The sequence below is a fragment of the Heterocephalus glaber genome, unplaced genomic scaffold (genome assembly GCF_053883595.1).
Source record: "Heterocephalus glaber isolate CG9 unplaced genomic scaffold, H.glaber_assembly_v1.0 deba00000594, whole genome shotgun sequence".
Taxonomy (NCBI): domain Eukaryota; kingdom Metazoa; phylum Chordata; class Mammalia; order Rodentia; family Bathyergidae; genus Heterocephalus; species Heterocephalus glaber.
The window spans coordinates 21,548,082-22,004,210 of record NW_028258151.1 but is presented as its reverse complement, the minus strand read 5'-3'; the positions used below and the strand labels follow the sequence as shown (position 1 = coordinate 22,004,210).

Sequence of the window (456,129 nt, the reverse complement as noted above, 5' to 3'; positions counted from 1 at the left end):
CGCTAAATTGCCCAGTCTATGTCCAAACCTCCAATCCTCTTGCCTCAGCCTCCCAGAATGCTGGAATTGCAGGTGTGCACCACCATGACTGACTTCTGTACAGATTTTAAGGGAAATCAGGCTCATGGGGATAGACTGGTTTCTCACAAAGGATGTGTTTCTGGCAATGCCACATCCAGCTGGATTGAAGATTGGTCCCAGTACTGTTCCCTCAGTATGCAAACAGTCTTTATAGTAATTTTCAGTGACAGAAAGGGAGAGGAAAACTAAGAAAACTGGGTGAGACCAGAGCCTAGCCCTTGGGTGGGATGAAGTGAGGGAGGAACCCCAGGAAACAGCAGGTGGTGACAGCTGTGAGGAGTAGGAAAATGAGAGTTTGATCCCTCAGGAGCCACCTCAAGCAAGAAAGTGACTCTAAGGGTGGAGGCCCAGAGTGAGAACAGAGCTGGGGCTCCTTAGTCTTGCCCGTGGGCTTTTAGGATGATGCCCACAACATTTTTAAAGCAACCAAACTGGAGAAATGATGAGGAAATTCAGCCTGACTGAAAAAAAAATTCAATAAAAATCAGTCATGGAGTTGGTATAAATGTTTACCATTTGGTTTAATTTGTCCAAAGTAGCTCTCCAAAGACTCCTGCCACTTAATATAAAATCATATTCTACTTTTCTTTCAGAGTGTATTTGTAGCCAAGTAAAAAACTGCACTAGAATAGCTCAGCCATTATTTTCTCTATTTAAGGAGCCATTATCCTAAATTTATTTTCTTCCTCTGTCTACATATCTAAAATTTTTGCCTTCATCTTAATGGTGCCTAAAATAAGCTTCTAAAAATAAAGTAATGAAAAGTCTTAGGGAGGAAAAGAAAGATGATAAATTTTGTTAGCTTCACAAAAAAGAGATCTTGCGATTTTGTTTGTTTGTTTTTGAGACAGTGTCTCACTATGCAGTTCAGGCTGGCCTCGAACTCATGGAATCCTCCTGCCTCAGACTGCCAAGCACTGGAATTACAGGCGTGTGCCAGCATGCCCAGTGAGATCTTGTGATTTGTAAAAGAAAAAGCTTAACTTTTCATATTTCAATGCTTGAAATCTATTTCATAGAGTCTTGTTTGGTTGCTTCACAAAATCTATATGTAAATTCTAGGAAAATAATATATAGCTATCATAGTTACTTTACTTCATATCTCACAATTTAGGAAAAAATAAATTTTATTCTTTTTAGAGGCAGCCAAGAAAGAACTTAAGACAGTGAACAATGTCAGAAACATAGTCCTGTATTCTGCAAAAATATTAATCTACTATGTCTCTAACAAAGTCAAAGAAACAATAGACATAGTATCAGACTAAAATTTTGTAGTAAGAAAGCAGCTACTGTATTTGCAATTTTCAACTGTGGAAAAAAAACACCGGTCCTTTAGGTAATGGTTAATCACATATAAGTAGATTTACCTAATAAATCCTCTGGTTCGGAGTTATCTAAAATCTATTATCCATATCCTTTATTAGGTCACTTCAAGGCATAGTAAAGTTTATTAAGTAATTCTAGTAATTTTCTAAGAAGTTAAACATATTGTCATGTGCTACCAAATTACTTAATATATATGGAGCTGCCTTTAACATTTAAATGTTTCTGTTTTAAAAAATATTCATATATTGTTATGAAAAGCTCCTCTAACTCTAATCAAAAGTAAAAATTTAAAAGATGGCTGTGGAAATGAGTAAGTCATTTCCTTTTGAAATACATTTAAACAGTGCATTGTAAAAGTTTACCAAATTATGATTTACTACAGATATATTATGCTCAAAATAACTATATTGTATTGAAAAATAGATATTTCATGAAGACCTTTTCCCCTTGGATAAATTTAAAAGATTCCAGAATGTGGCAGGTGGGTGGTACATGTAGTCTTACAGTCTAAGCAAAGCAAACTTAGGAACAGATTTTAAAAAATAGATTAAGTGTTTTCTAAGCTACTCCTTGCCTACACTAGCCAGCTGAAGGCTTTAAATAATTTAATCCCTACAACAACTGCCGGCTCCAACTGGAAGCCTTAAACAAGGACTGGATTCACCCAGGACACCAACAGGTGCAGTCTAATAGAGATTCCCTAAATCTGCCACTGATCTATGTTTGTATGTGCGTAGGACACCATATTCTTGAATTCAACAGGGCACTAATTAAGTTCATCCAAGTACCTTTTGTTTTGCTCTATCTATCACCATCATATGACTTAAGACAGTCTTCTATGTGCTCCGGAGGAATACTTAGCAAATGAGAAATACTTAGCATATGAGGCTGTGCTCCATGTTTTTTGTTTTTGCTTTTTACCACGACCCCTCTTATTATCATTTTAGTTTTGGAAAGCAAATTAACTAATAAAATGACTTTCTTCCTCCTTTCTCTTTTTATCCAAATGATTTAGTATATTAGCTCTTACTGAGAACCATTGGCATGGCTCAGGGAAAAAAATTTTTTTTGCTTTTTACACGTTTATAAATGTATGAGAATGTACTTGTCACTGATTTATTCAAATATATTTACAGAGAAAATTCACACATACTTAACTTTTATATAACCAAACCAAGATAACTTTTGCTACCAAGTAAAATTGGAAATATGAGAAAAGACTGCTGGCCAGGCACCTGTAATCTTAGGTACTTGGGAAGCTGCGGCAAAAGGATCAGGTGTTCAAGGCCAGCCTGAGCAACATAGGAGGCCCCCTGTCTCAAAAAAAAAAAAAAATCTCAAGAAGACTGCTATCATGCCCTCAGTAATAAATATATTATGATATTATATTGACTGCTATACAGTAAAAAGAAATTTAAAAGCCAACAGCTGCCTGGATGTCTACATGCAAAAGAATGAAGTTGGTCCCTTATCTTATAATATATACAAAAATTAACTCAGGGCCAGGGATTTAGCTCAGTGGGGCTCCACCTGCCTCGCAAGCATAAGGTCCCAAGTTCTACCCTCAGTACCAAAAAAAAAATTAACTCAAATTGAATTAAAGATCTAATCATAGACCAAGTACAGTGGTACACACCTGGAATCCCAGCACTCTGGGATCTTGGAGCAACTTAGGGAGACTCTGTCTTAAATAAATAAACAAACAAATAAATATATTAGTACTCACTTTGGCAGCACATATACGAAAATTGGAATGGTACAGAGAAGATTAATATGGCCCCTGTGCAAGGATGACATGCAAATTTGTGAAGTGTTCCTTTTTTTTTTTTTTTTTTTGGTGCTGGAGATCGAACTCAGGTCCTTGCGCTTGCGCAGCAGGTGGCGAAACCATTGAGCTAAATCCCCAGCCCCTAGTGTTCCATATTTTAAGGGAAAAAAAAGAGAGCAAATAGAAGGAATAAATGGAAACAAAGCTTTTGTATATAACAAGGGAAAGAGGGCCCAGGAGGGGTGGATGGGAAAAAAAGCAAGATATATCATGTAGAGGTACAAAGTCCGTATGATGAATGTTAACAGTATGTACATCTAAAATGTACCAATAAATGTTTTGCTTCAAAAAAAATAAAAGTAAAACGGTCAAAGGACTTCAATAGATGTTTCTCCAACAAAGGCCTGGGAAGCATACAAAAAGATGCATAAGATCTGGGGCAATAGCTCAATGGTAGAATGCTTGCTTAGCATTTGCAAGACCCTGAGTTCAGCCCCCAGTAAAACCCATACACACACACACACATACACACACACACACACACACACACACACTTAGTATCTCTAATTATCAGAAAAATACAAATCAAAACCACAAAGTAAGGTATCAGCATCTCATACCCATTAGGATGATCATTGTCAAAAACAACAAACAATTAGGAAATAAATGTTTTCAAGGATGTGGAGAAGTTTGGACCTCTTCTGTATTGTTTTGGGGAATTGGAGTTTCCTCACAACATTAAAAATAGAATCATCGCATGATCCAGCACTTCTGAGTATATATATTTTCTCTGAGTATATATTTAAAATAACTGAAAGCAGTGTTTAGAAGAGATATATTTGCACATCTATGTTCATCCCGGTGTCATTCATAATAGCCAGGAGATGGAAACAAGTCAAATGTTAATCTTGACTGATGAATGGAAAACCAAAATGAGGCGTAGACATAAAATAGATTATTATAGATCGGCATGGTGGTGCATGCCTATAATCCCAGCACTTGGGAGGCTGAGGCAAGAGGATTTCTGATTTTTTTTTTAAAGCGCCTTATGTAATTTTGCTCCTTTTTTTTTTTTTGTACCGGGGATCAAACTCGGGGGACCTTGTGCTTGCGAAGCAGGTGCCGGAACCACTGAGCTAAATCCCCAGGCCAGATTTCTGATTATATAGTGAGGCCCTGTCTCAAAAAAACCAAAAGAAAAAAAAGATTATTATGCAGAATCCTATGAAGGATCACACCTATGAAAGTTTAAAGAGATGAAGAACTGTTTTAAATTAAAGAAGACTAAAAATCTCGTCATATTCTAAATATGAATGAAGCTCAAGAACCTTTTGCTAAGTGAAATAAACCACTCACCAAGGACAAATACTTTCTGATTACACTCATACATAGTGTCTAAAGTAGTCAAAATCATAGAACAGAAAGAAGAAAGATGGTTCATCTCTAATTTAGAACCATTCACCTTTTTTTTTGGTACCGGGGATCAAACTCAGGACAGGCGGTGGCACCACTGAGCTAAATCCCCAACCCCCCGTTCACCTTTTATATTCATAGCACTGACATTTTTTAAAAGACAGAACTATTGTTTTGCCTCTTGGCAATCCATCTGGCCATCTCTGCTGGTTTCTTCATGATTAGATGTAGAATAAATATTTGAGCAGCATGCTACGTTGTTGATTTGAGCCCTTTTTCAGTGAGAAGTTATACAGTAAAGGATTAGTTCAACCAGATTTGGGTTGTTCAGACTCTACAAGGTCCAAAGAAAGGCTGAGACATTGACCTGCTCCTGGAGGACAGCCCTCAGAGTGTCCTGCCTGATAAGTCCCTTTGTGAGTCTTACTTAGACCTTGCCCATTGTCTTAATTTCTTTTCTCTCATTGCTGAGACAAAATACCTGACACCCAAAGTTAAAGGAGGACAAGTTTATTTAGCTCACAGTTTATAGAAGTTTCAGTCCATAATCAGCTGGCTCGAAGGCAGGGTGGCATGGTAGACAAGAGGAGAAACAGTTCATGGCAGGCAGAAGGTAGCAAAGCAACAATGGACAAGACAAGCTTCTTTCTGCCCCTTATACTGTATCCAGGCTACTGGGATTAGGGCAGTGCCAAACCAATCAGTGAACTGATTTAGTAATCACCCACCCTTAATCCTAGCACCCTTAACCCTAGCATTTCACTATGAATCAGTCTCACACTCTAGATTCAACCACCTCTGAAAAAGTCCCACGTGTGACTGCATGAGGCTTTGGGGGGCATCTAGACCTGAGCCATCACACCCATACTCTGTCAGTCTGACCATTTACACTCACAATTCCACTTACGGTGAACATCTAGGGTAGGGGAGTTAGGAATGGAATTCAGGGTCTTGCACTCTTCATGATCAGAGAAACTATAGAAATGAACCCTGAAAGTATAGCCTTAGAATCCAGTGTTTTCCACATGCTAGGCAAGCACTGTATCACTGAGCTACATCTGCAGCCCAACATCTGTTTTTATATGCCCGAGGTCCTGGGCCATGTTGTGTAAGTTGACTGCTGGTGGCCTGGAGATTGGGCATGTGATGGACCCCTTCAATAAAACCCTGGACACCAAGGTGTGGGTGAACTTCTTTGGCTGGCAGCACTGTACACGTGTTGTCCCATGTAGTTGCTGGAAGAAGCAAGCACCATTCACAAGACTCCACTGGGAGAGGACACTGGAAGCTTACACTTGGTTTCTCTGTAGTATCTAACCCCATGTGTCTTTTGTTATTTTTTTTTTTTTTGGTACTAGAGATTGAACCCAGTGCCTTTGCATTGAACTACATCCCCAGCCCTTTTTGTTATTTTTTTTTATAGTGAGGTAGGTTCTATGCTACTAAATTGCCCAGGCTGGGCTCAAACTTTCGATTCTCCTGCCTCAGCCTTCCAGAATGTTGGGATTATATAGGCGTGCCCCACCACTCCCAGATGTTCATTCTATTTATTTTTTCTCATTAAACTTTGTTTTAATGGGTCTCAAAATTCTGTGATAGATTTCTGGTCAAGTTGTTTCTGTTAAAAAAGTGTTGATTTAAAAAACTAATAACTTAAGCACAAAGACCCAAGTTTGAGCCCCAGTACCAAACAAACAAACAAAAACTAATAACTTAAAACTGCCACACACACAAAAAAACCCAAATGGTCCACAAAACATTCTCTTTTCCTTCTGAATGTTATCATTGTTACTATTAAACTTAAATTGCCAATTTGGAGAAACAGCTCTGAGACTGGTCTTCCACCATGGATTAAGACTGGGGCAGCAGGTATTAGTGACAATATTCATTTAGCCTTCTGAGCTTTCTGGGCAGACCTGGCGACCTTGCCAGCTCCAGCAGCCTTCTTGTCTGTTGCTGTGATGACACCCACAGCAACTGTCTGTCTCATATCGCAAGCAGCAAAATGACCTAGAGGTGCATAGTCAGAGAAGCTGTCGACACACATGGCTTCCCTGGAACCATGTCAATGATGGCAGCATCACCAGATTTCAAGAATCTGGGGCCATCTTCCAGCTTCTTACCAGACTAGCGATCAATCTTTTCTTTCAGCTCAGCAAACTTGCAAGCTATGTGAGCTGTGTGGCAATCCAATACAGGGGCACAGCCAGCACTCATCTGGCCTGGATGGTTCAAAATAATCCCCTGAGTGGTGAAACCAGCTGGTTCCATTGGTGGGTCATTTTTGCTGTCACCAGTAAAGCTGACACGATAAGCATCTTTGACAGACATGTTCTTGGCATTAAAGTCCACATCATCCCCAGGAAGAGCTTCACTCAAAGCTTTATGGTGCATTTCAACAGACTTTACATCAGTTGTGACATTGACTGGTGTGAAGGTGACCACCATGCCAGGTTTGAAAATACCAGTCTCCACTCAGCCCACAGGGATGGTACCAATACCACCAATTTTATAAATATCCTGGAGGGGCAGTTGCAAAGGCTTATCAGTTAGGCGAATAGGTGACAGGATGCAATCCAAAGCTTCAAGCAGTGTGGTTCCACTTGCATTGCCATCTTTACGAGTGACCTTCCATTCCTTGAACCAAGGCATGTTAGCACTTGGCTCCAGCCTGTTGTCACCATTCCAACCAGAAATTAGCACAAAAGCTACTGTGTCAGGGTTGTGGCCAATTTTTTTAATGTAGGTGCTGACTTCTTTAACAATTTCCTTGTATCTCTTCTGGCCGTAGGGTGGCTCAGTGGAATCCATTTTTGTCAACACCAACAATGAGTTGTTTCACACCCAGTGTGTAAGCCAGAAGGACATGCTCACAGGTCCGCCCATTCTTGGAGATACCAGGTTCGAATTCATCAACACCAGTAGCGACAATCAAGATGGCACAGTTGGCCTGAGATGAGCCTATAGTCGTGTTTTTGATAAAGTCTCTGTGTTCTGGAGCATCAGTGATGGTCACATAATATTTGCTGGTCTCAAATTTCCACAGAGATATGTCAATGGTGATACTACACTCACACTCAGCTTTCAGTTTATCCAAGACCCTGGCATCTCAGCATCTCCTCAGCAGTCTCCTCAAATTTTTCAGTGGTTCTTCTGTCAATGCCACCACATTAGCAGATCAGATGGCCAGTAGTGGTGAACTAGCCCAAATCCACATGTCCGATGACAATATTGGTAGGAGTCTTTTTTTTTCCCATGTTGACTTTGATTTAGTGGTGGTTTTCACTACACCTGTGCTCTTGTGGCAAACCCATTAGGAAAAAAGCCCAGATGCTCATTTTAATCTGTATCTTTGCTCTGTAATATTCTGGAGCTCTGAGTGTAACAGCACTTTTGAGTTTTGTAGGCCCTTCAAGTGAATCATCAAACCCAACATCAGCTTTGGGGATCCCTGGCACAGACAGCGAGTCCTGTCAGCTTGCTTCATTCATTTAGCTTAGGCTCTCCTGGCTTTCTCTAACATAAATATATCTTTTTCCTTTGTCATTAAAAAGTATTGCACTGGGCATGATGGTGCACACCTGTAATCTCAGCATTCAGGGAAGCTGAGGTGGGAGGATTTCAAATTCTAGCCCAGCGTGGGCAATTTAGATCTAGGGAGAACCTGTCTTAAAATAAAAAATGAAAAAGAACTGGGGATGTAGTTCAGTCGAAGTAGCTATTTTCAATTCCCAGTACAATAAATAAAAACATGTATTCTTATTCTGTGAAGTGCTACTTTGACACTGTATGTCTTATTTCCCAACATTCTTCCACATAATTGTTTTAGTATTTAGTGCCCCACTAATTTTTCAGTGCTTCCTTACTTTCTGATACTGTAAGAGGATCCTTCAAACACACCCTGTCTTTCTCTGCCTCAGCTCATAATGAACCATTTCTTCATACAGCCCTTGTTCCTTTACTTTCTTTGATCACTAATCCCAGACAGAATCAACTACTGCCTTTAGGAGCAGTGACTAGGAGACTAGGAGAAAAATTCCACACTACCTTCAGCTTTAAGAGTCCCTGGTTGAACAGGGTATGGTGATGGATACCTGTAATCCCAGCACTGGGGAAGCTGAAGCAGGAGAATCTTGAGTTTGAGCCCAGCCCAGACAATTTAGCAAGACACTGTCTCAAAATAAAAATAATCATATTTTAAAGGGTCTGGAGGTATAGCTCAATGTTAAAGCACCCCTATGTTCCATTCTCAGTACTGAAAAAAAAAAAGGTTCTTGATTCTAGCTGGGTAGGATGACATTCCCCTTAATCTTAGCTACTCAGGAGCCTGAGGCCGGAGAATTACGAGGTCAGCCTGGGCAACTTAATAAGTCCCTGCCCCAAAATAAACTTTGAAAAGGGTTGGGGTATAGCTCTGTCATAGAGAACTTGCTCAGCATGCATAAGCCCTGGATTCAATCACCAGTACTGGAGGAAAAAAGTCCTGGAATGTAGTGAATCTTTGTGTATTTCCCTGAAGAAAACTTCAAACATGCATGCTTCCCTCATTCTTTCCTTGGTAAGGTAAATGTGCTATGTGTTGACACATTCTTCTTTGCATTCTGTGGCCTTTGGTTCAAATCCAAAGACATCAAGTTGTATATCTAAGAAGTCAACATCTTTTCACCTTCCAGCTACTCCTCACAGAGTCAGAGGCGACTATCCCACGTGTGCCGCAAGTGCTTAAGTTCAGGAGCTGAAGGTCTGTTGAGCTTGCCTCTTTCAAATGGTGGCGAACCCACAAATGAGATTTACTTTGATTCCAAATTGAATGAGAAGTATCTGGAGAGTTTGAGCAGCAGAGTGACAGGATCTGACCACATTTATGCATGGTGGCTCCTACTACTACAGGAGAATAGAGAAGGATGGAGATGGTAGTCGCTGACAAGTGCTCTGGATGGCTGAGTGCAGGAGGCTGAACTCAAATGGAGGGCTTTGAGGCCAATTTCCACGGGCTATTCTCGAGTCAGTAACAGGATCAGTCAGTAAGGATCGAGTCAGTAATGAGGATACCAAGACAGACCCATTCCCAGGAATCACAGAACTCCTCTGACAGGAGGTTTTGGCTCAGGACCCCTAGCAGCCTTGCTCAACTTTTCCTAACTACACAGAGGCCTACTATGGTTGCACCCAACCTACCTTCTTTCATTTCAGATCAGACTAGCATCATAGTCCAGCAGCTCCACAAGTCTCTTCTGATTCCCTTCCTGTTTTGTCTCACAGGGTTTTCCCATAATAAATTATGTGTACATTTGATCCTGTTCTGGCATCAGCTTCTAGGAGAATCTGGGCAGGCACAGAGATCACAGACAGAAGGAGGAATATCAGCAATAGGTGGCAAACACAATAACCCAGTTGAGAAATGACAACAGCTTGGAGCAGGATGGGGACATTAGGGGTGGAGAGAAGTGATCAAATTCTGGCTTTCTTTCAAAGATAGAAATTAATGACCAAGAAAAAAAAGCAAAAAAGAAGTCAGGCATTGTGGTGCACATCTATAATTCCAGTAACCCACAGTCTGAGGTAGGAGGATCACAAGTTGTGGGCTACATAGTGAGTCCAAAGCTAGCTTGAATTACATAGTAAGACTCTGTCATGAAAAGAAAGCAGAAAGAAAGAAAGAAAGAAAAAAAAAGAAAGAAAGAAAAGAAGAAAAAGAAAGAGAATAAAGACTAAAATAGGCCAGATATGGCACACACCTGCAATTCCAGCACTCTGGGAGGCTGAAATAGGAGCATTGCAACTTTAAGTCCAGCCTATGCAAATTAACAACTTAATGAGGTCCTGTCTCAAAATAAAAATTTAAAAGAGGTTGGGAATGTCAGTGCAAAGGCCAGTCAGTTAAATCCCCAATATCACAAAAGAAAAAGAAGGAAGGAAGAAAGGGAAGGAAGGAAGGAGGAAAAAGAAAGAAAGAAGAAAGAAAGAAAGAAAGAAAGAAAGAAAGAAAGAAAGAAAGAAAGAAAGAAAGAAAGAAAGAAAAAGTTTATTAGATGTGCTGCTAGGATATGAGATATGAAAGGAAGTGATAGATCAAGATGACTCCATTATTTTTGGCCTAAGCAAAAAATGGAGTTGCCTTTGAGATGGTAAAGGCTGGGAGAAGAAAATTTTGAGGAATAAGACTTTAGACCTAGTAGGTTTGAGATACTATTAGATACCCAAAAGAGATACTATTAGATACAAAATGTCACATAGACTATTGATTTCATGAGCCTAGAGTTCATGACAGAGGTTTTGACTGAAGATGCAGAGGTATTGGCTGAAGAAGTATTGACTGAAAAGTTAGTGTATAGCTGGAATTTGATGCCATAGAACTGAATGTGATCAAGAAAAAGATGTCATGGAAAAGTTCTAGGAACTTAGTCCTAGGACATTCTAAATTTGGGAGGTAAGGAGTATTCATCAAGAGACAAGGAAGGTCATGCAAATTTAGAATTGTCATAACTGCCTGGTAAAATTAACGATTTAACATAGAGTGACCTCCTTTAAGAGTAATACTATTTTTGCCTCAAAGTCTGTTCTGTGTGACATTAAAGTAGCTATCTCAGTGTCCTTTCTTTGTTATCAGTATATCTTTTCTTGTGGTTTTACTCTCAATCTTATTTTTGTCTTTTTGTTTCAGGTGAATTCACTTTTTTAAAATATATTTTTTTTTACATAGAGTTGAATAACTCACATTTACAGTGATTACTGATTTGGCTTTGGTTCTGTCAATTTATTTGTTCTGCCAATTTTTTTTGTTTTGTTTTCTTCCTTTGGACTGAGACTTTTGGGTTTGTTTTTTCATTCCATTTTGTTACCTCTACTTAATTCTCATTCCATATTGTTCTTCTATGTTTTATTTCTTTTTTTAGTGATTGCCCTATTTTAACATATCTTGTCAACAAAGTCTAGAATTAATTAACATATTTATTCTCCTAAGCAGTAGAAGAACTGTAGAATACTTTAACTTTGATCACCATAATGTCAATTAGCACACTACTATGCCCAACATTTTAGTTCTGGACTTTCCTCTCAAAGTCCAATATTATTTTACACAATGTTTCTTTTGATTTGGCCACATATTCTTCAACATCATTGTTCACTAGTCCTGTTTATAGATATGACTATCTAGAATTGTTGCTGGGGGATGCAGTATCCAGTGATTCCAAGGTCTTTCTGTCCTGTCCAAAGAATTGGACGGACAACTTCAGAACAGTTAAACACAAATTTTTATTTAAAGTAAAAGAAGAAAAGGAAAGAGTGAAGAAGAGAGAAGAAAGGAAGTGAAGAAAAGAGTAAAAAGAGAGAGAGAGGAGCAAAAAGAATACATCTCGCAAGCAGGACAGGTCACTGCAGAAACAGGAGGACAGCAGATGAGCAAGATCATAGTCTACAGTGGTGAGGTCAATGGCCACCATCTTTTATATCTTCTTAGAATCTAGTCCATTGGAAGTTGCTCTGCCCACACATCCTGGCTGTGATTGACAGGTCACATCCATTCTGGATCAGGTTACATGGTGATATCTTGTTTTCAGCCTCCAGTCTGAATTCCTGTGATTGACAGGTTATATTCTTTCTCCCAGCCAGCCTTCCCTGCCCTAATCTCCTACCTCAGAATCATTTCCCTCCTCTTAAGAAACTCTTTAGAATTTCCATTAATGAATAACTTTTATTGATAAACTATACTCTTTTTGTTTCACTGAAAATGTGTCTGTGTGTGTGTGTGTGTGTGTGTGTGTGTGTGGTACATAAATCCTTAGGTTCAAGAAGCCCAATGTACCTTTAGATATATTAATGTAAAACTGTAGGAAAAGAAAAGAACACAAAATCAACTGGAGGAATATGACAAACCATTTACAAAGCAATGGCAATGGGGCTAACATTGATATCTCATCAACAACAATGGAAACCAGAAGACTTTGGAATAAAATTTTCCATGACCTGAGAAAAATCACCTACTAATTTAACATTTTATAAATGGTAAAGGTGTTTTTCAAGAATGAATTCAAGTTGGGTGAGGAGATGGGGTCAGGAGAATTGAAAATTCAAGCCGAGCCTGGGGAATTTAGCAACTTAGGAAGAATTTGTCCCAAAATAAACAAAGGGCTGAGGACATAGCTCAGGGTAAAAGCCAAGGGTTCAATCCCTAGTACAAAAAAAAAAAAAAGAAGAAGGCTGACAAACATGTAAAATGTATTGGGTATTCTTTTTTTTTGAACCTAAGGATTTATGTCTATTATTAAAACTGGGAAATTCTCAGCCATTGTTATCTAGATTTGTCTTTTCAAATTCATTATTGCCTTCTAAGACTTCAGTCTTATATTTTAGACTTTCTTGTAACAGTTTATATCTAGATATATATATATATAAACTTTTAAAAGGTGACTGGGCTGAGTGTGGTGGTGCAGGCCCGTAATCCCAGCAGTTGGGAGGCTAAGGCAGAAGTTTGAGGCCAGCCTAAGGTACCTAGTTCAAGTTCAGCCTGAACTGCATACCAAGACAGTGTCTCAAAAAAAAAGGTGATTGGATTATTGAGGTATTTAGGTCACTTGCTATAGGAGGTGAGATATGGTCGGAAAAAGTGAGTCACTGTGGGCATGGCCTGAAAGTGTTTACATCCCACCCCAGCTCCTCCCTTGATCTCTTCTCCACTTCTATGTTGCCCTAACATGAGCCCTGTGTCCCTCTGCCTTGATATTCTACTTTAGAGCCAGCCAAATGTAGACTGAAACCTTTACAAAGTGTGAGCCAAAATAAATCTCTCGTCCTTTCAATTGTGGGTGTCTGATATTTTTTCCCAACAACTAAAAAAGGAACCAAATTTTTTTGGGGGGTGGGCCTCCCAAATTCTGGGATTATAGGTGTGTGTTCAACCACTCCTGGCTCAAGACAGATTTTGGTATTGAGAGTGGTATTATTGCTGTTACTGTACTTGAACATGTGGTTTAAAAGCCTTTGGAACTGGTTTTTGGGAGGAGTTTTTAAAGGCTCAGTGATGCTAGCTGGAGAAGCAGCCCTGGAATGCCATAAATCAGAGCTCAGAAGACCAAAACACTGATAAAAAGGCAAAGGGTAAAGACCAGGCTGAGGCGTCTCAGTTGATAACATGAGCTCTATTGGCAGTTGGACTCCAGGCCATGTATGTTACGTTCTGGCAAAAAACTGGTCTACATTGTGCTCATGTCTTGAGACTGTGGGAGACTAAGGTTAAGGACAGTGGACTAATCTGACAGAAAATTTCAAGGCAGACCTTTTTTATTTTTTATTTTGACATAAGGCCTCCCTCAATGACTAAATTACCCTGCTAGGTTCAAACTTGTCATCCTCCTACTTCAGCTTCCACAGAATTGGGATTACAGACGTGTGACACCACCCATGGCTAAATGACTCCATTTTGATTCTGATAACTTTCACTTTTCCTTCCTTTTTTCTTCCTTCCTTCCTTGCTTTTTTGGTTTTGTCTTGTGGTGCTAAGGATCAAACCTGAGGTGCTCTATTACTGAGCTATACTCGCAGCTCTGCTTATTATTTTAAATTTTCACACAGGCTCCCAGGCTAGCCTCAAACTTGTGATCCTCTCTTCTCAGCCTCCTGAGTACCTGGGATTAAAAGCATGTGCCACCATGCCCTGCACATTTCCCCCTCTTGATCAGTACCTTTCTGTGAAACCAACATTTTGATCAATCATCCTGTCGTTAGGGTACTTGTTTATTTGTTGTAGTTAGGTTCAGATTGTCCCTCAGTGTCCCAGTTTGTTGGCCTGGACACATAGAGAGATCTTGTTTCAAAAAAAAAAAACACCTCAAAATAAATAAATAAATGGAGATGGTATAAAAGAAAACCAGCAAAAGCATAACAAACCCAATTTGTATTAAGGCCTAATGGCAACCAACTGAATAAAGCAAATGACCATGGGAAGCTACCAGAGACCTGTGGCCATTGAACCTGTTCTTTTTGCAGCTGGCTCTCAATTTCCTCAGAGGGATTTGTCCAGGTATAACACGTAGTATTAGCAATGGCACAGATATTTTTCTTTTCTTTTTTTTGGTACCAGGAATCAAACTCAGGTCCTTGAGCTTGCACAGCACGCGGTGAAACCACTGAGCTACATCCCTGGCCCAAGATATTTTTCTTATTTAACTAATAGATAATCTAGAGCAATTCCTTCCCACCACCCCCATACTGAGGATTATACTCAAGGCCTTCACACAGCCCTCTTTTGAGACAGGGTCTTACTAAGTTGCCCAGGATGCACTTGAACTTGTGGTCCTCCTGCCTGACCCTCCTAGAGTGCTAGAGTTACAGACATGTACCACTATGCCTAGCCATCTAGAAGACCAATCAGTGGACTTGGAAGATTGAGGCCAGGTCCACATCCCCTCTGTTGAGCTCATTTAGCACCTAGATCTTAACCCACCTCTTGCAGGCAGGCAGCAGAGTGCACACAGCGTTGGAAGAAATTTAGCAGAGACTGTGGGGATTGTGTTGATGTGGCCCCATCCCTTTTCTCCTCCCTTCTCCTAGATTTCCAAGGAAACTCGAAGGCAGTTATTGGCTACGAGAGGGGCCTGGGGACTCACACCTATAATCCCCAGGAGACTACTACAAGAGAATTCGTGTTCATTTCAGGGCTACAAAGTGATTTCAAGGCCTGCCTGGACTATATATTGAGTTCAAGGCCACCCTGGACTACATAGAGAGACCCTGTCTCGAAAAACAAAACAAAAGAAACAAATAAAAAAATTGAATTTTGGCTGCGGCAAGAAAAAGGTAAACCACACAGGGTCGCTGCTCCTGGACCCAGAGCGAGCCCCCTGACGGCCATACCATGGCCAGAGTCTGTGTCACCCCTGAGGTGCACGGGAAGAGATCTTCAGCACACCAGTGCCCCCATCAAAGTCTTCTGAGCCCCACAGCACCTCCTCAGCCCAGGCCCCACCTTCTTCAGCCCAAATGACTCTGGTGGGTGATTGCTGAGGCTTTCCAGTCACAGCTGGCCCCTTCACCCCAAACTGGACCTCTCTGAGGCCCCATATCCAAGGACTTGAGTCCCTTCCCTTGTTGGAATGGAGAGGAGAGCAGAGACACAGATTCTAGGGACAAGGAGGGAGTATAGCACCCTGGACACTCTCACTACTGCCCCTAATATGGCTTTTGATCTTCCCAACAGGTCCCCTAAAGTGTCTCTACCCCTGTGAGGAACAAGCCCCCCTCACCTTTGACATGGACCAATTAGATAGAGGACTAGGAGCGGCAAATGCGAGTTTTTAATTTTCTTGATCTTTCAAGAACGGGGTGCCAGCCCAACAAACAGACTGATACACTCAGAGTGGTTACAAAGAGCAGTTTCAACCCTGGCACTCAGTTCCCTTCCACCTTTCCTCATTGTATGAGTTGGGAGAAGGGGCATATCCACAATCTGCTCCTTTTAGCACCAAGCTAGCCTCTTAGCCCACTCTCTCTGTAAACATTTGGTGGATAATAATAATTAAACTGCAGGAAGTAATTTCTTAACTGTCAGTGCTTCTCCAGTCAGCATAGTGGATTCCATGCTTCCTCTTTACCCGCCCCTCTTTGTTTAGAGACCCTCTTAGAGGCAAGACCTCAGTCACATCCTCAGGCTAAAAGACCTTATCCTGAAGATAGACCACTAAGTTTTTGTTTCTTACAATTCCCCCTTTCCAGTTTCCCTGGTCAGGGTACAAATTTCTCCCCGGAAGGGGATTGGGACCATGGGAAGGAGTGCAGAGGGGTTTTAGGTTTCCTTACTCCTTAACTCAGACAATGACACTGAAAACTTCACCAGTGAGCTCCAAATGTTGACAGTATCCCTGGATGACCACAGGAGAACTGGCTGGTGTTGCTTTTCTCTCAGGAGTCTACTCTCCAGGGAGACTTCAACATTTTTTTTCTAAGTTCTCCACTTCACATTCGAATTTCCATTGATTCTGGGGCCAGAATGCTCTTTAGTCAAGCTGCTTGGAGCGAGTCTGCTTGTCTCATGTAGAACAGGTCCCAGAAAACTCAACTTTACATCTTAAATCTTTCTCAGATCAATTCAAATGCCACAGGATTAATGTGAGGCCTTTAAAAAAAAATAAAGTTTATTTTTCCAGACAGGGTCTTGCTCTGTAGCCCAGGTGAGCCTTGATCTCGCAATCCTGCTTCGACCTGCCAATTACTGGACATACAGCCATGCACCACTATGTCCAAGTTTCTGAAACATCAGTTCTGCTTGATTCTCTTGAGAGAAATGAGACATTTGCATAGATTTGAAAAACTAGTACAGATAGCAAAATTGAGGTTAGGAGACCAGTCTACCACCACCCACTGGAATTTGGGCAACACCCCAGGGCTAAATCTCCTTCCATTATTCTAAGAGAAGCAGAAATCTATAATAACAATGGCACTGGAAATCCCTATAGCTCCAGGACAAAGCACATGTATGTTAAATGTGTTAGATCTGGAGGCCTGACCTTTTCCCCCCTCGCATCTCATTCAAGGTTCATATGGACAGCACATCAAATATACAATTTAATCAGAGTGGATTCTGGGACAGACATGCGTGTTATGGTGCCCCTGTGGTGACTCAACACCCTGTCAATGATTCCTGTCAATCTTATCCAGAAAAGCGATGAGAGGCACCATTGGTGTGGGCTGGGACACATTCTTAAAATCCATCCAGGCATGGTAGCCTGTAATCCAGCTGGGGAGGCTGAGGCAGGAGGATCTCCATGAGTTCGAGGCCTGTCTGGACTACATAGTGAGTTTAAGGCCAACCTGAATTACATGGAGGGACTTTGTCTCAAAAAAAAAAAAAAAAAAAAAAAAAAAAAATCAGAACTCCAGGTTTGTCTGTGTGCTTCTTTCCCGGCTGCCCCAACACCGCTTTTTGTGTTCATGCCACATACTTCTTTCTGTTGGCAGTGACCTGCCTTGAGCATATCTTCTCATATCTTCAATAAAGGTTGCTGCTTTTTCTTTTGTTATTGGATATATGCTTGCACTTCTTTCCTTATTGTACACAAGAGCCTGGAATCTATCATTCAGATCCACCGTCCCATAGCAAGATGAGAGTAGGTTTCTTTCTGAAATGGGGGACGCTTGGGTCGGGCTCTGTTTCTTTCTAGGTTCTTTGGGGCCGTGCCTTCACTGCTTTTGCCATTAGGGTACTTGATGTAAGTTTGGGAAGTACTGGTGTACAGCACTAACAGATGGGGAAGAACATACCTGATGCATAAGAAATAAAAAGAAGAGAGACAGGCGCGGGAGGCCTTTGGGATTTTCTCCCTGTAACAGTGGCCCGAAAGGGCTGCGGGCCAGTGCTGAGGCTGCGACCCTGGAGTGACCCACAGCCTCAGAACAGGGAGCGTGAGGAAATGGTCAAGCGCAGGAGGAAGAAGCACGGAGAGGAGTGTCTGGAGCCGCCCCGGACCCCCAGCCCCAGGGCTAGGGAGCGGGAGGGGGAGGATCCGCGCTTCACCGAGGCCCCAGGGAGCCCGGCCAGCCTCACGGGGCTCCTGCCCTGCAGCTGCTCGGGGGGCCCCCCCGAGGCGGCGCGCTGGGCCTCGCTGCCTTTGTGGGAGTTCTGCGTTGGATACATTTAACAACACTTTTTGAGAATGACTGTCGTTTTTCTCACCTCTTAACTTTGGAACGCGAGATGTCTTTTCCCAATGAAATGGCACTCTATTATTCTTATTTCAAGACTATTACTGAAGCACCTTGGTTTTTGGAAGGCCTGCAGATGATTATGAATGACAGGCTTACTGAGTATCCCCTTGTAATTAATACAGCAAAATGATTCCATCTTTATCCAGAGGTAGTCCTAGCTTACTGGTATCGCACATTCACAGGAATAACGAATTTATTTGGAGTAGAAACTAAGGCCTGCTGGAATGTCACCAGACTGGGATGTCCCAGTGAAATTGAAAACTGTGAAGGATGTGGAGGCCCTGCTTACTTTTAAGTGGATGCAATTTTTATCTTAAATGGACTCATGATGGGATTCCTCATCATCTATGCTGCATACCTGAGTGACTCTCAATTAGGTCTAATTACAGTACTGTGCTACTTTTTCAACCATGAAGAGGCCACCCATGTGATGTGGATGCCACCTCTCTGTGAGAGCTTTGCGTATCTGTTCCTGGTGGTTCAGATGTATTTTTTTAAAGCTCATATGACTTTATTTAATTAAAACATATACAAAGGAGTTCAACACTAAAACTGCATAAAAAACCAACACTTGAAAACAGGTTTCCTCCCGCAGCACAGCAGAGAGCCCAGGATGCAGAGTCCACACCATCAAATACTAGAACACGTCCCGGTCACCCACGTAAGGTCCTTTGCCACAGCCAGGATGGACCAGAGCACGGTGCTGTGACTGTTCCCAAGTCATGCACCACACAGCCTTCCACCTCACAAAGTCCAGGTCAGTGTGACGCTCTGAACTATATGACAGGCTCCTGGTGTGAACACAGATTAATCCCCCACCCCCAGTCCCAGCAAGTTCCATTCTTAGTCCCAGGCTGCTCCACACTCCTCCAGCTGAAGCTCGCCAGCCCCTGCCGCCTGCTCACCTGGCTACTGAGGAGCGACAATGGCCGGTCCGTCCTAGTCCCTGGTGTCCTGGAGCAGCCAGGGCAGTGGTGGCTGCCTGGGCCTCAGCCCCTCAGTTCTCCAGCTCAGGGCCGAAAGGCTGGAAGCAGGACAGCTCCCCCAGAGCCAGGACTCCCATGACAGCCAGGCTCTCTCCAGTCCCCCTGGAAACACTGCTCCCAGTCTCCAGGGGTCCGGGGTCCTACCTCAGGTGGGGAACTATGAGGCAGAGGCTGAGTGCCTCTCACTCACACTCCAGGGTGAGTAGGACATGATGGTGAATCCCTTCTGCAGGATCGCGTATGCAGGGAACAGCTGCTCACTGTGTTGTTTTCTCCAGGATGCTCAGCTGGCACCAGAGCAGGCCGTGCAGCTCAGCTGCTTCCTGGAGCTTTAGCACCCACACCTCGGCGGGCTCCAGCAGCACTCTCCCGCGCTGTCCCAGGCTCCTCAGGGCTTGAGTTGGAGTCATTTTCCGCAGGTAGATGGTGGCGTCTTGGTAGCCCACAACACAGAAGACCTGCAGGTCCAGTGACCAAGCCTCAGCCTCCGCAGGCTCCACTGGCCACATGGTGCCCAGCTCCAGCACCATGGGCTCCACTGGGGACAGAGTCACTCTAGGGAACACCGGCTTCGGAAAAGGGGGGCTCAGCCAGTGGTTGGGGGCAGGAAGCCTGTCAAACTTCCAGGGAGGGGCCTGGGTCCAGTCAGCATGCTCAGGGACCAGGCCTAGGGGCACTGCACTTTGAGGCTTCACCTCAGTGGGCACCATGGGGTCATCCAGGTATTCTTCCTCTATCCCTGCGGAAGCTAGCATCAGGGCCCAGGACCTCCAGCCTGGCCCCAGCTCCAGGGTTGCTGCCTGCTCATGCTCTGCCTCATCCAGCTCCTCATGAAGGTTCCACTCTTCATCTTCCTAGTCCTCCAACTCCAGCATGTCTTTGAGGTCCACGAAGGCAACCTTGAAGCAGGTGAAGCAGACCTCCAGCTGGCTTCCATGCCTCAGCTCATACAGCCAGGAAGCGTAGAGGTAGGACATGCCCTCTCTGCTCTTGCGCATGACCACTGGAAGGCACATGGCCATGCTGCTGCCTCTGGGGGTGACGGGCAAGGGGGTGCTTGCTGTGGATGTCAGAGGACAGACCCACAGATGCTAGGACCAGTGAGGTGCTGGGTGGGGGCGGGGAAGAAGAGGGCAGGAGCAGGAAGGTGTTTCTTGTTCAGGGACCTGGAGGTACAACCTGCCAAGGTTGGGAAGCTTGAGCTTCCGGAAACTTCTCCAGCTGAGCACTGTTCCAGTCTCTTTCAAGCCTCGAGCATCGAGCCTCAGTGCCCAGGAGCCCTCAGATGTGTACTTTAACCATGATTCTCAGGTCCTCTGACAATTATAGAAGACATTACATTGGCCTCTGTTTTGCCACTGTTGCTTTTATGCTTCCCTGGCAGTTTGCTCAGTTTATACTTTTTACGCAGACAGCCTCATTATTTCCCATGTATGTTATGGGGTACATTGAGCCAGGGAAGTTTCAGAAAATCATTTATATGAACATGGTTTCAGTTATTCTCTGTTGCATTTTGATGTTTGGGAATCCAATGTACTTATCTTCTTATTATTCTTCATCTTTGTTAATGACATGGGGGATAATTCCAAAGGGAAATAAAATTCATAGATTCGGAGTATCTGAACTCAACTTTTGGCTAATTCAAGGTTTTGCTTGGTGGCTTGGAACAATCTGAAACGTCTAACATCTAAAATCTGAGGCGTTTCAGACCATATTCACCTGAGTGGACATTATAGCAGCCAGAATTTTACATTATGCAGATTTTGATACTTTAATGTACATCTGTGCTCCTAAATCTTACTTCATGGAACAAGTGACTCCACTGAGATACACAGAAACATTATTGCTTCCAGTTGTTACTGGGATTACTTGGTTTTTATCTTTAAAAAGACTGTTCGTGATGTTTTATGTGCCTTATCTACAAACACCTAAGAAAAAAGCTCCTTGAACATGGTGAGTTGGTTTTTCACACATTGCAGCTGTTAGCATTTGCTGCCCTTGCCATTTTGATTTTGAAACTGAAGCTGTTTTTGACACTGCACATGTGTGTTATGGCTTCCTTGATCTGCTCTCAATGGCTCTTTGGCTGGCTTGTTAACAGAGTTCATTTTGAGAATCTTATCTTTGGAATTGTAATAGTGATGTCAATGCAAGACTGTGAAAACCTCCAAAATCAATGGAGAATAAGAGGAAAATGTATTAATTTCCCTCAGGAAGAACTTCTATATTGGATCAAATACAATACCAGACCAGTTGCAGGCACCATGCAGACAATAACAAGCAACAAGCTGTCCACACTGCACCCCACTGTGAACCAACCACACTATGAGGATACAGACTTGAGGGCCCGAACAAAAATAGTTTATTCTGTGTATAGTCAAAAATCTGCAAAAGAAGTGAGAGATAAATTGCTGGAATTACATGTGAATTATTATGTTTTAGAAGAATCATAGTGTTTTGTGAGAACCAAGTTGCAGTATGCTGGAAATCTGGGACATGGAAGACCCTTCCAACTCAGCCACCCCCCCCCCCCCTTCTGCACCACCCTGCTCCAGGACGAAAGGCCTTACTTCACCACTGTGTATCAGAATGCCATGTACAGGGCTGGGGATTTAGCTCAGTGGAGCTGCTGCCTACCTCACAAGCCTAAGGTCCTGAGTTCGATCCCCGGTACCAAAGAAAAAAAAAAAGATATACAGAATGCCATGTACAGGGTGTTGAAAGTTAACTGAGAAGCAGACTACATCAGATTCTTCTGATTGAAGGAGGTAGTACAAAGAGAGCATCAAGGACACACACTTAACATTCATTAAAATCACAAGCTTTAATGAAAGATGCTTAAGATAATAACACACAATGACTTAAAGATTTTCTGATTACAAAAGACAAATTCATTGTTCTCCATTGAATGTCAGCCTTATTAAGCTGGTCACATGGATTATTTTACTAATGCTCAGGAAAAGATCTTTTATAATTTCTAATAAGTTTTTGAAAATCATTTTGAATTAAAGTATTTTTTAAAACAGCTTGTTTTATAATGTTTTGGGTCTCTAGAAATTTGCTTACCCAATCAGTTTTTTCCCCAATTAGTTCTCAATCTAAATTCAACAGGTATTAATTTGTCTTTTGAATCCAGTGGTTTTTTTCTCTTAATATCCAGGTACAATGACAATTGTTATGGTATACAATCATATTTGTGGTTAAACATAATCAGAGAGGAACTTCCAGGTAGGTTTATCAAATGAGATTATCAAATGCTAAATCTTGAATGAAGCAAAGCCTCTTAATGGCCTGTTGGCCTTAGTGACCTTTTGGACACAGCCTTTGTTTCCAGCCACCATCTTTTGTAATACTGATTTGTAAATCTTCATTTATGTTTGGTTTTGGATGAGGTCGTGATTTGTAAACCCTTTACCCCAACAAAACCTACCTAATGCTTTGAAAAATGGTAAGTAGTTGTCATGAAGATATACAAAGAGTAGCATGCTTACTCTTTTTCTCTTCCTGGTAACTACTTAATATGCTGAATCCATAATATTTTAATATGCATCTACTCTGAGTTAATCATTTTCAAGTTTTTATACTTCCCTTACATTCTTGACCCTCTATACTTGGGATAACAAAATGCTTTAATTCCATACATTAGTTCTCTTATGACAAGCAATCATATACAAAAAAGTAAAAAAAAAATTTCAACCTTTAGAGTTGTAATATACTGTAATATAGGATGTAAAAAAGTTAAGAAAATGCACATTTTATTTATTTTAGCATTTTCAAATAATTTGTTTTGCTGTAAGTGTGGATGGAGCAAGAAAAAGAAACACCTAACATTCATAAAATTAGAGAAACATTTTGGATGATGTGTTCATACAGAATATTTTAATAAGTTGGCAGAATTCAACAAAAAAGAGTATGAGCTGTATGACTAATAAACTGTTCCATACACATTAAAGAAAGAGAGAGAGAGAGAGAGAGAGAGTCCTGCAGCAAGGACAGGCTTTACTAAGACAAAGACATGAGAGGGGCAGCTGGCTCCTAAGTGCCAGAAAAGCAGCTCTCTTACAGAGTAAGGGGTTTATAAGGGGCAGCAGAGAATGAGGAAGCTGGAAACTAACTTCTGGGATCAGGTTTTCACAGTGAAATAGAAGGTGGGCGTGGCAAAGCTGCCTGGGGAAATAAGTGGGACCTGTTAATTACAAGATCCTAGGACTGTGCCAAATAATTCCCAGGACCCCAAATGTAAAACTTCTCATGGGTTCCCTAGAGAGGTGGACTGCATATAACAACGCAGACTCCGTGAGAAGCCCACTATCGTGACCTTTTGTGGAACCCCACTCTGTGTCTTCTAGACCAGGGTGTACTTTTATTTTTTCTCTTTTTCTCTTTTCCTCTTTTGTTCAGCCCAGGTTCTCTCTGTAGAGCCAGTTTTTAACCTTATGCCTTCACCCCTCACTTTTCAAATAAACTTTTGGCACCATTTTTGGCTTGTCTTGTTCAGTTCTTTGTTTGAGGCAAGAAGGACCTGAGATAAGTTAAACTGGTAAGTCATTTCTAAAGAAATGACCTAAGAACAACAGCTGGGCTGGCTTTGAGGGTCCCCAAGGCTGAAATCAGGATTTTAACCCACCCTTTAAATAAGTTTGTAGGTTTTCTGACTCCCATCACAGAAAAACAATTTTTAGGACACATCCATAACAAAAGCATGGGAAGAATTTATTAGAGGTAGATATAGGATGCACTCAAGCACTGAGTATGGGTGCGCAGAAAAATGAGGCACAGTACAGTTGAGAACTAGGAATCTTTTACATATTTGGGGTTGTGGGAGTCTGTGGAATATAACAATCTGTGGTCTTAGTCTCCTGGTCTGGAAAGGTCTGTTCTATAAACAGGAACCAAGCCAGTGAGACAGGAGATTAGAGTGTAGCAAAGCTGGCTGGGGAAGTGGGTATGACCTGTTCATTACAAAATCCCAGGACATGTGCACAAAACAATTCCCAAAGCCCTGCACATGGACTTCTCACAAGAACTCAGATTTTTGTAGGATGACCTAGACCTGACATCAGCCTGAGGACTCAGTGATTCAAAAAAGACAGATCACAATGAATTTTTGCCACTATGGTCACTCTTGCATGGTGGCCCACCCTCATGCTATAGGCAGTGGTGCTGAACCTATGGCACACATGTTATAGCATTTTCCTTTTAAGACAAAAGATGGTAGTGTATGAGTTGTATTTTCTAAGCTAAAGCCTCAGTATTCAGGTTTAATTGCAGTGCTGGCATTTTGTGATAAATAAATGCGGGTTTTGGGTTGCAGTTTGGCACTCAGTCTCTAAAAGATTTCGGCATCACTGCTGTAGGGTATACGTCTTCTTTTTGGGGGGGAGGGTGCCAGGGATTGAACTCAGGACCTTGAGCTTGTGAGGCAGGCGCCGGAACCACTGAGCTAAATCCCCAGCCCTATACTCCTTTAATTTTATTGACCCAAACTTGCTCCAGGGAACCTATTTCTTTTTCTATCTTTAATAAAATTTTGCTACTGTTTGTGCTTGTCTTGACCAATTCTTTGCTCAGGACAGAAAGAATTTAGAAACCCACCTCCAGGAGGAGACTCCACACCCCCAAATCCAGTAACATATTTGGCTTAGCCAGCCAGGAGAGCAGGTATGGCTCTTTGGACACATTTGGGGGGTGAGAGGTCTTTCTCTCTCCTAAGCTGGGGAACTCGGGACATTTCTCATGACATTGGGAACTTTTTCCTCACTTCCGCATGGCCTCTGTGTTTTTCTTCCAGGCTTAAGAGATCTACAGGCTCCCTTAAAGTTTATCTCCCTTTTTCTTCTCTTTCTCATTTTTGTTCATTCATTGTAGTAAAGAGCCTGAAATCCTATTATTATGCCCTTTTGTTCTCATTTTTCAGTTCTCCGTGATACTTTGCTGAGCTTTCTCACCTGCTGGGGAAAAATAGCTGTTGGTAACTTGGTAACCTGCCTGAGTAGCCAGCCACTCCAGTTTACTCCTTTTTTTGCTCAAAGTCTTGTCTGCACTTTCCCCCTAGAGGGCCATTTCTTTCTCCAGAGTGCTATTTTAATCAAGGTCGCCATCTTGTCCTGTCACATAACTGGCCTCCCATTTAGGTCAGTCACATGACTTCTGCCATCTTTGATTTCAAGTGACGTCTTGGTCACCAGAAAAATCTCACTCTTGTAGGTAGGAGCTAAGCCTCTGCATTTATAGAACACCTTCCTCTTTGAATTAGGATAGATCCCTTCTTTGTTTCTTCCAACAAAATGCAGGTAATTTAGAAATATATGCCTGACAACCTGAGCAGAACAAAAAGAACAGCTAGTAAAATTTAACTCGAGTGACTATGAGTCATTCTAGGATTTTAAAGGTAGTTTTATTTTTTTCTTAAAAAAAAAAGTTTCTCTACTGCCTTAAACAAAATACCAAAGCTTTTATTATCGGGATAAATGCAAAAGATATTTTTTCTCAAGTGGCTCCACTCTGCTTAAAGAGAGGCATCAAGTGGCTCAAAATGCCTGAAGGAGCCCTGGGATTCTATTTCTCAAATGGTTCCAGTCTGCTTAAACTGAGCCATCAAGTGGCTCAACAGTGGCTAAGGGAATCCTGGGGGCTGGGAGACTCCTTGATCTCATGGGAGTTTCAGAGGACTAGGCAGAGCCATCAAGTGGCTCAACCTACTCTCCCTACGGAGTTAATGGTTCCTTGGTAGGGCTTTCTTCTATGCTTCTATGAAAGTTGTCAACATTATCCTAGCTTCAGACAGAGATGTCTCGCTAGTGAATACTTTTTTTTTTTAAACTTTTTTTTTTTTTTGGTTTTGGTTTGTGAGACAGGATCTTATTATATAGTTCGAGCTGGCCTTGAACACACTATGTAGCCCAGGCTGGCCTCAAACTCACAGTGATCTGCCTGCCTCAGCAGCCTAAGTGCTGGAATTACAAGCATGTCCCACCATGCCCAGCCTGTCTAGTGAATACCCGAGTCTCACAAGGGACCCTTTGTGGGCTTCTCCTTTTGCATGGGATGCCATTTTAAGGAACTGAGCCCTAGTTGCCTTTCTCTACAGGCCCCAAGAAGAGCCATGGGAAACCGCACGAACCATATCCCACAGATTCCACTGACTTCACCACTAAGCCATAAAGATTTGACACTGGCTATTTAAAAAAAAGTATAGCCTATCTACTATTGCAATATGGTTTGGGATATGAACTAGGAAATGAGAGATGGATATGGATGGCAGTTTAAATTATGAGACTATTTTTCAGTTAAAACTGTTTCTGCTTAAAACATAAAAGGTAGAATGAAATCCCTTATGTTCAGGCTTTTGTGACCCTTTATCTCAGGAAAAGTCCAGAAACTATGGTATTTGGAGTGGTTCCCAAGGAAGGAAGAGATATCTTTGATAATCCTGTCTCAATCCCCACCTGTCTCTCAGGGGGATGTGGGTCTCTCCCATCTGTTTAATGAAGAAACTTCAGATAGGACCCTAGACACCCATGACCCAATGGCTGGACATGATCTTTTCTGTGTTCAACAGTTGGGATCTGGAGGAGGGTCTTAAGACAAAAAGCTAGAATTATTGCTGTTGCAATTGGCACTGTTCTGACTTCTCTGGGAACCCCTCCTCTAGATCCATAGCCATAGTTAGGGTCAAGGGGACCCCTTATCAGAGATTCTTTACTCCTGCTATGATCTGTCACTTTGAAGGCCAAATGTTTAACGGTGAGTTTCTAATTGCCCCACAGTGTCCTACTCCCTTGTTAGGAAGAGGTTTACTAGCAAAATTGGGGGCAATTCTCAAATTAAGGCAAAGGCCAAAACAGACTTTATCTGTTGGGACTATACCAGGTCTTCTTGACCTAATTAGCCAACAGGTGGATCCTGCCGCATGGTATAATGGAATACCAGACTTAAGAAAACCCTTCTTCCTCTATGTATCAGAAAAAATAGGAATTGCTTTGGGTGTTGTGGCCCAAAGGCTAAGACATGGACCCCACCCAATGGCATACTTTTCAAAAAGTTAGATGGAGTGGCTACTGGGTGGCCACCCTACCTGAAAGCAGTAGCAGCTACTCCCTCAGCACCCCATAAAGAATTATGGGAATATGTATCTCTCGGGGGGAAATGAGACAAGATTAGGGCATGGCAAAGCTGGCTAGGGAATTAGGTGTGACCTGTTAATTATAAAATCCCATGTCTCACTGCAGAACAGTTCCCAAAGTCCTGCACATGGACTTCTCGTGAGAACTCAAGCAGGTTTTCCATAAGATGGCCTAGACCTGATGTTAGCTTGAGGACTGGGTGACACAAAAAGGACAGACAAATTAAGTTTTTGCCACTGTTCACTCGTGTGGTGGCCCACCCTCACGGGGTAGGGTGTGCTTCTTTTCCTACTTTTACTTGGCCCAGACTCACTCTGCAGGGCTTCTTTTCCTACCTTTAGCAAAACATTGTTACTGTTGGCACTTGTCTAGACCAATTTTTTGCTTAGGATAGAAAGAACTTAGGAACCACTTCCAGAAGGAAACTCCAGCACCCCAAAATCCAGTAACACCAAGGCAGCTAATTGGGGTACTGGAATTTTTTACAAACCTAAGACAATGTAGGGAAGGGTCAGAACCTATGGGAAGATAGCCTTTGGACTTTTCTGTACACAATGTCTCGTTTCTAAACCACTCAATCTACAGTTCCTGCCTATTTGTTTAATTCTCCACCTCTACCTCTGGTTTTGCCACCTCAGCTGCTGGTTCATGGCAAACCCCAGAGCTGGGAGTTAAAAGTTTGACTTTAATTTCAATTGTTGCTTCTCTTGTGTATCTTTGTGTAAGTGTGTGTGTGTGTGTGTGTGTGTGTGTGTATGTGTGTGTGTGTGTGTTACTGGGGATTGAGCCCAAGACCAGGGCAAGTGTTCTATCATTGAGCTACATCCCACCACAGTTATTGCCTTTTTTGTTTTTTTGTAGTACTAAGGACTGAGGTCAGGAAGTACTGCACCATATTCCTTGGACCCTGCTCCTTTTCTTAAAAAATTTGGAGATAGTTTTTAATTGATTTTTATTTTTTCCAGGCTGGCCCCAAACTTATGGTCCTCCTGCCACAATCTCCCCAGATATTGGCTAGATTACCTGTTTTCTTTCTCCTTGTTAGTCACATTAACAGCTCCTCAGTCATTAACTGATGATTACAATACTTTGTAAGATTTTTGGTGACATTACAGCAAATGGAGTGCAAGGGAGTATTTTATAAACACTACACAGAAGGATGTGAATACAGACACATCATTTTCGTATCATTGTTTTTCCTTTCCACACAAGTCAAATTTCAACAAAAAAGAACCTTGATGACCTTGGAGTAGTGAAGAAGATTACAAATAACCACAACCTTGGGACAACCACTACTGGTGATTGTCACTCCTCTGAAAATGTGAGCCTTGGCTGGCCAGGCTGCTGAGGATGGGGGATCAAATGGCAGAAGAGGGTAAAAGTTAAGGTGAGAAAAATGTCAAGTACTGATTAAGAATTCTGTGGAAACAAAAGAGAAGACTAAACTGGAGCCACAAGCCATGGGACCCCTCAAGACATCAGAAACTAGAAAAGGCCAGAAAGGATTCTCCAGAAGCCTTCCAGAGGGAATCTAAGCCTGCCAACACCTGAATTCCAGGGCCTAAGCATCAATTCCCAGTGGAAGCAGCACACCCTGCACCCAGGTTGGCTTCCAGACATCATCCCCAGCCCAGAGCAGTCATGGTTCTTTGCAGAAGTGGCACTAGGTCTGGTGCATGGGAAAATCTAGGAGAAAGTCTCTAAAATTACCTGAGTGTCTGTCCTCCGGAGAGAGATCTTTCACTATATGAAGTACACTGAAGATCTTCATTTGGACACTGTTGCCACAGAAAGCCAGCCGTGAGTGACGCAGGTGACATGGAGACTGCTTTTATTGGTCACAGAACCCTTTGCATTCTTACTTCCTGAAAACAAAACAAAAAAGGGGCTGGAGATTTAGCTCAGTGGCACTGCACCTGCCTGGAAAGTGCAAGGTCCTGAGTTCGATTCCACATTCCAGGGAAAAAACAAAAACAAAAAAAAAACAAACAAACAAAAAACAGGCATGGTGGCAAACACCTGTAATCCCAGCACTCAGGAGGCTGAGGCAGGAGAATTGCTACAAGTTCAAGGCCAGGCAGGACTACATAGTAAGTTCAAGACCAGCCTGGACTACACAGTGAGACCCTGACTTACAAAACAAAACAAACAGACAAAACATCTTAAAACAACAACACCAAAAAGCAAATTAAAAAAAAAATCTCTTCATTCTAATGAATTAAAGTTTTTGTCTTGTATCAGCTTTCACTCTATAATTTTGACCTAATATTTATGCTTAACATGCATGCTGGGCTCCTAAGAATCTAGATCTACCTATAGTTTCTGAGACAAGATGACAACCCTTCAGCAGAATGAAATGCAAAACCCAATGCTTAAAGAACAAGAAACCCAAATGCCTCTGTTTTCCAGATGATATATAACTGTGTGCATTGAAAACATATATTATTTTCTCCTCTGGATATATTTCCTATTAGTTTCTTTTCTAATGGAAAACTATTAGTTTCTTTGCCTTCCAAATATCTGTCAAGAAAAGCATTTCAATACTTAACTTAAACTTGACCATAAATCATTTTATATGAGAATTTCACTTAAGGACAGACTTTAAAAAGTTTTGTAACTGTATTAGCCATTTTGTTATGTCTGATGGATGCCTGATAACAATGCAGTCCCTAAAGATAAATAAATGCAATCATTTTTCTAAATTAAAAAAAAAAAAAAAGAATTCTGTGTTTGAGGGCTAGGGCCATTATAGCTCAGTGGTAGGGTGCTAGACAAGCTTGTGTGAAGTCCTGGGTTTGCTTCCCAGAACCACATATAGATAGAATTTCAGCTACACTCGTGAGGTTTAAATGAAATGTTTTTATGTCAGTTCCATAGGGCCTGATGCAGAGTAAACCTTCAGTAAATGGTAGTTGCTATTTGATTTTCTTCAGCATCAAGGAAAGCCAGGCAAGGGAGCACAGCCATTTTCCCTCAGGCTCTCCGAAAGACCCCCAGTATGTGGTGAGGAGAGCCCCAGGCAGCAGAATTAGGAGAAGATCTGACTTTTGCATCCTCTTTGCCATTACCTTTCTGGGCAACATCAGAAAAATAATTTTCTCCCCTGGGCCTCAGCCTCTTTCAAACTTCATTTTTAGTTGCACCCCATGTGTTCCAGTGATCCCTTACTGAGGAGTCTGGTTTTCAAAATGGAGGTGCAGATCAGGGTCATTGCAGCACAGAGTGGCTCTCTGGAAGAACAGTGCCTCCCTGAACTGGACACAGCTTCCTTCTGCTTGCTGTGGCTGCCCTAGGTCAGAGCCTGAATGGTTTTTTGCTGAACTTAGGGAGAGCAAGGTTGTCAGGGATTGAGGAAGTAGGCCATCAGCCTCTGCTTTGAGCTTTGTATATCCAAAGCCTGGGCAACATGGCAGCCTTATTCACATCCCCAGTGGCTCCTAGCAGGTATCTCTTTCACTTTTACTACACCAACACGTCCACCCTGCTCCACCTCTTTATGTCCTTAGCTTTCAGATATCTTCTCTTTCATGGCCTACTCTGTTCTGTGAAAGGCCTACAAAGTCCGTGGTGCTTTGTGCACCAACTTCTGATTACAGAATGTCAGCTGGGAGTGTTTCTTCCCCAGGCACCCCTCTCACTAGTGTGGCATCACTTCAGGTTTGTGCCTTTTCCCCTTTGTCTTCTGTCTTTTTGTATGCTTGCCCCATCCCCCTTCCCTAGAGAGGGGTCCCTAGAGAGTCTCTTCTCCTCTCTTCAGGCAACTTGGCCCCCAAAGGCATATGCTTTCCCTGGGGACTGGGATAGAGAGGCCATGATGAGGCCTTTCCTTGAGGTCTGGGAACATAGAAAGTTCTAGGAGTGAGCTGGGCTCACCCCGAACCTGGGTGATTCTTATAAGAAGGAGAATTACCAGCTCATAGGCTTCTTTCTAAACAACCATGATGCTGCCAGTGGCCCCAATTTCATGGATGAAACCAAGTGAGAGTCTCCTACTGGGGCAGCAGTCTCTAGGCTGAGGGTCAGGGAAGGCCACTGCCCATATGGCTTTTCCCCATCCAGCCACCTGCACCCCAACACCCTGTGTCTCATTCTCTAGACTTTTTCCTTGACCCAGGGCCTAAAACAGGACCAGGAACAGATAAATGGTCTTGTGTCTGAGGTACCCCAGGTTGGGCCCCAGAAGAGCAAGAGGGAAAAGAAAGTATGATAGATGTGCCTGTCCCCTGTCCCCGGTGCCTTGAGCAGGTTCGCACCTTGAAGAAGGAGTAGAAGGAGAACCGCAAGGCAGGTGCAGGAGCTGGAGGGCAACTGGCCAAAATGAGGACCCCGGTGGCTGAACAGGGACAAAGACCACTTGGGAGTAGAACCATGTTCTCAGCCTCTGGGGGTGGCTTACACTGGCCCAAGGAGAGAGGTGGAGTCAAGGGCATTGTGCAAAGGAAAAGAGGCCTGTGGCTGGAGATGGCAAGTCTTGTCATCTCTGAGCCTCGGTGTCCCCATCTGCAGAGAGGGGTAGTGTGGCCACTGCCAAGCCCCACACAAGAATCACATTGGGAAGTAGCTTTAAGATTGGCCATCATCTTGGTCTGAGAAGTCAGCCAAGAAGCCAAGGTGCCTGAACTGAAGGGCTAGAACTGAGCAGAGTGATCTGAGAGGCCAGAGGCCCTGGAGCCTGCTTCCTTACTGCCTGCTTGCTTGCTTTCTCAATGGTGCCCCTGGCCCTGGAGCCCCAGGCCGGGCCCTCTGAGGAGGAACAGTGGCTGCAAGCAGAGGTCCAGTGGCTGGAGAAGGAGCTGGACCACCTGGCGGAATAGCTTCAAGCCCAGATCCAGGACAACCAGAGCCTAAGTCACCAGATTCAGGAGTGGCTGCTTCAGCTGGAGTGCCTGGCCCAGCTGTACGCCATGCAGGCAGAGGAGAGCAAACAGATCTTGGAGCTCACACAGAGCAGCCGCACCATCCTCAGCCTCGAGCTCTTGTAGATCCGGGGCTCTAGGAGCAGCTGGCCGAGCTGCAGGATAGCTTCCTCAGACTGGTGCATGGATCCCCCTCTTGGCCTTCTCACTTGCCAGGTTTTGGGGGCAGAGCAACACTCTTACCCCTCTGGGCCTTTGTCCCACCCAGGCTGGGCTTGAACTTGTACTCTCCCTGCCTCAGCCACTCTGAGTGCTGGCATTACAGATGTGTGCCATATTGCCCTGCTTAAATACCATATTTCCCCCCACTCATCTGTGAATTTTAGTCTTTTGTTTTTGTTTTTGTTTTTTGGTACCGGGGATCAAACTTGGCTCCTTGCGTTTATGAAGCAGGTGGCGGAACCACTGAGCTAAATCCCCGGCCCTTTAGTCTTTTGTTCAGTCTTTTTTTTTTTAGTCTTTTTCTTTTTAGTATTCTTAAAAACTCTCCTTCCACCCTTACCCATTAATCTTGTCTCCATCTCTACAGATTTTCTTTTTCCACAAGATGTTATATAAATGAAATCTTCAAATGTGTCATCTTTTGAGTCTGGCTTCTTTCACTGAGAATAATGCATTTACAATTAATCCATATATTATTCCACATATACCCAGGGCCAGGGCCTTCACTCAGTGAACTACATCCCAGCCTCTTTTAGGGGGGCAGCAGTTTTGCTATATTTCCCAGGCTGGGCTCAAACTTGGAATCCTCCTACCTCAGCCTCCCAGAAAGCTAGGAAGTTTCTGGAAAGCAGAGACTGTATTCTTTTCTTTTTCTTTTTTTTTTTTTCAGCATTAGGAATTGAACCCAAGGCCTTTGCACTGAGCTACATTACTTGCCTTTTTAAATTTTTTGAGACACGGTCTCACTAAGTCACTAAATTGCCCAGCCTGTGCTTCATCTTGTGATCCTTCTGCCTCAACCTCCCAGAGAGCTGAGATCACAGTTTCAAGACACCATACCCAGTGCTGCTTTTGTACATTGAAGATTCAAAGTGCAGAGTAAAATCTCAATACAGGTGTCTGGGTTAAATAGAGATGAGGCTTATCTTAGTTACTTTCTCATTGTTGGGACAAAATACCTGACACCCACAAGTTAAAAGAGGAAAGGTTTATTTTGGCTCACAGTTTTCAGAAATCTTAGATCAAAGTCAGCTGACTCCAAGGCAGAGCAGCACGGCAGAGGGGCATAGCAAGATGAAACAGTCCATGGCAGGGCAGGCAGAAAGCAGTAACCCTGCTTTCCTTCATTCCCTTTATTTTCCATCCAGGCTACAAGCTTATTCATTGATGGCACTCACACCCAGGGTGGAGCTTTCTGTCTTCAGTAAATCCATTCAGCCAACCCCAGAACCATGCTAATCCAATCAGTGGCCTGACCCAATGCCATACACCCATCCAGGCACCTCCCAAAAGCCCCACCTGAGAGCACATGAAGCTTTGGGCAACATTTTAGATATAAGCCATAACAAGACTTTTCAAGAATTCTGCTTATATCTTCAGACATAATGGGAGATTGGGCAGATGGAATTCCCATGGTGAGAGAAGAAACAATTACTTCTCTTAGCTAAAAAGAACCATAGGTATGGTCCCTGGTTCAACTAGGGATAAGAGGACCAAGACTATCCAAAAAATCTTGACTTACTGCAAGTGTTAGGTTCTCAAAGTATGAAGAAGGCAAGGTAAATTATTTTATATGGGAAATGAATATTGTGACACTTTGTACCTAACTTCTTATATGTCAGTATATACCTACCCCAAAATTTTATCCAAAACTGAAAACTCCTAATAGAACAGGTTGTGTTTGTCATTTATATAGATTGTATGTTCTTTTACTTTACTCTTTCAGTGAATTTCTTTTTAGGATTCACTTGATGAAAAATTTATTGTACAAAGTGGGCCTTGTGGCTTATACCTATAATCCCATCACTTGGGAGGCTGAGGCAGAATGACCACAAGTTTGAGTCTCACCAGGGCAATTTAGCAAGACCCTTTCTCAAAATAAAAGACATCAAGCATGTAGCTCAATGTGAAAGCTCTAGGTTTAATTCCTACTATCATAAAAAGGAAAAAAAAGAAAACTCAATGCCTAATTTTTACTAAAAATCCCATTTTTTGGTTTAACATTGAAAAATACAAAAACAATCCTCATCAACCAATACCCACATAGATGTAGTTCTAAGTTAGCTGCTAAAGAATAAATAATATCTACCTGATACACAGATGCCACCAAATTACTAGGCACTAAATTTACTAGGAACTATGTGATCAAGGTGGCCAAAGAAATAAAATTTGGTGCTTGATCTGGAACAGTAAATACTGCTCTGAGTCTTTTAATTGCTGCTGAATTAAGTCAACCTCCATAATTTTTTCTCCATTGCTGTTTTAGGTGCTTCAAACAAATTATTTTGGTGTGAAACTAGAGTTCACAGATCTTTAATCTCAAAATCTTGTGGAACCTTCATTTTGATAAAGTTCTATGTGTACATTGAGTGATATGCCAGGAAATAATACATTTTAGAAATTCTACCACCATTATGATGGATCAATTAATGGTTCATCTACAATCATTTAAGCCAGATGTAGTAGCATATACCTATATCCCCAGAACTCAGGAGGCTGAGGCAGGAGAATCGTCACAAGTTTGAGGTCAGCCTGGGCTACATAATGAGTTCAGGGCCAGTCTGGACTACATGGTGAGACCCTCTCTCTCTCTCTCTCTCAAAAAAAGAATCATTTAAGAATTGTTTTTTTTATATATATATAGACACTGCATCTGTATATACTACTAACTAGTGTCTAGATGAAAATGGTAACTCTACTAATTCATTGTCAATTGGACATGTGTTTTAATTTTTTTCCAATTATAGTGATGGATTTGCACTTTTTTTTTCAGTACTGAGGGTTGAATCCAGGGCCTCCCCACTGAGCTCTGGCTTTAATTTTTAAATTTTGAAACAGGACCTCACTAAATCACTAAGTTGCCCAGGATGGACTCAAACTTGCAATCCTCCTGCCTCAGCCTCCCAAGGTACTCAAATTACAGGTTTGCACCATCACTCTCACCTTGCACAGATTTTTTAAATTCTCTTTTTAGGCCCTCTTTGGCCCAGGAAAAGGCATTTGTCAAGCAGTTGGCTTGGATAAGGGTACATGCTATGATTAAGGAAGCTAGCAGAGATAAATGAGCTGCCCTGGCACAAAAAGCATGATCTCATTGACAAAGACTCCCAACACAGCAGCACAGAGATAATAAATACATACTTCTTGGAACTTGCTTTCTCTCTTTCCCTCAAGTGTTTTGTCTTTAGTCACTGAAGTATGAAGACATTTTCTTCTCTCTAGACTTCCAACAGAACTCTGTGTGCCAGGGATAGCACATTCCATCCTCTGCATCCTAGGACTAGTAAACAATGAAAGGATCCTCAGAGGGGCTAAGTATTTCTTGCCTTGTAAAAGGGAATTGAGAAGGGACTTTGGATAAAAGTCACCCCAAGTATAGTAGTCGTATTGTCCTCCTGTACAGAGTATCACCACCCCAAAATTAGGAGGCACACATGCTTTATTGAGAGCCTTTTGTGGGTCCGATTCATATGCTGAATATGTCCATGGCATTTTAAATAATGTAAATTTATGGAGACTGTAGATTTTTTTTCTCCCAGAAAATGAATCCATCCTTTAATTCCCATGACAAAGGATAATACTGAAACTTGTGGAGGCCAAATTTGAAAATATTCATTATTTTTATTTTTTTAATTTTTTTTCATTTTTTTAAAATAACCAAATTGTTCTCAGAGTTGGTAAAATCTGGTTTTAAAAATTCTGTTTCAAAGGAATCATTAGGTGAACAGGCTCACCTGAAAGGGGAGAGAACACAGAAAAAGAAGACCCAAGTTGCTCATGTATCAAAGTATGATTGAGTCACATAGTTGGTTTCTGTCAGGTAAAAGGGCCGAAGACCAAGACCAGACCAGGCCACAGCAAGCCTTTATTAGGGAACAGATCTGCCGGGCTATCTCTGAACAAAGGAGAGACAAAAGCAATATGGCTGGGGCAGGGAGAGTCTTTTATAGAGACTGGGGTGAGGTTTGTAGGGGCTGAGGTGGGGTTGAGTGAGGTAGTGACCAGGGAATGGAGGAGCTGGTGATGTCACTAGGTGGTAGGAGGTGAGCGAATATTAGGTTACTTTCTAGGCGGGAACAGGGGCATACTGGGAAGAAGGGTTTATTATTTGGTGAGAGCAACCATCTTGGCATGATGTCACACAGGGGAGGGGGCAAGGCCTGATAGGAAGAGGGCAGCTACTATCCATAATAGCTGCTGAGGTGGTGGGAGACCTATCATTTTCAAAGAACAAAAGTGCATTCAGTCTTAAGGAAAAAGGAAGTCTGCAAGGAGGGACATGGTTTGGAATTGTTGAGTCATTTTATAATCAAGACAACTCTAAGACTGATTACAACAATGTCCACATTGTCTTTCTCTCCCTCTTCCTAACATTTCAAGTAGGGAACATGGGATTAGATTAATTCAGCAGTGTAAAGTATATCTACTGAGTAGATTGTGACGAAGGTAGCCATCCTTCACAAAGCATCTCACTTCTTCCCTTAGAAGGCAGTAGGAGAAAGTCTCAAGTCTGTCACACTGGTCAGTATTGGCCAGGTGTGGTGACGCACACCTGCAATCTCAGCGCTCAGGAGGCTGAGACAGGAGGATCACTATGAGTTCGAGGCCAGCCCGAACTACATAGCATGACCCGTCAAAAACAAAAAGCACATATTAGTGTATATTGGCCCCACATCTTTAAAACCAAAAACAGCCCCCCATTTACATCAAAATTGTATTTGCTCAAGGTTTACTATAATAAGAGAAAAAACAAAAACAGTGTGTATGACTGAATCCAAAAAGGGATTATGGGAAATAAAAACCTCGAAGTGATGAGATTATGATTATTTTTGTTTTCCATCTCTTAGTTTTCTCCGATATTGTTGTTTAATTGCTTTGGCTACTTTATTTGCTTTTTGAGGTACTGGGTATTGAACCTAGGGTCTTAGACATACAGCACTAGGCAAGTGCTCTACCACTGAGCTATACTCCCAGCCCAATTTTAAGATTTGTGTGTGTGTGCTTTGACTAATTTTAAAAAGTTTTTTAAATATTTAGAACAATGAATATAATTTAACAATGCCCAGATGATTTTAAATTGATTACTACTACTGATTTTAATTTCAAATCATTTTAAAGTCAAGCAAGAAAGTCATTAAATTTAGGAAGTGTATAAAAGATGTGTTTAATCAACATCCTAATTCAAGAGGAGTCGATAGTCATTCCAGTTTCATCACGTACATAGAGAATTTATTACTTGGAAGTGCTGCACATACGTTAAAAATAAAATCCCAAATATATCTGTGTCCCTCTCATACAAGCTTTTAAAATATTTGCCCATCCCTCTACATAGCTGAAGTCATGTTCCTGTTAACCTTTTATGCAAAATACATCAAAATATAACCCACCCTGGGAAAGTTAGAAAGACACTGTCTCAGAATAATAATTTTGTAAGAAGTGCTGGAGATGTAGCTCAGTGTGAAGGTCCTGGATTCAGGGTCACAACTTAGCAAAACCTTGTCTAAAAATAAAAAATAAAGGGCAAAGAATGTAGCTCAGTGTGAAGGCCTTAGGTTCAGTCCTCAATCCTTAGTATCACACACACACAAACACACATACATACAGGTATGCTTGATGTATAGTAAGCACATATATTACCTCAAATATAACATATGCCCAATCTTTTAAATTTTTTTTTTTTTGGTACTGGGGATTGAACTCAGGACCTTGCACTTGCGTGGCAGGCGCCAGAACCACTGAGCTAAATCCCCAGTCCATACCTTTTAAATTTTAAAATAAATGTTATTTTATCCCTTCCCCCCAACAAGCCCCCTCCCTTCCCTATGTACAAAGCTTTGTTTCCATTTTTCCTTCTATTTTCACTTTTTCCTTGTCCCTTCCTTCCTTTCTCCCTCCCCCCTCCCTTATTCCCCTTCCCATTTGAACACTTTCTTCCTATTTCCCAACATCCATTATACATCTCAGTCCTTATTTCCACATTCAGTTTCTCACACCAGAGAAACAATTCAGTATTTAAACACATGTGTCTGATTTATTTCACTTAAGAGTATAGTCTCAAGGTGCATCCATTTAGCTAGAAATATCTGAAGCTCATCCTTCTTTATGGCAGAGTAGTACTCCATTGTACAAAAAAACCCACATCTTCTTTTTTCACTCGTCAGTTGATGAGCATTTGGGCTACTTCCAAGATTTAGCTATTACAAACTGTGCTGCTATAAACATTCTCCAATATTTTAAGAACAATTTTAACTATGACATGAGTTTTGTTTTTGTAGTATTTGGGATTGAACTCAGGGCCTTTCAACTGAATTACAAGCCCCCCCCCCTTTTTTTTGGTACTGGGGATGGAACTCAGGACCTTGCACTTGTGAGACAGGCATGGTGCCACTGAGCTAAATCCCCAGCCTCCTCCCTTTTTTCTTAAGACAGAGTCTCACTAAGTTGCTCAATTTCCTAGGCTGGGGTTGAATTTCCAATTCTCCTGTCTCAGCCTCCCAAAGTGCTGGGATTACAGAAGTGTACCACCTCTCCTGGCTGACATGAGTTTTAACCTAGAAATAACAATAGAAATCTCCAAAGAATTTAAAAAACCCAATTGATTGGTTAGAGATTTTGTTTTATCAGTAATTCTTTATTGATTTTATCAGATTCCAAACAAAGGACCAAAACTAGTTCTCATAGCAGGTGTATTTCTACGTGTCAGGATGGTGGGTGACACAGAATATATGTTTTACTGAGTGCCTGATTACAGTGGCTATTCAGCAGTTTAAGAACTGCCATTTATGTTTCTGATAAAAGTCTCATATAATTTATAAAAAGTTCTCTAACCTTATAGTAAATATACTTAACTATATTTAGAATTCTGATTAGTGTTTTTTATTAATTTTCTATAAGGAAGCAATGGCCTTACCAAGTTTGTTTAATTGCTAGGTGAAAATTGTATTTGTCTGCCACCTGGAGGATTCACAGAAGCATTGCAAGTGACAGATTTAATAATAAAAATACTGCAATGTATGTGTTACTAGTGATATGTTGTCTTAGTGACCAGTGTTGGCTGATACATGCACAGACACAACATTTACATACATGTGGCCAATGAGAGTAGAAAAGCTGGGCTGGGGATTTAGCTCAGTGATTCCGGCGCCTGCCTCGCAAGTGCAAGGTCCTGAGTTCGATCCCCGGTACAAAACAAAAAACAAAAAAACAGAAAGTGGAAAAGCTGTGGATTAAAGATGGATTTAAATACTATATAGACATTCACACACGCGCTGCAACACAAGCTATGCTCTGCTGAAGTAACTTTATCTTCAGCAAAATGGCAACTTAAACCGGGCATGGCGCTGCACTCCTGTGATTCCAGCTGAGGCAGGAGGATCACTGCAAGTTCAACCTCAGGCTGGCCTGCATATTGAGTTCAAGGTCAGCCTGGGGAACATGGCGAGACCCCGTCTCAAAAAAATAAATAAATATAGGGCCTGGGGTTTAGCTCAGTGGTGCCACCGCCTGCCTCGCAAGCGCAAGGTCCCAAGTTCGATCCTCAGTACCAAAAAAATAAATTAAATAAATAAATAGATATAAAAGAAAGAGATTTTTGCCTTGCCTTGGCCATTCACAATAAGCTTGCCCATCCCACAGGGACCCTTAAAAATAAAGGTTCTTATAGCTTCAGCAATCACCTGAGGTTCTGAGGTCAGGGCTGCCTTGGCAGCCATCTGTCCCCGCTTGCCATAGGATGATCGCTGTGGGCCTTGTTTTGTTACCTTGCTCCTCGGCCCACTAGTCCTCTGTTTTCTGTGTCTGGGCCACTCAGCAAGTCCACAGTCCCCCATGCCAAAGAAGCCCCTCCATTTTCATAACCAGTACAGGCCTCAATCATTTACAGAAGTGTGTGAAAAAGTCTAAGAAACTTGAGGAGGGCCAGAGATTTAGCTCAGGGGCACACCACCTGCCTCAAAAGTGCAAGGTCCTGAATTCAAACCCCAGTACCAAAAAAACAATCCCAGAAATGTGAGGGTTTCTTCATTAGTGTGATTGATGGCAAGTAATATTGTTATTGAAATTTGAAAATATTTTCTTTCTATTTTTTGAAGTTTTTAGCTCCTCATTTTACTGACACTGTTTGTTTTGCAGTAGGAGGAGTCAAACCCAGGGCTTTGTTCATGCTAGACAAGTCTTCTACCACTTGGCTACACACCCTGCTTTTCTTTCTTTCTTTTTTGGTACCAGGGATCGAACTCAGGTCCTTCTGCTTGTGAGGCAGGTGGCGGAACCACTGAGCTAAATCCCCGGCCCCTCTTTCTTTCTTTTTTAATTTTCAGAAAGACTCTAAATTACTCAGCTAGCCCTTAACTGGTAATCCTCCTGCCTTAGCCTCCCAAGTAGCTTCGATTACAGGAATGTGCCAACATCCACTATTCTCTTTGCTATACCAAACCCAGGGAATTTTCACTGAGTCAATCATCTGTGGGAGAAATGACCACAAAATTGTATACCTGTAGGAACGACACAGCAGTGTGTGAACATGAGCCATAGAGATGGGCAGAGGGAGGAATTTAAGATGTGGCCCAAAGGATACAAAGGGGAATGAAGGAGTCTAGGGACCCAGTGTACATGAGGAATACAGTTAGCAACACTGCATCGTATTCAGGATTTTGCTAGTAGCTGAGCACAGTGATGTACATTTGTAATCCCAGCCCTCTAGGAGGCTGAGGCAGGAGGGTGGCAGGTTTGAGCCCAGCCTGGGCAATTTAGCAACTTAGCAAGATCCTGCCTCAAAATAAAAAATAAGAAAGAAAGGCTGGGGATGAAGTTCAGTGGGAAGGCTCTGAGTTCAATCCCCAGGAGAGAGAGACAGAGAGAGAGAGAGAGAGAGAGAGAGAGAGAGAGAGAGAGAGAGGATTTTCCTTAAAAAGTAAATTTGAGGCGCTCTAATCTCCAAAAGGGAAGGGATGTGTAACTGAGCTAAAGAATATATTAATTTGCTTGACTACAGAAACCATTTCACTATCTATACTACCTACATGTGTCTCAAAATATGTTTTACACCTTAAATATATACAATAAATTTATTTTAAAACCAAGAAACAAACATTTCTTTTGACTCTGTACCCTAAAAGGTAGTGCCCTCCCCTTCCTTCATTTTGCAGGAAATCTCTTCAAAGACATGCTTTCTAATTCATCTCCTCCCATTCTTTATTTTTCTTTCTCTCATTCTTTCTTCCTTTTTCTTTTTGTTTTGGTTTTTTTTAGACAGGGTCTCACTATGTAGCCCAAGGTAGCCTCACAGGAATGGCAATCCTCCTGCCTCAGCCTCTAGAGTTCAGAGATTACAGGCAGGCATGGCCTCCCATTCTTCATTAAAGTAGTCTATGAGGTATTTGCCCCAATGACTCCTCAGGAGCTGCTGGGGTCAAGGTCACCAACAATTTCAATCTGGCTAAATCTAAAGGTCAATTCTCCATCTTCATCTTCTTTAATTTAGCACCAGTATTTGACACAGTCGATCACTTCCTTCTCCTTGGTCAGTGTTCTTCACACAGCTTCCAAGACAACACACACGCTTGGTGTTTATTGAGAAACACTGAATTCCCAAGTCTGTGAATCAAAAATGCTACCCAAAAAAGAAAGAAAAAAATGCAGCAAAAATTCATTTGTCACCATTTAAAGCCTATGTTATTAATTTAGTTCTTTACTTGAAAATGGCAATTAAGGGCCAGGGATTTAGTTCAGTGGCACCATGCCTGCCTGTCAAGTGCAAGGTCCTGAGTTTGATTCCTGATACCAGAAAAAAATTTAAAAATACAAAATAAATAAAATTGCTATTAAGAGCTGCTGCCCAGTACAAAATAAAAATATAAATAAACAGAAAGGGCCGGGGATGCAGCTCAGTAAGAAGGCTGCATTTTAAATCTTACTTTCACACACATACACACACACACACAAATGAAACAAAAAGAAAGAAAAATAAAAAGGAAAAAAAAAGAGGAAAAGATATTAAAGAGTTAAGCCTCAAACCTGCCTTTCTAATGAATTAAATAGCCCCAGAACATGTGGGGAAATTCTTCCAAAGAATACTAGTAAATAAATGTGAGATTTATGATGGAATTAGAAAATGATAGATTGCTGAGCGTGGTGGTCCACGCCTGTAATCCCAGCACCGTGGCAGAAGGATTGCTGTGTGTTCAAAGCCACCCTGGGGTCCATAGTGGGTTCAAGGCCAGACTGGACTGCACAGCGAGACTTTATTCCAAAAAAGGAGAAGAAAAGAAAATTATATGATTTAATTTTAATTGGACTAGTAAATCAAAGATTATCAATTGGTATGAGAACCAAGATTGATGAAGAACTTGATTTTCTTCTTCCAAAAGCTATCACATAGATTAATTTCTGTTTCCAAGGAGAAAAAAAAAAATATGAAAGGCTGGGCTTTGTGACATATGCCTGTAATCATAGCACCCTGGAAGGCTGAGGCAGGAGGACTGCAAGTTCGAGTCATCCTGGGCAGTCAGTGACTTAGGGAGACCCTATCTCCCAACAGAAGGGCTGAGCCATGCGTGGTGGTGCACTCCTGTGATCCTAGCACTGTGGGTACCTGTCTAAGGCAGAAGGATCACAAGTTAGAGCCCAGCCCTGGCAATAATGACTTACTGAGACCCTATCTCAAAATAAAAAGAAATTTTTAAAAGGGCCGAGGATGTAGTTCAGTACAAGCCCTGGCTTCAGTCCTCAGTACCAACAAAATAAGACAAAAGAAAATATGACATTTTGGAATCAGACTGTCTCCACCTTACTCCAGTCATAAACCTTATTTTTTCAATGGAATCTATCTACACCTTTACAGGAAACTCGTGGGATGGCATTACAAGGAAGCAACAAGACAAATCCCTAATGCTGAACATTCTAGAAGACAACTGATTTTGGTCTCTTCAACAAATAGATGTTGTGAAAAAAGGAACTTAGATTAAAAGAGACATAAAGTGCACAAAAGCCAAACATAGGTACAGTTCTGAATTGACTTTTACTTGATTTATTTACCATGGTACTGGGTATTGAACCTGAGGCTTTGGCACTGAGCTACATCCCCAACTCCCTTTCACTTTTTATTTAGAGACAGGGTATCACCAAGTTGCTAAACTGCCCAGACTGACTTGAATTTGAGATCCTCTGCCTCAGCCTCCCAGAGAGCTGGGATTACAGGCATGAGCCACCTTGCTCACCTAGCTCTTAATTTAAAGCAGTTGTGAAGGAAATTTTGGGGACAGTTGGAAAAATTTAAATATGTACTGGATGTTATGTTGGCTAGGTAGGAAAACGTTCTTTTTTTTTTTGAAAATGCAAAGCATAGCAGTCTGAGGCAAAATGTCACATTGCTATTACTTTATTTTTATTTAGTGCTAGGGATTCAACCCAGGGCCTTGTGTATGCCAGACATGTGCTTTATTATTTATTTATTTATTTATTTATTTGAGCCAGGGTCTTGCTATGTAGCCCAGGCTGGCCTTCAACTCTTGGCAGTCCTCCTGCTTCCGCCTCCTAAGGGCTGGGATTATAGGCATTTGCCACCACGCCCTGCTGACCGGCACATGGTTATCCTCTAATTTATTTCATTAAAAATAACTTTTTGAGGTTGGAATTTATTAAGGTAGAATTTTAAAATGGCAAAAACTGAATGTATCAGGCAAAGGAATATTCCCCTCAGTGCTGGAGATGAAACCCAGGGCCATGTGCTACCTCTAAACTACATCCCTAGTCCATATTTTTTTATTTTGAGACAGGATCAAGCTAAGTTGCCCAGGCTAGGCTCTAACTTGGGATCCTTCTTGTTTTTTGGTTTGTTTGTTCTGTTTTTTCTTTCTTTTTTTTTTTTGGTACCAGGGATTGAACTCAGGACCTTGCATTTTCGAGGCAGGTGTGGTGCCACTGAGCTAAATCCCTGGCCCGTTTTTTCTTTTTTATGTTTTTTCTGAGACAGGGTCTCACTATGCAGTTTAGGCTTGCTGTGAACTCACTGTGTATTCCAGGGTGCCTCAGCTTCTCAAGTGCTTTGATTACAGACGTGTGCCACCAGGCCTGTTGGGCCTCCTGTTTCAGCCTCCTGAGTAGCTGGGCTCACAGGTGTTTGCCCACCACGCCCCACTCAAAGAAGGATATTTCATCGTTTGTCATGATGAGAATCTTTACATTAAAACTTTTTCACTTTAAAAAAAAATGAAGTTGAAATTTGTATTTGGAAAAAGATAAAATTGCACTCATAACTCCTACTATATAGCAAAATGAAATCTATATGTATCCTAGATCCAAATGTAGGGTTGCCTATTAGGATGTATTTATGCCAAAAGAAGGTCTTTGACTTTTAGCTAGAATTCAAATTTAGTTGGATATCCTATATTTTTATTTGTTAATCCTGATGATGAAGCTTATCTAAATTTTAAAAAATGAAACCATAAGGGTACAAAAATCATGAGCGAGCTGGGCATGGTGACACATGCCTGTGATCCCAGCATTCAGGAGGTTAAGGGAGGAGGATCATCATGATTTGAGGCCAGCCTGGGCTACACAGCCAGACCTTGTCTAAAAAAAAAACTATCATGGATGAGTCTTTTATAACCTAATAGTGGAGAAATTAATATTATCTTGGACTTAAACTTCGTAAGCAATGAAAGATTAAAACATCCTATTACTTTTATTTTGGTACTTGAATCCAGGACCTTGCACTACATAAAATTTCTTAAAAATTCATCTTACATGACAAAAAATTAATTCTGCCCACCTCTCCAAAACCATAGGCATAAAAATGAACGAGAAATAAGGATGAAATATTTGCAAGCTACATAAAACTCAAGAGTTAATCTTTCTGCTATAGAGAGATCAAAATACATTAAAAAATGACCAAAAAGTGGTCAGTAAAATAAAGAAAACAATTCTTTTTTGTGGTTGTTTTTTTCTCTTACGTATTTTGTTTTGTTTTGTTGAGACAGGCTCTTGCTATGTAAGCCCAGACTGGCCTCAAACTTAGGGCGCTCCTCCTGCGTCAGCCTCCAAAGTGCTGGGATAACATCCATGCACCACCACACCAAGCTAAGAAAGGACACGATTATTTAAAATATGAGAAGATACAGAGGAATGTGAATAAAATTCTGAGATTCTGCTTCTTACCTATCAGATCCAATCTGATATTCTGTGAAGAGCTTATCAGAAAAATAAGTGCAGTGATTTGGGTGTGAAAAATGGCACAGTTGGAGAGTCCATGGCAGGGAATTTCACAAGATGTAATAAAATTACATGTGTTAGTCAGTGTGGTGCTACTCAGGAGACTGAGGCCTCGAGGCCTGGGCTATGGGTGTACACCACCAGCCTGGCCTGTATACTGTATCTACCTCTTGACTCTGCAATCCCATTTCTAGGAATGTACCCTCAATAGATGTCCACAAATGTGCCACAACATATGCACAAGATTAATTGTGAAATATGTGATAGTTAACTGTTGTATCAATTTGAGTAAGAAATGCCCAACCACTTGGATTAACGTAGTTCTGGATGTGGCTGAACGGATCTACTGAAGGCGGAAGTGGGTATGAGTGGCACCAATACACTTGTAGCCTGAATGGAATAAACGGGGACAGAAGGAAGGATCACTGCTGTTTATTTCTTTTCTTTTCTTTTTTTTTGATACAAGGTCTTGTTATGTAGTTCAGTCTGGCCTTGAACTCACTATGTACCCCACGCTGGCCTTGAACTCATAGCAAACCTTCTGCCTCAGCCTCCCAAGTGCTGGGATTACAAGTGTGCACCACCACACCCAGTTCACTGCTGTTTCTTGAGAGGAGCTCCAGTCTTCTGCATGGCCTTTGAACTTCTGTCCCAGGCTTCCAGTGCAGACTCTCCAGCTTCCCATACGGACTCCAATGGGACTGCAGTGAGCTCCAGGTCTTCCAGCTTTGACTGGATTGTTCAGCTCTCCAAAGGGCAGACAGCCCTTTTGCACTCTTCCATTCCTGACTGCAGGCCACTGTTGTAAGCCCGCCTTGTAAATCATATTATATCTTTTTCTAGGGAGCACTGACTGATGCATATTATTTGTATAGCAATCAAGGAAAAAAGTCAAAATGGAGTAGCATTGCTTCTGGGCCCTTTAATTAAGTCTGAGCCAAACATAGTGGCACATGCTTGTAATCCCAGGACTCTGAGAGGCTGAGGCAAGAGGATTGATTATAGGTTGGAGCCCATCCTGGGCAATTTAGACGCTTAGGGAGACCATGTCTCAGAAGAAAAAAAATAAAAAGGCTTAGGACATACTAAGTGGGAAGGCCCTGGATTCAATCCCCAGTACCCAAAAAAAAAAAAACACCCCCAAAAAGCATTCTAAATGAGATTGAGGTTGGGTGGAGAGGATAGAGATGAAGTGAGACTTATTCAAGGATTAATATAGATATGATTCGTGAACAATATAATTTTGTTTTTGAGACAGAATCTAAGTCGCCAGGGCTGGCTGGCCTGAACTCTAGATCTCCTGCCTTGGTCCCTGCACTGCTATGACTATAGCGTGTGCCACCATGCCTGGCTGTCAATTGGACATATTCTAAGGGGGAAAAAAACAAACTTCAAATAAATCTTAACCTTACTCAGTAAATGTAGTTATTAATGTTTTAATTCTAGCATTGTATTTTATTTTGGGGGGCAAGAGACTGAGCTGGTAACTGGGATCCTACAGACAACAGAACATATGGTGACAGTAAAAATTAATATGGGCTTGATTTTTTGGGTGGTAGTGGTGTTGGTACTGGGTATTGAACCCAAGGCCTTCACCCTGAGCTACACCCCTAACTCATTTTAAATTTTTATTATTAGACAGGTGTTCACAAAGTAGCTAAGATGCCCAGGATGGGCTGAATTTGCAATCCTCTTGATTTGGCCTCCCAGAGGGATGGGATTACAAGTGTGTGTGCCACCACGTCCGATTATTACAGGCTTTATTTGCTCCTCCCACCCCCAAGTAAAGTAAAAAGGGACAGCTGAGGCCATACAAAACTTTGACTCTTTTATCTCTCAAATTTGGGAAGTATATAGCATTGGTACCCAGCATGGACAGTTTGCCTGAGCCAAAATGATCGGCAGTCAGCTTCAAAGGTAAAGAACTCGGGTCTACAACGTCGTAAGAAATAATTCCAAGAAAGCGCGGGAGCCTCCTAGCCAATAGTTTCCCGCTTCCTAGTCAGTCGCGACCAGCAGGGCCACAGACGCTCCAGTCCAGGGCTGTGACATTAGCGCGTGCATCGGACCCCCCCCCCCCCCGGGATTTCTGAGTCTGCGCACCAGGACGAACGCCATGTTGCGCTCTTAGTCCCGCCCCCTGCCCCGGAAGTTAATTCATAAGCCACACCTCTCTTCAGGCCACAGGGGCGCAGCCATTTTAATTCATATCTGAGTGGGCGGTGGCGGTTGGTGTTAGCAGTCGGGCTCCGCTGGGCAAGGGATAGCTTGACTGATTTAGGGGTTGTTTTTAGTTTAATTTTTCTTTTCTAGCTTCCTATTGCCGGCTAGTGTGCACGTTGTAATTCTCTGAGGCCATGTCAGGCGACGGAGCCACGGAACAGGTGAGGAAGGAGAGCGGTAGGGCCTCGTGGCGACCTCTTCTCTCCAGGTCTGTGTTTGTCCGAGTTCTCCAGCCATGTTCACAGGAAGAAGGAGTCGGACTCCAGTGAACACGAGGGTCGAGGTGCAGGAGAATGGTGGGAACGGGGTGGGGGGGAGGCATAATCTGCCTGAGGTTTATAATTCTGTGTAGGACTTCCCTCTTAGGTGTTAATACGAATAAATTTTTCATTTAGACAATAGACGGGAGATTGCTTCGTGCTGTTTAGATTCATGGTAATACTCGGGCTGGGGGTGTCTTTTATATCATTTTGGTGTTCAGATGATTAGGAAGGGCTTATTTTGACGTACAGTGTATCTTCAGTTTTTAAAAATTTGACCATGTTTCCTCCCTGTCTTCCTGACCCCTTACAGTAAGGAAATAGAGAGGTTGCTAGTTCGAGAAATAATAGATGAAACTCATCTGGAGAGACAGACTCTTAAGAGAGCAAATGCAGAGAGAGGCAGTCTAGAAGTAGAGCGCGGTGGTCCTGAGGTTTTGAGGGATTTTGTGGCTTTCTTTAGCTTTCTTCCGTTTTTCTTTTCTAGCCACACTTCATTTTCGTTTCTGCGGCTACACAAACATTCGATTTAATAAATCGAAAAGGAAAAGTGTGTTTTGGTTAAACAGAAGCATTTGAGTAGTAGATATGAGTGACGTTTAGGTATTTTAAAATTCAGATTTTTAGATACGCGTGGTTTGTCTTGCTCTTCGTATACAGGAATTTGTAGGGTGATATTTGTCTTTTACTGTGAAGGAGGGAACTGATTTTATTAAATGTGTTTTTCGAGCTTAGTCCTGGTGTGTTTAAATGAATACATTTTTTTGTTTGGGTTTTTCTTTCCCCTTGGTGAATACAATTTTTAAAATGGAGGCAGGCTAGCCTACAAAGTCTCAGTTTCTTGGGATTTCCCATTGCCATAGCAACGAAATACACTTAGCTTTTAATTTTTCAAGTTCCCAGTTTATACTGTGGAAGCTGTGATTGGAAGCTGATAGAGATGAGGTAAAATAGAACTATTCCTTATTGGATAGTCTGGGAAACTAAATTTCATTATATCGGCAAAGTTGGGTTAAAGCAGTGTTTAAATTTTATGTAATGTTAGGATGCCCAGGAATGCAAAGTGTTCATTATGTCACAACTTTTATTTTACCCACACTTTTTTAGGTGATCTTTGCCATTTGAAAATGGAGTAGTATATTGAGGTTTCATTGAATACTTTGAAAATTCGTTGCTAATTTTTAATTCTAAAATTGAGAAGACATAGAAATGTCATGATTTTGAATATTGTGTAAGATGTTATAATGTAAGGGATAACTGGTCAGCCAGGTGTGGTTGCATACCTGTAGTCTTAGCAGTTGGGAGGCTGAGGCAGGAGGGTTGCCACAAATTCAAGACCAGTCTGAATTACAGAGTGAAACCCTGTCTCCAAAAAATGGGGGGGGATAAATGGTGATGAAAATTTACAGGAAAAAAAAATCCCCCCTCTCACATTTTATTGTGTGAAGAAAAGTTGAAAGAAAAGTGTAGTAAAAACCTAGTGTATAATTTGTGTGCATGTATGCACGCTGCTGAAGCTTGGAGAAATTTTTCACCCAGAGGCAACAATTGTTGAAGGTTTCACCAGTCTTCCCCTAATCCCTCAGAGATCCAACTCAGGACCTCCAGCATGGTAGACAAGTGCATTTTTAACGTAATCCATATTCAGATTTCCTCAGTTGTCCCAGGACTGGTTTATGGTTTTGTTATTTTTTAAAACCTAAATATGATTGTGCTCGCTTTGCCAGCACATATACTAAACCTAAATATGATCTAGGCTCATATTGAATCATTTATTTGGTTATGTCTATTAAGTAGTCTCTCCCCGTTGCTTCCTTCCTTCAATGATATTGTCTCTTTGAAAGATCTGATCTTATATAGAACATCACTTCTCTGGGTTTGTTTTGGTTTGGGGGGAGTTTTTTGGTGGTATCATTTAATTTATGCCTTCATCTTTTGTATTACTTGAGGACTGTAGTTAAATTTATCCTCAGCCTTGATAATATTCAGGTTAAATATTTTTGGATAGAATATTTTATAGCTTCAAAAGGCATTTCTTGCTGGGTTATTTCACTTTAGTGATGGTTAAATTTGTTCACTTGGTTAGCAGTACTTTTTTGTGACAGTCTGACTGTAGTCTTGAACTTGGGATCCTTCTGCCATTCTTGGTTTCACCTCAACTTTTTTTTTTTTTTTCCTGGTTCTGGAGATTGAACCCAGGATATATGAACATATCCCCAACATTTTATTATTTTTTCTTTTGAGATAATGTCTTGCTAAGTTGCCCGAGCTGGGCTTGAACTTGTGATCCTCCTGCCTTATCCTCCCAGAGTGCCGGGATTACAGTTGTGTGCTGTCATGCCTAGCTCACTTTAACTTTATAACAATACATTTAAAATACGCAAAAGAGTAGTATAATGTATTATATAAGAGGTTCGACTTATAACTAATCTTTTCTCTATATCTTCACTTATTTCCACCATCCTCATTACTGTACATTGAAATAAGTCGCAGGTGTTGTGTTATTTGACTTTAACTGAAGTAGTGATTTAGTTTTTTGAGAGAGGGTCTCGCTGGCCTTGAACTCACTTATGTATTCCAGGCTGGCCTCGAATTTGTGGTGATCCCCTTGCCTCAGCCTCCCAAGTGCTGGGATTAGACCGGCTTGCCACCACGCCCCTCAGTAGTGATTAAATAATACCTCAAAGAGTGACATGATTTAAACAGGGCACAGTGGCAGATGCCTGTCATTCCCCATTTCAGGAGTCTGAGGGAGGAGGATCCCAAGTTCAGTCCCTGGTAGGAAACTTAGTGAGACCCTGTCTTGAAATTTTAAAAAAGGGTAGGAATATACTGGTAAAGTGTTTCTGAGTTCAATCGCCATTATTCTCAAAAAAAATTTTTTTATATAATTCAAAATATGAATCACTTGTACTTTGCTTGGAGTGTCAGTGAAAATCTGGAGGAAAAGGGTGCCTAAAATAACCTGAAATCATAGATCAGAGAGAGACTAAAGAAAACTAATAAGAAAAAAAATCAAAGTCTGGATCATGGATTCTCTTAGGAAATTGACAAAGGATGGATGAGGTGAACAGAGACTCCTGCAGATATTTGTGGTGTAGAATTCTTTTAGTCTTTTACTAGAATACAACTTCTAATTTTGTAGAATCGACCTGATAATATCTTAAATTTGTTAGTAAAAATACAGATAGTTTAACTTTTAGTACTAAAATTTGTGCCCTCTGAAAGAGAGAAATGATTGTGGACAAGCAAAATCATTACTAAGGCCTTTTATTCTTGCAAGGAAGTTCAAGTTTTATATTAATCTTTCTGAAGCTCCTTGTTACGGTTTTTGCCTGCTTAATGGTAGTAAAACTCCATATAGGTGTGTACCACCCCTCTCCCCCACAAGGCCCATCTGGTTTTTGTGTTTTAATTACAGCTATACTTATATATATATGTATATATTTTACTGCTTGGTTCTGAGCTATCCCACCCCTGTTTTAAGTGATAAAGTTTTAACGGTTTTGAGCAGGCTTTGTTTTTTTTTTTTTAATGAGGGTCTGGCTGTGTAGTTCAGGCTAGCCATGAACTCAGCAATGATCCCCTTGCCTCAGCCTCCTGTGTGCTGACACACCTGGCCTGAGCAGACATATTGATCTTAATTGTTAATATTAATTAGGAAAACAGGACTTTAGAGAAGAGGATGTGGCAATAATTGTTCCTAGGAGCAGTTGATCTGTGCTTAGAATTGGTTTTCTTGGAGGTACAGCAGAAAGGAACTGTTAGGAAAGGTTGCATTCTTTAAGTTGTTAGGTTGTTTCATGGGATACGGGAACTTATATCCCAGGTACACCTTTGAAAGGGCAAACTCAGTATTCGGATGTTTGTACCTATTAATTGGACAATTGCCAGAACCAGTTCATAGGTTTAAGCTTTTCTACTGTGTCTCAATCTATTTCTCTTTTGACAGGACCTAGTATGAACAGTTGATAATGGTGTAAGAATTGTTCTCAAAAGGGATTTGAGTCAACAGTTGTTTAAACTTTTTAGATTTGTGGATGATTTAGGATATACAGTAAATATTGAATGAAATTGGAACAGGAGAACTGTGCCTTAATTGATTTTCTAATGTTTGACTTAGTGAATGAGTATCTTTGCTCCTTTGGCTGGAAGAACTTTATCCTTCAAATTTCAGAAAGTTAAGATTTTTATTTTTACCATGCTGGGGAATCATGACTACTGTATGCTAAGCACTGCTCTGTCATAGAATTACTTATGTTCTTACCCCTTTGTATTTTGTAGCCATTTGTTTATTAGGGGATGAATGAGCAAATTAAATGAGCAAATTTGTTAGGTATAATTTATTTGAATTAACACCTTACACTTAGATTTTTAGTTTTTTAATCATTTCATTGCTTAGAATTTCAGTCTTTGTAAAGGTCAAAAAGTGATTGTTGCTTTATAATCCAGAGTACATGTTCAGTTTTGTTAAAAAAAACAAAACAAAACAACCATATAGTTCCTTTAGTAAAGGAGCACAAAACCGTAACTTGGCATCAGTCCCAGTGTGACACATGTCATGTAAAATATTCTTTGGATATATAAATTGGCTCTGTTAAGTCACAGTAACAAAGTTTTACAGAGTACTATTCTGATCTACTTTTAGGAATTTAGGGGGAAAAGCTAATTTCAGAGAGAGACTTAAAACTGCAAATATATAGTAATTACAGTTGTCTTAATATTTTTAGCAGAAACTCAGAATGATTTGGGTCTGATGCCACCTTTGACAGTTTATGACTTTGGGAATGTTGGTTAATGATGGTTGTTAGGTGATTTTGATGTGTGAACATTATAGAGTGTACATACACAAACCTATAGCCTTTTAGCCTAGGACCATGATGAGCAAAGCAGTGCAAGAATAAATGAAGTACAAGAGAATGATGTAATGAAGAGACTTGGGAGGAGTTGTAAGGGGTAGCTTAGTGCTAGAGTGCCTAGTGTGTGGAGAGGTGATGATGTATGAGGCTGCTAGTGGTCTAACCGCGTACTGTATTACAGTGAACTTTTTTTTTTTTTGAGACAGTCTCACTATGCAATTCAGGCTGACCTCGAGCTCAGGGCAGTCCTTCTGCCTCAGCCTCCCAAATGTTGGGAGTATAGGCATGTCACCACTCCTGGTGAACTGTAAACTTTTTAAAAATAAGTAGTGTCCTCTAAAATGATAGTATTGTTACATTTGTTACAGTACATGTAGTAAAATACATAAAACTGGTAACATGGTTGTTTATCAAGTATTATACATAGTAGGTAATTGTATGTGCTCCAGCTATACTTTTATATGACTGGCAACCACTTGAGTTTGTTTATACTGGTATCACCTCAAACACGTGAGTAATATGTTTATTACCATAGCCAAGATGTCACTAAGCTATAGTGAATGGAATTTTTCAGTTCTGATACAGTATTAAATTGGAATCATCGTAGTGTAAGATGTTGACTGAATTGTCCTTACACAGTGCGTGACTGTGTCTCAAAATGAAGTCTATGGCTCATTGCATCATAATCAGTTGTTTCATAAAAGTATAGATGGAGCTGAGTGAGGTGGCTTGTAAACCCAGCACTCTGGGAGGCTAAGGCAGGAGAATTCCAAGTTGGAATCCAGCCTGGGCAATTTAGGGAGACCCCGTCTCAAAAATTTTTAAAAATTTAAAAGGGTAGGGGGTGTAGCTTAGTGCAAAGGCTCTAGGCTCAATCCTCAGTACTATAAAAGTGGGTAAAGACTAAAAGTATGGATGTCCAGTTACCAAACTATTGTGATTAGACTCTAAGTAAGATTGAGAATCTTTATTTGAAACAGGTACCATAGTTGATTTTTATGTAAATGAAAGCTTGTAAACCAAGTTGGGGAGGAGAACTGGACTTCCCAAAAGTTGTTTTTAAACACATCCTTGATAAAATAAATGGGAAAAATTACACATTATTTGAGGAGAGTACTTTACTGATTATCCTCTTTCCCCAGCAATGTGTATGTGTGTGTGTGCACGTGTACACATACAGATGCATTTTATAACTATTACAACTGTTAATTGGGTTAAGACTATTGTCAATTATTTTGTATCAGATATAATGATATAGTTTTCAAATGAGAAATAGAATAAGGTAGAAGAAGTACACCCAAATGGAAATTAGAGGCAAAGTTTTCATGTTAATTCTCCCACTATTTAACTTTTCTTTCTCTTTCTCTTTTTTCTTTTGGATCTGGAGATTGAACCCAAATCCTTCACACTGATCCTAACCCTCTTTTTAAAAATGTATTTATTTAATTGTATGTTGAAAATAAAGTTTTCACTAAGTTGCCCAGACTGTTCTGCTAGACATACCAAGATCACAGAAGTGTAAAGCAGTGGGCTAGCCTGTTGCACAGTGATAGAACACTTGCCTAGGGTTCGATCCATAGCTCTGGGCCGGGGCGGGTGGGGAGTAAAAGAATGCCATTCTTTCACTAAATGCTATTGCATTGGAAGGTATATTTTCATAAAATATATCAACATTTAAGGTGTTTATTATTTTTTAATAAGTGCTTCTTTTTTTTGTTTTAACTCCTAGTCTAAATATTGATACATAAAATCCACATACAAAAAAATCCTTTGTATTTTGCAATTTTTGAGAGTATAAATTTTTTCTTAGAAAAAAATTTGAAGCCAGCATGGTGGTGCATGCCTGTTAATACCAGCATTCAAGAGGTAGTCAGGAGGATCCTTGGTTAAAACCCTGCCTGGGCTACATACAGAGTTCAAGGACAGCTACATAGCGTGACCTTGTCTCAATAAAATCAAAACAGAAAACCAAGAAGTTTAGGAATTGTTGGAATGATGCCTAGGGTCTGTGAATCCAAGGTCATTTGTTCTATTTGTCTTGTGAAGTTAGCTAGCTTCATATAACAAATAATAGCTTAAAAATGGAAAGTGACAGGTAAGCCCACAGGTTGGGAAAAAATTTTGCAAATATGTCTGTTAGAGACTTGTATTTCTAAGATAGATATAGATATATATATATATATATGTATATGTGTGTGTGTGTGTGTGTATAAAGGATCCATGGAATTCAGTAATAAAAAGAGCCCAATTTAAAAATGACCAATGGGCCTGAATAGAAACTTGCCCCAAAATGTAGAAATGGCCATTAAGACCATGAAAGAGATATTGAATGTAAATGTAAACCCAAACTACAATGAGATAGCTACTGTTTTACACCCACGAGGATGGCTGTAATCAGAGTGGATAATGTCCAGTGTTGGTGAGGGTGTGGAGAAATTGGAATCCTCTTCACTGCTAGTGGAAACATAAACTAGTCCAGTCACTTTGGGAAAACAGTTCTTTGACATTAAACAGTTACCACATGATTTAGCAGTTATGTTTCTACGTAAATATATAGTAAAAAAGAATATACAAATGAACTCCTAAAAAACTTTATACTATGTTAAAGTAGTATTATTCATTAATAATGAAAACCATGAAACAATTCCACATCCATCTGCTGATAAATACACAAAAGGTAGAATATCAGCCAGGTGTGGTGGCGCATCCTGTGATCCAGCACTCTGGGAGGCCAAGGCAGGAGGATTGCAGATTTAAACCCAGTTTGGGCAGTTTGGCAACTTGGCGAGCCCATCTCAAAATAAGTAAAAAGAGCTCAGGTTGTAGCTAGTCCAAATGTCCTGGGTTCTATCCCCAGTACCATTTTTTTTAAAAAGACATAGTGGTGTATGCCTTTAATCCAGCACTCCGGAGGCTAAGGCAGGAAGATTGCTGCAAGTTCAAGGCCAGCCTGGACTACATAACAAGACCCCTGTCTCAGAAAAAAACAAAACCTAAAAACAAATACAAAGGGTAAAAATAAAAGTACTTGATTGATACTACAACATGAATTTTTAAGACATTGTGCTAATTGAAAGCCAGAAGCAAACAATCTCGTAGACAGCATTGAATTGTATATTTTAAATGGGTTCTTTTTCTTACAGAAAAAGAACTTTAAAGGGCTCACACATAATACACTTCCTGCAAACATGTAGCCAGTTGTATATGTATTATTCACAGAGAAAATAAAATAATTGGTAATGTGCCTGCCTGAGAACTAGTTTAGCTATTGTTCTACTCCATCCTGCTCCTCATTAACACCTCCTGAAGTTATATTGGAATCTTGAAGTCTTGGAGGTTAAGCAAAGGTAAAACTGGATTTTAATAGTTGCTTCCTCCTTTTCCTTTTCTTTTCTTTTTTTTTTGGAGTAGAGTTTGAAGCCAGGACCTTGTGTATGCTGGGTGAGCACAGTCTACCATTGAACTATATCCACAATCTTTTCATTTTGAGATAGAGTCTCTCTAAGTTGCCCATCCTGGCATCAAAGTTGAGATTCTCCAGCTTTAGCCTTCTCAGAAGCTGAAATTGCAGGTCTGTACCACCTCACCCCTGGCTTGATAAGTTTCTTATGGTAATAAGTTGTTGGCGTGGAAGCATGGGACACCTAATGTTTAACAGCTGAGCCCTGGACACTTGCCCTGAGTTTTGTTACAGTGCTCTGTTCCTCTGCTTTAGCAGAGGGTCAGGAAATAGTAATAAAATTCATTCCTTGGGGAGATTGAGTCTTTGTTCTTAAATAGATACAGGGAAACTGATTTTTCTTTTGTCCTATAGCAGCAATAAGGTAAACAGTCTAGGAGACAAACATGCTATACTCTCAACCTTGGTCACTGTTTCATAACTGATGAAAGGCTTTTTATTGTGGGAATTAAATGTGGCCATACCTTGCAGGTTGTACTCTTGGCTGTTTTAGTTAGCTTCCATTCTTAATGCAGTTGATGGAGAACTATTTATATAGATTTTTTTAAAGAACATTTAATATATCCTTGGTCAGAGGAAATTATTATATATTATATATAAATATACAAATAACTGTTGGTCCTAATGGTCTTCCAGGTGTCCGTGGTAGAATTTTAGGGACTCCATGAAATTGGAAAACTTTTTACCAATCTATGGTCAAAATCAAAAATTTTATTAATGTAGCCCAGAAACTGGTAGTAATGTTAGGAGCAGCTGTGGCTTTGACAATAAATAAACAAAATAATGCTTCCACTCATCACTGATCTGGCCACTAGCGCTTATTGCTTAATGTGGTAAGTATATATTACTATATGTAAAACTTTTCTACAAAATATAATTTCAGTAAAGCTGATTTATTTGATACTCTTAGAATTTTGTGTAAGATTATTCTGATAAAGAGCCCATAAACTTCACTAGATTGCAGAAAGGTTCTATGACACCGAAAAGGATTATAAATACCTATAGAGTTATGGTTTTCAACCAGGGCTTAACTAGAACCATCTGGAGACTGATGGTATATACATTCCTACAGTGGCTGGCTTAATTGTTCTAGGGGGACCCTGAATATCATTTTAAAGCCTCCTCAGGTCATTCTAATGTATTGCCAGGGCTAAGAATTTTAAAGGGATTAGTTTATTTAATGAGATTTACATGTTTTTGCTGTGTCTGTACTTAGTCAAATATTAGAGTCTTTTCTTTTGAATTTCTCTCTTTGGTAGATTGTGCAGTAATACATTATTTATTTGGTAGGCTGATTTTTGGCCAGGGAAGTTTTATGCTCCAGAAGAATACCCATGAACACTGGAAGATAGTTACTTCAGTTGTCTTAAGTTTCTTGGTTTTGTCCTGTAGTGGTTGTCACTGAACTCAGGGTCTTGGTTGTGCTAGGCAAGCACACTACCATTACACTATATCTCCTGCCTCTGAATCTCTAAATGCAAAATTGAACATCCTTGTTTTGTTTGTTTTTGGTACCAGGGATCGAACTCAGGACCTTTAGCTTGTGAGGCAGGTGGCAGCACCACTGAGCTAAATCCCCGGCCCCAAACATCCTTGTAAGAGTATGTGTGGGTGAGGGAATACAACGGTAAACCTCGGCAGTGATTTTTTTTCATCGATCTCCACTTCCTTCAGAGAGAACAAGTGATAAATCTTAGAACCAAGAGAAAAATGACCATCCTTATAATTTAGTAATCTGTGTAAGATATTATCAGGTTTATTCTAGAAACTTGAACTTCCGTGCTGCTAAAAGAAATCCAGAGCTATATCTGGTAGGATTCTTTGTCTACACTTTGCCCCTTTGTCCATCTGTTGTCGTGTTTCACAGTGATTTTGGTTTTGTCCGTACTTGTTTTCTGCACTTTGTTTAGTCTCTTTGTCTATGGTTTCAGGTCATTTTAAGTACTCTTTTCCTCCAAATTTTCCCTGATTAACAAGATACCATTATTGTCTCTCCCCTTTTTTGGTACTGAGAATTGAACCCACATCTCCACTACTAAGCACTTGCCCTGCCACTGAACTACACTCCCAGGGTCCCCATGCCTTCCACCCCCGTTTTTGATTTACAGTACGGGGAATTGAACCACAAGGGCTTTTGCACTGGGCAAGGCTCCCACCCCCACTGCTACCTCTTTTTAAATTTTTTATTTCAAGACAAGGGCTCCCACAGTTGCCTGGACTAGATTCCAATTTGAATCCTCTTGGCCTCAGCCTCCCAGAGTGCTGGTAGGTTTGCACTACTATGCCCAGCTTACCTGTAGCCTGTTTTATTTCTGAGGAGAGGTTTTGTTTTGTTTTTTTCAGACAGTGTCTCAGACTGGTCTTGAACTTTATGTAGCCTAGGCTCACCTTGAACTCGCAGCAATCCTCCTGCATCAGCCTCCTGAGTGCTGGGATTACACTCCTGTGCCACCATGCCCGGCCCAGAGAGGTTTATTTTAACTAACACTTTTTATTTTGAGACATCCCACTAAGTTGTGAAGCTGACCTTGAATTTGTGATTCTTTTGCCCACAGGTTCCTGAATAGCTGGGATTTACAGGCTTCTGCCACCACGCCTGTCTCTGATTTCATAATTTTAAAAATTATTAGCACCAATTAACTCAAGCAGTCGTATTATGTTTTAGTTCCTGTATCAGTTTTACTTCTTAATTTACTAATATCATTTTATAGTTGGTATCTCACAAATTCTAGTTTACTTTTTTAAAATGTTTTTTGTATGTCCAAGATATAAACCCTTTGAAAATAGTCTTATTTTGTTGTATCCCAAGAACCCTTGGGAACATGTCTGGCACATAGTAGATAGTGAGCAGATACTTCTCAGGTGATTAGTTAAAATCAGAGCAGAGGGCTGTACAGTATGAAGAAGTGTGTGTGTGTGTGTGTGTGTGTGTGTGTGTGTGTTCTGATTGCCCATACTTTAAGCCTAATACCACAGAATTGTAGCATATTACTAGCTGCCCTGCCTTGTTATTTTTAGTGACTACAAATCCCATAATTGATTTAACACAGGTCCTTTTCTACATGGGGATTTAAAGTTTTTATTTTTCTTTTTTCTGGTACCGGAGATCGAACTCAGGACCTTGTGCTTGCAAGGCAGGCAAGGTGCCACTGAGCTAAATCCCCGGGCCCAGATTTAAATTATTTCTATTCCCATGCAGTTACAGTCTGCTAGCTGATTCTCTTAGCATATACATCTTTGTGCACATGTGCAGTAAAGATGTTACAAGTAGAATTCACTGTCAAACATATCAAATTTTGATCAATATTAGTGCTGCCCCTCCCCATTAATGTGTGTTTCTGCATGATCTGTATCTTAGGGGTTATATTAGCATTTCTTTTGAGTGAAAAATTAACTCTTCTTTTTCTGTGAACTGTTTTTATACTTTGTTCATTTTCATCCTTTCTTTCCTTTGCAGTATTGGGGGTTGAACCCAGGACTTTGTGCCTGTTATGCAAATGCTCTACCTTCAAGTTCTACCTTCAGCCCCCTTTGTCCATTTTATTCTTGAATCACTGGTCTTTTTTACATTACTGGCTGGATTTATACTAATAAATTTAATACTTTGTTGTATGTGTTAGACTTTTTTTAAGTTTGTCCTTTGGCTTTCATTTTGATACTTTTCTCATGGAGGAATTTAAACCTTTAAATAATTTGCTCTGTTTTTTTGAGACAGGGTCTCACTGAGTTACTCAGGCTAGGCTCAAACATGGGATCCCTCACCTCAGCACCCCAGAGTGGTGGGATTACAGGGTTGTTCCACTGTGCCCAGCCAGTAACTTTTCTCCGAAAAGGTTTATAAAAAGTCTTTCCTATGCAAAGATACATTTTAATGTTTTCCTCTAGTTCTTTCTTATGTGAATGTGTTTTTTATTTTTTGTGTGGGTGTTAGAACTGAGAGCCTTATGCATGCTCAGCACTCACTCTTAACATTGAGCAATATCTCCAACCCATTGTTTGTTTGTTTATTTTGGAACTGGGTATCAAACTCAGGACCTTGCCAGGCAGGTGTGGCGACACTGAGCTACATCCCTGGCTCATTTTGTTTATGCTTAAATATTTGATTTATCTTGAATTTATTTTTGTAGAATGGGTAAAATAGAAATTTGACTTTATTTTGATAAAAGTTTGACTTACACCTATTCTAACAGATGATTATAGTATTTAATCCACTGTTGTCACACAACGTGTGATTTTCATTATTTGCTGATTTCCTGTGTATTTTTCTTTCTGAACCATCTTGGTCCAGTGGTTAGTTTGTTACTTTTACCAAATTGTAGTTTTATATGCTTTACTATATAAAGAAATTTGCCAGGCCTAGTGGCATACACTTGTAATCTCAGCATTTGAGAGGCTGAGACAGGAGGATCACTGTGAGTTTGAGGCCAGCCTTGGCTAGTATACTACATACTGTGTAGTCCAAGTCTGCCTTGGACTACACTGTGCTACTCTGTCTCAAACAAAAGAAAAAAATCCCAATTATAAAGAAATATATATATATGATATAATGTGGGTGGAGCCAGTAGTCCTCCTTTATAAATTATTTCTAGTTGTTATTTATTATTTCACTTACAAAAGCTCATATATTAGTAAAACAACATAATTGTCATTCACATTACAATAGAATTTTAGGACATTTTTCTTTTTAAATGAATTTGTAGTTTTTAGGGATACAAGCTACTTTATTCCAAAGAGTATCTCCCAGGTAATTTTTCTCTAGAACGATAAGTTTTGAAACTTTTTGTTTTTGTTTTTGTTTTTTTTGGTACTGAGGATTGAACTCAAGACCTTGTGATTTCAAGGTAGGCACAGTGCCCCTGAGCTAAATCTCCAGCCCTGAGTTTTGAAACTTTTCTAAACTGATAATTCCACTTAAAAGAAGAAAAAAAAGGGAAGATGGTAGGGGCAGTGCTTTCTTCCTTATCCATGAATATTGTCAGTGTTTATTGCCGTGCTATAGATTTCACGATGTCCTGAGGAAAAGGCAAAACAAAACTTAAGAGTAAAGTTTATTGACTTACCTGATTTGAGAGTCAATTTCTGTAGTACATAAAGATTTCTGAACAATAATTTGAGAAGTTATGTTTTGGTGCTAACTACCTTTTTAGGTTTTGGGATTTGGTTTTGTTGTGTTTTAAGGGGTTGGTTGGTGGGTGGGTTGGTTTTTACACGATGCTGGGAATTGAATCCAGGAGGCTGCAGGCACTAACCCCTGCGCAATCCCCAAAACCCCAAGATTAAATTTCTGTAATAAAAATAAAACTGTCTTAATAAAGAGGTTGGAGAATTGAGGGGGAGGGGGTCACCTGTACTTCCATTGCCTGAACATGATATAAGCATTTTAAATGTTTCTTTTTTATTTATAATTTTTATTGTGCTTTATATAGTTTACAAATCTTGTCTTAAAATTTTTTACATCAAGATAAAATTTCTGTATCATTTCATGCTTTTTCTTTTCTGTGGCTCACAGTGAATATCTTTAACAGCAGTGTTCCTCAAACATGGTCTAGATTTTTGTTTTTCTTCAAAGAATTCATGAGTTCACACTGTTCCTAAAAAATCCAAGGCAAACTCTTGTAGTCTCTGCCGGATTGCTTGAGCCTTGGTGTTCAAGCCCAGCCTGGTCAAGGTAGAGAGACCCTGACTCAAAAAGGAAATCTGAGATTTTTTTGTTTTCTCTCTTAATCTGTAAAAAGTGTGTGGTGGAATTTTTCAGGGTTTTTTTGTTTTGTTTTGTTTTTTGAAACAGGGTCTCACTATATATATATATATAGTTCAGGCTGACATCGAACTCAAAGGCAATCCTCCTGCCCCAGCCTTCAAAGTGCTGGGGCTACAGGCGTGTACTACCATGTCCAGCTCTCACTGAATTTTTTGAGAGGGGTCCTGTGAGAACTGCAGCTATATATTTAATATTAAATTGGTACTCAATATAAAAGCTTCTAATTGAATAAAATAATCACTTGATTTCATTCTTATTCATGTAGCTTCTGATAAAGTATTCAGTGCATAGATTCTAGAAAATAGTTTTCTAAGAGGATAATTTAATGTTTTATATTCTGATTGCATGTAAGAACTTACATATTCTTGAATTAAATTAGGCATGATATTTTTTAAGCAGTAATTTCAGTTTGTTATTTTTTTTTTTTTTCCTTCAGGCAGCTGAGTATGTCCCAGAGAAGGTGAAGAAAGCCGAAAAGAAATTAGAAGAGAATCCATATGACCTTGATGCTTGGAGCATTCTCATTCGAGAGGCACAGGTTTAGTGATAATAGGATTACATTTCCTTCTCTATGGGTCCAATCACACTACTTGGTTCTGCAGTAAATGATATTTTCATAATCCTAACATTGTAAATGCTGTTTATTGGTTTTCAATTTTAGAATCAACCTATAGACAAAGCACGGAAGACTTATGAGCGCCTTGTTGCCCAGTTCCCCAGTTCTGGCAGATTCTGGAAACTGTACATTGAAGCAGAGGTTAATATTTTATTTTACTTTTTCTTATATAGCATCTGATGGGAATTGAAGCATACACATTATAGTGATAGAAAACAAATTAGGAGCATAGCACAACTAGGACAAGGAGGATTTAAAATGTCTCTTGCCCTTATTTTGTAAAATAGGTATGAAGGAGTAATTAAAATGAATTTTTGAAATTTGGGTCTTTGACAAGTTGATGATTGTTGCATTTTGGAGTTGCAACAACATTAAAACAGTTTCAATGGTATTGGAGTGCTTTAGCCTTTTATTTACTTGTCATGTGTCAATTTATTGCCTCCTGTGTCATTTATTTAGAACTCATTTTTCTTTTTCCTACTTGCAAACTAATATGAATGGGATTATATGAAAATACAGAAATGTTAACTTAGTTTCATAAAGTATTTTGAGTGTCCGGTGAAATGAAACATTTAAGAGAAGAGTTATTTTGTAAAATGCATGGTTTGTCAGTTTAAGCACTTCAATAATTTAAAGAAGTCCCCCCCCCCCGTAAGATAAAGTTTACATTATTTAAGAATAAGTTGACGTGACTCAAACTTTCAGTCATAATTTACCCGATGAGATACTTTCATTTCTTTTTTTCTTTTATCTATCTAGAAATTTGAAATCAGTCATTTATTTTAAAGAGTAAAGACCCCATTCTTGATTTTGATTAGAAGGAAAATGTTAATTTTAAAGACTGAAATTAGCAGTCAAAAGAATAACAATTGACACCAAGTAATCATTTTCAGGTTATAAATTAATGGGAAGAAAGGGGTGAAATAGAAATAACTGATATCTACATTAAGGTGAAAATGATAACCATTTATTTTTATAACTTTAAAAACTTAAGCAGCATTTTTATTTTTAATAGTAACTTTGTAATATAAATAAACATAATTAGTACATTGCAGCCTCAACAAAATGTTTTTCACTATAACTGAAATTTGATAATATGTGGGTCTGTTTTAGACCCTTTCAAAGGACTTTAGGTATCAGAGTATGGAATAGACTTCCCCACAACACAGTGTTACCTGTGACTTGTCCTCAGAATGGACCCAACAACAGCAGATTTAAATAGAGGCTACAGTGTACTCATTGAATTTGCGTTAAAGTTTAGATTGTATTACTTTCTGGGGAGGAAAATTACTGGACAACAGCAGGAACATTGTGTATGTTTTTGTGTGTGTGGTTGTGTATGTGATCTGTATGTGCATTTGTATGTGTGAGTGCGATTGTACCTTATGTGGAGTCTGGTAGTTTTGGCCCATGACCGTATCCTTAAGGTTTCACCACCTACTCTCTGGAACCATTTCTTTCCTTCATATATTTAAATCACCAAAGTAGACAGGCATGAAACTGAACAGGTGAGTCCTGTGTGAAGTATGCTGAAGCCAGTGCTGTTTCTAATGAACAGTAATTCATTAAAGCAAGGAACCTGGATCACCTGCACCTGGTCTATGTCCTAGTCTGACATTGCAAACATACAGTACTGTACTAGCTTATATATAAATTCATCAGAAACAAACAATTGATGCACAATTGTTTTTGTATAATGAAGTCATAACTTTGAGTATTTGAAATTTTTTCTTAACAATGTATAGACATTATTAAGAATGCATTTTATTATAGCATAAGGGAAACTGAAACTGGCAGTTACATTCTGTGATTATGAACACAATGAACTTGCTTCTTCCATTTCCTAAATACAACATACAAACTGCCTTCTGTAAAAGAATTCCAAGAAAAAGCAGATCTTACTCCAAGTGGCTTAAAATTGTCCATAACAAGCTTGTTTAATAGAATATCTCAGACCTGCTAGCAGTTGCCTAATTTATTTAGTTGGTATTATATGCAGTTATTTTACACATCACACATACACAAATATGTATGTATAAAACATACAAAATATATGTATAAATTACCTCTTGAAAAATGATAACAAGTATATATGTATGTATACATTTAAAATTTCATATTTCTGGTTTAGGAGTTAAGATGTTAAATTGCTGATTTTCAGGAGTACATACCTGAGCTGTATTTTTCTCTCTTCTGATTTGCTCTTTTTCTTTTTTAATCTTCATGTTTTACCTTTTTGTTTGGCCTGTGAAAGGCTAAAATTTTCTTTGGTCATGTCACTCAGTGTGGCTTTTATTTTTGGAGAAAACACTTAACCTATTTTTAAGACTTTTAAGGCATCTGGACTGATAATGTCTTTACATTCAAAATAATACTGTTTATATAACATCTTGTATACATTCTCAAGAAAATAAAGTTTGCTAATACATTGTTGTAACTCAGTAAGTACTTCATGGTGGGAAAATTGGATGTTTATATTAGCTAAATTAATATGTCTGGTTGTATGTTAGTTTGTTTTTCCCTATAGAAAATACATAACATCTTAAATAAGAAAACATAATTTGCTTCCCCAGGGAAATTTGCACATCCTACTTAAGTACAAAGAAGCAAAGGAAAAAGGTCATTTTTTAAAATCTTTTTTTTAAAATTTGAGGCATCAGTTGAAAATGCGAGCATATCCTAAGTATTTAGAAAAGAAGGGAATGATACTTGAATATCAGCATTTCTCTTATCAGTAAGAATTTAGCAGTACCTAACTACTTGTGTAAAATTTGGATTTAAAAATGTTAGATCTAATTCCTTCTCCACTTAGATTTTCTGTCTACAGTATTGAAATTGTTGAAGGTAAAATCCTTGTCCTAGTGAGTGGCCATTTAGTATCAAACTATTTATTTATAATATAATTTTAAAAATTAGGCCTAGTTACTTTAGTGTTGTGTATAATATTTAGATCTAATTACAAATCCTTAAAACATTGCTTTATTTTTGCATTCCAGAACTATTTCATATGATTTAATAAGAGAACAAGCTATTGTATTTTTCTTTAGCACTAACACTCATGAAGTATATATACTGTCAAAATATGACCTCCATGATATGAACCACTACTGTTTGTTATTGCTTTGATGTTTTTCATAAAGGAAGCATTTTTCTATATCTCCAGCTCTACTTAATTGTGTTTAAATTCTTAAATGCACTTTATATTCTTGAGTTTAGAAATGCAAGTTTTTTAACACTTGGGGTGTTCCAAGTCAACCTTAGTACTCTTTACAGAACACTGTTTACAGTGAGCAAAATGTCATTTGAGAAGAGCTATCCAGTTTTGCCATACTCCCCCCATATTAGGCTTCTGTAGCTTTTCTCATAATTAGGTAATCAATACGACAACGTGTAAGCTACAGTATTTCTATGGTTAGAAGTAATTGGTTTTTCTTGGAGTCACATGTGTAAGAAATTTTCCATCTGAAGGATGTTTTTTATTGGTAGCTGAAGGAGAAATGAAGAAGGTAACACTGCTGATTAATAGCAACAATGTATCTTACTGTCTGTGAAAGCTGTAATTCTTTAATAAAACTATATAGAGAATTGATTGCTTTTTATTTAAAATTTAAAACTATAAATTCTTTTCTCTATACCTGGCTTTTCTTTATAATTAGTAGGTCGTGAACTATAAATACCATTTTTTTTCAAAATAACCTTTCTTCCTGGAAAAGACTTAAAAGTTACCTTGGAAAATGGAAGTGAATTCAGGATGGAACATGAGTGCTTAAATTGAAATAAATTTCTCTACTGTTGATTCTGTTTTAATGCCTTTACATAGCAATTTAAATTACTGTATTAAAATGTTTTGTATATATTGAGCAATGTAATTTAAAATGAAGATAAAATTATCATAGGTTATGACAATTCCTATACTTCGGCTTGTAGCCTTTTAAAAAATCTGTACTCTTATAGATCTATATGCTTCCTGTTTGTAATAAATGTTGGTCCATGTCTGTGTGGTTATTCAGATTTCACTCTAGAATAATACGGTTTTTTTAACCTATGATTTCTTAAATGTGTATATAAAGGTAGAATAGATATAAAAAAACAGGAAGTACTTGTAAACACAACGGAGTGATCAAACATCTGAATGTGCTTTGAATAATTATACTATTTGATAGGCCAAAAAAGTATTTGCATGTTCACTATTATAAAAAATTATTTTAGGTTTCATTGAAATGTTTTATTTCATCCTACCCTATCCATGACTGTAGCAATAGTGTTTAGATGTTGTCACTTCTGTTAACACAGTCTACATTTTACCCCCTTTGGGCCTTTCCATCCAAGGCATTTTGTACTAAAAACTGTTTGCAAAAGAACATAGCCCACTTCAGTTAACATTTCCTTAAACAAAACCTTTTTTTCTCTTTTTACCTTATGATTTTTTTCTTTTATTTAAAATGTATCCATTTATTTTCACATAAAATACTGTGCCAGTCAACTTAATTTGTCTTTATATCACTCAACTTTCTCAAGCAAAATTATAATCTATAGTCCTTGATAAACATTGGGGGGGAGTGTTCATTTTCTTCTGTAAAGACTCCTAAGTTGTAACCTATTGTCTTTTATTTAATGAGTTATATATCTGAAAGTGTGGGAAAGGACATATAAAATGAATGTACATTTTAAAATTAGTTGTGAAACAAAGTATTGGGTCCTGCAGTTTGATATTTTCTTAACTGTCTCTGGCCATACCACCCTGAACGTGCCCAATCTCTGATATTTTCCTAACAGTAGGAATATCTGAGCCTAAGTTGCTCAATCATTTGCAGAATAACCTAATACTTAACATGTAACACCTAATACTTTTTTTTTTAATTATTTTTGGTACTGGGGATTGAACTTGGGTCCTTCCGCTTGCGAGGCAGGTGGCGGAACCACTGAGCTAAATCCCCGGCCCAACACCTAATACTTTTTAAAAAATACAATCATGAAGATCATAGTGGATTATTTTGATGTGTGACACCCCAACCCATCCCTGTCCCAAGATGTATGACAATCCACTCAAGCTGGGCATGGTGGCAGATGCCTGTAATCCCAGCACTTGGGAGGCTGAGGCAGGAAGATTGCCTGCCATGAGTTTGAGGCCAGCCTAAGCTACATGGTGAGTTCAAGGCCAACCTGAACTACATGAGACCCGGTCTCAAAAAACCAAAAACAAAAGGGAAAAAGCTCTAACATGGCATCCATGAATAAACATAAGCACACTTAGGCCAATCCTATATTGCAGAACTAGAACTGTATTTGGAAATAGAACTAGTTTCATCCCACAAAAGCCTTTCTAAGGGAGCTCACCATTTGCGCCTAGAACCAAACGTAGCAACAGACAAAACACAGACCACTCAAAGTCAGAGGCTCATATTTTCTAGGAAGCTTATTTTTATTTTGTTTAATGGTTCAACTCTGAAACAGCTTTTTGAATGAATTTGTTTAAGGCATTGTCAGGAAATGTCTGAAATCTTGCCTGTGATACCTACTAAAGGTGCACTATTATAAATGTGGACAAGAATGCCTTTGTTAGCTTATAAACTTAAAAAATTTTTAAATTACTAATCTTTTGCTGTTAGTGAATTCCTAACAGAAAACAAATAGTTGGTTAATATAATGATGTAATAGTTTGAAATGTATAGTTTTTTTTTTCCTCCCCTCATGGAATCCACAGCAGTTTGAACAAAAATGGTGCGTATTTGCTTGGATACAACTTGTTGAGAAACTCCTCTCCTTTTCTAAGGCTCAGGGAAGCATAATATGGGTAAGTTATGAGTCCTTCAAACAATTTTCTATTTGGAGATGATAACTAATACTTCTAAAGAAATCCACATCAAAGGCAGGATTAAAAGTCTTGAACTAACACACAGAAGTATAATAAGGTTCAAATATAATAGGGTTCCAGAGCTTGTTTTGATATTTCTAAAAGCAATTCCATTTATGTGATAAGACATGTTTAATTGGAGTACAAAATTTTAGTGCTCTCAAATGCAGTTGACATAATCTTCCTTTACCCAAAAATTTATATATGGCCTTTTTTATGGTAATGAAATTTCAGCACCTTTTCATAATGTATTTGAAGGGTATCTAATGATGATTTCCTTGAAAAATCTTCACTCCCCAAACTGAATACAAGTATTCTGTATATAAAGTCAAGATGTATATTGTTTCAAAGGTTAATCATCATTCTCCCCTCCCCCACTGTCCTTTTCAAGACGGAGTCTTGCTATGTAGTTCAGGCTGGCCTCAAACTCTCGGTCATCTTCCTGCCACAGCATCCTCAGTGCTGGGATTACAGATGTGTGGCACTATGCCCAACTAGCCTCTTCACTGTACATGAAGAAGAAACTATGTTTTGGAGCTAAAGCTTACACACTTCACTGCTTTAGGACCACTCCAAAGGCTTTAACGTATATTGGCCTTTAAATTAGCAGACTGGTATTGCTGGTTCAATTTCCAAAGGATGAATGTATGGTGTCTGTTTTGGTGGGTGTTTCTGGCAGCCAGTTTGGGAAATTGAGGCTTTAGATGAGGACAGAAATTGAGTCTTACTGTCAGTGTATCATGTCTGGCAAAACATTCACTGTGCTTGGCAGAACACTAGTTAACTAGAAGTCTTAGGCATCTAACCTGCTTGGGAATATTGTGACTTTTAAAGATGTACAGTCAGGGATAGGATTGTGTCATTTTTAGCTTTGACCTTTTAAAGAATCATAACATCTAAGGAAGTTCAACTGTAACTAGAAGTCACTTAAGCTGCAGAATGTGGCTTAAAAGAATTACCTGCAATTTTGTTTTTTATATAGTACCTGTACCCTTTGTACAGTTGAAAGAATACCACATACTGATATTTTCAGTTAGCTAACATCCATTCACTGGTAATTAGGTTTTACAAATATGTCCATACTTACTGGAGTGTCCTTAAAGACTCAACCATTTTTAATGAATGTGGTATTATTTAAAAGTATTAAAATATTTATTGGCTTTTTCTGCTTGTATTTTGGAGGGGTTTTTTGTTGTCATCCCCTCCACCCAACCCTACCCAGGATCTCAGGTTGACCTTGAACTATGTAGCCCAGGCTGGTCTCAGACTCCTAGTAATTGATCCTCCTGGCTCAGCTTCCCAAGGGCTGGGATATTTATTGACTTGACAATTTTGAAATCAAATATGACTGAAAGCAAACCAGTGGTAATTTTAACATGGTTTTTCCAGGTATAATTAAGAATCACGAGTAAAAATTTGAATATGGAAAATGACAAAACAGGCTAGGGATGTGGCTCAGTGGTAGAGTGCTTGCCTAGCATGTTTCAAGGACCTGGTTTGATTCCCAGCACTGCCACCTCCAAAAAACCAGTACTGTGCTATACAACATACTCTGATAAAAGTGAAGTGCCACCTGAGGGAATTTAAGATACATTGGGTAGATGTCAACAGTACCTTTATGATATTTGTACATTTCTTTTTAATTCCCTCATCTGCCATTTCCTTCGACCACGGCTTTTGGCTGTTGTATAGCAATTAAAATTCTAGGGCTGAGGATGTAGCTCAGTGGCACTGCACCTGCCTGGCAAGCATAAGGTCCTGAGTTCAATCCCTAGTACTGGAAAAAAAATTCTGAAGGTTTTGTGGTTCTTGCAGTTGGGGTATAACAGATGAGGAAATCTTTAAAGCATCATTATTTCAGTGATTAGTATACAATTTGGATCTTGAGCCATAAATACTGATCAGAGGGAATGACATCATTTAATCTTTATTATGGGTTGAATAATGAGCATTGCTCTTTAAAATGATGCCTCTTTTGATTACACATATGCACCATTACACCTGGCTAAACAAAATATTTTTGCAGACTGTTTTCATTCTTGTGAGGCTGAATGACTCTGAGCAGTCAATTTTAGTTTGTACATGGAAACCACAAAGAAATCCCAAAGTCTCAGAAGGAATTGATGTTGATGGCAAAAGAAAATTTGCAGCTTACACATTAGAGTTCCCTCTGAAACATTATTTTGGGAACTTAAAGTATTGCCTGTCTTTTTTTATGATTTTATAGCTATACTTTGTTTATGTTATGGTTCCCTTTCTATAAAATGTTATTTTTAGTGATTAAAAAAGATCTCTGGTTTGGAAAAATAAAACGATGCCCCTTTTTTTGGACCCTGAGTATTGAACACGGGTTCTTAGCAGTGATCTGCATTCTCAACCCTTGTTTGTTGAGACAACATCTCTAAATTGCTCAGACTGGGCTTGAACTTGGAATCCTCCTGCCTTAGTATCCTAGAATACTAGAATTGCAAGCATGTACCACCACTCTAGCTCTTAAAAGCAAAGTTATAAGTACAATGCAAAATTCTTCCATATGTGCTTCATGCTGGTTGACCAGTTTAATATTTTGATAGGTAGTCATTCTTTGGTATGCCTAGGGAATTAGTTCCAAGACCCAAAATCCATGGATGCTCCTGTCCTTTGTATAAAATGTAACATACATTCTGTAGTTTTAAATCATCAGAGGATTATTTAAACATGAATACCATGGTGGCTATACTGTATTGTTTAGGGAGTAGTGACAAGGAAATCCTAAGTGTTTAATACATATACAGTTCCTTTTTTTCTCAGTATTTTCAGTCCAGAGTTGATCAGATCTGTGGATCAAGAACACATTTGTAGGGCCAGCTGTATATACTTTATTGTCTATATTTTTTCTTGAACTGTAAGTGATTTTAGTTGTTAACATTCAGACTTAAAAACTTTGGTATATATCTTTATGATAGATAACAATTGTTATTCGGAAAATTCAGTAATTTGCAGTATTTTTTCAGTGATGACTATAACAGTTTTCTTCTGAATCAGTAATCCAAGATCATTATTCAGGGAAGAATTATCAATAGGTCATAAAGCATTCCTCTGTCATCTTTGATGTGTAACATCCTCAGCCTTAAATTTGTTTGATGCTTCCTCATTAGATTTAGTTCGCATGTTTACAAAAACGTGTACTTGTCCCTTATTGGTAGTTTTAATGATCTAGTTGAGACATTCATCAGTTTCTCAACTATTTTTCTTTTGTAATTAGTAGAAAAAAATTATATAAGGAGCAGAACTTACAGATCCATGGTACAGTGTGTGCTTAGCATGTGCAAGGACATGGGTTGAATTCCAGCACAGATACGTAAAAGATACTGCAGAAACTAAACAATCTATTTCTCATCCAACAATTGCCTACCATATTTAGGACCTATTCTGTTCTTCCCTGAAACAGTGATATTTTTCCATTAAATTATCTAGTGCTTTTCAGTATGTTTATTCTTGATTATAAACAGGTAGTCCATTAATATCTAACACTCTTAAGCTCATTGTTTATGATTGAAAACTACTTCCCTCTGTATCATGGGTTTTTTTTTTTTTAAAGAAGCTTACTAATGAGTGTTGACTTTAGGATTTTAGTGGTTTTTGATTGTTGCAAGTTTTTAAAAATACAAGTTTTAAAAAATAGACGTCAGTAATGCTCATTAGTTCTATCATAAAGCAATTGGGAAAGATTTAAAAATTGCTCCCCTATTTATTAGGGGGTAGAGAAATTTTAAATTTTATTAATTTATTTTTGAGATTGGTACTGCTATGTTGTCCAGGACAGTGTTAAAGTTGATGATGTAGCACAGGCTGGCCTCAACCTCCCAAGTGATGAGATTACAGACATGTACCACTATGCTTGCCTGAAATTTAAATTTTAATAACTACCGTAGCCTACATGAAATAATGTATTTTGTTTTATTTAATGTATCAAATGGAAAAATCACATGAATTTATGTAAGTTGTTTAAAAGTGATATTTTTCACCTCAAAAGTTTACAAAATCAAGATCATCTACATATTGATGTTGACAAATGCTGTGTTTTTGAACTGCTAGTTTAATTTCTCAGACATTTGAAGCGTAACTTCAAAAATTGGTAACGCTGGGCCGGGGATTTAGCTCAGTGGTTTTGCCGCCTGCTGCGCAAGCACAAGGACCCAAGTTTGATCCCCGGTACCAAAAAAAAAAAAAAAATTGGTAACACTTTACAGGAAATAAATTTTTTCTTAGCAATTAAAGATGTTCGAGCTGGGCATGGTGGCACATGCCTGTAATTCCACCACTCTCAGGGATTGAGGCAGGAGGATTGTTTTGAGTTCAAGCCCAGTCTGGGCTTCATAGTGAGTTTAAGGCCACCCTAAACTACAGTGAGACCTTATCTCAAAAAACCACACACACAAAAGTTTTAGAATGCTTACCTATGGAAGTGGAATTTACCAAAAAGTGAGCTGTTATATGAATTTGGATTTTCTGAGTTCACAGAATAGTTTAAAAGATTTAAAGAACCAATATTCTCAGTGAAAACTATTAAATTTAATCATATTTAGGGTGCTAGGGTCTTATTCTTGGCTATGTGTCTCAATTACAAAGTCAGAACTTTACTCTCTATATGTTACTGTAACAATGACCTAATCATTTTTGATAGCATAGAGAAGATAAGTTTTAAAAGTTACTGACTTAAAGAAATGCAAGAAACTTACAGATTGTAAAGGGTACTGCATAAAAATGAGAACGATAGAATTTAGAATATGGAAACCTAGGATTTTTTTTTGATACTGGAGATCGAACTTGGGATCTTGCACTTGCGGGGCAGGCCTGAGCTAAATCGTGGCCCAAGATTTTGTTGTTGTTACCAGGGATTGAATTTATGACCTCATGCTTGTGAGGCAGGCGCGGTGCCACTGAGCTAAATCCCTGGCCCCCTCCTAGGATTTTCTACTATAGCTCTTCCACAGAATTGTGATGTTCAGGCAAATGATTCAGTCTTTTTTTAGACAAATGATTTAATCTTTTTTTATTTTTTTATTATGAAAAATTTTTAAACATTTGAAAGCACCTTATGCCTAGCCTCAGTGGTATTTATGTTTTGCTTTGAATGTTTTCTGTTTATATAAAGAATATTGTCCTATAAAACCAGTCTCTACCACAATTAAAAGGAACAGTGGTGTTCTAATGTAATTTAATAACCTGCTTACTTAACTATTCTAGGTTCATTGATTGATAAAATTATTTGGCTATTATACCCAGTAGTTTTTTTCCTGTAGTACCTTGTGTTTAGAAATCTGCTTACCACATAGGTTTCATGTTATTTCCAATTTGCTGCTTTATCAAAATGCAAAAATAAATATGTATTCAGGTGTTTCTAATAACCTGTAAGCTATGATATAAATGGAAAGTTCAATGAACTATTCTAGACCAGAGTTACCTATTGAACTGTCACTGGAGGAATAGGAAAAAGTATTCTTTACTACAAAGAGGCAACTTTAACCTGTTTTACTCTGAATTTTAATATATTTGTACTAAGCTACAGTTTTTGCCACTCTTACCCAAAATATGGAATTGTATTGGAATTTCTAAAAGTAAGAAAGTGTTTTTCAGGTGCATTTTTATAAGTGTAGATCTGTAGTATTCCTTAATTCAATGAAAAAGTATATAAGGGAACTAGTAGTGCATGCCTATAATCCCAGCTACTCAGGAGGCTGAGGCAGGAAGATGGCAAGTTCTAGGCCAACCTGCCCCTCTTGATACCAGCTCAAAAAAAAAACACAAAAAACTCTGGGGATATAATTTAGTGGTAGAGCACCTCTGGGTTTGACCTCCAGTACTGCAAAAATAAAAACATGAGACCACATGAATTGCAAACATACTAATAAAAAATTATTAAAAACCAAATATTGGAAGTGAGGTAGTTTATAAAACTAGATTTTTGAAGTAAAATGTGTGGACTTAAATTTTTTTTCAAACTTCATTGTTGAGTTATTTATGATTTTCATTTTTTAAAAATTTGTCTCAATAGTAACAGCTAATATATGTTGGGGTTGTAATATATTCTTCTATACCCAGCTCCTTCATACTTTTCCATAAAGTTAAGGAATATTGCAGGTCTACACTTAAAATATAACTGAGAAGCACTCGCTTTTTTAGAAATTCTGAAACCCCAACAGTTCAGGCATACAATCCCAGCACTCTTATCAGGCTGAAGCAGAAGGATTGCAAGCTACACCTCAGCCTGGGCAAGTTTGGAGATCCTGTCACAAAAAGGTCTTGGGGATGTTACTTAATGCAAAGGCTCTAGGTTCAATCCCTGAAACATCAAAATAAATACAAATTCTACTAGGATTCTGTGCATATTTTGGGTAAGTAAGATTGACAAAAGTTTTAGTTTACCACAAACGTGGTTAGTACTTTATATGGGTTATTGCAGTAGATGATTAGGCACAATTTGATGTGTGCATTTAATCTATTTGAAGCTCAGTTTTTCTGAGATTAAGCTACTGGTAAATAAATGGAAAAGCTGGGGGTTTAAGCTCAGGCACTCTAATGACCTTATCTGCATTCCTGATCACTAGCCACTATACTAATATAAGAAACCTAAAGCATGATATAGTTGTAGAAATAGGTATAGTTTCATAACTGACTACTCTTGTTTTTGTTTTTTTGCCCAAGAGTTGTATTTTCACCTCTCTTTCTATTAAGTCTCTTGGCCTTTTAGCATGCATTTGAAAAAAGTTTTGTGTGGGTGGGTCAGTATTCAGCCACATAATGTTACTATAAAGGAATTTTCAAATTTTAGAAGATGGCATGGTATAATAACTTCCTTGTAAATTCTGATTAGGCTTTATGTAAAATCTTTTTAGATTTATGTACTTACATGTACATTTCAAATAGGAAGGAAATTTGCACATAATGGACAACTCCTTGTAATTTTGGATTTTTAGGAAATTAGGGCATACATTTTACCACTCTGAGCATTCTTTCTGTATCAATGTGAGTAATTTTTACCAAGTTTCTGGTTTAGCAATTAGGAGTATTATTAAAAGAGCATTTTCACCAGGGATTTAGCTCAGTGGTTCCACCACCTGCCTCACAAGCACAAGGTCCTGAGTTCAATCCCCAGTATCAAAAAAAGAAAAAGATAAAATGGCATTTTCTTAGTGCTAAAATCAAAAATTCAGGCCAAGTATGTTAGCTTTTTTGTATCTGCTTACTAAGCAGTTGTCATAATCTTTCCACAAAGCCTAGAAGTATTGCAGAATAAATAATTTTCTCATAGGCTAGACTGTATTTCAGTCATTATGAAGGGGAAGGTATTTAAACTATTTGAAATTACCAAAATTTCTTGAAAATACAAGATTTAAGTCAGGGTTAAAATATGTTTGTCTTAAAGACATGAAAACCTGTAGGTAATGGGAAAACCATATTGAATCTAGATCAGCATTTCCAACTATTTGTAATTTATGGTTTTCCATATCTAGAAATTAAAAATAAACTTGGCTACACCTCTAACCTTATATCACTGAAAACTGGTATAATTTCCAAACCTGATACTAGTATATAAAAATTTGAATCATAGCCATGATCATGGTATGCACATCTGTAATCCTAGCACTCAGGCCTGGGCTTTGTAGTTAAAGGCCAACCTGAACTATATAGAAAGACCTTGTCTTGAAAACCAAAAAAGAAAATTGAATTATATACTTGAAAATAAATTTGAAATTTCCCACTTTTCTGCAGTTGAACTATGTTTTACTTTCATATATTCAATGATATTTATTTTAAGAAAATGGGTAAAGAAATGTATAAGCTTTTAGTTTATCAACTTTCAGGAGACTGCAGAGTAAAACATGCATAATTGTGTTAGCAGACTTCTTGCAAGTAATTTTATACATGGAGGCCTAGTTCATAAGCATATGCTAATTATGGTGCCCTTTTAGTAGAATGAAACTTGAGTTGTCTGTTGATGTGTTTGCCTGGGTTATATTCAAATAACATTGCCCAGAATGTTAAACTAGTGTCTACTGAGTAAGTTCAATGCCACTGTTCAATGCTATAGACACCTCAGTGAAAAAATTTTTATATTGGTGTAGGAGATAATTATATAGAGAAAACATGGAGAGGGTAGGTGAAAGAAATTCTGTGAACAAGACTTCTAAACTTAAAATATGTGCAAGTGTTAGCAGAGAATCCCTGACAAGGGAACCACAAATACAGGGGCTTCAATGAGGAAGAGAGAAAACATGCTTTTTTTTTTTTTTTTTTTATAGCAAAACACTTATTGGTACATTTTCATCATACATAATGAGAGCATTCATCGTCAGGAATTTGCACCTGTACAAAAACATGGTTTGAGTTGGAACAATTTAGCTTGATGGTTTTAAGCTGGATTTTGCTTCTAGTCTTTCCGTTATTTAAACAGATGACGTGTGGCATACAAGCTTAATAGAACAATACTAGAATTGTAGCAAAATTTAGAGAATTGGGTGGGAGAAAAAGCTGAAATTTTGTAATGACTGAAGCAAGTGAATATAATTTTGTTCTATAAAAACCTTAGGTTGCTATATTGTAATTCTGGACCATATTTTACTCCCTAGGCACATTTGGAAGTACTGTTCAGTTCTCAAAAAAAAAAAAAAAAAATTTGCACATTGGTTAGATATTCCCATAGACTCAGGTGTTGCAGTGGTACACTCCTGCAATCCTAGCTGTCTGGGAGGCTGGTTCAGGAGGATCTCAAGGTTAAGCCAGTATGGGCAACTTCAAAAGGCCTTGTTTTAAATCAAACAAAATAATTTTAAAATGGCTGGAATGTACCCCAATGTGATTTTTCTTTATGTATTTAAGAGTTTTCATTTTTAGAGGAAAAAATAATCCCTTTTCTAAGAAGGAAGAAAATTTGTTTTCCATAGTAGGTAAAACTTGAGCAGGTGCATGAAACAACTTCATTCCTAGAAATATTTTCACTAAGTCCAAAATACCACAGTGCCAATGTCTATAAGTTCATCCAATGACATGCTTTCCATGCTAACTTATTCTACACAGAAGAGAATGATTGCTCATTTTATCAGTGAAGAAAACTTAGAAATGTTTCCTGTTTGGGTTATCCACATAGGTTGCTATGCAAGTGTGTACTAAAGGGGACAGATACATCAAGAAGACAGAAGTCATAACCAAGATTGAAAGATGCCATTTAATAATTTTTGGTCCTAATATCAAAAATTGAAACATACATGTTCAGGTACAAATTCACTATGATGAATGTTACCATTATGTGTATCTTAAATGTACCAATAAAATAAAAAATTTTTAAAAGCTGAAAAATAAATTGAGGGCCAGGGATTTAGCTGAGTGGTTTCTCTGCCTGCTGCGCAAGCGCAAGGACCCAAGTTCAATCCCCGGGAACAAAAATTGAAACATACTTTTAAGTAGAACCCTGAAGCTGTCTTAATGTCTTCTGAAAACCTCTGAAATATTTAAATGCCTTTGAAATGCTTGAATGCTTAAATATGGTTAAAATTAAGAAAAATGAAGCATCAGAATAGTAATATCCAAATCTGTGATAAAGTTGGTAAATGTCAGTTTCTAAATAAACCTTTTTAATATTGATATGTAAAATTTAAAAAGCATTACAGAGAATTGCCTACTTCGACTATGTAATGAGGAAGAAGGTGTTAATAAGAATTATATTGATTTAGTAATAAGTGTATTGTTTTAGAAAGTATTACGTGAGATAGTAAGAGTAGATGATCATTAGAGTAAGAGTAGATGATCATTAGAGTAAGAGTAGATGATCATTATAATGGAACTTTGATCACTAAATTGGTCTTCATCAGATGTGACTACTTTCTATAATCTACAAAAACAGAATAACCAGGGTTCTGTTCCAAGTAAAACTTGGATATTCTCTAAAAATCAGTGTTTTTTAATGAGTTGTATCTGTAATCTTAATTATATAAGCCTAACATGTTAGAGATTTGTTATTTAAGTAGGCTGATTAATAGGTAAGTAATAGGAAATTAGTGTAATGAGTGAATACTAGGCTATCAGCTTAAATTTAATATTTTCCTCATAATATCTGTACTATAGATAATCCATGCAGTAAAGTTGCTTCTCTAGTCACACTGGCCTTTTTGATGATCTTTAATCTTAATCCAGACACATTCCTACCTAAGAGCTAACATTAGCTATTTGATCTGCTTTAACTGTATTTGTCCAGATAGCTGCTTTAACTAGCACTTTTGCTTTCTTCAAATACTGTATTTACAAAAGTGTCTTCTCAGTGGGACCTACTGTGACCAGCATATTTGAAATTGCTGCCTCTATTCCCAACATCCCAGAGCTGGTCATCTTTTATTGTGCTCTTTTCATGTCTTACACATCTTCTCATATACTGAACAGTTGAATGATTATCATTGTAGTTTGTCTCATTTGTAGGTTTTTGTGTTGCAGGAACCTAGAACAGTGTGTGGCATAATAGCGCTATAAATATTTATTGAATAAAAACTGGGAAATAATTCTATTTTAAAACTTGTGATTTCTAAAAATTACAATAATAGTTTATAATAAAATATTGTTGTCATAAATATAAACTAATAATTGGCATTACCATTATGGTTAAAAATAGAGTTTTAAAAATCTGTGATTATGTTTAGAACGATGAAATGTTCACCAGGCACAGAGTGGCCTGTGCTTTTGATCCCAGCCACTTGGAGGCTAGGACTACAAGATCATGAGTTTGAGCCACACCTGGGTAACATAGTGAGAACGCTACATCAAAAAAATAATAATCTTTTGAATTGTCTGTAACCTCCAACATTGAAAGTATTTTAGAATACATTTTCTTTCTTTTTTTTTTGGTACCGGGGATCGAACTCGGGACCTTGCATTTGTGAGTAAGAATACATTTTGACATACAGACTTATCTTTATGTATATTGTAAGAGATTTCTTTAAAAGATTACCCACTTAAAAGATACTAATAATTTACAGTTTGAAATTCCTTTTTAAAAAATTGACTGTGATTCTGAAATACATTCCAAAAAACTTAAATTTTAAACCTGATGTATTGGAATAAAATTTCTGACCTTTTTGTGTACATATATGATAAAAACTTGAGTTTTCATGAATTGGTTTGTGAAGTTTCACAGGTTGATTTTGTCAAATTAGGAAAGCATACAAATTTTAAGCTTCCCCATCCCTTTGACAGCTTTGACTAGTACTGCTTACAAGTGCCAACATCTAAGGAGTGAAAAATCATTGATAATTTATATATTCAAAATTACATAAATTCTTGTCTTCACTTAATCCATAGACATTTAGAATTTTTTTAAAAAAATAATTAGCTTTTAATTTTTTTAAAAAGTAGAACTCTGCTTAATATTGTTTGCCACTTTTTAAAATCCTGTGCTTTTTCTTCCACTGAAACTTTTCGTATAGATAAAGCAAACATTAAAGGTAAGCTCAAGTTGCAGGGTTTATAAGGAGTCAGTGAACTTAGTTACATTTACTTGGGAAATCTGTAATAAAGGAAATTTATTTGGTTAATTGGATTTTCTTACAACTTTATTTTTGTCTTTGGAATTTAGTGTTTTTGTAAACTTTGAATTTTAGAGTATTGCTTTTCAAGTTTGCATACAAAATATATTTCTAAATTCTTACAAGTTTGATATTAAAATATATTGAAGGAGAGTACTGGTTAATATGAATTATTCAGATTAGCTCTTTCTAAAAACAAGGCTGCTGGATAGAATTTTAAGAACATCTTAGAAGCATTGAACAATTGACAGCACAGTAAGAAATTACCAGGACAAAACCTAATTGAATGTGTGGCAGGGATATAAGGAGATAAGCAAAATGCTTTTAAACTGTGTTTGCCCTGAGAGCATTTGCCAAACTGGGAGAGACTGAGCTGCAGTTTTGAAAGCTTCTAGGTCAGGCAAGAAACAAAACTCAAGGCCAGTTCAAGGACAGGACATCTCCCCTGAAATTTGAATTCCCAGAAGGCTACACTCAGGGTAACAGTAAACTAGAAATAATTCTGTACCATTTTATAACCCTTAAGGAACTGAGGAATGTTACTTTGATGTGAGAAGCGTGGAATGGGGGAATCCTGAGATGATGTAACAGTGCTCTTTGCATGGATTTGTGCAAATAAACATCATGGGTGTTCAGAAAAACAAGCCATAAATTTAAGGTATACTCAGCTACAATCATGCTAGTAGATGCTTAGTAGTAACTTCAGCTTTCCTGAGTTGGGTGTAGTGGCACATGCCTGTAATCCCAGCACTCAGGAAGCAGAGGCAGAAGGATCGCCACAAGTTCGAGGCCAGCCTGAGCAACATAGCAAGACCCAGTCTCTGCTTTCCCAGAGTAGTGCACCATTATCATATGCCTCAAAGAATCTCCACAAATAATCTGAGGGAAAAGAACTGGTCACTTGTTAAAAATCAAGCTTATAAGGAAGCCACTTACAGCAGAAACCTCCAAAGACTTGAGGAACTACAATTAAGATTGAATTAGACTAATAACATTAGACATGGGTGAAGAGAAAATTATAGAGAGCTGAAGGAATCCAGGTTGGAGCTTAAAGACACAGAAAATATGAAAGCTAGTAAGAGATTCCAAAGACAGTAAAGATGTGTAATTGAAGTTCTAGAAGTAGAAGAGAGACATTGGGCAGAAGTAGAATTTGAAGTGACAAATACTAAGAATTTTCCAATATTATTGAAGACCAGTCAACAAATTCAGGATGTTCATTGATTATCGTCAAGGACTTGAGGAAGAAAAAATCCACACCCAGACACATGGGAATGAAACTGTAGAAAACTAAAAATTAAAAAAATTCATGGAAGTGGGTTAATAACAAAAAACAATGAATTTTAAAGGAATGGCAGATTGACAGCAGCAGCAAGGAAAGGAAGGCAAAATGGTGGAATTGCCTCTTCAATTTGCTAAAAGAACATGGCTGTCAACTTGAAGATCTGTACTGAGGAACAAAATGTTTAAATGATGAAATAAAGGCATTTCTTGACAAGATTAACATTGTCAAAGTTAAACATGTATTTTTGGACATTTCCAATTGTATATAACAAAATTATGTATGTATAATATGTATGTATATGTATTTAAATTTAAGAATGAGGAACTCTAGTAGGAAGTGTCCATTGGGTTACTCATGTTTTTTTTTAAATTTTTGTTTTGGTGGGGTTTGTTTGTTTGGTACTGGGGTCAATCCCATAGCCTTGAGTGTGCTGGCACATGTTCTATCTACTACCAAGCTATATCTCCAGCACCTATATATATTTTATTTTTTGAGATAGGGTCTTACTTTGTTAGTGCAGGTTGGCCTTGAACTTTCAGTGAACCTCCTGCCTGAGCCTCCCAAGTGCTGAGATTACAGGTGCACACCACTACACCCGGCTCCAGCACCTATATTTTCTAAATTAGCTTTCTTTCCCAAAAATTGATCGGTCCCAGTGTTCTCATAAGTAAAAGGACTTTTACTGCAATTGTAATTAATGATATATTTTAACCTTTTTTTCCACATAAAAGTAGTTTTATTTTGGTGTTTATTTAGACATGTAAATCTTACTTGGTTGGTTTAGTCACACAAGTTTATAATTTATGGCATCACATAAATAGTTTTTTGCCCAACTATTAATTTGGTAGCTTTATTATATGTTTAATACTTTATAGAACACTGTAACTTGGTTGGAAATTAATGTCTTTAATAATTTTGATGGGCTGGGGATGTAGCTCATTGGTAAACAGCATATGCTGGACATGTACAAAGCCTTGGTTCAATCCCAAGCACCACACATGTAATACTGATAATCTTACATTGTAACAGTGTCATTCCATTAACCAGTATCTATTTTTAGGTTTGAAATGTATGTGACTAAACCGGGTGTGGTGGCGCATGGCTCTAATCCTAACACTTTGGAGGCTAAGATGGGAGGATCCTATTGAGTTTGAGGCCAGCCTGAGTTACATAGTTCAAGGCCAGCTGAACTACATAGTGAGACCCTGTCTCAAAAAAGCAAAAAAATAAAATAAAACATATATATATATATATATATATGTTTAACTTTTTTATGGTAGTTCTCCTGAACTTTGTTTTTATGTGTTAGTGTTGTTTGATGGCGTTTTTAATTTTTGTTTTTTTGAAACAGGGTTTCAAACTCCTAGGCTCACCTTCCTGAATAGCTGGGACTACAAACAGGTTCACTATGTCTGTGTTGATAAGTTTTTGTTTTGCTTTTTTTTTTTTTTTTTTTAATACTTAGGACCCAGCACTCAGGAAGCTGAGGCAGAAGGATCACCACAAGTTTGAGACCAGCCTGGACTACATAGTGAGACTGTCTCAAAAAAAAATTCCACTATGCATTCAGAGGATGTGGAAGTAATATAAATGCATTATAAACATAATTTCTGTATACATAATGCATACCTTATTCTGTAAATTTTTGGAGCCTTTTATAATACTTGTTTTGAGAATGGATGAGGAAAATTCAGCGATATGTTTAAGTGTAAAATAAGCTAGAACTATGTCACCTGTAGATGAGTTTCAAAATATATTTTAATAAGGTTCCAATATTAGAAGATATGAAAGGAACCTATAGTGAGAAGCCACCTATTCTTGCCCTTGAGGCACCAGGTCTCTTCCCCAGTGGCAGTATTCGTTTTCCTGTGAGCCTAGAGATGTTGAATATACATATATGGATTTTTTTCTCTCTGTTTACATTAATGGATGTTACTAGGTTTTGTTTTGCACTTTAGCATTTTTTTTACAAGCACATGATATCCCGTATTTAATCTCTCCCTTACTGAAGAATATGTACATTCTTCCCAGCTCATTTTATTATAGACATTGCAGTGACTAATAGTATACATGCCATCTCCATTTGTGTGAATATTTCTACATAGATTAAACACCTAGAAATGGAATTCCTGGATCTAGGAGTTTGTGGGATTTTACATTTTTTCATTTATTAATTTTTTTTTGTTATATTTGGGATTGAACCCAGGACAAAAGGGCTCTACCATTTAGCTACATCCCTTGCTCTTTTTATATTTTATTTGAGGTAGGGTCTCACTGAGCTGCCCAAGCTGTCCTTGAACTTGTTCCTCTTGCTTCAGTATCCTTAGTACCTGGGATTACAGGAATGTGGCATCACACATGTCAATTTTGAATTTTGCATGTCCAAATGACCTTCCACAGAGATTGTCACAATTTTAAATACCTTTGATAATCCTTGAGTCTTCACGTATTATTACACATTTTAATTTTTGTATTCATGAGTAAAAAATGTGTGGTTTGCATTTATATTTCTGTTGTGAGTGAAATTGAGTGTTTTCATTGTTATTGTTGTTTGTTTTGTTTTCTGAGATTTCACTGTGTAGTTCAGGCTGGCCTCAAACTCAGTGATGATCCTCCTGCCTCAGTCTCCTGAGTGCTGGAATTACAGGCATGCACCACCATGCGGGGCCCAGAGCATATTTTTGTGTTTAAAGAACCTCTTTGGGTTTCTTTTTTCTGAAATCAGATCAGTCCATTTTTCTTTTATATTTTTATATGTTTAAGAACACTTTGAATGTCTGAGTTTTAATCTTAATCCATTTTTATTTGTAGGAACACATTAGAAAAGTTAAGGGAAAATTGTAACTTAAGCAGGATTTGCTATTTAGAAGTTCAAGTAATTTTGATGCATCATTTAAATAGTGTGTGATCTTGTGTTTGTGGATGTGTGTGTCTTTATGACTTATGCTTGTTTTGCTCAATGTCAGAGGAAGGGAATGAAAAATATTTTCTGAGAGGGAAGACCAATATTTTCCTTTGTTGTTTTGGTGTTTTTATTGCCGTGCTTTAGTTTTCTTTCAATTACATGTTTTGTGCTTCAGGTTTCGGTTGGTCAAACCTCTAATTTCTCATTTAAATTAAATCTTCTGTTTTCAGATTATTTTTCTTATATATATTCCAAATTTTTTTTATCCTTGCAAGTCAGCATTAGGATATGAGAAGAAAGCCAAGCTCTAGCCAAGTGGTAGAAAAGCCAAGCCAGTGGTAGACCTCTTACCTGTCACAAACAAGACTGAACAAAGTTCAATCCCCAGCACCAAATGCAAAGGAAAAGGGCGGGGGGGCGGGGGGGGAGAACATGAGATTTGAATAACCTTATGAAGTGAAAATAGTTTAACATAGATTTTTTTAAAGTCATATTTCTGTTGTATTACTTCCATAAAATTAATTTGCCTTTAAAATACTTGTGAAGAAAAAACATGACTTACATTAATTTCTTGACCTATTCAGAAATATCATTAGAACCATAATAAACATCAAAATAATGAAGATGTCTTTCAAAGATTATAGAGAGCCATTTGAAGTGGATTTTATGTGTAAGGATTATATTGTTTACTTAACATTAAACATGTCAAAACTGGCTTTTCCATTGGTAAGGTAATGAAATACTTTATAGAATCTGGTTTTCCAAAGTGCAAACTCTCTAACCCAATGGTGTATTTTCACTATTGAAAGCTCATCTTTAGGTTATTTTATGGCTCATTTGTGTGCATATTGTGAAATGGGATGGATGTGAGGAGGGTAGAAAAACAAATGGTCTATGCATGCTACTGACCTCTCTCACACTTCAGTAGTGACTGAGAGAGAACTCCCAGGAGCTCCACTATGAATAGCAAAGCAACAGGAAACTTATTCTATTTTTTTTAATGTGTCACAGCTTTTGACAGTCCACTGTAAGTCTCCTGTTACATTAGAACTGTACCAAATTAGACCTGCATGTTGGAAGCAGCTAAAGAGAGTGGCCATTATGTTTATTATACTACAGGAGACTTACCTCCAGACTTCATTCACTGGCAAAAGTATCCCCAGCTTTCTGTTCAGGGGATCCTCCTGCACCCTGTGTTCAACTCTATTTTAGTAACAGAATAACAAGATCTTCCTTACAGAAGAAATTCTAATCTTTCATTTTTATATATTAAGACTTAATGGCAGCATTCTATATATAATTTGAACTTAGTTCTTTATTTTTTGTGGCATCACTTTGGAAATGTCACCACATATTTAGAGAATTTAAAATGTGAAATACAAACCAAACATTTCAAACCATATAAATAAAATTCCAGGGGAAATAGGACATGGTTTGTTAAGCCTTTAAGTGTAGCCCTATTTGGAGAAATGCACTCAGGAATTCATAAGACAGATTTAAGTACCTAGGAGAATTTTTTTTAAAAGAAACTCATTTCAAATTAGGAATTAATGGAGCTGGGGATTTAGCTCAGTGGTTCGGCTGCCTGCCTCGAAAGCAGAAGGACCTGAGTTCGATCCCTGGTACCAAAAAAAAAAATTAGGATTTAATAAATTTAAATAGAAACAAAATTTCAAAATTTTTGGTTTACATCTAAATCTTGATTCTTTTGGAATTAAATATTTTTAAAATTTTGTTTTCATAAAGATGATTTGTTAGCTATGTCTACCTCTTTACACCTCCACTTTGAATTCAAAGTCCCTAATTTCTCATCTTTTACATGGCTATTTGAAGCAGTATTACTTAGAAAATAGAAACTATGTTTCCATTTAAGAAAATTAATAGGAAATGGAGTTGATTTGGGTATACTTACAAAAAAATCTAAGTCACGAAAATTATGAATTTTCAAAATCTACATTACTTTTAACTCATATTTTGTTAAATTATTTTAGTCTGAATTGACTGACAGTATAATAGCACTCTAAGTCATTTTTTTGTTTTTTGTGTAAATCATTGAAGTGAGGTTTTTTAATGTAATACTAAAGATCACAGAACTTACAATGAGCTTTCTGAAAAGGCTATACATTTACATATCCCTGGTTATTTAAGACATAATATTAAATAAGTTATTTTGAATTTTATAGTATATATGAAATTCATATTTACAGATACACAGACAGCTGGTAGTTTTTTAAAAAAATCTTTTTCAGTACTACCCAGAGCATTCTGAGCTATATCCCTGTTCCTTTTTTATTTTAATTTTTGAGACAGGTTCTCATTAAATTGCCTAGGCTCCCCACTAACTTAGAATCCTGCCTCAGTTTCCCTAGGCAGGATTATAGGCATATGCCACCATGGCTGGCTAGTTGGTAGATTATTATCCACATTCATTTAGCAACCACTTAAGTGTCTACTACATGTTATTTGTTGTTCAGAGTTCTGTGAAATAGAAGTCAGTGCCTTTATCAAATTTTTTTAATAATGTAGGCTGACATGTTTTCTAATGAAAAAACATAATATCTAGATGTACTACTGTAAGAATACAGTTATTACAGTAGGCTTTCTTTAACAGTTATCAGTAAATAGATAAATAATTTTGGAATTAAATGATTTTAATAGGCAAGCATGAAAAAGTAGAAATGAATGGAACTTAAAACAGATGGAAGAAAAGCAGAACTTGGGCCGGGGATGGGGATTTAACTCAGTGGTTTCACCGCCTGCTGTGCAATCGCAAGGACCTGAGTTCAATCCCCGGTTCCAAAAAAAAAAAAAAAGAAAAGCAGAACTTGTCCTGATTGTTTAAAAAAATGCATTTTTCTTATTTAAAAGGAATGTATATGTGTTTATTGTAAAAAGAATTACAATTTAAAGGGAGAAAAAGTTTATATTCCTTTTATCTTTCAACTATAACTTAGCTAACTTTTCTTGGCATGTCTATAAAATCTTAAAGGCTTTTTAGTAACTTGTATTTTTCACATGAGAGTGTATTTTTACGCTTGATCTTAGCCAAAAGGCTGAGAAGCGATAAAAGTGTGTTTTTCTTATTCTACAAATTTGCTTTTTTTTTTTGGTACCGGGGATCAAACTCGGGGCCTTGTGCTTGCGCAGCACGCGGCAAAACCACTGAGCTAAATCCCCGGCCCATACAAATTTGCTTTTAATGGCAAATTTTCTTATTCTACAAATTTGCTTTTAATGTTTTATTCTAGTAATATGTTATTTAAACAGTCTTTCTGGTATTTCATAGTTTAAAGTGTTTTGCTTTATAAGAAATTAATATAATTTTACTGAAGCATTTTTACACATTCATAATGTATTTCATTTGGTTTACCTTTTAAATTTTGTATTCACTATGAAAGCTTGCTGGCATGATCTTTCAAATTGAGCTAGATAATGTGTTTGTTTTTTGTTTTGTACTGGGGATCGAACTCAGGACCTTGCATTTGCAAGGCAGGCACAGTGCCACTGAGCTAAATCCCTGGCCCTTAGATAATGATTTTTACAAGCTGCTGCAGAATTTTAGAAAAAATAGCCAAACTGTAGTTTATCCAAGAGTACAAAGAACAGGATTGAATAAATTATAATTTTGGTGCAAATGATGATTAGATTACTTGATAAGCATGTCTTAAAAGTTACTTGGAATTAGGTTATTCAATAATAGAAATAAACTGCATACAGGATTGAGAAAACTAGAATTAGGTCATAATAAGAGAATTAGTTAATATTTTCTTGAGAAAAATAAAAAGGTTGCAGAATACCTTGTTTTAAAATGAGTAGCAGTATTGACTTAATATTTTAAAATGAGTAAAAGGGTTGCAGAATAACTTGTTTTAAAATGAGTAGCAGTATTGACTTAAAGCAATATTTTAGTTTAATGTACTGTACGTTTTGTGGAACAAGGAAATGATTTCTTTTTGTAATCATGAATCTGTTGATAGATAAATACTGGAGGAGTGGGCAAGATGCTTAAAAAATAGACAAATGCAATCCATTGAATTTGTATCCACTTTGTTGTAGGAACTTAATCCTGTTTTTTTTTTTGAAAAGTGATTTTTAAGAAAGGCTAATTGAAATATCAGGGCGCTGGGGACGTAGTTCAGTGGTAGCGTGCTTACCTTACCATGCACAAGTCCCTTGGTTCAAATCCCCAGTATTATCTTAAGTACTCTCTGGGTTTGCTTCCTTTTTTCTGCCTGAGAATGGATAATTTTGAAAAATGAGTCTTTGCTTCTCTGTATATTCTTAATACCTCATATATTATATGCCCTAGGTAGATGTAAAACTTTATCAGTTGACTCATATACATATCATTAATCATGCTGTCTTATTTGAAACCAATTACTTATTTTGTGGCTTTAATCAGTATCTACCTAAGTTATTTATGTAACTAACGGAAAGTGAACTTTACTGTACAGCAATTCTTATAAGATTTTTCACTTTCATTTCTGTAGGAAAGAAATCTCTGTTGTTTTTCCCTTATACTACTGTTTTTTCTGCCTCCCTCAAATCCACACCAGTATCCCCTACTTACAGATAACATCAACATCATCTTTGCTATTCTTGTAGCTAGTACCTGTTTGCCTCATCCCATGTTATCAAAAGACACCACCTATGTTCTCTCCAACTCACAGCATCCCCCCCTACTGATAGCCATTTTTTTTTCCCTACTTTCATTGTGGCTGTTACTTACCAGACATATCTCAGTGATGTCCAGTTTTTTGTGTGTATCAGATTTAATTCTGCCTGGCATTTTATGCGTTCTATAACAAACATTCACCACAGCCAACCTGTTTATCCAATGTGTTCTTTCTCACTATTTCACAGAAAACTTCAGAAGTTCAAGTTACTTTGTTGACTTTCCAACATCTTCCCACATAGTAGTCTTTATTCCTTCTGTTCAGTGAAACTTACTTCCTTAAGTCTAGTTTGCATAGCACTCCTTTTCTTTCTATCTACAAAGTAATTTTAATTTAGCCAGGCATGGTGGTACATTCCTGTAATCCCAGCAATTTGAGTGGCTGAGGCAGAAGGATTCCAAGTTTGAGCCCAGCCTGGGCAATTTAGCAAGACCCAGTCCACAAATAAAAAAAGATCTGGAGTAAAGCTTAGTGCAGAGACCCTGAGTTCAATCCCCACTGTCTGGTCCACATCCCTATATCCACTTGATAAATTATAAAAACAAAAAAAGTATCCTTTTTTTGTAGTGCTGAAAATCCAAATTAGAGCCTTGTGCATCCAAAGTATATAGTCTACCACTGAACTATACCCTCAGCCCACAAAATACTTTTAATTAGCTTAGGAAAGTGGAAGTTTAATCATTATATTATGATTAATACAGAATTAAAAAAGGTAGTCTAGATCTGAAGATAGTGTTTTCGTCTTGTCTTTTTTTTTTTTTTTTTTTTTTTTTTTTGTGCTGGGTATTGAACCCAGGGCCTTCACACTGAACTACCTCCCCAGCTGTTTTTTCACTTTGTGACAGGGTCTTGCTAAGTCATCAGTTTCCCTAGGCTGGACTGGAACTGGCTTCAGCCTACCAGAGTGCTGAGATTCCAGACATGTGCTACCATGCCTGGAAGGAATCATGTCTTTGTTTAGCACTTGTTAAATTTAGTCATAACGAGACTATAATTAACAGTGGTCTCATAATTCATACTCATTTCACAAATAGTTAATTCTAAAAAAAACAACAACAGTTAATTCTGTGACATACTTAAGTTCCTGGAGGACTTAAAAATTATGTGACATCAATGGGTTTTAGTCAACTTGTTAAGCCTAAATTGGTATGTATCTAGATATACATTTACATGTATTTCTTATATAGAGATAAATATTTGTAATTGAGTAAAAATGAATTTATTTGAAGTTGCTTCTCTCCTGATAACTTTACCTTAAAATTGGGAGTGGTAGAATCAGACAGCGTCTATACGTCAAACTCAATCTAAATTGTCTTAAGTCTCATGAAAGATTATGTGTTATACTTTCGAGTCAAAAAGATGTGGGGAATGATTAAAAAGTAGGTCTGCAGTTCATTTGTTCATTCATTGCATTTATTGTAAACAACTGCCATATGACCTCAGATGTATCCTAGCCCCACCTCTGCTATGTGTTCAGTATTGTCTACAGACACAAGCTCTAATTTGTCCCACATGGTTATTGTGTGAAAACTTAAAGCATAATGAGACTTATTTTTCCTTTAGATTGTTTTACTTCTTTATTTTCCTCAATAGAATTATGTCATTTGGGTTCATTTGTCAAATGTGATTTTTAAACGATTTCAAGTTATAGTTACTTTATTCTTGATTTTTTTTTTTTTTTTTTGGTACCGGGGATTGCACTCAGGTCCTTGCCCTTGCGCAACAGGCGGCGAAACCACTGAGCTAAATCCCCGGCCCTCCTCTTGATTCTTATAATTGATAATTTATAAAACATACTATTAAAAAATTCTAATATGGGATTTTTTTTTCCTCAAAGAATAAGTAAAGAAATTGAATTTTAGAAAATCAGTCTAAATGCTATTAACAATGAATTTTATTTTTCTAGTATTAATTTTTGAGGCATTTACATCAGTATTACATCAAATGTTCAATGAAACATGAAAAATATAACAACTGTTAGAACAGCTAAATACTGTAGGTATGTTTAGATCTCCATATGAAAGTATTTCAAGTGAGGGCATGACTGAATTGTTAAAAATGGATGTTACCACACTTAGTCAAAGGTTAATAAAGGTCTGTGAAGACCTTTTTTCTTCTGACAAAGTTTTACATGTTTTAAAATTAAGTAATTATTGTAAGTGAAAATTAGTTACAAAAATTCCTCAGATTTAGTTCCAAAAGACAAAAATGACCAGTTAATTCTTGGGAAAAAATTGTGTAAGTTTACAGAGGTTTGCATGAAATATTCCAAAGTATCAGAAGAGACCTTGTTTTAATCTCCCTAGATAAGCACTTACTTGAATCTAGCTAAAGCTTAATTGATCTTGTTATTATTACAGTTTTCTTATTCTTCTATGAAAGTAATTATTAGGAAGTTGGCAGTGTAAGCTTTTTGTTTTTCCTCCATAGCAACTTTTCATATCTTGGTAAAATTCAGACAATTCATTTTAAGAGGTAATGGCAGGGCCGAAGCACATGCTGTGCTATTTATACATGGGTTAGTCCCCAGTATTACCCCTTCCAAAATGGGAATGGCAAAATTTTATGATAATAGATATATGAGAAGAATAGGCATTTTAAAAATCCTTAATTTTTTCTTATAATGGATTTTTAAATTATGAAAATGTCATATCCATATCATAGAAGTATTTTTACTTTGCCACAAGATTTTTTTTTTTTTTTTGTATGGGGGATTGAACTCAGGACCTTGTGCCTGCGAGGAAGGCACAGCACCACCGAGCTGAATCCCCAGCCAATTACAAGTATTTTTTAAACCAATCATTTCATCACCCTAACATATCAAGTAGTAGTTGTCTTGGGGTATATTTCCCAATTACTTTTAAAATAACAATTCTATTTATAACATGTTAAATGAATATCTGACAATTTTCTAGATTAGTGCTTCTGCTGGGCTCCTTGATCTCTTTGTATTTGAATAATTTGGGATTCCGATAAATGAAAATCCACATTTAAAAATAATCATCCTAGGTGATTGTTTTTACCCATTATAGTTTGACAACTACTATTCAAAAGACTTAAAGATTCTTTTTTTTTTCCTTTTTGGACTGATGGAATCAAACCCATAACCGTGTAAGCACATGCTCTACCACTGAGCTACACTTTCAGTCCCCAGTAAAGATTTTGTGTGTGTGTGTGTGTGTGTGTGTGTGTGTGTGTGTGTTGCTGGTGATTGGGCCAGGGCCTTGTACATGTTAGGCAGGCACTCTACCAATGAGTTACATCCTCAGCCCAAGGTGACTTTTTAAGAGCATCTGTCATTAAACATTATATTGCATAAATTACTTTTATATGTATATGTACTGGGGAGAGGGCATGTTAGGGATCAAACCCAGGACTTCACTTGCTAAACGTGTTCAATCACTAATCTATACTCCTAACCCCATAACATTATTTAATAAATAAGATATAAGTAATATAAGTTTTACAAAATTGTTCCTATACTGTTAATAGGCTTATTATTTTCTTGGTACAGGGGATGGAACTCAGGGAATTTGCACTCAGTTTGTCCCCAGCCCTTATATTTTCATTCTGAGGCATGGTCTTGCTTAGTTACTAATTTAGCTAGGCTGGGCTCAAACTTGCAATCCTGTCTCAGCCTTCGGGTGTGCTAGGATTATAGGTATGGGTTACCATGCCCAGCATATAATGGACTTTATTTACATGGATACATTTTAAAATTGGATAATGACAGGAAAATCTGAGAGTCTCAGCTATCAAAACAAAATAGTTAAACATATCAAGATTTTTTCTTCATTTTAAAAATGTAAACCAAACCAATTATCCAGTAGTATAGTATGGATTCTTATAAAATGACGTGGCTGTATATATTCATGTGCACATTCCTATTTTTTAAAAAAATTTTTTAAACAGGGTCTTAATATGTCATTCAGACTGGCCTTAAACTATGTGGCCTAGGCTGGCGATCCTGCCTCAGCCTCCGAAGTGCTGGGATTACAGGTGTGTGCCACCATGCCTAGCAATGCCTAAATATATTTTTAAAATATTTAACTTATAGCTAAGATTTTTATATAAATATTACATATTTGGGATAATAATCTTTTAAATAAGAAAAATAGGCTAGTGGTAAGCTGGTTGAAGGCAGGATGTTGTACTAGTCTCACCAATAATGGACTAAACATGTGACCTGGATCAAACTTGCTCTTCTGACCGTAAATGGGGCCAATTATAGTAACAACATTCCTCTTTCTGGCTGCTTGGTTTACACTGCTCTGTTTAAAGAAGATACAATAAAACATTTGTGATTTTTTTGATTCGAGTTTTGTTAATTAGTGGTATTTTTCAGCACCTGGAATATTTAGGTTCTTTATATTTTCAGTCCTTGGAACAGCTCTTTGAAGTAGATTTTACTATCATTTCTATCATGTAAGTTGCAAAGCTGATGCTGGGAGAAATAAAGGAATGATACATTTTGATCAAATTGTTCTCATTTTTTCACACTGCAGATTTTATGGCCAAAGCAGGTTGATAATAATTTTCTAAAACTGTTTTCCTCTTGAGGCAGAATCTCATTTTGTGTGTAGCTGACCTTGAACTTGCAATCCTCCTGCCTCAGCCTCCCAAATGCTGGGATTATGGACACTCACCACCATACTCAGATTTTAATAATTTTTGAATTTCATTAATTTTTGAATGAGTGATATGTTCAAGATAATGAAATTATAGACTCTGATAATGCCACCAAATGTGGCCCTATGGGTGGACTTTCAATATTTATTGGTTGAATTAATGAATATTCATCAGTGGCCATGTACTAAATGCCAGTCTTCCTTTATTAGTCAAAATTGTCTCTTTATACTTGTATCTGTTGTGTTAATACCAGTTGAGGAAGTAAGTGACAAGTCTAGGACACTGGGCCAATTTCTGTATAGGAAAAATGTAAAATTATATATAGACATAATTTTTTCTGTGTGGTACCAGGGATCACACTCAGAACCCTGTGCAAGGTAGGCAAATGTTGTACCACTGTGTTACATCTCCAGCCCCCACCCATAATTTTTAATGAAATACATAGATGAGATTATATGGCAGTTTCTTTTTTTCTTGTCTCTATTTTTTCTCTACCCGTATCATCTTGTCTCTATTCTTCCTCCACCCATATCACTCTGCCAACCATAGCTATGTTTAGCAGCCTTGCATGTATTCCATGTTTTTCTCCATATAATTATACATAAATGGGTTTATTTTGGTCATTGTTTTATAAAGATGCATTAGATTATGCACATTTTTATTATTTTCACTTGTTAAGATTATGTGGAAAGTCTTCCCAATTACCTGAAATAGCTGTGATTCATTTTATATGGGTATATAATATTCCATGATGAGTATGCATCATAATTTATTATTAAATAATTTGCTATTTGTGGGATTTAACTTGGTTGTTTTTGCTACTACAAAGTTTGCAGTAAATAACTTTGTACAAATCCCTTTACATCCTGGTGCTTTTATTTCTGTGGGATCAATTGCAAGAGTGAAATTCCAGGTTAAGAGATGCATATTTGTTATTTGAATCATTGTTCCCAGTGGCAACAATTTATATTTCACCCACCCATGTAGGAAATATCTTTTCCTTACATAGCTTTGGTAATGTTAATACCCTGTTAGGTTTTTACTATTCTGATTAATACAAAGTGATATGTATTATTTTAACTTGTCTTTCTCACTTTGAAAGTTTGTGCTTGTTGTCATGTTCTTTTTAACCATTTCCATTTTCTCTCATATGCTTTGCCAGTTTTCCCAGTGGGTAGTTTTGTTTTTCCTGACCAGTTGCAAGAACTGTATATAATCCCACCTGCCTCTGAGAAGCTGATGACTTAACTGATCCTGTTACCCTCCCATTCTCTATGCAGCCAAAATGCTAGATGCAAGGAGGCCTCAAGTTCTGTGTGATGGTGGCAGAGAGCCTTGAGCAGTGGTAGCAAACGTATGGCACACATGCCAGAGTGGCTGTTTGTATCATTGAAAGCTCTAAAATGTTCGCCATCACTAGCCTAAGGCACAGACTAAGAAGATGACCCATATTGAAACCCATCAACAGCTTTTTTTGCCCAAAGTAATGTTGATGTCTGCCTGGTGTCTAGGAAACCAAAATAGGACAGAAAAGGGAGGCTGAATACTTCTTACTCTCAGGGAGAGGTTTTTTGGGTTCTTGCAAGAGCACTAGCAGTGACCTCTTTGCTGCCTACACCTGTTCCTCTGCTGTTGTAGTAGAAAAGGAGTCAACTTCCAATACTTTAGGACGGCCAACACAGCTTCAGTGAGTGGAAAAATAACCGTACATGTAAGGATTCAGCAACGAGGAAGGGATATAAACTACAACTGTCAGGACAGGCCTCCAAGTAAATAGATCTGCTGGAAGAGACACATTAGGAAGAAAATAGTATGAGTACAAGATTTAAAGTGCAATATTAAGAAAAACCTGTGGAGCCAAAACCATTATTTGTAAACCAAATATAGCAATAGATTAAATGAAGGAAAATAGTCACATGAAGACTTAAAACTAATAGCCTGGAGAATCTGGTGGATAAACTATTTTAAAACCTTGAGAAAAAACTTCAAAGAAAAGATAAAAATAGGAAATTCTGAGGACAGAATCAGGAGACCTAAATTGTATAATAGTTCTAAACTGGCATGGTGGTGCACACCTATAATCCTGGCACTCCTGGTCAGAGACAGGAAGACAAAGTTCACACCCAGCCTGAGCAAGATAGAGACTTAAGCAAGACCTTGTCTCAAAATTACTAAAAGAAAAAAAAAAATCTGAGGTTGTATAAGTAGCTCAGTGCAAAAACCCTGGTTCAATCCCTGTACCAAAAATAAACCTAGGAGGAGAAAAAGGAACAGATGGAAGTAGACAATTATTTTTAAAAGAAAATTCCTGAGCTAAAACGTCTAGGTTAAAAGTCTATAGGGCCGGGGATTTAGCTCAGTGGTTCCACTGCCTGCCTGGCAAGCACAAGGACCCAAGTTCAATCCCTGGTACCAAAAAAAAAAAAAAAAAAAAAAAAAAAATACAGGTTTTTCCTAAACTCATAGGTTGAAAGGGCATGCTGAGTTCCAAAGAGAATTCATGGCAATAATAGTAAGTGGTAATTACCAAGTGCTTATTCTGCCAGGCAACGTTTTAAAGGCCTCACATTTATTAACTCACTGAGCCCTCAGAACAGCCCTGTGAAATAGGTATATTATCTCCCTTACTCAGATGAAGACAAAGGTTATATGGATAATTAAGACTGTGAATCTAAGAAGTCTGACTTGAGAACCTTACTGAAACTAGCCCAAAAAAGCAAAGATTTGTGTTTGGGCATGCCATGAAATTTATAAGCACTGAAGATGAAAATAAAAATTTGCAAGTTCCAAAGAGAAACAGTAGCTATCAACACAAGAAAAAAATTCTCTGTTCCCATTTACAGCAGCTTAAGACAGAAAACCAGAAAAATATCTCTACTATTTCAGAGAAAAGGACAAATCAAAATTTCTCTAACCAGGTTGGGGATTTAGCTCAGTGATTCTGCTGCCTGCGTCCCAAGCACAAGGTCCCAAGTTTGATCCCTGGTACCAAAAAACATAAAATAAAATCTTTTCACCTAAGAAAAAGACTGGGAAGGATTCTGGTAATTGGAGTACTTCTGGCAGTAAAATGAGTGAAGGGGAATTAGAAAAGCGGAGAAGAACCCTTTTGGAACAACTGGATAATGATCAATAAATTATACCAAAATTTAAAAAAAAAATGTCTCTAACCAACCAAAATACTTTGTCACCTATCAAGAGTGAAAGCAAAAATTAGCTGATGTGACCCAAGTGGGCAACTAGCCCCATCCACCATCTGATGAAAATACCCAAGGAAAACCTCATAATATTTAACCTTGGTCTTTGTACCTGCTTATTCTTCCTGCCTAGAATAACCCCATTTCTTTACCTACTGCCTCATCCTTCAGATCTTAACATTTTCTAGGAAATCTTTTGGCACTTCTAACTCGAGTTTTTGTTCCTCCTAGATTCCCCCATGGCACCCTCTTGGATTTTAGCACTTACCATTATCTCATAATGACCCATTTCTATGATTTCCGTTTTGGTTTTTGAGACCAGATCTTGCTGTGTAGTTCAGTCTGGTTTTGAACCCACTATATAGCCCAGGTTGGTCTCAAATTCAGGGTAATCCTCCTGCCTTAGCCTCCTGAATGCTGGATTACAGGTATGCACCACCATGCCGGGCCCATTTCTATTTTATTTTCTCTGTAAAATTGTAGTTTGAGGAGGGCAGGAGCAAACCATACCTGTCTTATTTACCATGGTAGCTCCAGTGCCCAGCATAGTGCCTACAATGGTGACTGAATATTTTTGTGAGTTATCAAAATTTCCAACTCTTTCTTGTTGCTGTACTCAATTTGTTCCAATAGTTGCTGTTCAGGGAAAGCAAAACTTTAAAAGTAAGGTTTGTCAGGGCTGGGGATTTAGCTCAGTGGTTTCACTGTCTGCTGCACAAGTGCAAGGACCCGAGTTCGATTCCCGGTACCGGAAAATAAATAAATAAATAAATAAATAAAACTAAGGTTTGTCTTCAGTAGATACATGAAGTACTGTTTGGATAGACCTTGATTATGTTTCTGTATTTGTCTTGCCTGCACATAAAAATTTATATTCACATGTCAGTATAAATGAGTGTGTGAACCCATAGAATCAATTTCCACAAGACATAGTTAGAATGAATATCATCTATGATGGGTTCTAACTTTTATTGTTATTCCTGAAGAACTAAGTTAGGAATTAAGTATAGAGGTAAATTTGTAAGATTGATTAAAAATTGGTCCAGGGCTGGGGATGTAGCTCAGTGGAGGCAAGCACGAGGCCCTGAGTTTGATTCCTGGTACCAAATATATATATAATATATATATATATATATATATATATATATATATATATATATATATTAGACAAAAATTCAGAAGTAGTGTTTTGATACTCTAAGAAAATGATGTTAATCCTATGTTTTTCTTTGTTTCTCTTCAGATTAAAGCTAAAAATTATGACAAGGTTGAAAAGGTGAGTTCTCTTGAACATACTTTGAATTTTATGGTAAAGTTTAAGACAATACATATAAGCCAAATATATAAAATATTAACAGTGAATTGAGGAAATAATTAGAAGTTGTACTTATTTAGCTTTTTTATATCCTTAAAATATTCTCCATAAAAATTTTGGAAAAGGAGAAGAGAATTGTTTTTATTCATTTAGTATTATTTTTGCAGTGCTGGAGAATAAGTATATGCTACTAACCAAAATCATTAGAATGATTTTAATTAGCTAAACTGAAAGAGAATTATTGTTTTTCTTTCATTTATAAGAAAATAAATTCCTAAAAGAGCTGATTTTTTGAAGAAGTACTGGGAACTGAATTAGGCCTACTAAGCAAGCGCTCTACCAATGCACATCCTCAGCTCTCTATTAGTTTTTATTTTGAGTCAGGATTTTGCTAAATTGCCCAGGCTGCCCTTGAATTTAGGATTATCCTGTCTCAGCTTTTCAAGAATTGAGATTACATGCATATGCCACTATGCCCACTTTGAATTTTTTTTTAATACTGCATTTTGGCCAAGCATGGTGGTGCATGCCTCTAACCCCAGCACTTGAGAGGTTGAGGCAGGAGGATAGCCATGAGTTCAAAACCACCCTGGGCTACATAGTGAGTTCAAGTCCAGCCTGAATTACATAGCGAGACCCTGTCTTTTAAAAAAAAAAATTGCATTACATCAGTGTACATGTGAAATTTACTTAACTGGACTCTGATATTTTCTTGTATTTGAAGCTATTTCAGAGATGCCTTATGAAGGTTTTGCACATTGATTTATGGAAGTGTTATCTTTCATATGTCCGAGAAACCAAGGGTAAACTACCAAGTTACAAGTAAGTGATATCAGAATCTGAAGATTGCAAGTCATCTCTAGGCACCAAATCAATTCCACATGTACTCACACTGTCTCTAAGCTCCCACTGGGAAGAGATTAAAGGATTTGAAAAATGAGGATTCTCCATCAAATCAGGAAAAATTATCCAAAGAAAGCCACTGGCATTATTAGTCTTACTCTGGAGAATTGAATCACCCAAGGTTTTCTATATTGAAGTTCTATGTATTTGCAGTGCTGAGCCACTATGTTGGCAGGCTTGTCAAATGTTTTCAAAATGTGTTATCCTACTTGTCCTGGCCACTCTTTGCAAGTTACAATGCAATGTGGCATTTAAGTGATCCAGGGTAATTTTTGGGTAGTCAGTGTCCTCACTGTGACTTATACTATCTACACATCTCTCTCATTGTAAATAGCTAACCTGCTCAAATGGTATTTTTGTATATAACAGTCAAATTATTAGTATGACTAGAATTCTGTCTTTATTATCTTTTCCTGATTTTACTTCATTATCTTATATTGAAGAGGAAGTTCTTTCTCCCTAAATTTTACTTCCAAGCTAGCAGATCTTTAGATATAACTTACATCCTTAATGAAAGAACCACCTATTTCCACACTTAAATCTGCTACATATAAAATTAGGAAACTTGGGCCAGGGATTTAGCTCAGTGGTTCTGGCACCTGCCTCGTAAGCACAAGGTCCCGAGTTCAATCATGGTACCAAAATAAATAAATAAATAAAAATAAAATAAAATTAGGAAACTTAAAGGATATAAACATGAATAAGACACTACCCTTATCTCTGATAAGCTTACAAACAGGAAACAAAATACATAAATTAATCACACTGACAAGCTCAACATAGAAGAACTACTTTATATACTTACAAACATGTCTTCAATTTTTCTTTATAGAGAATGTTCAAATGCTGTTCTGATCTTATGTTCAGAAGTTATGTTTTAGTTGTAGATACATTTTGATAACATATCTTTCACATTCATTTCAGAGAGAAAATGGCTCAAGCATATGACTTTGCACTGGATAAAATTGGAATGGAAATTATGTCCTATCAGGTAGATTTTTAAATTTTAACTATATACACTTAAATATGAAAATATCAAGAAAGATTCTAACATTTTATTTTTATTTCTTAGATTTGGGTGGATTATATCAATTTCCTAAAAGGCGTGTAAGTGTTTTTATAGATTTTATTTCCATATGAACATTTGATTTAGTTACAATATAATTGATAGCATTTTTTATCCAATCCCAGGGAAGCTGTTGGATCTTATGCAGAAAACCAGAGAATAACAGCTGTCCGAAGAGTTTATCAACGAGGTTGTGTTAATCCAATGATTAACATTGAACAGCTCTGGAGAGACTATAACAAATATGAAGAGGTAATTTAGGCCAGAGTAGTTTATTATTTTTATTTATTTATTTATTTTGGTGCTGGGGATCGAACTTGGGTCCTTGCACTTGCGCAGCAGGCGGCGAAACCACTGAGCTAAATCCCCGGCCCTTATAATTTAATTTTTATCAAATGGGGATTTGTGAATTCTAGCTGTTTTCTATCCTGTACCTGAATATCAATGTTGCACATTTTCTATTCTCTGCTCCCTCTCCACCCCCTATTCAGGGGATCACGTTTTGGGTATGGCACATGCTAGGCAAGTATTATAGCACTGAGCTACAAATCCAGAAAACACAGGTTTTTATATTGAATATAATGAAAGGGCAACTTCTAATGTTTTTGCAAGGTTTTGTTTTGTTTTGTTTTGTTGAGACAGGGTCTTGCAATGCAGTTCAGACTGGACTTGAACTCACTATGTAGCCCAGGTTGGCCTCGTACTCTTAGCGATCCTTCTGCCTTGGCCTCCCAAGTGCTGGGATTACAGGCATGTGCCACCACACCCAGATTTGCAAAGTTTTAAGAATCTTCCAGAGCAAATACTCTGGGAGAACTATGATTCTTGTAAAACTATTTTTGTTAGATGCTAAGCCATGTATACAGATTTATACACACACATTGCCCTTGATCTCCTATGAAATGATACCTTTTTGGAAATTACTTTTCCAGTAGCAGTGATCACTTACCATGCTCTTCTTTCACCTAATTTCAGTGATGTGGTTACTGGTTTATAAGATGTGGAGCTGCAATCTTAAAATCTTTGTATCATTGGTGTATGCTTTAGCCAGCTAAACTAAGCAACATTTATATATGTAAACACACTTGCCAAATAAGCTGTATCATAGTTCCTCATAGGTACATTGTGATTTGTAAGCATTAGAGAGGATTGTGAACCTGTCCCTTCAAAGAAATGAGCCGTGGTTCTCAAATGTTTTGCCTTTGGTATTTCAATAATTGTTGAAGACCAATGTGGGCTTTGAAGACTGAAGTAGGAACATTGTAAGTTTGAGCCAGCCTGGACAATTTAGGGACTCAACAAGACCTTGTCTCAAGTTAAAAATATACAAAAGGGCTGGAAATGTAGCTCAGCACAAAGATATTCTGGGTTTAATCCTCAGGACAACAAATAAAGTTTTCTTGTGGCCTTCACAAAATTTTTTAAAATCATTTTTGGTTTCTTGGTGCTGGAGATTGAACCCAGGACCTTCATAATGAGCTATATCCCCAGCCCTTTCTCTTTTTCTTTTTTGAATTTACCTTTTAATTTCTTTTTCCTTCCTTTTTTCTTTTTATAATATATGTTTGCAGTACATAATGCTTAAATTCCCAGGGAGCTGGTACATGTACATAACACATATTAATTCTTTTTCCACCCCCTTCACCTCCTCGCCCTCCATCTCTTGACCTCCTTCCCATTTGCAAAAGAAACATACCCCTATTTCCTATTCATGTATCTATCTTTTATTTTGCTCTTAATTTATATTTTAGGTGTCTCATATAAGAGAAATCATCCAGTATTTAAGCCTGTATGTCTGATTTATTTCACTTAACATTATGGTCTCAAAGTGCACCCATTTTCCTACAAATGACTCAAGTGTATCCTTCTATATGGCAGAGTAGTATTCCATTATGTGTAAATACCACATTTTCTTTATCCATTCATGTGTTGATGGACATGAAGGCTGCTTCCAAGATTTAGCTATCATGAATTGTGCTACATATCCAAACATTGGTTTGGATATCTCATTGTAATATGATGTCTTTAACACTTTGGGGGGAGATACCTAGAAGAGAAATAGCTGGGTCAAATGGAATTTCTAGTCTTAGTGCTTGTATTAGTTTACGTTACCACCAATAATGGAGAAGGGTTCCTTTTTCCCTCCGGCCTTGCCAACATTTGTTATTATTTGATTTCTTGATGACAGCATTTCTTTCACGGGTAAGATGGGATCTCAGTGTTGTTTTAATTTGTATTTCTCTAATGACCAGAGAAGCTGAACATTTCTTCATGTATTTATTGGCCATTTGTACTTCTGGAAAGTGTCTATTCATTTCACTTGGTCATTTTTTGATTGTGTCTTTTATTTGAGGGGGCTTTAATTTTTTTTAGTTCTTTATATATTCTAGGCATTGGTCTTCTGTCTGAGGAGTAGCTGGCAAAAATTTTTCCCATTCTTGGTTGTCTTTTCACTCTGTTGGTAGTTTCTCTTGCTGAGCAGAACTTTTTAATTTGATACGATCCCATTTGATTCTTGGTAGAGTTTCCAAGATCTATTATGAATTGTGCTCCCAAGCCCTTTTTTTATTTTTTGTTTTGAGACAGGCTCTAGCTAAGTCACTAAGTTGCCCAGGCTGGATTCAAACTTGCAGTGTTTGTGCTTCAGCCACCTGGACTATTGGATTACAGGTGTGCACCACAACACTGGGCTAGAACATTTATTTTTAGTGTAGCTTTTCTCTATCAATATTTGACGTATTAGAAGTTAAAAGTGAGTGCTTGCTTCGGCAACACATATACTAACATAGAAGTTTAAAGTGAGAAAATTTACAATATTGTAAATTCACTTAAAAGTAACAGTAATAAAGCCAAGCATGATGGCATATGCCTGTAATCCCAGCACTCAGGAGGCTGAGACAGGAGGATTGCTATGAATTTGAGGCCAGCCTGGGCTATGTAGTAAGTTCAAGGCCAATCTGAACTAATGCACAGTGAGACCCTGTCTCAAAAAAAGCAAACCAAATAAACAAACAAACAAAAAAAACAACTATTTTTCAAACAAGAAAAAAGTTAGTGAGAAGAATGGATGGCATTGGTTTATATTTTTGCAAATCTCTAATGTATGGCTTAACAGGAAACAGCTTGAGGGAGGGGAAGGAGATAAAAAAATAAAAGAATTAAGATATGTTGTATACATGTACCAACTCCACAATGAATGTAATCACTGTACTACAAACATGTACTAATAAAATAATTTTTTAAAAAAACAGCCTGATCTTCCTATCTGCTTCTAAAAGCAATCATGTGTTACTGAATGTCATGTAGCCTCTGGAAAACTCTACCATATACATATTTGTGGGAGGCAAACAATGTCTTAGTATTATATGAAAATTATTTTTATCACATAGGCCTAGGATTAATAATAGTTCAGGAATCCTTAGATTAATCATTAAAAACTGGTACTCATGAGTGGTAATGTGCCTTGCCTAGCTACCTGTGCCTTTTTTGTTTTTTAAGATACACAGACCCAGTTAGCAAAGGGCTACTGGCTATTCACCCAGATGAATTGTAAATCCTTATTAGTAGAATTTTACTTGAAATAATTGATTCCTTCTAGGTGATTTCCTATTTTAAAAATTCATGATTCATGAAATCCTTCTGGTACGTCACAATATACATAAGCAGGTCCTCTTTGATTTTTGAAGCATATAAAATGATCAAATATTTATTAAACAAAAAATATTTTAAAATAAAGAGTTTAAAGTTAATTTAGGCTAAGCATACCTGATGGTGCACAGCTATATCCTAGATACTAAGGAGGCTGAAGCAGAAGGATTGTAAACTTGAGCCCAAAGTGAACAATTTAGTAAAAGCCTGTGTTAAAAATAAATAAATAAAAAGGATTGGGGATATAGCTCAGCACTCCCTGGGTTCAATCCCCAATACTAGAGCAAAAAGTTATTTAGGAAACAATTAACTGTATTGTGCTAAGCAGGGTATAGTGACACAAGCCTGTCATAGCATTTGGGAGGCTGAGGTAGGAAGATCACAAGTTCAAGCCCAGCCTGGATAACTTAGCAACTTAGCCAGATTCTGTCTCAAAATTTAAAAAATTTTTAAAGGATGTTGGGTTGTAACTAAGTATGAGGGCCTTGGGTTCAATCCCTAGTACTTCAAATGAATAAATGAACGAATGAATGTATGTATATATGTCTGCTTATTTTAAAAACAATGTCTCTTTGGAGGGCTGAGTCTCTATCTAGCTCAGTGGTCAGGCGCTTGTCTGTCAGGCATAACAAGGCTATGGGTTCAATCTTCAGCAATACAATCAATCAATAAGATCAATAAAATTAACAATAGTAATATATGTTTTTGTTTTTTCTTAGGGTATCAATATTCATTTAGCTAAGAAAATGATTGAAGATCGGAGTAGAGACTACATGAATGCTAGGCGGGTAGCAAAGGTATGGAAGTTCATCAACCATTTATTTTAAAGTTTATTACATCTGTTGTTAATAGCAAAGCTTCCCCTCTCTAGTATTACTCTTGATATTTTTAGTCATTACCAATCTTAACTAATAATGGTTTATTGCACTTAATTGATATCTGTTTAAACAGATTATATTTTTGAAATGGATACTTCTTTGTAGGTGTGTTAAAAGACAGAATAAATTAGATTCAGAAGAAATAACTTTAAAAAATGTAGAAAGGATGTAGAAACAAGATTCTACTTGGGTGAAACTGAAGAAGTTCATATTTTCCCCTCATATTAACTCATTTGAATACCATACCACTCTGTGGTCAGAGTATGGGTATAAAATAAAGTAGCTCTCAGGGACATATATTGTGCATGCCTTTTGCATTCATTGACACTCTTAGAAGTTAAGAAAAATAGCCTACTAGTACAAACTATTGAAATATAAAAGGAGTTTCTCCAAAGATAGCAATAATAATGCCACGAGATCTTCCATCCTGCTGATCTATCAAGTTGTACATCTTGGTGACCCTCCTAGATCACATCCATGAAAGCCCTATGGATGTTCTGTTCATCCACTCTTGAGAACCTGTTCTTGGGTGGGTAATGCTATGTTTGGGGGGTTTCTTTACCTATGCTTACTTTTTAGATAATGTTAACAAAGTGGTATTTGGAAAAAAATAGGCATTTTGAACAGATTTCCAACTAATCAACTCTATTTCATATATCTAAGTTGCTCCAGGCTCACCAAAGAATTCTAAATGCTTTTTATTTAGGAATATGAGACAGTAATGAAAGGTTTGGACCGAAATGCCCCTTCAGTGCCTCCTCAGAATACTCCTCAAGAAGCTCAGCAAGTAGATATGTGGAAGAAATACATACAGTGGGAAAAGAGTAACCCTCTTCGTACAGAGGATCAGACTCTTATAACAAAAAGAGGTAATAAGCTTAACCCTCCTAGGATTCTAATCACACATATGTTAGGCCACTAGATAGCCCATACATGGCAGAATCTCTTTTTTTATCCCTGATCTCTTTTCTCTCATGTTCTTCAGACTAAATAATGTCTATAGTTTTATTTCCATGTCAACCTTTATTATGTCCAATTTGCTATAAAGCCCATCCATTAAATTTATTTGATCTATTATATTTTTCAGTCATATGAATTTCCATTTTAGAAATTTTCCTATTTTTATAGTTCCTTCTTCTTTAGTTTTTCCACTTCTCTGTTGAGATTCCATGTGTTATCCTGTTTTTCTTTAGATGCTTGGACATGTTTACAACAGGATTTATAAACTCCTCATCTGCTAACCCAGCATCTAGGCCATTGGCCATCATGGAATTTATTTCCTTTCACTGCTTTTTCACTTGACTACAGGTCACATTTTCCTGTTTGGTCACTTGTTTAGTTTAAGTTTTTTCTTTTGGACATTATATAAATGATCCATTATAAAGATTTTAGAGACTGTTATCTTCCTCTGGAGAATACTGAGTTATATTCAGGAGGAAGTTAGATTACTGACAGACCACTTGGACTTTGTAGAGGCATGGTTTTATACTATGAAATTAGGTCTGTTTTATCCTTACTCTCAAGGTAAATCCCTTAGTCCTGGGACACAGTCTACTTCTAAAACATAATGCAGCCAAGGATTTAGCTCAGTGGTTCTGTCGCCTGCCTCACAAGCGCAAGGTCCCAAGTTCGATCCCTGGTACCAAAACACACACACACACACAAAATAAAACATAATGCAAAGTTCACTAAAGTGTTTATCCAGACCATCCGAATAGGATTTAGATTCCAGACTTGGTATCCCCTATGATAGGTGGCTGCTGAGATAGCTATTCAACTCTCAGCCCTTTGGCTTTGCTTTCTGCTGGGCTCTTGGTATTCTTTCCTGTGTATATACATTTCAGGGATCAGCTAAGGATTTAAGGACATTTATGCCCAGATTTTCAGGCTCTGGCTCTTTCCATGTAGGCCTTTGTCCCCTAAGTTTTCAGCTGCTCTTCATAGGCCAAAACTCCTTGTTACTTTAAGCCGGTATCATAGCAGAATTTGACCTGAGTTCTAGCTGTCCCAGAGCTTCAGACCTGGGTATTCCCTTCAAGGAAAAAGTCATATGAAATACAGATCTCACCCAGCATAGTTCCCTTTTTCCAAGGGACCAGCTCTGATTTCGGATTCCCTCTGGTCATACTCTAATAATTGTTGGTTTTTGTATTTTTTTTCAGTTTTCATATGCATGTGTGTGCATGTTTGTGTGTGTGTGTGTGTGAGGGTTGAACCCAGGATCTTGTGCATGCTAAGCACACACACTACTGCAAAGCTATACCCTCAGCCCTCAGTTTATAATTTTTATTTTCAGGAGAGTGAGTCTGAAATAAATCATTCTGCTGCTGCTTGATTGGAATTTGGAACTTCATTATTTCTTCAGTCTTGCCTTGCTCAATCCCCTGTAGGCCTTTGCAAATAATATTTCCTTTGCCTACACTGTTTTTATTCCTGCCTCTCTCCTTCCTCTCTTCCATTTGTTTCTCATTTGACCAGCTCCTATCCCTTCTTCAGTTTTTGCTTTAGATGTCAGTTCTAATGAAGCCTTTCTTCCATAACCTATGTTAATTCACATTCCTGTAAGTTTCAGTATACCATACTTTCCTCATCATAGCACTTCTTACATTTGCTTTCTTAATGTCTGTCCTTTACATACACTGCAGACTTCTTGAATATGGAAAATCTTATTCACTTGTACACTCTTAGTACCTTTCACATTCTCCACACTTTGTTTTTGTTTTTTTTTGTTTTGGTACCAGGGACTGAACTCAGGACCTTGCGCTTGTGAGGCAGGCTACGGAACCACTGAGCTAAATCCCTGGCCCACACACTCTCTAGCATATAGTTGGTGCTTAATAAATATTAACTTTTAATTAATGATGGACAGATGTGGCTTGTGTAGATAGATGATGGTACCACTAAAGCTTTTTATTTCTAATTAGCATTCATTACTGAGGGCCCTATTTGAGCCTAATAATTTAGTTGTGATACTTATATTGATAGTTTTACTAATGTTTATTATAATTGAGTGTTGTTTCTGTATGTCTTTCTTTAGTTATGTTCGCTTATGAACAGTGCCTGCTTGTGCTGGGTCATCACCCTGATATTTGGTATGAAGCTGCCCAGTATCTTGAGCAGTCAAGTAAACTGCTTGCAGAGAAGGGAGTGAGTATTTCTTCCTCCGTCCTCTTTGGTCTTTATGTGATTTTTTTATAGCAATGATTTTGCTAGAAAATGTAAAACTAAATTTTGGTAATAAAGGGTGAAGTGTTGAAAACTTTTAAAATATGTCAATATGAATTTTACTGACACTCATGATTAAACTTTCCTACTCAGAATTTAAATATATTAGCTGTTTTTTAAAGCATTAAAATGATGAATCATATAAAATACTTGCATGGTGAAAGGAAAGAAGGGAAAGGAAAAAATACGAGAAAAGGAAAAAATGGAAACAAAGTCTTTGTAAATAGGGAAGGGAGGGCAAGGGAAGGGGAAAAAAATGAGAACCAACATTCTCATGTAATGGTACAAGATCCCAATGATGAATGTAGCTGTATTTTATACCGAAAATGTACCAATAAACTTAATGGGAAAAAAATACTTGCATGGTTCTTAAATAAGTTAGAATAATGTAGGTTATGGGTGTATCTCAGTGGTAGAGGCCCGGGTTAAAACCCTAGTTACTCTCCCACCCAAAGCATGGAAGAAATCTTTGGAATGTTTTTAGAATCCAGAAACAAGTGTGTGTGTGTGTGTGTGTGTGTGTGTGTGTGTGTTTCTTAGATACATATAAATAATATAGATGTAGTGTTATTAATTTTATCCTTTTTCAACTGTATTAAGATTATTGAGGATAAGGTTTCTTTTTTTCTCCTAGGATATGAATAATGCCAAATTATTTAGTGATGAAGCTGCTAATATATATGAAAGAGCCATAAGCACTTTATTGAAGAAGAATATGCTTCTTTATTTTGCATATGCAGATTATGAAGAGGTAAAGATATTCAGAACTTTCTTTTTCACCTTTTATTTCTTTTTCTTTTCTTTTCTGTACTGCATATTGAACCCAAGGCCTTCACACTGAGTTATATCTATATCCCATCCCTTACTATTTTTTATTTTTTTTTATTTTTTGGTACCGGGGATCGAACTCAGGTCCTTGCACTTGTGCAGCAGGCGGCGAAACCACTGAGCTGAATTCCTGGCAATAAATTTGTTAATTTTCTAATTGGTTTTGATTTGGTTTGTTTGTTGTTTTGTTTTTTGTGTTTTTTTTGATACCGGAGATCGAACTCGGGACCTTGCGCTTGCAAGGCAGGCGCTGGAACCACTGAGCTAAATCCCTGGCCCACTATTTTTTATTTTGAAACAGGGTCTCACTAAGTTTCCCAAGCTGGGCTTGAATTTGTGATCCTCCTCCTCTCACAGTGCTGGAATTACAGATGTACACCATCATGCCTTACTAGAACTTTCTTACAGTTTGAGTTTTTCCAACAGGACGTTTTTTTTTCCTGATTGCTTTTTTGCCAGACATACTATTATTTTTGGTAGCAGAGATGATGCAAAGTGAACAGTTCTTGGTCCTCAGCTCATATTTATGTTCAGTCTAGGCTTCATTGTGTATGTGTATGTGTTTTGAGTAGGATCCCTTAAAGCTCATATTGCGCTTTTTTTTGAGTATGTATTTATATTCGTCTCTTCTCTACTACCTTTAGAGTCGCATGAAGTATGAGAAGGTTCACAGTATATATAACAGACTTCTGGCAATTGAGGACATTGACCCCACCTTGGTGAGCCACTTACAAATCTCTTTCTCGCCTTTGCAGTCTGATTTAACAATTAATTTATGTATTGTGAAATTCATTATTTTTTTGTTGTCTTGACAAATAACCTTGAGCCATGGGACTACCATCACAATCAAAACAGAAAATCTGTCACCCCTGCAAAATTCTCCTATATAACCCTTGGTAGGCAACCTTCTGCCCTAATCCATGACAGTAACTGATCTAAATTCTGTTGAGCTCTTTTTTGGGGGGAAGAGAGTATTGGGAACTGAACCAGGGCCTTTGCACTGAGCTATGTCCCCAACTTTGTTTTTATTTTTATTTTTTGACACAGGGACTTGCAAAGTTGCTGAATTGCCCAGGCTGGGGTTGAACTTGGGATCCTCCTGCCTCAGCCTCCCAGAGTCCTGGGATTATAAACATGTACTACCACACCTGGCTAAAAAGTTCTTTCCTTGATGAACATGTAGTTCATTCATCCATCACATTTGGGCAGCATGGCTTGATGTTGTTAAAATTGGGCAAACCAGGACCTTGCTAACAATGTTGTTCTTTTTTTTTTTTTTTTTGGTACTGGGGATCGAACTCTGGACCTTGTGCTTGCGAGGCAGGTGCCGGAACCACTGAGCTAAATCCCCAGCCCAACAATGTTGTTTTTAAACATTGTGTACTCATCAGGTGTTGGACACTTTGCAGGTGCTGGGTATAAAATGACTCAGAATTTATCAGTGAAGTTCCATTTATGGTCTTTGAAAAATAGAATAATGGACCTTTTAAATTAAGAAAATGTGAAATTAAACATAAATTGCAAAGCATGCTTACATTAGGTCAAACATTAAGTTTTCTAGGTAATTGGAATTCATTAAGGGGGTATTTTCTACTACTTTTACATTTTTTCCCCTTAAAAATTTCTGTTTTTGGGCTGGGGATTTAGTTCAGTGGTTCCACCACTTGCCTCAAAAGCACAAGGACACGAGTTCGATCCCCGGGACCAAAAAAAACAAAACAAAACAAATTTATGGTTTTTTGGTGCTGGAGATGGAAGCAAGGCACTTGAGCATGCTAGGCAATTGCTCTACCCCCAGCCCCTATTTTTATTTGTTTGTTTATCTTTTAGTGGTGTTGAGGATCAAATTTCCCCTTAAAATTTAACTTGTACAGCATAGAATTAGTGGTGATGATTGTACAACCTTGTGATTATATTAAATACTGCTGAATTGTACCCTTTAAAAGGTGAATTTTGTGACATATGAATTGTATCTTAAAAATAAAAACAAGTGCAAATGTGGTGGTGCTTGCATGTGATCCCAGCTACTCATGCAAATGAGGCAGGCAGATCTCGACTTTGAGGCCAGTCTGAACCACTTAAGCAAGACCCTATCTCAAAATAAAAATAAAAAATAAAAAAGAGCTAGGGATATAGCTCCATGGGAGAGCATTTGCCTAGCATATGCGAGAGCCCTGGTTTTCCCCAGTACCACAAAAATACATTATTCAGCATGCATCCCTAGTACATACCAGAAAAAATTAACTATGATTTAAATTATCAATAATCCTCCTTTCTATTCTTGGATAGTCAGGATTGTGCTCTTCTTCAGAAAACACATTAGTATAGAAATTAGGTGAGCTGGTATTGGGTGCTATAAGTCTCACATTCTGTCTAATTTGTAAAATACAACTTTTGTAATTTTTATCTTTTGCATAGGTATATATCCAATATATGAAATTTGCAAGGAGAGCAGAAGGTATCAAATCAGGAAGAATGATATTTAAAAAAGCAAGGGAAGATACCAGGACCCGCCACCATGTCTACGTTACTGCAGCACTCATGGAGTATTACTGTAGTAAGGTAAATATTGAAATATATATGTAAAGATGAAGGAATTTTCTTCTTTGAGAACATTAATCAATAGGAAAAACACCAGTCCTAGGTTCTGTCACTAAGTTTTTCGGGTTTTGTTTTTGTTTTGTTTGCTCATTTTTTGGTACCGGGGATCGAACTCGGGTCCTTGCCGCTTGCACAGCAGGCGGCAAAACCACTGAGCTAAATCCCCAGCCCTTGTTTTTGTTTTTGAGACATGGTCTCACTATGTAGCCCAGGCTGGCCTCGAACTTGCAGTGATCTTCCTGCCTCAGGCTCCCAAGTGCTTGGGTTACTGGCCTATCCACCTCTGTCATTAAGTTTTAACTGCTCCATTTTTAAAGGAAGTCTAAGTGTATCTGTGTAAAATTATGTGGTGTATTATCCAAATACCCAGTTATCTTCTAATTTGTAATCCCATATTTTCTTTCTTTTTTTTTCCTTCAGTACTGGAGATTGAACCCAGGGCCCTGACACTGAGCTACATCTCCAACTCTTCTTTATTTTTATTTTGAGACAGAGTCTCACTAAGTTGCCTAGGCTAGGCTTGAACTGGTAGGCTCAGGTGATCCTCAGTTTCCCAGAGTGCTGGGATTACAGGCATGTGCCACCCAGTCCTCTCTTTTTTTTTTAAGACAAAGTCTTGCTTTATTGCCCAGGCTGGCCTCCAGCTCCTTAGCTCAGGTGATCCTCCTGCATCAGTCTTCCAAGTCTTTGGGGGCTCTAGATTCATCTTGCTGAACCTAAACACTCTTGACTGCTTTTTAGCTCAACAATTTTTACTTAGCATAATTTTAGTTCTTTTGTTCCTTGTCATATTTAGGTATTATAGGTTTAATACTTTGGGAGGTATCTTGTCTAAAATTTCATGGAAATCATTCCTTTGTCCTCTTTACTTTTAGGACAAATCTGTTGCCTTTAAGATTTTTGAGCTGGGACTAAAGAAATACGGAGACATTCCAGAATATGTCCTGGCCTATATTGACTATCTCTCTCACCTCAATGGTAGGTTGATTCTGGGATCTCTAATGGTTACTTAATATTAAATGATCTAAAATTATGTTGCTATTTTTTCCCTTCCTGTAACGTGTTATAAATCACACATCACACAAGGCATTTGATAGGCACCCAAGAAATATTTATGGCTTTCTAACCATCAATTTATACTTATTGAATAATTATAGATGCCTTTTAACTCTGCAGAATGGTCAGTAAAGTACTATCAGTAGTAGTACAAAGCTGTAAAGTCAGTGTTAGTAGACACAGAGTCTTGTTTATATTCATCAGTGATGAAACTGGGTAACTCATCTCCTGACTCCCGGAGAGGAAACAGATCAGAAAACTTCCTAAAGCTGGGGGTACAACTATAGATATGCTTGCCTAGCAGGTGTGAGACCCTGAGTTTAATCCTCAGCACCATCAAAACAAAGTAAAAAACTTTCTAGCCACTAAAACTCAAAGAAACCCATGTAATAAAGTAAAAAACTCTTTGCGGCTACTGAGGAAATTTTGCAAAGAACATTAAGTTCATTAGCATCTTTATTTCCCTATTCTGTTGTAATAATAGTAATATATAACCATCCTTTATTGAGTTTCTACCTGGTACCGGGCACTGTAATATGTAATTTATTCATACACACAGAGATATCTATCTATCTATATTAGATAGAGGTGAATAGAACTCCATCCTTGTCATCACATTGTACTCTTTGATGTATAAATATAATTGCAGCATTGGTCATCATTATATCAGAGTTCTGAGCTTAGGTGGTGTCAGCTTACACTGCAGTTTTCTCATCTGCAGATTGGCCATAATAAGAATACCTTTTCTAGGATTATAGAGAAGATTCAATAAATTTTTGCATATGGAATGTACTATGCAATCCATAAATGTTAATCAGTGCAATAATAGTGAAGATGAAACATGGGTAAATACTGTAATAGAGCCTAAAGGAAGTATTTGGAATCTCAGAAGAAAGTATTGTTCAAGTTTTATAGCTGTGCTGTGCTATTATGGTAGCTACTAGATAGATTATTAGGTATTGAGTGTTGAAATGTGACTAGGCCAGAATGAGGTATGGTGTAAGTGTAACATACACACTAGGTTTCAGGGACTTACCATAGGGCTGGGGTGTAAAGTATGTTAAATTGAAAGTGATGAATGTGTTGTTCTTGTATGGCTCAATACATTTAATCTTTCTTGGGTTTATCTTGCATATGGATACAGAGTAAACTGAGTACGCCGAAGCAATAACAATCAACCACTCTGCTGGATTGTTTTAAACAACTTTATTGAGCTATAATTTATATAACATAAATGTACCCATATTAAGCATGCAGTTCAAAGGTTGTTAGTAGATTCACTCCTCAACTCTGAAATTTTAAAGGGTCCCTTAAAGTTTAGCAAGAAGTATCATTTTTCCACTTTCAGCCATAGGAGACCTCCTAAGACTTAAAATGTAATCCACTTCTGGCAGCCATTCTTTAATTCATTTACTGTTTGGATGTTGAACTCCCAAACTAGATAGTATTGTACCTCTACACGAAGATTAAAAAGGCTAAATAGAGTAGTCCTTGTGCCTTAAAATAACTCAGTTATATCTAAGTTTGGACTTCCCATCCTTTACATTCAATGCATTTAAAAAATATCTAGTCAAATTAGCAGCTATGTAATTTTCATTATTTTAAAAAGGCAATGAGCTGGGGATCTAGCTCAGGGGTTCCGCCGCCTGCCTTGCGAGCTCAAGAACCCGAGTTCAATCCCTGGTACCAAAAAAAGCGTTTCTGTAAGGATTGAGTTGAGGTTATATTTGTGAAAGTACATTATTGAATTGTAAAACTGATTTATTTTCTTTTAATACAATCTTTTAAATATTCTAGAGGACAATAATACCCGAGTTTTATTTGAACGAGTTTTAACATCTGGAAGCCTTCCTCCCGAGAAGTCTGGGTAAGCCACTGTGAAAATGTGCTAGTCAGGTTCTAAGGGCAACTTTAATACCTGAATTGTGTCTGTGGGGTGAAATGTTTGCTGGAGTATGAGATTCAGGAGAAGCTTCTCTCTTGAGGCTCAATTTACCTACCTGCAATATTTTTACACTTGTTTAATATTTTATTTTCTGTATAATGATTAGAACTGTTTTGAAAGATGCCTTTATTATTTATTTATTTTTGCAGTACTGTGGATTGAACCCAGAGCCTTCACACCGAGCTACATCCTCAGCCCATTTTTCATTTTTTGAGACAGGGTCTCACTAAGTCACCCAGGCTGGGGTTGATCTTGTGTGCCAACACCCCTAGCTTATTATTAAATATGTTAATGTCTTTCTGGTTTAATATATATCCAGAAATGCATATAAACATGTTAAAGAGGAGTTTTGAAATTTTTAACTCCCTTATTCGATAGCAAACTATTCTTAAATATTGAAAGTTTGTTTTATTGTGGCCCTGATTTATAGTTTTAACTATCAGTTTCACAAAACAGAACAACATAGTTAGTGGCAGACCAGAACTAGTAAGGCTTTGGAGCCTTGGGTTCGATTTTCAGCTCCAGGGTGCAGTCCTAGCTATTCAAGAGGCTAAGGCAGGAAGATCAAAAGTTTGAAGCCTACCAGGGCAACTTAACAAGTCCCAATCTCAAAATAAAAAGGGCTGGGAATGTAGTTCAGTATGTAGAGCACTTTTGGATTTCATCCCTGGTACAAAATTTTTTTTTTTGGTTCAGCACACTAGACAATGGGCATATTTCATAACCTTACCAATCCTCACTTTCTTACTGAGTCACAATAATGTCACCTGTGTATAATTGTCCTGTATCTTATCTTATATATAATAGGCACTCAATATATTGCTTTATCATAGAGGTTCTTAGTGACATTTAACTAATATGAGAGTATTAATTTTGGCTGCTAGAGCAGGGCTAAGACACCAATGAGCCACATTAGTGGGAAAAAATAAAAAGCAATCATACTAGTAAATTTTGGAATATATTTTTATTCATACATTAGATGAAGAATGCATTCAACATTATAACTCATGCCACTATACATAGAGAGTTTAAGGCCAGTCTAGGCTACATAGCAAGACCCGGTTTCAAAAAAAAGGTGGGGAGAAATTCATGCTACTAAACAAAATGATGAAGCCACTTTATTCAGGAACAATTAGATATCTGTCTAGGTTCCTTCTTCAACTCTTCCACTTAGAATTTACCCTAAGGTAAGTGTCTCTCATTTTGACCCAAAGAATAGAAAAGTATCTTAAAAAACTCAATAAAAGTGTTAAATGTTCAAGTATTTAGGGTGAAGTGTTCAGTCTATAATTTCCTTTCGAAGACTTATGAAAATAAGATTAAATAAATAGAGTAACATATTAAAAGCTATTAAACCTGGATAATGGCATACAGCTATGAATTATACTATTCTATTTTTCTATAGTTTATAAATCTTTATACTAAAAAGACTTTGAATAATTTAGAGAGAAAATGGGAGAGATTCAGTCTTGCTTTAAATGAACATCCTGCCTCAAACCCAGAATAAATATTAATTATAGTATATTTTCTTACAGAGAAATCTGGGCCCGATTTTTAGCTTTTGAAAGTAATATTGGTGATCTAGCTAGTATACTCAAAGTGGAAAAAAGACGGTTTACAGCATTCAAAGAAGAGTACGAAGGCAAAGAAACAGCTTTACTGGTAGACAGATACAAGTTCATGGATTTATATCCTTGCTCTGCAAGTGAACTAAAAGCACTGGGTTATAAGGTATGTACTTTGGGTCAAGATGCCTGTAGCATTTTGTCCTTGTTTTAGAAGGGTTCATGGATAACCTTCATTCTAAAGGAAATTTTGAAATATAATCTAGTTTTAGAAGAGATTTGCAAAAGAACAAGAAAAATATGATTTTCCTTGGTTTATGAAGCACTGAGTATAAAAAGTATCTGACCAAAATGAAAATTAAAATAAGATCTAGCACTTTCCTTCTGTCTCTGAAACTTAATGTCTTATGTCCACTTGGCATATGGAAAGGGTATAGTAAGAAGAAAATTTTTTTTAAAAAGTGTATATCATCTTATTTTTTTCCAATAATTTTTATCAAGTTGATAAACATATATGGACAGATCTTAAGCCATATGTAGTTCACTTTTGTAGGAATGAGACTCTTCTACTGAGACTATTGAGTCATAAGAAGATAAATCTGGTCAGGCCAGGGGGAAAGATTAATGTTTTCCAAACTCCACAGAAATAGCTCTTGCTGAGAAAACCACTGTTCTATTATTTCTTGGTATTTCTGTCTCATGTAAACAAAGGCCATAATGGAAATCCAAAGGAAAATATATGTGCCAGCTAGCATTAGTATGTCCTTGACCATCATTCTTGTTTTCCTCACTGCTCTCTATTGGCCTGTGTCTGTGTCTAAAGTATATTAAAAACTTAGAAGCTGGGTGTGGTGGCACACACCTATATGCCAGCACTCAGGAGGCTGAGGCAGGAAGATTGCGCTGGGAGTTCAAGGGCAGCCTGGGTTACATAGTGAGTTCAAGTCCAGCTGAACTACACAGTTGAGACCCTGTCTCAAAAAGCCAAAAACAAACAAACATAAATAAATAAATACAAAGCAAAAAACCCTTAGAGAATCTACTCATAATTTAACTTCAGACATTTTTTCCTTAATAAAAACTCCAGTTCTATTTCAGTCCTAGATTCCTATTCTGAACCAAGGAATTTCTAGTATTCAGGGAGTTACTGCTTAAAAATGAGCAGTGTCTACTTCTCAGTGAAAAGCCAGACATCTTAAGACTGTTTTGTGGAATAATTAGAAAAGGCTAAAGATTTCCAAGATAAAAGTAGAAATTAAGGTTAATGAAAATAGGGCCAGGGATTTAGCTCAGTGGTGCCACCCCCTGCCTCACAAGTGCAAGGACCCAAGTTCGATTCCCGGTACCAAAAAAAAAAAAAGGTTAATGAAAATAAAGGTTTGTTATTTCCAAGTACAACTATGTCTTGAATAGGTATTTTTCACCTTGTATTTATATTTCTACCTTGTGCTTATTCAGGAAGAATTAGGCTGCCTCCCTTTGTGGGTTGGGTGGTGTGGTGTGTATGTGTGAGACAGATAAAAGCAATTCCCAATGTGCCTGCTCACTCAGATTTACCCCACAATACCAGATATGGCTAACTATATTTGAGAAAATAAAATAAGGGCTCTGTTAGCAGTGACTGTAGTGTTCCTCTGATAAACCTTGGAGATTTGTCAGCCATGGCAGATACTGCTAATATATTGAAAAGTAGATTCTGGACTGGTTTGAGGTTGGGCTCCCAATCCTTTCTCCTTCTTATGAGCTATGTGACCCTCTTCAGTCCCATGTATAAAATGGAGATGTTACTGTCTGCCTCAACAAAGAAGGAATACAGTAAATGACTAAAATTGCCCAACCAATAGTGGCTACTCAATATATGTTCCTTTTCTCCCATAACAGTATTTTGGGAATCCTTTTTCACTTCATTAGTAAACTCTTATTAACTAGTGTAGGACCTGTGAACCTTAGTTAGCCCTCACGAAGCAGGACCTCACTTAGTCCAGCTTCTTCACATAAAGAAACTGACACATGCCATTCAATGCCAGTGGAAGGGAAGCATCAAAAGAGCACCTAGGGGCCGGGGATTTAGCTCAGAGGTCCCGGCTCCTGCCTTGAAAGTGCAAGGCCCCAAGTTCGATCCCTGGTACCAAAAACAAAAGACAACAAAACAAAAGCACACCTAGAAATCTTAAGTTTTTCTCTAAATCACCCTACCTAGAGGGTAGGGCCCAGTGTTGATTTTTTCCCCCCAAAGTTTGTATCTGTCCTACAAAGGTCCCACCTGCTAACAGTCCAGTGATTCTTAGCTGGGGCTGGGATGAGATTATAAAACACCAAGTCTTTATCTTGAGCAAGACCATCACAGGTGTTGCTCATCCTTCTTCATTCTCTTTCTGAGGGTTTAACCTAGTTATTCTCACTGTATCTTCAAGATTGTACAACTGCACAATTATACTCTGTAAGACCCTTTTTCAGGTTTAGGATTCTTCTGTTCTGCATTTTCAGGATGTCTCCCGTGCTAAGCTAGCAGCTATAATTCCAGACCCAGTTGTAGCTCCTTCCATAGTGCCTGTTCTGAAAGATGAAGTGGATAGAAAACCAGAGTACCCTAAACCAGACACCCAGCAGATGATTCCATTTCAGCCACGACATTTAGCACGTAAGCCACAACTTCAGATCAGTACCGAGGTTTCGGTTTGTTGATTTAATTCCAAGGTGGGGGCGGGGGAGTAATATGGCCTTTCCATTGTAGGTTATTAGACTTAGGGTCACTGTGACAAGTGACTTGGCAGTAATCTTTGAACCAGATGTGCTGAGAATGTCCTAAAACACAAAACTCTCATTGGTCCATATTCTAGTCACCATTTTGGAGGTGATACTTGGACTGTTTTCAGAATTGCTGCTATGTGTAGTTACTATACTTGAACAGTTAGAAATTTACTTCAGTGATATTATTTGGTATTAAGTTTATAAATACTAATGGTTAGTAGCCCATTGAGATCCTTTTTGAACTGAGGTCTTCTGATTAAATGTGCTGTTAAATAACTGAGTTTAAGCAGGATTTTTAAACCAAGCAGTTTGAGCCCAGCTTGGGCACCTTTTGACTTAATGAGACCTGTCTCAAAAAATAAAAAAGGAGCCAGGCATGGTGCCACTACCAGCACTCAGGAGGCTGAGACAGGAGGATCCCCATGAGTTTGAGGCCAGCCTGGGCTACGTAGTAAGTTCAATGTCAGCCTAAACTAAATAGTGAGACCTTGTCTCAAAAGAAACCAAAAATTAAATTAAAATTTAAAAGGGGGGAAGCTGGGGATGTAGCTCAGTGTGAAGGCCCTGGGTTCAATCCCCAGTACTCAAACAACGAAACAAGATTCCTAAACAAATGGCATGTGCAGCTGAGAAACAGTCCTCACCAAAAACTTGCTCTAGTGCAGCCACTGCTTTGCCTCACACAAAGTCTCATCTACTTTTCTGCTTCTTAGTGGCCATCGGCTTGAGAGTTTTCAGTCTCACCCATGTGAGCTGGTTAAGCACATAAAGCATGGAAGCATTAAAAATGTCCTGAATAAAGCAACAGAAACAAAACTATTATATACAAGTTACTTAACTTTAGCTTTTTCCTGTACAGAAACTCCTCCATTCATTGAGTCACGCTTCCGTTTTCTCTCACAGCGCCAGGTTTACACCCTGTCCCTGGTGGAGTGTTTCCCGTGCCTCCTGCAGCTGTTGTTTTGATGAAACTTCTCCCCCCTCCTATCTGTTTCCAGGTTTGTTACTATTTTCATGATAGGTCCTGGCTCTAGGTGAGGGTTATAGTAATTGTGTGTTTTTTCTCTTGTGTAATAAGAAACATAAAAGTACTGCCATTAGCCAGGTGTGGTGGCCCATGCCTGTAATCCCAGCACCTGGGAGACTGAGGCAGGAGGACCACCACATGAGTTTGAGGCCAGCCTGGACTACATAGTGAATTCAAGGCCAGCCTGAGCTATCAAGACCCTGTCTCAAAAATTTCTGTTATTTTATTAGATAAACAAGGACTAAATTTTGTTTCAAATTAGGGTCCTTTTGTACAAGTGGATGAGCTGATGGAAATTTTCCGAAGATGCAAGATACCAAATAGTGAGTAATGAAAGTGCCACTTTCAGTGTATAATTTACATCATTGTATCCTAGGCAGAAAAAATTGTTATTCTTTGCCACTAAAGTCTCCCAAACCAGCTAGCGACTTGCAGAAGCACAGTGAAACCCAGCAGTGAGCCAAACTCTTTTCATCAGAGAAAGGCTGGCTCATACTGTAATTCCACAAAGTGAACTGATTATAGAAGCTTATCTTTAGTCAGGTGTAGTGGCACATGCCTATAAATCCCAGCACTCTGGAAAGCTGAGGCAGGGCATCAAAAGTTCAAGCCCAACCTAGGGAGTTTAGTGATTTAGTGAGATTGTCTCAAAATAAAAATAAAAGGGGTGGGGATGTAGCTCAGTGAAGGCCTTAGGTTAAATCCCCAGTACCACCATTTAAAAAAACATTTTTAAAAGGCTTTTCTATTTATGTGAACAAGCACTATCCTATCCAGCTTCTGAAAATAATTGTATTAGTTTTAACAGCAGGTATTATCTTTTAATTTAGTATCCCATGCTTTGCTAATGGTAGGCTATGAGATGAGCTATAAAGTCTCCAAAGTAGAACACACACATTCTTTCACAGTAGCGTAATTTTAAGCATCTTCCCATGTCCTTTTTGTTCTTTTCCCCAGCTGTAGAGGAAGCTGTGAGGATCATCACTGGGGGTGCCCCAGAGCTGGCTGTGGAAGGCAATGGCCCCATAGAGAGTAACACAGTGCTCACCAAGGCTGTCAAAAGGCCCAACGAGGATTCGGATGAAGATGAAGAAAAGGGAGCCGTGGTGCCCCCCGTTCATGACATTTACAGAGCCCGGCAGCAGAAGCGAATCCGATGAGGCAGGCTCAGAAGCTGCCTCTCTGAGAAAACTTACAGGATTCCCTTTTGCCTCTGAAGTCGTATGTTTAAGAGACAACACTTTGTTACAAGGTTCTTGGAAACAAAGTTGTACTGTCATTGGTGCCTCTATCATATGGTTCTTGAGAAAAAAACCTGTGTGAATTTTAGAATATGGAACAGACCTGTGCTCTAAGCAACATTAGGTTTTCAAAAATGTGAGAACAGTACAAAATGGCAGAACCACATTTTGTCCCCTCTTCAAGGGTGTATTGTCTGTGCCACTTGAAGATTTGTGAGTTTTCCACAGTTTTATTTTAAAAACTGGATGGCTTATGATTATAAAGCATTTTATCACATTTTCTGAAAAACAGTTCTCAGTTTGCTTATGTAGAGTCCTGCCTTATTGTTTGTTTTTATTTATGGCAGAATGTATGAAGTCTGTTTTGTAGTTTAAAATTTTAAAACAGTCCTTTAAAAAATAAAAGGATCTCAAAAACATGCCACCTTCTGTGTCTTTCATTCAGATTTTATTTACCATAGCTACTTTATATAAATCAGCCAATACCATTTTTTTTTTTTTTTTGGTACCAGGGATTGAGCTTGGGTCCTTGCGCTTGTGAAGCAGGTGGCAGAACCACTGAGCTAAATCCCTGGCCCATAAATCAGCCAATACCATTTAAATAAGCATCAACAATACAAGAAAAAGTCATCTTGTATTTACTGTATATACATTTACTTGAATGTCCTTTCCTGGTCTTTTTTAATACAGATTTTTTGGGGGCCATCCGCAAGTACTGTACCACTGAGCTCAACACTCACAGTCCATGAAAGACATTTTTAATAGGCAAATTAAACACTGCAGAAATACTCAAACAGAATGCATTTCCCCTAATAATATCTGAGGCAGATTGAGATATTTCATTTTTCATCTCTCAAAAATGTTGGGTTTGGTGGCACATACCTGTAATCCCACCATTTGGGAGGCTGAGGCAGAAGGATCACTGCAAGTTCGAGACCAATGTAGGCTACAGCCCAGGCTATAAAGTGAGTGAATGACCAGGCGAGATCTTGTCTAAAAAAAAAGCAACATAAAGAGGGCATGGCAGGACATGCCAATAATCCCAGTACTCTGGGAGGCTGAGGCACAAGCACCACTTGAGCCAGCCTGGGCAATATAGCAAGACCCTGTCTCAAAAATAAAACACAGAAACAAAAGTAAAGACAAACAATTCAGCTGATTACAAAACTTTCTTCCTTGTCTGAGCACTGACCTTTTTGCTTTGCCCATGGTGGTGCACACCTGTAATCTCAGCACGTGGGAGGCTGAGACAGGACTGTTGTGAATTTCATGCCAGCATGAATTATATAGCAAGACCCTGCCTCAGAAAACAAAAGAAAGTTCTTCTTTGAGCATCAGGAAGAAAGTGCTTTAAAAAGGAAGGGCAACACGGCCAGGGATTTAGCTCAGTGGTATGGACGCCTGCCTCGTAAGCACAAGGTCCTGAGTTCAATACCCAGTACCAAAAAAAAAAAGCAAAGGCAACATGAGTAAGAGGAAAAACCTAGAGGAGTATTACTTTAATTTTAAGGTTACTTTCTAAACAAGAGGTTGGATTTAGGAGTTCTCAATGTTTAGTTCAGATAAAACAAACTTAGAAATGGTTAGGCTTAAGGGAAGTGAAATCTGACCAGTGCCAGAAGAATGATTTCAGAATCAGGTGTGCTCCATCAACTAGGCCTACAGCCCAGTTCTGAGTCTCAGGTTCAGAAGGTGATATATGTAAGTGTGATGATATAACAAAACCCTACATGACAAATAAAATTGTTTAGCCTAATGACACTTATTTCCTAGGTCCCAGGCTATTTATAAATGTACCTGTGAGCATCCGATAGGTTAATAAATGGCTTAGAGCTTAACTCTGACTAAACATTATGTCCTTCCCTACCCCATGAAGTTGCTTTGAGTACTATGAGTAAAAAGGCTATTAAAATAATTACATAATACAAAACCCAATATAAACACACAATTGCAAATGTCACTGTTATTTTGGTTGTTTTTACATGAGACTGTACCTTTAAGTACCATTACCATTCATTTATCTGTTTATTCATTCAAATACTTAATATAGGAATTAGAGACGAGAAGAAACTCCTGGTATGGAGGTGGCTGTCAGGAGGTCAGGAGAGGTAAGATCACAGATCCAGTACAGAAGAGATGATTAAGTAAACAACAGGCTTGGGAGAGGACAGGGAAAAAACCTGCTCCGCTAAAGGGAGGGTGGCACTGAATCTGTCACTGAAGCAGATGTGCACCTGCTGGCACAGGCTCACACACCTTTACTGTTGGTAAAGCAATTCATAGCCCTTTTCTATGTACAAAGCGTGCCAATATCCATTACCACATTCAGTGAACTGTGTCCGTGGTGTTGCTATTTTACAGACAGAAGCTATAGGAGAATGACTAGGCCAGGGATGGCGAACCTTTCAGAGCTGTCAATGATGCAAGCAGCACGTGTGCCACAGGTTTGCCACCAATGGACTTGGCCAATAGCTACAACTGGTAAGAAAACAACAAAGGAAAAGGACTCAAACCCAGATCTTCCTCTAAATCAAGACCTTGTGCACAGTTTTACTACATATTACTGAATATTAGAATTGGTCCTTAAAGGTCATTAGTCTTTTTCTTTTTTTTAAAGTATTAGGGATTAAACTCATGACCTTCACAAAGAGCTACATCCACAGCGCACGCACGCGCACACGCACACACACCCTTCCTTTCTAAATTTTAAGACCAGATCTTGCTAAATTGCTAAATTTCCTAGGGTGAGCTTGAACTTCGAATCTTCCCACCTCAGCCTCCCAGAATGCTGGAATTATAGGTGTGCTCCACCACACCTGGCCAGTCAGTCATTTCCTTTCATAGGTATCGGAAATGCTAGTGCAAAACAGCGATCACACCCCTGGTGTGTGTGTGTGTGTCTCTCTCTCTAAGATTCCTGGTCTTTGAACAGCTCCCAGTCTTTTTCCTCGACCATCTTACCTCAAAAACAAACAACCCACAGTGTTATAAACAACATGTCAAAAGGTCATTGGAAATCAAAGAGCAAACACCTAGTTCCTTTGAAACACCAGGAAAATGACTGCAGCACCTCCAAAAAACAGAACTGAATCAGAATAGTTTACCCTGGGCCGGGGATTTAGCTCAGTGGTTTCACCACCTGCTGCGCAAGCACAAGGACCCAAGTTCGATCTCCAGTACCAAAAAAAACACAACAGAATAGTTTACCAGTAATGATCTTTAAGGTCTCTTAATTCTGAGGTCTAACATTCAGCAATAGCAGGAATGTGTACAAGATCCTGATTCAAAGGATCTTAATATGCCTATTTAAGCCTTTTAATAACTTTTCTTCATAGAAAAAAAAATTCTTATACATCTACCTACCACATTTAATTAGCAAATATCCTGTCAGTGCAGTTCATACCTGTTGTATATTTATAGTTATATGGTTATACATAAATCACATTTTGAAGCCTGCTTTAAGAGGAGTGAACTTTACAAATGCCTAGACTGAGAATCTATCACCAAAATGAAAGCCAACAAAGAAGTAGTTACTGCTCTTTACTGCCCTCCATTCATTGAAGCTGAGAGCCCCATGTTCCTGACCTGACTCCCCAGGCACCCAGCCCTCTCCACCTGTGGTACAGAGCCACCCAAGCAACAATCTCTGCAAAGACACTTGTCTCCACAAACCTTTTAGGCAGGAAATCAAGTCAAATCCCATTATTACGAAGTACAAGAACCAATTTAATTCAGAAGAAGGATTACTCCAAAGGATGTTTGTCTTGGAGAGAGAGCTGTAGGGGGAGGTTTCAAGTACATCTTCATAACACTGCCTGAGTGACTAAATGAACTAAGTGGGTTTTCCTGGCCCTTGGTGACATTGCTATGAGACCAGAAAGAAAATTAGCTCACTTATCTTCATAGAGCAAGAACAAAACAATTCAACACGAATACTGTGATTCTACATATTGTTTCCAAGAATCTTCATTCTTAGCTCATGCTGGCTGAGGAACTCCAGTAGTGGGCACAGAGATGGGCCTGGGCTGAGGGTCCATGATGCTGCTTACTCTGAGCATCAAGATTCAAACTGTCCAAACTCAGGGCTGTCAGGCCACGGATTTAGCTCAGTGGCACCGCTCTTGCCTCACAAGTGCCAGGTCCTAAGTTCAATCCCCAGTACCAAAAATAAACAAACAAACAAACTCAGCGCTGTCAATTTAGGAACCCATGAGCAATAATGGCTTGTAAGAATTAACTCTTAAGAAGAGTTTCAGATTTAGGAAGAGTGCTTCGAGAGGTGGAGTCCAAGTGTTGTTGCTCCTTTGCAGTGGGTGACATGCCCACCCTGGAGGGGAGCAAGCACCCCCAGTGCTGAGGTTTGGGCCAGCAGCATGCTGTCCCTGGGTGACCCGGCTTCTTGGCTCCAGAACCCAATTTGTTCGCTAATAACCACAAACATACCTCCGGCTCAAAGCAATGATCCAGAAGTGACCTTGAGGTAATTATAAAGGATGGATTTTTTTCTTTAAAAATACTTTCACCTAAATTATGGCCTGTCTGCCAGTGTACAGTGACCCCAAGGACCTAAAGATATAGCTTATCTGCCTCTACTTTTTTTTTTTTTAACATTGCAAGTAATTTCATGGCTCATCTGCTTACACATAATCTCCCCCTGAATTCCTACAACCAGATCTAAGTCCTCTGTATAAACCCTGGCACCAACAGCAATTCAAACATTAACCAAAGGAAAACATATTCTGATACTACCTAGTCTGAAACTTCACCGAGTACCTTTCTTCCCTTTGACCTGCATTATTGTAATACCTATGCTCTAGAGGCCAAACCAGCCAGCTCTTTTAGTCTTCCTTCAAAAACCAAAATCAGACAGGTGTGGTGGTGCAGGCCTGTAATCCTAGCCCTTAGGAGGCTGAATCAGGAGAAACCGCTGCAAGTTTCAAGGGCAGCCTGGGTGACACTGTGAGTTCAAGACCAGCCTGGACTATATATGAAGACCCTGCCTCAAAAAACAAAACAAAAAACCAAAATCACCACAGTGAAATGTGGCCTCTTGTCCCCGGTTGCTCAGGAATAGCTTCTGGTCTTCCTGGGACCTTTTGAAATCACTTCCAAGTTTCTTCTACTTTTTTGTCCAAAAGTCTTTATGTGCTGTTCTAACTGAATGACTGTTTTCCATACTGAGACTCAAAATCCAAGACTTCACACATACTAGGCCAGCAGTCCGTGCTGCACCACTGAGCTATACCCTCAGTCCTGCTGAGTGAGCATCTGTGTTTTTCTTACTGAACTTTCATCCTAAAGAAACCAGGGAAAGGGCTGGGTATTTAGCTCAGTGGTTTCGCCACCTGCTGCGAAAGTGCAAGGACCCGAGTTCGATCTCCGGTACCAAAAAAAAAAAAAAAAAGAAACCAGGGAAAATCTGTCCTTGAGTCTAAATTCATTGACTTTCTGACCACATCATGTGTCATACCCTCTGACCACAAGTCAAAAGCAGCATTAGAGTCAGGTCAGTAGCACATATTTGGAGAGATCACATCCCTCATAGCCACTCACTCTCCTCAAGCCAGGAACCCTTGGACAGTCAGAGGATAAATGTTCCTCACCCTTTCACCCCAGCCCATCGGCATTAATATAGGGATTAACACATTATTTTACCCCTTACAGTTCTGACAGGTGGAGATCATTCCAAAGACTCCATGGCTCTGCTTATATCCCTGGCCTAAAACACACATACATATATACATATTTTATTTATTTTTTTAGCAGGTCACCTGTAAGACTCAAATTATAGTCACAGGGCATGTTGGTAATTCCAGTCACCGAAGTTCCTTGAAAATTACTACCCAAATACCAGGGACTATTCTAAAACTTCATCTAGATTAGTGAGATTGAGCTATTTTACCTAAAAATACTTCAATCTAGTTTCAGAATTCAAATTCAATCAACACATCTGTATATTATACTTTTTTTTTTGGTACTGGGAATTGAACTCAGGATCTCAGGACCTTATGCTTGCCAGGCAGGAGCAGCACCACTGAGCTGGATCCTCGGCCCTAAAAACCCCAGACATTTCCTATTACACTGAACTGTGCGTGTGTGTGTGTGTGTGTGTGTGTGTGTGTGTGTGTGTTTATTTATTTATTTATATATACATACATAAATACCTATCTTTAAAATTTCCCCCTTAACTTTCCAGGCTAACAAATAAAATTCCTTTCTTTAGATCCCATAGGACTAAACTGCTATCATCCAGGTTTAGGCACAGTAATACTGTAAAAAAGAATAAGTTTTTCTTTTAGACAGAGTCTCTATATTGCCCAGGCTCGCTCTGAACTCTTAGGCCCAAATCATCATCTTGCCTCAGCCTCCCAAGTAGCTGGGACTGCAGCACTGCAGGCGTGCCACTATGCCCCAGTTTGTCTATGCTCTAAAAGAAAAGGGCTCCAGGGCCCTGGCTAGGCCAGGTATGGCAGAAGCCACTGGGGTGAGGTGGGGCAGTAACATTATACATACAGCCCTTCTATCATAAATACCTGCAGAGAAGAGGAGAGGGGGCTTGCAAGGGAGGGGCAAGAAGTAAAGTCATGGCTTAGTCTCTTGTACTCTTGGTGGGAGTCAGCATGGGCCAGCCAGCTAGCAAGCAGAGCAGGGGTCCCAGCCTCCTTGGGAGGACGCAGCCACTGCAGTCTCTATGGGGTAACATGGGGACACAGCGGTCAACTGCTAAAAAGCTGAGTGTTACCTATAAAACTCAAGATAACAAAAAGCTTCTTTGATCTGTAAACTTGCACTCATAAATACAATCTCTCAAAATAGAATTCAGTGCATTCTTCAACGAGTCTTTTCACCGGTGATACACAATATTCTTCCCTGTCGAATCAAGGCTGTTAGACAGAACTGTACTATTTAGCCATTTTCTAAAGCAATGGTAGAACTGAGCTCAGGTGTTCTGGGGCCGGTGACCAATACTTCTGCTGGAGGGTGCCTGCGCTTTAGGACCGGAGGAGGAGCTTACTGAGGACTGCATCATAGTAGGGGCAGAAGACCATCTTGTTATAGTTGACCAGGCGAACAAATTTCACAGCAAGTTCCTCCAGCTCTTTTTGAACTGGACCCAGTCCCCCAGGCACTGTGGGCAATGGCTTCTGGTGACCCGAGCCAAGGTAGGTTTCTAAGAAGGTCAAGATTCGGGATTCTGGGATAGAAAAGAACGTGATTAGTCAGTCAGATTAGGGATGCCTCTCAGTGGTAGAGCATTTGTCACCCATGTATGAGGCGCTGGGTTCCATTCCTCGTACCGCAAAAAAGGAAAAAAAAAAAAGTGATTAGCTGTTCCTTGTTCAAGGTGACTACAAACTTCTGACTGCGCCTCAGTTCTTAGCTTAGCCATCACCTCTCTGGAGAAGTCCTGCCCATCACTGCCCAAACCAGATACTCAGCACCTGTACTTCTGAACATTCATCCCAGCCACAGTGCTCCCCTCCCCCTTAGCTCTCTGAAGGTGGGAGCTGCACTTAGCTTGCTCACCCTTCCCTCCTCAGGACCCAGCTCAGGGCTGTCCATGACACTCCCCCCACCACCACCCAGGGCAGAGGGAAGGAGGGAGGGTGTAGCCAGACCAAGACCAACCTCGGCCTCCGATGGAGACTGCACACAAAGAAGGAAAACTAGGCAGGAATTATAAGTTCAGAAAAAGAAAAAAGATCCAGCACCACTGATTTGTGATCTCTCTTCCTACACACTCCACAGGGAGAATCCTCACCAAGTGCCTTCTCTGATGCCAACAGTGGAGGCCGTGGAGGTCGTGGGAGTTTGGCCACTGGTCCAACTGGGATTTTGGCATCCGAGTTAGCCTGTCCTCCTCTACCCACTTCTGGGTTTTTTGGGGTTTTTTTGGTACCAGGGATTGAATTCGGGTCCTTGCACTTGCACAGCAGGCAGCGAAACCACTGAGCTAAATCCCCGGCCCTGTACTCACTTCTGTCCTCTCTGTGTTGCCTCATCAGCCAGAAAGGATCCACCTTCTTGCAGATTTACTACAAAAACAATGGGGACTTTTATCCCTTTTTTTTTTCCTTTTTTTTTTTTCATTATTTAGAGAATACTTTATTAGTTTCTGTAATCAAACCCATGTAGATAATACATATTTACGTATTTAATACAGTGCATTACTCCTGTACAAATGGAAAAAAAAATTGAGTTTAATGTTTCTAGACCAATATGGCTGTTAATTTCTGTACAATGCCAACTCAACATAGTAAACTGAGATAACTTTTTCTGAAGTTGACAGTACAGTTAGTTTCTAAAAATTCAAATTATATATATGTATATTTATATTTATATAAAAAGACCAATAACAGCAGTATGTTATGCATCAATAGCAGCAACAGCTTTTCCAGGTTCTGCAGTCATCTGAACAAAATTATAGAGACATCCAGCACACTCCATTAGAAAAAAAAAGAAAGAAAAGAAAAGTACCCAGAAAACATCAAAATTCTGTTAGTGTAGTGGTACCTGGCACCAGTTATATTAGGCTTTGTAAGCTTGCATTTACTATATAACATTCGCTTAGTTGATGGCCATACATCTTCAGTCAGAATTTTATAAACAGATATGTGCACATACTCCTTCTTTTTTTGGTACCAGGGATCAAACTCAGGTCCTTGTGCTTGCACAGCAGGCAGCAAAACCACTGAGCTAAATCCCTGGCCCTGAGCACATACTCCCTTAAGTGCATATAATTTAGACCTAAAAATCTTTATGGTTAGATGAAACACCAGAAGTAGGAGGAAAACAACCCCACACAGGAATAGCTTAGCCTAAACAATGTAGTGGTCCCAGCTAATACATCAGATACGGTTTCTTTGCTCCCTTATGTTCTTTGGGTATGGTTATAGCGTTTATAGGCCTGGAGGTGAAGAACTGCAGATAACTGGTGCTGGAGAGAGAAGCCTTTTTTTTTTTATGGCAGCTTGCTATTTTTGTAACATGGTAATTGGGTTGAACAAAATCAAAGTACAGTAGTAACTGATCTCCCCTTCTTTCTGGATAAGCGAGCAGATGATTAAATACTGATGTTGGCATCCTTGACTTTTATCCTTTGTTTCCTTTTTTATTACAAATACCTATTAATGTTCAACTTCATGGGTATCACTGTGACATTTCCATCTATGCATGTACTGTGCCTTGATCGTGCCTGAATGAGATTCTTCACCCACCTGCCCTGTGCCTGCTCTGGGGTTTCCTCTCAGGTGCCAACCATTCACTGAGCTCAGCACACATGGTCAGAGGCCCTGGGGGCTGGGTCCAGCACACCCATTCCTGCACCGGTTCCTAAAACTAGAAGCCTCAGCCAGAAATGAAGCTCCTTTTTTGATTTGATTTGGTTTTGATTTTGGGGTACAGGGTCTCACTATGCCGGTCTTACACTCAAGGAAAACCTCTTGCCTCAGCCTCCCAAATTCTGGGATTACAGGCCTGCACCACCACAAGGGGGAGAAGTACAGCTCCTCATACCACTCCTACCCCATGTCTGAACCCAGCTATGAACAAGAGGCTCGAAGTCACAAGGCTCCTGCCAGAGTCAACACAACCTTCATTCAAGGGCCTTGTAGGGTCTGCAGGAGCTGCTACCTCAGTGACCCACAGATTAAACTGTCACCGATGGAGGGCTGGGATGAAGTGAGATTTTAAAAATTATCTTAAGCCAGGCATGGTGGTGCATGCCTGTAATCTTAGCGCTCAGGAGGCTGAGGCAGGAGGATTGCTGCAAATTCAAGTTCCAGGCCAGCCTGAGCTACATAGTGAGTTCAAAGCCAGCCTGAACTACATAGTGAGACCCTGTCTCCAAAAAAAAAATTAATTAAATAAAAATTAAAATTATCTTAATTTTTAAAACAACACTGATCCATATTACTTTTTCATAAAGTATTACCTAACAAAAAGTCACATTTTAGCCTTCTACTCCAAGCTGAAATATAAAACCATGGTTCACTCAGCTTCTGCCTGAAGTGTACTAATTTTTCATTATTTATGTGTTTAATACCTGTTTTCAAAGAATTTGAGTAAGGGCTTCAAAATTAAATCTGAATTTTTTTTTTTTTTTTTTTTGGAAACAGGGTCTTATAATCCAGATTAGCCTTGAACTCACTATGTAGCTCATGCTGGCCTCAAATTTACAGTGATCCTCCTGCCTCAGCCTCCTGAGTGCTGGGATTACAGGCATGAACCACCACACCTGGAAAATTTGAATTTTAAAAATGAAACACTGCATTCCTTGACCAGAGAACAGAAATTTTCTCCTCTCCACATTTCTAATTGACAAAGTTGTATATATTTAAGTGTATAACATAATGTTTTGATACACATATACACTGTAAAATGGTTAAATTTGGAGCTAGGCATGCTGGCACACACCTATAATCCCAAAACTCAGGAGGCTAAGGAAGGAGAATTGAGTTAGAGGCCAGAATGGACTAAATAGGGAATTCCACACCAGCCTGAGATACACAGAGAACCTGTCTCCAAAAAATAAAAGCTAACAGAATTTTTCATACAGCTACTACTGTAATGATGAAAACAGCTAATACAGAATATTTTAAATATTTTATTGAATATATTAGTTTAAAATATTTTAATACTTTATGCATTCATAGTAGTACTTTAGTATATTTAATATAATTTAATTTTGGGGGGGGGGTACCGGGGATCGAACTCAGGTCCTTGCGCTTGCAAGGCAGGTGGCAAAACTGCTGAGCTAAATCTCTGGCCCTATTTAATGTAATTTTAATAATATTAAATATTAATATTTACTTTTGGGGGGTCTTGACACAGGGTCTATGTTGCCTCAAATTTGCAATCTTCCTGCCTCAGACCCCTGAATAGCTAGGACTTCAGCTATGTGCCACTGTGTCTGGCTAATAGTTAATAATATTTTAACAGTACCTTTTATTCTGGCTTATTTGAAGTTTGTCAGCTATGTTAATAACAGCTACAATTTGCTGAGTCCTCACTGCCACCAGGCCCAGTGTGCGCTTTACAGGTCTTACACAGGCTGCTGGCCAGAGACTTCCACAGCCTGTTGGCACTGTCCCTAGAGAGCATCAAGTCACCTGCCAAGTCCCTTGGGAAGTGCTCCAGGCCGGATCTGAACCAGGGCCTGTGATTTCAAACTTGGAACCCTCAGGACAGTGACGTCTGTCTGGTCACCTGCCAGTCCTCCAGTTATCCTGATCACACCGTGATGATGAGTCACACTCTCTCCTCAACCAGCAGCACCCGTCATCCCACCAGACCCTCCCGCCTGTGTGGCACCCTTGCTCCCCACGCACCCGTGATCCTGCGGACGGGGTCGTCAGGGCCGCCCACGGCCTGGATCTGGCCCTTGAGCACGGTCTCCTTGTCGATGGAGAAGGCGGGGGACCCACACAGCGCAAGGCAGCCACTCAGCTCCAGGCACACTTTCTCCCCAATGGTGGTCAGGGCCTCGTCCAGGAGGAAGGTGCTGGAACACAGGCAGAAGGGAGCCGGCAGGAAAGGGCCGGTAAGCACAGTCCTGTGCCAACTGTTCCAGCCCCAGACCAGAGCCACACCACCAACTGGCAGTCTCTGTGCCAAGGGCAACCTGTGGCTGTATTCTCTACTCCTTTCCTCTGAAGCTGCGCACACCTGACAGTGGGGGCCTTTCCCTCCCTCTGCTCCAAGGACTGAAGGGGACAGGAAAGGACTGCAGGAGACCACCCGGTGCCACAGCTGTGTGCTGCCAACTGGGAACGGACTTCAGTGGATCTTGAGACCAAGACCACTCTGGAGGAAGACACAAGAAAGCAGAAGTGGGAAAGAAACTTCCCTGGACAGCCTTTAGGACTTTTCATTTTTGAAACATGTGACATCTTCACATGAAACATCATGTGAAGATGTTTTGAAACATCTTCTCTAGCAGCGGTGGGGAGCCCTTCTGCTGGCAGGTATTTTACGAGATCATTTCATTTCCAGCTATTTTAATAACGGCTATTGTATATTTTGTATGTACCAGTATTAAGGTTTGTTCTGGATCTAATCCTTTCATGGAATGACTGGAGAGCGAGGGGCCTCAGCTGACGCCAGCTCCAGGTGACCCTGGCCTGGGCCTCTCATCGGGAGCTTCAGCAGCACAATTCTACCGGCAGGGGACCTGGGTGACAGGTCAGGGCTGCACTAGGGCCAGGGCCTCAGGCCTGGCCTCAGCTGAGCAAAGAGCCTCCTAGGCTGCGGCAACCCCTAGTCATAATGTTAGTGTGACACAGCCTTCGCTGCACTGACACATCCACACTTTGTGTAAGCTCAACAGGAAAGTTCCTCCATGTGAGCATGAGGTTTGGGGGTGCTTCCCTGGAAAAATCCTCAGAACTGGGCCTTGTCAGACACAAAGTCTATGTAGAAGCATTCAAAAACCTTCTCTAAACCGGGTGTGATGGTGCACACCTGTATTCCCAGCACTCTGGGAGGGTGAGGCAGGAGAATCACAAGTTCAAGCCCAGCCTAAGCAACTCAGTGACTTAGACCCTGTTTCAAACTAAAAAGTAAAGAAAAAAAGTTGGTGGGGAGGTAGGGATGCAGTTCAGTGCAAAGGCCCTGAGTTCAATCCTCAGTAATATACACACTTCCCAAAAGATTCTTTGTGCTATAAATCACAACAGGGCTTTGCTGATAGCAGTTGCTAAAATGCGCACACACAGATGCGACCTGCTGTAGAATATGGGGGTGCGTTGAGGCATAGCACAGAATGCCTAAAGAGGATGTGCAACGGGTGGGAACCAAATCTCCTAAGCTCGTCTCTTCTATGAACTTCCCCTTCAAGGGCTCCAGCTGGGGCAGTGGGCCACTCTCAGGTGGGTTGCTGATCGCCTGGATTTCTCTAGGGCTCTGTTTTTTTGTTTTGTTTTGTTTTTTAGACAGGGTCTCACTATATAGTTCAGGCTGGTTTTGAACACACTATGTGGCTCAGGCTAGCCTCAAACTCATGGCAACCCTCCTGCCTCAGTCTGCCTCGTGCTGGGCATAGAGGTGTATGCCACTACACCTGGCTCCAGGGCTCTGTTTTTTACTGCTCGTTGGTTGCAAAAGCAATTCAGAGTATATTTTTTAACGGAATAAGAATAGGGTAGAAAAGATCAAGACACGTGGAACTTAGGGTAAGCTCCGTCTTGTGAGGCTTTCATTTCAGCTACATATGTGTGCAAAATCGTACTAGGTCACAACGGAATTTCTTGCATGGGTCCTGATTACAAACATCTGAAAGCCACTGTCCTAGAGCCCCGCTAACCCTACAGTGACTCTCTCTGACCCCACAGCTCTGAGTGAACCCGGCTCGGTCTGTAGCAGGTGAGCAGAGTTAGACAGCAAGTTCTCTTTTCAGCTCCCAACAGTGGCTGGACACTGGGAGCCACGCCAGTCTGCCTCCTGCCCATCCATCTGCTCCCATCCAGTCCCACACTCACGGCAGGTGCATGTCAGTCAGCAGGACCTTCACAATCGTCTTGAGTCTCTCAACAAAGTCAGCCCGGCTGGAGACTCCAGGGCCCGACATGCTGAACGTGACCAGCAACACGGCCCCCAAGACCGTCAGCAGCTCTAGCTGCCCCTGGAGCTCTTGGAAACGCGCCTGGTCCATCAGCACTGTCTGTAACGACACCAGAGGGCACCGCTGCGCTGAGACTTGGGTGGCCAGCAGGGGGCAGCAGGGCGTGGCCCAGAACTGTCTGCCAGTGAGCCAAGCTGGGCACTACCCTCTTCTCTCAGCAACCTCTTCCTGAGAAAGGAGGCCACAAGCACACTCAGGTAGGATCTGAGGCAGACTGGGTGCAAATCCAGGCTCTGTTATCCACAGCAAAGTGACCTCAACTCTCTCAGCCTATGTAAAATGGGTAACCCTACTTCTCAAGGATCTTTGAGAAATGAAAAAGAATGTGCCTGCCTGGCAGGTGCAAGGTCCTGAGTTTGATCCCTGGTACCAGAAAAAAAAAAAGAAAAATGAAAAAGATCATACATGTGGCATGGAGGGCAGAGCCAACACTCAATAAATAAAAGTTGCTGGGTGTGGTATCACATGCCTGTAATCCCAGCACTCAGAAGCTGAGTCAGGAGGATCTCAAGTTCAAACCCAGCCTAGGCAACATAGCAGGATCTTGTCTCAAAATAAAAAATAAGAAGGGGCTGGGGACATAGCTCAGTGTAAAGGCCCTGGGTTCAATCCCCAGTACTGCATAGATAGATGGATAGATAACTCAGATAGAGATGTTACAGCATCAAAAAGGAAAGAGAAATGAGGTACAAGGCCGAGATGACCAATTCCTCCTGGTGTGCGGAGCTGTCCTCATTTCTAATGGAAACCCCCAAGTCCTGTGAAGCACCTTCTTCAGCTCCCAACAAGCCACCCAACCATGAGGGCAGAGCCCACCCTCACGCCCTGGCATCTCCCAGCAGGATGCAAGATGGAGGCGCTCAGGGACTAAGAAGTGAGGAAGGAAAGGAGCAAGTCTGCAGAGCAGGGCTGACAGCCGCCTGGCGAACACCCATGGCGCCTCCTGTGTGGACACAGCCCGGGTCCTGCACGACAAAGACCCAAGTAGGGTGAGGGAAGGAGCAGCAGAGAGCCCACCTACTTCAGATCCAAGTGCTTACAGGTTCTGCACTTGGAATTCTGAGGACCCAGTTAAAACATTAATACTTTGGGGGTCAGAGCCCAAACTTCTACTCCACAGGTAAAACTGTCTCTGAATTCTAAGATTGCACAGATCTGCTTTAAGGACTGAGTGTCCGTCTCCTTTTTGACCTCACTCTGCTATACCATCCTGACTTCATTATGCTCTCTGGCCTCAGCGTGCAGGACTTGAGCTGAGGAGGCAGATTTCCAAGGATCAATCCCAACAGCAGCCATCTGAGCTGGTGACCTGGGGAGGCCAGACACCACATGAGCTACTGAGAGACAAACTGGGGGACTCCCTTGCTGGTGTTCCCTTAGAGACACTGCAGTAGAATGTACTTCTTGCAAAATACATAAAAAGACAAGAACATTGCTCAGCATGGAAGGAGAAGCTTCTTTAGAGAAAGCTGTAAAGCAGCACCACTGTTGTGGTTTTGGTCAAGATGCATAAAAACAGGAAAAAAAATTAAGTACACATTGAAAGCATCATACATCACTGGGGGGATTGTAAAGTGACGTGGTGCTTTATAAGTTTGGTGGTTCCTCATAACAGTAAGCTTAGAGTAACCCTGTCACCGAATGACTCTAATCCTAGGTATGGAACCATGAGATGAAAATGTACATCCACACAAAATGGTGTACATGAAGGTTCACAAATGCGGACTTCACAGTAGTCTGAAGTAGAAACAACAGAAATATCCAGCAACTGATCCACACAAGGGAATAAATTACTCAGCCTTCACCAGGAAGGAGATGGTGACACCCACTACAACATGGATGAACCTTGAGAATATTGTGCTGGACAATAAGCCAGGCACAAAAGAATGAATCTTGTATGATTCCACTTACATAAAAGTACCTATAGTGCTCGAATCTGTAGTCTCCAAGTAGAACTATGGTTGCCAGGGCCATGGAATAGGGAATTACTGTTTGTGATTTGGTTTTGTTGTTACTATTTGTTTGTTGGTTGTTTGAGACAGGGTCTCACCATGTAGTCCAGGCTGGCCTCGAACTCAAAGCGATCCTCATGCCTCTGAGTCCCAAATGCCAGGATTACAGTAGTGCACCAGGGAATTACCATTTAATGCCACTGTATATTTAAAAAGTTAAAATGGTAGCTTTATGGTATGCATATTTAACTACATTAAAAAAATACGAAGGAAAATGAAGTCCTGATGTATGCTACAACATAGATGAATATTATGCTTCATGAAAGAAGCCAGACCCCAAAGGCCCATATCATGAGTCCATTTACATCAGACGACCAGGACAAGAGAGTCTATGAAGGCGGAAAGCAGGGGTTGGAGGGAGCAGAGCAATGGCAATGACTGCTGAAGGGTATAGGGTTTCTTTTCAGGGTAATGAAAATGTTCTAAATTAAACAGTGGTAATGGTTGCATTATTCTACCTATATACTAAAAACCACTGAGCTGTAGGCTTGAAGGGGGAATTTTTGGCATGTGATTTATATCCGAGTAATGCTATTCTTTCAGAAAAGCTCAGCGGTACACAGAGAAGTCTGCTCAGTGAGGCCCCAGGGGGACTGACCTCAGGGAAAGGTCTGCGGAGGTGGTCCCACTTCAGCAGTTTCAGGTACGCGTAGTTCTGGATGGAGACAGCACTCGGAACAAGGGCATCCTTGGAGCTGGCAGCCTCCCCGCTGGCTGGCAGGGTGTGTTTGTACCTCTGAATCATGAGGTCAGCAGAGGCTTCTTCTAGCCACTGGGTGACGAAGTCCAGGGAATCTGTAAAACAGAGCTGCAAACATTACTAGGCACCAAGCAGCAGCTTCTCAGAACTGCTTTGAGGAAGACTGCCCTGGTGGTGTAATACAGTATAGAGAATGAACTTCATGAACTTCCCAACTCAAATAAAACTTGGTCTAAATTACAGTCCTGCCCATCACTAACTGAGTCATGTCAGGTAAGTCATCAGCTGCCTGAGTACTAGTTTCCCGGTGTAAAGAAATTTATAAGACCCACCTCACAGGTGGCTGGGACACTGCACCCGGCCAGGCCCTGCCACCTACGGTGCTCCACAAACCTTCCTTCCCTGTTCTCCCCGGCCTGACCTCTGCAGGAGAGGTGGCCAGAAATGCTGATGACTCTGGCTCTGTGAGGGCAGATACTCCTGGATGAGGCCCAGCTAGAGGACACCTTGCAGTGCAGCCTCTCCTGTGGACCTGGTTTAACTGGGGCCTCATGGTGTTGGATGTGGCACTCACTGCATGGGAAGCAGTCAGGGAAGCCTCAGCTGGCTGTCATCTGCCGGCAGGTCTCCAAGAGCTTCTCTAAGCTGAGTAGTGTGGCAGATACTCTGAGGAAAGACCATGAGGATCTTGTCCGCATTATGAGCAAAAAAAAAATGCACCTGCCAGGTCCTGGAGGAGTTGCAGCTAGGCCAGTGGAGGGGCACCAAGGTCATGGCTGCCGCCCACCTCTCCCTGCCACAGAGGATGCGCCTTTCTTCTCTGCCAGCACACGGACCCAGACCCGCAGTCCCTGTTCCAGCTTCTGAGCCATCTTCCTCAGCAGAAAGCTTTCTCTGAGGCCCACTAGCCTTGGAAACCTTAGCTTCCATGTGGTGGACATTCTGGACTCCAACCGACCAAGGACTGCACTGTGCTTCCGCTTCAGCAGCGATCTTCACTGCACCCTGCTTCCAGGACCTGCTGCTGCTCCCGAGGTTTCTCCACCCATGAAACTACACTGAGTGCCTGCTGAATGTGTGGTGCATCATCCTCTCTTCTCCACTCCTCTGCTCTGGTCTTTCTTGACTCCTCCTGGCCCCAGCAGCCAGCAGCCAGTCTGGGGACTGATGAATCAACTGTGTGGGGCACCGAGGTAACCCATCTGGTCAAGTCACACAGCGTACCCAGACTGCACCCTGCTGCCGGCAAAGCTGGAGCTACTGAGATCTCATCGTAAACTGGCTCTGCAGACTGAAGTTTACTCAGGACATCAACTGCCAACACAGCAACCAAAAACAGCACCTTAGAAATATAACACAGTTGTAGAGTCTATAGTTATTTGTTTTCCTGCAGTCACTTGACAGGTGCATAAAAATGAGACTTGCCCTGGGTGTGAAACCAGAAGATTTATGCATATTGAACAGAAATAAAGCAGGTGTGGTTGCACATGCCTGGAATCCCAGCACTCTGAGGAGGCTGAGGCAGGATGATCACAAGTTCAAGCCCAGACTGGGGAACTTAGCAACTTAGTGAAAGCCCTGGGTTCAATCCCTAATACTCCCACCCCCCAAAAAAAGAACAGAAGCAAAGTGAAATTTCCTGTTTTCACAGGAAAAGAAAAAAGAATGAACATTCATAAAAAGGTTGTCATGATTTTAAAACCAAGTCCAAGAATATAATTTACCTCACACCAGTATTTTCATTTAAAACAAACAAACATTCAATTTGGACCTTCACTTTTTCATTCCTGCTCACACATTCTACCCACATTGCTCTGGTTACATAAGTGTTTTTTCAATGTGTAACAATTTAGATGTAGTCTTATATCTTGTTGTCAGTCCTTGTCCAAACGAGACTATTCTCATCCATAGTTTTAGTTTTGTTTTGAAAAAAGTATCATTATGCAACAAGCTACAGCAACTAAAATGAAACAAAACACCAACTAAAACACCACCAACAAAAAGCACCCCAGAGCATGAAACATACCTGGCTGCTTCTCCAACAGTTCTTGAAACTTCTTCCTCTCGTACTCAACCGACTGCTGCATGAGGTGGGGTCTGATGCTGGTGACAGCGAAATTGGCCATGTCCACCTTCATTAGGTCCAGCACAGCAAACATTGCCCTGCAAGAAAAGAGGGCATTCAGAAGAGCCTCTCATAAGTATGCATTTCAGGAAAACAGGTGAGCTTTTCATCTCAGAAGGGGTAGCAAGAAAAGTCTGCAAAGTCAAGAGAAAAGTAGATGAAGAAAAACCAATTTAGAAAACGCAAACATTAACGTAATAATTTCAAGACTGCAGTTTTCAGCCGCTTTCTGTCCTCCCCTTCACCTCACCCTCGTCCCCTGAGATCCCCGCACTGCCTTCCAGCCCAGAGAGAATACCAGGTACCCACTCCTGCAGTGTGGAGCAAAATGCAGCCCCCGAGGCAGCCACAGAGCAAGGACAGAGCCCACAGGCAAGGCAAGGGGCAGGCACCTTGCCACCCTGGTCTTTGCTTTCACATACTATATTTTTCTTGGAAAATCAAAAGATTAGACGACCTGGGCCTACTTCCCATCACGGCCCAAATCAACTGGAACTGAGAGCCATTGCTAGCTCCCTTAGACAGGGCATGTGTTGTCCTAGTCTTTGTGTGTGTGTGTGTGTGTGTGTGTGCCATATTGGGGATTGAACCCAGACCGTTACACATGCCAGACAAGTGCTCTACCTTAGAGCTACATTCCCAGCCCTTTGTATTTTATTTTTTTAAAAGTTTTGTTAAATTGCCCAGGCTGGCCTGAAATTTGCAATCTTCCTGCCTCAGCCTCCTGAGTAGCTGGGATTACAGGTGTTTGCTCCCAAGCCTGGTGCAGTTCCTTTACTTGATAATGGGAATTTGACTTTGCTACAAGGTATTTCCCCAAAGGACTTCTCCAAGGAATTCCCCATTTACCTTGGCTAGATTGTAAACCCTTATTATTTTATTAATAATGTCCAACACCATGTCTAGCGCTTAAGAGGGCTCAAAAAAAGCTTGCTAAGTGAATGAAAAAAATCAGTAACTATTTTTAGGCGGTCTTTTCAGTTTTCTTTCTAAACTCTGAAGTAACCTTGCAATGCAGGGCTTCTTTTTTTTTTCCTTTTCTCCAGTACTGAGGATTGAACCAACCTTTGCACTGAGTTATATCCCTAACCCTTTTTATAATTCTATAGTTTGAGCCAGGGTCTTGCTAAGTTGGTAAATTGGCTGGGCTATAACTTGTTATTCTCCTGCCTCAGCCTTCAAGAGTGCTGGGATTACTGATGTGTGCCACCTCAACTGGCAAGAGCATTTTGTTATGTACTGTAGACATGAGAGAGAATATGCTATCTGTTCTCTTTTATAATATCAAGAACACCAGAAATAAAAAATTCTTTCCTCATAAAATTTTTGGAAAGCAACTTACAAGTAACATGCAATGGAGTCCTAAAACTGCTTAGGACCTAACACGATAATCCTATTTCAAGAAGCAATGTTAGTCACATGTGGTGGTGAACATGTGTAATCCCAGCACTATGGGAGGCTTGAGGCAGAAGGATCACAAGTTTGAGCCCAGCCTAGGCAATTTCGCACTGAGAGAGGCCCTATCTCAAAACAAAAAATAAAAAAGGGCTGGGGATGGAGCTCAGAGTGAAGGCCCTGGGCTCAATCCCCAGTACCACACACACACACATACACACACACACACACACACACACATACACACAAAAAAAATCATGTTTGGAGCCTGCTGTGGTAAAACACACCTGTAATACAAGCACTGAGGGAGGCTCAGGTTGGAGGTTTGTAAGCTTGAGTCCCACATGAGCAATTTATCAAGACCCTGTCTCAAAATAAAAAATAAGTAAATAAAAAGGACTGAGATGTAGCTCAGTGGAACAGTACTCCAGGCTTCCACCCCCAGTACCAAAAATAAAAAATAAAAAAGAATTGATCTTTAGGAAATAACCTAAAATACAGAAAAAAGTTTTGTGCACAAAGAATTCACTGCACGGTTAAGTAGCTGATAATTATATTTAATTTATTTGTCCCTCCTAAGGGAGAAAATTAATTCTATCTATGCAAATAAATATTTTGCAGCCACTGCAAATGCTTATGCATAGTTTTTAAAAATCATATAAGATGGGGCCAGGGATTTAGCTCAGTGGTGCTGCTGCCTACCTCGTAAGTGCGAAGTCCTGAGTTCAATCCCCTGTACCAAAAAAAAAAGGGGGGGGGAATCATATAAGATGATTATGAAGGACACCTTGTGATGCTGAAACTGTTCAGTATCTTGACTGTAGGAGGGGAAACATGAACTTAAACTGATGATAAAAGTGTATGAAAGTACATACAAATACATATACAAATAAGTACAAGTAAAACAGCAAGTCTACATCAACTAGCGGACTGTACCAATGTCAATATCCTGGTGGTGATAGTACACTGCAGCTTTCCAAAACATTACCATTGGGGGAAAACTGCTAAAGTGTACTATATTTCTTACAGTTCCTTGTCAGTATATTATTATATCAATAAAGCCTGCAATAAAAAGTAAATTAAATATTTAGAACAGAAAAAGTCAGACCTGCACTGCCCACCCGGGAGGCTCCTCAGGTTCAACTGTACATCCAGACTCCCGAGTGTGGAGGCCACCCGTGTGGCATCATTTGTCACTCAGTGCCTGCAGGGTGGTACCGAGCATCCTCTGAGCAAGAGCACAGTTACAGCCAGGAGCAGACCACCCAGATGTGGGGACAGGCACATCCAAGTGCAGTGGTCCAGCTTAAAAGCCTCAGGTCCCACAGGAGCCAGTATGCTTTATAACTACTCTACATCATGCCTTTGAGGGATTCCCTGAGGGCCATGCCCCATCATAAAAGTCACCCCAAAGTTTGGGGGTCCATACCTTATTTACAGTGCGTTATTCCTTTCAGTCCAGATGCCATGTATGACTCAGAGGTCACTTTCCCTGCAGGCAATGTGGCCTACAATCATTTTGATAGATAATATCTTTATGTGTTTACAGAAAACTAAGCTAAGCAGTTAACCAAAAATCAACTTCTCTTGCTGGGTGTGGACTACACTCCTGTAGTCCCAGCAGTTGGGAGGCTGAGGCAGGAGGACTGCTACAAGTTCCAGGCCAGTCTAGGCTACACAGTGAGTTCAAGGCCAGCCTGAACTATGTAGTGAGACCATGTCTTAAAAAAACAAATAAAATATAATCCTCAAGTAGCATCTTGTTATTCCACTAGCTATATTAGGATAAAAATTACAGGAACTTTATCAGGAACTTTTTAAATATTCAGGGGGCTGGAGGCATAACTCAGTAGAAGAGCACTTGCCTAGCATGCACAAGGCCCTAGGTTCAATCCCTGGCACCACCAAAAACAAAGTTAATATGGAGTATATGTTAACAGGATATTAATGTTAGATTTCTTTAACATCTTGGCTATACTGTGAATGAAAGAATGTCCACATTCTTAGGAGGTAGTTCTTGAAATACGTAAGGGTAAAATGTCACGAAGTCTGTCAATAACCCTCAGAAGGTTGGGGGAAAGGTACATTCATGTATATATGTATAAAAAGATAAAGCAACTGTGACAAAATGTGAAAACACTGGTAGATCTACATGAAGGATACATGAATGCTGACTTAGAATTTAAAAAAAAAAAATTGAAAACAGTGATTGTGGGTTTTATATGGTAAAATTATGGGTGATTTCTTCCTCCTAATTTTCAGTATTTTAGATGTTTGCTTAAATTTTTTTTTTTTTGTACCAGGGATCGAACTCAGGACCTTGCGCCTGCAAGGCAGGCGGCAGAACCACTGAGCTAAATTCCCAGCCCTCTTAAATATTTTTTTAATACCTAAGCACCTAGACTTCAGAAAGTTTAAATCTGAAAACAGGTTTTGCATTTAGGTTCACTGAGTTCAATGAACACACTTCCATACCTGAAAAGGGGCACTATTTCCTTAATGTCCTTTAGGTTCTTAACTTCCTCATCTCGAGCAGGTGCACACAGTGTCCCCATCATGCCAATAATGAATTCTGCCAGCCTAGAAATGTCTAGGGCTCCATTCTCTGCTTCCTGCTTTATTAGATCCAGATCCAAGACTTCTGTTATCTGGTTTCTCAGTCTAGTGTGACCAGGCAGCAAGAAAGATAAAAGTGTCTACAAGAGAGCACAGTTAAGTTTAATCAGTTTCTTGGTCAAACCTTGTTTTGGATTATACAAGAAAGAATGTATAACTATCCAAATAAACCTTTAACCAACTGCCACTGAAAGACTGAACATATTCTAACCTCTCATTCAACAAATCTACAGAGAAATGTCCTTACAGGTTCATTTAGACTAGCTACTGAAGTTTCTATTTAAACTCTAGGTACCAATCACCTGGATACAAGAAACAAATGTTGATGATGGAAAAAGGAGAACGCATTTATTAACGTGAACCTATGAGCCAACTATTGGTTCCAATTCCCACAGATACATTTCTTCTTCAAGACTATGGCTAATGGTATTGCTAAAAAAAGTCCAACACCTAAAACCTCTGTCCCAAAGATCAAATCACTCTTTAGCCAATATAAATAGAATATATCCATACCTATTAAAATTTTATAAATAACCTGTTTTATAAAATAATTTTTATTGTTTTTAAGCCAAAAATAATCCATATTTCTGCAAGTAATTTAGCTTCTTGATCCTTCCATTTCTTTAAAGTCTTCTGGAACAGTAATACAAAGAGGCTGGAAAATTCTCCACAATTTACTCAGCTCACCTCTTTGATTTCTCCCACAAGTTTGATGGCATGGTCATACGTTGGGGGATTTTCACTTAGCTGGACACTCAGGCAATCCCAAAAAGCTTTATGTACAATCTCCTTCACTCTCTTCTCCAAGCTAGAGAAATGGGGGGTGGGGGCAAAAAAGGTCTCAAATAAATTTTTTTTTTTTGGTACCGGGGATCAAACTCGGGACTTTGCACTTGTGAGGCAGGCACCAGAACCACTGAGCTAAATCCCCAGGCCTCAAATCAATTTTTAAAATCACAAACTCTATGGGTTAGGGTAATAAATCTTAAAAACAGTAAGAATCATGAAAAGATTTCCCAGAAATACTTAAACTAGTACACACTTTATTTTTAGTTATTTTTTTTCAATAAGTACCTTATTAGAAAGAATAACTTTCCACTAATGTAGTGGCCAAATTTAGTCCAATTAATAATATGTAACAATGGCATATGATAAAAAGACTACTGGGAAATTCAAGGCTGTTAAATTTTACTTCCCTCTTATGAGCATGTTACCTAAAATATGCATAATTAAGTAGAATAATTCAGCATGTAACACGTGGAAGAACTTTAGTTCGGGCCGAGGATTTAGCTCAGTGGTGCTGCTGCCTGCCTCACAAGTGCAGGGTCCTGAGTTCAATCCCAGGTACCAAAAAAACCCCAAAAACACACAAACCCAGCTTTCATGTCCTAAGAACAAGTACTTCGCTTTTTGTTTTGGTGGTGGTACTAGGGATTGAAGCCAAGGCCTTGTGCAGGCTAAGCATACACTCTACTGCTAAGCACACAGTCTACAACTGAGGTATATCACCAGGACAATTCTTCATTGCAAAGATACTCTCCTTGCAGATATATAAGAAATATATGTAAAACCATATGTTTACTGGGCTTGGTGGTGCACACCTATAATCCCAGAACTCAGGAGGCGGAGGCAGGAAGATTGCCTCGAGTTTGAGGCCAACCTCAGCTACATAGTGAGTTCAAGCCCAGCCTGAACTGCAAAGTGAGATCCTGTCTCAAAAATAACTACAAAAAAACCCACATGTAGATGCCTCCTATTGGAGACACTAGAGCTTGCCAACCTAACAGCCATTTCTCCTTTTTAACAGAATGTCAGTGTTTAACAGGGGAGCAACAAATGCCTATGAAAGTCAGTTATGACTGATCTAATAAGACCATCATGGCAATTCCATTCCCCGTAGCATATGACCAAATCTCATTAACAAAACATTAGAAAAAGTCTGCTTCATGACTCCAGAAAAAGATGTTCCTTCCTAACAAAGAGAGAGTTCTATTCCACCCAGTATTTTCCCTTTTGCTTGGAATGCTGATGTACAGCAGATGCTTGGGAGCTGCAGAACCCATTCTGCAACCATTAGGAACAGGTCAAGAGAGCAACAGAGACCAATCCTGAGTCATGACATCAGTAAATTGCTGAAATAAGGGCAGCTACATCTGTATTTCCTAGGTTCCAAAACAGTTTTTTTTTTTCACATTTTAACATCTTTAAAATATAGATCTTTCTTAAAATCAGTGGCATTTTTACAGTGACATGGAAAGGCACACCTTATAAGCAATAGGGATTTATATTTAAGAAATGACATATGGGGCTGGGGATTTAGCTCAGTGGTTTCACCGCCTGCCTCACAAGCACCAGGTCCCGAGTTCAATCCCCAGTACCAAAAAAAAAAAAAAAAAGATATATGCCAGTCACTAGGGATACTGAGAATAAATCACAGTCTTTGTATTCATGTATTCTAGTGAAAAATGCAAGTCAACCAAGGGCTACAATACAATGGGATGGTTACAAAGAAGTGAATGAAACAATGCAATGAAAAAGCAAGATGAGGCAGCTAAATCCTACCAAGCAGGGAGATTACATCAAAGATTTTCCAGATTTTCAGACCCTTTATTGGCATTTTGAAGCATCAGTGGCCTTCAGATCCACTTTCAAAGTCTAGTTATTCCTAGTTTGAGAATATTTTAGTAATACAATATAAAAGGAAAGATGCACTTGATTGGCATCAACTGAAAGAAACATTTCCAGAATCAGGAAATAACAGCATTGTGCTAAACAAGACACCTCACTAACCACCTTACCTGTCCTTTGGTAGTTCAACTGGCTTAATCCGAAAGTCTCCATTTACCATGATTTCATGGGCTAGAGCCATGTTGGTGACTCCTTTTGTTGTCTCCAAAAGTTCTTCTACTGTCACAAATCGAAGAGGACTAGCTGCAAGAAAATCCCAAGGTAAACGATTTGCTTCTTCAGATTAGAATTTCCATGAAAATAAGGAGAAGACACTGGTTCTGGTACCAGGCAATAACTTCAGTTATGCCTTTATTAAAATGTTTTCAAACAGCAAAAGAATTTTAGCTTTTTTATTTTTTTATCCTAGAATGCTAGGAGTAAGGATCATTTGCAATACTCAAAATATCTGGTTTTTACTAAGATGAAAGATGACTACGTTATTTGGTCAATGAAAAATGATTACAGCAAACTGGAATTCAAAATCTTAAGTTATAGATGCCCATTATCCCAAAAGCTAAGGGTTTATGTTCTAACACTTCTGCTTCCTATCTGTCCCTAAAAGAAAAAAAAGAGGAGACACCAGATTTAAGATCTCCTTTGCTTCTAGTGGCAGTGTATTTTTTGCACTACCACTAACATTATGCCAGGAATGCATCTCTCCAAATTAAAACACCAATTAAGTCTCAGGACATCAGGTGCTGTTTAAGCAATGCTAATCCCATAGCCTACATAGGACACTAAGATAGAACGAGAGCTCTGTGGCTTACACTAATGAACAGAGCAGAAGGTGTGTGACACAAGAATTTTGCATAATGAAGGCCCGCTGAAACAAAAACTGAAAAAGAGTCACCTTGATGTCTCACTTTCCCACTGCCCTGCTAAGTCCTGTAGATTTTATTTCTCTATCAACTGTTTAACAGCCTGAAAATTGGTCTCTCTACTTCTCTTTTAAAGTTTTATTATTATTTATTTATCTATTTGCAGTACTGGGAATCGAACCCAGGGCCTTTGTGGTGGGCTATATCCCAATACATCTGTATCTATTTTTTATTGGGAGACAGTCTAAGTCATTAAGTTGCCCAGGCTGGAATCCCCCTGCCTTAGAATGCTGGGATTACGGTGTGTACACAGCTTTCTCTTTTGCTAAAGTTTGAGATTTGTCTTCCAGAAAGAAAGTTCTCATACAATTTTTCCAGGTTTCTGAACCAAAGAATAAGGGGTAATTCTTCTAAAAAGTCTATGACAGTGGTTCTCAGACTTCAGCCTATATGGAATCAGAGGGAGGGCCTAGGAAACAGATTAGTAGGCCCTCTCTCTGGGTCTCTGATTTAGCAAGTCTGGGGCAAGCCAGGAGAATGTGCATTTCTAACAAGTCTCGGGTGGATGCTGAAGACCCCAGAAACCAGTCTGAGAAGTACTGGCCTGGGAGATGAGTACATTAACTTTATGTGACAGTGTTAAAATCAGAAAAGTAGTATCACAGGTTTGCCCAAGTTTTAACAGTTGTAAAGTTCTTAGTGTAGTGAAAAATTATTTTCCTTCTTTTAATTTTTTCTTTGTACCCACACAACCAAAAGAAACCAAAGAACTGGTTGTCTGATCTAGTAAAAATCTTTATTTGATCACATAAAGGGAAGTTGGAGCCAGGTGTGGTGGCACCTGCCTATAATCCCAGCACTTGGGAGGCTGAGGCTGGAAGATCGCCATGTGTTGAAGGCCAGCCTGGGCTACATAGTGAGTTCAGGGCCAGCATAAACTACAAAGTGAAACCCTGTCTCAAAGACCAAAAAAAGGCCTAGGGATTTAGCTCAGTGGTGCCTGAGCCTGCCTCGCAAGCACAAGGTCCTGAGTTCAATCCCCAGTACCAAAAAAAAAAAAAAAAAAGTTGGGGAAATGCTCAAAATTCCTCTTACAAAATTATTCTCAGTATTCCCAGAGAACATTACTAATACAAAATTACTTAGTTGCACTGCCATTTAAATTTATGAAAACTTCCTGCTCTTCAGTAATTTTAGGCATCCAGGTAATGAGGAACACTGTTGTTTTGTCATAAATGTGTGAGATGGAAGGAATTGGGAGGAAATTTGGCTTCTTCTAGACTCTGCTGAGTATGACCTTGAACAAATTACTTAGAATGTTCAGGGCAGAGGTTTCTCCATAAGCAAAAAGGAAGATAGTGAAACTAAAAGATTTCTGTTGGTTTTGTGGTACAAGGGATTGAAACCAGGGTCTCACACAGGCCAGGCAAGTACTCTACCACTGAGCTACATCCCAGCCTGTTTCTTCCTTTGTTTTGTTTTAAAATGTAAGACAGGATCTCACTAAATTGCCCAGGCTGGTCTCGAACTTGCCATCCACCTATCCACCTTCCTCCACCTCCCAAGTAGCTGGCAGGTGCCACCACACCCAGCTAAGGATGTTCTGAGAAAGATGAGAATCCTCCAAATTCTAGGCAAGTATGTTCTTGGTATTTAAAGCATACTTAGGACAAAACAGCTGAGAATATCAGGAAACCAGGAAGAATAAAATTTTCAGAACCTATTAAGAAGATGATTGCTATAGTTTAGATCTAGACTGTCCTTCTAATGTCTCGTGTTCAGAGGTGAGGCTTTTGGAAGGTGGTTGGATCATACGCCGCTACACTCATCAGTGGACTGATCCATAAGTGAGTACATAGCTGAAAGTGTTATTAGGAGGTGGGGCCTGGTTGGAAGAGGTGTGTCACTGGGGGTTTGCCCTTGGAGGGTTTATTGCCCTCCCCAGCTCCTCCCTGCTCTCTCTGCTTCCTGGCAGCCAGGAGATGAGCTCCTTTCCTCCACCATGCCCCTCCACCACATCATTTCTGCCTTGAAGCCAGCCCACGATGGACCACAACCTGAAAACCACAAGCCTTCTTACGTTGTGGGTCTAGGCATTGTGTCCAGGTATTGTGTACCTGACTAATACACTACTTAAAAATCAGACTTATAACAGGAGGTATCTGATCAAGAAAGATAAAGGTTACAATTCTAAGATATGTCAAGATGTGTTACAGATCTACATACAGAGGAATTATTCATTGCATACAAATTACAGTGTTGTGGGATTTTGTGGGGGTTTTCGTCTGAGAGTTCTCAAATTTACCACTTTCATAAATGAGAACTTGTAAAGATGCAAGTTGGTAGACAATACAACTTCATTTTAATTTATAAAGAGAACATCAGTTATAATAAGAGCCATGAAAAATGGTAAAGTTACACATATTTTTCCATGGAGTTTATTATACAGTAGAGAAAGCTAAACTGCTTGCTGAGCATGGTGGTGCACGCCTGTAATCCCAGCACTTGGGAGGCTGAGGCAGGAGGATCACTATGAGTCTGAGGCCAGCCTTGGCTACACAGTGAGTTCAAGGCCAGCCTGAACTGCATAGCAAGATTCTGTTGCAAAAAAAAAAAAGAAAAGGAAAGCTAACCTCCTGCTGAATTTTGTTACATCTTTTGTACACTGATGTCCTGTAAGAGAACATATTAAGTTAAATATGTCCTTTGGGAGGCTGGCAGACAGATTCCTAAATAAAATGAAGTTCTAACTCAGCATGGTTGTAAACTACCTTTTCTATTAAGGGGCCCTAGGATCTGAGACATCTACACACTCTAAAGAGATGCTTCTGGTCACATAAATAGATGGGGATTAGTGGAGGGCAGATAGCAACTATTACCCAACAGCTACCACAGAGGGAGTATGGTAAAGGGAGGGCAAAAGGTATGCACAGTACTTCTTACACTGGATGCAAACTGCTCAGCAATGTCTTCCTCACTAGACTTAGATGCATGGATGACACTAAGTTTTTACATATGCAAAAAGTTTAGTCATGCACTTGACAAATGTAAAAACTCACTGTCATCCATACATCCAAGGATGACTGGCATCCACTAATTTAATCCATTAATTAAACTTCAGTCAGTTAGTAACTTAGAGTATATTAGTTAAACTCCTAATTAGTAGACCAGGAGAAAGAGCAATGAAGCCAAAAGGAGCACCTGAGAGTACTGACTTAAAACTCATTTTAGTACGTCCCTGTATTAGTCCATTTTCCATTGTTATACCTAAATATCTGAGGCCAGGTACTTTGCAAAGAAAGGCTTATTCTGTGGACAGTTTTTAAAAGTACAAGAATATGGCATCTGCTCGACCGCTTAGGGCCTCATGGCAGACAGCATCATAAAGGCAGGAGTGAGTATAAAGAGAATACATGGTCAGAAAAGAAGTCAGAGTGAGATTGAGGGGCCAGGCTTACTCTACCTATTTCTCAGGAACTAACTAGGGTTCCACAGGAACTACACTGATCCCTTCCGAAGGCAGTGCTCCTCAATGACCTAACCACCTCTTCAAGGTTCTACCACCTCAAGATCAACACAGTAAGCTGGGCATAGTGGCACATGCCTGTAATCCCAGCACTCTGGGAGGCTGGGACAGGAGGATCAGAAGTTCGAACCCAGCCCAGGCAATTTAGCAACTTAATGAAACCCTATCTCAAAGTAAAAATAAAATAAAAATGCCTTGAGATGTAGCTCACTGTGAAGGCCCTGGATCCAATTCCCAGTACTGTACAAAAAAAAAAGTCACCACACTAGGGACCAAGCCTGTAAAATAGGAACCCTTGTTAGACAAACCACATCCAACCACAGCAGATGTCTATGAAACTTTAATGAAAGCTCCCATCATGTTCTTCCTAAAAAATGCACAGACATTACACACAAATGTTATTGTACTTTTTTGGCTATTCCTAGATCCTTAAAAACTTGATCATAGGTTCCAGGATAAGTGCTCTTCTTAGTGACATAACACAATCTCAACATGGCCTAGTGTTCAGCTGAACAGTAATTTGGTGTCATGTGATTGAACTGGCAGAATGCCAAAGGCAAGAACATCAATCAAAGAATGACTGAACATAAAACAAAAGTCCTTCTTTACTAGATGCTATGAGCAATAAAACAATCGTGTTAAACATCCTGTATTCATCAACTTTCTGTTACTGTAACAAATACCTTAGTTAAATCAACTTAATAAATGAAAAGGTGTATTTTGGCTCACAGTTTTGGAAAGTCAGTCCATAACCAGCTGGATCCATGCCTTTGCGTCAGTAGTGAGGCAGCACATCATGGTGGAGAGCACATGGTAATAAAGTTGCTTGCCTCACAACTAGGAAGCTAAAGGGAGGAAATGGAAGGGGGTAGGGTCCTTTAATCTTCCTTATGGGCATGGCCCAGTGACCTTATTTCCTCTCCTTAGACCTCACCTCTAAAAGTTTCCACCACTTCCCAGTAGTGTCCTAGGCTAGAGACCAAGCCTTTAACACACAGGCCTTTAGGGGTCATTTCATATCCAAACTATGGAACCTCCACAATACATTACAGCAATCAATCCTGCCATCATAAATCCAACAGATGACATAATATTAGTAGCAGCAGTAACAACAACTAATGTTTACTGAGCATTTATTATGACCAAGCATTGTTCTAGGTGCTGAATGTGAATTAATTTCATCTTCACAGCCACTCCAAGAGATAGGTATATTTAAGACCTAACATATGCACACAAGATCACGCTCTTAACAGCCTGTTTCCCTGGACACAATTTGTCCCAGCAGTAGTTTGTTAAAAGTAGTTTGTGATAATAAATCACAATAAAATGGGGTCCACTAATGTTTACTCTAATACTATATAGACGAATAAATAACCTGGGAAGGACTATGATCATTTCAGAAGAAACCCAGCTCAAAACCCAAAAAATGTTTGCACTTCTTCCAAATACGAAGAATTACTAATCATCTGCAGTTCTGAGAGATAACATCAATACTGACATTCTTAGACTATGACACTCCTCTTGAAAATGTTTTTCTTTGGACTCACTTCAAAAAGCTTGAGGGGGGGATTTAGCTCAGTGGTGCTGCGCCTGCCTCGCAAGCACAAGGTCCTGAGTTCAATCCCAGTACAAAAAGAAAAAGAAAAAAAAAGCTTGAGTATTGCATTCTTAATAAAAGACATGAGTTGGTAGAATTGCTAGGAATAAGCTGAAATTGCCCCCTTTCATCTAGAAGCTTGCTCCTGCCAGGGATCTGAAAGGACTTCATCACATTCATTCAGCAAACTGAATCCCTTCACCTTTGCGGGAACTAAGCCCCTAGGCAGTGAATTTAGGGTATGGTGAATTCATTTATTTTTTTTTTTCTTTAACCTGCACAAGCCTTCTCCAGGCTAGAATCAGCCTCAGAGTCTTTAAATACTCTTAGTTAGAACTGTAGTAATTTGCACTCCACATTCCTATTTCTCAGAGAGCAGTTTAGAGAAACTGAAATGCCCTTGATGCTGGAGAAAGACACGGACATTCTGGATATTATATCATTTTAAAATTTTAATTTTCTCATGCAATTAAAAACCCACAAGTAACTAGGCTGTCAGTTGAGAAATTACTGCCATTTGTAAGTGCTAGTTATTGGCAATGTTCTGACATTATCAGACATTAGGTGTAAGCCAAAATAAACCTCTCTTTCCTGAAAGAAAGAATGAAAGATAGACTGACTGACTAGCTCAGGGCCACATGCACAAGGAAAGAGAATAAAAATACCATCTGAAAACAATTTTGCTTCTAACCAAAGTCAAATTTACTTACAGTGAGGTCTTTGTACCCTCTGGGGGCTAGGAGAGTCTGATTTTATATTTTTCTGTAAAGCTTCATCAGAATGTTCCACAGCACCTTCCAGGCCCTGCTCAGAATCACTTGACTCGTTTATATTGGACTTGTCAAGGTTTTCAGACATTCTCAATTAAGTTTATTCACTTTCCTAGGAAAGAAAAAAAATGAGTCAAAAGTGCTCTAGCTCTGTCACTAACTAGTATCGTGACTCTAGGCAAATTATTAATCTCTTTGGGTTTCAGTTTTCTCCTCTGCAAAATAAAAGAGCTTGCCAGGATCTTATCCAGCTACAATATTCTACTTCGATGATTAAATGGATACTAAGTTGGGCATGGTGGTACAAGCCTGTAACCCCAGCATTTGGGAGGCTGAGGCAGCAGGACTGCTGCTAGTTGTAGGCCAATCTGGGCTACCCAGTGAATTCAAAGCCAGCCTACACTACAGAGCAAGACCCTGTCTCTTAAATAAAAGATTAAACAGATACTTACAAAATGGCACTTATTATTTCTCGTATGTATAGACCTTAGAGAGTAATATGTAGGAATATTTTTATTTCCCTCATGAATACCATATCACAAGAACAGAGGGTTTTAAACTAATAGACAACAACACTATGAACTACCTGCTTTCTATTTTAATCAAAAGAAGTAATTCAATCTGAAATGTTTTACTTTCATCCTTGAGAAATGACTGGAAAATTCCTTGCAAACAATTTTTTGTTTGTTTTTTAGCAGTACTGAGGATTGAATCCAGGACCTTGTACACATTGCCTCAGCTGGCCTCCAACGTGTGACTCTCCTGCTTCAGCCTCCTAAGGAGCTGGGAGTACCCAAATTCCCCACCCACTCAGAGGTGCTACCACGCCCAGGAAGAAAATGCTTCCAAGTGAATACAAAGGGCTCAAGAGTTGATTCCCTGATCCTATCCTGTGGGAAAAACACCTGCAGATGCAAATAGAGGTAAATACTCTTTAAGTGTTTAGGAGGAATGTGTGAGGCAAAGATTTTTATTAACTCGTTGCCAGTCAGTAGGAAAAGATCATGAGTGAAGCAGGAAGTTGCAAACAACCATAATGTGTGTGATTAGGCAAGGTTTTCATTTTATTAGTTGTTGGTTAGAACAGAACATCACTTGACACCTTGGTTTGGGCCTGTTAATAAAGGACTCTTAGTTACAACCATGTTTTGTCAAGCTTTTCCCTAGGGTTCTCTATTCCTAGGGTGTTTCTGACTAAGGGAGAAGACAGACACAGTATTTCTGCATTTACAGTTCTGAAAATAATTAACATTTATACCATTAGCACATTATCATAAAACATTGCGACAAACAGCAATTGCACTACATTACACATCTGGAAGAAAATCAAGGGATCAAAAGAAATGTCAACTGCTTTAGAGAGGTTTGGCAGACTCTTGAACAATTAGGAAAGTATCACTTGACACAGTTCTGTGAAATTTCCGAGACCTCCATTAAGAAGAATGAGTGACTGGAAATGTATTATTAATATGAAGTTTGTTTTAATGTATCTCCCCTTTCTAATCCAATTTTACCTTCCAACATCCATCTTCTCACTGCCCTAAATCCTATTAGTGTCTGGAAATGCTCCAAGACCCAAACAATATCATTACCAGTGTAATGTATGAGAAAGGAAAAACAAAAGCACTTCTAATTTTATTTTCCTCACAAGCTGAGAATCAGGAGCACAGAAAAGATGAAGTAATTCATTCTGAGCAGCTAGGAGTAGAGAAGATGCCTAGGTCTCTAATCCTGTTTCCTAAACCTACCCCTTTCTTTTAGGATCCAGTTGAAGTCCTATCTCCTCCCAGGACACTTCCTCCAACCTCATTAGTGTTTGCACTTTTCTCCAACTCCTGCAGGGCTGGTGCTAGACATCTGGCATTCATCACTTCCTTCAATTCCAAAGAAGCTTAACTAAGGTCTGGAGTGGTGGAGATCGCCTGTAATCCCAGCACTTGGGAAGCCCAGACAGGAGGAACTCAACATGCCTGTTGAAGGCCAGCCTGGGCTACATAATTCAAGGACAGTTTGAACTACATAGCACGACCCTGTCTCAAAAAACCTAATAATAGCCGGGTGTGGTGTCCCATGCCAGTAATCCCAGCACTCTGGAGGCTGAGGCGGGGAGATTACTGTGAGTTCCCGGCTAGCCTGGACAACATAGGAAGATCCTGTCTAAAAAAACCCCTAGTAATAATAATGATAAAACTTAAACAGGAACAGAAAGATGAAATACATAGTCTAGAAAAGAGACAGGCAGGCTTACAGGGAACCATAATGAAACTCAAGCCTTAGTAGCATTATGAAATTGCTAGTCTCATTAGCAGAAGGAGAACTTAATTCCACCCAGGAGGAGGTTGGGAAAACATTCCCAGGAAAGATGACATTTGAGCTGACCTTTGATGTGTGATTCCCGCCCCCCCCCCCGCCTCTGTTTTTATTTTGTTTTTGAGACAGGATCTCGCTTTGCAGTTCAGTCAGGCCTTGAACTCACTATGTAGCCCAGGCTGGCCTCAAACTCTCGGCGATCATCCTGCCTCAGCCTCCTGAGTGCTAGGACTACAAGCATGCGCCACCACACCTGGCTAAGCTGACCTTTGAAAGTAGAATTTCACCCAGTTATAAAATATCTGGAGGGGGAAGGAAGGTGAAAAGAGGGGCATTTCATCCAGAGAGGGCAGAAGCCAATGAGAAGTTTGAAGCAAAAATGAGAAAAGTGGCAGGGGGTAAATTGGAAAAATGGTTGGGTCTGATAATAAAAGCGCTATTTTGTTGTTCTTTTTAGTACTGGGGATCACACCCTGGGCCTCTGCACCAAGCTACATCCTCCATTTTTTTATTTTGAGACAGTGTCTCGCTATGTGGCTAAATTGCTCGGGCTGGGCTCCAACTTGCCTCCTGCCTAAGCCTCCCCGAGTGCTGGCGTGCTAGGGTTATAGACATATGCCACTATGCCTGGCTAATTGTTTTTTAAAAATTCTTCACCTAGATCTTGAGCTTCTTAGGAGACAGGACCAACCACACTCCCATATATGCACCATATGTATAACTGCATCACCTAAACAGATACTAAGTATTTACTGACAGGGATGAATTCCTGTGTCATCTCTGATGTCACTGCATTTAGGCATGCTGGGAGTTGGTCTGGGGTCCAATTCTGGCTCTTTATTACTTGCGTTTTCTCCTCTATACAACGGAGCTACCTCCCTCCTCATATGGGGAAAGAGTAAATGGGGACTGTGTCTAACAGAGGCTGGCACACAAGCTTTCTACCAGAGGTAACTATAATGAAAGGGCTATAGGATGCATCCAGGAGGCATTTCATTGCTCTCAGTGCACTCATTTCATTCAACAACCATCAACCCCTACCGTACCAGGTAGGAGATCCTCGCGCTTCCGCGAAGACCCACACCAGAGACCTCCCCACAGGAGCAGAGGGGGTCCGTCCAGGGACGCTGAGAATCGCTTCCTCTGATGCTCAGTGCCCCCAACTCCCGGGATCTGGATTCCGTTGTAAACAACAATTTGGGCCAGGGAGGGAGTGGCAGGGCCGGAGCAAGCCAAGCGGGGCGCCCGCCGTCCCAGCCTGTTCCTCGTCTCCCCCAACCATCACTAGGGCCCAGCCCGGCGGGAAAAGGCGAAGAAACAGCAGTACTTCCGACCTGGCGCCTCGCGCACGCCGCTCACCTGCCGCGAAGTCTGCGTCGTCCCTCCCGCCGCTCTCGCCGAGTCAGGCGGGACGGGCGCTGGGGCTTAGATAGGAGCAATCCGCGACGAGCAGAGCAGTTCAGTTTCTGCCCTTCGGACACCTCATCCCTTTCCTCTCTGCGGGCGGTCCTCAATGTCCTGCTCGGGTGCCAACGGCCACCGTGACTGCTTCCCAGCGTCGGGAACGGGCAGACTGACTTTAGTCAGAATGCGGCCGACCAACCTAGGACAGAGCCATGTTTTCGTACGGAGAGTCGGAAGGCTCAGTCCCCAGCCTGCTGAAGGGGCTCAGTGAACAGTGACTCGGGAGCTGGGCGGCGCCATGTTTCCGTACGGAAAATGGGCGTGGCCAGGTGCCGGCCGAGAGAACTCACTGGGCAATGGCTCGGAGCCAGGAGTAGCCTGCTGCGAGCAGGGAAGCGCCATGTTTTCGTACGGAAAGTAGTAGGGGCATCTGGACACCATGGTATTGCCGGCGCCGCGACGGGAAAGAGGAAAAAACGCGCGGAGTCAGTTAAAGAAAGGAAAAGGAAAGAAGCAATCGCATTTCAAACCTTTCCCGCCCAGATTTTGAAATATATGCCATCATCTTTGTATCTACACAAAGTTTATTCCTCTTCCCTCATTTTGGCTGTTATAAAAGTCATGCCCAGCGTTTCCCATATAGCGACGTCTCAGTGGCACTCGGGTTGGTTTCTGAGAGTCATTATGGTACTTCTAGTGGCTGCTCCGTGATGTCTGTGGGAAGACTGTCAGCTCTGGAAAGACGGAGGCAGAGGGGTGGGTGGGTGTGTGTGTGTGTGTGTGTGTGTGTGTGTGTGTGTGTGTGTATAAATGGTTCCCTTAAGAGCTCCGTTCTGTGCAGGTTGTTGTAAGCAACGTGAACGCTCATGGCATTTTATGTTTTGTCTGTGTTCCAGAAAACAAGAACATTTTCCCGAGGTATGTTAAACCCATTTTAGAGCCTCGTATGCTTAGGTCTAGGACTGTGGCTATTGTCAAGCTTGACTGAGTTGCTGCTTCAAGAAAACTGCTTTTTTGGTCTGCAGCAGTTAAAAAAAAAAAACAAAAAACCAACCTGCAAATACAAATAGTTGTGGTGCCCTATTTTAAAAGATAGAAGGCAAGTGATTTAACTGTTCACCTTTTTAAAATGCTTTAACTGAGTATGAATGATGCATGCCTTAAAATAAAGGCAATAAATCTACATGTAACTTACGAAACTTGTTTAAATAACTGGAACAAACCTGATGGATAGATTAAAAGCTTTCAAAACACTGAGTATGTTAAGCACCCACACCACTTACCAACTGGTACATTATTTTTGCTTTAAAAAAAAAAAAAGTGGGCCAGGGATTCACCTCAGTGGCACCGGGCCTGCCTGGCAAGCCCAAGGTCCTGAGTTCAATCCCTGGTACCAAGAAAAAAAAGTTCTCAGAGGAAGATTTGCCTAAAAAACTGTGACTGTTAAGATTCACAAACATTCATTTCACACTCTTGAGTCCAGACTAATGTACCACAGTTTCTAGTTTAGAATGTGAAGGGTCAGGATTCTAAAACCATCATCTAAAAGCTCTGAACTTGAGGCCAGGCAAGTAATAAAAGCTTCCAAGAGGATTCTAATGTGCAGTCTGCCGGGCTAGAACCACATGATAGCAAGAGATCCTTATCTTCCTTGAAGGATTAACACTTAGAGGACACTGACAATACTAAAACCACTCTGATTTAGTTTGGAATAGTTTATCTGGGCAGGCGGGGTTCCCGCCTCCTCCTGGCCAGCGGAGCGAGTGGAGGCTGCAACCCGACCTGGCTGGGTTTCCTCGTCGCCGCCGCTGCCACCGCGCGAAGCCCCCCGGAAAGTGCTGGCCATTTAGGCCCGAAAACGGAGGCCGAAAAGAGGGAGAAATCCGGAAAAAAATCAAGCAGAAGATTGAGCTGCTGATGTCAGTTAACTCTGAGAAGTCGTCCTCTTCAGAAAGAAATGCTTTCTCTGACCCAGTGTATTGATTTCATGGATTGGCCTGAGCCTCAACAGAAAGCTCCTTTAGTTCCTCCTCCTCCACCTCCTCCACCACCACCACCACCACCAGACCCTACTCCCCCAGAGCCAGAGGAGGAGATCCTGGGATCAGACGATGAGGAACAGGAGGACCCTGCGGATTACTGTAAAGGTGGCTATCATCCAGTGAAAATTGGAGACCTTTTCAATGGTCGATATCGTGTCATTAGAAAGCTAGGATGGGGGCACTTTTCTACTGTCTGGCTGTGCTGGGATATGCAGGGGAAAAGATTTGTTGCAATGAAAGTTGTAAAAAGTGCCCAGCATTACAAAGAGACAGCCTTGGATGAAATAAAATTGCTCAAATGTGTTCGAGAAAGTGATCCCAATGACCCAAACAAAGACATGGTGGTACAGCTCATTGATGACTTCAAGATTTCAGGCATGAATGGAATAGTTTATCTGTAAGCTCTGATACATATTTTGGTGGGTTTTTTTGATACTGGGAATCAAACTCAGGACCATGCACTCACCAGCCAGACAAGATGCTGCTGAGCTAAATCCCCAGCCCTCTGATATGTTTTGAACTATTTCTTTTAAATATGGAAAACATGTTGAGCCATGTACCAGTTTGTTTAGTTTTTTTTGGTTGTGACAGGGTCTCACTCTGGAGGTCAGGCTGGCCTTGAACTCATGGACGTCCTCTGGCCTCAGCTCCCCAGCGCTGGGATTACAAATGTGCGTCACCGTGCCTGGCCTGTTCCAGTTTGATCTTTGCTTTCAAGGACTAGAAAGTCAAACTACCTCAAGGGAAAAGGAGTTCAGTGTGAGGCTACAGGGGACTGGGAAAAAGGAGACAGCTGCTCTTGGAGGTAAGCTGCTACCCTGTCACCTCCCTGAAGCACTGGGAGGATCTCTCCTCACATCTCTGCTTTGTGCTGGTTTTTCTAGTTTCCTAATTGCAGCTCTCATAACCAATTTTTCTTAAAATTTTATCCTATTTTTGCTTATTAACCATAGACTGTTTACTGGTGTTTTCCATGAGATTGTCATTCTGTTTGAATGTTGCTGCTTCTAGAACCATGTACATCATTAAGCAGTTCCTTTTGTCTTCCCCTCAAGGTGTTAGTTTTGGTTGCCAAATAATCATGCTTCTTAATTATGTGCAAAATAAAGATTGTAAATCAGCACAGAGTTGCTCTGCCAACTATTTTGTCTCACCAGTTTTAGTAGCTTGTTTCTGAAAACTTCCTCTCACGTAAGCCATGAATTATCTTTCCTCTTTGTAAAGAAAGCTGCCCCCCCTTTCTTTATGCAAGAAAACTTAATTTTCCCTGCTTTATGTGAGTTGGTATTATGCTATTATATTACAGATATTAGCCCTCGACCTTCTTCCACTTGAAGACTAGCCAGTATCAGTTATATCAGAAAACAAAAATTACTGATAATGTCACCATATTAGTGTGTCATTTTTAAGTTTTCCCTACCTCTCATCAAAAAACTATGTTAAAATATAAAATTCAGGGCCAGGGATTTAGCTCAGTGGTGCCGCTGCCTATCGCAAGCACAAGGTCCTGAGTTCGATCCCCAGCACCAAAAAATAAAAATAAAAATAAAATAAAATTCAGCCTCATAATACAACCAAAAGGTTAGGGATGAAAAACTTCAAATTGTATTTCACATTGTGTTAGACTGCTTTTCTACTTACTAAATATGTCTTGACAGTGCAGTGGTTCTGAAATAATCATTAGTTTAAAAGTTAAAAAAAAAAAAAACTTTAGCTCTAAGGATCAATGTACAAGGATAAAGGACATGATAAAGGAACTATAGCACAGCTGGCTACAGTTAGGCTAAAGTACATATTTGCATGAGAAAATTATGGTCAGGGTGTGTTTTACCCACCATGATGCCCCCTTGTGGGTTAAGGTTAGGTTTTGCATTAGTTTTAGGGTTAGGGTAAGCTTTTGGGTGAGGATTAGAGTTAGAGAGTAGGGTAAGGTTTCAGTTTAGGGTTAGATGTTGGATTTGGGTTCGGACCATGATAAAAGACATGATAAAGGACAGGCTAGGCTTACAGTCAGCAATGTAGACTGTGGGAAACTCAAGGACAAATAACCAGGTTTACTCAAAAATAGACCGAAAAGGAGAAGCATGGAGAAGAAAGAAAAACCAGCATGGTGACACACGCCTGTGATCCCAGCACTTGGGAGGCTGAGACAGGGGGATCACCTTGAGTTCAACGCCAGCCTGAACTACAAAGCAAGACCCTGTCCCCATCCCCCCCCCCAAAAAAAACAAGAAAAGTACCAACAGATTAAAGAGACTTAAGAAACAAAGAAACACATTAATCAGTTGCAATTTATGGACACTGTTTTGAATAAACTATCAACAATCATTTAAGATCAGAAAGTTTGAGCATTAACTGCATCCTTGATATTAAGGAATTACAGGACTTATGAGTGATAATACTGTGGTTGTTTGTTTGGTTGAGACAGGGTCTCCCTATACAGTTCAGCCTGGCCTTAAACTCACTGTGTAGGCCAGACTGGCCTTGAACTTGCAGCTACTTGCCTCACTTCCTGAGTGCTGAGATTACAGACATATGCCACCATTCTCAGCTGTAGTTGTTTTTAACGTCCTCTTTTGGTCACACATACTGAAATACATGAAGTAATAAGATGTCTGAAATTTGCTCGGGTGGACCCATGGAATGGGTAGAGATGTAGATGAAAGATTGCCCATAAATTGGCAATTGTTGAAATTGGTTGATGGGTACAAGTAGGTTTTGTATATGTTTGAAATTTCCCATAATAAATTTCAAAATGTGATGATGTTTTCGGAAGCACTAGGATAGTCTGATTTCTGACTTATCTATAATTTGTGGTAATCCATTTTATCGTAGCCTAAATTTCCATCTTGCATCTTTAATTAAGGAATACCTCTTAAAAATAGACGTAGAACAGGTAGTTCTCGAAAACCATGGAATGCTTAATGAATTTGCATGTCATCCTTGCACAGAGGCCATGCTAATCTCTGTATCGTTCCAATTTTATTATATGTGCTACTGAAGCAAGCACTAACTCTAAAAGTATAAACCACACTCCTATTAATATGGAATGGTAGACCTCCTTACTGTTAAATGCCTTCTTATATAATTACATCTCAAATCATCTAAATCCCTATAATGTTGAGCCCTATAAACTATAACTACAAATCAACTCACTTGAGAGATTAGTACTTCATGGCAATTCACTATCTCACTACCACTCAGTTTCTGACACACAAGTTTATAAAAAAACCTTTTTATTAAGTACAGTTTCATATTTAGAACTTCCAAATGTGATTGGATCTTTGGGATACATAATTTATTCTTAAAATACAAAACTTATATACAGACATTAGAAATTCAGTCTCCAAAATACTCAATAAAGATATCTGGATGACACTTATAGAACTGACCTAGCAATTTCTTCTTCTCTTTGGCAGATAGTTTAGAATCCTCATCAATAGCTTTTAGTAAATTCAACAGTTCATCTTTGGTTTTCTTCTGTGTGCTGCTGGAATAGACACTTGGATCAATTCTCTGGCAGTAAATATATCCTTAAAAAGGGAAAAGTTCAGTTATTGACTATATTCCTCATATTTATTTTAATTTTTATTGGTACACTTTTTTTTTTTTGAGACAGGGTCTCCTTATGTAGTCCAGGCTGGCCTTGAATTCATGGCAATCCTCCTGCCTCAGCCTCTGAGTGCTGGTACTACAGGGGTGTCCCACCACACCTGGCCATTAGTTCAGGTTTGCAGTACGTTATGATTACATTCACCATGGGGAGGTGACACATGTATATAACAGTTTGATTCATGTTAAGTCCCCTTCCTGTCCACTACCTCCCCCATTCCTCAGATTTAACTGTAAAAATCAAGTGATACAGTAGTTTTATATTTATGTTCCCATTTTGTAAATGCTCTGAAGATAAGCACTGACTGAACCTGGTCAAATTTTTTATTGTTTGTTTGTTTTCTGAGACAGGGTTTCCCTATATACTTCAGGCTGGCCTCAGACTTTCAGCAATTCTCCTGCCTCAGCCTCCAAGAGCACTGGGATTACAGGTGTGCACCACCACACCTGGCTCAAGTTGCTTTTTTATTCTATTTTTATTTTTTTGGTACCGGGGATTGAACTCAGGTCCTCGAACTTGCACAGCAGACGGGAAACCACTAAGCTAAATCCCCGGCCCCTCAAGTTGCTTTTTTAAACAGGAGGCTCTCTGCTAAGACTGGATAACTCTGAAGAGAATCTTTATAATTTAGTTTAAATTAACTATAGCAAAATAACTTCAAATAAACAACAGGAATTTGTCTTTATAGGATCATGGAAATAGTATTCCTCAAATTACCTGTGTCTTTATTTGGATCTTTTCCTTCCTGTATTGCCATAAGCTTAACACTAACAATTTTATGTAGAGTTCCAGGAATCTTAAGAAAAAGAAGGAACAGAGGACATTATTCAAATGGGTTTTAGTCTATACATAAATGATCGATAACAAATAAGCTCAATTTAAGTACTGTCAGAATTTTACCTTAAAAACATCTTTTTGATGATCCATTAAAAAGAGTACCAGAAGATCACTTTTGCCTTTGGATAAATTTTTATTGTCAACAATAGCTTTTGAAAATATCCTTTTCACAACCATTCGATTATCACTCTACAAAAATAAAACACATATCATGGTACATTTTTTAAAGGCTATGTTTAGGGCTGGGGATTTAGCTCAGTGGCACCATGCAAGCACAAGGTGGAGTTCGATCTCCAGTACCAAAAAAAAAAAAGGCTTTGTTTAATACTAAGGGAATATTAAATAGTAATAGTTTGTTGTTGTTGTTTTGCACTGCTGGGAACTGAACTCAGGGCCTTCACACTGAGCTACATCCCATCCCCCCTTTTTAAAACATTTGAGATAGGGTCTTGCCATGTTGCTATACTTCCCAGGCTAGGCTCAAACTTGCCATCCTCTGCCTCACCCTCCCAGAGTACTGGGATTACAGGTGTGTACTACCACATCTGGCAATTAATAACTGTTATCCATTTCAGCATACTTGATGCTGGTGATAGAATGATCTGACACAGGGTAAGTATCAAGGATAGTGAATATAACAAACATTTAGACTTTTTTTGTGACAGTTTCACTATGTAGTTCAAACTAGCTTTGAATTCCCTATGTAGCCCAAGCTGGCCTCAATCCTGTGGCAATCCTCCTACCTCAGCCTTCCGAGTGCTGGGATTACAACTATGCACCACCATGCCTGGCCCAAGACTTACTTCTTTCTGTAGTTTAAATTCTGAAGGATGTGCTGCAACAGCCATGAAATACAGTAGTTGTCTAAATTCTTCTCTATTTGGGGAATCCAAAAGCTTCAGAAAAAGCTGAGTTGCTTCTAAGGCTATTTCAGTCTTCCCATTTACTTTAGCCAAAAGAAAAAAAACCCTCCTTTTAATTGACCAAATATGACTAATAAGGGAAAAAAACTCAAATTACAGCTTAAGCTAAGGAGTATACTTATTCAAAATTATTTCCAAAAGCAAAAACAAGACTGAGAATCAAAATGAATGACGAACACCATAAAGGCAGTCTGTTCTAAAATTGGCAACCGATACTGTAAATCCTTGTCATATAATGTCTTAGGGCAGTAAATCAAACTCTTGGCTTTGTAAATGAATTCTCAGCCTATGTTTTTCATTAACTCAATGCATTTTGAGGGGACACAATGTGTATGACACTGATATATACATCTCTACCTGAGAAAAATAGAAGGGATTTTCTGAAACCCCCAGTTTGTTCTCAACAAAGCACATGCAACAGTCTGGCTCATTGGTAGAAGGAGAAAGCAGAGGGTTCCCTATTTTACAAAGATTAAAGGGAGAGTGATGGTTCTGGAAATTCTTCTAAAGAAGAGAGCTGCTGCTCTGTAGCTAAGCTTACAGTACGTGGGAGCAGCATTCTCCTGTGGCAACCACAAGTTCCTGCATAACTTCAGAGCTTTTTCCAAAGGAACCCTAAAAGTTTTGGAAAAACATACTTTTCACAGACTAATCCACATCCACTCCCAGCTTGCAGTAGTACTATTTTAGTTAATTTTGAGGACAATTAACTCCCTGCCCTCAATATTGGGGATTAAACCCTGGGCCTGGCACTGAGCTACATCCCCAGTTCTATGTTTTACTGAGATAGGGTCTCTGTAAATTTCCCAGGCAAGCCTTGAATTTGTGATCCTCCTGCCTCAGCCTCTCATTAAGACAATAAACATTTTTCTGTTCTCTCCAAAAGATACAATCTAGTATCCAGGAAGATCTTACTTACCTAGGAGTTCTGCAATTCCATTATGAACATCGGATAAGTGATTCAGTAGAGGCTCCCTACTACTATAGTATTTGCCAATGGCATCAAACAGAAGCTCCTTCACCAGGTCTGTTCTGTGGGGCTGCTCGGGAAAGCTTCTGCTTATGGCCACCACTGTGTGGTCTGGAAGGTACTCCAGGCAGTCGATGGCTGCAGAGAGCCACTTGTCATCTCTGGGGGGAGCAGGAAAGATTCTTCTTAAAAGCGAGGGATAACAAACACACATAGAACCTACTTTCCTAAGCTATTTCAAGGCTTGCTCCCAGGATCAATTTCTGCATGCTTGAAGATATGGAGAAGTTTTAAATATATAGCTAAATTGTGTTTTACAAAATTTTTAAAAATTAGATGAATGTGTTTTCCTCTTTTGCAAAAACAGAAACTATACAATACAGAGGTGAGGCACGCCAGATTTCAAACTCTACTTTTTACATTCACAATGGAGACTCAGAAATTCCACGCTACTTGCTCAGGCCCATCAGGACTCCTAAAGCAGTGCTTCCTCGATAAAACGTAGACTACACCAGGGCTGTGTGTCTGACTAACATCTCTCACTTTGGTTAGGCCAGAACAGAGGAAAATAAACTTTCAAAATAATTAAATCAATTACATGTCTAGTGAAATGCCTGCTGAGTAACTTCAGAAAATGTTACATTTCACAAAATAAAATCCCTAGCACTTAATATTCAATTTGTTAATATATATAGTTACTTTTGACAACTGGAGTGTGGAATTAACAAGTACAAAAATATAAGTTGTATTCTTTTCAAAAATTTCTATCTCCTTAACTTGACTAGAACACTATCTGCTTAACCTTTAATTTTACTTAGGAGAAGAGTTTGCAAAGCTATGAGGACTCTTCCTTAAAGAACTGTTATAGAACTTTCCTTAAGGAAGAAAAAAAATTGTAATTTTCTTAACAGCTGAAGGTATGTCTTCAAACCTTAGATTTATATTCAGAATGACAGTTGAGTCACTCTGATTATATTTCTTTAATAAAACTAATTAGAAAATACGCATTTACAGCTAGGTGTGGGGGTGCATGCCTATTCTCCCAGTTACTCAGGAGGCTGAGACAGGAGGATTCCAAGTTTGAGGCCATCTTGGGCAACTTAGTGAGACTCTATCTCAAATAAAATTAAAAGGGCTGGGATGCAGCTCAGTGATGGAGCACTTCCCTTGTATGTGTGAGGCTTTGGGTTCAATCACCAGTACCCGCCCCCCCACCGACCCACACGCACACAAAACAGGATTTGAGACAGGGTCTTACTACATAGTTCAGACTGGCCTTGAACTCAGTATATAGCCCAGGCTACCTTCAAACTCATGGCAATCCTCCTGCCTCAGGCTCCAAGTGCTAGGATTACACTATAAACGGGCATTTTAGAAGAGTATAAAAATATGTATCACCAAAGGATTCCAATAATTTGTCAGATCTGTTCCATTTTGTTGCAGATCCCTTTAAGGAATCTTGAGAAACTATTCAGCCTACATTTTAACAAAGAAGATACAGCCTAATCAAAATGAGCATGGCGGTGCATGCCTATAATCTCAACACTCTGGGAGGCTGAAGCAGGAGAATCACAGGCTTAACCTTAGCCTGCGCAATTTAGCAACTTAAAACTTTGTGAGTCCCTGGCTCCAAGATAAAATAAAAAGACTGGGATATAATTCAATGGGTTCAATTCAGTGCACCACCAAAAAAAAAAAAGAGAGAGAGAACATAATCATTTTCTTCACTTGATGTCCAAGAGAGTTGTATACGGGCCGGGGATTTAGCTCAGTGGCACTGTGCCTGCCTCGAAAGCATAGGGTCCTGAGTTCGATCCCCAGTACCACAAAAAAGAAGGAAGGAAGGAAGGAAGGAAAGAAAGCAAGAAAGTTATATATATGAAACACAGTGAATATGAAATATGAAAAATGAAATTGAAATGTTTTTCTGATTTGGACTAACATAATTTTGTTCACTCAACTACTGATAACATCAACTGACAATGCATATCTGATCCTACAGACAGAATTCCAAAGATTACCTGAAAATCATCATCTGTATCTACCTACACACACACACACACACACACACACACACACACACACACACACACACTGAAATTATTATATGTAGTTGCACATACTGAGAGTCACTATAGGCCTTGAGAATCCCTCGATCCAGATAGTTACTGCTGTTGATCATGTCAGGCTGCCTCTTTGGTTGAGGAACTTTAGATACAACCTCTTTCTGTTTTAGTAAGGAGTCAAGAAGTGGAAGGTCTACAAGTTGTAGCAGGCGCCCAATTGTTTCTTCTTGCCATACTTCATTAATAACTACACGGGAAAAATGACAAAGTCAAAGTAACAATTCATGGTCACTATATATGCTCACCACAATATTTGTCTAGGCAGATCTAAGCTAATACACTGGTGGCAAAAAAGAAGGAATACAGGAAGGAAGAAAAATAGCAAGGAAAGGAAAAACAGAGGGAAGGGGAGGGGAAGAGAAGGGAACCAGTCAACCTTATGATGTGCTTTCTTAGGACAAAATAAAACAATCCTAGATTTGTTTAAAGTGTAGGAGAATAGACTTTGGACAACAGGAATTCTTTTCATTCTTTGTACTATATAAAGCAATCTGTCAGAGATAAGAGATCAAGTCATATAACATGTTAATAAGGACTTTGGAAGAAAGAATGATTCATTCAGTCTCAAAACTGGTTTGAAACTATTAGCTACAGATTATTCCACTCAGGGTTTCCACATCCGGGATGGGGGAAGGAGAGTGGAAATTAAAGTCATTACACTACATTCCATTGCCACAAGGAAGAACATGAGAATTCTGTTAATGTTTTAAATGTCGTTTTGAAGTTTTAATTGAACCTAATAAAATCTTAGGGAAAGAAACATCTGAGAGCATATTTTAAGTAAAACTCTGCATGCAAAACATTTCAGATTTGAACCTCTGCCAGCTGATAGGACAAAAGTCAGTGTTCAAGAGTTGTAACACTGATGCATTTGTTAAAGATAATAGACTTCTGTTATAACTTAATACAAACAGCTGTAATACATAGTGTGCTCGCTGTCTGCACTGTGGATATTTAAATTCTAATAAAGGTTAAACTTCACTTTATTGAAGTTAGTCTTCTATTTCTTACTTTCTGCATCATCTTTAGCTTACCTTGTGGAGACAGAGTTACACAGAGATTTACACGAGGGGAGTTAGCAGGCTGTAAGCTTAAATTTTCCCACAGATCTTCCAAACTGTCCGATCTGATATCAGATGACTTAAATAGTGTACCTGTGTACCTGAAATGAATTTAATGGGTCCACAAATATTTCAGTATTTGACAGTATTTGAGAGTTCTTGTATTTCAGAACAAAAACACAACTACAAATTTTAAGAGTGGAATAAAATATAAAAACTCACTTTTTTCTCTCAAACCTAAAATACACTCTAAATTCTTCTGTGAATACTTATTTAGATGTAATGCAATGGTGAAAATTTGAGTCCCCAATTTTACTTTTTTTTGATTTTTTGAGATGGTCTCGCTATGTAAGTTCAGACTGGCCTTGAACTCACTTTGTAGCCCAGGCTGGTCTCAAACTTATGGTGATCCTTTTGCCTCATCCTCCCAGGTACTGGGATTAAACATAATGAAACAACTGAACATTATGCTTACTGTTTGTATAAGTTCTCTTTATTTCTGAGTATTCTTTGGTGGATAGTGCTCATCATTTCCCAAATACACAGCTATACTCCTTTGGCTATAGTTCTGAAACCAAAAAGCTTTAAAAAGCCAAAGTTTATTCAGAAGTCTTATGAAGATGAAACTTGTCTTGAGATTATCATGGTTATTTATTCCAGTTAATATGAATGTTCCTTTGTTCACCACAGAAATGTTAATATGCTTGGTTACTAGATGCTGTCCCAGACCCTTCTAGGGGAGTTATAGTATTTATATGTTCAAATTACCCTTCTAAATCCACAAATTCCTAAATGGTTCTGGTTCCCAGGGTTGAGAACTATATCTTAAAGTGTGGCCTTCATGTTCTCCCATTTTTTTTTTTGCAGTACCAGGGATCAAACTCAGGACCTTGTGCTTGCAAGGCAGACGCAGCATCCTGTTTCTTTCCTGGAGACAGAGGCACACTTATCTTCATATTTCTTTCATGAATATAGAGATAAATTTTACCATGTTTTAAATACACACAAAAATATTTGAAAAGTCAGTATACTAAAACTCTGACTGCTGGTCAGATCTGTTTGGGTTGTTTTTTGGTACTGGGGATCAAACTCAGGACCTTGCCCTTGAGAGGCAGGTGGCAGCACCACCAAGCTAAATCCCTGGCATCCTGGTCAAATCTGAATCACAACAGTTTCAAATTACAGCATCACTGCACTGGGGATGTAGCTCAGTGCCACTGCACCTGCCTGGCCAGTAAGGTCCTGAGTTTGATTCCTGGTTCCAGGGTAAAAAAAAAACCCCAAAAACCAAATTACAGCATCACCTTTATGGTCCAGCTGAGAACACAAGGGAAAAGGTAAAGCTGTCTTCATTCCCTTCATTATGTGCCATCACTCATCATCGCGCCAATCACAAGATCCCACAATTGTGCCCCCTCCATCCCTCTTTAAACGATCCTCTCTCCTCCCCCATGCTGTTCAGTGCAGCTCTCATCTTCTGTAACTGAGACACTGAAACCAGCCCTTTCTGCAGGCCACACAACTGTCAAGCTGGCCTTGCCTTTCTTTTCTTTTTTTTTTTTTTGGTACCAGGGATTGAACTCGGGTCCTTGTGCTTGCACAGCAGGTGGCAAAACCACTGAGCTAAACCTTGCCTTTCTTTTCGTGGCTCACTGCCGAGGACTGAACCCAGGGTCGTACTCAAGTGAGGCAAGCACTCGCCACTGAGCACACCCCCAGCCTGGGGTGACTGCTCCAAGGTACAATCTCACCTTTCTGTGGTGTCTCCAAAACCTGTAGGATCAAGTCCAAGCTCCCAGACTAAGCAGGGATGGTGGTACACATCTTCGGTCCCAGCTACTGAGGAGGAGGTGAGAGGATCACTTACAGCCAGGAGCTCAAGGCCAGCCTTGGCAACACAGCAAGACCTTGTCTCAAAAACAATAAAAACCCCTAATTTGTTCATATGTGCTATGAAGCCCTCAGCCTTCTAACTCCCATACTCCTTCTGCACTTCCAGTGACACCCTATAATCTTATCTTTCTTCTTGTCTTCACCTTCTCTCTGTTTTCATACCACTTTGCACATTTGCTAATTTTCTGGTCTTGCTAAATTGTCCAGGCTGGCCCGGAGCTTACAGTCCTCCTGCCTCAGAGTTCCAAGCAGGTGGGAATTACAGGTATGTGCTGAGGTTTTACACTGTATGTAACTTGAGGGATGAAAATCAGTTGGATTGTTTCTGCTAAATATAAAATATGAACAAATAAATCTATGAGCTATCTGATAAAGTTAACAAAATTTCGCTGGGGATTTAGCTCAGTGGTTCTGGTGCCTGTCTCACAAGCGCAAGGACTAGAGTTCGATTCCCGGTACCAAAAAAAAAAAAGTTAACAAAATTTCATTGTACCTTATCAAATTTACCTACAGATCCAGATGTTAGGCAAATGCATAATTTATAAAAGTAACATATTGAGCTGGGTGTAGTGGTGCTCACTTGTAATCCCAGCACTCTGGGGTAGGTTGGGGTGGGAGAATCACAAGGTCAAGCCCAGCCTGGACAACTTAGCAAGTCTCTGTCTCAAAATTTAAAAATTTTCAAAAAGGGATCTAGGCTTGGTGGTATACACTTGTAATCCTAGCACTCAGGAGGCTGAGGCAGGAGGATCACCTCTAGTTCAAGGCTCACCTAGGCTCCATAGTAAGTTCAAGGCCACCCTGAACTACATAGGAAGACTAGGTCTCAAAAAAAAAGAATGAACGAAAGAACAAATGAACAAACATTTTAAAAGGGCTGGGGGTGGAGTCTGGGATTTAGCTCAGTGATTCCACTGCATGCTTCCAAAGCACAAGGTCCCAAGTTCGATCCCCAGTCCAAAAAAAAAAGGGGAGGGTGAGCTGGGGAGGGCCCAAGGATTTAGCTCAGTGGCATTGCACCTGCCTGGCAAGCACAAGGTTCTGAGTTCAATTCCCAGTACTGGAAAAAAAAAAAAAAGGGCTGGGGATGTTGCTCAGTGTGAAGCCCGTAGGTTCAGTCCCCAGTACCCTATATACATACACACACGCTTTGCAGTTAGAATATAAAGCCAGTCTGTCTCAAAAAAATAGACAATCCTACCAACCTCCCCACAATAATCTAACATTTTATACTAACCCAGAAGGTGAATATAGTTTGTTCTTTTTGCCTAATAGACTGTCTTGGTTAGGTATTGTTGTGAATCTATACAGGCTGCAACTACTATCTTCAAAAGTAGGTTTTCTGTCTTTTCCGAAGACTCTGGTTGGAACTGCTTCAAATACTTTGTAGTCCATAAGTGCTTGACACACTCTCACCACTTTGGCCCGAGGAATATCGACATCACCAAAGTACTTATTCTGAATTAAGTGCGAATAAATCACATCCACAGCTTCGGAACCCACAAAGCAGTCATTGTGCTGTTTTAAATGATGCCTTCGCCTTTTGACCTCTACTTGTGTTTGGAGAGTGTTTATGATGCTGCTCCACACATATGTGGCTCCAAATGGCTTCTGGGCCACACTGAAACCTAGAAGAGGGGAAGATCACGGAGAATTAGTATTTCATTTGCCATAAAATCTAAGAAATCCTTAAGCAAAATGGCAATTTCCAAAGTTGTTAATAAGGAGAAATTATGAGGGCAGTTTATTAATATTGTTACTAATGACAACTTGTTAAAAATCTAGTACCTACTGCTAGGTGTGGTGGTAATGCCTGTAATCCCAACACTCAGGAGGCTGAGGGAGGAGGATTGCTGTGAATTTGAGGCCAGTCTGCACTATGGAGCAAGACCCTGTCTCAAAAAACCACCCAAAAAAGAGTTCAATCCCTGGTACCACAAAAAAAAAGAAGAAAGAAGAAAAAGGAAGATGACGATGATGACAACAACGATGAAGACGCCGCTGACAATGACAACAAAAAAGAAAAAGATGACGACAAAGATGAGGAAGAGGAGGAAGAGGAAGAAGAAGGAGGAGGAGGAGGAGGAGGAGGAGGAGGAGGAGATGATGATGATGATGATGATGATTTTGGGCTGGGGATTTAGCTCAGTGGCACCACACCTGCCTTGCAAGCATAAGGTCCTGAGTTTGATTCCTGGTACCAAAAAAAATTAGTAGCTACTATATGCTGAATGTTTTCCATATGCTAGGATGCAATACAGTGAACAAAATAAAGTTCCTGTTCTCACAGACTTTGGAGACTTTCTGGGCAGATACAAATAACACGTGTGTTCAAACAGTGCGAAAAAGAAAAATTAAAGCTGGGAGAGGAAGAGAATGCTTCCTTCTCCCTTTTTGAGGCAGGGTCTTGCTATGTAGTTTAGGGTGGCCTTGAACTCATTATGTAAGCCCAAGCTGGCCTCCAACTCACTTCAATCCTCCTGCCTCAGCCAGCCAGTTGCTGGGATTCCAGGGCTGAACCACCAAGCTCAGTGAGAATCTTATTTTAAATGGGATGTCAGGAAAGACTTCTCTGATAGGGTTATAATCTGAGCAAGAAGTAGAGCAAAACCAGGAAGCAAGCTGTGCAGACATCTGGGCAGAGAACAGAAAAAGCAAAAGCCCTCAGGAGGGAGTGAGCTCTGTCCCCCTAGAATGGGAAGGAGGCCAGCTGGGCCAGCGGCACTGGGAGGCAGCTGGCAGTAGGAAGTGATACTGAGGGTGTGAAGAAGGGACCAAAATGAGTAGCAGACCAAGTAGGACCTTGTGGCAAAGAACTCAAGTTACCTGATCTTCAGGAGCAACCCTATGCAACAGCTCCCATCTCTATAGGAGAGATGGAAAAGATTCTTGGCAGTTACGCGAACTGCCAGACATTCTGTTGAAAGAGATATGGTAGTCCTGGAGCTGACTCATCAGCTATATGACTTTGAAACATTATCAGTCGGACACGCACACATACACAAGCTGCAGGAATAAACTAATATTTTTAAAGGTTCCTATTATGCAGGCTTATGATTTAAGTACTATAAGCAGGGCAAAGTAGCAATTTGGTTCCTAACAGGACCTTGTGACCTAAAAGAAAGATAGGGTAGGTTGAGGAAATACAAAGCAAGATCTTTGCCAAACTCAAGTTTTCAAATTTTTTCCTATTTTTCCTCATTTTTAATGAACTGATTATTTGGTAAAATCGCAGAGAAGAAAAGGAAAAAAATATCAAAAGAAAATGGACCTTAGGTTTTAGTAAACTAATGGAAATGAATGTAGCTAATCATTGCTCTCTCTTCTCTCCTCCACTAACACAGTATGTTTTCACAGTATGTCTCTATGTAACACAGTAAGTATTACACTTTTCAATGACTTTCTGAAAATTTAGTCCTTATTTTTGTTTTTGAGACAGGCTCTTGCTACGTAGTTGAGGCTAGCCCTGAAATCACTATGTAGCCCAGGCTGGTCTCACACTCACAGTGATCCTCCTGCCTCAGCCTCCGAAGTGCTGGGATTAAAGGCATGTACCACCATGCCTACCTAGCTCAGTAGTCCTAATTTAATTCCCCATTCCTTGGGCTGGGGATTTACCTCAGTGGTGCCTTGCAAGTGCAAGTTCCTGAGTTTGATCCCCGGAATTGGAAAAAAAAAAAAAACCAACAACAACAAAAAAATTACTTCCTTTATGTTTGGGATATCTTGGCAGAAAAGTAGAAAATTTATTACTCTCTAACACAGTCTAAAAAGGAAAACAATGTACATTAGTACGACTGTAAAGAATAAGGAGACTTATACAGAAACTGCTACTTGAAATTGCCTTCCTACTTTAACAGAATAGAATGTGTAAGATCAAAACAAGTTCCTAAAGGGCACTGAAACTACCTAATGCATTAAAGACATACATTTAAAAATTTTTATTTTTGCTGTTGGGGATTGGACCCAGGGCCTCATGCACGCCAAGCATGTTTTCCCTCTGAGCTATATCCTCATCAACCCCAGAGCCATAAACTTTAAGTGGGTCATCTGGAACTCACCTCTTGTGTTGCAATACATGTAAAGAGTGCATTGAACCTTTACACTGTATTCATTTATTGCATAACTTTGTAATTGTCAATTTTAACATTTTTACTGGAAAACAACACAGAAGGAGCCCTTTAATTTATAGCTTTTCAATAGAGAAGTAGATGAATAACTTACCACCCACAGATTATTGTTACTTTTAAATGATCAGGATTGTTTTCATTTATCAAAATTATAATTTAAAATTGAAGCTAATTGATAAACCAGTAGGAAACAAGCATTTGTTGCCAGTCTTCTACATATCATGTGAAATGCAAGAACTGAAAACTAAGTATATCAAGCTACAACTAGATTTATTACTGGTATAGTATTTAGATTCTACTGAATAAAGCCAGAACCAAGCATTTGGTGTAATCTCAAAGTCAGTCCTGGTCATTCTTGGTACCCAGAACTTAGGAACAGCTGTGCTGTCTCCAACCACAGTGACTAAGAAGCACTAGCAGGTAATACTCTTACTTTTATAAAACCTCAGAAATGATAACTCAGATTTAAATGAACATAATGTCTGCTTTTTAATGTTTTTCAAATCTTTATTGTATCAAATTAATAATAGTTAACATTTGAGTACAATCAACATGAAAGACTATGAACTCAGTTAATCTGGATACATTTCTCCATGAAATAGTTAATAATCTTACTTTGAAGAAATTGAGGCACAGTTAAACTTCTCCTTAATTATATAGCTAGTAAATATATATTAGCTTTTCCCAGTGCTTAAATATTATATATTAAAAGTCAAGTACCAGGTAAACAAATTTAGAATTAACCTTGAAGACATGAATTTCCTTGAAGACAGGAATTATTGTTTTTACTAACAGCTTTAAGAGAATTGAATAGATTAGAAAAAACAAAACAAACAATTCTAAGATTTGGAAACCCTTAACCAAGGTAGTTAAAATCACTACTACTCAAAAAGTAGACAGCATAAATTCTATAATAAATACTATCCACAGTACATAAAGCTAACAGGAAAGGAAGCCAAGCAAGACTCAAACTTGGAGAGATTAGATTGTCTTTGAGATACCAACCAACAGATTTTTTGCCTACCGGGTTTGTTTTTGTTTTTTGCTTTTTGCTTTTTTTTTAAGAAATGGCGGGGCGAGGCTCACTTTGTTACCCAGGCGGGCCCCAAACTCCTGGGCTCAAGTGACTCTCCTGCCTCTTCTTCCCTAGTAGCTGGGACTACAGCAGTATGCCACCATGCCCGACTGGGGTAGTGATAATATTAAAAATGAAACAGTCATAACACCTGAGCTATGAATAGGTTAGCACATAAACCCCCCAAACAAGGCAGAGTCACTTATTAATTTGAGAATAGCAAAAACAATTGAGGGGAGGGGATATATAAACCCTGTGATGTGGAAAACGCTAATCTTCAAAGGAGAGTTAAGAAGTGAAGAACACCTTTCCCCATACTGGCTTGCTGTTTATATGTGGGAGATCAGGAAGTTTTGCAAGTTGGATAACACTATATAAAAGATTAAAAAACAGGTTAGAGCAGGATACTAGGCACCTGTGAGCCACATGTTTCCAGAGCCCTCCAGCTGATATGATTCAGCTCTTTCAGGTCCCCACTGTTCTCACTGACCATTAATTCCCAGCCATTGCATCCTGGGATATTTCCCCTCAAGCACCACCACCCACAGACCCAAACTAGCTCCTGTTCATGCAGATACTTTAATACATAATATACCCTGGACCTGACATGTGAATGTGCCAAAACCGCACCAGGATAACCTGTTTTTTTATGCTGATTTCACCAGTTGAACACAGAGCCCCCACATGCTGGTTTGAAGTATGTATTTATCATCATCTAAGAGCTGAAATGAATATTAGTGTAGCAGACCACGGCCCAGTAAGATGACCTATTGTGATTCAAGAGACCAGAAGTACACAATGAATGCTTTGTAAGTACAGCACTCAGAATTAAAGCTGCAGCTCCTTGTCCTCAACCCTCACTTGCATATGAGCAGGACAACTCATTAAAATTCACCATTCTCTCCATCCTGAGGTTTTCAGTTTACATTTGTCCAGTGTTTTCTAAAAGCATCATGACCAAAGGAATCTAGAGACCAGCATTCATAACCCTGGGTAAGAGATTTAACCTCTGTAGGTTGGTTTCTCCATCTACTGATACAACAGTTGAACACCAGGTTTAAGGCTGGTTTCAAATATTAACTGTTACTTATAGGAATGCAAAGACTGAAGGTGTACCTTTTGCATTTAGGTAAGAATACTGAATACTAAATAGAATATGAAAGATCTACAAGTAAGAAACAAAACATAGGGACAAATTTGACTTTATCAGATATAAAACTTGGAAGGTGGTCTAACAAGGGGCTTTGAAAAAATTTTTTTGTTGTTTGAGACTGGGTTTTTATTGCTTTATAGTTCAGGCTGACCTTGAACTCACAGTGATCTTCCTGCCTCAGCCTCCCAAGTGCTGGGATTACAAGCATGCACCACCATGCCCAGATTCTGAAATTATTTTATAATGGGATCTCCAACATTATACATTCTTGTAAATTAAATCTCAGGTAGTTAGCATTAATTTTTACAGTGGTTTCATCTTTATTTGCCTGAAGCAATAGCTATTTCACAAAAGCAAGACCTGCCCTTCACCCATATGTGAACTCTACCCAAAAATTTAGTTTACCAACATTCAGGAAATTAAATTAAAATTGACAAAAATATAAATAAATAAATAGAATATTGACATATAATTAAAATAGTACTACTAATCAGGGGCAGGGATTTAGCTCAGTGGTTCCACCACCTGCCTTGAAAGCACAAGGTCCTCGATCCTTGGTACCAAAAAAAACAAAATAGTACTAATCATCTTCATTTCTAAGGATGCACATAAAATAATCAACTTACTAGTAATAATTCCTTTAAAATCAAGTCATAAAGCAGACATGTCATAAAATTACTAAAATATTACAAGGGAGCTCCTGCCTTGCTGTGAAAACCTGTTTATGGGTAAAACAATTCTATAATCACTTCAAATAGTGAGATTACATTAAATCCTTAGAAGATCAATACATATAAAACTGGATTCCAATGTAAGGTGAATGTGCACACAGAATTACTAAAACCTGCTATCTCTAAATGAATATATAAAATTTTGTTTTCATTGTCAGGCTTCTATTAGACTAAAAAAAGTAATTTAGACAATATTTTTTGCATAAAACTTTAAGAAACAATGTACTAATACCTGATTTCTTTCAAATTTTCTTATGGTTTATAAACGTTCAAATTATTTAACTGCTTTATAGACTGCCTCAACATAAAACAGTTGGTTAATAAAGCTTTATTAATGGCAGTTGCTAACTAATTACTAAGAAAACAATCTTAAAGAAGCGTTTAAGTCCAGTGGTTCTCAGTGGGTCATTTTCCCCCAAAAGGACATGTCTGGAGACACTTTTGGTCATCACTCTGGCGGGGAGTGCTCTTGGCACCTACGAGGTGGAGGTCAGGTATGCTGTTGAACATCTTAGGATGCCCCAACAGCCCAGGCTGAGACGTGGAAACTGGTACTAACAAAGCAGGCCCAGTGGCAGGTGCTGTGAATAGAGTCAGATCAGCGTAGACTTTAGCATCCCACAGACCTGTGTCCCACTCTTGGGTCCACCACCTTCCAGTAACTGGGCAAACTGCCTGACTCTCCTGTTGCAAGGCAGCACTAACTCCACTTCTCCCAGCTATTGTGAGGATAAGACAACATATGTTAGTGTGGCTAATACCGTGTCCAGCAATGAACAGATGGGGGAAACTGTCACGGACAGGATGACTCAATGTAATGTAATATCCTGGATGGGAATCCTTGAAGAGAAAAAGGACAGTGGGCAAAAACTAAGGAAATCTGAGTAAGTGTGGGTCTCTTTATTTAATAATCATGTGACAATATTGGTTCATTAATTTGCCAAATGGATCAGTTGCATGTAAAGTAACATGAGAAATTAAATGTAGGGCATATGGGAATTCTATACGTGAACTTCATGACTCTGTAAATCTACTATAAAATTTTAAGGGTATTTAAAAAAGTAAAAAGAAGATGAGTGTAGTGGCATATGTCTATAATCCCAGCACTCCAGGAGGCTGAGGCAGGAGGACTGCTCAGATTCAAGCCCAGTTTGAACTACATAGCACCTGTCTCAAACAAAGCAAAACAAAAAATGGTAGAAAGAAAGAAAAGGTACCTTTCATTGTCTTCCTTTCTCTGAATTCAGAGTATACAGTTCCTACATTTAAGGAGCTTACCCTCTTCCCAGCCCTTCCATCTAGATGTCAAGCTCTGAAAGGACTTCAGTCAACTAAAGGTCACCAGAAGATGAGAAGACACGATGTGACACATACCAGAGAATTTAACTTTCCATCAGAAAAAAAATCTGCAAGTCCTAAAATCATTTTTTAAAGAATTTTATTTAAGAAATACTTTTGCAAAAGAAGTTTTAAAACACTACTCATAGAATCGTGAAAAAGGAAAATGACTATATTTACTGGAAAGTAACCATAATCTTATAAAAATAGATAAATATAACAAGAATTGTGTTTGGGGTACTTCAACCAGGCAGCTGTGACTGAGTGGAAAAAAATTCCCTGTAACACCAATACCAAGACTGGAACACTTTTACTGGGTACTTATTTTGATAGTCTAGAATTTATCTTCCTCCTCGTTGACATTAGGGATACGCTAAAGGCTGGAGACAGTCTCTAAAAAGAAGGCTGCAGGCAGGTAAAATATACAAAACAAAGCCTCCACCAACAAGAACAATGTCAAGATATGCAAAGAGAAGTATATGCATAAGCAGGCACTGGTCCCTGCTTTAATTCACACAGATGAATGCTACCATATGGGAAGTACTTTGAGCTCCCTCAGAAAGTGACACCAGGCAAATCCAAAGAATTAGGTTACAGTACACAGGAGTAGCACGAGAACATACCACTTTCTTGTCTGTGTTAAAAGACAAGTATCTTTTAAGTACTGGGTGAAAGTTAGCATATAGACCTTATTTCTACCTAAATTAGGTTCCACGGTTGTTGTAGCTCGTTTAAGGTTTGAAAGGAAAAGCACACAGCTGCATGCCAGAGCACACGGAAAGGGAATGGCATGGAAGCTTGGCTCCCATTACCTTGCTAGCTAGGACTGTGACAAGGCAGCTCAAGGGTGGGAGGGAAGTTAACTGATGCTAACAGCTAGGGATTCCAGCTGCAACAAGCAAGCAGAATGAGAACAGGCAGTGGCACCTGGTGTTAAGGACTGCAGTCTTTTCCTTTTGATTCAAATCTGCTAACCAGCATGTCAACCCTTCCCTCTGACAATTATATGCCTAGTTTTTGACTACATATCCCTTTACATCATCTAAAAACCTGCCCACAGGTCAGGGATTTAGCTCAGTGGTTTCACTGCCTGCCTTGCAAGCACAAGGACCCGAGTTTGATCCCTGGTAACTAACTAACTAAATAAATAAATAACCTGCCCACAAATGTCCAAAGCCCAGAATTATTTCAGCTGTCAGAGAAGACAGGGCGCAATATCTTTAATCAGATGAAATCTGGAAGTTTCCCTCACAAAGAACCTAAAGACTTCACAACTGTTTTCAATATCATTAGGTTTTTATTTAATAAATTTTATTTTATCCCATTCCCCAATATTAGGTTTTTAATTCCCAAATCTTTAAGTACTTCCCTTCTGTTCACAATGTAAGTTAAGGAAATAGTCTGAATATAATGATTATGGACAATATTACAACCTGTTTTGGAAAAGCACAATTGAAAAGTGGTTTTCTCTCACGCTGTATCATTAGCATTGTGAAATTAAAAGGAGCATTAATTAGTAAGGCAAACAAACACAAAAGTGGGACAACTGTGAGTAAAGGATCACCACGATTTCAGTGGTTGGCGTTTTACAAATGCAAAGCTTTTGTCAGATAGGGAATCAATTCTGGCAACACTCTGCAACTCCAGAAAGGGGGAAGAGTTGTAACTCATTCAAACAAAAAGCCAAGGGGTAATCTGGGTATTTTACTAGCCACCTGAGTCACTCTTTTACTAAACTGTAGACAGATTAAAGGTCAGAATTTTAGGGCTGATTGTGTTCATTTGTTTGAACATTTGAAGAAACTAAGATCCTAAACCAACAGCCTCCAAAAGATATGGTTAAGCTGGTGGCACAATTCATCATCTTATCTCCTCTTGTCAAGTATTTTTTTTTCAAAAAGGTCAAACCTGATTCACTGAACTACTTCTGATACACAACGTGTTAATAAATACCTCTTAGGCCAAGTTCCTGCCAAGATAACTTACTGAACAGCAACCTCTCATCTCTCCTGGAGGAGTCTGGGGAGAAGCGCCGAGTGCGCCTGATTCCTACCAACCTGGAAAACAAAGTGGCCCAAAGCGGCACTCGACCCCGGGTCCTGTAACGCAGCCAAGACAGGGGGCAAAGAGCTGTCCAAATTCCACAGATCACCCCTGTCACCCGTCAAGACGTGGAGCCTGTCCCGGAGACCCACTGCCAGGCGCCTGGCACGCCGCAGGCTTACAGACCAACGCGCCTCAAAGTTAAAGTTTGAAAACTTGGTTAAAAGCTGGGCTGGAAAGCGGCGGCGGGGTCCGCGGCCCAAGCCCACGAGCTCGAGAGGAGAGCGAGCCTCGCACGGCAGGTACCGCCCGAGGGACCACAGCTGCGCCCGACTCGCCCCGCTGCGGGTTCCGTCACTTGGCACGGGGACCCCGGTCGGAGCGCCCCAGCTCGCCCCGCTCTGCCCCCGGAACGTCCGCGACACCTACCCGGAGGCTTCCGCGCGGAGGTGTGCAGAGCCGAGAGGTTCAGCGCCGCTGCCTTCTCCTGCACAGTGGCCATAGCCCTGGGAGCAGATACACAAACTCAGACACCGCGACTGCTCTGCTAACCCAGCTCCCACGCCGCCCCCAGCTAGTTAACTGCCGGGGCGGGGCCTGGGACAGCCACGCCTCTTTTCCCGCCCCACGCCGTTACGTGTCTCCTGAAGGTGCGTGAAGCCAACGGCTGCTGAGCTCCAAATCTCTTGGCCGCTCGCCGTGCCCTGTGGCCGGTAAGAAATATTTCCCTGGGTAGGGCCTGCGAGTCGGCGCGTGTACTCCTGCGGCTGGGGTTCACACCACCTGGCCCGAAGCAGGTCTCTTGGTGGATTAGGTCTGGGACCCTGCAAATGCTGAGCGGCTTGTGGCTTATTGTCCTCACCTGAGACTCGAGGTGTCATTAGTACACGCTTTGTGGAGTTTGATTTGAACAGTGCACGAACCAATCCACATTCAGAGTTTAGTAGTTTGGCCTGGAACGTAAGCGCTTAAAATTGTGTCATGGGGCCGGGGATTGAGCTCAGTGGTTTCGCCGCCTGCTACACAAGCTCAAAGACCCGCGTTCGATCCCCGGTACCAAAAAAAAAAAAAAAAATTATGTCATGGTACTAAATGTATCGAGTTTTTCATATATCCCTCCCTGGAAAGAACAAATTCTTATCGAACCCAGGAGAACAGTAACTAGAAGTCCTAGGCGGCAGCAGCAAAAGACTGTGGCTGGCTGCCAAGGATATCTGTTGATTCCTGGGTAATTGAGTCAGCTAAGTAGAGGCGGAGTTTGCAGTGGAAAGAGAGGTGAAGCGAAGACATAAAGAGCTGGAGCTGTCGCCCTTTAGTTACTTGGGAAGTTGTGACAGAGAACCCGGGGATCCAGGGTCAGGGTACCTCTGAAAGGATGAGCCCTCTTGAGACGAGTAATTGGCAGATTTTCGCCTTTTTTCGAGCTTGGGGATTCTGCAGTCTACTAAATGTCTTCTTAGAACGAGGATGCTGGTGTGAACTGGGTATATAAATTAGAATGGTGGTTAAGTGGAAGTTCATTTCTTAGCTTATTGGAAAAAGCGCCAACAACTGCCATAGAGCTTTAAAAATATCAACTTTCGGCTAGGGTAGAGTTTGCCTAGCATGACCAAGGCCCTAGGTTACACCCTCTATACTGGAAAAAAAGAAAAAAACCCACATAATGTATGTCAGCTTTGTGCTTTTATAAGTTTAATATTTAGGAACCGCTAAAAATTGCTGTAAAATGTTCTCATAACTAGCAAGTTATCACAGACAGTTCATAATGAGAAAGGAAATTTCTTTTATCACTTTCTGATTAATCAGTGCACAACCGCATAGGCTTCGGCCTTTTTTCCCGTCTTTCTCTTCCCGCCACCATTATTAAACTACCGGCAGCATTCACCCTGATTGTAATTTTTGCAGTGTTTTTTTTCTCCACTTACAGAATGCTTAAAGTCACTTTCATTGGTTACTTCGGAAACAGGCGTGTCAAGTTAGTATTATGTTTAGCATATGGGAAGAATTTCACTTGATCTAAACTGGTCTAAGATCAAACTTGTTTGAGCCAGTCACCAGGTAAAAAACTGAACAGAAAGTTTATGAGTCACCAATCAGTTCTAGCACGATCCTAAATCTACTAAAACACACACACAAACACAAACAACCCCCTACACACACACACACACACACACTCACACTTCTGTTTTCTCTAGCAGTATAAACCAGTGATGAGTGAAAATGTCTTTTGTAGCTTTTTTTTTTTTTTTGCTGGTGCTTAGGAATCCAACCCACGGCTTCCTGTTTGCCAAATAGGTGTTCTACCATTTAGCTACACCACTAGCTCCAGAGCTCCAGGAAGATCTCCCCTCTGCCCCCCCGTCTCCATTTCTGTTGTTTGAGATGAGGGTCTTGCTATGTCACCCAGGCTGCCCTTGAAGACGTGGGCTCAAGTAATCCTTGTACCTCCACCTTCTGAAACTACAGCCTCACTTCATGTCCAGCCATCCTCCCTCTTTTTTTTTAAGATTGCATAGTAATTTTCTGTTGTATGGATGTATTATTTCTGAATTCTCTATTCTGTTCCATTTGTCTGTGTGTTTGTCTTTTATGCCAGCATTATACTGTTTTGATGACTATAGCATTGTAATATGTTTTGAACAACAATTTTGATAAGGTCGCTATTCTGATATTTAGCAGATAATTTAATATAAATCATTCAAGAATACTACAACGAGGGTGTTAGACTAGAATTTCTCTCTTTACTAAGTAAAATATGCCAATTTAAAATATATTTTAGGGTCGGGGATTTAGCTCAGTGGTTTCACCACCTGCTGCGCAAGTGCAAAGACCCGAGTTCAATCCCTGGTACCAAAAAAAATTATATATATATTTATATATATAATATATATTATATTTTAAAAATTATATATTATGTATATTTTCAAACAATATGGGGCCAGGGATTTAGCTCAGTGGTTCCGCGGCCTGCCTTGCAAGCGCAAGGTCCCGAGTTTGATCCCTGGTACCAAAAAAAAACAATACTTGTTGGTGAGGATGGAAAGATATTGGGACCCTCATGCATTGCTGGTGGGAATATAAAATACAGCAGCCACTTCGAAAAACACTTTGGCAGTTCCACACAAACTTAAAGAGTTATCTTATGGAACTGGGTGTGGTAGCACACTCAAGAGGCTGAGGCAGAGGATTGCTGTGAGTTTGAGGCCAGGCTGGTCTATACAGTAAGTTCAAGGCCAGCCTGAATTACATAGCAAGGCCTTGTCTCAAAAAAACAAAAAAGAAAAAGTGTTATCTTATGAGCCAGACATTCTAGGCCAAGATTTATGCCCAAGAGAATGGAAATAACATGTCCAAATAACATGTCCAAAGCATGTAAACAAATGTTCTAAGCAATATTATTTATAATAACTAAAAAGTAGCAGCAAACCGATGAATAGATAAACAAAATGTGGTATATCTATACAGAAGACTATTTAATCAAAGAATTGAATTAAGCACCAATACAGGGTACTATATGGGTAAATTTTGAAAATGTTATGCTAAGAAGCCAGCTGTGAAAGACCACACATACACATACTAGCATAGGTATGAAATGTCAGGACAAGATAGATCCACAGAGCTAGAAGGTAGACAGTGGTTCCTAGGAACAGAGGGGAGAGGGAAATGGGTTAATCATTACTATTTCTTTCTAGGATGATGAAAATGTTTGGTAATTAGGGGCAACAGTTGTGAAACCTAGTAAATATATCAAAAGCAACTGAGTTGAACATTCAAATTGTTTTGAATTTTATGGTACGTGAATTATATCTTCACAAAAAACAGCATTTTGTGAGCCTTTTGCCTTAAAGGCATATCAATACCAATGCATAGTGAAAACTTTGAAATATGTGTGCTCAGTGTGGTGATATTTGAGAGATGACTTTGGAACATATTTATTGCAAATTTTTTTCCTACTTATTTATTTATTGTCTTTTTGAGACAGGGTCTCCCTATGTAGTTCAGGCTGGGCTTGAACTTACTGTGTACTCCAGGCTGGCCTGGAACTCACGGTGAATTTCTGCCTCAGCTTCCCAAGTGCTGGGATTACAGGTATGAGCCACCATGCCTGGCTTGACACTTTTATTCTGTTAAGTAAGATTTTTTTTTTGGTATTGGGGATCGAGCTCAGGACCTTGGGCTTGTGAGGCAGGCAGCAGAACCAGTGAGCTAAATCCCCAGTCCTTAAATAAGATTTTTAATAAGAATAGTTTGGCTAGATGTGTTGGCACACTCCAGTAATCCTTCCTGCCTGAGGAGGCTGAAGCAGAAGGATTGAGAATTTGGGGGCGGGGGGTTGTACCGGGAATTGAACTCAGGACTTTGCACTTGCCAGGCAGGTACAAGACCACTGAGCTAAATCCCCAGCAAGATTAAGAGTTTGAGAACAGACTGGACTATATAGTGGAACCCTGTCTTTAAAAAATAAAAAGCTGCTGAGAATTTAGCTCCGTGGTGCCACTGCCTGCCTTACAAGTGCAAGGTCCTGAGTTTGATCCCCAGTACCAAAAAAACAAAAAATAAAAAGCTTGCTGATTGTGATAGTGCATGCCTGTAATCCCAGCATTAAGGAGGCGGAGGCAGGAGGATCTCTGCAAGTTTGAGGCCAGCCTAGGCTACACAGTAAGTTCAAGTCCAGGCTAGACTACATAGTGAGACCTTGTCTCAAAAAAACAAAAAAAACAAGCAAAAACCATTTGATCATTATAAATTTAAAATGTATCTCCAAAGATATGTTATTATTAATAACGTTTTGTGTCACAGATTATCAAACTCACTCAATGTTAAGAACTCACAATTTGAAGAAATGTCCATAGAGTTTGTCCAGTTGTGCTCTAACATTAAATTAAGGACCTTGCATTTATCATTAGGAACATGAGCTGTGGAGTCACAAGACTTCCATTCAAATCCCAGCTGTACCATATATGATGTGTGATCGAAAACTACAGTGAATGTTTAAATTCTTTTAAAAAACTTTATTATAGTAAAAGATACATTTGTCATTAATTGCCCTCAAAATACTTCTTCTTAGGGGTGGGGATTTAGCTCAGTGGTACTGTGCCTGCCTTGCAAGTGCAAGGTCCTGAGTTTGATCCCCAGTACCGGAAAAGAAAAAAATAAAAACTTCCCCTTGCCTCAGAGACATATCCCATGGCTCTTGCTATTTTCTGAAGCAGTTTGGAAAATTTTTTTCATTAGGCCCTTTAGTCTAACTGTTTTGGCTAACTCCATGTCCTGAACCAATTAAAAAGATTTGTCTCCGATGGCCATTGTGACTTTGGGAAAGAGCCAGAAGTTGCATGGTGCCAGATCCGGTGAGTAAAGCGGATGAACTGCCTCAGAAAGTTGGCAAGAATGATGGGATAAGTGTTGAAAACAATGAGGAGTATTATGAGGGGGATTAATGGCAACGTGTCTTTTACTATCATAAATTAAAAATCTGTTCACCATATATTTTGATCACACTGTGTAGCTTTAGGCTGTTTAATTTCTGTAGTTTCCTCATCTATGAAGTTAGATATTACCTATCTTATAGATTTGTTATGAAATTAAATATTAGGTATTTAAGGAACATTAATGTGTATGTTTATTAAATTGTTCAGCGTATATTATGTGCTTTAAAATTCCATTCATTTTTGTTGCATTTGGGGTCCCCAGTTATTCAACAAGCCCAGGAAGCTGTCCCCTTTTACCCAGTGAAAAAAGTAATTTGTCCTTGTACTGGTTAATAATCAATCTTGGCCTGTCTTCATCTTAGTTTTGTTTGTTTTTGTGTATATGGTACTGGACATTGAACCCAGGACCTTGACACTGAGCGACATACCCAGATTTTTGTTTTTGGACAGGTTCTCACCAAGTTGTCAAGTTACAGAGGCCATCCTCCTGCCTCAGCCTCTCAGAGTCCTGGGACCACAGGCCTGTGCCCCCATGCTGGCTTTTTATCTTAGTTTTTATTGCTTTACGTATCTCAAAAGCAGAGATATGTAGTGGTTGCTTAATAAACTAGGTAGAAAGTTACAAATATTCTTTTCCAGTTAGCCAAAAAATAAAAGTGCTTATGCTGAACAGTAATGGGGAGCTGATATATTTATAGGCAGTGAAGAAATGGTAAATTATGCTCCCTTAGCTAATCATCTGCTTTCTAGAGTAAAACACATATACGTGGCACTTAAGGCATGAACATTAATAGCATATATAACTATGTAAACAGTGAGTGCACTGTAAGTTAGATTGTGACTTCAAAGTTCAGAACAAGCAGTTCTCAAGCCAATAATAAAACCTTTTCAAGTGGGCACAGTACAGTTAGACCACATTTTTGTAGCCTTAATACGTAAAAAAAAAAAAACTAGTCATGCCATGGCTTTTTTTCAACAAAGCCCTCATTCCCAATTGAGGGAGATTCTGTTGTACTCTGACTTAAAAAATCAGATTGTGGGCCGGGGATTTAGCTCAGTGATTCTGCCGCCTGCCTTGCAAGTACAAGGTCCTGAGTTCGATTCCTGGTACCAAAAAAAAATCAGATTGTGTTTCCTTTAAGATTAAAATGTACACTATGTATATATTTTAAGAAAAAATGGAACACAAAGAGGACCAAAAGACAATTGAAAGAAAAATGAATGTCTTATATATACTATCAAAAATAAAATTTTATTATTTTATTACATATAAATTACATATTATTTATATTTATGTAAATTATTTATTATTTTTATCACTCCTGGACTTAAATCAATATATTTACTCCTTCCCACAATGGAGCCTATGCAGCCAGGGACTATCTATGGACCCTGTAAGTGGCCCACAGACCCCTTAATGGGACACTGGGTGTTCCTCTTGGAACCCTGGGGGGAAGGACTACAACATGCTATAGAGGTACAGCCCTGGATTTCAGCATGGCTCCTGAAGGCCTCGGTATGCTCTCCACCTGATGCTGGGGCCACCATCCTAAAGGGCAGTGACATTGTGACTGCTTGGCCCATTCCCCTGGGGACGGGGTAGATTTAGCTCCAACCCCTTACCACTGGTGAAAATGAAAATTCAGGTCTGGTATGCTAAACCAGGGGGTAAAATGATCCCAGTCATAATCCTATCACAGAATAAACATGTGGCCTGCATCCTCCCAAAAAGGCAAGGTCTCCCTATGATGGTTTCTCTGTCTGCCTTGTCCTTCCGAACAGGCTAAGTCAAGCCAACAGCATTGTCTGCTGGGCACACATGTTCATTTGTGTGCACCAGCAATTACATTGCTGGGTGTGCACTAAAGTCCCAATGGACGTGGCTGAGGGCCTCCCATAGAAAATTGCACCGGCGTCCCTACTCAATTGGACTGACTGGCAGCAGCAAAATCAGACCAGCTCTGTCTGGGACCAACAATGCCAGGCTGTTGAGTCACTGATCCAAAGAAACACAACCACCCCACAGGGAGTGAGGCCTGTTGATATATAATGGCTGGGGGTAGATGATGGGAAATCTAGTAACGTTGCTAGATGTAGGCCCACTTTGTATTCCACAGGTAACTACATTGGTGGAGAACCGAACAGCAGGATAGATACCTAACCTGTGTAGCTACAAGTTACTGATAAATGACGCAAACACTTGGTGGGATGGCCATAAGCTCATAGGTACGGTACCCACCAATTGGCTCATCATGGAAGCATTACAGGTCTGTGGCACCACGGATCGGCCAAAGCTCCCTGTGCACTGGATGGGGCTTTATACGTGGGGGTTCGTCTATATTAAAGGTACTATCAGGCCCACCATTACAGACACACCCCACAATTGCAATGCTATGTATCACAGATGTCACCATACTCAGCTGATGGCCTGGTGGTTCTATCCGATGGCACTGATGACATCAGAGGCAGGTTACAGCTCTTGCTCAACATATGGCTCAGGCCCTGAATATATCACATGCCAAACTTTGATGTTGCTCACAGATGAAACATCCCAATGAAAAACTTTATTTTATTTATTTTTTAAATTAATTTTACTGGTACATTTTAGATATACAATATAATGACATTCATCATTGGGAATTTGCACCCTTACATAATCCATCTTGGTTCTTATTTTCTCCCCCTTCCCCTGCCCTCCCTTCAAACCCTCCATCCCTCCCTATCTACAAAGACTTTGTTTCCATTTTTTCATTTTCTCATATTAATTCCATTCCCTTCTTTCCTTTCCCCTACCCCTCCCACTTGCCCTTCCCATTTGCCCCTTTTCTTCCTATTTCACATTATCTATTATACCTTTTAGTCCTTATTTACACTTTCAGTTTCTCACACTAGAGAAACTATTTACACATGTGTCCTATTTATTTCACTTAAGAGTGTCACCTCAATGTGCATCCATTTAGCTATAAATGTCTCTAATTTCTCATTTTTTATGGCTGAGTAGTACTCCATTAAAAAATACATTTTAGTTATCCAGTCTCAAGTTGATGGGCAATGGGGCTGCTTCCAAGTTTTAGCTATTACAAACTGTACTGCTATGGGGCTGGGGATTTAGCTCAGTGGTTCCACCACCTGCCTCACAAGTGGAAGGACCCAAGTTCAATCCCCGGTACCAAAAAAACAAAAAAATCCAAACAAACTGTGCTGCTATGAACATGGGTTCACATATATCACTGTGCTATGATTCTTTTAATTCTTTGGGGAAGATACCCAGCAGGGGAATAGCTGGGTCAAATGGGACCTCTAATCCTAGTGCTTTGAGGTATCTCTATACTGATTTCCACAATGGTTGCACCAGTCTACACTCCCACCAGCAGCAGAGCAGTGTTCCTCCTTCCCCACAGCCCCACCAGCATTTGTTACTGGTTGATTCCATGATAGTAGCCATTCTTTCTGGGGTGAGGTGGAATCTCAGTGTTGTTTTCATTTGCATCTCTTGAATGACCAGTGATGTTGAACATTTTTTCATATGTTTATTTGGTATTTCTGCTTCTTTGTCTGAGAAATGTTTGTTCATTTTAGATGCCCATTTTTGGACTGGGTCTTTAAATTTGGGGGGGTCTGATTTTTTTAAGTTCTTTATAGATTCTAGATAGTAGACCTTTGTCTGAGGAAGAGCAGGTGAAAATTTTTTCCCACATTATGGGTTGTCTCTTCACACTGCTATTGGTTTCTCTTGCTGTGCAAAAGCTTTTTAATAAGAACAGATCCCACTTGTTGATTGTTTGTGCTAGTCCATGGGCAACTGAGGTTTCGTTCATAAAATCTTTTCCTACACGACTGTCTTCAAGAATTCTACCTAACCTCTGTTCCAGCCGGTTCAGAATTTATGTCTTAGTATTTAGATCTTTAATCCATTTCGATTTTAGTTTAGTGCGTGGTGAGAGATATAGGTCTAATTTTAATCTTTGGCAGCACCATTTATTAAAGAGGCTATCTTTCCTGCAGTGAGAGTGTTTGTTTGGCTCCTTTGTCGAAGATGAGGTGGCTGAGTGTGTCTGGAGTTGTTTCTGCATCTTCTAATCTGTTCCATTGGTCCTCAGGTCTGTTTCTTTGCCAGTACCATGCTGTTTTTATCACAGTAGCTTTGTAGTATAGTTTCAAGTTGGGGGTTGTGATACCCCCTGCCATGTCTCTGTTACCTAGAATTGCTTTTGCTATTCTAGATCTCTTGTTCCAAATGAATTTTTGGATTATTTTCTCAAGGTCCATGAAGTATGCTGCTGGGATTTCAATTGGGATTGCATTGAATCTATATAGCAGTTTTGGAAGTATGGCCATTTTCACTATGTTGATTCTTCCTACCCAGGAGCAAGGGATGTCTTTCCATTTTCTGATATTGTCTTCAATCTCTCCTTTCAGAGTGCTATAGTTTTCAGAGAAGAGGTCTTTGATTTCTTTCGTTAGGTTGATTCCTAGGTATTTCAATTTTTTGGATGCTATTGTGAAAGGAATTATTTGCCTTATTTCTCTCTCAGTGAGTCTGTTGTTTGTGTAGAGGAAAGCTATTGATTTTTGTGTGTTGACCCTGTATCCAGCTACTTTACTGAATTTGGTTATTAAGTCTAGAAGACTTTTGGTGGAGTTCTTGGGGTTTTCTATATAGAGTATTATGTCTGCAAATAATGACAATTTGACTTCATTTCCTGTCTTTATTCCTTTTTTTTCCTCTTGTCTAATTGCTGTGGCTAATGTTTCCATGACTGTATTGAACAGGAGTGGTGACAGTGGACATCCTTGTCTTATTCCTGATTTTAGTGTGAAGGATTTCAGTTTTTGACCATTTAGTATGATATTGGCTGTTGGTTTTTCGTAGATGGCTTTTATCAGATTGAGGTAGAGACCGTCTGTTCCAATTTTTGTAGGGTTTTTAATCATAAATGCATGTTGGATTTTGTCAAATGCTTTTTCTGCATCTATTGAGAGGATCATATGGTTTTTGTCCTTGGCTCTATTGATATAGTGTATTACATTGATTGATTTGTGTATGTTGAAGCATCCCTGCATCCCTGGGATGAAGCCCGCTTGGTCAGGGTGTATGATCTTCTTGATGATCTTTTGCATTCTATTTGCCAGTATCTTAGTAAGGATTTTTGTATCTATGTTCATTGGTGAGATTGGGCTATAGTTCTTTTTTTCGGTTGGGTCTTTCTCTGCTTTGGGGATCAAGATGATGCTTGCTTCTAGGAATGAATTTGGGAGTATTGCTTCTCTTTCAATTCCATTGAAGAGTTTAAACAGTAGTGGCAATAGTTCCTCTCTAAATGTCTTGTAGAATTCAGCGGTGAAGCCATCAGGACCCAGGCTTTTCTTAGTTGGTTTTTAATTACGTTTTCAATTTCATCAATTGATATGGGGTTGTGTAGAATGAAAAACTTGATTTTACAAAACCAGATGGCCTTGGATTTGCTGACCATAGCACAGGGTGGTACTTGAGCCCTCTTGCATGTAAAATGGTATGTTTTATTCCTGACCACCAGATACAGGTACAGGACGCATTGTGAAAAATGGATACAGTGGGCCGCGAATTTAGCTCAGTGGTTCCGGTGCCTGCCTTGCAAGTGCGAGGTTCCGAATTTGATCCCCAGTACCAAAAAAACCAAGCCAAACCAACCAAACAAACAAAAATGGATACAGAAGTGTCCACCATCCAGGCCTTACAACAGGATCCCCTAACCCAATGGAGGGAATCCCTGGGATCCACCAAGCACTAGGTGGCCATAAATGGCACTGCAGTAACTATGGGATTAGTGGTTGTATGCTGTTCCCTGTTTTGTTTTTTGGTTTTTTTGAGGCAGGGTCTCCCTATGTAGTTCAGGCTGGCCTTGAACTCATGGCAATCCTTCTGCCTCAGCATCCCAAGTCCTGGGATTACAGGCGTGTGCCACTAGGCCTGACTGTTCTCTGTATTGTTGTTGTGGAATTTACACATAAGGGTCAGCCCTATGGGCCGCTCATAAGAGATGGCAGTCCCTTAACCTTTAAGAGGGTGGGATGTAGGGAGTTGCTTCTGAGCACTTCAAAGCCCAGGGCATTTAATGATCCATAAGGACATGACCTTGCCATGTCCTTAGGGCAGGTGCACAACAGGGCCCATTTATGTAAGAATGATTTAGCATAGATAATCATACATGTGCAACATGGTCCTGTCCTGTCAGGACTCAATGCTGTAGTGTCTGATAATGGCCAACATAAGAGTTGAGACGGCCAGAGATTTAGCTCAGTGGTTCTGTCACCTGCCTTGCAAGCGCAAGGACCTGAGTTCGATCCCCGGTACCAAAAAAAAAAAAAGAGTTGAGAAATGAAGATGCTTTCTGCTGCTTTTGCTGTCCGTCCCTCATGCTTTCTTTTCCTTGAGGACCTCACCTGCAAAAGTACCCCTTCAGCTCCCTGGCCCCGACAACAGTGAAAATGTCTCATTGTATTGCTGAGTGACAGCTGCAGGATGATCAAGAGCTGCTCATGCTTTTCTGGATTCTGTGCTTCACCAATAGAGGTGCCCTATGGAGCATTAATTAGTTCTTGCAAGTCTAGATCATGACTGATGAATTGGTAACATTCAGGGATGTGACCATCGACTTCTCTCCAGGGGAGTGGGAGTGCCTGGACCCTGCTCAGAGGGATTTGTATGTGGATGTGATGTTGGAGAAGTACAGCAGTGTGGTGTTGCTGGAACTATTTGGAGTTGAGAAAATTGCAGATCTGCCAAAATGGTCACTGTACTTCTAAATTTAATGAAAAGCCTGACACATCATTGGATGTGGAATCAACATATGGAACCAAAAATGTATTTTCTGCAAAGGAATTTTTGAAATAAAATTTTCTCAATGGGAGATAAAGGAAAAAAAATAAAACCCTTCCTTGAGGCATTCACTTTAAAAATAATTGGAAGTGCAAAAGCAGAGTTGAAGGACTACAGGAACATCAAGAGGGATACTATAATCAAATGCTTATCCGCTATGAAAAAATATCCACGTACAAAAAAAGTAAATCTCTTATTCCACAGCAAAGAATTCATAATAGAAAGTCTTTGTAAGGAATGTGGGAAATCTTGTAGCCATGGCTCAAACTTGTCCAACATGAGAGAACTCTTACAGCTGAAAAACACTGTTTTTTAAATCAAAACATTTATTGTACATTTTAGATATATATAACATGATAACATTCATTATAGGACATTTATACCAGTATATGATATATCTTGCTTCTTTTTTTTTTTCCACATTTGCCCCCTCCCTTGTGTACAAAAGCTTCGATTCTATTTTTTTCTTCAATTTTTCTTTTTTTCCTTCTCCTTTCCTTTCCCCCTTCCTCCTCCCTTGTTCCTCTCCTCATCTGAACATTTTCTTCCCATTTTCCAGTGTCTACTGTACATTTTAGTCCTTATTTCCACTTTCCTCCTTATTTCCATTTTTAGTCCTTATTTTTGGTTTCTCGCACCAAAGAAACAATGTGGTATTTAAACATGTGTATCTGAATTATTTCACTTAAGAGTATGATCTCAAGGTGCATCCATTTGGCTAAAAATGTCTGAAGCTCCTCCTTCTTTATGGCAGAGTAGTACTCTATTGTATTTTTAAAAAACACCTCTTGGGCCAAGGATTTAGCTCAGTGGCCCTGCACCGGCCTCACAAACACAAAATTCTGAGTTCAATCCCAGGTACTGAAAAAACAAACATCTTCTTTGTCCATTCATGGATGTTTGGGCTGTTTCCAAGGTTTAGCTATTACAAACTGTGCCGCTATAAACTTGGGTCCATGTATATTGCTGTGGTAAGATGCTTTTAATTCTTTCAGGAAAATAACGAGAAGGGGAGTAGCTAGGCCAAATGGAACCTCTCATTTTATTTTTGAGTAATCTCCACACTTATTTCCACAGTAGTTGCACCAGTCTATATTCCCACCAGCAGTGGAGCAGGGTTCCTCTTTCCCCACAGCCCCGCCAGCATTTGTTGTTGGTTGATTTCATGATAGCAGCCATTCTTTCAGGAGTGAGGTGGAATCTCAGCATTGTTTTAATTTGCATCTCTCAAATGACAAGTGATGCTGGACATTTTTTTCATGTATTTATTTGCTGTTTCCACTTCTTCATCTGAGAAGTATCTATTCATTTCAGATGCCCATTTTTGGATTGTGTCTTTAATTTTAGTTTTAGTTTAATTTTTGAGTTGATTCTTGTAGATTGCTTATGGCAAGTAGCTTTATCACTAGTATTTAGAATCCTTAGAAAATTACTACTTCTCAGAGGTGTCTTTCAGGTGTAGCTGGTTTTTGGGTTTTGAGTCTGTTGGAAGATCCTACCACTTCATTTTATTGGGGATGAGAAGTTTCTGCCTACTTGGCCCAGTGCCTGGTTCTTTGGACTGGTCCACAGTATTTTTTAAGATCCTTAGGCAATCTCAGACTTGGTATACCAGGAAGAACAACTGATTAGTAAAATTATGTCACCTTGGGTAAAGTAGTACAATCAGCAATACTAATAGCATCAAACACAGCCTAGAAAATGAGAAACTCTGGTAACTATTAATTTGCCACCTTTAGCCATTTGAACTAGATTTGTGGTTATATAACAAAATCTAGAAAGAGCCAGAAAATCATATGCAATAAATAAGCCCTCAGTATGGCTATTTTACCTTAAGAGAAGAAGATTTAAAGGGTTAGGGGTGAAAAGTAGAGAAACAGAAGAATAAGCAAGGCTGGAGGACAAAGGAAGATCATATAAACGTTGGGAAACTGGTGAAGATGATAGGATGGAAAGAGAGAAAGAAGAAATAAAAACAAGGACAGAACAACAACAACAACAACAAAAAACTAGAAATCATGTTCACACTCAAGTAAAAACGAGAACAATAAAAAAAGAAATAAAACAGAACAAGTAGAAAAACCAGAAAAGAGGAAAAGAAAAAAAGAAGAAAAGAAAAAAGCAGAACAAAATAAGAAAAGAAAAAGAGAAACAAAAACACATCCAATTCAAGGTGTGTCTCTGCTGTCACCGGTAGACAGTGCAGGCAGACAGAGTCCAGTCTGAACTGTTTAATCCTAGCAAGCCAGCCATTGATTTATGGTGGGGTAGCCCAGACCTTTAGTTCCACTGAAGTGCAGGCTGGTTTCTGGCTATGAGGCTGGACCATATTTGTTGAGTGTGCCAAAGTCTTTGTGCCTCCTGCTGACTTGAGCTCAGTTCCCTTGACCTCCTGATGACTTGAACTCGGCACCCTCACCTGGACACTGGGAGCCACTAGATGGAGCTGGCCTGCAGCTCTTCTGAGTTCTGAGCTCACCTGGCCCCTCTCCAAGGTGGCTACCAGCCAAAGACCCTCTCCTGTGTGATGTCTGAACCCAAATAACTCACCAGCCACTGCAATCCATTGCATCTACTGCTCCATTCCACCTACTGCTCCATTCCACTGGTGCCTTTCTCCATGGAGGCCTCTGGAGTCACCAGTAGTCACTGCGTCTGCAGGTTTGAGCTGCCCTTCCCACACCATGAGTCCAGACTCTAGGACAAAGAGCCACCTGCTACCTCCGTCTTTTTTGTTGAAATCTCTCTCTTGGCTCTCTCTGTGGACTTCAGTTCCCACTTCAGACCCTTCCTGGGTCCTGGGGACCCACTTCCCTCCTCCTCCTTCTTACACCACTATATTCCAATGTCTGGACACCAAATTCTGGAGAGGCTCTTTCTCTGCTGCTCACCACTCCACCATCTTTTTTTTTGTACCCAGGATTGAACTCGGGACCTTGCACTTGTGAAGCAGCTGGGGGAACCACTGAGCTAAATCCCCAGCCCACCACTTCACCATAGAATGTGAAAAATGTGTGAAGAACTTTTTTAGTGCCTTGATTTACTGTGCATCAGAGATTTCATCTGGTGAGAAACCCTATGAATGTAAATAAAGAGTGTGGGAAGAAGTCTAGCTGGGGGCTTCAGTCTTGTTAAACATAAGAGAATCCATATGGAGAGAAACCCTGTCAATGTAAAGAATGTGGGAAGGCCTTTAGTTGTGGTTATCACCTTACTCAACATCAGAAAATTCATATTGGTGTGAAGTCTTATGAATGTAAGGAATGTGGGAATGCCTTCTTTTGGAGCTCAAGCCTCGCTAAACATGAAATAATTCATAGAGATGAGAAACTATAAACATAAAGAATGTGGGAAGGCTTTCAGTAATGAGTATCAACTAGCTCAGCATCAAAAATTCCATATTGGTAAGAAACCTAATGAATGTGGGTGGGCTTTTTATTGGGGCTATCAACTTACTTGATATCAAATATTCCTTAGTGGTGAGAAACCCTATAAATGTAAGAAATGTGGGAAAGGCTTTTAATTGTTGATCAAATCTTGTTCAACATGAAAGAATCCATACTGGTAAGAAACCTTATGAATGCAAAGAATGTGTAAAGGCTTTCAGCTGTGGCTATTGCCTTACTCAACATAAGAAAATTCATACTGGTGAGAAGACCTTCTAAATGTAAAGAATGCGGGAAGGCCTTTAGTTGGGGTTCAAGCCTTGTTAAACATGAAAGAGTCCACAATGACAAAAAATCCTATGAATGTGAACCATGTGGTAGTGCCTATCAACTAAGTGTTCATCAGAGATTTCATACTGGTGAGAAACATTATCAGTGTGAGGAACTTAGGAACACCTTTACTAAGGTTCAAACTGATTAACTAGAGGGAACTGATAGCAATAAACCCTGTGGATATAAAGAATGGAGGGAAGCCTTTATATGGACAACTTACCCAAGTGAGAAAATTTATGCTGATGAAACATGATGATGAAGAGAGATGAAAGAACATTTTTGTGTATGGACAACTTAACGTGAGAAGAATTCTTACTCTTGAGAAAACCTATGAATGTAAGAAATATGCAGTCTTTTCTGTGTATGGATAATAACAAATATGTACTAGTGAGAAATATTTTTAATATAAGGAATATGAAAAGGCAAAAAAAGAAAAAAAAAAAAGGAAAGAAAACTCAGATCTAACCAAGACCAAAACCCAGCAGGGCAAATATTAAACCCTGTAGCTTCACGTCCAGCACCTGGAGTGAACTGTGGTAAGATGTGTGCTCCAAAGCCCTTGGGTGGCTCCTGCCCCTATGGCATTGCTGGTTGTAGCTCATATAACCTATCTTGGGGTGGATCTGTTCACTCCCTGAGGCTTTCCTCAGCAGATGTTCTATGTTCCTAGCTTCTTTAACTTCTTGTGCTCTCCACTATACTTTTGGCTTCACCCTCATACCTTCATGCATTGTCCTCTTAATGGGCCTGGTCTCCCAGGTCTTCTGAAATCTGAGTGGAAGCCTCCCTGACCCCACAATTCTTGCATTATATTTATATATATATATATATATATAAAAACCCCACCATGATAACACTAAGGTTTGCCACCAGCTTGAGCAGTAGCTGCCTTCCTTGAATCATGGTTGCAGAGGCCCATGAGTACCTGGAAGACTGAGCACTGTCAAATGAGTCCTGGCAAATCAATTCCCTTCCCATTCCTTCTCCAACAGGCTCTCTTGAGGCCGTCTTCTCAAAACAAAGTCTTTCACTTTTGGACTCTTGAGCCTTCAAAGGATGAGGTCTTTCTGATTCCTGGGATGCTGTCAACACACCCTTCCTATTGTCCTGATGCAAGGTACTTGGCTGCTTCTTTTTTTTTTTGGTACTGGTGATTGAACACAGGACCTTGTGCTTGAGAGGCAGGTGGTGGAACCACTGAGCTAAATCCCTGGCCCCAACTTGACTTCTTTTTGTTACTAACCTTTTCAGCAACAAGCTCACCTCAGTCAAAATATTATAGGCCCTGACTTTATAGGGGCTTACTTTCTGGTGAAACTCAAAACTTCAAAATCACTCAAATGTACTCTTTGCTCTTGATTCTCAGTATAGATCTGGCTAAAAGTCAGCAATGGTACTCATGCCACAGCCTGAACATTGCAGTGGCATAATAAAATACCACAGAAGGGGTAGCTTAAACAACAGAATTTATTTCTCATGGTTCTGGAGGCTGAAGTACAAGATCCAGATATTAGAAGGTTTAGTTTCTCCTAAGGCCTCTCTCCTGGGCTTGCAGATGGCCATTTCCCTGTGCACACACATCTTTGGTATTTCTTTTGTTTTTCTTTTTGTGTTTTGTTGTTGTTGTTATTGTTTGTTACCGGAGATCCAACTCAGGACCTTGCATTTGCCAGGCAGGTGCGGTGCCACTGAGCTACATCCCCGGCCCTTTTCTTCTTGTTCTTATAGGGATCCCATTCATATAAGATTCATGCTCTCCCCTGATTTAATTTTAATTGCCTCTTTAAAGGCTATGGCTCCAAAACATTCACATTGGAGCTTAAATATAGAACTTTGGGGAGACACAGTTCAGTACATAACAACCTGTTTGTTGGCATCCAGTTGTTTATAGTATTCCTTGGCAGTCTTTTTTACTTTTATAAGGTCAATAGTAATATCCTTTTTCATTTCTGATTCTAGAAATTGAGGTTTTTTTCATTAATCTAGCAAAAGGTTTGTCAATTTTGTTCATCATTTCAAAGAACCAGTTTTTGGTTTGCTTTTCTCCATTTTTTGTTCTCTATTTCATTGATTTCTACACTATTCCTTATTTCCTTCTTTTCGCTTGTTTTTAAGTTTAGCTTGGTCTTCTTTTTCAAATACATATCCTAAAGTAGGTTAGAGTAATGATTTTGAGACCTTTCCATATAAGCATTTAACGCTATAAATTTCTCTAAGCAGAGGTTTCACATCTCAAAAGTTGTAGTATGTAAGGTCTTTTTTCTCAAAAAAAAATTTTTTTGTGGTAATGGGGATTGAGCTCAGGACTTTTGCATTGAGTTATATCCCCAGCTTTTTTTGAGGGGCAGGGATATATGCACCTTGAGATCATAATGTTAAGTGAAATAAATCAGGCATGCAAGGTTAAATATCACATAACTTTTCTTAGATGAGAAGCCCAAAGTATAAGTTAAAAACAAAATAAGAGATAGGCATTAAGAAACAATGAGCTCTTTTGCAAACAGGAAGGGGACCAAGAGATGGAGGGAGGGCCCGGGGATTTAGCTCAGTGGTTCTGGCGCCTGCCTCACAAGCACAAGGACCCGAGTTCGATCCCCAGTACCAAAAAAATAAAAAAGAGAGATGGAGGGAGTGGGGAAGGAGGAGAGGAACAAAGCTACTTAGTTCATGGTGGCTGAGAAGCAGTGCAGGCCAGGGTCCAGAGGCCAGATATGGACTTCAAAGTCACACCTCCATGCCCCACACAGACACACTCTGAAGTGTGCTTTATTAATCCCATAGGCAGTCCCTAGCTAATCAAGCCGACAAGCTTAACTGTTACATTTCCTGTTATTTCAGTTTTTGTTTCATATATCTTTGAGCTCTACATGGTGCAAAATCATTAGGGTTATCTTCTCTTAACAAACCAACCCTGCTATCATTGTGAAATGATTTTAATCCTGGCAGTAGTCTTTGCTCTGTAAGCTACTTTGATAGTGCAGTAGTCCTACCTTATATGCAGTTTCGCTTTCCAAAGATTTCAATTGTCTGCTGCCAATCACAGTCTAAAAAAACTAAACAGAAAATTTCAGCTGGGTGGGGTGGTGCATGACCATAATACAGCATTTGGGAGGCTAAGGCAAGAGTTTTCAAGTTCACAGTTATCCTGGGATAGCTATATAGTGAGTTCAAAGCCAGCCTGGATGACATAGTAAGACCCGGTCTTAAAAAGAAAAAAGAAAAAAGAAAAAAATCCTGAATTTTAAATTGTAGTTTTGAGTAGCGTGATGAAATCTGTCAAATTCCCATTCTGTGCTGCCCTGGATGTGAATCATCCCTTTATTCAGTGTATCCATATGGTGTATGTGGCATTAGCCCATTAGTCACCTGGTAACTATCTGGGTTATCAGACCAAGTGCTATGGTACTGCAGTACTTGTGTTCAGGTAACTTTACTTAATAATGGTCCAAAGTACCATTATAATGTGTATGTAGGATTTGGTCCTGTCCACAGTTTCAGACATCCACTGGGGGTCATGGTATGTACTCTACCCCCTTGGAAAAGCAGGGACTACTGTAATATAACCTATTGAGTTTAGCTTTCATTAGTATGTACATAGGATATTAGTTTATTAGGGCTGCCCAGCACCTTACCACAGACTTCAATAGAAATTGCTTTCCTCACAATTCCAGAGACGAGGTGTCCAAAATCAAGGGCCTTCTCCTTTCAAAGGGCTTAGAGAGGGCTGGGGTTTTAGCTCAGTGGTTCCACCACCTGCCTGGAAAGGGCAAGGTCCTGAGTTCAATCCCCGGTACCAAAAGAACAACAACAACAACAAAAAACTTTCCAAAGGGCCTAGAGGACAATCTGACCTGTCTCACCTTCTGGTGGCTGCATAACTTCAATCTGCCTGCATCTCTTTTCCTCCTGCATCTTCACCTTCTCATCTGTCTTTGTCTTTCATCTTTCACAAAGGCACTTATCATTACAGTTAGGCCCAACCTGGAAAATCCATGGTGATTTTTTCTCAAGATTCTTAACTTCATTACATCTGCAAACACTCTTATTTATAAATAAGGTCATATGCTGAGGGTCTCTAGAAGCTTGCTCTGTCATCTGAGGATAGAGAGAAGGCTGCTGTTTGCAAGCCAAGGTCCTTACCAGAAATAGTCTCTGTCTGCCAGCCTTGACCTGAGAATTTCAGCCTCTAGCAGTGAGAAAACAAATTTGTTTCAACCACCTAGTCTGTCCTATTTTGTTATAGCAGCATGAGCAATTAATATGGTAAGACTCAGCTAATGTGATCATAGTGGTAACTTAATGTATTTCTCCTTTGGAAGGCAGAATTTTTGTTTATGAGCAGAATGGACATACTTAAAAATTAAGTTTTTGCATTGCAATTTATTTTTATTTACTTATGCTTTTTTTTTTTTCAGTACCGGAGATCGAACTCAGGACCGTGTGCTTGCCAGGCAGGCACAGTACCACTTAGGTAAATCCCCAGTCCTGCATTTATTTTTTGAGACGGAGTTTCACTACATAGTTCAGGCTGGTCTTGACCTCACTAGCCCAGGGCTGGTCTCAAACTCCAGGCAATCCTCTTGCATCAGTCATGCGAGTGCCAGAATTACAGATGTGTGCCACTACACCCTAATTTTTGTTTTGTTTTGAGATAGAGTCTCAGTGTGTGCCCAGGCTGCTCTCAAACTGCTGAGCTCACATAGTCTTCCACTTCAGCTTCCCAAGTACCAGGGAGTACAAATGTGCACTGTCATACCCAGATTCTTGCAGTACTTTTGAATGGTGCTTTGGGACATGTGACAGTTAAACTGGATTGTCATATTAACTGGCTTGAGAGCTGCCTGGGGCTTAATAAAGCACACTTCTGGGTGGTCATGGAGGCATTACCTTGGGCACTAGATGTGGTCATGGCCCCTTCTTCTATGGTGCTGTTCCCCTTGTCTGCTTCCTTGCCACCATGAAATGAGTACTTTGTCTCACCACATCCCTTTGTCACGCCATGGACTGAAACTGTGAACCAAATTAAACCTCTCCTCCTTTTATTCTTCCTCTTCCTCCTCCTCCTCTCAGTACTGGGAGTTGAGCCCAGGGCCTTCCCATTGAGCTACATCCCCAGCCCTTTATTTTGAGACAGGGTCTTACTAAGTTACACTAGCCTCAGCCTCCCAGAATGCTGAAATTACAGGCATGAGCCATCATGATTGGCTAAACTGTGCCTCTTTAAATGGCAAGTCTCAGGTGTTTTGTACCAGCAACGGGGGAAAGCTGAGAGTGAATTAGGTGCAAACTCCTGTGATAATGTCAATGTATTTATATTATTTACAGCTGTGAAAAGCCAAACTTTCTGACTTCTACGTAAGTCAAATAATGTAATAAACTCAATGGAAAAGTAACATTGAAAAGACCTACTGATTACCTCATAAAGTTTTTAAGTTGTTGATAAAGAGTCAATGTAAACACAGCTAATTTTAAAAGTTCATTGTAAAGCCAAGTTCTTTGTGTTAGGCTGCTGTGTTTTGAATTCTCTTTCTTTACTGCTCAAATGCACTTGCTCTCTCATGGTAGCCCATTTACTTCCATGGATTAAATGGAAATCTAATACTGAATAAGAGAATGAATCATGGTGATTGGAAAGTACACCCAGTGAGAAATAAGAGGGTGATATGAGAAAGGATAGGTACTCTAAGAGAGATGTTTTCTTTAAAAATAGAAAGGCAGGGCTGGGGATTTAGCTCAGTGGTTTCTGCCGCCTGCTGCGCAAGTGCAAGGACCCGAGTTCAATCCCCGGTACCAAAAAGAAAAAGAAAAAAAAAATAAGTCCCTGGAACTTTTCTTTCATATATCCACTTATCCATAAGACATTTAAAGAGGATATACCATGTTCCAGATAGCGCACAGGATGCAGGGAGTATGATGAGTGAAACACACGGAGATGACAGAAACCAGCAGGAGAGTGACCGCCAATCAAGCACCCACAGCAAAGCATGGTGAACGCCACATGGGAGGAGTCCAAGGCACATAATCTGGTCTAGAGGATTAAAACCTAATCTGAGTCAATAGAAGTGATGCTAAAGTGAGATGTGAAGAATAAAGAGGCAAGAAAGAAGACTTCAACAGAAACATGAGGAACTAGAGGCAAAGGAAAAAGCATATATCCAAGGAATTAAAAGAGGATCCTTAAGACTGGGCCACCAGGGGGCAGGATGGGCAGGAAGAATAAGGAGGAACCATTTAATAAAGGCCTTTGGGAACTGAGAAACAGTGGGGTTAAAAGCAATAAAAAGCCTCGGAGAAGTTGTGGAGAGGAGGAAGGACACAGGAAAGAATGATTTTTATTGTTGCCTTATATTAAATAAGGAGTTAATTAGAGTAAAACCTGTATTTATTTTGGGTAAAAACAATGGATGAAGCATCATAGGTAACTTGTGTGTAAAACATGTTATTTTTTTATACTGGGAATCAAACTCAGGGCCTTGAGCTTCCCAGGCAGGTGCTGTGCTGCTGAGCTACATGCCCGGAAAACACAAGTTATTTTTGTAAAGCAATTTCTTGACTCTTGATTCACATCACCAAATAGATAAGGTTTAATGATAGACCAATAGGTAATGCTATCTTCCTTTAATGTGAAACCAGTCAGCTCTAAATTATTCATCCTAGCTGAAGAACTAAATGATCAATAACCCAGGTCATTCTGATTTTATCTTAAAATATGCTTTTTTAAATTTTGAAAACTAGAAATTTACTTAAAGCTGTACCATAGGAAAGGGGCAATCCATAATATCAAGTCTTATAACTCATACTGAATTGAGAACTAAAAGTATGTTTTAAGCCAATATTAAGACTCAGTAGGGCTGGGGATTTAGGTCAGTGGTTTTGCCACCTGCTACCCAAGTGCAAGGACCCGAGTTTGATCCCTGGTACCAAAAAAAAAAAAAAAGACTCAGTAGTTTATATCCTTTTGTTTATACTTTTCCACACTGTTGATTTTCTTTTTAAAACAAGCATGAGTAGCTTTATTATTTTGCTAATAATAAAATATTTCTATTTGGGAAACAAAAGATAGAAGTATCATCTTTCATTTCCCTGGAGTAGGATCAGGTTAAATAATTGAGTTTAGAAAGGTTCTCCGAGATTAAAAAAAAAAGAAAAAGAACACTAAAAAAAAATACTACTAGAAGGAATGAAATGAAGAGCTGGCCCGGCATGGTGGCACACCTCTAATTCCAGCTTCTCTGGTGGTTGAAACAGGAGGGTTGCAAATCTGAGGCCAGCCTGGACATGATAGCTAGTCCCTGTCTCAATCAATCAATCAATCAGTCAGGCTGAGGATATAGCTCAGCATTCCCTGGGTTCAGTCCCCAGTATTGCAAAACAAAACAAAACAAACAATATTTTTTGACAGATTTTTCTCTGTAAAATAAGAAATGAAGTGTTTTTACAACCAAAACTAGTTAAGTTAGCAAATACACTGACAGTAACCTCAACTGAATTTTTGTACTCGGGGTCTTTGCAGAGCTACAACTCCCATAAGGGAGTACAGCCCCTTAAGACATGGTCTCTCAAAATTGTCCAGCTGGGCCTCAAACTTTCAATCCTCCTTCCTCAGCCTTCCAGGTGCTGTGATACAGGCTGCACCACTGTGCTCGGCTGGAATTTTGTATTTCTTCATAGGTTTTGTTGTTTTTTTTTTTTTAAAAAAAAAAAAAACAGGGTTTGAAGAGTTTTATCTTAAAATCTTTTTTTTTTTTGGTACCTGGGATCGAACTCAGGTCCTTACACTTTCGAGGCAGGCGGTGGAACCACTGAGCTAAATCCCTGGCCCCTTAAAAATCTTGACAGAGGAGAGCAAGACTGTATGAACAAGAGGACTTGGTGTGGCTGGGGATTTCTTCTGCTGTGGGTCTCTGTGCCTTTCACAGCGCTTCCAAGAGCGCATGGTCAGGACAGAGCAGCCTGACAGAAGTTCACACCTCTGGTCAGAACCACTTCGAGGAGTGCCCCTGGGAGAACTTGCTATTTTAAGTGGAAAACAAGTGGTGGATACTAGATATGCTGACCTTTTTTTCAGATCTGGATTTGCCGCACCTTTTTTTAGGGTTTTTTGTGGGGTTTTTTTGGTACTAGGGATTGAACTTGGGACCTTGCGCTTGCAAGGCAGGCACCGGAACCACTAAGCTAAAGCCCAGCCCATCCAGTATTAATTTTTAAATCAAGAACTATACATGATTTAGCTTGCTTCATAGTTTAAAATTTTGAGTTTTTGTTTTTGACTCCTAGGTCAGGGCCTTGATGGTAATTTGCTATAAAAGTGAAAAGCAAATTTGACTGTGGTTGTCCTATAATAACTATTTTAATTTTTCTTTTTTTTGGGGGGGGTACTGGGGATCGAACTCAGGACCTTGAGCTTGTGAGGCAGGTGGCGGCACCACTGAGTTAAATCCCTGGCCTGATAACTATTTTAATTTTAAAGGAGGGAAAAAAATATTTTGTTTTTCCCTTTACTTTGCAGAAATATTGGTTTTTCTCCATTTGTAATAACCAGGAAGAACCCAATTATGTATACTGATTGAAGTTCCGATTAGTCAGGTATTTAGGGACTTCATTTTTTTCTCTAGACCTGTAGACTAAAGATGTAAATTCTGCCTCAGTAATTGTCCTGCTGGCCAGAAATGTCTTTTTTAAGAGTGAATAAAAGAAAAAGAATGTCACAGCATGTAATACATAATCGAGGACATAGACCCAACTTATTCTAGAGCTTCAACTATAATATACCCTAGATCAGTGGTGGCGAATGTATGGCACGTGTGCTGTAGCAGGCTGTTTTAATATTGACAGCTCTAAAAGGTTCACCACACTACCCTAAATATTAGGTAAAAGATGGTTCTGATTTGTAATTTTATCAGTGAATTGAATTTATGAGTAGTGAAATGCTACTTAACACTTAAAACGTAATGACTTAGTTTCTAAGGATTTGTAGTAGTCAGGGAAAGTAGCTACTGAGTATTTTAATCCTGATTTGTTCATGTTTGAAATATCATAGGTACTAGATGGATACCATAAAAGAGATTGCACTTTTGGAAGTTGAGGCAAGAGGATCAAAAAAATGAGCTCATCCTTAGAAAGACGCTGTTTCAAAACGGGCAGGGATGCAGGGGCCGGGGATTAACCTCATTGGTGCCTCCGTCTGCCTCACAAATGCAAGGTCCTGAGTTCAATCCCCAGTGCCAAAAAAAACTCCCACCAAAAACCAAAAAGGGCAGGGCCAGGTCACTGGGGATGTAGCTCAGGGTGATGGACGTGGGTTCCATCTGCAGTTATCAAAAAAAAAAAAAAAGCATGCATGCAAATAGGCAGGTGGGCTGTTTGGCCTCCAGATGTTTTGGTGGAAGAGTGCTGTACTGTTTTAAAACCAACATTTAAAAACTAGAACATTCATATAGAAGTACATTTCTGGGTTTTTAGAAATTTATTCTGAGTAGTTCTACATCTGTTCACGGAACAAAATAGAAATAGCTGCCTAGGCCAATCCTTGTCATGATATTAGATTTCCTCTAGGGCTCAAGAGCAAAACTGATTTATTATTAGAATCTCCTATTTTGATTTTTCTCTCAATTTATGCACTGGAGACTATTGTTCACATCTCTTGACAGCTGTCTGGTAACCACAGAAATACAGATGCAACCTTAATGTAAGTTTATCCAAATAGACCATGCGCTTGTATGTCAGTTTCTTATTTTACTATGCAATGATGGATTAAATCCAGTCTCATCCTGTGTTGAGAGTTTCTATGAAGGCTTTTCTATTTTTGAAAAAAGGAGATGTAAAAATCTGAATTCATAGTGATTTTGAACTCTGGAATCAAATCTTTGCTGTTAAATTATTTTTAGATGAGACTGGGCACATTCAGGGTGATATTACTGTAGACTGTTAAATTATTTTAAAAAAGCACAGACTCTATAAAATATGTTCTGACATTATCAGCAAAGGCTGTAAAGTTCACCAAATACTGACTTAAAATATTATCTGAAAAAATAAAACGAAGGCCTATACCATTTTAATAATAACAATCTACCATGGTATGTGCTCTGTGAAGAATCTAAACATGATGCATTTGGCTACACAACACTTCAGCTTTTAATTCTTAAATAAAACCCCAAACATTCTGATTTTGTTGTTTAAAAAACTGTTTTCATTTTAATGATCTGAGTTAGTAACAAACAAATATACAAAATTGTCTTTCACATTTCCATACATTGTATTATGGACCGATTGAAAACTCTGGACTACAAATGCAGGTTTCTTTGTATCCTTAATTTCAATTACTGTCACTTATAAATAAAGGTGATTTGTAAATACATGCATTTGTGAACACAGATGCCAAAAGTTATGCATGCAAGTTAATGCACAACCAACCAATAGTGTACATGTTCATTTGTGCAGTTGTGTGTCAAGGGTAACCGACACAGATGCAGTTATTCTGGGATATTTCACTCTATTTGAAAAGCATTTTTGTGAAACAGATGGAAATACAGTTTAAAACAAAAATTGTATTCTACAAATACAATAAAATAGCAGCTTACACATCTGAAGCAACTTTTGGGGAAGATGCTCCAATAACCCTGCTGCTGTATAGGTTTTACAGGTATATCTTCAGAGCCATAGGCCAGAATATGGCTGCTTTAAAGAAAATAGATACAGTATGTATATTTAGAAGAAAATTACAGTTTAAAAATGTGAAGCTTTGAAAAATAGTACTAATGCATGAGTTCATCTATTTTTTTTTGAAATTTAAAGAAATTTAGATTATAAGTAATCTAAAATTTTCTAAACCATTTTAAAATATGATTTTTTCCCATGTTATCAATGTTTCCTATTTGATAATATAACAGAAAATGGGCAGTTTCTAGTTTAACTTACTGTGATAATTCATAAATCATCATATATTTATGATTTCATTAGAGGATCAAATAAGTGGAAATTGGGTTATCATGAAAATGACAAGGAGCCCCCATTCTCCAACCACTCATTTGAACTAATAATAAGCACCAACACAAAATTACTTTTTACATTAAATTATTTCCAGATCTCTATAGGTTAAGAAAACCCAATCTTTAAAATATTTTCCTGGGTTGTGGCAACATGTGCTTTACCTCTTTAACTCTATCTACAACCTAAAGTTACTTCTACATTATACATTTCAGCCCCCCTGTCAATAAATGGAAATGCTAACCAGCTAGGTATTTATTTAACTTCATACAAAGAGAAGATTCATGTATGGTTGTCATAATACAGCCCCACTTTTTTCTAAGGCCCGAGGTTGCTGGTTTTCCTGTGCTCTATGGAACACATGAGAGATGATGATACATCTAAACAACAGGGTATCTTGCAGGTGCATTGAAGGACTTGACCTCCCATATTATAAAAACATTTGTGTTACTAACATGAACACAACTGTAAACAGCTTGAGAGCAATTGTAGTTCAGAAGGAAACAGATTATTTCCTTTGGGAAATGAGATTGAAGATACAAGATGTTTTCCATCAGGATTATTCTTGAAGAAAATGTGGCTATAATTTCACAGATCTATATTAAGATGTTACCTACATGCAAGATGGCTTTCACAAATATTTAAATGATCAATGATTCAGGAAAGTAAGCTAGGGGGATAATGTAAAAATGTATGCTCGCAACATTACTTAGGAGATGTAGTTCCCTACTCTGTACTTTGGAAATGAAAGAAACCAATTCTGTCCAGAGTCAATATTATCAAATAATATATGGCTGCTTCCTACTCTTCTCTACTTGCGAGTATGATTCTCCTACTGCTGATATTCTCTGCATCTCTCATGAGTTAGGCAGAAATAAATCTAATAGGTTACTTTTGTTTTCAAAATAAGTTTTAAAAAACTTTTAGAAATGGAACATTTAACCCTTTAGTAAAACTTCCATTATTGAGTACCTTGTCTAATGGCAAGTACAGTATTAAGGATTATTGCTTTTAATAAGATGACCATTAGAAATAAATATGTGAGCTTAACTCAAATCCTCAGTTTTACCCAATGCTACGTTTTATTCTCAATCAAGTAACACGTTACCTTTAATTCTTTGCCAGCTTGGTGAAGTTTTAAGTATAAGAACTTGGCTGGTTAACTCAAAACGAAGACAATAGAAATATCCACGTAAATAAGCATATCTTATTTGGGCATTGAGCAGTAACACTGCTTTCTTGATAGGATTTAAGGCACTAAATGGTGGTAAAATAAACAAAAGTATGATGATTAACTTCTTTAGAATCTAAAAAACGGGATAGTTTAGAATGAATTAGTAAATCTTTTTCACAAACAAATAAGGCATCCTGTTGGCAAACACAAATAAAACATGAGGTCATGTCGAACCTAATACATTCACTGTCTTTGCTAAACTATTTGAACTGCACTATCAAACTTAAGAAAGCTACAATACTATGTATAAAGGTTGAAAAGGCACCAAAAGGAGAACTCTACCACTTCCAGTTCTACGAGTTAGGGAAGCTGTGTGTAACACTGCATATCGTCTGATTATTAACTTTATTCTTCAGAAATGTATCATGTACTTAGAGTTTTGCTTCAACGAATACATTAATGAAGTGCTAGTTCAGTAAATTTATGAATTAAGAAATTGCTGCAGTGTCTAACACAGGCCCATTTATAAAGCTAAACTAATTCTAGCACTGAATGTACATTCTGGATTAACACTGGAGCAAATTTGTATGAACGAAAAGATAATGGTTACCTCAAGATAGAATTCACATTAGAAGTCTGACATATAACTAAATAGGTTTTACTGAAAACAATAAAGTGTAGTACAGATACAGAGAACATAATTATAACCACAACATTCTCCTTGTGAAAAATACAACTATTAGTAAAATAAAATGTACAATTGAAAAATTTCCAAAGAAAAAACAGAATAAATGAAAATACTTTTCTTTGAGATAGGGAAAATAGTATGTCACCATTTCTTTTATCACAATATAATTTGACACAAAAAGCACAGAATTGCACCAATTCCACATCCAGTTTCCTGAACATGTCCAAAGGAGTCCATAAAGCAGAATGCAGTTTCTGAATTTTATATTTAAAGTTGATGATATTCTCATACAAGATGTCACAGCACACCAGATCTGTTTACATAATGTACAATAGTTTCTGTTTTGTGGCTAGACTGGAATACAAACGTATGCTTTCTGCCACCTCTCTTTCATTCTGGTATTTAGCCAGGGTCTGACAATCAAGTTATTTAGGTGTTATTTCTCTAGCAATAAAGAAAAATTATATTTAGTGCATCCGTCATCATTTGCCAAAAAACATTTCTGAAAATAAAACTCAGTTACCCAATGGTTTACAAAATAGAAAAATCATTCATTAGGATAAAAATGTCATGGGATGAAGGTCCATTTCTAAGGACTGACTTCCTTGGCAGCACCTCTATCCTTATGCAAAGGTCCTGGTAAAAGTTCCACAATGGAAAAGCCTATCTGCAGGAGACCACTGCTTGACACTGGATTATCTGTGACCACCCCTTGCAATCTCATTAGTGCTATAAAAAGATGGGATTTGTGGGAAAATGTTAGGAACATTTCTGCTGTACATGATTTAGAAGTTCTCCAAATTTTTCGAATAGGTCTTCCACCCATTTTACATTTTTCATACAAAGTTGAACAATTTCCTCTTGTCCTAAGTCTTCATTTTTTTTCTGCACAGAAGAAATCTAAAATAAAAAAATTGTCACATTAGCTTACATTTATCACTCTATACTTAAGCCCTTCCCAATCCTTTCTACATCTTGAATGGATTTATCAATTCACCTATACATACTGATTTTTTTTAACCCCACTCACGCAGAATGATTATTTCAGATAAATTTGGATGAGGTCTAATGCTACTATCATTGTCTCCATAGTGGCAGACATGAAGACTGGAAAAAGTATTTCAAACTTTCTCAATTCCTTCCAATTGTGTTAAAAGCCAAATGACAAATATTAGGGTTAATTCTGTTTTCAGAACACTGTAAAAATAGTCAACATATTTTGCACCACCCTCTCTGCTTGTTCCTTTGATAGTGATTAGATTTTAAGACACCTTTTCAAATCAGACTACTATGCAACACATCACATTTAGCCTTGAACTATCTTAACCTTTTATAATTAAAAAACTGACAAAGCTGGTTAAATATGCTAATACTGTCATTTATTTTGAGGAAATTAATCCTTATATCCCACCTACAAGGTAGTACTGTTGTCATATGTAATTACTGACAAACTTGAAATTTATGATACCTAAAATTATAATTAAATTTTAACTTCTGTTTCTTCATCCCAAGGCACAAAACCCCAATTCTCTGTAAGTAAGCAGGATGAGGCTATTCAGTGATAAGGAAGACAGCAAGGTATCACAGCAGTAACTGAACTGAATTAAAGCAGGATCATTCTATGTTATAAGAGAATAAAATGCCATAAAGCACCATGTACTATGGCAATGTAAAGCAAACACTGGCAGTTTAAAAACATTATCATTTATAACTCAAGAGACAGTAAGGCACTGAAGAATCTGAGCACAAAATACAGCACAGAAACACAAAACAATAAATTTAGTCATTAACTTACAGTAGAACATAGGACAAAATAAAACCAACCAACCGAAAAACCCCCATATATATAATATACACACACATATATGTATACACACATATTTTACAATTCCGTTAAAAACATTCACCAATCATACTTTCCTTAACGTCCACAAAACATACATTTCTTTTTTAAATAAATGAGAAAATTACCTCATCTTTACATATCAGGTAAACATGATATTTATAATGATGGAGTGAATGGTACAAAGAATACAGCTGTATTTTCTCTGGATCAACAGCAAACTCCTATAAAAGGAAAAAAGTTCATGGAACTTAGAATACTTTCGGGAAAATACTAAATCAAAAGTCTCATGGCAGGGCCGGGGATTTAGCTTAGTGGCGGTGCACCTGCCTCCCAAGTGCAAGGTCTTGAGTTCGATCCCTGGTAAGAAAACAAAAACAAAAAAGTCTCATGGCAAACAACCAAAACCCCTCCAAAAAAGTCTCATGGCAATCCTGAAAATGACTGGCATAGCTAGGTATCAGGTTGTTTTAACATGCAAAGAGACTTATTCATAATGAGTTCAGATTGTATTTTAAAATCTTCATTATTTTTCCTAAATGTAAATATGCACTATTAGAAAAAAATTTAACATTATAGAAAATTTTAAATGAAAAAATAATATGACTTATAAAGGCTATCTATACTCTTTTGCTTGAGAAATAAATAAGGCTAGCTGGGTATGGTTGTACATGCCTGTAATCCCAGCAGTCTGGGAAGTTGAGACAGGAAGATCTTGAGTTTGAGCCCAGTCTGGGCAACTTTGTGAGACCCTATCTCAAAATAAAAAACTTAACAAAGGACTGGGGATGTAGCTCATTGTGAAGGCCCTAGATTCAATCTCCAATACTACTACCAAAAAAAAAAAAAGCCAAACAGCAAGTTACATATTCTTTCCTGCTTCTCCCTCAGGTATTTCATATATATGGCTATTTCCACAACTTTATTTCCCCAACTTATTTCTTATCTACATACTTTTACATATATACACCAGTTCCTTCTCAACCCCCCAGATATAAATTATGCGAGAACAGGGATTTTTTTCAGGGTTGTATCCCGTACTACTTAGACCTGGGCAGAGGATTTAGCTCAGTGGTTCCCCTGCCTGTTTCACAAGCGCACAGACCTGAGTTCAATCCCCAGCACCAAAAAAAACCAAAACAAAACCTTAGACCTGCATTTGGCACAAAGCACCCTCTCCAAATTTTATTTTTTGAAATAAATGAATCTGTCTCTTTCTTTTTTGTGGTGTTGAGGATCAATGTAGAGCCTCAGACACACTAGGTAAGAACTCTACTGAGCTACACCTCCAGTCCCATCTCTTCGTTTTAAAAAGTAAACAGTAGGCTAGGGATGTAGTTCATTGGTAGAGCACTTGCTTAGCACACATGAAGTACTGAGTCTGATCATTAGCTTATCCCCCCAAAATTAAGTAGCATTACATTGTCTTTGTGACTCTTTAACCTCACATTGGTGGCATATTACTGCATTGCTATTATACACAATTATGCAGTGGCTGAAAGTATACATTTTTAAAGCATTTGTGATGTGTTTTTACAGAATACATTTTGATGTGGAATTGTTATGTTACCAAACTGTTTTCTGAAAAGGTTGTAACAATATATACTATGTTTGAAAATGATTGAAGATAGTCCAATGGTAATGACTCTATGGAGGGTGTGCCACTAAACAGGTAATGCTTATTAAGTAGCACAAGTCAACCATTTCACAATGTATACATAATTCAAAACATGTAATACATGATATATATATGTCAATTAAAAATAAATTTAAAACCATATATAAGTATATAAACACAAAGACGGGATGATTCTTTATTAGGCTACTTAAAAAAAATCTGTGAGCACTTATCATATTCTAGATATTGTGTTAAGCACTGGAGGAAAACAACAACACTGAGTCCCTGCCCTCAGGTCAGAGCTGCTTGTTCCTACCCCAACAGATTTCAAACTTAACAACAAACAGTAAAGTATCTGCTCATTTTTATGTTTTAGTATTAACAACTAGAAAAGATACCCTTTCATTAATCACTATATACTTACTTGTGCAGATTTAGTAGTTGTTTTAGAAGTCCTCAGAGTTTTCTTATTATAAGCTTTGCCATTCATTTTGATTTTAGAAATAGCAGATCCTCCACTTTTTGCTTTAGAGTCTCGAGTAATTATTGTTAGTTCAGGAAAACTTTCCAAAGCATTCTTTAAAACAATGAAGTATAATAACTGATCAGAAGAAAACTAAATTGCTTTCATCTATTCAAAATTTACATATACACACATGCATACACTATATGTGGGTGGTTACTGATGGGACATAGTAAATTTATACATATACACATACATACCCATACATGAGTAGAGGTGAGACCTGGTCACAAATTCTTTGCACCTCTCATCAGCTGTGGAATCTATTTATCTGTCCTTGAATCTGTGTTGCTTGCTTTTTTAAGCAACAGCACTAGACTGTAGGGACTCCTGAAGAAGGGTGACAATTCTTAATAGGCCTCCCTGGCTTCAAGGCGGGGCAGAGAGGGAGATATGTATGTTTCTTCAACTTTCTACTATTGAAACCATTGTTAATACCCAGCCAAGTCCTACTATAAAAAAGTCATTTTATCTTGAAGATGAGGACAGAGGCCAAGAAAAAACATTCTAAGGCTTCAATTTCATCACTTCTCTTGCTTCTTTTGACCATCCAAATAGCACTTGTGTGATAAGATCCTAAAACAGAGCTTGATGACATTTCTGACCAGAAAGACACAGTAGCTACCACTGGCAGTACTGTAATTATGTGGCAGAACCAATTTAACAAAGCTGTTGGGATATTTATGCCCTTACTTACTTGTTAAGTCATTCTGACATGAAAAGCTACAAAAAAATAACTGAATGATATTTGTAGCTTAATCTAAGTAGTTTGATTACAATTTGATAAAATTTGATTGAGTTACCAGCATCATTTATTATTTTGACACTAAAATGGTTAAAGTATGCCCATATATTTATGATTCAGAATACAGTCCTCATTTGATAAGCTCAAATGCCAGTTTTTACAAACTCAGTTTCCAAGTAATAATATTGTAGCCCTCTAAACAGTGCATTTGGGGGTGGTGGTACCAGGAATTGAACTCGGGACCTTGTGCTTGCAAGAAAAGTGCACTTTTAAAGCAGCTAACCTGAATTTTTCTTAGGTATAAGTGAAATAGGGAACTAGGTATCATTTTTCATACAGTAAAACTTTTGGAATTTCTTTCCAGAGTGGGCTATCATCAATTTCTAGCTTTGTTCTTTTCTCAAATTATTTCTTTTATCATATACTTTAGTGTTCTGCTTTTGCAATATACCATGCTTGAATAATTTTGGACCTAGAATTAATAATTACAACAAATAGAGTTTAAAGACTAAAAATGAATTCTAAGTTTGGAAACCAATGGCCCTAGGTCAGTGGAGATGAAAGGAGAAAATTTAAATCTTCATAGGGAACACAAGATGCCAAAGATGATATGAAGTATGGGTAGGGCTGGGAATTTAGCTCAGTGGTTTTGCTGCCTGTCTTGCAAGCGCAAGAACCTGAGTTCGATCCCTGGTACCAAATAACAAACAAAAAAACCAGAAGTATGTGTATTTCTGAGGGAGACAGAGTATCAGTAACTGCAAAAGGCTTCAGGATTTACTCCTAAAATCACCATGATCATCTGAGGAAACAGTATTAATTATTTCTAAGAAACAGAATATCTTTCTTCATTATTTGTAATTTTTTTTACTTCAAATCATTTAAACTTTTAATACTGTATAATTTGGCTTTGACATGCAAATTGTTAGGTGAAATTCATTAAAAGTAATTACTCCACAAAATTTGAAATCTTACTTTTTCTGTGAAAACAGGAACATTAATTTTTCAGTTGTTCACCATAAACTACTGCACAAGCTTTAAACATCTACTGATGGGGTGGGGGCAGGGGGGCACAGAGGCAGGTTATGTCATGTACAGGTGCAAATTCCCTATGATGAATGTTATTATTATATATATCTAAAATGTACCAATAAGTGTTTTTGCTTCAAAAAACAGAGAAAAAATATCAAGTATTAAATTTTAACCAGTGGCTTTGGGTTTAATATAAATCATTAGATAACAGGATTGACATTTCTAAAATGATCAAACAAAACTGGTACACTTTCTGGTGTTGTGCTGGGGGTTGAACTCAGGGCTTGGCCACTGAGCTAAAGCCCATCAAAACTGGGAATTTTTAATATTTAGTGAATTTTTAGAAAATACATATCTAAAAAATTCCCTTGTCGGGCTGGGGATTTAGCTCAGTGGTGCTGCCGCCTGCCTTGCAAGCACAAGGTCCGGAGTTCGATCCCCAGTACCAAAAAAAAATCCCTTTTCTCTAAACAATACTGTACTTCCTAAAAGAATATTTCATTTAAAGGTAGACATTAAGTAGAAAACACTGGACTAGGAGCCAGGAGACTAAATTCTTTGGTACAGGATTTCTTACCAGCTCTGCAAGTGTACAGTAGTGAAGAATACAAGACTACTAGTGTCATTTATTATCATTTAACTTGAAACTCAATTCTAGAACCTCAATTTTCACCTAGTTAAAATGAAGTCAATAGTCACTTCCATGTGCAGTTTACAAAACAGAAATGTGAGAAAGCCTGCAAACAAATGCATAATATTGTCACCACCAATAAAAAGTTTCTCAAGGCAGACATAGAAATTATTTTAGATGTGATATTATACACTTTGAGTAAGAAAATTTGTAATTTTTTTAACTAAGTAGCTTCTATGATAAATTATGAGTTTAGATTAGGTTTTTGTCCTGTATTTCTGATAACACCAAAACCAAATTTTATTGTTAAAATACAGTAATTTCTATTATATAATTTCCATTATATAAAAATTAGCTTTTCCTTGGGTACTGGGTAAATGAAAGACACATAAAGGGAATTTTGATAACTACTATGAAAGGCTAATTTTAATTATTGAAAAAATACAAAAATTTTTACAATGATTCAAAAGAAAAACATGATTTAGGTTGAGGCAGGAAGATTGCCACAAGTTTGAGGCCAGCCTGGGCTACTGTGAGTTCAAGGCCAGCCCAAAATACCTACCAAGATCCCGTCTTTAAAAAAAAAAAAAAAAGAAAACAAAAGAGAGACATGAATATAGTAGTTGAAAGGAGGTACTTTAGGAAATCATTTAGACAAAATTTTATAGAATATCAGAAAAAAAAAATGCTTCAGAAATGAATTTGAATAGCAAATGATTAACATTAAAAAGGTAAGCTAAACAGACTCATAATGGATGAAAAACAAATTTTTATTTGTGAAAAATTTTGTGCAAGTGAGAATGACTAGACTTTCATAAATTTTTTTAATAATTTTTTTTTCTTATCACATTTAGAACTGTGATCACCACTGAGTTTTTTTTCCCCTCCACTGAGTTTTGCTGATAAATCATCTGAAGGAAATACCTTGAATGGCTGATCCAAATGAAGATTCAAAAGAAGTCTTTTTCGATTATCATTTAGCATTCCATCTATTTTTTTCATATGAGGTAAAAGTAGCTCATCTGAAATATAATTTATTTTAAAACAATAAATAACAAATACTGCTCAAAATTCCAGTTTTTCTCAAAACATTTTAATGTTGAAAGACATTAAGTTAATTGGCTAATGTAAAATTCTGCCTGCCAAAAAAAAACAGGCTAACTTGAAAATAGGCTTATAATAGAGAGTACAAAAAAGAGGCAGCTTAATATGATAATAGGATGGATCTGCAAATGTCCTGGGTTTTAACTAGAATCAATGAATTAGAATTTGTTTTTGTCTTATTTTAGTAGTATGTACTTGTGTGTGTGGTTTTTTTTTTTTGGTAACCGGGATCAGGACCTTGCACTTGCGAGGCAGGCGCCGGAACCACTGAGCTAAATCCCCGGCCCTTGATAGTATTTGTGATTGAACCCAGGCCCTCTTGGATGCAAGGCAAATGAGCCCTTGAAGTAGATTTTAACTGAACTAGAGCCAATGGAGGGCAGCAATGTGTCTAATTTCTCCAAATCTCATCATCTCAACAGTAACACTATCATGAAATATAAACTGCTCTAACTATAACATTTTATAAGACATCAAAGATGCCCAACAGATACTTTTTTGTTTGTTTTTTTTTTGCAGTGCTGGGAATTCAACCCAGAGCATCGAGCATGCTAGTGACATTCCCAGCTTGGGATAGAGCTAAGTGGCAGAGTACTTGTCTAGCCGGTGCACGGCCCTGGGTTCATTCCTCAGAACTTCAAAACAATGCAAAATTCAATGTCAAAAATACATGTCAGGGGGTGTAGCTCAGGGGTAGAGCATTTGACTGCAAAAATACATGTCTCTTATTTTAGAAAAGAAGAGAGTAAAAGTATGACAGACTCCTACTTGAAAGTCTGGGCTTTCTTTTTTGCTTCTCTAAACTTTTAACCTTGCAGAAAGAACTTTCAGAATGTAAGTTAACTGAATTAAATGCTATAGGTTATTAAACTATTTCTTCATTTATCAGCATAATAATATACGACTTTCTTGAAAATATACAAACAATTCTCAATCGATGTTATAAAATTCACAGCTAAATAAAGTTTTACACATTTTGAACAAATACGAGCATAGTAACCTGGGAATGAACACCTCCTTAAATGAAGAAAAAGTCCTTACTGAGGAACAGTTTCTTTGGTTGCTGTCACATACCTGATAGTTTAATTTTCTTTCTTTTTCTTTTTTTTGGTACCAGAGATCGAACTCGGGACCTTGCGCTTGCAAGGCAGGCGCCGTAACCACTGAGCTAAATCCCCGGCCCTAATTTTATCTTTCTAGTAGTGATTAGGTCTGTTCAAATGCTTCATTTACATTTCATAAACACAAGTTTGTTTTGTCTCTATGTGGTCCTAGGGATGAACCCCAGGGCCTGTGCATGACAGACATGTGCCCTGCCACTGATCACACCTCAGCCCCTCACAAAACCATGTTTAAACATTTGTGAATAATTTTTAAGAATAACCTTTTAAATTTCTTTCCCCCTTATACAAAATAAAGAAAAATCAGAAAACATTGATAACTAATTAAAAAATTCTTTCAGAATACAACCAGAAGTGACTAGTAGAAAGAGATGTGCATTTTATGATGCAAAGAATTTGGAAAGAAAATATTTGACAGTAAAAAAGGGGAAAGTATTAATTGGTATAATCCAATGCACACATAGCTTTTATTTTTTTCAACCTCACACTCATCACCCTACCACCTCCACCCCTGTGCTGGAGATCAAACCCACGGTCTTAACAGCCTTACACATGCTAGACAAGTATTCTACCACTGAGACACACCCACAGCCCCCTATACTGTTTTAATACTAATTAATTAGAAAATAATTTCTCAGCTGGTAGGGGTGGCACACGCCTGTAATTCTAGCACTCTGGGAGGCTGAGGCAGGAGATTGCCAGTTTAAGCCTAGCCTGGGCAACACAGAGAATCAGTAAGAGACCCTGTGTCAAATTTAAAAGCAGGCTGGAGGGGCCCAGGGGCACTGCACCTGCCTGGCAAGCACAAGGTTCTGAGTTTGATCCTTGGTACCAGAAAAACAAAAACAAACAACAACAATAACAACAACAAAATGGGCTGGGAATGTAGCTCCATGAAGGTCATGGGTTCAATCTCCAATACTGCCACCAAAAAAAAAAAAAAAAGAAGAAGAAAATATTTTCTCTGCAATTTTATCTTTAACTGAAGATACAAATATACTATTTTAATTTTTGTACCACTATTATCTGGTCCATCTTTCCAATTATGAGAGAACAGGATATATTAACATACGGATTTTCTATGTAATACATTTAGTAAAATACTAATGAGGATGATACAGACTGTAGAATTAAAAGAAACAAACGAATACTTACATAATTTCCCCATGAGCAGGGAGCAATAAAAATATCTTCATTTTAAAGTTGTTCTACTATTCTGACAATGCTTAAAAAGATATGGCCATTTTCTAGAATTAAGATATTATAACTAAAAAATTATAGGTATATATCACAGCAATTGTATGTAAAAACACAACAGACAGAATTTTTTTAAAAATCTAGAAAGTCCTACTTAGCACACCATACCATTGCTCTTCTCTAAGGCTTGCATTGTGTCAGGGTCCAGGGCAATACTAACAAGCAGTTCCATGTAACTCTTAAAAGTTTCCTTCATTGCTCTTGTGTTCAAAAACCGAGTGACAAAAGGAGCTGGAGGGTCAAATTCTGAGACAAAGAAAAGATGAAATATTTAAATTTCCTTCCTGAAAATTTAAAATACTTTTCTTTATAACAGGAGCCAACAAGCAGGTAAAAGATTGTAAATACAGTTTTTTCCAATTCAAGGCTTTCTCGTCATCTTTAAAAAAACACCTCAAGTGACAGACTGGTTTACATTTTATAATTGCTGGAGAGCTTTTAAAATAGAAAAAAAGAGAATACACTATCAGACTTTTACAGGGCTTCCCAGGATTCCAATCCTAACACTAACCTAACGTGTGGAAATAAGGTCAGGTAGGAACCAGTTCCTTGCCCAGCCCACTCCACATGTGTCACCCAACATATGGTGACAGGTCATGCTGCTCTAGTCTTGATGGTTTCTGTATGTTTACTAGTAAAGAAACCATAGCCATCCAATGTATGAGTTAAGATATAGATATCTTTTCTTTTTTACTTGTATACTTCAATTACTATAGAATTCTACACTACGGCACATTAATACAATTTTTTGGTTGTTGTTTTGGTTTTTTGAGGCAGGGTCTCCCTTTCTAGTTCAGGCTGGCTGTAAACTCACTATGTAGCCCAGGCTGCCCTCGAACTCACAGCAATCCTCCTGTCTCAGCCTCCCAAGTACTGGGATTACAGGGATGTGCAACCACGCCCGGCATAATATAATTTTTTAATGTAAAAGACCACAGAGGAAATTTCACTTACATTCAGTACAAAAACTGCAAGATTAAGTCTGCCTCACTTTTGACTTGTTTTGCATCCAAACATACAACTACAGTATTACCAGGCTCTCTACAAGCAGTTCTAAGAGTATGGTCCATGGATTCCTCTCAGTAGTCTCTGATATTAAGACTTTTCATATAATATTGAGATGTTATGTATCTTTTTCACTGTATTTGTAAAAGTAGCAATGGGTAAAACTGCTGGATTTTTACTTAGCATGAATAAGAGCAGTTACAGTAATCTATATGAGTCAGGGTCATTGCCTATACTTTGTCAGGTCATTGCCCATACATTAGCAGGGGAAAAAAAGCTAGTTTCACTTAACAATACTCCTTGATGAAACAGCAAAAATTATTATTTTCAAGGGGGGGCATGGTGGTGCACATCTGTAATCCCAGCACTCAAGAAGCTGAGGCAGAAGACTTTGAGGCCAGCCTAAACTGCTTAGTGAGTTCAAGGCCAGCCTGAATTACACAGCCGGATCCTGTCTCAAACAAAACAAAATTATTATTTTTGTTAAATCTCCACTCATCAACGTGTTTTTAATATTGTGTGATAATATGGGAGAAACACAAAAAACACTTCTGATATAAGAATTATGGTTACCACCAGGAAGAGGATACATACAATTGCCTGAGTTATGAAATAAACTTTTTCCCCTAAAATATCTTTTGTATTTGATGGACATTGTGCCTATTCTGACATGAATATTTGGCAGATATTTTATTTAAAAGCAATGACGTAAACCTGTTACTTCAAAGAATACAATCAACAACATTTGTTGCTAATGATAAAAGATGACATTCCAAATAAAAATTTGGATTCTGAAAAACTTGTATCCCCTATTATAAACTGGACAGCTTCTTAATACTTAAAAGACTTCTGGGCTGGAGATTTAGCTCAGTGGCACCGTGCCTGCCTCACAATTGCAAGGTCCTGAGTTCGATCCCCAGAATCACAAAAAACAAAAAAACCTTAAAGACTTCTGATGAGATCAGTGGTAGAATTAATGAACTATGTATTCTAAATATAAAGACGTAAAACCATACAATTTTTGAAGGAAATATAGGGATAAATCTTCATTACCTTGGATTTGGCAATGGAGTCTAATAATGACGTAAAAAGCACAAGAAACAAAAGAAAAATAGATAAATTGAAACTACAGAATGGAAAGAAATATTTTCAAATCATATCTGAGTAGCTTAAAATCTAGAATATATAAAGAAGTCCTACAACTAAACAACAAAAGGACCAACAACCTATCCTCCAAAGAAGATATACAAATAGCCCAATAAAGCACCTGGAAAAATGCTCAAAATTATTAGTCATTAGGAAATGCAAAGTAAAACTACAATGTGATACTACACTTATTAGGATGAAGATACATGTATACACACATATACACCAAGATATGTATGTGTGTATGTATGTATGTATGTATTTATCTACAGCTGTATATATGTACGTATATATGCTAGAATGTGGAAAAACCTTGCTAGGGATGTAAAATGGTGCAACCACTGTGGAAAACAATTTGGTGGTTCATCAAAAAGCTCAACATTTAATTTCTATATGGTTCAGCAAATTTCTCTAGCGTATACCCAGAGAACTGAAAAAAAGAACTCAAATATTTGTATACCAGTGTTCATTATAACAAATTATTTATAATACTCTTAAACCGGAAACAACCTAAGTGTCCATCAACAGATGAATGGACAGACAAAATCATATAAACATACAATAAAATATTATTTGGCCATAAAAAGCATGGAGTTCTGATACATGCTGCAATATGGATGAATCTTGGAAACGTTATGAGAAGGCAAAGAAGCCAGATACAAAGGGCCAAATAGTATGAGTCATGTGTATGGGCAAATTCATAGGATAAAAGAATAGACTGGATTATCAGCAGCAGTCAGAAGGGGAGAATGGAGAGCTACTGCTTAGCTGTTACAGAGTTTCTGTTTGGGAAGATAAACTTTTAGAAAAGGTAGTGGTGATAGTTACACAACAGTGTAAATGTAATTAATGTTACTGAATTGTATACTTACACTTAAAGATGGTTTTAAAATGGCAAACTTTATATGTCATATGTATTTGACCATAACTTTTTATTTTATTTAATTTTATTTATACTTTTTGGTACTGGGGATCGAACTTGGGACCTTGCGCTTATGAGACAGGCAGTGGAACCACTGAGCTCCCTGGCCCTGACCATAACTTTTTAAAGGTGATAGAAATGGACTAATTTTTGGAAGAGCTAACTAATATTTTCACGTGATCAACGAATGATGACAGATACACCCAAAGGGCAAGGAAAACAACAGATTTTTAATGCACTTGCATGGGATTTTCAAGAAACTATCACTTGTCAAGTTTTGAACGTCAAATAAAAATATTCATAATTATCAGAAAACGCAATTAAAATACTCATCACCTTCCCAACTATATACCTATGTGATGCTGAGTGTTCATTTATTTTAACCAAAATAACATATAACAAACCAAATGAAAAAGCAAATATAAGATGTTCTGAAACAGTTTGAAAACTGCTGGCATATAAATCTATTATTATCAATATTTGCCTTTTTTTTGTTTGTGTTTTTGACAGTGTTGGGAGTCAAACTCAAGGCCTTGCACATGCTAAGGAAGTGCTCTACTACTGAGCCACATCCCCAGCTTATCTTATTTGGAGACAGGGTTTCACTAAGTTGCCCGGGTTGGCCTTGAACTTGGGATCCTCCTGCCTCAGCTTCAGTAGGCAAAATTATAGGTGTGCCCTACAACGCAGGACAATTATTTCCCTTCCTAAAAATACTATAGGGCCCGGGATTTTAGCTCAGTGGTGCCTCGCAAGCACAGGGTCCCAACTTCAAACCCTGGTACCAAAAAAAAAAAGTACTATAAATGCTTAACTATTTAGTGACACCTAGTGGTCACTCAATTTATCAGTAGAAGAAAATTTTATCTTTGTCACCTAAGGAAACAGAGTAATTAATTGCTCATTCAGAAACAAGGCAGGACTGCTACTGCAAAATTACATACAGCCAGGGCTGGGGATATAGCTCAGCAGCATAGTTACCTGGCTGGCAAGCCTGAGGCCCTGAGTTTGATTCCCAGTACCAAAAACAAAGAAATAAATTATATATAGCCAGCCATGGTGGCACACACCTGTAATCCCAGCACTCAGGAGGCTGAGGCAGGAAGATCTCTGAGAGTTCAAGGCCAGCCTGGGCTACATAGTGAGTCCAAGGCCATTCTTTTTTTTTTTTTTCCCATTAAGTTTATTGGTACATTTTAGTCCGAGGCCATTCTGAAATGTACTGTTACAAAAAGCTATTTGTAAATGGTTATTTAGAAGTGCACACATGAGAATTTATAAGGCAAATCAGTGATTTGAGTATACTGAAAACATTATATGGCTTTTGTTTTGTTTTTTGGGGATGGGGTCTGGCTATGTAGTTCAAGCTGGTCTTGAACTCAGTATGTAGCCCAGGCTGGCCTTGAACTCCTGGCAATCCTCCTGCCTCGGCCTCCCAAACACTGCGATTACAGGTGTGCACCACCACGCCAAGCTACTCTACTAGTACATTTAAAGTAGACTTTAGCACTGAAACATTTTTATTATGGTTCTATTTCTAATCAAATAATCTCTAAGATTGTCTCTCAAACAATAATATTCTAATTGGGAAATTGTCTTGGACATCAACTTCAACTGTATCTCCAACAACCCCACTAATTTATCATTCAAGATACAATGAAGATTGGATACTGAATTTTTCAAATCTGTCGTCTCTCCTCATCCCTGAACTTAGGTTCAGATGCAATACATGCTAAAAACTATGTCTTATAATCAAAACAGAAATTTCACCACCATGTTCTCCCTTTTAAGTCCCACCAAAGACTCTTTTCTTATAGGATCCCAAGCATTTTCAGGTTTAGTGTAACACACATGGTGTTCCACCATTCCTTCATCTTTTCCTATCTTCAACATTATCTTTTAGTCTACAAGAAGAGTGGTCGGCAGTTTCTTAGTAAAAGGCCAGATGGTAAATATTTAGGTTTTGCTGGCCATGTAGTCTCAGTAGCAACTACTCAAATCTGCCACTGTAGTGGGGAAGGCCACCATATGGAAACAGGTAAATTTCTTTAAAGTACCTGTGGGTATACATTTCAATAAAAACTATCAATATTCCTTTAACAACCTGTTTAATGACTATTAGGACTTATGATTGAGGCATGCTGTTCATAGTCTTTTTTTTGGTTCAGTTCTGTACATCTTGTGTACAGAGCCTCAATGTCTTTTTGTTTTGGTACAGTACACCTTGTTTATGCAGTACTATAATTTTATGTTCTGTTATACCATACAATACTGCATGTAAAAGTTACGCAAATAAAAGCAAAGTCATGTTGGAGTTCCCTTGGACCATTTCTCTATTCAGAATATTATAATGTACATACTATATACAATTCCTCATTTAGCAACCAATTCATTTAATGATCTAGTTGCAGGACCATAACTTGGTTGTTAAACAAGGAATGCCTGTATTTATAAAAACAGGCTGAAGGCCAGGTCTGGCAGGCAACAGTTTGCCCTTGACTACTAAACTGCTTGCATACATCAACAACAAGCTTTGATGGCTAATGGGATGTATGCTGTGGATTCTTGTATCCTATATTACCTTAGTTTCAGTAACTATTAAGGTATAAGTATCAACAGATATCACCTACATAAGTGCTGTTTAGGATCTACAATAGTTTCCAAGAGTGGAAAGGGGTCTAAGGTCAAAAATTTTGATAACTGCTAATTTATTTCATTTCAACCTTCCCATTTCAAAAAGAAGAAAATTAAGACACAGAGAGGGCACCTACCTTGGTCATGAGCACAGGGTAGGCTAGCAGCACACACAGTAGTGTGCATCTTATATATATCAGATATATACAGTACTATATACATTACTATATTGTATTAATTATAGTTTGAACTACTGTTTCCTAGGGTTCCTTATTCTTCTGGCATAAACTAAGACTCATCAGTTTAGAACTAGCAGATTCTAAGTAGTCATTTGATCTAACCCCCATCCTATCTACCAAAGCAAGACAACTGGCATTAATATGTCTAGAACAAAGCTAAGCTGTCTTTTCTATTTTACTGCATGTATGGGTGAACAGTGCTTTAGTGTGTTACTGTCATGAAAATACAAGCAGAACTTACTAGGTAGATAAATCTCCTGAAAAATAAATAAAAGTTGCATAGTCGGCACCAGTCACTCCTCCCCATTCACGCAGACTGATTCATTTCATGGAGAACTCACCTTCATCCTCCGTACTACTAGAATGGATCTCAGGAGATGAGTCAGATTGGGACGATGAAAATTCTTCTTTCCATTTCTTCCGTTTCTTTGGTGGTGGCTCAGCCTTTATTTTTAGCTGTTTAACTTTGGATTTCATGGCAGGGGCTTTTGTAGTTGTAGTTTTTGATGATGGAGGATCTGAAGTTTTACTGCTAGTACTTAGCTTGGCCTGAACAGTTCTGCAATGTTCCAAACAAGTTTCATTAACACATTTAAATATTATAAAACTAAATTAGAAAAAAAGAATCACAAGAAAAGATTAAATACCCTCATCATACCTCCAAAATAAAATCTAAGATATACATATATATTTTCTTTAAATACATCCTTTAACTACTGGCATTCAATATTATTATTAAGGGACTATTCTCTCTGCCCTTACTTTCTCTCTTTATTCCTCCCCTCTCTTTATGGACTCATTTTCCAGAATAAAGTTGTACACAAGATGATCAATGGGTTTAGGGAAATAATGCTCCATAAATTCTTTTCTTTCTTTTTTTTTTTTGGTACTGTGGAATCGAACTTGGGACCTTGCGCTTTCGAGGCAGGCAGCAGCACCACTGAGCTAAATCCCTGGCCCCATCAATGAATTCTTTTTTTTTTTTTGGTACCGGGGATTGAACTCGGGACCTTGCGCTTGTGAGGCTGGTGGCGAAACCACTGAGCTAAATCCCCAGCCCAATAAATTCTTGATAGCCAACTCTAGCTCTGACTTTCAGAAATTCACAGGCTGTGTTGGTGCCATGTTTTAATGAAGAAACCCCAAAGTCTGTACAAGAGCCTCCAAAGATTTGCCCTAAGTGGGTCTAGAGATTAGAATTCCATTAAAATTCCATTATAAAAATTAGGTGAACATGAATCCACCCTCACACATTCACTCCAGTGAGTTGTTTTCTGTACCTTGTACTTTGTCTCATGCTTTAAAAATTTATGTATCTAGTGGAATTAAAGATTTAGCTAAAAAAAAAAAATTAGGCGAGCTGCTTCAAATAGGTGGGAATCTTAATTAAACCAGAGCTGCTGAGCACTATGAGAATATTTGGGTCGCACCCATTTTTCCACACATTCAGGTTCAGGTTAGTTATTATCAAGCTTTGTGCTACAGACCACAGAATTTAATCTATAATGATGATTCTTCTGTAGACTTTGCTAATAATGCACAGGTCTTATAACTTTATTTCAAAAATTATCAGATAAACTTGACAGTCATTACTTTTATTATATGAATGAAAAAGCTTTTTTAAAAAAGGCTTTTAGAAGTCTATGTCACAAAGAGTTAGATTCAAACCTTTTCACTCTAAATTCAATTTTATTTTTTTTTACTATACTTAGGGTGACACCAGAAGAACTCAGGGAAAGGAAAGAGTACCCACCACAGAAAGTCATGAGGTTATTTAGTCTTTTAAGAATAATCACTTTCTATGACAGGTACTAACTTTTCAGAACTATATATAATGCAAAAATGAATCTGTCTCTTCAATTGAATCTGTCTCTTCATCTTCCTTTGTATGATGACCCTGCCAAAAATAAGCCAGTAAATATATAACTATATTACATAACAAATACCTGATAGTGTGTGAAGGCTTATTTCTTGGCTTTTTGGAACATACTCTGACATATTCTTTTTTGTTTGCATTTTCAATGAACTTCGCATATATCCTTTTGTACTTATTCTTGGCATCTCCAAAATATCCTAGGTACTAATGAAAAAAACACCTAAATTACACAGTTGTAAAGCCTATACACAAATATTATTTTGTTGGCTGGACTATCACAGTCATCCTTTGCATTTTCTAAAATATAGCTCTGGCCAGGCTGATTTCACCCTGAATAAAAATGACCCCCGATCATTCCTGACTGCAAGCCAGCCCACACTGGTCACACATTTGGCAGATGCTCATTTAATCAAAGCTACAGAACAGCTATGTAAATATAACTTCTGTCAGTCTTCTGGTAAGTCAGGATATTTGACTGGTACAATAATCAATATAAGAGTCTTTGAACCCATGTGAAATCTTCAGACTAACACTAGTCACTTTGGTTTGTTTTTGTTTTTTTGTACCGGGGATTGAACTCGGGACCTTGCGCTTGCAAGGCAGGCGCTGGAACCACTGAGCTAAATCCCTGGCCCTGTTTTTAGTTTTTTTTGCGACAAGGTCTTGCAATGGAGTTCAGGCTCGCGTTGAACTCACTATGTACCCCTGGCTGGCCTAGAACTCAAGGTGATCCTCCTGCCTCAGCCTCTTGAGTGCTGGAATTAGAGGCTTTGTTTTTAAAAAATGTCAAGCAACAGTACAAAGTCATTTAATTTTGAATGGCAGGGAATTTTTTAAAAATTATTTTTATACATATCTTTAGATCATACTTACCAGAGTATCATACTATGTAGTTCAAAATTTATGTGATTTTTATGTCAGAAATACTCAATATAAAATGCATCTAAATCTAAATCATTCTTTATTTTCCCCAGGATCACCATCAAAATACTGGAAGGCTAATATAAATAAACAAGCATTTTACTCACACTATTTGTAGCTGCAAATTCTCTTTGTCCATCTCGAATTTCAGGAATAAATTTCTGTAATAAAGCTTTCTGTACTTTCCAAATAGCTGGCGGTTCTATTCCTGTTTTTAAGGCCTCCTGTAATTAGCAAAATTAATTACATTTATAGATAGTATCAACAGATATACAGAGTATCTCAGATCTGAAAGAAATCTTAAAGACATTCCTAGCTCAAACTTTTCTTATCTTTAGTTGAATTTCTACAGTAATTTATTTTCCTTGAGGTATTAGGAATCACACGCAGGGCCCCCACATGCTAGTCAGACACTCTAGCACTCAGCCAAGTCTCTAGCCCTCAGCAAACCAGTCTCTGCTTAGATTCTTCCAGAAACAGAGAGCTCACTAACACAAAGAAGCTCATTATCCACTTGCATAGCTAAAACTATTGGAAAGTCCTCTGCTACTAGTATCATCACATTTTATTTTTGTGATTTTATGAGTATGTATATTATTTATGCAATTTTTTGAGTATGTACTTATTGAAAAAGACCAGAAACTAATAGGCAATGCATCAGGAGTTGTTAATTGTGAATGGGAGGAATACAGATAATTTAAATGTTATGTTCTTCCCAATGCCCACTCCTCTATGGCCAAATCTAAACACACACACCCACCTTCACAAACAACACATTCATGCTTGTACACATGCACATACAGGCCAAATCAAGCAAACAAAACCCCAAAGATCTATTAAATGCAGCTAAAACTCAAACTCAAGCTCTCTCTCTCTCTGACAGGGTCTCACTATGTAGTTCAGGCTGCCCTTGAACTCACTGTGGAGCCCAGGCTGGCCTCAAACTCATGGCGATCCTCCTGCCTAAACCTCCTGAGTGTTGGGATTACAGGAGTGTGCCATCACACCTGGTTTTATCTTTATTTATTATTCTGTTCATGGCTCTAATTTTAAATTATAAAATTATACAGTTATACTTTAACATGGTGCTCTGGTTATTTTTCTTTGAACTGTTAAATTATGTAAATATTTTCTTGAAATTCATACTGAGAGCCTTAAAAAATTAACATTTCAACAGTTCATAACTGTAACTAGTAGTACTGAATGCAACTGATTAGTTAGAAGTACATAAAATCACAATAAAGGTAAAATTACTTTTAGTGATTCCTTTTTCAAAATACCCGACATCTATTACTTTGATCAAACATAATTTAGGAAAGTGAAAAATAGTAACTTTTTGTACTGAGACAGATTCATGCTACTGAAGTCACCATGAAGGCTATCAGAGACAGTCCAACTCAATTATGACGTTTGTAGCTGTAAACATTCATATCACCTTAAAAGTCTCTATGTCTTCTATCTTTATCACAAATTCGTCACGCTCTCTGTATTGGCCTTCTCCTCCGCTCTCTGTGTTTTCCTCATCTGTAAAACCTTCTATGGCAACAGTGTCCTGTCCTTTTGCCAATTGGTCTGAAGGAAGACTATCAAGTTCGATGGGTTTTGGGGGTTCTGTGGCATTTATATTTTCCAGGCTGTTTACTGCAGAGGAAGTAGAGTGGAGAGGTTCTTTCTTAGTTGCACACACAGTGGTGGAAGAAGTCGTAGCAGTACCAGTGGTATTGGCAGATGGGCTAGGAGTTGCCACCTGTAGGGCTTCTGAAACTAAATTAAGTGAATGCAAATCAGTAATACAAATATTTAAACATTTTCATATTTTGAGTTAAATTTGAACAGTTTAAAAAGAAAGACTTGACTACTTTTATAATTTATTGGATGAATCAATCAGAACTGCAAGAAGAAATTTAAGAATAATTGTTAATTTCTAAGACTCTCAGATGTGAAAATTGAATCTGGATGATAAGACTGCAGTGCAAACTTAAATCTACAGTATGTACCTATCCTTCCTCCAACTCCACTTTAAGGAGAACAAAGATATTTTTAGAAGAACTGAGACATGTAAAAGCCATAGAAGATAAGGAAAGGTCACCTAACCAAAACTATAAAGAACTCTTAGAAGATGATAGGCCAAAACACGCCCCCAATACTCTGAAACAGCACTAGAAACTGAAATAAAAAGGATTATAAACTAATCCTATGTAAAGTCATATGACAATGAACTAAATAACTTAGATGAAATGAAAAAATTCCTACAAAGACAAACTAGAAAGAACTCAGGAAGAAATGAAAAATCTAAATAGACTAATATCAAATAAAGAAAATAGAAGTAACTTAAAAGCAGCCTAAAAAGAAAAGCAGAGACCTAAATGATTTTACTGGCGAATTCTACCAACAGTTAAATAATTAACGTCAATTAACATGAGCCCTCAAAAAGGAAGAAAAAGAGAAAAAAAAAAACAGGAAGAAACAAATCCCAAAGAAATTCTATAAGGCTAGTATTTTTCGTGATCATGGTATCTCCCCTGCCAGTTAAGTATAAGGCTAGTATTTTTCTAATATCAAAACCATACAAAAATATTAGAAAACTACATAACAATATTTCTTATGAAATAACACAAAATTCTCCACAAAACATGAACAAATCTGCCAATATATAAAAAGAATTACACAGGGACTTGGCATGTGGCTCAGTGGTAAAGTGTCTGCCTAGTTTCAATTTTCATCATCAAAAGAAAAAAAACATAATTCCAAGTGAGATGGATTTATCCTAGAAATGTAAAATTAGTCCTTTTCATGATAAAAAGAAAAAATACTCAGCCAGGTGTGGTGGCACTTGCCTTTAATCCTAGCACTCACCTGGCTGAAGCAGGAGGATCTTTGTAAATTTGAGGCCAGCCTTGTCTACATAATGAGTTCAAGACCAGCCTGAACTATATAGTGAGACTGTCTCAAAAAAACCAAAACCTAAAATCACACACAAAAAATTCAGCAATTTATAGGATCCCAAGCATTTTCAGGTTTCACATCATAGTTAATGGAGAAAAACTGGATGGTTTTCCCTACGAAGGATGCCTACAATAAAATCACCTGAATTTACCAATGGCATGATCTTGTATACAAAAAAAATCCAGAGGAAACTTCTAAAAGATTGTTGGAACTAATAAATGAGTTCAACAAAATTGAGGGTACAAGACTAATATTTAAAAAATCAAATATATTTCTATACACTTGTAATGAATAATCCATAATGAAATTAGAAACAGAACTTTATTCACAACAGCATGAAAATTAATAAAATATTTAGAAGTAAATTTAAGGAAGTGTAAAGCATACACTGTAAAAACTACAAAACACTGTTCAAAGAAATTTAAAGAGGTCCATAACTAGAAAAATAGGCAATGTTCACAGAAGACTTAATATTGCCAAGAGGCAGTACTCCACAAACTGATCTAAGATTCAACCCAATAAAATTTATAGCTGCATCCCCTAGTTGCACACTGATCCTAAAATTCATATGGAAATGAGACACAGAATAGCTGAAATCACCTTGAAAACAGAAGAAAAAAGTTAGAAGATTCACATTTCCCAATTTCAACTCACTATAAAGCTACTGTAAGTAGCTCATAGTATAGTCGTAGACTAACAGGACAGAAAGTCCTTCTGTAGTTTTCCTTTTTGGAGGGTTTATCATTTTATTAATAATAAAATGATTTTCAACACAAGTATGAAGTGGGGAAAGAATAGTTTTTCCAGCAAATGATGCTGGTTAGCTGTTAGCTACTTATGACAAAATGAAGTTGGAACTGTACTTCACACCATATACTAAATTAACTCAAAGTAAATCATAGACCTCACAGACTTAAATATAAAAGCTAAAATTATAAAATTCTCAGAGGAAACTTAGATGTAAATCTTTCTGATCCTGGGTTAGGGTTATGGTTTTAGATATGCCACCAAAATTGTAAGTGACGAAGGAAAAAATATACTGGATTTCATTAAAAAAGTAGAACTTCTGTGTTATAGCTGATGATTAAGATGAAAAGATAAGCTAGAGAATGGGAAATGATGTTTTAAAATTATATACTTACCTGAGATTCATATCCAGAACATATATAAAACACACACCTTAATAATAAAGACAATTTTTAAAATGAACAAATGATCTTGAATAGATATTTGTCCACAGAAGATATTAAAAATGACCAATAAACTGGGCACAGTAGTGCACACTGTAATTTTAGCTACTCTGGAGCCTAAGGCAGGAAGATTACAAGTTCAAGGCTAGCCTGAGCAACTTAGTCTCTGTCTCAAAAAAAAAAATGAAAAGGGCTGGAGATGCAGCTCAGTGGTTGAACAACCCCTGAGTTCAATTCCTGGTACCAAAGGAGAGAGAGAGAAAAGGGGGAGGGGGGCAGTAAGCATAAGAAAGGGCACTCGATGTTGTTAGTCATTGCATAAATGCAAATTGAATCTACTGGGATGGCTTTACTAATACAATGACATGATTCAGCAGGAATGTAGAGTAATTATAACCCTTACATGTGGGTAATGGGAATGTAACAGTGTAGCTGCTTCAGAAAATTGTCCATTAAATATGGAGGTACTAGATGATTCAGGAATTCCACTTCTGGATGTGTAAAAGAAAAAAAATAAACATCTACTCAAAACCTTGTGCATAGGGCTGGGGATGTAACTCAGCAGTAGAGTGCTTGTGTAGCATGCGTGAGTCCCTGGGTTTGGTTCCTAGCACCACAAAATACAAAAAGTAAAAATCTATTCATGATGTCCATAGCAGAATTACTCAAAATAGCTTAAATAAAAGTTGAAAATAAATCCAGTATCTCTTAACTATGAATGGATACAGAAATAAGGTATAAGTACATTGTTAGGGAATAAAAAGGAATTAAATCTGATAAATGGTACAACATAAGCCCTGAAAACATTATGCTAAATTAAAGAAGTCACATTATGCTAAATTAAAGTCACCTATGATTCCCTGTATATGAAATGTCCAAAACAGGTAAATCTATAGAAAAACAAAGTGGATTAGTTATTGCCAATGGCTGGGTGTGGGTGCAGGGAATGACTGCTACTGGGTACACAGTTTTTTGGCAAAGGATCATAAAAATGTTCCAAAAATTGATTGTGGTTTTGTTGCAACAATTCTATGGAACTACTCAGTACATGTCAAATGGGTAGAAGTTACTGTATGTGAATTACAGTTCAATAAAGCTGTTTAAAAACACATTGAATCATGCCAGTAATCCCAGCACTTGGGAGGCTGAGGAAAGAAAATCAAAAATTCAAGCCCAGCCTGATATTACACAGCAATATCTTATCTCAAAAAAGCAAGCAAACAAACAACAAAAACTCCACTTTGAAGACCAGAGCTGGTGGAAGAATCCTGGGTTGAAGAACAATGTAAAGAGAAAGCAGAATTCCAGTGGTAATTCAGAATAATACACTAAGTCTTCAAACATTTGAGTTTCGAACCTTCACAGATATAAAAGGACCTTTCGTTACAACATTCACAGACGCGAACAAATTGCAGAAGTAGTAGCTCACATGTCTGCTGGACATTGTCACAGTTGTGCTGTGTATGATACAGTATTTATGTCAAAGGCGTATAAGACTCACTTTGTCAGACTAATGAACAAATTCGACTTAACAAATGTTCTCCCAGGTATTGATGAACTAAAATAACAATATATACAATACATAATAACAGTAAAAATAAGAAAACAAATGATCCCTTGCTTATCTTAAACTATAGGCAACAAGGATGTTTGATCATAGGCTAAAATATGTAATCTGTTTCCTTAAAAAACATGAACTCTACCTGCCTAGAGTGAAGGAAGAGCTCAGAGAGAATCAAAGCAGGAGTCAGAAACACCAAAACACACCAAAAAAAAGCAGACTGCTACACGACAAAAGCAAATCCCTCCTCTTTGTTTCCAGCCAGCTCTCCTGTTCTTGTACAGAATTAAAGCAGTCCTCATACATGCCAATCCAGGGAAAAGGCCAACTGGGAAAAAAATGAGTAATCATGTCAGTAGAATTTTATCCTAATGCAAAAATACTGGAGCTACATACTAATACTTTTCTGTCACAAAAATACATATATAAATGGAAACTGATTTCACGACAGGATTCTAAATATTAGGTATTTCCAAGTATTGATCTAAATTAACATCTTTTCAAATTTTAATGTGAAAGAATGCTTTCTGTTAGATATAGTACATAAAATTATTTGTATATGAATATCCATGGGTAAATGTTACAATAGGTTTTGCAATCAATTTTATTTCTATTATTTTATTTCTAGTCTTCATTTTTATTGATAAAAGAATTGAGAAACTTCATATAGATGGGTGAATAAAGGAATAAAAGTGATTTTGTTATAGTAATGTCTCTGAATTTTGCAAATACTGTAATCTGAGTTACATTGCAAAACAAATCATATAGCTATCTATAAACAAAAACAGATACTGCCAGCTGCAGACCCAAGAAAAAGCTGTTAAAAAAATTATAAAGCACATGCACTAGTCAGATGCAAAACAGAGAAGCTATGACCCCAAAGAGAAGATATAAGGTGAATGCTAAAGTGCTAAATATGTAGTAAATTTAGACAAGAGCTGAGTATTTAAACACTACTAATGACATCTTGTTGAGTATTAGAAAAAGCAAGATAGAATTAAAGTATGCAGTAACAGTAACATTTAAGTTAGGACGGTATTAAATGGAGTTACAGTATTTGAAATTTCTAATCAAAGGAAAAAGAAAAAAAGAAACAGATTTTGAGAAGCTGAAAATGTAACTAGGACTAGAACTAAAATATTTCATTAAAATAGCAGGACAGCAGAGCAGGTAAAGAATGAAATTAATAAAACAAGACTGACCATGTATTGCTGAATTTCCCCTCAGTGCTGGAGATCAAACTCTGGGCCTTGTGCATGCTAAGAGTCCTACCACTAGCCCCTAGTGATGATTACTGACACTAAACAATACATGAATTGGTTTTATTATGCCAATCTCTACATTTTTTTGTATGTTTGAAATTGTCTATTAATAAAAACTAGGGCTGGGAATGTAACTCAGTGGTAGAGTAGGTGCTAGGCATGGCCAAGGCCCTGGGGTTTGATCCCCAACGTCACATATACATACACAAAAGCTATGCCAGAAAAATTTCCCCCCAGTACTGGGCATCAATCACAACCTTACACATGTGAGGCAAGCACTCTACCACTAAGCCACACTGACAACACCTTAAAAAAATTTTTTTTAAAAAAAGAATGTATAATTGGGGCCAGGGATTTAACTCAGCAGTTCTGCAGCCTGCCCCGCAAGCACAAGGACCCAAGTTCAATCCCCGGTACCAAAAAGAAAAGAAAAAAAAATGTATACTTTCCAAATTAGGAGAGGGAAACTATACTGATACTATATAATGATCTTTGTATGAAATTTTAAAACCAGTGTCTACAGATGCATATACTAGTGATAAAATTATAAAAGAAAAACAAAGGAAGTAATTATCATCCAAGTCAGTAGTTAGTACCAGAGGTTATGAGTTGGATTTAGTTTAATACACTAGTTTTATATTTTCTTGCTTTCCAATGAATGGAATTTAGTGTCACACTTTTTTTTTCTTTGTCCCACATTCTGGCCATGTGTCATTGGTTTCAGTTTGTCATTTCAGTTTTGGCTCCCTTTTGTGCCAAGATTTATAATAATTTTTTCTTTGTTCCTTCCATTTTTTCCCTCCTATTAGACAACTAAATTACATCATTGTAGTCAGGGAATATGGCTTGATTAATGTATGTTCAAATTTATTTTAAGCTTATTTTTAAAAATTTTACCTCCAGAAAATCATTATAGAGAAATATTATTTTAGAGACTACACTCCTGCAGTACTGGGAATTGAACCCAGGGCTTTCTATATACTGTATTAGGCAAGTGCTTCACCACGGAGCCACATCCCTAGGTATATGTTCAAATTTATAGAAGTTTTTTCTTTACCTATGTATTTCCACATGTGTTGAATTTCATAAGAAAATAATGTACTGAAAGAAAACACAGATGTGAGCCAGGCATGGTGTCACATGCATGTAATCTCAGCACTCTGGGATGCTGAGGCAGTAGTCTGAGTCCACCCTGAGCAACTGCATGAGTCTCTGTCTCAAAATAGAAATATTTCAAAAGGCTGGGGAATGTAGCTTAATTATGAAGGCCCTGGGTTCAATGCCCAGTACTAGAAAAATGAAAACAAAACTCACAGATATGGAAAATATACCTAAAAATTACTAAAAACAAAATTAGTATGGCAATGTTAGAGAAATCATTAAACGGGAAAAGGAGATTTTATTACAGTAAAAGGAAATTCAACTGTAGTAAAATTTTATGCACCTAATTACAAAAGTTCAAAACATACCAAAAGCAGGATTAGAAAAACAATGTAACAAAGTGAGAAACTTTAACACACCTTGCTCAGGAATCAACAGATCAAGCAATCTAAAAACAAATAAGGATAGAGAGGATTTTTAAAAACTTTATTATTATAAAATTTTAAACATACACAAAATCAAGAGAACAAATCCTCATGTACTATATAACCCATCCTTAACAACCACACACAGTTTGATATGCTTATTTCATCTATCCATCACTTTTATATTTGTTAGGGTAGTTTAAAGAAAATTCCAGACATGTCATTTTCCTTCAACATTTACATAATATATGTAGATATTTTTATATACCCTAACATCATTTATTACATTAAATAAAAAACTAAAATATATAGAGGATTTAAACAGTATTGCCAAATGAAGTATATTTGTACATTACTCATGGAATATTTATAAAAATTGAACATTTATAAAGATAGTAACAAAATTCCCATAAATGTCTAAATGTGAACATATTCCTTGAACAAAACAGGGCCATAATTTAATTTAAAAAAATAACAGTTGAGCGTGGTGCTGGGCCTGTAATACCAGCACTTGGGAGCTGAGGGAGTATTGCCATGAGTTCGAGGCCAGCCTCAGCTACTTAGTGGCAAGGCCAGTCTGAACTAAAAAGCAAGAACCTATCCCAACAAACAAACAAACATCCATTTATTTAACAGAAATAGAACCCTGATCAATCTTTACAACTTGGGTTAAAAAGAATTATCAAAACTGAAATGGCAATTCATTTAAGAATGACAAAAAGGAAACTCTAAATTGAAACCAGTAGGATATGGCCCAAATGTGGTGAAAACTAAAAGCAGGCATAGTGATGCACACCTATTCTAATCTCAGCTACTTGGGAGGCAGAAGCAGGGGGACTGTAAATTCAAGGCTAGCCTGGGTAATTTACTGGGCCTTTGTCTCAAAATACAAACCAGAAAGAGCTGGGATTGTCACTCAGTGGTAGACAACCTGCCTACCAAGTTTGAAGCCTTGGTTTTAATTCCCAGAACTGAAAACAAAATAAAAGCTTAATGTCATTCAAAAAACAAAAACAAAAAAAACTTAGTATCATTCACAGACAGAAAATACAAAAATAAACTAATAAACTCAAGAAGTCAGAAAGGGAATAGTAAATTAAACCCAAGGAAAACTGGGAAAAAGAGGATAAAAGAAGAAACTAAGAAAAAGGAAAAAATAAGAGCAAAAAAGAAAATTTGTTTGGTTTCTTGGAAACAAAAAAACACTTAAAAGCCAATAACCTTTCTCAGGCTAGTAGGGAAAAAGACAAAAAATCATTACAAGCAAGAAAGACAATCTAAATACAGAAGCAAAAGAGACAATCTAAATAAACCCAACAATTTTTCTAAAAAATTCAGCTTTCTTAAATTGACTCAGGTAGACCAAGCCACTCAGGAAAAAAATGAGAAAGATGAGCAGCCAGATTTATTCTTGTAAAGTCTATCAAATCTCCATTATGTACAGTAAACTTCTTTTTTTTTTGGTACCGGGGATCGAACTTGGGTCCTTGCACTTGCGCAGCAGGTGGCGAAACCACTGAGCTAAATCCCTGGCCCAGTAAACTTCTTAATTTGGAAGACTGATGTAACCCTGAATACAGAAGTAAACAGGATTTTAATACTAATTTTGTTTACGGGTCTAAATGTAAAAAAATCTCAAATAAAATATTAACAAATTAAATTCTGTAATGGATTAAAATCATCATCATGACCAAGGACAGTTAATAGTAGAAAAACTTTTTAAAGTCTGTATTAGAAAACCAAATAATAAAAGGCAACACAGTAATAGAACGTGAAGGAAAAAAGCATTTATAAGAAAAGCTCAAAAAGGCAACTAACAAAATTCAGTATTCATTGTTTTCTTTTTAAAATGTTAAGAATCTTGGGCTGGGGATTTAGCTCAGCAGTTCCAATGCCTGCCTCGCAAGCTAAGGACCTGAGTTTGATCCCCAGTACCAAAAAAAAAAAGAAAGAAATATAGCATACCAAATATATAGGGCACTGTGCTTGGATAGGAAATCACATTTTAAAACCAACTAAAAGGAGCCAGACCTGGTGGCAAAGACCTGAAAAGCCCAGGACTCTGGGTGTCTGAGGGAGGAGGACTGAAAGTTTGAGTCCAGCCTAGATAACTCAGCAACTCGATGAGACCCTGTCTAAAAATAAAAAATACAAAAAAAGGGCTGGAGATGTAGCTCAGTGTGAAGGCACTGGGTTCAATCTCCAAAACCAAACCAAACCAAACTATTATAGACAGCTAAATTAGGTAGAAATATTACAGGCAATCAGACAGGATTGGGCCCTTGACAGAGTCAGCACAAAAGATGAAACACATCACAACCATGGCCAGAGACACATCTGGTGGAGACTAGGCAATAAGATAAAGACAAAAGGACCAGGCTTGCATACTCCCTAATGAACTCTAGATAGACATCAGTCACCCAGTGGGTGACCAACACCTCTGGACCCATCATTTCCTAGAAAAAGTCTTTGTTTTGTCCCTGCACACTTGTTACATAACTTGTTCCCCCACTGGATCACTGTTACCTAAATGACTATACTTGTAAACTTACTGGTTGTTCATAGCTTTAACCCATGGTGTAGCCACATGGTTTTGGCTCTACAAAACTTCCCCTGAAAAGTGGGGTCCTCAACTACCCATTTAGGAGCCCCTCCTGCTTCTCAGGAGCTATCCTTTCAATAAACATTTCTTACTCTTAACCTCCATTGTTCCTAGAATTCATTCTTCGATTTTAGAGAACGCAGACATCTAACAGGTTGGGAATTATAGTATTTCCCTTATATCACATTTGGAGATCCTGATATCATTTCCTATATCAAAATCAAACCAAAAACTAAAGAGCTGGGGGTGGACTCCTGTGGTAGATTGTTTGCCTAGCATGAGTCATACTCAGGGTTCAATCCCCAGCATTGGCAACAAAAGAGAGAGAGAGAGAGAGAGAGAGAGAGAAAGGAACCAAGCACACACAAACACTAAAATTAAAATATATGACATCTATGTGAGAAAAAATGATGCAACACTGATGAGATCTGAATAAGTAGAAAAATTACTATATTCCACAAGTAGTGGATGTTACGGAATAAACAACATTACAAAGATGTCAATTCTGCCTTTAATTTGGGAATTAAAATGTTTTTATTAATACATTTTGATTTCATCTTTTGGTTTCTTGAGACGGTCTCACTTTGTAGTCCAGGCTGGCCTTGAACTCACAGCAATCCCCCTGCCCCAGCCTCCAGAGTGCCGGGACCATAGGCATGTGCCACCCTGCCTGGCATAATTTGGGAATTTAATGTAATCCCATTCCAAATCCCAAAAACGTTGAAGGGCTCCTACAGGCCCAAGATGAGTATCAGAAATAATGATTATAATTGATACACTGATTACTTTTCAGAAATTCATGAAAGGCTTCTGGTACCAATCAAGATGGTGTAAGTACACTAGAAGCTATTAATGACCACTGATTACAAATTATAAATACGGACAAAACATAAAATGCAATGACCTGAAAACTTTGAAAAGTTAATAAAAGTAGACAGACTGAGGAGAGAAGCCCAAAATGAAATAACAATCTTTCTATGGAGATATATCTTGGATTTCTTTCTTTGATTACCTTGTATTGACTGGATGTTTGGCCCCTATGCAGAACTGCACAGTGCAGAAACAACAAAAACTCCATGAAAAGCCCCATCTTTCTGACCAGAGGAGAGGGGAAAGAAGCCCTGTGCAAAGCAAAGAATGTGAGGAGAAAGTTCTGTTTCTTCTTTTTTTCTTTCTCTCTCAGCCTTGCTCAGACAGAAGCCTGAGTCACAGAGCTGCAATTAGTGGCAGTGAACCAGGTTTCTAAAATCCTAACTGAACACCTGTCTTTTTGGGTCCCTTAGGTATTAAGAGGATAAGAGGAATCCCTGTTCTTTCTTTTCTCTCACTGTACTGCCTTGCCCCAGCAGCAGTCCTAGATGCACAAACTGCGTCAAAACATAAGCTGCTAAATCTTTAAGAAAAATCTCAGCTTTCTAGTGAAAGGTATAGGAAAGGAAACCCTGGGGTCCAGGCAGTATGGGAAAATTCTAGGGATAAGAGACTTGGAGAAGGGGATGCTTTAGTTCGATGCATGAACCTACACAAATCCTGGTTTCTGCCTAAATTATATTTGTGTGGGATATTCCCAAACTAGCACAACAAAAGCTCTAAGACCTGAACTATAGCACAGGCTACCACTCATCCATGTTCCAGACTAACTGCCAGGACAAAATCAAAGCAGCAAAGCAAAGGCTTTGAAAATGGAATTGTCCCTGGAATCAATTCACTGAAGGTGAGAATCTGTGGTCTGACTGCCTACTAAAACAAAACCAAACAACATTCTCCAGAGAATTTTTAAAGAGCCTAGTCTTACAATACAGTATTCAAAATGACCAGAAAACAATTCAAAATACTCAAAATACAAAGACCCATGAAAATGTGACCAATTCACAGAGGAAAAGGATGATCAATAGATGCCACTCAAACATGATTCAGAGGTTGGAATTATCAGGTAAAGATTTGAAAACAGCTATTATAACCACGCTCCATGAGGTAAGGTTAACATGCTCTTAAAATTAATGGAAATAGTAAATTCTCGGTAAAGAATTAGAGACAAAAAAGAACCAAATAGAAATATTAGAATTGAAAAGACAATATCTGAAATGACACTATCCAGTGAAAAAATTTACTGAATAAGCTCAATGGTAGAATGGAGAAGGCCTTGAGTCAGTGAATTTTGGAGATAGATCCATAGAAATAATGCAATCTGAAGAACAGAGGAAAAAAAAAAGATTAAAAAAGTGAACAGAATTTCATCTGTGGAAAAGTGTCAAAAGTTTTTACATGTGTTTTACTGGAGTAGAACAAGAAATTGGGGCAAAAAAAAATTTTTTTGAAGAAACTTTGTCTTCCTCCCAAAAAAGCTTCCCAAACTTGTAGAAAGCCATACATTTACAGATTCAAGAAGCTTAGTGATTTTCAGAGAAGACAAACCATAATCAAACATATTACAATTAACTGTTCAAAACCAAAGGAAGGGGCCGGGCATGTAGCTCAGCAGCACCATGCCTGCCTGGCAAGCGCAAGGTCCTGAGTTTGATCCCCAGTACCAGAGGGAAAAACAAAAACAAACAAACAAAACAATCAGGAAAAAGAAAGAATTCTTTGAGATTAAGGGAAATGATTATCAGAAAGAAATATGAAACATTAGAAATAAAGTACAACAAGGGACCAGGGATTTAGCTCAGTGGTTCCGCTGCCTGCCTTGCAAGTACAAGGACCACAGTTCAATCCCCGGTACCAAAAAAAAAAAAAGAAATAAAGTGCAATAGAAAAGATAAATGTCTTGTTAAGTGTAATAGACTATTTTTTCTTCTAAATTACTTTTATATATTGTAATAATTATATGTGTGACTGTTAACAGCAAAAATTACTACTCTATCAATTTTTTATCTATCAATTTAATATACAGGCTTTATATATCAGAAAGGAAAAGGGAAAGGAAACTGATTATTAGCCTTCTGTATTTTGTTTGAAACGGTAAAAATATTAACTCAGTAGATTATGAAAAGTTAGATCTGTATATTGTAATATGTAAGTTGACCACTAAAACACAATACAAAAAGATAACAGCCCCCAAACAGATGAATTAATACTAAAAATTATTGACACAATTTTTTTTGACATAATTTTTTAAAAATAGGAAAGAGGAAACAAAGGAATGAAAATCAAAAGGGAAAAGGAAAATAAAATGGAAAATCTAAACCTGTATCAGTAAATAGTTAAAGCAGGATGGGGATTTAGCTCTGTGGCACTGTGTCTGCCTTGCAGGAACAAGGTCCTGAATTCAAACCCCAGTACCAAAAAAACCTAAAATAGTTAAAGCAAATGAATTGAAAAAGAGTGTCAAAAAGGGACAAAATAGAACTATATATACTATGTACAAAATACCCATGTTAAATACAATGTCATAGATCAGTTAAAGTTAAATAATGGAAATGATAAACCATGCAAACACAAATCAAAGGAAATCTGGAGCAGCTATGTTGACATCAAAGTAAACACCAGTACAGGGGTTATTACCAGGGATAAAGAACACTCCATACTGACAAAGCTGTCAACTAATCAAGGCTTAACCCTAAATCTGGATACAACTAAAAACAGAAGGGCTGGGGATTTAGCTCAGTGGTTTTGCCGCCTGCGCAGCAGGCAGCAAGGACCCGAGTTTGATCCCCAGCAAAGACTGAAAAGAGTAAAAGATATGTCCATAAAATATACTTGGAGATTTCAACATTCCTCTCTCAATTATTAAAACATTAAGTCAACAGATAATCAGCAAGGTGAACAATACTAACAGCCAACTCAATCTGATATATTTTTTCAATCTGGTATTTATAGAACAATTTATACAAAAGAACACACATTTTTTTTTTTCATAGAGTCTCCCTATTAGTTCAGGCTAGCCTCAAATTCATGGCAATCCTCCTGCCTCAGCTACCCGAGTGCTGGGATTACAAGTGTGCATCACCACTGGGCTAAAAGACTGACTTCTTTCTCCCAAATATCAAAGATGTCTACACTTACAACTCTTATGAAACATCATCTATGAAGCCACAGCCTTCAAAGATAGAAAACTTCCCTAATCTGCAGAGGGATTCACTGCCTACGCAGAAAATCCTGCGGAATCCACATAAATAAATACATAAATAAATACCTAGAAGTAATACAAGAGCTGTGTGCAAATCCCCAGGATTTAAGGTAAATATGTAAAACTCAACTATATTTTTATAATTTACTAATGTATAATTGGTATTTGAAATTTTTAAAAATATAATTCACAAAAGCACCCAATAGGTATAAATCTAACAAAGCATGTGAAAGACCTATATGCCAAACAATAAAAGACACAAATGAAAAAATCAAATAGAAAGACAGTGTTCCATTAATATACTGTTAACAGTTCCATTCTAAAAACTGCTACAGAGTCAATGAAATCATCCCAGTAAGCCCTTTTTTATTCACATTATGTAGTTTAAAAGGTACACTTATTTTGTAAAAGTGAACACTCAAAATCTTTTCTAACAGCTCTTTTGAAGTATACATTATGTCAACCAGTTACCCTATGGTATTACAGAACACTAAATGTATTTTTCTTATCCAACTATAAACAGCAGGCTTTCTTTTTCTTGGTAGATAATGACCAAGGAATTGAAAATTACATGGAAAAAAAGAACTAAAGATCTGGGGATTTAGCTCAGTGGCACCTGTGCCTGCCTAGCAAGCGCAAGGTTCTGACTTTGATCCCTGGTACCAAAAAACAAAATGGAAAAAAGAACTAAAATGGTTAAAACAATATTGAAAAATAATCCTGAAGGGTTCATGTTGAACTATTTTAAGACTTACTCTATAGTTACAGCATTAAGACAATAGAGTATTGGTAAAAGCACAAACACATATAACAATGGAAGAGAAATGAGAGTTCAGAAATAATCCAAATATCACAGCTGATTTCTGACATAGATAAAAAGGTAATCAATGGAGAAAAGACAGCCTTCTTAATAAACGATGCAGGAAAAGTTGGGATTTCATATGCAAAACCTTAGCTTCAACCCATGCCTCAGATTTTTTTTTTTCTTTGTGGCTGGGGATAACCCAGAGGTACTCCACCACTAAACTATATCCCCAGTTTTATACTTTATATTTTATTTGAGATACAGTCTTACTCAGTTGTCCAGGCTGGCCTCAAAGTTGTGAACCTTTTGGCTCAGGCTTCTGAATAGTTGGGATTACAGGTGTGTCTCATTGTGCCCAGTTTAGTGCCTCAGATCTTATTACTGAATCAATGAGGCTAAGAACAAGTCATTTCCTTCATCCACTATGTGACAGTGGGAGACAAGATCTAGCAAAAAGATTGTTTTGTGAAAACTGCAGACAACAAGAGATGCTCTGAAAAGTTGCCCCTTGAGAAATTTATATACAATATGCAAGTACAGTACGTACTGCACAGTATGTATTGTCTCTGCATCAGGAAGAAAAGATAAAGTAGGAATGTATTTCAGTGGTAGAACCCTTACCTAGCAGGTCCCTGGTTTCGATCCCAACACACACACACACACACACACACACACACACACACACACGAGATAAAGAAAAGGACAGTTACATTACCAGATATTCTAAATCTATTAAATCATGGACTTAAAGACAACACTGTGTAGGAAATCTTACAAATAAAAAAAGCCAGGTATGGTGGTACAAGTCTATAATCTCAGTACTCAGGAAGCTGAGGCAGGAAGATGAATTTAAGGTCAGCCTGAACTATATAGAGAGATCCTGTCTTTAAAAAAACCAATAAACAAATAAAAATTTTAAAAAATTTGTTTAAGATAATTTTCTTTTGGTCCTTTTCCATATTCTATTTGGCAAACAATGGTATTTAAATCTGTAAATGCTTGTAAATTCTTTTGTTTGTTTTTTGGCCACACTGGGGATTCAATTCAGACTTTTGCATTGAATTATATCCTGAACCCTTTTAAATTTTTTTTATTATTATTTCGGGACAAGGTCTCATAAATCACTACACTGTGCAGTCTGAGCTTGAACTTGCAATCCTCTTGTCTCAGCCTTCCAGGGATTTCTTTTGAAATCTAGAGATCACTCATTTCTCTAAACTTCTGTAATATGAGCTATAAGTTAATAAATTTGCTTTTCTTTTGTTAATCTTTTTAATTCCAACAGGCCTTAAATGTCTGTGAAACCATTTACTTTTGTGCTTTAATACATTAACATCTACATGTATATTTCATTAGAATGAGTTCCTTTATATAGTCTTAAAAGATAATTAACTGCTGCATTAAAAAATTGAAGATAGCAGTATGGGTAGAAATATGTTCAAGGATATAATTGTGAAAAGAGGTCAGATGTTTAAGAAACAAATTCAGTTGTTACAAAAGAGGGAAAGTAGAAAGAGCAGAGCAAGAGTGTTAAACATGGAAATGGGACAATTTTTACTACTGTCTTTATATTTTCCCATGAGCCCAAAGGAGTGTTTCAAAGTAGAAGTAATAATCACTATTCCTTTTTAATAAAGATAAGTGTGATGGCAATGTAGAGGACGGATTGATGAAGGACTGGTGAGAAAGATTCTGATTCAAAGTCTGGAGCAATAGTCCAAGCAAAACAATTACTTCTTGTAAATTCTTGAGACAACAGGGATGGTGACAAGACCAAAGACCTGATTGGGTTGATGGTGATGATTATAATTAACAATGAGATAATGTTTGCCTGAAAGAAACTAATTTCAGACTCGTATTTTAGATCAGAGACTACAAAAGGTTTGTCCTAGAATGAAAAAGAAAATATAAGAATTGCAAAGCACTCAGAATTGGGAGAGAAGAGCAAAAAACCTTACTAAGATTGGCCACATCCACAGAAATGTCTTTGAATCTAAGACTGACTTTCCATTATTCTAATTCCCCTGTGTAGTGAATGAGAACTGTTTAGAAATGCACTTATTATCACTTATATTATTATTTGGAACACCAGTTGTTTCCATTACCTTAATAATTAAAGGTGGTCTCAAGTCCATAAAAAAAAGCTGACAAGTATACATTATAAAATAGTTTTAATTCTTACAGCACTGCCCTAATAATACAAAAGAGCTCAGCAGGAATACAAGCGCTAGAACCAGACAAACATGGGTTCAGATTAAAGCCCTGTTGCACTTACTAGCTATAGGGACCTAAGCAGTTCCTTTACTCTGTCATATTGGTATGTTGAAGGCAATAATGCATATCTCACAACACTGCTACTGGTTCCTGGCATGGTGGTGATAGCTACATTATTGTTACAAATAATATTTTCCTTGGTTTATTCCTTAAAATAATAACTTTTATACTTACCTGTTAATTGTTTAAAGAAGGCAATGTTTCTTAAAACATTTCCTGTATTAACCCAGAATAAAGTGAAGCACATGGAAACGATTTGGGTATATACTGTAGTTCAGAGCCAGTACAAAATTACAGTTTTAATTAGATTAATATGAATGTTACACATAACTACTTAATAGTAAAATGCTAATTTTCAGGTAAAATCAGCATATCAAGAAAATTTGCCAGGTTTATAAGATAGGAACTCCAACACCATGCCTCATGGTATTGAAAAGCTATTTCAAAATGACTCAGAAAAGCTGAGATACCTTTCAAGTTTTAATGCCTGGGGCAAAAAGTCAAAAAAAAAAACGAAACAAAAAAACCCCACAGAATTATATAAACTAAGACCACGACCTTTCCTATCACAAGATAACTGTCAAAAATAAGTACCCGGGGCCGGGGATTTAGCTCAGTGGTTCCACTGCCTGCCTCACAAGTACAAAGTCCCAAGTTCGATTTCTGGTACCAAAGAAAAAAAAAAGTACCTAAGATGTTTGCTTATGTATTTTCCCCCAAAATTTACAGATCTTCTGTAAGCTAAAAAAGCTTAAAATGTAGGCTATAGCTAAAAAACAATGGAAAGCCATAATTGTGAATCTATTTAAAACTTTACCTGTTTTCTTCTTTTTATTAGAAGTAGCATCCAACACAGTTAAGGAAGCAGAGATGGTTTTATAAATATCCTGACTGCATACTCCAGGATCATCTTCGTCAGAAGAAAATGAAGATAAATGTTCCAAGCTTTTAAGTTTATCAACTTTTTCTAATGAACTGTTACCCCCAGTTTCCGTCACTAAAGGTATGGGTGTTGTAGATGAATTTTTTGGAAATGGAGGGGGGCAAAATGTACGCACAATCTGGGTCCCTGGTCGTCTGGTCCTGTTAGGCATTCGGATGGCAAGAGTGGAAAACTGCTGTTTGGGGCCAGATTTCAGAAAATCCAAGAAAGAAGCAATAAATCCTGTTTTGACTTCTGGCTGTTTTTCCTCTACTTCTTTGATTTTCTGTCTCATTTTTTCTTGATGCTGATCATCATCATGGGAGCTTTCAGAGGAAGGAGGGGTATATGGTAGATACATATCTGTTCCCCTGGGATTCTGGCGTTTGCCTTGGGCAGGTCTTTTCAGTTGTTTCTGATTACTGATGTCTTCCTCTTTAATTTGCCCTTTCCCTTTAACCTTTTTCTTTGGAAGGTTAAGATGTATTAAATCTTGGTTTTCTTCAAGCTTGACACTGATTGTATCCCCAGGCTGGGCCACAGCCAACAGTGCAAGTACACTTCTAGTAGGGTCCATTGACACACTGCTGTCATCACCCCCTAAAGTAAATTCACTCTCTGATGTAGCACTCTCTCCACTCATGCTTCTACTACTGGAAACAAACTCTTGGTTTCTGTTATTATTTAATGTATGATCAACAGGAACTTCACTGTCTTCCTCAGATTCATGATTGGTAGCAGACTGTTTCCTGAATGGGCCACAACTTTGCTCCTGGACTTCATGACTTGGTCCAACTCCTGCTGAAGATACTTTAGTTGGTATACTTTGACCAGGTGTATCCATGTGTTGTTGATCAAGGGTCATTTTTGACTGAAGGGTCGGTACTGGTGAAATGTTTACAGTAACCTGATTTCCATCTAGGGAAATATCATTTAGATTCTGTGGCTTTCCTACTGTAGCTGTTACGGAGTTAAAATTTGATACCACATGCCTGATATCTAATGGCTGTGGAAAATGAGATTTAGAATCATGACCTTCAACAGTTTGCATGGTTTCATTTGGAGCTGACTTGGAAAACTCAGAAGGTGTGACCCCACAAGCTGCTGCTGTAGCTGCTAAGATGTCATCTACATTTGACAAAATATTTCTCTCATCACTGAGAAGCATTGCCTCTGGGAAACACATTGATCCAAGAGAAACAAACTGATTCTTTGAATCTTGTTGATCTGTTTCACTGAAATTGCCCTTTGTTGTCAAATGTTGTTGTAATGGTTTTGAAGATTCAGAGAGGTCCATTTTCATAATTTCAGAATTTTGAGGATGGAGTTGCTGCTGAGAATGATCACCATTGCTCTGAATAATATGACCATCCATGTGAAGGAAAGGATGCACTATTTGTTGAGGACTCTGGACACGCTGTGCTTGTAAAGATGTCTTTACTTGTCCTAAACTTGCCTGCAGTATTGACTGCTGAAGAATCTGTAAATCACAGGTAGAATCTAAAAGGACCTGTGCATTAGTAAGAGATGCCTGATGTCCATGCCCTAATGCATGATCTGGAATCTGAATCTGAGATGAGGCATTAATTATTTGATCATGCTGTTCCTGGACCTTGGCTTCATGTACCTTATGTATAAGAGGATGCTGCTGGTTTAAGTCTTTAGTATTCAAACTTATTTGTGGAGTTTGTATTAAATTAGTTGCCTTCTTACGATCAAGTGATGCTCCGTTATTAGCTTGACCAATTTGTTGGCTAAGTTGTGTCACTGAACCAACTATGTTTTCTTCTTTCTTTGGCCCTTGTATAGGAATCCCAACAACTTGATCTTCAAGATGGGAATTACTTCTGATTACACTCTGGGAGTATCTGTCATCTGCCTTTGACCCCTTGTAAGTTGATTCTGGAGCATTAATTTCCCCATCTGATAGCCTTTGGGTTGTCGACCCGAGAGACGCCTGTGACTGCAATGCCTGTAACTCTTGCATTGGAAAATCACCTTCTTGCTTTGAAGATGTGTACACATTTGAGCCAAGTTTTCCTTCAGCATAAGACTTTGAATCAGGGGAAGGTATGTTATTCTGTAATGCATGACAATGTGTAGAGGATGCAAAAGATGATGACTGAACAGCAGGCAAAAACTTCTGGGGCTGGGGAGATGATGACCCTTGAGTCTGGGCATTCTGGGAAGAATGCATAGAAATGTAATTTTGGGTTGGGTTAGAATCTGACAAACTTTGGGGCTGAGAGGCAGAAGAATAAGAAAGAGAAGGGGCTGTTAATGTCAGGGACTGCCCTGAAGCATAGTTATCTGAAGGACTAACAACTGACAAAACTTGTGACTGAGATGAAAAACTAACCTGTGTCTGGCTGACTGGTGATAAACCCTGAGAGTGACCAGATGAGTAACTTTGAGACTCACTGACTGAAGAAAGATCTCTTGTTTGAGCAGGGTAATTCTCATTTGTAACTGAAGATAATACTTCTTGCTGACTGGATGAGTAACTAAGTGGCTGATTTTCAGAAGTTATAGTCTGAGATGACCCAGAAAAAGTCAATGTTTTATACAAGGATGGCAATTTCTCCACCTTGCTGGGCCTATAAACTTGTGAATGAACAATAGATGGCACATTATGTGGCTGTATTAAACCATAATTTTGGGACTGACTAACTGATAAAAGGCTGGGCAGCTGTGCTGTAGAATAGATTTGTGCTTGACCTGATATTACAGAACTCTGGTTATGTAAAGGTTTAGAATAGCTTAGTGTTTGCACAGGAGGAATTATATTTTGAGGCTGTGGGGTCTTAGTTGATGTTAGTGCTTGTTTTGTAGAACAGCTGTTTACTTTTGTAGTAGCAGGAGGATACCCTGATGATGGAATTGCAGATGAATAAGACTGAGCAAGTTCCACAGAGACCTGTGGGGTCTTTTGCTGCAAACCTCCATTGCTCACCTGAGTAGAATCTCCGATTGGGCTACAAGGTAAAGATGACTGCCTGGTTGTTTCCTGAAAATTAACCACATCTGTATTTGCTAGATAACTATGTAAGGAATGCTGTGCACCAGTCAGTTGTGCCTGAATAGACTGGGTACCTGAAGGCCGCTGATGGTGTTTAATAACACTACATTCTCGAAGAAGAGCTCTTTCAATGGGAGCAGAACTAGAGAAGAGAGTTGAACTGTAAGCTTGAGGAGTTTGCTGGGCTCCCCCCAGTGCTGAAGGCAACAAACTAAACTGAGGTTGTAAAAGATGGGGTGCAGACTCTTGAGCTGAGCGATATGTTGAAGACTGAGGTGGTACATTGTTACTTAATGCAGAACTGCCTAGGCGCTCAAATGCCAAAGCAGTTGGAAGAGTTCCCTGGGAAGTCTTAATTTGTACCAAAGGGTCATGAGGATTTAAAATTCCATTTGATGTAGTGTTAAAAGTTGAGTCTTGAAGCACCAAAGGTGAGGTGGAAACAAAGTTTCTATTGCTAAAGGTGGCAGGATGCTGATAAGCAGAGAGGGCAGATGGTGGAAGAGTTCCAGTGGTTGGCAAAGGTCCAGTAACAAACTCAGTTGCTGCTGAGGAATGCATGCCTGTGAAGAGGAGGTACAAAGATTTTAATGTAATTATCACATAAACATATAAATTAATGTTTTCCTAGTAGTGACATATAACTATCAGCCTGCCAAAATGTCTGTAAGGCTGAAAAGCCTGAAAAATTAATTTTGCATGTAAAATTTGAAAATTACATTTCAAAATATATAGCTTTCTTTTGTATCTGTAATTGTAATGAGTGAGTTTGTATATTGTTGGACAAGGCCATATGAAAACAAAGAAACCAGTAAAAATGAATGTAATCGCTAGTGTTTAATATACTTTGAGTTTTTAATGCAAAATACCAACAAATTAAAGTATATAAATCATTGATACTGAAACATCAACACTAAACAGCCTTCATTTAACAAGACAAGTAAATCTAAAAATAACACTTCCTGGGCTGGGGATTTAGCTCAGTGGTGCCACCACCTGCCTCGCAAGCACAAAGTCCTGAGTTCGATCCTTGGCACCAAAAAAACCACTTCCTTTTACCAGAATACATTCATTTAAAAAATCTCTTGCAGGCTGGGGATTTAGCTCAGTGGTTCCGCCGCTTGCTTCACAAGCACAAGAACCCAAGTTTGATCCCTGGCACCAAATATAAAAAAAATACAAAATCTCTTGCAGGGCCAGGGATTTAGCTGAGTGGTTCCCCCAGCTGCCTCAAAAGCACAAGGTCCTGAGTTCGATCCCCGGTACCAAAAAAAAAAGCCTCTTGCATTTCAGGATTGACTTCCTCTGAAAAACTTTCCGATAACAATAAATGCAGATTTATTATGAAAGGATCACCAGAAATTAACGAGATTAACATTTCAGGACAGCATTCTAACTACAAAAAGAAAGAATAAAAATGTGATCCAGAAGTCCTACTTTTAGATGCTTATCTTATGGAAGTGGACACAAAGATATTTATGCAAGGTGTTCATAGCCATTTCTAAAGTATAACTAAAATGTCCACCAACAAGAGACAATCAAATCATCAGGCCATATACTAAAAACAAACAGTGATTAGGCAGATATACAACAGGTGGTCAAAATATACAGTGAATGGTTAAAACATCATAGAAGGTCTGAGAACTTCTTTCACTGACCCCAACGTTAAAGTTTCAAGGAGAGGCTCTGATTGGCCTATCATAGGTCAGGTCCTCATTCCTGGACCAGTCACTATAATTGGTTGATCACAATTAATAGCAGTCTTGAAGGCAGGGCTTATAAGAACACAGCAGGTCTGAACTGAATCACCTGGTTAGAAGAATTATTTCCAGAAGAACGATACTCATGGACAGGTAGAACAATAGATATTTGTTATCTTAACCATTCCTTTTTGTTCTCTTTTTTTTTTTTTTTTGGTTTGAGACAGAGTCTCCCTATGTAGCTCAGGCTGGCCTTGAAATCACTATGTAGCCCAAGCTGGCCTCAAACTTGTAGTGATCCTCCTGGTTCAGCCTCCTGAGTGCTGTGATTACAGGGGTGGGCCACCACATCCAGCCCCTTTCTAATTCTTTTTATAGTCACCTCTTAAATCCTAGTACAGTGGACCCTCCAGTTATGACTGGCCTAACACATGAACAACTTGGGTTATGATTGAAATTTTAGTTTTAATTTACGACCAAAGCCTTGAGTTACAACCCAAATGCTGGCCACTTGTGCAGTTGTAAACAAAGACTTATGATGCCAGAAAAGCATATGTAAGTGTCAGTCTGAGCCCAGATGCACGTTTGTGGATATGATTTTGGTCAGTGCTTTATATAATTGCTATGATTACTGCTATCAAAATGGCCCCCAAAAAGCTAAAAAAGAAGCTAAGGAAGGGATGGTAAAGAAAGCAATCACAATTTAAAAAAGGAAATTGTGCAGAAATATAAGAGTGGTATTCATGTGACTAATCTCAGTAATAACATGTACAGCATGTCGAAATTCACCATCATGACAATCTTACAAAGAAAAATTTGTACAAGGAAGCTAGTGTTGCTAAAGGTGTTACTCAAATTAGCAAGTCACAATCAACAGTGTTAGACCACTTTGAAATGACAGAGAAATGGCTTTTGCTCTTACCAAATTTTCAACTGTGATGAAATTGGCCTTCTCTGGAAAAAAAATGCCCGGGAGAACACACATTACCTAGGAAGAGAAGAAAATGCCAGGCCACAAGCCTATGAAGGATAGGCTAACCTTACTGTTACGTGCCAATGTGAGTGGTGACCTCAAGATAAGGCCTCTCTTGGTTTATGACTCTGAGACTCCTACAGTGTTCAGAAAATAAAGTCACCGGGGATTTAGCTCAGTGGTGCCACCTGCCTCGAAAGCACAAGGTCCTGAGTTCGATCGTCGGTACAAAACAAAACAGAAAGTCATGAAAATAGGCTAGGGGTCAGATGGAGCTACAACACAAAAGCCTGGGTAACAAGAGTACTTTTTCTTCAGTGGATCAGAGAAGCTTTCTGTCCTACTGTTAAATATCTGAAGGACAAAGGTTTATCACTCGAGGCTCTCCTTATCATGGACAGTGCTCGCAGTCATCCACGAGATTTGGAAGAAGAATTGGCTGAAGAATTCCCATGGCTTTCAGTCAAGTTCCTCTCACCTAATACAACTCCTCTATAACACCCTATGGACCAGCAGGTTATAGCTAACTTTAAGAAGCTATACACCAAGGAGCTGTTCCTGAAGTGCTTCCAGATGGTCTCAGATACAGATTTAACCCTTAAAGAGTTCTGGAGGGAACATTACAACATCCTTCCTGTGTGGGGTTAATTGAGAAATCCTGGGCCAATGTCTCTCTAAGGACACTGAGATCTGCCTGGAAGAAAGTGTGGCCTAAAATTATACAGGAGAGAGACTTTGAAGGCTATGAGCCTTCAATTGACCCTACGGTTGATGACACTGTCACCATAGCAGAGTCCATAGGCTTGCAAGTAGACAGTGGTGATGTTGAAGAACTGGTGGATGAGCACTCAGAGGACCTGTCTACAGGGGAACTTCAGCAACTTCTGGCTGAACAACAGAGAATGGCAGCTGAGGAGCTTTCTGAAGAGCAGGGGAGTATCAACAATCAGTGCAGCAAAGTTCTTCTGAAATAAAGGAAATCCTGAAAAACTGGACAGAGCCATAAACATGTGTAGAAAAGACCCAGCCAAACAGAAAAAGCCAATTGTTCCATTCACTTGCTTAATGACAATGTCATGTCATATTACAGAACAGTGTTGAAGAAAAGACAGAAACAGACAACCTCAGTTCAGTTTTTAGATCTGAGAAGGGTGAGACCTAGTGAGCCAAAAGCACCAGAGAACCAGATTTCTTATGGAAGAGGACTCTCCTTCCAAACAAGAACCATCTTCCATTTCATCCTCCCTTCCTGCAAAGATGTTAATTTGAACAGTGAGTACAGTATAAAATTGTTGTTTTTGGGAAACTAGGCACATTTTATAACTTTTTAGTGAATACACTAGGAAAATTATTGGTCTTTCTACGCACATTCTACAAGCCTTTTTTATAGTGAAAAGGTTAAGGGGTGCATTGGGAGGTTTGGAATGCATTATGGGTATTTCCAATGGGAAAAATAGTCTTGACTTACAACCAACTTGAGTTACAACCAGCCCTCACAAATAAATTGAGTTCATAAGTCAAGGGTCCACTGCATTTTCACGTACCCTTATTCATGGAATATAGCACCCTAAGACTTCTGGGCCCATCTACAAAGTCAAAATGGCCATGAAAGGTAAACATTCTGAATTGATTCAAGATGTCAAGGGAGCCACAACAACACAACTAAAGACCTTCATGAAAGGAAGTCTAGAACTGCTTCAGAAAGTGGCAAGAAAAGAATGTGCATTCAAAGCAAGGGGAAGTATTCTGAGGGTGACTGATGGCAATGTATCTTTTAATGTAATAAATTTTTAAAATTTAAACATTCACCATGTTTTTGAAAATCACACCATGTGTATGTTTTGGTTTTTTTTTGGTACCAGGGACTGAACTTGGGGCCTTGAGCTTGCGAGACAGGTGGCGCAACTGAGCTAAATCCCTGGCCTGACGATGTGTATGTTTTAACAAAAAGATAACCAAGAAAAATAAACACCAAACTGTTAGCTTCTTTCTAAAAAAGTGAGACTGGAGTTAGGAACTAACATTTTCCTCTTATACACATTTTTTATTGTTTAAATGTTTCATAGTGTCCATTAAGAATTTTGTTTATGTTCAAGGTCCTAGGTTCAATGATAATTTTTTCTTTCATTTTGGAAAAAGGGGGAACAAAGAGTCTCTGTTCCTTTGAAAGACAATTTCTCACTTCTTTCCACTAAATATCAGAAGTGTTACTGGTACAAAGATACAAGTTCTAGTGGCACTTAAAAGAACAACATTCAGCCGGGGATTTAGTTCAGTGGGTCTGGCGCCTGCCTCGAAAGCACAAGGTTCCCAGTTCGATCCCCGGTACCAAAAAGAAAAAAAAAAAGAACAACATTCAGAATTAAAGTTAAAAACACTACAGTCACAGTACCAGAACAGACTTCTGAAATCATCTAGTTAAAGTCTCTTGCTCTATCAATGAGAAAACTGTGGTTCCAGGAAGTATGTGACTTGCCAAGGTCACAGGGCTACTCGGTTATATTCATGAACTTCTAATCAACTTATTCATTCCTCTTTAGCAGGTATATCCTTTTATGTGTGTTTAGAGGGAAAGGGTTAAAATAGTAAAGGTAGACAGTAATAAAGAAATGAAACTCGGCTAAATATAAAGTTGCAAATAAATAAATAATTTGGTTATAAAGGTTATTCTAAAGTTAGAGCATGCTTTCAGGTAATATATTGTACTAGCTAACAAACCCACTGTTGTTACAGTGGAAACTGACGCTATTACAGTTATGCTTAGAATGAAGAGGATAGCTACAAAGGCCTATCCTGTACAGCAGTAAAGGATTTTTCTCATTTGACTGACTTCTGCATGACAGATCAGTGGAGAAGGGAGTCACAGAGGTTAGCAAATTCACCACAGCACATCAACAGAAGATGCTGTGAAAGGCACTCAACACTCATGTTATATTCTCAGACATTTCAACCTAAGATGCTCCTTATCCTAGCTGGGTGAAATCCTAACACTTCAGAGGCTGAGACAGGAGAATCTCTTCGAGTTCAAGGACAGCCTGGGCTCCATAGTAAGTTCAAGGTCAGTCTGGACTACATAGTGAGACCCTGCCTCCAGAAAACAAAACAAAAAAGATGCTCTTTACCCTGACACATTAACACCAATACCTTCTTCCAACTAATGGTGTATTTGTGTGTATATATATGTTCTTGTCTTGTTTCCCACAGAAGGTAGTTAGGTCCAGTTTAATGGGCATCAAAACACACCAATATTTTTATGTGGCCTTATGACAATAAAATTTGTAGTGCTCTAGAAAAAAAACACAAAGATCATAAAAATTCTACCCAATTAATCCAAGAGTCCAAGGCCCTTCTGAAGAACAGTTTCTTTTTTCTTTTTTTTTTTTGGTACTAAGGATCAAACTTGGGACCTTGCGCTTGCAAGGCAGGCAAGGGAACCACTGAGCTAAATCCCCAGCCCATTTTTTTTAAGGAATAGTTTCTTTTTTCTTTCTTTCTTTTTTTAAAAAATTTTTTTGTTTTGTTTTGTTTTGTTTTGGTACCGGGGATCGAACTCAGGTCCTTGCGCTTGCACAGCAGGCAGCGAAACCACTGAGCTAATTCCCCAGCCCTCCAAGGCCCTTCTGAATGCAGTTCAATTATGAGACCAGATACAAATTATAAAATTATGGGCTGGGGAGTTAGCTCAGTGGCACTGCACCTACCTAGCAAGTACAAGGTCCTGAGTTCAATCCCCAGTACCAAAGAAAAAAATTATAGAATTAAACTTTAAAGAAAAAATTTTTTTTGAGACATGGTCTCTCTATGTAGTCCAGGCTGGCCTCGAACTCATGGCAATCCTCCTGCTTCAGCCTCCTAAGTGCTGGGATTACAGGCATGCACTACCACGCCTGGCCAATTTTTTAGAAACTTGAAACAAAAAAATTAAAACCAAACTGTACAGAGTTAAGAACAATTTACACAACGTGTTGGCTCAGAGTTGAGTTAAAAGCCTTCCTGCCTTCTTTAAACATCAAAAATATTAACAAATTTTCCTTTGTTTTATTTTAAAACAAACTCTTAGTAAGTTTCAGCATTAAATGTACTGATAAACAGAAAGTCAAACTAATAAATACAAGAAATATAGACTTATTTTCAGAAGCAAAAAATGAAGCCAGGCTTTAAAAAAAAAAATTTTACACTAGAAATACTTTTCACTGTAAATACTTTACACTACTTTATCCCTTTAGAAGCAGAGAATAAGTGTTGCTGTACATACAGAGAAGCTCTACTATGGAATTCACATCAGAATAATAAAATATTATTTCTTATAATTATTACTTTTAAAATCTTCTCAAATATGGTATGACATTTCTTCCTTAAAACAACCCCCCTAGGGCCAGGGATTGAGCTCAGTGGTTCCACCGCCTGCCTCACAAGCACAAGGACCCGAGTTCGATCCCTGGTATAAAAAAAAAAGAAAAAGAAAACAACCCCCCAATCCTGTAATCTTACACAAAATAAAAGTTGGATATACAAATAGTTTTCCCCCCAGGTACTGGGGACTGAACCCAGGGGTGTTCTACCACTGAGCTAGATCCCTAGCCCTTTTTATTTTTTATTTGAGCCAAGGTCTTGCTAAATTGTCTAGGCTAGCTTTGAACTTACAATCCTCCTGCCTCAGCCTTCCACATACCTGGGATTACAGGTGTGGACTGCTACACCTGGGTTTACAAATAATTTGAAATCACTGAAAAGTGAAATTTTAAAAAAATGAAATATAGAAAAGTACATATAGATATTATTATTAAAAATGGGTACAATATAATAATACCAACTTGTAATGGCTTTTATTAAATAGTGATTTAATCTGTTCAAATAAGGATAACTTTACATACCACTAATGATTAAATGATTCCCAAGATTAATTTTTACTATGCCACTCACCCAGCCTGAAGTCATTAAACAAAATTTAATCTCTGCTTCTCTCAGACAAGTACTTAAACTGCCAAAGTCAAAAAAAACCTTTACATCAGAGTTTATCTTTAATAATTATCAGCCCTTCAATGTGAACTCGTTAGTTTTCATCAGAGAGCTAAAACAAATTCTTAAATTTTATCTACCTTAAAACTGTAAGAGCCAGGCATGGTGGTGCACGTCTATAATCCCAGCACTTGGGAAGCTAAAGCAGGAAGATCACCTCAAGTTTGGGCCCTGCCTGGGCTACATAATGAACTCAAGGCCAGTCTGAACTACATACCAAGATCCTGTGTCAAAAAACAAAAAATAAAAAGCAAACAAATGAAAAAAGTGTGTAAGAGATGCTAGTTTTAAAGTTCATTAGAAAATCAATAATTATGATCACTCTCAGCTACATCATAATCACAAGGACATTAAAGGTACATTTTTGATTGGCATTTTTAAAGAACTTAAAAATTCCAAAAACAAAGAATCACCTGTCTGCCAGGATGGAGCCCTGAACTGTGGTAGAAGAGTAGTTCCTGAAGAAGCAGCCTGAGCAGTTCGCGACTCAATAGTGGAGAGAAAATTCATCACAGAAGATTCTTTAGTGTTGGTGCTGGCACTGTTCACATTCGTCTCAAATATTCCTGAAAGCCCTACATTGAAAGATAAAACAAACCCCAAAGTAAAAAATATATACTTACATAAATTCTATTCCTAGTCTAAAAAAGGATTTCTGAAAACTGAATCCAAAAAATTCTATTATACTAAATGGTCTTATTTTAAAACAGCAAACAAATATTAATTTAACCAAGCATCATAATCTAAACTCTTCAAAGATGCATAAGATTTCTCAATTATATACACTACCTGTAAAAAAACCAAAGTTTTTCATCTCATTTTCACTTTGGCATTTCCCATGGCATACTCATGCCCCACATATTACATCTATAACCCAAAACATAAACCCCAGTTTCTCTTCTTCACTCACTGTACCCCGGCTGGGAGCACACTTCACAAGAGAACTGTACCAGCTGGCTGAGGTGTGGGTGCATATGCAGGAAGCTGATGAGAGGCTGCAAACATCTGTCTCTGGAGATCTGGTCCAGACTGGGAGGGAGGTCCTTCTTCATAGCTTAAACTAGAGGATATTAAAAAATCAGTAACCCAAAACACACAGCCTAAACTATACCATCAAAAATTTTCAAGGACAGGGCCAGGGATTTAGCTCAGTGGTTCTGCCGCCTACCTCGCAAGCAAAAGGTCCCGAGTCTGATCCCCAGTACCAAAACAAAATGTTTTTCAAGAACAACTATTGAAAACAGAACTTGCCTTAACTGGGGATTGTGTGGAACTGGTAAAAACAAAACAGATTATAGTAGTAGAAGGCTTTGACCCAACAGATAAGTCTCACAAGTTCACAAATCCATTGTCACAATGGGGAAAATATACTGAAGTTGTACAAAAGGGAAAAATGATCCATAGTATTTACCTTTATTCAGCTTTACCTCAGAGGCCTTTTACTAGGAGACATAGCAGGGTACAGTGCAGACAGTAATATCCTGGGAAACAGACCTGAGTTCACTGTTTAAGCTCTACTGCTGGCTTACAGTGTGATTTATATAAGCGACTCATTACTGTTGGGCTAATTTATTCACCTATATGAAAAAGGGACCAAAGAAAATAAATTCAAAAGCCTCTTTAGTTCTGACATTCTATGGAACATCAGATAATTCAAATAAATTTATATTACTTCCCAGTAACTCAAACATTTTGAAAATAATTCAGAACAAGGTAATTTTCCCTTTTAATTTTTATTTTGAATATTTTAAGCCCACAAAAAATCAAAAATAGTACAATGAACACTCATATACTATACCTACCAGTTAAGATTGAACAGTAATTAATATTTTATATTTCTTTCTTTAAACCCCTTAAAAATAACTTGCAGACATTGTGGTACTGCAACCCTAAATACTTTAGCTGTATCTTCTAGGAATAAGGCCCTTCTCTTAAAGGGCCAATCATCATTAGACATGAAGAAATTTAACACTGATTCAATAATCATACAAAATGTAGTCATATCCCAATTTCCCAATTTTGAGGTTGGGACTATATAGTTCAGTGGTAGTAGAGAGCTTGCCTACTATTTGTAAAGCCCTTGAGGGAAGATGAGGAAATTTGTATTTGATTCGAAAAGAGTTGTCAATGTTGGGCCGGGGATTTGGCTCACTGGTTTCGCCGCCTGCTGTGCAAGCGGAAGGATCTGAGTTCGATCCCTGGCACCAAAAAAAAAAAAAAAAAAAAAAAAGTTGTCAATGTGAACTTTCTTGTAAAGCCTTTGAAATTAGGTAGGCAACTGATTTCCTCATCTTCCCTCATTTCCAATCTGCAGGTTATCTTTGATCACCTACAGTCAAAATCCTGGTTCACAATTACATCAATATATTTATTCGGCACCTTATCCAAGAATACTGTAATAGCATGCTACCAAAAATAAACCTACTAAGTAAAGGTCAGTATTTACTTACAGCGCTTTTTTGTCCCCAAAATCATATTTCAGTAAGGCTATACAGTTAGAATAAGGATTCAAAGGGCTGGGGGTTTAGCTCAGTGGTTCCGGCGCCTGCCTCGCAAGCGCAAGGTCCTGAGTTCGATCCCCGGTACCAAAAAAAAGAAAAGAAAAAAAGAATAAGGATTCAAAAGAAAGGAACTATTCTTTGTATGGCTCTATTATTAATTAGATACAGGACATGGATTTTGTTTCTGTTTGAAAGATTCTATTTTAGAATATACTTAATATTTTTCTAACTCAAAATCAACTTTATTGGCTGAGGAAGTAGCTGAGTGGTACAATGGCTGCTTAGCATGCACAAGGCCCTGGGTCTGATCCCCAGCACCACCACACAGACACAGACACACACAGACACACACACACACACAAAGTCAACTTTATTAAAGTATAATACATATAAGGGAGCATACCCATTTTAAGTACTGTAAATAGTTCAATGTGTTTTAATAAATTTATATACCACTTTAACAACAGTGCCACCCCAATAAATATGAAGACACGGGCATCACAAGTTTTCACATACTCCTTTGCCATCACTTTTTAAACCACACCCCAGCCCCAGACAACCACCAATAATCCCAACTGTCACTATAAATTAGCAAACCTATTCCAGTATTTCATATAATTGGAATCATATAATATATGCTTTTTTTCTGCTAGGCTATTTTACTGAGCATGTTTTTTTTTTAAAGATACATCCATGTTGCCAGGGATTTAGCTCAGTGGTTCCGCTGACTGCCTTGCAAGGTCCCAAGTTTGATCCCTGGTACCAAAAAAAAAAAAAAAAAATCCATGTTGCTCCATTCACAAGCAGTTAATTCATTTTCATTAAACTATATGAATATAACCCAGTATGTTTACCTATTCACTTACTAGGGACATTTAACTTGTTAGTTAGGAGCCACTAAGAATAAACCTGCCATGAACACCTGTGTACAAATCTTTGGTGGATATGTTATTTTTTTGTTCTGTTTTGATGGTACTGGGAAGTGAACCCAGGGCCTCACATATGTTAAGCAAGTGGTCTACCACAGAGCTATATTTCTATTATAAAGCTTTAATTTATAAATTAGGCACAGTAAGGGATTAACAAAATAAAACACTTATTGTAGTTTGAGACCATTAGCAAATAAGGGTTACTTGAACACAACTACTATGAAACCATGACCGGTGAGCTGATGATACAGATGGCTACTAAGGGACTAATGAGCAGGTAGTGAATGCACTGGACAAAGGGATGATTCATATCCTGGTCAGGATGAGGAGAGAAAGCTAGAGATTTCATCATGCAACTCAGACAGGTATGCAATTTAAAACTAAGGAAGAGTCTACCTCTTCCTTACCTCAGACCAAGGATAACTGGGTAAATGAAACAATGGAAAGCAAAACCATGGATAAAGGAAAACTACCGTATGGAGAGCTGTTGGGGACCAGCCATGATATGCACAGAGGTGAGGGGCCAGATTAGAGAAAGGCCTCACATCTGGGTTAACTTGCCTCAGGAACAGAGAAGTATGCATAAGATCACAGACTTTCTGGTTATGTGGAAAGCCATAATCATAGCTAAGGCAAGATAACTTCTAATGGGGACAATAAATGATGCAGACATCCTGGTATGGGGAAAGACCTTAACTCTTCCCTTTGAGATGCTGAACTTGGTCCCTATCTGGCTATTCTAAACTTACTACGGGTGCTGTTCCTGGGATGGTATACTACGTGCTTCCCTTCGCCTCTTTCTGAATAATAAAAGTGGGTTCATCTGAAGTTTGTGGAAGCTGATCCACTACACAGATTCCTCCCAGTCCCCCATTGCACAGTGAATATTGTTTCTGTCTCTTTTATTCCATTATTCTCCCTATAGGTATTCGGGGGGGGGTGTCCTAAAGGGTTCCCTATAGTCAGCTTGTAACATTTTTCTTTTATTAAAAATTTTAGGACTGCACTGGTAGAGCACTTGCCTAGTGTGCACAAGGCCCTATATTTGATCCTCAGTATCAAAACAAAAACAAAAAAAAATCAGTTTCTCAGATTTTGAATTTATTTGTATGGCCTTTACTGAGCATCTAAAATCTGAAAGTCCAAAATCTGGAGTGTTCTAAAACCTCAAAAAAATTTTTTCGGGGGCCAGGGATTTAGCTCAGTGGTGCCACCACCTGCCTCGCAAGCGCAAGGTCCTGAATTTGATCCCTGGTGGCCTTGCACATGCTAGGCAAGTGCTCTGTCATTGAGCCACATCCCCATCCCCTAAAATTTGAAAATTTTTGAGAGTCATTTCAGTATCTAAAACTTTCAGATTTTGGATGAGGGACGTTCAACCTGTATTAACTTTTCTACATAGGTCTATGATCCATTAGGAGTTAATTTTTGTATATGGCATAAAGACTTGGAATAATAATAATTATTTGTAGTGCTGAGGATTAAACCCAGGGCCTCACAGAAGCTAGGCAAGCACTCTGTCACTGAGCTATACCAACTCTACATATTACATTTTGTACATTTCATTCTTTACCTACTGAATTGCCTTGGTATTTCTAACAAAAATCAACTAATCTGCCAGGCCAATGGCACTAGGAGGCTGTGACAAGAAGATCACTAGTTTGAGCCTAGCCTGAGCAACCTAAGTGACTTAGTGGTGAGATTCTGTTTCAAATAAAAATTTTTTTAAAAGGGCCAGAGATGTAGCTCAGCCTGAAGGCTTTGGGTTCAATCCCCAGTACAGCAAATAAATTAATTAATTTAAAAAATCAACTAATCATATATTTGAGGCCCATCTTAATTGTTCTGCTATGCTAACATGACTGTTCATGTCACATAGTCTTGTTAACTGTAGCTTTATAAGCCTGGAATTCAGTAATGTAAATCTTTCAACTTTGTTCTTTTTCAAAGTTATTTTGGGCTGGAGAATGTAGCTCAGTGATAGGGTGCTTGCCTTCCACATGCAAGGTTCTCAGTTGGATCTCTGCCATTGTACAAAACAAATATGCAAACAATCTTGTTCTGGATATCATAGGTAACCTCATAAATTTTAAGAGTTGTCAGATTCTACAAAAAATATTATATAGGATCTATACTTCAGTTTGGGGGAAAGTACCATTTAAAATAAGTATTGAATCTTCTAATCCATGAGTATGATATATCTATTTATGTAAGTATTTAATTTCTCTAAGCAATCTTTTGAAGAGTTTAATGTACACTTGGGAGGATGGGGTTTACTGGGGATTGAACCCAGGGCCTTCACACTGAGCTACATCCCTAGCCTTTTTTATTTTGGGGACAGATTTGTGCTAAATTGCTAAGCTGTCCAGTCTGGGCTCAAATTTGTGATCATTCTGCCTCAGCCTCCCAGGGTACTGGGATTACTGGCATGCAGCACCACACCTGGACCTCTGTATTTTCTTGGTGGTATCACTTGCAGCAAAAAATTTCAATTTTGATAAAGTCCACTTTATTTTTTCTTTTATTGTGCTACATGACAGCATGTCTAAGAAATTATTAGAAACCCAAGAGCATGAAGATGTATGTCTATATTTTCTATGTGCTATGGATTTACTTTTGCATTTATGGTTATGATCCATTTTTAGTTAATTTTTGTATAGGTGTGAGGTACAAGTCTAACTTCACATTTTTTTTTGCAGCGCCACTGAGCTAAATCCTCAGCCCTAACTTCACATTTTTTGCTACTCATTTTAGCTACAATTTGAATTTCAATATAAAAAAATCAAATGTCCTGTTATTTTTCAAAATACTCCTATTTTATCTGCTTTTCAAATTATCACAGCAATTATTCCCTATTATTAAAGCAGTCTAACACACATGTATCCCCTTACTCTCTCAGCTGACAGCTTAAATGCAAAAATGCTCTAGTAGCCAAAGCATATCTAGTACTCAGACCTTGGCCTCTAACATCATTTATTCTCCAAGGGAGAGGAACCAGGGCTCCTTGGAGAAATGGCTCTAGTACTGGGGCAGAAAATATGCAAGATCAGCCTGCATTTTCATATAGTGCCAGAAAATAAAAAATTGCTCAAAAAGAGAAACACAGAAGAAAATAAAGAAATGCAGCAAACTGCCTACATTTATGGGGGTACACCAAAGAGACTCAGAAGCCAACTAAAAAAGCTCAATGAGCAAAGTTAGAATATTTTGAATAAAGTAAAAGTACACTGGATTGTAATCCAACACATAAATTATATATTCATGTGTTGATACTGAAACAGTAAATGATTAAATAAATAAATAAATAATAGAGGGGAAACGGGGCCAGGGATTTAGCTCAGTGGTTCCGCTGCCTGCCTCACAAGCGCAAGAACCCAAGTTCGATCCCCGGTACCAATAAAAAAAAAAAAGAGGGAAGACACAAATCTCCCTTGATGAATTCCAAAGAATTTATGTACATACCCCCCCCCCGCCCCAGACTATTCCTCATGATATTCTTCCAAAGAGTACAATATTGAAGTAGGGAGGGATAAGTACAGAGTATAGAAACTTGACAAATACTACCCTAGTCAGTGATAATGGTCAATATCAAGACAAATCATGTTAATAATATGGATCGTTTTTGTTTTTTGGTGGTACAAAAGATTTAACCCAGGACTTCATGCATGCTAGGCAAATGCTCTACCCCTGAACCATACCTCAACTATTTTATTTCTAGACAATGTCTCACTTTATTTCAAGACAGTGTCTCACTAAATTGTCCAGGCTGGCATCAAGCTCATGACCCCCCAGCCTCAGCCTCCCAAGTAGCTGGGATGACAGTGCAACTATGCATGGCTAGTATGTGAATTACATCTCAACAAAAACTGTAGCCATCCAATTTGGTACATAGAGGGCTGGTAGTGTAATTTTGTGGGAAAGAACTTGGATAGCATGTGTGAGGCCCTGAGTTTAATCCCTTGCACTGCAAACAAAACCTATACAGTATATATCATCTTTATAGACTTAAAATAAATTTCAGAAGGCTTAACCTTGTAATCAATCATATAACAGTTAATGTTTGTTGAAATTCGTTATTTTTTTTAAAAGCTAGATTATTTTCTTAAACCAGGGAGGGATAAAACATGCCTCAAAATCTGGTCTTTGTTTCTAGTTCCTGTGAATCCATCCTAACCCTCAAGATGGATGGGTGGGGAAGAGACCTATAGAAGACTCTACCATCTTCCTACAGACTGAACATTACCTAAAGCTGAGGTCAAGAGAAAAGGACAGAGTCGAGAAATCTGTCTCAATCCTTTTATTCTCAGCCTAACATTAAAGTTTGATCTTCCATCTCCTTTCCTCACTCATGAATGGGGCATGAACAGTCTTCAGGATGAGGCCAGAATTTTGCAGGGGAAACTACTGTCTTCCTTCAGTTCCTGTCATTTAAATTTTTAAAGAATCTGACTTTTTCCTCAAAATCAAAACAAGCCCCCCCCCAATTATTCAGTTACTACTCTCTACCTTAAATATGAAAGTCATTTCCCTACCATTTTAATCTAATTTTCTGTAACAGAGAAAATTAAGTTTTAAGGCAGATGAGAAAACTGAGACAAAAATCTCATCTAAGGTGGTAATTCATGTAGTAAAATTAGAATATAAGAAAAAAGTTTGAATGTTAAGAATATGCTATCTTATGGTTTATATCCAGATATTAATAACATATAAGGCTATTCCTTGGGTAACCTACCCACATGTCTATAACACTTAAGGAATAGACACATTGCAGATTTTAAAATTAGCAAAATTCTGTGAAATATGTTAAATCCCAAATAAACAAGCCTAGTACTTGCACAGAAGTTATAAGTTACTTAAGCACTGAATGAATGATTTTTGCCTTAAGTAGCTGTATCCCTTTCTTCTCTTTGTGTTAAAGATTTCAGCAACTGGAACTAAAATATAATAAAAACAAAATTCTTTTTAAGCTTTCAAAATACTGTTTTAGTCTTAGATATATCAACTTCTCATAGTTGTGAAACTATGTTGTGATTCTGCAAATAAATGGTACAACACTTTGAATAAAACATGTAGTTTTGCATAGTACTAGTTTTCTTATTTATATAGCCTAATGTTTTTTGCAGTTCCAATATTCTGAGCAACAATAAAATTTTTACTTCATCTATTATACAATATTCTTTAATAAAAAAATCTGTATGAAATAAACACTTAGTCTACTCTCTTTACATTATGTTTGGAAATAACTGCATTTACAACTCTTAACATCTCTCTCACACTAACAGGCTAAATACTTTATAAAACTGTATTTTATTTTAGCTAAACATAGTCTGAGAATTAAAAACAAAAACCTAGAGCCCATAAATACTCAGCCCTTGTTAAGGAAATATTTATCATGAATTTGAAAATTAAAGAACCTTTAAACAAATATTTAACAGCTGTTAAAAGCACAGGCTCTGCAAACAGGCAGGAGGATTCAAATCTAGTTTAGTATAAATTCTGCGACTTGAAGCTAACTACATAAGCCTCAGTTTCCTCAACTCTAAAATATGGGTTGCCAGGTGTGGTGGTACATACTTCTAATGCCAGTACTCTGAGATACTGAGGCAGGAGGATTGAAAGTTCAAGCCCAGAGTGGTCAACACAGCAAATTAGCAAGACTCCATCTCAAAAAAAAAAAAAAAGTCCAAGAATGAAGCTTAGTGCAAAGGTCCTGAGTTCAATCCACTCTACTGAAAAAAGCTAATAATAATATCCACCTTTGCCAGGATGTTGTTAAAGTAAATGATAAAGCAAATACATAGCACAGTATTGCATTTAGCACACAGTCAATGTTCAGTCAATGTTATTATTGTACCTAAAGGTGAGGCCAACATTTATACATCTGACATTTATTGGCTGCCAAGTGTTATCCTAGAGACTGGATGATTCAGAAATAAAAAGACATAAGAAAATAGACAAACTTAACAAGGTATGGGAAGGCTTCCTCCAGGAAGCGACAGGTGAGCACTGAAAGGAAGAAAAAATAATCCAACGAAAGAAACTATTCCAAGAAGATAAAACAGTACATACAAAGACCTGAAAATGTACATCAAGATGGCACATCAGTAGACCTGCAAGTAGTTCTACATGGTAGAATTTGGAGGATGGACTATGAAGCACACAGGAGCCAAACTCTAGAAAAGTACTGTACATTCAAGAAAGAACTCATAGTTTGACTTCAAGGAAATAAACAGCCTCTAAAGAATTCTAATCAGAGTTAAATTATTAAAATTGTACTTTAAATAAAGAACAGTTCTTAACCAGGAGTACTGACTGGCATCCTGGTGGATCTTTTCCAACTATACATGACCAGATGTCACTTCCAGAAGGCATTTATTAATAATCTGGGAGGGGATTCTGCAAGTTGACTTTGACAGAGTTCAAGAGAGGGCTGGGGGTGTAGTTTAGTTGTGTTGGGTTCATGCTTAGCATGTGTGTGAGGGGCAGCTCGTTGTGGCCCTCTCAAGAGAATCGCTCTCTTAGATAATCTGATCAACAGTGTGGAGAACAGTGTGGAGAATAGAGCAAACCTCAAAGCAGGAAGCCAACACCCTACTGCAGAAATCCAGATGGAAAACTATATGGACAAAACAGCAGCACTAGGTAGCTATTTGGTATCTGTAAAAAAGTATGATTCAGGGGCTGGAGATGTAGTTCAACGGTAACAAGCTGGAGGCCCTAGGTTCCACAACCAGCACCACACTGAAAAAAAACCATAAACACATGCACACGTGCATGCACACGTGCACACACACATGCACATGCACACACATTTGAGAGGGTTTGGACACTAATGATTTCCTGGGAAAGGCAAAGAAATCATAAATCATAGTGATCACCTACAAGGCTGAACACAGTTGGAAAAGTTCAATTTTAAATGCTTTGAGTTAGAAGTGTTCTTAAGAGATATGACAAGAAATATTCAGAAGGCTACGTAATATTGCTACTTAGAATCCAGAAGAGCTTTCCTTTGTATGTGATTTGCTTCTTTTCTCTAACTGCTTGTAGAACTCTGTTCTTCTGTTGGATTTCTGGAATCTTAACAATTATATGCCTATATGTAGATTTTTTTTGATCAAGGTTAGTTGGAGTCCTAAATGCCTCACTTATCTATATGTCAAGTTCTTTTCTCCTGCTTGGGAAGTTTTCTGCCATTACTTCTGTGAACAATTTTTTATGTCATCTGCACTCTCCTGTTTCTTCGTTGACTCCAATCAGTCTTACGTTATTCTTCTTTGCATCATCTAGCAGCTGCTGGATTGATTTCTTCTGTTCCCTTACAATTTTGAAGCAACTTTTCTTTTCCTGGTCACTAACTGCAATCTTATCTTCTATATCTGAAATTCTGTCCTCACATTGGCTCATTCTGCTGTGTAGACTTTCAATAGAATTTTTCATCTCCTGGAAATCTGTATCTGTTTTATGGATTTCATTTGTTTCCTAGGTTGGGATTCCATCATGTTCCTCAGCTCCTCTATTTTTTCATCTGTGTCCTCTCTAGATTTATTAATCATGTCTGGCAGTATGGGCACAATCTCTGCTGTTATCTGAGAAATTATTTCTGATTTCATTTTTTCCAGATCCTCTTTTGTTGCCAGTTCAGGGAGTCCAGGTGGTTGAGTATCAAAAGAGTGTTCCATCTCCTTTCCCTTTGGGGTTGCTGTAGGTGATATGGAAGTCTGGTTTTAAGACTTGTTTACATGTCTTCTCATTTCGATGCGGCGGGGCGGGGGTGCTGTTGGCACCCACACGGCTTACCTCCTCTGTGCTGGGAGTGGTGGAACAGCAGCCCGAAAGCCCCTACCTCTGGGCTGGGAAGGGTGGGAGGGGGGCCGGGAAGCCCCTTCCTCTGGGCTGGTAGTGGTGGAACAGCGGCCCAGAAGCCCCTACCTCTGAGCTGGGAGCAGTGGAACGGTGGCCCAAAAGCCCCTACCTCAGGGCTGGGAGCAGTGGAACGGTGCCCCGGAAGCCCCTTCCTCTGGGCTGGGAGCAGTGGAACGGCAGTCCAGAAGCCCCTTCCTCTGGGCTGGGAGCAGTGGAACACCCTGACCAAGTGGGATTCATCCCAGGGATGCAGGAATGGTTTAACATATGCAAATCGATCAATCAATATAATACACTATATCAATAGAGCCAAGGACAAAAGCCATATGATAGATGCAGAAAAACCATTTGACAAAATCCAACATGCATTTATGATAAAAACCCTACAAAAATTGGAATAGATGGTCTCTACCTCAATCTGATAAAAGCTATCTATGGAAAACCAACAGCCAACATCATACTAAATGGTCAAAAACTGAAATCCTTCGCACTTAAAATCAGGAACAAGACAAGGATGTCCACTATCACTACTCTTGTTCAATACAGTCTGGAAACATTAGTCATGGCAATTAGACAAGAGAAAGAAATAAAAGGAATAAAGATAGGAAATGAAGCAGTCAAATTGTCATTATTTGCAGATGACATGATACTCTATATAGAAGACCCCAAGAACTCCACCAAAAGTCTTCTAGACTTAATAACCAAATTCAGTAGAGTAGCTGGATGCAAGGTCAACACACAAAAATCAATAGCTTTCCTCTACACGAACAATAGACTCACTGAGACAGAAATAGGGCAAACAATTCCTTTCACAATAACATCCAAAAAACTGAAATACCTAGGAATCAACCTAACAAAAGAAATCAAAGACCTCTTCTCTGAAAACTACAGTACTCTGAAAAGAGAGAATGAAGAGGATATCAGAAAATGGAAAGACATCCCTTGCTCCTGGGTAAGAAAGATCAACATAGTGAAAGTGGCCATACTTCCAAAACTGCTACATAGATTCAATGCAATCCCAATTGAAATCCCAGCAGCATACTTCACGGACCTTGAGAAAACAATCCAAAACTTCATTTGGAACAAGAAGAGACTCAGAATAGCAAAAGCAATTCTAGGTAACAGAGACATGGCAGTGGGTATCACAACCCCCAACTTGAAACTCTACTACAAAGCTACTGTGATTAAAAACAGCATGGCACTGGCAAAGAAGCAGACCTGAGGACCAGTGGAACAGATTAGAAGATGCCGAAACTACTCCAGACACACTCAGCTATCTCATCTTCGATAAAGGAGCCAAACACCCTCACTGGAGGAAAGACAGTCTCTACTAAATGGTGCTGGGAAAATTGGGTTTCAACTTGCCAAAGATTAAAACTAGAACTATATTTCTCACCATGCACTAAACTAAAATTGAAATGGATTAAGGATCTAAATATTAAAATAGAAACTCTGAATCTCCTGGAACAGAGGTTAGATAGAACTCCTTAAGACACTGGTGCAGGAAAAGATTTTATGAACAAAACCTCAGTTGCCCGTGAACTAGCACAAACAATCAACAAGTGGGATCTCTTCTTACTAAAAAGCTTCTGTACAGCAAGAGAAACCACCAGCAAGGTGAAGAGACAACCCACAATGTGGGAAAAACTTTTCACCAGCGGTCCCTCAGACAAAGGTCTACTATCTAGAATCTATAAAGAACTTAAAAACATCAGACCTCCCAAATTTAAAGACCCAGTCCAAAAATGGGCATCTGAAATGAACAGACATTTCTCTCAAAAAGAAGTAGAAATGGCAAATAAACATATGAAAAATATTCAACATCACTGGTCATTCGAGAGATGCAGACGAAAACAACACTGAGATTCCACCTCACCCCAGAAAGAATGGCTGCTATCGTGAAATCAACCAATAACAAATGCTGGGGGGGCTAGGGGGAAAGAGGAACCCTGCTCCACTGCTGGTGGGAGTGTAGACTGGTGCAATCACTATGGAAATCAGTATGGAAATACCTCAAAGAACTAGGACTGGAAGTCCCATTTGACCCAGCTGGTATCTTTCCCAAAGAATTAAAAGAATCAGACCACAGTGATATATGTGTACCCATGTTCATAGCAGCACAATTTGTAACAGCTAAAATTTGAAAGCAGCCCAAATGCCCATCATCTGGAGACTGGATAAACAAAATGTGTTTTTTTAATAAAATGGGGTACTACTCAGCCATAAAAAATGAGAAATTAGAGATATTTATAGCTAAATGGATGCACATTGAGGTTATACTCTTAAGTGAAATAAGCAGGACACACATGTAAATACTGAATAGTTTCTCTAGTGTGAGAAACTGAAAGTCTAAATAAGGACTAAAAGGTATACTAGATAATACGAATTAGGAAGAAAAGGGGCAAAGGGGAAGTGGGAGGAGTAGGGAAAAGGAAAGAAGGGAATGGAATTAATATGAGAAAATGAAAAAATTGAAACTAAGTCTTTCTAAATAGGGAGGGATGGAGGGGTTGAGGGAGGGCAGGGGAAGGTGGAAAAATATGAACCACGATAGAGTATATAAAGGTGCAAATTTCCAATGATGAATGTCATTATATTGTATACCTAAATTGTACCAATAAAATAAAATTTAAAAAAAAAGAATTCAGAAGAGAACTCTGAACTAGAAATAAAAAATTGGAAATTATTACCAACTGGGTGATTTCTGAAGTTACAAAAATAGGCAGAAATGCTCAAAAGCATGTAACATGAGAAGCAGAGAACACAAGTTACAGGGACACTATGAACAAAACCAATGATACTAATTTTCCACTCTCAAAGATGTTATGAGTTCAAAATTCCTTGCAACTGAAGCCCCACTTTTCCCTATTCCCACTTAAAGTATCATAGACATTATAAAAAACAACTCTATCTTATTATAAACAATATGCAAGGTATCTAGTCTACAAAACAGATTAAAACAAGTGATGACAGAGCAGGACAAATTCACTTCTTTATTCAACAAATACTAGGTGTTATGGCTGTGTCTAGATGTCCCCCTAAAGCCTCATGCAGTCATGGGCAGCCTTTTCAGAGGTGGCTGAATCTAGAGTGTGTGGTGCTACGTTAAGGGTGTGTGATTACTAAATTATTCCACTGATTGGTTTGGTACCCACCCTAAGCCCTATAGCCTAGATTGAATATAAAAGGGCCAGAAAGAAGCTGCTGAGAGGGCAGGGGATGTAGCTCAGTGGTGCCACACCTGCCTGGCAAGCGCAACTGAGTTTGAACCCTGGTACCCCCCCCCCACAAAAAAAAGCCACTGAAGTGTCTTGGACTTGCTTGATTGCTTGCTTTGTTGTCTTTTGCCTGCCATGAACTGTTTCTCCTCTGCCATATCCTTCTGCCATGCCACTCTGCCTTGGAGCCAGACTATGGACTGAAACCTCTAAGAACTGTACACCAAATAAATCTTCCCCCTTTTAACTTTGGGTATTTTGTCTCAGCCACAAGAACACTAGTAATGAACAAATCACTGGAGCTATGCCAGTAAACAAGACCAAAAGGATGAGTGCCTTCAAAGAGCTTTCGGTTTACTCCTAAAACGAGCAGGAAAATACTAGAAAAAAAACTAACAAAGTAATTACAAACTACCAAATGAATTACAGAAGAAAAAACAAAGTACAAAGGTAGAGCATGTGTGAAAGCCTCTGCACAGACAGGGATATTATGCAAGCCATGTTCCAAATCAGAGGAAGAAAAGCAGAAACAGTATGCAAAGGCCTGAGGTGGGAAGAGATTTGGAAAATAAAGACGCTGAAGGAAGACCAACATGTTTGAAGTGCACAAGGGAATGGGTCACCTGGAGAGAGAGCAGACAAGGGTCAGACATGATGAGTAATTTAGTAAGGCCCCGTATTAAAATAAACATTTTTTTAAAAGGGCTAGAGATGTAGTTCAGTGTAAAGACCTTGGCTTCAATCCCCAGCACTGCAAACTGTCAAACAAATAAATAAATAAAGTAAGTATTAAAACTGGGTACAGCGGTACATATCTATAATCCAAGAATGTTGGGATGCCGAGGCAGGACAATTCCAAGTTCAGGTCTTGGGCTAGGGAATTTAATGAAACTGCCTCAAAATAAAATGGAAAACACACACACATACACACATGTACACATGCATATGCACACCCATACACAAACCAAAACAGACTGGGGACCTAGTATACTGGTAAAGTGCTCCCGGGTTTGATTCCCAGTACCCCCCTCCCAAAAAAAGTTAACCTAGGCATGATGGCACATGCCTGTAATTCCAGCACTTAGGAAGCAGGACGATTACAAATTTAATTGACCCTTTCTAAGTAAGGAATGAAGGAGGGAAAGAGGGAAGAAGAAAAGAGTAAAGGAGAGAAGTGAAGGAAGCAAGCAAACAAACCAGGTGTGGTGGCGCAAGCCTGTAATCCCAGCTACTCAGGAGGCTGAGGCAGAAGGATCACAAATTTGAGGCCAGCCTGGGTAACTGAATTGAGACCCTGACTAAAAATTTTTTAAAGTGCTTTTTAATGCCTAGTGCTGTAAAATAAACAAATACATTATAAATGTTTTAAAAACTGGGCATCATGGGGTTTCATACATAGCAGAGCAGTTCCCTTGCTGCGATCTCCTGAAAGTCAGCCTTCAACACAAGGGTTTCTCAAACAGAACAAATAATAAAAATAAAAAATATGGGGATTTAGCTCAGTGGTGCCACTGCCTGCCTCGCAAGTGCAAGGTCCTGAGTTCTATCCCCAGTACCAAATCAATAAAGCTTCCCTTGAACCCAACTTTGCAGAAAATCATGATAGAAGAGACAGATCTATAAACTGAATATGGTAAATTTTTCCACAATGAACGGGCTGCAATTAAAAAAGATAGACAATCACAAGTACTGATATAAATGTAGAGGAATTAAGATTCCTTATAGATTTCTGGCAGGAATGTAAAATGATACATACACTCTGAAAAAGACTGGCAATCTCTCAAACCATAGACACAAACTGCCATTTAGTCCAACAATTTCATTCCCAAGTATCTACCCAGGAAAAATGAAATATACGTTCATACAAAAACTTATATAAACATATCCATAGCAGCATTATTCACAATAGCCAAAAAGTGAAAATGACTCAAATGTTCACAAACTAGTGAATGAATAAATAAAACACATTATCTATTCAATGAAATACTATTTGGCTATGAGTACTTAGAAGTATTTATGTACTGCCTCATGCTACAACATGGATGAATCTGAAACACATCCTGTCCAAAGTAGTCACACACAAACACATATTTTATGATTTCCATGTTTATGAAATGTCCAGAAAAGGCAAAGCTACAGACAGAGAGGATGATTAATGGATACGTAGGGCTAGGGGTAAGAATGAACAGTGATTGTAAATGTGTGTGAGGCTTTTCTGCTGGCTAACAAAAATGTTCTAAGACTAGACTGTGGGGACATTGTGATAAATACTAAAAATCATTGCAAAGTACACTTAAAATGGGAAAAGATCAGCATGTAAATTATATGTCAACAAAAGTGGTGATATAAAAAGGAATGAAGTCAAAGAGGCCTAGATTCGCTTTCTCCCTCTTGGTGCCAGCGATCAAACCCAGGTCCCTGTGCACAGTAGGCAGGTGCTCTACCACTGAGCTGTATCCCCAGCCCTAAAGGTCTAGTTTTGAAACTACACTGAATTCACTCCAAATTTAGCTTCTGGGGTCTTAAATTGCTCATTTGTACGACTGCCTCAAAGCAAGGCAGACTGCATCACTAAGGTTCCCTTAGGATCATCAGACAGTGGTTCTGCAGAAGAGGAAAAAGGTCTGAGTGTTACTTCTCTCCCTCCTTGCATCACACTGTCACTGTCCTCCTGTCCCTCCTGCGTCCCTTACAACTATGTCTCCTACTGAGCTCCCGTAACTGCTGCCCCTTTCAGAACCTCAAATCCTCTTCCTACTGCTGCTACTTTCTCAGTGCCTTAATATTCCTTGTTTGTAGGGCCGGGGATTTAGCTCTGGTTCTGGTGTCTGCCTCACAAATACAAGGTCCCAAGTTCGATCCCTGCTACCAAAAAAAAATATATATATATATTCCTTGTTTGTTCCCATAACCTCTCCTCAACTATAAAAATGAGCCCTTCATGTAAGGGCCCTCAGATGAGTCAAGAGGTGAAATCATGTTTTTTGCAGGGTTCACAATTACTAACTGGTATAAAAGAGTTATAATAGGTACTTTGCAGCAACAAGTTATACTGTTTTGACTGTCATATACATCATTAATGATGCTTACTAAAAACCTTCCTTATGATATACTTTAACTGGTCAACAGAATGTTTTTATTTTTAATAAGAAAGGTGAAATGCAGATAGTAATATGGAATTTCCTGTCTAGTGGTGGTAGAGAATATTAGAAAAACCAATCTATGGGGCTGGGATGTAGCTCAGAGGTGCCGCACCTGTCTGGCAAGAGCAAGGTCTGAGTTTGATCCTCAGTATTGAAACACAAAACAAAACAAACAAATTTTAAAAAACCAATCTATGAGTTCCAAACAATATTCACCAACAAACAAACAACAAAGTCAAAGGACAGATTTTTGGCATCTGCAACAGATGCACAAGAAAAACACTGCCAAGGTCACGGCACCTAAGAATGTCTTTGTTTTTTTATGGGGAAATAAATAAATGCAATTGTAATGTGGTATATCCTTGGCAATTTCCATGAAAACAAGAGCTACCAACACCTGAGTTGGACAAAATTTCAAAATTCCATTTCATCATCTTCCTTTTCTATTTCTGTCATCACCTGCATTATTAATTTTTCCTTTGAACAACATAAAGATTTTCAGGTCCAACTTTCTCCATCCCCAATATTTTGTAGTAGTGCTCTTCTTTTAAACAAAATATGTTGAAGCCGGGTCCAGTAGCTGACACCTATAATCCCAGCTACTCAGAGGATTATATAGGCTCAGGCTGAGGCAGGAGGATCAGAACTTCAAAGCCAAGGTCCTGAGCTTGTTCCCCGGTACCAAAAAAGAAAAGATCAAAGCCAACCTGGACAACCTGGCGAGACCCTGAAGGATGTGGCGGTGCATGCCTGTGATCCCAGCACACGGGAGGCAGAGGCGGGAGGACCACCTCAAGTTCAAGGCCTACTTGGGCTACATAGTGAATTCAGGGTCAGCCTGAACTACAAAGTGAGACCCTGTCTCAAAAAACCAACCAAACAAACAAAAAACACAGCTGGTATATAGCTTAGCATTCCTTGAGTTTAATGTTCAGTACTGTACTACCAAAGAAAAATAAATAGATTTTTTGATTTTTTTTTTTTTTTGGTACTGGGGATCGAACTCGGGACCTTGTGCTTGCAAGGGAGGTGACAGAACCACTGAGCTAAATCCCCAGCCCTGTAGATAGATTTTTTTTAATGATCATAACTTCAAACATAAAGAGCTGAAGGAATTATGAATACAATGCATGATATGAAAGAGCATTTAAATGGAGATTCTAAAAACGAATCAAACAGAAATCCTGTAAATGAAAAGCTCAGTAGGCCTAAATTAAAAACTGAGTGGAAAGCCTCACCAATAGAGTGGACCAAGCAGAAGACAGAAATTCAGGGCTTAAAAACAAGGTTAATTAGTTATCACATTCAGACAGAAAAAAACCCAAAAAATTATGAATAATACACCCAAAAACTCTAGGGCACCATTAAAAGACTTAAATGTTAAAACTTAATTAAACTTAAATGTTTGGCATAGAAGAGTCCGATGTATAGAATAAAGCAGTGATGGTGAACCTTTTAGAGCCTTCAATGATACAAACAGCCGGCTGCAGCACCCAGGCCATAGGTTTACCGCCACTGGACTAAAGGCATACAAAATCTATTCAATGAAAACAGTAGAAACTTTTGCTCAGTCTTGGGAAAGATAGGGATTCCAAGCACAGGAAGCATTTAGAATCCCAAATAGCCGTGTATAGAATGGAATCTCCCTACATTTTATTATAGTTAAAAGGTCAAGGGTTCTTTTTTTTTTTCTACACTGCTTAAGATTGAACCCAGGGTCTTATGAATTCACGCTATCCCCTGAGCCACACACTCTGAGCCCCCTAAAATGCCTACAGTACAGAACAACGAAAGAATACTGAAAACTGTTAAGGAAATGCCAACTAGGGCCAGGGATGTAGCTCAGTGGCACTGTGCCTGCCTTGCCTTGCAAGGGCAAGGTCCTGAGTTCAATCTCCAGTACAAAAAAAAGGCCAACTTACTCATAAAGACAGACTCATCAGAATAACTAAAGATTTTTCAGGAAACAAATAGGCCAGGAGGACACAGAATGATGTATTTCAAGCCCTGCAAGAAAATAACTGCCAATCTAGATTATTACATCCAGTAAAGATATCCTTCCAAATTGAAGGAGAAAGAAAGAACTTCCAAGATAAGTATAAACTAGCCAGGCATGGCAGCCTGTGCCTGTAATTCCAGTACTTGGGAGGCAGAGACAGGAGGATTTTGAGTTTGAGGCCACCATGGGCTCACAGTGAGTTCAAGACCAAGATGGGCTATATATTAAAACTATGTCAAAAGAGGGCCAGGGATTTAGCTCAGTGATTTCACTGCCTGCTGCACAAGCGCAAGGACCTGAGTTCAATCCCCGGTACCAAAAAAACCCAAAAAAACAACTATGTCAAAAGAAAGAAAAAAACATAAACTAAAGGAATTCATGACTACTAAGCTAAAAATCACAGAAGACACTTAAAGGACTCCTTCATGCAAAAGAGGAAAAGTAGATAACCAAGTAAGAAATAGAAAACAAAAGGAAAGAAGGGAAAGGAAAAATTATGAGAAAAACAAAATGGAAATGAAGTCTATATAAATAGGGAAGGGTGGAGGGGGTGAAGGGCACACAGGTAGTGGGGAAAAAATAAGAACCAAGACACACCATGTACAGGTACAAACACCCAATGATAAATGTAAACATACTGTATACCTACAATGTACCAATAAAAGAATTTAAAAGAAAAAAAAATACATGCACTTAATGTTGATGTGCCCAATTTCATAAAACAAATACTATTTGACACAGAAGGTCAGATAGGCCCAATACAGTAAAAGTGGATGGCTTGGGTACTCCACTCTCAACAGCAAACTGGACATCTAAACCAAAAAAATCAACAAAGAAATATCAGAGTAAACTACACCTTACATCAAATGGACTTAATAGACATGTATAGACTATTCCATGCAACAAGTGTAGAATACATTCTTTCTAGCAGCTCATGAGATTTTGAACAAAACATATTTTAGGCCATACAGTACGTCTTAACAAATACAAACAAACTAAAATAATCTCTTGCATCTTATCAGATCACAATGTAATAAAACTAGAAAGCATTAATAAGAAAAACTACAGAAAGTACACAAACACAAGAAAGGTCATTTTTAAAATGATCAGTGGATCACTGAAGAAATCAAGGGGGAATTTAAAAAATTCCTAGAATCAAATGAAAATGAAAACACAACATGCCACAGTCTGTGAGATATGACAAAGACAGTTTTAATAGGGTAGTTGATGGCTGTGAGTACCTACATTAAAAAAAAATTCAGAGAGATCTCAAGTAAATACAGTAGCTGAATCCTAGCTGGCCATGGTGGTACATGCCTGTAACTGAAGCACTCAGGAGGCTGAGGCAGGAGGACCACCTGGAGTTGAGGCCAGCCTGGGCTATTTAGTGAGTTCAAGGCCAGCCTGAGCTGTATAGTGAAACTCTATCCCAAAAAACCAAAACCAAAACCAAACAACTGGATGACAGATCTCAAGGTCTTAGAAAAACAAGAAAAGATTAAAACCAAACCAAATAGAAGGAAAGAAATAATAAAGATCAGAGCTGAAATTAATGGACACTAAAATACAAAGAATCAATGAAACGAATTGGTTCTTTGAAAGAGCAAGTAACAATATGGGGAAATGTTCAACATCTTTAGGCATTAGGGAAATGCAAATCATAACTACATTAAGATTCCATCTCATGGCTGGGGATTTAGCTCAGTGGTTCTGTTGCCTGCCTTGCAAGCGCAAGGTCCCAAAGTTCGATTTCGATCCCTGGTACCAAAAAAGACCAAAAAAAAAAAAAGATTCCATCTCATCCCAGTTATAATGGTAATCATCAAGAATACTAAGCCAGGCATGGAGCCACATGCCTCTAATCCCAGGAAGGTTGAGGCAGGAGGACTGCCTCAAGTTCAAGGCCAGCCTGGGCTACAAAGTGAGTTCATAGCATGACCCTGTCTAAAGAAACAACAAAAACAAAACAAACACACACACAAACAATAAATACTGGCCAAGATGCAGGGAAAACACTTTTGGTGAGAATGTTTACACAGCTACTATGTTTTCTTTCTTTTTTTTTTTTTTAAACAAGAAGTTTATTTAAACAAGACACCTGACTTAAAGGGAAAACTATCTAGGATTCTTTTTGTTTCAAAGAGTAATTTACTCCTACATAAAGACAGATTGCCCTACATGTAACAGCTATGTACAAAAAAGTTATAAAATTGTCCTTGGTTTTACAATGATAAATGAAAAACATTAAAATTCTCCAATCAAACAAGGTATGCAAGGATTTTTATGTTGTTGTCTATTCTCTTGTCTTTTCTGTTAAAACAGTGAGAGCAAAATAACTTACTGGAATATAAAGATAAGAGCTGATGAGCATGCCACTAATGGAATGGGAATTATTTTCACAGAACCAGTATCTCCCCATCCCGTCTCCATCTGATGTCAATCAAAACATATTGTTGGCCATTTAGTAAAAAAAAAAAAAAAATGCAATATGCTTGTGCACATACACCAGATACTTTATGTACAATAAAGGGATGGGGGAAGGGGTAAATGAAAGAATAGAGAAAACTATACTGTAGTAGTCAGAATGTGGTGGAACCAAATTGCAGTTTTCTAATTGAGAATGTATTCTTGGTCTGTAAGAACAGAGTTCTGGAGTAGAGTTGTTGCAGGTTCCCTTTTTAGTAGACACCTCCTGTCTGCTGCTGGAACACATCAATTGTATCTTCGTCCTCCATTTCCAACTGTGCAGGTGTGTCTGTTTCACTGATTGGCTGTCCATCAAATCGGAATCTGATCTGCCTCACTGACAAACCCTGTCGTTCACAAGAGGCTTTCATTAGTTTACTAAGTGGTGTATGCCTCTTAATCTTAAACTGTACCACAGAACCATCCTGCCCCGCCACCTTCAAATTAATATGGCTGTTGTTCTCAGTCTTGACTCCTTCCTTGGGCTTTTCGTCGGCCATAGCTAGCGCCAGAGTCTTCTCAGCTGCCGCTTCACAAAAGAGGTACCAGGTCCGCACCGAACGAGCACACAAGCAGCTCCAGAAGCGGCAGAAGGAGGCGGCAGCGGTGGCCGAGGGAGAGCCAGCTACTATGTTTTCAAAGGGAGCGAGATAGAATCTGTGGTTACAGTTCCGCCCCCCTCCCCCCAAAAAAGAAAAAATCAAAACAATGGAAATACTAAAACTACTATACTGCATAATGTTGGCAAACTTTTTTGGATTTCCCATACATTATGGCAATCATTTGATCTAGCATAAGCCCATGTCCCCACATTTTCTCTATAAACTTCTAGTAAAAGTACACATTGGATAAATGATTCTAATTTTTAAATAAATGGAAATAGAGCCTCCCAGCAAAGACTCAACATCAAAAGAATCAAAAAAATTCAACATCCATCTCCCATCACTAACTCCTTTCACTTCTTTTCATTTGTCAATTCTGCTGTATCCTATACTACTTGCAAACCCCTTTAACCCCCAAAGGAGTTTTCCTTGAGATCCAGAACAGGTTCTGATCAACAACAATGTCACATTTTCAGGATCACATATCTCTGTGGCACATAATCTCTGTCACATAACAGCAGTGTGGCCTTGGATAAATTATTTAACCTCTCTGTACTTAAGTTTCATTGTCTGTAAAATGGGCTAACAAATAGTATCCATATTATAGTTAATGTGAGGAATTAAAGGAGATAACACATAAAATTACTAGAACAGTGTCTGGCACTTGGCAGGTTATTTAATAAACACTGTCACAACAACTAAGGCTCAGTTCTTAGCCAAAGGGCAAAGGATAAACTCTTCACCCCTCAAAACCTTTATCTCTTAAGGTTCCTCTATTATTTCTATATAAACTTCTAAACTCACTTCTCTGGTCTTGTCATCTGAAGACTTTGTTGTTGTTGTTTTTTGGGGGTACTGGAGATCGAACTCAGGACCTTGCGCTTTCAAGGCAGGCACCGGAACCACTAAGCTAAATCCCCGGCCCAAAATTTAATTGTATTTATTTTTCGTACCGACACTCGAACTCGGGACCTTGTGCTTGCAAGGCAGGCAGCAGAAACACTGAGCTAAATCCCCAGGCCCCAGCTGAAGACTTTGAAGAAAATAAGTGTTGGAATAAACAATCCTCGGCATAGCTATTTTAGATTTAGTTGTCAGGGAAGGCTTTTTGAAGAAAAGATATTTGTACAGAGATAAGAATACCAAGAAGCCAACAAGGACAAGGTCCAAGTTGGTGTTTCTCAGTTTGGTCCCTGGACTAGCAGCAGTAGCATCACCTAGGAACTTGTTAGACAAATTCTAGGCGTCTATTTAAAATGGACTGATTCAAAAACCCTGGAGTTAGGTCCAGCAATCTGTGTTTCAACAAAGAACTACTGATCTACACAAAGATCCTGTCAGGAAAGGGAAATGTCAGATTTCTTCTTGCCTTAAGACACTTGGGAACTGCTATTTCCTCAAGGAAGAGTTTTTCTTCTTTACTTGCTTGTCCAAGAAAGTAAGTTCCAGGCAGGTGTGGTGGTGCATGCCTGAAATCCCAGCATTAGGGAGGCTGAGGCAGGATTACCACAAGTTCAAGGCCAGCCTGAGCTACATAGGGAGACCTTGTCACAAACAAACAAACAAAAAAGAAAGTTCCACAAGCACAAAGAATTTTGTCTGTGTTGTCAATGAATCCTCAATGCCTTGAAGAATTGTGTGGCATTATCAACTGACTAAAACGAACTAACATTTCTATTTTTGCAATATATGTACATATATATTTCAAAATATGTGGGCTAAGGATTTAGCTCAGTGGTTCTGCAGCCTGCTTCGCAACTACAAAGACCCAAGTTCGATCCCTGGTACCAAAAAAATGTGGTAAAATATGTTGTACACTAATAAATACGTACAATTTTGTCATTTAAAAATAAATTTTAAAAATTGTTCACTGCATCATTCTTCTAGTCAGTCAAAATTTTACCTTTGTTTGTTTGTTTGTCTGTTTTGGTACCGGGGATCAAACTCAGAGCCTTGCGCTTGCAAAGCAGGAGGCAGAACCACTGAGCTAAATCCCCAGCCCTTACCTTTGTTTTTAAACCTTTTAACATGTACCCTGCCAACAATCTTAGACAATTTGATCTTCATGTCTTTCATAGTTATTAAACCATTATCACTACCAACCTATCACCTCCCTTCTGTCTGATCTGATGAACTGCCTCTCATCTGGTACCCCATTTTATACCTTTGCCAATTCTAATTCATTCTGTGCTTGGCTGCCAAATGCCAACTTAACAAGATACTTGTTCACATCACCATCCTTAAAAACCTTTCAAAGCTCCCTCTTTTAGAAACTAAACTCAAAATCCTCCTACAATCTAGTAATGCTATAGTGTTAATACTCTGTTGAGCTCCCCAATGAACCACACCTTTGTATAGCCCCCATGCACTTGACCAAGGACTGCATTAACCAACAGACTGGCAGAAGTGATGCCACTTCAACACTCAGACTTTAATTGGCCTAGAAGACCCTACTTCCTTTCTCTTGGAATACTTATTCTTGGAAGCTCCTTTGTATTTATCTCTTATTTCTACCTGAAAAATGCTTCCGTGATTCTCGAGCTAGGTATCTTTCCCCACTAAGTTCCCAAAGCATATTAGTATCTCTCAAAAGAAACAAATAGTATACCCAGTAGCACAGCTATTTCATTCATTCATGAAATGTTTAATGTCACTTACAATGTGTCAGTGCTGGCAATAAAATTAATATTCTATATGCTATTCTACTGCTACTGTAGATATGCTAAATACTCTTCTGAGGCGGGAAATGCAGCTCAGTTGTAGAGCACTTGCCTAGGATGCACAAGGTACCAGGTTCAATCCCCAGCACCACAAAAACAAAAATTAAAAAAGCACTCTTTCTGCTGTATTTATGAATTATAAAAAGTATCTTCATTTTATAAAAGGAAATTAAAGCATGGAGAGGTTAAGAGACTTATATAACATCATACTTCAAGTGGCAAAGTCAAAATACAAATCCAACATTCTGACTCCAGAGCTTATGCTATCAACCACTATAACATGCCTTTCACAGATGTGACAAGGACAGATAAGGGTCTTGAGGTGGTTAGTGATATGGGGTTAATACCAAAGTAACATACAAGCAAACAGAATTACTTCAGAGAGTGACAATGCTATGAAGAAAAGAAAAAAGAAGTCTGTGATATATGATAGTGAAAAGGAGATACTTTAGACAGGGCAGTCAGAAGAAGCATCTGGAAAAAACATGTAAATATCCAGAAGCAGCAAACCAAAAACATGGAAAGAGAACTGTAGGTGAAGAGAACAGCTAGTGCAAAAGTCTTAAGATACAAATGATTTTACCACATTTCAGGAAAAAAAATAAAGATAATGTGACTAAAGGATGGTGGTAAGAATAGAATGAGATGTGGCTGGAGAATTAGTGGAGGCTCAGACATATAGGGCTACACAGGCCAAGGACTCAGATTTTATGGAGTAACACTGTAAGATTTTAAGCAGGGCAATGACATTACCTTTATATTTTGAAAAGTTAGCTCTGGTAGTTGCATACTTAAATTCTAGAAGGCCTAAACAGAAGAAAAGAAAGTGGTAACTGTAACAGTTCATGTAGGAAATTATGGAGAAATCAAATCAACAGAATTTATTTAGAGACTAGATATAAAAAAAAAATCATAGATGGCTCCAACCTATTAGGATCAGGCAACAACACAAATAGAGGTATTATTTACAAAAAATAAAGAAGGACTAGGCTGGAGGTTATGGTGATAATCATGTTTTGGACATTATGTTTGAAATACCAATTCAATCTCCAAGCAGAGATACCAGATGCTAGATATAAATTTAGATATACTCATAAACTTGAACATCACTTGGTATATATGGTAACCTCACCTAGAGTAAAAGAAGAAGGAAACAAAGGATAGAATTCCAATCTCAGGGGCACTTCAACATTTTGAAGCCAAGCAGAAAAGCACCAAGTGTATCACCTTGGCATCCTTGTATATCATAAGTTCTTTAAAAGGCAGGGCAGTGTCTTTTTCATTTCTGTGGCACCCCACAGAACTTAGCTGAGTTAACAAAAACTCACAGATACTCAACACACTTTAATAAGTGGGTGAATGCTTGCCATTAATTTCTCAAGCTTGCACTTTGAAAATGCAGTATTTGAGGAAAAAGGCACCAGCGCCTCACATCTAGTAGGCACCCAAATATTTGTTTAATGAATGAAAGAAAAAAGTTGCACTGTTTTGGGAGACATATTTTAGTCCTCATTTTTCAAGGGAACACAGCAAGGACAGAGAAGGCAAGCAGTGGGCTAAGTCCCCTTACTTTCACCCAATGATAACCACAGACACCCTAAACCTCTTATCTCGTTTCCTACTACAGGGTAGATAGGGGAATGACACTAAAGGCTGCAAAAGGAAAGGGCTTCCAATTCCTATACTGAAAGAGAGTTCGAAACATGCATTAAGTACCAGCTATATGCCAGGCATTAAAGTCAAAGTACTAGAAATAACATAACAAAACAGACAGCATTCCTCAAAAAACTTCCATTCTAAAGAGGACGATAACTATTACATAAACAGCATAAAGGCATATAATTAAATTTCTTTTTTTTTTTTTTTTTGGTGCCGGGGGGTCGAGCTTGGGACCTTGCGCTTGCGAGGCAGGCGGCGGCACCACTGAGCTAAATCCACCCTTAAATTTCTAAGACTGATATCAAAGTAAAATGTGGCCGGGCATTTAGCTCAGTGGTGCCGCTGCCTGCCTCACAAGCGCAAGGTTCCAAGTTCAAACCCCAGTACAAAAAAAAAGTAAAATGTGCCACTGCACAAAGCAGCTAGTGTAGCAAGTTTCTAACCTGATATACTGTATCTCTGTTAGATAACCATCTAACAACATAAGATACTGTAAGAAGTCAGTTTGGGAAGTGGGAACATAGTGAGAATTATCCAGGTGGATAAAGAACATGGACAAAAGGCCTTAGATATGGAGCAATTTAGAATGATATGATTCCTCAAATTTAAAATGGGCCAGTATATGCTGGGCCACACAGGACACATTACAGATTTTCTAAAGCTTAACCCTATGGTATATAAGTAGCCCTGGAAAGACTTTAAGTGAAGGAGCACTAGGATCAAGCTGGTAGATCTGTGTTTTAAAAAAATTACTCTGGAAATTGAAGGGAAATCACTAAGGAAAATGAACTGAAGGGAGAAAAGGTTCAAGGTGTCTAATTAAGAAGGACCCGAGTTCGATCCCTGGTACCAAAAAAAAAGAAGCTACGGGGGTCCAGGGATGTAGCTCAGTGGGTCTAGCGCCTGCCTTGCAAGCACAAGGTCCCGAGTTCAATCCCTGGTACCAAAAAACAAGAAAAGAGAAGCTACTGAAGTTATCCAAGTAAAAAACAATGGCAGCTTGTATCAGTGTGGAACAGTAGAAACAGAAAAAAGTGGAGATTAGATAGATGAGGGGTAAAAACTAGAAAAGAACAAGAAAAAGCAGTGGGCCAGAAATGCAGAAGGAAAACTAGTAAAGTACAGTGGAATCAAAGTGAAAGGAAGAATGTTTCAGTTAGGAAATGGTCAACCGTGACAAAAAACATTGAAATAAGGATACTGATGCTTAGGAGGAATCTCGTATGATACCACTATACCAGCAGCACCGCTGGATATTGATGCTTAGGTTTCTAGGCCAGCTCACAAAAGCTCATTAACCTCAATGTAGGTGAATTACAGCATTGCACTATTTTATTTTACCATGAACACAGAGGTTAACACAGGCTCAAGAACCACAATGTAGCCAGGGGTGGTGGCGCACACCTGTAATCCCAGCACTCAGGAGGCTGAGGCAGGGGGATTGCCCTGAGTTTGAGGGTACCGTGGACTACATGGTGAGTATGAGGCCAGCCTGAACCACATAGTGAGACCCTGCCTCAAAAAACAAGCAAAAAAAAATCAATGAAAACAAAAATCCCCAAAACTAATTCAGGGGCGGGGGATATTGAGGGCCTGGGCTCAATCCTCAGTGCCAAAAATATTTTTAAAAAATTTTTTTGGTACTGGGGATCCAACTCAGGACCTTGCACTTGCCAAGCTGAGGTACATTCCCAGCCCCTAAAATTTTTTTTTTTTTTGTACCGGGGATCGAACTCAGATCCTTGCGCTTGCTCAGCAGGCGGCAAAACCACTGAGCTAAATCCCCGGCCCACCTAAAAATTTTTTTTAGGCTAGGTGCAATGGCACACATCTGTCAACCCAGCACTCATGAGGCAGAGGCAGGACAATCACTGCAAGTTTGAGGCCAGCTTGCATTACATAGTGAGTTCAAGACCAGCCTGAACTACATAGTAAGATCCTGTCTCAAAAAATAAAAACAAAAACAATTTAAATTTATTCAAAATGTATTTAAATAAATATCCTTCACATAGAAGATGAACATTTTTAAGAGAAGTTATTTTGATTTTTTGGATAAGCTCCAGCACACTCATTCATTATACATTCATACTATGATCAGAAAGATATGTATTAGGAATCCTAAAAACAGGTGGCAAAAAATCCCAGAGTTTTAAGTTAGAAAATTAAGAAACAAATATAAATCTATTTAAAAATAAAGTATTTCTATTCAGTCATTTTCTAGTGCATATTCAAATATAAGCACAACATCTATCATCACGCCAACGCAACAGTATACCTCTCCCGTTCTACACAAGACACCCAATAGAGAAGGGGGCAGGTCTAGAGGTTCCTGATGACCATCATTTCCAAAAACATGAAAAGGTATTTACAACACCTAAAACAGCTCCCCAAAGGGTACATGCAATTGCATGGTGACTGGCAAAGGACATGCTCATTGAGCTCCTATAACTCAAAGGAGCATAAATCAATGGAGATTTATGGAACAGTTTCTATCCCTGAACTTCCCAAATACCTAGCAAGTACCATTTTAGAAATTTTCTGGGGTTAGAAATCTCTCTATAATCCCTATTAAAGGAAAAATGCTAGTTTCCCATTCTTTATTTTTCAGCTATTACAGTATTAGAACTATCTAATATTTGACTGAGCTTTTACACCCCAGAAAGTATTGTTTCAAACCCAGAAAATAACTGTTCACCATGGGCTTTCCCATTAAGTGATAAAAATGATGCATTTCAGGACCAAGCAAAGACATAAAGCAGAATGTTAGATCTGACCTAAGTAACAACTGAATGTCATTACCATCTGTCACTTTCTGAAAGGGTTACAGGAAACAAGGTGACAGACAGGCTAATTCTTTATGGATAAGTATCCATATTACATCACCACAGCTAGGATTCATTTGCACCTTCAGAAGAAACTGCCACAAAGGGAAACAAAAACATTCAACTGATGCATGAATTATGAAGAAGCTCTTAAAACTGTTATAAAAAATATGGTTAAGCCTCTGGAATGTTGGATATTTAGATCCTTACAAGAAATATCTCCAGATACAGCGTTTTTGATGTAACTGAAATCAGAGAACATTTGCACAGTTTGAAGAATAAAATGAGGTACAATTAAGAAGTGTGTGCAGCCCTGTACAGATGGCCTGATCCTAAGATGTTAACAAAGATGTTAACAAAGCAGGTTTGTGGAGGAGGAGGGAGCCTACATTTTCTATAATTTAACTGACCCCAACATTCAAAAACATTTTTATTTTTTTGGTACCGAGGATCGAACTTGGGACCTTGCGCTTGTGAGGCAGGCACCAGAACCACTGAGCTAAATCCCTGGCCCCAAAAACATTTTTAAACAGGGAATGTTGTTAGCATTTAAAAATCAATTAACTTCCAATAAATAGAAAATATATCTCAGATGATGTGTTTCAAATGAATCTACTTAACTGTTTTCAAATGTTTGAGAAGTCATTCTGTATTACAGTATTTTGATAAATAGTATTTGGAAAATATAACAAGCAGGTTTTAGTTTCTTGCTTCAGAAGCATTCTGCCAAAAGCAATAACAGAAATAAGTAGGTGGCATTTCGGTTTCATCTACCTCATAAAACATTTTTATTTAAAACATAAAAACTGCTGCACAAAGTGGGCACATGCCTCTAATTCTAGTTACTCAAGAGGCTGATGCAGGAGGGTTACAAGTTCCAGGTATGCCTGGGCGACTTAGTAAGATCCTAACTCAAAAATAAAAAAGGATGGGGATATAGCTCAGTGGTAGGTTCAATTGTCTCATACATCATTCTCCCCCACCCCCAACACACACACACAGCTACACAAGGACTGAGGATGCAGCTCTGTGGTATAAGGCTCGGCTAGCATGTGAGGCCCTAGGTTCCATCCCTAGTACTGCAAAAAAGAAAAAAAAAATGCTGCACAAATACCTATCATTACTGGTCATTGAAGAGAAAGTAATTTTAATTTGTAAATTATCGTAATGAAGGCAAAAGCTACTTGGAAATAATAGTTAAATTGCCACCAAAAAGAAATAACATAAGGGCAAAACATTTCAAAAAACTCAAGATGGCTTACTTATACATAATATAAAATTATAGCTATTTCTCAAAGATTTCAGTGTTTAATCACTTAGGTCCAATTGGCACGTCAAGTTATTTAATCGAAGCTCTTTTAAACAAAGGGCCTAAAATTTTCTGTGAAGGCTTATTTCACTTTTCTTGAAGCAAAATTTTTCTGTCTTTCACAACTGTCCCAAAATACAATCCTGGAAACAAAGACTATCTACTCTTTGCAACTATTTCCCAAATCATGAACGTGGAACTTCATAAAAACAAAGATAACCCAGAATACTAATGTATAAAGTGGGGAGGGGGTCACTTTTGTCGAGAAAATAAAGCAGAAATCTGATGAGATCATAAAGCCACGAAGCTTCCTGTTGGTGGCTGAGGATGAAGTCATTAGCAACCCAGGATTCCCTGGTCCTTGTAATCAGAAGCTGCACCTACCAGATTCAGTATTGTTCGAGAGAGGTGGCTTTAAAACAGCCGGCTCCCAAATCCTCCACACCAGACCACGCCTTCCAGTTATTCAAATAGACCGTTTCAAAGTGTGGCACTACCACACATTTCCCGCGAGCTTAAATATCAAGCAGCAGTCAACGCTTTCGACTCCTTTGGTCGTGGTGCAGAAAAGCTGAACTCTTGAACCCCGCGCTACATAATGAAGCCGAGATGGGGAAGCATGCTTCGGTCTTCAACCTTTACGGCCTTCTCCGGCCACCAGCCCCTAATTTCTTCCCAACCCTCAGGCACCCCCAAGGTACAGAAAGCAAAGAGCGAGATTTTTTACTTCCTGCTGTTAAAAGGGGAGGGAATCCAAAAGCAACTTTGAACGCGTGGAAGACAGATCGCTTCATCTTGGCCACCGCTGCAAACATATGTCACCCAGCCCCAGCTCGTCGTTCGAACCTCGCCAGGCCCCCTCCCCGGCCCCGCACCCTGGCCTTCTCTCATAGCCCAGCCCTCCCGGGTCCCCTAGTGTCAGAAACGGGGGCCCGCGCCCTTTCCCGACCCACCTCCCCCAGCCCCTAAGACCACACTGTGGGCCACCCAGGCTCCAATACAATGGAATGTCACTGCCCCAAACTCTCCAGCGCCCTCCTGATCTACCCCCACCCCCGTGCCAGTCCTGGGTCTCCCAGATACCGAGTTCAGCTTCCACCTCAAACTTCACCATGTGAGAGTCCAGGACCCGCGGTGAGCGAGCCCCCACGACTCCCGCCCAGTCGTCCCGGCAGCCACGGTCCAGCACCAGCCCGGGGCGCCCCCACCCAGCCAGGACCACCCCCTCAGAAGTCGCAGCCGCCACCCGAGGAGGGCGAGCGAGGGCTGCCCGCCCGGCCCGGACCCCGAGCTGCGCTGCACCGCGCGAAGGCCCCAAACGCATCCCGGGCCTTTCCCGGCCCATCGCGACCCCGCCGCCCACCCTCCCTACCTGGCCTTAAGGCTGGGGCTGCTGCAGCGGGGGCTGGAGGCGGCGGCCGGGGCTCGGGCTTCGTAGGCCCAGGCGGGGGCCGGGGGCTGCGCGGCGGCGCTGGAAGCTGCGGCGGGGGGCGCGGGCGGCGAGTCTGCGAAGTCGGAGGTCGCGTAGCTCCTTTCCATCGCGGGGGCGCAGGGAGGGCGGGCGAGCGGGCGGCAGCGGGGGCTCCGCTAGGGCTGGGTGTGAGGGGGGCGGGAAGGGAGGGGAGTAGGGGCGGGGAGCAAGAGGAGGCGGCGGCGGCGGAGGGAGCTGCCCCCTCACATGGCCCTGAGGGGAGGCGGGCGGAGGGCGCGCGGGAGACTCGGCGCCGCAGAGCCGGGGCCCCAGCGGCCGACGAGTCCCCCAGCTTGGGTGTCAGGGAAGCGGCGGCATCCAAGGCCGAGGCTTGCGGCTGCGGCAGCCGCTTGGCCCCATGTTGGTGGATTTCCCAGGATGCACCTCCGCCCTGCGGCCTCGCCCCGCCTCCCCTCGGCGCCCCGCGCTCGCCGCTCGCGGGCCGGGCTGGACGGGCGGCAAGGCCTCCTCAGCCGCCAGCCGCCTGAGTGGCCGAGGGAGCTGCGGCGGCGTACGCGAGGACTGGGAAACTCGCGGGCTCGGAGGCACGGGCCGGCGCCCACCACGCTGGTCCCGCGGCCTCACGGCGCTGCCCTCCGCCGTCTCCGCGGGAGCCTTCCGTCCGCGCTCACCGCGCCCCGCGTGGGAAGGGGCCGCGCAGTGCGGTGGCCGCGCGCGGGGGAGGGAACGTCGAGCGGAAACCAGCGTGGGGTGCTGCAGAGGGGGACCTTGTCAACGCTCTGCTTGGGTTTCAGGGCTTGACTTTTCGGGTTATTTTGAGGGACCCAATTCCCAGATCGCGATTTCTTTCATTGCTTCCCCCAAACCGAAAAACAACTGAATGGACTGTTTTACAGTTTCCTTTACTCCCTTCCTGCCCCGAGCTTGATGGGCTAAAAGAAACCTTTTCCTGCTGCTAGGGGAGATTTATATTCAAAGAGATTCAAATTCAAACGTATTATTTTTCCACTCCTCGCTGAAAGGGCTTTTCCCAGGGGCTTATTAACTGTCCCCACCCCCACCTTGAGGATTGTTCACTCTGCATTTCAGAATCTTCTGTCCCAAGATAAATACTTCTTCATTGATTAATCCAACTACCATCTGGATGACTTTAATTACAATAAATTTAAACTCACTAAGCATTCAGTGTTGCGGTTTTTTGCTCGAGATTTGAAACCTCAGCAGGACTCCACCCATTTCCTATCAGACCTCCAAGCTGTTTGCTATGGGGTGATTTAGTGACTGAAGCTCTTCTGCTGTGTATCAGAGTTGTGTTTCTTCTCCGGTGTAGTGAAATTGAGGGATCATAGAAATTGTTTGGCCCTTGAACTATAAATTAAAAGTTAAAATAACAGCGAAGTGTACATTTAATGACCACCTCCCTTTAAAAATCAATATTGGCTTAACACCTATTATGTGCTTAACACAGAAATCTATCCCTCAAGATAAGCCTAAAGGTTTAAGTAAATCAGACACGAGTGGTGGAAGACTTAATATACTTGATACACTATCTTTGATGACCATTAAAAAGCAGTTTAAACTTCAGCAATACAGTGCCTGGCAATAGATCTTCTATTCCTTCCGAGGTTAATTTTGTTCGAAAAGATTCTGTTTTCCTCCTGGTGCCTACATCCTTTTGTTCCTATTCATTCTTTTTTTTTTTTTTTGGTAAGCCCCTCTGCACGTGTGATGCTTGCTTGGCGCCTGCTCCCTCAGTGGGGAAGCAAAGTAAGTAGTCGTTATTTACAAATGAATTCAAACGTGTGGACACCAGCGACCTTGCCAATTTTATGTTAATTGCAGTTTGTATTTACTAAGGATATCTTTGAAAAGTGATTTTCCTTGGGGAAAGAATTTGCCAGATCTTAGATCACTGGTCCGCTCCTCAACATAAATCTTTACATTTACTTTTCTTCCTGCAGACTGGGAATTTGGACTCTAAATAAAATAAGTTATCACAAGTAGCTACTTGTAAGTACTTTTGTGAGCACTGAAGTTTTGTCTCTACAGGGAGTGTAGAAAATGAAGGACCATGCTATAAATGTTTTATAGCTCTTGGTTTGAGATACCCACAACTAATACTCAAAGTGAGTGATCCAGGCAATACCAAACAAGTAGCAATAAAACTTTTATAGTCCCTCAACCATTATGGAGTTTGTTTATGCCACATATATCAGGGAAAAGATATTAAGGGAAAATTATAGTGAGTGGTATTAAATAATATTACCCTGTCACCATATGTTCCTTTGCCCATTAAATAAATTTCCTTAGTTTGCCCTAAAAGCAATGCAAGTATATTCCCAACTGTTCTGCATATCTGAATAACATTATTAAATATCTTTAAAATATTATTATTATTATTATTATTTTATTTGGTACCAGGGATCGAACTCGGGACCTTGCACTTGCAAGGCAGACAGCAGAACCACTGAGCTAAACCCCTGGCCCCTAAAATATTATTTTAATAGACAAATCAAAATTGTGTACATTGATGGGGTATAATGTGATGTTTTGATATATGTAATTAAATCTTTTTAAATTGTACATTCATGGCTGGGGATGTAGCTCAGTGATAGAGTGCTTGCTTAACATGTGCAAGGCCCTGGGTTCAATCCACTTCATTACAAAAAAAAAAAAATTAAGTTGTGCAGTCTGATCCCCAGCATCTCAAAAGAAAAAAACTTGTGTAATCTGTGTACAATTTGTTGTTCATTCTAAAGAATCTCTTCTGCCCAATAGAAGATATATTCCCAATTCTGCAAACTTTACATGATCTCTCTCAAGTCATTCCCAACCAAGCTGCTTCATGTCTGATCTAGGCAGTATCAAAAGTTTAGAATGAGCATTGTTATTCTTGTTTTAAATAAAAACATGTGTCCTTTCTTTGCCTGTGGAATTCCTACTCATCTTTCAAGATTCAAATGAAACAAAACATCTTCCATGACATTTCCCAAACTCTCCCAGGCAAAATCAATTGCTTCCTTTTCTTTTGCCCTATGGTGCTTGATTCTCTACTGTATTAACAATACTATTTTGCATTGTAATTAGTTGTGTATCTGCCTTTTTCCTCCATAGATCATAGGTTCCACAAAGGCAGGGATGCATTTAGTTCATTCGTGTATCTCAATCACTCAGTATCACCTGCCCCTCGTATCTCCTGCCAATGTATATTAGGCCCTATGTACATGTTTGTTGAATGAAAAAATAAGGCTATTTTTAAAATACTTATTCAAGCCAGGCATACTGGAGCACAGTAATCCCTGTACTCTAGAGCTGGGGCAGGAGGATTACAAATTCAACCCCAGCCTGGGTGATTTAAAGATTTAGCAAAACTCTGTCTCAAAATAAAAAATAAAAGTAAATTTATAAAGGCTGGGGATGTACCTCACTGGGAAGACTGTAGGTTCAAACTTCGGTATCATAGAAAAAAAAAAAGATCAAGAAACTTATTCACAAATTCCATTTAATTATTTACATCTTTCTTCCTTTAAACAAGCATTTTTTTCTGTTGTTGTTTTTGTTTTTTCGTTTTTTTGAGACAGCATCTCACCACATAGTTTAGGCTGGCTTTCGATTCACTATGTAGCCCAGGCTGGCCTCCAACTCACTGCACTATTCCTGCCTCAGCCTCTCAAGAGCTGGAATTACAGGTGTGCACCGCCATGCCTGACTCAGAGACAAATTCTCTTTTTTTCAGACGAGGTCTTGCCAAGTCACTAAATTCTCCAGACTGGGCTGGAACTTGAGACCATCCTGCTTCAGCCTCCAAGATTAAAAATCTCAATCCTATAATTAGGAAAGCAGGGTTTCCTCCTTTCTCACTCCCATCTCCCATGTGCTCTGGAATTTATTGTCTGAGTTTCTTGTCCAAAGTTAAGTGATGCCTTACAATATGCAATGAGGGGAAGGGGATATAGTTCAGTGGCAGAGTGTTTTTGCCTATACAAGGTCCTGGGTTTGATATACTCCTCCCCTGCACTGAAAAAAAAGTTGTGTGTGTGCATGTGCATGTGTAGCATGTATATTTAACATATAATATATATATTATATTTATATATATGTCCATGGACAATCTCCCATATTTTCCACTCTCTTACCATTTCTTTAGAAAATGCGAATTTCAATTGATAGGAAGCTTGGACATAGAACAAGTTGTTCTTACTTTAATTTTGTAGTTAAGGAAACTGAGGTTCATTGTTCCATGACTTGCTTTAAGATGATGAAAGGAATCTTTTGTGGGAGAGAGCAATGGATCTCCAACTCCACTGAGGTGTTCATTAGTTTGATGGGAAATGCAGAATCTGAGGTTGCCCAACTAGAAATGTAGTTAACAAGTCCATACATTTATGTGTTACAAATAGACCAACCATTGAATAGAAAGATCCAAGGTGGTCCAGTTTGAGTATATGGAGAATATGTTTGAGAGAAGTGTGTTGGTTGATTAATGGAGAGAAAGGCTCAGTTTCAATTTTTCCTTTCTCTTATTGTATTGAGGGGAACTGTGAATCCTGACTCTGCTAGGGCAGCTCTGATTTCAATCCCATAGGCCATCATCAGAAATCACATTAAAACATCAGAAACAAAGTAAATCCTATTACCATTTTCTCTGTCTCTGAGGCTTTACCCTGTCAATCATCTTTGACTGTTTTCTCTGTTGTCTGGTGTCCTCCCAGGAGGTCAGCGATGGAATAAGAAATGCTGTAGTTAAGCCTGCTTCTTTGGAAGCCACAGCCTCACTGAGAGGGAGGAAGATGACCCTGAAAAACAGTGGAGAGTCAAAATCCTGACAGTGACCAGAGCTTCAAAAAGCATACTTGATTAGTGATTTTGTATAGAAAGGAGTTGTCAGAGCTATGGATACAGAGGGTTTCTTGCATGCCGATGAATGATTTTGCTGCTCAAGGGTCTGGAAGCAAGGTTAAAGGACTAAATCTCTAACCAGGAAGTTTGGGAAAAAAGCAGCATTGAAGTGAGCTACAAAGATAGGGGTATAGCCTGATCCTGATGTCTTTCATTGCGCATATATTGTATCTCCTTGAATTGACTATAGGAAATCTAAACTTCATTCTATAAATGATAGTGATTCTCATCAGAATAAACAGTATGTATTGAATATATATGCTATGTTCTATGGTATGTGACTTACATGGATTGTTATGTTTAATCCTCATTGATTATTAATCCCATTTTACAGAAAATTGAAGCTTAATGAACTTCCCAACATCATGCAAGTTAGTATGACAATGATGCAAATAGAACTTCATAGCAGCTCTGTTTGATTCCAAAGTTCCATAAGCTTGATTAAGGAGGTGCTGTCAGGTTTCTGTATTGAGGAGTTATGTTTTCTTTTGTAATTAATAAGTATTTGTGGGTACTTTTGATGTAGGAGAAATATAATTCCCAACCTGCTAGATGTCAGATGTGCTGAGTTTGTGTCCCCTGAAAGGGAAGAATGAATTCCAAAGGACAAAGGAGGTTAAGAGTAGGGAAGGTTTATTGAGAGCTAGAGCTCCTGAGAGACAGGAGGGGGTCCCAGAAGTGGATTGCCACTGAGATCTTTTGTCAGGGGTAATTTATACAGCAAAGTCACAATGTAGATACAATGTAGTTCAAACTACAGTATTCAAACCATAGGACTACAAGTATAGCTGCTTAGCTAATATTGATCCAATAGGGAAGCAGCTCATGTAACAAGAGTACATGAAAAGAACAAAGGCATTTGTTCTTGGGAAGGGTTGGGTCTGGATGCTCTGGTCACCCACCTGGGCAACTGATGCCTATCTGGACTTTCTGGGCCAGGTGGTACTAATTATAGTATAATTCCAAATTACTGCTTATCCTTTAGGGAGGTACGTAGATCTGGCCATTGCATCTTTATCTTGAGGCCTGGTCTTCAGATGTGCCTCCAACCACAATTCTGATGTCTTTAGTTTTTCCTTTTGACTTCCTTGAAAACCCAGTCCTGCTCTGACTGTATATTAATTTCTGTCTAACTTAGCAGCCTGTAATACTTTAAGAGTCTATAACAGGGTATGATGATACACACCTCTAATCTAAGCTACTCAAGAGGCTGAGGCAGGAGGATCACAAGTTCGAGTCCAGCTTGGGCAGTTTAGCGAGACCATGTCCCCAAATAAAAAAGGTTGGGATGTAGCTCAGCACTATAGTGCTTAGCATGAGGGAGCCCCCAGGTTCAATTCCCCAGTACGAAAGAAAAAAAAGGCTGTACACGTTCTTTCACCTCTGGTTTAGCATCTGTGTTAGTCATCTGTGGCTGTCCCAACAAATGAGCACAAACTAGGCAGCTTCAAACAACAGAAGTTTGTTGTCTCATGGTTCTGGAGTCTAGAAGTCTGAAATCAAGAAGAGACCTAGTTAGCCGTTCCATATCCATTCTGAAGGTTTTAAGGGAGAATCTTTCCTTGCCTTTTCCAGTGACTGGTGGCATTCCTTGGCCTGTAGCCACATCACTCTAATCTGCCTGTGTGTCTTCTCGTCTGTCTTTTGTTCTGTTTGTTTTTGTTTTGTTTTTTGAGACAAGGCCTCACTAAGTCATCAGATTCCCCATTCTGTGCTCAAACTTGGCAATCCTTCTACCTCGGCCTCCCAGAGTGTCAGGAATATAGGTGTACACCACAGGGCCTAGGTTTTCTCTTTGATCTTTGATAAGAACAGTTGACATTGGATTTAGGGCCCAGGTGGTTCATTTATTGCAAGATCCTTAACTACATCTGCAAAGATTTTTTTCTAAACAAGGTAACAATCCCATGTTCTGAGGATGAGAACCTGGGAACAACTTTTTGGGAGCCACCAATCAACTCACTAAAACATCCACTGATATTTTCCTGGAGCAATTATTTTAGTGACCAAAGAGTACTTTTTCTAACTCCATCACTCCTTTTACAATCTTTTGTTATCATTCTTCCACAAGAACTCTTCCTTCCCCCATTTATTGATTTATTATTTGTATCAGTATGAACTCATAGATTCTTATTTTATCCAGTGGATTTATGCAGCAAAGGATTAACTCAGCAGGTCTGGGTTGTTCAGACCCTGAACATTGCAATGAAGTTTGGTCCTTTCTGGCTGCAGAGCTATAGCTTCTAAGCAGTTAGAATATTCAGCCTATTAGAAACATCTTTGTTTAGTTGAAGCTTTGGGCCACACCACATAGTTTATGCTAGCAATGTGATTTAGGGCAGGGGCTTTGGGCTACATAATATCAGTTTGATCTCTAGAAGGGCTAGAGAATTCAGGTCAGCCACAAGGGCAGTCAGCTTTACTATGTAACTGACCCCCAGTAAAAACCCTGGACACCAAGGCTTAGATAAGCTTCTGGTTGGCAGCTCTTGATGTGTATTGTCACACAGCATTAATGTCTACCCAGCTCCACTGAAAGAGGACAAGAAGCTTGCACCTGGTTTCTCTTGTACTCTGCACTATGTGCCTTTATCCATTGCTGATTTTAATTTGTTATCTTTCACCATAATGAGCTGTAACTATGAATACTAACAATTTCTCTGAGTTCTGTAAATTCCTATAGCAAATCATTAAATTTTAGGGTGGTTTCCAAACATAGAATTATAATCAGTTACCATATTTACTTATTTTGATGTTCAAATAGTTTCATATTTGAGCCATGAGCTGAACATTTAATCACTTAATCACTTTAGTATATATCCTCAAAATAGAGAACCAAAATAAACTTTTGTTTTTGTTGTTGTTTTGTTTTGCAGTATCGGACCTTCACTCTGAGCCACATCTCCAGCCCCACCTTTTTTTGACAAGGTCTTACTAAATCACTAAATTGCCTAGCCTGGGCTTGAATTTATAATCCTCCTGCCTCAACTATCCATAATGCTGGGATTACAGGTATGTGCCACTGTATCTGGTCCCCAGAGACTTCTGTAAGCAGGGAAATTACTTGACAAAAGAAAATATTCTTTCAATTACTTGACCATAGAAAATATTCTCCAGGGTGAGATATTTGGAAGGGCAAAGGACAGTTTTCCATGAAAGGAACATGGGCATAGTAACAACACCCCTTCATAGATTCATCCACATACCAAGGAAAGAAACAATATTTCACTCTTTAGGACAGTTCCACTGTACATTTGTTGTCCTGGCTCTTTGCAAACAGTTTAAGGCACCTATCTTTCAGAGGGTTAACTATTGAAGGACTGAGTTCCAAACCAAGCATGGAATAGCCTCAGTTGTTCTCAAGCTTCAGCTTCTCTCAGCTACACCCTAGGCCTAAGGCACTAAAGTACACTGTGCCCTCTGCATAGTTCGTTTTCATCATCTCCCTTGGTTAGTTCTCTTTTCCCCTTATTCCAAATCCCCAAATATGGTAGTGATAAAGAAAGCTTGCTGAGAGAGAGCTGGACTTCACCTATTTATCATGCATGCTAATATCAATTTATGGGTACTAGCTATAAGCATATTATTACTTAGTATCTGTAATATCTTAAAATATGATATATATTTAATCTTTGTCCAGTTTCTTGGCATACAACACCTAAAATCCTTGGGATACTCAAAGGGAAAATGTCTCTTTGTATGCTAATGAATTGACTGTTGCCGGGGCAGCCCTAGATTTCTTCAGAATGGGGGTCACCAGAAAGGCCCTGATAGGATTAGAGAGTTAGGATGTTCAGCCCCACACCCCAGCTTCTGGGGAGGGGTTGGAGGAGAGACTGAGGGCTAAATCCATCACCAATGGCCAGTGATCTAATGTATCACATATATATAATGAATCCTCCCTAAAGCTCCAACAGAATAGAATTGGGAGAGCTTCCAGGAAGTGGAACATATGGAGGTTCTTGGAGGGTGCACACCTGGGAAGGACATAGGACAGTGGCACCTCTTCCTACTCCGCCTCTATGCATCTTTTCATTGGTATCCTTTGTAATATCCTTTATAACAAATGAGTAAATGTGTTTCCCTGAGTCTTGTGAGCAGCTCTAGCTAATTAATAGAACACCTGGGGAAGTCACAGGAACCCCAATTGTCTTACAGTTCTTTATGCAAAACGCATTTAGTTCATCTCTAGGAGCTGCCAAAGCCCTAACAGTTTCAGCACTGCTGAAAAGTTCAAGTCCAAAGTCTTCTCTGAAATTTAAGGCAAACTTTTAGCCGTGAGCCCCTGTACAAATGAAAAGAAAGTCAAACACTTCCAACATACAATGGCACAAGACAGACATTTCCATTCCAAAAGGTACAAATAGAGAGATAGAAAGGAATGGGACCAAAGCAAGTCTAAAATCCAGCAGGACAAACATTAAGTCTTGTAGTTCCATGTGCAGCATCCTCAACCATCTGTGGTAAGACGTGAACGCCAAAGGGGTTGGGCAGCTCTGCCCGTGGCACTGCTGATGGTTGTAGCTCCCACAGCTTCTCTCTTGGGCATGCTGTGGCCCCTCCTCGCAGTTTTCCTCAGATGATCTACGTTCCCAGCTTCTCCAAACTTCCAGGGTCTCCAGAGTGTGCACCTTTGGCTTCACACTCACAGCTTCACACACTGCCCTCTCAGAAACACACTGCCTGGCTTCCCAGGCCTCCTTATGAGATCTGGGTAGAAGCCTTCCTGATCCCACAACTCTTGCATTCTGCAAGCACCTAAAACCAGCCCCACATGGATGCTGCCAAGGACTGCCTCCAGCCGGAGCAGTAGCCAGAGTTCCTTTTCTCTTGGCTGTAGGGGTCCAGCCCCTATGAACCAAATTCCAAGAAACAACTTCCCTAGGCTGCTACCATTCTGGAACATGGTGCTCTGGAGCAGTCTCCTCAAAGCAGTCTTTCACTTTTGCAGTTTTGAGGCTGCAAAGGGTGCAGTCCTACTGGTTCTTGTGATGTCCTCAGGCCATCTTTTCTATTGTCCTCTTCCGAAATTCTTGTTTTTCTTGCTAGTCTTTTCAGCAACCTGTTTCATCTTTGTAGACTGCAACTTTACTGGAGCTTCCTTTCTGGCCAAACTCAAAACATTTTAAATCTTTCTGCTGGACTCTTTGCTCTTGATTCTCAACATAAATCTGGCTAAAAGCCCCCAACAGTAGCCATGCCACTGCCTCAACATTAGACTGCCTTAAAATTTCTTCTGCAAGGGCCAGGGATTTAGCTCAGTGGTTCCAGCGCCTGCCTCAAAAGCACAAAGTCCTGAGTTCGATCCCTGGTACCAAAACAAAACAAAAAGACAAAATTTCTTTTGCAAGATTAATTAATCCACTGGCCTTAATCCTAGTCTCAGGTGAAGTCTCTGGACATGAGCAAAATGTCTACAAACTTTCTGCCAAAGCATACACATATGGTCTGGAATCCAACAGCCAATGCAGTCCTTCTTCCTAGCAGCAACTTCCTGAGCCCACTCTTTATTGGCAGCATTTCTGTCAGCATTTTGGTCTTCTGAACTCTGACCAGAATCTCCCATCAAGTACAGCCTCAGGCATTCCAGGGCTGCTTTTTCAGCTCACATTTCTGAACCTTTCCAAACTCTTCCCACAAGTCAGTTCCAAAGCCTCCTAAACCACATGGTCAGGTACACTCACAGCAACCTCATTTCTCTCGTACCAAATTCTGTGTTAGTTACTTTTCTCATTGCTGAGATAAAATAACTGACATCCAAATTAAAGGAGGAAAGGTTTATTTGGCTCACAGTTTGTAGAAGTTTCAGTTCAGAGTTGGCTGGCTCCGAGGCAGGGTGGCATGGCAGAGGGGCATCACAGAGGATAAACAGTCCATGACAAAGCAGGGCAGGCAGAAAGCAGACAGCAGCATGGCAACAAGCAACAAGTGACAAACAAAGCAGCAAGCAACAAGTAATGACTTTCTTTCTGTCCTTCATATTTTAGCCTCAGTACCCTGGATAAGATATGAAGGACAGAAAGGTCATTGCTTGATGCTTACTATCTTCTGCCTTCCATGAACTGTTTCTTCTCTGTGATGCCCCTCTGTCATGCCACCCAGCCTTGGAGCCAGCCAATTATGGACGGAAACCTGTACAAACTGTGAGCTAAATAAATCTTTCTTCCTTTAACTTTGAGTGTTGGATATTTTGTCTCAGCAGTAAGAAATGTAACTAAGACACCAACTTAAAGCTGGTCAGTCAGACATTCCAAAGGCCTAGACTTGTGACTGGAGCCAGAAGCTGGGGGAGGGCAGTCTTGTGAGGCTGAGCCCTTCTAGGATCTGATGCTACCTACAGGGAGATAGTATCAGAATTGAATCAGAGGATACCCACCTGGTGTCAGCTGCTGCTGCTGCTGCTGCTGCATTGCTAGCTTGGTGGGTGAAGAAAAACACCCATACATCTGGTGCCTGAAGAGTGTTGTGACAGTAGTATGGGAATTTGTTTTTTTGGGGTTTTTTTACTATCAGATTCATTTTTGTCATATGGGATTTCTCAGTTCCTTAAGCTCCAGAAAGGTTGGTTTAAACATTCTGTGGAAGCCCAAAGCCCTCTGTCAAATATCTACAAACACCAGGGAAGTTTACAGTCTCTTAATAAACTTGACTTCATGTTTCTGCTTCTGTGGGCACTTTCTCTGTTCAATGGAATTCAGCCTCTTCATGGAGTCCCTGATTCCTCCCAAATCCATTCATATAGAACATTTATGAAAGTAACAAAGTAAGCACTGGACTATTTATTTCACCAATTTTAATTTATTAGAACATCAGCCTATTTATCCAAACAGTTGGGCCTTGAACAACAGGGGCTTGAACTGGGCAAATCCATTGATATGCAGATTTTTTTATTTTTTGAGATTTCCAGCAATGGAAAAAAACCCTCAGACAAATCATGCAGCCTAGAAATATTGAAAAAAATTAAGAAAAATTTAGCTGTGTCATGAATGCATAACATATATAGGTAATAGTTTATCATTTACTATCCTAGAATACCATGTATCCAAATAGAAATGTTAAAATTTATCAAAATTTTACACACAAATGTGGACCTTACATCATGCCATTTGCAGTAGAGAGAAATGTAATCGAAGAGTTGAAGATAATTATGTGTTACTAGGGTTGGGGGTGTAGCCCAGTTGCAGAGGATATCTGTGCATATGTGAGGTCCTGGATTTATTCTCTAACACCAGAAAAAAAAATTGAAAGAAAAGAAAAGAAAAAGAAGAAAAAATCGTAAGCAGATTTTTGACTGTGCATGGGTTCACACCCCTATCTGTTCCAGGGTCAACTTTTCCAGGGTACTTTTTCTTTTTCTGTTTGTGAAATACTGTGTAGCCCCAAGTGGCCTGGAGCTTGTGATTCTCCTATCTCTGAAATTACAGGCATGTACCACTGTCCCCAGCTACTCTATTTATTTTTCTACTGCTCATTATAATACAGCTGGTTGCTCACTTTTTGTGTGTGTGTGGTGCTGGGGATTGAACCCATAGCTTTGTGCATGCTAAGCAAGTGCTCAACCCCTGTGGTTGCTCATAAGTTTTAAAAACTCAGAGGAAATATTGTATAATGCATGCGGTAGCTGATCTCTCTAGGGGCTACATCATTCTCTGCTCACTTCTGGGACAATTCTAACTTACCTCCCTCCCAAGGTCCTATCTACCCCAAGACACTGCTGTATATGTCTGTCTGCAGTCTTTTTTTTTGGACACAGTTGGAGCTCTCTGGAATGCAGGGAGTTTACACCACTTCACCAGGAGCTGCTGCAGGCTCCTCTGCTTCCAAGCATGCTGTCTTGGAGGGCGTTCTGTGCTCTTCGCAGTGGTTCTCTGGGAAGGACAGAATCGTTGCCTATAGCAGTGACTTCAATAACATAACTCTTTGGGGGCTGGGGATTTAGCTCAGTGGTTTTGGAGCCTGCCTTGAAAGCACAAGGTCCCAAGTTCGGTCCCCGGTACCAAAAAAATAAATAAATAAAATAACATAACTCTTTGACTTGTCCTCTGTCTCTCTCTGCTCTGTTATTCTTGCTTCTGCCCAAATAAACTACCTGCATCCAGTTCCTTATCTCAGGTTCTGTTTTTAGAGAAACGTGGCTTGTATTATTGTTTGATTTTAAATTTTAGGTTTGTAATTTAACTATTTATGTGTGCCTTTTTATAAGCAGCTTGGCTGCAAGTCTAAGCACTTACTGAATTTTCTCCTGTCAGCTATGGGTTGGTTAACAAGACAAAGCAGAACCAAGGAATACTGCTAATACCTGTATTCTGAAAGAATATTCAATGTTTTTTCCAAACAATCTCAAAGAACTTATTATTACATGGGGCCATAAATCCACCTGATTCCTTTTATTTTTAAATTGCAATCCTTCTAAACAAAAGTTTACATTGCATCTCAGTGTCTGAAAGTGATAAAAGTGGATTCCTAAGTCATACTGTCCCTCATTTTCTCTCCATCTCCAGCTCTCAAGGCACCTCCTAGAACCCTACAGTTCCTATGAAGTCAGCTTGAAATCTATTTGTCTAGACAAGAAGCTAGAGGCCTCAGAGAGAGCAAAAAGAGGGAACAAAAATAAGAGGATTACAAGTTCAAGGGCAACCTGGGCAACTTAGCAAGATCCTGTCTCAGAAGAAAGAAAAAGGACTGGGAAGATAGCCCAGTAGCAGAGTGCTTGCCAAGTATGCACAAAGCCCTGGGTTCAATTTCCAGTACTGAAAAAAAAAATTTTTTTTTTTAAAAGAGAGATTTGATGATAGCCAGGAAATAGGAAAGTAACTAGTTAACTCTTGGTGCTCACATTTAATCTACAGGTTTTCTCATTTCAATAAAATTCTGATATTTCATAACTTAATTAAATTTAACTCATCTGTCATTGGACATTAAAAGTGCTTCCAATTTTTTGCCTTATGAACAATATTACAATGAACAACTTTCTACATACATCTAATTCCCTTGGTTCTTCAAAATAGAAGTGGATTTTCCTTGTCATGGACCCCCAGTAGCAAGCAATGAGATTCCTATTGTTCCACATCCTCACCGGTGTTTGGTGTTGTCAATGTTTTAAATTTGGGCCATTCCAATAGGTTTGAAGTGGTATTTGATGTTTCCATTTGCAATTCCCTAATGATCTACAATATTGAACATATTTTCATACGCTCCTTGCCATCCGTGAATCTTCTTTGGTGCAGTGTCAGGTTGGGTCTTTTGCCCATTTTTTTTTCGGTACTGGGGATCAAACTCGGGACCTTGCACTTGCCAGGCAGATGTGGCACCACTGAGCTATATGCCCAGCCCCATTTTGCCCATTTTTAAATTAGCTTGCTTGTTTTATTTTTTTTAATTTTTATTTTATTGGTACATTTCAGGTATACAATATAATGACATTCATCATTGGAGATTTGCACCTTTACATAGTCTCTTTTGGTTCTTATTTTTCCCACTTCCCCTGCCCTCCCTTCAACCCCTCCATCCCTCCCTATTTACAAAGACTTTGTTTACATTTTTTCATTTTCTCATATTAATTCCATTCCCTTCTTTCCTTTCCCCTACCCCTCCCACTTCCCCTTCCCCTTTGCCCCTTTTCTTCCTATTTCACATTATCTATTATACCTTTTAATCCTTATCTACACACACACCAGAGCAACTATTCAGTATTTACACGTGTGTCCTATTTATTTCACTTAAGAGTATTGCTTCAATGTGCATCCATTTAGCTATAAATGTCTTTAATTTCTCATCTTTTATGGCTGAGTAGTACTACATTTTATAAAAACCGCACATTTTCTTTATCCAGTCTCCAGCTGATGGGGATTTGGGCTGCTTCCAAGTTTTAGCTATTATAAACTGTGCTGCTATGAACCTGGGTGCACATATATCACTGTGATATGATTCTTTTAATTCTTTGGGGAAGATACCCAGCAGGGGAATAGCTGCGTCAAATGAGATTTCCAGTCCTAGTTCTTTGAGGTATCTCTATACTGATTTCCACAATGGTTGCACCAGTCTACACTCCCATCAGCAGTGGAGCAGTGTTCCTCTTTCCCCATAGCCCCGTCAGCATTTGTTATTGGTTGATTTCATGATAACAGCCATTTTTTTCTGGGGAGAGGTGAAATCTCGGCGTTGTTTTCATTTGCATCTCTTGAATGACCAGTGATGTTGAATATTTTTCATATGTTTATTTGCCATTTCTACTTCTTTTTGAGAGAAATGTCTGTTCATTTCAGATGCCCATTTTTGGATTCGGTCTTTACATTTGGGAGGTCTGATTTTTTTAAGTTCTTTATAGATTCTAGATAGTAGACCTTTGTCTGAGGGACAGCAGGTGAAGATTTTTTCCCAGATTGTGGGTCGTCTCTTCACACTGCTGGTGGTTTCTCTTGCTGTGTAGAAGCTTTTTAATAAGAAGAGATCCCACTTGTTGATTGTTTGTGCTAGTTCATGGGCAACTGAGGTTTTGTTCATAAAATCTTTTCCTACACCATTGTCTTCAAGAATTCTACCTAACCTCTGTTCCAGCCGATTCAGCATTTCTATTTTAATATTTAGATCTTTAATCCATTTTGATTTTAGTTTAGTGCATGGTGAGAGATATAGGTCTAGTTTTAATCTTTGGCAAGTTGAAACCCAATTTTCCCAGCACCATTTATTAAAGAGGCTATCTTTCCTCCAGTGATGGTGTTTGGCTCCTTTGTCGAAGATGAGATGGCTGAGTGTGTCTGGAGTAGTGTCAGCATCTTCTAATCTGTTCCACTGGTCCTCAGGTCTGCTTCTTTGCCAGTACCATGCTGTTTTTATCACAGTAGCTTTGTAGTATAGTTTCAAGTTGGAGATTGTGATACCCACTGCCATGTCTCTGTTACCTAGAATTGCTTTTGCTATTCTGGGTCTCTTCTTGTTCCAAATGAATTTTTGGTTTTCTCAAGGTTCGTGTAGTATGCTGCTGGGATTTCAATTGGTATTGCATTGAATCTATGTAGCAGTTTTGGAGGTATGGCCACTTTCACTATGTTGATCCTTCCTACCCAGGAGCAGGGGATGTCTTTCTATTTTCTGATATCCTCTTCAATCTCTCTTTTCAGAGTGCCATAGTTTTCAGAGAAGAGGTCTTTGATTTCTTCTGTTAGGTTGATTCCTAGGTATTTCAGTTTTTTGGATGCTATTGTGAAAGGAATTGTTTGCCCTATTTCTGTCTCAGTGAGTCTGTTGTTCGTGTAGAGGAAAGCTATTGATTTTTGTGTGTTGACCTTGCATCCAGCTACTCTACTGAATTTGGTTATTAAGTCTAGAAGACTTTTGGTGGAGTTCTTGGGGTCTTCTATATAGAGTATTATGTCATCTGCAAATAATGACAATTTGACTTCTTTATTTCCTATCTTTATTCCTTTTATTTCTTTCTCTTGTCTAATTGCCATGGCTAATGTTTCCAAAACTATATTGAACAGGACTGGTGATAGTGGACATCCTTGTCTTGTTCCTGATTTTAGTGTGAAGGATTTCAATTTTTGACCATTTAGTATGATGTTGGCTGTTGGTTTTCCATAGATAGCTTTTATCAGATTGAGGTAGAGACCATCTATTCCAATTTTTTTGTAGGGTTTTTATCATAAATGCATGTTAGATTTTGTCAAATGCTTTTTCTGCATCTATTGAGATGATCATATGGTTTTTGTCCTTGGCTCTATTGATATAGTGTATTACACTGATTGATTTGCATATGTTGAATCACCCCTGCATCCCTGGGATGAATCCCACTTGGTCAGGGTGTGTGATCTTCTTGATGATCTTCTGCATTCTATTTGCCACTATCTTAGTAAGGATTTTACATCTATGTTCATTAGTGAGATTGGCCTACAGTTCTCTTTTTTGTTTGGGACTTTCTCTGCTTTGGGGATCAAGGTGATGCTTGCTTCCAGGAATGAATTCAGTAGTATTGCTTCCCTTTCAATTTCATTGAAGAATTTAAACAATAGTGACAGTAGTTCCTCTCTAAATGTCTTGTAGAATTCACCAGTGAAGCCATCAAGACCCGGGCTTATCTTAGTTGGTAAGTTTTTAATTACATTTTCAATTTCATTGATATTGGGTCATTTAGAATATTTAGGTCTTCTTCGTTCAACTTTGGTAATTCATACATTTCTGGGAATCTGTCCATTTCTTCTGTGTTTTCCATCTTATTGGCGTATAGGTTCTCGAAGTAGGTATTGATGATCCTCTGGATTTTTGCTGGGTCTGTTGTAATTTCACCCTTTTCATTCCTAATTGCATGGATTTGGGCCTTTTCTTTCCTTTTTCTGACAAGGTTGGCTAAGGGTTTGTCAATTTTGTTGATTCTTTCGAAGAACCAACTCTTGGCTTCATTGATTTTTTGTATCATTCTCTTAGTCTCCATTGCATTGATTTCTGCTGATCTTTATAATTTCCTCCCTTGTATGAGCTCTGGGGTTGTCCTGTTCTTCTTCTTCTAGAAGCTTGAGGTTCAGCATCAGGTTGTTTAATTGGGCTCACTCTGTTTTCCTAGTATGAGTATTCACTGCTATGAATTTCCCTCGTAAGACTCCTTTCATTGTGTTCCATAGATTCCGGTATGTTGTGTTGTCATTGCCATTTAATTGAAGGAACTGTCTGATTTCTTCTTTAATTTCCTCTGTGATCTATTGGTTATTCAGAAGTGTGCTGTTCAATTTCCACGTTTATGAAATTCTTGCAGTTTATTTTGCTATTGATCTCCAATTTCATCGCACTATGGTCTGATAATATACAGGGGATAACTTCAATTCCTTTGCACTTACTTAAACATGTTCTATGAGCGAGTATGTGGTCTATTTTGGAGAATGACCTGTGTGCAGCTGAAAAGAATGTGTATTCTGATTTTGTGGGGTGGAACACTCTGTAAACATGTTAAGTTCATTTGTTCAAGAGTTTAAGTTCTAATATTTCATTACTTATTTTTGTCTAGTTGATCTATCTGTGACAGTGGGGTATTGAGGTTCCCCACTACTATTGTACTAGTGCATATATGACTTTTCATATTCATTAGTATTTGTTTTATATAGTTGGGCGCACTAGCATTTGGTGCATATATATTTATGATTGTCATCTCTTCCTGTTACATTGTTCCCTTTACAAGGATGTAGTGTCCTTCTTTGTTTCTCTTAATCAGTGTTGGTTTGAAATCCACTTGATCTGCAAAGAGGATAGCTATTCCTGCTTTTTTTCAGTTCCTGTCACATGGAGTATTGTTTTCCACCCTTTAACTTTCAATCTATGAGCTTCTTTTTGAATTAAGTGAGTTTCCTGTATGCACCTTATTGTTGGATTTTGCTTCTTTACCCATTCTGCCAGTCTATTTCTTTTGATTGGTGAGTTGAGACCATTAACATTGATGGTTATAACTGATACATATTGACTTATCATTGTCATGACTTTTTCTTTTTGTTGGATTCTCCCCCTTTACATTTAATTTCTTGCCCGATGGATTTGTTCTGCTGTGCTTCCTGGGGTTGTGATCCTCATTGTCTTTTCCTAGGATATTGTCTAAAATTTTTTGGAGTGGTGGTCTGGTATTCATGAAGTTCCTAAGGTGCTCTTTGTCATGAAAGTATCTTATTTCTCCATCAATGTTTTTTTTTCTCCATCAATTTTGAAAGATAGTTTTGCAGAGTACATCAGTCTGGGTTGGAGGCTGTTTTCCTTTAGGGCTTGGAATACATCACTCCAAGCTCTTCTTGCCTTGAGGGTTTGCGTTGAGAAGTCTGCTGTGATTCTGATGGGCTTTCCTTTGTATGTGATTTGTTTCTTTTCTCTAACTGCTTGTAGAACTTTGTTCTTCTGTTGGGTTTCTAGAATCTTAACAATTATATACCTATGTGTAGATTTTTTGTTTTTTCTCATCAAGGCTAGTTGAAGTCCTATATGCCTCACTTATCTGTATGTCAATTTCTTTTCCCTTGCTTGGGAAGTTTCCTGCCATTTCTTCTGTGAACAGTTTTTTTTTTTATGTCATCTGCACTCTCTCCTGTTTCTTCATTGACTCTAATCAGTCTTATTCTTTGCATCGTCTAGCAGCTGCTGGATTGATTTCTCATGGTCCCTTACAATTTTGAAGCAATTTTACTTTTCCTGGTTACTAACTACAATCTTATCTTCTATATCTGAAATTCTGTCCTCACATTGGCTCATTCTGCTATGTAGACTTTCAATGGAGTTTTTGGATCTTCTGGAAATCTGTTTGCATCTGTTTTATGGATTCCATTTGTTTCCTATGTTGGGATTCCATCATGTTCCTCAGATCCTCTCTAGATTTATCAATCATGTCTTGTACTATGAGCACAATCTCTGCTGTTATCTGACAAATTATTTCTGATTTCATATTTTCCAGATCTTTTGTTGCCAGTTCATGGAGTCCAGGTGGTTGAATATTAGAGTGTTCCATCTCATTTCCCTTTGGGGTTGCTGTAGGTGATCTGGAAGTCTGGTTTTGAGACTTATTTGTCTTCTCATTTTGATGGGTGGTGGGGGTGCTGTTGGTGCCTGCGCGGCTCACCTCCTCTGTGCTGGGAGCGGTGGAATGGCAGCCAGGTGACCCCTTCCTTTGCGCTGGAATCAGTGGAATGGCAGCCTGGAGGCCCCTTCTTCTGGGCTGGGAGTGGTGGAATCGCTTGTTTTCTTATTGTTGAGTTTAAGTGTTTGTTTTTTATGTTTGAGGTACTGGGGATTGAATACAGAGCCTTTGCACTGAGCTACATCCTCAGACCTTTTAAATGAATTAATTACCTTATTACTTTCTTTATGCATACTGAGAACTGGACCCAGGGCTTTGCACTGAGTAACATCCCTAGCCCCTTTTAATTTTTTTTTTTTTTTTAATTCTGAGACAAGATCTCATAAGTTACTCAGTTGCCCAGGCTGTGCTCAAACTTGCAATCCTCCTGCCTCATCCTCCCAAATTAATTTTTAAAATTTTGAATCTTGCTGATACTAAATTACCCTGGCTGGGCTCTAATTTACCATCCTTCTGCCTCAGCCTCCCAGAGTGCTGGGATTAGAGGTGTATGCCAACACATCTGGCTCCTAAGTATTCATTGTATAGGTTGGATAGCAGTACTTTATCAAGAGTGTCTTTGGCAAATATTATCTGTCAGTCTGTGGCTTGTTTTCTCATTTTCTCAAAAAAAGTAATTTTAAGGAGTGTAACTGTTAACATTTCCATATAACCCACTTAGACTGAAAAATTTTTTAACGTGGTCTAAATGCCTAACTAGAAGTATGTGATATTTAATAATGATCAGGGTTGGAGGTGTAGCTGGGGGTGTAGCAAATGATATTTAATAGTAATCAGGGCTGGGGGTGTTGCCTAGCATGCACAGGCTCTGGGTTCCTTTCCAAACCCTGGCCCCTACAAAAAACTCATATTCACTTATTTATGTTTGTATTAGTTAATGTGTTTCTCTTAAGGTACAAGTACTATGTTGCTTCTATAATTTCGTGTAACATTACTATATTTTGATTTTTAAATCATGTATCAATATGGGTCAGAAAAATAAACAGTTTTAAGGAATAAAATAACACTTTCCCAAGTGCACCTAAATTGTTTAAACAGAATGCCAGCCCCATTGGATAAAAGATATAAACACTGTTTTGATTCTCTATTTTTTTTGGTACCGTGAATGGAACTCGGGACCTTGCGCTTGCGAGGCAGGTGCCGGAACCACTGAGCTAAATCTCCAGCCCTAAACATTGTTTTGAAAACACACAGTGTGTTGTTAAGATTTAATCCCTATAATCGCATATGCTGTTATATGCAGAAGAATTTGTACATGAAACAAAAAATAAATAATTACTTAGTACAAAATTTATTTACATGTATAAAAGCTGTATGTAACAGGAAACTATTAAAATACAATGACAATTAGACTTTAGAAAAATGCATTAAAAATGAATTGCTCTTTGTAGATAATGAAAATACTGATATATATGTACTGGATTACTTTAAATTGTTACGAAAACACTTATGAACAGCAAAAAAAACCTTGGAGGAAACACGTAATTCAGAAGACTGAAAGAATCAATATATGTCACATGTTCCAAAATGATCACTTGGGATGTACAAAAGAATTTAACTTTTTTTTTTGGTACTGGGGATGGAATTCAGGACCTTGTGCTTGCAAGGCAGGCACGTTGCCACTGAGCTAAATCTCCAGCCGAAAAGAACGTGACGCTTAAAAACATTACAGAAATGTTAGTAATTCCTATAGTGGTATAAATGTCACATGTAACATTTCAAATCAAATTATTAACAAACATTTAATTCACATGTAATTAGAACAAAAACAATATTAATAATGCAGAGCTTTTGCTAAGCACTAACGAATCTTGTAGCATTAAAAACTTCTCTTGTACATATAAGAAGAGTATACACACATAAATTATGTAAGAAATAGAAAAAAGCTGATTAGAATTTGAGAGGCAAATAGGAAACCAAAGACAGAAGAGAAGACACTGTTGCTGCATAGCTCTTTGGTTTTTGTTGTTTTGTTTTTTATAATGCTGGGGATGGAACCCAGGGCCCTGAGCATCCTAGGCAAATGCTCTCCCAACTGAACTACATCCCTAGTTCTATAGCTTTTAATTGTTTTAGGACTCTTCCTTTCTCTCTCTGTATTTACTCAGAGGGCACTTTTTTTTTTTTTTGACACAGGGTCTCAGTATATATTCCAAGCTGTCCTGGAATTCACTATGTTGCCCAAGCTAGCCTAAATTAGCAGTGATCTCTCTGCCTCAGCCTCCTGAATGATACGAGCAAAGGCATGTACCACCATGCCTGGCTTTCAGAGGATACATTATTAACAGATAAAAACTTTGACACAGAGTTTTCCAAAGAGGATATTTCTATGTAGAATTATCTTATCTATTAAAAGTACAACCTTATAAATGTGTACTTGTCTCTTTCAAGTCCAGTTCTCTTTTTATACTCATATTCCATTCGTTTCCTAATTGTAATAGAGCAGAAAACTGTTCTAATTATATAGAGAACTGTGTGTGAAAATAGCTTTGATGATTAACAGTAATCAATTGCCTGAAGAATAAGCACAAGCAAAATAGACCAATCAGACCAAACCACAAATCCACCATCAAACATATGACAGGAATAGAAAAAGGTGAATGAGACAGAACTATATCTCAAAATAGTGAGATATTTTCCTTTCAATCATTACAAGCATCTGTCAGCAACGGTTCTATCACATATTTCCTTTTTATATTTAAAGTATCACAGTCTCAACACTGATGCTGTATAAATACCAATGACTTCACAATGCCAAAGATGAATTCTAGATTCATTCAAATTATAGCATCTGTCTTGCACTAAGTGATGGCAGACAACAGACTAGGCCAGTCGGGGCAGGGTGCGGCTGTCACAGGTTCCGAAGCTAGTTTTGCAGTTAGACTTCTGGGAGTCAATAGAAGTAAATGAGTTCACGGAATATTTCAAGTTATGATTCAGTAAAAGATACACATATATCTTTGATTTCTATTTACCCATGTATTTCTCATATATGTGTAAGACTACATATGCATATACATATTATATATATATATATATATATATATATATATAATATATATATGTACGAGAAGTCCTTGTAGATTTTCATCATGGATTCAGAATTAAGTAACAAGATCCCAGGGTTATAATTAAAGGCAGTCTAATTTTGTAGGTATGAGATGGGACTAGTGTGTTCATTCTAAACCCAGCTCTAATTAATTTGTTAGATTTCAATTATGCCTTAGTCTGAGTAAAGTCAACTTTGTAAACTTTTAAGGATGGTTCAAATGAGTGAAAAGTGCATACTTATAAGAGAACAAATGTTTATGCCAAGTCAAGAGATGACTAATAGCAAATTTTATAAGTAATGTGGGTAGCTTTTAAAAAAGTCACTTTTCCTAATTAAACCTACATGTTGTTAGATGATTTAGTATGACAAGCTGCCAGAGACTCTGAGAATCTAAAAGGATAAAGTCTTTGCATTATCTAATGATTAAGGCTTTACTTTGATCTGCCTTAATGAAGAGCATACTGCCTAAAAAGAGAGACCCGTAGCCAAATATGTTGGCATATGCCTGTAATCCCAGCACTCTGGGAGGCTGAGGCAGGAGGGTCAAACGTTTGAGCTTAGCCTGGGTAACTCAGCAACTTGGTGAGACCCTGTCTCAAAATATTAAAAAAGGGCTGGGGATGTAGCTTAGTGTAAAGGCCCTAGGTTCAATCCTCAGTACAGTAAGGAAAAAAGAAAGAGAGAGAGAGAGACTTATATACTCACACATGCACTATAATATGATGTATACTCTCTAAACATTTAATTAGTAGGAATTATCAAATGCATGTGGGTTTAAATTACACCTCTGTAAAACTTATAAAACAAAATAACATTTTCTTTTTTTTTTGGTACCAGGGATCGAATTTGGGACCTTGTGCTTGCGAGGCAGGCACCAGAACCAGTGAGCTAAATCCCCGGCCCCAAAATAACATTTTCTAAATGATCTTAAATAACAGGAAAAATGCAGTACCTGGAAAAATCATAAAGAACAGACTTTCCTATTCTAGTTTTTAGGAGTACATTATTTTTTATCTCCTTAAATGTACATATCATAGATACATATAGATATAAGTAGATGTAGGCATAGGTACAGATAATTTAGTAATGTCAGCACATGTACTCATCAGTAACAGGTAACTTTCTTTATCAGTTCTAATAACTGGTAGGTGAGGGGCGTATTTATTGATAATATAATCTTTGCAAATCCTTGCCAGTGCAACCCATTAGCATCTGAAAAAATAACTTGGTAGTAAATAGTATTTTTTAGAAAAAGAAAACTACTGACCATGCTTGTTATAATGAAACAGGACTGACAACAAGAGTTAAGGGCTAAAAAAAAAAAAAAAAAGTTAAGAACTAAACCCTGCAAAATATAGTAAATGTTACACAATAATTCAAAATATTAAACCAAAGGGCACAGATTTATATTGAAATATCAAATTCTCTGAAGTGTTTCCAATCCTGTCCAACTTAATAAAAAATAGGTCCAATATCAATTTGGGGTATTGTGGACGATTAGAAATTCTTGGGGCCAGGGACTTAGCTCAGTGGTTCCACCACCTGCCTCACAAGCAGAAGGTCCCGAGTTTGATCCCGGGTACAAAAAAAAAAGAAAGAAATTCTTACTTTTTAAATATTCAACACAAAAACCCTACAGTCTTTGTCTGTACAAAGGATACAAATAGTTCCCTGGCTCTCATGATCTATAACAAAGATTTCTCAACCTTACATTACCAAAAAAGTGCTGTCTTCTTTACTGTATGGATACAGAGTCAAAATCTCTTATCAAGGTATAATGATCAAGTTTGAGTCCAAGATGTAAATGGAACGAACTATGATAACATTCACATGCTTATTCTTCCTTTATTCCTTGCAGTTTGTCATGAAGAGCTGAATAGTCTGTCTTTTTTTGGTTCTGAGAGAATAAACCATGTGAATAACATGAATTTCTTATATTGAGATGGCAGGGTGGGCTTAGTGAGGTGGGACTGACATAGACTTTTTAAATACCCTAAATCCTTTTGCCAGCCCAGGATAAGGTGGTGGCGGTGAAACACTACGTTTTCTGTTCAGCTCCATTGCCTGTTCATAGGAAGGTAATCCCGTGTCCTCTAGAGATAGTGGCAATGGAGACATGATAGCGTCCTCAGGTCTTCTGACATTGATGGAAGAGCTGCCATTTCTTTCATAGGTGACTGAACTAAACACAGAAACAGTATTTAGGTCTAAGAAAGGCAATATATTGGATTGAAAATCCAGCTATTTATGAACTCAATTCATTAATAAAGAAAACAGCTTTATTTTACCCACATACTCTGAAAAAGTCTTGGTATTGTAGAAAGGACAACAACATTGAAGTCAGACATGGGTTTGAAATTTGACTCATTTCATGATTAATGTCATTACCTGACTCAGTTTCCTCCTCTCCAAAATGGGGATAATAGTAGCTACCTCAACAGAGCTGTCTTGGGTGGACTGTGATACTTTATTAAGACTTCATGCAATGTCTGCCACACTGCACAATAAGGACTCAAGATATGTGAATTCCCTTTTCTCCAGCTCCTGAATTAAAACTTTCTCGAGTGTTATGTGAAACCAAATGCAGGCTTTGTTGAAGGTGGCCTAACTCCAAGCCAAGAAAGCAGGTGCCACGAAGATAATCACAATGGCTAATGTCTGTCCCTGTTCTCTGTCCTCTCTGGCAGTCCTGCCACCTGGTGGATCCTTCCCAAACAGTACTTTCATTATGTCACTCCTCTTCTCAAATTCTAAATGCAGCCTACCTTCCACTGAGTCAGTTCTAACTCCTGAGCCTCCTTTTTGAAGCCTCCCTTTTTTTTTTTTTTGGTACCAGGGGTCGAACTGAGGACCTTGCGCTTTCAAGGCAGGCGGCAGAACCACTAAGCTAAATCCCCAGCCCAGCCTCCCTTATTCTGGCCTTGCTTTAGTTTTTATAGCTCTCTGCTCTTGCCCAGGCAGTTTCTTTACCTTCCTGTCTATGTGCAGTGAATTCTCCAGCCCTTTTCTGTGCTTTCACTGGTGTTGTTCTTCGTGGAATATTATCTTTTCCCTTTCCAGTGATCTAAGTTCAACAACAACAATTAAAAAAAAAATACATGGCTTAGTTTAGGGCTGTGGATGTAGCTCAGTGATAGAGTGCTTGCTTAGCATGTGTGAGGTACTGGGTTTAATCTCTAGTACTGGAAAAAAAAGGCAAGGTTGGGCAAAGTAGGGCTATGCACTAACTATATACACAGCTTTACACTGGACTAACATTAACTGGACTTACGTTTAAAACGAGTTGCTCAGAGTTCTAAATTTTATAATAACATATATAAAAGATAGTGGCCGGGGAAGTAGCTCAGTGGTTCCGGTGCCTGCCTCGCAAACGCAAGGTCCCGAGTTCGATCCCCAGTACCAAAAAAAAAAAAAGAAAAAAAAATATATACACACACACACATATATATAAGATAGTGCTCAGTGGTAAGAGTCCTGCACAAGCCTTGGGTTCATTTCCTAGCAACACACACACACACACACACACACACACACACACACACACAGAGCTAGTTCAAAGCCCCACCAGTTTCATAAAATCTTGACAGCAATGGAAGTTTGAAATGCCATCTTTGGTTTTTTTCTTTGCATTTTGAATTAAAAACTATAATTATTTAACCCTAGCATATGGTAGGCAAGTACTTTAGCACTGTGCTACACTCCCAACCCAAAATTATAATTTAAACACCAGTAAATGGATATGTTTAGAGTGAAGTTGGCTGTCTATAAAGTATCTATGGATAAATTGACCTCCTACAGATATGGCTAATGAGATAATTAAAATTCATAATTTTGATCAACCTCTAGTCAATGGTTGTAATATTCTTCCCATTTGAATTTACAGTCTCAAAATGCCATAAACTTTTCCAAACTACATCAGCCAATTTGCCCCTTAAAAACTGCTGGGTCACATGTAATTCTATACTTAATTTTCTGAAGAATTGTCAAACTGTTTTCCATACCAGGTATTCCAGTCTACATTCCCACCAGCAAAATATGTATGAGGTTCTAATTTTTCCATATCATCAATATTTGATATTTATAAAAAATATCACACTACTCCAGGAGGTATAAAGTGGTATCTTCCTGTGGCTCTGATTTGACTTGTATTTCCCCAATGACTAACACAATTGAGCATCTTTTCTGTTATCTGTTGGCCTTTTGTATCTCTTTGTAGAAATGAAAATTCAAATCCTTTATCTTTTCTAAATCCAGGTCGTCTTTTTGTTATTCTTTTTTGAGTTACCTTTAAAATCCATGCCATTTTATTCTGTCACATCCAAATTTCATTTTCTTCCTCCTAGTTTTCATGTACATTCCCTCAGCTCAGATGCATAAGTTCACTTCATATTCTTCCAACACCCTCTAGTTCTTGGTATCAGGCATGAAGGTCTACACCTTCTTTTTCCTCAAAAACAAGTCCACACTCGTGGCCTCATATCTGAAGCCTCACATTGGCATCCTTAGTGGTTTCCCTCTGTCTTCCAGCCTTTCTCTGCCCTGGTACACACTGCCTAAGTAAAGTCCAATGTGCTCTCCACAGAGGCTGGCGCCATGTCTGTTCTAGTCACCACCATGCTCCTAGCACCTGGCATATCCACACTTCCTTAGAAATGTTTCCTGAAGGCCAGTTTTCCTCTTAATCTTCTCCTTAAGAACCCACTGTCACCATACCTAGCAGCTCAAGTGTAAACTCCTTGTGGCTGACACTCCAATTATCCCACAGTTTCCTCAATCATTCACTACTCTTCATCAAAGCTTAGATCTTTGCTCAAAACTCTTTTGCTTATCATTTCCTGCATAAGTCTTGGTAGGACAAGATGAGCATTCCTAATGCAAAAATCTAAAATCTAAGCTGCTCCAAAGCTGGAAACTTTGAGCACTGAGATGATGTGCTGAGTGAAAAATTCCACTGATCTCAAGTGAAGAGACGTAATCAAGACACAGATGGGCTAAAATAGTGTGTAAAATTACCTTGAGGTCCCAAGTTTGACCCCCGGTACCAAAAAAAGAAAGAAATCCTTACTTTTTAAATATTCAACACAAAAAACCTACAGTCTTTGTCTGTACAAAGGATACAAATAGTTCAGTTATTTTGTTTCTCTCTGAGTAGTAACATAGATCAGTTAAGTCTGATTTAGACTGATTATGAGACTTTTTGTTTGGTGGAAATACTGGTAATGTAGGGACACTGATGTCTGTCTCTTGCTTAGAAGAAACTGTTAAAAAATGAAGCTGACACCTGTATTCCTCTGAAGGACCTTAGAAATAGCATCATTCAGTTGTCAATATGTGTGTTAAGTTAAGCCACAGACAACCATCAGACTACAGGGGCCAGAGAAGACATAACAACCAAATGTAATGCGGTAGATTGACTAGGTCTTAGATCAGAATAAGGACACTAATGGAAAATCTGGTCAAACTGAAATAAAGTCTGGAGTCTAGTTAATGGGAATGTACCAGTGTTGGTTTCTTAGTTTTGACAAATCTGCTATGGAAATGTCAGGCAGTATCGATGGGGGAGACTGGTTAAAGGAAATATGAGAACTCTCTGTAATACCTCTGAAACCTTCCTGTATATCTAAAATTATTCTAAAATAAAAAGTTCACTTAAAAATAAGCATCTGAGGGCTGGGGATTTAGCTCAGTGGTTCTGCTGCCTGCCTCACAAGCGCAAGGTCCTGAGTTTGATCCCCAGTACCCCCCCAAAAAAGGCATTTGATTTATTTAAAAATAACAATATAGAATGTCCAATGATGAATTAAATATTTTTACTTGGTACTTACCCTGAATATGGTTGTCTCTCACGCCTTGTTATGCACACATAGTAAAAACACAGTCCAAAAATAACCAAAAGTGCTCCACCAGCAATTATTCCAATCAGAATGTGAATAACATCAATTTTCTCTCTGCTGCCATCTTAAGAGAAATCATTTAAATAAGGTAACTATAATAACTAAAAAGCATCATTTATCATTTCAACAAATTTAACACATTATTACGCATCTAATCATTGATACTTTTTTTTTTTTTGGTACTGGGGATCGAACTCAGGTCCTTGGGCTTGTGAAGTAGGCAGCGGAACCACTGAGCTAAATCCCCAGCCCTATATTGATACTTATGTTGTTGTTATGGCAGTACTGGGATTGAACCTGCGACCTTTGCACTGAGCTACCTTCCCAGGCTTTTAAAAAAAATGTCTATTTTTGGGCTGGGGATGTAGCTCAGTGGTGGTGCACCTGTCTGGCAAGTGCAAGGTCCTGAGTTCGATCCCTGATACCAGGGGGGAAAAAAAGCTTATTAAAAAAAATGTCTATTTTGGGACAGGATCTTGCTAAATCACTGCTTTGCCCAGGCATGTGATCCTCCTTTCAGAGTGCTGGGATTATAGGTGTGTCCAACCACACCTCACTTACACTGATTTCTGTAAAAAGTTTTTGTGCTAGAAAATCTACATGAAAGAAATATAAATGATACTTTAAAAGCCCAAATTACAACTATTCATTTTGTTTGTTTGCTTGTTTTTGAGACAAGGTCTTGTTATGTAGTTCAGGCTTGCCTTCAACTCTCTATGAAGCCCACGCTGGCTTCAAACTCATGGAGATCCTCCTGCCTCAGGCTCCCAAGGCATGTGCCACCATACCTGGCTATTAACTTTTAAATTTACTTTAAATATGTTGTGTTAAAGAGGTACTATCAAATTAAATGAGATAAACATATTCTTGCTTCACTAGACACATTTTGGTATTAACTACTAAGGAATATTTAGTAGCCAGGCATGGTGGCACATGCCTGCAAGTGGTGCAGCATTCTGGGAGGTGACAGATAGTACTGAAAGTTTGAACTTAGCCTAGGCAATGCAGTGACTTAGTGAGACATTGTCTTGAAGTAAAAAATTAAAAGAGGGCTCAGTGTAGTGGGGCATGCCTGTAATCCCAGCACTTGGGAGGCTGAGGCAGGATGAACACTGCTAGTTTGAGGGCACCCTGAGCTACATAGTGAGTTAGCTACATAGTTAAGTCCAGCCTTAACTACAATAGCGAGACCCTGTCTCCAACCCCCCCAAAAAGGGCTGGGAACATAGCTCTGTGCAAAGGCCCCAGATTCAATCCCCAGTACAGCAGGACAAACAAAAAACTATTACTGTACAATAGAGGCTTCTAGGCTCCTGTAAGGGGACCTTACCTAAAAGTATAAAAGTTATGGTGAAAAAAATGGACTAAAATGCAGCTAGATAGGTAAGGGGAAAGAGGGATAAGAAAGCTTGGTTAACAAGTATGAAATCACAGTTATATAGGAAGAATAATTTCTTTTTCTTTTTTCTTTTGAGACAGGTTCTCATTATATAGTTCAAGCTGTTCTTATACTCACTGTGTAGGATTACAGGCATGCAGCACCACACCTGGCTAGGAGAAATAATTTCTAGTGTACTACAGCAGAGCAGGGTGATTATAGTTAATAATTTTTTTACATATTTCAAAATAGCTAGAGGAGACAATTTTTTTGGTGGTACAGACTGAACTCTGGGGAGCACTGAGCTAAAACCCCCACCCTTTTTAGTTTTGATTTTGACAGAGGGTCTCACTAAATTGCCCATGCTGGCACTGAACTTCCTATCTCCTGGCTCAGCCTCCCAAGTAGCGAGTATTACAGGTGTGTGCCTCTGTGCCTGGCTAGAAGAGAATTTTGAGTGTTCTTACTATAAAGAAATGACAAATGTTTGAGGTGATTGATATGCTAGCTACTCTGATTATTAGACATTGTAAACATGTAATAAAATATGACATTGTATCCCATAAATATGTGCAATTTCTAGGTGTTAATTTAAAATAAAAAAATTTTAAATGCACCTAGGGGTGACATATATAGACAAGATTAAGGCTTTCCCTTCTCTAAAAGTTACATAATTCTATCAACAGTCTTTTTCCCATTTTTCTTTTGGTGGTGGGGATTGAACCCGGGGCCTTGCACATGCCAAGCACCCATTTTACCATTGAGTTATACCTCCAACTCTATCCAACAGTCTTAAGTTACCTAGCATATGTATTCCATTCACTTGTAATAATAAAAAAGAGGGAAAAGTTTAAAGAGCTTATTACTTGAAACTAAGAGTCCTACTTTCACCCTGTGCAAGTCTTGACTTAGCTGAGATATTAACAACAGCTTTAAGCCTATTATCTCATTTCTCTAATATCTCACCAAACTTGATTTTCAATGCGTAAGTAGATGAACTAACCTTCTCTGTCTGAGATAGCTTAGTGTATAGCTGAGAAATCTTTGGACTTACGAGGTATGTTGAACAATAGCCAAACTCAAACAATAAAACTAAAACGTATTACAACAGAGAATGAAGAAAACATTAAATCTGATCAGTTCTTGCCTTACCTGATTTTGTGGTTGGTCCTTTAACTGAGTATTCCTTCCAAAATTCCATCTATGAAAAAGGTGAAATTTCCAAGTTAAGTAATTTGTTATTATTTCATCTATTCCCCCTGACCTAGACTAGGGGAAGTAAAATCTTGGCATGAGCCACAGATAAGATGCTAATTCATTCAGACTAGAGGGTGTGGTTCACTCCAAAGCACTACTATCCACCCCTGCCTGCTGCTGTCTGTTGAACTGGTCAAGGGATTACTGCTGGCCCCACAGCTCTACATCTATGCCCTGCTCTTCTCCCTTTAACTGCCTAGGAGCCCCACTAAGGCATCAGGAAACCAATACATTCGAGAGTTTGCACAAGTGCCAAAGGTGGACAGTGAGGCTGTGGTCCCACTACCAGGTTTGAAAAGAAGTTTGAATTTTCTTTGCTAGGGGGCCCATGGTTTGCTATGAGATTTTATTGAAACATATTTACTGCCTTGGAAAGACATCACCGGACAGTTTAAATTCAATGATGCTTCAAAGAATAGAAGCGGATTTTGAGGAACTGTGATAAAATTAGAAAATAGGTTGTGAAAAACAATAAAATCCTGACTGGCACAACTGCAAAGTATATTCTTTAATTTTTCCTCCTTATCTTTCTTCCTCCCTCCCTCTTTTCCTTCTTCCCTCCCTTCTTTCCTTCCTTCCTTATTTCCCTCCTTTGTTCATTCTTTGACACAGGGTCTTGCTATGTAATCTAGGCTGGCCTCAAACTCTCCACCCTCCCGCCTCAGTCTCCAGAGTGCTAGGATTATAGGCATGTACCATGCCCAGCTGTTTCTCCACTTTAGTATATGTGGCAAATACTTGGAGGAAATAGGAAGCCGGTCACAATTATGGAAGAACAAAGAACTATGTTCCATTACTACCTGCATTTGAAGGATTCCAGAGGAGGTCCTTATCGAACAAAAAGTAAAACAGGATGCTTTAAAAAGGGGTAAAGGAGCTGGAGCTATTTCATTTACAAAGGTAAAGAATTTGGATCACTTAATACTCCTCAATAATAGGCACAGTGTTATCTGTTTTGTATGCCATCAAGATTAACGAACAGGATTTAATTATTTTGAGACATGGTCTAATGCCCTAAATTGTCCAAGCTGGGCTCAAACTTGGACTCCTCCTATTTCATCCTTCCAGAGTGGTGAGATTATAGGTATTTACCATCACAATCAGGTAGGGGAGGGCAGTGTTACATATTTTGTATCCTTAATGCTAGCAGAGCATCTCGCACATAGTAAGTTGTCAATAAATACTTGAAATAGAAACATTAGTAATTGAAAAAAGGTATATTACTGATAGAAGAAATTACTCAGATTTGTAAATAATTGAGGCTTGAGTCAGAGCACTAATTCAAATAACACCCCCCACTATACACACTTTGGGTGCTAGGGATTGACCCAGGGCCTTGCACATGATAGGCAACTGCCCTACCACTGAGAACATTCTTAGTCCTAGGTAATATCTTGAAGTTTAATTCACTCTGCTCTGAAATTGTTTTTGACTGCAATAAACATTAAACACAAAATCACAGCATGGCTCATAATTCACTAATTATGGTAAGCCCAGCTAATTAAGGATAAATCTAAGTCTAAATAGGTAAATTAGCATTTTAAGGCAGTAGAAAGAGATAATAGTATATAGCCTTGATTTTGTTTAAAGCATAAAATCTATGAGTGAAAGTGTCACTTTCTTAAGTATAATTTAATAAGTTTCTAGCTGATTAACATAATCAAGCAAATTACCGTTTTATCTTCATCCAGGAAAATCTCTCTGGCTTCCTCATAATTACAAAACTCTTCATAGCACTCTCTTTCTAGGTTGCTGGGCAGGAAAAGCTCCAAATCAAACCTATTGTATAGGAGGCGGCGATGTATGAAAAAGTTTGCTTCTTCCTTTGATGCAAAGACTAATAAAGAAATAAAAAAATTCAAACACTGATAAACATAAAGCATAAAATTCCTGTTTTAATTGTAGAACAAGTGAATAGCTCTCTTGATATGGTTAAGTTGTACCAGACTTTCCTGTATGACTTAATTATTTATTTGTTTTTAAATCTAGTTGACTCAAAGGCAAGGACCAGTTTATGATCATGATTAGTTACCTCATCTGTAAAATACAGCAATGGGACTGGATTATCTGTTGAGTCTCTTTTAGCTCCCAAATTAAACAAAACAAAAACCAAATGCTGAGTTTTATATGTATTCCATTGTTAATCCTATAACTTTGAAGGATTAATTTTATAAAGGAAAAGAAAAATCTGCTATTTTCCATTTATAAGAGAAGGTAAGTGTAAAATGAAATTTATTTTTATGTTTAATTTATGACTTTAGAATCTAAGAATTCTGCAAATTGGAGCAATTTTTGTTATCATGCTAAAAACATGATTCCTGTAAGTACATGCAACCTACAAAAATATAAATTATTAAAGAACCAATGGTTTATTTGTAAACAGGGAGGGGTGGGGGGGGTTGAAGGGAGGGCAAGGGAATGGGGAAAAAAATAAGAACCAAGATACATCATGTAAATGTATAAATTCCCAATGATGAATGTCATCATATTGTACACCTAAAATGTACCCATAAACTTAATGAATAATAATAAAAAAGAACCAGTGGTGTAAAGAAGAATTCATTTAGACGTCATAAAGTATCTGGCACTAAGAGTAAATGGGAAGTTTGACAACTGTAAGTAGTCTTTGTGATTTAAGTCTTTGCATCTTCCAAATTTAAATACTGTGAGATCTTCCTGTTCAATAACAATCCAGATAATTACATCAGCAGCCATCTGGATTTTGATGGTGTACCATTTCATGTTTCTTGGGAAATAAAGTCTTAGTGGCCTGGTAATGATTTTAAATTGATTTTATAAAGTTGAAAATAAACTTTTTTTAGGGGCCAATTCTTCCTGACTGCGTGAGTGATTTGATTAAAGTCCTTAGGATCTGCAACTTTGATAAGGAACTGAGTAGATAACAGGGAAGAAAACACAAATATGTTTTACAGTACTTGAGATAAAGTCCAGAGAAAAGGACACAGTAATGTGAATTCCTTTTTATAATAGTAAATACATGCACATATATGTGTATGTCTGAGTTATTTCTGTCTACTATTAATGCATCTATGTGCAAGTAAATATATAGTATTTACTACTTGCCAAGCTGTGTTTTCTTTTTACAATTCCATGTTTGCAACACATAATGATTACTTTCATTGTGGGTATTTGGTACATGTACATAGCACATCTTTTTACAACTCCTTTCCCTCTGCTCCTCCTCCTCCCATCCTGCATCTCTTTGTCCCCTTCCCATCTGCAAAAGCTCTACCTCCCTGTTTCCTTTTTCTATCTTTTATTTTGCTCTTTAATTTACTTATACTTTGTGTTTCTCATATAAGAGAAACCATACAATATTTAAGTTTTGTATGACTTTAAAATCTGACCCAAGGAAATAGCATCAATAGCTGGGCCTGGTGGTATACACCTATAACTGTGAGGCTCAAGACAGAGGAGTGAAAGCTCTAGGGCAGCTTGAGCAACTTAGCAAGACATTGCCTCGGATAAAAATAAAAGGCTGAAGATATAGCTCAGTAGTAGAGTGCTTGTCTAGAATGTTCAAGTTTGATCCCTATTACTGGAAGAAAATCCCACCACGGCAGTATTTTCAAAACCTACAAATCTTAAAGTCATTCTGGTGTCTCACAAACAAAGTTTAGTGATTTTGCTAAGATCATACACTGAGATGAATTCAGAAACCTTCTGACAACTATATCAAAGTGAATAAAAGAATTTAAAAGTAATGACTCTTCTCACTGCTAACCATTACCAAAAGAAGAATATATTAAGGTGAAAAATTAAGACAATTCCTTGGAAAGCATGATTTGGAAACTAATACTGATTTGTGAGTGATCTTGGGTTGGCTATTTATTCTTAGACCCTTGAGAGCAGTCACATCTTGTTCAAGATATTTTCTCCTACAAATTAATTATCTTTTTAAACAGGTCTAAATCTTCCAGAGCTGTTCCACCAAATATAGTAGTCACTGGACATATATAGTTACCAAGCCCTTTGAAGGGTGGCCAGTCTGAATTGAGATGTACTGAAAATATGAAATACCCACAGGATTTCAAAGACTTAGTATGAAGGGGACAAAAGAGTGTGCTACATCTCAATAAAGTTTTATGCTGCTATACTTTGAAATAATGATATTTTGAATATTTGGTTAAATTAGGGCCGGGGATTTAGCTCAGTGGTGCTGCCGCCTGCCTTGCAACCACAAGGTCCTGAGTTGGATCCCCAGTACCAAAAAATTTTTTTTGGTTAAATACACTATTAAATTAAGTTCATCTATTTCTTTTTAAAACGTGTCTATTAGGAAAAGTTAAATCATTTTTGCGGCTCACATTATATTTCTTTTGCCTAGCACTATTCAAGAGTGTTAGTTTCTATGCTATTAATAACATATGGGCTATTTTGGAACCAGGGGAGCAGCTAGGATGCTGATAGTTATTTTATATTAGAAAGTAGAAGACAGGCCAGAATACTTCGGTTCTTTCCCCTCATTTGGCTTTCTGTACATTTTATGCTGCCCCCAAGTGGAGGAAGAGTGAAAATTTTTCCAAGCCTCCACCACCCTTCATTGGAGTCTCCCACAATGGCTTTCCAAGTGCTATCCTTGTTGCTCTGTGATCTGTTATTAACACAACAGCCAGAGGGATCTTTTTAAAAGCCTAGTCAGATTTTGTTCTTATTTCGTGTGTGTGTGTGTGTGTGTGTGTGTTACTAGGGATCGAACTCTCAGGGCTCTCACACTGAGCTACATCCCTACCCCATTTTTATTTTTATTTTTAAATTTTAAGACAAGGTGTCACTAACTTGCCTGGGCTAGGCTCAAATTTGAGATTCTCCTGTTTCAGCCTTCCAGAGGGCTGGGATTACAAATGTGTAATGCCATGCTTGGCTCATTCTTTATTTGAGACAGGGTCTTGCTAAACTGCCCAGGCTGACCTTGAACTTGTGGCCCATCTGCCTTAGCCACCACAGGTGGCTGTTTTTAAAACCTCCCTACTATGAATCCCATCTTCCACAAAATAAAAACTAAACCTCTTACAATGGCCTATGAGCCTTATACAATTTGGTCCCCAAACCCTTACTCCTCTGACCTCATCTCCTACCTGTTATATATTCTGTTGAAACTATGCCAGGTTGGCTTTCAACACAGTTGGTTCTTGACTGCCTTTGTATTTGCTCTTTCCTTTGAATAGAATTTTCTTTCAGTTTGCTGTCACACCTCCTTCAGGATTTTGTTTAATGTTCCCTTGAACTCTCATTTCTATCCACCCACCTCAGACACCCCCAGTCCTTTTCTTCATAACATCAGCACTACCTGGAGATCTATATACCTCAATTGTCTGTTACCACTGTTTTCCACAGCCTGGCCATGAAGATGTGCTGAAAACATTACTGAATGAAAAAACTCAACTTTCCTAATGTGGGAAGACATTCTTGGCCATAAACTCAACCAGCAGAAGCAATTCACATGTATAATCTGGTGTTACTCAACTTGGCATAGGTTTAAAGTTATCATAAAGCAAGTGAGCCATAGGTACTGCATAAACTCTAATTTCAGAATGGAGAATAAGAAATCCACCTTTGTGTTGCTACTTTTCAGATCTTTATTTTTATTGACTAAAAGAGCATTGCCAAATTTTTTTTCATGTTAAAGCAAGTATCTGACTTATAACTCTTCCTTCCGGGAACTCAATAAAGTTGATTTTTATTTTCTTTGTGAGACAAGATTTTGCTACATAGCTCACTTGCAATTCTCCTGCCTCAGCCCCCCGAGTGCTGGGATTATTGGTGTGTGCCTCCACAGCTGGCCTCATACTAAGGCTAATTTTAACTTGAAGGGAAAAATAAAAAAGAGAACCATAAACATTTTAATTTTTCTTTAAATGACATTTATGCCAATATCATACATGATATTTATGATTAATCACAGTATTGTGATTGATACTATATTAAACAATCCCACCAGGAGATGCTGTTTGCTGCTTTCCTGAGTGTCAAAGCCCTAATTCTGTTAGTGGCTAACCTTAGACTTAACTTTCAGGACCAGGTCAAGTTTTTATCTGTATCCTTTATGATCTCAAGAGAAATACTGTCCTTTGTCTTTTAGAATCTAAGTAACCTTGATTTTGTTTCTAACTGGAAGGAAGCAAATTTTGCTGCTCCTGGAAAGCCCTTGGTTCCCAGTGAGAGATTCTATTTTCCTCTTGATCACAGCTGGAGGATGCATTGACCTTTGCATCTACTTCCTTAAAATTCTCTTCTCTTCGTTTTTCTTGCCTTAGACTATCCTAAGAGGGTGTCTGTGCATTCCACTGTTACAAATCCACCAACCTAAATTTTCCATTTTCTTCCTCTCTTCTATCTCCTCACGTTTTCTAAATAAGTTTCTTTTTAAGTCATTTCAACTCTACCCTAAGACTTTATGAGAATTTGGTTGAAAGTCTACCCCTTTTTAAGTTACAGTTGTATTTCCTAACCCACAGCCCCATTTTCTACAGATTCAGTTACCTGAGGTCAACTACAGTCTGAAAATATTAAATGGAAAATTTCAGCTACAAACCAGTCAGAAGTTTTAAATTGTATGTAATTCTGAGTAGCACGATGAAATCTTCTGCCTCTTGCTCAGTTCTGCCCAGAAGGTCAATCACCTTTTTCCAGAGTATCCATACAGTATACACTATGAGCTCATTAGTAACTTAGTAGCAATCTTGGTTATCAGATCAACTTCACGGTACTCAGTGCTTACATATAGGGTTCATTCAGTACTATCTGAAGTTTTCAGAGTCCACTGGCAGTTTTGGAATAAGTCCTCTGCAGATAAGGGGGAACTACTGTGCTTCCCATATCTCCATTTATTATGTCCTACTTGCAAATGGAAAGCACTGGCAGTGGAGTGTCATACAACTAACTCTCTTAGGCCAGGGTTATGCTACTCACTCTTCTCCATTCTAGAGGCTCTCTGTTTCTACTTCTGATACAGAATTTAACGATCTCTTCCACCAGATAGAGGTCCTCCGGGACAGGGATAACACTCTTCATTTGTACATCTCTAGCACCTAGCATAGGTCCCGGAACACAGTATATGTTCATAATGTAGTTACCAATGAAACAAATTGGCTTGCAAATGTGTCAGATCTCTCATCTTCATATCCTGCAGATATCTGTAGCCCTCTATACTCAAGTATGATTTCTACATTTCTTCCATAGTGTATTATGTTCTTGAGAGTAATTTTTATGCCTGTGTCATGTGAATGAATGAATACACTCATATTCTGGGTAAGTCACATAGGGTCGTATTAACTATGGACCATCCGCCTTACATATATGGCTTATATGTTTGGTGTGACTTGGGAGATCCAACTGCCTAGAATTCTAGCATTGGAATTTGCTTCCTTTAACTTAAGGTATTTTCCTAAGACACACACATGCACACACACGCACACGCACATGCACACGCACACGCACACACACACACACACACACGCACTCAATAAGCTGTACTGGCCAGGGATTTAGCTCAGCAGTTTAGCTGCCTGCTGCACAAGCGCAAGGACCTGAGTTTGATCCCTGGTACCAAAAAAAAAAAAAAAAGCTGTGTTAATCTTTTTTGTTTGTTTTGTTTTGTTTTTTGGTACCGGGCATCAAACTCGGGTCCTTGCACTTGTGAGGCAGGCAGCAGAACCACTGAGCTAAATCCCCAGCCCAGCTGTATTAACCTTTAATAAATCAGTGAGAAGTATTAGTGTAACAGATCTTTCTCAAATAAAAATGAGCTGACAGCAGGATCAGATGAGAAGAGATAAAGGACAAGCATGTGTGGTACTGGGGCGAGGGAAGACAATGAAAAGGCAGAAGAATGCTGAGAACCAAGGGCAATTTTCCTTTTTCTTTCTTTTTTCTTACTTTTCTAGGTAAGGCTTTTAAGATATAGGCAAAGAACCAATCTGTTTACGATCTGGAGCATAAAAGGCATGAACTTCTAGGTAAGTAAGTCCCAAACCATTTCTCAACCATCTGCCTTTATCTAGACAACCAGACTTCTCAAAGTCAAAAAGGGCTTGAGAGATCATCTGCCTTTATCCCCATCACTTTACAGATGAAGGCATTCCAACCCTAAGGGATTAAGATTTTGCCCAGGATCTCACAAGAAGTCCATACTTGGGACTCAGAGTGTCAGGGTGCAGCTCAGGGGTAGGTTGCGTGCCTAGCATCCCCAAAGGCCTGGGTTCCAACCCTAGCAGCTCAAGAAACAAGTCCAGGCTAGATCAGGACGCCCTGTCCATCCTCCCAGAAACAAAAAGCAATTGTGCTCCTCCTAATTACCCCATAGCTTCATTTAGAAAAAGTCATTCATTTTCAGAAATCGAAAGCTTTCCATTCGGTTGGCCACAAACCAGATCTTAAACATATATTTTATCAAAGGAGACTCACAGAGATAATTTCGTATGCATTGTAAAGAACATAAAAGCCCCCAAATTACCAAATAAGCCACAAACTAAACTAAACGCTATTTTGGGGCGTCTGTGGTTCATGGCGGCATATAATTCCCGCTTGAGATCTCTACTAGGCAGCTCGGGTTTCCAGGTGGGCTTTCCCCGAAGCACAGTTCAGCTTACCGTCTTCTGGCTCATGCCTGAAGTCCTTTAGATTTCTTGTGCGAGGAGGAAACGCTAAGGTAACTATGGACAGTTGGCTGAGTAGAATCAGAAGCGTCAACATAGTCTAGCAGCTGTCAAACAAAGTAAAACAAAAGGGAAAAAACACATCAAAAAAAGTCCCTAGCTCAAGAGTTTTGAGTTTCGGTGGGAACTGAGTCACCTGACCTGTTGTAACCAAAACCACCGCGCGAATGCGCCCCACGCACGGTTTCGGTCGCCAGGACCTGGCGCGAAGGAAAAGTGGCCCCCGAGAGCGCCTGGGGACGCTCGCTGCGCCCCCGCACCCCGACTCTGCCGCGTGCGGATCGGACACTTTCCGCTTTGTGTTGAGGTCCGATCCTGCCCGGGGTCCGCACCTGTATCTCCCGGCACAGGTTGCAACAGCTCCGGTACCCGAGCCCTATTGTTTGGACGCCCCAGAAGCCGCAGGCCCTCCGTCTCTGGCTCCCCCCCCTAAGTCTCGGAGACAATCCGGCCTCGCTCTCTCCAGCCCTGCGCGCCTTGCTGCCGCGCCCGGGGAGGCCGCCGCCAGCCGTGGGGAGGAGGACGCTGCTGCTTGGGGACCCCTAGTGGCGCTGCTCCTCCGGCGGGCCCGGCTCACCTGCGGCAGCCAGATCTCCGCCGGCGTCTCCCGGCTCCTGTCCAAGCCCTGGGTGAGCCCCGTCGCCGGTCACCAGCTATGGCTCCGCCTTGGTGACACGGATGAACGTTGTGGGGTTCGCTTCTAGAGCCTGCATTTCGTTAAGCCCAGCGCGAGCCGAGCGCCCGAGGTTTTTCTGTTTGAGTTGCATCGAGTTAGGGGTTACGTTAGGTCAACTATCCTCAAACAGTTGTCCAGAGTCGAGAATAAAATACACGTCAGAGAAGATACACTTTGTTAGTAATAGGAAATAAGATCTGACCTGAAAAATGAATCGATTTGATTAGTTCTCAAATGGTGGTTCACGAGGTCCAGTGTTTCCAAAATCCTTTCTTCGAGGGATCTCTGAGGTCGAAACTATTTCCAAGCCTAGTATGGGGATGCTCGCTTGTAGTCTCAGCTGGCTGAGGCAAGAGGATCTTCCCCAGTTTGAGCCTAGCTGGGGCTACATACTGAGTTCAAAGCCAGCCTGAACTAAGTACCGAGACCCTGTCTCAAAGAGAAAGAGAGAGACAGAGAGAGCAAGCGGTAGGGAGGGAAGGAAGGAAGGAGGGAGAGAGATGATATGATTTGACCTTTTCACTTTCGCATACAGTGGAAATTTCCAAAAGCTATTTGGCCTGTAATGACGTCATCACTCTGCTGACTAATAAAATACCTGAGAGCGTGTATGCTTGTGTTTTATAGTATTTCAATGGTGATAGGTTTAAAGTGTCAATATGTACATTTTATATAGAGATTTATAGAGATTAACAAAATCTGCTTGTTCTCTTGTTACTTCTGTACTTCTATTAGCTATCTTTGGTCATATCTACCAGGATAGTTATTCCGTCACTATTCTCAGAGAAATAATTATCTTAAAGTCTCGAACTTTTCATTGAGTTTATGTGAAAATAACCAAATAAAATAAGTACACATTGCCATCTTGATTTGGAATAAGATTTTAGAAATTTGTTTTAAAATGTTATATGGGGGCCAGGGATTTAGCTCAGTGGCACCGTGCCTGCCTTGCAAGTGCAAGGTCCTGAATTTGATCCTCGGTACAAAAATAAATAAATAAAATGTTATATGGAATGTATCATTAGATATAATTCATATAAGTAAAATGGTTCAAGAGTACAAAGGGGTCCCTGAGATTAGAGTCTGAGAGCTGCCACCACAAGTGATGAAAGTACCAAGTAATGTTCACATCTTTCCTTGCAGAAATAACATGCTTAACAATTCTTTAGAACATTAAGTTTTTTCTCCCTCTGGTTACAGTGGCCTGGCACTTGCTAAAGGCCAAAAGAAAACAAACAGACAAACAAGCAATCAACCAATCAACCAAACCAAATCAAACAAAACTCAAACCCATTCCCCATATCCACCCTATTTTAATTTTTGATTAATTCAATTTTCTCCAAATTCTTTTTTGCTCCCCACAAAGCCATTCTCTATTTTATTATTTAGAATCAGTATTATTGAATATTTTCTGCAGAAATTTTGTTTTTGTAGATTTCTTCTAGGAAGTGCTTTTTCTCTTCCCTTCTCCCCATCTCTTACTTTTTACTTTCCATTTGTCTGTCTTGTGCTCTAACCTGTTTTGATGATGGATTCTTCTCTGGCTCTTATTTAAGCAATTAGGATGAGATTATGAAGAGGCTAGAAATGATTCCTTGTAGTTGAACACAAAACAGGAGACACTGTCAATAAAACACAAATTCTTCTGAGTATTCATTTAGTTGATCTGAGGCATAAACCCCTGAGAATAGGCAGACAAGCATCACAGCCTCCATTCTAGAGAACTATCTGGCTGAGATCTATATCTAAGAATGTAGGCCTGTGAAATTCTCAAGGGCAAAAACTGACTCATTCATCTTTTCGGTTCTCCATTGTACTGAGCAGGGTGTTTTTTACATTGTTTACGCTCAATACATTTTCAGGAGGCAGAAGCAATTTATTCTCTGGTAGGAAAAGTGTTTCCTGCTAATTAGGGGGGAGGCAAAGGGTCAAACGCCTGATGCTATGAAATCAGCAGATGTGAATTTTAATGAAATTCCTTAGTAGAATGAGTCCACCCACATCTGGATATTTGGACCGGACTGATACAAGTGAGGCTTTGTGCTTACATCAATATCAGAGTTTACATATTGTGAGGGGAGGTGGATAGAAAAGTCAAAGTCTGTTTCTCAGTGGTGGATTCCATCCCTGCATGCTTCCCTGTAATACGAGTCCTAACAAGTGTTACAGCATTTGGCATGATGTATACAAACTTTAACCACTATGGAACTGCAAGATACTTTGAGGCTAGCTAGCAAAAAAGAAAAAAAAAAAAAAAGAGAGAGAAAAGTCAGTAACAGAACGTCCAAGGCTTCTGTTTTTTTCTGTTGTTTCCTTGCTGCATTCATTTCTTTATTTTGTACCAATTGCTTTTAAAAGTTACAATATTTTTGTGCTTTTTTCTCAAAACATTTTAAGCTTCCAATGCTGAACCAACACTGCCATCCCTATAACAAAACCACTTTCTACGTCCTGCCAGATCTGACTTCCAATAGTTGGTTTTGTTAAACAAATTTCTATCTATGTTCATACTTTTTATTCTATTATCTTTATCCAGTTTTAGGATTAGCACAATGTTGATTTCCTAAAATGAGGGGAGAAGTGTTCCTTCTTTTTTCTGCTTTAATTGTTTGATATAATTTATCAGTTAAAATGTTTATGAGCCTGCTGTTGTCATATAGGTAGGTTTTCAAGCTTGGAATATACTTTCCTTAATAGGTGCTATTCAAATTTTATATTTCCTCCAGAGTTAGTTTCATTAATTTGTCTTCCAAGGTACTTCTTAGAAGTTGTCAAATTTATTTCAAAAAAGATTTTTGTAATATGCTTTCTATATCCTTTTAAATTCTGTAAAATCTGTGGTAATGTCTCCTAGATCTTAATATTGTAATATAAAAAATGTATAACTGATATTGTGTAACAAGAAGAAAAGGTCTAAAAGAGCAGGGGAATTCGGAGGGGTAGGGGGAAGGGAAAAAGGGAAAGGAAAAAATATGGAAAGAGGAAAAAAAATGGAAACAAGGTCTTTGCAAATAGGGAAGGGTGGAGGGGGTGAAGGGAGGGCAAGGGAAGGGGAAAAAAGTAAGAACCAAGATACTCATGTAAAGGTACAAGATCCCAATGATGAATGTAACTGTATTTTATACCAAAAATGTACCAATAAACTTAATGGGAAAAAAACACATTTTAAGTGGTTTCACTAATAGTATTTCTCTTATTCTGGTCATCTGTGGAATTGGGAAGATACTATGATTCACACTTCACAAACAGGGTTCTTGAAACATGAAGTAAATTAGTACCCATTGCCCAAGTCTTAGCCCAGTTCTTGACTCTTTCAAGTGCTTTCTTTGAGTAATTAAGCAGTGAAGGGTATTAAGTAAATAATTATTTTGTTTCGAAGGAAATAAGGAAAAATCAGAACAATATGACTAATGGACTTGGGTTAATGTGATAACACATCTCTGAGTTGAGTACATAGCTGCCCACTTACCAGTGTGAATTCAAGAATGAATGGAAACTGGCTTTACTGTGTGGGTATGAGGACTGACTCAAAGATTGAGCCAGGAAATGTCAAAGTTGCAGCTATGAAGCACTGCAATGTAAGGTCGAATCCACATCCTTGAAGACACACGGATGAGAGTATCATTAGATTACTCCAAACAGGGAAGTAACTTTACTGAATTTAAGTGTTTTTGTGAGATCTTAGCCTTGATGTTTCAATATCAATTATCTGCTGTTTAAATTTATCCCAGTGAAGTCAGCAAGCAGAAAATGAAAGACTCCTATTCTTTAAGATTACTAATACATCTGTATGTTACTAATATACCCATAATCTTGTTATTTTATCCACATTTTCAGATTCATCAAATAGACAGTTTAAAGGTTTTATCTTTTTGTTGTTGTTTTTCTTTTCTTTTCTTTTTTTTTTTTTTGGAGACAGGCTTTCACTATATAGTTTAGGTTGGTCTTGAACTCATTACGTAGCCCAGGCTGGTCTTAAACTCAAAGTGATCTTCCTGTCTCAGCTTCCCAAGTGTTGGGCTTACAGGCATGTGTCACTATGGCCGGCCTAAAAATCTTATCTTGAATCCCTCTTAGGAAACAGATATTTGATAGGAAAGAGATATCTGACAGAATCTATATTTATTTCTATCATTTAAGAACAGAGATTGTTAATAACGAAACAATTACATACAATCAAGAACAGTGTCAGGGGTCAATATGGTTTTCTCTCACACCCTAGGTAGCTGTAAGAACTAAAAGTTATCCTTAGAAACAGTCATCTTCACAGTCCTTACAGGACATATAGGAACTTGAATCAATGTGGTTCTCATCTGGCCCCAGGGGGCTGTGACAAGGGCTTGTGTCACAGCTGGTCATAGAACTGTCATTCAGTTATAGAAGTTGGCATTCTTCCAAGTAATATAATTCTACACTCATCAGACTTATTTTATCATCACAATCATACTCTCTGATTGCCACACAGTTTTGGCCTCTGTATGTAAACTCATATTCTGGTAATCATAATGTTCTAAGTGAATAGATTTTTTTCACACCCAAGTTCATTTAGCATCAGTTGCCAAACCATATTTTTCATATACAGCATGTGTAAAGGGAAATTAAATAAATTATGTATTTCTATTTTTACAATTGATAGTATTTAAGAATAATTGATTGAGCCCAGTGTGGTGGTGTGCACCTGTAATCTCAGTTCCTTGGAAGGCTGAGGCGGGAGGATCTTGGGTTTGAGGCCAGATGGGCAACATAGTGAGACCCCAATCACAAATCAAACACACAAGTACAAGAATCATTCATTAATTCCATGGCAGAGAAGGACAATAATGCAGTAGTGATGCTGCTGGTGCTATTGAAGACCCTGTCTCAAAAAAAAAAATTATGCTAGGTATGGTGGCACATGCCTGAAATTTCAGCTATGCAAGAGACTGAGGCAGTATGATTGCAAATTCAAGGCCAGCCTGCCTTATTTATTTATTTATTTATTTAGTACCTGGGATCGAACTCAGGTCCTTCTGCTTGTGAGGCAGGTGGGAGAACCACTGAGCTAAATCCCTGGCTCAGCGTGCCTGCCTAATTTAGCTAGACCTTGTGTCGAAAAAACAAAACCAAAAAAGGTGAGAATATAGCTTAGTGATAGAGCACCCTTGGGTTCAGTCCCCAGTACTCCCTCCAAAGTCAATTATCTGCTGTTTCATATAGTCTAACCTAATCATTTTTGCCAGTGCCTAACACAGGGCCTAGCAGATGCTCGATTAATACTTGCTGAATGAATTAATACCTAAATCCTCCTTCCCATAATTTTTGGTCAAATGATTCTAGGAAATTTGTTTATTTATTTTTTTATAGCAGTTGTAATTAAACCCAGGATTTCTGCACATTAGGCTAGCGTTCCAGTGTTGAGTCACATCCAAGTCCTTTCTGTTTTATCTTTTTTCTTTTTTTTGGTACTGGGGATCGAACTTGGGAACTTGCACTTTTGGGGCAGGCGGCGGAACCACTGAACTAAATCCCCAGCCCTAATTTAAGACAGGGTCTCACTATGTTGCTCAAGACTCACCTTAAACTAACTTACAGTCCTCCCATTTTAGCCTCCTAAGTAGCTGGGATTACAGGTGTGTGTGCACTATAACACCTGGCTACGAAATTTGTATTTTAGAGCCTGCAAGTAACATCATTAAAGAAAATGAGAGCTTTTCCACAATGAGTTTGCCCCCAGAGAACAGGTGTTGTGGAACCAAAGCCAATGTGGGAAAAAAAACTCACATCAACCTTGTTGTCACTGAACATGCAGATATGGGCAAGTCCCCACTACTACTGGCCATCTACTCTACAAATATGGTGGCATCGACAAAAGAACAATTTGAGAAGGAGGTTGCTGAAATGAGAAAGGGTCCCTTCAAGTCAGCCTGGGTCTTGAATAAACTGAAAGCTGAACGTGAGTGTGATATCACCATTGACATCTCTGTGGAAATATGAGACCAGCACATATTATGTGACTATCATTGATGACCCAGGACACAGAGACTTTATCAAAAACATCACAACAGGCACTTGACTGTGCTGTCCCGATTGTTGCTGCTGGTGTTGGTGAATTCAAAGCTGGTATCTTCAAGAATGGGCAGACCTGTGAGCATGTCCCCCTGGCTCACACTCTGGGTGTGAAGCAACTCACTGTTGGTGTTAACAAAATAGATTCCACCGAGCCACCCTACGACCAGAAGACATAAGAGAAAATCATCAAGGAAGTCAGCACCTACATTATGAACATTGGCCACAACTCTTAACACAGTAGCATTTGTACCAATTTCTGGTTGGAATGGTGACAAGATGCTGGAGCCAAGGGATAACATGGATTGGTTCATGGAATGGAAAGTCACCCATAAAGGTGGCAATGCCAGTAGAACCATGTGGCTCGCATCTTACCATCAACTTGCCTCACTGACAACCGTGTGTTTGCCCTTCCAGGATGTCTACAAAATTGGTAGTGTTGGTACTGTCCCTGTGGGCCAAGGGGAGATTGGTGTTCTCAAACCTGGAATGGTGGTCACCTTTGCTCTCATCAGTGTCACAAGTGGAGTAAAATCTATTGACTGCATCATCAAGATATAAGTGAAGCTCTTCCTGGGAACAATGTGGGCTTCAACTTCAAGAACATGTCAAAAATATTCTTTGTGGCAATGTTCCCAGTGACAGCAAGAGCCTGCAATGGAAGTAGCTGACTTCACTGGTCAGGTGATTATCCTGAACTGTCCATGCCAAATCAGTGCTGGCTCTGCCCCTGTACTGGATTGTCACACAGCTCATACTGCTTTCAAATTTGCTGGACTGAAAGACAAGATTGATCCGCAGTCTGCTGAGAAGCTGGGAGATGGCCCTAAATCTCTTGGTGCTGCCATTGTTGACATGATTCCAAGCAATCCTAAATAGGCTGAGAACTTTTCTGACTATTCTTCTTTGGGTCATTTGCTGTTTGTGATTTGAGTGGATATCATCGAATCAGTGAAAAAGAAGGCTGCTGGAGCTGGCAAGGTCACCAACTCTTCCCAGAAAGCTCAGAAGGCTAAATAAATATTGTCCCTAACACCTGTCACCGCAGTCTTAATCAGTGGTGGAAGAAACGTTTCAGACTGTTTTTCACAATTGGCCATTTATGTTTACTAGTAAAAGATTGGTTAATGATAACAATGCAGTGTAAAACCTTCAGAAGGAAAGGAAAATGTTTTGTGGACTCTGTGTATGTGCGTGTGTGTGTGTGTGTGTGTGTGTGTGTGTGTGTATGAGAGAGAAAGAGAATTTTAAATTATTAGTTTTTAAAATTCATGCTTTTTTTAGGGGCTGGGGATTTAGCTCAGTGGTTTTGCCACCTGCTGCGCAAGCGCAAGGACCCAAGTTTGATCCCCAGTACCAAAAAAAAAAAAAAAAGAAAAATTCATCCTTTTTAATGGAGACAGCTTGACCAAAAATCTGTTACAGAATTTTGAGACTCATTATACAAAGTTTAATGGGGAAAAAAAAAGTTTAATGAGAAGAAAAAAGACAGTGAATAACACACTGGGAAACATATTTGCAACACATGTGATGGTTAAAGATTCGAGATCCCTACCCTTTAAAGTACTAGAAGATGTCAACAAGAAAAAAGATTATTTAAAAAACAAACATGTATGGGCTGACATGTGGCCTAGCACAGGAGTGCTTGCCTCATATTTGCAAGGCCCCGGGTTCAATCCTCAAAACTGCAGAAGAGAAAAGAAATAACATAAATGGACAACTCATAAAAGAAAATATGGAAATAACAAGTAAATGAAAAAAATGGTCAATAAATAAACCTTGGAAAATATTTAGCTTCAAAGAGATGAAAATCGAATTAAGATTCATTATTTGCTAGTTAGATCAGCGAAGACAAAAGATAATGAAAGGGCACATTCAGTGGTGGAAAGGGTCAGAGTACCATATGGAGTAACCACTGTAGAAGGCCATTTAGCAGTTCTGAAAGGGCAGACTCTAATCTTAAACCTCACAGCATTGCTTCATCCACTTCCATGCACTTAACTGTTCATACTATGTGGCTGATTTTTTTTTTATTGTGTGACTGATGTGTAAAGATTCTATCTCATCAGTCATTCTCTAATTGAAGATCTAATGTCTTTTTCATTTATTTCTATATATTACTTGTTTATCAGTTTCTAGATTCATCAGGCTCAAAAAAGTTTATTTATAAAATTTTTAAAAATTTTACAAGTTGCCCTCAACAAAATGAACTGTTTTTTCCCTCACCTACATGACTTTTCAAGAAGTTAATAAATATTTTTATGATTTTCTATTATAAAAGCAATACTGCTTCTCATAGAAATAGGAGGAATTAAAAAAAAGAATTAAGATGCCTAATTTCCTCTCCAAGTGAATCACTTGGAGTACACCATTCCAGGCCTTTTCTCAGTAAAAAATAAGTGTATAAATTATACATGCTGTACAATATTTATGTCTACCTCCATATAATAGAAAATGCCAAGTGAGACTATCATATCCCATGTGAATAGCAGGTGTTAAATTTTTGTTTCTTGCTTTCTTTTTTCTTTTGATAGTGGGCATTGAACCCACGGCCTTTGAACTGAACTACATCTCAGTCCTTTTTATTTTTTATTTAGGGACAAGATCTCACTAAATCACTAAGCTGCCTGGTCTGGGCTAGAGTTTGTGATTTTTCTGCCTCAGCCCCTCAAGAGTGCTGGAATTATAGGTGTACAGCACCATGCTTGGTCTATAGGTATTACAATTTTTTAAAATAGTGGTTTAAAAGCTGCCTCTTATTTTAATTAGCATTTTTTTTACAACTAATCAATGGCTATTCATAGTTCTTTTTTGAGTTCTCCACTCATATTGTTTGCTGAATTGCATTTTAGCTAAGTGTAATTCCAAGATTGTTTGGATTTTTGTTTATCATTGGGCATATTCTATTATTTGAATTTCTATAGGGGAATAAATTTCCACTTTATCTATGATTTGTCTGTTCACAAATACCAATCTCCAGTTTAGAGAGATTACTCAATTCATCTTACCTATGTACTTAAAGCCATATTAAATATTTTCCCTTTAAAAATATTTAACATCTTGATATCTCCTTAGGCACATTATGAAACATAAAGATGAATGATAATATAATCACTTTTTAAATTATGCAAGTGGATTTACTAGGTCAGCTCACAGGATCAGAGGTGGGAGAGTCTACAGTGGGCGTCTGCATGCTGGAGCCAGAGGATCCAGCTGCTCAGCCTTACAATCACTTCAAAAAATCAAGATAAAAGTCATGTGGGCCAGGGATTTAGCTCGGTGGTTCCGGTACCTGCCTTGCAAGCACAAGGTCCCAAGTTTGATCCCTGGTACCAAAAAAAAGATAAAAGTCATGTAACGTAAAATTCACCACTTTAATTATCTTTAAGTGTACAATTCAAGGGCTTTTATTCTATTCGCAATATTGTGTAAGAATCTGTAGAACATTCTCATCACCCTAAAAAGAAGCCCTATACTTGTTAATCAAATCATTCCTCACTTTCTCTATTCCCTGGAAACCACTATAAATACTCACGCCTTCTTCTGACTGACTACTATTTCTTTGTGTGGTGATACCATATTTTATCTATTTATCAGTTGAATGGATGTCTCAATTCTAGTTATTACCAATGCAGATATTTCTCATTTAACAACCCATCTGTTTAATGACTGTTCAGACTTATGACCTGCTTCTTGGACTTTTGGGGGGTGCAGGTTCTGTACATCTCATTTGTAGAGCCTCAATGTCTCTTTTTGGTAGAGTACACCTTGTTTATACAGTACTGTAATTTTTGCTGATTGTATTGTGCAATATAGTACTGTAGTTTTAGTTCTGTTATACATCACAGTACTGCATGTAAGAGTTATGCAAATAAAAGCAAAGTTATCAAGTTGGAGTTTCCTTTGACCATTTCTTTGTTCTGAATTTTGTAATGTACATACTATAGACAGTTTCTCATTTAGCAAAGGATTCATTTAACGACCTAGTCTCAGGAACTGAGCTCGGATGTCTGTACAATAAAATGACATATCCGGTGCTGAGAAGGATGTGGTGGGAAGGGCACTCTCAGCTCACTACTGGAGTAAACATACTAGAAGCCACTCAGCAATTCTGCAAGTTCAGACTTTGTTCTTAAAGCTCATCCATTGCCATGAACTTAATAAATGATTCACATCATGTGGTTGATTTATGAAGATACCATCTTCTGTGTCATTCTCTAATTGCAGACCAAATAGTGTCTTCCTCAGTTATTTCTATATTTTACTTCTTTATCGTTTTCTAGATATATCACCAATGGGCTCAAAAAAAGTTCTGCTTTATTTATAAAACTTTAAGAAAAATTTTACAAGTTGCCCTCAATAAAATGAACTGGCTTTCCCCTTACCACATGACTTTTCAAGAAATTAATATTTCATGATTTTCTACTATAAAAGCAATACTTACTCCTTCTTATAGAAAAATTAGAGGATTAAAAAAAGAGCAAAGGGCCAGGGATTTAGCTCAGTGGTTCTGCCGTCTGCTTCGCAAGCACAAGGACCTGAGTTTGATCCCTGGCACCAAAAAAAGAAAAAAAAAAAAAAGGAGAGTAAAATGCCTAATCCTCCCTCCAAGTGCACCACCGGGAGCTCATAATTCCAGGCTTTTTTTTTCAAGGTGTAAATAAATGTATGTATTATATATGTTGTCAAATCAACTTTCAGAAAGGATTACAAATGTTTATGTCCACCTCCATATAATAGAAAATTACAAGTGAGAGCATTATTTCCCATGTGAATTGCAGGTATTAAAATCTGTTTCCTTTTTTTTTTCTTGTAGTGGGGCTTGAACCCATGGCCTTCAAACTGAGCTACATCTCCACCCCTTTTTATTTTGTATTTTGAGAAAGAGTCTCACTAAATCATTAAGTTGCCCAGTCTGGGCTGGAACTTGTGATTTTCCTGCCTCAGCCTCCCAGAGTTCTGGATTATAGGTATGGGCCCCTACACCTGACCAGCAGGTATTACATTTTTTAAAAAAAGAGTTTTAAAGTAGCCTCTTCTTTTAATTAGCTCAATGGTTCTGTAGTTGTTTTTTGAGTTTCTCCTAGTATTCCTTGCTGAATTGTATTTTAGCCAAGCGTAATCTCAAGATTGTACTTCTGTTTTCAATTGGGTGCAGTATATTCTTAGAATTTCTATAGAGGAATAAATTATCATTTTATCTATGAATTGTCTTATATACAAATAGCAATCTGTAGTTTAGGGAGACTACGTGAGTCATTTCACTTTTGCACTTGAAGCCATATTAATTTTTTTTGAGACAGGGTCTTGCTCTGTAATTTAGGTTGGTCTTGAACTCACTATGTAGCCCAGGCTAGCTTGAACTCCTGGCAACCCTCCTGCCTCAGCCTCTGAGTGCTGGGATCACGGGTGTGCACCACCATGCCAGGCGTTAAATATTTTTCTCTTTAAATAATACTCATCTTCTTGATATCTCCTTAGGCACACTATGGAACATAAAGAGGAATAGTAATATAAGTTTTTAAAATTAAGATACAATTTCTATAACAAAACTTTCCAGTTTAGTCATTTTTAGCATACAATTCTAAGGCTTTTATTTTATTGGTACCAGGGATCAAACTCAGGACCTTGTGCTTGTCAGGCAAGCAGCAGAACCACTGAGCTAAATCCCCAGCCCTAGGGCTTTTATTTTATTCACAATATTATGTGACCATCACCACTTTCTAGAACATTTTCCTCACCCCAAAAAGAAGCCCTATACTAGTTAATCAGTCACTTCTCATTCTCTGTCTCCTGGCAACCACTAATTTACTTTCTGTCTCTATGGATTTAACTTTTCTGGACATTTCATATAAATGGATGCATACTATATGTCATCTTTTTTGTTTCTTTGTTTTTTGTGGGGGTCTTTTGTTTTTGTTTTTGTACCAGAGATTGAACTCCGGTCCTTGTGCTTGCACAGCTGGCAGCAAGACCACTGAGCTAAATCCCCAACCCCCTTTGTTTGTTTCTTGTGACAGGGTCTCCCTATATAGTTCAGCCTGGTCTGAACTTACTATGTAGCCCAAGTTGGGCTCCTGCCTCAGCCTCCAAAGTGCTGGAATCATAGGTGTGAGCCACCACACCTGGCTATAATGTCATCTTTTATGACTTCTTTAACTTAGCATTTCTTGCAAGTTTCCTCCATACTGTAGCATGTATAAGTATTCATTTCTTCTTCTGGCTGAATACTACTCCATTGTGTGGCTATATCATATTATATCTATTCACCATTTGATGGATATTTGGGTTGTCTCCACTTTTTGGTTATCACTGATAATGCCATTATAGACATTCATGTACAAGTTTTTGTGTGAACACACACTTTCAGTTTTCTTGGATGTGTTCCTAGGAGTGGAATTGCTAGTTCATATGGTAAATCTGTTTAAGCTTTTGACAAAACTTAAAATGAAAAGTAATATAAGCAACTATTATAAGTAATTAGAAGTGCTGGGTTTGGTGGCGCACACCTGTAATCTCAGCACTTGGGAGGCTGAGGCAGGAGGATTGCTGTGAGTTTGAGGCCAGCCTGGGCTACATAGTGAGTTTGAGGCCAGCCTGTACTACATAGTAAGATCCTGCCTCAAAAAAAAAAGTAATTAGAATATAATTATATAAGTATCTAATGTAAAATAACATATACTTTAATTAAAGAAAGCTTTTTTGGTGGTAGTTGGGATTGAACTCAAGGGCATTCTGCCATGAGCTACATCTCCTGTCTGTCTGTCTTTCTTTTTCCTTCCTTCCTTTCTTTCTTTCCTTTCCTTTCCTTCCTTCCTTCCTTTCTAGATAAGGTCTGGTTGAGTTGTCTAGGCTGGTCTTGAACTCTGACCCTCCTCTGTAAACCTTCCAAGTAGTTAAGATTATCATTGTACACTACCACACCTGGTAAAAAGGTCACTTTTGTAGCCTTAATATGTGGACGACACTTGGCTAAGCACTTGGTTTGCAATTTTTCATTGCATCCTCACAACTTTCTGTAGTAGATCTGCTTATTACAACCATTATACAGAAGAGGATACTGAAGCTCAAAGATATTGAACAATTTGCTCAAGGGCTCATACCTTGTTGGAGTGGATCTAGGATTGAACTAAGGTAAACTGGTTTGGAATCTGAAATTTGGTCACTCTTATTGCCTTAAAACACAATCCCAAAGGGACACAAGATGGAGGGGGTAAAGGAGGGGAGGGAGGGGGAGAAACACACAGTGAATTAAACTGTGTTATGTACATGTCCCAACTCCCCATGATGAATGTAGTCATCATGTACTGCAAACACGTGCTAATAAAAATAAAAATTTTAAAAACCATATCTGTTAAAAAGAAAAGTTAAAATGAAGTCATAAGCACCAGTATATGAGTGTAGGGAACAGGGAAAGGGGACGTTACTAGAAGCTCTGCAGTAAATCCTAGTCTCCTGGGAGCCAAGGCAGCACAAGGCTAATTAACTTATTATTCAGAAAAGGTAGAAAAAATGAGACTTGGAGAAGAAGCTGAGCTTTCGGCCTGATTAGTGCTGCTCTGGGAGACAAGACGAAAGCCCCCAGCTTCCTGCACCTTTTATTGAGTACATCAGGAGAAACAGATGTAACAAATGACTCGCAGAGTTCAGTACATCCGTGTAAACAAAATGTAACAATCCAAGAACATCGAGGAACTGAGTAGATGAAGATTTTGTTCCTCCCAGGATGTCTTCAACTGGTGTTATCTTGTCTTGGAGAATTACAGCATCACCGGATCATTGAGGTCCCAGTTGGGACCGGAGGCCAAAATAGAATCATGTCTCAAAATGCCATAGCTGGCCTGTAGGCAGGAGAACTAGGCCTAATCAAATGATTTTTTCCTAAAATTATGTAGCATTGCTCCCGACATTTGAGCATGGAAAGGGCTTAACAAACTGGAAGCTCAGGGTAGAACAAGAAAATCTTTCTAAAGGAGAGAGCATTGGAAGGGAATTTCAATTGATAGCAAAGATTCCAGTAAAGACCTAGGATGGAGGCCAATTAGGTGAAAGAACTATTAACAGGGTTGCAAGTTAGTTTCACCTCGTGTTAATTTAATTATCAGCGGTTGACACTATATTGAGACACTGTATCCCAGCCCAATAGGAAAGACAGACCAGACATTAATTAGCAGTATCTGCCTTGGGCAGGGGAGGGGAGGTTTGTAGCATTATGCTAGCTATGAATTCTCATCACTACTAGATGACACAGAGATTAGAAATTATGGGTCATGCTTTAGAAAAGAATGACTATGATTTTGATTGCATCATAAGATATGGGATGGAAAATGGAGGCTGAGATTTGAAATATGTAATGAGGTTACATTGAAGAGTGTTAAATAACAGACAGAAGAGTTTGTATGTAATTCAGGAAGCAGTGAGGAGTCGCTGGAGATTTTTAAACCGAGAAATAGTGCCATGGGAACTCTACTATATGATTAATATAGCAATGGCATATGGAATGAACTGTCGTGTTGAAAGCTTTAGAAACAAAGAGACTAGGGCAGTGTTTGAATTAGCAGTTGAGAATAAAACCCTGTCAAAAAAGGGAGCTACAGGGCTGGGGATTTAGCTCAGTGGCACCGCACCTGCCTCACAAGCTCAAGGTCCTGGGTTCGATCCCCGGTACCAAAAAATAAAAATTTTAAAAAATAGGGAGCTACCACTTCCTCCACTAATTTGACAAAGATTAAAGGGTAAATATGAGGAAGTGAACACTCAAGTAGGCTGCTAAGGATACATGGTTTAACTTTTCTGGTGGGCAATTAGCAACATGTATAAAAATCCTTAAAAGCTGTCTCTTCCCTTTGATCTAATACCTAGAAATTTTTGTTTTGTCCTCTCATTTATAAATTCTCACTTGGTTGGCCTGACTGTTCATGCTTAGCCTTGCACATTACTGTTAAACTATAACTGACAAACAATATTAACGATGCCTCTAAAACTGGAAAAGAGTTTTTTCACAAATCAAATAAACTGGCACCCTCCTTTTCAGCAGGATGATAAACAGAAGAAAAAAACACCACAAGATTTATCATTTACTGTATCATAAAATCTTTCAATCTCTATAAAGACAAAGCACATCATCCTTAAGTATCAAGAAATTTGTGTCACAGAAATAATCTTGGGTATGTGCAAAGGTTTACCTCTAAAGATGTTCACTGCACTGCCATTTAATCTTCAACTCAAAACTAGCTTATGTTGGCAGATTTAAGTTTAAAGGGACATACTTGCTTTCTTTTTTCTCCTATGTTTAAAAAATAAAAATTAAGACATAATTCATGTATCATAAGATTCACCCTTTTAGTCCATACAATTCAGTGTCTTTAGTATCTTCATAAGGTTTTGAAACTATCACAACTATCAAATTTCAGAATATTTTCTATCAGTTCCCAAATAAACACCCTACCCTTACCAGTCATCATGCATTTTCTCTCTAGCCCTGTAGCTAATTAACTTTGTTTCTAAGGATTTGCTTATTCTGAATGTCATATAATTGGAATCACACAGTGTGTTGGCCTTTTGCGAACGGATTCTTCCACTTATGAGCATGATGTTTTCAAGGTTCCTCCATGCTATAGCATGCCACAGTACATTATCCCTTTATATGACTAAATGCTATTCAACTGTGTAGGTCTACTATATTTTATCTATCCACTTGTCACTCGATGGGCATTAGGATCATTTCCATTTTTTGACTATTATGAACCACGTTGTTATGACCATTTACTTACACGTTTTTATGTGAAATGTGTTTTCATTTCTCTTGGATATATACCTAGAAGTGGATTTGCTGGGTCATATGTGAACTCTACTTAACCTTTTATGAAACTGCCAAACTGCTTTCCAAAGTTGCTGAACTGTTTTATATTCCCACTAGCAAGGAATCCCAATTTCTCCACACTCTTAACCATAGTTGTTATTGTCTTTAGTTATTGTTTTTATGGGCCTCTGACTGGCTTCCTTTCTTTTCTGCTCTCTGAAGTACTCCCTGATTTGCTGGCTGAAACCTGATATTTCAGTTTTCATTGTTTAGATATTTTTCATCCCTAATTCCTGTTTAAAACTTCTAGCTGACCTGAAATATTTGCAAGCTCTGTTAACATTGGGCAACAACTGGCTGGTGTTAATCAGAGGTCGTCCTTCAATGTTCATCTTCTGTGTTAAACTCAGACTGCTTTTTACATTTATCTTTTTAATAGATAATTTATCTTTTATATGGCTTCACGGATAATTGAATTTGAAGCTCCTGGTTAAAGCCTTTGGCATAATTTAATTTTGAATACTGAATTTCAGACCAAAATATGAGCTACTCTAGAAATAAATCTAGCCTGAAAGGTATAAACCTTATGAGGAAAATTATAAAAATTTACTGGAAGAGATCAAAGAAGATTTAAATAAATAGATAAAATAACACATTCAAGGATACAAGATTCAATTCTCTCTAGTGCAATATAATTCAGAATAAAACTGTAAAATTCTAAAGGGTTATTTATGGAAACTTGACAAAATTATTCCAAAATTGATTTGAAAGAGTGAAAGACCAAGAATAATTAAGACACTTCTGAAAGAGAATACAGCTGCCCTCCTAGGTAATCCTATGATTTACAAAGGTACAGTGATTAAGAGCTTGTAATTTAATCTAATAAGATCAATGGATCAGAATACAGAAGCTGGCAACATAAACATGGGAAATTCATAACTATAGATGGCATAGGAATAGATTTGGCTTTGCAAATCATAAGGATTAAATAACTATATTCTGGGCAGCTTGGTTCATAATAGCAGAAATATTGGCCTGACCATAAACCAAAGGAGGGATAAATATATTTTATATATTCATCTAAGGAATACAAATGCAATACAGCAATGAAAACAGCACATATCAACATTCTGATTGTCAAAAATCCAAAGTATCTTGGTTTCTCTCCTACCATGATGAACACAAAAAACTTCCACGAACACAAATGACTTCTGTGACCTCATAAGGTGTGAGGATTTCTTCCCACCAGCAAGCAATGAGTTCTGCAGCTGATACCAGATAGGTATTCTCTAAAGGAGATGGTGTCAGATCTCGCAGGTTGAAGGTTCAGTTCCCAGGGCTGCCCCCTCCCTTTTAGATGACAATTGTAACCCCACAGGCTATAAACTGGGGTTCCCACAAGCCTCTCCTTGATTAATTTGCTTGAATGGCTTCTAGAACTCAGGGAATCACTTATATTTACCAGTTTATTACAAAGGGTAGCACCAAGGATACAGATGAAGAAATGCATAGGGCAAGGCATGGGAGAAGGGGCACGCCCCTCTAGGGGCACCAGGATCCAGGAACTTGCACATTTTCAGTAGGGAGAAGCTTCTCAAATCCTGTTCTTGTGCGTTTTTATGGAGCTTCACTTGGATAGGATTGAAAATTGAAGCATGGACAACCATGTCAATGTTACTGGACAAAACGGTCTGACCTACTATTAACAGACCCAGAGGGAAGCCCAGTAAGGCCGGTCTGTTCAGATTCTTCTTGGTCTCAATGTGTAACATTTCTCCCTCCAGGTTGTGGAGCAGGGTCCCTGTGGAATGCGAGGGTGTGATGATCTGTCACAGTGGAATAGTGAATTTCTTTATGGTCAATTCCCAGACAGAAAGAAAAAGGAAGTTCAGAATTCTATGACTTGCTGTGGGGAAGAGAAATTCTAGTTTCTGTGGCCTATCTTGGGGAGGAAGTTTTGAGCCAGGAACTGGGTACAAAAAAAAAAAAAAAATCACAATAATCTCATATATATATCAACTACATATATACATATATTATATATGACAATTTTTGACAAATGAAATGTTGGGGAAAATTACAGGAACATATTTATGTCTTTGCTAATTATATAAAGTTTAAAATCATGCATTAAGCTAAACAATGTATTGAACACTGTAATAAAACCATAAAGGAAAGCAAAGAAAGGACAGAAAAGAAAGAAATGACAGGATAGTTAGTTCTGAGAATTAGAGAGAAGACGTAATCAGGGATGGATAAAGGAGAGGCTCCAATGATATATTTCCTAAAACAGGTGGTAGGTACACCTAGTGGATGTGTGTGTACATTAAACATATACCATTTATATACAAAAGAGTAAAATATCAGAGAGATTTTAAGGAAGAACAAGGGGAGGGGAATGAGTTAATTGGGGACTGGGTGTAGGAGCATAAAATAAAGAAGGAATTGAAGAAAAACTTGGCATCATGGTTTTGCATAAAGCTGGTTTTTTCCAAGGTAATGATTCTACTTGTTTCTTCCTACGCCTCAGAAGAAGAAAATTGAGAAAAGTTCTCTTTTCCTTGGTGATTTAGCATAAGGGATTATTACCTCTCAAGGCATAGGAACTAAAAGCATTATGTATACTAAAAATAGGAAAAATACAGTAATTTCCTTTTCCTCCTTTAAGGGGGTTGATGAATATGGACGCTTACTGGATTAAGAACGAGAAACCCAAATTTCTAGCTTCACTCTGTCATTAATTAATTGTGTGACCTGGGTAGATAATGACAGGGAGAAAGGCTTTGGGCCTGGTGAGGAGGAGACATTGTCACAGTTGGAAGCTACAGGTGCCTGAGTGCGGGAGCCAGCACCCAGTGTGGCTCCTCACCAGAGTGAGCCGGTTGGGTCCCAGGCTGTGCTGCTTTTCTTGCACCACCGTTTCCTGATCAGGTTTTCAGATCTTATGGTTGCAGCTCTAGGGCCCCATTAGAGTGAGTTAGCAGAGCCCTATGTTTAAAAATCGGAAGTTTGTGAATGTTTTGTTAAGTTTGTGAAAATTTAAGGCAACATAGGAACATATTGTCCCACAGCTGGAGTTCAGTAATTGCTCATTACATTCTCTCTGCCTCTGCTGTTGCCCCTCTGCACTTCTTCCCCAAGGAAATAATGTTAGACATGTATGATTCACAATTTCACAATGTTTTGGTGTTGAATGTGGTATTTTCTTCAAAAATCATGTTGATCTGATGTGTGAGGAAGTAAGAAGTGGAATCAGAAAAAGAAAAAAAAGAAGTAGAATCAGGTAGAACTTTTAGATGTTAGCAGGGTTTTGTCCTTGTAAGTGAATTAATCCACAGATGGTATGAATGGGTTAATGGCTTATTTTAAGAACAGCTTTGCTGCAGCCACCAGTTTGGCAAGGGCTCTCTCAAACTCCCTGTCTCTTGCCATGTGATGCCCTACGCTCCTTCTAGATATTGCCAGATGTGGCTCTGGACTTTGAACCAGAACAGTGAACCAAAATAAATCCCTTCTCTTTATCATTTACCCAATCTGCTGTATTGTGTTACAAACATAGAAAACAGACTAACACAACCATCTAGTTCTCTCTCCGCATTCCCATTTCTCTTCTTTAATGTGCTTCCTTTTGCTGGGTTGTGGTGAATTTCTTCTGAACCATCTAATAATCTTTTGAGCCACTAATTTTTTGTTTCTCCTAGCATGGACCTCAACCCCAAAAATAATCATAGAGAAAGGATGGAGCTTGAGCTTCAGGAGGGAGTGGCCTGAGTGTGCCAGGTGGCTGTGTCTGAGGAGGATGCAGTGAACCCGTGACAGCTGAGGTAGACGGTTCCTCAGCCCAAGGTGAAGTTCCCCTTGGCTTTATAATGTCCTAGGAAAGTAGTAAGTACAGTGCCCATGGGAACATGGGCCACGGGTCAGGGCAACCCAGCTGTGCTTCCTAGTTTGCCTGTGTCCGGTCTTCCATCTTGGAGTACTGCTTGTGACTGCTCATGCCATGGTGCTGTGCATGTCCAACTCCAGCTTCATAACTTGGTGGGTCAGGAATCATCCAGGTCTTGTTAGGTAGTTACATAGCTTCCTCATGTCCCAGGGTCAGGCATTCAGACTACCAGGGCTGTAGCCAGTCAGAAACTGCTTTCCAGAATAGCTGTTAACTGAAGAATACGGACTCACTCCAAGACTCCACAGAGGGAGCTCTGATTGGGTTGGCCAGAGGCTCCCACAACTTTCATTCTGCCACTGCCACTAACAATCAGTTTGTCATGTAGCCCAAATAGCCCAAATGGCCCAAATGGCAGCTTGCAGCACTGTCTGGCTTTACTGCCAAATTTTCTTGTCTGAGCCCCAGTAAGAACTGCAAGTTTAGGATTGCTTTGGCTATTCTGGTTTATTGTGCTTCCATATGAGTTTTAGGATTTTTTTTCTAGTTTTGTGAAGAATATCATTGGAATTTTGATGGGGATTACATTGAATTAGTAGATCACTTTTGATAATATGGCTATCTTAATTTATCTTAATATTAATTCGGCGGCAATTCCCGGTACAAAAAAAAAATTAATTCTGTGGATTCATGAATATGCTAAGTCTTTCCTTTTTCTAATGTTTTCTTCAATTTTTTTCTTTAGTGTTCTGGAATTTTCATTCTAGAGGTCGTTCACCTCTTTACTTAGGCTTATTGCTAAGTCTTTTATTTTATTTTTTGAAGCTATTCTTAATGGGACTGTTTTCCTCATTTCTTTTTCAGCAGGTTCATTATTGGTGTAGAGAAAAGCAATTCATTTTTGTAAGTCAATTTTACATCATGACACTTTGCTGAATTGTTTATCAGATCTAAAGGCTTTTGATGGAGTTTTTAGGGTCTTCTAAGTAAAGGATTTTACAGTCTGCAAATAGGAATAATTTTACTTCTTTTCCTATTTGGATCCCTTCTATTTTTCTCTTGCCTAATGGCTATAGCTAAAACTTCAAGTACCATATTGAACAGAAGTGAGACTGGACACTCTTGTTTTGACCCTGATTTTAGAAGAAAGGGTTTCAGTTTATCCCTAATTCAATATACGTGGGTTTGTCGTATATGGCTTTAACTATATTGAGGTAAGATCCTTCTGCACTTAGTTTCTTAAGGGTCTTTATTATGAAGGGATGTTGAATTTTGTCAAAGTCTTTTCTGTATCTATTGGGATAACAACCAAATTTTATCCTTGACTCTATTTATGTGTTACATTTACTGATTTACATATGTTGAATTACCCTTGCATCCCCAAAATGAAGCTCATACATGATGTTTTTAATATGCTGCTGGATTGTTTGCAAGAATCTTTTTGAGGGGGCCAGGGATTTAGCTCAGTGGTTCCAGCGCCTTCCTTGCAAGCGCAAGATCTGGAGTTAAATCTCTGGTACCAAAAAAAAAAACTTATTGAGGATTTTTGCATCGATGTTTCTCAAACATGTTTGTCTGTAGTTTTTTCTTTTTGTTGAGTCCTTATCTACTTTGGTATCAGGGTCATACTAGCTTTGAAGAATAAATTTGGAAACATCATTCCTTCCTTTTTCTATTTCAAGGAATGGTTTGTAGAGCATTGATATTAGTTTGTCTTGAAAGGTCTGATAAAATCCAGCAGGAAATCCATCCAGTCCTGGGCTTTTTTTTGTTGGGAGAAAAGTTTTTAAAAGAAAAGTTTTTCTTTTACTACTGCTTCAATCTTTTTGCTTGATATTGATCTGTTTAGATTTTTTTATATCCTCTTTGTTCAATTTTGGTAGGTTGCCTATGCCTAGAAACTTATACTTTTTCTTCTATATTTTTTAATTTATTGAAATGCTTATTCACAGTAGTTCCTAATAATCTTCTGGATTTCAGTGATATCTGTTGTAATATCACCTTTTTCATCTCTAATTTTATCTTTGGCTAATGTTAGTTTGGCTAAGGGTTTACCAATTTTTGGATTGTCTTTTCAAAAAATCAATTGTTTCATAGATCTTTTGTATTGTTCTTTTAGTGTCCATTTCATTAGTTTCAACTCTGGTCTTTCCTTCCTTCTATTGGTTTTCAGTTTGGTTTGTTCTGGAGGTATTAAAATTCCAGATTTCAAAACTTGCTACAAAAACATCACGATAGTGGCACAAATATAGACACACAGACCATTAGAATAGAATAGAGGACACAGAAGTAAACCATGTAACTACAGCCATCTGATTCTTGACAAAGGAGCCAAAAACATACATCTGAGAAAAAACAGATACAAATGGTGCTAGGGAAACTATCCATTTGTGGAAGACTAAAATTAGATCCTTATCTCTTAAACTGCACACATCTCAATTCAAAAATGGGTCTAAGGGCCGGGGATTTAGCTCAGTGGTTCTGGCGCCTGCCTCACAAGCACGAGGACTGGAGTTTAATCCCCAGTACCAAAGAAAACAAAAAAACAAAAAACCCCACAAACAAACAAAAAAATGGGTCCAAGACCTAGAAATCTTGAAGCTACTAGAAGAAAACACTGGGAAAACAGTATCATAGGCACAGGGCAAGGGGTTTCCAACCTGCTATTAGAACATCTACTACAAGGCCTTTGCACAGAATGATGGCACTAGACACTGGAAAATTCAACAGCCTCTAGGATGAACTGACTGTGAGCACCTCTTGATCCAAGCCCAGTACAAAAAGAAACATGGTTTGGAACTGTGCCCTTGGCCAGTGGAATTTGCTGGACTTTAGCCACCCTGGAAAATCAATAAAAACCTGCTGCGCTCTTTGTTCTAGGAGCAGTAGTTTAGTCACTCTCTAAATCAGTTGCTGCCTCCTTTCAACCAAAGCCCCACTTTGGCCGAAGTGCCCCCCGACAAAGCTTGCCTATGCAGAAGTGTTTGTGTTTGCAACATTTGACCCAGTCTCATCTCTACTGAGTCCAGAAATCCTGTTGTCCTTATCATTTCCTTTACCATAAACCTTGGGCCCTGGGAAAAATAGAGCATTCTTTTTTTCTATGACTAACTTTTCTAAGGTATCACTGATAAAGAAAAACTGTAGTATTTAGTGCATGCAGTTTCAATTCCAGCTGCTTTTGTTGAATGTGGCCAGACCTCTTCTTTACCACTCACTAGTTATTTTGTGTTGCAACAATGGTGTAAGCAGTTGTCACAGAGACCTGGGAACCTATAAAGCCCACATCATACACTCTCTGGCCTTTCGCAGAAAAGCCTCCCAAGGGAGTTCCAGCATCTCACCATTCTGACTACAGGTTAGTGATGAGCAGCTTCCATCCCTTGGGTTAACAGACCATTCAGAGGGCCTCATGTGTTTCAAAACCTGAATCCTGGTGGATGTTCCCACACATACATGGCTGGTCCTATCCCATTGGTTTTCTCTTCTATCCCAACTCCTAGACTCTAGATAGTAGTGTCGGCACCTTCTGGGACTGTAGATTGTCCCTTCCCAGGACAGAGTCACCCACCCCAGGGTGTGCATGGAACTGGTGTGGACTGGGATGGGCAGATTTGTCCTCTTTGAGGGGGAAGACTTGAGAGAGTTTCATCTGTGGGAACGCTGCCACCTTTGCCATTCACAACAGGTTTCAGAGAGGCCAGGTTTTCAGGAGAGCCTGACTTAGTTCAGAAGGTTTGGAGAGCCCAAGCTGCCAGCTCACCTGTTTGCCCACCTGGTCTCATCCCTGACCTTCAAAAAGCTTTCACCTTAAAACCTGTTCTCTTTCCAAATTAGGAGTGCCTAATTACACTGTTACCTGTTTTTAATTGTCAATAAAACTCTACCATCCCCGCCTTCAGGGCTGGGAAAATCCTCAGCCATGCCTGCCTAAAGGATAAGGTATATATAAGGTATATCAGTATACTTTGTTAGCTCATCCTTTTTTGTCACTTCTTAAGACAGGTTTCAAACTCCTGGTGATCATCCTGCCTCAGCCTCCCGAGTGCTGGGATTACAGGCACATGGGTAGATATGTGATTCTCATACAGTACTATCATGTCTAAACCACAAAATTGAATTCCTGATAGAAAAGATGAGAAAACTGTTTCATTTACTTCTCTGCCAGGCCAAGCCTTTTCTCATTTAATACATCAAATAAGATTATCAATATAATTTAAAATAATATCCTTTATCCATTTCTTCTCCTATGAACTTTCAAAAATATCTTCATTTCCTCTATGTAAAATAAATCAAATAGTTCACCTATCTACTCTTCTTCCCCTATATTTTAAAGTTCTGCCAAGTATGCCTTTTTCATTATATCAAGACTTTGAACATTTAAATATCAGGCAATCTACTATTTTCTCATGCTTAGTCTACACTTTTATTGTAAAATCTGAAATGAAATGCAATATAATTATCTGTATGGTTAAGAAGTTGAAGATAATAGCTATGTGGTAATCCGTACACAGATTTTATTTTAACGGAGTACAGCACGTAGACAAGTATTTTATCACCAAACCTGTGCCGATCAAAGTAAAACATTTCAAGCATCGTGTGAAATGAATTTTCTTTAATCGTATCAGTTGCTTACAACGGGGACATACTCGGCCTGCGATGTAGCTCAGTGGTCCCCTGCCTGCCTGGCAATTGCAAGGTCCTAAGTTTGATTCCCATTACCAGGAAAGTACAAACAAACAAGAAAAAACAGGGACATATTTTGCTTCACTGCCAATTTGGACAATACATTACTTTCAAGGACTTTTTCCTGGATAATAATCACCTTTTTCTTACTGAGAAAAGCAAACAAATCTTCATCACAAATCTACAATCTTCTACGTTCATGACTGTACCAACTACCTGTGTTTTGAAGATTTTTTTCCTATGCTCCTTGGATTCCTTCTCTAGGAGGATCAACACTTTCTAGACCTCCTATATACTTGTGATTCCAGGATTTCTTTCATTCCCACTCCTTAGTTGAGGCCATTCTTTTTTGGCTTCTGCTGGTAGGTCTCAGAGGGGGAGGAAAGATCCTGGAGCAACTTTGCCATCAGGGACCAATTCAGCCTTACCAGCAGGGACCACCACAGCGCCAGGGCATTCTTAGCAGCCTTACAGAGTCTATTAAGAACCTTCTGCCACAGTGGCTACAGACATACTTCAGTAAGAATGAAGAGGCATGTAGCTGCTCAACAGACACAAACGAGGTAGCACATGGGTCACAAAATACAGATGACCACGTCATGTATGTAGAGGAGGACAGCTCAAGTACCAGTGATAGCCATAGCACTCCTGAACCGGCAGTCAGTAATACAGAAGCATCTTCAACATCTAGTACTGGTTCCAATGCACTCCCAATTGGCAGTTGTGCAGAAACGACAGATTCTACCTCTCAGGGCTGTGACATCTCAACCACTAGTTGTTCTTCCAGAGCCCCTGATAAACACAGAGCAGTTTCACACAACACTCCATTGCCACCTCAGGGGTCTCTGGAGGCTGAATGTGCTCGTCCACCACCTCAAAAACAGCACGCACCTTGTCTGGCTTTGGAATCCTGTCCCCCTCACTTGCCAATTTCTCAAATCCTAAAACAGGTCGGCTCAGAAACTCTCCTTTTTATTGTGGAAAAACACGTGGTGGGACAGCAGCTGCTCCAAGGCTGTCTCAACCATGAAAGACACCGTATCAGGTGCCAGTCACAAAGATGAAAGCCAACCCACTCCATGTGCAACCTTATGATGTAACCAGTTTAACAGCTCACAGGACACTGCGCTTTCTAGAGATGTCAAGTTCTTTCACAAATGTGGAAAGAATTCCACATGTTTTTTTCTTCTCTGAATTCTCCTGATAGGAGCAGGATAGGTATCACAGAGATGCAGGCCAAAAGAGCCAAGGGGAGCTCTCCATACCTCCCTATTCAGAGCCCCACAACCCTGGAGCCAGTTTCCACAGCAACAAAAAACACTATTCCTTTTAAACTACCTCTGACCACGTCTAGTGAATTACGGGAGACTGGTCAAAGAACAGATAAAAAGGACAGTAGTGGAAATGAAAAAAATATGATACCCAGACAAAACAGACAACCAGAAAGTGGCTTTCCACACGCAAATTTCAGTATCCCTGTAGCCGATGGCTTATCTTCTGGAGGAGGTCATGGAGGTGATGAGACGAGAGGTTGCTTCTAAACCTCCGGAAGAGGAGAAAATGGAAGTACCAGTGTTGCCAAAAATCTCTGCACCAATCACCAGTCCTTCAGTGCCTACCATCACTCTCAGTTCTGATGAGATCACAACTTCTCCATCACCCGTGAGTTCTTCTCAGTCACCAGCAAACAAGGTACAAAGGACCTCTTCCAGAGCACCGGCAGTCCATGTTTACATTTTCACCTCCCATTATAATATCTACGGAGGCAGTTGTACCACCTCCATCATTTACTCCATTTACATTTAGTGTGCCTATTGCAAACACAGAACTTTCTGGCTCTAGCGGGGCTTCAGAACCAGTTCTGAGGAGTTCAACTCAAGACACTGCGGTGAAGAGAACAAACTGTAAGAGGCAAAATGAGGATTCGGAGGGCCTTTCACCTGCAAAACTCCCAAAAGGAGGAGGCACCCTAGATGTTTGGAAAAGTTCTGCAGCTCTCACGGGCCAAAAGGGAGAGTCTCCTGTTGCTCAGCCTAACACAGCGGGGCCACTCGTTTATACAAAACCAGCAAGCAGTACCTTTCCTTCTAGTGCAATCAGGTGCGAGGAATGTGTAAAACCTAAATCCTTCTGGAAGTGTGATACATGTCTGTTTCGGAACAATGTAAAACTGCCACCAGGAGAAAGCGTTGAACACACTGATTCCAGCAAACCTGGCAAAGCAACTCTGCCTGCATTCGGGACAGGCTCTGGAGACAAATTTGAATTAGCAACAGGAACTTGGGATTGTGATACCTCTTTAGTTCACAATAAACCTGAGGTGAGGAGATGCAATTGGGAAACACTCAAACCTCGAATTGCTATGAAGCCAGTCCTTAGGGGGACAGCGGTTTGAGAAACTGCATTCACTAGGAAGGACTAAGTCATCTTCCTGCAGCACCATTACCTCTGGTGCCTTAAGATTGGGAGGTACATTCAAAAGGCCTGTGTGATCTTGGCTGTGCCCACTCTGCTGGGTTTCTAACAAGGCAGAAGACAACAGATGTGTGTCCTGTATGTTTGAGAAACCAGCAAGGTCGGTCCCTGCTTCTAGTAGCAGCGAGGTACCTGTCTCTCTTGTTTTCTGGAGACCCTCTAGGATTGGACAAGTCCAAGAGGCCTGAGGGGAAATGGGACCATGAAGCATGCCTAGTGGAGAATCAAGCAGACTTTACCACGTGTATAGCATGTGAATGAGACAGGCCAGGCACACAATCTCACTTTCAAGGCCGGGGCACATCTTCCTGGACTCTGAATCCAGCGGCCTCACCCTTCAAATTTGGTGCCCCTTCATTCTCTTCTAGGCCTTCTCAGACAGTGACAAACACTGGAAATTTTAAAGTTGGAGATCGGGGAGGAGTCAAAGGAAGTGCATCCTCTGACTCTGGGTCTAGACACCCCAGGAGTGAAGGCTTTAAAATTTCTAAACCCACTGGAGAGTCTACATCTGGAGTTTCAACTGATTCTAACCGTGAAGAAGTTAAACAACACGGTAAGAAGGGTAATAGTTTGAACTCTAGACTTTCTGTTGGGCAGCAAGGAAAGGAAGAGGAATAGCCAACAAAGTGCATTTTTGCTTCTGGAGTGCAAACCAGCGTCACAGCTGATCGAGGCACAGCAAAGCCTGTTTTCAGTTACCGGAACAACAACAGGTCCTCTGGTCCAAGCACACTGGCCACTTCAGCTGGTGGTGGCCTACTTGGTAGTGCCACCTCCTCCTCCACTGCACCCATGGCTGCCTTGGGGTTTGGATGGGCCAGCGAGCCCGTGAGCAGCTCTCCTCTCCACCACCTTGCTCAATCCAGTCTTTCTCAGTCTCTGCTGTTTTCTCAGGACAGAAAACCAGCAGCCACATCCAGCTCAGCTATTGCTGTCAACTCGTCTGCCTTGGAATCAGGACTGGGCAGTAAGACTACTGCAACCTCTGCTTGCAGCCTGGGAGGCACAACCACTTTTAGTTCTGCAGGGTCCTCCTTTGGAGGTGGCACTGGATGGTCAGCGCCATCTGCCAGGCCAGCATTTGGTGCTAACCAGACCACACCATGTGGAAAATATCAAGGGGCCAGACAGCCTAATCCCCTGAGCTTTGGAGCTCTGTCATCTTCAACAGCATTGTTTTCTGGTGGTTCTCAGCCTGCACCGCCTACTTTCGGAGTCATGCCCAACAGGAGCCAGCCTCCCATGTTAAGACAACAGCCTGCTCAGTCTGCATTTGGCTCAGGGACAGCCCCTCAGCCCAGTTTGATCCCCCGATCTGGCAGCAGCACCACAAATTTCAACATCACCCAAAATAATCCACCAGGCGCATTCACATCTGAGGCCAATCCTAGCACACCTGCAGCCTCAGCTCAGCCTAGTGGCCCGGGGGCATTCCATTTAACCAGTCTGCAGCAGCAGCAGCAGCAGCATTTGCAGTGGGGTCAAAAAGGAAAGATATGTCCTCTTCCTCTGGACCTTTTCTGTGGTCAGAAGGTAAGCACTACTGTTAAGAACAGGAAATAAAGGCCACCATGGTGTGATACACAATTTTAACATGTGGTGCCCTTTGACCAGACTCTGCATTGCAGCACATGCTGGGTTTATCTGAATTCAGATGCCCAAAGACTTAATTTGGAATCCCCCCTTTAATTGATGTAAACCCCTTCCCATCTCTTCAACACCATTTAAACACACATACAAACACACACACACACACACACACACACAAACAAATAATAACTGCAGTAGCAAATAATATTTTAGAAAAAATATTTCAGGACCTAGCACATGATTCACTGATTTGGCATAGTCTGGCTGTACCCAGAATAGAGCCTGCATGGTGAAGTGCTTATATGTATACAGAACTTCAGCATCTGCACCACTAGGTGTGTTCTTTAAGCACTTATTATAATTGTACCTGAGGAATTTTGTATACATTAGGATTCTGCATAGGTGGGGAGACACTGAAATGAATGATTGCTACGCCGACTATGTGCTGGGGCATGTGTGGAGTTGGATGTACTGTGCACTAACATTTTCCGACAGAGAAAGCCTGACTGAAGAATGGTAAACACATTTTAGAGCTAGCTTAGTTCTTCTTAGATCTAGTTCATTCTCCATTTAGGAATTATATGCTACTTCTATATTTTCAATTTTCTATCAATTGGCTTTCTTTTTTCATGATTTTATTATTAAACTTCTGTAAATACATGCTGCTCTCTGTAACTTTTTTTGCCATAACATAAATGTGGGAACTTCAAAGAAGGAAGCAGTAAACATTCTGAAAGGCCAGCTGGGAAGGTGGGAGAGGAGAACTGCAGGGTAATGTCTGCCTGGAGAAATGTTCCTCCAGAGTCTCCCCTGACAGAACCGCCCTAGGTTGGGGCTGGGAGAGTGGGAACAGGACGTCAGCACTCGAGGGGACAGGAAGAAAGGGAGCAGAAGAGCAGAGAAGGGAATTGTGTTTCTGGGTCAGTAGTTTGGGCTTCTGAATTTATCCTCTATAGTAACTTATGAACAAGATTCTTCAGGTCCCAATTCTAACAATAGAACACCTGTTTGAAAAGAATTAGAATGGTGAGTAAAACACACGCCTATTTGTCTAATATTAGATTGAAAATATACAAATTACAAAGTAGAATACAGAGTATGCTGTCAGCTTTAGAGACAGAGCCCAGACAAAAGGCCAGAAAATTATACACCAATATGTAAGCAAGATAGACTAGAGGTAGTTTTAATTTTCTGATTCTTGATATTTTCTAAATTTGACACCCAATACACATTATCTTTAGAAGAAAATATGTTATTTTTAAATGATGATTATGTTATACTGCAAACCTCTTGGGAAACCGTATTGGGAACAGAATAAAAGCAAAATTGGGTTGAAACAAAGATATTTTAAATCTCATGACAGAAGATGCAAGAAACTGAAGAATTAAACAGGTACTTTCATTCCTTAAACAGAAGACCCAGGAAAGTGGAGAAAGGGTAAAGTCTCCAGGACCCTTTCCACCTAGAGTAGAATCAGTCTTTATAAAGTATAAAAATAGTTATCAGGGCTGACTTTGCAAACACAGCAATCTAAGTGAGAAACATTCCCATGAGCAGCTAAGACTGTGTGGGCCTTCTGCACACAGGGATTGCCCATGGAATCCTGTAGTAGATCCATTTGAACCACTAAAAGAATCCAGGCCACACAGGAAATACTCACAACTTTTGGATGGAAAGATATCCTGGATTCATACGCAGGGCAAAGCAATTTTCCTTTGCATAGGTAGAACCCCCAAAATTTACAATATACAGGTGCCCACAGAACACATGGTAGTGCTGGAGCTACAACAGAAATGACCCTGAAAGATTTTCAAAACTCCATGATTTTGTTCCCTTCAAGAAATCATTCATGGGCCTTCTAGCAGTGTCCAATAGTGGCTACCTCTCTGTGCTACACAAACATTACAGCATCCAGGCAGGGAAGTATGATCCAGGGATGGACATTTATTCACCCCCACACAGAGAGATCAAAGAGAGGAAGTGTTTTGTAGCAGCAGATCAGGCTAGATGGTGGCCTCATGGCAGAAACCGCTATGGAAAAACTTACTGGTTGAAATCCTAAGTATGGCTGAAGAAGACAAATGCTAGGTCTCAAACTATGACCAAAAACAAGGGCAATCTAAATAAATGCATACATATATGGCGAACTACCATGTGGTAAGGTTCCCAAGCATACACAACGCGGGAAAGATAGTTTCTTCAATTAAGAGTGTACACACACACACACACACACACACACACACACACACACACACACACACAGAGTATATTCACCACTTTTCCAAGGCTGGGACAAAATGCCCGCAACAAAAAAACAGGAGGTTTACTCTTCTTCACAGTTTTTGGGAGGATTCAGCCCATGCTCAACTGCCTCTGTGGCAATCCAGGATGGTACAGGGGCATGGCTGAGGAAAAGCCACCCAACCCACGGAGGCAAGACGCAGAGTGTGAAGGGAGGACCCTGGGAGGGAGCTGTACCTCCAACTCCAGGGACACAGCTCCAACCAGGTGCCACCTCTCAACAGCACATTCTCCTACAGAACTCAGCCATGCATGAACCCACTGATGAGTACACTGCCCCATGATCCAATCACCTTCCAAACACACTGAGGGATAGTTTAGATCTACAGCAAAGGTATTTGGAAAACTGGTCAAACACATGCAAAGAAAGGAAATACCACACAGTTATCTTCTACCGCTTATAAAAATCCACGCAAAATGGACTAAAGACTTAAATGTAAGACTTGAAACTGTGAAACGGCTAAGAGATAACAGATCAAGCTCCCTGACATTGGTCTTTGTGATGAATTTTTGGATATGACACCTAGACCACAGGCAACAAAAGCAAAAATAAACAAGTAGGACTCTGTCAAAATAAAAAGCTTCAGGACAAGAAAATGAACAGGTAACCAATGAAATGGGAAAAAATATTGACAAACCATGTATCTGTTAAGTCGTTAATATTAAAAATACTCCGGGAACACATGCAACTCCATAGCAAAGAAACCAAATAATCCAATTATGAAATGGCCAAAGGACCTAAATAGACATTTTTTCCAAATCAGACAGAAAATTGACCAAGAGGCACACGAAAATCCGTTCAACAACACTCATCATGAGGGAAAAGCAAATCAAAGATGCACGGAGAGGGGCCAGGGATTTAGCTCAGTGGTGCTGCCTCCTGCCTGTCAAGCGAAAAGGCCCGAGTTCCATCCCCTGTACCAAAAACAAAAACAAAGACAAAACAAAACAAAACAAAAATGTCAGGAGACATCACCACATATTCGTTAGGCTGGCTGCCACAAAGTCCAAAGATAATCATTGTTAACACTGTGGAGAAAGTAGGTCTGTAAGGGGGAACAGACATTATGAAAAAAGCATGTCAATCCTCAAAAAAATAAACACAGATCTATAGATCTTTGGATGCAGCAATCCCACTTGAGTCTTTACCCACCCCCTTTGATTTATTTACTCTTGAAAATTTTGAGACAGGCTCTCCCTAAATTCCTAATCCCAGCAGTCTGAGAGGCTGTGACAGGAGGATCACAAGTTTGAGGGCCTGGTCAACACTGAGAGACACTGTCTCAGTCTCAACATAAAACTTAGAAAAATGGTTGGGGATGTAACTCAGTGGGAAGGGCCTGGATTCAACCTCCCTCCCCCATTCTGTCAATGGTGGTACGATGGACCGAACTGGAGAACATTATAGTAATGAAATAAGCCAAAGAAACGAAGTTGAATGCATGTTCTCAGTTATAGGTGGAATCTAAACCATTCGCATCCATGCGAGTTAAGGTCTGTGAATTGGGGGGCCGTGGGGGGGTTGGGGAGATACAGTGAACAACTATAAGGTTTCCCACAGGAAGAATAATTTTGTTGAAATCTATTGCACAGCATGGTGAATGTAGTTAATAATAGTGAATGATACATTTCAGAACCGCTAAAAGAGTATCAAATGTCCTCACCACTGAAACAGGCTTTTAAACTGATACATACATTAATTAGTCTGTCACAAATCACATCCCTCTACACCTCATAAACATAAAAGCTACTGCCGATTTATAATAAAATGTAAATAAAAACTCAGAGGAACATTTTCTTTACTAATCTGACGCCCCCATAAAATTTCAACAAAGCCACAGATACACTCTGTGTTCCGTGGAAAAGTGACTCGGTCAAGGGCACGTGGCCTATTTGGCATGGCCTACTTAGCGGCTGAATTAGATCTAAACCAGAGGTCACAAACTCAGTCTTGAACCCTCTTGTGAGTGGCTTTTTGTTGTTGGCTCCCCGGGTTGGGTTTGGTCTTTCTTCTTATTCTTGTTTTCCTTGTTACTCGATGAATAGCAAGTTTTGAAAATCAGAACTGACTGACTGAGTGACTGAAAACCCAGGTCTCGGACTTCTCTGAGAAACCAGCCCGGCTCACTGTGAGCAGGACCGAGGGGCGCTCAGCGCCCTGGGGCTGGGGTTCCGGCAGCCTGGCCCGCGGGGAGCCCAGTGTACGATTCCTACACCCCAAGGCCCCTGCACGACGGCTCGCGACCCTCAAGGAGACGCCTCCCAAACGCACCCCGCACTACCTGCACTTGGAGAAATCCATCCCGTGGGGCCGTGAGGATTGCGCAGCCGGGATGGCGGGTTCCGAGCCTCTCTCCGCGCCGTCGCCTCGGGCTCCGGACACACCGCGCCCGCGGGTCCGTCTCGCTCTTCCGCGGGGCCTGGGGCTCGGGAGGCAGGGCGGGGCGGCCCGAGAAGGGGCCCGCGAGTGTCCGCGGGCACCGGGCCTGACTGCGGCCCCGCGCTCCCCCGAGCCCCAACCCGGCTGAACGGTCACAGCCCCGTCCGTCTCCAGGACAGCGGGCCCCCAACGGCAGCCAGCGCCCCACAACCAACTCCTGCGCGCACAGGCACCGCGCCTGCTTAGCAGGGGGCCACACCGCCCTCCGGGTGCCCGCCCACCAGCTAATCGCAACGCCTCCTCGCGCGCGCGCGCGTGCACACACACCGGCCAATGGCTGCCAGAGCCCGTCCGTGAGGAGCTGGAGGCTCCCGGCGCTTTCCAACGAGCAAGGGCGGTCAAGAGATGCCCCCACGGATCTCCAGGGGACAGGTGGCTGCAACGCCTACGTGGGCGCCAACTTCCCAGGGCCTAGGAGGGAGGCTTCCCGGGAAGGAAGGAGGCAGAGCGAGGAGTGTCCTGCAGCTGCAGGGGCAGGACCAGGAGTGTGTGCATCTCCCTAGGCAGCTTCCCGCCCCTCTTCCTGCTTGGCCTGCTGCTCTCAGACCAGCTCTTCCCTCATCCTAGTCTTCAGCTGGCTCCAAGTGTTCCAGAGAAATCCTTCAAGGAGCGCAATCTCGGGATGCGAGCAAGGTCTAGCACTTCACAGGGTGCTGGGTGGTGTTCTGCCTGTAACAGAAACCCCCAGAGTACAATACCCTAAACCCTTCAGATTTTCTCTCCCCATAAACCATAGTGTCAGGCAGTTACCGCAGGGACCCAGACTCCCTCTGCTCTGTCATCCTCAGAGCTTGGCGCCAGTCCATAAATTTACCTTGTGGAGCAAACTAGGAGTTGGTGCCCAGTCATCATGCCCTTATTTCAGAAAGGGCCTTTCTGGAAGTCCTACCCAAAAACTTCTACCTGTATTGTACAGATTGGAATTTTTTTGTTTTGTTTTGTTTTGGTACCGGGGATTGAACTCTGCTCTTGTGAGGCAGGTGGTGGAACCACTGAGCTACATCCCTGGCCCTACAGATTGGAATTTGACCACCTAGCTTCACCTAGCTGGGAAATGTTGTCTTTGAAAAACCATATTGCTGCCCTTAATGAAATCCCATTCCAAAAAACACAAGAAGGAATTTGGATAGGTAACTTGCAGCTTCTGCTACATCCCATGTTTTCTAACCGTGCAAGTGGTGCTGTTGTTTCACTCAGCTCCTTCCATAAAATAAGTCCTTCCCTAAAGTGTGCAGAACAACTTTCTAAGAAAGTACACACTCTGGCAGACCATGTGCTGGGCGCTTTGCATATATTTTCCTTACAATTGCTCCAAGGCCATTATTACTAGCTCCATGATACAAATGACCCTGGAAGATACAAATGGTGACAAACTAGAACGGAGGCGGTCTTGTCGATAGGACACTTGGTCTGATTTCTGTACAGCACGTGGAACTAAAGGTGATAATTCTGTGTACTAAGTCAACAAAGATAACTTTGGCTGTCTAAAGCCAAGAATAACCAACAAACATTATGGAGATAAATCACTGCCTTGTACCTCAGGGACCAGGTGCCATATAATATGCCAATTCAAAAAAGACCAGTTATAGTAATGTTGGGAAAACATTGCTATCCATAGTAGAGTAAGAGGATTGAAGAAGTTGATTTGGTATCAGTCTCATCACCATACAAGGGAGAACTGTGCCCATTCTTGAGGGTTTTTTACCAAATGATGGAATTGGTTTTGTGCCTCTAATAAACTGCCCATTGTACACTTGTGCTGTGATAAGCTTCAACAATTTGTGTGGCAAATGACACGTGCCCCTGCCCACAGGCCACCACCTGTGGGGAGACACACAAATCTACAGGCAATTGGAACACACAACTAGAGGGGTAGTTTGGAGACTCATGGGAAGGGCAGCCAATCTAGAAGGGAAGAGGAAAAGGGCTTGTTAGAGAAGACTTTCTAAACAGTGATCACTGAAGTGAATCTTGGAAATCATGCCTGAGAAGGTCAGGCCAAGTAAAGGGAATAGTGGTCTTAGCAGAGCAAGGAAAGGGTAGAAGAACATAGGGAAGAGGTGGGCAGTATCCTGTCATGACACATCATATATTCCTGTGCCAGGAATTTTGTATCCTTTGGTCACTAGCGTCCCTTCTCTCCTTTGACTGGGGCAATGACTTCTCCTTGTATATAGTCTTGGTGTGCCATTGTGAAAATGCCTTGTGCTGGGCCAAGCATGTATTGGTATGTGACCTTATGGGAACTGGATTACCTGCTAAGAGTGAGAGAGAAGGCAATGATACAGGAAGTTTGGAAGAGTGTTTAGACATCCCCTCTCAGGTGAGGGTGAGAGCATTGACTTTGAACCCATAAAGAGAGGATTCTGAGATTGGATGGAGTGCACAATCTACACCAGAGGTCAGATGTGTGATATTTTATTCGGCAAATAAATAGCCTGAAGTCTGCTTCATTTTCACATCTTACAACTGGATGTAGATAATATATTTCAGTCACTTGAAAAAGATACTCAGTATTAATGATATCACATTTCATAACCCAAAACTAAATGCCTAGTATTTTCAACAAGCACTGTTACGGGAAATCTAGATGATGTAGACATCAGTTCTCTACTGCAGCTTGGATGGATATTCCCACCCAACAGTTGAATAATACATGCAATAATCTTATCCATTTAACTATGATTTTATGCTTACCTAACATGCTTCTTGGATTGTCAATTCTTTCTTAGGGAAGCCCTCACACTAAATCTGTATGAACATTTTCCCAACATTTCTTCTAATAGTTCCAGTTTGCATTTAAAATGAGAGGGAGGGTAGGGGTGGCTGGAGAAGATGTGGGTAAGGAGCTGGGATAAGGCCCTATCAGTGAGAAGGCATCCTTGGTTTTGTTTTTTTTGGATACCGGGAATTGAACTTGGGTCCTTGCGCTTGCACAGCAGGCAGCGAAAGCACTGAGTTAAATCCCTGGCAGGCATGCTTGGTTTTATACATCCTAATAACATGTTTCAGAAATTCTAGAGTGAAGAGCATGAAGTCAGTGGGCAGTGGAACATTCATGGGCCCCAGGACAAGGCCAAGGGTACCAGTATCAGTGCAGGCTGCCACAAGTCTGTGGACAGAGCTTCAGATCTTACACTGGCAGCACACAGGGACACAACAGCTAGACTGGGAGCAGCAGGGCTTGCAGCAGCTGGCCTGGCAGCAGCAGGGCTTGCAGCAGCTGGACTGGCAGCAGCATGGCTTGCACCAGCTGGACTTGCAGCCCCCACAGGAGCCACAGCCCCCCTTGGATCCCCCACAAGAGCCACAGCTTCCCTTGCATCCTGCACAAGAACCACAGCCCCCCTTAGCTCCCCCACAGGACCCACAGCCCCCCTTGGAACACCCACAGGAGGAACAGCCCCCCTTGGAGCCCCCACAGGACCCGCAGCCCCCTTTGCCACAGCTGGAGCAGGGACAGGCTGGCACACAGCAGCACACGGGCTTGCAGCAGCACACGGGCACACAGCAGCAGCTGGAGCCACAGCCTCCGGAACAGCCAGAGCAGGTCATGGTTCTGGTGATGGAGGTAGAGAGGTCAGAGGAGCAGGTGGAGAGGGAGGTGTGCAGGTGTGGAGCCTCCTGGCCCTGGAGCCTTATATACCTGCCCAGGTCAGGTGTTGGCTGGACACAGGATCATTTTTCCTGGTTCCTGTTTGTGCCACTGGTCCAGAGATTTCCTTCTGCATTGTGATTTATGACAACTTCGTCTTCATTTCCCAAGATGTCACCATGTCTCTGTGGAATGCTGCATCTCAACAAACACCAGCAAGGGCCCAACAGGGGACCCCATTTTCACTAGGGTGGCTGGAGGCACAGGGAGAACAGGAACTCAGGAACTGTGGCCTTGCCAGTTGATTTGAGCCCCAGGCTCCTGGGTCATCTCTCCCAGTAACATCTTTCAAAGCTATCTTTCCCATGTGGGAAGAGCTGGGGATGTGAGGCCCTGGCCAGGGGCTCTTTATGAAGGCCCTGGGACCTGGGCTCTGCTCTCACACCCGCTGGTTCCTTTGCTTGAGATGATCAACACTCTGAGGACCTTCTTCCTATAACAGACATCTTTTTATAGCAGCTCCAGTCCTGCAGAGTGTCAACCAGTGGAGGGTGCAGAGAAAATATAGGGTGTCCACAGCCACCTGATTCAGGCCAACAGAGAAGACCTTTGTAGTGCAAGCTGCCCTAAATCTCTTTTTAAATTTTATTTTGCCTAGTTTTGTATTTTTTCCAGTTTTCCTTTTTTATTAATACACATTTGCACTGCATAATGATTGCATTCCTTATGAGGAGTTGGCACATGTACGGAACATACCTTGATTCTTTCCTTTTTCACCTCAATCCCTTTTTCATCCCCTGTCCCTCCCTTCCTCTCTCTCCCCCCATCCCTTGGTCCCCTTCCCCTTTGAAAAAGACCCATCCCCCTATTTTCCATTATCTGTCTTTCATCTTGCTCTTTATTTATAATCTGGGTGTCTCATATAAGAGAAACCATGCAATATTTAAGCTTGTGTGTCTGATTTATTTCACTTAAACTTATGGTCTAAAAGTGCACCCATTTTCCTGCAAATGACTCAAGTTTCTCCCTCTTTATGGCAGTGTGTATTAATTCCATGTTTTCTTTATCCATTCATCTGTTGATGGACATATACTCTGCTTCCAGGATTTAATTATTATGAATTGTGTCGCTATAAACGTGGGTATGCATGTCGATCTGTGATAGGATGGCCTTAGCTCTTTTGAGAAGATACTTAGAAGGGAAAATCAAACTGGATCAAAGATCTAAATATTAAAATAGAAACACTCAATCTGCTGCAAGATAAAATAGATAAAACTCTTGAAGACACAGGCAAAGGCAAGGACTTCCTGAAGAGAACCTGAATGGCACAAGAAATAGTATCAAGAATCAACAGATGGAATCATATTGAATTAAAAAGCTTTCTGCACAGCAAGGAGACAACAGTGAAGAGACAACTTACAGAATAGGAAAAAAATTTTTGCCAACTATTCATCAGAGGACTGATATCTACAATATACAAAGAACTCAAAAAACGAGACCGCCCCGCCGACCCAATCAAAAACGGCCAAGTGAAACGATGAAACGGACAGTTCTTCAGAAGAAGTATAAATAACCATAAATACATTTAAAAAATTGTTTTCAGGTGCCGGGGATGTAGCTCAGTGGTGCCACGCCTGCCTGGCAAGCACGAGATCCTGAATTCAATTTCCGGTACCGGAAAAAAAAATAAAGTAAAAAAATATTCAGCATGGCTGGCCATTAGAGAAAGGCTCTAAATGCTCAGTGTCGCTTCTGCGCAGGGGCACAGGGTCTCCCTGCTGTTCACCCCACCGCCGCGAGGTGTCGCTGTGGGGCCCCGCCGGTTCCGCCTGCAGCCTTCCAAGGATCTGCTCTCTGCGAGAGAAAAGGCAGCGGCTCTGGGATGCAAGCCCTGGGATGCTATAGAAAGGATTAGAATGAATAATCGATAATGCAAAATAGGAAGAAAAGGTCCAAAGGGGTAGGGGTAGTGGGAGGGGCAGGGGAAAGGAAAGAAGGGAAAGGAAAAATGCTGAGAATGGAAAAAATGGAAATAAAGTCTTTGTAAATAGGGAAGGGTGGAGGGGGTGAAGGGAGGGCTAGGAATGGGGAAAAAATAAGAACCAAGGTGCATTATGTAAAGGTACAATTCCCAATGAGAAATGTAATTGTGTTGTATACCTACAATGTACCAATAAAAGAATTTTACGACAACAAAAAAGAAAAGCCTGGGCTAACGAGCAAGGGCAAGACCGCCTGTGAGCGCTGGGGCCCGCCCTCAGGAGTCAGGGAGTGGCCCAGACGGGGACGTCTCCCCGGGTCCTTCTTCACGGGGTGGGGGTGGGGGTGGGGGGTCTGGGTCCCAGGAAAGCGCCGGCTTCTCCCAAGTGCTTCCAGCTCTGGCGCTTGGAGCCAGGCGGGTCGTGGTGTTCAAGCGCTGAAGGACTGTGCCGGGTTCAGCAGACTCCTGGACCTGCCGGCGGGGGCTCCCTCCCCAGCAGGGAGGGGACTTAACTCCGCGCTCCGCGGTCAGCAGCCCCGTCCCGGCCGCCTCCGCTGTGCTGCTCCCTCGCCCATCCACTCCAGCTCTACTGATCTCCGGTGCCCATTTATTTCCTTCCTTAAAGCTTCCACTCACCCTTCTTATTTTTCAATTTTACCATTTCATCTGTGAGCCCTTTAAATGTCATTTTTAATTTGCTCTACATCTCAACCATTTGTAGTAAATTTACTTCTGTTTACAGGATTATGTATTAATTTACATTAGCGTATCCCTCCTTTCTTCTTTCTTCCTTCCTCTCCTTCCCTCCCTCCCCTCCTCCCTTCTCCTTCTTTCCTTACTCCCTGCTCCCTTCCTCTTTCTTTCCTTGTTTCCTTCCCTTCTTTCTTCCTCCTCCTCCTTCCCTCCTTCCTTCCGTGCTTCCTTCTTCCTTTCTCCCTCCCCTCCCCTCTCTTCTGTGGTGTACATTTATCTGAACACCTCTTTCTGTCCTTCCCAGGCCTGGCAGTCTTGCCCCAACCTTCTACTTTGGGGGAAAGAAAATAGGTGCCCCTGGCTTCCCACACAGAGCTACAGTACCTGGTGCTCTGTCCACTTTCTGTTTGGCCTCAGGGTGCAGCAGATGACCCTGCCTTGTAAGCACAAGGACCCGAGTTCAATCCCCCTTACCAAAAAAAAAAAAAAGTCACACACCAGCTGGGGGGTGTAGCTCGGAGGTAGAGCACTTGCCCAGAAACTCAAGGCTCTGACTTCCATTCCTCGGATAACAAAATATTAATAAAAATCCAAGTAATTATAAAAATATAATAAATTAAAGACACATAAATAACTGTGGAAAATATACTTAGGACAAGTAATTCATTCCATCAATTTAAAAATAATGTACAGAGCAACAGATGTCAAAGAAAATACAATCTATATGATAGTAAAAATGTCACACAGATAATTTTGTTTTGCTTTGTTTTAGCAAAACAAAGTCTTACTATGCAGTTCAGGCTGGCCTTGAACAACTATGGAGCTGAGGACGGCCTCAAGCTCCTGGCAATGTTTCTGTCTCAGCCTCCCAAGTGCTGGGATTACAAGTGTGCATCACCACGCCCAGTACACAGATAATTGCAGAAATTAAAGCAATACATGAAATACCCCTTTCCACATATGAAATTAATGAAGATTAATAAATAGTCACTGTGCTGAAGTTGTAAAAATCGTTCACAAGAATCATGAGCAGCCAGGTGTCCTGAAGACAACAAGAGGAATTAACCAATGTGCAGTCCACCAGACACCCAGGCTGAAGAAATAATAATTTTTTCAATAAAAGTTCTAGTGATGTGGATAAAAGTTCAGCTTGAGAAACTATTTACACAAGATCATATTTTCAAGGGAAATACAGTTGTGCACTTGGGAAGACCAGATAGGGAGAAATCAGGAGGAGCTTCCCAGAACACACCCTCCATGTGTCACACGGGGAAAGCAGAGGCAGCGGGTCAGGTGAGTCTCAGGCTCCAGGACAATGAGGAAGGGGCCAAGGAAAGTGAGTGCTGCATGGAGCAAACAAGAACCTGAAATCTAGGAAAAAAACAAACACAACCCCAGAAAGATGTGTAAACAGCCACGACACAGAGAATGAGTGCTCAGAGGGACCTGGGCAGGTATATAAGGCTCCAGAGCCAGAAGGCTCCACACCTGAACACCGCCCTCTCCACCTGCTCCTCTGACCTCTCCACCTCCACCAAAAGAACCATGACCTGCTCTGGCTGTTCCGGAGGCTGTGGCTCCAGCTGCTGCTGTGTGCCCGTGTGCTGCTGCAAGCCCGTGTGCTGCAGTGTGCCAGCCTGTCCCTGCTCCAGCTGTGGCAAAGGGAGCTGTGGCTCCTGTGGGGGATGCAAGGGAGGCTGTAGCTCTTGTGAGTGCCCCAAGGGAAGCTGTGGCTCCTGTGGGGGCTGCAAGTCCAGCTGTTGCCAATTGAGCTGCTGCAAGCCCTGCTGCTGTGAAGCCATCTGCTGCAAGCCTTCCTGTTCCAAGTCCAGCTGTTGTCAGTCGAGCTGCTGCAAGCCCTGCTGCTGCGAAGCCAGCTGCTGCAAGCCTTGTTGTTCCCAGTCCAGCTGCTGCAAGCCCTGCTGCTGTGAAGCCATCTGCTGCAAGCCTTCCTGTTCCAAGTCCAGCTGTTGTCAGTCGAGCTGCTGCAAGCCCTGCTGCTGCGAAGCCAGCTGCTGCAAGCCTTGTTGTTCCCAGTCCAGCTGCTGCAAGCCCTGCTGCTGTGAAGCCAGCTGCTGCAAGCCTTCCTGTTCCAAGCCCAGCTGTTGCCAGTCCAGCTGCTGCAAGCCCTGCTGCTGTGAAGCCAGCTGCTGCAAGCCTTGTTGTTCCCAGACCAGCTGTTGCCAGTCCACCTGCTACAAGCCCTGCTGCTGTGAAGCCAGCTGCTGCAAGCCCTGCTGTTCCCAGTCCAGCTGCTGTGTCCCTGTGTGCTGCCAGTGTAAGGTCTGAGGTCTAAACTCAGATGAGTCCTGCTGCACTGGCCACAATTCAAGGCTCCTCCTCCCTGTGGGATGAAGCCAGCCTTGGCTCCCACTTCCTAGGTGGAGGCCATCCACTCACACACTCTCTCCCAACAAGTTCTCCTCCCAAGTCACACTCTGGCTCCATCATCCCTTGCCCATGTCCTGGCCAGTGCTGTTCCACTCAGCAGCCAGAGCTCCTGAACACTTTCTAGCCTGTCTTTTGCTCTAGGAGGACCCTCCTTTGGTGTCCCACTGGGAATCAGGTGGGCAAAGACTTCCTGCAGCTTCACTGCAGGCCACACCCTATTTTATCTTAAATTGAATGTTGCAAACCCATAAAACCATTATGACCACAAAGTGAAACACGTGTCTTGCTCGGTTCTCTGCTGTTCACCATCACTACCACGGCTATGGGCTCTGCTGTTCCTGTTGGGTGTTGGTCTTCGTGAGGCTACTGATGCTGACGGGAGGCTCTGAGCCCTGCTAGGATGAGGCTTGGAGGTCACTTGTGCCTCAAGCCTCCCTCCACATCCAGCCCTGCCTCTCCTGGGAATTTTCTCTGCCCATGTCCTGTCACCACTGGCCTGCTGGGGCCAGGACCGGCCCTGGGGCCAGGCCAGTGGAAGCCCCAAGGCTGGGAAAGCTCCTGGGTATTTCAGACTCTCCCCTCCTCCTGGCCCACTTTGCCATCTCCCCTTGGGAAGTCCTTGCAGCTGACTTGCTCTGATTTTCTCTGTTACGCTTTACAAAGGCCTTTTACCTCGGTAAACACACACATTTCTAAGGGCACCAAACCCATTTCACTGCGATTCCTCTCTTCCACCCTCCCCCAGGAGGAAACCCTAAGTCTTCACCAGTGTGGCAGGGCTGGGAATGGAGGGGGAGCCACCACACCCACATGTAGGATGGCTGCACACCCAGACCCCTCTACAGTATGCTCTCCCAGCCCCTTGGCCTATGGCAGCGTCATCAACTTCAAGTCTCCATTCACAGTCCTCCACTCCAGCCTGGCAAACATTGGAGAAATTGACAGGAAACAGAGACAATGGCTGGTTCCCAAACTCAGGACCTTGGGGAATGTCTCTCTGAGTTGTTCCCTGATGCCCGAAAATTCGAGCAATATTCTTTCAATATTCTTAAGAGGCATTAACAGAGATAAACTCTTTCAAATTATTTAAAGAGACATTAATTTACTGTCAGGAATTACCAAATCACAAGAGAAGACATAAAAATCTCCATAAATACGGTAAAAATTCCAGCTGCTTTCAATGAGCCTTGTTGGCAGTGGCAGTATTAGTCGTGTTATTCTATATTTAGGGAGTGTTTTGTGTAAAAAGCAAAATAATAATTAGTTTGGTAATGGGAACTTTGGTTTTTTGTGGGAATGCTGAGATTAATTCAGAAAAACTGAAATTTTGAATTATACATAGGAATATCTTACTGTTTAAAGTGGTTTGTGGTCTGGGGATTTAGCTCAGTGGCTCTGGCGCCTGCCTCACAAGTGCACGGTCCTGAGTTCGATCCTCGGCACCAAAAAAAAAAAAAAAGACCTAAAAAGTAGTTTGCTACCCCATTGTGAGACCTATAAATAACAATCACCTGGGCAGTATCAATGAATATGCTTTGTACCAAGACTGTTTCTTTCAGTATGATTTCTTGAATGTAAACAGAACCTGGGCACCCTGGAGGAAGGGGTTAGCAGGTGACAAGATAAACTGGGGGCAACTTCTCATTCTAGAAAGCAAGGAAGATAGCCAAATCAGTAAAAGAAAGATGTCGAATCTGGACACCAGAAGTGCACACTGGGTCCATCTGCACATCGATTATTTAAATGCACTGGCACACATAATAAATATGTCTCAACCTATTATACACAAAATGTAATGCAGAAAATATGCAAAATGCAAAACTTAATAGTTGCCTTTAGAAGATGCTGAAAAGCAATTCATTATTTTGAACATGAGTGAAAGGGAAAGAACCCAGGCATTTATCCAATGTTTGATGAACCAACTCTCCTGTGGTAGACAAAAGTGAGAGAAATGTTCCAGTTTATAAACAGAGAAGAAATCATGGAATGAGGAAGTTACCACTTTGTAACCCCTCCTGAAATAGTGGGTCTAGAAAATTTACTGAATGATGCCAAATCAGTGCTTGGAGGAAAGCTTACAGCCTTAAGTGCATGTATTAGAGTAAGAAAGAAAGATTAGTGGGCTAGAAACCTCTTTGTAGGACTGACAGAAGTCACAGTAGAGCACCAAATGCAGTGATAATTAGGTCCGTGGGTGCCTCTCCTTCTTGGAACTGTGGAATGTAAGGGAGATGGCAGGAGGGCCCCTCTGTAAACCACCTTGGAGTCAGATATTCCATCAGATTGCTTGAGCCAAGGGACAGCTTGAAATGCCGATTCCAACTTTCCACATTGGGGTTTACTCCTCCCATGGTGACCACTAAGGCTCCACCTAGTGGCCAGAGAAAGGATACAAAAGCTGAGCCACCCTTCAGTCATGTAGTAAGAACAGGAATGAAGCCTCTGTCCTGACATTGGGCATTGGGGAGTGGCTTCTGGGGCAACATAACTAGCCTATTCTGGTTGAGCCAGAAACCTACCATTACCAAAGCAGCAAACTGCCTCCTTGCTTTATTGGCCAAAGCGCTGGAAAGGGAGTCCATACACATTTGGTAAGTCTGTCCTGGATCAAGCATCTCCAGTGGAGGAGCTCTGAAAACATGATGCTACTTCTGTGCTAGTCGCTAGGGCTCCAGTTAACAAAGCATTATGAAGTTAACCCAAAAGGACTGGCAGGGTGCATGCCAGAAGAGAAGAGAAAGCATGAAGAAATTCGAGAAACTACAGCTTTTCACATGGTAAATGACAATACTTAAAAGGTCTTTGGCAACAAACGACAACTAGACCCCAAACTAAAATGAGCCCATTTTAAATGTCCACCTCCATGAGGCTGCGTGATGACTTCGGAGGGAGGAGGTGACCCAGGAGGGGATGTTGGACACTGCTCCCCAGTGCTTGGCTTGGCATTTTTTTCTGGGTGGCAGACAGTTCCTGTGGCCAAACCAGGGTCCTTCTGCACAAGGAAGAGACTTCTTCAGGGAAGAGGGGGGCAGCTGGATGGGCAGGAATCCCAAGGGAGAATCTCAGCCCATCTCTGATCCAAGGCATTTAGGACAATCCCTGAACAAGTGGGCAGATTAGGGCCCAGGCTCTTGACTTCCTTACTGTGCCATTAGAGGCTACATCCTGGTCTCCTTTGCAGAATTCCCTTCTCAGGCTTCAAATCCTGGGCAGGCCTGGTTGAGCTATGGGTCCCTTTCTCTCCTGCAAGCTCACCTGTGTATCTTTCTCCATCAGCTCTGGACCTGCTTGCCATGGCTCCTCGGCACCTCCAAACTCATCCCAGCTGAACTCTTTTTCCTGTTCCCCAAGCCAGCTCTGTTCTCTCCAGCCCTTACTGTTGTGTTGATGGTGGCCCCAGACTCCCAGATGCTCAAGTCAAAACCCTGGTCCCTCCTCTGGACTGTATTGTATCACTCCTTACCCCAATGCAGAGGCAAACACCACTGGTTCTACCCTTTAAATAGATTTAGAGCCTAATTTGCCAATATTCTGACTGGTAATTTACCGAATGACAACCTTCACCAGCACATTTAACCCCCAGGGCATCACTGTCTACTGCTTGCTCTTTTGTGCACTTTACAAACATAATCTCCTTCAATGGTCACAAATGCCTATGAACTATCAGCTCCATTTATAAGATTTTACTTCTTATTTTTGGATAGTTGTGAATTCATAGTTCTAGATCCTTGTGGATTTTAGTTTGGGTAGCTGTGGGTAGTCCAGAGAGTTGATAGAAAGCAGAGAGGGGAACCCAAATACCCTTTCCTGGGGTTTTCCAAGGTAGCATCCTGCAAACATCATCTGAATCCTCACACCCAGGACATTTCCATCACTAGAGGCTGTCCTGCTGTTCTAGGCCAACCATTCCTCATCCTGCAATCCCTACCCTATCCCCAGTCGGCAACCTGTCATTTTGTAGTTTTCAGAATGTTGAATAAATGGCACCACAAGATGGGCAACTGTTGAGACTGGCTCTGTTCCCACATCATAAATCTTTGGAGACTCATTCAAGAAGTTATGAGTATCAGTGCTCACTGCATCTTATTGCTGAGTTGAGCTCCATAGTACGGAAGGACCATGGTATGGACAAACCACAGTACAGATGGGTCACAGTACAGAGGGACCACGGATTTGTTTTTTAAATCACGCTTTAAAGAACTTCGTGTTGCTGCCAGTGTGTGGCTGTCATGAATAAAGCTCCTATAAACATTCACAGACATGTTTTTTTGTGAACAAAAATTGTTGTTCTTCTGGATACATAGCCAAAAGTGAGAAACCTGGTTTGTACTGTACTTATGTGTCTTTCTTTTTAAGATGCTGAAAAATTACCTTCCAGATTGGTCACACCATTCTGTATTGCCATGGTCAACGCAGGAACGATCCAGTTTCTCTGCATTCTCACCAGCATTTGGTGGTGTTACTATTTTTCAATAACACCATTCTAACAAATGTGCCACAGTGTCCTGTCATGGGTCTTTGTTTTGTATCGTTTTTTTTTCAGTACTGAAGGTGGAACCCAGGATCTCATATGTGCTAGGCAAGTACTCTACTATTGAGCTACATCCTCAGCCCTTTTTATGTTTTAATTTGACACAGGGTCTCACTAAGTTGTCCAGGCTATGCTGGAACTTTTCATCCTCCTGATTCAGCATCCCAAGTAGCTGGGATTCCAGGCATCCAAAACCACACCCAGGTCATTGTGGTTTTGATGTGCATTTCCTGGTGCCTACATATGCTAAGCAGACCTTCATGTGTTTATTTGCCATCTGCATGTCCTCTCCTTTGTAAGGTTTCTTCAAGCCTGGTGTCCATGTTGTAGCTGGATTGAACTGGTTTTCTCTTTCTTTCTTGGTGTTGAGTTTTGAGAGTTCTTTATATATCCTAGATATCTTGTCAGCTAGTATTTTGTCATAGTGAATACTTCTTTTAAAATATTGCTGGGTTCTATTAGTAGAATTTCCCCCCTCTGCCAGTGGCTGGCAACTTGGGATACAGGATGAGGAGCAGAGCCCAGGTGTCTCATGATGAGCAGGATGCACGAATTGTTGGAGCCACTGGAATCTGTGTCATTTGCTTCTGCAGTGCAGTGTGGGCCATCACGATTGACACAAGTGAGTGATAGGCTGGTGAGCAAAAGATACAGGACAGAAACTTCCATGTGGAGAGACAAGAGTCTGTACTGACTCAGGGTCCTTCCTTCTTTCCTTCCTTCCTCTTTACCTTCTTTCCTCCCTCTTTCCCTTTCTTCTTTCCTCCTTCTCTCCCTTCCTTCCATTCATCCCTTCCATTGTTTTTTCTTTCTTTGTTCCTTCCTTTCTTTTCTTCCTTCCTTTTCCTTCTTTCCTCCTTCCCTTCCTTCACTTATTCTTTCCTTCCTTTCTTCTTTCCTTCCTTCCTTTTCCTTCTTTCCTCCCTACCTCCCTTCCTTTCTTCCCTTCCTTTGTTTTTTTTTTCCACTACCTGGGAGAACACCTGGCATTTTCAGAAGTGGACATCAGCAAATTACTAACAGAAATGTAGAACCACTGATTTCGGATATTGTTTTGAGGGGTGGGTGTTAAAAATAGCAAATTATTTGGAAACTCAGTTTTTTGTAAAGGTAAGATACACATTCCCCAAAGTCTAGCAAGTCCAGTCCTGGATATTTAACCAAAATAAATAAAGACATATATTCACAAAAGAACTTGTATAAGAATGTTCACAAAACATTCATACATAGGAATGCTCCAGAACATTCAAGTATAAGAATGTTTGCGATGCAATATTTAAGTCTGTGTGTCTGACTTATTTTACTTAATATTATGGTCTCACGTTGTATCCATTTACCTACAGTGCCTCAAGTTTATCTTTCTTTGTGACAGAGTAGTATTCCATTGTGTGTAAATGTCACACTTCTTTTTAATCCATTCATCTGCTGACAGGCATATAGGCTGTTTCCAAGATTTAGCTATTATTATAAAAGTTATTTATAGCCCCAAGCTGAGAACAAACTAAGGATCTATGAACAAGCTGTTCCAGCTCCAGCTGCGGGGACTGTGGCTCCAGCTCCAGCTGCGGCTGTGTGCCCGTGTGCTGCTGCAAGCTAATGTGCTGCTGTGTGCCAGCCTGTCCCTGCTCCAGCTGTGGCTCCTGTGGGGGCTCCAAGGGTGCTTGTAGTTCCTGTGAATGCTCCAAGGGAGACTGTGGTTCCTGTGGGGGATGCAAAGGGGGCTGTGGCTCCTGTAGGTGCTCCAAAGGGGGCTGTGGCTCCTGAGGGGGCTGCAAGTCTAGTTGCTGCCAGTCCAGCTGCTGCAAGCCCTGCTGCTGCGAGGCCAGCTGCTATGTCCCAATCTGCTGCCAGTGCAAGATCTGGAGCTGTGGGTACAGATCTGTTTGGTCCTACAAATCTAGCTCTCCAGAAATGACTGGAGCTGTGTCCTGAACTTCTGAAGAACCACTCTGGGTCTATCCTACCAGACCTGCAGCAGCCTCTGTCCAGAAGTGAGGTCATGAGGCTTCCCACATCCTGTATCCTGCCCACCATTCCTCCTGAGTTCTCCTCTTTCTTTTCTTATTTCACCTCCCCACCTTCTCAGGGCCAGAGATGCCATATCCCATGGTGGGAGAAGCCTGAGCCTGGATGCCTCCAGCAGGGCTCCTGGCTACTCTTCCCTTCTGCACCTGGCTCCTGCATCCCTTCATCTTCATGTCACTGTGAGCTGCCTGAGCACAGGTTGCTTTTGGAGTTTATCTAGAGGACACAATGGTTTTGCAGACCCCAGGTCCCACTGCTGAGGGGGAGGAATTTCTGAACTCTTGCTTCTTTCTTGAACACAACCAACTTCCTTTGCCTGCCTGCTCCTATTCACCCTTCGTTATTCATCCTGAATCCACTGAATAAACAATCCACACCTCCCAAGAGTTCATATGGTGGGTCTTTGTTTTCAGCCCCTGTATTATTAGAAAAATGTTCAACTTTTGCATAGCTATATCCCATGCCTTACTCCCCTCTATGTTCCTTAGCTGGGGCCCATCACAAAATAATGAATCTCATGGTTTAAACAAACAGATCATTTACAGTTCGGGAGGCCAGAAGTCCAAGATCAGGGTGTCTCTCCTTGGCTTATAGATTCTGTCTTCTCCCTGTGTTCTCACCTAGTCATCCCTCTGTGCCTTGATTTCTTCATACAAGGACACCAGCCTGTGGGATCAGGGCCCCCTTCTCCAGTGTGTCCGCATCTTAACTTATTATCCCTGTGAAGATCCTGTCTCCACATGAAGTCACGGACTGAGATGTTTTGTGGCAGGGCTGTGGCTCATCCTCCAGAAATATCTACCTGGGCATAAGGAATCACATCTTGTCTCCCAGATATAGCGGTTGGGAGGCATCACAGGGTTCTCTTCCTCCTCAGTCACCAAATCCTAGTTTCCCAAAAGGTGTTTTTAAAAAGTGATTTTTTGCAAATTCTGTGAACTGATGAAAAAGTATTGAATCCTTAGAAACAACTGCCAAGGTAGTGCCAAACAGAAAGGAGAGGAGACAGAGGTAGCTTTCCCAGTGGAGCAGAAATAGACCTTACTCGTTACTGAGAGTCAGGAAACCCTGAAATCAGCCTCCTGTCTATGTGGTGAAATGAATCATTGTGAGCTGGCCTCTCAAGTATTTGCAGCTGAATCTGTACCCCCCCTCCCAGGTGGCCTCAGAAACTTAAATATGACATGCCCAGGGTGCAAGTCCCAGATAAATATACAGGGAAACCAAATCTGTAAAGAAATCCACCCTCCTTTTAATGTAAATCAGGTTCCCAGAGATGAAATTCCAAGAACATGAGTTCACATTCACAAATCATAAAATCCATACACATACAGAGTCATGGCAAGAGACCCAACAAAAATCTATGGAGAGAAGAATCAGTTCATAAAAAGGCTCTGGTTATTAAAATTATAAGGCACAGAATGCAAAATACAGTATGCACTTGTGAAATGGCTAAAGAAATAGAAGATCAATTGATATTATGAATAAGAAGTAGTAAAATAAAAATATAAGCATCTTTGAACAAATATTAGGTATGTTTAGGCTGGGTAATGAGAGAATGAATGAATTAGAAAACAGATACTAATAAATTACCTATCATTCAATATTCAAACACAGAAAAATGGATGTAAATGAAGTAGCTGTAAAAAGTCACAGATAATAGAGTAAGAAAATCATGTTAAGTGAAATAAATCAGACATATAAGCTTAAATATCACATGGTTTCTCTTATACGAGAAACCCAAAGTATAAGCAAAGAGCAAAATAAAAGATAGCTGATTGGGCCGGGGATTTAGCTGAGTGGTTTTGCTGCCTGCTGCGCATGTCCAAGGACCCAAGTCCCATCCCCAGTACCAAAAAAAAAAAAGGAGCTGATAGGAAGGAGGGAGCTAGATCTTTCTCAAATAGGAAGGGGACCAAGAGATGGGAGAAGGAAAGGGGGGGGGTGAAAGAAGGAATGAAGATGTGTTATATATGTGTACCAAATCTACACAAGGAATGTAAACATCATGTGCCACAAACACATACTAATAAAAAATGAGAAATCTTTACACATTTGTTCTCACATGCAGTTTAATGTAATAGAATTATACCACCACAAACAGTAAAAACCTTAAAAATAAAGTTTACCCACCCACATGAGAAAGAAAGAAAGAAAGAAAGAAAGAAAGAAAGAAAGAAAGAAAGAAAATCTAACACACAGTATCTAGACTCCCAGGGTTAATGTGGGGAAATTTTCCAGAATTCGTGAAAATGCCAATTCTTTGATTAATGAGTCCTGAACAGAATAAATACAAAAAAAGTCACCTTAGATTCAGCATAATAACACAAAGAAAATCATCTACTCAGTGAATATTGGCCAGGCATCGAGGATTTAGCAGTGAATAAAACCAGTAAAATTCTTACCCTCATGGAGCTGACATTCTATGGGAGAGACAGACAATAAATAAAATGGATAACTAAATCACAGAGATCTTCAAAGGAAGAAAATAAAATAGGGGAACGGGAGGGAAAGGGGCCAACGGGAGGCTGGTTTGTCTTGAATAGAGGGTGAATGGGCCTCACTGAGAGGGTGCAGCTATGCAGCGAACACACCCTGGGGCAGCCTCTGCCAGCCAGTACAACAGTCGTGCTGTGGGGATGCCAGGGGTGCATAAGAATTCAGCAAATTCTTCCTCTGATGGAAGATTTTAGGACCTCCTTCCCAGTTATTGTTGGACCCAATAGACAACAAGCTCAACAAAGTCCCAGGAAGTCTGAATCACACAATAAGTAAGTCAGATGCACTGGGCTTAGATAGATTCTGGCACTTAGCTGTTGAGGAATAGACATTTCCAAGCCTGTGTGGGATATGTGTGTTATTTTCCATTCACAAAGCTAATGTCAGTGAATTCAGAAGGAAAATATTCAGGTTATAGCCCCTAGCTGCTCCATAATCTTTGAAAAATCAATAAAAATAGATAATTGAAAAGGTCCACATATATGGCAGTTTAACAACACCCTGGTCAATAATGCATAGATAAAAAAGGAGCAATTAAATGATATTTAGAAAAGATTTTATATCAAAGCCAGTGAGACACAGTGTATGAGATGTGATCAGAAAATGCAGTGAATGTTTAAATCTTAAAATACTTGTTACGGTAAAAGTGACCACTGCCATTAGTCACTCTAAATACACCCTTCACTTTAAACACACTTGTCTCACCATTCTTGCCACTTTCTGAAGCAGTTCTGGAAGTCTTCCTTCATGAATATCTTTAGTTGCACTGTCATGGCTGCCTCCATGTCCTGAATCAATTTAAAACATTTACCTTTCATAGTCATTTTGACTTTGAGAAAGACCCAGAAGTTATACGTGCCAGACTCACTGAACAGATGGATAAGGACACGTGGTAATACTTTTACCACCTGTCTTTCTGTTGGTGGCATTCAGCAGCAGCATTCATCATATTTTTGATCATACCTTATAAAGACACTCACGGAAGAGGACTTTAAAAAGTGCTCAGAAAATGGCAAGAATGATGGGATAAGTGTATTTAAAGGAAAGGGGAGCGGGCAAGGGATTTAGCTCAGTGGCACTGTGCCTGCCTGGCAAGTTCAAGGTCCTGAGTTCAAGTCCCAGTACTGGAAAAAAAAATAAGTAAAAGGGAGAATTTTGAGTATGATTAATGGCAATGTATCTTTTACTACGGCAATTTCATTTATTTAAACATTCACAATATATTTTTATCATCCTATGCACAATGAAAGGTAACGATGTGCCCTTGGAGTTCAAGTCACTTGGGAGGCTGAGGCAGGAAGGTCACTTGGGCCCAAGAGCTGCAAGCAGCAAGTGGAGATCTGTGGTGATAATAACCAAGCACATGCAAATCACCCTCCAAGAATGCAGAAAGTAGAAAAACTTGGGGAATTATAAAAGGGTGTGCATTTGCAAACAACCAAGGAAATTAAAATTTAAATTGAAATGATACAACATTTTCACCAATCAGAAAGTTAAAACTTTTTAGCACCAAATGCCCCATGTGTCCATGTGGGAACTCATGTATCAGTGACCCACATACCAGTGAGGTTCTGTGTACATTTGCCTGATGAACCTATAGAAATTATGTTGCAGGGCCAGCAGCATGGTATGTGGCTGGTGAAAGCACACGTGTCCCATGCTTGGAAGAGGGTCTCTGAATGTAGGTGTTAACTATCTGGGCTTGCTGTATGCAAATTCTTACTCAACTGGGATCTTTGTCTTACAGGTAAGGTCTGATGTGAACTGTGGCATGTGCCTGGAGGCTTGGGACCCGGATGCAAGCACATTTTGGTGTTCCAGTGCCTCACAGCAAGTCTGGACATTAACTTGCTTTTTCAAAAAAAAAATTACAAATAGGGATTTCATTCCAAGTTCTCATGTTTTAGTGCCAATTATGTGCCACCCATGGTGGATACACTGTGAAAAAAATATACAGTCTTTTTCCTCTGCTACAATTACATGCACCTGAAAAACACCATTAGTTAACTCTATGTACGTATTTAAAGTACATTTTAGAAGAAGCAAAGAACATAAACTGAAGGCACCCATGGTCTTATGAGGCGAGTTTGAGTAATATGGTATGTATGTAAATTTAATTAAACCGCCTTGAGATATTCCCCCTCACCTTGACCCTACTTATCCCATCATTCTTATCACTTACTGAAGCAGTTCCGGAAGTCTTCTTTTGTGGGTACATTTGGTTTCTCTATCGCGGCTGTCTGGATCTCATGAATGGATTAAAAACTGGGATGGTGTCAGATCTGGTGAATAAGGTAGATCAGCACACACCATGTTTTCCCAAGTCTGCTTTTCCATTGGATGGGACTCAGCAGCAACATCTGTTGTACTCTTTACCACACCTCATAAAGACATGAAAGGGGATGTCCAGCACCAGTTCTGAAAGTGGCAAGGATGATGAGATAAGTGTGTTCAATCAAGGGGAAGTATTTCGAGGACCATCAATGGCAATGTATGTTTTACTGTAACATATATTTTATTTACACATTTGCCTTTAAAAAAATCATGCTGTGTATTCTAAAACATGCCACAAAATCCACAGTAAATGAAATAATTAATGCTGAAACTGTCAGATCACCTGAACAACCCAAGTTGTCTATGATCAACAGCAAACCCTGCAGCACAGGAGTTCACAATTAAAATGGAAAGATGAACAAATGCCAGGTTTCAAATGAGAGTTCCCTTGCTATCCAAGCTACACTGAAGAGCCTCAACAGATAACAAAAAACAGAAAACAAAACCTGCTCCTGTGATTTTCACTCATGATGTTATGGGGGCACAGTCTGTAAGACAGACAGCAGTAGACTTCAGCGAGGGTGTCATGCATTCCTCAGTGCATTTTAGGGGTACTGTTAAATTTTATTGCTGATGTGTTCAATAGACTACTTCAGGAGGATGATAATGTGAACTTCCTGTTTGAAGCAGAGATTGCAGATCTACTCTTCCCTCTTCTCCACTGAAAACAACTACAAATGCTTGAAATGACACAAGAAACACCCAATGAACAACTCTGCAATGCGTAAGAATAAACGCAGTAGCTTGGTGTCTCAGCCCCTACTCAACAGAAAACCACAACACAACTGGCAGGTCCCCCAACTGGTAACATTAAGCAGTCAGGCTGAGCGTTCCTCTGAGAATGGATCTTGATCCCTCTGAGAGCACAAATATAGCCCCATGCCCACCATGATCTCAGGGCACTATGGTAGAGCTATAGCTCTGGGGACAGTTAGCACCAGCCTCTTCCCTGCTACGCTGCCTAAAGATGCTGCTCCCCAACTTAAGGTGCCCAGGGAGCCAGGCAGATCCGACAAGAAGGAAACTGGCACAAACCCATGATCCATTCCAGGATGAGATAGGTACAAAATCACAGGTGTAACAGCTCACCCTTCCCGCATCCTGGTCTTCAGGGGAAGACTTCTTGCACCAGATGGTGACAAGGTCCAAATCCTGCACAGGACTCACCAGGCCTGAGATATGGGGGACAGATGGAGAAATTCATGGACGCGGGGATTTTCTCCCCTCTGAGGTGAACTCATTCTGCAAACACCATCAGCGAAGCCTTTCCTGGTGTCCCTCAGTGCTCCTCACTTCCTTCTTTTGGGATTCAGTGCTGGTTCTCTGAATGGAAAACCTTTTGAGAAAAGCAAAACAAAACAAAGATCAGAAGTCAGACACCCAAGATCCATTATACTAGACTCCAGAAGAAAAATGAGGGAATGGGGTGGGCATTAGAATATTTAGATCCTCTATTCAAATGAGGCATGGAAAAGACTTCTGAATCTGGAAACAGCTAGCCAAACTCTGACTGTATAATACTTAGTGGGCATTAACCAATCAGAAAATAAAGCATTGAAACCCAAATTGTGGCCCAGGCCTGTAATCCCAGCACTCCAGGAGTCGAGGCATGGGTTCCAGTGCCCAGGCTGCCACCAGGAATTTGAGGGCCCAGCAGCCTGGGGTGGTAGCCTAGCACAGGGCACCCTGCTCCACTCCATGGGGAAGGTGTCACCTGACGGTTCCTGGTGCTTCAGCCCCTAGAGCACACAGGCTCGTGGCTTTCAGCCTGGCTGGGGTCCCAGGACCCAGTGGCAGCAGTGACCTGTAGGGGTACAAGGCAGCAGAGAAGAGGTCTGAAATGTGGGCACCTGAGTAGACAAACTGACCACTGACACAGTTCATGCAGCACAGCTGCCAGGCGGAGTCTAGAAGTGCAGGTGGAGAGCATGTGCTGGGAGGCTGGGAGGTACTGGCTGCCATGGGCAAGCAGCCCAGCTTCTTGGGCAGCATGCAGGGAGGGGTCATAGACGTGGCCTGATCCCTTTGCCCTTCCACTGCCCTTGGCACCCTGTATAAATACACACAACATATAATGCAAAGAAAGGTAAATGGTTTTATTGCAATGATTATTGAGAAGTGATTATTTCAAATTTTTATTTGCTTAAAAATTACAATCTGTGCATGTAGGGGGATATAATTTCAGGAATTTCATCATGCTATTCTGAGGATTTTTAAGAGGAGCTTGAACCCCAGGAAGGCTTCAACCATGTTTCTGGGCCTCTTAATACACACATTATCATTGTGTGTAATATTGTTTTCATTTTGTGTAATACTAATTTATAAAACATATTACATTGCAAATGCACCTAAACCACTTAACGTTTTGATAGTGAACAATTCAGAAATAAATGGGTAGTAAATTTATACTAATCATTTTATTTTGTTTTGTTTTTTGGTACTGGGGATCGAACTCAGGACCCTGAGCTTGCGAGGCAGCCGGCGGCACCACTGAGCTAAATCCCCGGCCCTATACTAATCATTTTGAATTGACATTAAGTTGCAATAATATTGAGGATGAGAATAACATTGCGCCAAATTATGTCTTCTGTCCTATTAAACTTTGTGTTTGTAGTCCCCAGGGACAACAGTTAATACCAGATGAAAACTTATCACTTTCCTCATGGCGGTTCTTTATTCACTGAGAAAATGAAAAAATTCATTGAATTTTGTTTTTCTTTTTTGTACTGGGGATGGAACTCAGGACCTTGCTCTTGTGAGGCAGGCGGCAGAACCACTGAGCAAAATCCCCAACCTGAGACATATATATGTATGTATGTATTGGAAGCTGTGTGAACTTCCAATCACCTGACCAAGGGCATGGCAGCAGGATAGCAAAAGACAAGACAAGATCTTTACTGCATAAACAGGGCCCCAGGATAGTCAAAGCTCTTATCAGGCTAAGATGCTATCTCCTGAAGTTTTCCACTATTTAATGAACACAGTTTCTTGAACAGGTAAGGGGCGGTTCAGAGAACAGTGGAGAGGAGAGCAATGACGTAAGCGAGGTCCTAACAACAAGGAAACAAGACCTTCTAGCAGGAACAGATTATTGATTAATGGGAATTTTTTCCCATAGATTAATTTCTCCTTCTATAAAAATTTTGTATATGAGTCATGTTGCTCATAGCTGCACTATTGTCCTGCCATCTAAGACATCACAGTGTCACAGATCATTGAGACCGCTGTAACCAGTGGTATGGACAGTTGTTTCATTCCCACACACCAACTGCTGGCTCTTCAGACAAGGTACTGTGGGCAAATGGGCAGACTCAGACTTTTAATATGCAAAGCCAATTTATGAATTTGTAGCTCACTTAGTGTGGTCTTCATCATATAAAGATGTGTATCTTTTTCTTCCTGACAACCAAAACCCTCAAAGATACATATAATACCAAAAAAATGCCCCTTACTAATCCAATCTATACTGCTCATCTCTTTTCAATTTCAATTTTGGAAACTATGTATGTAATTTTTTGAAGCCCTGTGTTGTTCAAACTCTAAACAAAGTTTATTAACTCTCACATTAGAAAGAAAATTTTAATTACTTTATACCTGTGTACAATCTACATATAAAGCAAATATCACACAGAAAGGGGATTTAGGGATGGAGGGAGAGGGAAAGGAGGGAAAGGGGAAGTAAAAAGGATTAAGATTCCCTATGTGTATGCACCAACTTCCTAAAAATGAATGTATTCATTATGTGTCTCAAATGGGTACTACTAAAAAATTAAATAAATATACTATAGAAACAACTGAAACACTGAACAAAGAAAAATAAAATATTCTCTTTATGTTGTACCATGAAGGGTGTGTGTGTGTGTGTGTGTGTGTTTTCATATTACTTGTATTTGTTGTGGTTGAACGTCCTGGATCTGTGGGCTTACAGTTTTTATCAAAAGTGAAAAGCATTCCTCTATCAGATTTTTCAATTTGTTTTCTATCCACCCACTCTCTTTCATCCTTTGGGGACTCCAGCTATACACAGATGTGACCAGGCAAGTCCACTCTGAGGAGGGGACATTCAAGCTCATGTGCTTTTAAAACAAGGCACCCAAATTCTTTCATATATACATACCCATCAAAAGGTGGAGACTATGGCTTCATCCCTTGAAGATGAGCTAATTGCGGAAGAAACAGAATCAAACTGATGGGGTGCTGACCAGTTCCCAGGCTCTAGGAAGATGCATAGGTATCTGTCCACTATAATGTAAGAGAACCCAAGCACCACATGGCAAACAGTCACCCTCTCATGTTGCCACAAGTCCATTCCAAAAGTGGAGACCACCACTGCTGTTTCACTATATCCCCTCCCTCTGGGGAAGTGTCCCTTACCAGAGAGAACTATGTAGAAATATAGCTACTGAGACTTAATCTGGACCTCAAGGTTAAATGTTTTATTTGTGCCATTTATAAGTCAAAGTATTTACGACCAGCATAAATGCATACCTTTTTGCTTAGGAAAAGAACACCAGGCCAGAGCCCTGTGCCAGACCAGGAGATCCCAGGCATTGAGTGTCCAGCCTGTAGTCCTTGGGTTCTCCAGAGCACAGGGCAACAGAGTTGACCACCAACAGACCAATCTGGTAGAAGAGACCAATGCCCAGGAGGAGAGTTTCACTTCAGATCTGAAATCAAATCCTTCCACAGAGAACTGCTAAGAAACAGACTTGGGAAACAAATTTGGAGCGGGACAGAGCTAAATAAGGATCTCCTGACATTCTCTGGGGGACCTGGACCCAGATCAAGAAGACCACTGGGCCTATATTCTATTGTGGGAGGCCAGGTTTGGTGACAGTAATAAAGGAGGTGGGCCCAAAGAAGAAAGCAGATAGTCTCGTGACACATTTGAGCTCTGAGATTACTGCCAACCTCAAACAGAAATCAATTCTCTAAATTACTACAGGTCAATATAAAGTGGCCTAAATGTTGTCACTTAAATCAGAGGCCCTTTTGTTTTGGTAAAGGGCTCTTCATGAGTGGATCCTAGGGTTTTTCAATATCTAGTTGACATCTGATGCCACTGTTGTCAGTGAATTTACTACCATAGGTAAGGTAACATACTAGTGGATGGATCACAATTTTGTCTCAGTGAAAATACCTGGATTGCTTGGGTGGTCATAAACGATACTGTGGCTTATTCCCAAAGACCAGGACATTGGGCTAAAGAATTTACATATCCCAGCACAACAAACAAACAAACAAACAACAACAAACCCAGAAACCTGAAAAGACAAAAAAATACCTCCAAAATCTCCCAACTCTCTCAAAATATAAGAGGTATTGAGGGAAGGAAATCATAAGCTGTACAGTAGACAGATCTGAAAATGTACCCATGGAGGTAAAATAGTTCTATAGTACTTGGCAAATTTAAAGAAGATACAACTAATCACACAGTGACCATAATGAAACAAATGATCAGTGAATCTAGAAAGACACTAATAAACAGCTAGTAGAGCTAAAGAAAGATATGTAAAACATGAATGCCTAGCATAGAAAAGGCCCGAGCCAGGGCCCTGCCCAGACACCAGTGGCTTGGGTGCATAGGCCCCAGCCAAAAGATTGTCTGGAAAACAGCTGCGCAGGCCCCAGACAGAGGCCCACTCAGATATCATAGGTTAAGTGCTTAGAGGCCCCAGCCAGAAACCTGCCCAGACACCAGAGGCTACCAGTGCAGACCCCAGCCAGAAGCCCACTTAGGTAACAGCAGCAAGGGGTGTGCAGGCCCAAGCCCAGGACCCATCCCGACACCAGCGACTTGGGCGCATAGGCCCAAGACAAAGGTTTGCCTGGAAAATAGCTGTGCAGGTGTGCAGGCCCCAGTGAGAGGTCCGCCAAGCTACCACCTGCAAGTACCTGCAGGCCCCAGCCAGCAGCCTGCATGACAACAGCTGGCAGGCCAGCAAGCCCCAGCCAGAATTCAGCTGGACAGTAGCCCAGTGTGGGGATCCAGAAGGCCATTAATGTGAACCCAGGAATTGGCGTGGTGGTAAGCAGCAGAGGGAAGGCCTCTCTGAAGCTTGTTGAGAATTGAAGCCTACTTGGAGAGCAAAGAGTCACCTCATTAAAGACACAGTAGACTGCACTGGTTGAAATGAGAAGACACCTAAACAAAATTCAGTACCAGACTTCCAGATCACCAAAGGCAATGCTGAGGGCCAACAAGATGGAACAGTCAGAAACTCAATCACCTGGACTCCCTGAACTGACAATGAAAGAGGATCTGAAAAAAATGAAATCAGAAATAATTTCTCAGATAACAACAGAGATTGTGTCCATAGTGAAAGACATAATTGATAACTCTAGAGCAGACACAGATAAAAAAAATAGAGGAGCTGAGAAACATGAGGGAATCCCAGCATAGGAAACAAATGGAATCCATAAAACAGATGTAAACAGATATCCAGGAGATTAAAAACTCCATTGATAGTTTATGCAGCAGAATGTTTCAATGTGAGGACAGAATATGAGATATACAAGGCAGGATTGCAATTAGTGACTAGGAAAAACAATTGCCTTAAAAATAGTAAGGGATCATGAGAAATCAATCCAACAGCTGCTAGATGATGCAAGGAAGAATAACATAACACTGATCACAGTCAATGAAGACACAGGAGAGAGTGCAAATGACATGAAAAAAATGTTCACAGAAGTAATGGCAGAAAACTTCCTAAGCAGGGAAAAGAACTTGATATACAGACATATAGAATTTGACTTATCTAAATGAGGCATATAGTACTCCAACTAGCCATGATCAAAAAAAATAAAATCTACACCTAGGTATATGATAGTCAAGATTCCAGAAATCCAACAGAAGAACAAACTACTACAAACAGAGAAAAGAAACAAATCACATACAAAAGAAAGCCCATCAGAATCACAGCAGACTTCTTAACACAAACCCTCAAGGCAAGAGCCTGGAGTGAAGTATTTCAAGACCAAAAAGAAGACAACCTCCAACCCCGATTGATGTACCCTACAACTACCTTTCAAAATCAATGGAGAAATAAGATACTTTCATGACAAAGAATACCTGAGAAGCTTCATGAATACCAAACCAGCACTCCATGAAATTTTAAACAATATCCTAGGAAAAGAGAATCAGGGTCACAACTCACAAAGCCCAGCAGAATGAATCCATCAGGCAAGACAAGAAATTAAACACAAAGGGGGACAATCAAATAACCTGAAAAGGTCATGACAAGGATAAGTCACTACATATGAGTTATAACCACTAATGTTAATGGTCTCAATTCACCAATCAAAAGAAACAGGCTGGCAGAATGGGACAAGAAGCAAGATCCAATATGCTGCACACAAGAAACACACACTTAATTAAAAAAGAAACTCATAGACTGAAAGTTAAAGGATGGAAAACAATACTCCCTGTGACAAGAACCTGAAAAAAGGCAGGAGTAGCTATCCTATTTGCAGATAAAATGGATTTCAAACCAACACTAATTAAGAGAGACAAAGAAGGCCACTACATTCCTGTAAAGGGGACAATCCAAGAGGAAGAGATGACAATCATAAATATATATACACCGAATACTAGTGCAACCAACTACATAAAACAAATATTAACAGATATGAAAAATCAAAGAAGCACTAATATGATAGTAGTGGGGAACCTTAATAACCCACTGTCACAAATAGATCAGCTGGACAAAAAATAAACAATGAAATACTAGAACCCAATCAGATTCTTCAACAAATGGACTTAACAGATGATTACAGTGTTCCACCTCAAAAAATCACAATACATATTCTTTTAGCTGTACACAGCTCATTCTCCAAAATAGACCACATAGTCACTCATAGAACACATTTAAGTAAACACAAAGAAATTGAAGTTATCCCCTGTATATTATCAGATCATAGTGTGGTGAAATTGGAGATCAACAGCAAAAGAAACGGCAAGAATTTCACAAACACATGGAAATTGAACAACACACTCCTGAACAACCAATGGGTCACAGGGGAAATTAAAGAAGAAATCAGAGTTTCTACAATTAAATCACAGTCCCAATATAACATATTGAAATTTATGGTACACAATGAAACAGGCTTATCAGAGAAGTTCATAGAGTGAATACTCATATTAGGAAAACAGGGCAAGCTCAAATTAACAACCTAATGTGGAACCTCAAGCATCTAGAAAAAGAAGAGCAGGACAAACCCAAAGCTCAGACAAGGGAGGAAATTATAAAGATCAGAGCACAAATCAATGCAATGGAGACTAAGAGAATGATACAAAAAAAATCAATGAAGCCAAGAGTTGGTTCTTCAAAACATAAACAAAATTGACAAACCCTTAGGCAACCTTATCAAAAAAAGGAAAGAAAAGACCCAAATCCATCCAATTAGGAATGAAAAGGGTTAAATTACAATGGACCTAGCAAAAAATCCAGAATATCATCAATACCTACTTTGAGAACTTATACACCAGTAAGATGGAAAACACAGAAGAAATGGACAGATTTCTAGATACATATCAATGACCAAAGTTGAATGAAGAAGACCCAAAAGTTCTAAACAACCCAATATCAATCAACAAAATTGAAAACGTGATTAAAAACTTACTAATGAAGAAAAGCCCGGGGTCCTGATGGCTTCACTGCAGAATTCTACAAGATATTTAGAGAAGGCTGCCAAGGAGAAGGTGGCTTAGGTCGAAGCGAGCCCGAGGGCTGTCAGGGAGCTGCGAGGAGCCGAGGAGCTGCCCGGAGTCCCCCACAGCTCCCCCTCGCTCAGTCCAAGGACTGGTTAAAGTTCCACACAAAGAGACCCAGGGTCGGGCTTTTCCTCGAAAGTCTACGCCCTGCCCTTGGCTTCCGAGGACAAAGAGCTCCCGAGGGACGGGCACGCTGGGGGCGCTGAGGCCGGCCATGGTCATGGGTGGGTATCCTGGACGGCGGAGGTCTGCGGACGCTGCTGCGGGAGCGCGCGGCGCAGTGCCTGCTGATGGACTGCCGCTCCTGTTCCCGCGTTCAACGCCGGCCACATCGCCGGCTCGGTCAACGTGCGCTTCAGCACCATTGTACGCCGCCGGGCCAAGGGCGCCATGGGCCTGGAGCACGTCGTGCCTAACGCCGAGCTGCGCGGCCGCCTGCTGGCCGGAGACTCCCACGCCGTGGTGCTGCTGGACGAGCGCAGCGCCGCCCTGGACGGCGCCAAGCGCGACGGCACCCTGGCCCTGGCGGCGGGCGCGCTCTGCCGCGAGGCCCAAGAGGCGCGCGGAGCCCAAGTCTTCTTCCTCAGAGGATAGGATGAGAAATGGAAAAAATGGAAATAAAGTCTTTGTAAATAGGGAAGGGTGGAGGGGGTGAAGGGAGGGCTAGGAACGGGGAAAAAATAAGAACCAAGATGCATTATGTAAAGGTACAATTCCCAATGAGAAATGTAATTGTGTTGTATACCTACAATGTACCAATGAAAGAATTTAATTTAAAAAAAATCATACCACAGCGATTAAAAAAAAAAAAAAAAAGGAGGATATGAAGCGTTTTCGGCTTCTTGCCCGGAGCTCTGCAGCAAACAGTCAACCCCCATGGAGCTTAGCCTTCCCTTGAGAACCGGTGTTCCTAACAGCGCAGAATCTGGATGCAGTTCCCGCAGCACCCCGCTGTACGATCAGGGTGGCCCAGTGGAGATCTTGCCCTTTTTGTACCTGGGCAGTGCCTATCATGCTTCCCGAAAGGACGTGCTGGATGCCTTGGGCATCACTGCCTTGATCAATGTCTCAGCCAATTGTCCTAGCCATTTTGAGGGTCACTACCAATACAAGAGCATCCCCGTGGAGGACAATCACAAGGCAGACATCAGCTCCTGGTTCAAAGAGACAATCGACTTCATAGATTCCATCAAGAATGCTGGAGGAAGGGTATTTGTCCACTGCCAGGCGGGCATCTCCCGGTCAGCTACCATCTGCCTTGCTTACCTCATGAGGACTAACCGAGTGAAGCTGGATGAGGCCTTTGAGTTTGTGAAGCAGAGGCGGAGCATCATCTCCCCTAACTTAAGCTTCATGGGCCAACTGCTGCAGTTTGAGTCCCAGGTGCTGGCCCCTCACTGCCCAGCTGAGGCCGGGAGCCCTGCCATGGCTGTGCTGGACCGAGGCACTTCCACTGCCACCGTCTTCAACTTCCCTGTGACTATCCCTGTCCACCCTGCCAGCAGTGTGCTGAGCTACCTTCAGAGCCCCATCACGACCTCTCCCAGCTGCTGAAAGGCCACGGGAGGTGAGGATCTTCCCAGCCCGCCGGACTCCAAGGCTCCTCAAGAGGACAAATGTAATAACTCCAGGGAGAGGACTCAGGAGGGCTGGTCCTTATTTATTTAATTTCACCTGAGTTCCGCTGGGTTCCCAAGCAGTCATAGTGATGACCTAGCAACAGGACATTTGCTTAACTCAGCACATTCGGGACCAATATACAGTGGGTACATCAAGTCCCTCTGACAAAACGGGGTGGAAGAGAAAGGACTCAGAGCTGGTTTCTTTTCACTTGCCCCTATGTTTTTTTTCTAGAAACTCTTCATGCTTGACATACCTACCAGTATTACCATTCCCGATGACATAGTATATGTAAGAATATACCTTATTTATTTTTGTGTAGGTGTTCTGCCTTCACAAATTGCAGTGTCTACTCCAAGAACCAAATACCTCAGTTTTTGTGTTTGAGTACTGTACTATCGTGTACAAAGATCCAAAGCAGGTTTGTTTTCAGCACGGATGGAAAACACCAGTGTTGGTTGTTTTGTTGTTGTTGTTGTCGTTGCCAACAGTTGTATGTTTGTTGATTATTTATGACCTGAAGTAATATATTTCTTCTTCTAAGAAGACATTTTGTTACATAAGGATGACTTTTTTATACAGCAGAATAAATTATGGCATTTCTATTGAAAAAAAAAAGATATTTAGAGAACTATTGCCACTACTGTTTAAAGCAATACTCCCAAAGTCATTCCTGGAAACAAGCATCACCTTGATCCCCAAAGCAGAGAAGACCCAACCGAAAAAGAGAATTATAGGCCAATCTCACGAATGAGCATAGATGCAAAAATCCTTAATAAGAAACTGGCAAATAGAATGCAGAAGATCATCAAGAAGATCATACACCCTGACCAAGTGGGATTCATCCCAGGGATGCAGGGATGGTTTAACATAAGCAAATCAATAAATGTAATACACTATATTAATAGAACCAAGGAAAAAAACATACAATCATCTCAATAGATGTAGAAAAAGCATTCGATGCAATCCAACACCCATTTATGATAAAAACCCTGAAGAAAATTGCAATAGACGGTCTGTTACAAGCCATCTATGAAAAATCAACAGCCAATATCATATTAAATGGTAAAAAACCCTTAAATCCTTCATGCTAAAATCAGGAACAAGACAAGGATGTCCATTGTCACCACTCTTGTTCAATATAGTTTTGGAAACATTAGCCACTGCAATTAGACAAGAGAAAGAAATAAAAGGAATAAAGATAGAAAATGAAGTTAAATTGTCAATATTTGCACATGACATGATACTCTATATAGAAGACCCCAAGAACTCCACCAAAAGTGTTCTAGACTTAATAACCAAATTCAGTAGAGTAGCTGGATACAAGGTCAACACAAAAAAATCAACAGCCATCCTGCACGTGAACAACAGACTCAATGAGAGAGGAAATGGAAACATAACTCCCTTCACAATAGCATCCAAAAAAATGAAATACCTAGGAACAAACCTAATGAATAAGACTCTGAAAACTATAGCACTCTACAAAAAGGGGTTGAAGAGGATATCAGAAAATGGAAAGACATCCCTTGCTCCCGGGTAGGAAGAACCCAGTGAAACTGGCCATACTTCCAAAACTGCTATATAGATTCAATACAATCCCAATTGAAATTCCAACAGCATGCTTCACGGACCTTGAGAAAACAATCCAAAAATTAATTTGGAACCGCAAGAGACCTAGAATAGCAAAAGCAATTCTTGGTAACAAAGACAAGGTAGGGTATCACAATCCCCAACTTGAAACTAGACTACAAGGGTACTGTGATAAAAACAGCATAATTGGCAAAGAAACAGACCCAAGGGCCAGTGGAACAGATTAGAAGATGTAGAAACATCTCCAGATACACTCAGCCACCGCATCTTTGACAAAGGGCCAAACACCCCCACTGGAGGAAAGATAGCCTCTTTAATAAATGGTGCTGGAAAAACTGGGTTTCAGCTTTCCAAAGATCAATACTAGACCTATATCTCTGACCATGCACTAAACTAAAATCGAAATGGATTAAAGATCTACATGTTAAAACAGAAACACTAAACCAGCTGGAAGAGAGGTCAGGTAGTACTTTTTTTCTAAAATATTATTTTATTGGTACATTTTAGGTATACAATATAATGACATTCATCATTGGAAATTTGCACCTTTACATAATCTCTCTTGGTTCTTATTTTTTCCCCCTTCCCCTGACCTCCTTTCAACACCTCCATCCCTGCCTATTTACAAAGGCTTTGTTTCCAATTTTTCATTTTCTTATATTAATTCCATTCCCTTCTATCCTTTCCCCTACCCCTCCCACTTCCCCTGCCCCTTTGCCCCTTTTCTTCCTATTTCACATTATCTATTATACCTTTTAGTCCTTATTTACACTTTGAGTTTCTCACACTAGAGAAACTATTCGGTATTTACTCATGTGTGTCCTACTTATTTCACTGAAGAGTATCGCCTCAATGTGCATCCATTTATCTATAAATGTCTAATTTCTCATTTTTTTATGGCTGAGTAGTACTCTATTTTATAAACTCATAGCTCCTCTCTAGATTTATTAATCACGTCTTGCACTATGAGCACAATCTCTGCTGTTATCTGAGAAATTATTTCTGATTTCATTTTTTCCAGATCCTCTTTTGTTACCAGTTCAGGGAGTCCAGGTGGTTGAGTATCAGAATGTTCCATCTCATTTCCCTTTGGGGTTGTTGTAGGTGATCTGGAAGTGTGCTTTTGAGACTTGTTTATGTGTCTTCTCATATCAATGGGGGGTGGGGTGGGGGGCTGTTTGCTGCTGGCGCCTGCGAAGCTCACTTCCTCTGTGCTGGCAAGGGTGGTGTGGTGCGCTGGAAGCCTCCTCTTGTGAGCTGGGAGCGGCTCACCTCCTCTGTGCTGGCAGGGGTCAGGTAGAACTCTTGAAGACACTGGTGACGGAAAAGATTTCATGAGCAAAACCTAGTCACATGTGAACTAGTGCAAAGAATCATCAATTAGGATCTCATCTTATTAAAAAGCTTCTGCACAACAAGAGAGACCACCAACAACATGAAGAGACAACCCACAATTTGGGAAAAATTTTTACCAGCTGTTCCTCAGACAAAGTTCTACTATCTAGAATCTATAAAAAACTTTAAAAAAATCAGACCTCCCAAATTTAAAGACCCAATCCAAAACTGGGCATCTGAAATGAACAGAAATTTATCAGACAAAGTAGAAACAGCAAATAAACGTGAAAAAATATTCAACATCAGGTCATCTGAGAGATGCAAATGAAAACAACGCTGAGATTTCACCTCACTCCAGAAAAAATGGCTGCTATCAAGAAATCAACCAATAGCAAATGCTGCCGGGGATGTGGGGAAACAGGAATCCTGCTCCACTGTTGGTGGGAGTGTAGACTGGTGCAACCACTGTGGAAATCGGTGTGAAGATACCTCAAAAAACTAGGATTAGAGGTCCCACTTCACACAGGGAATACCCTGCTGGGTAACTTTCCAAAAGAATGAAAAGAATCATACCACAATGACATATATGTGTACTCATGTTTATAGTGGCACAGTTTGGGATAGCTAAAACTTGGAAACAGCCCAATTGCCCATCAACTGGAGACCGGATTAAGAAAATGTGTTTTTTTTTCTAAAACAGAGTACTACTCAGCCATAAAGAATGAGAAACTAGAGACATTTATAGCTAAATGGATGCACATTGAGGTGATACTGTTAAGTGACATACATAGGACACATGCGTAAATACTGAATAGTTTCTCTGGTGTGAGAAACTGAAATTGTAAATAAGAATCAAAATGTACAATAGATAATGTAAAATAGGAAGGTCCAAAGGGGAATGGGAAGTGGGACGGGGAGGGGTAGAGGAAAGGAAAGAAGGGAAAGTAATAAATATAAGAGAAGGAAAACGTGGAAACAAAGTCTTTACAAATAGGGATGGATGGAGGGGTTGAAGGGAAGGCAGGGGAATGGGGAAAAAATAGGAACCAAGACATGTCATGTAAAAGGTACAAATTCCCAAGGATGAATGTCATCATATTGTATGCCTAAAATGTACCATAAACTTAATATATATATCCAGGACATTAAAAATGTGATTGAAAGTATAGGTAGTAGAAATGATCGATGTGAAGACAGTGTCTGATCTAGAAGACAGGGCTGTGGTCAATGATAAATTAATGAGAGATACCTTAAAAACAACAAGGGGAACATGAAAAAACATGAAAAACAACAAGGGGAACATCAGCTCCTAGAGGGCTCAAAGAAGGATAACACAGGAGTAATTGGAATTAGAGAAAAACCAAAATACAGCACAAAGGGCATAAAAAACCTGTTTACACACTAACAGCAGAAAACTTTCCAGACATGGAAAAAGAAGTTAACATACAGATAACCGAAGCAAATAGAATTCTAAATAGCCATGATCAGAAAAAAATCACTCCAAGCCACATAATAATTAAAACACCAAAAATACAACATAAGAACAGAATCTTGAAGGCTTGTAACAAATGCAACAAGTCACCTATAAAGGGAATACTATCAGAATTACAACACTTTTCTCAACACAAATCTTAAAGGCAAAAAGAGCATGGAATGAAGTGGACCAAGCTCTTGAAGAAAATAGCTTCCCATTCAGATTGTTATATCCTGCAAAATTATCTTTCAAAGGTGACAGAGACATAGATATTTCCATGACAAAGAAAATCTAAGGAAATTCATGACCTCCAAACCAATGCTCCAGAAAATTCTCAAGGATATGCTAGAAGGAGACAATCAAAGTAATAATGCCAAAAAGTTGAATAAAAATTGATATATTGGGTAGGGCTAGCAATTAATTAGAAGGAGAAGAAAGCAAAAATTTAAAAAACAACAGAAAATTAATACAATGACAAGAATAAGTCAATACCTACCAATTATAACTATCAATGTAGAATTTTTTTTTCTTTCCAGTACCAGGGATCAAACTCAGGACCTTGTGCTTGCAAGGCAGGCATGGTGCCACTGAGGTAAATTTCCAGCATAACTATCAATATAAATGGACTCAACTCACCCATCAAAAGACACAAATTAGCGAATAGGAGAACAAACAAAATCCAACAGTATGCTATATACAAGAAACACATTTCATATGAAAAAGAAATTCATACATTAAAATAAAAGGATAGAAAACAATATTCTATGCAGTAGGAATGTGTAAACAAGCATGAGTAGCTACCCCCTTTTTAGACAAAGTGGATTTCAAGCCAAAGCTGATCAAAAAAGGCAAAGAAGGACATTACATATCGGTTAATGGAACTCTTCAACAGGAAGAGATAAGATTTACAAACATATATGCACCAAATTACGGAGCACCCAACAACTTTAAAAAAAACCCTCTAATGAACATAAAAGATCAGATAAGCATCAGTACAATTATAGTAGGGGATCTCAACACCTCACTATCACAAGTAGACAGATCAACAGAAAAAAAATCAACAAAGAAATATCAGAGTTGAACCAAGCTTTTCAACAAATGGACTTAATAGATATATACAAAGTGTTCCACTCAACAACAGAATACACATTCTTTTCAGGTCCATGAGGTACTTGCTCCAAAACAGATCACATGCTAGTGAATGAAGCATGCTTAAGCAAATATAAAACAATCAAAGTTTTACCCCATATATAATCAGATCACACTACAGTGAAACTAGAAATCAATAGCAAAAGAACTTGTGCAAACATACGGAAATTAAACAACAAAATCTTGAATAATCAATAGATCACAGAGGAAATTAAGGAAGAAATAAGGCAGCTCCTAGAATTAAATGATAATGTCAGTATAACATACCAGAATTTGTGGCACACAATGAAAGCCATCTTATGTGGAAAGTTTATAGCGGTGAATGGCCACATCAGAAAAATAGAATGAGCCCAAATAAATAACCTAATTGTCTGAGTTACTTTTTCTCATTGCTGAGACAAAATATCCAATATCTAAAGTTTAAAAATGAAAGGTTTATTTTGGCTCACAGTTTGTAGAGGTTTCAGTCCATGTGGAAGACAGGCATCACAGAGAAGAAACAGTTCACAGCAGGCAGAAGGTAGCAAAGCAACAAAATAGTGAAGAAGCAAGTCCAAGCATCAAGACAAGCAACAATAGCAGCTTCTTTCTGACCCTTTTATAGTCTATCTAGGTTCTCCTGCTTAGGGCAGGTGTCAAACCAATCAATGGACTTATATTAGTGATCCTTAATCCTAACACCTTTAATCCTAGCATCTCACCATGAATCAATCACACATTGTAGATCCAACCACCTCTGAAAGAGCCCCACTTATGACCACATGAGGCTTTGAGGGGACATTTTAACACAAGCCATAACACTAACGATGCATTTCAAGGGCTTAGAAAAAGAAGAACACTCTAAACCCAGATATTGTACAAGGAAGGGAACTGTCAGAGCAGAGCAGAAATTAAGGAAATGGAGACTGAAAAAAATCAATACAAAGTATCAGTGAATCAGAGATTCAACATACTGAACAGAGGAGAAGTCATGCTGGAGTACTCAGATAAAATCAACTAAAAACACAGGTAACTGGAACAAAGGGAGACACACACATTCTGATATCAAAATCAATCTGAAACAACAGACTTGTAGATCAAACAAAACACAGGCATGGGACTTTAGAGAATGATTATCCAGGGTCTACTGCCTGTGGGTCTAGTGCCAGCAGGCAGATTAGGAACCAGAGCAGGAACCGCTATTCCCCTGGAATTCTCCCCCCCCCCCCCCGCCGCCAAAGGAGAGCGTGAAAATGTGTGGCAAGCTCAGTCCACCCAGGATAGATCTGGAATATGAGACCCCTCGTCTCTTTTGCAAACAGAGAACACTACAGCTTGGCCACAAATTTCACAAGGGCAAGAGACCAGGAAGCTGCATGGTCTCATGCATCCTCCATGATGGGCTGCCAGTTTTTTTTCTTTTTTGTGTGCCATAACGGCTAACTGGAACCTCTATCGACAACAAGCTTAGGGATAACAAGGAGCAGCTTTGAGGATAGCCAGTGGAACAACACGACCCCTCCTGCTTTAAGACAGGCATGAGAGAAGGACTTGGACTGCGGACATGGCTGGCTCCAACAGAGCAAGAGGCCTTGGGCAGTGTTGGTGACAAGGAGTGGGAAATTAGTACTCCTCTGCCCTGCAACCAGTAGGGAAAGCACCCTTGGGCCAGGAAGTTACCACTCCACATCTGACTTGTGACCACCAGCACAAGCACCCTTGGGCTACCACGGTGTGCGTGCGTGTGCGTGCGTGTGTGCGTGCGTGTGTGTGGAGGGGGACGGCAGTGCATGAGAGGAGCCAGTGGTGTGGAACACAGGAGGCTGTACAAGGTTGGCAGGGGCCAACTGTCCACGGGACTGGGAGCAGCCTCAGGCTGTCTCTGCCTGAAGGCACCACAGACAGCAGAGATTAGAGTTCTGACTTGGACGCTACCACTGAACTGTGGCAGTAGAGCAATTTTTTTCTTCTTTCTTTGTTCCTGTTTTGCTCTTTTCTCAACTGTCTTTCTTGATTTTCTGATATTTTCATGTGAATGAACATTGTCACTTGTCTTTCTGGTTCACTTCAACATTCTTTTGCTTTCTCCTTCATCCTTTCTCTCCTGGCCTCTTCTCCAGCTTCCCAAAGCCTGAGTGATCATCCTTTGTCCTTCAAGATTGTTTCTACTGTATTTCTCTTCAGTCATCATTCTGTTTTGTCACCTATCCTGCTTAAATCCCCCCCTCCCAGGGTAAAACCACTCAACCAAGGGGACACTCACTGCTTACAAGTTCCTGGTTTATGTTGGATGTTGTTACATAACTATAGCTCTTGCTCCTATGGTTTAAAGTACCAAATTAGCTGTTACCACAGTTTGTCAGTTTCTAGGCTGTGGTTGAAGATATTACTATTGCTAACTGTATTACTTTAGCCAGGATGACATACCTGTTGTGATCAGCTGTTCACCCTTGTATGAACACACTATGGCTGTCTGGGGTCATAATTATCACCACAGTCCAGTACCAAAGGACTGGGAGCTGAGCCAAATAGTAACTTCATACCCCTAATAAATTGGGAAGTTAGAATCTTGGGACAGGCACAACAAAGACCAACAGCCAGCTACACCTAGAAGAAGACATCTCTGAGGAACAGACATTTCCTAGGGAAGCCTTGATACTAGTGATAAAGCATAAGGAACTTAAAAGCATCAACACAGAAAATAAATTAAAATTAAGAAACAGAAAATGACAAGACATAGATGTAAAATGCAACCCCCGAGATCCAGCCAACCTAGGACAAATCCAAGGTACAACAAGATAGAGGGAATCAAAAGCCACCTGCTGGAATTCTATAAAAATGATAGTGGCAGAAGTAAATAAACAGGAAAATGAGGCAATAGAGAAAATCAGAAGAAATAATCTCTCAGGAAAAAAAGAGATGATAACCATATCAAAGGACCCGCCCAGGAAATCTAGAGTAGACACAGATTTTAAAATAGAGATTAGGAAAATAATGGAAACCATGAATGCTCAATGTAGGAAAGAAATGGAATACATAATACAGATTCAAACAGATATTCAGGAAATTAAAAATTCCATTCAAAGTTTGCAAAGCTGAATGAATGGAAGTGAAGACAAAATATTAGACCTAGAAGTCAATACCTAGAAGACAAGATTGTGGTTAGCAATCATGAAAAGAAAGATCTCTTACAAATAGAAAGAGACCATGAAGACACAATCCAACAGCAGCACAACGATGCAAACAAGAATAACAGAAGATTGACTGGAGTCAAGGCAAAAGGAGGAGTAGTGCAAAGGACAAAAAAAGCCTGTCCACAGAAGTAATGACAAAACTTGTCAAGCATAGAAAAAGAACTGGACATACAGATAAGTGAGACATATAGAACTCTAATCAGCCATGACCAAAATAAATCTACACCAAGGCATATTATACTCCGGATCTCAGAAATTCAGCACAAGAACAGAATGTTAAAAGCTATTAAAGAAAAGAAACAAATCACCTATAAAGGAAAGCCCATCAGAATCACACCAGACTTCTCAACACAAACCCTTAAGTCAAGGAGAGCTTGGAGTGAAGTATTTCAAGCCCTGAAAGAAAACAACCTCCAACCCAGGTTGATGTACCCCACAAAAGCATCCTTCAAAATTGGTGGAAAAATAAGATACTTCCATGACACAGAACAAGGGAAGAAATTGACCGCCAAAGCAGCTCTACAAAATGTTCTGAAAGATATTTTAGAAAAAGATAACAAAGACCAAAATTCTAAGAACACCAATAGAAAGAAGCTACCAGGCAAGACAAGCAATTAAACAGAGGGGAAAGACAGGGAACCAACAACAGGAGAATAACATGACAAGGAGAAGCCAATGCATATCAGTAATAACCATCAATGTAAATGGTCTCAATTCACCAATCAAAAGAAACAGACTGCAGAATGGATCAAGAAGCAAGATCCAAAAATTTGCTACATATGGGAAACACAACTGATTGAAAAATAAATGAGACTGAAATTACACTGAAAGTCAAAGGATGGAAAACAATAACCTCATGTGCCAAGAACCTAGAAAAAAACAGGGGTAACTATTCTATTTGCCAGTGAAGTGAATTTCAAGCCCACACTGATCCAAAGAGACAAAGAACTTCACTACATACTTGTTAACGGAAAACTCCAAGAAAAAGCGATAACAATCATAAATATATATGCACCAAATATGACACACCCAAATTTATAAAAAAATATTAATGGACATGGAAAATCAAGTAAGCTCTAACACAATTGAAAGGTCCACTGTCATAAAGAGACAGAGCAACAAAAAAGTCAACAAATTAATATCAGAACTGAACCAAACCAAAAAATGGACTCAGTATAATGTCTATAGAGTGTTCCAATCCACAACATAAGCAATACACATTATTCTCACCTGTGCATGTGATGTTCTCCAAAATATTCCACATACTAGCTCAGAGAACATATTTAAGTAAAGGCAAAGGAAGTGAAATTATCCCATGCATATTATCAGACCATAGTGCAATGAAATTGGAAATCATTGAAATGAATGAAATGGGAAAAGAAACACAAGAACTTCATAAACGCATGGAAATTAAAATACACCCTGCTGAACAACCAATGGGTCACAGATGAAATTAAAGAAGAAATTAGACAATTTCTACAATTAAACAATAATGCTGATACAATATACTGGAACATATGGGATGCAATTAAAGCAGTCCTACAGGGAAATTTTTAGAGGTGAATGCTCACATCACAAAAACAGAGTAAGGTCAAACAACCTAATATTGAACCTCCAACTTTCAGAAAAGGAACAAGCCAAGCCCAAACCTTAAGGTTGGAGCAAAAATTAATGCAATCAAGACTAAGAAAACAATACAAAGAATCAATGAATGGAAGAGTTGGTTCTTTGAAAGATTAAATACAACTGATAGACTCCTAGCCAAACTTATCAAAAGAAGGAAAGAAAAGACTCAAATCTATGCAATTAGAAAGGAAAAGAGTGAAATCACAATGGATCCTACAACAATCCAGAAGATCTTCAACATTTATTTTAAGAACCTGTATTCTAGTAAGATAGAAAACACAGAAGAAATGGATAGATTCCTAGATACATATGAATTACCAAAGCTGAATCAAGAAGATATAAAAATTCTAAATAAACCAATAACAGTGAATGAAACTGAAGAGGTAATTAAAAACCTACCAACAAGGCTGAGGATTTAGCTCAGTGGCACTGTGCCTGCCTCACAAGTGCAAGGTCCTGAGATCAATCCCAAGTACAAACAAAACAAAACAAAACAAAACAGCCCAGGTCCCATGGATGCACTGCTGAATTTTACAAGAAATTCAGAGCAGACATTATGATGATACTTCTCAAGCTCTTTAATGAAATTGAAAGGGAAGTAATACTTCCAAAGTCATTCCTAGAAGCCAGTATTACCCTCTACCAAAACCAGTGAAGGATCAAACCAAAAAAGAGAATTACAGGCCAATAAAGATACTGGCAAACAGAATGCAGCAAATCATCACAAAGATTGTACACCACGACCAAGTAGGATTCATCCCAGGGATGCAAGGATATTTCAAAGAATGCAAATCAATAAATGTAATACATTATATTAACAGAGCCAAGAACAAAAAACACATGATCATCTCAATAGATGCAGAAAAAGCACTTGACAAAGCCCAACATCGATTCATGATTAAAAACCCTACAGAAAACTGGAACTTTATCTCAATCTGATAAAAACCATCTATGACAAACCAACAGCCAACATCATACTAAACAGACAAGAACTGAAAGCTTTCACTTTAAAATCAGGAACAAGACAAGGATGTCTACTTTCACAACTTTATTCAACATAGTTCTGGAAACATTAGCCAGAGCAATTAGAGAAGAGAAAGTAATAAAAGGAGTAACTATAGGAAAGGAAGAAGTTAACTATCATTATTTGTAGATGACATGATACTCTACATAAAAGACCCCAATAACACCACTAAAAGACTTCCAGACTTAATTCAGTGGTGTAGCTGGATAAAAAGTCAATACTCAAAAATCAACAACTTTCCTGTACATGAATAACAAACTCACTGAGGGAAAAATTATGGCAACAAGCCCATTTACAACAGCATCCAAAAAAATGAAATACCTAGGAATCATTCTAACTAAGGAAGTAAAAGAATTCTTGTTCTTGTTTTGAATAGGAAGAACCAATATAGTGAAAATGGCCATATTTCCAAAATTGTTATATACATTTAATGCAATCTCAATCAAATTCCAAAGGATATCTCACGGAATTCGAGAAAATGCTCCAAAAATTCATTTGGAACCAGAAAAGACCTAGAATAGAAAAACCAATACTGGGCAACAAAGGCAAGGCTGGATTCATCACAATCCTTGAATTGAATTACAAATCTACTGTGACAGAAACATCGTGGTACTGGCAACACACACACACACACACACACACACACACACACAGAAACAGACCCAAGTATTAATTAAATAGGTTGGAAGATGCAGAAACAACCCCACACATACTCACTCACCTTGATATTCAACAAAGGGGCCAAACATTTTCACTGTAAGAAAGATAGCCTCTTTAACAAATGGTACAGGAATAATAGGCTTTCCACATGCTGAAGTTTAAAACTAGACCCATATATCTCACCATGAACTAAACTAAAATCAAAATGGAAAAGAGATCTAAATATTAAAATAAAAACAATCTGCTGGAAGATAGAATAGGTAGAACTCTCGAAGACATGGGTGTAGGCAAAAACTTTATGAACAAAACCCCTAACTGCACAGGAAATATCACAAAGAATCAAAAACTGGGATCTCATTTTATTAAACAGCATTTGCACAGCAAAAGAAATCACCAACAGAGTGAAGAGACAATCAAAAGTGTGGGGAAAAAATTTTGCCAGCTGTTCCTCAGACAAAAGGACTATTATCTAGAATACTACTATCTAGAATATATAAAGAACTCAAGGGCAGAGGATTTAGCTCAGTGATGCTGCACTGCCTTGCAAATGCAAGGTCCTGAGTTTGATCACCAGTACCACACACACACACACACACACACAAACCCTCAAAAAAAATCAGACCACCCATATTTAAAGACCCAATCCAAAAATTGAAATCTGAAATGGAAAGACTACAAACAGCAAATAAATATATGAACAAATGTTCAACATCAGTGGGCATTCAAGAGATGCAAATTAAAACAATGCTGAGATTTCACCTTACTCCAGAAAGTATGGTTGTTATCAAGAAATCAACTAATAACAAATGCTGGCAGGGCTGTGGAGGAAAAGGAACATTTTTCTACTGACGGTGGGAGTGTAGACTGGTGCAACCTCCTGGAAATCAGTGTGGAGACTCCTCAAAAAATGAAAACTAGAAGTTCCATTTGACCCAGCTATTTCCCTTCTTGGTGTCTTCCCAAAAGAATTAAAAGCATCATACCACAGCGATATATGTGCACCCATGTTTACAGTGGCATAGTTTGCAATAGCTAACTCTTGGAAACAGCCTAAATGCCCATCAACTGGTGACTGGAGAAAGAAGATTTTTTAAAAATAAAATGGAGTATCACTCAGCCATAAAGAAAGATAAACTACAGACATTTAAAGCTAATGGATGTACCTTGAGGCCATAATCTTAAGTGCAATAAATAGGACACACATATGTAAATACTGAACTGGTTCTCTGGTGTGAGAAACTGAAAGTGTAAATGAGCACCAAAATGTATAATAGATATTGTGAAATCAGGAAAAAAAAATGTTCAGAGGGGAAGGGGGACTGGGAGGGGGTGAGGGAAAGAAAAGAAAGGAAAGAAAAAAATTAAAAAAGGAGAAAATATGCAAACAAAGCTTTTGCATAGTGGAAGTGGTGGACGGGCTGAAGTGAGGGAAGGAGAATGGGAAAAAATAAGAACCAAGACATATCATGTACAGCTACAATGATGAATGTGATCATAATGTACACCTGAAATGTACCAATAAACTTAATGAATTAAAAAAAGTAAACACCACTCACCCTAAACATCCCCATAGCACTCCTACAAGTATACGAACATAACATTATCACCTAAATACTATTATGTAAAATGAATATACACAAGTGTCTGCCCCTATATACACAATGAAAACTCTATAGACACAGACTTTAAGACAGTGATGGAGAATCTTTGTGAGACCAAGTGCCCAAAGTGCAACCCAAATCCCAGCTTTTTCTTGCAAAATACCAACAATGCAATTAAATCTGAACAGGAGATTTCAGTTTAGAAAAAACAACTGTTACTTCATGCCTGGCTGTTGGGGCAACTTGGCTTATGTGCTGACAGAGAGGGCTGTATGTACTTGCTGCAGCACATGTGCCATAGGTTTGGCACAACTGCTCTAGGAATACAAACTGTTGTCTCATGCGCCATCCAAAAATGACCCATATGAAACATAACCACTCTAAAATGCATATACTGCACAATTCTTGACTGCACACACAATCTGTAAAACATTTGTTTCTAAACACACATGACGAACCTCCCATACTCCCAGAATACACACTCCCTAGACCCCATAAACTCAAATACACAAATAGCTACAAAATCCCTACACTGACCAGATCATAGAGACAAGGACCACACATAGAAGCAACATCACAAAACTCAAAGTTTGCATTGCAAAATAAATATAAAGAGGACCCCAGTGTCACTTGTATACTCGTAAAACCCCCAAAATGCACCTGCAAAAGTCATAAATGTGCACCCCAAACACTCCAATAAATACAAAGCACTAATGTCTGTATGCTTATTAATATTTACACACTACTCCCACACATCAATGGACACACATATACAAATAATACCAATTCTTGAATGTATACATTTCCTCAAATGTATACATTTTTGTACCTCCAAAATACTACCTCCTAACCACAATACTCAAATAGTTCTAAACATACCTACAATATGTCTAATAATCCAATACCCTATGAGCAAACTGGTATAATTCATTCCTCCGGATGGACAGCCATACAAACTACATACACGCCCAAGAAACGTAAAATAACTTCCACATACCATTTATAAATATGCATAAAACCTCTTACAAGTCCCAAAGAATTCCTGATCAAAGCCTGCTTGTACATCCCCAAATACTGACAAATAACCATAGTTCTAACACAAATAGAATTCCCATTCTCCCTTGTAAAAACACATAACTTCAACCTTTGACTAGATAAAACACATTTTCACTTCCCAAATACATGCTAATAACTAGCAGCTGAAAAGTTCAGATAACTACAGAAAATCCAAACTGCCATGATCCTTGAACACACACAAAAATAAATTGATCTCTCCTCAAGCCACAATATATCCAAATTATCCCCCCACATACACACTATAAATACTCACATATACTTACTGTCCTTTGTCCCTATATATACATGCAAGTCCACATGACCTGCAAATACATCATCACAAACTGCCAAAACTCACAAGTAGTTCCTCAAATTTACAGAATAGAGAATTATATAAACTCTATACCACAATTACAAATACTTATTTTATCAGTCCCTAAAACTAGTCATAGACCTGCCTTCAAACACTGAATCACATACAAATCCTAGAATCCATAAGAACAATACACACAACCATAAAACATGTCCTGAATGCACAATCCTCCAACATTGCCTATTTATACACACACATTACATGCCCAGAGAACATGCTACATGATGGTGCTCACATGCAAACGCAGAAAACTCTTCCAAATTTGTCCTAACACACTAAAAATTTCACACATCCATAGGAAAAAAATATAGCTCTCCAGCAGTTCATCAACATATACACATATGAAAATGTAAGAAATATTAATCATGCAATGCATGCCTTACAATTTAACAATAAAACTTACAATCCTCTCTACTGTAAATTCCTTTTAGCAAACTGATTCTCACCTAATGCTTTTGATGATTTTTCCCAGGCTCTTGCATCCAGTCAACCGATGCTTGCAATTCAATCATGATGTGATAAAATGAGACTGAGGAAAAGCACAATATTCAATTTTGGAAAGTTGCTGACATCACTGAAAAATGACTGTGTTTATAAAATGAATGGAGACCGATAACTTTCGCCGAAGTCACAAGTGAAAAGAAGGAAGCTGTCAGAAGCACACTCATTTCTCAATGATATGGGCTACTTCTTTGTCGGGAGCAATGCTACATAATTCTAGCGTAAAATCATTTGGTTAGCCTAGTTCTCCTGCCTACAGCCCAGCTATGGAATTCCAAGACACAACTCCTCTTTTGGCCTCCGGTCACAACTGAGACCTCAATGATCTAATGATGCTGTGATGCTCCAGGACAAGAAACATTCTGGGAGCTGAGAACATCCTGGGAGGAACAAACATCTATTCAGTTCCTCCTTGATCTTGGATTGTTACATCTTATTTACGCAGGATGTACTGAACTCTCTGCAAGTCATTTGTTACATTTGTTTCTCCCGATGTACTGAGTACTGAATAAAAGGTGCGGTAACCTGGGGGCTTTGTCTTTGCCGCCCAGGGCAGCACTGACCAGACCCAAAGCTCAGCTTCCTCTCAAAGTCTCATTTTTCTACCTTTCCTGTAATTCGCCTTGTGCTGCCGTGGCTCGCAGGAGACTAGGACTTACTGCAGAGGTTCTAGTAACGTCCCCTTTCCCTGTTCCCTACACTTCTTTGGTGTTTTTTAAATACATATGTTTTCCTCAAGTTTTTGTGTTATTCTGAGTGCGTGCATGAATAATCAGAATACCTACCACTTATGACAACTTACAATACATAATTCACTGCTCTGAACTTCACAATCTAGTAGAGTTAGTAGTTATTCTGCTTTTATAGAGAAGTAAGGCACCTGTAAAAGGTCACATAAGTCATGGAAGGGACACAATCTATGGAACTTAACCCTGGAGTCTTATTCTGCAGCCTGTCTGCTCAACTGGCCCAAGGTGCCCCTGGAGGACCTTGCCAGCCATTGAGGAGAGCTGAATGCAGAGAAAACACAATATAGGATGTGGCCTTTCACATACCTCTTCCAGGGTTGAAGCTGCCTCTCAGTATCTGTTATGGTTTGACTTGAGACTGTCCCTTAAAGGCCTCATATACTCACAGGTAGGGTTTCTGGAAGGTGACTGAATCATGGGAGCTGACTTCCTGTTAGGAGGTGGGGTCTTGTCAGTGGAGGCAGGACACTGAGCATGTGACCTGGAAGGGTGTCCTTGTCCTGCTTCTCCCTGTCTTTCTTTCTTTTTCCTTAAATTCTTTTATTGGTACATTTTAGGTATATAATACGTTTACATTTATCATTGGGTGCTTGCACCTGTACATGATGTATCTTGGTTCTTATTTTTTTCCCCAGTACCTGTGCAGACTTCACACCCTCCACCCCCTCCACCCTCCCCTGTCTTTCTGCTTTCTGAGCACCCATGATGTAAGCAGCTTTTCCTCCACTATGCCCCTCTGCTATGCTGTCCTGTCTTGGAGCCAGCAGCCTATAGACCAAATGTGAGCCAAAATCAAATGCTCGTCATTTAAGTTGTGGGTGTCAAGTATTGTGTCTCAGCAACCAGACTAATACAGCGTCCATCAATGCACCATCCATAAAAGGATCCAAGAACTTGAATATATTTTTGAATATATTGGATGAATACACTCACAATGAGGATAAGAGGGTACCCAGAAGGGAGCATCACTCCATTATAATGGTCACGGAGAGCCCAGGATTCTGTTTCCTTGCTGAAAGGACACCCCATTGCCAACTACTTGTTCTTGAGCTGTACCCAGGCATGTGTATTCCATGGCTGAATGGATTCTGACATGTTCTCAAAGAAGAGGACCATGCCTTCTTATAATCTGGAGGCAGCATGGACATATTTGCTTTTCAAAGGATAGATGAATAAAGTCTCACCGTACAGGAAGGATCTAGACTAGTGAGTCTCAAGCTGATGGCCCTCTAGTGTTCCCTGCTTATTGTAGCCATAAGAGGAGAGCTGGAACCTCTTGTACTTTGCACAGAGATATGTTAGTAAGCTTTCTGTCACTGTGACAGAATACCGGAAGTCACGACTTAAAAGAAAGATATTTATATTGGCTCACAGTTTCAGAGATTGCAGTTGTCTTAGTTACTTTTCTTGTTGCTGGGACCTGACATTGAAAGTTAAAGGAGGAAAGGTTTACTTGGCTCGCAGTTGGTAGAGGTTTCAGTCCATAGTCAGCTGGCTCCATGGCAGAGGGACATCACAGAGGAGAAATAGTCCATGGCAAGCAGGCAGGTGAGAGCAACAAGCACCAATCCCAAGCTTTCCAGGTCCAAACCAATCAGTGGACTGATGTAGTAATCACCCATCCTTAATCCCAGCATCACACACTCTAGATCCAGCCACCTGTGAAAAAACCCCCACCTATGACCACACAAGGCCTTGTGGGGGACATCTAGATGCAAGCCATAATGACAGTCAACGGTCATTTGGCCCTATTGCTCTTTGCTTGTGGTAGGGAAATACGTCATGAAGGAAAGTGCACGACAGAGGAAAAGTACTTGCCTGGTTTTGGCCAGGAAGGGGAAGGAGGGACCAGGGGTTCCAATATCTCCTACAAAGACATTAGCTAGAGACAAAGTCTTTGGGAGACACTTGACATCCAAACCATCATATTGTACCTGTGACTTCCTATCTTACTTACTTTTCTTATTGCTGAGACAAAATACCCAACAAGCATAAGTTAAAGGAGGAGATGTTTATTTTGGCTCATAGTTTGTAGAGGTCTCAGTGCATGCTTGGCTGGCTCCAAGGCAGGTTGTCATGGGAGAGGGGAATGGCAGGGGAGAAATAGTCTACGGCAGGCAGGAAGGAGGCAGCAAAAGCAAAAAGCACCTTCTTTCTGTCCCTTTATATTCCATTCAGGCCACAAGCCTACTGATTGGTGTCACCCACACCCCACACCCTTAATCCATATTCACACACCCTTGATTGAGCCACCCCAAGAAACTCTACCTATGAACACATGAGGCTTTGGGGGGACATCTAGACACAAGCCATGACATCCCCAAATGTTTGTGTACATCTCACAGTGGAAAATGGATTCAGTCCATTTCCTAGAGTCCCCAGAGTCCCAATAGCTCCGGCACTGCTCAAAAGTTCAAGTCCAGGGTTTCCTGGGACACAAGACAAACACTTAAAGAGTTTTTTTCTCTTCTTTCTTCTTTTCATTTCACAAGTGTAACTGTGTTTTCTCCCAGCACCTTGCTCCATATCATAATGACTGACTGGAGAGACAGTGAAATACCACTAAGCCTTTCCCTGCACACGCTCCCTTCCTATTATGGGAAAGGCTGCAATTAACATGTACTTGTAATCAGGCATGGTGGTACATGCCTATGATCCCAGTGCTCTAGAAAGCTGAGACAGAAGGGCTGAAAATTCAAGCCCAGCCTGGACAACTTAGTGAGACCCTGTCTCAAAAGGTCCTGGGTTCAATAATCCTTAGTACCACAAAAACAGAGAGAGAGAGAGAGAGAGAGAGAGAGAGAGAGAGAGAGAGAGAGAGAGAGAGAGAGAGAACTTGTAAAAGTGTAGAAGAGAAACTAACTGATGGAAACCAGCCACACACATGAAACAGCAAAATTCCAACCAACAGGATTTTCCTAGATTCACAGATCTTGGGTGACTTCCTGACCCTCAGAACCAGGTAAGACGCTCATAGTCCTCACTGCACAGCAGGCAATGTCTCAGGACTAATGAACTACACAGAAGCCCAACTACAGACTGAGATAACATTCTGATGAAAGATGTCGTGTCTACTCCTTCTCCTTGGCACTAGGCAAGATAAACTCAGTTGCTAGTCATTCATCTTCCGACATGCAGCTTGTTGCTAAATTAAATCTTTTTTTCTATCACAACTGTCTCTCAAGTTACTGGCTCTCTTGGAGGCCAGTAAAATCAAACTCATCACAGTCCCATTAGCTATGAGTACCAGTAAAAAATCGAAAAGAAAGTTACATACTTGCAAGATACAATGCCATAATGTAAGTGTTCCCATTCTAAAAGGGAGGAACAGCAAAAGAGCAAAGTTGAATTAGGCAAAAGCAACACAAAAATGTAACAGGGCAAACATTAAATCCTATAGCTCCATGGTGCTCACCAGTGGGTATGGTGGTACAATATGGATCCCTGTGGGCTCATGTAGCCAAGCCCGTATGTTGTGGCCTGCTGCAGCCCATAAGGCCTCATTACTGGGTTGCCTTGCCTTGATGCCTCCTCAGGTGTTCCACATTCCTGGTGTCTCTATCTTCTTGGCGTCTCTACTGCAGCTTTCAGTAAACTTTCACAGCTTCATAATTCCTGCTGTTGCAGCCAGTTTGTAGGGATTCTGACAGCAGTCCCACACAATGCCAAACCTCCCAGGCTTTCCCCTGAAATCTTACTGGAATCTCCATCTAACCTGACAGTGCTTGAATTCTAAATGTCTTCAAAACAGCATCACGAGGATGACACCTAGATCTGACAACAATGAAAGGAGGATCTGGGTCCTTTCGGATCACAGCTGCAGCTCTGCCTGCATGTCTGTCTGACTAAACAAGAGAAACAAATCCCAAGGTAAAAATTCTCTGTGAAGCAGGGCACCCCAGGGGTCCCTTTTCAAAAAATATTTTTGCAACTGTGATGGGTGGGATCTTGCTAATTCCTGAGATACCCATCATCCCACTGCAAAGTACTTGGCTTCTTTCTATGGCGCTAAACTTTCAACCAATCACATCCTCCTTGTGAGACAGAAGAAAGTGAGAACAGAGCCTTCTGTTTTCCCTCTGAGAGCCAGAGGAAGCTTGAGCTCATTGACAGGCAACTTGCCCACCCATGTCCCACCCTTGCTCTGAGGATGGCCCAGGGAAACTAACTTCACTGTCTTCTCACCACTTCTGTAGCTATTTCTATGCCACCCTCTAAACCACAGTGACAGGAACCCTGGCTGGGATGACAGCCAAGACACCCATTCTTACTCCAAGCTGCTATAGGCACTACTGTCACCTTTCTAAGGAGCAAAAGAGGACTATGCCTGACAGGACAAAGATCAGGAGGGACAAGGGCCCATTCTTGATATCCCTGAAATCCCCAAACCTCAATGAGCCAAAGTTAACACTGTCACTCACCTCACCACACCCCTATTCCTTGAAAGTGGCAGCAGTTATGATTGGACCCCTACCGTTTTTGCTGCAATATGGGAGATAATCAATCAAGGTGCTGGTTTCCACAAGATGACAGTGCTGTTGCCCTGACAGTTGAGGCTGTCCTGGATGACTCAAGAGCAGAGGTAGGGTAATATTTGCCTTGGCTGCAGCAGGCTTCAAGCACAAACCTAAGCCAGATGGCTACAACCCGTAGCTTCACTAGACAGCTATAACCTGTAAACTCCCAATGAGTCTGCCCCCTTCTGTCACACCTTGGAAGTCCCCAAACAGATCCAGGAACTTCAGATAACTACACATAGTAGCCCATTCCTCCACAATATAAGTAGTGCTTCCTTATACTCCTCAGGAGACCAGGAGGGCTCCCTCCAGTGCACTACCCACTACCACGTGCTGCAGGAGAGGTCCCAATAAAAGCCTCACGCAGGTTCTTCTATTGTCTATTCACTATCCTTACTGCAGACAGAGTGGGCTCAGCAGATGACATTAAAATAGCTGGTAACACCACGGGCAATAGCCAAGAGCAGCAGACACTCGTAGAAACTGGCAGAGACCACTGGAGATTGGTGGAGACCAGTTATGATGGGCAGAGATGTGCAGTGACATCTGATGACATGCAGAGAGCCTTGGAGAGGCAGTGGAAGTGGCTCCAAGACCTTCAAAGAGCTGCCAAGGGGGCTACAAGCCTTGGTTGCTGAGAGGCCACCGAGAGCTGTAACACCAAGAGCTGTAACACTAGAGCTAAGAGGCACTGCCATTCAAAACTCAGAGCTGTAACACCGAGAGAGGCGAAATCCACTGGCATTCAAATCCCCAGGCTGCTAACATCAAGAGCTGTACTTCACCAATCGTGACTTCTATTTAAACGGAGCAAAAGAACCTCAGCTGAATGGTGGCATGTAGATTCAACTTTACAAGAGCTCCTTTTGCAATTAAATTGCAATTTTTTTCTGTTACGTCTTTTTCGCCTTGGTACTTGTTTTGATCTTGGTTTAAATTGAATGGCTTAATTTTAAGGATACTCTGAAGTATGTATCAGTTTTCCTTGACTTCTGGGAAGCTTCAGATAACATTTGATGCACGCTTATAAATAAGTATCTGGGACTTCTGGGTCTCACTTCTGTAAGCCTAATTTTTGGCCACCTTTTAAAGTTTCATTGTCATTTTATATTCTTTTTTCTTTTTTATCTACCTTAAAAATAATCCATTGTTATTACAGAAGTTTATGTATTTTAGAAAATTAGAAAATAAAGACAAGCAAAAATTGAAAAAAGCAGTATTTTTATATTACATTCACCCAGGTATCACTGACTAATATTTGAATATATGACTTTTTTTTGGTACCAGGGATCAAACTTGGGTCCTTGCGCTTGCGTAGCAGGTGGCGAAAACACTGAGCTAAATCCCCGGCCCTATGACCTTCTTTTTACTAAAATGAGACATTGCATTTTGTCCTGCAACCTGCTTCTTCCAGGCAAACATCTCTACTTTTCTTTAACAGTAATTCTTTATCTTATCTAATAAATTCAAACAATATTCAGATTTCTCCAGCTGACCCCAAAGTCTCTTTATAACTGCTTTGTCCAGAATAGTACCAAATCTAGGATCACTTTTTACATCTGATTACCATGGTCCTTGTGCCTTTTTTTTTTTTTTTTTTTTTTTGCAGTGCTGGGGATTGAACCTAGGGCCTTGTACATACTAAGCAAGTGCTCTAACACTAAGCTACATCTCCAGCTGTGCCTCTTTTAGTCTAGCAAGGAAGTCATTTTTGAAGATATAATACTTGTGGGAAGGCGCTACTGGCCTCTAGTTTCATTCCCAATAGAGTGCTTATTTACATGTGAAACCTAATGAGCACAGTGTTTTCTCTCCACATTCCTATCAGCATTCTGGTCTTCTGAGCTCTCACCAAGATCATCTACTCAGCCCTGCTTCCTGCATTCTAGGCTTTTTCTAGCCTAAATCTCCAAATACTTTCAAACTCTTCCTATAAAGCAATTCCAAAGGGTTCTGAACCACATAATTAGATACATAGCACTGATCTCATTCTCTGTACCAATTTTCTGAGCTACTTGGCCTTCTGTCATTGTGACAAAACATCTGATCGAAACAATTTGAAAGGAGAAAATTTTACTTTAGCATACCATGGCAGAGGTTGTTGTCCATAGTTACTTCCCTGTGATGGGTAACATTTCTACAAAAGGGAGTACTTGTCAGGCTTCAGCAGAGCTATACATTACGTATGAAAACTACTAAAACTCATAGCATCCTAGAAGCAAAGAGAAAGAAATCAAAGTGTTAAGGCCACAATGTTTACTTCAAGAAAATGCCCCCAGACCCTAATTCCCTTCCATTAGGCCTCATCTCAAATGGTCCATCACCTGACAACAGCATCATCAAATAGGGACTATGTCTTTAATAGATTAGTCTTTGAGGTTAAAATCCAAACCACAACATGGTATTCATAGCCCCTGACTTGTTCCCTTAACCTCTTCCTGCAAAGGCCACTCTTCCTCTGGCTTTATCCCCGAGTCCCAGTAAGCAAGATACACAGAGCCAGGAGCAAAGATCTTGAGCTGGGTCCCAGGGAGGCACAAGGACCTGTGAAGTCAGTTGGTGACCACCTTGATCACACAGCTCCCTCTCATGTATTAACACCAGAATAGGATAAATAAAGTAGGCCAAGAATACTTATCAGAAAAACAAAAATCTGAAATGAGCTTCTCAGAGATAGAGGTATCCTGAGCCTCCAGAAGAGAAAGGAGAACATTTCCTCAAAACATAATCCATTGAAGCATTACTCCCAAGCCAGAAATCAAAACATTTCATCTGCAGTGAGGGTGCAGGGAGGTCTTGTCTACTAGCACCAACCCCTCAGGTTTTCATGGGGATAAGTGGATTTGGAACTAGTTACTCAGCTGACCTCCTGATATCTAGAGGAAGACAGTAGCAGGGACTAGAGGTTCTGCAGGCTTTCAAAACTGGACCCCATGAAGGATGTCTTCACCCAGCTGGTGCATCCCAGAGCAGCCAACAGTACCTGTGGCTGCCCAGCTGCTTCTCAGGGGGATTTGAACAGAAGAGGTCTTGGCCTATTAAACCTCCTGCCCAGGAAACTACACAATTTATGACTGCTGTCCATCACTGAGGCAGAACCTATGACAGTTCTGCTTTCAGTGGCCATCTGTCCACCAGTCAGATACATCCAGCAACCTATATCTAGGACCACACATGCTGAAGGGGCAACTACCTGCCTACATACCACTTAACTCATATTCCTAAGGAGGAACCAGAAATCAGTATTTATGAGGATTTTGGTGGCTAAAGAATGAACTAACCTAGTTAGGAGCAATGTGATGGCTCAGAATGACCAGCACACACACAAGGGTCAAGGCCACTAATGCCTGACTCAATTCACAGAAAGTGTCAAGTACATGTGAAAGAGGAATTTTGCCTCCATAGTTCAAGCACAACTTACTACAGAAAATTCCCTACCTAAAATTTGCTTTGTTCAAAATGTCTGGGCCTGTCCCACCTCACATGCCTGGACGTGCCTAAGCCAACTTCTGCATCTCAGGAATGTCTTTGTCTCTCAAGCAGTTTTGTCTTTCTGCCCAGATGCAAATGAAGTAATAATCCCCATAGTTTGAATTACCCAATGAACCTGCTGCCAGTATTATATGTGAGCCGATGTCATGTTTGATTCTGCCTGTTAATGCATAATCAAATTCTGTAACTAATGAATGTACACCAAGAGTACCTCACTTATAATGCCCCCTCCCAAAGTGTATATCTACTTTGTTCAAGTGTTGGATGGGGCCAGTTTCCCATGTGTGAATGCAGGCTGGCCCGCCGGTGTAAATAAAGCTTTACTTTGTCTCCAAGGCTCCTGGTGTGCCTTCCATCCCCTTGGACTAGCGGTAACAAGCTTTATCAATGCAACAGAAACCTTGCTGTTTCACATGTGCTTCCTGTTATCTCAATGTTCCCACTACACAATCATCTTGTCATACATACTACACACAGACACACAGACACACAGACACACACACACACACACAATGGTGTGCTAGTAAATACTTATTAAAGAATCCTCCAAGGAGAGGAAAGAAATTCTTAACTTTTAGGTCATGTGGTATAACTACCCCAGCATGATTAAGTTCACCTACAAACTTGACACAAATGGACAGAAAAAAACAGGAAGAAATGACCATCATTGCCAAAAATGCCACCTGCATCCCAAACACACAGACAGAGCCTGCTTACCACCCATACTTTTACAGAATTTAAAAATCTGAGCCACCTGTAACTTGAGGGTCCATTGTATCTTCTAAAACACGACCATAGTCCACATCTCCAGGACAGAATCCTCCACCTGCATTCTTCAAAGTTTTTTTTTTTTTTTTTTTGGTACCAGGGATCGAACTCGGGACCTTGTGCTTGTGAGGCAGGCACTGGAACAATTGAGCTAAATCCCCGGCCCACCTGCATTCTTGAAGCATTCCCATAGACTCTTACAAATACTCTAGAGTTCTCCAAACGAATACACTTTGAATACTCGTAACAACCTCATTCCCTAAGAATAAATCACATAACTCATCTGCCCACAAATGGACATGAGCAAACCAGGGCATGTTCCCAAAACTCAGAAAACTATCTCCAGTGTACCATTTAAAAACACCCAGAAAACCTCTTACATATCCCTAATTACTCTTGGCTGGTAGAAAACAATTCATGTACCTTAAAATACTAAGAAATGGCTGTGTCACATACCTCTAGTACCTATAAATACCATTCCCATACTCTTCTGTGTTACTATAGACTAATAACATTCCCATTGGAAATACAGACAGCCCCCAGAAAATTCTTATCCAAACCTCCATACCTCTGAATACATGTACTCATTGTCACCCAGATATTCTTATTTTACACAACTATATGGTCATTGCTACAAAATACAAGCACACACACATATGTGCACACATCAGAGAGATGTACTATGTACAACTTCAATACACGTGGGCCTCTCCTAAGCATCAAATATCTACACAATTGACCAGCTCACTTCAAATTTGCAAATATTTCCAAATACACAATCTTGTGCTACCTGCATATACAAGACCATACACTCCAAAATAAAAATAACTCCTCTGTCTTCCAAAATGCAGAATCATACTAAATTTATATCACAATTGCATACATTTCTCTTACTAGTTCAAAAAATAATCATAGACCTGTCATCATACAATGAAGGACACACACACAGATCTTGAAGGTCAGAAAAAGTATATAACCACACAGCCTGTCCTGTACACACGAATAATCCTCTTACATTTCCCAATAATATAAAACAGAGGTATGCTGAACCTTCAGAAAAGAACACTTCTTTGAAATATGCACACTCAGACAAATATTACCACTTTCTCTAACACCACCCATCGGCATATGCACATTTTTTTCCAAACTCACACTCTTTCTCCCCCCCTCACAGACTCATGTCAAGCATGCGCAAAAATCCTAACATTCAAGGAGAAGAAACCATAGGTGAAATATTCCAAAACCCAAATTACAAGCAACACCAACTGCCTGAGTAGACATGCATAACACCCTCTAAATACAACCAACCCTACACAGTTGCAAAAAAGCAGTCATGACTTTCCCTTTATCCCAAATATCCACCCAGACACCACCACCTACACAGGTGAATACATACATTAGACTGTCACAGCCAATTTAAAACACAGCAAGTCCTTAAACTATGAATTCATATGCACACATTCCCAACACACCACAAAGATACCTACATCAAATCACCCATGCCCTGTAAATTCCCACAGCCCCCACGAGCCCATCAACCACATTACATTTTCAGAAGTGACCACCCACAATTCTTTTTTTTGGAACTGGGAATCGAACTTGGGACCTTGTGCTTGCGAGGCAGGTGCCAGAACCACTGAGCTAAATCCCCGGCCCCCACCCACCCACAATTCTTATAACTCCCAAAATAAAAACTAAAACTTCCTCCCATCCTCAAGTACACACAAGGTCTCCCCAACAGACCATCAACACACACACACACGCACACACACACACACACACAGAGCATGTAATAAAGTTTCCAAACATAATGCATGCGTGGAACATAATGTAATAATAGACACGGGCTGGGGATTTAGCTCAGTGGTTCCGCCACTTGCCTCGCAAGCGCAAGGACCAGAGTTCGATCCCCGGTACCAAAAAAAGTAATAATAATGATAAACACCCGGGGATTTAGCTCAGTGGTTTCGGCGCCTGCTGTGCAAGCGCAAGGACCTGAGTTCGATCCCTGGAACAAAAACAAACAAACAAACAAAAATAATAAACAGACAATCTCTTTTCTTTTTTTTTCTTGGTACCAGGGATGGAACCCGGGTGCTTGCGCTTGCGCAGCAGGCGGCGAAACCACTGAGCTAAATCCCCAGCCCCAAGAGACAATCTCTTTATTGCAACTGGTCACACACAGTGCTCCTGTTGACTTTTGGCATCCCCCTGCATCCAGAGGAACCTATGCTTGAAGCTCAATCACCCACCATATGACAACATCACACTAGGCTAAAGCGTGTTATTCAACTTTGGCTGTCACTTTTGAGTGTAGTTGGCACATAAATGGTGCCTGATACTTTCCCTACCTTAAAAGTTTTATGCGTGAAAACAAGATGTCGCACAGCTGGTCACACATTTTTTTGAGGCTTGTTTACGTGTCTTCTCATTTCTACGGGGCGGAGGGGGCGGTTTCTTCTGCTCCCCGCGCAGCTCACCTTCTCTGCCCTAGGAACTTGGGGTGGCAGCGGGGGAGCTTCCTTCCGGGTGCTCTGGTCACTTATTTTTAGTGACATGAGCTACTTCTCTGTGGCACTGGATGACTCTTTTCAGATACATAAGCGTTCCTCAGGCTTCTGCATCACGGTGCGTGGAGGAGATACAGACTGGGCACACTGTTAAGCTCCAACCATGTCCGTGGGTGTCCCCCTCCCGCCCAGCCTCAGACCCACAGAATAGCAAGGACTGGAGCCCGGCCTGGGGCTTTGCCCAGGGCCTTGGGAAAACACCTGGGCCATTTCAGCAGGAGACCAGGGCACAAGAAGGAGTGTGACCCCCAAGACACATACATGCCAAAACCTCAAGGGCAGGCACAAGGGGCAAGTGTAGGAACATCACGGGGAAGTGCTAGGTCAGAGAAGCCATTACCTTTGATGTTGGTAACGGACTCTGGAACCGCTATGGCAGCCTTAACGGTTGGCTGCAAACCTCCATGCTCGCGCTTGCGCATCTCCCGAGGACGAGCACGTGCGCCTCGCCTGAACAGTTCTCTGATTCCTAGAGCGGTTGTAGCGCGAGGCTTGGGAAAGAGCTCCTTGAACTCAGGACTAGCGAATGCGCGCCGGGCACCAGAGAAAACCTGGCAAGAAGCAAAGAAATATCCCCTCGGGCCATCCTTCAAGACTTCTCTGGGGTTGAATCCCCCTCCGGGAAACACTGTGGGGGACCTGCAAACGGCCACACACAAGTTTTTCAAAATTGCAAACCTGCCATCTGTGCCCTTTGGAACCACCTTAGCTGAAATATTTTGAGGCATTTATCCTAAAGCAAACTATGACTTATACTGGGCCTGGTGCTTTTACCTCCTTCAGACTGCACTTCTTTCCAAAAACAAGTATGTTGTTTTCTCCTAGTCCATTAGAAGGTTCCATTAACAAACAGTTCTGGCAAAGAATTTCAGAGCTCAGAAGCACTCTAAGATATGTGTCCTGACTGTATTCCTAGAGATCCCCTCCATTTACTGTACTGAGTATATTTATTTCATGCACATAGTTCTCCCAATAAATGTTAAGTCACACAAAAAAATTTTTGCAACCCTTTATTAAACCTTTAACCAGAAATTGACAATCAGGTCAATTTAGCCAACATCGCAGATAAGTGGGAATGATTTACTTTCTCCTGTTTGACATACATCGAAGAATTTCAGTCACTGATTTAAAAACAAAATTAGAATCAGCTCACTAACTTGAATTTGCAAGTTTCAAAAATCTATCACTAGGTCCTCTTTCTGGTAATCTGTGGGATCAATAACAGGATAATTTCAAACAGCCCTGTAATCCAGGACTGACAAGATCCTCCCAGTGCACGGACTCTAAGGACACAGACAAGGCACCTCCCCACTCCTCCCATGTTCCAGTACTGGATGGAAGAACACAAGTCTTCTGAAGCAGGTGATCTATGATCAGAGACATTTTTTCCCCAGCAGTCAATGATGGTCCTGGGCCTTTCTACAGGAAGGGTCAGAGGGCGGGGTCCAAAGGGCTATGAGATACCCGTTTCCATGCATGACCAGTGTGACGGTTAATCTTGATTGTCATTTTCCTTGGTTTGAGTGACTCCCCAGAGATTAGTAAAGCACATTTCTGCATGTGACTGGGTGGGATGAGAGTGTGACCTGGGGACTGCACTGGGTCCTTGGCCCTTCCTCTCAGTTGCTTCTCCTGCTCTGTTCTTCCTGGATATCATGAGTTGAGCAGCTTTCCCTCCGTGCCCTCTGCCACGATGTTTCTCTCTTGAAGCCAGCCAAACACAGACAGAAAGTTCTGAAGCTGTGAGCCACAATAAACCTTTTCTCCTTATTTTTTCTTGTGTATTTTGTCCCAGCTTAGGAAAAGTGACTAACACTGTCAGAAGTCGCAAATTACATTTGGGCTAATTTGATTATACCTGTGTCTGGGGTCTAGGACTATGGAAAAGACAACTTTTACACAATGCAATTTTTACATTACTGGTCCAGACAAAAACCTACTGAAATCCTATTTAAAAAGTCAGGACAATCAGTTGAGGTGACATGGAAAGCAAGGCACAAAGAACAAAACACTCTGACAACCAAAGAAGGGATTTCTGTGTTGGGCCTGTAGGCTACATTTGTGTGGTTTCTTGGTGAACAGGGCTTTCTAGCAAAGGAGATCCCAAGTAAGACCTGCACACTTGAGGAAGACACAAGAACTGCTTCCATTCTAAGGAATGGTATGCATATGTTAAGCACTTGCTCCTTCCACACAATCTTAACTCAAACTATTCATCTTCTCCCTACCCTGCCCCATATTTACATAAATATATGGTCTGAATTTTGTTAAGAAAGTATAATGAGTTTTGAAATTAGTCAAGACCCTACTTCAAAGGAGGGATGCTGGGTGAAATGAGGGGAATGAAACAAGTTTTACTGGTGAGAAACTGAAGTAAGGAGATATTAATAAAACCACAGTGCTGGGAGTGGTAAGAGATAATTTAAAAGTTGGCAAGAGTCACCCAGCAGTAATGCTTTCACCACATTATTTGAAGGTATCTTGAGGGCCTCCTCTACCCACAGGAGCTCTTTCTGGCATGTCTCTCCACCCCCCCTCCCCCCAGCCCTGTGGCCTCTGCCCTCCGCCCCGGCAGAATGTCTGTTTATCAGCGCTCCGGTTCCTTTACGTTCAAACCTTACCCCTGCAGTTGGTTCTGTGTGAGCCTCTGGTCACAGGTCACTCTCTGGGTCCCACCTATTACTCTTCTCGGGGTGGTAGCAGCTAGAGAGTTGATGTCTGTGTCCACACCTGTGGAGATGCTTTTAGAAGGAGGTAAGCCTGGACATGTAATCTAACTGCCGGACATCCCTTAAACTGTTAGGAATTTGAATTTGTCACTTCCCTGGGTACAGGTGGTTGAGCTGATGTAAAGAAAAGAGTGTATTGGACTTGACCAAGGACATCTTCACTGGGAGGCAGGGAAAGTTCATGTCACTCTGAGACGGCTCATGGGGACAAGGACTCCCTCCTTAGATGGATTTCAAAACGCCCTAGGGAAAATATACTGGGTCAGGGAAAGAATGGGAGGAAATAGATTGATCCTCTCTAGAAAGGGAGAGATGTTACTTCAACAGGGATGATAGACACTGGTGGCATGGTATCAAGTGGAGACAAGGATATTTTCAAGGGGAAAGCCTGAGTCCTGTGTCCTTTCTTCAGGTACTTGGAACTTGTGTGTCTGACTGCTCTGAGGGTTTTGACTATAGTCTTCTGGATCTTAGCAGGACAGGGAGAAAGTGATCTTACACAGAAAACTGCTCAGTGGGACTGACTCTCCTTAACCCAACTGTCCACTGAAATATCCTCTGTGTGAACAAGGCCGGGGGTTATTCAGCTGCCACAGCCAAGAGCCCCCAAGCACCTTCTCACTCAGAGAGGGCTTTTCCCTCAATCCAAGTTGCACTTCATCCCAGGGCAACACAGAAATTTCAACATACAGGGCTTGGGCCTCCCTGAGTTGTTCTGAAATGTCATCTTGTTCATCAAAACAGGTCTTCAGGGGTTCTTAGTCTTGTCTACTATTGATGTGGACCCTCAGCCCTTCATTTCACTGTTGGCAGGAACACAGCCCATGTTCCTGTCTGGTGTTTCATGCACAGGGAGCACATGTGGAGTGGTGCTGGTTTTCTATAGCAGTGAAAGCTGGTTTCCATGCTAAGAGAGGATGGTGTGTAGCTCACAGGAAGATCCTTCGCTGTTATGTTAGTATCAGGGTAGGACAGGTGTGCTGATTACTGGGTGCAGGTGTCATGGTCCTTGCTCTCCTTGACCAGGGTCTGCATAAGGTCCTACTGACCAAGGATGGGCTCCAGGCAACTTTGTTTCATGTGGCACCTGACTCATGGAGGACCCATGGGGCTCTTTCCTTTCACTTATTAGGACCCCAAAAGAAAAGCTCCACAGATAGGTTCCAGTTCCACAACCAACTCTGACAATCACTAGCTGTGAAAATTTCTTGAAAACTCATGGGACAGTTCCACAATCACTATTACTTGGCTCTTTCTGGTCCTCTGCAGAAACTCCTGACTGTTTCTGCAAGGACAAGTACTCAGGGAAGCCAATGTCTACCTTCCAGACCTGTCCCATGGGAACACAGCCTCCAGTGTCACGGCAGGGACCACAGATTACTGGGGACAAGACTGGTCAGGATGAGTTCCCGCATTAGTGTTTGTTGTGAGAGGTGGGTGGGATCCCTTATGGGGTTATCTTCAGGTGATAGTGTTGGGAAAGATTTTATTCAAAGGCTGTGTTATATTGTGCTTGAAAGGCAAGAAAGACAAGGGTTTAGAAGGCGCATGAGGAAAAGGAAGTATCCCTTAGAGGGAGGGAAAGCTGAGGAGCTGCTTTGGACAAGCAGGGGTTGTGAATTTTAGTGAACTAGAAGAAAGTTCCTTGCAGGAGGAATTCTGAAAGGGAGGAAGAGAACAGGAAAATTTACTTTGGGACATTTGCTAACTGCAAAATATTCCTTCCACACAACCCTGAACTGGAGAGATTTGTCTGATTCCCAGTGACTGTGGAAGAACAGAGACTCCCTCCTGCCATGTCCCCTCCTCCCATCACTCCTTCCCTTCTCTTCACAGCATTTCCAGTGCTGCACCCACATATGATCCTGAAGTCTGGTGTCATCCTATCTCCTTCTGTGGTCCTGCACCCTCTCCCACCTGACCCAGTCCCAGTACACCAGCTACACTGGGAGCCACCACCACCATCCTTTGGGAATGCACCACTTCCTCAGGGTAACCCCCTGGTGCTGTCCCTTTTCCCCATGACACCTGTGGTGGCAGGACACGGTGGCTGTGGGCAGACTGGGGCCAGGCCTTTCAACATCACTGCCCAAGCCAGGAGAGCAAGGAGGCCAGCAGTGTCCCTGCTCATTCAGAGCACTGTCCTCACTCAGGTGCCACTCATGAGGGGCGCCCAGGGGTCCAGCATCCAGGTATGCAGCATCCTGCTCCCCTGGGCTGAGAGCTCCACCCATGACCACCTTCCCACCTGCCCCAACTGGGGTGAAGATCCAAGTTGACGATGGGATGTGGCCCTGAGGCCTTCAGCCCCCAGCTGTACCACCAGTGGCCCCCACCATGTTTGGGGTGGACACGGGCCCACCACCACACTGCAACTCCACAGAGCGTGGCCTGGCCACCTCGCAGGCCAATGCCTCACCAGATCACACCTGCAAGTCTCCAAGTGTCTATGAGAACTTCCAGCACTGGCAGTATTTGAAGACCCTGCTCCGGAGACACCTTCCCCACACACCTGATGTGGAAGCGGTGTCCTGTTTCCTCGTCTGAGTACCCTCGAAGGGACCCAGGAGCTCACCCTGCAGCTCTAGTGCAAGGAAGGAGGAGGGGTGACAAGGAATTTGGGATGTAGAGGAACTTGCAGGAAGGGGTGAGGGTGATATAGTAAGGGCAGAAATATTTATGTGATGCCAGGGTAAGAAGAGTGCTTGATCTATGGACACCACTGCCCCTCTCTGAGTGCAGCCAATGGTTCTTTTCCAATAGTTATCACCATGCTGCTCAAGACTCAAGGTCAGAGAAGGTTCCTGGTGTAACACGAGCCACCATTTGAGTTTAGGTCTCTGACATGTCATGGTCACTTCCCTTCTATTTTCACCTTCCTTCATAGACCTGTGGACTCACGGCCCTGAGGTCACCACAACCACTGGTGGTAGGAGGTACAGAAACTGAGAGGGAAAATGACACTTGTTCCCACCCCTGTTGTTGTGGGGAACCACGGTTAGGAGAACAAGGTGGTGAAGCACTCACATGAGGGCACACCTGGGCTCCTAATTCTATTTGATCCTCAGCCACCATTTAAATCTTCACCCCAGGCTTTATCCCCGGCTTCAGGTCACTGGCCCTGTCAGCTCAGGCTGCCAGACAGAATACCCTAGACTGGCAAGTGGAAACCGCCCACATTCATTCCTCACAGTTCTGAAGGCAGCAAGTCCCAGGTCAGGGGGCTGGCAGATTCTGTGTGATGATGACTCGCCCCCTGGCTGGAGAAGGTGGCAGCCCCACTTGTGTCCTCACATGGTTTAGGGAGCTCTAGGGTCTCTTCCTCTTCCTAGAAAGGCACTAATCCCATCATGACAGTCCCACCTTGCTGAACTCATCTGACTCTTTCTAAATACCATCACATTGGGGGTCAGTACTTCAACACATGGACTGTAGGGGAGAAAAACATCTTGTCCATAATAGACAACACCAACAGTGAGGACACGAAGGTAAATCAGTCTCCAGTGGAGCACTGGTGTTGATGTCTAGGGCCTGACAAGGTGTCCTAGAGGCTGTCAGACCACAAGAGAAGAAGTGACAGGGGCAGAGATGACAGGGGTATGGGATGTGCACAGCTGGACCAGCTGGGTATGCAGGGCAAGGGTAGTGGACGGCAACTGATCCTGAGCAATTACAGGCCAGTGCTTCGGTCCCTGTCCCTCCGGCGGCCGGCCATGAGTGTGGAGAAGGGCCTGCAGATAGGCGTGCACGAATGGGACCCCACGAGCAAGTACAAGTGCATGACATTCTACGAGGTGGCTGAAGAGTGAGTCAAGGACCCTGGGCCTGGGCCTGAGCTGCAACAGTGCATGGACTGCGCAGCTGTGTCCAATGGCGCTTGTCACCCACACAATGTCAGCAGGGGTGCACAGACCCCACCCCTGGATATCTTGGTCCTTAGGAGGCAGCTCCTTCTACCTGGAGGCTGGGAAGTCCCAGAAGCTCGGGCCTCACTGTTCATGGGGTGTCTTCCAGCAGTGGGGGCTATATAAAGGGGATAAGTGCCATTAGCCACATGCTAGTCCCCTGCTGACATAGTAGGGACCATCTCTGTGCATGAAAGGGGCCAGGCTATAACCTGAGGTTCCAGGAGGAGATGCGAGAGCGGACAGCATGATTACAGGAAGAAAGCCTCTCAGATACCTAGACCACATGTCCTTGCCCTTATTGATTTTTCTCTACCTAATCTGTTCTAAACAAACAAACAGAAACAGAGAAACAGAAAAACAGGCCACAGAGGAAAGTGACCTAAATCTTCCCCACTTGGCTCCCTCTTTCTCCTGACTTTTGCAGAGCCCTTGTCTCCCAGGGCATCATTCCAGGACTCACAGTCCCAGCTCAGGATCCCTGAATGGGACAAGGACTCCTTGTGTTTTCTGCCTTAACTTACTTCCTGACCAGCTTCTGGTGGTCAGTTCCTGTTTGTGGCTCTGTGCAAGGCTAGGGCAGGCCTGAAAAGGCTGAAAGTCTCTGTGGGTCACGTAGGCCTAACAAGATTCCCTGCAGGTGATGAAGGGTGTGCCCAGAACTGTGATTGTGCCCTGGGATCAGCACCCTCCTACGACTAGACCAGTCCACCCAGGGCACTGCTCCCCGTACCTGACACTGGTCCAGCCCAAGGTCCTTATGGCCTGGGGCCTGGCTCCCCGAGCAGCTCAGCCTGTGCCTCCCCACTCCCAGGTTCATGGAGTTTGAGGCTGCTGAAAAGATGGAACGGCTCAGGTTGCAGTTGACTGGGGGACTCCCGGGCTGTCCAATTCCAGCCCCACTGAGGCCCGAAGCTCCAAGGCCCCCAGTGCCTAAGGTTGTCCAGCAACCAGGTAGGGCTTCCCGTGTTTCATGGGCAATCATGGCAGAGGCCAAAGCGGGCAGAGGGAAGCTGATGTCCCACATCTGTTGGGTTTTCAATCAGGATGAGGCATTTGGTTTTAAAAGCAGAAAATACTCCAGTGCCTGGGATTCCCCAGCCCTTGGTTTTGAGCAGGGTATTGACAGGCTGTGCAATATCTGACCCCACCATCTGCCCAGGACTTGGGGACAGGGTGGGGAGAGTATCTGGCATTTAGATAGCTCCACATGTCCTCCCATGTGACTGTCTCCACATTCTACCTCATGCAGAGTCTCTCCTCACAGGTTCTGAGGTCAGGTTGTCCTGGACTACTCTGGATGACATTAGGCCCCCTAGTCACTGCTCTCCCCACTGGGACTGGGGTGTAGCTGGAGCCCCCATCCATACACCACTCCCTTCTCCCATTCTAGTGTGTGTCCCCAGGCAGGCAGACTCTAAGGCACAGGCTGCCTGCCCCCCAGGATCCAAATGCCAGCAGTCACCTGAGACCATGGCACCTGATGAGATCTCTCCTGAAGCCGTGGAGATCATGGACTGGCTGGAAGAAAATCATCTCTTGTCCACTGGGGAGCCTGAAGAAAATCAGGAAGAGGAGCAGCAGTGGGAAGAGGAGGAGTTATGCCCAGGCTCTGGATATCCTGAGTTACATTGATGAGCTATGCTCCCAAGAAGACTTTGTCACCAAGGTGTGCTGGGGCTGGAGGCCTGTGTCCTTAAGATTCCAAGAACAGCATCCCAAGCCTTTGGAATTTAGCCTGATTCCTTAATTACCCAGTCCCCCCCACCTCCCTCTCTCTCTCGGTGTGGGTATGTTTTTGTCTCATTGTGAATGTGTGTGTCTGGGTAAGTGAGTGAAGCTGGTGGTCATGATTAGCAATGCAAAAGTGTGGACCAGAATGGGCTGGGTGTCGCTTCTCTTGGGCTTCCCTTTGGCTTAGAGTTGCTCCTTACCAAGGACACATAGTTTCTTCTTCTGATCCAGGTGGAGGCCATTATCAACCTCCAATTCCTGGAAGAAGTAGGATCTACAGATGTAGAGACAGATAGCATCTTGGCTGTAGAAGAGGTGCTAGAAGAGGTGCTAGAAGTGGAACATATACTCACACTTGACGAGGTAGGCCAGGGGGATGAGGGACACCAGATGGACAAGGGCAGGGGCACCAGGTTGACCAGACAAGGGGAGGGATCAACAGGCAGATGAGGCACAGAGGGGCACCAAGTAGGACAAGGGAGCATGAGGGGAGAGGGAGACAAGTGATGGAAGGACACCAAGTAGATATGAAGACGGAGGGACATCAGGTAGACAGGGGAGGGAAGGACACTGGGTAGATCATCAAGATGAAGAAGGGACCCTGCACACCAAGTCCACGTGACTTTCTCCAGCCCTAACCCAGCTGAGAATTGCTGCCTTCTAGAGAGGGGCTGCACCCAGATGGGTGAGGCACATGGGGACAAGGAGGAAGGAGACCCGAGAGTGAGGAGGGCTGAGGGTGCAGAGCTGGGAGAAGGCCCAGCAGGCTGGTCCCAGGGACTCAGCCTACTGCCCAAATGCCATCATCTCCACCCTGTCAGCCCTCCTCATGCCTGGTGCAGACCCAGCAAGTGCCCATTTCCTCCTGCAGCTGGTGGAGAAGCGCCTCCTGGGCTCCAAGGCCAAGGGAGGTGTGTGCAGGCCCCAGAGCCCAAGTGCACCTCGATCTGCTGTCCACCAAGGTGCAGAGCAAGATGACCATGACCCCAAACTGAGGGTCAACAAGAAGACCTGCCCCACTCCAAAAGCTTCCCAGGTCTGTAAAAGATACAGGGACACTGATGAAGAGTTGCCTGGCCCTGAGGTCCCTGCTGTCCTGCGAAGGCGACACCACCCTGCCCCATTGAGAGCATCCGGTCCCAGTGCTCTTCCCCAAGACCTGACACCCAGAGGTGCCCTGAGCTTCAGAGGAGCCTCTCCTACTGGGGTGCCGTGCGAGCCAGCATCCAGCCTGGGTGAGGACGACGGGGACATCTCCAGCCTGTCCTTCCTCCTGGTCTCCCCTCGCCAGCTGCTGAACTGGGCATGGCCCCCGACCCCAGAGCCTGGCATGGGCCTCCCCTGCCCTGAAGGTCCAGCACCCCAGGCCTTACCTCCCCAGGGAGGCAGCCTCAGCCCTGACCTCCCTCCATCTGCCAGGTCCAAAAAGCGAGTCCTCACGGGAGGTACAGCTCCTGTGGGAAAGGTGTCCCGCCTGGGGCCTTCCTGCCAGGTCTCTGGAGGGCAAGATTTGGCTCAGGGGCTGGGTCCACACCTGTGGCCTAAGAAGGGGAGGTGTAACAAATCAGGCTCCCAGAGGAGGAGAAAGACCTGGCCCCCATAAGGCTGGTCGGCAGACTCTGGGGTGCCCGTCCTTCAGCTAGGCCTTGGCAAGATTTCACCCTGGCTGCATCCTGCACTCCACAAGCCAGAGGTCCCTCCTCCCTGAGTTCTGATCCAGCTGCTCTGGGGCATGGAGAGGTGATGAGAGGGGGTGGGGAGGGAGGGAGGGAGGACCTGCTGGGGTGAGGGACTGTTCTTTGGGGGTGTCATTTCACAATGTAAATAAAGATGACTGGAAAATACTCTCAGGGTTGCTGCTCCTGTCTCAGCCTTTGTCTCCTCTGGGGCATGAGGACAGCAAGCAGGGAAGGACCTGATGTGCCGCCAAGCTCCGGGTGCACATGAGTCTGGCCCAGGTCTTCCCTGCACAATGGGGCTGTTCTTCCCATGACTCCTGGGAGCACACAGGCTGAAGGGGACTCCACGGGAGTCCCTTCACCACCCCACTCACAAGGCCTCGTTTTCTTTAGGGGGCCATCCCGACTTCAACTGCATCCCTTTAAAGTTCCCTTCAGCCCTCTGTACCATTAGCCCGTGTGCTAGCATGCAGCCTGCAGCCAGCACTTTTCTTAGGAATCTACTTTCTCCTTCTTGGAAGAGCCCAGAAGGGAAGGCTAGACCGATGCTCAGCTCTGGCAGGGCCCTCCTGAGCGGGTGGTTTGACCAGAGGACAAAGCCTGCTTACTATGGGAAGAAGCCACTGCATCTTGGGGAAACTTCAACTGATAACACCAGCAAGGCCTAATGAAAATCCCTTCTTTTCTGACACCAGGGAGGCCTAGCTCCTGGGGACCACCTTTTGGAGGTGCGCTTTTATTCTCAGAGATGCAGGAAGTCCTCCGGGTCTCTGCGCACTGAGCGGGATTGGGGAGAATTCCTGGTTTGTGGGATCTTGGTCAGGCTGCCCTATCGAGGTGCACAAGCAGCTGAGACATAGCCTGACCTTAACATCATAAATGTTTTTGTTTCAGGTTCTTTTCTTTCTTTAACTTTGGGTGTGTTTATTTTTGTCCTGATTCTAGTTTCTTTTTTTTTTTTAAATGTTGTTAGCACATGTTTGCAGTACATATTGATAATATTCATCATTGAGAGTAACAGACATACATAAAATATCTTAATTCTTTTCTTTATCCCCTCTCCCTTGTTTCCCCCTTCATCTGTCTCTTGGTGCCCTTCACTTTTGCAAAATGTCTATCTTCCTATGTCCTATTATCCATGATTTATTCTGCTCTTTAATTTATTTGTACTTTGAGTTTCTCATATAAGAGAAACCATGTTATACTTATGGCGCAGGCCATGGTCACAATCTCACTGCTTGACACAGCTCCAGTGAAACTGAGACTATGGCTGAAACCATGACTCCATCTTTTGCTTTTGCTTTCTGCGGTAGTAATTACCTTGGTGCTGTACTCCCCGGGAAATCACTGAAAGGATAAAAGTCATTACTTCAGAAATGGCTACTAGGCCGGGATTACAGGAAGAAATTGTAAATCCATTTACAGAAAAGCCCCTCACTCATACCTCCATGAGTAGTGGGGACGTGACATCCATATGCCCTGACTGCACAAAGGGAGATTGGGACATCTACAAATTCATGACGCAGACGCCCCACTGTCTGGCACCTGGTCACCCTTGGCCAACACCCGCAGGGCACACAACAATGAGATCTGACGAAACTTGGCCTAATGAAGTAGCCTGACCTTTCTAAAATGCTTCCTGTTCCTCAAATGCAAATCTGATAAATTAGCAAGAGTTCACGTAGCACTCGGAAGAGTATTTAGAACTGGGTGGTCTAAAATAGTTTCTTAGATGATATCAGCTTTTCTTTAACTCTGTATGAAAACACACTGTGTATGGACCCATGTGCTTACCAAAGCCTTGTGTAATCAAAACATATATAAGTAAAGTGATTTCGGTATAACTCAGACAGGCAAGCTGAGCTGCTGACCCTCCACTCAGTGTCTGTCTCATTCTCTTGTCGCCGACTCCACACCTTCTCTCAGGACCTGAACCCACTGGAGCTGGACTCCGGCATACTTAAACCTCTGTATCTGATTTATTTAACTTAATTTTATTGTCACACGCTATATCCATTTTCCTACAAATAACAAGTTTATCCTCCTTTATGGCAAAAAAATACTCTGTTGTGTATACATACCACATTTTCTTTATCCATTCATCCGTCTTCTAGCCCCTGTCTATCCATTCATCTATCCATATAGTCTTCTTCCAAGATTTAGCTATTATGAATTGTGCTGCTCTAAACATAGGAATGCACGTATCATGTATTTAACTCTTACCAAGAAGGGGAAGAGCTATGTCGAATGGAATTTCTATTTTTAGTTTTTTGAGGAACCTCCAAACTGCTTTCCATGGTTTACACTCCCACCAACAATATAAAAGGGTTTCTTTTTCTCTGCAGACTTCAGGTTATTTTAAAAGAATAGTCTATAAATACATTTATATATCACATATCCCCCTTTTAAACATACAATTCTGTGGTTATTTACACAATTGATAACCACCACTGAAGTAACTATCGTCAAGAAATCTCAACCCCTGGAATATTTTCCTCACCAATCATTTAGCTACCACCCCATGTCTCCCCGTGTATGTATGATCCATGATTATGTAACTACTAGGTTACTTTCTGTTTCCATATTTTTAAAATTCATCTGTGCCTAATCTACTTTTTTCCATACAGAAGTGTGGTGCTTGTACATTGGATTTCACAGTGTGTTATTAAAAATATGCAGTTTTAGTCATCAAGGCTGACTAATATTTACCGTTATTAGTGTTTCACGGACAACATTTCAAATGAAATTGGTGCGTGTGTTTATTTAGTTATTTTAACCCACTGTGGTCTTGAAAGTTGGGGAATCTCCTGCTTCAGCCTCCCATGTGACAGGAATTACAGTTGTATGCCACCACACCTGGCTGAATCTGGTATTTCTAATGCAAGTATATGAGAGTGCCAGATATAATCACTACTGCTGTCCTATGATGACACTGTCTTGACTCATGTTAAGGCACCAGCAGTTCTCCCACCACTGCTTTTGTAACTTTAATGGAAACGTCAACATAATTGTTCCAGGATAAATCATAACATTCAAGAAAGTTAACCAGGGCCGGGGATTTAGCTCAGTGGTTCCGCCGCCTGCCTTGCAGGTGCAAGGTCCTGAGTTCGATCCCCGGTACCAAAAAAAACACAAAAAACGAAAGAAAGTTAACTAATATTTGCATATGTCAGCACTATCCTATTTGTGGTAAAGCGTGAATATTTTCTTTCATGAGTACTGGGTGCTGACACCAATGTCTGACAAGGTCTTGTATCTAGAACATATGAAGAACTCTCAAAACTCACTACCATCAAGGGGAGCACTCTAGTTAGAAAATGAGCAAGACATGAAGATGCATTTTACCAACAAGGACATATGCTTTGGAAATATGCCATGAAAAGAGGCATAACATCACTAGCCATTAGCACAACGCAATTAAGAACATAATGAGAATTGCCAGACACTGATTTGAATGGCTAAAAGTCAAATGAGTCACAGTACCAAATTCCGGTGAGGAAGCCAAGAAACTACATCTGTCCTTTATTTTAGGTAAAAGTGTAAAATGATAACAGCACTGAAAAACAGTTTGAATGCAGTACTACCCTGATATCAAAGCCATATAAAGTTAGTGTAAGAACAGGAAACTGTACAGCAAAATAACTTTTAGGTATTGATGCAAACCCATTTAACACAATATTACCAAACTTACAACAAGAACTATTCACCATGACCAAGGACTTGTTTCTGAAATGCTACAATGGTTCAACACAGGAAAATGAATCAGTGTAATACACCAATTTAGCAAAGGGATTATGCTCTGCCTCAATTATTTCAGAAAATGTATTTGATAAGATTTATATCCCTTCATAACAAAGCATTTCCCTAAATTAAATGACTAAATTCTATCGCACCATAAACCATGCATATATTCTCTTACCATTTAAACACCTTACCATAACTCCTGTTGAAACACACACATAATGCTGTCTATACATCTCAAATACATGAACAGACCTTCAAATACACTGCTCAAATCTCCCAAGCCCACGTTCACATGAATTTATCCTACACTCTCACACAGAAGCACCAACCACACACCCACAGCGCTACAATAGACACCCAGCCACCACATTCCCTCAATATATCACAGAATTTCCTATTATATAATCTCAAGCATCCAGATGCATAAATATACATAACCACAAAATACTCACACATGGCAATGCATACATAGCCACATGTGCCCCAATACACACATACCAAGCTCCATCTCTTCCTTTTTGCTGGTATTGGTGGTACTTGGGACTGAATCCAAGGACTTCATACTTAAGTACATTCCAAGTTCCTCCACCTTTTTTTTTGTTGAGACAAGCACGGTCTCTCAACAAGAAACAAAATTGCCCAGGCTGGGACCAAACTTGCATCTTCTGGCCCCAGCCTTGTACAGCACTGGGATTACAGGCATGTAACTCCACACTCAGCTCAAAGTCCATGTTGAAAAACTAAAACAGAATCTCTTAACTAAAAGAGTTCACAACCCCCAGATAAATTCCCAGGCACCACAAATACAAACCTAGCCACCTCACTCTTCTCAAAATCCTTTGCACCATACAACATATACCCACATTGTTACCTTTTAACACCATGAGCATACATTAAAACTCCTCTACTGTGAATACACAGATATAATAAACCAAAAAGTGCATAACATTATGTCTTTTCAAATGCATTCACCAAAACATCACAGTATCTCACAGTGCACTACAAATACACAGTACCACCTCCCCAAATACACACACACACACACACACACACACACACACTCACATGTCCACACATACCTACCCAGCAACCCAGGAAAATAAACTTCAGAATCACACAATACTCCACAATACCCTCAATCTACTCTTTTGTAATTTACTAAAAACTCATCCATACTTTCCTAAAACCACCTTTTCAAAAAACTATTTTTTTATGTATATAAAATATTGGAAATCACAAAGCTTTAAGAACAGCAAATCACGAGGCATCATGTGAAAATATCCTCAACTTTATACTTGCTTTGAATAGTTCGTGACAGTAAAATTCATGCAGAGCTGCACTGCTTCCCTGCATCAGATCTGCACTGCTGGCCAGGTGACTTTCTGAATGAGGTCTCGATCCTTCTGGATTGATGTGAGCAGCACAACTGCTGCACTAGGGTAAAAACTCAGTATTCTCCAACTTGACACTTTCCACAGAATGTCAGTGGTCTCCTTAATGTACCACCCAACTGTCTCTTTTAGAAGCTCAGCAAAAACATGTGGAATGACAGCACTCTGTAAAGTAGCAAACTGCTTCATTGCTAGAGCATCAAGATAACAAAATGCATAGTGAGCCATTAAATAGAATATAAAAGTTAAACATACCTTAGCTAAAATGCACTTTTCCCTAAGCCAATTTGCTTTATTTCCTAAGACTTGGGTTCCTAGATCAGGACAAAGTGGGGCAAAAAGGAGGTGATTTGACAGACCCTTTTAAAGGGGAAGCCTGGAACAACAGCGAGACCCAAACTGAGTAAAGTCACTCAGAGATCAGCTGAAACACTTCCCCATGGCAAACTAATTCACGCTGCCGTTTGAAATCAGAAAAAGGTAGATGATGGGATTTCATAAAATATTTAGACTGTTGGGGTCCATCTCCCTAGTGGGACACAAAGAACCAGAGGATGAGTGTAAACAGGGGTTTAAGGTCACTGGGGCACAGATGGGTGGGAAGTGAGCAGGCCAGCAGCCTTGGGCAGAAGAAAGGACTGTGAGCAAACTTCCCCTTTTCCCTTTCCACTCCTCAGCATCAAGAAACAAGAGGAAAGGGTGCAGTAACCTTGGAAGAACTAAAAGAAAATTCCTCACCCATGTAGACATTAAGTCATTTTATGGAAACAGCTTGATCATTTAAACCAAACTAGGTCCCAGAAATGTATAGTGAAACATATTTTTATACATATTCTTATAAAACATGAAAAAATCCACCATCAACTTCTTTGAGAACATTTGGTTCTTATATGTTAGACTTCCTACCTATAATTTATGACCACTAATAAAATGAAAGAATCTCATTCATCTTATCAGATCACAATGGAACAAAACTAGAAATCAACAACAAAAGAAATCACAGAAGCTATACAAGCACATGAAGATTGAACGATACACTTCTGAACAACCAGTGGGTCACTGAAGAAATCAGGGTGGAAATGAAACAGTTCCTAGAATTAAGTGAAAATACACACACAACATACAGTGGATCCTCGAGTTACAACTGGCCTGACTTATGAACAACTTGGGTTATGTCCAGACATAGTTTGAACTTATGACCAAAGTCTTAAGACCCAAATGCCAGTTGCTTGTGCTTCCAGATGGCCTTAGATACAGATTTAACCCTTAAAGAGTTCTGGAAGCAACATTACAACGTTCTTTCCTATGTGTGGTTGAGAAATCCTGGGCTTTCTCTAAGGACACTGAGATCTGCCTGTATACTGGAGAGAGACTTTGAAGGCTGTGTAGAGGAGCCTGAGCCTTCAACTGACCAACTGGAGTCATAACCAGCCCTTGCGAATGAATTGAGTTTGTAAGTCAAGGGTCCACTGTACCAGAATTTGTGAGACATGGTGCATGCAATTGTAAGAGGGAAGTTACAGCTGAGTGCCTACATCAGAAAACCAGTGATCTCAAATAAACAACTGAAGCATGCATCTCAAATCCTTAGAAAACCAACAACCAAACACAAAACCAGAAGGTAATAAATAATACAGATCAGAGTGGAAGTTAACAAAATCATCTAAAAGGACATTAGAAAGCACTAATGAATCAAAGGGTAGGTTCTTTGAAAAGATAAACAAGATTGATAAACCCTTAGCTAAACTATCCAAAAGTGGGAAGGGCCAGGGATTTAGCTCAGTAGTGCCACGCCTGCCTCACAAGTGCAGGATCCTGAGTTCCATCCCCAGTACCAAAAAAAAAAAAAAAAAAAAGAAAGAAAGAAAGAAAGAAAGAAAGAAAGAAAGAAAGAGTGGGAAGACTCAAATTAATAAAATTAGAGCTGATCGTGAAATCAACCAATAACAAATGCTGGGGAGGCTGGGGGGAAAGAGGAACCCTGCTCCACTGCTGGTGGGAGTGTAGACTGGTGCAACCACTGTGGAAATCAGTAGGGAGATACCTCAAAGAACTAGGACTGGAAGTCCCATTTGACCCAGCTATTCCTCTGCTGGGGATTTTCCCCAAAGAATTAAAAGAATCATACCACAGTGATATATGTGCACCCATGTTCATAGCAGCACAATTTGTAATAGCTAAAACTTGGAAGCAGCCCAATTGCCCATCAACTGGAGACTGGATAAAGAAAATGTGATGTTTTTTTTTATAACATGGAGTACGACTCAGCCATAAAAAATGAGAAATTAGAGACATTTATAGCTAAATGGATGCACATTGAAGCGATACTCTTAAGTGAAATAAATAGGACACACATGTATAAATACTGAACACTTTCTCTAGTGTGAGAAACTGAAAGTGTAAATAAGGACTAAAAGGTATAATAGATAATGTGATGGGAAGAAAAGGGGCAATGGGGAAGGGGAAGTGGAAGGGGTAGGGGAAAGGAAAGAAGGGAATGGCATTAATATGAGAAAATGAAAAATGGAAACAAAGTCTTTATAAATAGGGAGGGATGGAGGGATTGAAGGGAGGGCAGGGAAGGGGAAGAAAATAAGAACCAAGAGAGATAATATAAGAGTGCAAATTTCCAATGATGAACGTCATTATATTGTATACCTAAAATGTAACAATAAAATAAAATTTAAAAGAATAAAATTAGAGCTGAATGCCTTGGACAGAGGACTCATATCTAGACTGTATAAAGAACTAAAAAAATAGACCCCCCTCCAAATAAAAGATCCAATAAAAAATGAGCAACTGAAATGAATAGATACTTCTCAGAAGAAGTTCAAATGGTCAATGAATACATGAAAAAATGTTCACCACTACTGGCCATTAAAGAAATGCAAATTAAAACAACACTGACATTACTCTAGAAAAAATAGTTATCATCAAGAAATCAAATAATATGCTACAGCACATGCACAGGCCCTCTCTGTTCCCATGGCACACATGTATTACCCTTTTCCACTCCTCTAGCACATCTACCACTCCTATCTATTCCCACAGCACACAAAAGCCATCCCTGCCACCCTTTTCCATCCCTGCAATGCATGCACAGCACATGACCATGTGGCACACAAGTATGCCCCTCCCTAACACTGCAGGATGTATGTATCATGTCTCTCAATTCCTGTAGCACATGTCCAATGCCTCTCATCTCTGAGATACACACATGTCCCATGCTTCTCCATTTCACTATCCCCAGTCCAGCCATGTTCTACCTGCTAGACTCTCCTTCCTCCTCCACCTCACTCATTCTGCATTGGGCTTCTGATGAAAGGTCCCCTCCTCAGGTACCTTCTCTGAAACCCTCACCTCCCCATCAGACTAGAAATCTACCCGCTATGATATGGACTGATGGTCTCTGTGGAGCTCTTGGAAAGACAAGCTAGAGAGAATCATCACACTCAGGAGAGGACTAAGTGTAAGAACCATTCCAGCAGAAAAGTATATATTCAGGACAGGAAGTGGGGAGAGAATTTTTCTCTGAAAGTAGGCATTAGCACTGGGATTGAGTTGGCAGTGTGAAAGACTGCTAGGGTCAGGGTAGGAAGACTGGGAAGACCTTACACACCTGCTACTCGGTCCTGAGGTCCAGTAGAGCCAGGGGTGGTTGCTGTATCAGTGCCAAAGAGAACTGCTGGGTAAACCCTCTGGTGAGCAGCAGGGCAGACCCCTGGGATTGTGGCAGAAATCTATGCCCTCTTCTGCAGATCATTACTCTCTTTTGGAGAAACAGCTTCTGATTTGTCACCAGGCCTCTGTAGAGACTGAATGCTTAACTATGAAACATGGGGTGATCATGTGACCTCTGCTTTCTCTCATGACAATGGTGTTGTGTAACCTACTTAATCACGACATTTAGTGTACATAACACTAGTCAGTCATCAGGTGGAAATGGTATATTAGAAACTAAACTCAGGTAGTTTTCGAAGGTACAAGTGCCTGAGCAGGTGAGTCAGACTCCTTCAACTGCTACTGAATAGTTTTTAGCCTCCCATAATGCTGCTTATAACCCATCAATTGAGGAAAAAGAACTTGAGCCTGGTTTACCATTTATAGCCCCACTCAAAGGTGACAACAAAGGACCATTACACATGAAAATTGTTCTTGTAGGCAAAACTCTGAGAAGGAAATGTGATTATGAGAGAGACAGAGAGACAGAGGCAGAGATAGAGAGAGAAACTGAGATTTACCCAAAAGTACAAGTGATATGGCTAGATCATCAGAGCGCTGGACTATGTTGAAAGAAGAGCCATGTAAATAGAACTCTGAATAGGCACAGGATGTAAAGATGTTTGTGTGCCACATAGATGACCATCAAAGGGGATTCACTGCAGAGGAGGCTCTTACTCAGCTGGACAAAATGACTTGTTCTGTAGATGACAGGCACCTCTTTCCCAACTGAGCTGAAATAAATGTTTCTTTCTTTAACTTCGAGTGTCCAGTGTTTTATCTCAGCAATGAAACATAACTAAGATGGTATCTTTATTTGAAACAAAGTCTGGGAGAGTTCAAACCTAAGGACAATATCAAAAACAATGAAGCTCTGAAGTTAAGCAAATAAAGAAGTGGCTGATATTTTCATGAGAGCAACAAGATAAACTGCAAATCAGCTAGCTTATCAGACAGAACCAGAAAAAGATGACTAAGAAGCACAACCACAGAGAAAGAATGAACCTCAACAAACTACCACTGCCCAGGCACAACTGGATCAGACTACAGAGCAACAGATGTCCTGGGGTTTTGGTACACACAAAGGAATGATCAGCCAGCAATCACTGGAACCTAATAGCTAGTGTGCTAACAAATGAGGGAGACAGCATCATGGTAAGATATATAAATGACTCAGAGGAGGAAAGGCCTGCTAACACCACTTTCATCACAGGGTGACTATGTTTCTTTGACCACAGACCATGCCTTCTGAGGAGTCACATCAGAGGCTTCAAACTATGGAGGAAACAGACTTCGCTAAGATGGTGCAGTCAGGTTTCTAACCAAACAGACAAGAAGCAAGAAGAAGCCAGCATCTAGAAGCACTAAAAATATCAAATTATAAGATATGGAAAGAAACAGCAAAGTGCCATCACACATACATGGGAAAAAGAGCAGTCAACAGAAAACACTTGTGAGAAGGCCCAGATATTCCAACAACTAGGCTCCTACTGTGTTTGAAGAAAAAGGAATCATCTTTACAGGAGTAAAGGAGGCTTGATGTCAATGGAATTATCAATAACGAGACTAAGTATTTTAAAAAGCAAATGAAAACTCAAATGTTGAAAAATAAAAAAACAAATGAAAAAGTCACACGTGAAACTCAGCAGCAAAACTCATGCTGCAGAAAGAATAATTAGAGAACTTGAAGGGATGTAGAAATTGTGTACTCTGAAGAAAAGAGAATAAAAAATGAATAAAGCTGAACAGAGCCTCCAAGATAGGTGGGGCAGCACTTAGTGGACAAGGATAAATGGAGCAAAGGAGAGTAGAGCACATGTACAAAAATATGATAAGAAATAATGGCTTAAAACTTCTCTAATACAGCCCAGCATGGCGGTGCGTTCCTGCAGTCCCATCACTTTAGGAGAATGGCCCAGTGTGAGTCTAGCCTGGGCAACTTACCAACATAGGGAAACCTGATCTCAAAAATAAAGATGGGCAGGTGATATAGTTTAGTGAAAAAGCCCTGAGTTCAACCATTAATAATGCAAACAAAACCGAAAAACAAACAAAACCGAAAAACAAACAAAACAAAAACTACCTTTCTGTAATGGAATGAAAAACATTAATCTACACATATGAGAAGTTCAAAAAAAAAAAAGAAGTCCAAGAAGATCTGGATAGGATAAAAACAGAGACCCACACCAAGACACATCAAAGTAAAAATGCTCCAAAACAACAAAAAATGACTCCTCATATACAAGAGAACTCGAGAAAATTAATAGTTTATTTCTCATCAGAAATAATGGAGATCAAAACCCAGAGGCATGACATATTCAAAGTGCTGAAAATAAAACAATTTTAACCAAGAATCTGTTATATCCTGCAAGAAGAAGAAATAAAGGCATTCCCAGATAAATAGATATTGAAAAATCTGTCACTACCAGATCCACCTCAATAAAAAGTAAAGGAAGCTCCTCGGGTTGAAAGCAAGTCACCTAAGACAGTAATGCGATTCCACAGGCAATAAAGGGCACGGTAAATTACAAAAGATAGTATAATACAGTGATGGTGAACATTTTAGAGACAAGTGCCCAAACTGCAACCCAAAACTCATTTATTAACCCAAGGTACCAATGCTGTAAATAACCCGAACACTGAGGTCTTAGTTTAGAGAAAAAAAAATAACTTTTGTCTTAAAAAACAAACAAACAAAACACACGCTCCACAGGTTCACCACCACTGGTATAATATAAAAATCAACAATTATATAAGACAGTATAGATGCTTCTTTTCTTTCTTGTTTTAGGTGATATAAAACAGGATTGTACAAAACAATGTGCATGTTGGGCCAAAAATACAGATATGTAATTTATATGACAAGTTCAAAGGAAGTAGGTGGGAATTGAAATTGTACTGAAGCAAGTGACACAAGGTAACTCAAAATGCACAGGAACAAATGAAGAAAACCAGAAAGAACAAAGAAAGTTTAATACATTAAACTAGTATTCAGAACATATAAGGAACTCTTACAATTCAACAATAAAAAGACCAATAACCCAATTTTAAAATGGACAAAGTATTTGAATAAACGTCTGTCTCCAAGACATACCAATGAACATCAGGCACATGAAAAGATGTTAAGCACTAGTACTCATTAGGGAAATGCAAATCAAAACCATTTGATTGACAGTTCCTCAAAATGTTAACCAGAGAGTTACCATGTGACCTAGGAATTCCATTCCAAGGATTATGCCAAAGAGAAATTAAAACAAAATACACAAAAAATGGACACAAATCCTCATAGCAGTATTATGTGTAGTTCTGTCCCTTGAGAGGGCTTGGGAAATATGATATGCCAGTAATAAGAAGCAAGTATTCCGAGATCTGGGTTCTAAGCGCCATTCCCCACTAAAAGGAACCAGAGCACCTTGCAGACACAGCTGATTTCTGGGCAGGGGCAGGGAAAGAACAAGATGAGCTGGAAGGTCCTGCTGTGCCAGAGTGAGGAATGCTGAAACCGTGGCAACATGCCACGGGACACAACAGACATCTTGAAGGGGCTCCTACTAGCTGCACATGGAACAAGGGAAGCATCAAAATAAATGATGAGGAGAGTATCTTCTAACGAACAAAAAAGGACTCTACGCTGAAATAAATAAGTAAACAAATGAGAAAATTCCTCCTTACGGCAGAATGCTACCTAATAAATGCGAAAGAAATGATGGAATCAGAACATTTCCATTTAGCTATCATCACTGTAATCACTAACTCAGGCAAGAAATATAAACAGATGCTAAAACAACTGGGTCAGAGTTCAATGTGGAAGAGAATACATGGCTCCAACGCATCTTTCCATAAAATATTAACTATGAAGAGAAAAAGAATACCTCATAATACGCAAATCTTAGCATACTATTTTATTGATGTCATCAAATTACCTTTTCAATGATGGGGGGATGACATCTTGTGCCATGTGCAGTGATTCAGTGAAAAAAGCAGAGTGACGTTTCTGCCAGAAATCTGTAAATGAGGGACACGCTACAGAAGAACCAACCTGCAATCTCACAAAATATCAAGGTTATCAAGGCCAAGAAAAGACTAAGGGCTTTAAAAGAGATTGGAAAAACCAGTATGACTTACTGCTGGGACAGTTGCCAACATTTGAATGGAAGTTTGTGGGTGAATAAAAGAAGTGGATTTTTGAGTGTGCTTTTCTTTTACCTTTTCTTTAAGTTTGAAGTTATTTCAAAACAAAGACAACATCACGAAAAATAAGACACTGCACAGGCATTTTGATGAAGGAATATTTTGCCACCTAAAAAAATTCCTGCTAATTAAAAGATATTTGACTTGATTTTATATCCATCTACTAATATATTGAAAATAACATGTGGATAAAATCAGGAAAATAGAGATCTACAAAGCCAAAACCCAGATTTCTTCAACTAATAAACTAAGGAAAAAGAGAGACCAGAAACACAAGGTTAAAAAATTTGACCTGTATTAGCAGCAATTATAATATATGGATAGTCTCCCAATTTACTGAAAATGTTCAATATAATTATGATATAAATATGAGATCGATAGAAATTTGAAGATATTAAGCAACTATTATTAGTTATTTCAGTTATGGTAAAGATGATATGGTTATTTAACAAATAAAATGACGTGGTGCCTTTACTGTGATTCAAAGAAATACACATGAGGGGATGTACTGCTAAGGAGAGTTTATGGGATAAGTGGTGTTTTCTGTTGTTTTTGGTGATTTTTTGCTTTTTTTTAAGTAGTAGAATTGAGATTTAAATCTAGAATTCTCTCATTTCAAATCTAAATCTTGATGTTTTCCTCGAAAAAGACATACTTAATTCCACCCCTGATAAGTTTTCCCATGAATTCATTAGCCATCATTTAAAAAAAAAACTACTTCCCACTCTAAATCCTAATAAAGTATAACTGCTTTATGGAGGAGATATGTATTATGATGATTAGAGATGAAATACACTTTATTTTGTCAGTATTTCCATAATTAAAAATGAGCTACATTTATATAATGAGGGAAATTTTAATTGAAAAAAAATTTTTTGGAAAGGTAAAAATTAGCTCACCTAGAGAACCACAAAAGAGGGAGCAGAGACTTCCTGGGGGCATTTGGAAATGTGTAGGGTTTTCTGGTTGTCTTTGGAAACTGGAGATCACTGGATTGGGGGGGGGGGGGTTAAGTGCCATCAGTGCTCAGGGCCCTCCTATACAATGAAGAGTTGTGCACCCCTAAAATTCAAGAAACCCTGCCAAAAAAGACCAAGAAAGAGGTAACATTCTGCCAGAAGAAAGAAGCGGGAAAAGGTCTGGCAGACTATTAAAACTTGTTGGCTGGAGTGTTGCTTAGGGGAAAAGTGAAGAAAGAAAGAAAGAAGAAAGGAAGGAAGGAAGGAAGGAAGGAAAAAAGAAAGAAGGAAACAAAGAAAGAAAGAAAGAAAGAAAGAAAGAAAGAAAGAAAGAAAGAAAGAAAGAAAGAAAGAAAGAAAGAAAGAAAAGAAAGAACAAACAGAAGTATAAGCTCAACAGTGCAGGTTTATTTCAGAACAAACCTGAGAGAGACCGCTCTGAGAGACCGGACCAGCAACTTATACACGCTGTGGGTCTTCTATAGGGTCATGGGGAGGGGGGAGTTCAGTGAAAGGGCATTGTGGCTACCTGCCAAGAATAGGCTTGAGAGAGCACCAGGAATAATGGTTGCCCAAGGGTGAGGCTTGGGAGAGGACAGGGAGTAGTAGCTACTATCAGTAGCAGGGCTGACAATGTTATGAGTTCTCAGGTGCAGCTGTGTTGGGAGGGGGTGGTTTAGAGGGGTCTCTGATCAGAGTAGCGGCACTTGGGTTCCTTCAAAAAGAATACTCTACCAGGGAAATAGACATCATTACTGCATTTGTTTTAAGAGCATTTCTCTCTAAGGCCAGGAAAACTAATGGTAAATCTGGCCCATAGAAGCTGTCTACAAATGGCAGTTACCAGGAGTTTTAGTTTCCCTAGATTGATACACAGCAGGCAGATGGAAGAGGATCTACAAAGATCTGGAATTTAGGTAAGGTCAACACTGGATCAAAGAGAGCTCGGCCTGGCGGAGTGGCCAGATTCCAACAAACACACAAGGAACTTTAGAGAACGAACTTTTCCCAGCAAGCCCTGAACTATAACCCCTTTATAGACTCTAGTCTCCCATTTTGTAATTAATAACTTGGGAAAAAATACTGCAAAGTTCCTAAGCAGTAGGACTAAAGAAACTCAGGCAAAACCCAGAGAGGGAAGCTACAAAATAATGCCTGCAGGGTATTGCCAAGTAAAATCACTCTACATTTCTCCTGGGTAATATGGGTGGCAGCAAGAAGGCCAATATTAGGGTTTGGATATGAACTGTCCCATGAAGGTCCAAGTACTATAGACTTGGGTGCCAATTTGGGGCACTCCATGGGAAGTGGTGGAAATGTTAGCAAGTGAGGCCTAGTAGAAGGAAGTTAGCCATGGCCTCCATAAGGTGAGCAGTTTCTTCTGTCATAATGTACTGCCTTATCACAAGCCCAAAAGCAAGAGGGCCAACTGACCATGGACTGAAACTTCTGAAACCATGAGCCAAAAGATACCTTTCCTCCTTTGGGCTGATTCATCTTTGGTATTTTCTCACAGTGACAGAAACCTGACTAACAGCTAACAAGGCCAAAGTGTAAACAGGGAAGCTCCCAGCTCAGAAGTGTGATGCAGTGAGGGACAAGTGCAGCAGTAGGAGTCCAAGTCATAGTACACTTCAGCACTTTTCTTCACATGAGGTGCTGTAAAAAAATCAAAACTATGTGGGAAAGTGATGGAAGAGTGAAAATAACAGTGGGAGAAGTAGGTAGGGGTCCAGTGCTTCTGAATGTCCTTTGTAAGTGGCACTTGCAAGAAAATGAAGGAGAAAGCAATGAATAGTTGATTCACAAGTAGGCGTCTGATGATAGGAGCAAAGGCATAGTTTCAGGCTCACATAATAATGCAGGAGACAAACATGTTTAAAACTTTCCTTCTAAAAAGGCCACGATCATTATTCAGGATTTTAAAAAGGAGTCCTAATAGACCAAAGGAGTAAGGCAAAAATGAACAAAAGGCCTAAAATGACTGGGTCTTGGCATTTCCAAATGAAGAATTAAGCCCCTGCTTTCACATTCATTCACACACATACTTGTATTAAATACCAGGTGGCACAGAGATAAAAATATATTAAAGAGACATTACCTTCCATGTTTGCAGCATACCCACTGTTTTTCACTAACATGGAATATGGTTGTTCATTGTGAGGCATGAATCCTGCAGACATGGTAATCTGTTAAAAAAAAAAAAAGAGTATTTTTGAAAGTTTGTCTTTGGATATTCATTTTCCAATCACCCATAATATTCTAGGCCTCCTCTGTCCAATACTGCAGTCCTTAGTTAAGTGGCTACTGATAAGTGAAATGCAGCTAGATCACGTTAAGACTTGCTGTTAATGTAGGGCCGGGGATTTAGCTCAGTGGTTCTGGCGCCTGCCTCGCAAGCGCAAGGTCCGAAGTTCGATCCCCGGTACCAAAAAAAAAAAAGACTTGCTGTTAATGTAAAAAAAGAATCTTGAAGACTTAGTACAAAACATAAAACATCTCACCAGGAATGTTTAAATTGATCACACTGAAATATTTTTTTAAATACTGGATTAAATATACTACTAAAATTAAATTCCCATTTCATTTTAAATTATTAATTTATTTATTCGGCAGTTCTGGAGATTGAACCCAGAGCATTTGCTCTGAGCTACATCCCAAGCTTTATTTATTTACTTATTTATTTTAGGAAACAAGGTCTTGTTAAATTTCTCAGGTGAGACTTGAACTCGTGATCCTCCTGCTTTAGCCTCCCAGAGTGCCTAGATTATAATGTGTGTCACCACACCTAGGTTTCTTTTTATTTTTCGTGTTGCTACTAAAAAACCTAAAATTCAGTACATGTGGCTCGCATGAGCTAGGCAGTAAGGACATTATGGAGAAAAATGAGAGATACTCTCCTCTCTGCAGTCACAGTCTCCTGGAAGTTAAGACACGGACAAAAACAATGCTAATTGTGCGAAGTGTCCTAAAATGGCTTTCCATTTTCTAATGTTTTCTTCAATTTCTTTCGTTAGCGTTCTGGAATTTTCATTCTAGAGGTCTTTCACCTCTTTACTTAGGCTTATTGCTAAGTCTTTTATTTTATTTTTTGAAGCTATTATTAAGGGAACTGTTTTCCTCATTTCTTTTTCAGCAGGTTCATTATTGGTGTAGAGAAAAGCAATTCATTTTTGTAAGTCAATTTTACATCATGACACTTTGCCTGAATTGTTTATCAGATCTAAAGGCTTTTGGTGGAGTTTTTAGGGTCTTCTAAGTAAAAGATTTTACAGTCTGCAAATAGGAATAATTTTACTTTTTCTTTTCCTATTTGGATCCCTTCTATTTTTCTCTTGCCTAATGGCTATAGCTAAAACTTCAAGTACCATATTGAACAGAAGTGGTGAGACTGGACACTCTTGTTTTGACCCTGATTTTAGAAGAAAGGGTTTCAGTTTATCCCTATTCAATATACGTGGGTTTGTCATATATGGCTTTAACTATATTGAGGTAAGATCCTTCTGTACTTAGTTTCTTAAGGATCTTTATTATGAAGGGATGTTGAATTTTGTCAAAGTCTTTTCTGTATCTGTTGGGATAACAACCAATTTTTATCCTTGACTCTATTTATGTGTTACATTTACTGATTTACATATGTTGAATTACCCTTGCATCCCCAAAATGAAACTGGTACATGATGTTTTAATATGTTGCTGGATTCTGTTTGCAAGAATCTTATTGAGGGGTTGGGGATTTAGCTCAGTGGTTCTGGCGCTTGCCTTGCAAGCACAAGGTCCTAAGTTCGATCCCCAGTACCAAAAAAAAAAAAAAAATAATAATAATCTTATTGAGGATTTTTGCATCGATGTTTCTCAAACATGTTTATCTGTAGTTTTTTCTTTTTGTTGAGTCCATATCTAGTTTTGGTAACAGGATGATACTGGCTTTGTACAATAAATTTGGAAACATCATTCCTTCCTTTTTCTATCTCAAGGAATGGTTTGGAGAGCACTGATATTAGTTTGTCTTGAAAGGTCTGATAAAATCCAGCAGCAAATCCATCCAGTCCTGGGCTTTTCTTTGTTGGGAGAAAAGTTTTTAAAAGAAAAGTTTTTCTTTTACTACTGCTTCAATCTTTTTGCTTGTTACTGATCTGTTTAGGTTTTTTATATCCTCTTGGTTCAATTTTGGTAGGCTGCATATGTCTAGAAACATACTTTTTCTTCTAGATTGTTTAATTTATTGAAATGTTTATTCACAGTGGTTGGTTCCTAATAATCTTCTGCATTTCTTTTTTTCTTTTTCTTTTTCTTTTTTTTTTTGGCGGCCATGTGTTTATTTTCCTCTCATATAAAAATGACACATTTGAAATGACTGCAGGAAGACGCCCCGTGGGGCCATCCGTGGGGTCGGTGACACTGTGACCCCAGGGCGGTCACGGGGCAGGAGCAGGGCCATGAGCTGGGGAGTCGGGGTTGGGGTTTGGGCCGGACCTGGGGAGTGCGCCAGCCCTGCTCCATGGCACTGCAGGGAGCCCCGAGCGTCCACAGGGGACGGAACACCCCGACTCTCCCGGCCCCCAGGGCGGCCCGCTGGCCAATAAGTTACACACACATTGCCCATGCTGGCGTTGCACAGTCACTGAGGGCCGCTGCCTGTCTCTGGCCTCGCCCCCGGATGCGTCTGCTCAGGCATGGGGTCTGCTGCGGCCACTCTAGGCCTGGTGGGCAGCGCCCCCAGGAAGCTGGGCAGCGCTCGCAGAGCTGGAGGTTCTGGAACCATTTCTGGAGATAAGGGCTGTACCAGTTGAGTTCAAGCAGAGAAGCAGAACCACGATAGAAATATGTATGTGTGCGTGTCTTTATCTGTGCCTTTGGTGTGTATCACCTACCTATGTGTTGGCTCATGCAGTTTTGGAGGCTGGCTAAATAGTTTCTCCAAGGCTGTCTCCCGGTCTGATGCTGGGCCTTGAAGTCCACAGACAGGCTTTCAGGAGGGAAGTCCACAAGAGGCTGGGCCCACTGCATGAAGTGGAGCCCCAGAAGGATGGACTGAAGTCCATATTCAGTCCTGTTGCTCTGACCTTGGTGAAAAGGGTGTTCTGCAGAAGTCGGGGCCCCTTGTGATGGAGTCAAACACCCATTTGGCCCAGGAGTCTGAGATGCTGAAGAGAGCCAAGGAAAGTGGAGAATAATTGTAGCCCACCTGCTACTGCATGGATGCAGGTGAATGAGGACACCATCTGCATTGCCTGTGCTGCCAAAGCTGCTCTCTCCACCTACCAGCTCTGATGGGAGGACCCACCTCAACAACAGCCTACCGGAAAGGAATTCTGGGAAATGTAGTCCAGCCAGGAGGACACTCCACCCACCATCACAGTCCTCCGCCATTGGTCGGCACACGCATATGTCTTGAAACAGTATCTTTTAGCTACACATTGAAAAATATAAATGGACTGAAAAGCAGTTTTATTCACCTTGTTACCCAATTGCTAATTTGATCATCTGCATTCAAATGACAACTCTGGCTGTCTGATGCTGTGACAATCTTTACAGAATGCTATTCTGAGGCTCAATTGACATAGAGGCTGAAAAGCAGAAATTCAAAAGGTATTAAAATTAACATGCTGGCACCTAGATAATTTAACTTGTACACATCTAAGAAAACACAAGGATCTCAATGTCAATGAGAAGTCATAATTTCATCAACTATGCTCTGTATGACTAAAACCATGCCAAGGGTTTTTTTCCTCAGAAAGGATTTCAGGCCCAGGAATCAAGTTCACTCTTCTCCTTCTATATCCTTGAACTTAAATACTTAGATATAAAGTTATCATTAGCAATCCTCATGTTAGAGAATAGGAGGATGAGACAAAAATAATGGATTAATGTATATGTGAACATATTCATATGAAATTAAGAAATGAATACTCACAGATGTCATTTCCCATTTCTGATCTGATTGTGTGGTTGCAGTTAGCATCTATCACTATTTTCTTTCTATACCTTTGTGCATACCCCTTTGCCCTCTGCAAGAACCTCAGTTGGTTCTGGTTTGTGCTTGATGGCGTGACACATCTTCATGAAGGATATGGGTCATTCCCAGTCCTGCATGAATTAAGGTGCTGTGTTTTTCCATTGACTTTAATCACAGGGTGGGGTAGCACTCAGAAATGCCCAAAGGATCTCCTGTGGTTCAGACATCCTCTGCATCACTCCTTCTGGGATGGAGCAGTCCAGATTCTCTTTGGTGATCAGGGTTGATAGCCATAGTCAGTACAGTGAATTCCTTCGTTGTGTGTTATGTGAGGAGCCAAAGCGGCCAGGAAAATGCATTAATGTCCAGGTCCATGGATCCCTCATCTCATGCCCTGCGAAGCATCCCTCCCTTTGAGACAAAGACCTCTTGGCCACAGAACACAGTGCTATAGTGGTTGGAAACAGAAATTTGGCTAGTGGCTCAGTGAGTGGGACATGGTATGGCTCAGAGCCCTGCATTTTTTCAAGCCCTGGAGGGTGGCACTGATCTCTGCCATTCCTCAAGGGGAGCAATGTTGCTTTTGGTTTACTGTTTTCATAGGAAGGAGCAGTTCTAGTACTTCCTGTTGTCCTTTAGCACAGTAGCCCTTTCATATGATCAGAAAACTAGTGTGTAGGGACAACTGTTTCTCCCCTAAAAGCTTTTGATTGCTTGGGGTTTAAAAATTAATATTCAGTTTATTAGCATTATAATTTTTAAATTTACTTTTTGTTGTTCTGGGGATTAAACCCAAGGGCTTTGCATTGAGCTACATCTCCAGTCATATTTTTCTTTTTTATTTTGAGACTGGGTTTCAGTAAGTCTTTAAATTACCCAGGTTGAGCTTGAACTTGCTACCTTGTCTCAACCTCGTAGAGTTTTGGGATTACAGGTGTGTGCCAAGTGGCCCAGTTTCAAACTTACTTTTAAAGGCCTTACAAGAACACTTATAAATAAAAAATGATTCAATATAAATATTGGTATTTATAAAACATGGATACAATTTAACAATCACTGTCAAAGTGACCTATGATTAAGGTTTTGTTAACTTGAGTTAAAATGTCATAAATTCGGGCTGGGGATTTAGCTCAGTGGTTTCACTGCCTGCTGCGCAAGCACAAGAACCAGAGTTCCATTCCAGGTACCAAAAAAAAGTCATAAATTCTCTTAAGCTAAATATTTTCATCATTGTTATAATTTAGATAAATTACCTTTAAATTTTTAAACCACACGGACAAATAAGTTATATTTTATTTACCTTTTTTGCAGTTATTCTACAACTCTTATGTGCTCTGCTCCATCTTTTCTCTTTGCTTTTCAGTGTGGGAAGTTTCTATTGATTTATATTCAAGTCCGCTGATTTTTCCTCAGCCAGGTCTAGTGTACTAATGAACTGTCAGAGGCATTCTTCATTATCATCACAGAGTTTTTTATTTCTGGGATTTCTTTGATTCTTTCTTAAAATTTCCTTCTCTTGCTCTCACCCATCTCTTCTTGCATATTGTCCAGTCTTTGCATGAATTCCCTTAGTATATCCATCACAGCTGCTTTAAATTCCTAGTCCAATAATTCCAGCATCCTGGCCACATTTGAACTGGCTGTGATGTTTGCTCTTCAGACTGTGCACTAAGAATGTCTTCTGATTATTGCCGTGAGAAGCTAAACAGGCTTCTGGAGGAAAAGCTTGCAGAAATGTGGTTCCTTCAGGCTGGACCCTTACAGCTTTGAACTCTCAGGCATCCACAGAGGCCTCAATTGCAGCACAGACTTCCCACCCAGCCCTGGTTCCCCAGGAGGTTTCTGCCTCTGTGAGTTGTGATGCTCTGATCTGTCCATCTGTGACTTCAGTTTAAGGAGACATCATTTTGCCCTGTGACCCAGTTCTTTGATGGATCTGAGAAGAATTGTTAATTTTCAGTTTGTTCAACTTTTTCCTTGCTGTGTGGATGGGATGATGAATTCCAGGCTCTTCACAGGCTGAACTAGAAAGTTTGCCTTTCAAAACTTCCCTGTGCTTAATTAATGTTCATGTGCTGGATAAATAAAGCCTATAAAGATAATAACCCCCAAGTTCTCCTAAGTATGTCATACTGCCTTTAGACTTAGGGTTATTTATAACCTTTAACTGGAAATGCAACTCTAGAATAAAGGACCTTAACAAATATTCAATGGAAATTGCGAGATGATTTGCTAAGATTGTTTAATATTAAATTTAGTATCTTAGGTATGTGCATATTATTTTGAAAACAAACAGTAGAATTACTCAAGTTTTAAAACTGAAATATAACTCATGTCATAAAAGCTGTTCTTTTAAAATTTATTTGTATATGTAATACATAATAATTATATTCATCTTGGGGAATTGGTACATACTCACATTGCATTGCAATAAATTTTACTTACCTCCCCTCTTCCCTCATCCCAGACTCCCTTCCTATCTACATAAAGTCTATCTCCCTGTTTCCTAACATTTCTCTTTTATTTGTTTTTCAAAGAATAGGATCCAATGGTTTTACATATATTTTCAAAGTTAAACAACCATCACTACCATCCTATTCCAGAACATGTTCATCATCCCAAAAAGAAAGTCCATTGAGGTGGGAAAGTAAATTATACAGCCAGTATAGAAAACCAGAGAGATGTTGCTCAAGAAATTAAAAAAATACAACTACCACATGATCCAACCATCCAGTTATCAGGTATATATTCAAAAGAATTGCAATCAGTTTGTCCAGGACACATCTGTATTCCTATGTTCAAAGCAGCACTAGTCACAATAGAAGGTATGAAATCCACCTAAGTGTATGTCCATCAGCAGAGAAATAGACAAGGAAAATGTGGTAACTGTACACAATGGAATACTATTTGGCTTGAAAAATAAAAAAGGAAGGAAATCATTTATGACAATTTGCATCAACTCAGAGAACCTTATGGAAAGTGAAACAAGCTCAGCACAGAAAGAAATACAACCTGTTGCCACAAGTGGAATTTAAAACAATTGCACTCACAGAAATAGAGTAAAATGCTGGTTCTCAAGGAGTGGAGGGGAAGGTTAGGGAGATGTTGGTCGCAGGATACAAAATTTCAGTTAGGAGGAATAATTTCAAGGGATCTATTATACAACATAGAAACTGCAGCTACTAACAATGAGCTATATACTAAATGTCTCTAAGAGTGTAGATTTTAAGTGTTCTCACCATATCCCCCCCCCACATATACACGCACACACACAAAGATAACTGAGATGATGTGTATATTAACTAGCTTGATATAGCCAATCCACCATGTATACATTTATAAAAACGTGATATTGCATACTACAAATACATAATTTTGTCAATAAAAATAAAGAATAATTAAAAATAAATTGAATTTTAAAAAAGAAAACCTCCATGTACATTCTTTTCTTCCCTCATTCTTTTCTTTATTCTTTTCTTCCCTCAGCCCCCAGCAAACACTAATCTACTTTCTGGTTCTATGAATTTGTCTATTTTGGACATTTCATATAAATGGTACCATGCAGTGTGTGGCTTTTAAGGTCTGGCTTCTTTTGCTTAGCTTAAAGTCTTCAAGGTTCATGTATATCATGGCATATATCAAGACTTTATTCTCTTTAGTGGTAAAGTAATATTTCATTGTATGGATACACCATGTTTTGCTTACCGATTCATCATTTCATGGATATTTGGATGTTTCTACTTTTTAGCAGTTGTGAATATGCTGCTATGAACATTATCATACAAGTTTTTATGTGGTATACATTTTCAATTCATACCTGAGTTGAATCACTGAGTCAT

At 39.8% G+C, this 456,129-nt stretch overlaps 7 protein-coding genes, 2 long non-coding RNA genes, 2 other non-coding genes and 8 pseudogenes across 26 annotated transcripts; 11 read left to right on the top strand and 8 right to left on the bottom strand.

Moving 5' to 3' along the window:
* Positions 1-3,125: 3,125 nt before the first annotated feature.
* On the top strand, positions 3,126-3,232 carry LOC147829542 (U6 spliceosomal RNA). The gene has a single exon (XR_015449055.1). It is a non-coding gene; the product is annotated as a U6 spliceosomal RNA (small nuclear RNA).
* Positions 3,233-6,473: 3,241 nt separating this feature from the next.
* Positions 6,474-7,845, bottom strand: LOC101705045 (elongation factor 1-alpha 1 pseudogene; annotated as a pseudogene).
* Positions 7,846-17,991: 10,146 nt separating this feature from the next.
* Positions 17,992-32,380, top strand: LOC106009964 (putative C-mannosyltransferase DPY19L2; annotated as a pseudogene).
* LOC147829541 (testis-expressed protein 19.2-like) lies at positions 19,284-20,288 on the bottom strand (annotated as a pseudogene).
* Positions 32,381-47,854: 15,474 nt separating the features above from the next.
* On the top strand, positions 47,855-121,430 carry Cstf3 (cleavage stimulation factor subunit 3). The gene is made up of 21 exons (XM_004852073.3): positions 47,855-48,069; positions 62,685-62,786; positions 62,910-63,005; positions 98,206-98,238; positions 99,002-99,099; positions 100,105-100,171; positions 100,253-100,287; positions 100,372-100,498; positions 104,614-104,691; positions 105,479-105,641; positions 107,810-107,919; positions 108,632-108,748; positions 109,470-109,544; positions 111,244-111,387; positions 112,302-112,404; positions 114,280-114,349; positions 115,963-116,158; positions 118,480-118,633; positions 119,647-119,741; positions 120,033-120,093; positions 120,728-121,430. The coding sequence occupies exons 1-21, from the start codon at positions 48,043-48,045 to the stop codon at positions 120,928-120,930; spliced, it is 2,154 nt and encodes a 717-aa protein (XP_004852130.1). The 5' UTR covers positions 47,855-48,042; the 3' UTR covers positions 120,931-121,430.
* On the bottom strand, positions 115,373-157,416 carry Tcp11l1 (t-complex 11 like 1). 6 transcript variants are annotated; one of them, XM_021264387.2, is made up of 10 exons: positions 156,591-157,414; positions 152,862-153,033; positions 146,279-146,411; positions 144,168-144,288; positions 143,340-143,560; positions 139,371-139,507; positions 137,243-137,439; positions 134,490-134,671; positions 132,342-132,514; positions 115,373-129,047 (listed from the first exon to the last, which is right to left on the bottom strand). In XM_021264387.2, exons 2-10 carry the CDS (start codon positions 153,007-153,009, stop codon positions 128,986-128,988), a joined length of 1,374 nt encoding a protein of 457 aa, XP_021120046.2. In that variant the 5' UTR covers positions 153,010-153,033; positions 156,591-157,414; the 3' UTR covers positions 115,373-128,985. The 6 variants fall into 6 exon arrangements, with proteins under 6 accessions (XP_021120046.2, XP_021120047.2, XP_004852131.2 ...); XM_021264388.2 differs by having other exon boundaries at positions 115,373-122,004; positions 156,591-157,410; XM_004852074.3 differs by having other exon boundaries at positions 115,373-128,206; positions 156,591-157,409.
* Positions 157,417-161,583: 4,167 nt separating this feature from the next.
* Positions 161,584-161,687, bottom strand: LOC147829540 (U6 spliceosomal RNA). The gene has a single exon (XR_015449039.1). It is a non-coding gene; the product is annotated as a U6 spliceosomal RNA (small nuclear RNA).
* Positions 161,688-161,896: 209 nt separating this feature from the next.
* Depdc7 (DEP domain containing 7) lies at positions 161,897-181,168 on the bottom strand. 2 transcript variants are annotated; one of them, XM_087205537.1, is made up of 10 exons: positions 181,000-181,168; positions 171,338-171,728; positions 169,959-170,114; positions 168,181-168,308; positions 167,144-167,333; positions 164,970-165,181; positions 163,931-164,073; positions 163,191-163,316; positions 163,008-163,086; positions 161,897-162,210 (listed from the first exon to the last, which is right to left on the bottom strand). In XM_087205537.1, the coding sequence occupies exons 1-10, from the start codon at positions 181,070-181,072 to the stop codon at positions 162,017-162,019; spliced, it is 1,692 nt and encodes a 563-aa protein (XP_087061663.1). In that variant the 5' UTR covers positions 181,073-181,168; the 3' UTR covers positions 161,897-162,016. The 2 variants fall into 2 exon arrangements, with proteins under 2 accessions (XP_087061663.1, XP_004852135.1); XM_004852078.4 differs by lacking the exon at positions 169,959-170,114.
* LOC147829539 (uncharacterized) lies at positions 181,098-256,380 on the top strand. Of its 6 annotated transcripts, XR_015448966.1 has the most exons (4): positions 181,153-181,283; positions 197,573-197,697; positions 200,996-201,051; positions 247,119-256,380. It is a non-coding gene; the product is annotated as an uncharacterized LOC147829539 (long non-coding RNA). The 6 variants fall into 6 exon arrangements; XR_015448969.1 differs by lacking the exons at positions 197,573-197,697; positions 200,996-201,051 and having other exon boundaries at positions 181,098-181,283; positions 247,119-247,283; positions 249,012-256,380; XR_015448970.1 differs by lacking the exons at positions 197,573-197,697; positions 200,996-201,051 and having other exon boundaries at positions 181,098-181,283; positions 247,119-249,272; positions 250,056-256,380.
* Positions 206,747-291,501, bottom strand: Qser1 (glutamine and serine rich 1). Of its 4 annotated transcripts, none has more exons than XM_013074806.3 (13): positions 290,517-291,501; positions 258,864-258,973; positions 258,327-258,488; positions 247,098-250,784; positions 229,481-229,809; positions 228,153-228,269; positions 227,195-227,328; positions 225,590-225,807; positions 219,411-219,548; positions 216,745-216,842; positions 213,314-213,466; positions 211,400-211,495; positions 206,747-210,328 (listed from the first exon to the last, which is right to left on the bottom strand). In XM_013074806.3, exons 1-13 carry the CDS (start codon positions 290,681-290,683, stop codon positions 210,188-210,190), a joined length of 5,550 nt encoding a protein of 1,849 aa, XP_012930260.2. In that variant the 5' UTR covers positions 290,684-291,501; the 3' UTR covers positions 206,747-210,187. The 4 variants fall into 4 exon arrangements, with proteins under 4 accessions (XP_012930260.2, XP_012930261.2, XP_087061662.1 ...); XM_013074807.3 differs by having other exon boundaries at positions 229,481-229,686; XM_087205536.1 differs by lacking the exon at positions 290,517-291,501 and adding an exon at positions 259,325-271,857.
* Positions 280,220-282,455, bottom strand: LOC147829538 (small ubiquitin-related modifier 2 pseudogene; annotated as a pseudogene).
* LOC147829537 (uncharacterized) lies at positions 289,183-301,636 on the top strand. The gene is made up of 3 exons (XR_015448971.1): positions 289,183-290,278; positions 298,352-298,487; positions 301,463-301,636. It is a non-coding gene; the product is annotated as an uncharacterized LOC147829537 (long non-coding RNA).
* A 12,994-nt stretch (positions 301,637-314,630) lies between these two features.
* Positions 314,631-364,463, bottom strand: Prrg4 (proline rich and Gla domain 4). The gene is made up of 6 exons (XM_004852081.4): positions 364,083-364,463; positions 330,271-330,383; positions 323,332-323,495; positions 321,554-321,602; positions 318,955-319,087; positions 314,631-315,311 (listed from the first exon to the last, which is right to left on the bottom strand). The coding sequence occupies exons 2-6, from the start codon at positions 330,371-330,373 to the stop codon at positions 315,086-315,088; spliced, it is 675 nt and encodes a 224-aa protein (XP_004852138.1). The 5' UTR covers positions 330,374-330,383; positions 364,083-364,463; the 3' UTR covers positions 314,631-315,085.
* LOC101715593 (elongation factor 1-alpha 1 pseudogene) lies at positions 334,932-338,193 on the top strand (annotated as a pseudogene). The gene has a single exon (XR_015448964.1). The product of XR_015448964.1 is annotated as an elongation factor 1-alpha 1 pseudogene (transcript).
* On the top strand, positions 355,631-358,641 carry LOC110350689 (nuclear pore complex protein Nup153 pseudogene; annotated as a pseudogene).
* On the top strand, positions 357,987-360,212 carry LOC147829536 (nuclear pore complex protein Nup153 pseudogene; annotated as a pseudogene).
* Positions 364,464-371,807: 7,344 nt separating the features above from the next.
* Positions 371,808-373,218, top strand: LOC147829535 (uncharacterized). The gene has a single exon (XM_087205534.1). The coding sequence runs from the start codon at positions 371,938-371,940 to the stop codon at positions 372,796-372,798; it is 861 nt and encodes a 286-aa protein (XP_087061660.1). The 5' UTR covers positions 371,808-371,937; the 3' UTR covers positions 372,799-373,218.
* A 4,720-nt stretch (positions 373,219-377,938) lies between these two features.
* On the top strand, positions 377,939-394,667 carry LOC147829534 (dual specificity protein phosphatase 1-like; annotated as a pseudogene).
* A 30,327-nt stretch (positions 394,668-424,994) lies between these two features.
* Positions 424,995-432,251, top strand: LOC101706870 (NUT family member 2G-like). Its single transcript, XM_087205131.1, is given in 9 exon segments — positions 424,995-425,034; positions 426,846-427,080; positions 427,202-427,554; positions 428,688-428,814; positions 429,729-429,868; positions 430,308-430,525; positions 430,527-430,583; positions 430,880-431,011; positions 431,520-432,251. Coding segments are annotated over 9 exon segments (2,034 nt in total).
* The last annotated feature ends 23,878 nt before the right edge of the window (positions 432,252-456,129 follow it).

Excerpts from the sequence above, each read along its gene's own strand:
- Cstf3 (XM_004852073.3), top strand. The coding sequence starts at position 48,043 with ATGTCAGGCGACGGAGCCACGGAACAG. Across the intron at positions 48,070-62,684 it reads GCGACGGAGCCACGGAACAG|GCAGCTGAGTATGTCCCAGA; the intron begins GTGAGGAAGGAG and ends TTTTTCCTTCAG. Across the intron at positions 118,634-119,646 it reads TCAGCCACGACATTTAGCAC|CGCCAGGTTTACACCCTGTC; the intron begins GTAAGCCACAAC and ends TTTCTCTCACAG.
- Tcp11l1 (XM_004852074.3), bottom strand. The coding sequence starts at position 153,009 with ATGTCTGAAAACCTTGACAAGTCCAATATAAACGAGTCAAGTGATTCT. Across the intron at positions 144,289-146,278 it reads GTTGAACTACCAAAGGACAG|CTTGGAGAAGAGAGTGAAGG; the intron begins GTAAGGTGGTTA and ends CCATTTCTCTAG. Across the intron at positions 143,561-144,167 it reads TTGTGGGAGAAATCAAAGAG|ACACTTTTATCTTTCTTGCT; the intron begins GTGAGCTGAGTA and ends GCTCTCTTGTAG.
- Depdc7 (XM_087205537.1), bottom strand. The coding sequence starts at position 181,072 with ATGGCCACTGTGCAGGAGAAGGCAGCGGCGCTGAACCTCTCGGCTCTG. Across the intron at positions 171,729-180,999 it reads CTCCGCGCGGAAGCCTCCGG|GTTTCAGTGTGGCCCAGAAG; the intron begins GTAGGTGTCGCG and ends CCCCTCTTCTAG. Across the intron at positions 163,317-163,930 it reads AATTTAAACTACAGAAAGAA|AGTGATAATCGAATGGTTGT; the intron begins GTAAGTCTTGGG and ends TTATTTTTGTAG.
- Qser1 (XM_013074806.3), bottom strand. The coding sequence starts at position 290,683 with ATGGAAAGGAGCTACGCGACCTCCGACTTCGCAGACTCGCCGCCCGCG. Across the intron at positions 258,974-290,516 it reads AGCCCCAGCCTTAAGGCCAG|TTTAAGCTATGAAGAAGGAC; the intron begins GTAGGGAGGGTG and ends AATATCCTCTAG. Across the intron at positions 229,810-247,097 it reads TAATAAAAAGAAGAAAACAG|TTTCAGAAGCCCTACAGGTG; the intron begins GTAAAGTTTTAA and ends CACTTAATTTAG.
- Prrg4 (XM_004852081.4), bottom strand. The coding sequence starts at position 330,373 with ATGTTGACGCTTCTGATTCTACTCAGCCAACTGTCCATAGTTACCTTA. Across the intron at positions 321,603-323,331 it reads TCCTGGATGAAGATAAAACG|ATGGAATTTTGGAAGGAATA; the intron begins GTAATTTGCTTG and ends CCTTTTTCATAG. Across the intron at positions 319,088-321,553 it reads AGGACCAACCACAAAATCAG|ATGGCAGCAGAGAGAAAATT; the intron begins GTAAGGCAAGAA and ends ATTTCTCTTAAG.
- LOC147829535 (XM_087205534.1), top strand. The coding sequence starts at position 371,938 with ATGAGTGCTCAGAGGGACCTGGGCAGGTATATAAGGCTCCAGAGCCAG.